The sequence below is a fragment of the Anopheles stephensi genome, chromosome 2 (genome assembly GCF_013141755.1).
Source record: "Anopheles stephensi strain Indian chromosome 2, UCI_ANSTEP_V1.0, whole genome shotgun sequence".
Classification (NCBI taxonomy): Eukaryota; Metazoa; Arthropoda; class Insecta; order Diptera; family Culicidae; genus Anopheles; species Anopheles stephensi.
This window is the reverse complement of record NC_050202.1, coordinates 3,454,385-3,938,605: the sequence shown is the minus strand read 5'-3', so window position 1 is coordinate 3,938,605 and position 484,221 is coordinate 3,454,385. Positions and strand designations below refer to the sequence as shown.

Sequence of the window (484,221 nt, the reverse complement as noted above, 5' to 3'; positions counted from 1 at the left end):
TTAGACTCACTGAAGCGCTTCGGTGTTTCTGGCAAAGCAAAACTTTATCCTTTCCGATGCGTTCTGCAGAAGAGCGGTGGGGGTTCAATTTTCCACACGAGAGTAAGCGAGAGAGAGAGTGGGGAAATGAGACGGAACGAGGGTGAGTTCGTTAGGGAAACGCCCTGGGTAAGGTTTTTGGGGTTTGGCAACAGTGAATTTTTGGTGTTTTACAAATAGAGAGCGAAAGCTTAACTGACGCGGAAGCACAGTATAGAGTTCGTGCAAGTGAAACTAGAAAAGCTTTTCCCTCCCAGCACACACACACACACACATGCTCAATCTCACGCAATCCTTTTCCAAGTAGCTGGCCGGTTGTGTTTGTTTTGCGAATTTTCTTCCACTTTTTTTACCAGTTTTTCTTTTCCTTTTCCTCCTTTTTTTTCGAAGGAGGGAGAGAGAGAGAGCGAGAGTGAATGAGCTAATGTGCTTCAACAAACTGTTTATTATGGGTTGGCCCGGAATGCCCGGAAGCAATAAACACTTTTTGCTGATGCGGTTCCCTTCTTTGCTGAACCGCAACACGAATCGCCACAAACACCGTCGGCGTGGTGTAAAAAATGGGGTCGGAATATTTGGATTTTACAACGCACTGGGCAGCTGTGAGTGTGTGTGTGTGTGTTGTTTAGTAATTGATGATGTTAGCAATTTAAATTAATAAAAGCTGATAAGTAGCTGAGCTTGCTGAGCTCGAAAATCAATGCCCGTTATACGGTTTATTGGTGTACATTGGTTGCAAAGTTGGATGCAAATTTCGGTTCCTATTTGTTAAACGCCAGACTGATTTCTTCGTACAAAACGGTGGACGGCAAATTAGTAAAACCCAAACAGGCAGGCAGGCCCTGGAAAGCAGTGTTGTTGTGTGGCTTTTTTTTTTGCGCAACAGCATATTATTCAAAACTTTCCAGTCCGAAACATAAATATCCTCGCAAGTGGTTGCGCTGTTGCCCGGGTTTGACCGGCAGTATTTGCCGACATAATGGGATAGAAAGTTGTTGGTTGGGACCGACCGGGGGTCTGCAAATTGGGAGGGGGAGTTCTGGTCCGGAACCGTTTTGGACCATCTTTGGCGCACTCTGCTCTGCACCCGGCTGGAAAAACAGCTCGGCGAGAATTACGTGGAATTGTTGGGAAGTTACGGTCTGTACGCTGGTGTTTCTTTTTTCGCCCCCTTTCACAGTGGTTTGGCTTTATTCGTTCTCCAACCCCCCCCCCCCCCCCCCCCACTGCACAGAAAGAAAAGTAAAGTTCGGTGAAAGTGTGTATAATACCCATAGAAAACAATCTGGCCAAAAACCTGTTCAATCCGAGACTTTAGGTTTTCGGTGTGTGTGTTTTTTTTCGTCGGTCAAGACCACGTACCACGCAGGACTCGAGTTGGAATGCTGAAAGTTGGAGTGCTGTTGTTTGGTGGTGGTTGCTTTTGGACGTGGAGCTGGTGGAGTTAGGTGGTGGTGGTAGAAGCACAATAATTTAGTTGCAAGCAAATCGAGCATAGCTAGCGGTGATGGTTTGTGACGGAAGAATAAAAGCTACAGCTGCCGAATTGGCTGATGAGTAGCAGCCGCTATTGAAAGCAGACTAGTTTACGGGCGAGTTTTGTTGAAGTAGTTGCACTCAAATGCGTTTCCAAATATTGCTATAATCAGGCAGGAATATTTTTCAGCACGAAAAGAAAGTATGCAGTTTGATCATGTTATTAAACTGGAGCTTGTTCAGTCTCATTATAAACGAATTTCTGTTACACAACAAAAGAGCTTTAAATATAAAGGGTCTTGTATCCCGATTGTAGGTAGTGATGAAGTAGATAATGTAGACTGAGGTCTCGATTTCACGGCAAAACCTTTGGCATAACATTTTTAATTTTCAAGCGATTTTACGACCTTCAGTGAGTGCCTGATCTGTGCCCCTCGTGTCCTTCTTGTGATCATGATAATAAAGTCAAGAGCGAAAACATCTGATTTTTGGAGATATCTGATATCTGAAACTGATGATATCAGAGATATTTGATGATCCAAATATGTCTTTCCCGTCGTACCCGAATATGTGGTGGTAAGTAATTATAATTTGATGATGATTTTCAGCTGGAGGAAGCTTATCGGGCGATCTGGTGGCCGAGGCGATAAAGTCAAGTTCAAGTCTCATCCAGACCGCCTCCCCGTACGTAGGGCTGACTGCTTTGGTATGGGTAAAATCAAGGCACAGAAAGCCAGAAATGGCTGGTCGAGACCTCTCGAGGTTGTAGTGTCAAGGAAGAAGAAGAAGAAGAAGAAGAAGGAAGCTAATCTTAAAGCTGGAAGGAAATCTGAAACTGATCTTAAAAGAATTTTCGCTCTTTGTTTAATTTTGAGACTAGTAATTTCTTGACAATATACGGACTACACCCGAAGTGTGCCTCACAAAGTTATCTGGTCACAAACAATGCCCGTATTAACATCATCTAACAGTACCTGATCCAATATTCTGAAACTGACCACTGAAGCATTTCACTCAAGCCTGAGCAGCTGATGGACAAAAGAGTATGCTGTTTGAAGCCCGGAATTAGTCTCAAACAGACTACATTAACGAAGGTAGCAAGCTCTTTGGAAGATCTCTTGAAATGTGAGGGTTCCACATATGAGTTTTGAGGTTTCGAACAACTCTTTTGCAGCTCTACGAGCTTACAAGAAGAAATATTGATAGAGTCCTTACCTTACCTTACGGCCCGGTGGTAGATGTGACAGCTTGGCCGGTCTTCACACGGTAGGTCTGAGGATCAAATCTCAACCGGGCCGCTTCTCCCATAGTGAGGACTGACTATCCAATTATGCGGTATCAACAAGTTTAGTAAGCCAGACATGGCAGACATGACCTTAAGAGGTCATAAAGCCAATAAAGAAGAAGAACTCTAAGAGCTCTCTCATCCTTTGCATGTGTCCTCATCCTTTGCATGTGTCCTATCACAATTCTGACATCAGTTGAAGGCATCGTCCTTAAGAAAAAAATCTGTAAATCAATCGCATGTACAAGATTCAAGCCTCCAGCAAATCTTGCTACTCACATTCAATTTCCCAATAAAGATAAATATCTCAATCGTAAAATTCCTTTTCCTCGGGCACACAACCGATTTAAGTGACGTTAAACTAATTACGCATCATAAATTGGCGGCCCGGGGCAATCACTTCTCGCAACTGTCAATGTATTCCATCCTGCACAGAATATGAAGCCGAAACCGTGCACTTGAAGCACACATTTTTTAACACAAGTTAAACGCCCCTATTTATTCCTCCTCCATTCGCGCAACAAACCCGGCAACAAACCGAACTGTCAATTAGTGTGTAAATGGTGCCGGGTGTCACTTTTTCTCTCTCTCTCTCTCTCTGTTTCGCCCTTCACAGTTAGCGATTTTGCTCCGTTTTCGTGTAATTTGTCTTGTTGCTTTATTGCGGTTTACTGTTGCGTGTGTGTGTGTGCGTGTCTGAGCTGTCACTTGGGGAAAAAACTGCCATTGTTCTGCCATTGGTGTTTTCTTGAGCACCGAAATTGGTTCTCAAGCGAGTAAAATAGACATTCAATTTGTTTTCCTCACTAGCGGTGGTAGCGGCGGAAAATGGTGCGAGTCGATGGTGAAATTTATACCGCATCATCTGTATGCAAATCATGTTTTGAAAATGAAACGAAAGTACTTTCTGGCTGGATTTACGATTTCTGGCATTTTTCCTGAGCCTGAGAGTCTGGGTTTTTGTGCGTGCGTAAGCTTGCAGTAGGTGCTCGGGTTTGGGATTGCGTGTCTTGAGCCATATTTTTCCCATTTGCTTCGTTTGCTTGCGTCCCAAGATGCTTGCTGAACTGATCGAATATATTACGAGCCCGTACCGGGATGCTGGACACCGGCATAGGCTGGAAGCGGCAAGGGTGGAGATTTATCTTTTTCGTGTAGAGTTCGCTACCGGTGGAAAAGGAAGATGTTAAAATAGATGCTCCCGTTCATTTTTCCGTTTCGTTGTGAGGAAAATCGGCTCCAATAGTTGCGTGTTTGTGATCGGAATAACCATACACCCGGCCATTATGCCATCCATCCATCCATCTGCGGTAGGCAAATTTCCCACACTCCAAAGCCCAAAAGAAAAACGCCAACACGATCTTTGATGTACAAGTATCGTGTGAGGTATCAATTTTCCCCGACGCTTTTCCCATCTGTCGGGGGTAATTGTGGGGCGCATGTTTTCATCGTTCAAGTGGGAAGCCAGGCGAATGGAGCTGTTTTCGGGGGGTCGCCCTTCCCTGCCTGCTGTTCGGTGGCATTGTTTACATTAAGACGAATGATGGGACGCGCCCTAACAATAAAGGTTGGCTTGCGTTCCTTCTTTTCCTCTGTTAGTGCTAAACGTCTTCCACCGCAGATCGGATTGTGGATCGATTTTATTTGTGGCAATAAATTTTCTTTCTCCGCTAGCAAAAAAAAAGAAGCTAGGCACAATATTTGCAACCCTTGTGTGTGAGGAAAAAAGGTGGAAAACAAACCCAAAGGAAAAAAAGGACAACTCCTTCCATACGTCCGCTTGTCGAACTGACTGGGGGGTGGGAGGACAGTTATGACCCCCGGTTTGTGCCCAAAGTAAATATCGGTTTTCGGATCGGAGGGATCGTGATTTTGCAAACCGGGGTCGTATCGGGCCGCCGTAAGCAAGGCTCACACATAAGTGGATTTACGCAGAAAAATGGGCCAGAAAGTAAGCGAAGCAACAAAAGAAAAACGGATGAAGAAGGAGCGAAACAAACCGTTATCCCGAACCACAGGTGTGAAGACACGAACGTGATTCGAGTGGCTTGCAAACAAGCGCAAACCGCCCCCCAAAATACCGAACACGATGTCTAGGAAAACTCTGATGGGATGGGATGAAGGTGCTCGCACCCAGCATGTACCGATCATTTTTATTCTAATGCCGATTGTGCTATTACGTGTGTCGCCTCTATTCCCCAGGACATCCCCTCGCCAACGGCCAAGATGCTTATCGTGATGAGATGTTTGTTCGAACGTGTGCCGTTCACGTACGCACGCCGCAGCACATCATTTAAATCTCGTTATTTAGATTTTATACGGGGCCTGGTGGTGGGTTGGTTACGTGCCGAAGGATTAGGGCTTTATGTCAGCGAGGGAGCAATTATGATTCTGTGTGTTCGTAATAAAAATTGTAGGATTACAGGCATTGGGCGAGGACATAAAATGAAGGCTTACGAACGGTGGTGTGCTTGTGTGTGGAAGCTTTGTACGGGTGCGGGTGTGATTATGTTTTCGGAGGATGTAGATAGCTATGGGTTGGAGAAGCATATGCTTATGGATCGAGATCGAGACACGGGAAGGGAACGCGTGTAAATTTATAATCGGAGCAGTAAATACCTAAGAGGAAGTACATCAATAACACATATTGGATGTATTTTACATTGAAAATAGGGAATTGACATTTTCTTGGAGGGTTTGACATTAGAGAGCAGCTCATGATCGTTCGTTAAGGACCTCAAGAGCTTGATTATCCTTCAAATTCTTAGAAGCTGCACTCGAGAGGAAAATGCTCAGAAAGATTTTCTCTTGCATGAGTGAAAGTATAATAGAGTAGGCTCATGATTTCTAAGACCTGTACGGTGAATAAAGACTATCATTTAGGGATTAAGACTCACCTGGCTTTGGAAAACTGGCCCTGTCATGAGAATAGCCTAGTCCAAAAAAGTGAATGACCTATTGCTTTAGGTCTTTCAAGGTCGTCCACTTGGTCATAAGAGGAGTTGTTATCCGAAGTGGAGTTGGAGTGCTGACGTTGAGGCTATAGCCAGCAGAGTTGGGAACATTTAATTGGCAGACGACAGCCAACCTCGACTGACAGGTTTATTCCTCATATTTATGTTATAAATGCTCATACTAATGTACTTAAGACTGAGATATTCATGGCTGCATAGTTATAAGAAAATTAACTATATTTGCTGGGCGCCTATAGAGACAACTGAAGTAAGTCGTCTTGTGATCTCTTGCCTATAAATCTATCGAGAAGTCTATGAAGATCGCTTCTCGATGAGTTATCAACATATTTCCGCTCTAGAATCTTTCGTTTTTAGATAAGAACATCAAAAAAGCATCTCTAACATGGCTTCGGACACCATGGAGCAACTGAAACTGACAATGCAATCCTCTGGCCATAAATCTGCAAAATCATCCATCAAACTCTCAACCTCACGGCCACGTAGCTGCGTATGACTTTTCATCAGCCCTCGGTATCAACAATCGGTTCGATTGCTGTCTAAAGTACCGATACAATGTGTCATTCTACGCGTTACTGTGCTCATTCCCCCAGCATTTCTGTCGACGATCGATCGTTGGAGTAGAAAGTGTCAAAATATTTACGATTTCACTGCGGTTCGCTGTTTGGAAAGTCGGGTCGGCCAAGTGGCTCTGTTGATGGTATGCCACGGAACGCACCGTTCTGTTATTGGCATTTCCATACGTAGAACTGTGTGAGTGGGAAGAGCACGGTAGCATGTTTTGGATTCCGTTCTTACGCAAAGCCGTGTTGCTCATTGCCGGCCGGTCCTGGTTGGCGTCACGGTAAGGACGATTCCCGCCGCACCGTGCCAGATGCACCATTCGTCAATAAATTCAACGAAACACAATATTACGTTTTCTGCCATTTGACCAAAAAGATATAAACATCCTCCACTCCAGAAATGTCTCTCCTCCTTCCTCTCCCACCTTCTCCCTTCTTCACTCCGACTATCAAATTCGTGGGCGATTTGAACTGAGTCCGCCTTACTGGGGGTTTTTTTTCGGGACACTACGGGGCAACAAGCTCAAGTGTTTACGGGAGTGTTGCTTGGTGGAGCAAAATGGCGACGCAAAAGCGAAGGCAAGAAAAACGAAACGGGAACTCACTCCAAAGGGACAATTTTCCTTCGCTTTTTCCTTCAAACTCCTACACGAAAGACCCAACCGAAGAAAAGAAAAAAAAAACGAGGGACCAATATAGGTGCTTTGGGAACGGTTTTTTGAAGCAGTTCACATTTGGCATCACAAAAGCCGACATTTTATATACATCTTAAACTTTTTTATTGCCACCCTCAAACCGCTGGATGCTGCAGTGTCGTGCGAAGTGGAAAGATAGCAAACCGGCACCGGCATGCATACTGGTTTCCGTTGGCGAGCAACATTTTCGCTTCCGTAAGAGGTAGTAGTTGCTGATGCCTGTTACTGCTGCTGCTGCTGCTTCCGATGCATATGGCACGCTTGATAGGAAAGTGGTTCTTTTCTTTGGGCCAGGCAGAGCAACTGCTTTCACAGCTGGCACCAGTAAACACAGCAAACCCTGGAACGGGAAGGCGGTGAGGCCGAAAGCGAGAGAGTGAGAGGTGAGCTGACTGTGCATGAATGGATTGAAATCTTCTCAGCAAAATAAAAGGACACCCGAACGGCGGCCGGCTAGGGTTTGCCGTCTGTCTGGCAAACATTTCCGTTTGGATGTAAAATAGCCGCGTGCGGGTAACAAATGGTGTGCACCTTTATTGGAAGAAAAAATGTCCTCCACCTTCCCGTCCAACTCTTCCTATTCAACTCGCACTATTGAAAGTTGTTTTGCTCGTGTGTCTTCTTGTTTTCCGAATGGTGACCTTATTTTTTGGTCAATTTTGTGACGGCAAAGGCCATGTTTTCTTTTTTGGTGCGAGAGGACGTTTGTGAGTCGTTTTTCATTCTTAAGGTTCCCCCTTGATGGTCCTTCAGGGCGAAATATGATATGCCAATCACGTTCGCACACGGACCCCCGATAAACGGTACCTTTGGAGGGTAGTTCTGTTGGTATAAAGCTTGCTCCACGAAGGTAAGCGTTCGCAATCCATCTCACGCTCATTTTCCGATCGGGGAAGTTTGGGTAGCGGATGGTTAATCTTGTGAGTTTAAGCGCAAGTTCAAAGGTAAGAGATGAATGAGAAACGTGAATTCAAGAATTCATTTCCTTTTCTTGGGATCGATAGATCTTAAAATTGATTAATGATACGAAACTAATTTATATTCCTTTCATGGCTATCAAATGAATTGTTTCATGGTGCTGCACAGTCGGGAATTGTTGGGCGAAGTAGTTTTAAATTGAAGCTGTTGCAAATAATAGTAGTGTCGGTTGGTTAAAAAAATAATTTAAAGTTTAATAATGAATTTAGCCCATGATATGGAGACGCCTGGTGCTTTGTAAATATCGCATGGAGACGCCTGGTGCTTTTTAACCGTCTGATAGAGATGCCTGGTATTTTCAGCGACACTCGTGAATGAGTTTAGAAAGTATAGTTTTCTGGTGAGCTGCTTTAAAATCAGATTTTGATAACTTTTTCAATTATTTTTTTAAATATTTCATACTTACTGATCTCCATAAAAAATGATTCGATAATACGGTTCCATGTCTCTCTCACAAGGGAAATTATTCTTTTCGTTAGACTTCCACTCTTTCTAATTGAGATATATTCCTGCATAGTGAACCATCCAAGTGATAGAATTTTAGAACCGATAGCACCGATCGAAGCTGAAAATTATACCGCCGGGAGTTTGCTTTTACCGATTGCAGTAATTTAGCCCGAGGAACGGATTGTTGCGTACACACGACGAAAGATAAAGTTTAGATCTCTAGAGATCGCTGTGCTATCGATGTTGTTCATGCAAAACTAGTCTGCCAGCCGGAAGCTAGAGGTGGTAATTTTTCATCGAACAGGTGCTTTATTATGCTTTTTCACCGTGCGAGAAAATTCAATTTTTCTTCCTTTTCAAACACACACACACACACGAGGGTTCTCCACTCCCATGGGTGTCATTTGTTTGCATTTTGCGCACGCGAGTCTCGAAAAATGGTGCAGCGAGGAGCAGGCAAAATGTAAGCCAAACCAGCCACGCTCTATCATGTGTGAACCATTCAAGCCCGTGGGGCCATTCGTTAGCTTTGGCTTAATTATTTTAATTAGTACACAGCTATAATTCATTATCAACTGGCGCGTGCACTGGTTGCGAGAAGAAGCGGGAACGTGTGTCACCATTTTGCCACCAATGGGTCGGCTCCAGTTTCCGGTGGCAGAATTATTCGGCCGACAGTTTCCTTACAAAACGGGGTGCACCCTGATGGAGGGACCTCGCCGGTTCGTTTGCTGTCGATGTACGGTGTGGAAAATCCTTACAACGGCAATGCACATTACGGTCAAACCGATTCGTGGGGTCCGTGGGTGTGGTACGGAATTGAAATTTTAATTACGAGTGTGCAGTTACATTGTTGTTTGCGCTTGGTGTAAAAATCATGAAACGACGTTCCAGGCGAAATGCGTCCAATTCGTTAGAAGGGGCAATCGCACACGGGCTATGCAGCTCGGTGCGTTACACCGCACCGTGGCGTAATAAAATATTAAGTATCGCTGAAGCGCGAGCGATAATTCGGAGCAGCAGCGTGTGTGTGTGTGGGGGAAGTGCTTTTTTGTGATTTAATTTAAATTTTTCTGCAACAATCGGAAAGAATTGTGCCTTTCTGTTTGCACGGATGCACATTTCGAAGGCTCGTTAGGGGCCTGAATTTTTGTAATGAAAATTGCATTCTTTAATTGTTAATAAAATGGCGCATCCCGTTGATTGCGTTCTTGATTTTTTTTTCTTTACAAATCGGTTCATCAGGCTGAGAAATGTGGTGAAAGATAAAAAAGTTGTAATATGAGTTTCGTTAAATGTATTTTTACTTTCTAAATACGAAGAAGAGAAGAATTGTTTTAAGAAAAAAACTCTTATTTTGGCAGCGCTTTACCCTTACTAATTTCATTTTACGTATTAAGGTTGAAGAATTTGTGTATTATTTCTTTGAGAGTATATTTATGATCCTAATAAATTAAGCACATGGAATATTTTACTTGACCAGTTCGTCACAAAATTTAGATTATTCCGTTCGATCTATTTTATAAATTAATGTATTCCACTGATGCTGATTGGATCAAACATGATCGTCGGAACTTGGTCCACCACAGTACCAAGCCCAGAATTGAATAAATAATTGTGTTGATTTACAATTGGAAAAATATTTACCTGCATCAAACTCCCTTGAAACATTGCAAAGGGCCGATGCATGCGAATACGCAACACACAAAGTGAGCAATCGGTTCGAAGCCGACAATCGAATCAGGAAACCAGGAAGCCAAGGATAAACATTGTGCTTGTGCTTGTGCTTGTGTGTGTGTGTGTGTGCGTGTGTTTGAGCCACACAGGCTTCATCTGTAATGCTGGCCTGATAATGGATGTGTAAATAGATCTGCATGCCGCAAATGAATTTCAAATCAAACACAAACAACATCCTCACCCTTCCATGTACAAACGTATTACTTGGAGAATTCTGTCAGGCAGGTTGAAGGGTTCCATGGGCAACAATATCGAAAGGCACGTTTCGACAGGCAAATGCCATTCGCCTATCAACCCATTGTCATTGTACGCATATGACACACCCAAACTGTAAACACATACATCTTCAAACACGTACAAAGGGCACGAGGACGTGAACACTGAGGGAAGGTCGTGCAACAAACTCACGCACCCACACACACACACACACACACGCACTCGTGCACGTGTCACATTAGCCTGCCATAATGACGAAGTTTGTGTGCCGGAATGTATGGTACGAGATACGCGAAATAGAATTCCGTCGCAGCATATGTTGTAATTAAGCGAAATTAATGTAAACATATCATATTTCCCCGAGTGTGGTTAGAGATGCCAACGGTTGTCAGCGTGTGTTTGTGCGGTACAGTACAGCTAGGTATCGAAGCTCTAGCACAATCGCTGCACGTGGCACACGAAAATAAAATATTTAATATTTCGCTACTTTTAACTGGTTATTTCACTGCCGCATTGCAAACGGCACCTGAAGGCCAGCTCTTTGAACTGTTCGTTCTAACCTGTTAACTCTAGTTCGTCTCGGTGAATTTGTCATCGAACTGAGCAAATTAAGCAGGCGGTACAAAATAGTTGGTTTTGGAATTGGTTTCTATTTCACAATAGATTCGTTGGTCACTGAGAGGTTGTAGGGTGGTGGGAAACAAAAGTATGCTAGGTCATAGATTATTCCACCAGCGTGAGATCACAAATAGCCACAAGTATTTGCAATGGACAGGGCAAATTAAAATGGCTTTGATGTGTGCGCTTTCCGACTGTGATAACATTCTGTCTAATTTTTACCATTCGATCGGTAGAGGGTCACGGTTAGTGTTGGGAAGTGAGATTAAGAGCTACCGGGAGGCCTCGCCTCAATAAAATGAGGGCTCTGATCGGGCTCTTCGATTTCAAAAAGTTAGCTCCGCGCTCCTGGACTCTTTGCACTCTTTGACCTCAAGAGGTGGCTCTTCGGCCTCTTCGCGCTCTTCGACCTCTTAGCCCTAAGTGTTAGTAGTGTGTTTGTGATAATGAGTTTGAGTTCGATCTAACCAATCCGAACAATGGAATAGAATGCTCCAAGGAATATTCACGGCTCAGATGAGAAGAAAAAAGGGTGTACTGCAACAGGAAACGACTATGAAAAGAGTAGCTGTTGCAATATCTCCTAGAAACAAGAAAGCAATTACAGATTAATAAAAAGGCTTTCTCAGGTGATGGCACTTCATCAAAATAACTGCAGGCTGATCCAGGTCAGTCATCAACCAGAGGTCCTATAGTGAAAGGCTCAGCATTTTGATGGATTATGAAGGGAGTTGAGGGAATAAATAGAGACTCCTCTAGCTTTGACGATTTAAAGGTCTGCAGATCATCTCGAAGCTTCTCACGATCTATTCGCATTAATACGATCCTTTGCTCATAAGAAGGACCTTGAAAGTATTGTACGACTGAGTCGCTCGGTGTCTTTTTCTGGATATGCTTAGCCCAATGAATCCTGGAGAGACTTGATTTATGCTCGATGGTGCAATCAATATACTGCTCAGGTGTTCTATGTGATTAAAGGGACTGAACATATCCCTTATAGTCTCACCTTCTTCCGTTCTGACTGGTATCTTTAGTGGAGCAGTTTCCTCAGAATATTGTATGTCTTTTGGCCCTTAGATAGGGGATGTTCTGGACAAACATATTTTCAAAGATGCTATCACCTTACTCTGGCTGATATTAGGGCCGCTGGTGACAATTGCTTTCCTGATTCTTGGAAAATATTTATTACAATTTACTTTTATCGCATAAAGCTACTGAACACAAATGTAACAATCATCAAACCACACTCTCACAACCATTGAAACAGGTCATTCTCCATTTATAAATAAACAGCTCTTCACGTGAAAAACACAAATGGATATTGCGACTAGCGCGATGAAAAAACAAACCCCCAAATACGTCATCTTCGCCCCGAAACTGACCGAAATGATAAACACGTGTTGTAAAACCGTCCTTACATCTTGTTTGTGGCAATGATGTTTCAAATCTACCCCTGCTAATCCTGCCTGCACGAACAAGAAACGGACATCTTACTATTGTCAGCTTTATCTTTCTGCCCGTCTCATCAGCAGTGAGCTCTGCACGGCCCATTTCGGTCCACCTTTTATGCCCATCCCAGCAGAAAGATGACAAACGAAGTCACTGTCGTACGCGGCCACAGTGGGGCATGCACATGGTCCCCGTCTTTTTTCTCTTCTCGGTGCCGGCAACCGGAATGCGTTGTCTAAACATATTATGAAATCTTTTATTACAACTTCTTAATCTTTTCCACCGCCATCACGACTGGTAGCCCCCCTGAACCGAGACTAGGGCCCGACCAAACGAGCACTGTCACATAAAATTTGATCCGTCAGCGTTCATCTGTCAGGTGTGGCTGTGTCCTGGCTCTCGGTTCGGTCCGGTGTTTTGGGCTGAGTTCGAGGCAACCGTCTTCAGCATGATGTGGTGGAAAAGGGCATCCTTGCATGCTTCGTGTTGTTTAAAACCCGTGTTTTGGACGAGTCATCAATTTTCGGCTTCGTTTTTATGTGCTTCCGTAGTTTCTTGATCCCGTGCCCGAGCGTTGGTCAGCCGATCTAATCCGGAAACGGACACCAACTATCCAGTGGTCCATTTCGAAAGCGAGTGCGGCTTTTCACTCTGTTGTTGGATATTTTTGTTCTCTGATATTGTCTGAAGGCACATAGAAAAGCAACGATGAGAGATATGAGTTGTACTGCTAGGACTTGCAGAAGTAGTAAGCACGAAGAACCGGAAGGTAGAGAAGATGCCGAGTGACAATGCAGGACTCCAGCGTAAGAAATGTAAAGAAATGAACATAAGGATCATAATAACATCTTCCATTTTGGGCAGAGGCTTCGGTGTGTTTTTCGTTGCCGTTTTCCTCCACCGTGACCCTCGAGGTTTTTCACTAAGGCTACATTTCATATTCGGTTATCCGAGCTGTCTTTTCATTTTGTCTCGGATCAGACCATCAACGTCGCTGTAGCGGAGCGACCGGCAAGAAAAGCCCGTACGAAAAACACACACACACACACACACATCAGCTTGCCCCATGATCCGTTCATGTCAGAATATTGGAGGACATTCAAGGGGGGGAGCCAGGAAAGTGGGCTTTACCAGCTTGTACGAGTCCATTATTGCCTGGTAACCTTTTTCTTGTTTTCCACCTGATGAAGCTACTGCTCCGAGGATGGTTGCTTGCTTTGCCGGTATCGATAAAAGAATGAAGGAAGCAGACATACGAAGGATGTCCAAGATACCGCCCATCTCACACCCGGATATGTGAGATTTAACGAAGAGAAGCAGCGAAGATAAAACAATGAGTAAAGGGGGAAAAAACGAGAACAATCAAAAAAGGACGCTGGTAGCGCAGGCTGTTTTTTCGCACTCTCGCTCTACCGGCTCGCACCGAACTTAATTTCGTCGGAATGCTACATTCGACAGGAATCAATTTGAGGCTTCGTTAAAGGGATGAAAGGGAGAAAAAACCCCGTAATCGTTTTCTGGTCCACCAAATAGCCGGGACGAGCAGCAGGTGATTGAATGTACCTGTGCCGCAGAGCCATCGAGAAAAGGGTACTGCCGAGGCAGATTGATTCGTTATGGGCCGTTGCAAAGGAGGGTTTCGGTGGGTCTTTTTTTTCGGGTGGAAAAAGGTATAAAAACTCAGATAAAATACGATCCCTCAAGGATAAGGGTTGATGACGCTGGCGATGATGATGATGCTGATCGTACACCACTCCAATCGACACTTGGGGCAACACCCACGGTTGAACGCATTATGATTGGAAGATTCAATTACACGCTGTACGCGATGGAAAGGCCAATGGCACTCATTTGTTGATTTTCTTTTTGGGCTTTGTGGTGGAAACTATTCAAACATAAAGCGGGATTACAAATGCCGAAAGAGGAGATGTTTGTTTTGACTTGAAACTTTTGCGTGAAAAGATTACAATTAAGCATAGTTTGGAGGTTATTTTTGTCGGTAAAACGTAAATATGACGCTGTGGTTGCTCTAGCAGGGAGACACAACGTTTTAGGAAGCTTTTGTTAGTATAAATTAGGTTAAACTCGGAATTCCTTCCTTTGCATTCAATAATAACCTTTATGATTATGTTAAGAATTCGACCATCAGTTATAAACTAATGCTTAGGACTTCAAGAGCTGTCATTCTGTGACTTGCTATAAAATAAGTTATTTTGTGCTATAAATTGTGAAAAAATTTACATGTACTCAATACCATGTTTCAACAATTTAGATATTTTGGATTTACTTAAGCTTGTCAAGAGGTTTTTAATTTAAATTAAAATAATTCATTGCTGTTAGAAAAACCGTTCAAACTCATTGTTGTTCAGGCGGTTACGTGTTGACTTTTGATCTCGAATCATATTCAATTGGCCCTGCTGAAGTCGTGCTGGTTCGTGTTGCTTTGCATACCATTTTCTACTTCTCGAAATGATGAAACGAGAAGATCACAACAAGTGATGCCAACATTTCCATAATAAATCAATTGATGAAGCGTATGCTTCATGTGTGTTGTTTGTTCGCCACTCTCTGGTAGAACGGAATGATATTGCGCAGCAATGTATTCCTACGAAGAACAAAAACGCAACCCACAACAAACACATCTCAAACACTGTCAAATCAACCGCAACCAGAAGGTCGGGGCGAGCATCTTTACCCTATATCAATCTTGAAAGTTCGGAACAGTCACCCACGGAATCCTTGTTGTCCTGTCCCTTAAAAAAATAATCCACAAATATAAAAAAAATCGCTCATCATCTGGGCGTGTAGTGATGGTTATTGCCCAAAGGATTGTATCTTTTCGTCTTGCGTTTTTCTCTCGTTTTGCAGTAGGCAAAAGCCCCTGTGAAGGGAAAACAGAAGTCAGCGCAAGATGGTGGGATATCTTGAATGTATTTGTCTTACCACCCCAACAGCAAAAAAACGAGGAAGGTTAGCTTAAACGAGAACGAACAAGTAGAGGAGGGTCAACGAAAAAAAACAAATCTGCAAAACATCAAAAACCATTCATGCGGAGGAAAACCTCACACCCTGGGAAAATGAACGTTAAGCCGCGTTGGAAAAAATGGGAAAGAAAACCCGGAAGTGAGACAAACACAAAACTTCCAGAGACTTGAGGCAGCCCAAACAAAACTGTATGTAAAAAGAGAACGAAAAAGACGAAAAACGTTTTGTGTCACGAGGGACACCAACAAGCGGCGGTGTTTGCTTTGGGAAAATGAAGTGGAGATTTCTAGCGTTTGTCCCAGCAAATGCGGCCTGTAATTTATGGAATCATTCAATCATTTCTGATTACTGCTCACCGACTGTTCGGCGCACGGAGCGCTGCAGCCGCAACGGGAGAAGAAGTTTGCGTCTTTGGCTCACCGACTTGTCGACCGAGTGGCACGGTGACACGGTGAGTACACGGGCGCACTCTGACGCAAACATAATAATCACCGTCCGCTCGAGGTTCACGTGGCTGCCGGGGCGAGGGAGCTGGTGTCTGGGACGTCGACAATTTATAGCTTATTAATTTCCTTACCTTTTATGCTGCCCACTGAAATATATATAGACCCAATTTATCGCCCGTCAAATGGTGCACGGTTGAATTGGTCACGGGATGAACCGTTGGCTCTAGTCGAACTCACTCGGTGCAGGAAGCGGTGTCCGGTGGGAAAGCGTGTCTGGGGCGACGATATTTGGCGATGGATGATTTGATGCATATTGTGTCCGAAGCTAGTAGGAGTTCCGAGGCAGCAGGAGGCTAGATTTTGCAATCGATTTCCGACACGGTGAATGTAAAGCTAGTGGCAGCCTCCGCGGGCGGAGATTAGTAAATTATCGAAGAGATTTTCTCCCGGGTTTTCCCGCACACGCCCGGACGCAGGATGCATTTCGAGGGCAGTTGGGCAAACGGCTAACTTGGCAGCGGATTGATGGAGCGATTGATTGGATGATTGATTGAGTGGACGAACTGATTTTGGCGCACGCAAGCACCACCAAACTGTGACGTTTCATTAGCATCGCTGAAGACGGTTGGCGTAGGGCGTTCGGGCACTGGGTTTTGTTAATTATCTTACGGGAGAGGTTGGTTCTCGGCGAACGTTTGACCCCGGAAGCCAAAGACCAGGACATTGATCCACCGTTAACCGCATGTGGTTAGCGTCAATCTTAATGATGTTGTCCGAGATGATTATGCCACGGTGGCAGCGATTTGGGACCAGGTTAGCATCCTGAAGGGATGCAAAGCGTGTGGGAAATTGCAGTACGGTGAGCGGGAGAAAATCGGGAAGCAGTCTGGGTGGGGATGGGGAGCTAAATTAATAGGCAATCAGTACATGTTTGTGGTTGGATTGGTTGAATTATTAGAAATTACATCGTACTTAATTTTCAATGCGGTTAGTGTACATGACAGCGCATAATTTGGGAGGAAAAACTCAGAAACAACCGTGATTTATGACCGTCCTGAAAAGTCATTCTGAAATTGTATGAAGCAGTTGGTATCTTGGAGCATTTTGTATTGCTGAAAACCTATTTCATCCTAGATGTGCAGATGGTGACGTCCTCTACCAGCATTGCACTGTACTGTCATGGACTATTCATATGGAGATGACTGGAGAATTTAGATCTAGAGATTTACCTAAACGAGGTCATGACGTCGATGTCTGAGAGCACAAGCCAGCCAATTTGGAGAAGGTCCCTTTCAATGTGAATGTAAGCTGAAGTTCAATCAGTATTGTCTTCATTAAGGTAAAAAACCTGGATAGAACTTTTAGAGTCTAGACAGAGTTCAGTACTACAAAATTGGAGAGTCAAAATTTCTCCTCTTGAGACAGGTGAAATGCTTTAAATGAATATCGTCCCGGATTCCTCTAAAGTTCTTCATTGGAAATGATTTTAAAGTTGAACCTGTAAACGGGGACCTTGTAATCTGACAAAGCCTTCTTAATAATTTACGTTTACTCCATCCACCTTGAGCATAATGGATTGTCGAACTTCTAACAGCATCTTTACACAAGGCACAAGCACAACATTGTCAATTAAGTACGAAAGCCTCCGAATGGCTCTTTCCACCTTGTTTTGCTGTCATCGGCCCCACCAAGACACACACACACTCTTCGCGAGTGATTATCGCGCTCAATCAATGGTGCTGCCGAAAGCCACCGACCCAACCTTTCGGCGCACAAAATTGGCCAACCACTACGCAACTGAGGGCTGTGCGTGTGACTCGCCTTCGACAAGCCCGACACTTAAATATTGTCAAGTTTTCGTCGCGTATCTTCCAAGCGCCTCTTTTGACATTTGAATAAAACACAAGCACTCCAGCCCCGGCTGCTTGGGAGCGGGGAGAAAATGCTTGCCTGAAGGCGAAGGAAAAAAAAAGCAGCAACCGTTTGGCACGAGCTAGTGACTAAGCATTGTAACGAAGTGTAAATAACCGAAGCGAAAGTTGAGCACCACTCCGGTCTGCACAGCCCCGCATCTTCCCGGTACCTCCCCTGCGCTGGCACTCCGGCGGAGGATGAGTAAAAACCACAAAAATAACCTGAGCCAAGCATCCAACGACGGCGGCACGATGGCACACTCCGGTACACTTATCGGGGCAGCGGCGAAGAAGTTTTCCTTCGCCTGCCAGAATTGACTCGACTGCGTTCAGTCAACACGCGCTCCGTCCGCTAAGACACTTCCGTGTGCAAAAGTTAAATTCTACGAAATGAAATAACTAATTGCAGCACTAAGCAGCGGGTGGAAGGCTTGTGGAAGGAAAATTCGGTAGCCGAGAAGACTCCGTGCTCCTTCTGCCTCTCCACTCGCCACGGATGCGTTTATCTCGGGGAAAGAAGGAAAAGGGAAAAATAATTTCTCGACAAATTTCGTGTGCTGGTGCTGTGCGAGCAACTGCAACTTCAACACAACTGGAAAGGTGAGTTCAACTTGTTTTTGGAACGTATCTTTGCGAGCTTTTCGGGTTTTTCTTTTTGGTTTCAGTGGGTCCGTTTGCGACTTTTATCTCATGCACTGCACGCCATTGGATGCACCTGTGTGAAGTTTCGAGCGCTCGGGGATCGTAGGCGCGCAAGAACAGAAAATATTTGTAGGTCCACACCCTAGGCCTCCGAAAAACTCGCCAAGCAGCCAGCAGTTGACGGTGATAATAGTAATAATGCCGACAGAAGTTCACGCGCGAACACAACTTGCAATCAACTTCCGGAGCTGAGCGGACGCCCTCTGATAACTGCACTCATAACTGCATTCGGCGTTGGCTGGCCCCGGTGTTGTGTCGTTGAGCGGTGCACCATTCTGCGAGCTCCTGCACTTGTGCACCATCTTTTCATCTCGTATGTTTTAGCAAAAGAAAGTCAGGTACCACCGGTGCACACGTTGCACACTTTGACGCCGCCTTTCTGGTATGCTGCAACAATACGGAAACGCTCGTTTTTTATCCCATCGCGTCCCCCCCTCCGTAGGCAAGCAAACCGAGCCCTAACACTAATAAGACACGATAAGCACTTTCCGGTTGAGCGAGTTGGCGGAGAAATTTATACGCATTTTGCCGCCGGGAGGGCGTCATTTTGTGCCGACGTGGATTTAATTTGCAGCAGCATCGCGGGCGTTAGGACGAGGATAAGAACTCGGGCTCGCGTGTTTTTGATGATCGCTTTCCTCGGGCTGTATGCCAGGTATCCATGTCAGGTGGGTGAGTATGTACGTGTGATTTATGGCAGCACGTCGAAAAGGCGCGTCGTGCAGCGATGGGGAGGAGAAGAAGACAATAAACTTTTGAAATTAGCAGTCTAAGATGAAACGGGATCTCGGGTGCTGCATATTAGATGCAGATTACGGAAAGCAATATGAGCATCGGGATAGGTATTCGGTAACGTAGAGTGATGTTTGTGGTATGTTGCAGCGCTAAAAAGCTTTATGCTTTCCGGAAGTTTCCGGATGCTTGAGGGTACAGCGGCTGCAGGTAGGTTGGTGTTGAATTATGTTCAACGTCACTTGTTCAAAGTATCATTTTAAGGGGTAGAAAACGGAAGCTGCTTTAGAATTCAGTCTCTTTGTTTATTTTTTTAAACATATTTACACTTTTTCTCATTTCAGCGTAGTACACAGTATTAATCATTTAAATTTAAATTTTCTATCCATTTGTTAAATATATTGCTAAGAAATGTGGCTGTAAGTCAAGCACTCATTCCGAGGTCTTATAAGGAAATACAACCGAGCGCTAGGTGTCTAAAAATTATGTGTCCAGCCAACCCCAGATCGATAGGAGCTAGTGCAGAGCAAACAAGCTTGGACTTATCATCGAACTTGTTGTCCATTCGCGTGCTTTGACGTCCATGGCACGACTTTCATTCGTTTTCTAAGATTTCTTGGCATATTGGATGAAATCATTATTATCGGACGATCATCTGAGGCGAGTTGCGAGGCGTACAAACCATCGGAACTCATTGCTTTGGGTTGAGGATTATTGGGACGATGAAAAAATACCGGCTCTTACCGTGGCAGAGGAGTCTGAGTCTGAGTCCAAATGTTACCTAGGTACGATCATAACTTAGAATAACAACGCTAGCAACGAAATTCGAAGACGTATTGTGCAGGGGCATCGTGCTTACAATGGGCTCCATAAACTTCAGTGATCCAGAAGACTCCAATACATCTGGTAGTCCTCTACAGGCACGAGTGATGAACTATGTTAACAGAGGACGCCAATACGCTCGCCATTTGTGAGTGGTGGCTTGATGAGGATTCCGGAGCATGTGAGCTCGTTCGCTATACATGTGGATTCTTACTTGTCGCAGATCGTATGCAGCCTGGGTTGGAGGTATTTAATGCCTAATAGACTTACTCTACTCTGAGCAACAACTACAAGAAACTAAAGAAGAATCGATTAGTACGCATTGAACCAGGAAGGAGAGAAATGTAGGGAAAACTTTATTGTATGAGGACACCGTATTAAATGTTACAACATGAGAAAAAATGCTCCCTGAAAGTTCCCTGAAGTAAAAACAGCTGATTGAACCTCCTCTTCGTTCATTCTTTCTTAATGTTTTTCGCCGCTCTTCAACTTCAACTAATCCGCCTGTAATCGTTTCTGTTATTAAGAAATTGTGAAATAGTTCCGTAAAACTCCCATCGCAACGACACCTAAAGCCATGCCGAATCGTTATTCGTTCGTCAAACACCATTAAGGGCCATTCAAAATTTTGCTTCATTTCGCTACCCACAAAAGTCTCGCTAAACTAAAGTCTTTCGTGAGCCACGGCATGTGTGTGTGTGTGTCCCGCACCGGTATTAAGCGAGGGTAGCCATTTTGTGTTTCACCCACCAGTCACATAACCATTATCAGGCTAAGGCAACGCTAATTTCATCCCTGCCGGAAATGGGACCGTCTGTGAAAAAAGTGCCGGGTGTCCTCCAACCGTTCTTACCGCCATGTTTCCTCCTTGCTCCCCCCGCTTCCGTCTCGTCTCAGGGAAGCTGCAAGACGATCAGACGTGGTGCTGTCGGATACTGTCGGAGGTTTTGGGTTTCAAGTCATTTAAAAGCCGTCCAAGGGCTGGTATGGGGTGTTTCTCTCTCTCTCTCTCTCTCACTCTCTCTCCTTCTCCCTTCTGACAGCAGACGGTGTTTTCGGGAACGTGGGCGTTAGAGTTAATTTCGGCATCAAGGCGGCTCATATGCTCGGTTGAAAATTAAGGCCCCCGGTGCTGGTGGCCTCCCTTTTATCCCTTATGGTTTGTAATGGTTACGAAAAAGGAACGACCGAAAGAGAAAAAAAAGCGTACGTGTTCATCGCCACGACAGCACTGCAGCGGCGGATGTGCCACGAAACTCACCGCGATCCTTAGCGATGGAGACGCCTGGTGTTTGGTGCTTTTTTGAATTTTGGTCAACTGAACCGTAGTCACAAGCAACGGCAGAAGGCTGAAGGGAGAGTCTGAGCGTGAGAAAAAGAAATTACACCGGACAAGCGCGACCAAACGACATGGATCGTGTGTGTGTGTTGATGGAGGAAATAAAAATATCTCGGGATTTACCATGGTAAAGGATTTATCACACATCGCATAATCTTCACCCGTGAAGCGTTGGCGTTCGTTCCGTCCTAACGACGTTTGCCACGTGGCCGCTATCTGTGGGCCAAATCTCGTCCAGGTGGATGTTCCCGATGCGAGGGGAGTTTGTTTTGGTGGTGCCGCAGATAGGTGCCGTCTGGCGGCTTACCGTGGGCCACGTAATCCATCTCGGAATGAATGCAAATTTTGAACACTTCCCTCCCGGAGTGGTCGCTTAAGATCTAACGAATGCGAGAGTCATCGTTAAGGGAGGTATAACTGCATGTTGTTCGGTGTAATGGGGTTGCTCGGAGTGCATGTGAATTTAGCAGTGTCGCGGTGGGATGTTGGCCACAAAATATTTAATGAACATGGCGATGTGTTGTATGTTGAACATACATACGGTTGAGGATGTTGGGTCAATTAGAATTTCAAAAAAAAAAAAATTCCTGCTCCAATTTCATATTTTGCCAAACATTTCGGTGCTGTTCCATACCTTTCCAACACAGATATAAGATTGGTTTCTGATAAATTTATTTTAGATTTTAATTAATTGTTTTTTAAATTGAAAATATAAATAAAAAGAAACATATGCTAAACAGTAATAAATTTAAAAAAAAATAAAAAAGTCCTATACTTAACCATCAAACAAAATGAAGCATGAAACATAAACATAGCAACAGAAACAATTTTCAAGACATTTTTATTCGTTAGATTTTGGCCGGCTACATCCCAATAAAATGTTGCTTTTGAACCTCACCATGATGCATCATGGATGTTCAATTTTGTTGTCCAACATTCCAACATCTCCCCAACCACCACCTACTCCCGTGTAATCCACACCAAGACCCATAATGCCTTCGGATGCACGTCTTGTACCCGGATCTTGTCGTGTGCACCTTTCGAGATGCAATCCTTACCGTGCAGTGGCGTTGAAAGCCCACCACAACCCAACCTTGTGGTACGTGCCCGGCTGTGGAGGAGCGAAATTTTAAAATCAAGTGTTTGCGATGTAAATTTGAGCTCTGCTCTTGGTACGGTGTAGGTAGAAAGGCTTCACATAGAACGTTACATCTCCATGCGAGAGCTGGGGACGCTTTTTTAATGATATCTTCACCCTGTGCTGATTGCATAAAGATCAAGCGTTGTGTGTGCCGCCCGTTTAGTCGAGATATGGCCGACCATACCGGGCTGCCCAGACCAAGGTGGTGGACACCAGTCAACCAACTTTGTCTTTGGCCGGCGGCGAGAAAGAGTGAGAGAGCAATTAGTTCGGACAGGACCCCCGTTGCTGGGCGTACCGTTTACCCAGGCTTCGACCGAGTTCGAGTGTTTACTCTTCCTGTCTGTCCAATGAGTTTTCGGGTTCGGGGGAAGGCTGACTGAGGTGCCCGAGTGGTACTTATTACGGTACCGACACTTGCCCACACAGATAAGAGCAAATTGTTTACCGTAATCATGAATGCAAAAATTTTAACAACATTTAAAGTTTTCGGCCGTTGCCTGTGTCCAGTCACCGCCACCAGGTTGGAGCTACATTCGGTCCCCGGTTGTGATGACGATGATGATGATGATGATGATGAAAATGGCACTCGGATGAATAAATGTTTGAAATAAAATTTGAAGCACTAGCTGCCGGTGTCTGTGTAAGAGAGTTTCATTGCAAACCGTGCAGTTGGTGCAGTTTGTGGCTCGAGTTGAATGCCAAAATGGGATGAAGTGGCGTCTTGTGTAACGCTCCCATGCATATTACTCGGTTAGCGTAAACAACCGGCGTCCGGGCGAGTGGGCTGCTTTGGCGTATGACAAAGTTTTAGATAAAAGTCATGCACCGTTGATGAAGCTACCAGGGGACGCAGCAGTTGAGTTTGAGTAACCGGTTAAAGTAATGCGGAATGAATTCTTTAGAATATCTAATTTGAAGCCAGCAGAGTCAACTGATGTTGAGGCGAGCTTTCGATTAGTTTCGGAATAAAAGGACGAACGGAACATTAAAGCTCAATGCGCAGTGTCATTTCGCAGCCATTTTTATTAAGAGTACTATTTAAATAAAAATTAAAACTCTTGCTTCGTAGAATGATTTGTGGAAATGTAAATAAGCTTCAGCCGGCTTTTCCAGCACAAAACTCTCTAGCCGCAAATAAAGCTTGCTGTTTGTGTAGCACTTAATTAAAAGTGAACACTCAATAAAAATGCACCACCGGGGGTCACCCATCGGGGCGCTATTTTTCCACGTCAACAATCAATCTGAATTCTGGGCTTCACTTTTTGCTCTAATTTTTTTTCTCTCGACTCGAATCATCGGAAGCAGTTTGAAAAATAGTGGCATCACGCACACAACAGGCAAATATTTGCTCCTTTTCATGCTCCCGGGGGTTCCCATTTTTATTTGCAGAAAATAGGGCACAAATACATATTTTCAATTAAACTTTACCCGGTACAACGACTTTTGTGCACCATTTTGTTAGCTGGCTTCTTCTCTCTCTCTCTCTCGTTCCTCCGTTTGCCTTTTTTCGGTCGGATTTTCACCAACATCATGCCGACATTTGGCCTCAACGTCAATGGTGTGATTGTGAGTCGGAGGATGCTTTGTGCAAAAGCTGCCATTGCCATGGGGTTTTTTTCTTCCCCCGTTCCCAGCTGGGTTTCGCGTCTGTATGTAATTTTTCGACCGATTAATTTCAATTTTATTCGACTTTTGCGGTAAAACTCCTTCAAACTTTGCACAATCGAACGCCACTGATAGCAATTTGCAGTTCGAATTGCGAGGCGGCAAAGTTGTGGCCAGGGAAAACCCCGGGTCAATGCTTAACTGCGCTGGGAAACTAGGAAGAGCTACAGGGAAGAGAGAGAGAGAGAGAAGTATTTTTTGGTGTGGTTGAAAATTTCCACAATACATTTGACTGGCAATGGTCAACCGGGTGGCCTCAGTGCTCCCGAATGTTCAACTTTTTCATTCTTCACCCAACGGCAACGAGGCCAAACCGCAGTAGGGTTGAACTGCTCGATAGTTTCGAGTGGGAGAAAAGTTTTTCTAAATGATAAGAGAGCTCGTTTTTACTACTGTCGGAAAAAAAGAATCGAAAAACCGAACGATGGAACGTTCGCCGAGTTGCCAGAGTGTCCAATTAGCATGAATAATTCGCTTGCACTTTTAAAATGTAAGTAAACTTTGTATGAAAAATGCATATTCGCTTCCTTTTCCACCTAAGCAAACTGTTGGGTGATGTAAAATTAATTTAAAACCAACAGAATTATAAGCGCGTGTTTGCTTTCCATCGGAACCATCATCAAGGCACGTCTTCGCGCAGGAAAATGAGCTGTAACGTTGCCATTAGGAAGGAGGAAAAAAACCCCAGCCGGACCAAAACCATCCATTTAATTACAACGATCGGAAGCGATGGTAATCGAAAACCGGGAATTGCTACGGAAATTAAAGAGCAAATCGACCGCACACCGAACGCGGTATGCGTTTTTGTGAAAGTAGTCAGGCGATAATGATTTTTCTCCAAGATGCGTTCTTTAATCGGTGATCATTAGCTGAGGTTGTGTAGCCGGTGACGGCTAGGGAAATTGGATGAAATGGCATTAAAAGCGTTGGAAGCGAGCAGATTGAAGTTTCATGTACGGCAAAAGGTTTTGCTAATGCATAGCTGGGTTTATTGTGCTATAAAGTTTTATATGATGATTTGCTATAAAAAAAACTTAGCCCTGAGGTTTTTGAGGTCCCAGAGGACATTAAGACAAACTGGAAATAAAATTGTTAAGGATGTACTGACCTGATGTCAAAAGTCTTCCAAATTTTTCTCTTAGTCTCTTTATCGGTCCAATAATGTAATCGGTCCAATAATCGGACAACATTATGCCATAATTTATGTATAGTCGATTCTGTGCGTCAAATGTTGTAGCCATCAGCTTACAGTTTCTAAGGTCTGTGTTTCATAGTTTTTCACTACCATCATGGAATATTGATAATTAATTTCATAGAATTATACTACTTTTGAAGAGTCAAACCTCCTTTGTACACTAAAAGTCTCGAACATTGCATACTTTTAGGCGTGAAAGCTGCTGCAGGTGTTAAGACATTTGTTAAAATGATCTTTTTGGGCCTTATACCCATAGTTTGGAGTCTGGTCTATTTATTTCATTTATCCTATTTGTTAACCGCTATTATCTGGGCGAGATATTCTGAACCTTTTGATGGAGTGGCCGATCTATTCTAGCTCAAATATATCCAGTACTTTGCTTACAGAGCTTGTCTGAAATGCCTCTAACATCCCAAAACTACTCTAAATAATTGTTCAATTTGATTCCTTCGACAGCTCGTAGGAATTCTTGTCCTTACTCCCAATAACTACGTCTCAAAGGCTTAATGTACTGAACAGCGCTAGCTTATTCACCAGAGTTTCTCTAATCAAACAATTTAAAAGTTCGTTTCCAACCCAAAATCGATGGTGATACAAATCGCCCACTTCACCGGCTGCTATAATCGACTCCGTATTAGAAACCACAACATAAAGCACTCTGACATCTCCCTGCGCGCTCTTTCTCTTTGTGGCGTATTTAGATTGCAGGCTCTCCGCAAAACAAACAGCCGCTAACCTTCCTGGGCCACCATTGCCACCGATGCATCGATTTCGGATTGAATGATGGTTTTTCGGGTTCGGGTCTGTTTGTTTGGTGTTTGCCTGCAGGCGCTGCAGTGCTGAACCGGCACCATTCTTGCTGGCACGCTGAGAGTGTTTGCTGTGCACTTTAAAAAGAGAGCTCGATCACCAGGAACACCTCGCCAATCGATTACAGCAAACGGAGGTTACGGAGCCCTGTGTACTAGATGAGTGCAAGAATTACATCCCAACACGCACACACACACACGCACAAACGCACAGTTCGAATAGCCCCGCCGGGCTACTTGCAGTTCAAACAAATTTGGAGCTTTAAATGCTTATGCTTCAGGATGTCCAGGGGGCAAGGAAAGCTAAACTATCAACCTTACGGTTTCGTTCCATCGTCCGGACAGCAGGGGCCACCATCCTCACCGTCGTCTGATGGGGTGCTTATGGGATGTCTTCGGTTGAGAGTGCAAGCCGCATGGATACGAACGTCCGGAAAGCATAAACACTTAGCCATATGAACCTTTTTGCTGGATGCCCACCGCCGGGTGGCGGACGAATCTCGGCAAATCAAGACGAAGGCAATCAAGAACGCAGGAACTCCGAGCTCCCAGTGGGAAACGTCCCCAATACCAATGTCTTTGTGTCGTTAGAGTGAAAGTGTAAACGGTGCTCCGCAGTGCGACCTGCTCGCCGACATTCGGTAGCAGTAATATGTTTCCGGCCAGTACGGAATCGAACTCTGGCACCAAGTCTGGTCGACTGAGCGAATTTTGATATCCTTGGCCTGGTATGGGTTGGCTAGTCTCAGTCTCCCGGTACGGTTTCCACAATTGCCAGCCACCGCCACAGGGAGAAAGGAAAATGTTTATCTCCGCACATGAGCTCGCACACGAGCGTCGGGAAAAGGGTTGGACTGGCGCCATCAGTGACAGAAGCGGTGGATGTTTGGGGTCTGGGTGTGTTGCGGCAGGAAGGATGAAAGTTTGTTGTGCTTGGGAATGGGTTTCCGGTCGGTTCCAGTGCACCGGTGGCAAAAGTAATTGTATCGATGTGCTGCTGTGTCACTGTAAGACAGAACAGCGTACCGTTCTTGTTTAGAATGGTTTGCTTCAGATTGTAATAGAGTGGGAAAAGGGGGCGAAGAGGGGTAGAGGAGACAAGAGAAGGTGTCTGGCGTTGGTTGGCTAGTGGCAGGGCTCGGCAAGCTTTGAGATTACGGATCAGGAGTATATTTCGTAGCATTCGTTGACATGGTGTGCGGATAGCATAACAACAGGGGCCACTTTTTAAATTCAATTATTAACGGCGACACAAGACACTGGTTCATACCATTTCTTCTCAGTTTAACTCTTGTAAATATTTATTTATAAATTTATTGATACTTACGTACTTTGGTAGTTACCGGTACTTACCAAATTAATTCTATTGATAGCAAACAGCCAAGATTTCAGTATTCATCGTGAACTGTCTTGGGACTATGGCTCTTTACCAGATGTCTGTAGACTCTAGACTGCAAATCTAAAGGCACTATTTAATTCGTCCATTACTGCACCCATAACATCAAAACTACACTTTGCACTTTGAGGTGTTTGGTTCGATTGGTAATCCCTGACGTTGACCCTCACCGAGCACACCGAGCGTTCGTTGTCTTCCGCCGAGGAGAAAATCAACCCAGTAAGAGCAAACGAGCAAACGCATCCTACACTGCCCTAGCGCACCAGACCGGCGTAGTCAAACAAATGGAATCGTGCTCTGGCCAAGATAAATATCATTACCGAAACCATTCCATTGCCCATCTTCGTGAAGCTTCTTACCGTACGCACCGCGCCCTCTTGCCGGATTGACTTTGTAGTGTTGAGGCTAGCTTTCCGAAGGAGCATCTCTCCTATCGCAGCTCTCTTTCTCCCCCTCTGTCTCTCTGTGTTCCGATAGACTTCGGATGGACTTTGACAAAGTGATCACCAAACCTAATCAATACGAATTTCGGTTTAGCGCCGGCCGATACCAACCTTCAATGAGGATGTTATTCCGAAAGGGGTTTTTTTTTTCTCGTTGGGATGTTTTCCTTCCGTTGGACACGGTCGTTCTCAGCTCAGCAACAACCCTTTTACTGTTTCGGCTTTGGCAGCTCATCTCACTCAATTTATCCTACGCTTCGCTGTGAGGAAGATGTAGTAGGGCTGGTGAAAATCATATCGAACCAAACGCTTAAAGCGATCTAGTAGGAGGAACGGCCAAGGAAAGCGTGTGTGGTGTAAGGGGAAAAAACACTTGACAGAAACAGCTGCACAGCTTGGCGCTCTGAGCGAGTGGGTTGGCCCGACTTCATAAAGATAATGTAAATATTATGTCATCACATCTTGTACGGCGTTTTCTTATCCTTGGCCGTTGAGCCCCGCTTCCGGTCGGGCCGGTCGGTCGGGCCGGTGCTGGGGCGTGATTATTTTGTCAGCTGTTTTGACGTCTGTTTCAACCGCTTTTCGAATGGCGTCAAAGGGCTAGCAATGGTGGGTGGGTGGTGCTGTAGGCTTTAAGGGGTTCTATAAACTGCCCGGCCGGGACGCCTAGCAGTAGATAGCGCTTGATAGTTTGTGGGGGTAAGACCTGTTCCATGATCCGGACCCACACCCAAACAGCACCAGCGCGAGCACGGTGTGTCTATGTGCATGAATAATGAAGACCGTGATCCGGGTTTTCCCCACATCCTGTTCCCTTTTTTTCTGTTGTTGTTAAGCTGTCTTTCTTCCCAGCGTTTGATGGACCGTATCGGATAGGCTGGCGTATGTGTGTATGGTTCCTTGGTAAAAGACTCGAGAAGGCCCCCCCCTGACAAAATTTGTTAGGCGCTGTAGGATTTACGCCTAAAGGTATGCAATCCGCAGTACACGTTGCGAGAGCTTCACAGTGAGCTTTCAGTGTGCTTTCAGTGTGGTCAAAATTGGTTGAAGAAAGTCGAATAAAATATTGTTATTATTTGATTAAAACCTCCTCTCCGCTAACCCTACCATTCAGTTAGGGTTACAGGGGCTTCGTACTAGTTTTCAGTCGCACTAGGGGTGAACAATCGGGCCTAAAACATGCACGGCGTTCTCGGACGATAACGGAATAGTAATTCAATGAATACTTGTTACCTTGCATTGATATTCAGCAAAGGAGGAAACATAAGAATATCATAATCGCAAACCACTTGTTACACTGTATTGTATCAAGTTCTACTCGCTGTCTATTAACAGTATTAAGGAACAATGCACAATGTTTACATCAAATGGGTTTTGACCATACAGAAATCCCACTGTACAACAAAAATGACAGGCTACAGTTCTGCACACAAAAGATTCTAGGGGGGGCCTTCTCGAGTCTTTTACCGGTTCCTTCTTGCGTGATAAACAATATCGCACGGCAGAAAGGGTCGAGGCTACCGGGGTCAGGCTATACCCATCAAATGATGATTGCGGATCTCGGTTTTATCCAACCACTTGAAGATATTTGCCTACCCGGGGAGAAGCTTATCTGTACACGCAAAGGGTAAGCATTTTGCTGCTCATGCTACAGACCCATCCTGTACCAACCCAGGACCCAGGTTGTCATCCAGCCAGCGTTCTTTTTCCGGCCCGTTACATCAGAAACCGCACGTAGAATGACGTTTTGTGGCGCATACTACACACAATAGAATACATTCGCTTCGGTGCGGTACATGTTTTCACGTGTGAGCGATAGAGGGGGTTCCACCGGGATGGAATTCACGTCGGTTGTGGATAGACAAAAAAAAAAAAAGAATAGTTTATTGAATGTACGCCAGTGCTAGATGATATGATACAGCATGACAGCAATCAAGCAATCATGGCTGAAAGCTGAGCTGGAGGAAGATGCGATGAACCAGGGTTTTTTTTAAGCTAAAAGCTGCTTAATGGTGAGGGTTGGTCCTTGAAAAAGGATCGACAAACTTCATGGGCTACAGAGGTGGCTTAACGAAAGCGGAATAGTAATTACTGTTTGCTGTATAAGATATGACATTGAGATTAAAAATGTGGAGGAGGGTGCCGGTATCCAATGTCCTTTACTTTGTTTGTACCACCAAGAAATAATAATTTTTCGAGCTATTTATTCACGTTCAAACATATTCAGTCTATTCGGGTGCTCGGGCTACGATCAATTGCTTCTTATAGTTAAAAGGAAATTAAAATCCAATAAAAATGCTTAATAAGGGTGTTGCTTGAGTGTTTCTAACGCCTTTCAGTATGCAATCATAGTCATTTATATGCTCGCAAAGTCAGCGAGGACACTTGACCAGGATTGTCCAGGATAAGGCGCCTATATTTAACACTCCTCACTAGAGCAACTATGAGCATCTTTGATTTTTCTTTCGTTTTAATAAACTTGATATATTTTCCCGCCATTGTGGCGCCTTCAAATATGCAAAACTTAGTTTTTTTTAAATCTCAGCACTGCGATCGACTTCATATATTGTTTTCTCGACTAGATTAACTTATTTTATTTATTTTATATCTATGCACCCATTTTTAAGTCACCAAATTCAGATAATAAATGGAAAAAATCATGCCAAATTAAAATTGCTAATGTAGGCAATAATATTTGTTTATATTTTACAGTGAATTCTTTTTGAGGTTAATCGAACGACATAGAAAAGCCATAATATTGATTGAACCAACCCTTCACTCAGTAATATTCAAATTATTCAACCCTAAATTAAAGAAACGAGCGTTCTTTTTATCTTACGGGATCGAAGCGTTTAGGCAAAGTGAAACCCATGATCTCGCACATTACTGGAAATCAATATCGATTCGTTCGTGACCAAAAAACTCTCTCGCTTTCTTCTGCTGGAGAAAGCGTCTGCTTGTAGAGAGCAAAACATCACACCCCAACCAAAAGAAAGTGCTGACGGTAGTCTTAATTTGCGACTATCTTAGATTGACATCACGTGCCGTTGCTCGTACCTTGTCGACGCTAATGAATAGTGTCGACTGCTCTTCCCCGGGACTAGCAAAAAAGAAGCAAACTACTCAACCAACCACCAAAACTTAGTCACCCCGTGTTTGATTCCCCTTTAAGGTCGAGGCCCTCGGGACCTGCGGCTGGGCGATGATGACCCGCTCGCAGGTTCGTGTGCAAGCCGCCCGTTAAGATGTCGCTTTGTCACGTCACTCGTCATTTGTCTGATCGCATTACGTACGACATGTACGTCAGATCCATTTCGCGCTCCGGTTTTGTCACGGCCGGGCTCGGTTGACAGACGAGCCGGCAACGACCGCTCTGAGGGCTGTTAGCGCGCTGGTGAATTGATGCTGGATGGGGATGATGCATTCAAGTTGCTTTTTTAAGCGTGACGCGTGTCGCGTACGAGAAAGGGCCGTTAGCGACATCGCGCAAATCCACTAACGACGCATGATCGATACGTGAACGGGAACTCACTTCAGTGTTTGGGTGGTTCGGTGGTTTTCCGGCCACTTTTCCGGGGGGATGGTGGAGGGAAGCGAAAGCTTTGCGAGCTTGAGTGCTAAGCAAGCGCTTTTATTATTTATCCTGTTATTTTATTTCTCTTCCTGCTCAATTGCTCGCACCAGGAAAGGAGAAGGCCAGTCGAAGGAAGAAGAAAAAAAAAGAGGAACAAGAACCCGGAAACTCCGCCAAGGGCACTGTGCTACGGAGCTACTAGCAGAGCCGCCAGCATAATTTACATTCTCCGCATGAAGTGTATCAAAAATCATAAATTTCAATTTCGTCTCTCATGAATGTCAGGCTTCGGGCGGCAGCAGAATGATACTTCATCGTTAAGCTTTTTCGGTGTTTTTTCGCCACTTCCTGCCCTAGACCCTCCCGGCATTGCGTGCGTCTGCCCCATTCCGGATCCGTGCAGGTTCGTCATCCTGGATTGGCTTTTGCTGTAGCTAAATTGATAAATATTCACTTTTCGCCGACTACGGATGTGGATGTTAGCGATGTTAGAGTGCCAGGGCAAGAGAGAGAAAGAGAGCGCGAGAGAGAGAGAGAGCAAGATGAGATGCGTCAAAAAGACCTAACAAAGCCACCACCAGAAGTGCCAGGACCAACGATAGCAAAGCGAAGGAAACGAACACCACTATCCCTCAGGGACACACGATGCACGTCCACAGGAATGGCAAGGAGTTCTCTCTCTCTCCCCCGAGGGGTTTCTGCCCGTGTGTGGCTTCTTCCTAAGCAGTATCTTCTACGAAAGCAAGGAAATAAAAATAAACTCCAACAAGCAGGGAGGGAAGATTTATTCCGTTCTGCTGCATGATCGATATCGGGGAGGTTTTCGTTCGACTCGTTCCAAAAAGGCGCTCCTTCATCAAATGTAGGACGCCCTGAGCTGCTTCCATCCGATATCTGCAGCGAACGCATCGAACAGATCTACGCGCAAAGTTGAAGATGGTTGATTCATGCACCGCCGGTGAGGGGGGTTGGATCGAAAATTCGGTTTCGGGGTCCCGAATATGAAAACGAGCAGGTTTTTTCCTACCCTTTTGGGTAAGATACGCGTGTTATTGTTAAGGCACTCGTGATTGCATCTTGATGGAGGAAATTTGCATCCAAAATCCGCTGATTTCGACCGGTGGGTGAAGCGAGTGAGTGCAAGTAGCAGACTGCAGTAGCAATATGGTACAATAACTGGGAGAAAACGAGGAGCGAGTATTGATGGGTAGCGATGTTTATGCCACATTGATTACTGCAAAGTGGATGCGGAAATGCGATTGATGAGCCAATCTGTAGTTGAAATGTTGTTTCGGATAGAAATCACGAATGATGTAGCGCTTAGCAGTTAGGAAAAGCAACAACAACTGTCTTTGTTCTGCGGGAAGCATAACTTTAGGCGAACGTTTGAACGATCACTTAAAACTCGTTTAAAGATAGTTCTAGTACTGTGTGGCTTGAGGAATATCTGAATGAAGACGACATGAAATTTGGCGAGTAGAGATGTTTACTACTGAATAATTGGAGCTTGTAAGAATATAGTTTTCAAGATTTTATTCCTATTTTTTAAATAATCAGTGATGATTTCTGAACGATAAATTGAAGACTACATTTATTGTTTTCTATAAAATGTAAGGAAAAATGTCAAAATTGGTGTTTAATCGATTTTTGTAGTTCGGATTTCATTACTTTAGGCGTTTCAGTCAAACGAGCTTCATTACCGATTCTTAAGATAAACTATGATTCTATTTAAAAAGATATTATTTTGACAGCGCATCACACTTTTGGGCTACAAAATGCCCTCGCTCAATGATTAGAAAACTGCAGCCAAGAAAAGACATGCCCCGGTTCAGAGCAGGATGGTGCAAAAGTCCTTTAATTTATTCTTACCAGTTTCGTTTAATTTAATCAACCTCTTCCAGTCGGACGGCATGTGTACTGGGGTCGGCAGGTCGATCGGTCTACCGAGCGCTTCTGCGAGAACAGAAAGACGTCTTTGTCTTTTTGCGTCGCTAGCAGCATAATTTCCTGTGAGGCTGAATTGAATATACATAAATTTAAGCACCAGCAGCGTCTTGCCGTGTACCGTGGCAGAGATTTGAGTGTGAGTGCTCGGTGTGTGTGTGCGGCTAATAACGGTGTGCGGCAGATGATGGCAATGAGCTGCCCGGCATGATAGACACAATGTGAAAGGTATGATGTTTTGTAAGCCGACACATTGCTGACACTGCAGCCCGGTTTCGTTTAATTTTCAGCAACGTTCACCGCGGTGAGGGCGAAAACTGGATAACTGGCCGTGATAGGATGGTTCGCTTCGTGATCGGGTGGTTCGGGATGGCTACGGGAGCTACATAATGCATTGATGCACCGGCGTCATTGTAGTCGCGCGGCCACTCGAACAGAAACCCACCACACATTGCCAAACCACTGGAAACAACATTCCCTGCCAGTTGTGATGTCATTGTACGAGATACGAGGTAAGGTACCTGTTCCCGTTCGAGCTTCCAATGATGGCGATGATGATGACGAGGGGTGAAATAAAAAGAGAAAGGTTCTAACACATCTTTACTCGCGGAACCCATCGCGCCGAACGATGAGGGTAGTTCTTCAGGACCGTAAGCGAGCGACCCCGTCCGAACGACCATTACAGTGGAGGTTCTGTGCATGATCCGATTTGTTCCGTGCGAAAGCTTCGGAAAGTTGGCGAGAGATCTTTCGTTAAGGGGTTTCCGGTGCCCCCCCCCCCCCCTTCCATGGTAGATGCATTGTTCCGAGTGCACCGGCGGACTGAGTTTGTGGAGCTTGTGCTTGCTGTTGGCAAACAATTTTCCACCTGCAGAAAGTGCAGTCACAAGGTTCGGTAGCGACTGTTCTACGGGAAAACGGACACGTTTAGGGAAAACTGTTACACAAGCAGTGTACTATAGAAAATTTCACTACAAACCATATAATGGGAACAACTCTAGGCGTATGTAGAAAACACTTAAAATTGATAATAAAATAGTAATAAAAACCTAAACAACTGTATCTAGAAATCAACATCAGCTCTGTAGGACAAAAAGGCTCTTCCTTGGCACTACAACCTCGAGAGGTCTCGGTCTGCCATTTCTGGCTTTCCGTGACTTAATTTTACCCGTAGCAAAGAAGTAAGCCCTGCGTACGAGTCTAGATGCGATTTGAACTCCGGTCCTGCCGTGTGAAGTCTTTATCGCCTCGACCACCCCAGTTTAAACCTTACTTATTGATTTTCTTAGATGAGAGCAATGTTTTATTAGCCAATTTTACTAATTTTGAATATAATCGTAAAAATATTTGGATTCTGTAAAAAAAGCAACACAAATAACTAAAAATGCTAAATTCTTGCTTTATTTTCCAATGCAGTTATATTGAACCTCTGTTAGTTTTAATACTTGCATTTTGCATGGTGATGCTGTTCTCCCACAGTGCCTCAGCACGCGCATCTTTACACAACCCCCTTTTACGACTTCGCAGGAAGCAACGGAACACCGGTGACCAGTGCCGTTTGCCAGAACGTTGCCACCCCGTTCTGTTAGTTGCATCATCTGTGTACATCAAAATTTCAACCAAATTCAATTTCGATCCTTTCTCTTTCGATAATGAAATCACCGTCTTCAATTGTGATAGATACTTCCCATCTATGGCCGGCAGCCGCAGCCGCGTCCATTGTGCGGCACGTGCATATTGACCGCGTCCGTGTTCGACGTGGCTCGGTGCAGGTTCGCCCTGTTGCCCAAGGCCCATGGGGACAGGGGGACGTTGTTGCACCGGATGGAAAAAGAGATGCAAAACTCGGTTTTGCCGCAGGAACCGTGTGCTGTGAGTGTGTGTGTGGGTTTACACTGTCTGCATTACACCCGTGCAAGCCGGTACCGTTTGGTGCGAAGGATGTCTGGTGTGTTTGTTGTTGGGACGCCGGCAGACGAGGCGGACCACGATACCTCGATGTTGCCGATGTTGTTTGCCCGAGGGCTTGCGTTGCCACCGTCGATGCGTCGAAACATCGCAAGTCAGCAGTCTGTCGAAGAAAGTACCATTTTATGAAGATAATCTAATAAAGTTGCTCTTTCCTTCCATTTAATTCATGCATGAAAACTGCACCCGACACCGGAAAAGTGGGGGGGTGAGGAGTGGACTAAAGATAGAAAAGAAGCAATCGGAAGGACACAAAAAACGGGTCCACCCCATACCGACCTCGCCCTGGAACAACTAAAGTGGGCAACAGTGGATCCACCACTCTCGAGACCACGACTGGGTGTCGTCTCGCAGACGAGGGGGCAAAGAAAGCTAAAGCGAAAGGGAGGCAAAAACTTTTCCCGCTCGACGCAACACGACTCTAACGAGGGAAACACAAGCGCTGGGCATAAATCAATTTACCGATCGTAAGCAGCAAATGGAAAAGCAGACGTCGCTCGGTCGCCTCGGTTTTGCAGCGCTCAACATTTGTCCCGAGCCCGGGAATCCATCGTTGGCCGCAGCGATGGCCGGTGCCGCGATGTGCATGTCATTCTGCACCCCGTTCTATGATGATTGAGGCATTTGCAATTTGCCTTTCCTCGGTTTTGTGCAATGCGCACGGGACGGACCGTGCGCTGGGTTTGCTGTGAGTGTTTTGAATCTCGTCAAAATGCGTTTGGTGGAGGGTCGTTCCGGGGCTGACGTTGTTACTTCATCAATGGATGCAAACGAGAAGGAGCGAGCGAGAGATTTTAATCCCTTTTTCTACCGTGGTGTATCCCTTGATGGCTTAGCAGAGTTGGCCGGTAGCTGTGTTCCTTGTTCAACGGTAATGAAGTAATCAAGCATAGCTTTAGTGCATAATTCATTGCAATTTTATTTATAATTTATTTCTCTATTTCTCTATCCCGTGTTGACCGTCTTGTTGTGCAAAAACCTGCTATACGTGGTCTGAAGTTCTGTAGCTTGTAGTCTTTAGAAAAAAATGTTTTAAGCAGAATTCTCCGTAAAATAATTGTCATGTGTAGAAAAAACCTATTCATTCTTCTCTTCTTCAGCTTTTGTCACTTTTCAGCTTTGTTGGCTGTGTTATCAATTAGGATATGAGCTGTTCAACTTCATATACCTTCTTCTGTTTTGTTCACCTTTAAAAGCGCCTTGAGCAAATCATGTCAATCTGGCTAATCACTCATATGTTTAAAGGATATTCAGTCTTCAAGATTAAAATTATTTATCCACAGTTTTAACTGATCTTGCGACTCTTCTTGATCAGGCTACTCTCTTCTACTTTCTAAGGTCCTCTTTGCTTTAAGTTACATAGTGTAAAAATGGACCTGTTAAGGAGCATGAGTTAGTAGTTCAAGGATAAACGACAATACGAGCCAAATGGTTGTCTAACCTTAAGGACATCTTCTCCACAAAGTTGTTTAGATAATATGATATGACCTGGGCTTTCATCACTCGAAAAAGGGATGTCTTTGAAACATTACAGAGATCGATTTCTTGTTCATTCATGTTTTGACGGAGTGTCCTTAGCCTCACGAATTTGAAGTGCCCATATCTCAGACGATTGTCTTAGACCTTAAAATTAATGCCTCTTATGATTATGCTTGTAATTTGATCTGGAAGTATTTAAGTTATAAAGAAAAAGTCTTCTAATACCAGCTCAAGATCGCTGGTAAGAGCTGATTCTCAGCCTGCTAGAATGAACCAGAGCAGAGTCAGAGTAGCGAGTTCAAGTGAATATCGCACGCTTAATGTCAATTATTACGATTCCCTCGACAACCTCAAGGGATTTGTGAATGTCAGTTTGTTTCCAGAGTTCCTGACGTAATTTTTGGCAGCAAAGTATTTTTTTCTGGTCGATAAGTAGACAGAGCGTTGGCGCTGGGCTCGGGAGTGGTCGGCGGGTACAGCCTCGTAAACAGTGGAATCATTCCAGCTGTTGCGAGATGGAATCCGCCGATCGCTTTTGAGTCCGATGTTGACTTGGTCGATCATAGACTGTGTCATGGCTGGGCTACTTGGAGAACATTGCACGCAGAAAAATTCATGTTTGTACTGTCCAAATAACTGTGCTTGTTTGTTTCAGTCCAGACCCACATCACACACTTCAATAGTCAACCGGAGCGAACCAACCCCCATCGAATCCATAGCCACAGCAATAGAACCGGACCAAAAAACCTACAACACACACACACCCACCCAATAGAAATGGACAACAACCACCCATCTTCCGTCACAACCGAGCATGCCCGGGATATGGCAAATAACTAGGAGGAAATGCCTAGTTAATTTTGTTAATTGTTTTCTGCGTGAATGTAATTCACAGTCACCACATGCGGTGGTGACAATACGGCATCGGACCGTCATATTTAATAAATAAAATAAAATAAAATAAATAAGTAGACAGAGCTGTTGAGTAGATTGAAGTGTGTTTTAAACATTAAAATTGGTATTTTTATATGTTTCAGTGCACTCCTCACAGTCTATTTTAATCCATCTTGACATTCTTGGCATTCCCTCTTTTTCTTTTCGTTCCAAATATAACAAACAAATCGGTAATGTTTTTTTTTAATGTAAAACTTTCCACTTACAATCAACCATCATATTATACAACCGTTTTGTAGTCGATCAAAGGCTAATTCGAATTGATGACTCAACACGCCCGTCGCAAATCGCTTGCTGCAACGAACAGCCAACCCAGGCTGCCGGGCCACCGAGCCACTTCCTTTCACCACCGTTAAGTTTGAACAAATTAACACAAACGATCGGATGTCGTAATTTATTTAAAACACTCCCGCCCGCCGCCCGATCGTTGAAAACACCTCACGCTTCCGCCCAACCATCCACCACAACCGTCGAAAAGTTTAATCGTCGACACGCACAGAACTCGCTGGCGCGCGCGCGTTCTCGCGGTGAAAAAGGCGTTGATTTTCCTCCGAAAACAACCCCACCCCCCTCTCTGGACGAACGTGGCCCACCAGCAGCAAATTTGCTCATCCCGCATAGGCGTTGCAAAAACGTGAATGATTTGATTACAGCTTAATCAGATAATCCCGCGACGCCCTGTCACCCTCGGTGTCCCTGGCGTAAACTTCGGTCCGGTGCCGGTGGTCTCCAAGGGTTGGAAGCGAAATTAATTAAGAATGATTTAACCTGCTTCGCGCGTGGATGACACAACTGGGTGCGGACGGGCGCGAAGAAACTGTTGGATAGGGTCAATCGATGCCTAAATTTGTTAGCACCTCAAAGACACGCATCCACCGAGAAAAAAAAAGCAAACGGGTGTTTTGATGGATGAGATTTACATTTTTCATAAATCATCGAACCGTTTTGAAGGGAGATGGAACACTTAGCGTGGGAAGGATAGAGAAGAAGAGAAGAGATCCACCCGCTCCACAGGTTTTGCAGCAAGACATCGAAGAGCCAACAGTTTGTCTTCCCACGGCTGTTGGACAGCTAATTTAATACGAATTTCTAACACTAAGCCCCATTCCTGCTGGTAGGATCATCAGTTTTTCCCTTACCAGCAAAGAAACAATAATCGATCCAGACGCTCCCAGCAAGGATGAAGTTTTCCCGCTTTTCCCTTCTGCTGGCTGGGCAAAATACCCGGAAGTAATCGTCCCAGCCAGCAGCAGCGGATATTCCTTCTCCTTTTCTTCCACGTCTGCCATTGCACCAGCTCCGTCGAATCGTAATGAAGCAAAACCAATGACGGAAAGGACTTAATTCGATGAGTAGCATGCTTACAGGCCTCACCGATCGCTGCCATCGAGAAAAGAAACGAGAAGGGAAGTCTCGAGCGTAAGAATTCATTAGCGCGCGCGAAGCAACGAACCCCGCAACGTCCTATCACTGCGAGCACTTGATTGTGATTGTGTGACCGTGGACTAGTGATCTCGGGCGCCACGGCAGCACAAAAACGGCAGTTGTGGAGCATAATTAATCTTCTTTTCGGTGTAGATTTGTGTGCTAGCGATAAATAACCGATGCGCTACCGGGGAGCCGGGGCGTGAGTAGCTGACCGTGTTCTATTATTAAAAGGCTTTAATAGCAATCGTGCAACAAATCCTGGCGGTGTGGAGGGCCTGTGTTACTACACCGGATGGCGTTACTTGCTTGGCTTTTTTTTTTTGTCTGTCTCTTGCCTAAGAAACAGATTTGCGTTCGGAGGGAAGTAAGCTATCGTCTACACAGAGCATGGGTTTCATAAATTAATTAAAAGTTGTGTTTTCGCGGCAGGATGCAATTATGGTGTGTGTGTTTTCCCAATTTTATCCAACTGGTAATGGTTCACAAACGCCAACAGCAAAGTGTGTGCTGCAATTAAATTTGAAGCGGGTGTAGTTCCGGGAAATTGTGCTTGTGTTATGAAAAGTGTTAAGAATACTTTCTGCCCGGTTTGGGAGGGAGAGAGAGAGAGAGAGAAATACAAGAAGATGTTTGCTCAGGATCAATTTATAATACAAGAGGCTGGTAAGGTTGAGAGTTGCGGAATACGTGCGTGAATCATTTTTTTTATAAATTAAATACAAATTGATACGTGTCATTCGTCAGCATCTGGGAGGATTGGGAGGCTTGTAAGAATAGGATTGCTCATTCGAATTGATCCCACAAGTTTCTTGGCTACCGTCGAATACGTGTGCAAGGTCACGAACCATCAACGCACTGATTGGCATATTATTGAACAAGCGTTTACATACGTGTAGTCAGAGGAGATCATTGCTCGATGTCAATAACAGCTCTGATACAGTTTCGCTAGAAGAACATCCAAAACAACGACAAAGACTTTCAACTGGAGACCCGCCATCTAACGATGGATACATGTAGCGAGACGAAACGAAGTGCCAATAGCAACAGCAGTGTCCTCAAATTCTGGGAATTATGATGAATCGAGCGATAGAGAGCGATACATCTTCTTAACTTAGCTACTCACGAGGTATCGTTTGAGATGCTCCTGTTCCGAAGGAATAGGAACGCTTGACGACAATACAACTTCGACGATAAAGGAGAAGGGGAACTTGGCCGTCTCAGAGAAGCAATGATATACCAATGAGATGGAATCAGTAACATGACATGGGTCTGGTGCTCTATGCGTCTTAAGTCATTGACTAGAGTTAAAAAGAGATATTAAGCATAGTGAAGCCAAAAGGCATAGGCACCATGCCAAAAGTCAAACTCTGGGAATCTTGTCTAACAAAATTATATCATCACAAAGGTAATTCCCGGCTCGGTACTTTAATGTCTCAAAACGTTGATAAAAACCCTAAATCCGACAACAGCTTCAGTACTGAGACATAAACTAGATTCTAGCAGCCAACGAAATATAGGAAGATTTTCTTGAAGAAAAGGAGGAAGTACTTAGAGTTTGATATTGATTTCCTCCAATATTCGCTATGAGACAATCCATAACTCACTTAAGCCTCTAAGACATAGCTATGTCATGAGAATTTACCAGCTGATATAGTTACAAGTAATTCTGCAGAGTGTCTATCCCACTGGGTTGTTGTAACGTTTTATAAATCTCATACTAAAGTTATGAGCTCTTTCTTTCGCTAAAATCATTTACAGAGATATCTGAGACTGGTTCTGAAGAAATTTTTACCTCAATTTTACCTAAAAATAGTCAAATTTTAGACAAAGCTACCAACTTCTTATACCAAAGACTCACCTTTAATCTCGCATGCCTTTCCCAGCTAGCATTAAAGCATCCCTTTGTTACGATGTTGTTCAACCTAGCGGTACCGACCATTGCACCGAAAACGAGCAAAACCGAAAAAACATGTCCGTCCTCCTCCGTTTTCGAAGCAGGAACAGCATCTTCCGTGCAGAACATGCACAGCATATCGTTTACGTCGCATCGTCGTGCATCTCATTAGCATAGACATTATTTTGCGGTGGTAATCTTCCAAATCGGTGGAAATATATTTAAGAACACTTCCACCTCGCGATCCTTTGCCACTCCGGCCAGCGACTCTGCGTGATCAAAATAAAAACTCCCCAAAATGCTGGTGCATCCCACACCAACAGGTCGTTTGGACAGCTAGGGGGTTTTCCCCACGACAAAAAAGTGGATGAAAGAAAACGAGAAAAAACCCAAGAAAGACCGCACTTACGCTCAGAAATGTCCGCCCTTTTCATACACTACATTTTATCCGTTTGTCGAGCTGGAAGACATCACAATAAGTATAGTTTGAGTGGCATAAAAAGTACCGCCCTCGAGGGTAAATACGTGCTGCACCACGGCCACGACGACGCCGGCAAGGAGGATGATGACGATGATGATGATATGGCGTCATTAGAGGTGGCCGTGCACATGCAAACAAACACACTGACGCAGGGGCGATGCGTATGCGAGATCCCACCTTCTGGCCCCAGCCATCCCGGCGGCCGTGTGCGTGCCAGACAATCTTCGTCTTCCGGGTGCCGGAGCGAGCGAGTGAGACCTCACGAGGAATATCACAAATTCCACTCAGGGAATCTGGAGCGTTCGTTCCGGCTGTTCGAGAGGCGCACATCTTATGGCGGGCGTTCTTGGGAAACTCCCCTTACCACGCTTCCGTTCATCCCTACCGAATGCTTCCGATTGAGATGACAGACAAGTCAAAAGTTTTCCGCCGTTTTACATCCACCCGTACGGGGCCTTGGAGCTGTGTGTGTGTGAATGCGTGTGTGAGGGAGTGTATGTGTTTTTTTTTTGTCTCGATGTTGTTTGCTTCCAGCCCACAAAACGTCAGCCTGTCGGGCCCGTTGAAGATGCATGGAATGTCAGTTTTCGCAATGAAAAGCGCACCAAGCGGCGGAAGTATTTGCAGACAAATTTCCCGGTGGCAGGTGGAAAAAAGGTTTAGCAAAAGGTGAGCGGACAGGGGGCAGGTGTGGGGTGTGTGGATTGGGGTTGGTTCCCGGTAGCACACAATGGTTTTGCATAAAGTAATCGCGGTTTAGTATAATGTTAGCACTGTGAAGGACATTCCAATTATCAATCGCTTACTTTAAGCTTTGCGATGAAACGTATGCTGGTAAAAATAAAATGTATTTTTTTCAACTCAAATCAAATGATAGATTGTTGCATATTTTTATAACGTGCGCTTACGCATTAATTAGCTCAAAAGAGGATAAAAGTTTACAATTACTTAGCACAACTAACTTTTTAACTAATAAAGAGCTATTTTTACCAATTTTTATTCAAATGAATTTCTGGCTCTAAAATGAACACGAATGAACACAATCGCCCGTAAAGCAACGATAGCTCCAGGAACGATCCTTTCCGTACATCACTGTGAGTCAAATCTTTTTGTTCTGATCTTAAAAAGCAATCAGCTACTGCTGTGCAATCTACATAAAAACTAATTTGAAAATAGCTAGCTAAATATTTTATAAAAAAGTAAAATCCCATTAAACACAGAGCTCTTTTTCTGTTTTCAGCAGCTCTATCTCCTCTTTGAAACATTCTACCAAACATCACGTGGAGAGACAAGGACAAAAAACAGAAAAGGTAAGATGGTGTAGAATTTACCCGTCTAACTTTCAACTCACGCGCCAGGTTCACCGGTAACGCTCGAACAACATATCCGATGGCGATAAGTGTATTTAGAAGCGACGGAAAGCCTGACACGGTGTGATGGTATCATGTGGGTGGGAAAGTTTTTCGTACACCTCGCAAACCATCGCGTACCAAGTCTCCCCTCTCGCACGCACACAATCATAAACCTCGGGATGGATATAAGTTGTGTGTTTTTGATGTTTAACTTATACCCCAAGATCGAAAGATCCATCCATCCATTCAGCATTTCCCCGGAAAAGATGCTGATGTGGCGCTCGCTCGCTCTCTCGCTCGCGGAGGGTTGGTTGGTTTGGGTTTTTACCTTGAGTACGTGAGCGTTTGCATACACACTCACACCAACACCAGTCTCACACTTTCACCTGCAACCGCATATTGGCGCACGTGATGTTAGCGGTGCGATGGACCGCCAGGCGACCAGGGATGTTGTTGACTTTATAAATTACAGTCGAAAGGCTTACCTTCAACGACAATAGCCGAACGTGCCTCGAATGCAACAAACCGCGAGTAGGTTCCCCTTTCTTCCGTTCCTCTCCCCCTTATCTTCCCATCCGGAAACGGCAAGGCCATCAATATGAAAAACGGTTCTCCCATCTCCCGAGCTCCCATCTCGCGTCGACGAAAGATCCGTTCCGTGTCGTGTGGTGGTGTAATTTAGCAAACTCGGGGTGTCCTCGGACCGTTCTTTCCGTTCGGTCCCTTTTTTTGGTGGAGTGAAGTGGCAGTATGTATTTCCCGGTGCTACTGACGGGGGTGGGGGGTGGGGGGAAAGGGAGGGAAGGAGGGAAATGTCAACAGGGTCCCGGAGTTCTTTAGCGATGCGAGAGAAACATTATGAAGAACATTACCCCACCGATACCTTCACCCACCCACTTTTCCCAGAGTGGAAGGGTTGCGAAGTTTCCCCAGGCTCCATTTTAACCCCCCCCCCCTCTCCCCCCAAAAAACTCGGTGACAAGCGTGGAAAGAAAGTGCGTGGAAAACGGAGTTCCCCGCCAGTCATCGTGTTTGAAGGGGTGTGGTTTTTCAACCCCTTGTCCTCCTCCACCCATTAGAAGATGGCGTGTGGATGGCAAAACTGTTTCCACTGTTTTTCATCGCTCTTGGTTGGGTCGAACTTTGAGTGGCTGGGAGGGGGGGGGGAGGGAGGATAGACATCCCCTGCGCTGGAAAATTGATGGTCCTGTAATATGCGCATATACGCACTTTTCCCTTTTTTCGCTTTAAACTTTCAACCCGCTCGCGCAACCGTCGCAACAAGAGAAGAGGAAAAAACAAGGATTTGTCGCTCACTCCCACTCCGCCCCCAAAAAACCCACCCACCCACTTGGGGTTGCATGTGTTTCGGGGAAGAATTTATGATGAAAACTCGTCCGCCACGGTGCTCCGGAACGTGGAAAACAACGGAAAAAAAGGCCACGCAAAAACCGCAGACGCAGACTCTCATGCACACACACAGAGCGAAAGACGGCCGAGCGCCGGGGTATCAACGGTTTGTGCAAATATTATGATGTGCTAAGATGTTATCATCTGGATTTAATGTTGTTTCCCGCAAACCGTTCCAGCTTCCCGGGCGCTTGTGATGCTGTTCGTGCTGCCGGTTTTTCATACCACGGGCGTTATGCAATGCAATGGATCCGGATATGCCGGAAAAACGGGACCATCGTGTTCGTGTGCCCGAAACTCGGTGTACCTGCAGTTTGTTTTCTGCACGGGCTGATTAGAGCGGAAAAGTACGGATCGTGGGTGCCGAGCCCGTGCTCGGGCTCGGGAAAGTGAAACCCTGCCACGTTTAACCGAGAGACGATTATAAATTAGCTACGGTGGGTGGCGATAGTGGGATCGGAATGGGTGGCAGGGTGAGTGGAAAGGACGGGGAAGCAAGAACGGGTTCGTGTTTAGTCTGCACTTAATGTTCTCCTGAAGTTGTACTTTTGTTCTGTTGGCCAGTATGGCTAGTGTGTGTGTGTTTGTGTGCGCAAAGGAGATGTGTGTTCAAGTGTTTCTGATGCTGCTGTTAATGGATGTGAGTAAGTTTGGTTCGGCCGTATTATTATTTAATAACAAGACCACTGGACTCTTGGAATAATTTGTTTATGCTAGATACTTCTCAAAATGGAAATTATCATACATTTACAACAGCAAACTAAAGGATCCTTTATTTCACTGGAACAGCAAACCAGTGATTCTTTATTTCAATTTTGATTTCCACTGGTCCCAAAATAGGACTAACGATCAATATGAATTACATATCTTCCCACAGACCGCCTTAAAGACTATCATAATCGATTTGAAAGCAACTTCACCAAGCAAGAATGACCGACAAACACACCGAAACCGTTTAACCCTCGTTAGCTTCAAACAGTCAAAACTGTCAATCGACCGCTTCCTGTTTCTATGAACTTTACTTCCGGACTGCGCCGCACGCTCACCAAACGGTGAATCAAATTAAATAAAATAACGACTACTTTTCCCAACTTCATCCCGATCAGAACCCAAAAAATCCCAAAAAATATCAATTTTGACCCTAGAAGATAAGCGACGGGAAAGGTAGTGGCAAGGTTTTCGATTTGATTGTTTTTCTCTCCCACACTCACACGGGAAGGCAAATAAGGTTGAAGGGAAAACAATGAAAACATTCACGGCTAAAGCTCACTCATTCCGGCTGTTTGGAATTGGTAATAAATCGTCCCGAAACAGGCACCAGGAACAGATCACACTCGAGCATTGGGGCTCGTTTGTTGCGGCCGATCAATTTCCTGCTCGCCTAAATTCAAACTTCTAGGGAAAACAAGGAAAGGGAAAAGCTCGATTCGAGTAGAAAAAAGTAAAACAACGAAGAATAAACTTCACGCTACCCAACGCAACGCATCGAGATGGGAAATTGATTGTCTTGCGTTGCGGCAACGCGATATCATCCGACGACGATTTCCGGTCGTTTTTCTTTCAGCCCACCTGCACAACACACAGCCTCCCAACAATCGCTCCACAACAATACGGAAGACCACCGAGCCGGTCGTGTGTGGTGTCGGAGTGTCTTTCAATTTTCCAAATGAAACACCATCAGCTAATGTAAATATTGCAAGACCAACAGACGGTTTGCGGAATCCCTGGGTCCAGATCGCTGATGTCCCCGCAACAAACATTGTCGTTCCAAGCGACGAGCTCGACCCTCCCGAAGAAAATGAGACAAAATAACCTTTGGCTCACGGGTGGGTGGAGCAGGGAGGGGGGGGGGATGTGTCACCCACCAACCACCCACCAACCACCCACCCAAAGAGGGCAAATAAACGAAAGAGTTTGTTCGCTCTCGCTTCTCGAGTAGGACACGATCTTTGTCGCTTTTTCCTTGACGATGGGTGGATGAGGAGGCGATTGTTTGCTGAAGGGTGGGAAAAATTGGGCTTCTTTCCTTGGTGGAGTTTTATAGGAGTTTGCGGTTCATCAGCGCGATCCCTCACCAAATTCAACGACGCACCGTGGCCGACGAATGAAGATAAAACGTCCTTATCTTTCATTCCAGTCTTGTCACATCATTATCATCCCCCTATTTCTAACCTCCCCCTGGAACTCGCCCCATCGCCGCGGAAATATGTGCCAAGCTTCCTGGTAGCTGTATGTGTGTGTGTGTGAGTGTTGGTGGGCGTTTTTTGGCTTTCACTGCGCCATTATTTTACTTCACTGCCATTAATCCAACGAGCCACAATCGCCCTGTCAACGTTCCTCGGTCGTCGTCGGTCTTCATCCCCTATCGGAGTAGGTTGGGGATGATGCTGTGGGTTGGCTGTAGATAATAAAACACTGCCACCTTATACATCCTCGATAGACGAACATGTACATACGTGTAAATGCAGTGCCGGGTGGCTGTTTGCTGCTCACAACCCGGAAGTCGATCCTCCCACCGGCTTCCTACAGTGACACTGTGCGTGGTTCCGGCGCCATATGGTGGTGTTGGTGGCGTGGATTGGAAAGAAAAACACACGACGTAAGACATGCCGAATCCAGCCTATTATACCCTGGTAGTAGTCGAGTGCTTCCGTTCAGTTTTTTTTCCTTTCGATCGAATGAAAGTCGAATGAATGAAAGTTTTTCTCTCTCATTCTCACTCACCAGCTCTCTCACTCTCTTTTGCAAGCGCTCACATACTCCAGAGGGTGCTTTGATGGTGGTGTTTATGGTTGGAGCTAGTAAGGGATGGGAAAAAACTTTGGAACCAAACGGAAAAGAGCGAGTCGCTTTCATCATCGGACGTGGTAAAGAAACCTCCGAGCGACAGTTTCCGTTTTTCCACTCTGTGTGTTTGTGTGCGGAAGACAAGTTCTAATTTTAGGAATTTTAATTAAACAGATAAATATGAAAATGGAAATTCATTTACGCAGATAGAATACCAAAAAAGCAGCCGACAAGCATCCTCTGCCTGGGACAGCCCAATCTGGTGGATTTATTATCTGCTGCCCTTGTCCGACGCTTTTTGGGGATGGTTTTTCTTTAATTGTGTGCATGTGCTTGTTTGGCTGTTTGTTTCCTAGAGGCCCCCATCTTAGAGCGTGTGTTTTATTTTTCTTCCTTGAGCTGTGTGTCATAAACCTTGATCACGCATTCCTTTAGCTGGACATGCTGTTGAGCAAATTATAGAGACCGACAACCGCAACCGAACCAAGCCAGCCGGAATGTGTCGACCATCACGTTACAGGATCGGCGAGACGGGGAAGAGCGGTGGATACATCAACAACGGTTTTTCGTACGGCGGGGAAAATTCTTGGCATTACTTTCCCTGCGTGAAGCAACTGGGTTCTTCGGGACGGCAACAAATTACCCGGAAGATGGGCCACATTCCTGGGGCCACTTATCGGGCGGAAGATGTTTCGGTTCATTTGGTGTGGTGTTGAGTGAGGCCTGGAGAGTGTTGTTTGAGTTTTTTTAATCAAAATGTTTTTCTAATCAATAAGAGTAATGAAGCCTTCAAAAACGTACCATTGAAATTACAAAAAAAGGTAATAAATGAACATCACAAGCAACTCACCTTCTAAAATTACACAAATTCATTTCCATTTTGATAGTGAATTCTTAAAAAAATATTATAATTTAAGCTTTGCTTAAATGGCATAATTTCAAATATAATTATTTTCATTTCATTACAAAGAAGATTGTTTAAACTGGCGTCTTCCGATTACAAGAAGAGTTGAGTCTCTCGATGGTACGAAAACGCCACTGCTTCATCAGAATTTAAGTGGGATGAAATTCATCAAATCGTTTAAAACCATTTTGGCTCCGATCTTCCAAGAAAAGCTTACACTAGTCGATGGCAGCTTACGTGCCTAACCTGCCCTGCCAAGACATAACAGGACAGGAAAGGAAGGACCGCTTGCAACCTCTCTTCAGAAAAGATCTTTTTCCACCTACCCTTTACGATGTGGACAAGGAGAAAGGGAGACAGAAAAGGGGGCGAGGGTGAGGAGGAAAAAAGCAAACGAAAGTAATTAATCCAATTAATCTTCGGCCCAAACGAAGCACTTGTTCATTCCATCGCCTCCAACGCAAAGGGAAGCTGATCTGGCTTTAGCATCTCCGAGAGCTGTTTTACATTTCCCAGCGGAGCTTTCGAGACAAATTGTGTGTGTGTGTGTGTGTGTTTGTACCGGTGTTCCATGGTCCATTGTGGTGCTGGTATTCAGCAGCAGCAGCAGCAGCAAGCTTTGAAAAGAAAACAAATTCCATTCAGCATCCAGCTTGAAGCAGCATTCGGGTGAAGGTGCCTTTGGTTCCAGGCTTCTTAATTTCAGCTGTCAGTCGGGACGAACTGGAATCAACCGAAAACCATGCATTTAACGAGACCTGGGCTGCTCGCTCCATTTCACCGAAGTTGCATCTATTCTGGTGCTGTTGGAAGGCTTTGCTCAATCCTCTATCCAGAATCACATTGCTCCGTAGCTATTTGCGGGAAAATGCGAGTAAGGCACGCACACTCCCGGCCCACATGTGCGTACGCTTTTCGATTTATTTATTGTGTTGGGCTGCACAGATGTACAATTAAGTGGCTTGCCGAACTTTGGGCAATTTGAAGCTAACCGGTTGGCAAAATAATGGTAAACGTTTGGCAATTTTTCAAGTGTTGAGATTCGTTCGGTTCTTATTGTCGCTTTGAATAGTTTAAATGTTTAATTTAATTGGTGAAAATGCGCTCAAGAACATTATTTCAAAGAAGCGATAAAAAGAGGCAGTTTTACGAATTTTGAACAAAGTGATATAGAAGAATTTAGATTTAATTGGAAAGTGATTTAAAGTTCAGTAGTTTGATACAGAGAAGCATGATAAGTTGTGTAGTGCTTTGTAGTTTGACAGATAGAGGGCTACGGGCACTTCCATAAGCTTTGGGGAAGTTTTTTCACTGGGTTAAGAGAATTTCTAAAATTTACAGGCGATTATGGCCGCTAGGAATTAAAAACACGAAAGCAAGGATAAGACTTGTACTTCAATCATAAGCCTAGTTTAGTATTTACTTTGTTCCATATAAACGAGTTTGCTATACTCATCAACTTGCAGCCAACGTTTTCTTTTTTGACTAGTGATCTCCTCCATTCAAAGGAAGCTATTTAATGATGTTTTGTTTAAGTATCATGAGCACGGTAGCATTGGAAAAAAAGAACTCCTCATTCCGACAGATCGCTACCAATTTACACTCACTAAAGGAAGCGATGCGACAAACCGGCCATTTGCGCGACAGCACCGATGAATGGGAAGGTCCTGCGATACACACAGATCACTCTCCACGCTCATCGAGGCTCGCAGCAAACGAGAACAGATAAAATGACCGGCACATGCAACGAGCCGGGGTTTTGTGTTATTTCATTCGACCAGCTCATTTCCGCATTTTCCACGTGCTTCAGATTTGTCCGGCTTGTTGTGCGAGTGTGTTTCACTTCGTTGTTCGTGTTTGTTTGCTGCCATTTTGTTTTTTTTTGTGTGCTAGTAACCGTACGTAGGGGCATGAGGGACACATCTCGTTTGGCAGTAGCTTCTAATTGAAAATACGAACACTCTGCTGCCTGCATGCTTCTACTTTCGTTCGAACCTACGTTTCGCAGCAAAACGAGCGAACGAACGAGTACGGACGGTTCGTTTCGTGGCAAAATAAGCGTCGCGCTACATTCAGCATCCGTTTGGCAACGGGCCAAACGTGCTGGACGTGAATCTCTGGACCATTATCCAAAGCACCAGCGGCAGGATGGACGGTGGCAAGTGACAAGCATCCCGGTGACCTTGTCCCACGGGGCCTTGCTGCGCATTATTTTTTCATCGCCTCTCTTTGCCCTTTTGTACCATCGGGGGTTTCGGAGCATCGTTAATGCTGCCTTTCCCTTAAACATGGTTATTTCACTCGACATGGTCGCGATGACGACACTGCTGGTGACCACGACCACAGCCAGCCGCAGGTCAAGTCTCACTGTCTATTTTTCTCGCGTTGGTGCCATGACCAGGATTTCCCGTTTGCCTGCAAACTTCATGCCTTCATTGGAATCAAACGGCTCCGGCATTGCATCTCGGAATCGTGGCTCACCGCTTGACCCTCCGCCTGACGCCCAAGGGCCGTTCTTCCGGGTGTCTGGTTCCGGGTGGACAGAAGCTCCCACCACCCCAAAAACACCGCTGTGGGGAATACGGAGCATTCCAGCCAGAGCAAATAATCAATGAGAAATATTGTATTCATAAAAACTTCATTAGCAACTACGTGATAAGAATCCTCGACCCAGCGAGAAGCTGTGGTCGCTCACTCGACTCTACTCGCTGTCGGTATCCATTTTTTTCTTTCGTCCGTGTTGAATCACCAGCTTTTTTGTCGTTCAGCATTCGCCACGGTTTTTCCTTTCCGTTCCGCTGCGTTTCCAACGTTGGCATTATCTCGGCCGGCAGCGGTGCATCGGTTGCATGGTTCGGTGTCGATTCTGTTCGCCGCTGTCTTTACACGAGCAGAGTTTTAAATAAATTTTTATGAGTATTCCACCCGTCCCATCGATCGGCCGGGAACAGAGTGCACTGACACACACAGAAACACACACAGCCATAGACACTAAACGATGGGGAATCGAAATTGCTTCCCGAGGCTGTGATGTGACGTTATGCCCGTCGATACGCCGGGCCGAGCAGGACCTTTGTGCGGTGCGATGTCGCCGCAAGGCATCGTTTCATAATCGACTCGTAGTTAACTGCACGTAACCGGGTAGACCGGGCTGGCTGGCACTCGATCGTTCCGCAGTTTCATCCAGCACGTTTGGTTGGGTTTCTCGGGCTCGAAGATGAACACACGGAGCGGAGATCGTCGAGTCAGTTGCGAGCGTCAGTTTGCGCTCGGAAAGACAAAATGGACGGCGTGTCTCGTGTGACGATGGACTTTGCATAATTTGGACGAAGGTTAGGAATTTTAAACAGGCTCGATCCGTGTGACATGTCAAACCTTCTGTATGCATTTGACGTACTGTAATGGATGCGGTTTTATGATTCTCGAATGTCTCAAAATTGCCGCAGTCATATCGTAAAGCACGCCAGGGTGGCACGACTGTTCAAGCTGAGGAGACAGGGGTCCACAGTTTATTCTATCAATACTTTTTGGGAGGGAACATTTGCTTTAATTTCATGAAAAGCTAGTTCGTGACAGCATCTTCCGCGTGTCAATTAGAGTGTTGGTGAACCACATTTTTGCTACTAATATTCTATTCTGAGGTTTTCCTGCAAACCCTTAATGTTTTTATTTTTAGTAGGGTTAAGCTGTTGCTTTTTAATAGAACGACCATTAGTAGAGGCGACAGCAGCATCGATCTTCACACGGCAGGATCGGGGTTCAAATCCCATCTGGGCTCGTTTCCCCGTAGTGAGGACTGACTATCCAAGTACGAAGTATATCATTCAGTCTAGTAATAACAGAAATGGCAGGTATTACCTAAGAGATCGTTAAGTCAAGAAAGAAAGAAGAAGAAGATGTTAAGGATATTCTTTCCACCATGTTCCATATAGCTCTTATTTTCTTTTAGTTTTTTGTCCATTTCATCTGCTTCTTATGGCAGTTGACAGTTGTCTTAAATGATGTGTGATCGGTGGACTTGTTGCTACAGCTGCATATGTTGGGTAAAATTTGTCGTTCTACAATCATTGGCAAGATTGGATGATCTTGATTGGATTATATTTTTGTTTGCTGTTTTTGCAATTTTCTACGTTTGTGAATGCTGACCATTTAAAGTATGACATTAGCATTATTCTTTCTAAACTATTCTTTTACCACAACGAAATTCATTCTATGCAGCGGCCTAATGAACCAGCCTTAGAACCGGTACCATCCGTTCTCGACCAACCAGCAGTAGGCAGATTTCATCCACTCGAAAAGTCAATCATTTTCAGCCTTGCTCATACTTAAGCGAGTCAAAATGGTTTCTGCCAGCCGCTCGAACGGCAACTCGGACGGAAAAGTGGCAGCCGATGCAGATAGTTGGACAAATAGTTACGGCCGATGAACATAATTAAAATGAAAATTCTTCTCACTTCCTCTATCACCAAGAGCCCCCAGATTCGGGCGTGTAAAAGACTGGCCGGCGGTGCCGGTCACAAAACACACACGATCCTGCACACGTTCTCGATCATCACCGCCAGGACGGTGGATAGAAATAAGGGTCGAGTTTGCTTATCCGAATCCGGATCCTTGTCCGCCGATTGAGCAGCTAGCATCACGTGGAAATAGTTTCGTTTGGAGCGATGGAGAAACAACTTTTCCATCCTTCTTTGTGTCGCTCTTTTCGGTTCGTGAGCCCAGTCCGGTGAACCCAGTCCGCTAGCCACAGCGAAGCCCGGTTCGGTGCCGGGTGCACTTGTTTCAGCAGCATGTTTTCATATTGCACCCTCGAGACGGCCGTGCATGTTCTGTAGACACTTGCAGCAGCAGCAGCAGCAGCATCGTGTCGCTACACCGGACCACAACACGGGTCCAAACCACCACCGTGGCGCTGTATGTTTGTGCAACCGAGCAGCGAACCGAGTACTGTACTCGAGAAACTTTTTCTTTTTGCTCCCTTCAAAACTCCATCGAGGAAGGAAAATGTGTCGATCTGTTTTACCTACCGAAACCGGCACACCGACACACACACACACAGCCCACCATTGGAACCCGAATTGTGGTGGCGAAAAACTGAAGGATTTTTCGAGTGAAGCCACTGCCTCACTGAGTTTGGGTTTTTTAATCAAAATCTATCGCTATTCGAAACAGCGCTTCAGGAATTTGAATCCATTCATCCGTCCGGTCCGAGGCTGACGCGGGGTGATAGATGGTTGGAAAGGAAGGAAAAAAAGGAGGAAAGAAAAAATACTGCTCTGGTCCTCTGGGAGGGAAGCAGACCAGGTTCGGACGATTCGGTTCGTTCGCTTCAATCTCCCAGAACGGATTGAAGCGATTCGAATTTTTCGGTTGAGTCGAAAGCCCCGGTCGGATGTTTTCCCTCTCTCTCTCTCTTCTGGACGGGTTCCCCGCTCCCCAGCAGCAGCAGCAGCAGCGGCAGTAGTTCTCATCATCAAATAATTTCTGCTTTTGGTTTTAAATTAATGCTGCTGTCCCTTTTTTTGTGTTGTTGTGCAGTGCTGCCGGGCACGGTCCGCGCAGATCGGAACCAGGATAAGCTGCTTGTAGTTTCGATTCGGTCGCTTCCTTTCTTCCCGGTCGGAGAGTGTTGCTGGTTTAGCCCATCTGTTTCGTGCCGGATGTATCCTTTATCATCTTGGTTTGTTTTTGCTGCCTTCCAGCTTTGACCCCAACCTCGCTGGCCAACCCGGGGACCCGCATTCAGAGGTCCGCTGTCTTAAAGGGAGCGAAGCGCCGAAGAAGATCAACAGAATAAATTAAAAGTGTCCTTTTTTTTCTGGCGAGCAATGAAGGAAAACCAGAGAGAGAGAGAGTGAGGTCGACCTGTTTGTCCGTCCGAAAAAGATGCGACACGACTGCCAGTATCTTTCGGGATTAGCAAACAGTGCGACAACTTCTGGAATTTTTAATTAAAATTAATAATTTAACCGACCAGCACTGGCAGCTCGGGCTCGGGAGGGCTCCTCGTTCCGGCGTGAGGTTTTGTATTTAAATTTAGTTTCGTCTTCCACTTCCAACTGGCCGTGGTCGGGCTACACTGTTGCTTCAATCATTTATTTGTTTATTTACCTTTAAACGAACTGTAAGTCCTGCAGTTTGGGGGCGCTGATCCCCGCTGGTGGAAAAATTCCCCAAACGCAGCTGAAGGTGCGGTAATCGGCAACAATGTAATGCTTCCGTAAGATCCCAACTGTGCTCCGTGTGGCCGTGGGGTGGGATTTTTGTAATTTGTTTCGAGCAGTGAGTGTGTGTGTGTGGATTTTCGTGGGACTGTTAAAATATTTACAAATCGAAAAAAAGCATAGCACAGTTTAACCCTGGCGAATTTGAGCGCCTAAACTGTTGTGGCAGGTGAAAGGTGTGAACTTAAATGGTTAATTTTGCATGCTCAGTTCCGTTCTGGGGAGTTGTGGGGTGTAAGCGTTGGGCTTAATTTTTTTTTCTTTTAGAAAAGGTTTGTTCTGTGTTCAGTGAAGTCAAAAGGGAACAAAGCTTACCGGAGGAAGGTTGCAGATTTGTTGAGGTGAGGTCATTATTTGTTCTGCATTGGGTGTGAAACTTCTTAGTATGAATATTCATTTAGCACAGGTTTGTGGAGCTTGTTGTTTAATTTTTGATTTATTTTTCCTAGGAATATGCATCACATGCGAGGCAGGTATGTTTGATTATCGTTAAATTTCATTTGGTATTTAAAATTTGTATTTTAATTAACGGGTAACGGTGTTGAAAATAACATTCTTCGAAAGGAAAACAAAACATTTTGAATTGTGCTAGGCAAATTTATTAAAAAGTTGATTATTTTGTTTTAATGTTTGATGTTTCGTGTTAAATTGCATTCACAATAATTTCATAACTTCCACCGAAAGGTGCAGAAAATCTACAATCGCAAGGTTTCAGAGAAATGAAAGCTAATTATGACAATAATATATCCAAGTAATTTTTAAACAAATTTTCAATTGAAATGCTGTGGTAATGTTAACATCAAAATATTAAAACTACTCTTCAGTGCTTAAATTGTTTCGTTCGATGATGTCGATCTTCACACAGCAGGACCGGGGCTCAAAACCCATTCAGACCTCCTACCGGTACGCAGGACTCTAAATCTACATCTGAAGTAGAATTATGAAAGCTCCTTTTGAACCTTTGCCAACATATAACAGAATCTTGCATAAAGATAGAGGAAAATGTGCAATGCGAGAAACATTAACCTTTCATTCACATTTAGCACTCAATATTTTAAAACATTTGCGTTAAAACTCAAGCATATTTGCTTGGATCCTTTTCTGTTTAAAGAAAACCCCTCTATCATCTATCATCTGACCTATGCAACTAGATCAACTCAACTTACCCACTCATAAACCAGCTAACAACAATCTTCTGCCTCCGCAAAAAAAGCTATCTCGCCAGCACAGATTTTCCGTACAGCCCGGGCAGCCAAACAACCAGAACCCCTTGTGGCCCGTTCTGTTTTAACCGCCTAAAGCACCAGGATCCACCGCTATCGGAGCAGCTCGCCAAACAACGGAGCAACTCATATTGACCCATTCGCCATTCACTATCAAAGCCAAGTGTGGACCACTTCAAACGAGCTGCACAGCCCTCACTCATCGTCATCGGTTACAGCCGGAGCCAAACATAATCACCTTTCGGTGGTTTTTCGGCCCCGAGCTCTCTCTCCCATCCAGACTCCGAGCCGGACAAAAAAAGCGTTTTTTTTTTCAGGCGCAACCTCTCCACTGTGCGTATATTGACACGCGTGCTAACATAAAGCGCGGGGAAAAGGCTATGGACACAATATGTGACGAGGCGTTTGTGTTGACCGGTTTGCCCCGTACGCCCGGCTGTACTAAGTCAGGGTGGCTGTTCCCGGTACTTTCCAAAAACACATCAATTGCAATGGTAGGGGGAGAAAGTTGTTTTGTTTTTCCTTTGAGTTTTTTTTTGTATACCCCGTGTGGAAAAGGACTCATTTTGGGTTTCCATTTTGTCAACCGACTAAACATGAAATAGCTGGTCGATCGATCGCGCGGTTCACCGCGTCATCGCTTAATGAAAGTTTGTGTATTCGCTTGTCCAAAAAAAAGGACGTCTCTTTGATGGAAAAGCCAGAAAATGCGCTGAGGTTAAAGTAAAATCGTTTCCCAATTCTATGCCCCTTCTTCTCTGGTTGGCTTTTCCGAAGGTCAGCGCACGGGGATGGAGGAGCGCTGGTCATCAACCAGTTCCATCCAGTTGGGCATCGCACAGGTTTGACCACAAATCGTGCCCGGGAAAAAGGGGAAAAGGCCCACACACACACACACTGCGATGACTGTGCAAAGACCATCATTTCGGTGAGGAGGCACTTTTCAACGGGTTTTTCCCACCACCCCATAAGTAAAGCAAACATGGGCGAAACATGGCCGAGCCTAAAACCGTGTTGAGGCTGGTCGAGCGATAATCGAGCCCGAAAAGGACGAGAAGATTGTTTCGCCGATCATCGTACAAAAGTGTCCAACGATGTGTGTGTGTGTGGACACGGTCACGATGCCAGGGCACAAAAAAAAGGCAAACAATATTTTGCATGACATGATTTTCGAGCCAAACACAAATACAATGTGAGGAGGTTAACGGGTGATGTGGGGAGAGGGCGGGGAGACAAAAAAAACATGACATTAACCAGATAAAATATGGAAATCTGACCGAGGCCTCACGAGGAACAACACCAAAAAATGGAAAACGCTACACGAGTGTTTTTGGAGCACACACACATGCAACACATCCTTTTTCACCGAAAAACTAAACCGCACCGGTGCGAAACCAGGCTTTTCGCTTGTCTAAAATCCATTTTTTGTTTCGCCCTCATCCCCGTTTTTCCTGGCTGCCTGTTTCGCTCGGTGTCGAAGTTTGCGGTTCGGTTGGGATGTTTGATTTGGGAGGGAAAGGATTGACAACCCAAAAGTAAAAAAAGAGCGTGCGGGAACACCAACCGGGGCCGAATATGCTCTCGTGTCCGTCCGAAATCCTCGATCATGCGGCCCAATGACCGCTCGTTAAGCCCTCGAGCGGGATCCCGCCTTTGCTCATTGTGGTTTTTCGGGCCAATGTGTGTGTGTGAGTGTGCCTTGGTGGGGCCAGGAAGCCAACGCCACCAACGCTATCGATGACACACTGATGTTGTTGATCCGCTGCGAAAAGCGGGTCCGCGCTGTCGAAAGCGGCGAGCCTTTTGTTCCGGGTCTTGTTGTCATGTTTATGTTTTGCATCCCTTATTTTTCTGTCTGCATAGTGGGAAGCAGGCCGGGCACATCCTGATTTCTGATAAGTTTCACAATATACAAATAAAGCGTTCTACGTTCTGCCCCTAATGATCGATGGGTGGGAAAGGAGGACGATGGTGGAGACCAGGTGATGATGATTATGTCGAAGCAATAGCAAAGAGGCCGTTTTTACCTCCTGTTGAAGTGTCCACTGTTGTCATCAACGCTGCTGCTGACTGTGTTTCGTTTTTGAACAATAACCACAATGGAAAGATTAGCATGAATGTTCGGCAAAAAGGAGTCTTGAAATGCTTCAACAATTATTGGTATCGCTTATCGTCAAGTGTTAAGAGGCCCTCATTCGCATCTTAGAGACTCAAAGCCTCTATAAATACGAGATTTAAAAAAGCTTACGATTAAAAGCAGCCGCCTGCTATCCAATATCCAATCCTTTCTAGTGGACGCTTCAACATCATCACTCTATCTCAGCTGTTGCCTTCCTGATCTTGTGGATGATCTAAAAGGACTTTTAAGGCGAGTCGTTCGGTACCATTTTCATGACATGACCAGCCCACCGGAGCCAGGTGAGTCTCATTCGCTGTAGAATGCCGATATCACACACAGTATGTAAAGCTGAACAGTGTAGCGGCTTCTTACGAATCTATAGTGTCAAATGGAGCTAAAACTCTTTCTGAGAAGTTCTTTTTAACTTAGAAAGGTTTTACCATTTTTCATCTCTACATAGGTAAGAGAAGATGGCCAAGAAGGGATTTGATACTCCGTACTTTACGGGTAGATATCGACATGGAGTATTACTACCTTTTAAGGGTTTTAATATTGAGAATTCCTCGAACATTGGGATATGTTTTACAAACAAAAGATAGTAAAACATGTCAGAGGCATTAATCAGTAGCTAAAATATTAAATTAAAAGACAGACAATACCAAGAGCTTCGCCAACCGCCAAGGTTATTGGAGAAGGGTTTAACTTCATACTCCATTTGCTGCTAATTAAAAGCTCCTTTTTGGCCATTTATACAGCCAAATGCCCAATGTGCACTAGTTGTGATGACAGTCTAAAGTAGGTGCTTCAAAGCAAAGCCTCCCCACCGGGGGGGCTATAGTGACCGTGGGGGAAGCGAGGCGATCCGGAAAAACTCTCAAATCCGGTTCCGACCGAGCGCCTTTGATCAATGTTTGTGTGTGTGTGTGAGTGATTTTTTTGGCGGGCAACACAAAAACTGCGCCATAGAATATAATGATGAGCGAATGATATTTTACTCTCACTTCCTCACCGTGTCCTTCCCCCTTTCCCTCATTGTTCTCCGATTCCGGGAAAACTCGGGACTCAGGCTTAGAGAAAAACCATCTCCGGTTCACTGATCATTGTTTATGGTGCCAAACGGAAAAACAAACTTTTCCCCCGTGCGTTGTGCTGCTCGCTGTCGAATGTTTCACAGTTTTCTTTTGTGTGGTGTTTCATGCTGGGGGGTTTTTTTGCCGTTGTTTTCCTCGCCAGTTGTTATCCATATGTTGGTACGTTTGCCAGTGTAGCGCTATCGGAAGCATTTGCAGTTTGCTTCAAACAATCAATGCCCGACGCGTCTCCCGAGCGTTCTATTCCTCTGGCCGGCTGCTGTGCCAGTGACTGTAACTATTTGCAGTGCAAAAAGAACATTCCTGGCCCCCCCAAAAAAAAGGGTGGGGTTGAGGAAGTGGGTGACGCATAAATATCGTTGCAACCCGTGCGGACAGCGCATAATCTGCTGGTGATATAACCGGGCGCTTTTTGTTGCATCGCAACCCGCTACATGCTGCTGACATAATTAGTTTTAAGCGCGCGAATGGATGTTATGCATAATTGTATAATCGGTTTTTGTGGTTAATGAAAAAACCGGGAGAATTGATATTTTATGGGCTTTGTAACAGTAACAAAAACGGGACGGGACGAGCAGCTTGATGATGCTGATGTGATTTGTTGCAGCCGCGGTTTTTTTTTTGGTAAATGCTGCGACCCACAAAAATTATCGCTGATAAATTAATCGAGCGAAATAAAGTGCTTTGTCAGAAGCATAATGTGAGTGAGGTTTAAGTTGAGTAGGGGGAAAAAATTGGTGGCGATTAGTTGGAGTCTTAAAATTGATGTTATGGATAGTGCATACCATGATTTTTCTATTACTCGGCTGGCTTAGTCTAGCTTAGTTAAAGATAAAGAAAATAATAAAAATTGCTTATAAAATTGTTTGATTTGCTTTAGATAATTTTTAATAAACTTTTCTCCGCTGAAAATGACAGTCAATATTAAAAAATAATTTCCACTTGAGGTCTTAGCACCTCAAATTCATCATCAAACTTGTAGAATAAATTATCACCGAACGTACGAAAGCTGGTCCTCCTTCTCTCACTTGGATCTCTTGGCACAACAAATCGAAACTTTAATCTATTTTTGTAACCCGTCAGATGGCAAGCTCCGAAGAAAATGACCTAAACCTCCATTTTGAGAAAAACTAGACTAAGTAGCTGTTACTTGGGGCTGATAGCATAAGCAAACTTAACCGATTCTTTGGGATCTAAAATCTCTAGAAACTCTAGGGCTATTTTTCGCAAATTTCGTAGTAAGGTACTGAGAGCCAAGATCACCTGGAGAGCTCCAAACTCCTTAAGGGGGTTCATATGATATCTCCACATATTGGACGTGCGAGGAGCCTTCAACTTTAATTCTGCTAAGGGTCCTTCAGGTGGCTTACTCCGCCAATTGTTATGATCAAGAAAGTTTGTATCGTCCAGGAAGTAAATTCCATTAAGATCACGACTACAGGGCTCGTTTCGAAAAGCACACTCATCCAAAGAAGGGTGTATTTGAATTGGTCTTATACCAAACATGTCCATCATCATCGTAAAATCGATTACTCTGGACTAAGATCTCCCGTGGGTCTCAGTATTGCTCTTGAGTTCCTTCAGAAGGAAAAAGAGAGTTTAAAAGGCAAGATTGTAGTATGCGATCGTAAAGCACCTTGAAAATCATCTCAGACTTTTCGTCCGAAGTTCGAAGAGCTGATAGTTCTTCTGGAGATCACTTTTATTTGAATGAAGGAAACTCAAAGGTTCTAAGAGCCAACTAGGCATCTTAAATCACTACAAATATTTTTTTTCCATGAAAGAGAAGGCAATTGTAATAGACATTTATGGTCATCATAGTTTCCTGCATTTTGTAAGCTACTTAAATCTTTGGAAGAAGATCAAATAGAGGTTGTGTGAGATGATGTACATGAGGGATTGAAAAACGACGGAGCCCACCGTAGAACGATTTAAAAAACTTGAGGATCAGTACTTGCTGTAAAATGTCTTTCTGCTTCAACAAATACCCTACTTCTTCCTTTAATAGTAATATTTTCACATCTTCTTTCCAACAACTTTTCAACAAGTTGATCCTCGGTAAACCTTTCTGAGAGTTTAACAATAATAAATTCCACAACATTATGACTTCCCCACCATCATTATGTTACGTTCTATCGACACAAGTATTTTTATTACACGTCGATCGCGTACATCGTCACACCACAAACTATCCTTTCCTTTACTACATCTCCAAGACAAAAGTTTCCCAGCTCGCCAGCTATAAAGTGTTACACTGGCCATACATTCTATCGAGCTTTTGCACCGTCTCAGAGCACATTGCCGAACAGAAAAAAGGGGAACAGAAAACAACCTCCAGTGATAAATCTTTAAAACAAACTACGCTGATTTAAAACCCCTACACTACGAATGGGTGGCGGACAAAAAGTGGGCAAAAATAAATCCCCCCCCCCCCCCCCCCCGAGTTACGTGGAAATCGACCGGCGTGAAAAAACTTCAATCGACGTAGCAAAAGGCACCGGCGAAAGCGCCAGGAGATGACTGGCGACACCGCGTCAAAGATAAGTCCCGGTCGGTTGGTGGTTGAGTACCGGGAACGCGGCAGAGAGTCCGCAGCCCGAGCCCGAACATGAGCGAGTGTTTCAATAAGCTGCTTTTCTCCCGGCCAGATCCGTTCGCAGGGAAAAGTTGCCCGTGCGAGGCAAACGACAACGTCGCAGTATCGGTGCATCGGTCGCCCTTTAAAGTAAAAACTTTTAATGGATTTAGAAAGTTTGCATCATTTTAGCTCTATCATCATTATCGCCCATCCTTTCGCGTTTCTCGCCGAGCGATTCCTGCCGGCTGTCGTTTTCTAAGCTCATCATCCGGCGCAGCAGTTCTGGTCGTTCGGTCGGGTGATGGTTGGTTGGTAAGATAAAATCAAAATGGTGTGTCGGGCGAGCGAGCAGCGTTCTGTATGCTTTTAACCGACGAGACATACACGTATGCATATCGGTGGATCATTAGTGGATGCTAGGGATGCCTGCCAGAGCTAGGTGCCGACGGGAGCGGCTCAAATGTTCTGTTAAGGACTCGAAGTTGCCATTTGCAAAAGTTGCTTTTGTGGAATTCAAAAATCAACTGCTGCTCGCCAGTTGCTGCAAAACCCGGCTCGATAACCATCAGCGGCTAGAGTTGGCCCACGCCCTTTGTAGCGTTGGTGATAGTCTGATGGCCACTGTGGCACTCCAGTCTCAAGACTCTGGCTGCACCATGATGGTAAACCAGCTTCCGAGTTCTTTAGCTGCTGCCCTCCCAAGTCGTCGTCCGGTCGGAACAAGGATAAGCATACGGAATGAGGAACATCTGCTTAGTGCCTTTTGTTTACTCTTGCTCGAAAGAAGCCAGGAATTTTCAACTATTTATGCAGGAATTACAGCACAAACTTATTCCGCTCGCAATGTTCCTCGCATTCGCCTTGTGGACCGGTGCTGATACCGAGAGAGAGAGAGAGAGAGAGAGAGAGAGAGTGCTGAGTGTTTTGTATGTTTTCTTCCTGGCCCCAGGTCTCTTTTGAAGGTTCAATTTTCCTTCCCCCGAGCTGCTACCCCACCCATCCGCCCGGCTTTTGGCAAAATGCAAAGTTAAGTCCGTCCGAAAACTCCCAAAGTTATTTGGTTTCCTTTACGGTTCCGGCAGGCGAACCGGCTGGCTCCGGGTTGCTTTGCTCTCGAATTGCGCCACGCCTGGACAAAAGATGGACATCATCGTGGTGAGACGCTGATGGCAAGAGGGAACTGGGGAGCTGCAAGCTTCTAGCTTTCCTCCCGGGGAAGAACATTCCGTAAGATGCTGTGCTGTGCCCCCGTGGAAAACTATCGGAAATATTCAGCTGCAGCTTGATTATTCCAACTCCCCAACCCAGGTTCGGAGTGGGAAGTGCGTCTGGACTGAGCCAACAATTTTCGTTCGCAAAACGCTTGCTGCACTTTAAATATTTATTCATTCTTCATGCATCATTCAGCCGGAACAGGAACGGACAAAGTGGAGTGTTGTTGGTACTACTTGTAGCACGCGGGCAGGAAAAACAGGAAAGCCCGAACATGGAAGCAAAAAAGTCACTCACACCTGGGCTGGGTTTTGTTGTAGAATCGCGAAATCAGGGTGGAAACTTTGATTTTTGCTTCCGGTGCAAAGGAACCCAGGAGCTGGCGATTTGGTGTTGTGTTTGTGCAATTGTGCGGACAGGAAAATCGGATGAAAACCGCGCGTTAATGAATGCATGCGCTTGGGAAGATGATTACAAAAGGCATTGTTGTGCAAGTCAGGTTGTGTACGATAACCATTTATGGTCAGGTTTGTTGTAGTTCGTGGTGGTCTAAGGGCTTATACGGATGGTTTTAGAGGGTTACAGATGGTTTTAACCCGACAGCTCCTTGTGGTTTAGTGAGGATTTTCCCATCAACACAGCTCTTTTGGAACAGCATCTTGAGTGAACCAGGAGTTCATAAAAGCTGGTGGGTATTAGTCAGTTACATTATTAGTTCAAGAAGTAATTCAGCTAATCAGACTATTGAGGATATATAAGACAGACAACTAAGATTACTTTTCTAGCAATAATATCTCTTCTTTATTACTGGCAGCTGGAAAGCTGGAAGCTGGAGGGGGTCTTGATAGTTTGGGCTACTTCTAGTATCTCAAAAGTATCTCTAAAGACATCTTTCATTGAACTGAGTGCTTCTGCTTGGAAAATTTGGAGACTACCTCTTATCTTCAGATACACTTAACTTAATCCGCCGAACCACTCACAGGAAGATCAGCTGCATTCTTCAGAGTTCAAGGTTTGGAAGAATTCTTCGAAGAGTACCTGATGGGAGAGTCGAAAGGCAAACGAAACATGGTTCCCATAGTCCTCGAAGCATAAGAATGTTGTGATCGAAAATACAATTCAAAAGAAACGTCTGAGTGTTACAATTTACTCTTCTATGTATAGTTTAACCAGGAAACCCTTAAAACCGCTTCAAAAGTACTCGTATCATATGCGTCCTACGTGTGCTCCAAAGAACTCTAGCTCTTTAACTGAATCGAGAGAGTCACATCCTAGTGTACAGCTAACATCAGGGCAGGCCTCAGCCTCAGCTTCGTTAGGCAGACCATACTCATCAGAAGTCACTGTCTAGGGAACTATGCTGTGAGCTGTTTGAGTCCAGGTTATGAACATACAACACGTCCTCAAGAAGTCATTACGATTCATCAGTTTTTGTGCAGAGTCCTATTCGTAAAATAGTTCCCTTTGAATCGTAAATTTAAAACAAATATTTTATCTCTTAACTCTTGAGTTGAATCTCTTAACTATACACATTTTATAAACCCTACCCATCTGTAAAATCATACTTCGATTTGTAGCGAATGTTCACCGCCATTAATACTTCCGCTCGCACTGACCATCACACCCAATTGTGTTGGAACTCAATTACAGTTTTCCTTATTCCTGCCATCATACATGAACTCTCAGATCCCGGGTCAGCATGACAGAACACAACAGGATTTGCTGTGTCCCGGTGCCAGTTCCGCAGCAGAAAGCGTGCGCCGCTGGCTGCTACTCGAACAAATGTTTAAAAATGCATCAGATTCAATTACTATTCATCGTCCAGTTGCTTTTACGATCGGTACATGCGCCACAGCCTCCGTCTACAGTTTGTGTTTTGCTTGTGTGACACCGTGTCATCATTCCCTCTTACCTTCCTCAGCATCTCAGGAAAAATGCTTGGGTAAGTTGAGAAAGAAAAAAAAAACACAACTCCGCTAGTAAAACTTTTCCAACATTCACCCGTGTCCGACGGCTATCGCAAACCAGGCCACCAGTGAGCCCAACGAGCACGTGAAGTAGTTGCGGGCCTCCCTCTTCGTGTACGTGTCAGCGAAGAAAGGAGCGTCCCCTGTTTTGCCGGTGCAGCATAAGAAACAGGCAACAGCACTGGAAGGAAATTATTCATTCCTCAGCGCTAGTGTCGTGTTTGTGTGCTTTCGCCAATGGGTCGAAACGGTAAAACCAGCGGGTGACAGACCCGCTTGCCCATCCCGAACGTTGTACCGAGTGAGTTTTGCACCCTTTTCCAAGGGACGACCAGAGGGAACCGGAACCGACCGGGAGACAGATTGTTGCCATGTAGCTTTGTGGCATCGGGTTAAGTTTTCCCTCCGGTCTCCGGCAAGTCACGGTCCCGAAGCGCTTGTTTGTAGCGCACTGACAGCCCGAAACACTCTAAAGTAGCTCCATCTGTTGGTGGCCGCCTGACTGCCTGCCTGCCAGCCGGAAACACACCGTTACAAAGCACTTTTCTGCACCATCCTCTTGTCGTGCGACCAAGCAACCGAGCGATATAAAAAACTACTTCGCCGGCAAGACAGCTAAAGTCAACCGCTCCAGATCCGAACGCAACACAACTCCTGGGCGCACTCCAATATCACACTACAACGACAAAGAGCACCAACAGCAAGCCGAGTTATGGTGGATTCTTTCACCGTGAAAGAAATTGATTTGGGGGCTGCTCGTTTTTCCCGCATTTCCACTGCCAGACGCAGCGGATGTGCTTTCTATTGATAAATCTACAACCATCCCGGAGACATAATAAAACGCCTTCACTGCGACGACACCGGAACACAACACACACACACAGACAGAAGCGCGCGCGCGTGACAAACGGAATGGATTTGTGATTTGCAAATGTCGAAACCTAGGCATTGGAAAATCATTTGTCATGCAGTGAAATCCCTTACGCGGCATATCGGAGCCGGTGAGCTAACTAGTTGGTAGCTACGGAGCACGTGGAGTGAATGGAACAAACGTGCGCTTTCGGAGAGTCATCCGGGCTGTAATCGTTGTGCACCGCTGTGAAGTGTCTTCACTGGGGCAGGTGTGCTTGATGAAACTATGTGGCCTCTCGGATTCTCTGGAGGTTGCATTGCAAGATGTTGTGGTGATTGGTTTCCAGTAAGATGATTCTGTTCAAAGGAACACATGTCATGTTTCTTCCTACATTAACCTTTTACTGAGGCTGAGTCATCCTAAATCCTTTGTCATTTTTAAAAGTGTCGTGGGCCGTTTGGATGTAATTGTTGCCAAGTATAATTGGCTACATATCATTTTCTCAATTTTCAGGGACGTAAATCTTTATTAACTTTTTAAAGAGGGCTTAAGTCCAAATAATGTATTCATTTGATGTTCTGTTACTGTACGATTCTTATAAACTAATATCTATTATCAGTTCTGATGACTCACTTCTATTGTGTAATAGCTTGCTAGAAGATCGACTAGGCGTCGGATTTATATAGGAGCAATCATTCCTTTCATGTCGACCGAAATATTTCCTGTCTTCAATTTGATCACCCAAAATATTAGGCGCTACTGGCGAAACTGGGACTGTATAAGACACTTATAGTCCCAACAGTAAGTACGCCTCTGGTACATGTATCCTGTTACAAGTCCACGATAACCTGTAAGGCACGATCCAGATCAAGATGCTTGGAAGAATATTTGTCCCGTGAAGCAGGATAATCGATGAGCCCCTGAAATGACGAGTTTTTTTTTATCTGAACGACGAACCCGCCATGGTGAAGTGAACAACATCCGACAGAAAATACCGGGTTAGTCATGTCATGAGAATAGCACCGGACAACTCAGACCATAAAGTCTTTTAAGCCCTCCACATCGACAGAGAATGCAATGTAGGCCCAAACTGACATGGCATTGATGCGTCCGCTTAAAGGGAAAATAAGAAATTGGATTTTCCAGCTCGAACCTTTCATAGCACAGTTTACGTCTTGAACGCTCCTGAAGGTATGCAATCATATGTCATCAAACGTTACAATCATTTAATACATTGCATACCTTCAGGCGTTTTAACTCATTTTAAATCAACCAAACGACAAGTTCAATGTTTCTGTTCTCAATTTCCCGCTCCAATCGTGTAATACACAGCTCGCCTTAACACTAAGACAAATGACACAAACCATAACACACTGTTTCCGTTCCGTTCTAACGGCCCAACAACTAACGCAGACTAATGATGTCGGCTGTCGCGTAATGCCTGTTTGTCTTCACCGGCTCCATCGAATGTTTATTCAGTGTGCTTGTTGCGATTAAATCAATAATCAAACACCCTTACCTCCAACGAATGACATTGCGCTATCTTCCATTTCCCCAGGAACAAGCGATCCGTTTTTCCCTTTTCCCATCCGTCCGTTTTGCATCGTCATCGGCATCGGTTTTTATCGGCGACAGTACTAACAAAGGTCTCCTACTCGCCTACCCCGCCCCGTCGAACGACCTACACAATTGGACTAACCTTTTTGCTAACCCCGCACTGCTCTCGAGCACACGGCTTGAGTGTATCATTTGATTCGAAGCATTATGAGCGATGAGTTAGCAGTTCATCACCGGGTACGGCACTCTCTACCGGGACAAAAGCAAACTTAAATTGCACCGATGATGGTTTTTCGGTGGTGGAAAATTATGCTGAGTCCATTACTTTATTCAAGCTTAAATGTTTAGCAAAAAAAAAGCGTTACAGAAAAAGAGGAAAACTATTAAAAGCGTGAAGCAACCCGAAGAGCATCGGCAACGGAAAACCTCTTCGCTCAAGTCAAACAGCAAATTGAAAAACGGCTGTCACTGCCGGTTAATCCCCTTTCGCAAGCTCATTTCCTTTACCGAAAGGTTCATTAATAATTTTCACTACAGAGTTGGCCATTTTTTTTTCGCTAACTCAAAGCACCCCAAAAAGCTCCCTTCAAAGACGAAAGCCAGCTTGTCATGGTCAGGGATGGATGAAGCAAGCACTTTTTTCACTTTCTACGCACAGACTGACCGGAACACAACGATTATCAGCCACAGCCACAGTGGGTTTTAAATAATAATCTAGCCTCCCTGTCCTTTGCCAACTTCGTCTGCAACAACCCTTCAACAATCGATAAATTGGCTTCCTTCCTGGAGCGTGTGGAATTAGTTGAAAAGGAAAAACACAAGGGAAAATGGAAGTTTATGAGATGAGTACGAGCTTAACCGCAGCACGGGGGCAAACACAAAGAAAAAACTGTTGGCCTCCAAAGACAAAAGCCATTTCAGCATATTTCTTTTGATGGGCCGCGCAAGGGCACAATGATGGTTCACTATTCATAAGAATTACTTCCTACCCATCGCTCTGCTCATTATCGGTTCATGGGTGAGAGACAACAGAAGGCAGAAGAAAAAACTCCCAGAACCACAGCCAGTTGGAGATGAAGTTGGAAATTAAAGAAATTTATGCACTTTTCCAGTGCATTTGACTTGGTTGTCGGAGCCACAATCGGAGACAAAAAAAAATCCTCCCTAAGGCAAGAAAAAAATTCTTTCTCACACATAAAAACAGGGGCAAAATTTAGTGACTGGGAAAAGTTTTGAGCCACACAGTCTCGCAGACGGGAATCGCTTGTCGTTGCACGCGCCCTGAAGGCTTACTGGTAGAGTTAAAGCACGAGCGGACCAAGAGTGGGGTGTTGCACTTTTTTCTGTTGCGTATACCTTGCTCTCCTCCTCCTTGCTTGTTTCACGAACAATTAAAAGCGTAAGGGAATCACCGATGCATAGCAATGCGTTCCATCCGAAATCATCCACAATGAAGCGCCTATTGTTTCATGTGGCTGCCACGCTCAGTGCTGCACAAAATGGTCAAAGAACCAAATCAACCGAAGATCAGACAGATGGAGAGCCGATGGGGCCGAGCAAGGTTGAGAACGTTTGAATGGAAAGTGTTTTTTTTTCGTTTAAGGTTGCAAAGAGAAACATTTTCCCCCAAGGAAACGACGAGGCTAGCAAGAAAGAATGAAAAGAAGCGCCCGGAAAGGAAAATAGAGTTTTGCTCTTTTCGTGCCTCATTCAATTATGCCGGCGGAAATAGTTAAATTGCAATGCGATGGTAAGGCACGGGCTCACATCTCTGTTTCGAATTGTTCGTGAAAATGTTCGTCCCGCACGAGAAGAACCGCATCGAAGCGCAAAGAAATCGCCCGAACGACGAACACCCAGGAAACTGTTAATTAATATTGAACAGCTCACTTTTTGATGTTTCAATCGCGCAAACGGCAAAACGGTGTGCACATGAGTGTGTGTGTGTGCGTGTGTGTGTAAGTTGATCTGTAGATGCTCACCTGAACTGGAAAATAGAGCCTTGTTCGGGAATCGTGTAGCGCTACATGCTTTAGCTGTGTCTCTGTTTTATAATCTCCATTCCTATTTTCACCCTCGACTGCTCTTGAACGTGGTGTTTCAGTGTGCGGCATGTTGGATTTTCCATCGGTTTGCCGTGGAAGGGGGGGGGGGGGGGAATGGAAGTTTTTTTCTTCACCCGGTACCGAGTGTCGAGTCTTCGATTTCGAATGGCCGATAGTTTGCTGGTTTTAATGCAAATTAAATAATGCATAGAAATTCATCGACGGTAGATTCAATTTTGTGAGGTGAGGCACGTGGCATGGCGAGGAGAGAAATTTAAATTAAATAACATTGGAAACATTTTTCGCCCGTTGCATTTCCACCGTGGGAGAAAGGAATTAATGTGGTGCTAATGAAAATAGGCAAGAACAGAGGAGGGTGGGAACGTTCGATGGATGGATGGAATGGAGCAACGATCGGCAAGGGTGAACATTATTTAAATAAGATTCATCATGTGAATGCGGCGGGAAATTGATTTTCTTTTTTTTTCTTTGGTCGGTATAATTGATTGTGGAATACTTTGAGTGCTTTTTAAATTTCTCTTTAATGTCTTAAATGATAAAATATTTAATTTTCCGCAAAATAAATCTAACTTATTATCACAAAATATGACTTAGTTTAGAAATGACTTGGAAATTTTTCTTAATTAAATACTATAAAAATTGAAAAAAACTTCATTTTCTGGTGGAAAAAGCTTTCTTTCTAGACCACCCCAGACCAGCTTCTAAACCCCTTTAGAATTATCCCACCCCCAGCTTTTCCTCAGTCCCCCAGAATACACGCCAAAGCCTTTAGCGATTCTCATTTGCAGTCAGAATAATATTTGCTCCGGCACTCGCTCGCTCACACTCTCCACCATCGTTTTCCATAATTTTGTTTGTCTACAGTGTTTTGATAGCTGCAAAGCAAAAGGATAAAGTGCAACAACAACAACTAAAAAACACACTCAGATCCAAATGAACTTCACCGGTGTCCATGACATGCCTTATCTGTATCGCGGACGCGGCCGCACGGACTCGGCGTGGGCTGCGATTGTTGACAGATTTTGTACGGCAGACACTCCCGGCCTGGTGTGCAGTGAGCGAGCCAGCCAGCCAGCCAGCCGGAAGGTTCCGGTTGCGATGGCAGCTGTACAGGATGGGTTCGTTAAATAGTGCAATCCATCATGCTCGAGCTGACAGTTGGGCTGCTGCTCGTTTTTGGATGGATTATTTCGCGAAAATCATCATCTTTTCTGATTAAGTCTACTCTCAGCTTTTTTGTTTTTGTTTTACCTCTTGTTGGAGCGGAGGTCGGGCAAGAGTTATAAATATCGTGACGCAAATGGATGTTTGCGGTACCCAGGTAATGTAGAATTCATATTAATTAAATTAAGCATTCATATGTGAAAAATCACGGAAACTCGAAGCGCTAGATGAAGGGGGGTTGCTGTGCTGTGTATTTCCGGTCTTGGTATAATAACTGTATTGTAACGACTCTCGGATTATGTTTTGAAAGTTGCAATTTCTAAACGACAAACTTCAACCGTTCCGTTCGTTACGGCGACTAAGCACGAGCGTCAAACATTAATCGAATCGTGCACTAAGCGAAATCATTTCTCAGCCCTGCTCGTGCCATCGCATTTAAGCTGCCGTTTGATCCATTGCAATCTCAATCCACACCAAAGCATGGGTAGCTTGCACACCGGCTACGGCTACATTTACGCTGCGAAGCGTACCGGTACCGGAGGCAAGTGCACCGATGGCAAATGCACATTTAAGAACAAAGTTATGCCACCATCTTTATGCAATGGCCCGTTGCATTTTGTCGCAACCGGCACGGCACGATGTGGAACGGGATCGTCCATACCGATGGGGACGACAACCGGTGTCCAGCTTGGCTTCTTTTGTGCGGCCACTCACACACACACATGCACTCGAACAGATCGAGAAGTTATCCGTTAGCTGACCCAACCGCTGTCAACAAGGGGTCAGCCACGTGGTGGAGGTGGCTCTGAGTGAGAGAGGGATGGTGAGGGAACCGGGGGCGAAGACAACAGTTCTGAGATTTATGCTTTCGTACTTTCGCCGGACGCCATTGGGCCACTGGAAGTCGACCAGCCGTGGTCAGACAAATGGATTGTTCATGCCAGACACACACACACACACATGCCCGTGCTCGCCTACCAAGTGTTGCGCATTTATTTTAAAAGCTGGCGTTACCATGGCCGCTCTGGCTGGTTGATGTAGTTGGCGGTGGAATGTAGAAGCAGCTGTTACTTAGATCCTGACTGTGGCGAGGCGAGGCAGAGTTTGACAGTTCTTGAGCTGGTGGTGTTGCTTGGTTGCACACTGGAGTGCATTCGTCTTGAGTTGGTGAAGAATCTGGGCAAAGTGATGCAGGTTTAATTCGTTTTTTTGCTGGTAGAGGGCCATATGACGTTACTTGCATATGTGTGGAACGGTTGGTCAGGACTCTCGAGTTCTGAGCTTTAAAAGCAGATAATTTGTTTGAAGATTAAGAAAATAAGTTTTAAAGCAACAGTGATATTTCTCGACGGGAAGTGCCGACGTACAGTGGTTCATAATATACAATCTTCAAGATGTCCCACCAAAATCGGATTAATATGAATTATCTGTATTATAGATTGATGAAAACAAAAGCTTTGTGCGGGTTAATTTAAGATTTTTTACTTTAGAGAATGTCTAGCCTCTTTGACAGCAATTTGCAGAATGTCTGTGTATATTCTTGTCTACTACATTAAGAGCTGCTTTTTATCTGTCTGTCTGGAATTTAATATGCCGCTGTTGGTAAACGCATCTGCTTTATTTCAACGAACCGCAAAACGTCTTTTATTCTTCAAAATGAAGCACCACGGCGAGAAAACCTTACCTTAGAAACTGATATCATTGTGAAACGAACGAAAAACAATCTCAGCCAAACCAACTCCCCAAAAAAGAAGAAGAAATCTACCAAAATCTAAATTGCACCATGATAAAATGAAAACATATTTGTACCTTTTGGCGTCTCACCGACCCGGTTTCCCGAGTCCAGCTTTCATTGGTGGATCGTTTTCACCTCTAGTTTCGGATGCTTTTCTTGCTGCTGTCTCTGTGCTTTGATTGTCGTTTCCGGTCGTATCACCCGGACAAACCGAGAAACCCCGGTTTACTTAACCCTAGCCTTGGCCGGGCGTGTTTATGGCAGTTGAAGTTGCTCCCTGAACTCTGGACTCTGGTTCGTCCGCCGTCTATGAAAGCTACCCTGGCTTCCGGTGCTCGTTAACGGCAGTCAAACGTCCAGCGTGCGCCCAGCTACTGGCTAGAAAACCGGAAGCCAGGCCATATTCGCAAAAAGTACTCGCTTTTAGGACAGCACTTTCCATCGGCCGGTGTGTCTGTGTGTGTGTGTGCGTTTTTTTGGAAAATCGCTTTTTTTACTCGCTTTTTCCTGCAGTCCACACTTTAGTCCAGCGAAAAATCCCCGCCGCAATATCGTCTTTCGCACGAGAGGGCTGTGATTTTCGAGAGGGATTTCTTGTGCAACCGTAGTCGAGTTGGGCAAGATTGGCCAACGTATTTCGCCAAGATTTATGTCCACCGAACGGGAAGTGCCTAGGTGTGCAGCGCGATGGACGGACGTGGTAGACGCGGTCTCTGGGATGGGATGTCTGGATGGGATGAAAATCCAGTTGGCACTAGCCAGCGCCCAGGAAGCTTGGTACAGATAATGCTTCGAAATGGAGTCCACCGAGGAGAAGGATGCCCGGTTCATTTTTTTTTTTTGCGCCAGTGGATTTATCCTTCACTTTCGTCGCAGGGAAGAGTTGCAGCATCCTTTGCCAACTGCTCCGGCGCTCCAGCCACGTTGGCACGTTCGGTGAAAGCATTAGGACATCTTTCAGCGATTGCCTGACCGGTGACCGGTCGGCTTGCGGAGCGAACAACAGTCGACGGGAATGAACTGAACCATTCGAACCACTTCCGTAGGATTCGCGAACGGCAACGACAGTCTCTTCCGGTGGTTCGTTGTTTAGACTATAGAATCGAACGAGACATTGGACCCAACGAGCCAGACATACAGTGAAGAAGTGCAAGTAAAAAAGCGCTCACATACAAAAACCTGGCCCGTACCAGTGGCTCTCGGCTGGCTTTGGCCCATTACTGTAGAACATCGTCTGGGAGTGGGACGTGGGAAGTAAAGTAAGAAAAAGCAAGCAAAACGACCACTAACTCACGTAACGTGTTGACTTATGATCCCGCTCCTATTCTTCCCCGACCGATACCATCCCGCAAAAAAAAGAGGTTTCGCACACAGGAGCCATGTTTTATTTTGCCCAGAAACGTGATAGGAAATCCTTTCAATGAGCCCATTTTTATGCGGTTCTCTCTCCCGCTGCCTGTCTCGGGTGGGGTGGGCTGGTACCGGTCACCGGGACAAAGGTTGATTTATGCATCGTGCGCCCGTGCCCACGAGCATTCGATGAACGTTTCCGATTTCCGATAATTTTCAAAAGATTACATGTGTGGAGCTTGTTGCAGTGTAGCCTTCGTTTCTGCTTTTTTGTTGTCTATTGCAGCAGCAATTTTAAACCCGGAGCGGACCATGATCGTATTACACAGAGCTGCAGGAGTTTTTTGTAGCGTAGCGGGATTATTTAATGGTTGGAAAACGGTTTTTTTGTGTGTGTATGCAGATACCGTTACGGGCTTTGAATCTTTACAAATGGATTATGGTGCTGGTGCCGCTGTAACTAATACGGCATGATCGGCTATTGACTTTGCCATTATGAGTTGTTTTGGTTTGGTGAATTATACTATTTTTATGGAGCATAAGTATAGAGCTAGAAGCATAATTTTGTATCCTGTTACACTTTTTCGTGCTGTTAATGCAAAACAGTTCATTTCCATGATTATTGTAATCAATATTGCTTTGGAAGCTGAGCCTTTTAGAGATGAACAATAGATTGCATACCTGTAGGGGCAATGTACGCAATTTTGAATGTCGGCAGCAGTTTTTACCTGTAGATAATTCCTTTCTGTGGATATTAATGTCGGATTTGTGATATGATATTTTATGAACATTTTTCACAACCCAGTGTGTGCTTAAGCGAGAAGATTCGTACAGGATTCGTAACCAGTTTTGGCGTGTGAAGACAAACACTGTGAGTAGGGCTAGTTTCAACCTTCATAATAATATCAAACAAATTTCTAACACCATCCTATTAATGCTCATTTCTGTCTCACAGCTGCATAAAGTCTACTTAAATACAAATAAAAAATTGGTATTATGTGCTTCTCACTTTTAACTAACAGAAGGAAAAAAAACCCTCTCCAAACTACTATCCTTAAAGGCAAATTGTCTACCACTGTCAACATGTGCGGATGAAAACGCAGAAACAACAACCATAAATGAAATGAGTTGTCAACATCACACCACACCACTCCATTGGGCCGCATCGGTAGCACGGAGTGGAAATTTGAGCAAGGGCACACAAAAAAGCGAACGGAACGGCTCTTGGAAGAAAATTAAAAATTATTAAAATTTGGTTAGAAGCACTTTTTTCCAGCGGGGCGCACAACAGAAAAAAAGGGAAGCTCGATACAACGCAAGCTTAGCACGACTGGACAAACAAATGGCGTCGTGTGCTCTATCGCTTTCATCTCTCCCAGGAAGCTGGATTCGGGATGTTTCGTTGGAACGTTTCACGTGCTGTCCGGCACTGGAGCATCCTCCGGCGTGTGTGCTGGCACTCGGGGCAGATGGTGCTGATGGCAGAAGACAATTTTCTGGAAGCTCTTGCTCCCTTTCTCCCGTTTTCCCTCTCTCCCTCTCACTCTCTATTCCATTCTCGAGCGTATGCTTGGACCGGTGGTGTCGGGTATTGTGTCTGCCAGGAAAGGAAAAACTTTCCATCCGTGCTTGTTTCGTTCCGAGTGGGAATGGGCCAGGGGATCCCCGGAGGTACGGGGGTTTTACGAGTTGTTTTAGATTGTTTCATAACTGTTTCGGGTGTTTTGGAAAGACCTCCGGTTTTTTTGTTTTGTATCTGCAGGTACAGGACGTCCGTGTACAGTGTCCGGGAAGACCCGAACATTGAGGGAGTAGTATCCCGGAAGTAGACACTGGTTCATTCGCCATTCGCTCAACGTTCGCTCGACGGACGACCGGTATCGGGGGGGAGGGGGGGGGGGCAGTTCATCCTGATTGCACAACGACAGTACCACCGGTTTTGATAGTGTTAGTTATCTTCACCGTACCGTATGCTGCTTCGCTCGATTTCAACCGCCAGCACCGGATCTTGCGCTTTTCCAGCATTGTTTTAACACATCCTTTTTACGCTACTCGCCGGGCACATTCGGTTGACGCTAGTTTTGCTCCTGTTCTTATCAACATTTCTTCACCCCACACACACACCCAACCCGGAACAACCCTGTTCCCATTCTGTGCCGTGAGCGTGACAGTTTGCTAGAGTTAGTTTATATAAACTTTTCACAACACATCGCCGCTGTGTGTTCTTTCTTCGGAAAAGAGTCGCTCCGTCGCTGGCTTTCCTCCCTTGTTCCCTTCCCCTCTCGGTTCTAATTTGTCACCATTTGAGTGAAAGTCACGTACCATAAGCTCATTATATTCGCTCATATTTCGAACCCCGGGCTGCTGGAACAGTGTTCGGAAGCGATTGCTGTGCTGTTTATTCGTTCGTTTCTGCAACGGGGGAAAAGGCAAAAAGGGGGAAAGGGGGGGGGGGGGCTCGAGTGGGTGGTGGTAGGGTGTTTCGGTACCGGTGGTCATTACGCTGTATGATTGAGTTATGGAGTTGGGAAGCTGAACACGGCTGGACAGTGAATCGTTCTGTCCGATAGCACGTGAGGATGGGACAAGAACACACCAACACATCGAACGCACGTAGCGAATACAGTGGATAGCAGAAGGAAGGCAGAAACAGAGTTTATTGTTTTTGTGTTGCAAGCTTACCCACAACAGCACAACAACAACTATAGGAAAAGGTGTTCTTACGGCAATCAATATACCAGCAGACTATCCATACAAGCAGGGCCGGGGTTCAATTCCCATCCAGACCGCCTCCCCGTACGTAAGGCTGACTACTTTTCTACGGTTAAAATTAAGTCACAGAAATGGCAGGGCGAGATCTCTCGAGGTTGCAGTGCCAAAGAAGAAGAAGAAGAAGATCCATACAAAAACCTAACTTGAATACTTACATATAAGGCTCTAAAAATAAAACCATCCACACATTTTCGAAGCTCTTGATTGGTGTCAGAATTTAAAATTATTTTCTCGCCATTTTGTTGAGAGGCTAACTCCATTTGAAAAATCCATATTAACCACAGCAAAACAAAAAAGCACGCTTTTCAAATTATTACCACGCCATACGAATGCACCTGACTGACAATTGCACTTTATTGCTGAGCTTTTTCACTCTCCCGTAAGTACCAGGCAGTTGCCAGCAGTTCCAATTCTTCAATCATGTATTTTTTTTTAGGAACAGATCAGTGAATCTCGCCAGCTATGCCTTTGTCGCTTGGTCACGTATATCAGCACTGTCAATCAAGTGCAGCACGTCAATTATTACAATGAACCGAAGCTGAAGTGAAGCCGGCAAGGCTGGATGCCGATGCGCAATCAAAGCATTGGAGAAAAAAGTTGACTGATGTTTTACTGAAAATCAATAAGCCCGACCCGACTAGCATTGTTTTATTACGCTTTTATGAGCCAACTTTTTTGCCTGAATCGGCTGACAAACAAGCTAGAAGCAAAAAAGGACAGGGGGTAGAAATGATGAAAACACAAGTTGATTGAAAAAGAAAACAAAGGAATACAAAAAAAGGAGAGGAGAATGGTATAAAAAACACTTCGAAGGGTTATGATTTTTGTGAAAATTTTATTTAAAAATGCTGTTTTATTATTGATCAGTTTGATCGCTTTAGCGGTTTTACAGTATTGTTGCCCACTCCATCCTTTCTTGCTGTCTGTTTTTCGTTTCGTTTTCCCAATTCCTGCTCGATACATCCACGTTCGGGCATGTGTTTTTCGCGTCGCTCTTCAAACACCAACCTGACAGTGGTGAGTTGATTTTGGGTTTTTCCCAATTTTCCCTCCGTTATCCATTTACACAACATTACTTTCTGCCTCCAAGTGCCATCCAATTATGGTAGTCGATTTACAGCTAGTTGTTACAGATTGCGATGCGTTTTTTTTTTAGGTTTTTTGCGCGTACGATTCACCCGGCACTCTACCCCTTTCTGTTACCTGGGTCGCTTGTAATTTATTTGCCTGTGCCATCCAAACGCACTCGAAACTCAAACAGGCTGGCGTACATTTGGCTTGCGTTTTGGTTTGTTTTTCGTTTCCTCACACATTTTCTTTTGCTTCAAAATAATCTGTTGGCTGGTCATTATTGCGGTTCGTTGCTCTGACGAAGATGCAGTGCGTATCTGTTGACGCTTTTTAAATTCGTATTCGCTTCCGTTTTGGTGCTCTCTTTCGCACCGTTCCATGGGGATTGAAAGGTTTGTTTGAAAGAAAAAAAGAACAAATTCGAGTGCATAAAAACAATAAACCCATTCAACGCAAGAACTGACAAACCTGACAGGTATGAGCTGACCGACGTTTCAGTGCTGGTAAGCAATGACGCAAAGCACCCTCGTTAAACACAATCGAGCGACGGTGGTGCTTGAACGCTATTTACAGTTCGTTTCATTTTCGGTCCTCATTCGAATAAGCACAACAAATTTCAGTTGGAGCGTGAAAATAATTTTTAATTAAATAGAAAAACTAGTGAAGCTTAAAAATCAACCAAAAATAATAGACACAAAAGTCCTTTAGCCGGACAAAAATAATTCTTCCTTACAGTTTGACGCTTTAATATTTTCTTCGATAAATCATCAATTTTTAATGAAGTTTGTGCGAGTGTCAATCAATCCTTTACACATATAGAAACCATTTGAGCTTGTTAGTGTAAACAGATTTAGTAAGACAATTTTCCCTCTCTATCGTTCACCAACTCCAACTTCACTCGCACAGTCTTATCCATTCAGCTTCTTTGTCTGTGATTTTCATTTTTACACTTCTTCCAATCAATTTCCACACGCTCTGTTACGCTTCGAAATAATAAATCTTAATATTGCCTTCCCACTGCTATGCAGCCCCGTACGGTCTAGGATGCACGCGCTGCCGCCTGCGCTCTACTAATCACTAGCATCTCACTCACACTTACCTTCGCTTCTACTCTTCCCGGATGCCCGGAGACGATGTGTGCATATTTACAGATCCTGCATGTAGAGGTGGTGTATGTATAGGGGATAATCGTTCGCTTATCTCGAGCTCTACAATCGCTGACCCACCCGCTAACACTAACCGAATTTTCCGAAAATGTACAGCTGCTGCTACGTTATCGTGAGCGTGTTAAGCACAGGCTTTTGGATTATTATAATTACAAACTGGCGGTTGTCCGATCGCTTTTTGTGGCCTCGCAAAACATCGAACAACCCCCCCCCCCCCGACCCCCCCAGGAGCTAATCATGCTCATTATTGTTTTTTCCTCCTTTCTTCCGCTTTTCGATGCGAGTGCAAGTTCGATTGCTCCCGGTCTGTTTTTGTTTTTTTCTGTGGGTTTTCGTACTCACTTCCTGCGAATATAATGCGATTTATCATAGTAAGTCGAGCGTTGGCGCTACGTTTCGTCTACTGGTTTGCGATTTTGTTCCATTGCTTGTTGAAATCAGTTCATCCCCCAATGTTGCTGGCTGCTGGCTACCAAACTCGCAGGGGGAAATAAAATCATCACTATCGATCATCACGCGTGGCCTGGCAGAGCAGAGCTAATCCTGTCTGCGGCTACGCCACCGTACGTTCCCGTGCTCCAAGCCTCCCACCCCCATCGGTCCGTTACAGCTTGTCGAGAAGGTTTGAAACGAGCAGCGGTGCCAGGGCACCATTGGGATCGAGCGTTGTGCCTGCCGGTGGTTGCCGTTTCGGTTTGTGACGCGTTTTGGACCATTTTTTCGACTTTCCACCACCTTTCCCCGTGGGCGTTGAAGGGTTGGTGGTGGAGGTGGTGGGTTCGGGCTGGGGAGAAGACGTTGCCGTCACTAGCTTGCAGGCTTTGAGCGAGTTGGGAAGATGTTCCGATCGGTTGCAGTGCGGTGTACGCAGAATGCGTATGCTTATTTCGGCTGGCTCCGGCTGGTGTGGGTGTGGATCCGTTTGTTTGCTAGGATGTGAAGTGGACTGCAAGGAGCGAGTAAGGGAGCGGGAAAGAAAAAATAACAAGAAAAACGTATAAAATCACATCATTGTAATTAACAACTCGCTTGCGAATCTCGAGTGGAGACGCCTGGTACTTCACAAATCACAAAGCACCGGGCGTCTCCATCGAGTGAAGCAAAAGTTAGCAATCGAAACGAATGAAAATCGTAAAAGATAAAACAAATCCATCAAACTCTCGCACCGCCACCAATGAAATGGGGTACAGTCAGAGAAAATCACTTACGCAATCTTTTATGCTCTCGGTGTCTCTTCGGGCGGTGGGGACTCTGTCGCCATTCGCAATACTGCTGCTAGTGCTGCTGCCACTGCTGCTACTGCTGGAGCCACTGCTGCTGCTGCTGCTACTACTACTTCCACTGTCGTATATCATCGCCCGGTTGCGAAGCTCGTGCTTTATGCTCCAATCACGGAGATAGATATCGTTCTGTATCGGAATGCCGCCGTTCGATAAGCGAACTATAAATTGCCATCTGAAAAAGATTTATAGACGCACGCGAATCGCATCGGTTAGTGATGTGTGTGTGTGTGTGAGTGTGTGAGTGGGTAGCAAAAGGTTGTACAGGCAAACAGGCATGAGTTGAGTTCCAACATCCCTAACGCTTGCTTTTTCCTTATTTCTATTTGTTTGGCAGAGAGTGTGTGTGTGTGGACTGTGGCGGCAGTACGCGGCACCCTGATATCCGGATGGGTGGTAAAGCATAAAATCAGCTACCCTTAGCAAAGGCACTCCATTCTGTAGTCTTCTTGAAGATTTTCTGTTGTTGTTCCTCATTTTCTTTTCATTTTCCCGTGCGCTTTACCGATCGTTGGGTGTAGTTTTGCTGAAGGCACAAACCGTACAGCGAATACGGCATAGAAATGCGCTGAATGGAACCGGATTTTCTCTCGCTTTTCCGGCCAGCCCTTTTCAAAAAGGGTGCTCGTAAATTCAGCCACCTCTAGATTTCGGCGCCAACGCTGCTCGAGTCACCACACAAACGTAAGACGACGAAGCGCTGGCCTTGGAACGTACAAACCACTTCCAAACCGAAAACACCCCAAAAAAACGCCCCAACGTAAACCGAGAACGGTTCTTTGAATGCCAGTGACGCCGCGTTGCTACGCAGTCACGATGGAAATGCGACGAAGTGCGAATCCGACAAAAACCGAACCAGCCGGCTTTGGACAGTCGTCGTCGTTGTCGTCGTCGCCACTGCCATCACCATCCTCATCATCATCGTCGTTGCAGTCGTCGCCAGAATATCACGGTGTCAGGGATCAAGAATGTCATCTCCGCTAGTGAAGAAAATGAATTATAAATTACTCTCACCAACCCCTTTCGTGCCCGTTTTTTCGTGACCCTTTTCGCTCCTCCAGCTGCAGATACTGAACGTGAGGGCGGTTGGTACTTGTGCCTGTAACTACAGTGAAGTTTGCTTTTGTGGTGCTGTACGCGGTACGCCGTAAAGGTGTAAGCAGACTCAAGCTACTGAGACGACGCTTTTCTCCCTCTTCCTTTCTCTTTCTCTCTCTTTCTCAACGCTTGCATGATTGAATGCAGTTTTAGTTGTTTTTTGTCTGCAACGGATTTCTATTACAACTCCATCTCAGAAAGAGCTCAAGGGCTGGCTGATGATTGTTGCCGAGCAATTCATTTTGATCGTGTCACTGTTTCATCGATTGTGGTCGTGATTCGGTTGACAGGGACAATCTACAAACATATCCAATTTTCAACGACTTTTTTACTGTCGACAAGTTCGAGTCGCGAGATTCAATAACGATGTCAATCGACGGGGTAATCAGTGTTCAACATGGATTCAATAGTTTCTTGAGTAGTTGTTCGTTGTAAGCATAAGCCAAGGTTAAATTTATCATTGAACGCGATAGAATTTGCCTCTCGATTTCTGTCTAAAAAAATCTATAGTTTCGTTTTAAATATAACTTCAAATTCTTGTTGGTAGATTTTTTTGTAAGAGCAACGGATAATGTCTGAGGACTCTCTTCCGTGAACAAATCAGTTAATCATTTGGTTGTTAGTATTCCGTCTATACTTTAAAGTTAATTTTAATTAAATACTGTATATCTAAATTTAGTTTTTCTCAATTCAAACAAATCTCAAGGCTTTTTCAATTCAAGGAAGAACCTCTGTAATAAACCAGCCGCAACCGAACAAACGCCATTACGGTCTTTCCCACTGTCAGCACCTTTGCAAAATTTGTTAAACAATCAAAATTATCGTACCATTGAACCGATTTCCATCAAACGGAACGTGCCCACCCTTTCATCGCCCGCCTTACATCACGTAATGGTCGCCTTAACATTCTGCCCCATCAAGCCCCAACCGGTCGGAAACGATTGATTAATGTACGGCGTACGGACGATATCGAAATGAAATTGTATCTCTTTAGCCTTTTGTTCGCGGCCTTGTACAGACGAGTAGGTGGTGTTGGGTACGGTTGAAACACATCGCACATTCTTACCTCAGCACCATTTGATGTAATCGCGACTGTTGTCCCATTTTGCGTAGACAGCGACAGGCTCCAATCACGGATAATTGATGAGTTTCCATTATTTTGATCCCTTCCTGGTATTGTTTGAACGCTTCCAGCAGCATGTCTGTCGCGAGGAACCAGGAACCGGTACGGGAAGCACCACGGGCGAGAGCGAAAGAGAGAGACACAGGGACAGAAATTAGAAACGGAGAGAATAAATAAAAGGATAACGATAGGGACCGTGTGCTAATGCTATCGATCATGCCCTATCACCACCGCCACCGACACCAAGCAGCAAGCGAGCACAACAAAGGAAAAACCAATAAAAATATCCTTCTCCGGTGGGTGGGTGGTTGTGGGTGGAGTAGGCAGGGAGGGAAGAAAACGGGAAGGACAAGAACAAATAACACCCAGCCCGGGGGCTAGTCGAACAGGGCAGGGATAAATAATTTACACGTACTTTGCTCCAGCAGCCAGTCGCCGTACTGCCGCCGCAGGTCCGCATTGTACGGATTGAGTCGTACAACCCGTGCCAGCAGTCGACCGGCAGCTGCCGGCTGTCCACCGTACAGCTTCGCCAGCTCCAGGTACGCCGCGGTAAACAGTGGTTCCAGCTGAATGCAACGTTCCAGCATCCGGATCGCATCGGACGTTCGGTTCGATTTTCTGTACAAGATGGGAAGCGGAAAGAAAAAGGAAATCGATTAGAAATGGCACGGAAAACTCGAGCAGTCTACTGGAGGTGAGTCGTTGGAAGGTCACGAGGTAAGGTGATAAAAATCGGAAGAGAGCGAACCTTTCATCGACAGAAGGAGCGAACCGTGGAGACGTCGGTCGGTACCATTAATGGCAAAGAGCCAAATTACAAGGAAAACATCCCCTTAGTAGTTTTCCCCTCTTTTCTCTCTCTCTCTCTCTCTCTCTTTGTCTCTTTAAGCGATAAAAAGTGCTGCAAAGAGTCGTAACAACGTTTCTACGCTTCGCGCTCACCAGACCTGTGGCTTGAGATGAATATTTTATAATCCTTTTCATCCGGAGGTACTACCAGTCTTTATGTCTTGTTTTTACCCATTCCCTTGTATCCATTTAACTGCTCCACTCGGCAGTGCGCATGAAAATCGAGGAGTCGCAGAGCTGGGAAAATCACAAGCAAAACCTCGACCACGATTCTACTCTGCCAACACTTTTCCTTCCCATTTTAGAGGTAGAGTTTAGAGAGACGCGACTGTTCACGTTAACCTTCACGCGCTTTTTTTGTCCTGGTGGAAAGAAAATGAAGTGAGTTTGGGAGATTTCTGGACCCCTTTTCCGCAAAGGTTTGGGGGTTTGGGAAATCGGGAAAAGCCAATAATGATGACGATCATTATCGTGAAGAAGATGATGATGTAAGCGCTGTTCGGCATGTTTTCACTACGGTGGAGTTTTCGACCTGTTTTGTCAGCTCTGTCATCTTGTCGTTAATGTTGATGGCACTTCTCTTCATCGTCCCAACAGAAGGGATAGGAGAAATGAAGAAGGCAGGGCTGTTTATAAAAGGCGAAAGTTCACACTACGGAAGAGCGACAGTTCAAGGATCGCTTCCATTCACGCAGAAACGGCACGCAACATCAGCGAGCAGCGTAGGACCAAAAAATGGGAGCAAAATTCGATAGAAGCGCGGTCGAGTTGCATTTGTTGCAAGTTTCAATCTGTGTGTATGTGTGTGTGTGTGGGCCATCAACACCAACTACCGACAGCGCGAGCAAAGTAGAAGCAGGAAAAAATCCCAACTTTTCGCCAACCAATGTCAGTGTGTAATTGGTTCGCGAAAGACAGTTTTCGGTGGAGCTTTTTGTTGAGTTTTAGATGTTACACCGTCATCGACTGCAACTGTTACCCGTTCGTTGGAGGGGGAGGATTTTGTTAGCCCGTTAAACAACTTGGGTTAATTTGGTGTTGACAGCATGCTGTTCTGGCGTCGGGGGGTTTTCCTCTGCAAAGGACATGAATTTTTAATTTTGTAGTTTGTTTGGCGGTTTCGTTCCGGCTTGCGTGCCATGGTTTACAGAATTTGCATTGTAAGAGTTTGTTTACATTTGCATGTGTGCATTACGAAGTTAGTTGGAGCGGTGGAATGAATAAACTTTTATACTGAAGCATTTATATAATATTAAAAATATTTCAAATGTCTGAAGAGTGTAATACGAATGAACAGAATTTCGAGAAGAGTTTTCATTAATCTAGTTAAAGTTGTTATGATTGAAGAGCATTGCTAGACACAACGCGTACTATTGACGGAAGTCGAGGGAAACGAGACCTTATCGTTTCATAGCTATTGATCCGTGTACGAGAGGAAAAGTTTTCAACAATTCTTCTCCAGCTCTAGTTCGTCAAGCACTTGCCATCGATCTATGTCCTTACAATGAAGTCGTCAGAGTTTGTAATAATAGATTCGACATTTACACGTACTTTACTTGCGGTAATCTTCGGCTAGACAACACACTGGTCCCGAAGTTTCTTCTGCCTCTCAATCTCTTTCTCCCTCTCTCTTCGTTTGAAAAAGCCCATCCCGATGTCACATTTGCTGCCCACAAGTGGCTCATCCCGGGTATTACACCAACCCGGACAAGATAACATAGTTGCCCAAGTTGCCGTTTCATTACAGCTTCGACGTGAAAGTTGTAAATAGCACACGCCCACTTCACCGAATGCATAAAAGTGTCAGTTTGCTGGCGGGTTCCACCGCGCTGAAACAAGCGTGTGCCACTTGTGGGCACAGGACCTTCAGGTGAAGGTGTAGTGTCAAAGCAATAACACACACACACACAATGGAACCTTGGCAAAAAGGCGCCACAAAGATAATGTTACTTGGAAGGAAAAGGTGGAAGCGTGTGAACGCTACGAGGAAAAACACTTGGGCCACGAGAATTAAAGCAAACAGACACACACACACACCCAGCAAGGGAGCAATTATAATTTCTAAGCTGGTACTAATCTTTTAAGTAGCGGAACACCTGGTACCCCCGAGAAGCGATGCCATCCCGGGTGCGTCTTCCGATTGTTTCGAATAGGAAGAGGACGTGATCGTGATAAAGCGAAGTGGTACGCCCGCATCCGGCAAGTGGGCTCTGGTAAGGCAACTGTAGGTTGGGGGGAGGGGAAGGAGGGGGGGAGGAGGGGGAGTGGGTGTAAGAGAGCCACTTCTACACTGCCGGCGAAGAACTACGAGTTGATCCCGTCGGGAAGGATTCGTGGGAATAAGGGTGACGCTCTAGCTAAAATAGCTTCAAGAGAATACAAGTGCAAGTGGTTGTGGAGTTGCTTTCTTCGGGTGGGAACATTTTCTTTTACTTAGCACCACTCCAGCACTGTGAGACGATACTAAGCAGAGGGGTTGCTGTCAAGAGTGCTGGGCAAGAGCAGTAAGTGGTTCTGATGAATGCGATAAACAAACCAATTCCTTATTTCTTTATTTTTCTTATTTGTTGGAAAAAATATTATTAGACTTTATTTGATAATAGTTGGTCATAATATAATTAAATCAATTATTAAAAACTTTTTGAACAAAATAAAAAAATTGTCCACAAACTTTCCCATAGTGCACGCCTGCAACAAGAGCAACATTTTGTAGCGTAACTTCCGTAAGATGTGCACGAGCCAACGCAAAACGCTTTCTTTCGCAAAAACCGGTGAATGGATCGAAAAGGGAGATTTAAGCAAACGATAGGATTAAAGTATAATTAAAGAAACGTAACAGTGACGAGAAAAGGCGAAACGCTTTGCCAGCAGCATTTTCCAGCGCGCGCACACACACGGGCATAAGCTCGCACATCGGATAAGCAGGAAAGGCCTCCAGATGGGTTCGTGGCCACGGTGGTCCCGGGGCCGGGCCGTGATCGTGCTTTTAATTTTCTCCATCACAATTACAGCTGCCGGCCCTGCTCGGCTGGAAAAGCGGTTTCTTAGAGGTTGCTTCTTCTTTTTGTTCCCCTTCCCTTTTTCTTTCTCGTTTCTCTGCCCTTCCGGGGTGTCGCGTTTTCTCCCGGTCTGGCAAACACCGGTTTAAGTGCCATCTACGCTTTTAGCTACGGTTACGGTGCCACAGCGCACCAGCAGCGCCACCCAGCAGGGGACTTCCCGGCCGCGGCGTAGAGTTCGAAGAGTAAAATCCTTTTTCCCGAGCGCAATTGGTTGAACAGGGAAAATTAATTGAATCTTATAAATTGAAGGAAGGACAAAAAAAGGAGCCGAGCGAAAAGGGGCAGAAGTGAAAAACACGTGGACTGTGTCATGCCGGGTGGCGGTAAAAGCGATTTGCTTCAAGTGTGGAGATACGAAATTTGAGTGTAGGAACAAGCAAAAAGGAAAAATAGGAAAGGAAGCCCCACTCTAAGCACCGTTCATGAGCTAACGATTGTCTCGTTGGTCGATTGTCAATGGCCAGAAGTTTAAGATAAATAATACGACAGAAAGGAGCGAATTAAAATAATTAACCCTGTCTCGTTCTTCTAGCACTCAATTTTTATTCCAAAAATTCATTAGAAATTCTTGTGCTCAAGTTATCTTCAGCAAGGACGTCTTGATCCTCAAAGGCTTCAAGGTATAAAACTCAAAGAATTTTGAGGAAATTTTTCTTAAAAAACCAGAATTGTATAGATGAACAAAACATTAAGGACTCTGAGTTGATAAAAGCTTCAATACATTTGAGGCTCTTCTGAAGCTCTTTGGAGCTAACTGAAGTTGAATGCTTTCATAGGTAAACTTTTACGGAAAATTGCAGAATTTGAACACCAGCTTTCCATGAGTGTTAAATGAAAAAGAACCCAAAAAGCGATAGAGCGTTTCGTGCACCGAGTACATCCGGCCACTACAAAAACTGGCCGAACAAACGATAAAGAAGCAGTAGAAATAACATTTAATGTACCGTAATCCCAATTCCCTAATTAAATTTCTGTACTCCTGGCGCCCACTAGCGCAGAGCGGCACAGTGCGGACAAGATGCATCACAACAGCGGCACAATGAGACAAATTGGATGTCGTTGTCGGTGTCGACTGTCCATCCACGCGCCGGTGACAAAAAGAACCAGCAAACGAAACGAGATACACACACCCACACACACAAAAAACCCATTTCGACTGGACAAAAACACACACACACACAGCCATACACTTTCACCACCCATCCAACCACAGACCGTAAATGAAACTCGATCGATCAACGGAGAACATGGAGTCCTGTTGGAGTCGTCGAAGAGCGAGAGAGAGAGAGAGAAAGTCATCGGCAGCACCGACGTCGATGACACCGGACGCCATTCCCACTCACCTGTATAATTGGCCTAGATTGTAGTGCGCGTTAATGTGCTCGGATGCATATTTGATAGCCTCCCGGAAGTGATACTCGGCCGTGGCGAACTGCGGCATGAGCGTGCCGATGTTGTTGTGGGCGCTCGCGTACGTCGGCCACAGCCGCAGTGCCTCCCGATAATGAGCGATGGCCGGGTCCGGTTGCGCCGAGTCCCGCAGGAAATTGCCGAAATTGTAGTGCATTTTGGCGTTGTGCGGTAACGTTTTCAGGCCCGAGCTGTGGATGAAGAACGTGGCAGAAGGTCGAAACGGTAAGTTGAAGGCATTCACCGGCCGTGTGTATGCGTTTAATTGATTTTGTGTCTGTGGATGTACGTGTGTGTGTGACCATACCGCAGCAAGGCTTCGCGTGAACTCCAGTCCTGGTTACGGGCGATGGTTTTGAGACAGCCGGCCGCCAACAGTACGACGGTAAGCAGCAGGATCGGTCTTCGCAGACGGTCCGAACGCTCCCAGAGTCGCTGTGCACCGTACACCACCAGAATCAGGCAGCCCATGCTGTGTTGGTTCAGGAAGGAAAGCAGAGGGACAGGAAGAGAGAGAGAGAAAGAGAGAGAACGATGAGATATTGCTGCAAGGTGCCATCTATGGGTGGAAATTGTAGTCCTAATGACCGGTGCTCATGAGGAAGTAACGCTGACTTTCGAGAATGCAGTTAATTATGAAGGGGTTTTACGAGTGGTTGCAGCCAACAATCTTTGCAGTTATTTGATGACTGAATATTTTTTGAGTAGCTCTAATGTTTGGTAACATCAAAAGGAAGTTAAAATTTTATTTTCTAAAATATTTGGGGTGGTCTGGTGGCCAAGGCGACATCGGCGCCAGCCTTCACACAGCAGGCCCGGGATTCAAATCCCATCCAGACCGCCTCCCCGTTCATAGGATTGATTACTTTACTACGAGTTAAATTAAGTCACAATGACATATATTTTCATATTGACAGGAAATTATATTTTAGGCTATTTTTTCAAACTAAATGTTGCAAAATTGGATTTAAAATTAGACTTTCGGTCGGTAGATTTACTGTTTTACTGGTTAATGAAAAAATAAATAAATGTAAACTTAGTTTTAAAGAAACTGTCTTCTTCTTTTTCTTCTAGAGCACTGAAACCTCTAGAGATCTCGCTCAGCCATTTTTGGCTTCCTTGTCTTAGTCTATCTGTGCCTCGGTACTCAGTCCTGCATACGGACAGGCTATTCGGACGGGAATTGATCCCGGAATATATTGTATGAATGCAAAAGTATCTAACGCATTTCCTTGGGGTCTCTTTAGGCTATCAATTTTTACATCTTCACTGCATCAATCGTTTGACTAAATTCGAGAGAATAAATTGATTTTAAGGAATAATTTTTCTCTTGTTTCATTTATTGAGGGGATATAAAGCCTTCGTTCAATCTTATCGACTTGTTTATTTATAAATATAATATTGTTACCGTTAAATGCAAATAATTTGAATTTTTACGTTGAGAGTTCTTTAAAGGGGCTTCCATCAATCAGAAGGACCAATCATGGTCTAGTCGGGTTTTCATGGAACCTAATACACATGTGAAAGTTCAAATGAATTTTTAAAGTCCTTAAATTTACATCAAAGCCATGACCATTTCTAGTGAAACCATTATCTAGCTTATTAAACTCCAAACTTTCTAATTAATAATTCATACGACAATCTGTTCAGCCCATAGTTCCTACGCTGCAGACTTTATAGCAATTCACTCACATTTTTGGCATAAATCATTACACTCAACGTCAACCCACAAACATGCCGACAGCGAACAACTATTTAAAGTAAAGAATAAAATGAGAAAAACTTTCGGCCATTTTTTGTGCTCCTTCAAAATACACTCCATAAAGCCATCGCTTTTTAGGGGAAAAAAGTGTTCCTACTCAAAGGCCGCACCTGTACCACGAACACACTGAGCTCAATTAAAGTTTTGTGGACGGCTTTTTGTCCGGTTTTCCCTTACGCTGCCTTTACCCGAATGGTACCCGGTAATTGGTACGATTTGAAAACTTTGCTTTTTTCCCAACCTTTATCCCACTAATATGGTTAGATAGAGTGCACAATGCGTGTGTATGTGGGCACAATTTGGGGTAGAAAAAAGTAGCTTCATTTCTCTTCTCTCTACTTCTGCTTGGTCCCCTTCTTCTAACCCATACCTTACCGGCGTCTGGAAGAATGGGTAAAGAATTACACAAAGTAACCGCACCGCAGAAATGCGTTAGGAGTATTTTTTCTTCACTTTGGCAGCGCTCGTCTGTTTGCTTCTCCTTTTCGTTTGAAGCTCAAATAGACCACGCTGGCACGTTGTTTGATAAGGTTTTCCTTTCTTTATGGCGCGCTCACCGTTTTACTAGGTGGAATTATTTCGCTTACCACCGAGCCACCGAGCCGAGGAAGAACGCTGAGCAAAAAAGAAAAAAAGGTAAACAGAAACCTCAAATACTTACCTTGGAATGTAGAGAACTCGCTCGGCGACGACGAAGCCCACCGTTACGACTAGGTTTGTGGCGGGCAGAAACGGCAGCACTAATAATAGAAACCCTAATACCACCGGCACGTGACGTTGATGCTGCGAAAGAAAGAGGGAAAGCCAGACGAACAGCATGAATGAAACGGTAGTCCACAGCGGAAGGTAGCAGCAACAACAAAAAATGGCCCATTCGAGCGGCCATTGGGTGTGGTTTGGTTTGAAAATGTTGAAGCCGGAAGCGGAAATCTTACAGTTCTCTGTTGGCTGGCTCTGAAGCTCAGTGAAAATCAGTGCCGTTTTTCCAATCGGAGGGTCGGGCAAAAAACGGAAAGCCACACGCACCCACTGCTTAGGAATCGTCCGTACGTCGAATACGTCGATCGAAGGGCCAGCCCCAGCAGCCTTACGCTACTAAGCTCGAGTCAGCTATTTTTATGTATTTCTCCGACAGTTTCCCCCCAAACCCGATCAAGTGAAACGTGTTTTTCGGGGTGGGATTTTTACCATAAAAGAGCGCTTGCTTCGGATGGCGAACGACGACTGGGTGGAACAGTTTTATTTTTCAAAGTCTGCCCTGGTAGAATTACACCGTAAGAAGTCCATTTCGGGGCGGACCGGAAGGCGTTCCATCGCTCTCTCTCTCTCTCTCTTTCTCTCTATACACATATTATCTAATGAATACGAATGAGATGGGAAACTTTTCGTCCCGTTACGTTCGACGGGCACGTAAAAAAGCAAACACGCACGTACATCAACACCAAAACCACCATTCCAGACGGCACGCTGTGGAACTCATTCGGAGGAAAACCATAATAGAGTAATGATGGCTGGTGAATCGGAAAACAGAAGTCCACCGTGATCGGGGATGTTTTCCACGTAGGCAAGGCCACACTATTACACTCGGCCCACCTCATCTCACCAGCCCCGTACGAAGGGAAAAGTTTAACTAAAAGTTTATTTAATTTATTCATAACGTTAGAGACTGGGCGTCTGTGAGGCTGAGGGAAAGTAGAGACCGGGAACGCACTGCTTTCGCTTCCCCAGTATTGCTGGCCCGAAACTTTCAACATTGTTTGGAACGATCACCGCCCACCGGTCGAAGAGTAACGCACCATGTAAAGGAAAAACGTGCCCAACCAACCTCCAAACAGCCCGAGCGGTTCTCCAGTGGGAGCAATAATTCGGTTGGACGTAAGGTGAGCCGCAACTACCTTGTAATAACACGGTAATAAAAGAACTATACTGCCGATGCTTTGCCTGTGCATATTCCTGAGAGCGGGAAGGAATAATGTCTCAAAGTCCCCTTAACGAAGTGCCCATTGGAGTTGGGGGCAAAACTTTCAATTAAGTGTCGTCCCGTGCTATCGAATTTCCCGATGGAAAGTGAGGGCATGCGGACCGGAATATTTACTCACCAGTTCGCTAGTTTCCTCCTAATTAATTGCGGTCGTGGATGGGAATGTCCTGACCCGGATGGCTCGTTGCGTTGCAGGAAATCGGTTCGTGAACAACCGGTTTATTGAGCCATTTCAACGGGCAAACCAAACCTCTTGCGGTGCTGCACGATCAGACACCGGACCGGGTTGCGCTGAATTATTCAGCGTTCGGTAAGGAGCACGACGCTTTTTCATTACATTGATTGTTGGAAAGCATTTAGTGTGATTACTTTTCACTCGCCATTTTTACGTGGGTACTTGCTTTATCTTGTGCTGGAGTGCCTTAACGGTGGATAACCACTCTTTATTTATATACTGCTCGATAAACAGTAATTAAGAAATGGTTTTGTATTAATGTCTGCATATAGAAATTCAAGAAGCTCTCTTTTTCTTTCTTTGAAGCCAAAACCGCATGGAAATGCTTGAATACGACTGAACCAAGAGCGTTTATCTTATCAGAGAAATGTGTTCATTTGAGTTCATTTTGTTCATTTATTGATCAAAGGTGTTTTACTTTGAAAATAAGTTATCTGTGGGCGTTTATCCATGAGACCTCCAGAGGTCTAGGACAAACATTTCTGATATCCTTGATGGATTGAAGACCCTTAGTATTTATTTAAGTACAGATACTTTTCTAAAGAACCCACCAACTATGATCAAACCTATCATTTGCTGATCTAGGACCACTGGCTCGATTATACTTAAATTAAACGAGCCATAACTCTGAATGTCTACTTCAAAATTCCCCTTAACCAATCTTTTTAATTGCAAGGTTTAATATTTATTTTATTCCAAGCAGCATGCTTATCGGTTTGCCAAAACACCTCCTTAACTTTCCGTTACGAAACCACAATCGTTAGCTAATAAAACACCGATCTGGTGGTCCAACACCGCCTAACCCAGCAGACCCTTTCACTGAGTGTTTCACTGGGTCATCCTTCTCTATCCTGACCCGACTTGCCACCTTGCAAACACTCCATTCATTTGCGAACGATTTGTAAGGATCGGCCTCGAACACGAGCAACCGTACCGTACTGCAGCCAACAAAGCCTATCGGTCGTAGGGGAAAAGGCTCGGAAAAAACTTTACACATCACTCGAACACTCTCCGGGGCCGGGGGTTGAAATTTTACGATTACCGTAGTTCCTGTCGGGAAAAAGGTGCAAAACGCCCAGCAGGAGAGCAGTAGCAGCAGTAGGAGTGCAAGGAGTGTGAAAAATTAATTTCTTTTCCCTCTACCCGAGAAACAGGGACCGGGAGCCGCTCCCGGTGGGAAGGAATACACAGTATCCAAACCAAGGCATCGCTTTTCCCGGGGTGGGGAAAACACTTCTTGTTTTGTGTGCCGTGCGTCCAGAGCAATACGATAAAAAGCGAATTGATTGTGGGGTTTTGGGCGAATCTTTGCCAATGCACGGAAATTACTAAGTAGTCCTCCTCCGATGTTATCCTCGGACTAATTTCATTTCGTCCTATTTATGGTATTGCTGCTCGGTCGTCCCTTGGATGTCTGCCTTTTGTGCCCGCCTGTCGGTGCCATCCTTCAACTTGGCGTTTCGGTTGGGTTGTGGTTTTCCACCGGAGCTATCCACCCCGGCTCATACATGTGTGTGTGTGTGTGTGTCTCGGGCCTTGTCGACTCCGCCCGGTATAACTTCATTGAATAAAATTGCGTACAAGCAGCCCGGGGCTCGGGCTCGAAGTACCAGCCTCGAACATCGGGACTAAATGGCAAGATGAAGATAACGTATTGAGAGGGTATTTATTATCGTGCAGTGTACGTACCACATCTACTTTATTAGTTCGCTGCTACCGATGGTTGCCCACTGGAACGTGGAAGGATGGCGGCCAACCATCGGCGGAGGTTTTTGGGGTACAAAATGGCGAAGAAAAGCAATAACCGAGCAATGATTCGAGTGTTTTTATGAGATTGAAAGATAAGATGTTCACTTTTGCTTTCAACTTTCATTTCCCGCCCGGGGTGTTCTTCCCCGATCGCGTCAGCTAACTTGTTTTCTCTGCCATGCGTGTACACGCGTCCGCTGGATGCCATTTTCCGTGGTTTCAAAGCATGCCTTTGGTTGTCCGTGTCCAGTTGTAGCAGTAATAAAGTCATCCCACTTCAAGAAGTCCATTTTGTGTGGTGTTTCAGTAGATCAAAGAGGGAGCGAGCGTTTTTCCTGATCATTTAGGGGCGCCAACAGTTGGAGAACTGAATACGTGAACTTAAATGGAACAGTCGGACAGACTTCCCCACACCCGCACGCTGGAGCTTCAATATGCTATTCTTTGTGCGTAGTTTTTCTCGCTACAACACCCCCCATTTCTACACACACACAACCGTGTCCTTGGAACCGTGAAATATGCCGCAAGACAATTGGATGCTCTATCGCCGGAACATTCTATTGTGGCCTGTTTGCCCCTAGCACAAAAAAACAAGCCAACCGCCCAAACATGCTGTTTTTGTTAGCAAAGTGTTTATTCAGTTATCGTACTGTCGTACCGCCCTTGAAGATGTCCCGAAAAGATGGGTTCGGGCCTGCTGCTGCTACTGCTGCTTTCTGCTGGCTTCTTTCCCGAACCAAGCCAATTGAATTACGTGATGAAGAGTGCTGACAGATATTTTTACGCATCCTCAGTAACAGTCCAACCGATGGTTTCGGTGTGTGTGTGTGTCTCTGGTCGATTCGTTTGTCCATAAAACTACCGGCGAGTGTGTCCCGAAAGCTGGGGTGGGCACAGGGGTAGTTTTGTAGTAAAACATGGGCCACGAAAAACTTTCCGGGGCCACTTTTCCTAACGAAGTCAACATCAATGAGGATAATGAACTGGAGTGACAATGTTTTGTAACAAGCAGCACAACGGTAAGGGGGTTAGAATGTCTCTATTGCGAACGAAAAGTCGATGTATCAATCGAGAAATGAGTTTCGGTGGATCTATTTCGGAACCCTGTGGAAAGTTGGTCGGTCAAATGAAAATAATGCGAAAAAGGGGTTGTTCTTGATGGAGTGATCGGCTTCGTCAAACACGTTCAGTTGACTGAGGTGCATCTGTGCCATGTGGGTTCATAGTTAATTTGATTTATTCGAGTATATTAATAGAAAACAGCAACGCACTTCGAGTTTTCCAAAAATTAACTTCTTCTGATCAACGTTACAGCTAAACCTTCCCTGTGTTTTTTTCGTGAGTCTTTAAAGTAGAATCGAAAGGTATAGTCTAGAGGATCGAATTTAAGATTCACAAGACTTCTCATGAACATCAGTATATCATCAAGCTTAAAATGAAATTCCTCTGAGCCGCAATAATAGAGCAATCCAATATTGCATAGAAAGACGGAGAGTACACACTATTGGATTTCTTCTCTCCCTGTCTATATGTTCTTAAGATGTCAGCCATCTCTGGTCGTTTCTCAGTATTATGTAGCAGCCTGCCCACCGCAGAGACCTCTGCATCAGCATTCAAATTGCAGCCGGCTTTTGACCTCAGATAGATGAGGTCGCTGTGCAATTATTGCTCATTTATACAGGTTTGACTTTGGGAACTCACATCACTCACTATCTAGCATTGGTATGTGTGCAATACATCTCTGATGCTTTCACTACAAACAGAACGTCACACATTATCAGCACTTTTCTTTTCTTTTTGTTAATTTGATGGGATTTTTTCTTATCAACGACAATTCAATGCCGTGGTCAGCGTGTGGGATGGAATTCCCCGCCCTATTAGCATGCCATTCTTTAATAGCATCTGTAATCAATCGGCTTTAGTTTGGCATCGGCAGCTGTCTGAAGTGAACGTGCCTGGTTGCTGGCGCTATAAATCTCGCTTCAGGATGAGACGGTTAACAGGCCCGGGTCTGTTGGTGATATTGTTGCTGATTAATTCTTGTCTCGGGTGAGAACGAGTGTGTTCTGTAACTGGAGGAAGATTTTTCATAGTTTAATCCTAATCGCTCTTCGTGTAGCATCCTCATCGTTGGTCCAAAGTATATCCGATCCGGTCAAAATTACACGCTTGTTGTGAGCAACTTTGAACCTCACGCGAACGATCAAACCGTTCTCGTCAAACTCGAAGGAACATCAGATAAGGGAGCAAGCCTGCTCACCATCAACAAATCAGCCCGCTTACAACCGGCCTCAAACACCGCAATTAACCTGCCCGTAAGTAAATGCGATTAGCATAACTAATTCTTCCCAATAAACACATCGCAACGTTTGCTTTAGCTGCCCGATAATCTACCGGCCGGTAGTTATAAAATATCCATCGATGGACAGAACGGGCTTAAGCTACACAAGGAAGCGGATTTAATACTTCTGGCCAGCTCCGTATCGGGGCTGATACAGCTCAACAAACCCATCTTTAAGCCCGGTGATTTAGTGCAGTTTCGTGCGATAGTGCTCGATGTGGATCTGAAACCGCCGGCCAGTGTTGAAACCGTCCGCGTAACCGTCCGCGATCCATCGGGAAATGTCATTCGCAGGTGGGACACGGCCAAACTGCAGGCCGGCGTGTTTGAGGCGGAACTGCAAGTCGCGACCGTGCCGCTTGTGGGGCGCTATCAAATCTCCGTCAAGCTTGGAGCTCACGAAATAGCTTCCAAAACGTTCGAGGTGAAAGAGTACGTGCTTTCGTCGTTCGATGTGGAGATACGGCCGAGAGCAGTACCGCTCGAGCGACACCAGCGACTTAATCTAACGCTTTCCGCGAAGTATTACGTTGGGAAGCCGGTGAAGGGCACGGCCACAATCGAACTGTACCTGGAGGATGAAAAACTGGATCAACGGAAGGTGGTGGCCGTGTACGGGTTGGCCCAGGTGGAGCTTCAGTTCAACGATTACCTGACCGTGTACGAAGATTCCCAGGACGTGCGTTTGAACGTCGCATTCACGCAAGACGAAACAAGTAAACCCAATCGTTCCGGAGACTCCGAACACTTTGGAACAGAAACGAACGATGCATTAACGATTCATGCACCACTTCGAATGCACCCCTTTCTTCCAGATAGGACGATTTTTAAGCAACAGCAAATACCGGTCTACAAGTACCGGTATCGGATGGAGCTCGTTAAACAACAGCCAGAATTTCGTGCTGGAAAGCAATTCCACTGTGCGCTTCATCTGCTGTTCCAAGATGGAAAGCCTGCAGCAAGAACGGCGGCCAAAGTGAGGGTGGAAGGAGTGGGGAAAACTCTTGAAACAGTTTACACGACCGATGACAAAGGCGTTATCAAACTATCACTCCAACCCGCACCATCCTCGGAAGCGATAGATATAATCGTGAGTGGGGAAATGTGCTCTGTGCGTGATAAAGTCTAGTGGAAAAGTGTTTTATTTTCATCGTCGACAGGTAACGATCGACGGGGACGAGTTGCTGTACGAGCGCATCAATAAACAAGAGCCTGGAAAAGCTTTCTTGAAGTTGGAGCTCGACTCAAAGTAAGCTTTGATTCCGCGTCCCCTAGAGTCCTGGTGAAAATAATAGCTCGTATGATTTTTAGAGTCGAAGCTGGGAAAGCGATAAAGTTGAAAGTGTCATGCAACGAGGAGATGTCCTTCTTCCTGTTCTACGTGGTCGCCAAAGGAACCATAGTGAGCTCTGGATTCATTCAACCGAAGAAAGTCACTACTTATCCGCTAGAAATCAAGGCGACGGATCAAATGGTTCCCCGGGCCAACATTATTGTAGCGACCTTGTCGAAAAGTGTCGTGCTTGTTGACGTTGTGGAGCTGGACTTCAACGATCTCAGGAACAATGTAAGTAATGAAGGGTGAGATTCATTGGACTTCATAATTTGATTCACATTTGATTTGATTTGTTTTCACAGTTCAACATCAAAATTGATAAAACAAAGGTTAAACCAGGAGAAGCACTTCAACTGCACATGAGTGGCCGGCCAGGCGCTTACGTAGCGCTAGCGGCTTATGATAAGAGCTTGCTCCAGGCGAGCTCCAACCATGATATCTTTTGGCAGGACATTATGGATGTCTTCAATGGATTCCACATGTTCCAACGGAATGAGTTTGATTTCTTTCATGTTAGTAGTTCTTGGTGAGTAATGCAACTTGGCGCTTATAACACCTCTGACTTTTGAAACCATTGCAGAGCATGGGACTGTTTGCCCGAACGATGGACCACTTGCAGTTTGATAAAGGTATGTCTACACGATCAGCTCTCATTCCGGCGACTTTGTAAGCGTCCTTGTGGTTTCAGGAGGTGATCAGTCTTTCAGAGCTGGCTCAGTACCCAGCACTAAAGGAACTAAAAACAAGTTGGTCTCATTTCGAACCAATTTCCTCGAATCTTGGCTCTGGAAAACGACCACAATTGCGTCCTCAGGAAACACCACGCTTAAGGAAACCGTTCCAGACACGACCACTGCATGGCATTTGACCGGCTTCTCGGTGGATCCTGTGTACGGGCTGGGTATCATAAAGCAGCCGATCGAACTCATCACGGAACAGCAGTTCTACATCGTAGAGAACTTGCCCTACTCTGTCAAGCGTGGCGAAGCAGTTGCATTGCAGTTTATCATTTTTAGCAATTTTCCTGAACCACATAAAGCTTCTGTAACACTGTTCAATGTGGACAACCAGACTGAATTCATTGGAAAGCCTGGAGGAGGTATGTTGTGTTTGAAGTTCTGAGCTTCTCATCCTAGAACTCATAAAAAATGGAATTAATTTCTTATAGAGACAAGCTACACGAAGACGGTTCAAGTGACCTCAGCCACCGGAGCTGCAGTGTCCTTCCCAATAAAAGCACGCAAGCTTGGTGAGATGATCATCAGAGTGAAGGCTTCAATTGATCCTGCCACCGATACGATCGAAAGCGTCGTTCGAGTTTTGCCGGAGAGTTTGGTGAAGCGAGAGATGATTTCCCGCTTCTTCTGTCACAATTCCTACCTTAACCAGTCGTTCAGCATAAACTTAGACATCGACAGGAAGGCGGATGCGGAACATAAGAAGATTGATTTTATCCTCACGCGTGAGTCACGACTCCAATAGTCTGAAGATCGCAACATTCAAATCCTCAACCTTTCACCGCAGCAAACATCCTCACCTCAGTGATGGACAATCTGGAGAGCCTTCTGTCCGTCCCGACCGGTTGCGGCGAGCAGAACATGATGCGGCTCGTACCGATTGTCCAAGTTCTCGACTACCTGACGTCGATCGGTTCCGCCAACAAGCCGTTAACCGATAAAGCCATCGGTCTGCTCAAGGCTGGCTACCAGAACCAGATGCGCTTCCGGCAGCCGGATGGATCGTTTGGTCTGTGGGAGAAAAGCGGCGGAGGCGTCTTTTTGACTGCATTCGTGGGAAAAACGCTCGCCACGGCTGCAAAGTACATTTCCGAGATCGAACCAACGATGGTGGCGAAAGCGTACGATTGGCTTGCTTCGAAGCAGCATAGCTCAGGCTGGTTCGACGAAGTAGGACCCATATTCCACCGCGACATGCAGGGAGGCTTGCGCCAGGGCATCGCTTTGACATCTTTCGTGCTAATTTCCTTGCTCGAACACCCGCAAACAGCAACCAAACATGCAGCGGTTATTGGGAAGGGCATCGCATACGTAACGAACACGTTGGATAGCATTCAAGATTCGTACGATCTTGCCATCGCAACGTACGCGTTGATGTTACAGGGCCACCACGCAGGGGAACGATTCCTCGAGAAGCTCATCGGCATGTCCACCGTTCAGCATAATGGGACGGAACGGTTCTGGCAGCGAGGCGCGCACGGCATCGAAACGACAGCCTACGGATTGCTGTCCTTCGTGCTGGCGGAAAAGTACGTCGACGGAACGTCCATCATGCGTTGGTTGGTGAAGCAGCGTTACACGCCGGGCAGCTTCCCACGCACCCAGGACACTTTCGTCGGGCTCAAGGCACTCACCAAGCTGGCGGAGAAAATCTCACCCTCAAGAAACGATTACTCCGTCCAGTTGTGGCACTCGGGGCGCAAGAAGGAGTTCCGCATCAATTCGCAGGACATTGGAACGCTTCACCATGCCGAAGGTATTGACGATGCGTCCCAGTTGCAAATCAACGTGGCGGGTATGGGCTTCGGATTGCTGCAGGTGGCGTACGAGTACGGTGTAGATTTACGGAACTTCACCAACAGTTTTAAGCTGCAGCTTCGGAAAACGCTAACCAATGCCGACCAACAGCTACGGCTCGAGGTGTGCTCCAGCTTCATCCCCAAGATGTCGGACGGCCGGTCAAACATGGCGCTGGTCGAGGTGAACTTTCCAAGTGGCTACAGCGTTGACCCGAAACCCATCACCGAAGCAACCAAGCAGAATCCCATACAGGTGAGTGCACTCGAGAGTTGAATCCCACTCGGGCAACTTCTCACCGGCTGACGGTGTATTGAATGTTGTAGAAAACGGAGGTCCGGTTCGGTGGTACTTCGGTGGTCGTGTACTACAACAACATGGGCACGGAACGGAACTGCTTCACGATTACTGCGTTCCGACGGCTGAAGGTCGCATTGAAACGTCCAGCGTACGTTCTGGTGCATGATTATTACGAGCCAAGTAAGTGACGAACGGCTTCAAAACTTCAAAACTTCATTTACACTCACCCGAGCTGACGTTGCTAACCTTTTGTGTGTTGCTTACTTTTGCCACAGCGCTGAACGCCATCAAGATGTATCAAGTAGACGATCAAGGTGTGTGTGATGTTTGTGAAGGAGCAGAGTGCCCACCATCGTGCAAGGGTTGAGACGAGGTGGGCAGGAAGCGGCTGGACACCGGAGATCCTCAAGTCGTCTAATTTCTGTTCATCAGAATCTTCTTGAACTTGGACTGCATAACAATTCGTCAAGTACACATGCTCCAGATCAGTTTAATAAATTAAGGAAAACGTTACCCAGAGTGCTCTTTCAGGTCAGTCATAGGCCACCATAAAACTCTTGAAGACTATTTATTATTGTAAATACTTTCTTTCTTTCCATACCAAAGACGCACATGAATACTCTCAAAATTAACCAGAAAGTAGTCAATTATATCAAACAGCATCTTTATTGACAAAGCTCTCCCAGAAATTGACTCAAATGCTTCTTTCCCTGTGGCAGGCCCTGGAGCTAATATATTTCGCAACCCCCGGCAAGGCTTATCGTTTGACCGAATGGCGTGAAGCAAGACATATTTTCGTCGAATCGCATCCCCTTGGCTCGCTCCGGTTTCCTGGTCACGGCTCGGGAGTACATCATTTATCTTAAGCTGTCATGATTTCGGGTTCGCCTGTCGTTAGATTGTACTCGATAACATCGACGCAGGGTATCGACGGCCGGCTCCAGCCGGCTTCAGGTCGGCTTTCGCCTTTGACAGCGTTAGTACGTTTATTTCGGTGATCATATGTCGGTGTCGTCACCGAAAACAACAATTTATAGCTGACGTAATCCCGATTGCAACTGTCGAGCGGAAGCGGATCCGGAAAACCAATACCCAGCCACTGGCCTGTCAATCAAGCTAAACTCGAGCGAGGTTCGAACAGCTTGACTCGAACGCTCCCGCACACACACACACACACACACACACACACACACACACACAGACAACCAGGAGACTGGAGGGAGCTGGAGCCTCTGGTCGCAAATTTATGGCACACTTTGCCGAAAAACATAACCTGCCTCTCTCGCTCTTCCTCTCTTGCTCCTCTACTCATTCGACTTGGAACTTTTATTAGGATCAGCCGGCCCACGGTTGCTGGCAGTAAGAGGGTGGCAAAAAAGTAAAAGTTACATAAAACGTCATTTATCTAATTCACTTATCAATTTACTGCTGCTGCTACTGCTGTTACAAACCGGCGGGCCAGCGCGACGAGCCGCTACGAGGAGTAAGATTTCTTTACCCGCGCTGGCAACACTTTCCCGAGCACTTTCGCGCGCACTTCGCAAGGCTAGGCTGCGCGATACTTCCCTGAGTGGGGTGTTGATCGTTGCGTCTCATCAATCAACAGCCGCAAATAACAATACTAACAAGCGAGCGCTTTCAGGGCGGGCGGGTATCATGCCCGCAGCTAGATCCGGCACCGGACGCACCACCGCAGCGACCCGAAGAGAGTTGTCCTGATTGATTGATAACACATAACAGCCAGTAACCGGTTGGTGGTGATGGTGAAGTATTTGTGCTACGGTCGCGCACATCATCGCGTGTGTTGGCAGTTGCGTCTGTGCCGTACGGGAGCGCACACGAAACATGAGAGTGGTTCAAACGGTAGAAATGAAACATATGCGGTGCTGGCTGTCGAGCGTTTTGCCTAACTTCAGGCGCTCAATAGGTAAATATCCAAATAGGACATATTTCTACATATTTTCATGGAAGTTGCGCATGATATTTAAAACCTAAAATAAATGCCTATTGCAAGTTCAATAATTTGTACGCAAAGTTTAAATTAAAAATGCACTAGAGATATACCAAGCCAAGCCAAGTAAAATATATATCAACTTATCAGACTCTTTATGAAAAGAATGAATAAGTATTTGACTTTTTTTGTCGATAAATTTATTTTTCATTTTATTGCCACAAAGCTCTCTGCTTTACGCCCATTGTGCCCGTAGTTAATCGTACTGCCAATACTTGCACAGGGCCAGCACTCTCAAATGAGTTCCTCTGCTCGAAACGAGGTTAAAGATACTGACGAGGCCTGAAACTGATGTTTTCTGGCGTAGGCATTAAAACAGAATAATTTGATGTGGTTCTGGTTGCTGCATCCCCCCACTCGTCCTCCTTGTCCACCCCTCCAACCTTTCTTGCTGAGGTTTCAGTGTGTCTATCCGACTCCTCCTCCCGAGCCAGAAAGGTGCCGACACAGGCGAATAAGTGCGATCGGTTTGAGTTGGTTTGGCCTGTGAAGTGGTCTCACTAGGTAATGGCGAACGCGTCACCACCAGCTGCTCCTTTCTTCATCACCCTCCCCGAACACTATCACGAGCTCGTGTGTTTGGAGCGAGGAAATTAGATGAACCAGAACGCGCCTCGACACGCCACACGGTTGATGGAAACACCGAGCCCTAGCTCGATGGAACGTAGGAAAGAAAAATCTCAACCTAAACGAGAGATAAATCAACGATAGACCCCCGGAAGTCGGGGCCCGGCCTACGCGCTGAGCCGGGGCGCAAGCTATCTTTAGTCCTTTAGCCGCGTCCTCTCGCCGACTCGCTTACATCATCATCAAGGTCTTTATTCCGCTTTCGAGTGTTTGCGTGTGTCCCTTCCGTTCGGCGCGTTGCCAACGGCTACGGTCCTGTCCCGGGCTTGAGAAATCTTGCCTGGCTGGCCGAAATTAAGAATGAACGATTGGGAAATGAAGCCCATTTGTTCTAATGAGCTGAGTGGATGCCCGAGATTGACTGTATCGAGTCACGGCACATTCGCACTTCACGCCCGACCAGTTTCAAGGGAAATACACGCTACGCAGCTTTTTGCTCCCTCCTCTAAATCAGCGTCGAGCCATCTTCTGGAGAAGGAATTGAATTTTGAAGTATCACCGCGTTTGGGGGTTTCGGGGAAGAAGCACTGATCTAGAATGCACGGAACGAATATCGCTTCATTGAGATGAAGCCAACCACATGCACCGTCCTTTTTCCGATTCTCCATTTTGTTCAAATCCTCGCAGCTTGTCTGCGACACCCTTGCGCTATAGACGTTATCGGTTATCGATGCTTTTCATCCAGGCTTTACTTCGATTTAGTGCTCATTCCTGGCGAAACATTTTCGACATTGAATTGTGGAGATTTTTTCTCGCCTCGTCGGTTTCTGGTGAATAATGAGCTTCTCAGAATTGTCTTCGGGACGCAAACTATGGCTGATCATTAAAATCTCACAGTGTAGTTTTGAGTTTGATTCGAAGTTGAAAAGCTGCCAAAAAGTGACGACGAAGTCTCTTTGGTTTAAGATAAATGAAAAGTTTTGTAAATTTCATACTGTTAGGCGTAGTAATAAAAAGTGATTACTTTTTTGAATCATTGTATTTTTTTTCTTACTTTTGTCCCAGACAATCCTTGTAAAATACAACCTGTCAAGTCTCGCTATTTTTCGTATCTTTTCCCGCGAAGAAAGCGCAATGAAAGGTTAATAAAATTCCACATCACCAGCAGCAAAAATACACCGCAAACTTCAATGAACTGCAAACCACACCGATACCGTGGAAAATAAACTACATTTTCCCCGAGCTTAATCCCACTGGCAGCAGCATCCCGGTTGATCCAAACGTGACGAGTTTGCAAATGGACCCTTCAGCTGACCATCGTTGGGCAATTAACGTCAATAAGCAGCTTGCAGTGTGATCAATAAATAATCGATGCATTACATCAATCAATCGTTTTCCGGATGAGGATGTGTGTGTGTGTTTGTCTGGCGGTTTGATTTGAACGGAGGATGGTTTTTTATTCCACGTTTTCCCTATCGCAGCGCAGAAAAGAGGGATTTTTTTACACGAACTTTCCATCAGAAGAGTGGTGCGCTATTCGCTTTACTTTTAGCTTATACTATCACCGGTCCAATCGTGAGTTGAAATCGAAAACGCTCCGCACATGATACAATATTTGCACAGTTGATTGCAATCGGTTGGCGTGCTATCGGGACCTAGGCATTCCCGGCCAAACAAAACAAAACAAAAAAAAACATTCCTCTCACAGTGCCCATGATGGATTGGTAAGTGCAGGAATGCACGTGCACTTGTTTGTTGGCAGAATAATAAGGGAGAGGGGAGAATGCGGGAATCCAGGGTGGAAAAAGAATCCACCAACATGCAAAACGCATAAAACCGTGAGCAAATACGATTCCGTTCCCGTATTGCAATATGAATCATGTCGAAACAGCTCGCGATTGCATCGCCTGTCTCCCCAGTGCATCGTTCGTTAGTTTTGCGCCTAAAACTATGCAATTGGTAGAGCAGCAGCATGACGGAACGCGGACGGCATTTTTTGCTGTTATGACAGACATCGGCGAATTGGAACGAATCCGAAAAATATGTACGAACGAAACGGATGGGATGTGCCGTTCAGTCCTGCGGCCAGATGAAAATCCCCCCCCCCCCCCCCCCCCCGGTTCGCATTCGCTAAACTCAAACACATCACAGCACATTTGTATTTGATGTATGGGGCTTTGCTTCCGCTTCTGTATCGATTGCTACTGGGCGAAGCTGTTCACTTTTTTGGGGATCGAGTGTACCGAGCCGAGTACCATGGCCGTGCAGACAGAACCGATCCAGCAGAACCGAACGAAGAGACCCGAGGATGGAAAAAAGCAATAAATAATTGATATATTTTAATTACCTCGCAATCCATAAGCCCGCGAAACGCGAACAGTAGCGCCGCACCGAACGCAATAAACGTGAGCAGGTTCCGCGGATCGCTGAGCGTGGTGACGAGCGGGATCGAACCCATCTGCCAGTCGTGGCTGAGCGTCGATGGGCACAGCAGCAGCCACCAGTTGAAGGCGGCCAGATAGCAGAAGGTCAGCAGACTGTAGACAATATCGGTACAAACAACGTGAAACACTGCCCAAAAAAAGAGCACCGAGCCAGCACGAAATGGGGCTGTGACTTACCGCACGTAAAGATTGGGATGGAAGGCGGTCGGATTGTCCTGCTGCGAGAATCGTGGTAGCGAACCCTGCAGCAGGGCTAACCGCACCGCTAGCAGTACACCCATCGAGAGCAGCACACGCGACACACGGCGTCCGAACTGATGCGTTTCTTCGGTCCAGCGCATGTCCTGGACGGTGCGCTTGAGGGCGGGCCAGTTGCGGTACGTGTCGTAGGCGACGTTGAGCAGAAACACGGTGATGCCCGTCTCTTTGGCCAGCATGCTCAGACCGCCGAGCACGATGCTGAGCCAAATGGAGTTCATGTCGGGTTCGTAGGAACGGCTGGAAAATAAAATATGGAAGGGTATTTTGTTGAGTTTTAGTATACACTTTACGTTGTTTGTTAGAACTTTTATTACTTTTAATATTAAACCATCAGTTGTGAGGAAGATTTAATCTTGATTAGAAAATTGATAAATTCTCTAAAAAGTCGATTCGGTCCCTGTGGCAAGTAATCTTCCGTTAAAGTAGGTAACTTATCTACTAGCCGAGGGTTTATATCTTATACTTCTTAACTACATCACGCTGTAACTGCGCTTAGGCTTGAGTCTCTCAGTCGTTTATGACTAGCCGTTTGATCTTTTCATGAGATGATAGCTCGATTATTTTTATCATTTGAAAGCATTTCCTATAATTTATAGCTAAGCTGCACTGAAGTATAGAACCCTCATCTATAAACACTTATAGGGAATCCAAACACGTATATACTGTCAAAATCCGTTACTCGCCAATTTAAACGTGTTTGAGTCAATTTATTAAATAAAGCAAACAAAGTTGTTTATTTAGTGTCAACTCAACCACCTGTCTACTATATTAATGACAATCTATCATTATTTCGATCCATCAAGCTTTAATAAAAACCTGAAAGCAGGAAATGACAGTTCTATTCGCCAGAGACCAGTGGATTGAATATCACCAGGCTAGCTTTGACGCTATTGTTTTTTCCCCATGACAAAGGATCAATAATTACTTTATTCTCTTTTTAATTGCATCTCACTAGTTTGCTGTTTTTTGCTGATGGCCGCTTTCAATAGCTCTCCACCAGTAAATTACATTTTAATCGTCAAGTTAATTATTTTGTTCCATTGCACTACCATCGCTCACGGTGCATCATCCGGCCAGCTTTGATGGCTATCATGTCACGATGCTTCACAACAATGGGTCGCACACGCTCACGATGCTCGCAGAAAAGCTTTCCAACTTCACCGAACCGAAGCCCGAACGCGCTTCCTTAAGCTCCCCGAGCCGGAAAATGTTAAATAATGAAAGTAAGCCTTTCCCTTCGCCCTGTGCTCGGCCCCACAAGCCACAACAAGAATTAAACTAACGAGCACAACAACTCGCAGGCTGCTTGTAATCCGTAAAAAAGGCGTCATTCCCATAGCTATCCGATTGAGGTTTTGTCTTGTCTTTTTCCCCATTTGAGATGAATTTTCTTTCACGGTGGTTAGAGCAGCACCGGCCGGCTGCCTTTCATTCCAATTCCGCTGGCTACAGTGGCAACCTCGCTATGCGCGAGGGAAGTTGTGTGTGTGTGTGCATTGTCATTTCTTTGGTAAGTAGCTCTCATCCGTTGTTCCGTTGGTTCGGTGCCTTTGAATGTTACGCGCGGTTGCAGCGCTGCATCGGTATTGCAATTCGACATGCCGGGCCCGGTCCCGCCGGTTCGAGGAAAAACGGGACAAGCTTCCCGTCACATTCCGAGCCCTTCAGTGGCTCGCTTTTAGTTTACCAAAAAGGAACACACAGCTTCTCTTACTGGTGGAGCGGATGGTGTGAAAATGAGGTTAGGAGCAAGGGTGAGGGTTGAAAAGTTCGCCCGTCATCATTTCCACCAGTCATTCGGTGGATGCACCTGAGAGCGACGTTAAGAGATGCAAGTTTTTCCGGGGTGTTGTCTCATTTTCTTAAAACACTAACCATACTGGTTCACCAGTCAAGTTTCTTTTAAAGTTCTTTTGTGTTGTTGTGTTACGTTCTCCCTTTTTTTTCCTCCTCCTCACTCTTACTTAGTTTGCTCATTGAGCTACATTCTTAAACAATGCACAAACAAAAACTCTGTCATGATGTAATAGCGGAAACTTCTCAAGTTGATGCAACTGGAAGCAGAGAGCGACTGAGGAAAAGAGAAAGGAAAAAGCGGGGAAATCGAAAAACCAACTCAACCAGCGAAGACAGTTCCTGAAGGATCGTAAGATGAGGTTGGACGAAGAATGTTTAAACATTAAAGAAGTCCCACTTGCTTGCCAGGCAGCAGCAGCAGCAGCAGCGGCAGATGGTGTTTTTACAATTGTTTTCCTTTTCCTTGGTTAGTGCTCAGTTTGACCAACACCAGCTGTTGTTTTGCTGTGCTTACAGCCCCCTGCTCGTCATCGTTACTGCTCGCCTTAAAGTCATCGCTGTTCGCTTTTTAATTAGAAAAACAGACTCTCACACAGTAAGGCACGCATGCCACTTTGGACCGAGCGCTCAAACAAACGTCCAACCGAAAGGACTTGCTTCGAAAAACAAACACACGCTCATTCATACACCGTTCGCTCCACCACTCAAACAGCGTCAACCTAGCCTAACGCTGGCCTGAAAGTTGGTTACGCGCCTGAAAGTAGGCAACCATGAAAGCAACACTTTCCAGTAGAAGAAATTAAAATGTCGATTTCTCGCCCTCGTGAATTATTCATGCTCATGGAAAGAGAGCGATGGGGTGTATATTCTCTCTCTCTCTTTCTCTCTCATGACACCCACTGAAAGCCTTTTTCCCAAAAACACAAACCCCACCCGAAAGAGTTTTGCGAGTGAGCTCCGGAGTGGGTTTCGGTGTGCGAAATCGGTACGGTCAAACACACTAATTGCTTGAATTATGATGACCTATCAGTTCGAAAGTGTGTTTTTTTTTATCTTCCCACCCTGCTCGTACACCCCACGGTGACGTACGCAATTAAAGTTGATGGAAACATTCCGACACTAAAATCGTGTACGTGCAGAGGGACCTTTCATCGCAAACGATTTAGATCAAAGTGTTGCGTGCCTGCCTAGCGAGTTTTGCTGCCCGTGTTTTTTTGTTGTTGGTTCAATTTTCCCTTTTTTATTATTTACCATCCAACACTCTACCGAACCCACCCGGTCTCTGCTAGTAGGGGCTCTTTCTAGAGCTAGATTCCAACGTGGTAGAAGATTTTTCCTTTTTTTTTTTTGCAAAATGCTGCCAATTGAGCAATTATGCTAAATGCGTATGAATTTAAGTTCCATTTGATGGACCTTTTCGGTCGCAAAAGGCTTTCGCTTTCCCTGGACGGTATGAGTTCTCGTTAAAAAAGAGCTAGCTGCTGAGGAATTGAGAGCGAGGCGAAGAAGGCAAGAGGGGCCATTAAAATTCGAAAACCACTGAGGACCTTTCGCTAGGGCTAGGAGCTGGGCTGAGGTTTTTCAAATTTGCAATAGAATTCCATCCACAGGCTGCCAGGATTCGTCGTATGGGTTTGCATAATAAGACGAGATGGGTGAAATGCTTTTAGGAGGTGCCAAAGGATTAAGGACTAGAAGGGAAACTACAGCTCTATTTGGCAGTTTGTTTGTTGTTGTATTTGAATTCTAGCCTCTAGTTTAGGATGTAGTTCTTATCCGTCCAAATAAGTGCAAATTATGTGATGGTTTTCATAAATATGGCCAGTTCAATACGTATTTTATCAATACGCGATATTATTCAACAAATATTTATCATTTAACCTTATAAACTCTTTAAGGAAAACTCCGGTGAACTTCTATCCGTCCAACCGTCAGCTCCGCAGGATACAAAGAAAATCAAACATTGGTCTACTAACACACATATACAAAGACCACATACACACACCCAGAGGTTACACACATTAATTCCGGATTTGTATCCTAACACCCTTCATCAACTCTTTCAGTCCCGCACACGTCAAATTTCATTTGATCCGGTCGAGACAGTATTTGCGCCACAAAAGCTTGCTCAAGGCAAGAAAAACTATTACATATAGGGAAAACTTTTAACACCTTGCTCGCCCAAAACCGCTTTCCTTTTTGTGGTCCAATAACATCTTTATCTCTTCATGTCCTGTTTCTTCCATTGATCGTTCTATCATTTCCCATTCGACACGCACATACACACACACACACACACACCAGTGAGCTCTGAACATGAAGCCAGACATCCACACGTCGTCGTTCCGTCGAAAATGGAAGAAGTTTTTCCGCCAACGACCGTCCAGGGAACATGGTCAGACACTCCGCCGAATACAGATGCATGCTTGACCTCTTTTTTGACATACGCACCGGCGGGATCCCGGTCGACAGAAAAAAAAAGTTTCCTTTCCTTCGCAGCAAACTCGCAAACTGAAATAATGCCACCCGGCAGTGGGGCGTGAGGCCTATCCGTCGAGAATCGTTTCGTAAATTGAACGTTTATGATTTTCGTACGCTAGCCGTGCGGCGTAAAGCGTAAGCGCTTTGGCAAGCTTTTGCATGAGTGGATTTGTGTACAGCCCCAGTTCTGTCTATCTTCTGCTCATCTTCAATTCTGGTGGCGCTAGAAAAAAAAAATACGCCCAAACGCAAACGCATTTTTATGCCCGCAAGCTCCCGGAGGTCAAAACCAACGTCACGTCATAACTAGAAGAGCCCATACTTACCCGTGGTAGACCAGCAGCGAAATTAGGAAGAATATACACGCCAGCACATCGGCACGTCCCACGATGCCCGTCACCTGCAAGCGTAGAATAGAAAGGGAAAGCGAGTTAGTTAGGCATGTTCCAAAGGCTCGGAAGGCTGAGGAAAATGTTAAGACATAAAATTTGAGATTTGCCCGAAGCATGATGAGAACATGATGCCCTAGCTTTGGCTCAGGCAAGCAGCGTCACTGGTCATAAAATGGAATTGGTTTTCAGCATGCCACCGAGGTCACAAGAGAGGCCAAGTGAAGGTTGGAATGTTTGAAGTCAAAGTTAAAGCAAAGAAACACACGAAAAACTGCGTAAACAGCCAGCCGAAGTGAGTCAATGACGTTAAAAATATCGCCACAGTAATGATTGCGTCATGGGCCGAAGGGCCACGCGTGGAATGGCCGAGAAAGTAGCTCTTTAAAAGAGGCAGAAGAAAGAATTTAATTGTGAAGAGAAAACACAACGAGGAAACACAAACACTAGTAAATGAGAAGGACGAACAGCGGTTGACTGAAAGCGTTACGAGCGTTTTTAAGGGCGAGTTTATCGAACATGGAGCTCTCAGTGGGATGTGTTAAGGGATGTTTTTGAAGTTTGAAGTTTATCGTTTTATTGATGCTTGGAACAGTTTCCAAGCGGACGGTGGACTTTGGACAAAATTGCTGGAAATTTAGAAGAATTGCTCAGAATTATGCTTAAGGTAAGAAATAGATTAATACATGTTTGAAGTACGCTTCACTAGAACTTCAAAACTTTGACTAACTTTTTTAATATTTCAAATAAATTCTTCAAAACACTTGAACCAAGTAGAAGATTTTCTTCTTTGATTGCAGCTAGATTTGTGGTTGAACTTCAGATTGAAGAACTCTGTGCGCTCGCTCTCTTGTTCAAACATTCGGTTGCTCAAATAGCATCGAATCGAATATGTTGATTTTCTCAATCAAAATAATTAAAGCAAAGTCGAACGACTTTACCGTGCCCATCCCGAGAATCCATTTCGCTGATCAATAATTGTAACCTTCGATGCCAGAAAAACGAACGATAAACTTCACAATCAATTCAATTATCGCGAGGAAGTGTATGGGGCCAAAAAAAAACCCCTGAGCAGGGATCTCTCGCCGAAATCACTTCCAGCACGCTTCAAAACCCAGCGAACGCGAACGCGTCAATCACGATCACGAAAACATACGGTTGATTGGCAGCACTTTTTCTTCCCTGCCCCTCAGAAAACGTCTAGGCAACCGAGGTCTACTTCTTTAGATGTTCCGGAACCTCCAGTGTCCATGCGGTTTGATATTTTTGCATGGCAAAATTCAAATATCCACAGCACAGCACGCTCGGTTCGGGAAAGTTTCTTGAGACGTCAGACGAGCCGTGGCCTAATTTCGTAGACTTTGACCACTTTCAAATCATTCGCGTGTGTCCGTGTCTACTGCAGACAGCAACCGGCAATTTTATAGCCAAAGAGAGAGAGAGAGAGAGAGAGAGAGAGAGAGAGAGAGAGGCTTCTGGAGCAGCGCAACAGGAGCGATATGAAAGGAATATCGATCTGCTCGGGTAACCTCCCCGGGGGCCGTCCTCGTCAGTGGACCGAGCCTTCATCACTAATGACAACGATTGACCGATTAATTGCCGATTCAGGCAAGTCGTAAAAAGTCGACTGAAACGATGCTGTAAACGCGCTCACACACAAACACAATCACACACACACAGGCATCCACAACTCGTGATCGTCCACTTCCGTGGGAAGTATCGGACGCAAACCTTCCTCGGGCCCGGCGGGTGGGAGAATAAAATATTGATTCTTGGTCTCCCACCAAACCAGTTGGGAAATTTCCCAAGAATGGAGGTCCAAATTGCTATCGAAGGTTTTCCTGTTTACGCGATATAACGATGCATTCATAAATATCTCCAAGTTCGTTCGATGAAATCGTATGACGTCTTTGCGGACTGGCGACTTGGCTGCGATAAAGTTCCAGCATCGGTCAGGGTGGGACTAGTCGCCTTTAACCACATCGCGGTGTCGCAACGGAAAACCTTCACTTCCGACTTAACGATGATCGTAGCACACCACCGGTAATCGTTGACCGATTGACTTCGGTGCCGTCATCCAGGCCAGCGGTGCGAACTCCACCGGGGACGCTGACGACCTGACGCTCGGGACATGAGGGAAAACAAATTCCCTGCCTGATGGTGAACGTGCCGTCCGTCTACAGATAGCGTGGGGCGAGCTCGAGAAACGTGCCGTGGTATTTAACTTGTCAATTTAAGCTATCGATTTTGGTGCTGGGAGCTGCGCCCGAAGACCCGACACTTCTGGGTCCGGGCTCTCGGTCACGGTCTGTTTGTAGCTATTAACCAGAACCTGTACTCCCCTTAGGACCTTTCTCCGTCGGGCAAGATGTGAATCCCGTCTGACGGTACGACATAACCTTCCGAACTTCACCTGCTCTCTTGCAATTCTTTCCCGCTGCCACCGGGTTGCAGATAACATCGCACCCGTTCTTTGACGGCTGGTGATGGAGAAGATGGGTGCAAAAGAAGCTGGAAACCGGGGCAGGGACAATGTCTGACAGCGTGTGGTAAGTGTCAAAGGATGCTCCTGAATGGCTGATAGTTTTAAGCTATCGATTTTCCCACCAAGCTTCCCGGCCTTTCCCAAACCATTCCTCGATCGGCGAATGGGTGGAAAAGTGTGTGCGCTTGATTTACTTCGACACAGACGCCCATCGTAAGTGCTTCCGGGGTGGGAAGGGAAAACTGTGAGCTAGTTTGTAAGAGAGCACATCGTCTGCCATCAAGCTGCCGTTGCGTGTTACTCCTAAGGCGGAAATCGATCCAAATCTGGTTCCAATCTTTGCCGGCCTGCATCTCCCTGGTCGGTGCATCCCAGCGGGATCGATGTCTCGAGCTCAATCAGCAAAGCGGATCAAAGAGATGGAAAAAGTTTCGATTATTTATTGGCTTTAGTGATGGTGTGACTGTGTGTGCATGGGTGTGAGCTGAAGAGGACGATCGGCTCAAGCGGTGAGGCAAGAATCGGAGGCGAAGTGGCACGAGCTTGTTAGTTTTTTCGTACTTCGCCATGGCAGCATGCAAAGTAGTTTGTCTCGTTGAAAGTTCAATTAGGGGCTTCCATTTGAGGCTACTAGAATATGCATTCCCATCCGAACGATGCTGTTGGAAAGTTTCACTCCACTTGCAGCTCCAAAGCTTAGTCTTCTAAACACTTTTACCCCCGGGAGGGAACGGCTTAAAGGATAGTCCTTGCTGTACGGTCATGATAGTTGTTCAATCATGGAAGCCTTTGCAACATCATCTTCCTTTGATACGCTTCCTTTTGGAGCGTAAAAGGATGAAGTTTGTTTAGGAATTGCAATAAAAATGCATAGAATATCCACGGAGTCAGGCATATTTTTAGAAAGCTCATAAAATATTAAACAAAAATAACTTGTGATTGACTGACGAGTTAATAATTGTGTATTATTCCTTTGATTGTAGTTAAGAACTGGGTTCTGGAATTTTCGGTTTGTCGAAATAAAATACTCTCAAGTCTCACTCACTCCGCGACAAAATCAAAGCCAGAAAGAGATGGCCAAGATCACTTAATGCTTCAGTGTCAAGCTTATGATAACTATAGGCTTGGTAGATCTTATAATTTATCTTAAAAGATGTGTTTTTGGACAAGGTATTTACCATAGACTAAGCTCTTTTTATCTTCACCATATTGCAGGGTTTGTCACCTTGACGTGCTCAGGCTCTACAAACTGCTGGTCCTGGTCTGCCAATGTTCGTTTCCTGGTCCAGCTTTACTCGTAGGCGGGTAGTGTGTCTTGTCTATTGCGGGACTGGGTTCGGTCGGCAGTAGTTATCATGTCTAGCGGTTTTGAAGACCTTCTTCGCCTAAACCTCAATTATCAGACTGCTCTTCAAAGCTTGTCAAGAAATCACCATGATCCGTGAGCTTGCCCCAAATCTTTTCAGCTCAAGCTCTATTTTTTATTTTAAATATCAAACAATACATTAATCAAATGGCTGTGGTTTGAACCAGCTCTATTTTTAAAATGGCTCACAATCACTCATCTTGCACAAAACTTTAAATTAGAATATCCCAAGTTTATCTAACCGCAACACGAAAAACTATTTTTCCACTCATCAAAATTGCTATTCAAAACAAAAACCTCCCAAACCCAAACGCCAGCAAACGGTGCTAACGAAGCAAAGCGAAATTGGTCAGCCTGCCTGCAACTGCTGCCACCGTTTGAGCCTTTTCATGTTGATTAGCACCGTCCAGCAAATTCTCGTTCCAAGCGGCCCACACTGGACCCACTACTGGCCGCCTGTATCGAACCCTGTTCGTTTGCGAATGTCACCATTTTGCTCGCCCCCCCCCCCTCCCCCTTGTGGTCCTTACACTCCACGTTGTCCGCCTGACGGTGTCAAACCATTGCTTCGGTGCGAGTTGGCTTCGCCATTTTATTTCCTTTGGCCTTTCGAGGGGATGAAACGCAAGCAAAAAACGGGGGTAAAACATTCCGAGAACAAGCGCAAACCCCTTGTTCGGACAGCATCGGACAGCTGCGAGCGACAATTTTTCATTTGTCCCACCATATGGAAAATGTGGGAAATGAGAAGGGACAGCAGCATGCAACACGAAACATGGAAACAAAAAACATCAACAACCTCAGTTCCAATCCCTTCCAATTTCCCCGGGGCAAGTTTTCCGACGGGACCGTGCGTCCGGCTTGGTCCAGCGCGAAATATTTCATTCGCGGTACCGCGCAACGCTTGCGCTGGGTGGGAAATGTTTTCGCCTTCCATATTCGTCGTGCCGTAACGGAAAACTTTATTTCCATGAGGCTTCGGTGCCATCGGTCGAAGTGCTCGTCGTGGACGCTTTGGGGAGAAAAAAGCCGACGACTCGCTCTATTATCCTTCGTTTTGTTTTGTTTCTCATATATATATTTTCCTTGTGGCTTATTTCCACCCATCGACGCTTGGGCCACACGACAATCACACACACACACACACATACATAACAACATGAATCAGTTGGAATGTTATTTCAGCCACACTTTCTTGCTTTTCTCCATTTTCTTGCTCATTCCAATTTCATCGCCGTGGACAGTGTCTTTGGCCAAGGGTTTCCAATTTGCATTCACTTCTGTTGATTCAATTTCCCAGTGCGGATCGTTTCGGGCCACGGGTGTCACGGCCCACTATTTGCGCCTACCGGCTGCACCAGCAAAATGAACCTCATCGGGGCACAAATCGCATCCGTTCCGACTTCCGACACGACCAGCACCAAACGCCGTACAACTGTGCCGGGGTAGAGACTCCTCCTGAGATCAGTGCAGTGGTTTTTGACATGGCCAATGGAGGTGTGCGGTTGTGTGTGTGCCTGTGTGGGCAAGCAACGAATATCAGTCGGTCCGGAAGTTTTCGGGTTCGTTTTTGCACTTCCGGGTCGGATTGTACACTTTGCGGTTGGCCATCGCAAAACACGCGCCCGGGAACGAACGGGACGGGGAATTTTATTTCCCTCAACCACGTTCATGGTGTGGAACGAGGAGTGTGAGTGGGGGAAGCAATGAGGTACCGGATCGTACTTACCGCCTCGGTGTGGATGGGATGGACGGCAAACAGGACGCCCGCCAGCATGGCAAAGTTTCGCCGCAGTCCCGCTATCGTGAGGCAGACGCGGGTGAAGAGCATCGTGGCGACGGCATGCAGGGCCACGTTTGTCGCATGAAACCAGACCGAACGCAGGCCGAAGGTCAGATAGTTGAGGCTGTGAGGAAAGAGACGGGACGAGAGAGACAACACAAGACAACATTAGCACGTGCTGTGGGTGAACATTAAACAATGAGAATGCGATAAAGAGGAAATGATGTCTGTTGTCTTAAGGATAGATAGTTGTGTTGGTGTTGGGTGGGTTGAAAGAAAATTTAAAAACAATATTTTGTTTTCTTATTTAAAATAAGCCAAACAGAAAGTGAGCATGATGAGCGTATTTTAATATTTCGTCAGTACTCCTGAAAGTATGCAATTATTGTAGTTTGTAGCAATTTCACAGCACCATGGGTATAAATCTAATGATTTGCGGAAATGTTTTTTTCTAGAAAAAGACTCTTTCAAATTATATAGAACTGCCTATCATAAAACACGATTTCAATTAGTCCAGAAAGCCAATAAATGGCAGGCATGATCTAGCAGGGCGTTAAGCCAAAAATACAGAAAGACAATCCGTGCTGTTGGTAACTTTTTTTTACAGATGTATTATGAATCTAAAAGAGTCGTATCGGTAGTTTCTTACTTCTTTTCATATCGTCCTTGATTATACAATTCGTTCCATAATAAGGCTTGAGTGAAATGACGCCTAAAAGTATGCAATTTCAATTGTTGACTTTATTGTGAGACATCTAACTGCCATCATTCAACAAGTATCCTTGATCCAAAGCAGTGAACTACACATAAATAAGAATTATTTGATTTAAATTATGCTTCGAAATTTATGTTCAACAGCTTTCAAATATTATATCATTAAAGACAAAACAGCGACGCCGTCTCCAGCCAGGTATTAATTCAAACGCTTCTGAGCCGCAAATGCAAAACGGAACGGCCTAAAGGAAATCAATCAAGGGTAATTAATAGCTAGCAACACAACCAGTCCAAGCCTTCCCGGTGGCGGTCCACTTTAATCAATCCGAACCACCGCAACATTGCTACCAAACCGGCCCACCTTCGCAAAGCGTTGGAATTCAATAAATAAGCCAAACAAGCCGTGTCGCTCCGTTTCGAGAATTATGACACAAGTCAAATACCAGTTCTTGCGGGGTGGGAGCGATGCATTCCTTCGATTCCCTCGCAAACAAACGGTTTTGGTCGGTGCGGTTCCGTGCGAGCGAAAATGTTAAATTGGCTGGGTAGCTAACGGCCGAGCGCCCCACCTGGTGAGAGCGCGGCGTCGAAGCAATAATAACAATTGCAACTGCAACCGTCTGCTTTCTTCGAATACGCGGACTCGTACGTACACACACACACACACTCACGCGCACACACCCACACGCAGGACACATAAATCGAAATGCGGAAAGCCGGATGTTGTTCTCACCATGCCGCGCGTCACCCAACCCGAACCCATTCCGTTGCCTATCGGGTGGAAAAGTTACTGGCAAAGGAAATGCAGCCACTAAATGGTTTCTACCTTATCGCCATCACCGTGCTCGATCGGTATCGGGCCTTCTCCCTTCTCGATCCCGCTCACATTGCCTCCCAACTCTCCCCTCAAAACAATCGACCATTGTTGGTTCGGTTGGTAGCCGCCGTAAAGCTGAAACATTAACCGATTTAGTCTACATGACCGCAAATGGCTTACCGATTCCGGGCAAAAGGCACAATTTATGGCACATGAAGGGGTTCGGTTTCCGGGCTTCACGGCTTCGCTGCACATAATCGGTCCCGGTCGGTATTTAGCAGCAGTACCAGCAGCAGCAGCATTTGCTAGAGCTTGTGCGTTCGTTTCCGTTACTTCCGGACCTACCTTTTCCAACCCTCCCCCCTCCTTCTTTACCACCCCCCCCTCGTCCACCCTTTCTTCAGTGCACTATTCTTCTCACGATTTCCCTTGGCGATGGGGCAATGGCCCCATACCGGGGGGAAGCTGAAAAGTCTTTATTTATTCACCCGATACGCACACAGATCGATTCAACTAACTCTAACCGCCACGTTTTGTCACATGTACAAGCACATACACACACAGCTGCATGAACGACGGTTCGCTTCCCGTTATCGTTTTGATTTTATTGCCAACTTAATTGCTATCTAGATTTATGTTTACACGTTATGAATTTCCTTCCGGGTGGGGTTGGAGGACACACACACTCACACACACATACACCCTTCTCCCATCTTTGGGAGGCTGTTCCACATCCCTCAGACCGAGGCCGAGGTGGATGACAATCTAAATCACTGCATTCTCGAGACCGGCTCTGATTGATGGCATTCGTGTGCCAACCGGCCAGCTAGCCGCTAGCCGCCAGCTAGTGGGCCAGTCTCGTACATCAAGATTTGTTGGGCGTGAGTGTAACTATGTGTGTGTGTGTGTTCTGGCGCCGCATAAAGCTGGCATTCCTTCCGGGGTACGATGGATACGACTCGATACACACGCTAGAACACTCCTAATTGTGAAGCGAATAGCAGCGAACGGCTAAGGGGTGTAAAATATGGTCGCCCAAGGATTGAGTGTGGATGGATGGATGGTTACCATGACCGTGATTGAATCCATCGTAATAATGAACCATAAATTGTAGCTTCTGACTATTGGGGTTCACCACAATGAGCATTTAATAAAGCATTTGTTTTTTGGGAGGCGATTTGTTTCGATGTTGTCGAGAAAATTAATTTGTTATTGTGTTGAATTATCACACAATAGAGCATGAAACTAACGCAATGAACGGATGCATTTCTTTTTAAATTTTTATTTTAAGCTGTAAAGCCAAGCCGTTCGTTCGATTAAAAGACATATTTTATTGTTACACTTGATTTCTATACATCATTAGCTTTTTCTTCTTTAATTTTACCAGAAACCACGAATTGTTAAGTTGATCTTTTAACTACCAGAAGAATTTCCAAATGAAACATTACTTCGTCCCTAAAATTTGTTGTGAAATGTTACAAAAATTTTAAATTTGCCTACTTCCGTTTCGCTTCAAACTGTAAGTGCCGCAAAACGCATACACGCACACTCCTTCAAAGCGTACGTTTAAGCACATTCTCCCGTCCGAAATCGCTACCACCGGTTCGGATCGGTTGTTTGGAAAGCCAAAGTTTTCCACCGTACGACGTGGAACCGGTGTATGCATTCTCCATTCCGAAAAGTTGTTTCGACTTTGACTTTGGTACGCCGTCTGTGCCCCCTAGCCCAGCCCGCTCACTCATAAGCTTCAATATTAATTAAATTCCACGCTGTAGCAGACTCACACACACACACACACACACACACACACACACAAATATGGGGAAGAAAGTTGGTGGTCGGGTTTGTGCGAAACTTGCTCTTAATAATTCCATTTGCCAATCCTTCCCATAACAAGCTACGGAGGGTGAAGCATGTACCATGGACCCGGTGAAATCAAAGTCAATCAGAGCCCTCGAGTGTGCTCTTACACAATAGTATGACCGAATTTTCGGAATGCTTTCAGCGCAACGTGGTGTTTGTGGGCTACGTGTAGCGTGTAGCTGGCCTTTCGTCTTGTGCGTTTGGCCGGCGGGCGGTCTGAGTGGATTATTTCGATCCAGAATGCATCCCGACCGGCAGCAGCAGCAGCAGCAACGAGCCCGGCAGCTGCTTGTCGAGGAAACCACAGCCCCATTATGCTTACTCTTCGCTAAATTACGGGTTGATTATATTTCATTCAGAGGGTGGAACGATAAGCTGCGGTGGATGGACCGCGAGCGAGATGAATAGGGAAATGCAACATTGTGAAACGAGTAAAGTGTTTGGAAATTGATGAATTAATTATTATGCATGATGGGGAAGGCTTACGGGCTGGGTTTGATATCAAATTGTGGAATTGGATCGACAAGCGACCAGCGGTTGGGTCGAAATATTTGAATAAATCGTTTAGGGCTGAGTGCTGCTGGACACCAACTTTTTGAAATGCAACTCTGACGTTTCATTAGTTTGATTTCAAAGCTGCTAGCACATGAAATTAATTCGTTTTATAAATTATTACATCTAAAATAATTTAAAAATTCAAACTAAAGTTGTGTATGGAGGCGCCCAGTACTTCGTAGCTGTTAAGAGTTAAATTGAGTTGCATTGCTGTAGGGAGCCTAGCAGTCGATTAAAAATTTAGATTTCACACCACATTCAAAGAAATTGTTTAATCAACACACAATTATTTTTAACGGAATCAATCTTGAGATGAATGCACTCAAAAGGAAGTATTGTCCGTAGTCAGCAATGACACACACCCATAGTGTGGATCATTTTAAGCACAGACTACAAACACACCACTCCTTACAGTGGGAAGTTAATTTTAACGCCATTATTATTTCAAACGAATAGAGGAAATGAGAAAAAAGTAAGATTTCATCTTGTTTTCCACCCCCCCAACAGCGTCTATCAAAGCAATTGATCAAAACAGCTATTCGCCACTGCCAATTATTATGACTTCATTTTACAACCCCTCGCAAACCATCGCCACACTGCATCAACCACCAGTGTCGGTGCTCGTAATCATAACATTTTGATTGAAATGTCTCAATAGAGTGTAAAATTAAATGGATTCCTCGGTAGGAACACGCCCGACCGCCAGTGCGCCATACAATCACACCGATGCTTATCATTTGTATCACATCCGCACGAACATTACGATGAGACCCATCGTACCGTCGGGCCTGGAGGTCTTTTCTGCCTCGCGCAGATGACACGCTTTGATGTTCCCATCCTAATGAGACGTTTGGTCTTTGGTCACCTTGTCCGGGGGTATTCTACATGTTTTCCTTCTGGTTTTGCTAGCGTTCTGTTTTGCTTTCTTCTTTTTCCCGTCCTAATATCACTTATCTACAGCATGGACAGCTTCGGTTAGCCTCGGGGTCACGACTGGCGAGTGAGAGAAAATATTCTCTTCTCTATTCAGCTTTTTTCCCGGGGCTCATTAGATGCTGCTTTTTTCCTATGGTGCTTCACCGTCCATTAGGGGAAGTGCGAGCTTTAACCTCGAAACACCCGCCACTTCCGAGAACTCGGGCCCGGGACCAACGTTTACAGCGTCCGTGCATCTAATTTTCCCTCGAAAACCAGCCCGTGTGACACCGATAAACACGGCTTGCCCGACTCGCATGCCCACGAACTGCCACGGTGGACCAATGTTTGCTTGGCGCTGATTTGAGTAGCAACTATAATTAAGGTCATTGCTTTGCGCTTGCCTCCCAGCCGTGACTTCTCGCCCCCCCCCCCCCCCCATCCAGAGAAAGGCAAGGTAGTACGGTACCTCACTGCTGCGCTTTTCCCACAGCCAACTTGCGCTAATGATAATGATTTTTACTTTTCGGCTGTAATTAACACCGACTCCCGCTCCCGAAACCCGAATTTGTTTTTCGTCCTTACCAACGTAACTGAGCTCGTTTTGCTTGCTTTCTACCACCGACACCACCACCCCGTAATGCGTTCCGGAACCGGTCGGGAGCCTTCCTGCAGGGTGGAAAACCGGGCGGGAAAATAGGAACGGACTGGTAACCATTTCGATCGACGATGTTATCGTTAATGAATCTATTAACGATCAACGACGCATTCGAAGGTTCGAGCGCGCTCGTGCGACGCTTTTCTCCTGCGCAAAAAGCCATTGAGAAAGTTTTCCCCGGTGGGGGCGTGGGTGAAAAATCAAGGGGTGGGAAAAACCGCACACGATAACGTGACAACAACGTCATCGAGCCAAATTGTGCACCGTCATCCAAGCTGCTGGTTGAGAAAACTCGGTAAAACTCGTCGCTCGAGGGAGGGTGACGAGCACGGGGTGGAAAATTAAGAAGCACCCGGGCAACCCGGACTGTTTTGCCCGGGCGCTTGCTGCGACTGACGGGATCCAGGATGCACCATCATGACCGGATCGTTCATTTACTTTCGTGCGCGCCATTCGCAACCAGCGAGCAATGGCTGGCGAGGGCCTTTTCGCCCTCTAAATGCGGCCACTTGCACTGACAGCTTTATGGCGTTTATGGTGACCGCTGATTTATACGCTCCTGGTCTTTCATTAAAACACCTCCCAGCACTCGCCACGCATCTAGCCTTCCCAGGAGCTGGAAAAGGAAAGGTCAGGAATGGGGTTTTCCACCACCAAACACCGAACGCCTAGCCGACGAAAAAAGAAAAAGGGGTGATGGAGTTTTCGTGTGTGTGTGTGTGCGCGCACCATTTTCCGAAATGCTACGATTAAACATCCTTCCTCAGTCCCCATCCTCCCACCTTTTCCACCCATTTTCCAGCCCAATTATGTTGGTCATTTTGGGGGCTTCCCGCTATTCGGTGCGGACGAAAGCGCATGAAAGCGTAGTTTTCCAGCCAAATATTTCCCACAACTCAACGCCACGCGCACGTCACCCATTAAGAGTGCTCGCCAGGGAAGTGTCAGAAGGGGGTGAGCGAGGGGCGGAAGAGACAGAAACACAAGAGTAACACAAAAAACAACTCGCCCAGAATTGTCGACACCACAACAGGGAATGGGGTGTCGTGTGTCCGGGGCCGGGCAGCACACGCCCGAAAAATGGGTTATTGATAAACTGTGCGGAAAATAAACGAAAATTTATGTTTTGAACATTAACATCATTATTATTCGATAATGCTGAAACCGGAATAATAAATAATAAAAACCTGCCAACGCAGGATGACAGGGTCGTGGCCGGTAGAGACGGACGGCGCCACCCGCCCACACGCGGGCACGCGACACACTGACGGCGCTGACACATTGTATGATTTTGCAGTAGGCTTCCCGTGTTTCGTGTTTTTATTTTGTCTATGACGAGCGCGCCTAGGCGTTGGAAAACTCGTTCAAAGCAACGCAAAGAGAAAAAAGAGCCACATGAAGGATTTTTTTTAATGGCGAATATAAACGAGCACATGTGGGTGACGACGATCGGGTTTCGAGCCCCGTATAGCTATCTGCGAGAGGTCCTTGCTGTGTGCCATCTGGTTTCAATGTGTGTCTCCTCTCGGCTTGGTTTGGAGCCCCTTTTTTTGTTTGCTCGTTTTTATATTCCAGCTTCCTTTATGTGCTTCCCACAGCCGGAGCTCGCTTGCTGTTGCTATTTTACTCTGTTTTTAAAGCTTTATTGTACGGTGGATTTTTTTTACAAGTAATCAACCTGCTAGATGCTCGAGATGGTTTTTTGCTTTGCTGAAAATTCGATGAAAGTTGGTGCATTTCGGTGTGTATGTATGTGTGTGCTTGTGGTTTAAATTGCAACTCGTCCACTTGATGAGGGTTGCAGTCAACAGCAGCCCATTCAAGCATTTACGGGTTTTTTGGGCAAAAATATTCTTCCTTGTATGCATACACAATTTTCCGGTTGAATGGCGCCATTTTTTGTTTTGCGTGGCCATGTTCTGTGCTTGGTTTTTTTACGTAGAGCGTTTTTGCTAGGGAGCTGAGAGCAAAAATTGATAAACACTTGAGTTAAGGTGTTTAACTGACCTTGTTTTCAATGGATGGAGTTTTATCAATTTTACATACAAGATTTTTGGGCTTTTGATCATAGAAGTATACATTTTCGGAAAAACAATTAATATTTGTAAAAATAAATCTCTAAGCAGGAAAACTTTATCCCACATACTTCTTTTAAACTTAATTGAAGTTTTTCTTTTGAATACAAAACAGAGCATTCTCTCAAGAAATCGTGCAAAGCAAACCAATCAAACTCAACAGCCCACCGGCGGCCAGAAAAACGGAAAATTGATAAAACAACCCATAACTGCAACAATTAATAATCCCCACGGTTTCGTCCCTCCGATCCGGTTCCCATCCCCTTCTGGCAGTCACGTCCATTGAACGCAGCGAAAAGAAATAACAATGAAAACATGAAATCAATAGAGTGCCCCCTATCCCTGGTCCGGACCGTGGGAAGCCTGGACTGCTGTTTCCTGTCAATAAATTTGTACAGCGTCTAATTTGTTTTATGACAAATTAATTCCCAGCCTTCGCCTCATAAATCAGCGACAGGCAACGAGCCCCGTCTACCGGTACATTGATACTGTTTTGTCACGTTTGTGTTGTTTCGTTGGGGCGAGGGTTTTCTGAGTACTTGGGTTTTCGATTCGGTGGGTTTATTTTCCTCCGTTTTGCCGGATGTGAAATACTTTTCATTTTCATGGTACCGTCATCATAACCGAACCGACTTGGTTGCGTAAGAAAATTGGGTAATATTTTGCATCTGTTTGGACATTTACTTCGAACGATCGTTTCCACGAACCTGGCAGGAGAAACGAATCAAAGACCGTTGGACAAAAGTCGCTTGTCAAATTTCCTGCCTCAAAACCATCATTCATTCGCGATTCAATGGAACGGGTGTCCGTACCAGCTACTGGGCGTCTCCATCTAGGAGCCCAGAAATCGGTGTCCCTCTTTCCGGCTACTGCTAGTGATGATGTGAAGCGCAAAACTGCGCCACGACATGCAACGACTAATTTTACTGCCAACCGTAATGCGATAAATAAATTATTCGCCTCGGTAAAATCTTCCGACCCGCTGCACGGATGACGACGCCCGGTGGCTTTCGACTGGTGGGGTTGGAGAAGAGGTAGTTTTTTTTGTCGTCCGCGTACTTCACAGACAACCGTTATGGCACGACGATCATTGCCCAAATGGAATCAAACTGAACTGGCAAACCGTTTTCACTCACTAGAAAGACAATGGTTCCGTTGCGTACGGGACGGATACGTACTTGCTCGCACGCCACGAGTAGCCACGGTATTTTACAATCCAAACAGCAGCGTGTGCCATCCCGCTAAAACCCGACGGTAGACTGGTGGATCAGTTTTTGTTTATTGCTAGCTGGTGAGAACGGTAAACAAACCGGATGGATGGTGGCCGGCTTCGCTTTTCATCATGCAATCGACAAGTGGCCCCTTTTTTGCGGGTCGGTATAAAGCGGGGGAAGGGTTTGGAGGCGATTTTCGGCTCGCCTTTGTTTTCTGTGTGCTTTCTTGCTTGCTGCGAGCGTGACGTACCGAACTCCTTTTCCATCCCGTCCTGGCGCTCAGTACGCAATGAGACCGCGCAAACCGACAGCGCTAGAGCGCTTCGTCAACAAACAAAACGGCTGCTCGGTGTGTTCGGTGCGCGCCACTGAAATGTCCGTGCTGGCAGGGGAATAAAATGGCAAACAACGGATGACAGAATAAATAATCGCAACGAACTAAATTCAGAGTAAACACGCAGTTGAAACCTCCAAGAAGACGCAAGCTATCGCACAGAACAAACCCCTAGAAGAGGGTGGTTCGTTTGAGGTTTTGTTCGCGTTTTGAACGTCCCGGGGAAGAGGCCATGAAGTGAGGTGGTAAAAGGAAAGATGGGAAGGTACTTGCTGCACTGAACAGAAAGCAACGCACACACACACACACACACACAAAACACAGACCCAGCACGTGGTAGCGGCATGGTCGACGAAAGGATGTTTTCTGTGTGTTCTCTCACTAAATCATGCTCGTTGGCAGTAACAAAAGGTGTACACACCGACAGAAAGCAACGACACACAAAAAAAAAAAACATCGGCATTGGCAGCAACGTTTGACCGCTCAAACATGCGGAAGGGTCAAAGGAGCAAAGCTCAAACAACAAATTGTAGTGATAGCGAATCAAGCTGGCCCCGGCACTGTCGTGATGAAATGTAATGGAAAATAAATTTCCACTCCGTACCGATCGAAAAACTCTGAAACCGGAAAAAACGATAACCTTTCCACGAAGATGGGGGAAATAGAAGCTCCGGGACAGGGAAAAAAACGGAGCTACAGCCAGAATCTATCAAACCGATCTAATGAATTGCTCCGACAGATGCGGGAAATGCCGTCCGTGTTTGTGGAGCGTGTCTGGGGAAACAAGGAGGAAAAGCGGCCAACGCGGGGAAGGCGCGGGATTAAATAAAATAAACTTACTTTAACTTCAAAGTTCAACTGTATCTGCAGAGGAAAATGGTTGCCAACTACTGCCATCTCACCCCAGCAGCCTTTCCTCTCTTGCCATGTTGATTTTTGTTGACAATGTTTGCGTCAAAGTGGTTTTTCACCGAGACGATTGGTGCACGAACCGAAACCCATCTGACGAATGATGATGGAACCTAAAACAATCCTCAACCAACCCCAACCGACTCCATCCAGCCATTTCAGTCTCCCGATTCACTACTCGATTGCTTGGTAGGATAGAGAATTCACACACACACACAGGCACATAAAAAGAGCTTCAAACTATGGCAACGAAAAAAAAACGGAAAAAGAAAATCCAACACAAAACTATCGCCCGGTGTTGCGCTGCAACAAAGCAAAAGGAAGAGCACGAGAAACCGCGTCGAGCAGCAGCGAATCGTTCATTCGTTCGACTAGTTCGACGAGCACGGCTGGAAGGATTCATCAAGCCGGAAGTGCGCTTATTATTGTTTGTTTACTACCTTACACAAAGTTATTGCAAAACTTTTTTTCGCTACTGTTTTACGATCGAAATTTTATGGTGAAGCGAGGACAAATTTTCGGTCGGAGTTTGGAGGAAATATTTCCAACTTTACCACGACCCTCACCATCGCGAGCACCAGCGACTGTGATGGTTTGGATGGTTTGTTGCGGACGAGCAGTTTAGAGTTTTGTTTATTTACCGGGAAGTGAACGCGTACCGGGAATCCAAAGCTGGAAATAAAACGTCTAGTGGGGTTCAATGTTTACTTTTACAAACGTTCGTTGAAATACAAATTATACACAAAATTGATTCAATGCAATTTTAAAGAACGATTTTAGGAAAGTTGAGGAATACTTTTTTTCACCGAGTTTTTTTCTCAAAAGATGAATATAATAATAACCCGCAACCGAAAAAAATGAATGTCTATGGGCTTAAATTTTCCAAAAAAGCGATATTATTTATTTCTTCTAAGCATGAAGTACTGGGCGCCTCCATCAGGACAATTGTCTGTTTGATTAATAGCCCAGACGAATGTTAGTAAGAGTAAATCCTTAAAAAATAATTATAAAGAATTACTCCTGAGCCATTCCTATTCAATAAATATTGTTTCCTATAAATAAAAATTATTTGTAAACAGATACTAATTAAAGTATTTTTTCCTTTTTTATTTATTTTGTCGTCTAAAACCATACATCTAATAAGGTCCAAGGAAATTAAGGCGTTGCCAAAAAAGTCTATAATCTAGCCAAATTTAACTTCCTTGACCTAGTTTATTTTGAAAATCCTTAGCAACACTACACTGCATCATTAGAGATTGATTGTATACTTTCTGCCATTCTTTTTTTTTTTGTTTCAAAAGACACATAAAAACAAAAACTTCTCCGAGTCCCATCACACAATGATAAGGATCTGCTTATTCGGTACTTTTACGCGCAAAAAACAGAAATCTCTTCCAGTAACAACCCGAGTCACCGATCACCGTTGTTGCCGGCAAGAGATCCCCCAGTTCTCGTCTCAACACAATAAATGTCCAAGTAACCCTCACCTCACCGAATTGAAACTATTTCCCGCCAGTATTGTTTTCGTATGCAAACGACTCTTCCACGAGTGGAAACCAACTTAGGTAGGGCAAATGTTTTTATTTTCGTTTTATGCACTCCCGAACGAATCAAGGGCGCTTAGTCCCCTGTTTTCGATTTTGCTGAAGTACAGTTTTGAGGGTGCAGGGTTGGCGAAAAACTATAATAATCTATGCCGGGTGTACGGCAGCTCCCGCACAACCCAAAACCCAAAAGACTTATCTATGCACACAAAGATAGCCAAACTTTCCTTTCGGCACAATCATCGTGCGCTTCGATTCCTCAGTGCTGCTGCTTCTCAACAATCATCAAACTAGAATCGCGGTACTCAACTCCGACCTCGAACTGAATGTGACTGTCGGCTTGTTATCGTGGCGCAGAAGAAGTTTGGAAAATTGGGGAGACACAAAAACCGGAATCATCAAGTAATCGAATCGTATTCATTCTCCATTTCCCTCCGGAATGGGCAACTTCCGGGCAAGTTTTCGTCGGTTGATTTTCGATTCTTCTGTGTGTGTGTGTGTTTGTGTGTGTGTGTGTGTGTGTGTGTGTGTGTGACAAAGATTCGAACGTCGCTCCCGAAACCGAAAAGGGGATTGTTTTCTTGCTCTTGGTTGCGCTTGCCCCGGGAACGTCCCCAAACGAGACCAGGTTCGATATTCGATATCCGATGCACCCAGACCCGGTGTTCTTCCCTAGGTTATTTGGTTTTGGGTGATGTCGCTTTATCCTTGTGCCTCGTTTTGTTTTCCCACAAGCTCCCTATGGCACCCAACGAGTCTGGTCTGGCATCTCATCCCCGTGTCATCAGCTTACCCAGCGTTTGGCTTCGGTCGTGCAGCTGGGAAAAAGTTTTCCTTCTCGAATGTTGAAGGTTTGAAGGTTTCGGACCGAATGGTAACAGCATTAAGCTGCTCGTAATAGTATCATCTTGAGAGCATTATTAAGCTCATGGAAAATTGCATTGCTGCATTGCTGTACGAGCTGCACCAGTTTTCCTTCACATGGCGGAAAATGAAGTTCAAGCACCGGATAGAAGCTCGCCAAATGAACAAACACACACACACACACACACACACACACACACACACACACATATACATGTACGTATGAGGTGGAGATAAAAATGATCTCCAAATGGGAACCGTTACCGGTGACACTAGAACAAAGATATTGGATAAAGCTTCTCCGGGGGAACAGGACGGTGGCCACGGCTCACGGAGCGTCTGCAACTCAGGGAACAAGCCCATTTTGACAAGCAAGCACCAACACCACCATCACCATAGGGAGACATGCTTGATTGCAATATCATCAGGCTTTCGCTCAATCGTCTCTCGTGTCATCATGTGGATGGCTCGGAAAAAGGAACACCAGCAGTCCAATCGGGCTTTGGTTCAGCCAACGAAAAGCACAAGAGTGTCATCGGAGTTGTCGTCGAAGCGAGGAGGGACAGATTTTCAATTTACATTAGAATTTCAAATGCCTTCAATAAATCATCACACATTGAAAGGGTAGGGTGATGTGCATTGAAATCGCACACACACACACACATACACACGGAGAAGCTCAAGGGAATGGCCAAGCAGTCGATCTGGCAAACCGATACATCAACCAGCCTCCGGACAGCCGCCCGGATGTTCGTACCGGATGCCAAAAAGGCACTCCCGTCCCAAGGTACCCAGGGGCCAGGGCCACTCACTCAGCTCAGCCAGCAAACCCATTTCCGGGTTTTCGAGCTCCGGGAACCGAGGAATCGAACCGAGTAGATCGATTTTCGATCGATCATCGGGACCGTCGGGTAACACGGTCGGGTCCTTAAAAATGAAATTGCATCAAGAAGCCATCTCCGCTCGCAAAGTGACCTCCGTGTGGGAGTATGGCAATCTGTTTGTGCACCCGGTGTATGTGTGTGTGTGTGTGTGTGTGTGTAGGTCCTCTACCCGATAGCATCTCCAAGAAACGCTCTTAAACGGAGAGCTATCAAAAAGCGAACGCTGACATAAATATGGACACTTTTCGGCGGCTTTTTCGCCCGTCCGCTGACAGTCCCCTTGACGTGTGTACCCCGTTGCATTTGCCCTCCGGAAGGGCTGAACTCATCTATTCACCAGCCATCGACCCGTAATGGGAATGGAATCGTTTTGGAATGAGACTGCTAACCGAAGAAGAACGGTGCTCAGTAACGCTGATGCTACTGCTGCAGGGGGTTCATAAAAAAAGGATCACAAACGGTCGTAAAAAAGTCACCACCCACCCAACAAAATTCGCAATGAAGACGTCAGGAAGGTGGCCAGTTGATGGGGTAAGAGATCAAAACCGTGGGCCCTGTTTTTATGGACACTTTCCACAGTCACCGGTTTGATGGGTGTAATTAAGCGATGCTATCAGTCTAAGCCTCGTGGTGACTTGTGTGAACGCTGCCTGCTCGGGTGGTCAGTAAAAGCGAACTTTTAGGCGCAGATGGGACTCGTTTCGGTATGATTCAAATGTTTCGAAAGTAAAGGCTAAAAGGTTTTAAAAATGAATGATTTTATTTGCCTTTTATTGAGGAGTTTGGTGAATGGGTAAAATAATGCTTGCACCGAATACTCTGGTGGGAAATTCTACGAAGAGGACCTTTTGAGAGAGACAGCCAGAGAGAGTTTTGATGCTATGGAATTGCTAGAGGAAATAGGACTTCTTGAACTTTGACTTTGGATATCACCAGTCGCATTCAGCAAAACGAATTTGAGAGGAAAATAGTCGAAACAATTTCTTAGCAGCTTCTGATGAACTATACAAGGACCTCCGAAGGCAAACTTCGCCAAGCTGACAGTGTCTTAAAAAAAACCCCGTTTGACTGCTCATCTGGAGCAACTTTTATTCATTCCTCTTTATTTCATTTTTTTATAGTCTTTGGCACTGTTCATGGTCAAGGTTTTCTCATCAGACAGTCCTGTCTTCGTAGAGGATTTATGAACGCCATTCACTATCTCAAATTGGGTACATCAGGTCTCCCATTCTGAAGCCCTCAAAGAACTGTACCTTCAAAATGCTTGTTCTGTTTATTCAAAGTTTCAAATAGCAGAGACCTCTTCTTCAGCCTTTTATAGTTTAGCTTAATCATAGGTCCTCTATAGTGTTTCTACGGATACGATTAAGGACTTGTTTAACATTTTTCCCTCAAAAAAATAAAAATAAAAATAAAATAAAAAATCTTCGAGGTGTAGCAGAAAAATGGCTCTCGAGTTTTAAGTATCATAGAAGAAGAAGAATATGTAGACGAAGCCAGAAGTATTTTAGAGTTTTTTATCCATCTCCAGACATCGTCTTCACCGTTAATCCCAAAGCCAAATTTAATTATAATCTTCACCTACTGTTCGAACAAACTTAAAAAAATTAATTCAAAACTAAATTTAGAATTTCTACTATGACTTCTAATTTATGAAACACACCACACATACGAGCTCTCGTAGCTACTTCCCACCAACTCTTCCAACCGCACAACACTTGCTCGTGTGAAGTATTGCAACATAGTTCGCTCATTTGCATTAATACGAGTACACTTGCGTATTGATTTATGCAGCTGGCTTCCCATCCATCCCGGCGTTACCATTACCGTAGCCATCATTCGGCCAGTCATTCATTATAATAATTTTTGACCACGATATTCACTTTTCGACCGATTCCGGAATAAATGAGTCCTCGTGCCTCGTGCTCAATGTTTGCTACTCTCTGCCAGCTTTCGCATATTAAGCGGTTGTGAGTGTGTCTCAATGTATGTGTGCATCACAAAATTCACACATCCATTCGCACACCCGACCAACTCGGAAACCTTGTCTAACCGAGCGTCTATATCATCGTCCAAACTCCACACCCGGAGAGGTTCCGGCCGTGCTCAATCCTTCGCTGTTCGCGTGCGTTTGCGCTAGCCCGGACCCATCACTAGACGTGCCAGCAAATGAAGGCACCGCCCCGAAAAGTATTCTCCCCTATACCCCACTGCATGAAAGCTTTCATGCATATTTATAAATTATGCGAAAATGTTTGACCCTTGACGGTGCATACGAGCGGAATACGTGCAGTACGCTGTTGCGTACGCGCTTATCGGTGGCCTTCTCGAGTAGAAAAGCCGGCGAAGGTTGCTGTTGTTGTTATTGTTGTTGTTTGTGCTCTCCCTCCCTCAGTCACCCCGTTCCACCTTTCCAACTGACACACCGACCAAAAACCCAAACCTTTGGTCGGGTTATCAAAACCTAATGAAACGGCTAAAATGACACACACACAGGACGCGAGAAGGCAAACCCATCCCATCCCGTGGTTGTCGGTCCATTTTCTGTTCGCGCCGGTTGCGCTTTTTCCCTAACTCACACGCTTTATACCTTCAACGCGCCCTCAAACAACTACCTTTCAGAGCCGTTGTTTTTGGGGCCGAGGACGGACTGGCATCGACGGGATGCCACGAAAAGTTTCATTATTTCGGTGGGCCACATGTTTGGATTTGATAATTAAACCACCAGGGCCACCTGGTTGCGAAGGGTTTGCTGCCGCTGAGTGGTTGCACCATTTGTGCCGCACTTCGTCTAGGCAGTTCCGTTTGTGTGGCTGGCAGATAAAGGGTCCCGAAATAATTATCGTAAAGAAATCGAGTGGAATGTTTAAACCGTAAACAAAACGGTACGCTGATACTCCGGGTACTTCGGGTACAGGTTTTAGGATAAGGCGAAAGCCATCCTGGATGGTTCATGTGAACAAGCTCCGAAATGGCTCCAGTTTGACACGGATGTTTCTATTAATGATCTGTCTTGTTCCTGCTAGGCTTACACCGAGTCCGAGGTCTTATCGTTTTCCACCTGCCAATGGGGTGGGAGAGCATCTTTTCGTCCGGAGAAAAGGGACACTGCGATGGAGCTTTTATTGACCGGAGCAAAACTCATAATCCAATTAGTCTCCTGAAACTAATCCTTTCCCTCGGGTACTTATAAACCGGTGAAGAGGTTAGGGTAAGGCATCTGTAGCAAGCGTGTGAGTGAATGTGCCTGATGATGTTTGTGGCTCGGTTGATGTGACTTCACTCACATATTTGAGGAATTTAAAAAAAATAGCGTTTGTCTCTAGGATTTTAATTGGAGAACTTCTTCACGAATCGATATAGATTAAGATCGATAATAAAAGGTTCGATGGCTGGATGGAGGAATGATGATGTGGTGGAAGAAGCTGTGACTAAACAAATGCCAAGAAATTATTTTTGGTTTAGAAAATTTTGAGTGTGATAGAAAATACCTCTTGACTAGTGTACCTTTGAAAAAGTTAGTAATTAAAGAATTTGCCACGGTGACTAGACCAGCAATGTCTGCCTTTTGTTAGTGATATTTCGAAATTATAAGAAACCAACATTGAAAAATCCTGAGAAGAGTTTTAAAATTCTCATTTCTGTTTTTTTAAGTTTAAGATTAAATTAGAAGGTCCAATTTTGCAGGTAACTGTTCTGAAATAGTAGCTCCAGATACACATTTTTCCAAGCAAGCTTAACGGCCTCTTTGTACGAAGATTACAGTGTTTTATTCATCTGAACCATCAAATCTGAGATAACCTTTAAAGGTAAACCCTCTTATTTGACATTTATCAACGAGTCTTCTTCACATCAACGGTAGCAAATTGGATATTTTTCTTAAATTAAACCTAGATTATTCTTCGCCTTAAGCATCTCAAAATAATCCTGCTCTCTACTTAAAACCGGACCATATTCGATTTCGTGTGTAGCTAAATATGGACTTCTTTCACCCGCTGTGGGTGCGCCTTACCGTCTAAGTACACGTGCTTCCCCATTCGCTCGGATCTGACGCTGGATGCGCCTTACGGACTAAGCACACGTGCTTCCCCAGGATGGCATAAAGTGTGCATACGAGGATGTGAGATTTATGGTAAATATTGCGTTACCATTGCTCGAATTTCTCATTTTCCTTCCCTTTCCGCTTATGCTGATGTACGTGAACTTCCCTTCGGTACAATCGACCAACCAACCAACCAAGACGAGTAGCAAGAAAAATAAAACACGAGCATCGAAAAGAACCGTCCCGCCGTGCATGATGCGGCAAGAAATTCCATACTCGGGTCAGATGGATGGAACGTGTCCCTGCAGGCGTCTACCGTTCGGGTGAAAAACACTGGGCGCGCTAGGTGAAACGATCCCCCCTCTTCCTCCAACCCGAACAGGATGTCAGGAGCTACGTGCAGAATCTTCTCGCAAACAATGCCCATTCCAGCGGCCGAAACAAAACGGAAGGCGATCGCATGGTTGGTTCTGCTTGGTTGGGTGCAAAACTGCATATGACGGCATACATACCAGACCACATCGCATCACCTTTCGCTCGATATGATGCCCAGCACCGGTGCCGACACCAGCGCCAGGAGATTGAAATTGTAGTCAAAATGTGAAAAAATTGCTTACCCTTGCAGTCCGGTCGTGGGTAGTCCACAACTTCCTTCCTGCATCAAGCACACCCCAGCCGGGCACCACACTTACCAAGATCGCAATCAGATCAAATCAAATCGAATCGTGACGTTGTCGACTGCGTTGCCTTATCCGCCGAATGGAAATAGGGAGGGGCAGAGAAAGGGCATCCAGCAAGACTGGTATGAATGTTGGCAGGAAATTGTGCAACCTCATCATATCCATCCATCTCGAGCAGTGGTGGGTGCCTCACATACCGGAAACAAACTCCAACTCTTCCATACACACACACACACACACACACACACACACACACACACACACACACACACACACACACACACCCATAGACCCGGCACGCAGCATGAGTCGGAGAGTCTGGGCGGTCAAATGGCTCATAAAAATGTTTACTTATTTGTCAAGGATATTTGCAACGACCAGAAGCATGTTTTATGATTGGTTCAAGTGCAATCAAAGCCACATACTCGACAACCCCGGTTCGCACGGCGTGTGGCTTCGGGTGAGGCTGTGTGAGATTGTGGATTCGCACGAGCAGAAGCAAGCAACATCTGAGAGAACCGATGCCAAGCTTAAGACGGAAAACTGGAAGAGCTTTTTCCTGTACACATCATCAACCGTCTTGCATTTTGATTTCACACCCCTTTAACAATCCAAAAGAAGATTGATTCGTGTGCTTGGAGAGGGAAAGTATGTTGAAAAGTGCCAGCGATACTTGAATTGATTCTTCAATTTTAAATACCACCAGGTTTAGGAGTTTGTACTGAGAACGAAAGGAGACGGGTTGGTGTTTGTTGAAATTCTTTAACCGTATCGTATTAAATCCTAGGAAAAAGGGTGCCGTAACCAGGATATACCGCCTTTTGGCCCCGTTTCCCGATTTAATGCACTAACACTAATACATCAAGTTCAAAAGGAGTTAGTATTGATGTGTTAGTTCTTGCTTGAATGATCTAACGAAGATTGATATAATGATAGTACAAGCTTTTCTTTACCTCTGGAGGTCTTGATCGAGCATTGCCTGCATTATTTAGGAAGGGATTCGATGTCTCGTTTGGTAGTTCCGTGTGAACACCGACGCCACTGCTGCTTAGTTCATTATTTTTTAAGTTTTTCAGTCATTTCGGTTTGAAGTCTTGGAGTTTGTGGTGCATTGACCAGCTTTCACTCATATTTACTTGGCCCATTTTCCAAGCGCAACAGGAAGTATGAAATTAACTAATTAAAGTGATGTCCGGAGTAATTTCTTCTTAGACTATGAGAGGCTGTCTCAGGCTGTCGTGGAGAACTTAAAATGCTCATTAGTAGGTTTATTTTGAAAGCTAATTCAAAGACTTCTACCAGAACTTTGTCTCATTACAAATATGCCTTTGCTCTAAAAATATATCTGATTAACCTATCTGGATTTAGAATTCAAAATAATGCCTCAGCACTGCAATTCTAATAGAGGTCCTATCAATCATCTCTATTAAAGCATGTCTTCTCTTAACAAAAGAGTCAAAGTTCAACGAGCACAGGACCTATAACAAGGCTTAAAAATTATTTTCTTCCACATGGGAGTGCATTCTTCCCATATAAATTAGTAGCTTGCTTCAAAAAGAACTTATTAAATTTCATCTGCAGGGCACTGTTTTTCTTTAAGCGAATGATTTCTTAACCTTTCAATAAATACATCCCACCTAACTCTTAACTTAAAGTGCCCCAAAAAACAGAGCAGTCGAGTCCCCGAGTGTCGTGCAAACTTTTGATAAATGAAGCCACCGACCAGAGGTCAAACAATTACCCAAAACCCTTCTCCAAAATGTGTCCGGGCCGCAAACGCCACGCAAAACCCTTCCTTGAGGTCGAGGAAATTATTTTAAACCACTCAAGACAGTCTCTGCCAGCGCCAAGGGCAGGGAAAATTATTTGATCTTTCCTTTCGCACGGATCTGTTTTTTTGTCCCCGATCCGTGGCTTTTCGGGAGAGAGGCGAAGAGGATGTTCTACGGGTTAGCATTATCGCCATATAACCTAAGATCGTTTTTGTCGGTCCCTCTTGCTCTCTTTCTCTCTCGATTCCATTTTCACTCATATGACTATGTACATGAAAAATATCAAGGTCTTTTGCGGCTGGTATTTTTTTTCCTTCTTCGTCTTCATTCTACACCGCTGGGATCGGAAAACTTGAAACTTGCTGTTTCCCAAACCCGGCCCACGAACTCAGTTGGGTGCGTTCGGCTGTGGAGCGAGTTGTACAGCCGGCGGTGTACACCGGGTCGTGCGAAAATAATTAATCAAACTTACCGAAACGTCAGCGTGGTCAGCGGACGGTATGATTTATGGCTGCTTAGGTCGGCCATCGGCGTGCCCCAGAAGTCGTTGCGGAACACCTGCGCCACCGGACCGTGCCCGAGCACGTCCTTGTTGAGCGTGATCGCCGGTATGTCGTCGTGCACAAAGTCCCCCTGGATGCCGTTCAGATAGCACAGGGCCGCAATTAGCCCGACGGCCAGGTACATGCACCAGCCCTGCTCCGGCACGCTCCGTCGCTGGGCCTGGCTGCATTCCGGGGCTGCCCCGTTCGCACAACAGCCCCCGTCCGTCGATGGTTTGTGATGCTGATGAGGCGGATGGTGTGCGGGGTGTGAGTGAGACTGTGGCGGGGGGTGATTATTATTAAGAGCATCTTCTAGCTGTGCTGCTTTTTCTGAGGCACTCAACGGCGACGGTGATGACGCCGGCGACGATTTCAAAATGGATGATATCGAGCAGCACCGTTGGCACGGAAAGGACGATGAAGCGGAGGAGGCGAAGCGGAATGATGGCGAGGAGGGTGTGGAGGAGGTCGCCATGCAGGACAGACAAAGGGAGCTGATCATGTTCTGGGAGGACGATGAGGATGCTAATGTTGTCGAGTGGAATGTCCCCGTGGGCGAAGGATGCTGTTGGTGCAAGGGCGTATGATGATGATGATGATGATGATGATGGTGATGAGGGGACTGATGATGGGGTTGGTGACGAGTAGCCGGTTGCACCGGATTGTACACGATCGTCACGCGACGCTTCATGCTTTTTTTTCCCCGGGAGCTACGCGAACTTCCACACGGTTTTCCCCGCTAACTTCACGCGCGCACACTCACAAACCCTTGTGGTTCACTCGAGCGATTTCTTGCACCGCGTTGGACAATTTTTTCTCATCTTCGGGCCGCGCAACACAAATGCTACCACTCAAACCCACTCACAAACACACACACACACGCACTAGGAAAATGAAAGCGCAAAGCGCCTCGAAACAGCTCGATATTGCCTCTTATCGAGAAATTCGGAATTTCACACAATTTCGCCCTCTAATTTCCTTCGCAACTTCGCACAACACTCGCTCCACTGGACACTAATTTCACACAGATGCACTTCAAAGCAGCACCCTGCAAGTAAAGAGACAGAGAGAAAGGAATAGCGTTAAAGAAAGAAAAAAAAACCCAACCCAACCGCTTCAAAGCGTGTACATCGGTGCAGAAGTTTTAGGGCGCGTCCTGGCTGGAGTGCTCTCAAGATGCAATCTTCTCCTTCCGATGGATGGAAGGCCAACGCGAAAAGAAAAAAAAACCCACCAGGCGAAACCGAAAGCAAAGACGGAAATGGACCGGTGGCTACCAAAGTGCAGCACTGGCTCGGGTCTTATCGTACGGTGCTATTTCCGGTCCTGATTTCTTGCGGCCCTCGGTCTCAGCGTTTCCGGTCCGGTGCGTCTTCCGGTGCGATCCTTCCGGAAGGATGGCCGTTTCCGCTTGGTTCGATCGGGCACAGACCGGGTATCACATTCATCATTAATGCCGTACCGGGGAGAGGTGTCCTAGACCATTTTCCGGGGGGGAGGGGTCCTTTGGGAGTTTTCGGTTCCGGACTTTGACGGAAGGATCGTTACGGTTCCGGTGGAGGTGGACAGCGATGCCAGGGATTGGGAATTGGGAAGACAAAATCTTTCCGCTTTGGGTTGCGTTTTTTCCTCTTTTCTTTTGTTTCGTTTGTTTCCATTTTAGACGCTATTACTTCTAATGCACATTGGGTGAGTTTAACGAATATGTGGCCAGGTAAATGGATGGTTTTGATTTACAATTTTTTTTTAACGATTTTCTTTGAACATCTCTCAAGAAATTGAATAAAGTTTGAAGCATTTTTTTAAAAAACCGTCATTAAGGTGAATGTAAATTTTTTGAGAAAATGATGACAATTTGTAAAAAATTAAAATAAAAAAAAATCATTTTTTTGTTAGAAAGTTCTAAAAAAATAAACCTGCTTCTAATTTATATGATTCAAAGCACCAAATTCTCATACATTCAATTCAAGATAAAAATAAAACTTCTCAAGTTGTTTGCCGTAAAAAGCCCATTGTGCTCAAGAAAACGTTCCCGTACGTATCGCTCTCGGTTCGTTGCTTTTCATCTCAAAACACACGCACGTACACATTCGTACGCACTCGCACAAAGCATAAGACACACACACGCACACTGAAGATGGAAAGAAGGCGACGAAAAAGAGATTTTCCCACTGCCCATCGGCCCCGTTCGGATACAGTGAAATCCCCAGCGGAATTCATCGGTGGTTGGTTTTCTCATTTTATGGCTTCGTTAGTTTCATCCCAACCGGTCAGATTGCCGCTCCCGCATCACATCGCAAGCCGTCCCGGCTGTCTAACGCTCTGTAAGATACAAAGAAAGGAAGGAAGGAAAAAACAAACAATTCTATTAGTACATGCGGACACACACACACAAGCACGTTAATACGAATGATAAAACTGAGCAGCGGAAAAGCTCACGAACGAGCAGGTTGAAAAGGAGAAAGCAAATGAATTCCCGAACCCATCGCAACCGAGAAGATGAGCCGGTTTTATGCTTTCAGTTTTGCCGGAAGAGTGTTTTGATTTATTCACGCGCTTGCTACGCGATTCCACGCAGACAAACACACACAGAGACACAGTCACACACCCTCACTGGCTCGCAGATAAGTTTAAACCACTAAGCAGACACATGCTCGACGTTTGGGGCTTCTTCCCGGTTCAAGCGCATAAGGATTTGGGCAATATTTGTTCCACGGAAGCGGAAGCAGATCGCTTTAAACGGTCCTGGTCGGTTGAGAGTATGAATATTCGTTTTGCTCCAGAAAACATCTGTTCTGTTTCTTTTTGTTTGCGTTTTGCCCTCGCCCTTTTCGATGTGTGGAAGTAAATGAAAAAATAAATACTTTATTTCATTAGCACACGACTCGGTCGGTGCAGGGCCATTTTCCGAACTCGCACAGATTGGGTTCAGCTGTTTATGTCACTGGCCAACAGCAACAACAGCGACGAACGCCCCTTAACAGCCTCGGCGAGAGCGTCGTGAAGGCCTGCCAGATTGTTGTAATAAAACATGGTATTAGTTTTCTTGCCTGTCCGTTTCCACGCAGGTGTGCCTGCTCCCCTGGAAAACGGAGCGTGCAAAATCTTACAAGGCCGGAAAGTGGCAGATTTTCTTGTACGCTCTCTCCGTGCTGCTTCCGTTGCTTATTTTAACCGTTGATAAATAAATGATAAAATAACACAGTTGGCTGGGCTTGCTGGGCACGGTTGGGAAGTTCGTGAAAATGGTAATTTGATGCGTAGAATGTTTTCCCCCTCTCCACGGTTGGTGATGGCACGCTGCACGAGAACAATAGTGCGGTGTTTTGATTGTTTTGCTGGTGGTTTTTTGGATGGTGCTGCTGTTGCCACTGCGTCTCGAGACAACAGATATGAGATTACTAGCAGATTGTGGTCGTTCCATCATCTACTTCAAGTGAGGCAATCGGGCAACTCGAAGCAAACAATCAAATTATAACACTATGAGCTGAGCGATTCATTCCAAGAGTTAGGAGATTCGGTTTGATTGTTTATTGTTTAGTTGGGTACATTTGATAGAAGCAAGTTAATGTTCGTGATGATTTGATCAGTTCAACAGTCGATGAATAAGATGTTGAATAAACTGGTTTACTGGTTTTAAACGCAGTGTGTACTTTCTTCTTGATGTTGATGAAGATCTTAAATAAATAATGTCTAATTGAAACCTCCATCCAACACCCAACAATAGCTCAAAGCTCCTTACAGCCTCCTAGGCTAAGTTCATCTTCTTCTCTTCCTTGGCACTATAACCTCAAAAGGTCATTTCTGTTTTTCTGTGACTCGTAGCCTGTCCTGGCTACATGGGAACTGTCCTGGGAGGCGGGCTGGATGGGATTTTATCTCCGGTCCTGCTGTGTGACTGTGAACTTCGGTGCCTAAAAATTTATCGTGAACTGCTTATTCAACGTATATCAGATGAGATTCTTCATACAGCTTATGATCTTGATTGCCTAACTCATAGAACCGAGAATTCCCCTGAATCTAGTGCTCAAAACAATTTTATCAAGCCTTCTGCAAAAGTTAAGTGCGTTGAGTTGTTGAGATTTTCAGTGGCCAAGATACTAGCAGTTCCGTTCCCCAAAGGGTTGGAGCGGATATCGATTGCTTTCTGGACCATCTGCTCGTAATCAGGACTGACTATCCAGCTTGAAGTGTAATAAAGTGACTGTAGAGTCTTACAAAATTTGAGCTGACCTCAATGCTGAAGCTTTAGGACAAACAACTCAGAATTCAGAATCAGAAACTTTAGAATTTCAGGCAGTTTAAGGAGATGGTAAGAGAGACGGTATATCATTGTGGATATCTTAATCGGGTGTGATTGATTCTAGATATCCAATCGTTTGGCTTATTGTTTTGACATATGCTTCACCAAGACAGTATCATAAGCATCTACTGTCTGAGGAAAACCTTGATGTATATATAGCTTTTCGATAATATCGCCAGATTGTCACCCAGTAAACTGTGCCTCCGCTAAGAGATTTATGTATTCGGTAAAAAATTATTGACATTTCTTTTAAACCATCAGCTTGACTAAAATTGCCTTTAAGATAGTTTAGGTGGTCCTGATATAAACCATCTTTTACTTTTATCTACAGGCTCATGATATGAGGAACCATGATTATTTAAAGGATTATCCCAGAATTGTAAAATCCTCTGCCCGCTTCGTATAAATTACCATTTTTTTAAAGAAATGTTTTGCCTTCACCTTTAAAACTCCCAAAAACTCTACAATGTGACAAAATTCAAACGGCATTCGTTCCGTGCTTTCCAGGAAATTTTTGCAAAATAATTGGCAACTTCATAAGTAAACCGTATCAATCATTCGAACGATTGCTTATCCGCCCGAAAATGCAACGATAACATAAATAATGTATCCCAACCACCGAACCACCACCTGTCCAGCTTCCTCCCAAATAAAACACTGTTGCACCACTTGCTGGGTGGATCGCTGTGTACTGTATTACTTCGAACTGCACTTTCCCCCACTCTCTCTCTCTCTCTCTCTCTCTCTCTCTCTCTCTCTCCCCAACACCCCATTCCACCAATATAATAATCAGCCTTTGGTCGATGAATCATAATTTAAATGTCATTCCAGCTTTGGCCGCGAATTTACCCGGATCCACGCATCGTGATATGAATAAATAAATAATGGCCACAGTTTACAGCGAAAGTCAATTATTCATTCTAATGAAGTGAAGTCGTCGCCGACGCAGCGCCGCACCACTGTGCCAACACGCCGAAAATGTTAATACGATCGCACAAACATTTGCCCGGTGTTACGCAGCGGCAGGCACCCAAAATTTGCCCCCAAGCCCCCCAGTGAATGCATCTCGCCCCATCCCGAGGGTGGCGCGCTTATCAAAACGAACCGTGGGCCGTCCCATTTTCCGGTCTGTTCGGGCTGGTGTTTCGGTTTTCGCCACACAATTACTTATCTTGCGGCGTTGCGGCATTATTTGTGTGGTGCATGGGAAAAGTTCGGGGTGAATGCGCCAAATTTCCCTTGCTAGCACACCGTCGTCGTCGTCGTCATCATCATCATCATAATCGCATATCGCGGTACCCCACCTCGGCACGGGTTCTATGTTTGTGTTTGACAGTCAGCACAACCACGGCGAGTACCACAGCGAGGCGAGCGAGAAATAAGTTCTTCAATTTATTTTCAAATAACGTGATTAAGCGTCGTATAATAATAAAAGTGTGCCACTGCGCGACTGCGGAAGTCTTCCGGCCTGGCCTGTGTTTGCCAGCGACCGTACCGTGCCGGGGCCTCAAGCCGGCAAATGCTACCTCGGTCACCATTACCGACCGGCGCCGAGAAGCGGTTAAAACGGATTCGAACTCGGGCACCCCAGAAGCACCGCAGGAGTCTAATTATTTAATTAGAATTACTGCAAACGGTGAGATTCGTACCGGTGCCGAAGCGTGGTGCGCGGGTGCGAGTCCAACCGGCCGTGGATCCGTCGTGTATAATTATAATCTCGTATTAAAACCAACTGAACAGAATAATTCGCCGTCGTCATGCCGAGTCGCCGAGTGCTTGGAACATCGCGAGAGAGGGCGAGAGCGATAGAGAAAGTCCCTATGACACCATTCCAGCCGGTGAAGGACGAAGACGAATGTGCCGTCATAAAACCAGCGGTACGATTATGGAAATCATCATCGTCACAATGTGCACAGAGACACATCCGCGAGCCCTGGCAAAAAGCCCTGGCGAAAGACGTCTCACGTATGGCATCCGCGGGCCCGTTCGCTGCACACGTTCGATCGGGCTAGAGTGTCGCCGGTGTGTGTTGCTGCTGCACGATTTTTCGACCTTCCGGCAGTTTATCTGTGGGCGATTTATTATTTCGCTGCTGCTGCCGTTTCTGGGTGGTGTGACTCGCAAATGAACGCTCGCATAAATAGACCCCCACACACACACACACACACACACACGTTCGCATGACAACAAAGCCACTGAAGTCAACTTTGGGTTTGGCGTCGTCGTCAGCGAGAGTGGAAATCTCATCCACGTTTGTCGTTAGTGCGCAAGTTAGTGGTGCAGCTCGTTAATAAGCGCATATCAATGCTGGAGGACCTTGACAATCAGCAGCGAAATATAAGTCAACGCCGCGGCCCGGCCCATGTAGCGCCTGCTGTACGGTGTAGCTAATCGCCTTTGAGTGATGTGTCATTATTGATGCAATTTTCCCAGAAATTCGGTACTTCGGTGCGTGAAACGACGGTACTAATTTGCGCTGTGCATTCGTCTTTGTGTGTTTCGCTATCGAATGAATTCTACGTGGGTTCGTACAAAAGCATTTGCTTAGAACCAGTGGAGCTAATGGTGCTTGGAAAGGTGTTTGCTATGGATTGGCAATGTGGCCACGGTTGGGCAGAGGTACGAACCGTTGCACCGTGCTGTCAATTTAATGATGCTGAAATGATTCGTTATAAATGGAGAAATTTTCCTACGCACGACGGCAGCAAGCGTGTGATGTGACCTCGCAGAAAGCAAATGAAAATGGCTATAATTTTAGAACAGGTTAGCGCCTGACGGTAGGCAATCTGCTGTGTTTTAGAATGCTTCTGCGAGGGAAATTATTCTAAGCGCAATGCTATTCCATGATAATTAGTAACGATAATATAACATCTTTATGAACGAAATGATGTTATCGAACAGGGAAATTTGTATAATTGTATCACCGAATGGTAAGGATTAAATTCAAAATATTTTATAACCTTTACTTCAACATTTAACTCCCACAGTTCCCTTGTTGGTATGTGTAGCTCATGGAACTCTGGGAATAACCGAGGTGTTTTTCGTAGAAGGAATGGCTTCTTATAATGTTTGTTGAGTGTTAGTTGGGTTCTGATCTCGGAATACAAGCGTAGCAATTTTCCGGTGGTATTTCTCAAAAAAACCCTTTTGGAAGAAGGACAGACCTTGTTAATATGGAGTTTTGAGAAGAAAAATTTATTATGATTTTCTGTAAAAAAAATGTTGAAAAATTGCATTCTCTTCAGTTTTCATACGATAAGAAGTTTATTTTTTATATTTATCTAGTACTGAAAAAAGCCACCCAGAAAGTATTAAAAATTGTTGAACGTGAAAGCTGTCATATTCGAACTCCTGTACGCCTGAAGGTAGTTAATCTGCAGTACAGTCAAATATTTTTCCCATTTTTTCCGGCCAATTTTTGAACTTCAATTTCGCTTTCCATCAGCTTGCATGACACCCTGCGACAAAACCTCACAATGCACCCTGCTGGATGCGTGCTGGATGTGTTTCTATCCGGTGATTCGAAACTGTCACCGGGTGGAAAACCGGATGGCGCAACCGTATGTTAAAACCATTTCCACATTTGATGTCATCTCGCCCAAGATAATCAACGGTTCGAACAATCAACCCGTAATCTTCCATCCCACTGCCAATCATCGCTATTCCCATTTCCGCCGGATACGATCTACGATGCTACGAAGATACTTAAACCATCCAACAACAGAAAAGCGAAAAAAAAAAATATTACGACACCACATCAAATCAATTCATTGCTTCCGGGCTCCGTACCAGAGCACCGTGATGTGAAATTACTTCTTTTGCATATCAAATGAAACTGTTCTGTGTCTGCGTGAGTCTGGCAGGAGAGCGCTGCATTGCTCCCTACCCAGTTCACCACCTCGGATGTGGAGGAATGAAAAATCAGCACATAAATTTGAATAACCTTCGAGCGAAAGAGACCGGGAGAGCAGAACGAGCTCCTCCCGGTCAGAAAACCTCGGCTCGGTGTCACACATGCTACAGACCGGAGGAACAATGCGCAATATCTTGATCATGCACTCGTACACCCATTACGGCTCAAGTGCTTTTTCATCGATAAAAAAGGTATAATTTCCCGCTTCGCTCCGTGTCTCGCATATCGTGTTCCGAGTGGGGCGCATCATCACCATCATCGAGTGTGTGTGTGCATTAATGTTTATTACTTTCATTTTCATGTTTTGGTCCCATTCTTATCAGCACGATCGGGTATATCGAGTGCGGGTTCCATTATGCCGATGCCACCGACGAACCGGACACCTTACCGAGGAAATAGTAGGGGGAATGCGAGAGGGACGCTGGAAAATGTGGGCATACTTTACGGTGAGACAAATGTCGTAAAAACGTCCCACATTCAGTCGCCGGTGTCCGGGACTGTTTGTCGAAAATAAAAGTTAAAAAAGAAAGCTGCAGCGAAACTCATTTAGTGGTGTTTTCAAGTGACCTCTTCTTGCTGACGTTAGGCAGGGACAGACGGAAAAACAAGCAAAAGCATCCCCGACCCGGGATGAAGCGAACCGGAAAATGAAAGCCCTTCCGGATGGGCTTTAAAATATGCTTGCCTATCTTAAGGCGCAGATGATCATTAAATGCCTCCAAAACAAAAACCCGTCCCGAACGATCTCGGCCCGACTGATGGACACCTACCGAGAACTGTTTGCTTTTCCCGCAGTTACTTTCGCCCCACTCAGGAAAATGAATTCAATAATAAACCACCGCAACGTGCTGCCCGGGCCGGTAACGTCCGGTTTAATTTCTTTATCGTGGCCAGTAAATTTTGGCCCACCCGGGTCCTCCTTTTTGCTCGTGCTTTTTCTCGGTGCCGCCAACGCTGCCTTTGTTTTAATTTTTATGCACCACACTCCAAGCGACGAGGACCGTGCACGTCGTTTCAAGGGGTTAACTCCGGGGGAAAGTCGGTGGACGGTGGAGTGATGACAAAAACTGACAATGTGCGAACTGTCTCACGGATGATTCCCATTTTGCATAATGATCTCGTTTATGGTGGAACGTGAAACGATGCCCGAAACACGACACGACTCAGGGTGGTGGCAACGCGGCTAGAGGAGGGTTGGAGGTTTGAGGCACACCATTGAGGTAATGTTTGATGGGCGAAAAAAGGGAGCGAAACTGTACGATGCTTGCTCGGCACAAACCCAACCCCTGGGGAACTGGTGCTGGTCGTCTATGAATGATCGGACACGGTGTAATGGCGTGTAGCATACTTTCACCCCACGCTCGGGCAGCACAACAATAAGACAACAACGAGCAAAACGAGGGTAAGATATACTTCCTGGCGTGACGGAAGGCGAAGAAGATGGTGGAACCCAGTTGTCTATCGTCTCCAGTCTGCCTTGGCGAAAATCATAAATCAAATAAATTAACGACATTCACGTGCGCCATTACTTCGGCCCCATTTTCGACGCCATTGCCATAGGAGTCTTTCTCCCGCTCCATCCCGTCCCCTTTCCAGGGTCCAGGATGGAGTGTGGTTTTACGCGGTACTTTAGAACGAGCGATACTCTGCCGAGTCCACAGTAGAACAGTTTTTGGAACCGACGCCACAACCTTCGCTAACGGAAGCAACGTATCGATAGCCTGGAGCGCGGCTTTTGTACAGACAAAATTTCAACTCCAGTTACGCGCTCCGGTATCTTCCCGGGATCGGGCACGGGAATTTTCGGTTATGACACGCCACTGACCACAGCGTTGAGGGTGGTTATGTTGCGAAATGTGTGTGTGGTTGTGTTTGGTTTGAAAATTTTCCTCAGAAACCCCCGGCGAAACTGAATCGCTCTGGAAAAGGTGGTTGGTTCATGTACGGTGAAGTCCCATTAAAGCATTTTCACATACTTATGGTCACGATGGAATGTGGAAAAATTGGTGGAACACATTTTTGGGCATCCGAATGTCTGTTTTTTCTGATTTATACTAAATATAAAACATTGAATGCTCCTGTTGTAAAAAAATAATTTAATTTCGAGATTTAAAATATTTAATTTAATATTTTAGAAAAAATGTTTGAAAAATGTTTAGCTGATGGAGGCGCCTAGTGCATTGTAAATGATGGAGGGGCCTAGTGCCTCAATCAGTAAAAGTACCTTTAAAGGGGGAAATCTTTGGGTCAAAAACATCTCAGTTCATCTACCGGCGATGCTTAGGTGTGGTCGTCTAAGAGTATTTGAAAGAAGGCACAATTCTTTGTCGAAAAATTGTTCTTAAATTACCTTCACGAACTTTCGAGTAATTTCGTAAAATAATTCAACCGGATGACTATCTTGCCTAGCGTTCAAAAAGAATATTCATGTGTCTGATGCATTTTTAAGCACTCCCGGAAGCATCAATTTCAAAAGCTCCAACGCTCTATTCATAGCAATATCGGATTGATTGTATGATTACTTCGCATGATCGCTTCAACCTTAAATCAATCCTCAATTTGCCATAGCCACCAGCATGAATGCATGCTAGCCGCGATAGGTTGAACGTTGTACGGGAATCAGCCAACCGTCTCGCTAGGTATTTCTTGAAGAAGAAAAAACAACCAACCCACCCTGCCAGAACTGATAAGGACGGAGCCAGCGAGCGTCCGTGTGGGCGTCGTGAAATGAGCTCCACGTCATCTTCCATCTTCAGCACATTTATTATCGCATAAATTTTCATAATATTATACACACCCCGTACCCAGTGTCGTACGTATCGCGTGTCTCCACACCACTCCTCCCAATGTCCTCCCGGGAAGGTTGAAGAGATTCACTTTTAAGGACAAGCGGCTCGTTCAGCGAGCGAGGCCTTTGTTGTGTGTATTGTGGTATAAATAATAATAGCGCACACATTCGCCTCCTCGAAAAGCCCACTCTGCTCCACTTTATCGCAACGTATGTCATCCTTCCCTGGTTGGCTGAGGAATCGTCTTCGTCACTCCAGTGAGAACGACGACCAAAAGACACACAAACACACACACACACACAAGGCCATATGCTTAGCGCGCTTAAAACCCATCTTGAATAGGAATAAAAGAACGAATATCCAACACTTCTTCCCACTGAACTCACTGAAAGCGCCCGAGTTGGAAATGGTGTAGGCAGTAATGAAATTTTCACACCCAACCCAGCTTCCCTCCTGCATGCCTCGTGCCCCAACCCCCTATCACCCCATAATGTGATTACAAACGGATCCTCGGTTGTAGCAGCTTTCCACAACCCCAAACTAGGAAAAAACACCAGGCGCCTCCATCGAACGTACGCAAGCGCTTCCTTGAAGTCGTTTGCTTAACAAAGCAACTGCATAATTTTAACAGCATCACACACACACAATGGAAAATGCCACACAGATGAAACTGTCACTGTAGATTAAAATGATAATGCCAATGCCAATCGAGTGGATGATTTTCGGTTTCCATTTCCCGGGGAAACGTGGGCCCGTGTTCGCACCGAAGATCCCGGGTTTGCGCATAACGATGTGGCTCGCTCTTATCATGACGTTGCCATCAGTTATCTGCCTTTTTTTTAAAGGTGGCATTATTATCATTATTATTGTTATTCACGCAAACGGATAACGTCGAAGGTTTATGGTGACGCGTATGACTTTTCCCTCGTGCCCTCGTATGCGTTTCGCCTTATCTTTTCCACTGCCATGCAAATCTGCTGCCGAGGGTATGAAAAGTTGCCAACAAGCGAGAAAACGACCGGTGGAATTTTCGGTTAATCATCATAATCCTTTTGCGAATCAATTTTTCCTCGCTCGGTTTCGTTTTTTCCTCGTTTCTAAGCCCCGTTTGCGTGGAGCGAAGGACGGAAAAATCAAATCCATTTTTATCTTCCATTTTTCAGACTGCTGATATTTATTCAAATGTTTGTACAACGGCAATAAAGAGATAATTCCTGTGCCGTGCATATTCGTTGCCAAAATAAAATCCCATCCGGGTGGGGTGAGCCGAGTGGCGGGTGGTTTTTCAATGCGCAGCGATCCTTTTTTTTCCTCTTTCCGGGTGGCTAAAATACGTACGGCTGACTGATTTTCCCATCCCGAGGCTTCGTTTATGTGTGAGGCTTGTATTATGGCCTCGTATGTGCAGACATGCCTGACAGGGCGAACCACCAAAAAAAACCCACCCAGAACCCAACCGAACATTTCCTTCTAACTCACGACGGTCACGACGGTGCTCGGTAATGGCGAGATTTATGAGTCTACAGATAACCTCTCACCCGGATTGCATGTGTCTCTGATTATTTTCCGTTCTTCGACTTCAGAACAGTCGGCTCGGGGCTACCATCCCATCCCTTGGGGTGGTTTTGGGAGAGTTTGGGATTTCAAGCTCACTTGTCGCTTCCCGCGCTCTTCGTTGCCTACCTCTCCCACCATCATCATTCCCGGTCGGATTTCCTTGCAATTGAAATGCGCAAATTTTGGGATTTTTTCCGACCCCGTTCTGCCTCTCAGCAGTTTTGCTTGTGCCGTCAGCTTCTTCACATACACACACACATTTCCTCCTAGCGCAATCGAAAGCTTTCGGTCGCAAAACTAGTGATGAAGGGATATGTGGTTGGGCCAAAAGGCTCACGCCATTCTGCGAGAAAAGCCCATCGAAGAGAGGGTGAAGGTTTTCCGTTTCGTTTTTCTTTTTGCTCTCCTGTGGCCTGTGTTCCGGTCGTAATTGGGATGAAGATTTGGGAAAGCGCTCCCGTGCCGTCGAAAACATCGACCCAATGGGAAGTCAAATTTTTGCTGCGAAAGCTATGCGAAAAGTAGACGGCTAAAAGTGAAGGAAAGCTTTGAGCCAACAATCTGGTAAATGATGGCGAACGGTTGCCCGCCGGCGAACGATTGCCGAAGATGGCAAAATAAAGCAGAACAAATATGATTGGAGTATTGGCTAAGCTGGTAACGGGAGGAATGCGCTTTCCGGCGGCTTGCCTGCTTATGGAGCAGTGTGGATCTGGAATGGCAACGATCCGAATCCGTCGACCCAGTGAGGAGGAATGAATCGAGTTTGATGAGAAAATTGTTTACTTGTTAGCGTTAGCCTGATGATTGAACACTTTGCAGTCCATCGGGGCAGGGCATATTGGGCTTCGGAACGATTTAGCAGGCGGATTAATTCATGTGAGTGTTTGTTTGCGAAAAGGCTTGCAAGCGCCGGAGTCGTTTCTTTCCTTTTTAAATCCTCTATTTGGATAGGGGAACTCGGCGTTTAAGTATCAGAAGAAGCAGTACAACGAACATTTATCGATCAACTGTTGTGGTTCTTAAAGAAGTGATTGTTATTGAAGGGGTTTAAAACGCAACAGAAACAATCGAATATCAAGCATGTTTATTAATATTTGAAACAAATTCAATGGTGATTAATGTGTCGACAATTGCACACATTTAAGCTCTATTCAATATACTTGAAAAGGGGTCCACTAAAATAAAAAATGGATCACAACAAGCTGCTAAAGGGGTACAATTTAACAATTTTTGCTGTAACGAAGAATTACGATTTATCAAGACAAAAAGAATCATCGAAACAAACAGGAAAACAATCGACCATTTAGAAATAAAATCATGTTTGATTTCAGTTTGAAATAAAATAAAATATAAAATTTCCAACCGAAAAGTATTAAAAGAAGGCTCAAAAAACAATAATGAAAAATGTACCTCGCACCACTGCAGAACACCTGAAACGAATTAACCCTCAAATGAGCACCGATGCGGCAAGTATAAAACACTCCACACAATCAGCCACCCGAGCCGAACCAACGCTCGTCTCACCCAATGAAATTAAGTGTAAAAAAGGCAACACTTAAAGCGCAAGAAGCCACCCTTTTTGCCCCGAACCGTTTGACCTTCCTGCTCCTCGTTCGCTTCTCGCTGCTCGTTCCTTCCGCTCTGTCATCCGCATCCGCACCGAAGGAATGGAAGTAACGTTGCTTGGCCGAGCGAAGGAAGCCACCTGAAAACTCACCCAACCTGACGCAATTTCTCGAGCCAAACGAGCTCATCCATACCGTACTCCATCATTTCAGCTTGATGAAGAGAACCCGGACGTCCAACGTTTATATTTAGCCCTGGGAGCTCGGGTGGGAGTTGGAATTTCGTCCCTGCCCGCCCAGTACGATCGCAAAACCGGCGGTGTACCAATGGTTTACGTAACATTCTCGGTGCTTTTTCCCCGTTTTTCCTTTCCTTCTTCTTCTTTGGTTGCTTTTCGACTAGGTCCTCAGGGAGCGTGTACCGCGTCTAGCGTGATGCGTGTCAATTTATGCTCCAACGAAGCGACAGCACGAAACAATGCTTGAGCATTTCATTTTGACGAATGACGACGGCTACTTGTCCACGCTCTTCGGGACTTTTGCCGTGCGCCGAAGGAATCCGGATGCTCGGATTTCCCGGCCCGGCCCGGTAATGGTTGGACACGGCACAGCTCGATGAAGAAATTGTCCCCACCGCGTGTGTGCGCGGTGTGTTGGCATTAGGCAGCATCCTCTGCCCAGCACAGCTCACTCTCGAACTCGGTCTTGAAGGGCCTCACGAATTCCGTGACAAAAGCGATTGCGCTTCCCAGCTCTAATGGATGCATTTGTCTCTGTGTGCACATCCTTGAGCGAGATGTCGTGCTTCACATGGCCATTTTCTTACGTCACCACAAACACTCGGACGGGAATGGGAGCGCGTATTAAAAATGTGTCACCGTTTTGATGAATAAGATATTAAGCGGATATCCCTGGATGCTAGAAACCTGCATCCATCTACCACCACAACCACAACAACCAGGTGCTCATCGTCACCATTTTAACGGCCCTCACAAGTGCTTGCGTCTCACAAAGTTTGCGTGTCCCAAGAGCTACGACCGTTGATGTGTGGTAGGGACTCACTTCGGAAATCACTCGACACTGGTTCGACGACGACTCCGTGTGCGGAAGCTTGAGCACTTGAGCCACACAGAGAAAAACCCCTCGCTTGTTCAGGATTCCGGTTACAATGTCTTGGGCACTGGGAAGAAAGTACCGGAGCATCGCTTTGCTCATAACCTCAAAAACCGCCACACCATGGCGAGGTGGGTTCAAGTGATCCTGGGAAACCCACTTCCGGCAGTAACAGCGGCCCCCAAAACGAAACTGCCGCAAACTGAAGAGGATTACTGACGGAGCTCAATTTACGCCACTTCCGGACGAGGGTGATTGTAGTACGCGCATCAGATATTCGAGCCCGAGACCCCTCGCTGCGAACAAAGTTGCCAAAGTTTTGCCCAGCTTTTCGGCGGACCGAAGGTCGTTGGCTGGAACCGGAGTGCAGGAGCGGTAATTGAACCTTATTACCCGAACAATCGATACGCGAAAGTGTCCCGGGCGTTGGAGACGGTGGTACATGGCCGGTTGGTTCTCGAAGTTGGAAGAATCTTTCGAATTTTGGGGCCTCCGCTCGAATGCGATACTTGCATGCTAATGAAGGGGAACAAAGAAAATTTACGACCCCATCGTCCCATCATCGACAGGGCTAATCTATTGCGATCTGTGCTCCATCCATCGTGTCTCACGCGAACGCGTTTATCCATTCTACCGTTGTCCAGGCAAGTTGTCCGAAAACTTCCCCAGCCAGCCCCCCCGGGAAGTCCTAGAGTAGAGTCCCCGTTGCTAATGATGACGATTTAATTTGTCGCTTGGGAACGATGGAAAACTTTCAAACCCACCGGTGGAAGGTCGGAAGGCTCGTGGAAAACTGAGGAACACAGCTTGGAACGTATTTGGAACCTACTAACTGGAAGAATACGAGCAAAAAGTTGCCCTGCGAGTTGACCACGCGCCTGGACATCACGCTGATTCTGGACTGGAAGGAATAACTTCCTTCCGGGTAGGACGTTCGAAATTTGTCTTCAACCGTCTTCCAGCACATTGGTTGGCAGGGGTCGCGCCGTCTGCGGTCTGCGCCGTGCACATGCGGCGTGCCCTCGGGGGACACCGAGCTGGGTGTGTCTGGGGTGTTTTGCACGTTCGCAGGCATTTCCAAAGTTATTCGACTGCAACTGAAAGGCAGGCAACCCGCAACCCGCAACCCTGTGCACTAGTTTTCCTTGGCATCGACGGGTAATTTTTCTCGTCTTTCCAAACCAACCAGCCCATGCCCGTGCCACGACCAGAGCCTGGGATGCAAGAAGCAAAACTAATGTATATTCTCACCGCTTGTCCCATGAATAAAATATTTTTATTATATTCCCTTCTTCGAGCTTCCACAATCCATATTTTGCTCACGCGCTGTTTCGATGCCAACGACGTGCCGACGTGAAGTGGACGCTAGGAACCGAACTATTTATTTTAAAAAGAAATGAAAACTTCTTCAACCCACACACACCAACCGAGTTTTCCTCTTTTGCACCTTCCACCAGACGCCAAGTGTGCAAGTGTCCGCCACGGCCGTTCAGTTGCGAAATCCCGTCCACTCTCTGGGACAATCTGGCCCGGGCAGGGCAATTTCTTGTGCGCCCGCTTGCTGTGCAGCATGATGTTCCTGTTTCGCTGTGAGTTAAGATATTAAAATTCATATTATTTTGTCGTAGAGCTTCTTCAGACGGGGACGGTGGCCGGTGGTTCGTTTTTTTTTGCTGCTGCTTTTTGCTTCGATTCGTGTCCAATCTTCTTTCTATTTTGGAGTTGTTTGAACCTTCGGGGGTTGGGTGCATCATCCTGGTGCCGAATGGGGTTGTGGTAAGGGTTTTCGTGCGAACTGAGTGTTCGACTCGTTTCCGGTACATTTGCCTAGTAAGGATGGAATGGAAGCTTGCGTGCTGATGGCGGATGGGGATGGATAGCGAGGCGAGACTTTCTCATTATTATACGGCGTTCCCGCTCTAACGCGTGCGATGGTAGGTGGCAAGGGTTGGGAAGTATTGTCTTATTTTCTTGGAAAGGCTGGCTTTGATCAAAAACTGAAAGCAAAGCAATAAGGGCCTTTCTGCTTCATTACAACTCAGCCTAGATGCGTTACGGATGTTTCATGTAAACTATAGCACGTTTGACAAATATAAAGAGTTTATTTTAAAAAAAATGTTAAAGATGGAAAACCAATCCAAAGCATAAAAGATCAATGATCAAGAAGACAGTGAAAAGGAACACAAGAAAAGTTATTTTAAATTCAAATGTCCAACTGATCGTTTTATTGGCTAAAGTCTACTTAAGAAAAGGTCCAACAACCTCATTTCTATTTCTCCTTCGAGTAATAAACCACATCAAGTGAAGCAAAATCAACACGTCTCCACGTCACCTGAAACAAGGTCACTTGAACCAGATGAAAGAGTTTTCACCCCTTTTATAAGCACCCCGGCCTGGTACAGCACAATTCCCAGCAATCAGGACACATTAAACACATCGAAGAAGAGTTTGATAAAACGGGGGGGAAATAGAACAGAAAATCAAACAGGCAACCAGCTCCTCACGCATGGCACAACAGGTCGGGTCGGGTGAATTGAATGGCAATATTGACGAAATAATTGTTCACGACCGGGAAACTGCACACGATGGGGAGTAAAAAAAGCGCCAGCACCCACACACGCAAGTGCTCAGAGGACATGAGAATGCCTTATCTGCCGGTCGTTGAGTGGTGGTTATGGGGCGTTATGACAAACAACCACCCCATAAATCAATCATGTGAAGAAGCGTACTATTAAAAACACATTTTCCCCATCACCAGCAACGCATGCGTTTCCCCGGGTTGGCTCTTTCAATGAGGATCTGGGTTTTCCCTTTTTTAAAGATGGAGTTGTTTTTTCTTCCACAAGATTGTTCTCCCTTTCGCGTTGCTCGCTGATCGCATCACTGACGGCCCGAGCCTTTTTGTGGTGTAGCAGTAGCAGTCTTTAGAAGCGTTCGATGTAAACAACGGACCGAGTGCTTGACGCTCATCACAGGCTGCAACGGTTCAGTGTGTGTGTGTGTGTGTGTGTGTGTGTGTGTTGAATAAATTCACTTTGCACTCCCGTCCATCGCTAGGACCGGGTGGATGATGATAAAGATGATTGAGATAGGGGACAGCAGCAATCGAAGCTGTCTCCTCCCGTCCCTTTTGTGTGCCTGGACAGCAGAACGACCAGAAACGATGAGAAATTAGTTGCACGAAAAAATCAAGCTCCAATAGTTCGGCGGATTCCTGAACCAACACCATAACCGTACGTTGTCGCCTTAACGAACCAAATAAATACAGCACTGAACGACCCAAACGGTTCCCTCGATATCTCTCTTTCTCTCCCTATCGCTCACACCAGCAGCCGGCTGCCATCGAAAATATCATTTCTATCGATCGAAACAACTCTCCCGACCGATGCTTTCGAAGTGCCCCAATGCGGTTGAAGTAAAACGACACACATTTATGTCCTTTCTGACTTTTTTTCCTCCCCTTTTCGCCCATTTTTCTTTTTTGCTCATCCACTGTCCCCAATGTGAACCTTTCTCACGTATGAATGTGCTCTAGCGTTTTGCAGGGAATCATCTCTCGAACGTGCACTCCCTCCCGATCGTCGTTGCCATGACGGTTTGGGGAGTTCCGCTCCCCGTGGAGTAGATTAGGGACCGGAGTGAGCTGAACCTCCTCCTCAGCGACCGAATCGTTCGTGCTCGATGGATTACGACAAATCCAAATAAAGGAACAGAGCAGCAGCAACACAAATACAGAATATTCTTACACCATCGTGTCGATTTGTAGTACTGTTGTCATTCATGTGCTTCCGGATAAAGATCGATACTGCAACCCCCGGCACTACCTTCGCTGATTCTCCGTGGACCAATCGAACAGCAACGTAAGGAGAGAAAGAGAGAGCGAGAGCGAAAACCAACCACCGATTTTAGAAACGTGCTGCAAAAGGGCACCCTCGGGTATTGTTGGGGTTGGGCAACCAAAGGAAAAAAGGAAACCTTCAACAGTACACGGAAGCGGAGTTCCGTGTCATCTTGCTGTAATGAAGCGATTTGCATCGCGAGAAGGGTCCCTCATAGCGTGTCCCATTGCGATGGCTTTGTTAAATCGTTGCTATCCAGCTGAGAGGCCTTTTATGATTTTTTAAAAAGAAAAAAAGTTGCAGTAAGGCGCTCGTCGCAACGAGGAAACATAACGCTTGAAATTTTCTTTGTAAAATCGATCACACGATGACTTCAACTAGCTGCAAATTTAATAACATAAATTAACCCATTTATTGCTGGGAAATCCTAAGCAAGAGTTGTTTGCTTCTAGCATAAATCTTTACTCCAAAACATCTTACAGGGAACAAGACACACAACACCAGTATAAAGCTATGAAAAACAAATTCTAAGCATTGCATAACTTCAGGGACTTTCCTGAAGAATGATGAAACCGTCAAATGGCAAATACTTATTCAACATTATTTGTTCAAAGAAAATTGTCCTACACTATGAGATTCCAGTTTCACAGTCTATCGTAGATTAAAACACAAATTTCAATAATTTTGAAGGTTTTCAAACTTGAAAAGGAAAATAATTAATACAGCTTGTACCAACCGGTTAGATACAACGATATATACAAATAATTTCAGACTCATTTATCTATAAGCTGTTGAAGAACATAAACATATAAAATATGTTTGTCTTTTATTCAAACCCTTAAATCTACAACGAAATAGTATTACTGATTTAGTTCTTGACGCACGGACGTGAAAAAAAGCCAGCAGCGCTTAGAGTCGTTACGCATGCAAAAATTGCATAATTTAAGGGACATTTGTTCGTAACGCTTTATCCAACCAAATACAGCCGAAGAGCACTTTGTTTTTATTATTTTGTGAGTTTGTCAAAGACCTCCTTTAAAGAGATATTATTTTTCATTTGTAAAACAACCCAGCGTTCACAAAAACCTTCCTCAAGACTCTTTTCAGCACAATGTAAACCTTAACAAGCTAAGGTTTGCAATTATATCTCCATGGCCTAGGTCTGGTCTGATTCACAAGTCTGCTTTTATTTACATTTACAATAAAGATGAAGAGCCTACTTTGTACTGCACTTGGACGCTGTTTGACATAATTACTGTTGCTCATTAGTAGGTAGAGCATGCTTGTCGGCTACTTCTATCAAGAAGACTGGCGGTTGTGATCGCTTTTCTCTCTCTCTTGTTTGGACACATAATACACCTTAAGCTGTTCTAGTCCCGTAATAGCTTAATGAAGGCTCAATAAGATAATTGAAACTCTCTTCTTGCATTTCTTTGTAACAAGTTTAAAAGACTTTTTACTGCGTTTTATGTTTTCAAGTTTAACATCAACATGTTTCAAGTATTTATTACTAAAGCACCTATTATCGCAGCTAAAACCGAGATAAAAAATACATTTAAACCAAATAAGAAATTTCACTTAGACCAGTGATTTCAATCTATCATGGGAAAACTTGGTTCTGCTTCAAACTTTCCAACCAAATCTACTGATTACAGTTTTGCCAAACCACAAGCGACAATTCTCCACAGTTTTTCCCAATTCCGCAAACCGCACTTGCGGAAATTTCCACCAGTTTGATTAATAATTGTCATCATTTGCCAACGTCAGCAGCGGACAAAACTGGGAGAAAAGTACACACACACAATAAATAAATACACCCACTCGTCCGAGAAAGAGGGAGAGGAGAGGAAGCGAAAAAAAGTCTCGAAGAAAAACCCCATGTTTCCAATTAATGTCCCCCATGATTTTCCTCCTAGCATGTCCGATCCGTTCGGCGATTACTTTCGTTAACAAACTTCCTCCACGCTCCGTTTGCCGGCTACCGGTGCTGTTCGGTGTTTCATAATTTTCCTACCCATGTTTCCAATCCAACTTCGATGCGGGAACTTTTCACTCCTCTCTCTCACTCTCAGTCTCTTCCCCCTGCTTTTCTTCGGTTCTCCATTCACAATTTTCCACAAGGTCTCTCATCTCTCTGCAGCGAAATAAAAATCAATGGACAAATAATAAAAACCATCCTAAGTTTTTCCACCGCCAGGGATTTATCGGGCGCGCATCAAGCCAAGTGAATGCGGGACAGTCCTCCCCCCAGGGGACAGCAGATCCTTCCCTGGCCAGTTCAAAGCTGTTATTGTTGGGATGTCGCGATGTCGAAAATTTTCAATTAGCCAAACAGTTTGCTTTTTCCCATCGCTTTTCGCCCTCATTCAGCCTATCTGTTACGTGCGTGTGTGTGTGAGTGCGTTTCGCCGATTTCCCTAGATTCATGGTCTGACAGCCTGGACAGGGGGGGGGGGGGGGAGGGGGAAAGTGGCTTAATAAAGCTCAATCAATAATGTTACGCGATGGAAAAAAGTTTGATGGAAAAGCGGCGTCCCTCGTATAAGATCGCGGGATGTAGCGGGATGGAAATGGAAAACCGACGTCTTCGTATCGATTCCTGTAGGCAGATGGAAATTAGCTTAAGCGTGATTTCTTCACCTTTTCGACACGTTTCGGGATAATAAAGTTACGTTTCCGATAAGGATTACAAGTATTTAGCGATGGAAGGAGGGCAACAGTCTTGTGCCCCTTTCACCTCGGAATGTACAAATAAAACGATTTATAATTCTTTACGCTCTGCGAAAAGGAAACTAAACTCCTCCCACAAATACCCTCCCTAACGCTGCATTAAAGACTTATTTTATTTCTTTTCTCCCCGTGAAGTGCAAAACTGTACTTGGCACGATAAATTACTGAAATCCTTTTCCCGGGGTTCTTTTCTTGCCCAGCCCAGTCTCCCGCGAGCTCCCGATAATGGTATGGGAAATGCATGCAAAAAATGTCTGCCAAAAGCATTTTCCTACCCCGGGTTTGGAAAAATTTCCACTCGTTCGTTCGTTCGTTCGCCTGTTCGCTCGTTCCGAAGATCAAACGCACCGTTTTCCTCGAGCTGATCGTTCGTGTCGGAAGCATTTGTTTCGCTTTACGGTTACGTCCCCCCCTACACCCTCCTCCATTCCCTTCCATTAGTTTTCCCAAGTCAGCAGGATTGGTCACATCGGACAGAAACATATGTTTCGCTTTATTTCGTTTCATTCTGTGTGTGTTTGTTTTTGTTGTTGTTGAGGGAAATCCTTGAATGCTGTGGAAAATAAAATGAAAGCGGGAAGAAAAAGCAACCAGCTTCACATTTTCGCGAACCATTAAGCAATGGTGAATGCTATTATTGTGCAGGCGGTGTTTCACTGCAGTCCTTTCACTTCTGGTTCGTGGCTTCACGTTCAGGAGTCCTCCGCCACTCGGGGAGGTTAGTCACATTTGCTCAAAATTCAATTGTGCGCGAGAAGCGTCGGGGAATGCGTCAAATACCATTGAAATAATGACCGCACATTACTGTGGCGAGGTTTCTCGGAAGGACCTCAACTGGGAGGCAAGATGTCTATTATTCTTCTGATAAGCCTTCAATTCATGACAATGGTATGTGGTTGTGAATGCTTGCTCTTTAAAGAGGATCGTTTATGCTGTTTCTGTTCTGATATGAAACACATTTTGAAGGCGCTTTGAAGAGCCATTTAGACACTACACATTAACTGTTGCATGGAGAACTTTTTTAAACAAATCGTACGATTTTCTTTGAATCAATTTAAAGTTCCTTCAACAGCGTTTGCTTCAACTCATTTCATCTACAAATGATTGGTTCGAAATTTGACACATAGAGGGCTACCTTTCTTTCCAGAGCATTGTGCATGGTTTTTTCATTGGGTGAAGCGTTAGCGATTTTGCAATAGTGTTAAGCCTGTTTGAGCAAAATAAACTTAGCTATACACAAGGACATTTTGTTATCTCCATCTGATACAATAATACCTTTCCCCCAAATACTTTACACCCTATCAATTTGAACCTTTAATTCATTGTCTCTAACATATTTTATTCTTCAAATGCTTCCTTTTAAAATCCTCCCCCTCACACGATTCACTTGAAATTGTTCCCCTTTTTCCCACCCTTATAACCATCCACCAAACACCAAACACCGGTGGCGGTTGGCCACAGCCACATCCCATTTGTCCCATTTGCCAACCGCACGAAAAAAACATGTGTTATGTCGACCGAATTCAACCGACTGCGGTGTATTTAATCCCTTGTCCACTATCGTTTACGGCAATAAAAATGGTTCACCCCCAAAAATTGTCCCATCCCTCCAAGTTGTGTGCCAGACCAGGCAGGTCTTGCGAAAACGGTTCCAACGTTCGCCACACTTAGCTCGGAGGATGAAACCAGCCCGCCAGTGGGAAACACCTCCTACGCTGCCTCACTTTCCTTCCCATTCGCACCCTGCGTTCCTGCCACCAATGTCATTGGAGCGCAATTTTCGCTGCACGGTGCAACCCTCCTCGTTTATTCCGAACCATTTGAGGCACTCATAAAATACGTATTTATTATTGCTTCTCCATCGATTTGCTTCGCCTGTAACGCTGCATTAATCGTAACGCTGAGCAAAGAAAACGCCCGACACGATGCTTTTGGGGTTTCCAACCGGAAGCAAACACTTCATGGGGGGGGGGGATGTGCGTTTCGATGGAAAATATGTATACCATTCTTCCAGGCCGCTCCGCCCGTTCCTTCCTGTTTTGTGCTCCACCGATGGCTCTGAGTGTCTTTGTCAAGCGTGGAAATCGCCAATTGCATGCGAGAATTTAAATGTTTTACTCCATTTGCGATCCGGTTTTGGGTTTAGATTCACATTCGCCGCCCCCTCCCCAAACACATCCCCATCAACCGAACCGAGCGAAACGAAAGATAAAGAGCCGAAGAAACGCTTTAGGTTTATGGCTGCACATTAACAGTCAAACGCTAAACTTGGGATCATTTCAACGCGACCGGCTCGAGAAACGGAGGACTCCCGTAAAAAAACAGCCCCACACTATAACATGAGACACACTCAGTGCTGGGAGCGGGAAAATTGTGCATCTAAACACTCGTAAACATAAGAACATATTACCAGCGACTCGAAAGCACCCCCACCGGAACCGATTCCGGGAACCGGAGAGGGAATGTTCGGAAAACACGAAATGGTTATCGCTTCAGGCAGTTGTCGTTAAAACTTACTGCCCATCGAGCTCCAAAAAAGACAATCGACCACTTGAGCGACGGAAAGCGGAAGTGGTCGGTGTCATGTTTGGGAATTATTTTTCCTGATGGGTTCCGATGATTCGGGCCTGGATCGGTTGGCTGCAAGTGGCAGCTCTCACATGTTGTCCATCGCCGTGGGGTGGTTAATTTTTGCGAATCTGTCTAAAGTTTCCGGCTTAATTGCGTAGTGGTTAATCGCGATTTGTTGTGGGAAACAGGCGATTCGAAGCGTCACTGAGCAATCAGCAGTTAGCAATTCAAATCAATGGTATTGTGTTCACAGATGGTCACATTTAAATAGTTAGCTTTTACTCAAAGTCTTCATGTTTCTGACAGACCTTTGTAAAAGTGGTCCAGAGCCGTGACTAAATATCTCACTGTAAGTGAAAGTCGAGTCAATGAGATATTCTTAAATCTAGTATTACAAAACATGTAAGCAAGTGTTAAGGATCTTCTCAAGGGGCAAAGTAAGGATAAGGACCAAGTTAACCGAATCTTTACTTCCTACAGCCGATCTCCGTAGAAAAGAAGACAAAATAGGAAATAACAGATCGACTGTTAAAGGTGATCAACGAGCTTGAGTTAGGCTACGGTTCGAGCCCTTCTCACCTCAGTACGATCACAGCTTTGAACTTAGTACCTTGACTGTTTCCAACCAAGCTGCTCCAGATTTTCTAAAATCTCACATAAAATTCAACACTTTTGGGCAGATAATTGCAAGGATCACCACGAAAAAAATCCCCAACTAAGAATAACCTTGTGTACCGAACATCAGATAAACAAACCCGATATCTTTCTTTAAACTCAACTAAACATTGCCTTTTAACACGATGCCCATCATTATCTCTCCCCACAGCACAATCAAACTATCTTCCATAATGCAAACCAACAAAACCACATCGATTAAAGATACGCACACACACAAACAACAAAACAGCACGCACCCACCGTTCGATGCTATCAAACGTTATTGAATCAAATTTCACTTCCAACCAGCACCAAAAACCGTTTAAGCTCCACGGTGTCCTCCGATGGCTCGCGCTCGCTTGCTCACAATCGTGAGATTATATCCGACTCCAGGGCTCATTAATGCTTCCGGTAGCTGCGGACGGCGTGCCGGATCTGCGTGCCTTTTTCACTTTCCGCGCGTACACGGCTTACACTTACACCATCTAATTGAATAGAGATTAGGACCATAAACATGGCATCCTAGTGCGGGCGCTTTGACCCGTTTTTGTGGAGGCCTGTTCCGGTTCGCCCATCCCGTTTTGCCGTTCGCCCCTATTTCGTTCCTGTTGATGTTATTGTTGCCTCGCGTTAGTACAAACCATCGGGCTACGGGCTCTTAGCGAAAATCAAATTAAAATAAAGGCTACACCAGCATGACCCCGGCGGTAGCGCCATCGCAAGTGCTACACCGATGGGAGAGTGGCGCAAACCGTTTTCAGGCGTTCCAGTCACTCAGTCAGCGTTGGTGTGAGGTGACGACGAAGAGCTCTGGCGCATTATTAAAATTCTTCCTCCAAGCGGACGAAACGCGCGTGGCGGAATTAGCATATTTCCTGGCTATGTATGCGGTTAAATATTAGCAATCCCATTAAAGTACGCAGCCGAGTTGGGAAAGGGGAGCTGAAGAGCCGCTCAAGATGCTCAAGTGCTTCACTTCTACAGGCTGATGAACGAGGCTTTAGCTCCCGGGAGGCTTTAGCAACTGGCACTGAACGCTTTGCGACCAATTTATTCGACACTTTAAAGTATCACATTACCTTGGAAAAGCATACACAGTGAGGTGGGATCGATTTCCGCCCTTTAAATCTTCCGTCGCAGCATAAGCACTTTCGCTCCTATCCCACCCCATTAGCGGCGCGATGAAGCATCTTGTGGAACGGAAGCAGTGATTCCTTCTGGTTGGAAAATCAGACACACATAGCTACAGGAGTGGTGCGCCGAACGTCAATACCGAAAAACTAAACCTCAACGAACCGTCTGTTTAATCGCTGGTAACTGGTTAAAGCTGATGTTTCGATGGTGGAGCTTCGTGCTCGAAGCACTCCATTGAAGGAAATCGAATTAATTATCTCCGGCAGCACATCATTTATTTAAACGTGATGGGAAAATGGGCCAGAACTACAACCCATTTTTCACCAACGACTGGATCCGTATGAGTTCGTATAATGAAGAGACGCATATGAAGACTTCCTGAGTTATCATCTGCTTGGTGATGAATACCGTTGGAATAGGCAGATATTTTCAATGACTCTAAGTTTCAAAGAGGTTTCCCAGAAGCTTTTATCGCTGAACACTCCATCAGAAGGAAGCGTTAAACATTTTGATTGACAATTGTACAATGTTACGCTTTCCCAACTATCCTTTTACCCGCCATAGGGACAGCCATCCCGGCAAGCAACCACTAATCAATCGGCCCGTATTTATTCCGGATCCATTTTAAATTGCATATAATGACACATCACGCTTCGACCAGTTGCAAGGCTTTTGCGCTGTCCACTGCACCGGGGCCCCAACCGAGCCCAGCAAATCGTTACCAATTCCATTTTTGTGCCCTGCAGATGGATGTGATCTAAAAGCAAAAAATTGGTTGCTATGTTCACATCCACATTAGCGCTGCCAGGTCCGAACGGTCAGTGCTCGGACAACCAGACAGAGAGAGAGAGAGAGAGAGAGAGAGAGCGAGAGACAGTGAGGAACCACACCGAGATGAGGTTTTAATTGCTTTTCGTTGCATTGATGAAACCGACAAACCATCAATTACCCGACCCGATCCGTTAGTGTGGAAAATGGAAAAAGCCTTGCTCCAGGACCTGGCACTGACAGGCCCGAAAGCCTCCTGCACACGCAAATGTGCAATCCTCAATTTTCCCCGGCTTGACCCGGTACGAGTTTTGTCGACCCGACTCATCGGGACATCAACGGCACAGGCTTCTAATGTGCTTTTCGTTACGATTTCGAGCCCTGATTTTTCGGGCAGGGCAGTTTTCACTGGGGGTAGAAAGGGGAAAACTGACTCGAGTGGATCATCGGTTCATTCAGCTGAGCTGATTACGTTGCCGTATTGATCGATTTCGAACCAGCAGAAAGCCTTCCACCAACATTAATTCCCATGTTTGTCTCTCTGGGAAAAGCCGCCGCCGAAAAGAAACGATGTGTGTTTGTAAAATGTTCCTACCTTTAAAATCATTTTTCCCTCTCTTCCGCGTCAGAATAGAATCTCCTTCATCATCGGCCAAAAGCACACGCAGAGCACACCGTAGAAAAATGGTTGAAGCTCTGGTGGGCAAAACTCCTTCGTCATAAAGGGAAAAACCCCGACCTTACATCCGTGTGTTTAGCCGGGGAAAATTGGATTTATTTTTACGATCACCATGGCTCACGTATTGCTCCCGGTGGAACAACACCTCTGCCCCTTAATTTATGTTACACCGCAACGCTGCTGCCGGTGCTTCTGGCGGTGCTCGTGCCCGGGCTGGGATCATAATGGTAGTGAGAGAGAGAGAGAGGGGGCAAAGTTTAACCTGAGCTGAAAATTAAACAACCGTTGTTGTAGTTTTCAAAACACACCAACAACAACAAAAAAAGGTGCAATAGACCTTGGTTAAGCAATTTGTGACGGGTTGCGGAATCATCTATCTGCTGGAGGGTACTGGGAAATGCGTCCTTTTTCGGTATGCCCGAACTGTACTGTCGAAAAAAGAGCTCGTTTGACGTCATAGATGTTTAAAAATATTTTTGTAAGAATTTCTAACATTTTAAGCTGCTTGAGGCTATTCAACTCAGCCCTTGTGGTCGCTGATCATATGTGCATTTGGTTGTTTACTAACGATTAAAATTGTAATATTGCATTTCTTCCAAGATGCCTACTCGATATTCTGTTGTTAATAGATTCGTTTCATATTTTTTTATAAATATTCACGAGTTTCAACCACCTGCCGCAAATTTGGCGTTCAATCCGGATTATTTTCTAGCATTCTCTCAGTCATTTCGGATTAAAAACACTCTACTGCATAATTTCAGGCGCAACAGAGGATTCTCCCACAAGCGGGTGTTTGATGTAATTTGTTCTTATAAGTTACCTACTTCGGTTCATTGCAAGCACTCAGTTTTTTTAATAGAAGCAAAATTCATCTTAAATTATTTTTGGATTTTTTTCTTCTTGGCCTAACAACCCCGCTAGACCAAACAGTCCATCTAATGGCTTATTAGACTGGATGATTCCACGCAGTTGGAAAATCAGTCCGGACTACGGGGGTGACCATGAGTCATTTAAATTATTAAGAATTTTCAGGATTTTTTCTTAGTTCCTAGAAGGCTCAGAATACTTTTTAGCATTACCTGAGAGGCTTCATAATGGTAATTTAAAAATATTCTGGCAATTTATGACATTCTTGTGTTTTCACATTTCGAAACCGATCGAAACCACGCCAACTGCATCACTTCAGGAGTTTCAGGTAGATATTTTTAAAATACTAACACATCAACTTCTGAAAAAAATTTATCCCAAATTCCTGGAGTTAAAATAACTTTAAAACAAAATTGTGACAAACCCAAAACACAAACAACCCCATTATCGCTATCCTCATCAAAAATCACACACCGTATGAAAGCTCCGAACCAGTTATGACACTCTGCTTCATCAACGCTTCGGTACGGGACGACACACACGGGCTCTAGGAACTGCATCCTTCCACGAGCATCCAGCCAAGTCAGACGGAGCATACACCATCACCTCCGGAAAATGGGCGGATGGGGGTTTGTAGTGCTTCTCGAGACTGTCCTCGAGTGTTTGCTAAACCGTGTGGGAAAACGATGCAATAGCACCAGCTGTCAAATACACACACACATCGGTCCGTATGCCCTTTACACACACGGACGTGCCTAAGTGTTTTGGTAAGCTATATGATGCATTTTACCAATTGAAACGTCCCATCCCTCGGGGCAACCGAAGCGAACGTTGGATGGGTGAATCTCGTACCGAAAGAATGTGTTTAAAGTAACAGCTGGATGGAGGACAAAAATCGATACTCGCCTCACGCTTTAATGTTGAGCCACGGGGAAGTGTTTGCTCCAAAAGTAACATCGCTCTGCTGCATTGTGCGCTAAATCTTTCATAACTAGCTGCTTTATTTGTACCAAATCAAATCATTACATTTCCCTGCTCTGAGTTTGTGTGTCTGTGAAGTGAAGAAAATAAATCTCCTCATGCGGTGTTCCGAAAGCAAAAAAAAAAAATGGTGGAGCTTCCAGAACGTCTTTGAACTTCCACCTTGACTGCGAATCGCAGGTAGCGAACGTTCGCTCGGTACGTACAGGTGAAAGTAAATCGGATTGTTCTGGTTTATTAGGCATTGATTTTGATTCCTTCTTTCTGCCAGCTGTTTGGATGATTTTCCACCGTTCGGAGGGAAACGCGGGGTGTTGGCAACATAAAACGAAAATATGTTTGAAGAGATTTTTCACGGCAGCGCACAGACTGCTCATTCTTCGCCAAGCCATCTCGTTGCCCGATGGTTTCCTGGTACGAACGAGAGTATGGTCGCGTTGCGTGACATTCAGTCGTACTCGGTAAGGTGGCTTAATTGTGCAAATAGCTTCCAATAAGTGCATCAAACCAACGAGGACCAGCAAGCGTGCTGTTGTACAACAAAACACAATCCCTCCCGCACCCGGTGCTCCAAACCATAAGCTCACCAAACTCCTATGAAAAGGTAAACGAGGACCGTTAAGGCACTCGTCCAGCTTCCCAGCCTGTCGAAGCCCTTGGAGCTGTTCGAGAAGAGTCGAGCCGCGTGGAAATGTATGTTCGCAAAAGTTCGCCCCAAAAGCTTTGTGGCTAGGTACCGGGAATCTTCCACCGATTCCACGCCCGATCCATTCCGGTCGGTGGTACGTGATTGGAAATTGTGCATACGCCAAACATCGTAGACCACCGAAAACATGATGCAAAAACATGCTCAACATGCTCTAAAACAATCTCCTCCAGATCTCGGGAGTCTCGTTGTGCTGCTCACGTGTGTGGATGAATGTGTGTGTGTGTGTGTGGGTTCTGGACTTATTCAAATACCAAACTCCATCGCAAACCCCGTTCCGTTCCGGGATACGGTTGCACAACTTTTCCCGATCCCACGGTCTTTGATGTTCGTTGGCTCAGATGTTGGCGCCATATTTTCCGTGCGCTGCCTGGCGCACCAGATTCGGCGTACCGTTCCGTCTGCGGTCGACAGCGAGTATCGACTCGGTTCGGCTTTTGCTGCTTCAGGTGGAATTCCTTCGCAAAATATTGACCGCTGCGAGGAAGCTGATGGCGCTGGGCGTTGGAAACGTGAAGCGATGCTAACGCTGCCTAAGAAGGCGGGCAGAATTATCTCCTTTTCCGAGCCTTCGCTAACCTCCTCAGCACCGGAAGGATTTCGTGAAATTTGCATCAAAGAAGAAACAGGCCACGAAACGGGTGGTGTACTGCACACATGCACAGATGTTAGGGCGGCGAGAATTTCTGCAAAGCATTGATTCCTGTTCGAGCGGTTCGAATGGGGATGCATTAAGCTATACTTACAGCGCTGCTCAGTTAGTTGTGGTGTTTGCGAAAAACCTTATTAAGTTACCTGTACAAAAAGGAAGAGAAAAAAGATTTTTTTGTTAGTGAATTTACCTCTTAGACGAATTTAAAACAAATCGAGCAAGCCATAAAGGCGGCTTATACTCAATAAAATGCATTTAAACGAATATATATTGCTCCTTACTACCTTAATCTCAGCTGAATTGCACTAAGAACTAGCCGGGAGCCTCACATTAAAAACTTCTCAATCATGAGTCTCCAACAACACAACTTTGTTTTCCCACATCGCACTCAATAAGTTGTCCACTCGCAGCCGCTCTACTCGCCAACGAATTAATTATGGATTGACCTGGAAAAAGCCTTGGTTATGAGAAAAGTGCATCACCCAACCCCACCCAGAACATTCTCAATTCTTTCAACGGGTTCTCCGCCAACTCGCCGATAGTGCCGGGACACATCTCCAGCAAATCAGTTTAACGTCTAATTGGCGATAACTTTAGAAATAATGGATTCTTAAAGCTTTTTGCGGTCTGTATGTGTGAGTCGGGGGGGGGGGGGGGGGAAATTGTATTTCAGTCACTTTTCTTTACTCCTCCTCACCTTCATTCTCCCTGAAGCCTCCCTCGGCAGAGATGGATTTTCTAACTCCCAACAGCAGGATCTGAGCTTGTGCTAGGCTTAAAGCCAGCCTCCATCCATTAAATCATAATTATCCTTTGGACTTAATTGTAGAATAACTGCGGCACCAGAGCCACATTCCGGGTTTGGGTTTTTTTCCCGTACCCACCACCCACCCTGGTTACGTTGCCCGTGGGTGGCTCTAATACGGGTGAACACCGAGGGTGAATGGCTCGGAATTCTGCAATGCTGACGAGCCATGTGCCAATAGATGGATCGTCTCTGTGTCGTGCCAGAACACCTCACATCCTGTTCGAATGTCTGCCTGTGTGTGTGTGTGTGGTGTGGTCTATGCGCAGGATTGAGGGTGTGAGCATATTTGCTCATGTACACACACACGCACACATGCATATGAACACATTTCGAAACGAGCGTCGAATCGCTGGCAGGTCGAGTGCCGCATAAGCACTCTTTTGGGACAGATCCATCCGATCGCTACGACAGACAATCCTCACATGCTCTACGGATGCATGCTACAAATCCTTCCCCAGTTTGCCAGCTATTCCAACCTCACCTTCCTGCACCTCCGCACCCCCTTCCTCCACCCACCGATCGAGCAGCTAGCGAAAGTCTCAATGGTCAGTCTCTGTAGAGCCATCGTTAAAATTGGACAGCAAAGGGGCCGTGCACAGGGAAGCCAGCGCAACGGTACACCCCGGATTCGACCGGATGAAGCGAACCGGATGTGGGAAAGTTTAAAATAATATTTAATTCAAATATAATTTATTTCTTTACCCACACGTACGTCCCGGGTTTTGCCGAGCCAAACTTGCTCGGCGCAGCGATAACCGCCTTCATTCAACACACACTCGCAACCGACGACGAAATGTGTGTCTGGTCCGATCCGGTCCGAGCGTTTTCCCGCAAAAAGGACACAACTCGGTTGCGACACAATTTATCGTGTTCGGAAAATTGTAAGCAAAAGGTGAATGATGCCACCACGACGACGACTGGCCAAACCGGCAGGGCGGATGGCTTTTGGTCAGCTCTCGCTCTCGTCGGTTGATTGCTGACCTCTTGGGCATGGGAAGTTTGCACGCGGTGTACGGGTGGGCGAACACTTTCCATTAGGGAAAATTAATATCTTCAGCTATCTTTTCCGAGAGTTTTGAGCACAGACAGACAATGGCGCTTGCGTCGTCGTTAATCTTTCGCTTCAATGGATGGTTTATCGGTGTGGCTGGTGCGGAAGTTTGATAATGGAGAAGCAATTACAGCGCAGCAAATCATATTCAATCTTTGCCAGAGTTTGTACCACTTTCTTGGTAGTACAAAATGTCATCGAGGATTGATGATTGACGGGAAAATTGTGTTAAGTAAATTTAGTGTTCAAAAATATTTTACTGTAAGACTCAAGCGATTAGCTCCCACAAACAAAGCTCTGAATATTTGATACTAAATGCGATAATGTCGGATACGATTCTTTAAAATGAATAAGCCAACCTTCCTCCCAACACATCGATCGATTCCATCGACACTCGGGCACACGTACACGCCGGTGAGTACGAAGAATCTATTAACCCTTTAATTGCACTTACTCACCCCCATTTCCTGGAGTGTTTTCGAGAGCAAACCTCTTCGAAAGGCGCTTGCGAGGATTAAGCTGCTATTTTTCCCTGCCGGGCCCCATCATACTCACACACAAACTCACCAAAGCCAATGGGAGAAAAGCCCTCGAGCGAGATTCAATTATGCTTGAGGTTAACGCACATTAACCAACTCATTAATTTTTCGCGTACGGCCTTACCACGAAGAACCAGCTCGCCCCACTGTTTGCGATTTAATTGCGATCAATTAAAGTTAAAAGCGGGTCAGCACACTCGGCATATGCATCGTGTCGTTCTTCCGTGTTGGAAAATTCCCTTAGGTTTTTTCACCCTCTTTCTTTGTCGGCGGTGGATCATTTTCAGGCCCTTTTTACTGCCTCGACGCTCTTCTTCGAGTGAGTGAAAGCCTCGGCTCGTTTTGCTACCAGTCTAGCATCTGTCCCGATGCCACCTCAGCAGCTGGACGCTAAGTTTACGCCTCGGAGTTACCGAGAGAGATTTTCCTCCCCAGCTTTGCCTCGCTCATTGATGATCCATTTTATCCATTTCCTTCCCGTCACTGGCCTTGAGTCTCCTTTTCCGGGGTGGCCGAGACAAGCTTAAGCGACCAGCAAATAACTTCCCCCAAGCTAGCTCGTCAACGATCGAAATAGACGGACACCCGCACTCGTAACGCGGAGGATTACATTAAAAAATAATTAGACAGTTTCTTGGGTGCGAGTTCGGAGCAAATTTTTTACGCCTCGCCAAATTGTGATTGAGGACATTCGCGCCAGCCACTTGCGTCCTCAGCGTCTGACGATAAAAATCCCTCCAGGGAGCGTTTGCACCAACCAACCGCCGAAAGAAAAACAGAACCAACACCGGGGTCACAGTGGCACTCGCGGGCGTAGAAAATCTCCTTGGTGGCGCTTTTTCTTGGAAAGATTAATTTTGATTTTGTTTTTCCTCTCGGCCCACATCCCGCTCCCATCCATTTGACACCGCCCGATCTGTGCGGTCGGGGGAAAAACGAAAAACAACCAACAACTTTCCCGCGAGCGATAAATAGAACAAGTGAACTTTCGTGTTACACCATCGCCACATTTGTGGCCGATGTTAATTTGTTGGCTCGTTTCCAAACATGGCCGCGGGTACAGTAATGCCGCTGCTGCTACTTCGTTCCTGTCAAAGTCGGACACGTTTTTGCAGCCTGACGAAATGATGGCAGTAAAGAGCAACTAAAGTAAAAACCGTCCCAAGTTAATGGGTCGAGAGTAATGTAAACAGGATTGTTTTGCTGTCGGTTTTAAAATTTGATGCTTTCGTTCGGCTCACGTTTAGTGTGCAGTTTTGAGTGAGAGTTTTGGCTGTTTCGTTACTTTTATGTCTTTTATATCCATTTCTGTGGCCTATTTTTTGCTTCTTTTTGTTAGTTTTATTCCTTCACTTTTTTAACTACTATTTTAATTTTAGAAAGAGGGTTTTCATTTATTCTTATTCTTACTCTTCAAACAAAAGTCAAATACGAATCACAAACAAATCGCAAAAATATGATAAGCTCAGTGAAACGTTAGTGAAGTTCTACATTGCTAAAGGCATGTACACTTTCTCATCTAATGCTCTTAGTACGATGTTATCGAAGCTCATAAAAGCATCCTCTTATCTTGGAGCTGTTTAGCACCGGCCGGTCGATACGTCGTTCTCGTTTGGCCAAAAGTCACTTCTGCTGATGTACAAATCAAACGATTGTCATTTTCTCCGCCTTGAGAAGAAAACAAAACAGCGTCCTCGCATAATACCGTCATTAATCACTGGTAGGATGTTGTTTTTCCCCCTCCTCATAACCCCTGGATTTCCATCCCCCAATTTTCCTCCCGCAGAAGGAAGCAATCACACTCAGCTTCAAATGGCCTACGAGATTGGCCGCACTATCGGTATAGTGTCGTCCCACAAACCAACCTCATCGAGGGCTCTCTGTCTCCCTCAAGCCTGTCCACCACCGTCCATAATTGACTCTGGACAAGCCGAAAGCGAACTGCCACTACTTAAGACGATTAAGAAGGACCCTTCTTTTCGGGTGGCGCTCCGTTCGTTGGGCGATCATATCCTTTGTCTTCATTTTTCAAGATCAACCGAGTAATTTATCTTAATTAATAGCGCATTACAATTCAAGATTTGTCGCCCGGCCCGCCATCGGCAGTGACGGTTGAGACGTTGGGGGAAATCCTCCAGGGGTTCCTCCTTTGCTGGACGACGTGTGGACATTCTCTGGTGATAGCGTCACCCCGACACAGACAATCGCTTCAATTTTTCTTCCCCCGTTCCATTCTATTTTCATCGAGTATTAAAGATACATTAATAGTCCGGTTCGAAGGGCAGTCGTCGTTGGAGTTCGCTCGCTTTTTTGTTTTGTCTAGGAGGAAGAGGACCTTCGGGTCTTTGGAATCATGAGGCCTACGCGGGTATGGAGTTAACGCAGCAGCAGTCCCCCCACATTAAGCACGGCCCACACCGTGCTAATGCTTCGATAAAAGAGCTCCCATTTTTCGGGGCTGGAAACCATGAAGAACCCTTACTCAGGTCCTTAATGATGGCGTTATTGATGGCTACGAAGAAAAAGGGGCTCCAAATGCGTGTAGGTATGTGTGTGTCCAGGGGAATGTCTTCGCTGTGCTCTGGTGCTCATTAGCCGCCGTGTACTGGGCGGACCTTAGTCTTTGTACTTGATTTCTGTCGCGTGCTTAGAATGTATAAATTATCAATTTCGACCCTCCCACTGTGGAACGCGATGGACACGGAACGGGTTTTTTTCTCCCACCATCGTTCACTCACTCAATTAGCTGATTCGGTCAGTGGCAAAAGGATTTCTGCCCCGAAAGCAGGAAACTAGAGCACGAATCTTTCAGGCTCACGCTCATCAATACATCTCATGTCTACGGCTCGTCTGGTTTTATCTAACAGAATTAAAACCCTGTCGAACAGAGCTCCCTATTAGCCGCCCGAGCCTCCGCAGCGCGCTCGAAACCCCGTAATGCAACACTCAATTAGTGTTTGGACGGTGATGAAGCAGTTTCTTGGAATTGCTGGCGATTTTTAGCGTATGTTTTTCCCTTGATCCGAGCCGAGCACTTGCCGGGGCGGAGTAAAAAGCAAAACACCGACACTGACACGCTCAGACAGAACGGCAATTTCCGGCAATTCGATTTTTCGCTACTCACGATATCAGGGTAGAATTCCCTGACCAGCGGAGATCCTGAGGCCGATGGAAACCTTGAAATACAGAACCGTCTCACGCTGCTCCAAGGAACCATGTTTCGAACCACCGTCCCTCGCCTTTGTTTGAATAAACATTACGGCTTTTCCCCATCCGAACCCTGCCAGCCTCGTTCTGGTCCTCGGGGGTTGGGATTTTCTCGCTCCAAACGGAAGGCGTTCGGATTTATTCAAATGCGCCTTGATTGATTTCGCATTAACATTTTTCTCATACGCCCCCCCCCCACACACACTGATGACGGGGCGGATTTGTGCGCTTTTCTGGCCCTCGGTGTAGGGATTATTTCGCATTCAGTAGCAGCACCAGCAGCAGCTCACCGCAGGCCCCATAAATGATGCATCAAAGTCCCCTGGAGCGCGTTCAAGAGCAAGGGAGAGACCACCCAGCAATTGTCAAATCATGGTACGATCGATGTCCTTGCTGGTGGTGGTCACCTTGGTACAATGTTTGCCGACACCTTACCGACCTTACCAAACGATGTTTAGCCGCATCGGCTCGAACCTGTATCTAGCTAAGCCAAAGCTGTTGAGACAACAGTTCACTCGTTTTCACCTTGCGGACGGTGAGCTGTCCGAAAACTGATTGTCACGCACCGTTTCTCTTAGGCCGGTCCGAGCAGCGAGAAAAACAAAATCCCTAACACCAAACGCAGCCAAGAAGTGCTTGTACTGTCTGCTGCGGGAAAGGGAAAGCGTCTCAAGGAAATGGAAAAATCACGACATTCGGTTCCACCGGGACCAACTAAAACGCAACCGAAAACACCACCACCACCGACCAAGATGCTAATGAACCTCACCCACACAACCACACACACACCCTCACATCAGCACACCTTGTGCCGGGGCTCGATGTTTGACCACGTGCGGACGTGCCACGGGGCCATTTGCGTTTGGCGCAATTTATATTTGACATGCGAATAAACAAAAACCGTCGCCCAAACTTTTCCAATAGATGGCACACACACACACTGCTCTCTTCTGTTTTCCCGGCACGCTGATTGTAGACCGTCCATTTTCCCCCGAAAACTTCCACCACGCTGCCTTCTGTTGGGAAAATATTGTGTTTTCCGGGGCCTCCAATTGCTAATAGCTCGCTGGATGGGGGAGGACACAACAAAACTTCACCTTAGTAGTGCGAAAAAACGAATGGTTGCGCTCGTTTGGGTGATAAGTGGCGTTACTGGTGTCACGCGCACACCGTGGAGGGTGGAAAGCGGACCGCTTTACTTGCAGCTAGGAAGGAAATGGATTTTGACGGGTATTACTAGACATGGCCCGGCGAAAAGGAAAATTATGCTTGGAGTAGGATTGGTTCTTGTTTTCTTTCTTCTAATGCGATTCCTTTGCTATATGTGACGCAGGTAATGATATGATTTCTGCAAGGTGTTCTTAAAATATTTTCTTTAATTTTGTGACTTGACACTTCGGCTAGTGAGGAAGAAAATCAGAATGATAAGCCAGTTTTAAAAATAATTAATGATTGACTTCCGTTTTCCGTGATGACTAGCATGTGTCACAGTAGCTCCCTGAGTCTAAAGGTAGGACTCCAACTAAACTCTGAAGATATAATTTATCTACAAGGAGTTTTCTGGGTTAATGATTTTACCTGGTAATCAGCCAGTCGATCGTTCCCAGTCCTAGATCCAGTTAGGCCGTATTGTCAGGTGAGTACATAAGAGCACGTTAGAATCCTTTAGAGTATCCCTTAAAAGAGAGTCTCAATTTCCACTCTAAGATGTTCATTCTGTTGACAGCTTGGTACAAGCGTTCAATAAAAAGTTGCTCAGTAGCATTCTTAGACTGTTATGCATGATTTACCAGAATGATATCGCCCCAATAAACTCTAAGAGTATTGGCAAGTTCAATGTTAGACGAAGATACTTTACTCAACTGTTGAAAAGGAAGAGTATCATGATTTAAAGGACCTTGATGTTCTATGGGCTTGATTGCCCAATGAACTCAGTCCTATCTCTTTTACTACTATCAATAAGCTCACAAAGTCTTAGTCTAACTTTGCCTAAGAGTTCTTCCAACAATTACTTGAGGTTCAGCAGATTAGACAAGGCAATCTCCTTTGGAAAGCACAATATTGAGACACGGAACATATTATGCTCATTTTGACCTTCCAAGCTCTGTCATGTGAAATATGAAGATGTAGTGAAAAATCTGATGTAAGCTTTTAATTTACCAAATATCTGAGGTCTATAAAATAAACCTGCTTCCAATATCCAATTCCAATATTATCTGAGCAAACATGCCTAGATTGCAATCAATATTCTCTGTTCTAGATAAATGCCAAGAAATCCATTTTCCTTTAATCGAGATCGACAGGAGGATTCCCGCCCCTTGGGCTCAGGTCACTCTATTATTGACCTTCGACTTCAATTTTACACATGTTCAAGTGTTTCTCCTCTAAAACCAGAAAAAAGTCAACCTCAAACCCATATCACACTCATCGAACCCGAAGAGCATCGGAAGGGAGTGCTCTCGAAGTAACAGTTTCAACATTTCCATACATGACGGTTGTCGCACGTCACGAGAACACACATTCTCCATCTGCAGGAGACGCGTCCCATCGTCTCAGCAGCAGCCGAAACAACTCCTCTCCACATTTAATCGTTTGTTTTCCTGTATACCGACCCAATTTAACGATAACGATCCGACACGGTCAATTAAGCAAGCACAATAAAATGCTTCGACCGAAAACCTCATCCATCTTTCATGTTTTTTCTTCACTCCAGCGCTATCCCGGAATGCCTGGCGGGCTCAAAAACCCGTCCCGAACCATCCCGACTGAGCAAATAACTCTCGAATCGAACTTGCCCTTCTTCGTCGTCGACGTTTTTTTTGCCTCCCGGTCCAAAGTAACCTCAATCTCAACACGATTTCCGTGCTCCATTGCGTTCGACTTCCTTTGCTGGCGCTGTGTGGTGCTATCAACTTGACTTCATCGGTTGGCCGTCCCCTTGCCCTGCCTTCTGTTCGATTATTTGATTTTTGTCGGGCTTGACTTTGAATCCTTCGAACGCTTCGCATAATGCAAATCTCGATCGGATTACAACCGCTTCTCGACACTTTTTAAAAGTTTATTCCGGGGTAGCTGTTTTCTACTCCTTCTTTACCGCCAGCCGAAAGTCACCGAAAGCCGCAGGTGACCGAAGAAATCACCGCTCCTCCCAACGTCAAAGGTCGAAACGGTTTTTCGACGGGGTCTGGGCAATGGAATAAAAGGACCGCTGCCACGTTGACCTTTACTGTGTCTTTCCATTTGCCGTCGGTCACCTTTCACCAGTGGAACCGCATTCCGGGACAGTGAGCATAAGGGATACTCTTCTCCGAGCAAAGCGACCGTGGACACCACCGGTGGACACAAAGAAGTGTAAAAGCGAACTAAAACCCCGGAAAAGATACTGAATGAAAGCGCTGTGCCACACAAAAAAGGATCCCAACCAGGTGGAGTTGGTTTAGAATTTGTTTTGAATTTTCCCCTTTTTTATTCTTCAGCTCACTTTCCAATTTTCCTATGAAGCACTACTCACCAAGCAACAAAAAAACACTGGGGGGAAACTATCTCTTTTCCCAGTGTCCAGCTACGAGAGATGTGTGTGTGTGTGTATGCAATCTTCGGTTTATGTACACGTAGCTCAGCTCGAAATAAAACAGAAAAGATGGACGTTTGGTTTCGGTTTGGACGATTGGTACTGTTCAAATGTTTAAGCCCGGTCAACAGCACTTCCGGAGTGGTTCGGCGTAGAGTGATAAACAAATATGCTATTTCAAAAGCAGTCGGAGAGCTCCTGGAATTGGAATCTGTGAGGGCAGATCGTTTGGTGGAGGTCCGGACCGGGAAAAAGTTCAAAGTGGTTAATGTGGTGTTAGATGAAGCTAAAAACTTGTATTAACAGAGTTCCGGACAGAAGGTACAGACGTGTAGAAATAATTGACAAGTATTAATTTAATTAAGTGAGATTATTTTTCATTGGAATATTTTGTTAAAACCTTGTGTTTAAGTATTTAAAAATAATTTAAAATATTTCAAATTTCAGTTAGACTAGAAGTTTATGAGTTGAAGTTAACTTCTAATATGTAGATAGGCATCAGAGGCCATACGCTCCTTGCTCTGGAGCTCTGGAGAAATAATAGAATAGATGAACTAAAGCTTGGAGATATAATAGTATAGATGAACTAACTGCTCGAGAAGCATTAGAAAAAATCGGGTTTTTGACAGTCGGCTTCCATTAGCTAAGTAGTTGGGCCAAAGCAATTGTACCTAGTTTAAGGAGAATTTTGAAAAGCGTTCCCTTAGCCAGGGAATATGGTCCGTTCCACCCTAGTGAGGCCTAACCATCCAACAACGTGATATCAATAAGTTCAGTAAGCCATTAGATGTCTTACCCGTATGACCTAGGAGATTATTAAGCCTAGAAGAAGACGGGCTCAAGATCACATCCAGATGACCAGGAAAAAAAAAGCTGTCAAATGTGTCCTCGAATGTTTGTGGTCTAAAACTCTGAACAGTTGAAGCTTTGTTCCATAATTTCTCCAGGAGTAACTCCAAACCAACAATTCTGCGGAAAGCAATGTCCTCCCAGAAAATATCTTTTCAGATCTTTTCACTACAGATGAAAATATTCACCACATCTATCTACTCTTTGTAACTGGACGTTTCAATAAAAACTGACACTTCTTCGCAAAATTAAACAAGAACTCGGCTGACAACGAAGACTTTAAGAACCAAATTCTATTCGGCCGCTCAAAGCCTGCTGAACTATTCGACTTTATTGTTTATTATGTAAAATTACAGTTGAATTTCGTATCACAATCTGATGTTGATATCATTGGCTCCATTCACCCCCCAAATCGGTTTCGTTTGCTGTTAATATTACACAACCTAACACGCTGCATTTTACGAACGCCACACAAAACATGACAAGCACGTGTTGTTAAGACAAAAATGATCTTCCCACTCGAAAGTAAAAGGAACATCGTTGCCATCTTCAGCCCAAGCATCAAAGCTTCAGCCTCGAGCCGCTCGCACAGCTCGAATGCTTCCCCCGAATTCCTGCAAACGTCCCACAGGGTGGTAAAAACGGCAAATGCCTTGTAAAACGAAAGGCTCTCCGTTTTTTCCATAAATAATAATTCTATCGAAAATGTTTGGCGAAAAAGTGTTCAGCTGTGTGGATGGAAGCTTCGACGTAAAAAAGGAGTCAGATAAATTACGTCTGGTGCCCTTTTGTTTAACAACACGCTACACAGCACGAGGAAGCACACGGTAATGGTTGTGCGAGTTTTGCAAAATGCTTCACGGAAAATCGAAATCAACATAAAACTGCAACACAATGAGCTACGGAGATGGTTTGTTGGTGCAAAAACAACCTAGCAGGATGGGGTGTAAATGTAGCAAACGTTGGTGAAATCCCTGCAAATACTTTGGCACAAGCGCTCGCTCGCACACAAGCACACACACACACACGTACTGGGGAACTTTTCGAGAGAAAGTTGAAAAGGAGAATCAATTTGCTGTTATCATAATTTTCAATATTTTCTGCCGTTTCGGTGCCTGCAGGCCCCACCATTTGGATTTAGATCCGACCCGTAAAAAGACCCGACCGAGAGGGAGAGAGAGAGAGAGAAGCCGAAAGACAACCGGACCGATGTTACGCATCCACTTTCTCGATGCTCGAGGCAAGGACCCGGGCCCTTGCCAACTTTTGTGATAATGTTTATTTACCTTTCCACTTCACCAGCCGTTTTGGGGGGGCCTCTGGATTCTGGCCTGAAGAAGCAGAAGAAGAGGCAGCCGTCGTCGGTCGTCGAAATCGGACCGGCGTACGCAAATGTTTTTCTTGTGCCCCTGACCGAACCGACGACGCTCCCCGACGATGCTGAAGCATAAATTATTGGATTTCAAACTTTAAGTGCGCTCGGATTTCCAGTGCACCCAACCCAACACCCTCCAAGTGGGCCGACGTGCCCGGAAGACGTTCCGGTCCGCAACGGCGTGTCATCCGATGGCTGGAAGGCTTTAAAAGGACTTTGCTGCCAACGGCGGGCATGATAATGGGACGGATTGTTTATAACGCAGCAGTGTGTGTGCGGCGTGCCGGTTGTCGGCTCGAGCGCTTTTCTTCTTTCCAACACTTTCCCAGCTGTTTGTTTGCCCGCTTGGTCCCGTTTTCTGAACAACTATACTTATTGGGACAGTGAGTGGTTGCAACATGGGCGCGCGCGATCGAAACCGAGGCTAGCAATGGGGAGAGAGCTTAAGTTTTTAATGTATTTCCCATATTTTCTTGTAACCTCCGCGACAAGCACGGCACTTTATCATGGGACGAGTTCCAAAGCTTCTCAAGGGGAAAATATTAATTTTAATAAATCCTTTCACTATTGGGCCAGTTTTTGGTCCATGCTCCGTAATATTTTGAGTAATATTACTAAGAGATTTCAAATTTTGAAACTTGAAAGGAAAAAAAAAATACTTTCAAAATAATCTTAGTTTTGTTCTCAGAAATGATGAACATTAAAACTAGTCTGTTCTTTATTTAAACCAAATATGTCTCTGCCTTACCCAACTCTGGTTCGTTTTACAGAGAAAAGATAAAGAAATTATCAAAAATCATTTTCCAAAACAAAAAGGTAAAACAAGCAAACGGAAAACAGCTGAGCACTTCTCGACAAACAAAAGCCCCTACAGCGGCCGGTAATGTTGGGTACGGATCCCGAGTGTGTTGATTGGCACTCCGGTTCGTGATGAAGTTAGACTTTAAATTGAATTCACATTTAAATGAAAATGTAGCTCCCGAACCTTCGATTGATCGGTTCCATTTTCTTTTCTTTTTTTTCGTTGTTTTGGGTGGGTGGAAGCGCAGCGAACAACTTTCCATTTCTTCTCTGTCTCTCTTTCCCTCGAATCCTTCCTGGTCCCGGGTGTACATTCAAATTGGACACCAACCGGTGCCCTCCCTCTCTCTCTCCCTCGACTCGGTGATTTGATTTTATTTATTTCAATCATTTTGTTTACTTTTCCAATATAATCACTTCCCATTAATAATTATTTTGGATTCGTGTTCGAGTCTCTCTCACCCACGCTCTTTACTTCATTTGTGATCCCTTGCCGGTTTTGCTGTTCGGTTCGTTTGCAGAAATTTCACGAAATCGATTTTTCGTCTGTTTTTTTGGGAAAACAGGTGCCGGGAAAATTTGAATCAATAAGAAGATGGGGTTGAGGTAGGCTTTTTTGCGGGGTTGGATTCAAAGCGAGATTCGAAACATATTGGAATGAAATAAAATGTGATGGAAAATCAAGATACAGTGGGCACGGTGGGCAGTATTGTGCTCAATGATGGGACAAAATTTGATACTCTTATGGGTTTTTATAACAAAACACATAAAATTGTTCAACTTACTTCTTAATATTCTCACATTTTATTTCCCTTCCACCGGACAATTTCAACGCAAAAAAAGTGTCTTTTGAATTCACAAAATGCCCTGAGTGCAATTATAGGCTGAAAGGAAAATTATTAAGCGCTTGTGTGACTATAGCCGCAACCCTCCTTTCATCCGACGGTATCTTAGAGTTTGCCCTTTTTCTGTCTTTGCTTGCACCTTCCACCGGTGGAAAACTCACCAACGGCAAGGATTCATTATTTTTCCACCTTTCCAAGATTCCAAGGATTTAGTTTTATGCTCATAAGCGGTTGATATGCCCCGTTCTACCTCGACGCACAAAACACCGAGCCGAGTGTGTGGTATGGAAATGAAGACGGTGACACCCAATTTTTACCAGCCTCTTAAAACACGGCTTTTGAAGGGGCCTAATTTTAAGGAGCATTTCTAAAAGGAAAAGCGCTCGAACCAACCGTGTGAGTGAGAATGAATCGCTTCCACCTTATTTATCGCAAACGATCGTGATTACCCGTGGTCCGTGTCAAGTGCTGGGTAATTTGCATGCGTTCTAATTTTCTCCACACATCATCTCTCCCACCCATGCGTGCATCACAGTACGACGGAGAAAATTGTAAAATATTAAAATTCTTTTTCACCTCTCACCAAACTTTTTTTTATCCGGCTCGCACCCGCTTTCGAGTAGTAAAAAGTAAACGGTTGCATATTTCCATAAAAATTGCGCACCAAAATGATAATACTTTCGCGAACGCGTGGCCTGTCTGCACACACGTAAGTACACGGAGAAAGCATTGTGAAGCGCGCACCAGGGAAAAATATGCACGATATGCGAAAGTTTTCCACGACAGGGGTTTCGCTCCCGGTGGAGGCTGAACGGTTTTGCCCGCTTTGATGCCGAACATTGTAAAGCGACCCGAAAGTGAAGGATCAAAATCCGATTAGCATCGAGTTGCAACGGCAAGGAGAAAAGCCGGAGCCGAAGGGCCGTTGGAAAAGCCGTGCAAAAGTCCCAGTTTTATAATTGAACGACCTAAACAAACAGTCAACCGGAGTTGCTGCTGCCGTTGGAACAACTTTCGGTACCGAATCGGCGAACCCATCCCGTGGCCAGCTGTCACGCTTACGGATAAAGCGGGAGGAAAATGTTTTTCCTTTCCCTGTCGGCTGACGGACTGAATTGAAATGTACGTCTCGTACCGGTTGAATTTTCCGACCTTCGTACTTCGCGCCGGTGCGATTGGAAACGGTGAAAAGCTTCCAGCAACCAACCCTCCACCGTGCGGGAAAATTCATCAAATGACCCCAAAAAACTTGTTGATTAAACTTCGACACGAAAACAGCATCAGCAACCGCAAAAATCGCACTTTGTTAGTGTTAGGCTAAATACGAAAATCGGCGCGGGAAAACCTCAACTGCAGCCAACATGCCCTGCCCAAACATTCACACACGCACACAAGGGTGGATAAACACAACATCGACACCCGCCATCGGTCCAGGGAAATATCGGGGAAAACCAAAGGCGGGCAAGAATATTACATCAGATTAGCGCGATTGATGTTGGGTGCTGGCCAGCTTTTCCCCGAGAATTACCTGCTGCGCTTTTCCTGAGGAAGAAAAAAAATAACCTCGAGCGCAGAGAGGTGTGGTGTCAAGGGACACCGGAGGGGTAGAGGGAAAACTTTTCCCAACCTTTTCACCTTAGCTCACCCGATCCGGATCCCGCTTCCCGAGACGAGCATCGGAAAAGTTTTGATGGAAAAGTTGATTTCTGCCGCAACCGACGCACCGCCAGCCAGCGCACGGGAGATTAGGGCTGTTTCGGGGATAGAAAATTTGCCATTGTTTTGTGACAGTTGATTAATTTTCAACAATCGAACGCAATGGCACGGAATGGTATTTGCTGTCAATTCGAGTTCACTTTTGGACGGGCGAGCAGTGCCCGTCGTGGCTATTTTTGGGGAGCCGAAAGTTTTTCGATGCGGTGCGTGGAAAGTGTGTGCTGGGAGCCCTGGCCTCCGCCCCTCCCCTATCGGAACTTTTCCCAGCTTCCCGGTGCATGATACGGGTGAACAGTTTTCACGGTGGGCGGGATGGGATTTTCCACATTTTTAACACTTTACGCACTGATTCTTTCACCCGAGCGTGAAATATATCAGTTTTCCTTGCGACGGGCGAGAAGGATGAATTTCATGGGACAAATTAACAACGGTATCGATCAAACATTTACCCAAAACCGTATCCTCTGGCCGTGGAAAATAGTTCCGGGAATCCATTTACACCCATTTTTTTGGGGGGGCTTTGATTGTTTCCATGAACGGCTGACTTTGAAATTTTACAATAGTCTAAATTAAAATTGGAGACAATACGGCATCCGTCCGTAATCATTTATTAATAAATAAATAATAAATTAAAATTGGAGGTTCGCTTGTTTCTTAACGGCTCATCGGATCTTTACTTTTAGATGACATCATAATGCTTGAAGATAGAACAGATAAACCCCAAAAGTATTCAAGTGACGATTGATATGTCGCCAAGCTGCTGAAATTCAGCTAACATTAACAAAGAGTCCCAACATCATCTTATCCTTGTAAAAACATATTTGAGAGGAGGACCAGTTTGATATTTGCCCTATTAGAACAGGGCTTATAGAGCTCTTAGAACTTGCTATAGAGCTCTAAAACTGAAATTTATCCAGTGATTGTTATAAAAGACGCTGGTACAGAAATTCCAAAACTACTATTTCTTCAGGAATTTGATAGTTTTCAAAGATTTGAGTGTAATCAGGGCATCGTCTGAACCAACGCAATGAGCTCTTGTAGAATTATAGCCAGATTAAAGAATTATATAAATTTCCAGACTCGCTCATCCGGATCATCATTAAAAAATCCATTCAGGAGATGGAACAAACACGACTAGAATCCTATGTTCTCTTCACAAGCTTCACATCTGTATTGAATGCAAATATATCTCGTATTATTCTAGCAAAGTTTATCAGAATTTGAAGAATAGCGATGACAACGGATCTTTATCAGGAAGATGAACTTGGCGGGCTCTTGTTCAACCAGCCAACCGGAGAGAGTGATTGGAACAATGGAAATAAACATTTTGGAGAATCTTCTATTAGTTGTTTAACATCCAGCCATAAAAAGAAGACAACTTGTGTTTGCCTGATAGCAAAAGCTTCTCTAGAGTTAAAACTCATACAGGAACAGTACGTGGTAGGGATTGATTAGATGATAACAGCAATAAAGGTGGCATCAACAACAGTTCTTACTTTGCCTGTAGAATTCCATGCGGATGATTTACTTAATTTGTAGAAGAACTAGATTCTAGTAGGGAATGTCATGAGAATTGTACCGGACGACCCATCCCATATAGTTGTTGAGGTCGTCTACGTGAACTCGATAAACGAGTAAAGGAAAAAAGTAATCAAGGGATTTCTTCGAACTTTTCCATCATCGAAATGATCTCTGAGTCTGAGTATGATCTTGTAAATTCTCCCAACGACCGAAATTTCGCCCAAAATCACTCCAACAACATCATCTTCCCGAGAAACAGCAATCAATTATTCCCCGAAAGCGACCAAATGACGTGCACAGCATGCACAGCCATCAAACGTACACATTGCACAGGCAGCACACAAACAATCGGTAAGTCAGTCTCAATATCCGGCCTTTCACTGCGATGAAAAACATTCATCAGTATCAGCTTTTCATCTATCGATAGCGCTGCACGTCCCTCTACGGCATACTAAACAACCTGCAACGAATGTAACCGTACCGGCACAGCAATTGCCTTCCATCAGGCCAGACATCCTGCCCGCAGAGGCAGACAAGATTTTGCCCAAAAATAATCTTCCTCGTGTTGCTGTCTTCTCGAGGGCCCCGGCATTCGTTTTTTGTGTCACTCGACTCTCGAAAACAAACAAGCTTTCATTTCATGGGTCGCTTACACCGATGCAATCTTTTTATCGTACACCTACCAGCATGTGCCAGCGATCCTGTTGCTGCACTTTCATTTTAGCCGTGTTGTATGCAAATTCTGTGGTGTACTTGTCCGTATGGCGAGGACGCAAGACAGGACACGGGTGATATCACGAGCCGGAGAAGACAGTACATCACACAGGATCAGGTTAGGCTTTTAGCCAGTGCACTCCACCTGTGGAAAGAGGCTGACACACACACACACTAACACACACTCACTCGCACACCCAAAAATCCCCAAAGTGACAGAAAGGTGCTCGCAAAACACAAAAACACCAACTTCATTTCCATCTCCGGCTAAACGTGATGTGTCCCTCTTGCGTTGCTCTTTATGTATGTGTGTGTGTGTGTGTGTGTGAAGTATGTTTGTTGTCGTCTCCACTTTCATCACTTCCGAAATCCGGATGTTTTCTGGCAGCCAAAATGACATCTTGTTTTATCTTGATGACGCTGATGTGCTGCGCGCCTTTAGGTGAACATGAAAAGGAAACGCATACCCTCTGAGCTCCCTCTACTCTCGCTCTCTCTCTCTCTCTCTTTCTCCCTCTCTGTGTAGGATCACACCGTCAAAAAGGTATTTTGGAAGATTAAAAGCACACTCACCTTAAGCAACGGACGCCAAGGTCCCTGGATGTCGTACGTACTGATGGGGGCTCTGCTTATCTGGCAAACGTTTTACAGCATCTCGCTAGCGCTCTTACGCTTTAAAGCTCGGCCCAGGGCCAAACAGCAGTGGGTTGAGTGAAATTAAGTACAATTTTGTTTTCCTCCTCGCCTTTTCCACGAGACTAACTGTTTGACTTGCTTGGCTTAAGCACCATTTTCCACCTTAAATTTGCTTCTTCACACTCTCTTCACCGTTTGCACTGCACCATTGCATGATGTCATTAACAGCACACACACACACACCGACCAAAAGAAGGCCAACCACGAAAAAAAAACCTCCCCCATTCCCCCTTACTCAACAATGCCTTTCTCCTGCAGAAGGCAAAACTAGAAGGAAAAACGCAAAACCTGTTCGGAAGCGGCGCTCGGGACTTCCGAGAGCTTCCCGGAGCTTTTTGCATTAATTATGTTTCCGGGCCCGTGCACAAAAACATTAAAATTATATAGCGCCCGATGAACCCTGGCCCGCAAGATAAGGGTGGAAGCAGTCGTAGTGGAAGGCGGGGGGGTTGAGGGAGAAAAGGAAAAACCGAAAACAGATCACGGCAAAAACGCAAGAAACAAGCGACAAGAAACGCGAAAACGCATCAACTTTGCTCAACCCTGGCGTAGCTTTCCCACATGCATGCTCACGCTTTTCCACCGCTTAGATAGCGGAGAGGAGGGGTTTTTGGTGGTTTTCCTTCACTACGCTGGCCACTTTTTCGCTCGACCTTTCGGATGGGTTGGTTTGTTTGTTTTTGTTTTTTGTCGTGGATAAATGAAACAGCGATGTGATTTTCCCCGTGTTTTTCCAACCCGTCCCACTCTCAGCTCATTTTCCGATGGTCAAAAGCCGGGTTTTTGTTTACGGGTAAGTGTTTACTCTGGGAGTTCGGCCTTTTTTGTTGCTGTTTTATCTTCACGAGCTAGTTTTGTTTTCCCTCGGCATTCTTGGAAGAGTTTTCCGCAGCAAACGGAGAAGGGGATGAAGGATGAAAATATTAATGCCCCACTGAAAAAACAAAAAACGAAATACACCCTTCGAGAGGATTCAGCCTTTCCTGGGCGATGGATGCATTTTTACCTGGGCCGTGTTTTTGTTTTCCACCGATTTTATTCCCCCATTTTCCACGCCTCCACCAAAAACGTTTTTCCTTCCACTCCCTCGGTAATCTGTAGCCACTCGCTCGGAAGCTTAAGATGAAATGGGGTTGCTTTTATCCAGCGAAAAATTTGTTTCCCTTTTTTCCTACACCGGAAAAACCATTCCTACACGTATCGAAGCCACTTTCGTGGGCTTAAAGACGTTTTTCCCCGGTCTCGGGTTGTTAAATTATTAGTCGGTGAGATACATTCCGGTGGAATAGCGTAGGTCAGACGTTCCCATTTTTTTTTCCTGCCTCTATTTTGGGGCTTGCGATATTTGATCCAATGCTCCGGAAAAATCTCTCACCGACAACTCCCCTCGGTTGGCTTGGGGCTCTCGTTTTCGAATTTGCGAATTATGCTATCACTGTGGCCTCGTTCTTCTGTACCGTTCACCGTCCGTTCTCTCATGCTCTTTCGTTCTGTCTGCTTTGCGGAACAACACACCGTCGAGTTTACCATCAACATTTGAAGGGAAATGATAGATACATAGCTCTACTTTACATTAAACATGGACTAAGTTGACACAGCGATTTAGACACCTTTTAAACTTTTCCGTTTACCCTTTCAATTCACTTTAAATCTCACAGGGACACCCACTTTTCCGGCGGTGCGTACTGCACTCGGGAGAAGAACTTCCGGTACCCGCAACCCGGTAGGCAATGGAACCGCACGAAACACAATACCCCGGAACAGGAAAAGTACGTCTGATCTGGTTCTCGGTTGCACGGTGACTGATCCAATGCCAGCTGCCCCATCACGCACGAAAGCAGCCGCGCTCGGATGGCCGGCCTGGCCTGCTGGTTGAGGGTGGTAATGTCTTCAATAACATCAAACACAGCCTACCCGAGAGAAGGGCGAGCGAGAGCGAGAGAGATGCAGGAAGCGTTTTGCGGAAGAGAAATTGCATACCGAGAGCGAGAGAGTGAACGAAATCCTTACCGGGGAGAACTTTTCCCTCGAAAAGCACTCGAGAAACCGGGAAACGGAAAATCCAAATACACACCCTTCAACCCCCTTAGCATGGATTCCGATGGGTGCTCGGCATTGCATCGCACGGTTGCAGCGTTTTCCTGCATCGCATTGAAAACCGGGAAAACAGGCACGGCGTAACGGAAGCTGCCCACTTGCACGCCTCTCTTTCTTTGACTCTCTCGCTCTCACCATTTTCCATAAATTCGCTCAGAGTAACAGAACGGGCGCTTCCTGTTTTCCGAGAGCGCAGACGCGCTGGACCCAGTTGCACAGTTTTTCCCCTGCAATGTTTGGCCTGACACTCCTGTGTGTGGCCTCGAAATCCGGCAAAACACTGGCTTTGTTTCTGTGTGTGTGTGTGTGTGTGTGTTTGTAGAGACTGCATCCTTCCGGGTTACACACACCGACGCGCTGACCTCCTTAGCCGGGAGAACTCATGGTTGCGAACCGGCGCCGCTAATGTCAGGATGCACCAGAAACCTGATGTGGGATGTTTTGATATTTTTTATGCACAGTTTGCTACACTCTCACTGGGAATTGGCACTGAGAGTCTGGGGGAGCTCACGAGTGCCATGTTGGGACTCATCGTACGGGTAAGTAAATGAAAATGTTTATCGGAAAAACTTGAATGTAAAGCATTCTTTCTGTTGCGCGTGCTGTAGGGAAACTGCATGCAGTGTTGCCAGATCGGAAGAATTTATTTTCTGAAATAAATTTTACTGTAGTTGAGGATTTTTGCATTTTTGAGGGTTCTTAAAGGCTATCAGGCATGGAAATGGCGTATAAATATTTATGATCAAATTTGATTTCAATTTCTTTTAATTTTATTCTTCTCTCAGGGCTTATTAAACTATGTATTTTAGTCATCTTTCATTTATTTCTTTTTACTTCTCCTTCTTCTTCCTCGTTTGCTTCGCGTTTTTTTTTCTAGTTTCGTTTTTTCTTTTTATTCTATATTTCATCGTTTGTCTTATTACTCTTGTTCTCCTTTCCTTTTTTCTGTTTTTTTTATTGTTCTTCTAGTTTTTATTTTCCTATTTCTTTTTTCTTGGTAATCTTTCCTTTTTCAATTTCACTCTTGCTCTTGTTCTTGTTTTTCCTATTACTAACTTCCTTTTTTCCTCTTATATTATTTTTATCTTTTTATTATCAATTTTCCTTATGACTGTCTAGATCATGGCGATCATAAAAAGGTTTTCAGTACTTATTTATTGAACGTAAACAGATTGGCTTTGTTCGTGCGTATGGCGAATTTCCCAGATAAGTGTTGAAACATGGCTTTTTAATATCGGCAGTACTTTCGCTTTATGTGTCCTGTTACCTCTTTTCTTTAAAATAATTCCAATTTAACGACAACAAAAATCAAGTTCTGTAACCAAGCTCACCCGGGGTTAAAGTGCCGTTTCACGGTTTGCAGAAGGAAAGGTTTCCAAACCATCGTGAATTGTACTTATATTTGTAATTTAGCTTCGGCCGGCCGTTCTTTTTTAAATTTTTTAAATTTTGTTAGTTGTTTTTAGTTACGAGTTTTTATTATCCCTTTGAGCATTTAAATTCTACTTCTATTTAATGAGACATATAATTTTAGGAAAAAGACATCTCCAAGAAAAATTTAATTTAACTAGTTCGTATTCGTTTAGTTTATTATTCATCAATTGGAATACTGCTGGGTGAATAATTTCTGGCTCTGCTTTTGATAATGTAGTACGTGAATGCTATTACAAACAGTCGTTCAGTCCTTCTACACCCAAAACCCAACACAAATCGAATGATACTCGATACTATATACAAATACTCGAAATCCGCATCCGTGCCCAGTAAAGGGTAGCAGCAAACAGTGTGCACAACGCAAACCAAACTCGCAAAATGCATCTTAATGCAATGTCGCGTGCTGCCGAATGGACACGTGTTTGGCAATCATCAACCCGAGCCTCATCGTCATGATCCGCGCCATTCGCTGCTTGCCGAATCTACGCAATTGGTTATCTGCTGCTGCGTGCCTTCCGTGCATATATTGAGGCGCCATGCGACGCCATGCAACGCCATTATTTATAGCCATCACCATCGGCCTGACAGGAAATTGATTAGCTTGAAGAAATTTTTGGCACATGTATACTATTTTGCCTCCAACACTACCCCAACCCCGATGCCACGTCGTTCTGTGTCTGTGGCTGTTGGGGTTTCGTGTGCGATCCGAGGCCGCGAAACTAGCCAAATCATCTGTTTTCGGCGGTGCAGCGTGCTCCCGGGGACAGTTTAATTAGTTTTCTCGGTGGATTCGGGCTGCCGGTACCGAACCGGGCTGCCGCAGAAGGTTTTATCTGATCTGTGGATCCAACGCCTTTTTTCGAAGCTATCAAGACCGATCGGATCAGTGAGAGGATGATGATTCTTTATACCTATTTTTTATTTTAAAATATTTATTTTTTAACTGATTTTAACCCAAAACTATTCTAGAAAGTGTTGCGTTTTTGATTATTTATTCCGACCATGCTCACCAAAACTTTGCTATTCTTTAAGAAGCAACGAGAGCAATACAATTCTTCGAACCAATTCCATCACCGAGGACTCTGTACCAACCCACCAAACCAGCAATCAATGCTTTGAATTGCAACAACAAGCACCCCAAAACCCGTTTGCACCCTCTCATCATTTTCCGTTCAGTTGTTTCCCGTTTAATTTTACATTTCTTTGCACGTGAAATACGTGAAAAGTGTTAAATTAAGGATAAAGAAAAAGGGCAGGGCAAAGGGTTTTTCTTTCAGCTTTCACCTCGGCGTTTTCCCGCCCATCCCGAGAACACCGAAAAACGTTAGCACGGAGCACGGAGTACTGGCATTTACCTGACCTGCGGGCAGGCAAGCGAAATGTTTTTCCCTAAACACTAAAAGCACCAGCAACAGACGAAAGATGCTTTGGCAAATTTGTTGCGAATGGTTGAAAGAATGCTTTTGTTCCAGCTTCCAGGGCATTGATGTTGCGCGTCTTGGTGCTTTTTTTTTTGCTGCTGTAGCTCTACTTTCCACTGTCCGCCATTTTCCCGATAAAGCAAGCAACTCAATTCTATTACTTGCCTTACTCATCACCTTAGCCTTTCATTGTCACTTGCAGTAATGGGATGGACAGTCGGGGAACAAACGGCACAATGAAACTGGAACCATAATGGGGCAACCTGGGACAAACCAGCTTCGAATGCTTTGTAGGTTTCTGTTTTTCTTTTTGTTCAATAGATTTTCTATAGAAAACTGCTTAAAATGGTTGAGAAGCGGCTGAAATTGAAAATGAATGCGGGACAATGTAATATTTTTAGTTCAAATATAAGCCTGAAGTTACTTTAATTGATAAGGGAGACATTTTGTTAGTGGGGTTGAAGTATATTAATTCTATTTTAATTGGTATTATTAATAACTCTTTTATTATATATTCAATTTTGATTTTTTCTTAAACAATTTATAATATTTTTCAATATTTATTTAAAATTTTATTAGACCGTTACAGTATAGCAACCATCATTATAGTTTTATTGCAATAGTTAGAATTATGTGTTCTAACCTAGTGCAGACATAAATCTTGCTTATGTTTCGTCTTCGTGCGGTTTTTCGTCTTCTTCATCTACTTCATCTTCCCTCTTACTGTTATTTTATATTTTAAGAATTACGCTCTTCCTCACTTTTTCCTCTTCTTTCTGTTTTAAATAAAGCTGACCATCATTTGTAAAAGGATTTTGTCTCACTTGGATTTTGTTTCTATTTGCATTTCATGTCTATCTCTACTTGACTCTCTTTATGATTCTTTTCCCGTTTCGGATAATTGATACATTAACCTTTTAAATGTGCTTTCAATACATTCACCACAAGTACATTAGCTCAACATTTGTTTAGCAATCCGCTTAAACATTCCTAGCACAGTTTGATGGTCAAATAATCCATTAACTCAGTTACCAAACGTTTGCGTCATTTTTATTAAATCACCTGTCCGGAAACACTTTCCCTTAATCATATCCTTCATTCAACAGTCCCCACCGCATTTGGATAAACTGAATGTCAAACCGTTGGCACTTGGACTTCATCCTCCCATTCCCACTGTTCCTGTTGACTTTACGCTCCCCTTCGCTGGTGGTTTGGTGTGCTGTGCAAATCCGGAAAAGATAAACGGCACCGCTTTTAATTATCACCATCTGTATGCCACCACTCACACAGAGACACACAGAAACCGAAGCGAAAAACAGTCGCGGAGCAGTGAGCCTGGACTGTCACGCAAAACTATAAGCCACGCTTTTCTGGTAGAAAAATATAGCAAAACTTAAAACAAAAAAAACGCTGCACACTTCTTCCCTATCTCTCGGCGAGTAGCACACACACACACACACACACACACACACACACACACACACACAAAGCTCTTCTACGCCGTTGCAGCACACGACAGTCAGTAAATAACCGCAGGTAATTTAAAATGAATTAAAAAGAACTCTCGAGGGTTGAACAAATGGGCTGAAGCCGTTAAGCACCCTCGGGCGGTTGTTGGTTGTGGGTGGTGGGAAGAAACATAGCAATCACCACCACCACCACCATTGCCACCGGCTCCCTGCGTGATGGTATTAGTAGTGGTTGCCGTGGTGACAAATGCACAATGCCGCACTTATCACGCGCTCAAATGTGAAAAGCATTTCCGGCAAAGCGTCTGTCGGTGGAAAGCGCGTTTGCGTTGGGAACTATTTTATCTGTTTGTGCGGTTTGATCATCGCAGCGTACGCCATTTTTCGCTCGGAGCCTTGGAGCATTTTTTCCCCCCAGTGCAGCACCACCGGCAAAGGTGTGTCCGGTTGGGCGAGAGTTTTTCCCCGGCAATACCGGGAACGCACCGATGCTGGCTTTCCTTTCCTAATTATTTCCACCACGCTCACCCGGTTCGGGTGACGCTTATGATGGGGCACGATCGCTCTGTAAAGATAGCTTTTCTTTGTGCTGGACAGAAAGGAAAATAGGGAAATGGTGACCCGCCCCACCGCCCCATTTTATTTTCCTGGGTTTCTTCTAAACGTTTCCAAGACAAGTGACGCATTCCTCATTACGCATCTGGCATCCCTTTATGGACGCTTTTTTTTTCTTTCGCCTAGCCTTGGTTCGCAACCTTCGCAGGAAGGAACCGCCTTTTCAGGCGAGAAGAGCGAGAGCGAGCAAAAGGAAGAGATCTGCCAAAGCGCACGGGGAATACTACACATGAAATTAATTACCGTCATATTCAGCTCAACCCGTCAACATTAACCCGTAATCCGTGGATGGGGACGATGGGTCCGTCCAGCCGTCCGACCGATCCAACCGACCGGCGTCACACGTTGACGGGTGACGATGGGGATGAAAAATGGCTTCTCGACAAAGTGTTTAGCGTTTTTCCGCCCCCCCCCCCCCCATCCCCAGAAGCTGCCTCGCACGCAGCAGTGGAAAATCATAACGTTGCGTGGCAGATGAGTTTTCCGCCCGGGCTGCAAATGGCAGAAGGAAAAATTAGAACGCGCCCGCTCCAAATGGCGCACGGTTGTTTTCCAACACACACACACACACACACACACACTTACTTGACCCTTTTTTCCCAACCCCACTGGCACGTTTGGATGTCCTTCCGCTTCGGGTTTTATCTGTTTGTGATCAGGTTTTTGGTGCGGTGAAATGTGACGCACTCTTTTTCCTGACAGATTGCCCACTTTGAAGCGCGTACGTTGAAGTAAATATTCAAATCAAAATATTTCTATTCAAGAATAAAATAAAACTCATATTTAGAATACTATCATGTAGAAAACTCACACGGAGTGCAATACTTTTCCACCGAACCGAGTACATCCATTAACAAAATAGAGGCACAACATCCACTCTTCTTAGCTCGTACCAATTTCCACGTTCATATTTTTCCACTAATGTTTCCACCACGCTTGCTGTCAGCGCGGAAAACGCATCGGACAGGAATCATTTGCAGTGTGACGCAAATTAATTGATGTTTCAATTTACAATTCGTTGCTAGCATGAACGTTTTTGAAAACGCGCCATAAATCATTGCTCCATTTTTTGTGGCAATAGACAATGCCAGAGCTGCCGAGACGTGGCACAAGCGTGGTTTAGATTTGTGGAAATGCTTCATGTTCCATCACTTGCGATTTCGAAATAACCACAATAACGAACAGCCATCTTCGAAAAAGAAGAAATGATATTTTTTTAAATTGATCAACAATTTCTATGCTTTCCATTCTTATTTTACATTATATTTATTAAACGAGAAAATAAAAAAAATAAACAGTGTTACGACGTCTAAGTCGGAGGCATCAACGCCATACATTCATCATGGAATAAGAACCTCTGTCCATATGAACCGACAATGAGAATTTCACGTAATGGGACGTCCAGTGTCCTTCTCATGACATGACCAACTCGCCGGTGCTTTGCGAGTCTGATTCAGCGTATAGCTTTAAGAGCTCTTAACTGTACTTCTTCCACACATGCAGGACGAAACATTTTCTTGATCATATTCCTCTCCACTGGACAGTTTTGAACATAGTCCATGTGCATCCAATGCAGCCATGAAGAAGGCATATAGGTATGAATTGTTTGAGATATTTGGGACTATAAGCCAGCTATGTTGTGGTCGATGCTGGTTTATGACTCCAAATAGGGGAAGCTTTGGATGACTTCAAATATTCTATCAATTTCCTGTACATTACTCTTGCTTACATCGATTTTGATCTCATCAATCTCCAGCCTGAGGTTCAGTGATACCTTTGTAGGAAGCCTTAGAAGAGCCACAAACCAATGATGTCTGCATCATAAGCGTATACCAGGATCTGGATTAACTTACAGAAGATGGTCTCCGAAGCTTCCACCTTTTAGTCACAGATCGCACTCTTGTCGTCTCTTGAGACAAATTGGAGAGAAGAAAGGCTCTAAGAGTTTTTCATCCATCTTCGTCTGGTGAGTAATGCTGGTGATTATCATTCTAATAAATCTGATAAGCTTTGCGGAATTCTGAAGGAGCTAATCTTCTTCTTCCTTGGAACTACAACCTCGACAGGTCTCGGCTTGCCATTTCTGGCTTTCCTGACCTTAATGTTATCCGTAGTAAAGTAGTCAGCCTAACGTACGATATGGAGGAGCTAATTGCATCGTATAATTTTGCATTATTTTAATGTGGTTTTAGATTCGAAGAAGAGACGTTAAAGGACACGCATTTATGATACCTGAAATTGATACCAACAACTGCTACATAGGCTACAGATTGATTCTTTAGCAGAACTGTATCAATTTTGATCGATGCATCTGTCTAAAATATTCAACATAATGAGCCTGTTTCAGCTAAGAATTACTGTTTATGACGAATAGAATAAATATATATTCCCAATTATGTCGACATCCGACACGGAAAATCAATTTGCTTCCTTTCTGTATCGAGTAACATCGCGCATCAAGAATGACAATTATCGGAAGTGATAGCAATATAAAATTAAACAGAAAATGTTCCAAAGTATATCCATTATAAGCCCACTTTCCTCTATAAATAGTATCAAAAAATGATCCGCAGCAAAACAGAGCATTCTCGGTACGTTGTCAAATATTTTTCGCTACACCTAGCGTTCAGTAGACGTACCGACCGTAGTGATGGTAGTAAGCCGGGCCAGCAGAATATTTACAACCCATAATATCCTGTCTTGTTGCTGTCGTGTTTCGCGCAATGGTCAAGTATTTCCAATTTTACTTTTCACCGCTCTTTTTTTTTTGACTCGTTTTTGTTATTATTTTAGTTCATTTACCTGCAACACGTCAGGCACGCGATACCCGGACTCATATTTTTGTTTGTCCAGCCTCATGTTCCTGCTGGTACGGCTCGTGGGGCAAAAATGATGAAGCAAATTTTCTGTCACCAACAAAAGCAAAACACCAGCCCCAACATTCCACGAGAAGATCACCTGCCTGGTGCGGATAAAAGCGAAAATGCGGTATGAATTTTGCATCCGGTGTCATGTGCCACGTCCGTCCGTTTGTTTGTGGAAAGGGGTTTTTGGTTTTCCCTGGGCCCGTTGTCCAAGCGATCCGAAGGGGTGGACACGTGTCTCGGGCGGTGGCGGCTGAAAGCATGGCTCAATCGTGTAGGCTGTTGGGGCAAAGATAAGCTTCATCAATTGAGACTGTCCGGCCGGCCCAGGTCCCATTCCCTTGACAGATCGACACCGGTGGACCGGTCGTCACCACCACAAACATCGCTGGAAAAGAAAGCACCAAGAGCAGCAACAAAAATCATGGAAAGGAAAATGCTTTTCCCTTCACGCTGCAGTGAAAATAAATAATGTTATCATATTGCTGTCCACGTGTACGTCGGCCACCTTTCGTCCGCGCGAATCGCGAATGACCGATGGATCGTTGTGTGGGTGTGTGAGAGGATCACATGCGGACAACATTCTACATGCAAGCATTTCCATCCCCGATTTCCCACCGATCTCGTGTGCCGTGTACGTGTGCTTTCGCGCCCGGTGTAAGCGTCCGGACGGGTTTCGTTTGTGTGTGTGCGTGCCTGTGTGTGTGTGTGTGTGTGTGTGGGCATCGTCCGGCTGCGCGGCATAAATAATCAAATTCGATAAATGTACAATATTGCTCATTATTTATTGAAAACCGCGCTGCATAATTTATGATAGTCTGCGTTTTGTCGCGTGCTTTCATTCCGACTGCGGCCACGTGCGAGGGGGTGAGAAGTTGGAAGGGCTAGGGGAGTGCGAGTTGATCATGGTTATCTTGTCCGTTCGACGTGTTCACCAGCAGACCGACCGACCGACCGACCGACCGCGCCGCCAGCCGGGGATGATGGATTCTTTCGCTGGTTTTTCTCTCGCTGCCAGTCGTGGTGACATATTTATTTCATATCACCGGGCGAGCGGTGGCAGTACTTGGTAGAGAGCAAATGTCAGTGCCAGGCAAATGTACTAACTACTTACACTGAACTATTCACTAGAAATGTTTTAAATTAACTTCCCGTATCGGTATAACGCAGGTCGAAATGAACCGTCGATATTATTGTGTGGGATATTGGTGTTTCTTAGAAATCAAGTTTGCCTTCCTACAATTCGTGTATGCTCGAATGGGGAAAAATCATTCTTTTTTAACTACTCGGGAAAATTATTTCCACGAATAATGCACATCAAAAGCACCAGCTAAATGACGTTAAAAGGAAGGTTCATTATTTGCTATTCGAACGCGATCAAATAACATTCTTCCGGGCTATTTTCGTAAAATTTAGTTTGCAGCGCCTGTTGGTAGGCAATTTATAGGCGCAGGTATTAACTTTCAGAAACAATGGTAATCAAATGGGATCAATAGCTTTGAACAGATTTACGCTAAGAATGCTCGAGAGATTTATTATGTAAATAGCCATTTCGTTATGCTTTACATGTTTATTGCTTGTAATTACACTCATACCCATGAGAAGATAATACAGCTCGTGTGGGGGCTTGATGATTGCCTACCTTTAGGCGTATTTTAGACACTTGATTTTTTTTCTTTGTGTGTCAGAATGGCTGCGGAGAAATATAATTAATCTGAAATCAAGGTTATGGATATAATGGAGCTTATTGAATGCTAAGGCGAATTTTCCAAATGGATCGTGGAATATTACAAGCCTGTTGTAAAGCTTTGCATTCAGGTAATGGAAACCAGTGAGGAGAATTTGCAACGCGGCTGTGGAATTTTGCAATCAACAATGGATTTTCTGCCGAATTACATTGAAAGTTTCTCCTGAAAGTGTACGAGATTACTTTATACGGATACAAAGTTCCCAAGCGAATTTGCATGACATCACAATACTGTCGGACGTCCATCGTCTTCCATGGTCTCTTTTTAATGTCCACACGACGAATGTAGTCGTTACTGTTTATTAAAATATTTTATTTTTCGAGATTCTATTTTTGTTTAATTATGTAAAATACTCTTTAGGCCTTCATACAGTGCCCAAGCTTAAAATAAGACAACAGCTACGCTTCCCGGGAAAATAACCCCCAATCGTCACTCACAACCATCCAGCTTTTCAACTTCTTGCACACGTAAAACAGACAGCCCTGCTTCATCCAGCAACTCATAACTAGCACACGCACAAGCATTAAAAAGGGGTGAGACACACCCTCCGTTTTTCGGGAAAGAATTTCACCAAGCGAGCATCCATTATTATCGTTCGAGCATAAAGAAGCCGGAAGATCTTTTGTATCTTTTCCTGCCATTTGTTAAGTTTATCATTCATTGAAGCCTCCATGTGTGTGAGCGAGGGTCGGAAAAGCGGTGTGTGAAAAGCGCACTTCCCCTTCTTCACTGGAAAGAAGAGGTGTGTTGTTTGAAAGAAAAATTTTCCCTATTCGAGTTATTTCAATTAGGCAAAGTTGCTGGAGGTTGGGAATACTTTTGTTGTGTTTAAATCGTGCCCTGCCTCTTGCGAGAGAGTTGGCTGAATGTTTCAAAATACCACTCGAAAAATTCGTTTACTTTTTGTTCTTTCCTCCTTTCTTGGCTTAACCCGACAATACCGACGAAAAGTTCGTACCGACGTGCGAAGCAAAACAACTGAAGAGTTCAGTAAGCTTTCACCGAAAAGTTTCTCCATCGCATTGCAATGAACCGCCAACAATAATTAATCCATTCTGAACGACTCATCAAACTGCCGCGCTATTCGGCCCCGAATTCGAGCCCAACCGCACTAATTAAATGCAATTCAAGTTGGCGTATCGAGCAATTCGCACGGAGCACGCGGACGGTTCAAGAAGAGCCCTTGTGAATGCATTTTCCGCGAGCAAGCGAATTTCACCCTTACTTCCCAGCGTCGATTGAAATCAAAAACCTTACCTCCACTACGGTGCGCATCAAACGAAGCGCCGGCACACAAACTTCGTTCCAAGGGTCATTTCCGGCTTGACGTTAACCTCCAGCCACCGTGCAAGATCGCGCCATGTTTGGCTTTCATTTGAAAGTGCAATGAGAAAACAATAACACTCCAATCGGCTCCCGGGTCCCCTTCCGCCGTCCAAGGAAAACGGCCGTGCATTGCGATACATTCTCGGTCGCAGTCACTTCGCAGCGCAATGGCCGAATGTGCGCTCAAGCAAAACGACCAAGACATCGGGCGGCAGACCGGTGATGAAGTTGCAGCCAAGCGATTTCATCCTTAACGTACTGCAGCCTCGGTGAGGCGATTCGGGCAGGCGAATCTAACGTCCAACCGAAGGAAGCGAAGAGGCGGGACCATATAAGGTGAGGGAGAGAGAGAGAGAGAATCGTTCTTGTTTGCCTTCCGCTGAACTTCAAAGCACTTCAAGTGGCCAGTTGGACGAGAAAAGGTTGAGATGAGTTTGTAGTTGGACCCCGCTGCCGGGCCGGTTGTCCGGTACTGTCATCCACACGCCTAGCAACATCGCACAGCACACGCGAGATTGTGCACGGCACGTCCACGGTCCACGGCCAAAAAGGTAAACCGACATATTGCAGCCACTCTTCTGTTTTGGCGCTTATTTGCGCCTAGCCTCGGAACTCGTGCACATCGTACCGCCGGATCGTTTTAAGACATCAAAATGCGCTCAGTCCGTCATACAACGCCAAAAACGAGAAATTCGCCTGAAGGTATGCAATGTGCATTACAAAAAATTGCTTTGCATTAGAGTTCTAGCTTGTAGTCCTTGTAGGTATAATAACTATTCTAGTTTCAAGAGCTCCAAAAATTAGCCCGACGAGATATTCACGTACCGGAAAAGTACAACAAAAAACTAATCTATTTTTATCTTTCTTGACACGAAAGATAGCAAAGTACTGGCCGCTGCTCGGATTACCTCACTGTGTAACGAATTTCTTTCCCACCACAAAAAACCAGAGACCTCACCACACGACTGGAATGTATAACGAGCGGGTTACAACCATCATTTTCGCTCAGTACCACCACTTGTCCACATCCGGGTTGACTTCGCCCGGCGATCGCCTGCTTCCGGGTTCCAAGCATCCTCAGCCGACAACTGGAGCGCTGCTCTGCTCGGTCGGATGGGTCTCGGCCCGTACCTAGACCATCCTATAATTTATTTACCCACCGGCATACGGCTTACGAAACATCCGGCACACACACAAACTCTCCAATTTCGCCTACGCCCAACTTGGCCAAAAAGGGTCCTGCACTTTTCCTTCCCCCACCCCACAAAAAAAAAACTGCAAAGCGTTAACGTCAGGCTCGAGTGCAAGCGAAGCGCAAAAGGATACACGCGCTTATTTCAAACGACATCATCACTCCAAATTAGGCGATCCTAGCGACAGCAGCAGGAAACAAACAAACCCGAGAAGAAAAAACGACCGGAAAGGAAACAACCAGCAGCTAAAGAAAACACACGAAAAACGGTTGACAGTTTCGTGGCGGGCCCCACGCGCGTTCTGCGGGCCTGCTGGAGTATGTTCCAGCAGGACACATCATCCACGCGCTCCCATCATCCACTGCACCGGCAAAATAAAGTTTCCCCAACACCGCCAACGTTCACCGCTCGGAAGGGTGAAAGCACTTGGTTAAGCCTAGACGAGTGGCTGGTCGAGGACTCTGAACCCGGCCCAAAATGGGCACCTCTCTAGCTCGACATGAAAATATGACTCGCAAACTTTCTGCCCCCGGAAACGTCGCATTAGGTGGGTTCCCCTTTTTTTCTGCTGTGCTTTATGCGTTGCTCTAGCATTAACATTCTCATTAAGTGTCGGGCAAACAAACAGTTGGGGCCTGCGGGACAACGCTGAATCCCTGAAAGGGGTTCAAATTAACGCAAGCCTTGAGAAGTTGTGCCTGATATGCGTCATAGGCGTCGTGGAAGAAAAAAAAACAACTCCAAGGATTAACGTAGAAATTTGGATACGAATTTGCGGCGCTCTTCCTCGGAGCTTAATTTACCACGCAACAGTTCAAGAAATGTCGTGTAACTAGAAAAAAGTTTCAATAAATATTACAAATATCAATTACAAGCTCTTCTCTTTGCATCCACTGACCCTAATCGAACAACCAATTAAACAGAAAGCATTTTACATGATGCAGTATCACGCGGTGTGGATCTAATCGAACCGGGCACACGATTCCCATTACTTCCATTCGTTCATTAAACATTTATTTACACCCCGTTTTTTACCCCGGTGGTGGTGGTGGTCCAAACGGTCCCATCCAATAATCGAAAGTGGAATGTTTCGGGTTTAATGATAGACATGCCTGTGGATTGACATTCCTGCGACTCAATTAAACGATGTAATGAACGGTTGGCTCGTATGCAACGCCTCCATGGTGTGCTTGGTGAGTGTACCTAGGTGTGAGTGGGCAAGGATGTGTATGTGTTTAGTTAAAGTAATCAATTCGATTTGATTATGGAGTAATATAATGGGAATTGGATTAGTTGCAGTTTAACGGAATGAAAAGTTAAATAGTATGGATACGCAACGAGAGAGAGAGGGAGAGAGAGAACAAGTGAGACACTACCGATCGGGCTGATTCTCTGTGGTTGGTGTCAGTTGATGTAACAAGATCCCCGGAGCAGGCAAAGATCTGGGTATACGTAGTTAATTTGTTATCGAAATTGGCAAGGTTGATTGAACACATAGTCCCTACAAACTATGACTGTAATTAAATTTTGATCAATTGACACTATAAGCGATAGATTGGTTGAAATTAGGGGAGAAGTTAACGATGTCGTAATTACTATCTATGATCGTTTTGACAGGCTTAAATTAACTTCAATCAAGTGAACTGCAATGAAAAAATGTGTAAAAAATGTGCAAGCAATCAGAGCTCTTCTTATTACCAAGCTTAGGACAATTTCTCATGGACCTTGCGGCAACCGCAATCCACCTGTACAGATGTTCGGGACCGTCCTCGGTTACATTCTCGGACCAAGAAGCTTCAATCTTATGTTTGATAAAATATTTTAAAATTATTTAATAAATGACAAGAACACTCTCTTCTTCTTCGCTCTCTTTTATTCATTGGGGTTTGCTTTACTGTGTCCTCTCTCCGTCAACAATTAAAACTGTAAGCCGATTCCCGACCAGAGACGGACTCAGCATCTCTCCCAGTCTCACCATTTTCCCCGAATGAATCAATCATGCGATAAGCCTTTGAATTGCTCTTGAATCGCTATTTTACATCGAAATCCGATCACGTGTGTGTGTCGCTTCCACGCCTCATCATCATCAATCCATACCTTATCACCCGTTTTTTTTTTTCGGGCCCGCAAAAGCATCAATTAAAATAAAACAACTTTTGCCCAGTTTCTCACCTGCATTTAACCTCACCTTCCCTGTTCCAACCCTCCCGAAACCTCATTAAAAACGCTCATTAAGCAATCAGACACAATCAACCATATAATTGATTCCCGGGTTTGAATGCTGACCGGGCGCGCACGCTCAAAATCATTATTCCACTTCAAATGTAATCCTGGCTGCTCGCTGAGACTTGTTGGGGAATGGACGAAAGGACGACGAAAAAAAAATACACTCCGCGGACGAAAGGGCGGACGGGTCAGCTAACAAACGATATTAAATTGTTTGCTAAAATTTCAAAGCAAGCATGCGAACGCTCTAGTTCCCATTTTCCCCCGCCGGCAATACACACATGGTGGCACACAAAAACGCGAACGCCTGCAGGTTATGCTCGTTTTTGCACCTTTCGAAAGCATAACTATAATTCAATCAACCCTTCCCTCCATGACGGTTTGAAGCGTGGAACTGGTTTTGCCGGGATTCTTTTTTTTTCCTCCCGGTCGGTCGGTCGGTCAGTCCGTTTCTATGCATTGGAACGATTCGCTTTTGCTGCGCGTCCGAAAGCGCGTTCTCGGTGCAGTTCGATGCAGTGATTTAGCAATAAATATATGACTTCAATTACATTAATAAGTGCTTGCGAATCGTTCGTACCTTATTGCCGAACGCTTCGCTATTCCTGCCGTAACGGTACGAGGCGCTTTCCGGTGCCGAGGTCGCCGGTCCAGGTGGTTGTGGCCATTATTTCACTTGCACTTGCACTCGCGCGTCCAGCTGCTGTTGGCTTTTGGGGTTTTGCGTCGTGCTTCGTACCGTGCCCGAGGTGAACAGGTTGCCACCTAGGCGAAGCCTCGTACCCGGGGGTTGGTTTCCGTAGGACCAATTCCAGTGGATGCATGCATCACAGTCCCCACCCGGTTTAACCCAGCGGTTGCATAGATGGATGGATAGCGGTTCCGGCTCGCGGGTTCACCGACGGCATCGGAGGGCTTTTTTCGCGTGGCCACACACACACACTCACTCACATAATCTATTGCAAACCGCAACGCAATCTCCGCAACGTTCGTGTCATCGACGGTTTTAAAATGTATTTGCTGTGAAAACCACCACCATCACCGCCGCCACCATCACGCAACCCCGTCTTCTTCTTGCTCACCCGCACCACCGTTCCTGCGTAAAAAGAGGCAAAACTGTAGCGTTGATGCATGCAGGTTAAAACGCGGGGTTCGCGGTTTTTAGCTGATCGCGGACGTCCCGCTGCGTTGGCAAGCCCTGAAAGACGATGCATAACTTCAGGCGACCGTTGAGCGTGGGTCAGTGTGTATGTCCAATCGAATGTGTGTGGAGTGCGACTCATAGGCTTGGTGTTGGGTGTAAAATGTCATCCTCGGTCGCTAGTGGCACTGTTGGTCACACCAACTTTGAGCTATCTACAGAGCACAATAGGCATGCGTTTTGGGATGAATTTCATGCGGATAAACTGAAGAGAACATATTTTGTTTAAGCGAAATCAACAAACCAAACATAGCGAAGATGAGAAATCTGCTAAGAGTATATCAATTTCTGTAGTATTTAATATGTTTATTTAAATAGATAAGCATAACCAAAACAATCTTAGGCCAAACGATCGTAAGTATCAGGAACAGCAAGACGTGCTACATGACAGGATGCTTTAGTTTATGAGGTCTTTTACGGGGTAAAATAATGGAGATATGACGAAAAATGGGGACGTGTTTCCTTTGGAAGGTTAGGCCTTTTCAACTTTGATCTCTCTTGGCGGCTTGGCTCCTTGGACTAGGTCTCTTGGGAAATGCGAATGTGAACCATCCCTCGATCGCGTGAGATTATAAGGTTTATTGTTAGATGAGTTCCTATGAGAGATTCAAGCGGTTCGACTAAGAAAATTCTTGATGAATGTAGTTCGGATGGCAAGGCGTCTTTGGCTACTAAGTTTCCTGGTAGATGAGGCTCGGATGACGGGTTTCCTTAGTATGTGAGGCCCTTTCGACTTTGAGCTCTCTTGGCAGCTCAGGACCCTTGGACTAAACCTCTTGGAATATACGAATGTAAAATATTTCTTGGAGGTTGAGGATTGCGACCAAAGTCTATATAGGACAGAGGTCGACGCATCCCATACAAACTGACAGAAAGCTGTGGGAACGTTCTGGAAATTTAGGTAGGAAATGTTTACTGTTTTTTTAGCTGATGCTGCTGTTGGTACCGGAGCCTTGAGCACCTCCAGCTGCTAGTATGTGAAATTTTGATGATCCTTGAAGTCTTGTTAAGACTTTTTGAGATAAAATTTATCGTTTTACACCGTGTAAACATCCGGGGAACCTTATTGTGCGATGCAGCTGCTTCTGTTGTTTGTAAACAGTTTTCGATGTAAACGTCAAAAATCGGGTGCAAGATGCCGGACATGACATTTGCTATGATTCGACCTCTATCCTATTTAGACTTTGATTGCGACGGTGACCAGCGCTTGATGACAAGGCATAATATTAGATGGGGTCCCTAGAGACCTCTTTGGAATACGATATATTTTGACAGATGAAGCTCGCATGACATAGGATTTTGTATTACAAATATTCTTATTTGTATTACAAAGAAACCCGATGGTCGGATGGGTCCTCTTTGACTGCAAGGTATCGAGATGGGAACCTCTTCGAGAAAGAATTCTGTTGGGGCGCTCCAGTGACCGAGGCGACAACAGCGCCAGTCACACGGCAGGTCCGGGGTTCAAATCCCATCCAGACCGCCTCCACCCGTACGTAGGGCTAACTACTTTTCTACGGGTAAAATCAAGTCACAGAAAACCAAAAATGGCAGGCCGAGACCTCTCGAGGATGAAGTGCCAAGGAAGAAGAAGAAGATATAAGAATCGACTGACCGAGCGTCATTGACTGTGAGGTCTTCGGGTAAATGAGGTTAGGAAGACGACACTAATTGCTTCAATCTCACAGATGCTTCGACTCATTTTTGAAAGAGGACTCCGATCAGACAATCAAATTCGTAGAATAGAAGGGCCCACAGACAAGATGGTCTCTTGAGCAATCTTCAAATTAGATCAATTGAAAAAAATATAAGATTCCGAAAGAATTCTTTTAAAATACACTGAAAGTGTTTATCATAAAATACATTTTAAAATTTTTGTAGCTGTAATTACAACCAATTTTGTCTAGAAATTGAACCATTCCATACAACCACTCTCTTTCCCTTTTCCAGCCTAACCAGCGATACTTCAACAAATATTTCACTCTAGTCATATCGCACGATTTATTGCTCCGTTTGGTAGCGTTGCCACTGTCTACGGTGCGATACAGACCAATATGAATCGATGTATCGAGGATAAATGTTCACGCAACGAGCCGCTCCAGCCAACCGGCACACAACGGAAGGCAACTTCGTCTGTTACTATTTTCGGCCCCGGCAGACACCAGTTTCCACGGCCAACGGCCGAAAGAGCCACAATAAAATACCTTGTATAGCAACCGTCATAAAATGTTATACCTACCATGTGTGTCTACGGTGTAACGCCAGTCTCGCGGGTATCGTGTCTTTCGGCTAGGCATGAATCGGCCACCGAAGGAAGAAAATTCGCTGTTACCGTGTACGGGCCGACAAGGGAAAAAATCCTTTTTTTTAACGCTCGCTGGAATCTAACCCACCAGCCGGAGAAAAATAGTAAACTCATTCAATAAAAAAGGCAAACCCACCCCGAAAACTACATTTATCCATTCACCATTCACAAACACACGCACAGAGACGTACCGAGCAGCATAAAGCGATCCAGTTAGTATGGGACGCAGCACCGCCATCAGGTCGGTCGGCGGAATCGCAAACAAGGATCGCTTTTCCAATATATCTTGGCAATGAATCGAGAAATAAACGTTTGCGTAGCTAAAGTACACTAATTCATTTTTATGTTTGCTCATGTCCTGTTCGCCACTGTTCACCTAACAGGGAGGGGGGGGGGAGGATTCTGCCGGGGAACCGTAGAAAAGGGGTACGAATAAACGAATCAATAAAAAGCGACCGGCATCGATTGTGTGTGTTTGGGTACGGCGGCACGGTGGTTCGGTGCATTAGAATCGTTTTGGAAGCGCATCGGAAATCTATTATGCCACTTTCCAAGTGAACGATTGCACCGTTTGTGGTGTAGGACAAGCATTCCGAGCGGGTAAGGTGGCGCGGTATGCAAATGTAGCAATCCCCTATCACGACTCGCTGGGCAAACAATTAAGAAAAATTCTCTTTCACTGCAATCGGGAAGCGAAATGAATGAAAGCGTTGGGCCGGCTGCAACGAGGGAAAAACGGTTGTGAAAGCTTGTGTATGGCAAACTGAATGGAATCTCTTTGCAACGAGGACACATGTGGAAATGGAAACCAAAAAAAAAAAGTTTGATAGTTTTGATGAATTAGAAAAACGGGTCATTGAACGGTACGGGCTTTTATTTTGGGTAAAAATAACCCGTAAATAAAATTTGATCATTTTTCATGATTATTCTAAAAAAAACGTTCATTAATCATTTGATTTTCCTATATGGTATATTGCCCCGGTCTTAGAAAACTTCTCTGAAGCTCACATCACCTGAAAGATAGTTAAACCAAGTCCTCATTACTACTCCCTTCTAATCGACTCTTAGTTTTTCTTTGGTACGAATCAACACTATTAGAATTGGAGCTTCTGCTTCTGCTGTCTTGGCCTGCTCCTGTGCAGCACGTCTAAAAGACATGGCATGGTGTCTTGAATCTTGAAGATTCTGGCTTTGGCATGAAAAAGATCACTCTCGCTGTGGCAAAATTCTATGAGCGGCAATATAAACCTACCTCATCCTTTGTGTTTATTTGGAGAGCTCTGGAGTCGTAGCCTTAAGTCTTCAGGTTTTGTTTATCTTTAGTTGGAAAATGGCCCTACCACAGAGACATTATTTCTTGGCCTAACTACCTCTTATGCTATGCCTGCCATGTTTGACTTAATAGAAACAGAGACATTGGAGATTGCAAACAGCCGTCAAAGGAGCCTACAGAGATACTTGGAAGCTTGAGGACAACTTGCGGATTTCTAACCTTATTAACAGGAGGTAGAATTTGAAGCTAGAACTCTATCCTCAATTATGTTACCACTTTCAGAGCTGCAATGCGACTTCAGACCCCTCAGGATCACGGTTAAACAGATGATGGGTCGTAGCTTAAAAATGATCACTTGATCGCCAACGAGCCCCAGTACCTGTTGAGCTCACAACTTCGAGAACCTTGATCGATTTAGTGTCTTTGTGGCAACATTGAATATTAATTGTCAGTTAAGAACTTCAATCATTTCTTGAAGCTCTCGAGTTCCAAATCCTGCAATTTAACCCTTAGTAGAGGCCAGACTGTATATTCAAAAGCATTTGTTGAGCAATATGGTATTGTGGTCTTCAGGAACTCGAACACAAACTCACCCGTTCATAGTAGGATCATTTTCAACCGACCAACCTCTACCAACTGACTCCATCAATCTCATCAGCGTATAAAAATCACACTCCAAAAGCTTCCCGAAAACCAGATTACCTACTCCCAATGGACTCATAAGCCTCCCCGCACAGTGTAGCGTTCGAACAGTGAGATGTTAGATCATCGATGCCTAGCCTAGGAAAAACACACGGTCCAGCGATCCATCTATCTGCTGGCGGGCCCAAAACTGTGCAAACTACCAAATTGGGAATTGAAATTGGCCGTCATTCCGATTATTGCAGGCCTCGGCGGTTCTTTGCGAAAGGTGCTCGGTGCTCGATTGCGAGCGAGTGCAGTCGATTAATGGTACTAGAGAATAGTTAGACGAACTCTTTTCCTGACGCTCGCACAAGCAAAAAAAAAACGCGCGCAGCAATGGATTTTGCCAAACCAACAGCAACAACATCCACAAAAATGCACACTTTCTTGCGTTCTCGCCAGTCTTCCGGGTACTGCACCACTTCCGGTGCATCCGGTTGCTTTGCATGAAAGCGGCTTTTATGCAGCTTCGGTCGATTTTGCAACGGGGTAGTCATGCATGCGAGTGCAGATGCATTTTTTCCGTAGTTGGGGGTGATGAAAAGTGGCGATTCGGTTTTAAAACAAAAATACAACCAGTTGGACGAATCTCAATTTTGGAGTTGCTCCAAAGGCCGAACAGAAAAAAAGGCCTCTCGAAAGGGCTTTTCGTTTGATTCACTGATGCAATTCAAGCCGTGTGCCGAACAACGGGGTGAGTTTTAGTGTCTTTTTTCGCTCTCTTCCTTTCTCTCTCTGTCTTGTTGCTGGCACACTGGTCGAAAATAGGATTTCGATTGGATGAAGTTCATCGATGAAGCAAGTATTAGTTGCGGTGAATTGGTTCCGGCCCTGTTGTTTTTTTTATTCTAATACCTTCTAGCACTCGCAGCCGTTGCGTTTTGCAATAGTTTTCAAGTGTATGCAACCGGGAAGCGGATTCCATCATGCGTTCGCTTCTAGGTACGCGTGGTCGGGCGTGAAAATTCCAACATTCAGGCTTGCGTGCTGGACCGGAAAGATGCCGATAGCCGAGAGAACGCCCTGGCATGCCTTGGAGCTCGAGTTCCGGGGTTTGACCACAGCCAAGCTAACCGGCAAGCTCACACGGCAAGGAACGAGGAACTAACCCGGAGCCCCCGATACGATCGTACTGGCAGCTGGGACCAGTGCAGTGCAGGACCAACCAACGCTAAATCACCCATCGACCAAAGACGTATACCGGGCTCGGTCATTGAAAACCACATTTTAAATCAATGCACCGCCCCGGAACCTTCCGACCGGTACCGAGCTGCCAACCGTCAATTGATATTCACAAATTTCAATTAATTACACGCTTGACCCAATTTACACGCATCTTCACACAGATTAATTCGGTGTCGATGTGTCTCGCCTCGGTCACACGGGTGTTTCCGGCAGCAGTGAAGAAGTCACTCGGCTTAAGCTGCCGATGCCGAGTTTCGTACACCGATGATGAGGTGACTGTGGCGTGGTCCTCGACCTCGGTGCACGGTGCCGCTTCTGATTAGACCCGAGCCGGTCCGTCGGTCGGTCGGTCAATCGTCGTCGAAGGTGGCAGCGTTTGTGGAGCTGAATAAGTGACGATTCGATTGGTACCGGTGGAAATTATCCCACACAGGTCGTGTCACACACGCACACAGACAGGCAGTCTTGGATGGAAATCTAATTTAAATCACCTAACCCCACACGGACGGAATGTTGTCCCCACCCATCCACACAGGTCAAACCGAGGGCGTGCCTGGTCACTGGGAGCACTCAGCAGTGGATTGATGGGCACGATGAAGACATCGTTTGAATCTGTCCTGGTGCCTGGGTTGCTTTAAGTTTGCAGATGATGGAATGGAAAGAATGGTGCTTAGAGGCGTAATTTAGGCTCAATCAGTGTCCAACCCGTTTAATGCTGACTCCTTACGAAGAACGAAGCCTGTCTCCAGCTTCACCAATTGATATCTAATTTAGACCATCACAAGACCCTCCGGGCACTTTGAAGATGGAAAATGTTTTGCGAAGACGAAAATCCTCCCAGGAAGTGCTCTGATGAGATTGTGTGCATTGTTTATGAGGTTTAATAAGAGATTTGCAGACTTGCTTCCATGCCTGTATGGGCTTACGAAACTAATCCGAAACTATAGCCAAGAGCTACGCAACGTTGAATGTCTGATTGTCCCTTCTTACCTGCAACGAACCTTGATGCTCTGTACTACGTTTGGAGCATAACATTGTTGGAACAAATACTACTTATGAAGCTCTCAATTCTTCTGAGCCACTGTCTAATGCTCAATAATGGACATCCTCGGCTGGAGATATTCTAATACTTTCAGCAGGGGTGCTCTTCACTGTGACCTCATATCCCAGCATCAAAACATCTCCAAGGTCTTCGCCTGGTTCTCCAGGATACCCGGCGATCACCGGGTCCCCTGCGTGTTCTCATCCTAGTTCAAGTGCACTCAAATATCTTTCAGCCATATTGGATGATTGATCAGTAGCAGCAGTCCTCCTTTAGGTCTTGTCACATCAGCCCAATGAGGTCTCATATGTTGATGTTGAGCCTCCTTTCTCGATGTCATTTTATCTGTTCGGTCCTTTGTACACTTACCTTTGTTGACAGACCAAGATTTAACGTATAATAAATCACCACACGCAACCACGGATGAAAATTCAAAAATCGTCACATTTATTTATGGCATTTACGTACGTCACTTCCTACGGCTTACAAATTACCTATTTACAACGGACGAAAAAACATCAACAAATAAGTTTTTGCTAGGGATTAAGATGTAGTGTTTTCTTTCTTGTTTTAGCACAAAGCATAAGACTTACGTTCACATCCCTTCCCAATACGCGCGCGCGTGAGATTGAGATCAAAAGTTTTTGTTGTGGAATACACTGGCTCTAAACACAGAAGCGGAGCTTGGTAGCGTTGCTTTTCCCCCGCTTTACGTACGGGGATTATAGTTTACCATAAGGTTTAGTTTTGCAAACAGGTGACTCGTAACTGAACACGCCCTAAAACGTGAAATATAGCGCTAAACTTGGGGACGCTTCGCAAACGCGCCCCTTAAGCATACGCCCGAATGCGCTGAACAAAGAAACCGAAACGAAACGTACATAGTATTATTAAGTAGAATAGTGATAATAATTATTGCGTGCCGACAATCGGACGTCTCTCTTCTTCCCTCTCTTCTCTTTCCTTCTTTCGGTGGCACTATAAACAACACGTGGTGAACGTGAAGAGCTAGGGAAGAATGGCTTAAAAGTCGCTTCTACTTCGAACCGTACGGCATAAAGTTTACCTTGTTTGCTGGCTGGCTGCTGGCTGCTGGCTGCTGCACTGCTTGGCGATGTACACATGCACCTGCAACTTTGGGTGGTTTTTTCACCACCTATCGTGTGTTTTTGTACCGTTGCACCGTCGAGTGATGTCTTCATTTGTGATTGGTTTTGTGTATTAATTTACATGTTTTCGGTTTTGTCTGCTCCGCTCTATTGCTTTTGCTAATGCTTCTCGCCCGTGCCAGGCCCGCCGCCGGCCACTGCCTGCCCAGCGCCTGCACCCGGCCCGTGCTGCTGCTGCTGTTTGGCGGACTTCTTCGGCAGCAACATTCGCAGCGGGTCCTTGTGGTAGCGTGCAAACACCTCGCGCTTGAACACCTCGAAGTACTTGCGATTGACGTTGTTCTGACGTTCGCGCCACGCCGGACGGCTCTTCTTGTTCTGCAGGCCCCAGTGCACGGTGAACAGTGGCGTCAGCACCTGGAACTGATAGCCTGCCACAAACATTTCGTACACCTGCGATGGCGAACATCGTCCGATGGGACGTGAGAAAAGCAGAGAGAGGGAGAGAAAGAAAGAATGGGAAAACAAGTATTGCTTTTAGGCTAGATTGAGTTGAGTGCGGTTAAGCTAACGAACGATAGCATAAGCCGATTGACACGACAGCAGACCGATGAAGCCGCCCATCGGTTGTAGTTAGTAATTCTGATTGCATTGATTTCTTTATTTGCGGAAATATTTACATTGCCATTGCACAGCGGAAGCTTTCGAACAGAATAATGGGGTAAAATAGTTTTTTTTTGTCGTAGGGTCATAAATTGATGCAACTTCATAACGATCATTAAAAATCGATAAGGCTTAAATGGCTGGCGGATTAAGTGGACAGAGAGTGCGTTATAAAGTGCGTTAAAAATCATCACTTATGCAAGGGAAAAAAACTTTGAAGAATACAAAGAAAATGCGCCTAAAAGTATGCAATTACCACACAAAGAAGGCTCGCAGTCCTCAAAAGGCGCTTCAAAGGCTAACGTGAAACGTGATAATTGGAAAAACATAAATCGAGCAACGCCATCTCCGGACAGCGATTCAATAAATTCTAGCATGACGATGTGTCAGCAAACCGAAAACGGTCGTTCCAAATCCGATACTTACTCGATAAATTACATCACTCTCGCCGATAGTCATATTTCTTTACAATGTTTGCTGCCACTGCTGCCGGTACGGTTTACGGTCAGCAGTAAAGCACATAAAACAACAGTCAAGCCTGAAAAGCCCACTCCCGCCCGTCCCAGCTTGCAGCTTTTCATTGTCGGCTCTCCGAAAGGGTCACGTTTCCGTCATCATCGAAAAACAACCCACCACTGCGTTCTGCTGCTGCTGTTTGTTCTTTTTCGGGGATGGTTTCGCCCAATCGCCCATTCCATTATGCCATCTTAGAACAAAAAGGTACGCTCGGTTTGTGTCCTCGTCGTCCCGCTCGATCGTAAAACAAGCCCCAAAATCTAAACAAACCCAGCCGACGACGCATAGGCCGCGTCCGATAAACGGCTTCCGATTGGTGTCCGGGTCGAAATCTGTCGAACGGGTCGGGAAATCAATAAGAAACACGATGCATGATGCAGAAAACCGGCACGTCTACGCGTTACACGGTACATCAAACCGTTGCTGTTTGGGCTTTCCCTTACTTTGCTTTTTCCTTCTGGTGAGAGTGAAAAGCTAAAGTATGTCCTAACGCACAATGGAAAATTGCTCCATCAGGCGTAAAGATCGTCTTTTTTTTGTGTGTGGCTGCTTTACTGGAAGGCGGCTATAAAGTGGGCCAAACGGGTATCGACATTTTACGTTTAGCTTGTAATAAGAGATAACCGAAGCTGTTTGAACCAGGTTTTTTGGACTTTGATAAATGGGTTCTAGGGTCTCTCCAAACATTTCCTAATTTCCTCTAATATGTTCTAGTTTTGCAACTAAAATACTATTCAAAAATCATTCAACAAACAAGTAAGGACATCGCCAAAAATTCAGCATCACAAGCAGAAACAATATTATTAATTTTATCACTAGATGACGCCCATTCTTATGCAATTCGCATTACACGATATTGCTGAATCCACATTACTGAGGAGTATTACGATGTTTGGTGCGGTATTTTCATTTAAAATAAATATTTACCAAACTTCAGATAGAAAATATATTTAGCTCTAAGCGAGCACAGCGACATCTCTTCAAATATGTTTATCAAAAAAGACAGAAAATTTATTTGAGTTACTGCACTCCGTACCGTTCCACTATCAAAACAATTTCGTCAAGTAACGATATGTATTCCAACGCGTTACTGCACGCCTGCCCCGTAAAGCAAACAACGTACCACTATCTGTAATGTGACAGAAATTGAATCATATAATATTTATTGGTGCAAAATGCCAAACCTCTTGCCAAACAAACTGTTCCGTGGTTCTGTGGTGGGGTTGGATTTTATTTTTGTCGGGTCGGGATTTTTACGTTCCAAAGGCCTCCTGGCAGAACCCCAGAAATAACAAAACCGTCCCCGAGAAGGATGTGAACGCAAACGAGAGGACACTGGCCGGAGAATTATGAAGCTCGAGCTCGAGGGATCTCTGGACGGCTACGAACACTTACCATCTCATCACTTAACGGCTGGCTAGCTGCTTCTTGTGTATTCAAACGCCAAGCGCACATAAAGTGCTATTTGGTGAAATTTAAGAACGGAACGCACTGAGCGAAGATGATGTCGCTTGCGAATGGGCAAAGTGTCCGTGTGTCAGGTTCGGTTCACACGAGTCGGCCTAAGCAGGTCAAAGCAATGGTTTTAATATAGTTTTTATCAATTCCAAACACGCGCTAGTTAAATGTGCTCCACTGCGAGGGAAATGGGAAATCACAAACTCCATCCCTGCACCATCCAACCCGGGCAAGCACGAGAGAGAGAAGGACCAACACTACACGTATCGGCAGGGAAAAGCCATAGGAGCACTAGTGCTGCTCCCGCAGTTTAATCTAAGCTGCAAAAAACATGGACCAAAAAATTGGAACGAGTGGGCTTCCAATTTCTGGTCCTACTGGTCCGACGGACGGACTGAATTCTCCTTGCTTCATACACTGCGATTACACAGGGAAGTGAGTCGACACGGCCAAAAAGGGTTAAGAATCTTACCTCCACTAAAGAGATCATCAGTATTCACCGAGTCGGGAATGTCCCGGGTCCCGGGAAGTTCTTGTTTTTGGGCAATTGAGGGAAGGACGTTTTTATCGTCAGCTTGCTGGCGATATGCTGTCCTTTCCCGGTTATTGCTTTAGCAGCGCACAAGCTCGAGACGAGATTCTTCGTGTATTGGAAATCTGTTTTTTCTTGTTCCCAACACTGACACTTTATGACACCAAACCCAAACGATGGTGACCTGAGAACAACCCACGCCCACCACCGATGGTGGTGGCATTATCGGAAAATTATCGAATAAAAAAAAGGTCAACGGCGTCAATGGTTGTTGCGTTGTCATGGAATTGCGGAGACCGGGGAGGTATGCGATCCCGAAAAAAAAGATCGGCCCACCCCGGTAAGCGGTGAAATAATAATTGGATTTTTAAATTATTCATGTAAGCTGATTGGAAGGCGGGTAAAATCAAATAAACTTTGCTTGATCGAATCGAAGCGTTTGCGTGCCGGCAAAAGGGGGGAATATGGTGGTAATGGCGAAATCTGCAAAACAACAATTCAATTGCAAAAAACACTGCCCCAGTTGCGTTCGTTGGTCTAAAAATAATCTTTGTGAAGTTCATGCGGCTTAGTATGGGACGTTCTAAGGTCTGTTGTTTCGAAGATTGTTCATAAATAATAAAAAACCCAAATAAAGATTACCCATGGCGAGCTGTTGGATTGGGGGCCTCGAAATTTCTTTACGCCTGTGCTTAGGCAATCTGCGTCACACGTGCTTATAGAATCGGCATAAGTACTAGCTGTCGTTTTACTTAGTTTACTACTCAAACAACTACTACTTCAGATGCGAATTGAGGGATACAGATTATCCGTTATTGTTTGGGAACTGTAGCAGAATTCTCTCTTTTATCGGGCGTTACAACCGCTTCGTAATACCTCGATACCGCTCAAGGTGTAGCGCCTTCGTATGTCAATGCTTTATCCCGGTTGTTCTGGCGGACATATCGATGCCATCACTCCATCTCAGTTTGGGCCTACCACGCCTCCTGTTTTCGTATGGACGGCCTAAACGGACTTTACGAGCTAGGTCGTCCGGTACTATTCTCATTACATGAGCAGCCACCGGAGCCAGGCGAATCTAAATCACTGCACAATGTGAAAATCATCTTACAGCTCATGGAGCGCGTCATTATAGCGTTCACAAGAAGGACCGAAAATTGTTTGGAATGTTCTTTAAGGCAACTAGATTTAAATTATGAATCTAAATCAACATCTCCATATTCAAAGAGCTGTCTTTTGACACGACTTTGGACCTTCTTTTATCTTCTTTAGATTGTTTTTATCATTAGGCCAAAAGAAATTTCAAGCGAGAAGCTCATGAAGTATATGATGCATTGGATATAGATTGACACTTCACACGGATTACCAAATTATTTGAAAACGCGGTGCAAAAAAGTCTGAAGTCACGAATTATCTGTTTGCGCCTACATTTAGGCAATCTGCCACACACAAACCTTAAGTCTCAACATCATCGTTAGGGCGCGAAAAATGGCTGTTTGTTACTCGTAATTTCTCTTTTCTTATAAACAAGCAACTACTTTATATTGTATGCTACATTTCCAACTAAATTACTTCACCATAATGGTTACATATTTAATTTACCTCTCTCACGCACTCTCATCTCTGTGTTGCTATTCCTGGGAAAGCTTATTTCAGGGATGTGATACTGCTCATCATCATCAACGGTGCATTCCGAGTGAAAATGCGCTTGTCACCCGTCATATTATGACAACTACTTTCACCAGCATTTGCATAGTAATGAAAATTATAAACTCATGCTCAGGCAACGGCTCCACGGCCTGGATTAAGACGAAAAGTCGCGAGCTGTTTTTTCCACGAATGCTGTACTAACGTGTAACACATCATGTCCCAAATGGCCTCAAATGCACTGACAAACTACCCAAACGCAGACACTCACAGCAACGTTCGTAATTAACCGAAAATAAAAAGCTGAAAACCCAGAAAGAATCAGGCGTAAATATAGTAAAAAGCAGAATAATTCTGAGAAGCGGAAGCTCAGGGCCTCTTCATACCATAAACTACCCGAACCGGGTGGAATGTTTCGTTGGTGAAAATTCTACAATTGTCTGCGGCTGGCACCGAGTACTTCCGGCTTACAGATTTAGCCTGCCGCTTTTCCCTCGCTTTTCCAGTGCGGGAATGAAATACGAACCGAAATCAAGCCACCCATCAGCGCCACAGTCCCACCACCAACCGGCGAGGATGCAGCCGTTAGAGACAGACAGAAAAAAAACCCCAGCTCGAGCGTATGCAGCTTCATCCAGGCGTGAAACTAATTTCCATAGCCAATTTGCAATCGTCGAAAGTGTGCAACCGAAGCGGCGAGTGAAAAACGCACAAGTACGGCGATTTGTCTTGCTCAAGCAGCTCGCACCCAACCCATCGGTGTACTCCAGGCACCCGAAAAGCCCGGATTCTGCCAACGCTACGGAAAAAAAGATAGCCCACTTCCCCGCTGTGCGGCGTCGATGCGTGCGATCGCAGCGTAGAAACTCGCGGAAAACTCACGCCGCTGGGAAGTATGGCGCTTCAAAGCGGAACTTTTAATTTTCAAACCCGGGTGCGTACACCGGGCCGAGATTATCTTGCCGAAGCGGGACTGGCACCGGGCACGATGCCGAACACTTTGGCTTAAGTTGCCAAGTCGCCGTTCCCAGCCTACTGCCCGCGAGCACAGATGATTTATGCGTTGGATGGAAATTTCTCCAGAATCAATGAACCGGTTGATGTTTGAAATGCGTTCGTGGCTGGAGCTGGAGCGAGCAATAAAAAAAAAAGGTGAGCTTCTTTCGCCGGGAGCTTCTGCCGCGGACAACAATTAATTTCTGTAGCTTCACCACACTGTTCCTGCTGAAGATGCTGTGGTGCTTGGGCGGATGGAGGGAGGGCAGGTATGTGAAGAGAGAGAGAGAGGCGTTATGGCCAGGGCTTAAAGCACCAATCCGATTATTGGATCGGAAAGAGCCGTTTTTGATGTTATTGCAAGTTTGCTGTTTTTCGGCTAAAGTTTCCTTTGGTCGTCGTCGATAGGGTATAACGGGGTTCTACTTTTCCCATGTCCAGAAGGTGAAAAAGCCTTCAATTCTTTTCGCAATTTCCTTGAAGGACTACATTTTTTAAATACATCTCAGAATCCTTTTTTTGTCGTGGAGCCTCACAAACACACGAAATACAGTAGCCGGTAATAAATATGTTCCAGAGCTTCGATTTTCTTCCACGGAACTAGCTTGCGCCCAAAAAAAAAATTATTTAAAAGATTTGTAGCTAAATAAATGAAAGTTGTACAATTTTTCATTACAAAAATGGCTCGATTTGCATCTGGAGCACATGAGAACACCTCAGAAAGGGAAATTGCTTATCTAAAACATATTTAATAGTTCGTCTTACCATACTTACGCAATTTTATTTAACGCTCCATTCCATTTAAGTAGTCTCAGAACATTTAATACACCTCTCCCTCCCTTCTCCCCTTTTCCTCCACCCACCCTAACCACTTACCTGCGTATTGCGCGTGTAACCATAGCCGAGGAAACGTTCGTCGTGCGGCGGTACCGTGTCGGGTGCAACATAAAACGGTTCATAAAGAAACTCAAAGTTCGTCACATTGTGCGACACCTTCGTTTCGTCGCTTTCGGTAACGTCTGCCTGCCACCTGTGAAGCAAACAACAAAAAAACCAGATATGAACATTTCGTTAACTATACAGCGCATAAAGTCGTGTCGAAAACCTGCCGAGCCCGTCATCGCTTCATAAGACCAGTTCATCGATCATTAACCGATTAAAACTTCTCAAAAACTGGTCGTAAAAATGCGTGCAATTACGGTGGATGCCCTTCTGTGCTGTTGATGCTGGGTGGTTGGGCAACTTCCAACATCCAACGATACCTTGCTATCTTCTGGGAGGCTATTTTTCACAGCCAGACCGACCTACCATCAGCGTAAGTGAGGGTAAAATTATGCGATCGATGTTGTAAAAATCCATTGTTCGAACAGCTCGTTTCTTGCGGGAAGGTATTAAAATCTGGGTTAAGAATATTTTCCTTCCGAGACGCCTTCCTCGCCAAAGGTCTCGCACTGGTTTTCTCGCCCCATTACCCGACGACTTATTGCTTTCGTGGTCTTCCCATCGTTAAACACAAAAAAAACCTCCCGAGAAAAAAGCCTCCCTTTAGCGAAAAACGGTTGTGTTTGTGTTGTGGTCCCATGTGTCAGTTTTGCCCCGAGCGAGCACATTACGCCTCACGCCACATGAAAATCAAAGCATCTCATCTTTTACGAGCTCTTAAATTAGAGAACTTATTTGAAGGGGCGAGTTACCCAAAACGCAACGGTGCCGTCTTTGTCCGCTCCCAGGATGCTGCCACCGAGCAGCAAGAATAAACCGCAAACGAACCGATGAGTAACGCATATAGCTACGCATAGCGGCACTTGACAAAACGAGAGAGAGAGAGAGGGAGAGACGTTTGGTGAAGGGAAAAAGGTGCGTTTGGACGAGTTTGGTGCTCGGTAGTGTCCATGCCAACACATCGAGGACACATAAATTATCGTAAAGAAATCTTTACTTTGAACCAGTCAGTCGCGCAACTTTGCCGCCAATTTTGACTACCGGAAATGGTCACGGTGTTACTATGGGACCGGTTAAGATCCAAATTCGGTGAAAATTCGTATCGAGAATTTACTGTAATAAATCACTGACTATTATTCCTTGCTTGGCTCAAGTACTAGGCGCCTCCACCAGTACACACCACGTGAGACAAGTGATCGTATTTTCTACTGGAATTGGAATAAAAAATCTATTTCTTTGAAGGGAAGGAATAATTTATTAAAATTCGTGTGAAATCCTCTTTGAGTTTAGTTTGGTTTTTTATGAAAAATATATTAAAAGAATTAACCGAGCTCACCCGGGATAAGGTGCCCTTTCACGGTTTGGAGAAGGAAATGTCTCCAAACCATCGTAAATTGTACTTATATTTGTAATTTAGCTTTAAGCAATACGGCCAGGCCGTTCATTATGAATAAAAAATATATATGAAAAGCATTGTACCCATACCATCCCATTTATTCAACCGAACCACACCAATCTCTTCAAACCATTTTATTTAAAGCTCAAGTGACTTCAACATTTATAAGGGTTATCCCAGTAAAAAAATGAGCTATAAGCCAAATTCAACTTTAACCAGAGTAGTTTCTGGAAGAATTTATTTTGTGTGCTACATCTCACAGCAAAAAGTCTGGGGCAGTTGATTTTGTCCAGATTTTAACCACCTTCACCCCATAGTGCGCTGGCGTCAAATGAGATATGAAGATATTATCGTGTCTGGTTTGTGCTTCCCTAAGAGTTCTCCGGTCGCCAGCGTTGAAATTCCGGCAGAAGGTTCGTTTAATGGCTTAATTGTTTAATGGTGGCAGAAACGTACATAAACCTGCCAAACGATCAAACTGAAATCAAAAAGTTTTTTTTTCGCGAGGAAACTCGGCAAGGATGCACAACTCTATCATTGAATATTATTGTTTTAGTTTGCGAAGATATTTTACGTGATGCTTCAAACACACAGAGGTTGAGAAGATGGACAAGATAAAGGGGAAAACAACACGTTTCTTGCTCATCGTTTCGATTTGTTAACAATCAACGCCCAACATTCATGGATGCCGTTCCTTCACGCACACACACACACACATTCATCTAATGCTCTACGCAAGACAATCAATTACATTGCCGGTACCGATAATGGTCGCAAAAGGGTACGACCACACATACACACAGCAAACCCTCACCGCCAGACACGTAATAAGCAAAATTAAATCCTTTTTCGTCCTGACTCTTCCATCCCGTGGCAAACCGGCGCCCGTCCGGAGACCCTACCGACAAAGGATCGAGTGATGAATACCACGCAGTCACACGTACGGTTCTCACTTTTAGCACGATTGCAACCATCAGCTTGTTTTATTGCCTTACCGCTCTTACCCAGCGCCGGGTAGCTTCCATTTTATTGCACGCCATTCGCATACGCCCGTCCAGCGCTGGCCACATTTGTGGACAGATCCGTCTCCGTCAGATTCATCTTCTCTAACCGATCGGCGTTCCGTTGCAACGCTACGTACGACTGCGAACGTACGCCGAACACCTTCCCGTGTTGAATGTTATCGAGCTACACCGACTTCCACACGTTCGCCCAGTAAAGTACATACGTCACGCGAACAAGGACCGCCCGATTCCTACCTTTCCCTCTCTCTCTAGAATTAATGATTGCATCAGAAGCGATGATAAATAACGCCGGAGTGCAAATGGCCCTTGCAATAATAAATCTTGCTTGTGCCTCTTCACGCACCGTCGATCGTGAAAATCGAACCGAAGTGATTGTTACATGAAATAAATGAATAAACAGTCATTTGCACCACACACCACACTGGAGGGGTGGCGGGAGGGTAGAGCAGGAGCAAGAGGAGGAGGGTTAGGGTAGTTGCAATCACAATTGCGCGCGGTAACGAAGCTGAGCTGAGCCCCGAGTCGGTGGATAAGCACTCATAAAATCCTGGCCACTTGTCATGAGACAGTAAAATCAATTTACTTCCTCTCGCTGGTTTTATGGGACGGCAGCAGGCACCAGCTCGCCTAAATGACGCTCTATAAATCCTAGGCTAGTTGTGCTGGCGAGGTGGCGTGGCTTTTTGGGTGATTGATATTAAGATTAACACGCTAGCATCTAATTCGGATGGAATTGTTAGTTGTAACGAGAGTAAGTGATGGTATGGAAGCTGGCCTAGCAGCAAGAGATTCAGTTAAAATGTGTTGAAGAACCAATGAGTTGAAGGTCTTATAAGGATCTTCGTTGACTCTTCTCCAACCACCACCAACCTTCCCTAGGGAACCTAGAGATCCTAGACCCTAGCGGACGTTCGCAGTTCTGAAGAGTTTTACTAGATCTTCAATTATATCCAGTGATGTGGTCATAAGGAATAGAAACAAGAACCTTACTTACCGCGAAAAGTTCGTCGCAAACTGGTTGTAGATAAACACCTTGTGATGGAACGGTCTCGCCAGGCCCTTGTTCGCCAGCCGTATCAGGTCAGTCTTATTCCGCGGGAACCGTACCCGCTCGTCCAGCTCGTACGTCGGCACGACGAACGCGGTCAGGTGGTGCGGTTTCTGCTTTCGCAAAAACTTGTCCAGCTGCTCGGCAAAGTTCACGCTCGGCACAATGTCCACGTCGGTCAGAAACACGTGGCTGCTCTGGCAGCCCTTCCGGGCCACATTGCGCAGATGGTTCTGCGGGTACGGATTCTTGATCCGCCACTTGCTCGTGTCCGGTTTGCGCAGCTTGAGCAGATCGTTCAGGGTCGCTTCCGGTTTGGCACAATCGAACTTGGTGAAATCGCTTACGTGTACACTCTTCAGATGCGTTGGAGCACGCTCCTTTGGCAGCACCAGATGAAAGCTGACCCGTTCCCGGATCGGTCGAAAGCAGGCCCGCAGGTAGGACAGATAGATCTGCAGCAGGTACAGCTCATCGTTGCCGGCCGCGAAGATCGCGGTCGAGATGGGACCGGACCAGTGGTGGGACACCTGGACGAGCGAGTAGATCTTCTCCAGCGAGCTTTGCGTCGCCAGACACACGCTGTAGCTGTCCGACAGCTCCGGGAAGCGTTCACCGACGACGGCAAAGTCGAACACCTTGTACAGTCGCCGTGTGTCCCAGCGCCCGAGCCGCAGATCCAGCCCGGAGAAGACAGCCTTATCCGTACTGTTGGCAAGGCTCTCGGCCAGCACGTACTCCAGGCAGGTGGCGGGCGTTAGCATTGGGGCTCGCGGGACCATCGAAACTCCCTCGTCCACACTGCTGCTGTACTGGTTGCAATCGCCGCTGTGCAGCAGCCGCACCGTAAGGAACACATTGGACAGCGTTAGCGCTAGCACGCTTGCAATACTGAGATTCCAGAGGCGGCATGTCTGTGGATGGTTGGGAAATGAAACAAAAAGGGAAGATGAGCCATAATTTCGAGGCCTTCAAGGTGTTCTGTCAACACCCGAAAAACGCTACTCTTCACGCACGTCATCGTTAGGCAAAGTAAATATTGTCACAGTTAACTAATCGAACAAAATTCCTACCACGGTTCCCACTTTCTTTGCCTTATTTCATTACAGCACCATTTCGGCCCGTAATCTTATTTTCGATTATTTCCACCTTCAAATAATCATCCATCGAATGATTGCTTTTCCGTGCCTGGACGAACAAATGGAGCAGCCTTGAGGACACCGAAAGAAAAAAAAGGAAACCCGACAGGACAACTGTTGCATAATTTATGTGAACCCATCCTAAGATTTTTATCCCTTCCGACCTTCCGACACCGCGAAACACCGTGGATCCACGGGACGACTAATCAAAATGCAAAGCAGACCAACCTCGGGCAGACTCTTCCTTACATTCCCGAAATGCGGAAACTCACACCACCGCAACCCGCTGCTGCACCGGGCCGGGCAAAACAACGAAACACCCCCGAGGACCGGGAAAAAACATGCCCGACCTGCCGGCTCAAAGTTTCCACCAGGTGAACAAGTCATGCCACGACTGATCATCGCGGGATTATTCAAACACCCGGCTGTCGCATTCGTTGAATAATTCAGCGCCGACTTTGCAAGCTTTCGGCTCTCACTTTCTCTCTCGGGCTCTTCTCTTTTTCTAGCAAAACCGCCTCCCTCCAAAAACGCTTTATTGTCAGTGGGCCCTCCAACCGGGGGATGGGAGGGGAAAATATTTTATCCCACGGCACGGTGAAAGAATTATGAAACGCGATTAGTCATTCTTGCATTATTTAATTTCGCGCGACAGAATGAAAACATAGATGGGTGCCAGGTGTGGCGCACTGGGGGGTGTTGTTTGAGGCGTCACATTTATCAATCAGGATTATCGAGCAGGTAATTTTCACTCACAATGCGCCCTGATACGGGGGGTTGGATCACTCAAACAGTCAACAGGGACCGAGCCTACGCACTGAGCGTGTGGGACCCATCAATCGGGTACGCGGTGACTCATAAATCAGCTGCCCAAGAATCTCTTGCTCACCGGAGAAACATCTTGGCTGCAGGAGATTCATCTTGGTTTATTAAAATAGAATCATCACGTTGGTAGCCACCGAGGCCTTCAATTTGATTGTACGCGCGATTTGAAGTGTCATTAGGAACTCCATGCCCCGGGAACATGTGACGTTAGGAACTCCAGATAACGTTGACGTTTTTAGGAGATAAGTAATGAACCTGCCAGGCGGAACTTATTGCCTTTTTACTTCAGCTATTGTAACAGAGATGTAATATGCCTGTTAAGTTGCTGGTTTGAGTGGAGGTCATCAAGACCTTCAGTGTCAACACTCTACCAATACTCTAATGTTTTTAAGTTCTGCTGAAGGTCTGCTGAAGGTCCTTGAACTCTAAAATTTGAACAATCTGTCTTGAAGGTCATTGTACACGACAATAGCCTAAATGTTGGAATACTTTGCTAAGAAGGAAGTATTATAGAGCCCATCCGGACTTAAACTCTACACATCGCTTATGTTCCCTTCTCTGCTCTCTGAGGGAACGTCACTCCACCTCAACTATTTACAAACAAATCCACCAGCGCCTTACCTGAAACATTGATTACGATTGCTGTTCTACTACTAGCGGCACAACGGCGAAAAACAAAACGATCATCACTTGATCTCGCCGCCGGAAGGAATTTTCACCCTGCTTCCACGCTTCCGGATGACGCAAACGTCCTTAATCTGCACGTGGTGTTTTCGCTCTCGTAGCCACCGTCCTGCTTCGTACATTAGCACGCACCGATTGGTTCACGGTTCTCCAGAATCAACTCACACCGTGCACCGAACCGTACGGCAGCACCAGTTGTAACAAACCATTCTGCTGGAGCACGCGAACCTTAGCGTCTGAATTATTATCTACGGTCGCATTAATATTGCAGCCCGATATTGCTTTCCGCTGATGGAATCATTTATTTTTGAAGCGCCTGCCGATGCCGCTGCATGTAATCACGGCCAACCGCAATACGTCAACGATAAGGGAAAATCAATTTATCGATCGATGTACGATGCACTCGCTTTCCTGCGGGGGCTAGAGCTCTGCTTTTCTTGAGACCGTTTGTGGAGGGAGGAGCGTCCTCCAGAACGTGCCCGTCTGGTGTTCGGTATCCGGGGTTTTAGGTCACTTTTATTAGATTTCAAGGTGTCCCGTCCAAGGACTTTTGTGGCTGTGGCTGATGGCGTTATCGGGAGCAGGTTGCACTGTTGTGTTTACTTTTTTTTGCACCGTGTTGTATTCGCTCAATTCACCTCACCAGAGACCACAACGAGCAATACTTATTGTCACAGCCACACGCCAAACACTATCACAAATAGCTGTTCACTCGAGGAAAACCTAATCGGTTGGCAAAAGTGCTTAATTTTCCCAAAACCATAAACCCGAACGTGCACGCCTTTATTTTCGTTTCCACCTTTTGACAATTCGCACTGACAACACACAGATTGCAGGGTACGGGATGCTTGGAAAACAAGAAAACAACAACCATCGGGGGATATTTTCCAGCTGTCAAAAGTGCAATCCTTTTCGCGACGCTCGGAAAATATCCCTTCGCAAGATGGCGCGTGCGCACACACAGGAAGACCATCTTTCCAACAGATGATTCCGATGGTTGATGTAAACAAAGCACGAATTCACCACGGCGTGGTGAGTATGGAGCCATTTGTTTGCAGAAAGCCACGTGGTGGCGACGAAAAAAGGAAAATGCCTTTGTATTGATTTAAAACAAACCTGTTTATTCACTTCCAAACACTATTGCCAAACTTATGAAGTATCATTACATGAGCTGCCCATAAATGCGAACCTTCGTACGAGATTTTAGAACCACCACAAATTATGCTTTTGCGCACTCCTTGGGACAATCACCCTCCTCACAGATTTCGCAAACATTCTGCTTATCGACCTCGTACACTTCGATGGCGTTGAATTCTGAAAAACAAAACCCGACAAGAGCGGTGGTCAGTTAGCGGCAACGCGTCGCTACAACCGCAAATGGTTCACTCACTTGGATTGTAGTAATCGTACACGACCACATGTGCCGGACGCTTCAGTGCCACCTTGAACCGTCTGAAGGCCGTCACGGTGAAGCAGTTCCGCTCGATACCCATGTTGTTGTAATACACAACCACCGATGTGCCACCGTACCGAATCTCGATGTTCTGTAAAGGACGGACGTGTGTCAATGTGTTCGTCGTCAAGCTATTTTCTCCCCCCACCGTCTGCCTACCTGAATGGGATTGATGGTTGTCTGCTCACTGATCGGACTCCGATCGACAACATACCCGCTCGGGAAGTTCACCTCGACCAGTGCCATGTTCGATCGGCTGTCGGTCATCTTCGGTATGAAGTTGGCGCACACCCGCATCCGCAGCTCGTACTCGGAGCCCGTGCTCTGCCGCTCCAGATCGAGCTTGAACCGATGCGCAAAGTTGACGAGATTCAAGCTGTACTGATAGATGACCTGCAGCAATCCGAACCCGATACCGCCGACGTTCACCTCCAGCGCCCGGGTATCCTCCGGGATGTCCTCGTAGCTGGTGATGTTGATGTCCTGCGAGTTGATGTAGAAATTGCGCACGGACCGCTTGTACTTCAGCGTGATGGTGTAGTCGTTGCGCGAGGGCGAGATTTTTTCCGCCAGCTTTGTCAACGCCTTCAGCCCGACGAACGTGTCCTGGGTGCGTGGGAAACTGCCGGTAACGTACCGTTGGTTCACCAGCCAGCGCATCACCGGAATGCCGTCCAGGTACTTCTGCGCTATCACGAACGACAGCAAGGCGTACGCGGTCGTTTCGATGCTATTGTCCGTGCTCCAGTACCGTTCCGTGTCGGACACGATCGACATGTCGACGAGCCTATTTAACGCCAACGTCTTCTTGTCGTGTCCGTTCAGCATCAGCGCATAAGTCGCAATCGAAAGATCGTAAGCTCTGTTGATGGACTCTATCCTGCTGCTCAGATAGGCCATTGCATTTTGAATCACAACCGCATGCTTCACCTTGGCGTTCTCGTTCTCCAGCAGTGCTGTCAGCACGTAGGATGTCAGCGCCACACCATTGCCCAGCCCGCCCTGCATATCCTTGTGGATCACGGAACCGACCTCATCGAATCGGCCGGAAGAGTGCTGCTTGGCAGCAAGCCAATCGTACGCCCGCTCCACCATCGCCGCATCAACTTCGCTGATGTACTTCGAAGCGGTTTGCATCGATTTGGCAACGAACGCGGTCAGGAACACGCTGCCACCATTGTGCCATACACCGAACGAACCATCCGACTGGCGATAGCGCATCTGATTTTGATAGCCCGTCCGTAGCAAATCCGTCGCCTTATTGATTAGCGTCTGGTCCTTCGAACCGATCGCATTCAGGTAGTCCAGCACAACGATGTTCGGTACGAACTTAACCATATTCTGTTCGCCACAGCCCGATGGGACGGCGAGCAGATTGTCCAGGTTTTTAATCACCGTGGTCAGCAGATTGGCTACAAATAACAACAAACATCACGATAGCACCAACGACATTCGTCAAACACTCCAACCTATTATACTCACGATTCAGCTGGAACGCAATCTTTCTCGATCCATTATCCGCCTTCTTGTCGATGTCTAGGTTCATCAGGAAGGTAGAATTTTTGTAGTTATCGTAACAGAAGAACCGCGATTCCATCTTGTTATGTTCCAAGCTTTCCGGCATGACCCGGATCACCTTCTCCAGTGCGTCCGTTTCCAGGCCCAGCATTATGGAAGCCTTCACCCGTACGGCCATCTCGCCGAGCTTGCGGGCCTTCACCAGAAACGACACCGGTACACCAACCTTCGGAGGAACGCTGACGGACTTTGTGTAGCTCAGATCTAAACAAGCACAATGCGTTAGATCAGAATAACTTAGCGCGGAGTTATGCACTAGCACTTACCTTCCAACGGCCGCCCGACAAACTCCGTCTGATTGGCCACATTGTACAGCGTCACATCGGCGATGTACTCTCCGCCAAGATTGTTGAACAGCGTGAACTGCAGCACTGCCGCTTCGCCTCGCTTGATGGAGTACGGCAGATTCTCCACGATGTAAAACGGTTGGACCGTTGTGAACTGGATCGGCTTCTTGATGATGCCCAACCCGTACACCGGATCGATCGAGAATCCCGTCAAGTACCAGGATGTGGTCGTATCCGGAACGATTTCGATCATCTTCTTCGTGCCCGATCGGCCAATGGTAACATTCTGCCACAGCCACGATTCGAGGAAGTTGGTCCGGTAAGCGACCAGCTTGGTGGTGGGATGGTTTATCTGTAGCCCGTCCCGTGCCGACTTATCGTTTGCTCCATCGAACATAATGTCATCCAGCGTTCTGGCAAACAGTCCCATGCTCTGTAAGAACAATCTGACTAACATTCATTCTGTACTCTGCATTCTCGCTGATCCGCCACTTACGTGAATCTTGTCAAACTCGTTCTCATCGATCGCATGAAATCCGTCAAACACCTGCATGATATCCTCCCAGAACAGATCGTGGTTTTTGTTGTAGTACAGCAAACCTTTGTCGTACGCAGCCAGCCCAACGTACGCTCCCGGACGGCCCGACATACGAAGCTCGATTTGACGTCCTGGCTTTACTTCCTGCTCGTCGATGCTCAGATCAAACTACACCGGACGATATTTCGGTTACAAAAATCATCGACAACACTCCAATAAGACACACTTGACAATAGTTTTACTCACGTTGTTACGAAGCTCTTCGAAATCAATGTCCACAAAGTCATACACCACGGTACGGCTCGCAACGGTTGCCACAATGATTTTGGCCTTCGGAATCATCTTCTCCGTCGCGTTCAACTGCAGCGGATATTTGTTCTGCCTGTTCGGTCGCATGAAGCCAGAATCGATTATGTTGCCTTTCGACACTACGTAGTACACGAAGAATGTCATCCTTTCGTTGCACGTCACCATCAGTCGCAGCAAACGGTTCAATTTAATGCTGCAAAGAGTGACAGTTGTATTGCTAGGGGTTCCTTGACCTGGTTTCACCTGGTAGTTGGCCTACTACTTACGGAGATTTAAGTTCCAGCTTGATGTAAGTATTCGTCACTATGTCCACCTTATCCACTCGTTCGTAAAAGTAGAATCCAGTCTCATCGTTTGAAAACTGAAGAATAAATTAGGAGCATTCAAAACTGTTTACTTGCCACGCTCACTCATCACTGCCAACTGCTACTTACGTTTATATCCATCCCTTCGATATCTTCGCCTGGATTGAGTTCGAACTTGATCAAACCATCCTTGTCGCTCGTTGCAGTCTCTTCATATTCGACGTCGATTACCTCCACCTTACCGGTAACACCTCTGGCAGGTGTTCCGTCATGATTACGGAACTGCAGAGCGCACTTGAAGGGAAGTCCCGGACGGAACTGTGGGCTGTCTTTTATCAGCTCAACGCGGTACGTATATTTGTACACTGTAATCTGACTTTGCTTAACTACCGTGCGATCTGAAAAAAAGACAGAGAGAGAGAGAGAGTGAGAGTTATTAACCCATCCAACACCACAGATGCTGAGCAGATGTGCGTGTTGCTTACTTGTGTACTGTTCGATGAACGTCGTCTTTACAAGCACATCCTGCTGATCTTCGTGCACTCCGAAATATCCAGCGAACCGCAGCGCCACCTGACCCATACCGTACACCTCGAACTCTTTCCGCTGGTCCAGCTTATCGTCCTCCAGGTACAGCTCCATCTTGACCAATCCCTTCACCGGCTTGCCAAAGTGATAGTTGGCCGCTACCGTCAGGTTGAGACCCTGGTGCTCCTCCAACGGAATGGTGGACGGCAGCACCTCCACGTCAAACGACGACAGCACGTACTCCTTCACCTCGAACGTCTTCGAAACGAGTTCCTCCCCATCCACCAGAACCGAGATGTTCCAGATGCCAAGCATCGGCGTTGGCGCTATCTGAAGATCACCCTCGAACACACCGGCGTACAGCTTCGCCGAGGACCACTTCCGTACGACATTCTTTAGCGGATCACGGATCGTCACATGAATCGCTTTCAGCCGTGCCGGCGGCTTCAGCTCCGTGTCCAGCACTATCACGCGGAACTGAACCGTATCGCCCGGCTTGAACACCGGTTTATCGATCTGTATCAACCCGGACACGATCTTGCTGAGGTACACCAGCTCAGCCTCCTTGTGGAAGCTAAAGCCTCGCTGTCCGTCGATGGTAATTCTGTAGTTCCCCGCTGATAAGTCCGCCGGCATCTGCAAGAGAGCAAATGGGTGAACTTCAACACACACGCACACACTCACACCGCTGTCTGTGAGCAAAAAGCCGCGGGGCGTCCTACATTGAAGTTGATCATCCTGTTCATGTTGCGGCGCACATCCACCATCTGCGTTATGTTCAGCACGTTCGCTCCATCGTCCGTTTGGCCCGATATCTGTAGCATCAGATCCACCTTGGCCTGGTGAGCGTTAAAGTTACTGATCACCAGCGTGAAGTCTTGATTGGCACGGATAAACTTAGGACCCACGATCAGTATTCTGGCAGGAAAAATGGCAAGCAAACGAAAATTTACACAGTGCAATCGTATTCACCAACCAACAGCAACCGCCAAACGCAGCGAAGCCACAAGGGCCAGGATTTTGCGTACCCATGAGCAGCACCTATGAAGATTATCACCGTCAATATTCGTGACCTTATGAACTGCCACATGTTGCTCTAGCGCTGGCTGCGATTTCGCGTCTACTCGGGATGCCGTCTCAGATTGAACTGAATCACAAGCCGCTCGCTTCCCCAATCGTGGAAGCTGGGTCGTTTGACGGGGAATTCCCAGCTCGCAGATGTTACGGTAAACATGCGACCTGCAACAATACGGCGTGATAAGAATAAATCCCCGTCGTGCCTAGCCGGTCCGCGGTGAAACTCCAGCTTCACCGGCTTCTATCAAACTGCACTGATAGCGTCTTGTACGTTTTGCAGCAACAGAAAACTGCGCACCTTTAACGTCGGTGTTCCCTTCCAATAGTTTCTAACGTACTGTAACCGCCGGTACTCGGTGAGGTTTGAGCAGCCGTAAGGGAATTGTACACATTATATGCAGTTTAGCCGTTACCACCCATACTGGCAAAGTACAATGAAGCACCAATACACTGCTGGCGGCTGTGGTCGATGGCAGGGTTTTAGAACAGTCAGCAATGAGTAACGAGCAATATTGAATAGCTATTTCCTTCCTGTAGTTACGAACATGTTAAATACTAAGCATCTCTTCCAACCGACGTACCTTTCGTTGCTCCTTCGCTAAAAGTGCGATTAAAACAACACAACACAGATTGTGGGGTTTTCCCAGATGCGTCAGTCACTGTGTGGGAAATTTTCACTCCTTCCGAAGGCTCAATGCAGCGTTATTTCACAAATCCATGCGCCTAAATGTATGCATTACCCAGACATTCTCACATCATTAGAGATTCTTGAAGCTGTACGATCCCTTACGATCCTGGAGAGAGAGAGAGAGAGACATTTATAAGATCTGAACAGCAAATTGAAGAAATCATCCCGATTTTCTTTCATTGTAAGGTAAAAAAACTCCCAGCCATTCAAGAAGTTCAATGCTTTCTTTATAGTTTCGACAACAACAAAATTCACTGTAAGTAGAAACAGATATTTGCCATCCTTCAGTTAATTGCAGTCCGTACAGCTTTCCTCCGGTCCCTCGTAAACTACAAGCGTCCTCAATTCTGTGCGAGATAAATGTACAGGAATAGTAATGTGGGGAATAAGTATTGGGGCAAACATTACTCACTTGGGATGTAAAAATCGTGCACAAGCACATAAGCCGGCCGCAGAAATGCTACACGGAACCATTTTTCCGCAGTCACGGTGAAGCAGTTGTTCTCCGGTCCCAAACTTTCGTAGTACAGCACCAGCGACGTCTGCCCATAGCGAAACTCCACATTCTGCCGGAAGAAAGGAGCAATGTTTAGTTGGATCCGCCATTACGGCTATGGCTCCCATTCAATTACCTGAAACGGGCTCCGATTGGTGATGTCCACTAAGGAATCTTTATCGATGACGTACCCGCTCGGGAAGTTTACCTCGACCAGGGCCAAATTAGAGCGCGTGTACGCCAACTGGGGCATGAAGCTGGTACACACCCGCAGCTGTAGCGTAAAACCCTGATTGCTAAAACGCTTCCTGACCGACAGCCTGAACTGCCTGTCAATATTCCTCACATCTATCCCGTACTGGTAGGCGATCGTGAACAATCCAAACCCGCGTCCGTCCACGCTAACCGTCACCATTCGCCCGGTCCCGGTCAGCACATCCCGGGACTGCTGATCCACGTCCGTCGAAGTGACCTTGTACACCTTTCTCGTGCGGCCGTACCGCACCATGACCGAGTAGTCGTTGTTCAGTGGTGATATCGCTTGCGCTAGCATTGCGAGTGCCTTCAGCCCAACGAAGGTGTCCTGAGTGCGGGGAAAGCTGCCGCTTACTTCACGTCGCTTGACAAGCCATTGCATCACACTGATGCCATCCACGTATCGTTTTTCGTGTACCAGACACAGCAGTCCGTACGCAGTCGTTTCAATCTCGGCCGTATCTCGTGCCCAATACAGCTCTTTCCCGTCCGCGCCCTGGAAAGAGTGGGCCCTCTTTATGAGGGCGTTTAGTGCCGTCAGCTTTTGAGTATGGCCGTCCAGCAGCAGGGCGTACGTTGCCAGTGACAGATCGTAAACGTCTTCTATGTGCGGCAAATAGTTGGCGATGTACTGTATGCCCTTTCGAACTACTTGCTGGTGCTTTTTGGAAGCTTCCGAGTTTTCTAGGAACGCGATCAACACGTACGACGTTAGCGCTATATGGTTGCGAGATCCTCCCTGCAAAGCTTGGTACGTGATCGGTGCTATCTCCTCGAACCGGCCCGAGCTGTGCTGTTTCGAGGCAAGCCACTCGTACAGTCGGCTGACCATGCTCAAATCTACCTCCGATATGTAGCTGGAAGCACTCTGCATCGATTTGCCTACCAGAGCGGTTACGAAGATGCTGCCCTGAGACTTGGGCCAATTTCCAAACGAACCGTCCGGCTGACGGTACTGCATCTCAAGCTGGTAGCCGTTTCTCAGCAATCCTTTCGCTTTATTTATCAAATGCTTCTCGTTGGACCCGATCGCCATCAGATAGTCGAGCACCACCAGGTTGGGGATGAAGTTGATCATGCTCGGGGCACCCGAAGCGGTTGGAACGGTGAGCAGATTTTCCAGATTGTACGTGACTGGCGTGAGTAGGTTTGCTGAGAAGAAGATGCGAGAATGATTTACGAGTCAGGACGAGACGGTTAGGCATACACTTACACGACAGGATAAACTCCAGCTTGACAGTGCTCATGTTGGCATCCTTGAGAACATCCAATGAGATGTTAAACTCTTGTGTTTGGTATCGGTACAGATTGAAGAAGCGCCAATCAGTATTGTGAATAATTATATTTTCCGGCATGACCCGAATCACCTTCTCCAGTGCGTCCGTTTCCAGGCCCAACATTATGGAAGCCTTCACCCGTACGGCCATCTCGCCGAGCTTGCGGGCCTTCACCAGAAACGACACCGGTACACCAACCTTCGGAGGAACGCTGACGGACTTTGTGTAGCTCAGATCTAAACAAGCACAATGCGTTAGATCAGAATAACTTAGCGCGGAGTTATGCACTAGCACTTACCTTCCAACGGCCGCCCGACGAACTCCGTCTGATTGGCCACATTGTACAGCGTCACATCGGCGATGTACTCTCCGCCAAGATTGTTGAACAGCGTGAACTGCAGCACTGCCGCTTCGCCTCGCTTGATGGAGTACGGCAGATTCTCCACGATGTAAAACGGTTGGACCGTTGTGAACTGGATCGGCTTCTTGATGATGCCCAACCCGTACACCGGATCGATCGAGAAACCCGTCAAGTACCAGGATGTGGTCGTATCCGGCACGATTTCGATCATCTTCTTCTTGCCCGATGGATCGATGGTCACATTCTGCCACAGCCACGATTCGAGGAAGTTGGTCCGGTAAGCGACCAGCTTCGAATATGGTCGAATGTTCCCTCTTCCGAAGCGTCTCGATGGAGTGTTCGCTGGTTCCAGCATTGTTTCTCTTGAAGTTTTTATAAATAGGCCTTTACCCTGTAAGAAGTAGGAACGTAGAACTACTCGTTGGAACGGCTTCACCAACAATTCCATACCACTGATGCTTACGTGAAAAGCATTAAACTCGCTCTCCCCGACGGCGTGGAAGTCATCAAACACCTGCATGACGTCTTCCCAGAACAGATCGTGCCGGCCGGAGAACTCAAGCAAACCTTTATCGTAAGCAGCTAGCCCAACGTATGCGCTCGGTCGTCCTCGTAGCTGAATCTCCAACTCTTGGCCCGGTTTTATCACCGATTCATCGATGTTGATTTCCAGCTGAAAAATGCGAAAAACACAACCAAAAGGGTCAGACCTATGCTGTGCCTGTTGAAGCTACTTACATGATTGCTCAGCTGCTTCAAATCGATCTCCAACGCGTCCCATATCACAACGTTGCTGAACACGGTGGCCACAAAAATGTGCGCCTTCGGTACCATCTTCTCTGACGCATTGATCTGAAACTGGTATTTCGTTTGTCTGTTGGGCCGCATGAATCCTGCGTCTAGAATGTTACCCTTGGCCACGACGTAGTACACGAAGAACGTCATCCGTTCGCTGCACGTCACCATCAGCCGCATGAGTCGGTTCAGTTTAACTCTGCAAGAGAGAGGGAGTGAGAGAGAGAGAGAGCACATGTTCTGGAGGACCTGGTACCTTCTACGGGTTACGGGCTACTTACGTTGACTTCAATTCTAGCTTCATGAACGCATTCATCATTTGTTCGACTCTATCTATTCTCTCGGTGAACGAGAATCCGCTGCTCTCTTCGGTCAACTGTCGAGGGGTTTGTTAGGAAGCCATTGTTAAATCTGCACACCCGACACCTACAGCCACGCCTTACCGTTACGTCGATTGCTTCGGTGGAGTTTTGTGGATGCATGACAAGCTTGATAGTGCCTACCCTATCAGTGGTGTACTCTTGCTCGTGCTCTACGCTATCTCCCTCCACTTGCACCAACACGGGAATGTATCGTGCCGGCGTGCCATCATGGTAGCGTAAGGTCAGCACACAGTGGAAAGGAAACCCTGGACGGAACTGGCTGCTCTCCTGTGCTAGCGACGCTCGGTACAGATATTTGTAGACCGTAATTGCCTGCTCCTTCGTCACTACTCGATCTGAAAGAGCATAGCTTGCATTGAGCTCACACGTCTAGACGTGGCCGACAGCCATTGCTTACTTGTGTACTGCTCGGTGAAGATCACCTTCACCTGCACATCCTGCTGATCCTGGAACAGCTTCAACTCGTTTCTGAAACGGAGCTCAACCTGTCCCATGCCGTTCACCTCGAACTCTTTCCGCTGGTCCAGAATTTCGTCCTCCAGGTACAGCTCCATCTTGACCAATCCCTTCACCGGCCTGCCAAAGTGATAGTTGGCCGCTACCGTCAGGGTGAGACCCTGGTGCTCCTCCAACGGAATGGTGGACGGCAGCACCTCTACGTCAAACGACGACAGCACGTACTCCTTCACCTCGAACGTCTTCCAAGCGAGTTCCTGCCCATCAACCTGTGCCGTGATGTTCCAGGCGCCACTCGACTGCATTGACGCTATCTGAAGATCGCCCTCGAACACGCCGGCGTACAGCTTCGCCGAGGACCACTTCCGCACGACGATGTTCTGATGATCGCGAACCGTCACCTGAATTGCTTGCAGGCTTGCCGGCGGCTTCAGCTCCGTGTCCAACACGATCACCCGGAACCGGACCTTATCGCCCGGCTTGAACACCGGTTTATCGATCTGTATTAAGCCCGACAAGGATTTGCTGAGAAACACTAGATCTTCCTCCTCGGAAAAGCTCAACCCTCGCAGTCCGTTCATCTTCAGCTTCACACTGGCTGGGGAGGAGATAACTGGAATCTGCGTCCCTCCGCAGAAGGGATCACACATTTGCATGACACTCTCTGTAAATGCACCTTACAACGAAAAATCATCTCACTTCAAACCTCACGATGCGATTCATGAAGCGACGCACGTCGACCTGCTTCGGGATGGAAAACAGGGGCGTTCCCTGCTCGCCGTACGCCTCCAGCCGCAGCATCAGGTTCACCTTGGACGACGCCTTGTTGAAGTTGCTGATTACTACCGTGTACTCTTGGTTGGAGCGTACAAACTTCGGTCCCACCACCAACACTCTGCAACATGGGAAGCACAAAACCGGTGCAAACGGTTGGTGACGACAGCCTCCAAGACACACCTTACTTACTTACTTACTTATCAGGCGCTACAACCACTTTGCGGTCTTGGCCTGCTGCAACAATCCTCGATACCGCTCACGGTTCAGCGCCGTCGTCTGCCAATCCGTTATCCCGGCCGTTCTGGCGGACGCATCAACGCCATCACTCCATCTCAATTTGGGCCTACCACGCCTCCTCTGTCCTTGTGGACGGCCTAAAAGGACTTTACGGGCTGGGTCGTCCGGTGTCATTCTCATGACGTGACCAGCCCACCGGAGCCTGGCGAGTCTAATGCGCTGTACGATAGTGAGATCATCATACAGCTCGTAGAGCTCGTCGTTGTAGCGGCTCCTCCATTGTCCTTCCACACATACGGGGCCAAAAATCCTTCTGAGCATCTTCCTCTCGAACGCGGCTAAGAGGGCTTCGTCAGTTTTGGACAGAGTCCATGTCTCAGAGGCGTATGTGAGTACTGGGACTATAAATGTTCTGTACAGTCCCAGCTTCGTCCGTCGCGACAGGTATTTAGAGTGGAGAAGTTTCTTCAGGCAGTAGTATGACCGGTTGGCAGCCAGCACCCGTGCGCGTAACTCAACATCAATGTTGTTGTCGGTGCTGACTTTTGACCCCAGATAGGTGAAGTTTTGGACGACTTCGAAGGTGCGGTCACCTATCTGTACATCACCCCTGCGTAAATCAGTGTTTGTTAGCAGGGCCGCTGGTGGTGCCACCATCATTTTGGTTTTCGCCTCGTTAATCTCCAACCCGAGGTTCTGTGCCGCACGCTCGATCCTTTGATAAGCTTCTGCTACATAGGAGAGCCTCAAACCAATGATGTCTATGTCATCAGCGTATGCCAGGATCTGGATTGACTTATAGAAGATGGTCCCCGAAGTTTCCACCTCTGAGTCACGGATGGCTCTCTCTAGCGCCAGGTTGAAGAGGAGACAGGCGAGCCCATCTCCCTGGCGCAGGCCCTTGGTGGTAGCAAAGGGCCCTGAGAGTTTTCCATCCACCTTCACCTGGCATGTGATGTTGGCCATTGTCATTCGTACAAGCCTGGTAAGCTTGGCCGGGATTCCAAAAGAGCTCATTGCGTCGTAAAGTTTTACCCTGGCTATGCTGTCATAGGCGGCTTTGAAATCAATAAAGAGATGGTAGGAGTGGAGCTGTTGCTCCGCCATCTTCTCCAAGATTTGCCGCATCGTGAAGATCTGGTCAGTGGTTGATTTTCCGTTTCGGAATCCTCTCTGATAGTTTCCGACTATCTCTTCAACGAATGGGACAAGTCGATCTTGTAAGATTAGGGAGAAGATCTTGTAGGCGGTATTCAACACCGTAATACCCCTGTAGTTGCTGCACTCTAGCCTATCTCCCTTCTTGTATATAGGATAGATGATGCCAAGATTCCAATCACAAGGCATCGATTCGCTATCCCATACCTCAGTAATAATTTGATGAATTTCCTGTTCGAGTGCTGCACCACCGTTTTTGATCAGTTCGGCTACTATTCCGTCGGTGCCTGGTGCCTTGTTGTTCTTGAGCCGACGGATGGCCATTCGTGTTTCATCTATGCTAGGTGGCAGTAGCATGATATCATCTGCTAGTGGAGCCTCTAGCTGTTCGTTGAACTGATCATTTAGCAATTCATCAAAGTACTGAGCCCATCGCGAGAGGACCTCTGGCTGGTAACTGACCAGATCCCCATCCTTATTCCGACAGCAGGTCACCTTAGGTCTAAAGTTATTTCGGCGACCTGCTATCTCCTGGTAAAACTTTCTTCCTGGTCCGTAACGCACTCTGATTTCTTGAAGTTCCCGCACCCGCTGCTCTTCCCAAAGTTGTTTTTTGGTGCGGTGAACTCTTTTCTCTTCTCTCCTGAGCCGTGAGTATTCCTCTGCGCATGCCCGCGTTCTATGCCGCTGCTGCATTACTCGGTATGCGCAGTTTTTACGTTCTGTCACATGTCTACAATCTTCGTCGAACCAGCCAGATCTGGTGTTGCCCCGACGTGGTGGGAGTGTGGAATTGGCACAGCTTATTATTTTTGTTTTTAGAGCGTTCCACCGTTCGCTCGTAGTTTCATATTCATTTTCTGGTAGTAGAGCCTCACCTAAAGCGGATTTGAATGCCTGTTGGACGTGACTGTCCTTTAGGGAGTCCGTGTTGAGCCGAGCCTGCGTGTTAACTTCACCCCCATTGACGCGGGGACGGGCGATTCTGCAACGAATCACTAAGCCAACCAAATAGTGATCGGAATCGATGTTGGCCCCTCGATACGTTCTGACGTTCAACAAGCTCGACTGTCTTCGGCGGCTAATCAACACGTGGTCTATCTGATTGGAAGTGGCTCCATCCGGAGACATCCACGTAGCTTTGTGAATGTCTCGGCGCGCAAACTTGGTACTTCCCACAACCAGATTGTTTGCAGCTGCAAACTGGACCAATCTACTACCATTGTCGTTACTGTGCTCATGTAGACTGTGACTTCCAATGTATTGGCGGTACATTGGCTCCCTACCGACTTTTGCATTGAAGTCCCCCAGGATGATTTTAACATCGTGCCTGGGACACTGGTCAATGATTTTTGTGAGGCGGCCATAGAACAGGTCCTTCTCCTCTTCATCCTTGTCTTCGGTAGGGGCGTGAACGTTGATGAGGCTGATGTTGAAGAATCTGCCTCGCATGCGCAGGGTGCATAGCCTATCATTGATAGCCTTGAAGCCGATGATTTCGGATTTCAGCCGCGGACCGACGGCGAAACCCGTTCCGAGCATATGGTGGCGGTCGTGGCAGCTGAAGTATATATCGTAGCGGCTACTGCCACGCCTGTTATGCACACCATTCCCTAACCAACGGATCTCTTGTAGCGCTACGAGGTCCATGTTCAGTATGGCTAGGGCGTCATCAAGTTGCTTCAAGGCTCCGGCTCTGTAGAGAGTGCGTACGTTCCATGAGCCCATAGGAATATTGTTTTTTGGACGGTGCGGGGGTCTGATATCGTATAATCCGGGTATCGCATAATTATTTAATCTTTCCGTAGTCGCAGTGTTACTTGGGGCAGGGGGACTGGCCCTGCGCCCAAGCCCCCAGGTACCTCTGGAGGGCCTCGTGGCAGTTTGGTTTAACGTCTGGTTACCCCCCCGACGTACAGACAGACCAGTTGCCTGGTCTGCCCACCCCCCTCCTGTTTAGCCTTTCTCCACCATCCGCCCAAGGGGTTGGGACAGGCCCGACACACCTACCCGCAGCAAACGCTCAGCAGGCTTATCGCCACCATCACCGCTCGCATGTACAACGCCATGCCGACGGAGCGCACGTCCTCTGTGCAGCTGGCGGAAAATGTAACTGAAACCGCTCGCCTATTTCCGATCGACGCGAACCTACTGAAGCCGGCACGCTTATCATGGGGAATTCTGTGCGAGCATTGTGATTAATCGAGCGTGCGCACGTGCTTCGAGCCCGATTGCAATTCCGTTGCGCGAGTCGTACACGCAGATTAGCGATGAGCATAAATTGAGCAATGAGATTGTCGAGAGGCACGGCCTCAAACGGTCAAAGAGAGCGGTTAAGGAACTCTTGAAGTTGCTCTGCCTTAAATAAAGCAAAGCTTCATCTTTGAAGCCGATATCGACAGCCTGTGGAAAAGAAATCTCTAGCAAGCAACAGACTCTTTTGAATCATCGTCCAGCAGTTTGAAGCTTATTCGAGCTATTCTTCACAGTGATACGCTTCAGCTTGAGAGCCCAAAAATAATTACAACTCTGCTCTAACCTCACTCTCTGCTCACTTGCTGGTGCGCTCCAACTGGTGCCATCCTGCAAGGATTATAGTGCAATCATCGCAACATAACCTCTACCGGGGCGCACCTGGTCGCACAATTAGCCTCAACCGTTTCGGCTGTCCTCCATTAAAATGGAGCCCGGGAAAAACCCGTACACTACACACGATGATGAACGGCCTAGAAGTTGGGGTATTTAATTAAAATCATTTGCAACATCTCTCAACGCAACCGCCGTTGTCTGCTGGCCGATGAAGCATCGCCCCACAACCAAAGGGCTGAACCCGTTTCGGATGGACAGGTTTATTATTGTGCAGCTCGTATCCATCAACCTTTGTACCGGAAGATAATTAAGCTGAAAATCGTATTATTCTGGAGTGTGTTTGTGTGCGTGTGTGTGTGTGTGTGTGGGCTTTATGAAAAATCTTTCCCACTGGTACGTGCCTTGCCTTGGGAAACGAGCTGCAATGAAGCGACGGTGACAATTAGTCGGTTTTGTCATTCAAATTAAACTGTGCAGCGCTCGTTTTGCTTTCTTTAAATATTCCATTTAACTTTTCCCATTTCTTACAAAACGCCAGCTCCTGTCCGCCACAACAATCACTCGATGTTCGTTTTCCATCGCATCTGTCCTCGCTACAGTCCGGGCGCTACTAGTTCGACATGTTCGTTATGTTAAAATTAAAAGCAAACATGAAATCGAACGGGGCGAAAAATTATAATCAAACAAATCACACTTTTTGCTCGGAGCTACCGTCATGCCACGAGCGCGCTGGGACGGCATCTGTCTGGATTTGTGCTTGTATGCCCGTGCTTGTATGCCCGTGCGTTTTCCCGCCTTTGTCCATCACCCAGCACGCGTAGGATGGGAAGGATATATGCTAAGCTGACATTTTCATCAGAGCAATTGTCGCTCGTCCGCTATCATAGCGCAGCCCTTTTATCGAACGGACGGGCGACAATCACACATGTGGTCCGAGGGTGGTCCGAGCAGCGGTCAAAATGGATACCGATTTGCATATGATACTCACCTATTGGAGAAACACTGAAACTGGATTCCTGAAACTTGTTCGGAGGAGTTTTTTTATATACAGAGGATTCGCACATTTTGACCACCACCCAGGAACCGTGAGTCCCAGAGTCCTTTTCTCAACGCGACCAAGCGCGATAACAACTGTCAAGGCGTACGATACAGGCTGGTTGATAGGGTGGCCGGGACATCGGTTTACCCTTTTTGCCCCGAAGGAATTCCGGACCAGTTAGTGAGTGCACTGTCATCGATACCTCAGAGTTGTCGAACGTTTCAAGGCGGCTAGAGATCAAGCTGTTCTATCCTTCTGCAGTAAAATATGACTTTTTTGGCGCATATATTAGGTCTCTCGAAGGACACAAAATCATCTCTTAATTTTGATGAATGAAGAACTTAAGCGTCATATATTGATTTACGACTCGAGTGGCTATAAGCTATAGAAGGACCAAGTCATGCTCCAGTGGGTTAGACATGCCTTAAATATGGCACCGGTCCACCCTTACTTCTTGAAGTCTTTTAAAGACACATGCATATTCACGGAGGGCACTTTAGGTCCAACTTAATTGAAAGGATAAGGTACATACTTACAAAAAAGAGGCTCGGATATTGTTGAATTGGGCGACTGTTCTCAACTGTCAGCTGTTGAGCGAGCTTCTGTGGCAGGCTAAGAAATTTTAGCGGTTGATGGTTGTGCCTGTTGCGAACGCGACAAAATAAAATTTAGCTAAAATGACTGGCATGCAAGAGTTAGAGGAACAATTTTAAATTACTAAATATCTTCCGTTTAGTATAAATTCTCACCAGAAAATATTATTTTAGGAAAAACCTTAAGTCACAGATGGCGACCTCTTACCATGAGAAAACGAAAGTATAATGCGTTATTGGAAATATCAGAAAAAGGACAATATCCAGACATATGGAAATCATAAATCAACTCAAGCCATATAATAAAAACGAAAGTGAATAACATGGGCTGAAAGAGGTTAACACTAGAACACAACGCATACATTGTCATTGCGCGATTAGTTTCACGAAAAAACGACCAATGCGAAGATCAAGGCGCACGGTCATAGGGCAGTGAAGGAAAGACCAACTTGACGAATAGAATAAACGACTCGCAGGCAATAGGCGATAGGAAAATAGGCATACGCACTTGAACCACAGATGCGCGATGCGTTACCCATGGTCATAAAACGATAGGGTTAACCACAATTGCCAGACATTGTAACATTACATCTACAACAAAACTAACAGACCTCCTACACTAGCCGACGCCAGGCAGGGGTCAAACGCATCGGCATACCGAGTTAGGATAAAGGAGATCGATGCAATGCTATTTCATGTTCTTTTTCCCACAGAATTTTAGTATATAAGACAGGATTTTTTGAGAATAAAATCGACTTGTAATCCAAACCTCAACGAAGAAGCTTGTGTTTTATTGTAAGGGTTTCCGTACATAATCGGGAATGTTTCACCTTTGCCTTCCCTCCGGATGTTGGTCCCGCACTTTGGTGTCTCCCCACTCCGTCGGAAGAATTAGGCGAAAATAAGCTAAGCAAGAACCACGGTTAAATACTTCACCTGGTTATCCAGGAAAAAAGGTTAGCCGCCTGATTCAAGCAACTCTGACAGAGCCAGGAATCTGCTCGGATATCTCCGAATCAACCATTCCTTCGCGTGGTCGGTTCAACAACGGTTCGTTATCGAACTAACAGTTGTGCCTTAGAGAGTCCTCGTAAGTTCTTGAATTAAATCTTCATAAAAAAATCATTCTTCAAGGAATATCTCGTGTATGGCATCAAGAATTTTATCGTTGCTTTTGGCACGATCGCAGCAATATGAGTCTGTCACAGCTCAAGTTCTGGAAGCATTTGCCAGCCAATCAAGAGTATTCTAGTCAGAAAAGCACCTAACTCCATCTCCATGTATGATCTCCTCTAGCATTTAATATAGCACTCATCTTCTTTATAAGTCTCTGAATGTTGTCGATGAAGACATGGAAGGATCTCCATTACATCTTCTTCTTCTTTCTTGGCCTAACGACCTCTTAGATCATGCCTGCCATTTCTGGCTTACTAGACTTATTGATACCGTATAGTTGGATAGTCAATCCTCGCTATGGCGGAACGACCCAGTCAGACATCAATCCGTGAGTGGACGTGAGGTAATGGAGCAACCTCTCTCTTCTCAGACTCAGAAAAACTTATAGAGAGAACCTCAGATGAAAAAAATCTTTTAGCGATTAACATTAGGAGGACCGAACACCATCGATTCTTCCCATGTATATCCACCACCGTTTGACATCCCTGATCGGCGAGAATGTTGAATATCTGTTTTGTGGTTCTTTGGGGAAACAGATCCTACTGTGGAGCAATGTGTAACTGCCTGTACAGCGAGGTTTTTCCAAACTACGGTATAAAGGAATTCCTACTAACTTTATATTTTGAACACGCCACTCTTTGAAACCTTTGTCGTTTAAATAAAACAATCTTTTGCGATGTTCGACAAAGACTATCAAATTATTGCGGCTGCCCGGTAGCTGGACGGCCTCCATCGCGCGACTCACCGGCCATCTCGAATGTTTGGATAGTGGTCCTCCATTAGAACCGTGCTGCAGTTCCTGGCGCGGCAATTTGAATCTTTATTGCGACATCTGACAAGCGACAGCCCAGCACCGATAGCCGCGAACGGATGCTGGATAAATTTCGTTGTTTATTTACACGCCAATTGCCAGATCGTGTGGCAATGCGCGACGATTCGTTTGTACCGACCAGTACGCGAACCAGGACGCTGGGCATGTTGGGGGGGGGGGGGGGGGGGTTAAATTTTAGATGGTACCGGGTAGATGCTTGCCGGAGCATCTAAAATGCAGTGTTCAACTGTTCAAACTGCCACAATGACATCATTTATGCATTTCTATGCACCGGAGCAGCACACGGCTACATCCGTTACATGCACAAGCGCGCCGTGTGTTGTCGGTTGTGTTTGCAAAAAAAAATGCCAAATTTTATCCGATGGCCAATGCACATTTCCTTGCACGGAAAGCGACGGTAGCGGGGTGGCTCGAGCGGAGTGTGCTAGTCCTGTTGAATAATGCAGCCCCGCCGGGTACGATGCCTTCATGAATTTGTGATTTGTCCTGTTGTGTTTATGTTCGCTGTTCGCGGATGTGCTTACGCGGCGATGGATGGTTCGACGCGCGTAAACAGTTAGCAAAGGACACGCTCAACAGATGGTTCTGGCTGATTGATTCGCCAACATTCGAGCCGATAATGTTCGAGCCGTTCGAGTCGTTAAATTTGAATTGCTGGGACACAGATATTTGGAAAGAGTTTTTTTTTAATTTGTATGATAAGGCCTTTAAAGCGCGGATAGCCAGGTATAGTCAAATCTCTTATTTACTCTTTATATACCAATACATATAAAGCAACTTACTCTGCTTGAGTCTCTGAGGCGTTTATCCCCAACATAAATTTTCCCCGTACTTCATCTACTTCAGACCAAGCTCACCGGAATGTACAAACTGACGAAAGCATTGTAGAGTAGCCTTCCCATTAATCCTTATTTTCCCCAATCCCGTTCTTTAAGCATCCTTATCCTTGCTTTACTGAGAAACGTTATTCAACAGGGTGGAGCTATTTTCCGAAGCAAGTAATTGTAATAATTTCTCTGTAGTCTGTCTGCTAGCCGAAATACCTTTGAGCCGCTCTACACCACCTCTACCAAACAAGTCAGGTTTTGCATTACGAAGCTATTTCGGGCATCGGTATTGAACAATTTTGGGGCTAAGCAGTTCGGTCGGATGTGATTCCGAGTACAGCAATACATATTGGTTCAACCATCTGGTTCGATACAATCTTGTGCTCCGATGGTCGGATGAATATCCGCGTCTTCCAATCGTACAAAACATTTGCAGATGTTACCTGTGTTACGGGACAGGTCGAAATACGCTTTGGCTTGCCCTTTTACGATGTTCCTACTGTGGAACATGGAACCATGGGATGGGAAGGTTGTTGCTATATGGTTTTATTTCTCAATTGCACGCACACCAATTCCAATTCAATATGAAATTGAGCCCGCACGGCAACAGCTGAACTTTAACTTCGAGTAGTTCATTTTAATAGTTGGATTGGAGATAATAAGATTTTCCTTTCAAAGTCCTATAAAAAAATCCCACAAGGCTTAGACAATCCTTCTCAACTCATTGGCAGTAATTTTCTTATGCCGATTGTGCTTCTTTCGCCTCCAGTTGCTTATTTCTGCTCCAAATTGCACCATCGCAAGTGTGATTGAAAAACTTTCAGCTCGGCTCCATACTTCTTCCCGCAAACTTCATTTATTGAACAATTTCATCTGCATTTCGAATGGTACTTAAAAAAACTTGCACTTCGCTGTTGCTGTCCGTTTTCCATATGCGATGCAGTGTATCGCACTGGGAGTCGAACAGAATAAAGCCAGATAGATTGGGGACTGCTACGCTATGTATGCTCCCAATTGCTTCGTAAACAGGCGTACATTCTGGGGGTAGCTATTTGAAAATTTCATAAAATATGATGCAATAAATGGCGCTCTGTTTGCGTTAGGTCTGTGGTCGTCGTCTTATAACCCCGAAAACTACTCAGAATGGGATTAGGCTTGCTTATTGTCATGGGTTGAATAGTACCCATGTGATAGCTTTTTGAAGTTGTTTATCTGGCTTGAACTAGGTTTCAGTATCGTAAATTGCCTCTCTCGTACTATTGCCTACGGATTCTACCGTTTATATATTTAAATTCTACTTCAAGGACTTAAACCTCTCCGATTGTGTGCTAAAAGGCTTCAAAGATTGCTGGACTCATTTTGACACTTTCCGTGTCCAACCCTTGCTGTGAGGAATAGATTTTAAACTAAAATAATAATCATAACCTCTAGAATACAACAAAAATTGCTCAGGAGGAATAAAAAGCAACTACCTCCAGGATTACAGACATGTGAAAATGATCTAAAAGGTTCAGCCAAGTCACTCACCTATAATTTCATGCGTTGAAATATTTCATTAGGATTTGAATTTTATTAGAACATGTTCTAAATAGTTCACATGAATTCTTGGTGAGTTTGAATTCATTTAACGAAGAAGTCCTCAAGAAAACTCAAATTGAATGGAAGGGAAATCCTAAGCAAATCATTTGTTCAATTTTTTCCCCCAATTTTGCCGTAAAATATAGCCTTCTCCTCGTTTAACTGATCAGCGAAATATTTCTTTATCTTGCGTGAAATATTTCAATGAAATTCAAAAATTGTAACATTTCAGCGTTTGACAATGCGGCGAGTCGTTTGCTTTTTCAAACCTTATCTTAATTTTAAAGCGTTATTTAGAACTAAAAATGGTTAAGTTCTTTTCTGTGCTACCAAATAATTTTCAATGGATTGTGTGTTAGGTGCGTTACGCTTGAAAGCATGCAATCTCATTTTAAGGACCTTAAAATTTTCATCCGAAACACTTTTAAACTATACTTGTGCATTTTTAATAATAAAATGCATTTAACTTGGTTACCTTAAGGCGTTCGATTTTTTTTCTTTCTTTCAGTTGTTATAAAACTCTCTCCAACCACATTTTCATTCCAGCGGACGTACGCCGTTAGGAAAATCCGTTACTCTTTATTTGATCACTAGACCGATTCCGCCGACACTTGCATGAAGTTTGCCATGCCTCATCGAGCATTTATTACTTACACATCTATCTCGTCTTCTCTTCTGCCGCCGCCTGCAACTGTTCTGCTTACTGTCCACCTGCCCCTTTTACATAAGTGCTAATTATTTACATCACGCCCTATCTTACTCCATTTCGCCTTATCAGCTCATTCTGCTCACCGCTTACAATGCTACAGAACTAGCACGGAATTGTCTTGTGTGCCCGCGTGCAGCTTACCGTCTAACGCACAGCGAGTTTTGCACAGAAAGGATCAGGTCGGTCGTTAAAAGCGAGCGGGGAACTTTACCATTGTGGGGAGAATGAAGGAGTGTAGGGAGCTGGGACTAGAGGGGAACAATCGGTAACATCATTTTCCAGTACGGGGAAAAACCGGTTTCATTAGCCTAGTTCGAACAACACGACATGTCTGCTTATCACCTTATCATCGTTAAGTTTTTTCTTCTTCTTTCTCCTTCTTCTTCTTCAGATTTAGTTTTCCATTAGTCAATCTTGCTTGCAGTAGAGTTATGCTGTTTTTCCTTCTAATTACTTCCTAAAGTCGACATTATTTTACAATCTCCTCCTTCCTATCTCTTCTCAAAGTGTGATTATTAACAATTATCGCGCCAGCTTGCAACGCGCACACGCTTTTTTTTTCAAACTTCTTCTTTAAGTCAGTTTTCGTCCTATCAATAATGGTTTTAGGTTTGCCGTCTGGAAGAGGACCCGCTTCACGGCAGCTGGATCTGTCGCCATCGCGGAACGGTGCGTCAGGTTCACAACCTCTCGAGGGGTTTGATGCAATTTTCCTGTATTTTTTTTCTTTGCGCTGCACTGTTCTTTTATTTTCTCGTTTAGAATTAGTTGCTATTTCCTAAATCGCTTCCTGAACGCTCTGTACACTGCGGCTATCGGTCAAAATGGAAGTGGAATGGTTTATTCTTCCTTGGAGAATGGAGTTGATTTCGATTTTCGGGTGGAGGATTAGCAATTATTGATTGTTTGTGAAATTTGTTCTCTTCATTTGCATTTCATCTGCAAACTCAACCGGGGTTAAGCTTTCCCTTTACGTACGGCCATTAGTAGCCCCGTCGATACCCAGTTCAGCTGTTTTTTTTCTGCTTTTTTCTTTCTTCTATTCGGTTTCCACTTGCTTCTGTTTGCTTATCTACTGAGAATCACATTATCATTTGACGATTTGAGAAAAAGGTTTTGCAGTTTTGGATTTCTGTGTGTGTGTCTTTGTATTAGTTTGTTTGTTTAGTTTTACGACTCATATTTCTGAGCGCAATTAATTATTACAATTTTTGTCTGTCCCCGATGCGTCGTCGGAACGCAGTTTTTGTTTGCTGTAAGCTTGCTTATCTCAGACGTGAGTCGTATTTCGTTAAGTGAGAGAAATAGAAAACCAAATTCAAAATTACCTTTGTACACGGTGTGTTGATTTAACGTATAAAACGGCTCAAAAGCAGTATCAGCTAAAACCGATTCGTTTGCTTCATGCAAGCGCACCTCATTTGACTGGATTGTACTGGAGGAGGGAGAATGGTTCTTGCAATTTAACTCAACTGCTGACCAGCTTTTGCGCGCACCGGGCCGGACTATTTACAGATGGGAATTGATGCTGAAGCTAATACTATCCGGGATGCGCTCGCTTTAATTATTCAAGCTACACTAAAATGTGACAATCTGCTCTCCGTTTCGTCTCTTCTTATTTTAAATTTTAAAATTGAAGTAAAATATAATTTTGCTTGAAAAGAAAATCAAAAAACATTATCCTTAAATTAAACTGTCCTTTCTTGTTTTTCGATTAAAATCTTTACGATAGGCCTTGCAGCAGTTTACTGTGATTTTTTCAGGCTCAGGTCCACATGTTTAAAGCAACGCACCTGAGTTGTGTATTGCCTTGAACATATGGACGATGGTTTTACTCCCAACAGCATCGAAATCAAAGGTCCAAAACAACGTCCTTCAAATCCCCTTTTAACGAACAACGTAGTCGCTCATCATCAATTTCTTACAGTGGCCATCACAACCGTTTTTAGTTACTAATAATTTGCAAATTTACAACATTCAAATCCTCCTTGCCTCCTTGCTACAGTTCTCGTACCATTGCGCGACCATCGGTTTGCTCTCGATTCCCCTCAGGGTAGAATTGTCTCTGCCTCAACTGATTGTCACAATTAAAAACCAACCTTGTCACTCTCTCTCTCTGTCTCTCCTTGTGAAGTTTGAAAGTGTCTCGTCCCAAATTTTCCCTTTCGGAAAATCGGAAGAAGGGATACCGGCTACGGGATATACGCTAAGTTTTGTTTTCTCTCTTTTTTTTCCTAAAACAATTCCGTGTTTCCTATGTAACGGTTAAATACTCGAATCGGCACCAGTTGCACGACGCACCGCTAATGCTACGTGTCAAATATATCACCATGCTTGTAAAGAGGGGATGCTTCTTCGTGTGTGGGTTAGTACGCCACCGGGCTTGTGTTGTGCCACCTCGCTCGCTCTCGCACCATCGACCACTCAGCAGCTCGTGCTCGGGTTGTTGGTGGCGGAGGAGTTGAACGCGAAGTAGTAAAAGTCCTGCGACGACTTCGGCATTGGCTACACCGAAGTCTCCAGCTCCTGTCAACAGAAGCTATCCTTGGACGGGTCCAGGTAGAGTGGCGTCAGCGCGTGGCTCGACGTTAGGTGATGGTTGGCATTCGGATAACCGGCGCCATGATGGGGATGAGGTTGTCCGTAGCCTCCCCGTCCGGCCGCATCCAGATGGACACTCTGCAGGTGCTTCTTTTCGCCTCGCTTACGCCGTGCACAAGCAGTCAAACCGGCCGCCAGCGAGAGGACAAGCGTGAGAGTGGCTGCGGCGAGTCCAACGTGCAGCGGAGACAGTGGCAAACGGAGATCGCACTCCGTAGGACTTTCATCCTGACCCGAGGGACAGTGTACCTTGCCGTCACACCACAACTCCGATGGGATGCAGGCTTGCAGCTCCTGACAGCGATGTGGACAGTCGTGGCCGGGGAAGATCTCCATCCAGGAGAACTTGTACTCGACCAGCTCCACCGGTGGACGGCGAGGGCTCTTGAACTCGATGATCAAACTCTTGGAGATCTCCATCGCGCTAAACTCGTACGCACGATCCCAACCATCCGAGAACGCTACCACATCCGGCCCGGACGGGCAGAGATCGCGCGAGTTCTTCGGGTTGTTTGTAGAGTACACGGTAATTCTAGCATCCGTTGGGCACGGTGGTGCTGATTGAAGTAGCGGAGGCATCCAGAACCCTTTCAACTTCAGCACCAAATAGCTGCTGTCCGTCTCTGGCTCAAGTAGCCAGGGTTGGATAAGCGCAGGGCATGGAGTAGGCTTCAGATACGCATCTCCACTACGTCCACGAAGTCTCCGCTCGGACCAATCAGTTTCGCACCCGTCGCGTGCAAACTCGTACCGACCCTCGAAGTAAAAGTCACGAAAATCTTGATCCACCTCCATCTGTAGCGTGGTAAACTTCACCTCCACAATGCTTGCTGCTAACGGGGCCAGCGTAATCGAGCCGGAGACATCCGAGCAAAGGCAATCGCGGGGCAGCGGAGATACGTCCGTCCATGGGACTTCACTGATGCGCAAATCGGACACCGGTCCACCATGATGGTTGCAGTGCCAGCGTCCGGAACGATTTTGAAGGTTCTGACATGATCTGCCTCCGAAGCGTGCTCTGGTGATCGTTAACCTGCAAGAAGATATAAATGTTAGTTCCAAACTAAAGTGTGAAGTTCAAGAGAAAATTAGGTCTTTACCTGACACTCTCACCACCGCTTGCTTCGAACCGGATAATGCAAGAAATGTTTGGAGAACCTCCACGTCCATACATGAATACATTGGAGGGCGAACGGAAGATCCCTCGGGAAGCGGATGAAGAGCGAAACACACGATCGCAGGACTTCGGATGGAACTGAACTAAGGCGGCTGGTTCTGGCATGGCTGAGGGAGCAACCAACGGTTCCAATGGAGCTCCTCCAAGCGAGTTGTCCACAAACTCGTATCTCAGCTTAAACGCAGATGCTGGACCGTACAGACGAGCCGTTCCGATCGGACTAGGGCGATACTCGATCGTCAAGTCTGATCCCGTCGACAAATAGCTCTCTGAAAGGACATCCTGTTATAAGAACGATTGGACTAAAAGTCCCACACAGAGCTCTTACCTTGCGTCGAACACGGTCGACTACCCTTGGCCACCAACGATCGCGAACAAAGTCTCGGTACCTCCTCGCGACAGATCTGCTCGATCAAGCTCGCATTCCGCTGATAGTCCGGTGGTGCGCCTAAAAAAACTAAAATAAATATCGCCCACCTCAATACCGCGGCCAGCCAGCACGACCACTACTTACCGTACGGGCGTGACGTCACCGACCATCGACCGTCCCAGATGCGTAGCTGCGTCACACACTCGGCCGGTGACTCGAACCCGGTCGGATCGATCGCCGAATGGTACTTGATGAACGATACCCAGACCGTCTCGTGCCGACGGCCCTGGAAGTGATACAGACAGGAGCTTTCCGGTGGCAACGTGTGCTGAGGGCTCTCCAGCTCACCCGTCTGGCTCTCGAACGCACTGATAATGAACTCGCAGCGTCCCGGCTGCCGGATGTACGACTGGGAGTTGGAATTCACGTACAACACCTGTACACAGCGAATCGGGAAGCCAAGCTGCGATTAGATCACCAGTTCCAAGAAACGACCACGACACTACTTACGTGAACTTCAAGCTCGAAGCCCGGCAGAAAGGTGACCGGATTCGGATGGAACGGTACGTCGAACGCGGACGTGTGGAACTCGACACGCATCTCCGGGCCACTGGACACGATATCCGGCAGGACGTCTCCACCACAGATTCGCCCAATCGTTGGTGCTTCCGTGGCCGCACCATCGTAAATGCTGAGATAGTCCTGGGCCTCATCGCACTGCTCCCAACTCCTGCGGTAGTCAAATAGACATAAATTTCATCATTTTTTCTTCATTTCAAGATTCAACACTCCATTCTACCGATAGCGATTATCACAACGGTTTTGTTTCCCAACAGCAAAACAAAATTCCATTCCACTCGCGCCTAAAGTGTTTCATTTGACACGGCCGTGCCCGGTCAAACGGTGCCAAAGGGAAGCCATAAAAGTTTACGATCAGGAAGTATTAGCATTACCTTTGCGGTCATCAACACGCACTCGTCTAATTTGTTTATTGACCGGGCAGCTAAATCAAACGGGCACGATTCGTCACGCAAGCCTTCCGGGAAGGGTTTCTTTTTTCTGTTTAATGGTCAATGCGCCAGTTTTTATAATGACTTGCGGCCCCCTCCAACCCGGGGCGCGATTTGTTGACCCGCGTTCAAGCCGTTTATTAGGTTAACTGGACACACAGCCTGCCTCGCTAAGCCAATCAAACGCACGCACACGATCGTTAGGTAATAGGTGACCTCTTCAACACCTCGAGGGTAGCTTTCAATCTTTTAATTCGTATGCCCATGCTCACCGGCTTTGTGGGCAATGGGAATTGAGGGAAGGCTATTTATTTTAATAAAAGAGCCATTATAAATGCGTTAGAAGCTTGATGAAACCTCACTTCTAGACATTCTGAAGGAAGTTCAATAGTTATTTCTGGTATTATTTTTCAAGAATCGGATACAGATGCTTGTCAGTTAAGAAGTCTACATTCATTAATTTTCCAGGTACAGACTGCATCAAAATTCCCAAAAGAAGCCTCCAACTATTCTGAAGAGTTATTCTAGAACGTTTGGTCCTGGAGTTATTCCGAAACAAAGACTTCTGCTATTAGCCCTTCTAGACCACTCTGGTCGTCCGCTATCTTCAAGAGCTTCAACTGTCGATAGTCCTAAGTCCTTACAAGTCCCTCCGAACACTCAGTTGAGCCTTATAACTCCATATTGAAAAACGCAATACTAAACACAAAAGTATCGAAACTCACGGCTTCTAGCAATACCCCACTCAACGTAGCTAAGCAAACACACACAACACAACACAATGTTCCAGAACTTCCACTCGTCCCTTTGGACACACGCATAATTGAAAAATGAAACAACTTCAAACAAACGTCTAAATTCCCCCAAAGAAACGATCAACCACTCAAGACATTCCACTTGGTATCATTATAATGTCAGCAAATCAACCAAATAAAAAACCCCCCTGTCAGTGATTTCAATTCCAAGTAATCCTATTTTTGAAACAATGTAGCTACGGAACTCGGTCCTCGGTGAAGTACTGAATAACCTCAATCCATCATGTCTGAGTGTGTGTGTGAGCACATCAAACAGCTTCGTTTTTCCTCTTCTACAGAACCAACCTTCCATCAATGTAGCATTTCATTTTCATACATGTATTTTAACACCTTCCAGCTGTATCTTTTCAACTCCCGAAGCGTTCCCAGACGCACCCAGCCCGGGGTTTTTCGTGCTCCGTTTTACCGGAAAGAAACTGTGCAAACTGGTCTCCGCTTACTTGCTCGCCGTTAAACTCCAAGGCCGCCCCCCACCCACCAATATCGCCCAATTGATTTTCCAATCAAATTATCGTACCTCACCGTTAGCACCGGCCCACACGTTTGCTCCTTTCGCAAAAGCAATCAAACGCAAAAACGACTCGTTTCTAAGCTGGATGGATGCAGGCCAGACCGGGGCTCGACTAACTGGTTGGGGGAAAAGTTTTTAGTCCCTGCCTTTTCCGCGGTTCTCGATCTCCCTCTGCATCCTGCCGAACACAAATGGGATAGTTGTGTGCGTCCTGGCGAGAAGGAACAACTTTCTTTCCCTCGCTCTTGCACGGAATCTGTTTCGAAATTTACCTCAAATCCTTAACCCAACAGGTTTTCCATAAATCCTTAACTTTTTCCTATCGCTGCCCTCGCTGCCTCACCTTTTTATTCTCGCCCAAACCGGTTTTCCCATCGCGCTAAAACCACAACCATCATTGGAACCGAACCGACCGAAGCGCTCAGTGGCTGAGATCCTGAGGACCTGGCAAGCTGAAAATCGCTCGATCGGCTCCTCACAAACTAAAGGCAAGTTTTCCCGGCTTTCCGTGGCCAATTCGGAACTCGGGCAAAAGTACGACGGTGCGTCCTGTAGGTAGTAAGCTAGCTGGCGAGAGCTGGATAGAGCGAAGCCATTCCTATACAATCTTGCCTAAGAAGATACAAATATATACACACAGCCACACACACACACACACATCCAAAGCAATGTACAACAATTTCGATACAATAGAAGAAGTCCGGGGGAAAGGGAAGAAGGGAGAGTGAGGAGAAGAATCACCTCCCCAAAGTGGTTAAAATGCATCATTGCACCTATTTGCCTTTAAAATATTTCCTACCCAAAGCCAGTGCGCTTCGCTTCACCGACGAACAGGCCATCTTTAAGTTACTCTTCCAGGGGGAAAACCTAATGCCCAGGAAGTGCTTGGCGTGTGTATGTGTGTGTGGTTGGCTATAATAATTTGAAATAATAATTTACAAGTTTTGCATTGGAAATTGCTTTCGGGCAGGAAAGTCCTCCCGACGCCGCCCTCGAACGCCTCAACCCCACCACCTCCTCCAAGCAAGCGGCGAGTCTATTTTGGCTGCAGTCGGATAAATTTTAACGTTCCGAGCCGCATACTCGCCCTCACCATTGTTTTGTACTGGTGCTGGACGCCTGCGGAAGGTTCGAACCGACCCAACCCAACCCAGAGACTCGAGCCGGAATCGGAACTTTTGCCCAGGTGCGCGCTTTCGGTTCCCGGCGTCCGAACCGAAATGGAAAGCCGTAAATTCTCTATTCGACCGAGTGGATGAGATAGTTAGCCGTTAGTTTTGCAAAACCATATGGCGAAAGTGGCCGGGAGTGGCTGGTGTAAAGTAGCATTTTAAGGAAATCTCGTTCCGGGAAAGCTTGAGCAGTGGAAATATCTTTCGTTTTTGGAAGGTGGTTTCGCTGCAGAGGAAGCTGTATCTGTTGGCAATTTATAGCGATATTAAAGTAAAATATTAACGTACGAGAAGGAGAGCTTTGCTGCAGCATCAAGCACTTTGTGTTGTGTTTTTTTTACAATAAATTTGTTTCATTTCCTGTTGCTCGTTTTGTTGGCTGTTTCATCCGACTTCGCTGAGCTTAAACCTTTTCTTTGCGATGAACATTATTAAAAGTAGCAAACACAATTAATAGAATAGTAGTCTTGAAGTGAAATCACTCATAAAGAATCGAAAATGAAAGCAAAATTAGCAAACAATGAAAATGTTGACACTAAATTGCATGCCTATAGGCGTTATGTAGTAAACAGAAGCCTTTTTCCCTACCACTCGCCTATATTCGAGCAATTCGTACAAAACTGAGCAGGATTTAATAACTCTTTCTTGCTAAACAGAGTAATAAGCCTCACGATTCATGCAGAGACAATATCAAATCAAAGCTTGGCCTGATTTAAGGCCAAAGCCAACGCCAAGCAAATAATACATAATAGGAAACCTTAAAATTGCATATCTTTAGGCGCTAAATTCATACAAATTTCGCTTCACATATTTTTAATTGAAATTTTATGCATTCTAAACACTCATTAACTATCCGTTCAACTGTTTCTGATTATAAATTATTAAACTGACTGTTACCTGGGCGATCGTCAAAATCAAACCCGTACACCGACAGCGCGTGCCACCCGCCTGTCACACACTACCTGACGCATAAAGCAAGTGCACAGCGAGCCTCGTGCAGTGCAAAGTTGCAATATTGTGCACGGTACTCGTTGCTGTAAATGTTTCTGCAACCGGACACCGAACACCCGCGGTGCTCATCAAAGGGTTTGGGCGCGCGGTTTTTCCACAGAGATGGTCATATTTAATTACATTGCTGGTTTTGCGGTTGGAAACATGTGCGACGAACGAACGCCCTCACACACACGCACACGCACACAACCCACAGGGTCGTCGAGGTTGAGGTAGCCACACTAACGGCTTTACAAACGCTCGCAAAACTGGAAAATTATATCTGACACGAGCAAAACAACAAAACTACAAGACTGACAGGGAAAAGTGGCAAAGCAAAACAAAAAAAAAGGAAAACCACGCACAACACACAACGTTGCAATAATATACAGTTGAAAGGTAGGAGAATTAAACATTTCCATCTCGAGCCCGAACTCCCTTCGCAGAAGAAGGATCCGGTCGGTGTGTGTATTTGGTGACCGCATCCTTGTGCGTGCGATTTACGTACCGAGTAAAGCTCGGGCAGTCAGATCGCCAACCGTTGGCAAACAATCAATTTTCATTAACAATCCCCTCGGCTGGCCCGGTTGTGTGACGCACCGTGACGCCAGATTGCCATAGTGACTGCCAGCTGTGATCGGATTTAGTTGTGCTCATATTTCAGGTAAGGGATTACGAAGTTACCACTTACGGACTATTTTTCCGGTGCCATTTCGATAGGTTTGGATGTTTGCGGTGTGTGTGTGTGTTTAAGAAATGTGGAGCAAACAGCTTCAATATGAACTGAAACATGTCAAAAACTATTCAACAAATGGGGAGTTTTAATCCCTTCACCGCAAGGGCATCAACCACTGCCCGTCTGCCGACAAATTATCGTATCCTGAGTGACAGCTCTTTTCGTGTTCATCCATCAATTTCATTCCAAAAAGATTTTTGCCATTTTTTTGTTACACAAAAACCGATCCATCTGGCTGTTTTTGTTTGGGGAAGCCAAACGTCGAGATAAAGCGCCGAGTTCTGTCAACCAATCTGACCATGTCAACGGGAACGGTGTGCTGCGTGACGAACCAAGTAACTGGCCTGGGTGACGATGATCCGTGGTGACGGATGAACCATGTACTGCTGGTCAGCGTTGTGATGTATTTATGCTTTTCACCCCATCCCACACATCCACACCCCCTTCCCACCCTTCCAAAAAAAAAAAGGGATGGCGATGGAATGAGTCAAACAATAAAAAAGGGAGCAAACGCGCAACGTTACATCGTTTAATTGTGGTTTATTACAAACACGGAATTAAATAGGTTGAAACATCATTAAGCAAGGTTTACGTAGGGTGAGGGAAAAACAAGCGAAAAGTACAGGCAAAATGGGTGTGTACATGTGGGTGAGCCTTTTTAGTTTTTTGTTCTGTTTATCAGTTACTTTGATGTTGCATGTAAATGATGTAGCCTCATTTGATGTCATTGGCAGCAGCAGGAAAAAAATACGAGGCCGGATAATTACAAGTTTTTATAGCAACTATGGACAAGATGTAATTGCAATTTTTACTAATCGTTACTAACTTAGTTTTCCGACCAACACCCAAACCATATAATACCTTAACGTTGAATACTTCATTTTATGTTGCTAAACTTATCTCTAGCAGAAAATCCTCTTTTCCATCCGATACGCAACATGTTCACCTCTAAAAGCTGTCATCCATCACCAAAAACAACGTCGATGAGCGCACCAGCGTCATCATCATGGGACGAAATCGCCTTTCGATATCCCTCCGACAAAACAAAAAATGGCCGCTTCCAAGAGCGATGCTCCGACAAATTCCCTAACACACACGATATTTCATCAACACGACAAGCCCAACCCAGTCGGAACGCACCCAATGAACGCATCAATATTCCTAAGCTGCTTCGTGCGACAGCTCCCTCAAGGCTCGCCTAACGCACGATCCACGACTGACGGATACACCACGTCGTACACAACAACTCAAAAGTGCACCTGTTTAGAAAACGCTCAAAACCCCGATTTTGTTCGAACGCACCAGAAAAAAAAGAGTGGCCGGCCCGGCCCGAACCTGGTCGCGAACCATCAATAATGAATTACCTTAAAATCCGGTTGTTCGCCTCGTGGTGTGTCGCCTGCTCCTTCATGTTTAATTTATGGCCGTCCGGCTGCCGGAGGACGATCATCGCGTGCAGACCGCTCGGAGGCGCCCGATGATTAATATAATATTTACATGTTAAATTGCGTGGATAAATGCCGGGATAGTTGGGTGATCGTATTCGGCAGGTCCTGTAAATAAAAGCATCCGTGGCGTCAGCAACGGTGAGCCGAACAGCGTCCTGCGAGATGGGTACGAGATTGGCTAATTTATAATCCACCGGCACTCCGGATGCTCCGGAAAGGTCGGTTCGTGCTCCAATCTCTGAAACCCTCTAAAAAGCGGGATTAGACGATGTGTGGAGCTTGCACAGCAACACGGGATGTTAGCGTGCATCCCGTGGGAAAGAACCTAACCCCTTTGTACCGGTCCACGTACCACAACTCGTCGGTCCTGAGAACTTGCCGCGGACTTACCTTTTGTCGCAGTCATAAAAGTTGCGATTGCAGTAGCTGCCGGGCACGAGGTCTCCGTTCCATATCCGGTTGTCGTTCCTGGAACGGGTCGTGAGACAGATAGAGAGAGAATTTCTGGTGAGCAACAAAATAAAACAAAAACGAGGAAGGACCTAAGGGAACACCCACACACACGATGAGGCGCGCAGGTAGCATCGATGATAAGAAAAATGTAGGATTAACTCAACATATTATTCTCTGCCAATAAATACGAGGCTTCCCTTTTCGTATTTACTCCCACGAGCTCCCGTCCAACAAAATCAAATCGATTGCAATGGATACGGGCCCATTCGTAGCGGAATTGTATTCGACTAGCAAAACGATTTTCCGATTTTCCCCCAACCACACCACACGTTATGGAATGTGGAAGAATGAAAAAGCGTGTGGAAAATGCAATAACCTAGATTTAATGCCAACAACATTGGGTGTAGTAACGCTCCAACTCCCCAACTCCTGCTAACTTTCTCTCTCTCTCTCTCTCTCTCACCCTCTCTCTCTCTCTCTTTCTGGTTCTGTGTGTGAATGCGTTAACATCTTTTTATTTCCGTGCCCTGCTCTACGGACGACTTGGGCCGTCGGGAGGGGTTAGCTTTATTTATATTTTTGAGCTTTTATCGTCCTAGCCGAACCTCACAGCTAGGAAAGCGAGTCGCGCGCACACACAAACACTCACACACAAGATCGTAAAACCAACTTTTATAGTTTATTACTTAATGGAATTTTCAATTTCCTCTTCCGATGGTAGCATGAGATCGGGAGTTGCTGTTTGTTGTCTGTATTTTTTTTTTATCGGACAAATCTCAGCTGAAGGAAATATAAAATGGCATTCAAGCGATCGGAAAAACTATTCTGCCGTAGAATGTTTTAGTAAGTTGTCATGGGTTGTAGCAATTCAAAAATTTGAACAAAACAATTAGAGCTTAATCCTTCGAGTAACTGGACCGCAGGGGTGCGGGTCTTCACACGGGAGAAGCGATTTTACACAGGATTGGCTATCCACTGACGGGTAAACCAAGTTAAGTAGCTAGAATTGACAGGACGAGACCTCTCAGCGTGATAGCAGATAAATAATGAAGATAAGCCTTTGTAGAATGAATTCTACAAAATGAACCCTAAAATGAACAATTTGTAGGTACATGACAGAAGAATATCTACGTCAGCTCCTCAGAAATATTTACATCATCATTTCCTTTCTCTTCCACAGTTAGCGAATATTCCTCTAGAAATATCATAAAGCCACCCCTTACCTTAGCTTCGCATCGCTGTGCCTCAGAAACTTGTAGATTAGCCGAAACTCGAACCCATTCGACACGCTGCTGCTCGCCTGCGGTAGTTTGTCCAGCCGCAGCGTCACATTGACCGATCGCGTCTCGCTGTAGTATATCGTGTAGCCGGAAGCCGTCCCGCACCATCTACCGTCCAGATTCGGCAGACCCTGCTCGCTGATCGTCATGAATCCTTCCATACACTCACCGTGCTGCTTGGGGTCGTGAAAATTCTCCACAAACTTCCCAACACTAAATTTGGCCAGATTTAACTGTAATGGGTGGGCGAGAAAGAAAGAGAGAGTGAATAAAAATTGGGTTAAATAAATTTACTAATGTCAGCTTAATACATTCACTCTAGCGGTTATTTACTCCTAAAGAATGTGCAGGATACTCTTCCAAGAATGCGATGATTCTCTCCTTTTTTTTTGGTTAGAGGGAAAGTGATATAGTAACTCGAGACGCACAATCGCACGTCGGCAAAGAAAAAAAAGGAAACCAGATCCTTTAGGACAGATTCTTGCTATCTCACGGCCGAGAGGTAATAAATCTGTATCAATAAGATTAGGAGACCCTTTTTTCGCCCTCAGGAGGCCAGCGGAGCTTTAGATGGAAAAGTTCGGCTAATACTCTTTGACGCTCAAATAATGTGTGTGTGTGTGCGCGCGTCTTATGCTACCTTTTTTCCGATGTAAAGTGTTGCTATTTATTGAACACTCTTTCTTTTTTCGAAGAAAAGGGGCATTTTCTAAGTTTTGCGATTCTCTATCAGACCATCGGTGCAAGTGCGAGAAACTTTAACGTTTAAGCTTGTTTCGGGTACTCGTTTTACACGTTCCAACTATGGCTCGCTCGCTTGTAAAACGCTTCCAACAATCTTTCCCACAATAGGTGGGCGTTGGAAGGGGGTTGGAGCTGCTTAATGCTTCCGACTAATCCCGTCGATGGGAGACATTCGGGCACCGAAGCGAAGGCCGGTGCCAGACAGTCGTGATTAAAAAACTTTCATTTTACTGCACTTAAGCTTTTCCATTTTATCGAAGCCTTCGCTCGAAATTTTAGGCCGCTGATGGGTGGTTTTTTTCTTGCTTCTATGGTGCCCTGAGAATGTGCTCTTTTGCTGTAAAAAAACGCTTTCTTTCAGGAATGAAGATTTAATAAGAAAAAATCCTTCCAAAGCTGTTGGAAGATTAAGAAAAATAAAGCTGCTGTTCGTTTTAATGCTAAAAAACTATTCCTTTGTTAAAATTCCACCTTGCACTTATCGAATCACTTCTTGGAAAAGGGCGCTAAAGCGGAACTATTGAAGAAGCATTTGTAATTTAGTTTGCAAAGTAAGAATTATTCCTCGAATTAATTACAAGTTTCGTGCTAAGCCAATTAGTGTATTATTTATTCACCTGATCGCTTATTGCTCCTTGATTATGTCCTGCAGATTGCATACATTTAGGAATAAAGTACTTAAAATTTCTTCACATAATTCCACAAGGTTGCCAGCATTCCTAATCGATTGAATTACACTTATTGCTGACATTCTGCCCCAAAAAGCATCCAACGTGAGAAGCAAACTCATACTGTACTTCGTTTAAACATGCTTTCCATTTAGTGAATCAAAACCTATCTAACCGTGCACAGACCTCACCAATATCCACACGGCTTTTGATAAACTTATCTATGATTTTTCAATTAGATGATTGGCTTTTTTGATCGAAAGAGAAAGTTGCTTGTGTAGAGATAAACAAGCCACTCCAAAACCCAAGCCACCGTTCAGCCCCAAAAAGTTCACACGAAAAATCTCCAAATGGAACAATATCCCGTCCGATTACACCAGCAGACAAGGGAGCATGAGTCGCAGTCGCTCAGCGGCAAGCAAATCGAACACGATTACAGGGAACACGAACTTCCAAAACTGGACTTTGATACAACACAAACAAATCGCCAGATACGGCACACGCTGCTCGCTTTCCATTAGATCTCTGCCGGCAAAGTACACCGGCGTACTCACCGATCCATTAACGGGACTCGATTTGTTCTCCGATTCCCCGGACCGATTCGGCTTCATCAAAGTGTGAAACAAACTTTTCTGTTTGACTAGCGGAATAAATTAAACAATTTTAGCGCTTTGAAGCTTTCGGTGTCTCGGCCAAGGATAAGAGATCCCGGGGTACCTCCGTTCGGCCGCGGTGGCAAAGCCGTTGTTGGCAGGTGGAAAATTCGAACGCCGGAACATTCTGCCATCGTGGCGTGGCGTGGCCAAAAACTTATTCCCCCTATTAGCATAAGTCAGCACAAATGAAAAAGTCAACAAAATTGGAAATAAATTGAATTAAATGTAAATAAACTGTCCGGTCGTGCTCGCTGTCTGTTGTGCGAAAAATGGATTTGTTGATCTAATTTAGTGGCATTAGGTACTGTTGGTCGACTTTTAGGAGGAAATCATTAATTTCTACTTATTTTCAAAATAGTGCAACATTTTTGTTTCTGGTTTCTGTTTTCCCCTTCCAAAACATGGTTCCTCTATGGAATATTTCTACGCACTGAGTAGCAGCGACTCACGGCCACAGTAACAATGATTGACATTTACAAGGAAAACACATCTACACAAGACGTTTTGCGATGGAGGATGGAATCCAGTCCTGCTTTTTTCCACCCAATCTCTCCCTCTCTCCCTCTCGTTCGGTAATTAAATTGATGGTAACCACAACATCATCATCTCGGCTCGTTTCCAATAAAAGTTTCCCCCGAAAATAATCTATCGAATAGTGAGAGTGCGAAGAGCGAATGTCTCACTCATCCCTGGACCAAAAAAGGGGGCAGTTTTAGTTGAGCTTTTCCGGCAGGTCCTATGCTGACAAGGAACACGGAACGGCCTTCGGAAGCGATATTTCTTCCACCCACTGCCCGGCCACACGCACTCGCGAAGACGTGGCCCGATGTGCATAGATTTCGTTTCCCTGTTTATCAATTAGAGATGAACATGGAAATTCACTCTCTCTTGCCGTCAACCCTCGGGCTACAACACGCCGCAAAGAGGAAACAAAAAAAAAAGGCCACGGGAAGAGAACACATTTTTCACTTTCAATTTGGTTATTGATTTCGGCGCTTCGTCCTTACAGCGTCGTGCGAATGAGCCCGACTGTTGGGGTTGGTGGGTTTCCTTTTTCCATTTCCTACATTCACAAGACGAACAATGTTTGCAAGAATGGCGTATCTCCTGAGAACCACCATGGTTCCGTGAAGAGAACTGACAAGAAGAAAAAAATCCCCCCTTCAAAGCAAAATGCCCGTCGAACATGCGATTTGACGTTTGCCATAGTTTTCTCCAGCTTTGGCCAATAAAACGGAGCAAAGTGGGAGGTAAAAATGAGAAAGTACCATCCTGAACCGGCATTGCCCTTATGGAGGCTAGTTTACCGGGAGGCGAGTGAGCGGGAAATACAACAAAAAAACACACACAAGAATTTATGACCATCCATTAGTGCGGTAAAAGCAACAAGAAACGGGCCACTTTTTGATTATCATTATGGTTGTTGAAAATTTAATTTATGAAGACGATGCCGGTGGCAATCTTCAACGACGACGACGACGACAATTCTTCGACCAGTCTGTCGGTTCGGAGTTGATAGATGTGGGGTAGAAGGGACGAAAAGCTGAGGGCAGCAAAGCCACAGGATGTCTTTCGGCAGTTTTCGGTGCGAAGGGACTGGTACGGTGCTTACCTGCACAATGTCACCGTAGAGGCCTCCCGTCGCGGTAAAGTTTAGGTGACACACGAACGGATACACGCCGTGGGGGTTCTGTATCTGTAGCTCGTACGTTCTTCCGGCCTCACCGTGCAGCGTACGGTTGCATGCTGAAACGAAAATGGTGGAAAATAATGATGAGACGATAAGCATTGGCGTAAATCGATATTAAGCTCTAGATAAGGAATCGTTATGATTGCAGAAAATAATAAAAAAGGAAAGTAAAAATATGTCATTTTCAGCGTTAAGTTTGCAAACTGACTCTCACAACAGCTTCATTGTACAGCTGATTGCATACATATAGGCGAGTTTTGCACTAACATTTTATTTGAAATTGGTCTTTTCATTGATGAGGGATTAGTTGGACAATTTGCTCATTTAAGGAACGATTTTAATTTAATTTTTTGAAGGTATTAATAAACTCCTAAATTTATGTTAAATATCAAAACGTGCTAATGTTATTCGTATCAGCAATACAGTCAGGCTTTTCTTTATAAATTTAATAAAAAATATTTACATTTTCTTAAATCTACTCCAAAATCTCTCTGCAATTTTTAAATTAACCGATCAAGAAAATTTTGCTTTCAAATTGTAGAATATTAATGCATGTTACTTTAAACTTACTCCATTTCCTTTAATGCAGCAGTAACACTCACGGAAGACTCAGACAACTCTCACACACACACACAAACACACATTCACATTAGCATGTTCCGTTTTATGGTCAGCAAACGTCCACGTACCGTTGCGGTTTGTGGGCAGGAAAGATCGGTCGGCCACACCGAATGCTGATTTGCATTCCGCACGGCAACACCCGGACCGAAACCGGTAACTGCGTCCAATTTACCCGTATGTCACACTTCACTGTATCAAATCCTTCCACCGCAATGCTCACAAGAAGCCATTCCACAAACTATCACCCACAAAACCTGGGACTGTTCGGGCTACACGTGCGCTCCGAAAAACTTCAAAGTGTCTTCCCCCCTGGCCACGCAACACACCTGCCTTTAACTTTGGTTAATTTTTATCCAATCCCTGTCGACAGGAAGAGCGAACGACGGAATGAGCGAGTTTCGGAGCATTCCTGTCCCTCAAACGCTCGGGACCAAAAAACTTTTTCCTCCGGGTGCAAATTTTCAATCGCTTAAAAGCCGAAGCACAATCATCCGTAACCGACCGGAAAGTGGCTGTGACGACGTGAGCAAAATCCGAGAGAAGGATCACGCGCTTCCGGAGTTTTGCAACTTCCCCCCCCCCCCCCCCCCCCCCCCCCCCTGTAGCACTGTAGCACCTGTCCGGGAAATTGGGAAACGGACAAACGGTTGGCTTTCGAAACAAAAGGATGCGAATGCGAATGATCCGGAAAAATCGGAAGACGTCCCAAACTCCAACCAGCCCCAACCCGGTAGAAAGTAAGTTCGCCCGACCGGTTGGAAGTGAGAAAGCACACGCAGCAAGTAACGCTGCCGTTAATTTAATAAATTCAATATTCTACGCCAAAGAAAAGTTTATGCTAAATTCTCTGCACGCTGCACCGATACTGTTCCGTACGGTGAATCAAAGCGTCACGTAGCGACCGGCGGGGTGACCAGGTTGGGATGGCAAAAATCGAGGATCAAACAACTGGAGCATATTTTTAACGCTTCCAGGAATGGGACGCGAAAGTGCACGGGCAAGCGGCACGTTGGCTGGTTCCTTGCATACTTTTGTAGCTTAACGGAGCCGGGAAGCGTTCGTGATTTCGTGATTCGGTTCGCACTGGGCGGAAGTCAACTTGTACACCAAGTTTTATGAAAATCCACCCTACTCCAACCCCGGGGAAAGTTCATTTCTTTGCAGTTATTATTTTTCGCGCTTAGGATTTTCCGCTTCTTGTTTTTTTCCTTTTTTGCTTGACGTGTTTGTTTCTACGCCGAGGAAATCCTACTTCCATCGCACCTTTGCCTTACACTGCTAACCGTTTCGTGCATTTCCCTTGCATAGTATGCATTGTTCTCTGGGCAGGGTGAAAAAAAAACCCAAGCCTTAGGAGGATATTGCTAGAGCAAAAAAAAACGCAAGACTCGTCAAACGAAGAAGGAACAAACTTTAATTTGTTGGCTGGCCGTGTGCGTGTTACGTTTCTATACCGTCGTACCGGTATATGAAGTTTTACTTTGTGGTGATGAAAGATATCATGCGTTGCAGTGCCTCCGAGGGATAACTTATTTTATGTTGAAGAAAAAAGATTATATTAATCCATCATTGCTTTTCCCACCGAAATCCTAGCAAAGTTAAACATAACGTGTGAAAGAGACAATTGAGGGCTAAGTTATATAGTCTTGATTCTCAAACAGCGGTAGAATATCCTTATTCAGAATTATTCCCAAGTTGGTGGATGCGGTTCCCTATTGGTTAAGTGCACTAAGAATAGTTTAGAATAAAGGTTAAGAGCCTTTTAGAGGGTTAAGAATCAGAATAAATCCGGCATTAGATTAAATTTGTGAGCTTACTTCAAAAATGTTATAAGAAGATGGAGACGCCCAGTACTTCAGCGAATTTTCTATTTTGGCGTGAAGGTAATTCCCGTTTAGAAAACTGAATAAGTAACATTGCATACCTTTAGGCGCACACAGCGAGAAATTTGTTTTATCGAATAATTTAAAAAGCCAGTAATTCGTCGTGAAAATTTAGTTTAAAGCTTCCTTCATTTAACAAAATTTGCAGGTGGCACATATTAAATTAATAATTATTTCCTAACTACTTCCTAATTACTTCCTTTTACAACCCAAGAGAGATGTAAAAATAAAACAAAAGATACCCTAATTAACCGTGGCATATTTCTTGATCATAAGAATGTCTTCTCCATCGCTATTACAAGCTTCCAGCATCTTTCCCACACACGTGTGAGTGTGTGCCGAAGAATCTTTTCTTTTTGCAGCGAAATAATTGAACAAGCGCCCAAGGAATGTCCAGTGGTTAGCTTCCATCTATCAGCAGCAGTAGCAGCAGCAGCAGCAGCACGATACCGGTTACCGTTTGTCCGCAGAATTAAATGATCATTAATTAGCACGACATACGCTCAAGATCTGCCCACGTAGGATTAAGGCGTAGCAACCGTAGCAACCGGCTAGCAGTGGTAGTGCAGCAAGGCCAAAGGTCAGCGCAATAGCCACGTCTCCGTTGCCATCGTCGCGGATGGCATTATTACCATTAGCAGCAGTTAGCTGTTCCACTGCTCATTTATAACTAAAGATTATGTCACGTATAAGTGACTAACGACGGGCTTCGCTCGAAATCTGCTCCTTGCGGACAGCGGCGACCGAGCGGGGAAAGAATGGGAGACGCAAAATGGCGATTCTTTTACCTTTGCCCTCGTCTTCTTGTCTGCAGCGCACCACCAGGACACCAGCTGCAATTTAATTTGTTCCTTCCTAATCCCCCGTTTTCGTTCGGTGTAATTTTAAAGGATTAAAGTTTATGCTGCCTGCATGGTTTGATAGTAAGTAAATTACTGCGGCACTTTCGCGTAACTTACTGGTCGCGTTTCCCTGGTTACCGGGGTGTACGCGCTGCCGGCACGCGATATCGCACAACTACCAACACCACTAATACTGTCACCCCGGATACGTATCCGATACACAACTTCACATCCGGATGTTCTCGCTATCGCTTTCATAATGTTGATCCTTGCCTGAATTATGTGCTTCATTATGGGATGGATAAACAAAAACCAGGAACAAAGAAAGACTGCTGTCGGTGGGCTGTTGCGGAACATTTACTCTAATCTCTGACACATAACCATAACGCCGCAGAATAAAAGGGGTTGGCAAATCCCTCGCTTTACATTCTAACCGCTCACTCTCACAGTAAATGGCGGACCAGAATGTAACGATTGCCCGGGTTACCTCTCCCAGGTGTCCCGGGAGATTCATCCCAACACCGCCTCGACCGTAACTGACCCGTTCATCATATTAGAGGATAAATTAATAAACCTTTCAGCTGTGGTGATGCCTGTGATGCCGCAATCAAAATCAATCCGAGTGGTTTATTGACACTGTCCTCGGGGCAAGTCGGCAGGGACCCCATTGCAGGGATCGGAGTCAGGCCCGCGAGACGCTCGACACATCCCACGGATCGATTCACGCTACTTTACGTCTATCATCGTTATCGCCAACGACAAGACGAACCTTTCCCGAGGGAGAAATTTGGTTATGAAAGCGAACGACCGCTCGTCGGCAGCCTTGTTGTGGCAACAGTCGGAATCAAGCGCGTGTTAATCGTGTAAAGGATGAAATGGATTGAGCCAGTAGAACCGAATTGAAGATAATTTGGGTGCTCTTGCACTCAATTAATTATTATTGCCAAAATAAATAAGCTCAGAGCTATTGGGCAATTATTTGATGAGAATTTCTGATCGTAGAACAAGAAAGTGAAAAAACGAATGGAAATTGCATACTTTTAGGCGTTTAAAATTGATTCAGGTAAGACTTCAGGTAAGACTGTTGTGGAAATTTCTGTTAACTGATAAAATGTTCTTTCAACATAATGTTCAAAGTGATTTTCGGTCATCTAAATTCGGGAGCATGTTTTGCTATTTGCATAATAACAGGAGTTTTGCTAGATATAGAGCATTTTTAGCTTTACTTTTTGATAATCCTGAATAATCGTTCTAGTTCAATTTATTCATTAATGCTTGCAAAGGAATATCTTTTCAATACCAACCGATACCATAAAGCAGTTGAAAGACTGTTATTTATACATGACTTTAACACGGCACCACATATCTATAAATCATGCTCACACTCCCTAACACCGATATCTTGCATCTCTTCCATTGTCTCGGCATTGTTCATCAGTTTTGATCAATTAGTGTTTCTTTTATGCTCGGGTAAAACCGGTGATTGGATCGCATCTACACACTCACACACCCAAATAAAACTGAGCAGTCATCTTCGTACCGGCACGTAACAATTTTCTCCCAACAAAGAAACCACTCCCCTCGCTAAAAAGCCTCCATTGACCTTGGAAAAGAGCAGTCCATTTTGTTGGGCGAAGAAAAATGGGAAGAACATGGCTGTAACGTGTGTTGGGAAGAGCTCAGAGCACTGCACGCCCCGTTCGTCGACCACTTGGGCGCCTTTTCCTTCCCAGTGTAGGCAAATAGCCTTCGACGTGGAAAATCCTCACGTGCCACCGGTGGAAGATGTCGCCTATTACAGCCACCTTCACCAACACGGTTTTGGGTGTGTGCCTGTGTGTGAGGTAAAGCACCGACTGCGAAGAAATAGTAACTCAGCTCCCTCCAACAGCACGAACATTCCACGGGCAGTAGTTAATGTGTCCCAGAATGGCACGCTTTGGTGTCCTCCGGTGCTTAAGATGCTCACTTAGCCCTGCCAAACATTGATCCGATTTGGGTTGGGATAAAGTGGAGCCGTTTTTGGGTGAGGTTTGAAGCAGAGCGCTAGCGCTCGGGAAACGTTGAAGAAAGACCATGGTAAATGATCCTACCCCATCAAACCGTGATTCTTCCGTCCCCACCCGGACCGCGCCAACCGAGCCAATGACAAATCGAGCCATAATCTGATGGTCTAGGAAATAAAGAAAAGCTCATAAGGAAAATTTGTCCCACCCAGGGGGACTCTCGCCGGCTTCCGCTGCCCTGCGTTTTGCCCTCATCACGCGGTGCCTGCTGAGGCGCATTATTGCATTATCTACACCGCAAGCTGAGCTGTCTTCTACCCGGGGCAATCAACATCCCACTTTCGGCAGCGGCAGATAATAACATTAAGCTGCTCACTCAAGCGACGATATGCAACTCGCCGAGCCGTTAGCGTACCGAGTGCTGGCGGACTCTCGTACGGGACCTGCAAAATGGCTTGCTGCTTCTACTACTACCACTACTACTACTGCTACCAGCAGAGCGAGGGATTAGCAACACTCCACTGAGCCAAGTGTCACCGCAGCGTTGCGACGTTTCCGGGAGCTGGGCCTGGGCTGTCTTATCACATGAAGCGCGTTGTGATCGTGACTGGTTTTTTCTTCCCTCTACCACAGCATACACACACATCTCTCGCTCGGAACATCGTTCAATAGTTTAGCCGACGCGGCGTTACGCCGATGAAGGTGGCCTCGAGGGCGATATCTTCACGATGCTCGCATACAGTCACGATTCATGACTGAGCAGAGCAGTACGTGCACAGCCGCTGGTCGGCTGGCGCATCCTGCCCAAATCACGAACCACCACACCAATTGACGTTGATTCGATTGATGAATTGATGGGTGACGATTTCTGACAGATTTATTTTATGGCAGAAATATTTTATTACGCCCTTCACCGGTCGTCGGGCGGTTGCGCGTGAGCTGGCTGAGATGTTTTGTTTTGAGATGACACGTGAAAGCAACAAACCCAGCCGTGCGCGAAGATCAGCTCTGACTGCAGTTCTACTGCAGAAAGAAGCATATGTTCCGCAGTTATGTTTTGCTCTTGACAGTAAGCGCCTGAAGGTATGCAATCAAGCAAAACACAAACAATTGTGCGGAGCTTATTTTAAAAAAATATCGAAGCTTGCAGTTTTATCGGCATAGCACGCTTTGAGTCGTGGTTAAAAGGTCAGGCATCAGACATTTTTAAGTGTGACGCAACTTTCCCTGCATTTGGTACTGACTCTAGGCAAGCTTCTCTTGAGTTTTTCCCCTGCCTGTATGCAATATTAAAACACAACTCGTTTAATCTCAACTGGGTTCGAGTTCGAGTCAACTTTGATACCGTATTGCATACTTTCAGGCGTTACAAACATCACACGCAATTGCAAAACTAAGCCGTCTAGCAAGGCAATACACTCAAGAGCCCTCAAAATGCTTTATTTTTCAATCAGATCTAAAAGCAAAGTATGACGCATGAGAAAAGGCTTGCGAAAACGGCCCCATCCCAACCAACTACCAATCTACTTCTTCATCATTCTGCCAAACAACAAAGATTTTAAGCTGCGTGCCTATTCGCCGTCGCCGAACGCGTCTTTCTACGTGGTTAGAAGCATCACCATCACCGTCATCATCTTCCATTTGACAAATGCTCATCGCACACATGCTGCCTCACCACGCAGTCAAGTTCGACGCAAATCATTCCCATATGCTGCCCAAACCCATCGGTGACGGACAGTGAGAATTTTCTACCCGCAAAACCATTTCCCCATAATTCATATGCGCCGTACGTAGTACGCCTGCCACGTCCGGAGCCAACGTGTCACAGCTTTCCGCTCCGTGTGCAAAAGAAAACGCGAAAGAAACACATCCACACGTTCTGCACCACAGACCAGAACAGACCTTATGCAAACGATGGCCAAGAAATAATTCCTGTCATCTTCCGCGAAATTTCATCTCGATCTCGTCAGTGGGCAAAATGCTGAAAGCAGCACCGGCAGCAGTTGCGAACATCAGTGTGCGGTTTTCCCTTTGCTTCCGTCAGAAGCATTTTTCACCCTCACCCTCCCAGCCTTTCCACCCGCCCCCTTTTCTTCGGCTTTAAGAGCAATAATCCAATCGATCCCATCCGCGTCTTTCCGCTCGCGTACAGTCGAAGTTGAAGTCGTGGAAAAATATTGTTCCTTCTCTACCTCTTCCTCTTCAAAGGTTTTTGACAGCACCGACAGCAACGGTTCGAAACGTCACGTATTGTTGGAAGCAGTTTCGGCAGCAGTACGCTCGTACCGGTAAGGCAACCGGTGACGAATCTCTCGCCACTCGGGACGCTCGGACGGATTTCTGCCAAACAAAATCTCTTCACAAATATTGTCTCGCAGGCCGGGAAACGTCGGGGTACCGCGGCCGTTCGCCAAATTCGGTCTCGACCACGTCCAGCAATCGATGGAAGCAAGCAGCATTTCGCATAAAACCTTCCAGCAGCCCCTATTCGCCGGCTGGCTAACGAAAGGACACGTGGCCCGCTGAGTTTGGTGCGAGAAGCTTTAGGATTTTGTGTGATTTGCCGCAGTCCGTTTGCTTGGAGCGGTGTGTGTTTTTTTTTCTTCACTCGTCCTCGCCTCCTAAAGCCAGCTCCACAAAGCCTTGATCGAAGTGTTTGTGTTTCTTGAGAGCATGGTGTGGAAGGTTTGCTTTTTGATGGATTGAAACGTACCACTTCACCATTCGAAGGTTTTGGTGTGGGCCACCCTTTGGTTGGAAATTGTTTCCAATTTGTTGTTGTGTTTCTTGGCCCCGGTCTCAACTACTCACTTGATTTGTTCTTCGTTTTTTGCTGCTCTCACTCTCTTCGTATGTGTATGTGCTTTAAGGCTTCTTTTTTTGTTGCTCCCTGTCCAACTACAAATCTTTTCCTTCGTCAGCAAACGTGACAGTTTATCTCTTTGTTATTGTGTTTTTGCTCCTTTCGACTGCTTTTTTGTCTTTTCGCACCGCATGAATCTAACCCGGGTGGTGAGAAGGTTAAAAAGATCAATTCATTTCCCACCTATATGGTGCTACGCCGGCACAAAGAACAACAAACAACAGACCTCGAATGGTCGCTTACGCTTCTCGTGAATCCATTTGCAGAGATTGGGTTGCTCGGTGTTGTTGTTGCTGTCGGGAGAAGCAAATCGCCTCTTTTTCTGACCGTGGAAAACAAATTGCATTTTCAAGAACGCATCAACATTGATGAAGCCGTTGCGGAAAGCCCACAACTGATGGCGATTGATGTACAGCTCAGTGCTGCACACTTTGTTATCATTCGCTGGCGCGTTCGAATTACACTTACATGTGGTTTTTTTTATGGATTATGATTTATTATTTATACAGGAACAGAAAATGTTTTAATATCAATATATTGCATCGGGAAATAGAAAGCTGGAAAGGCGGAAAATGATTTAAAATCCATAACACTCTATTACGCCTGTTGGTATGCAAACATTTGGCAAAGTAAAAGTTTTTTCTTGAATTCTCTTTAATGCTTCAGTTTCAATTGATTTCCGATCTAGAAACGAAATTATTATATCAAAATTATAAAAATCATATGAACTCTTTTGTTAAAGTTATTTTTTATAATAGCTGTATTTGTTATCAGTTTTTGCAAAAAATATTTTGAAGGACGTTGAGAGATTGAAACGTAATCGTCTTTTTGCGATGCAACATGACATAACCTCGAAATCACTCCCAATATTTAATACTACTGCTCCAATCAATATCCGTTTGAATGGAAATAAGAGCGCCTGTTTGTATGCAATAAATAAATTTGTTTTTTTTTTTTATTATTCGTTGTTTATACCGTGGCAATAAAAAGCACAATTTTATAGAACGAAACAAACTGCCTTTAAACAGAGAATGCATAAAAAACTGCTTCAATTTTTTGAAACGCCTGTTCTTATGCAATCATTCTACAAACCCATAATAGTTCCAACGCCTGAAGCTATGCAAATATTGATTTTGGCTAATTTAAACAATTTTATCACTTGAATTCTTTTTAATACTTCAATTCATATAAATCAATCATTCCATTAAAACGAGAGTCAAAAACCAGTTGAAAGGACAAACAAAACTTACAAATGTTTGCAAAAGATAACAATCATTATTACCCCTTTTTTTGTGAACTTCCGACAGAAAAAAGCACACACACTCTATTGCTACAATTCAAACAATATGTAATGTTTTCCCATCACGCACAGCACAAGCGGTACCAAGAAATTTACACAATCACCTATCATTCTTCCTGTGCCCCGTTTCGGTAGCGGGCCGTGCTGATAAAACCGATTTGCATACCCTTTTTTCCGCGTCGTTTTTGCTCCAAAATCCCAACAGCTCCCAGGTGAATGGTTAATATTAAGTTTTTCCAGTTTTTTTCGTTCACTCTCCCCCTCTCTCTCTCCATATACAATCAGCGGCAGCATGATGCGGTGGAGCACAGATTTATGATCCAATAACGATTAAGCCACTACACGCCCATTCGAGGGGAAGCTTTTTTTTGTGCTCAACTCCCTCCCGAACGAACCATTTCCCGGTGTTTGGGTACAAATCCACATCAAAAACCGCAAACCCTTGCCCATGCCCGGTGAAAACGCCCGTTAATGGTTATCTTCTACTGCATTGGAGACGGAGTGTTTTATGTTCTTTCGCCATTTTTTTTCCACCGTCCATCTGCCGAAGGGATTGTTCGCCACGGTAATGTTCTAAAAAGCCAGTCCAAATCCAATTTGCCCTCGCGCACATAAATAAATATTCGAACGTTAACAATTTACATAAAACCAAAGCCATCCAAAATCGTTCCGAAAACGTTATCTGGCAGGGGGTTTTCCCTCGGCGGCACACAATACAATTTCCCACCCGGTTTGGAAAATTCGAAATTCGACATAATGCTTCATGCTGTGCGATGATCGGCTTCTAGTTCGCCATTTTGTTCATCGCCTCTTCTTCTACTAAAGCACCTTTTGAGGTAGTTTTTCTTACCGAAAAGCGTCGCTTCTTTACCGCTTGTCCTCGCTCCACTACTGGTACATGATTTCAAATCATATCTCAACTGCCGGAGCGCTAGTCAACCACTATGTGCCGTTGGTGAAGCGAAGACCAACGGAAAATAATTGTTCCAAAGCACGAAAATAAAACATCGCGAGCAGCGAACTCACCAGGGTTTCGAAAAGTAAACGAAACGATACACATTCCAAGGACAAGGGAAACCGAACCGACCCGGTTCCGAAACGGAAACGATTGAATTTGTATTCCACCGAAGAGTATGCCATCAATATTTCAACCTTTTTTTTTGGTGGGGATTGCTGCAAAAACTTGCTTCCGTTCGCCATCGTCCGGAGGAAGATGATGATGATTGCTCTCCGCCTCACAACGACGCTGCTTCGGTTCGAGCTTCGGATGATGCGGCCGATAAAATGTTTAAAATTCAAACCATACACATCGGGGGAAATAAAATATCCATTACATCTTTTTCGCCCTGCAGCCGCCGGACCGGCCGTGGAGCTTTAGTGGCGTCCACTCGACCGCCTCGGTCGATCTGCGCCGTTTTCTTCCTGTTAGTGGGTGAGCTTGTGCACCTTTTTTCCAGCTTGATTTTAAGCTTACTCCTGTTGGTATCTCAATCCAACCGCCGTGTTCTGGCCGTAGCACAACAGTCTTGAGGTGTGTTTCGCCCACTCCCAATCGAAATGGATTTGTTTTCGAGCTCACGTCCCTTTCTCCCTTACGCTCCCAGCACTTAGCCAGAGCAGCCAGTCATGAAAATAGTTTTAGTTTACGAAATATTAAAAAATTCCACCATAAATCGGCCAGCTGCCAGACCATTAGCCGACGATGGAGAGGAAGCAGGGCGTGGCGCTGCAACGACGCTCTTTCCTGGTATGGCGACGGAATTCATCGATAACATGGTTGCGCTTTTACCTTCGGCCGGTTCACACCAAACGCCCTGGCGATGCATACGCTTCTCAACTGCAAGATGGAATTGCTCCATAAAACATCCCTCCAGACGGGGGGGCGGAACGGGCTACATATGTATGTGAGGAGTGGAGTGGAGTTGGTTTTTTTTCGCACTCCGGACGCCCACTCACTCGAGACCGTAAGGCGTAAGTTGTGCTCACTGCAGCATGAAAGCTGCTGGGCGGTAATTCTCGGGGCTGCCGGAATTGTTAAAGTGGCAACGATTTCCGTTTCGTTCCGTTCGATTGAATGCAATGCTCGGGTAGGGGAAGGAAGCATGGTTGCACGGGAGAAACTTTTGCTCTTTTTTTTCTCAGCGGAGGTATAAATAGACCAAAATGTGATGCTAGTTGGAAGATGCATGGACCGCTGCATGCTAAATAGACCTAAAGATAGTTTGGTTCAATAGATTTTCCTGCTGCTGCAAACATGTTTTTCGTTCGTCTGAATATTCAACTGTATGTAAAGAGATAGTTTATGGTATATTGCTGTATGATGCTGCTAATTTTGACATAAAATATGACTCTGGATTGAAATGAAGCAAAAACGTATGGAAAACGCCTGAAAGTATGCAATCGTAAGACTTGTTGGTAAGTTTAATCATCTCCAGCTTTCTGATGTCTTTTGTAGTGCCTAAAGGAACCTTAAGCATGCGTGATCTTCGTTCGGGCGATCTTAAATCTCAACTCTGGACAAGACTTCGAGTCTTCGACTAAGTGCATCTCATAAGATTCGAACTCTTATAATAGCATTTTGATTCCACGTTATTAGAAGTAAAAGTCCGCCCTCACTACAGCGAAACGGTCTGGATGGGATATTCTTGGCTCATTTTCATAATAGTTAACGGAGCAGAATTTTGATTTCGGATAACTTCACAAAAATCATGCTCCAATGTTTTCAATTAGATAAGGTATTCTCTTTTTTTGGCCTTATAACTTGGATAAGTCTTGCCCTTCCATTTCTGGCTTCCTTGATGTTTTTTTTTTTTATTCCAAGCTTAGTCCTAGAGTTAGACAGTTAGTCCTAGAAAGATCCCTGATCGAGCGATAAGAGGTTTTTCGACTGTATCAAAACATGATAGAGTGCAGCTATCTCTTCTACTAATGGAAGAATCTGCTTATATTGTTAAAGAGCATATATTCTAGGTATTTCTCGCTTCTTGTTCAACTCATAAAAGCAAAGGATTGACTACAATGAATACAGAAGACTTGAAAAGATATTTTTCAAACTACAGAAACCTTGAGGCGCCCACATGCTTCCAAGAGCCTTCAGAGGAGCAGAAGCTTTAAGCAAACAATAACGAATCAAATTGCTACAACATCCTTCCAAGTACAATGCAGTGTTTAATTTCTCTTTAAGAATCAACAGATAAATTATTCAGTCGTACAAAAATCTTCTCTGAGCTTGAGTAAAAAATCCTAACATTCTAAGTCCTTCCCACCATAAGCAAGGAAGCCACCAAGCAATACATCCATTCTCCGGCTCCAAATAAAATCTGTTCCTTGGAAAAAGGGTAACACAGAACCGCTTTTCATTGCACCCAAACCCACCATTCAGTGTACGTGTACGTACGGTAACAGTTATTAGAAGCCCACCCGGCTCGCTTTTTTTTGCATCCTAAACCTTCGAGCCCAAGGAGAGCGGAAAACCCACAGTCGCTAACCACCACTTCAAGGTGAAACCCTTCCTAGGAACCGAAATCGTACCGTAAGCGATTTTCCCTCATCCATTATGTTTATACACTCCAGTATTGTATATTTACGTGTTAAGTCGATTGGAAAAGTGTTATTCTTTCAACGCAAGACGTACTGCCTGCCCGTGTGCGTGTGAGCGTATGTGCGTGTAAACTAAAGGTCCTTTCACACAGCGCCGGAAAGTCTTTCGAGTATGTTGGCACCATGTTTAAAGAGCGGTTGTTGTTGGTTGGTTTTGTTGTGCCAATGCGTATAATTCATTCATGCATGTTCACCGTAACAAACCGTCGATTCGCTCGATCCGTTACATGGGATTTTGCTTGTGTGGCGGTTATTTGCATACGGTGCGGAACTGGGAAAAACCAAAAACATCACACGCACGGCTGGAAACCTATCCGTCGGTAATGATTGAATTTCGTGAAGGAACACCAAGGAACGAATGGAACCTGTTGGTTATTAGCTTGTAGACACCTTTTCATAGTTTAACTTTAATTCTATTTACTGAGTTCACCTCAAAATGATCAGCCTCTATGAAGTATTTGTTGCGCCTGGTAGTATGCAAAATGCACAGCAATGTGCCTGTTGGTAGAAAAATGTTCATTGAGTGATTTTTACAGCAAGGATATTAAGACAGAAACCTCTGAAATACTTCTGAAAGCAACCACAATACGAAATTAGAGTTTTTGTTCTGGATAAAAATCATTCGCTTCTGTGACAAATGCAACTAAACTAATTAAATTAGCCCGAAACGGCTCTAAAGTCTTTTTAATACGTCTGCTGACTCTGAATATTTTTTTATTAGATGAAGATGGCTATAATTAATTAACTTAACTTTAACCTCACTCCCAAATCTCACACATTCTTCACAGGATCTGTGCGACAAGCAGTATAAACGACGGGCACCAAGTCCTGTTTTCCCGGATGTTTACAAAACTTTTCCACCTTCCTTCACAAATGAGCATTTCCCAAACTCATCCCGGAAAAAAAGCCCCGACACACTTTAATTTGATTTGCCAAATGCTATATTTGTTTTATTCCTTCGTCAAACTTTGCTTTACCCGAGCCCTCCACGACCCCGTGTGAGCTCGACCACCCAGGTGAAATTTCTCTTCTCACCACTGCACTTGCGTTGTTTGCTGCACACACATGTATGTATGCACAAATATTGCATGCATTCGTTTTCTGATTTCGTTTACTCAACATTATTGCCAGTGTGGCTCGAGTTGGGGAGCTGTTTTTCCACCCATGCACACACACACACACACACGGCACACAAATAAACGCACTGCATTTTTCATCCCAAAAAAACTCAACCCCCAAGCAAGAGCGAAAGGACACAGGGGACGTAACAGGGGACGAAACGAAAGCTCTTCTTCCGCTCTTCTGCTGCTTTCCGCTGTGCAAATGTTCTATCTTCATTATAGTAATTAGAAAACTCCTACGAATAGTTCTGACAACGCAAACAGTCTACCTTTTGCGTGCCAAAACCAGACCAGACCACCAGCTCGCTCGTTCGCTCGAGCTTCAATTCTTGAGCATTTCCGGGGGAAAAGGTTTTTCCAACCCCCTTTTCGTCCTCCAGGTGGGTGGATATTTGTTTTATTTCTAACAAAACTCCAAACGCCCGCTGACGGTATATTTTCCCGCCCGGTGCACTTTTCCACCACGCGCTCTTATTTATTTCGATTGTCAAACAAACACAAACTACGCAAGCACAAGAAAGTATCCGGTTGACTTTTCTTGCCCGGTGCACTCACTCCGGACTTTTCTTGCTATTTCGCTACAAACACACATCGGTGTAGCTTTTCCTGTCATCCCGCAAAATAAAACCCACTTTCCCGATACATGTGTTTGCCACCCGGTCGGTGTGCATGTACGGCAAAGAAACAATCGTCAACCGAGGCGGATATTAGGACGGAAGCTGTCCCGTCCGGTTACGGGTTCGAGGTTTATTGCGTTGACACAGCAACTTGATCGTGGAACGTTGTCGATGGCAGGAACGTCAATGCACGCGCGACGTTCACTGCAACTGACCTGCAGCCGGGTAAAGATGACATTTCCGCCTTACAAGATGACAGCCACAAGTCTTACTCGCCTGTCTGTCGGTTGCTTCTCAAAAGTAAACGCACTCGTTTCGCTCGGAAAAGCTCGCCGGGAGAGATAGAAAATAATTGAATTGATATTGCTCGTTAGCTTAACTGACTGACGCTGGGCGAAGGGGCGAACGATTCTAATCAGTGCCTTTCCATCCATCGCCTTCACAGGAACAGGAATCTTTCGACATCAATCTTTGCCGCTCTCTGTCTCTCTTCATTGTTGAGCGGCTTACATCCATTCGAGAATGTGGTGATCGTCCCTTTTTTATTCGACAGACAATTATATTGCTGGTCCCTTCAAATTACTAAAACAAGTTTACTGTGCGTAGAGCTAAAGGAGAAAATCCCGCAACCGCTCAATGAAGTTCTTTTGAGAAGGAGGAACAATTTCATCCTACTTGAATCTTCCCTAAAGTATTTTTGAATTTATCGCAAACAAATCCTACGCACTATGGGCAATTTTGGTGGAAAGAACTTTGAAATTTTAAACTATATTACGATAACTCAGTGAATTAGATTGGGTAGGCTTCGGAGGACGAGTTATGTCCTCAGTCACGAGAATGGCACCGGACAATCCAGCTCTTGAAGCCTTTATTAGCCGTCCTCAATGACATGGGCTTAATAAGTCGACTAGAATAGCCGACGTATTCGATTTGCAGACTAGCGACGTTGTTCTCAAGCAGTCTCAAGAGTTTGACAAAAAGGTAAAGAATTATTTAGAGAATTCCAAGTCTCCAGGATAAATAAAATGGCTTCAAGCCGATCTTTATTTTCAGCAGTAATTCGATAACAAACTTACAAACATTTTGGCCCACCAGTTTTCGAAGCTACCCACTGTGTAATAGGCAGCAGGACAAGAAGTTTTATTTTTCATCCCTATCGAGACTTTTTTTACGGATTTTCCGATAAATGCGATTATCGGGGCATAATTTTTTCAAACTCCAGCCCCTTCGCTTCCCCCCCAGCGAGCTGTTGTTTCCTGTTGCAAAATACTTCGCTGCCAACACAGGCATACATCACCGGTCGATGGTCGTATTGATCCATATTTATGAAGCCTATACAATTTAATTATTCTCCAAAAATGTTCACCGATCGGCCGTACCATCCATCTAGTCGAGGTGGTCGGGGGCCCGAAGATTCCCTAATCCGGACTTTTGAGATTTTTTACCCCCGACATGCGACCAAAGCCCACCCTCCCTAGTCAAGCCTTCAGCTTCATAATTTGGAATTATCTTCCCCAAATAATAACCTCAGCATTATTAAATCTAAGCTTGCCCGCTCAGTGACTCGGTGCCCGCTAGGGATGAGAGGTAGGCAAGAGTGGAGGAGAGAAGAGGAATTCAAGGCCTACGCTGAGTTTATGAGCCTTCGCCAAGCCCTCCGTAGGGCTTACGTAGGGCTGCATTGGCCCGGCAGTTGTCTTTCTGTGTGTGTGTGTGTGTGTGTTTTTACTCCACGAGTCAATTTAAATTCATAAAAAATGCAAAACGAATTCTTCAGCCGATGTTCCCGTACCAACTGCGGAAAGCCTTATCACTCCATCCATGTACCCAAACATGAACAGACACACACACACACACACACACACACACACACACATGTTGGTTCAATGCTTTCGAAAAAGCGAAATCTCGTACTGAGCCCATCAAGGACGCTCTGGCTGTGAGTGGCATCGACTTATGATAAGAGAGGTCACGAGAAGTGGGCTTCTACTCGGTAAGCTTCTTGCCGGATTGGGGTTTCTCCACGGGAGTATCTACCACGAGCTGGAGCAGGACGTCAGGAAAGTGGCAAAGCAGAAGAAAAAAAAAGTATCGACAAACAAAGTCCCCCTAACCCCCAACGGGGGGAAATTTGGGCAAACTGCGACTGTGTTGTGTTCGCGAGGTTTGGCGCAAGTTCGCTGAGCTCAGTAAACACCCCCTCGAAACGCGACGAAATTCAAAGAGAATCCCCCGATAAAAATGTGAACCAGACCCGGAGGGGACTTGATCGAGATTAGAGGCCGGAATTTTCCGCCACACACATACACACTCACAGGTCCAGCAGTCGCGAGAAAAGAATTACGGCGGCTGAATATTAATTTTTCCCAAATATGTCACCAGTTTTAAGCGTAAGTCACTGAATCGCTTACTGAAAATAGGGCCACTCTCACGTGATGGGAACCGAACCGCGGAAGTTGTGAATTGTGCACAAAGTGTTGGGATATTAAGATGTTCATGCTTAGGAAAGAATTCTCGGTAGGCATCCCTATTCTTTTCCGTGCAATATTTTCTGAGCTTTCCGTCAAAACTCATTCACATTGTTTTGATGATGCTGGTGGAAAATAGTTACAAGACGTCACGGAATGGTGAAGTGTTTGGGACCAGATGCTGACGAAATTCTTTTTTCCCTCGACATTTAAATTCATTTACGAACGGAAGTTCTGTGGTCGAATGTCGGAATTCTGTGGAGCGAAAGTGCTGCCTGCCGACAGAAACTGATTGTCATCTTCGGATTGCGACTGTTAAGTTGGGAGAGTTAAGTTGTTCCAGCTGTTCCATCCCAACGGTTCCCTTATAATCTTTGCCTGTCGAGGGCACCATGGGTCGTTGAATGAATTGTTCTACGATCCGTGATTGAAAATGTACATGTGAAGGCAAGGATTTAATATCCTCTCTCCCTCTCTCCATCAACACTCATTTGTCAGCAGTTTTGGCATTAAACTTGGGAAAAGGTGCTGATGAAGACAGAGGCGTTTATTACTTTTGCAACATATGGGATTCTTTTTCTAATATCTTAAGCCCTTAAAAAGAATCGAAAGTGTCAACAGGAACAGCAGAAGGAGAGCTACACTGACTTAACATGTGCATTAGACAGTATACTTTTACCAGAAGGTGATGGTGAACATGTTGTTCGCATATTCCTTACTTAATGAAGCTCGATCGTGAATTTGATGCTCGCTCATCTTCTTCTTGTTCATTCGCTGAATGATTTGTTGCTGGATAGTCAGTTCTGGGTGAGAGTGAGACATTCCAAATGGGATTTGATGCAAGTCTTTTCGAGCTAGCAGCTACTGGCACAAGGATATCACCGGGCACAATGATTTCAAGGAAGATTGGGTTCTTGAAATAAATTTACTATGTGATGTAAATCTCCTTCAGTAAACCTTTAGCAAAATGTATCAAGATCAAGTAAACAATAAAAACTAGATCCTTCTTCTAGAGTTCTTGATGAGGAACTTCGGACTCAATATCCCGATTTAATTAACAGTCTCCAAACACGTGCAGGAGATCTTCGGGCACTTGGTACAGAAAACATATTTGAAGTGATGAATGTTGAATCGGTAGCTTAAAATATCAGGACACCTGCCAGACAACTCCATTAAATGTGAAGTAGAACTCAGTATCCATAATTTTCATCAAGGACCTATGGGACCCAATCAAATGTTGAACCTTGTAAGCTACTGTGTTTTGGTTGGATATCGATAAGCTCCATGAAGCCTTTAATAAAAACGGTTCATCATTTCCAGGATCTAATGCTCAAGCGGTCTGGTATCGTCAACGTCTACTCCGGAGACAGAGGTGATAGCTAGAATCGCAATTTCTTGATCAATCCTTCCTTGTACTTGCTCCCAAATAGATGAAAATTAGGTAAGTCCATACACGTCTAGCGAGATATTCAAGACCGGAGTATAAACAATCGTTAAATTCATACTATTGCTTTGAAGCCTACACTAATCCAATCAACAACGATCTTCACTTTCAAAAAAGTCATCTAAGATTCATTATCCTTTTTTGTTTGGTGAGACCAACCTCGAAATCATATATAAATCACCCTTTTTTCCTATCTCCATTTCTCGAACCCATCAACCACAATCCCGGTGCTATCATGACACTGCACTTCAGCTTCAAAAACCCGTCCCGAACGGTACCGAAACGAATGGTCATTCCTACCGAGAGTAGGTTATAAAACCCACCGCCACCGTTCCCATCAAAGTGTTAAAAAGTTATGAAGGAAAACCAAAGGAAAAATCTCTGTATCAGTTTCAACCCAGCTCCACACGTATGAAGCGTATGATGAATGGGCATTGGTAGCGCACCGCCATCACAAAGGAAGCGCAAATGTGCGTGTTGGGAGCCTTTTGCTCGCCCGCTTGATCACTTCCCTGGGAGGTAGAACCGAGACGGCTGAGACCACGACGACGACGGTGACGGCGAATTACGATTAATGGACCGGGAAAGCGGGCAAAAACTTTCCCACCTTTCTTCCCGGGCGTAATGATTTGCGGTCAAAAAGATAATCATACCAGCGTAGATATGGGGTTGGCTTTCCTTGCTGCACAACACACACACACACACAAATGCAAGTTTATTATATTTTGCCATAAAATTTTGATCACCGTGTCGTGAAGCGAACGGCGAGAGTGGTGTTCCATTTGTGGCGCTCACCTCACAATGCTGCTTCCCACAGTGGTCATAAAAATAATGCACTTCTCGGATAGTGCCTCACCTCGGTGTGCGCTTTTCCTATTTCCCTTCGAACTTCGAACGATACAATGGCAGAAAGTTGCGCTTTCACTGCCCGCCGGCCGTGCTGCACTAGCGAAGCAAACTTTTCCACTTCCGGGAACGTAAAATGGAAGTTTTGGGGCGGAAAAAAACGAGGCTGACGAGTGCAGCGATGGTCGGAAAGCGAATATTCACCAAGAATAGCTCCAGTGTAAGCGTTTTCCAGCCGGCAGCTCATTTTCCGACGACCGGCCGCGGAAACCAGGCTGCATCTTTATCTGGTCGGCTCAATAAGCGGGATGCCTTGCCACTTGAGCGGTGAAATGTCCGCATTGGTCGTGTTTTGGGATGGTCTTGGGAAGTTTTTTTTTTGTTTTCTTTTCCCTTCTTCAAACCTCAAACCACCCCACCAGATTGATGGAGTGAGGTTTGAACTTTGAACACAATTTCAGACGCCCTTGTAGACTGTAGACGGGCAATCGTCTTGTGGATCACACTTTTTTCGAGAGTTTTCAAGGACGAGAGCGAAAAAAAAAGATAAACTCCAGACGAGACTTGAGGGAATACAAATGGAGCAGCCTAGACATAAGGATGCTGGTGTAACAAACTGACAAAAGAAAATGGACCATGCAACCCTTAAGAGAATCCATCTTGCTTTTTTCATGTATTTCAATCGGCAAAACAAACACCAATAGATTCAGCAACCTTCAACACCTTAATGAAAAGGGGACAGCAAAACAATAGGGAATAATACACAGAAAGTCCCAAAAAATTTTATAAATTAAGTCAATCGAGACCTAAAATAAATAGAAAGAATGAATAAATATAAATGAACAAAGAAGTTAACAATTGGTTTAGAGTTTCTACGTAACTTGAAACGAAATACAACTAAACCCACTTTAAAAGCAGAAAGAAAAATTCAACAACCAAACCCCCGGACAAAACGGACTAATCTCTTTAAGGGTTAGCTGTTCCTTCTCAAACAACAACATTTTCTACACCATGGTTTAACTTCTTTCTCCGTCAACTTTCCACTCATAATACACTTAACGCAAAAGTTACTTTGTCTTCATATTCAATCATAAGTTTTTTTTCCTCCCCTTCCGTCGCTTTCTCTGGCGTGTTGTCTTGGTCTTCACAATTTTCCACACCACGTGTTCGGCTCCTTTCGGTTTTCTGCCCGCTCCTTGGTGACAATCGTGAGTGACTGAGTCACCGGGAGACACGACAGCCTTGCCCGGAAGGGAAAGTTTATCAGGCCTTTTGCAACCCTGCAGTTACCAGACCAACGGCTCGGTTGGAACGTGATCTTCCTTTCCGGATATCCGCCCTTCCACTGTGGCCCATCAGCACACCAAGAACGTCGTCAGCACACTCGAAGGACAACAAATTTTTGGGTGGTCATTTCCCAACCGGACGTCCGAAAGCGAAACACTGTTTTCAGTTCTCGAATGTGTTTTCTGTGTGAGTGTGCGCGATTGGGACTTGAGTTGCATTGCTTCCACTTCTTAGTGTGTCGTTCCTGTCCACTTAATTCGCCACCACTTTCTGGGAGGCTTTTTCTGGAGCCGGAGCCCTTTGGACGCTTTTCGCATGGTCGTTAAAACTTTAGCGCACTCGCTCTCGTCTTCCCAAAAACTTTAACACTGTTGATGGTTTTTCTTGAAAGGAAAACGAGAATAAAAATCACTCCCCCCCCTCTCCCGTTCTCTTTCGAAAAGCACGGTCGGGAACGGGTAAAAGCTTTGTGCGTTTGAGCACACAGAAGAAAAGTTAAGTTTCCCCACAAAAATCAGCGCCCTTAAGGCCCACCGCGTGCAAGCCCATTACGGTGCTCGCCAAACGAATGCTGGAGGAAAAGACATACACACAGACACAAAAAAACACACGTCAGGATCAATGATAACGACTTTCATCCAATGATGGCATTGGGCCCGGTCTCGGCTCAACTCAACATCAGCCCGAAACAGCTGGCTACGAAAAAGTGTGATATCAAACAGCAGTTCACTGTTTAATGCACCGACCCGGGTGCAGCCTTTTCACCGGGACTCACTCACCGAAGTTGCGGATATCACCGAGCAGCGAGAATGATTATTGCAGGCGATAATGATGGGGTGGGATGTGGGGGGGGGAGTTAAAAATACAAACTCCTGCCATCAATGCTGATTACCGCAACGAGAAGGAGGAGTTTCCTTTTTTTTTTCGTTCTCTCACTCCCTCTCTCGTTTTTCCCGGCAGATCCTATGGGAACCCACAGCTGAATGGGATTTGATTGGAAAAATTGAGCTTTTTTTGTTGTGTTCGATTCCGAGCGAGGATTTAACGGACTTTGTGAGAACGAACAACTTTGTTTGCTCGACTTTAAACTCGTCAAACCATTGTGGAGCTTTATGTAAAGTTTTTGTTGAAAAAAGAACTGGAGCAAACTATTCGAGCACATGCATTGAGCTCAGTATAAAATTCTTTCCACTGGGAGGAGTCACTATTCGCAACAGCTTGTAGATGATAATATAACGCTCAGTTTGGTAAATGTTTAAACTTTAAAGCTAAGCTGGATATAGTGAGGATCATTTTTAGCGATTCTTTTGAATTGCAATCAGTTGTCGAAGATTTGATTTAAAATATTTTGAAGGAGTTTTTATATTTTTGTAAATATAAATTCAAATTTTCATTATGATCCTTCCAATTCATTTTATTTTCCATCGCTTCGACACATCAAAACGTATTACTAAAAAGAGGGCTTTACGGTTACAATACCAGCCCGTCCATGCATTTTTTATAGCACGGCATGAAATTCATATTACAGTCTTGGGCTCCGACAACGACGAGAACAAAAACCAAGCCTAGCACACCACCACCGGCAACAACCAACGACCAATTCAGTCCCAAAATTTAATTCAAAAAGCTCAATTGCACCATTCTCATCAAGGCTTGCGTGTTGCATACAGCGCGTTGCCGTGCTTCCCCGTGGGTTTTAGCAAACAATTCGCCGTCCCCCGAAAAGGGGGAAAAAACAAAACCAAGGAAAGAAAAAGAAAACAGCCGGACCCGGTGAAAAACAACAATCAAACGTCCATTTGGCTTCCGGCGCAACAGGGTGATTCATTTTACACCGGGCGCCACTAGCCACGCCACGCGTTACAACACGAACAAAGGCATGTTCAATGGAAGCGGAAAAATAAAGCAAGGGAGCAACGTTGCTGAACAGGATCAGCTTCCTTCTGGGTCTTTTTTTTTTGTTTTTTTGTTAGGAGCCCCGTACCGTAACCTTCCCGGGTTCACAGAACGAAGAAAAGCTTCACCAGAAAATGGAAGATTCGTTCGACTGCCGCCAGTTCGTTACTTTTGGCCGTGCTAAATGGAAACGAAACGACACGTGAAGCAATTCAACAATTTACGACGCTCTGAGCTCAGTTTGCTTTTCATGTTTTAGCTACGTATCCCAGTGGAAACCTCCGCAACAGACGCCAGCCCGGGTGGGACGGTGGAAATTCCTTAACGGAACGGCTCAATTGCAAACACATTGCCCCGGGAACAAAGGAGTATTAACCTCCACCAAACGAAAAAACGGCCTTTCCCTTCTCTGCATTCGCAGCTTTGCTTTGATACTCCTCGCTGTGTGTGTCCTCTGCTCCAAGCACGACGAGGAACCATAAAAATAAAAACCCCAAAAAATGCTCCCAAAACTCATAACTCGCATCTTCCGGTCCCTGCGCGATGGTGTGTAAGGGAGAGCGAAGAAAAAAAAACCAAGCCAAGGGACAATTGGAAGACGAAGTAATCAAAGCACACTTACCTGTACAAGATTTCGGCTCGTCGCTCTTATCAAGGCAATCGAAATTGCCGTCGCAGAATTTTGACGACGGTATGCAGGTCCCGTTGGCGCAGCGCAACTGGGCGATATTACATTTCCCACCACTGTTGCCACCCGCCGGGCTACCACTTCCACTTCCGTTTCCGCTGTTGTTGTTGCTGTTGCTGTTGCCATTGCTGGCTGCGTTCCGGGAGGCTAGTGCGGCCGCTATCGAGGCAGACGACAGGGACGCTATGGCCGTACCGCTGCCAGAGGAACGATCGCGACCACCACCGGACTTTGGTCGTGTTTCGGTTGCGTTCGAACCGACCGGGGGCGGCTGGCTGGCTACCAGCAGGGCCACCACCAACACTGCCCCTACACACTGCTTCCACCCATCCATCCGGGAGTCTCTGCAAAGAGAATGAAGGGAAAAATGTCGTTAGATTGGAAAATTAAAATCACTCCCCTTTTGCACATGGTGGAATGCACATTAGTGACACGTTCAACATTGTGTTTCCTTCCTCCTCTTTCTGCTTCTTTTTGGGCACGCAACACAATTTTCCCGAGTGCTTCGGGACTGGACTAATGATAGGCTTTATTGCTTTTGATGTAAGGAAATTACCACCGTGGGTATGATGACGCAGGGAGGAGGCCCCCGTTTAAACTTCAATCAGTGGTGCGACAAAGGTCCTTGAGATGGTGTTTGGTCGTTCGCACATTCGTTCGAGGTGTTTGTTTCTTGCAAACTAGGTAGTTACAGTTAACGTAACGGAGATTTTTTTTTCCATGAACGGCTGAGCGTCTCCATTAACTATATTTTTTCGATTTCATCCTGGCTCGCTCTTAGAAGTGCGTAGATAACAAGTTTTTTCTTTTCAAAACTATGCCAACTGAGAAACTAAATTCATGCCTGGAACGCTAATAGTTTACTGGTAATTTACTGGATGAAAATCGTTTCAGGAAGCTGGGCGCCTCCATTGAGTGGAAAATTTAGTAAATGGCTCTGCTAATGCGAACAGTTTATCATCAAAATAACATTAGTTCTTGTTCTAATTATTATTTTGCATTAAAAAGAACTCGGTAATTGTGATCAACAAACGGAGATGATTTTACACAAACGACTGGGCGCCTCCATATACTAACATTTTTAATTGCGTTACACTAAAAGCTCCTCATTTACCATTCAGTGTAAAATCTTCATAATTTGTTATTAAACTTCCTAGTTGTAAGAGGCCATATTCTAGCAATAAGTACCAGTTTCGGTGAAACATTACTCAATTTTCACGTGAATTAATTAGTAACAGCCAACTAAGCGAGCAGACTGGCTGTTACCAGGCGCCTCCATCGATTAAAAACTTCACTAAAACTGCTCTATATTTTCATCATTTATCTTCCACTGAGAATTTATCCCTCCCTACATGTGAACAGACTTTCCAGTATCTTGCTCAACGAAACACCACTAATTACTACTGGCGAAACAGCAACCGCCAACGTGTAAGAGGACCTTTCACGCTCGAAAGATCGTGTACGAGTGATAATTCCACTCAGCAAATCAGGGTCCGAAACGTGTTCACAATAGCACCGTCCTAGCACCGCAAAGCCAGACACGTCCTGTTGCGTCCCCGTTCACCAGCGATCTCACACTGCCCAAAGAAAAGGACACTTCGACACCAAGAAAAGCTATTTTACAACAATTCCCCCAAGGAGACTCTTGCGTCGGTGTTGTGTGGCACGGAATGAAGTTGCCACCCGACCGAGCTGAACCGAACCGAACGCTCGAGTGCCTTTTTGAAGGATCAATATTTCCGCCGACAGTTCGCTTCGCCGATATCGCATCGACTTTTAGCACACGCACGTGCCACGGTTGACGTGTATTGATTACGAACAAAAACCGTCACCCTTGCTAATGCGAGTACCCTTATGAAGGGTACTCGAGCCCCCGAATCCTCTACCCAGCGAAAGATATTTCGGTCTCGGTCAAGAGGGTATCGGTATGGATTAGCAGCAAAAATTGATTCCCACGACAACACGTACGATTTCCCTTCCTTTGGTGTTCTGCGTTTTTTTTCCTTCGTCGATTTTCACCGGCTCCTTCTTGACAGATTTAATTTGGGTCAAACTACCACTTAAAGTGACGTCAAAAGCATCCTCAAATTTTAAGCACGTTGTTGTGTTGTTGTGTTGTGCGGCGCTTGTTCAATAGCAAATTAAAAGTGCCACCCTCTCTCTCTCTTTCGCATCACCAATCCCTTTCCCCCTAGACATCGACAGCTGCATCGCCTGATGAGCTTTGTTACCGTAGCAACTGTCCCCGGTGGCGATGGGTGTCAATTTTTCTTTCCATCACTTGCAGATCACTCGGCCCGGCTACTGAGCGTTGCATCGTAATAGAAAATTTGTTCTCCACGCTGCAACTGACACCGGACTGACACATTGTAATAGCAGCATTTAGAGGGAAATCGGGTGGAACGGGTGACTGGGCTGCACAATGGCTTCCCACGACCGGCCAACCGCAAAGTTTTGATCGAAGCAAAAGATGGTTTTGTGGGCGGTTTTTTGTTCTATTTTACGTTACAAATCAATTGCACTTTTGATGAAGCACATTGATCAGGAATGGCGCAAACGAAGCAACAAAAATAAGCATTCAAATGAAGCATCATTGTAGAAGCAGAGCATTAACTTTAAAAAATCACAATCCAATTTCGATCTAATAAATGAGATTTGCCTTTTTATCCCTTTTTCTACCACGTAAGCAAAATAAAAGTAATTATTAAAATCATAATTGTGCCAAACGAAGCCTTCAACGAACCAAATCAAAGCTTCCGAACTCAACAGCACAACTGTGCTAAAAGTCCCAAGAATTTCTTCCCCATCGCTCCATAAACTTAACCGCGTGGAGCGTTGGACCACTTCACTCTAAATGCCTTCATAATCCCACAAAATCCGTCCCAAAGTCTTCCATTTCCATTTACCTCGCCAAATCCTTCCTATCATCCCCCCCTTCCTTCCCCTTCGCCATTGTGATCAATCACGTCGGTCGCTGGTTATGAGATATTTATCATTCAATTAGCGATCGATCCCTAATCGTGGGAACCGATTGGAAAACGTTTACCCGGAAAAATCAATCAAACTAATTAAATTTTGTACCCGAAACAAAGCTTCCCTTTTCCGGTGGTCGGTGGTCGCCCTGTGTGACGCGTTGTGTGCTGCTCTTACCCGAAACTAGCCACAAAATCCCAGCTCGCGTCCCGTCGCCGCCCTATTGAATTCCGCGGCACGGTTAACGATTTTCACCCAGCCGAGCCCACCACTGCTAGCGGTGGTGTAACCGTGCCTGGTTGTGGATGAGAAATTGTCTAGCTGTGTGTGCGTGTGCGTGTGCCTAAGCATGGCGAAATGAAAGTCCGCACGTTGCGAAAACTTTATCACCACTCATCTGCGGCGTATCGAACGCAAACCGCATCAAACGCTGTTTATCATCGCTTCGCTCACTTACAAAACACCCGCACCACCGCAGACCGTCTCACATTACCCCACTCGCACCTCCCCCTTAGCAGTACTCACCCCAAAGAGAAGCATAAATCATTAAGCACTCCCACTCTCTCCCGCTGCATTCCTCCACCGTAGAAGAAACAAAAGCCTTCTCCAACCGGCGAAAGACGATATTGTGTCTATTAGCTTATTTTCGAGTGATAATATTATACATTGGAGCTTCGATTTCTTCCCCAAGTGTGTGTGTGTGTGTAGGTGTGTGTTTGTGTGAGCGTTCACGAGGTCGCGCTAGAGATGTCATCCCTTCTTCATCCCAAATGGTGACCCCGCGCGAGAATCGATTTAGAGCGAACGGGGATGATGCTCGGCAGCACGAGGATGGTTCATAATTAATTTCGTCCTACTTAATGTTCGCTCGCGAGCAGAAAGGATTACGCCAATCAGGTTTGCCAGCGTTCGGGCAAATTCCCGTTTTTGCCTTTGCGCCGGTATTTGCTGGACGGGGAATTAAAGTGGCCCGGTGATAAATGGGACGCGGTACCGGAATCAGGGATGCTCTAATAAAGAAAGTGCCCTCAAGAAGGTGGTATGTTTTATCGCTCAGTATTAAGTGTGTTCGAGCGGGCTAGCTTAGTTAGTTTGGTCCTGAATGGTGTTCATTTTGTTTATTCTTTATCTGCTCTATTTAATTATATGGAGAGTGTTTCTATGAAATAGTGGAGCAAATGACATAATTGGAAATTTTTCAAAAAAATATGATTTTTGAGAATTTGTTGCGCCTACATGTATGCAATGTATTTGCAGAGGTATGCATTATTATTATAGCAGGAAAGTTCGTAGTAGACGGAGTATTATAGCGAGATGTTAAGTAGACAAGTAGTTAAGCAAAAACTAAGATAAGTGAACATAAAACAAAAAAATGAACACAAATCAATAAATAGCAGATATTCAAAGATTGTTGGAAGATGAAGTACAAAAAATGATAAAGTTCTACACAAAAGTAGGTCAATTTTTACACCTGCTCGAAATATTTAAAGGGTCTTAATCCCTACCGATGATCCGTACCTTTATGACTGCTTGCTGTACATCGAAGATGCACTCCGACAGCCAAACGTTTGCAGCCAGAGTCCAAGATTGATGAAAAAGATTTGTCAACCGTTCAACCCTAAACGTCACAAAAACAGATCTTCACACACGAATTGTACACGAATTTTGGGCGTTTTTTTCCGCCTGTCTTTCCACCGCCTGGCTTTCCACCGCCTCTTCTCCCTCACTTTTACGCCCTCCCCCTTTTCCCACACAGAACTCACTTCCTATTCGCTGGAGGATTTATGACCCTTTCGAAATACCACTCATCACCTCGTCCTCGTCAGCGCTCATCAACTACACGGCATCATAACAATTGCACCACCATCACCACACGGCCACACACACACACCGACAGCCTGAGCTGGCCGAAAAGTGCATCCCAGGCGCATCAGTGCGCCCAGCATGTGTCGGATGCAGCATAAATTATGCCATTCGGCAGCTGGACGATAAATCACCCGTGCCGGAATTCCATCTGTTCGAAGCGGAGGCACACACTCCCGATGCTCGATGTTGTTCGCGCCAACTGCAGTGCCAGTAGGACCGAAACCCCAGGAAGGGCATTTGTATGTGTGTGTGTGTGTTTGTGTGTTTTCTTTTTATTTTATTTAAAATTTTACGTTAAGCTTTTCCTCCGAAATTCTCGACCCAGAAGCTACTGTCGAATGGATTCCATCACGTCACAATGTGTTGCCGGAAAAACTCTGTTGAAACCACCCGCTTTTTCCTCATTGCGGCTAACTCTTTCAAGATCGACAGTTTTTCCATTCGCTTTACACCGTTCACTAGCAAAACAAAACCTACACAAAACATCCTTGACACGTGCCTAATGTGAGTCGAAAAAACACACGCTATCCCAGAGTACAGTGATACACCAGCACCGGAAAATCATCAACGTGGTGCAAAAATAACACTCCGCAAATCACGATTCACATGACGGCCGGGATGGACTTTTTGTTGGGGTTCTGCCTTTATTTGTGGCCCTATCACTCTCTCTCTCTTTCTCTCTGCCACAGCAAAAAGGCAGCTTTTTGTTTACGTGCCGTACGGGACAGTACGGCGTCGCCGAGTGTGTGTGTGTGTGTGTAATCGATTCCGCGGGATAACGGGTCGGGATAACGCAACAAAACTGAACGAGCTTCGAACCTTCCAAACCCTCCGAACTCGAGCAGCGTCAAGCGAGGACTAAAAGCGCCAATGTCGACTTTTCCCTGTCAGGGGTGGCAATTTTCCCGTGAGCCGCCCGAAAGAATTCGAGAGAGAGCGAGAGCGTGAGCGTAACGGAGCGCATCCTGGGGAGAGAGAGAGCAAACGTTCAAGCTGGTAAATGGTTCGGGAAAAGGGCCCGAAGATATCGTTCGTAAATTTTTGCACTTTGTTTCGTTTTTCCGCCCGGAAATTAAGGAATGCGTACGAAAACAACGCAGCATCATCAGCAAGCAGGCTGGCAAGTAGAATTGTTTTATTATCTTTTTTTTTCCTCCTTTTTGTCGTGCTTTTTCGTGAGCACAACAACATTGGCAGCATCCGTGACAAACAAGGCGAAAGGATTAGTATGAAGCGACCTAATTTTCCTATCAAGAATGCTTTAAGAGATAATTGTTGAACGGGGACACAATCTCGTTCGACATTTGTAATGACTGTTTGAGACTTGATTCGCAATCAACGCATACAGTTGCTCTCAGCTTAACTGGGACTCGTTGAAATTTATTCCAAGCGTATGTAGTCAGGGAAGGCAAGCGCTATTCTTTCATTATTCTAGACGATGTTTCAACTTTATAGCCATTTCTGGACTCTGTTCAAAGTTAAGTGGACAATTTTCAAACAGAATCTTCCGAAGAAATTATCCCACAAAAGTCCTTACACTTGGTACAGTTTTTGTTTTTCTGATATTTTTCGCTGTCCCTTATTGGATAAGCACAGCTGTAAAGTGTCGATGGAAGCGCTCAACGATGAAGGCAATTCTTAATATGTTTGATTTTCCTGCTCTCTGTTTGTATGCATGTTCACAATTGTTTTCCCCAAAAAAAACCAATGCGCAAAGGAAGCATGCGAAACTACAAAGAGGAAACTATAACAAACATTCGCACTTGTACCAGACCAAAAGAAAAGGGAGCCACAAAACTGCTCGAAGGTCACAAAAATCTCACTTCTACATATTACTTCCGGTGCGGGAAAGCAAACGCATCAAAATGAACGCCCAACCAACCAACACCGAACACAGAAATCGACAGACGAACCCTTCGGAAATTTGCTGACTTGGCGTACCACCGGTGGCGCTATTGGATCATCTTTTATAGCACGTTTTTGCTTCTTGCGAACCGAAGCCGAAGGGATGAGCAAACCCGATTGGCCAACAAAAGAACTAGAAGAACGTAAAAATCGCTCACCCTGAAATATTGAAACACCAAATTCGTGGTGCACCATTACTAAAGAGTGTTCGAACGAGCTGGGAAAAAACAGCTTCAACACAAACTCCAAAAACGCCACCACACTCAACAGCAACAAGTACCGGTGAAAGGTAATGCCATCGGGCTATTACCATTACCAGGACGAGTGGGACGGGGAAGGTGTGAATGGTGCGAGTCCATGGAAAATCGGGCCCAGGTCGCCTTTTCTGTTATTCGCTTCCCGTTTCGCCGAGGGTACTGCTCTGGGTGAGCTTCCACTGTAAGTTATTGGTCCTTTTCACGCGCGATAAAATCTCAAGATTGCACCGCGGTCGGCCGTTTTCATTTTTTGTTGTTGGCACGACCGAGATGGTCCGTCCTTGATAAAGGCCGCCGGGAGGAGAGGCCGTTTAATTTTATTGTGAAATTTGCTATAATTTTTTAACAAATTTATCATCTCGCTGGTCCGAGCGGCGGGTGAAGCCTTCGCTGTGGCTAATATGACTTCATTTTGTGCCAGTTGTCAAATAGAACTGGATGCTTCGTTTGAATGTCGGATATTAATTCCCGATAAAGAGGATGAAATCGTTGCTATAAATTTGATAGCCGTTCATGAGCTACTTTAGACCAACCTGTTTTATTACGGACTTGAATAATTTCAAGTATTTTAGATTTTTGAACGTATTCCGTACTTACCGAGTCAATTGGAATTGTTAGAATCGAATGTTTTCAATTTACATTAAATAAAGGAAAGAGAGAACTTACAACTAAAACGATCTATATCGAAATTGTATCAACAAATGTGCTTTCCAACAATAACAAGAATAGTTCAATAAACAATTGCAATGAGTCAACCAGAAAGAGCTAGCCATTCAAATAATTTGCCTACAAAGATCGGATCAATTTCCATGAAATATTTACTGCCATGAAGCCAAAAACTTATGAACTTTTCCGAAAAATTCTACAAAGCAGCTCTAGGTAACAGGTATTGAGCTATTCAATTCAAAATAAAACGTAATTCAATCGGTTGAAAATATCGAACTCAACTTCAATTCTTTTAAAAATTGTTATGTGCTTTTTTAAATTCAACAAATTAAAAACCAAATGCTAAATTTTAAAATATTTGGAATTTATGATTGTCTTCCAGAACAATCCCATTTTAACTGACATTAAAACCACTAATCTTTCACCGCTTCGAACAAAGGAATTTTCTTTACCAAGGATTAAGTTTACTTTATTCCAAGAACGGAACACAAAATCGGTCAAACGAAACTTCTACAAAGCAGTGAAAGATTTTCTTACCCCACGCGTGTACTTGCCAATTCTGCAACTAAACTATTCATTTCCTCCCAGAATAGAAAAGAAAACCGACATCCTTTTGCTGAGTAAATGTGTGTGTGTGTGCATCAAGTAGAAGAAACGTTGACGTCTCGTCACGTGATGGAATTGAGGAAATCTTTTCCCCCGACAAACAAAGTAACCGATACTTACGCTGAAGCACAGTTTCTTCACAGGTATTGCCAGGGTTTCTACCCTTCCATTTTTCCTTTCTTGGACTACTCCTCTCCCCTCGCTCCTTCTTCCTTCTTTCACCCAACAAGCATTGTTCAGATTTATCCTCTACCTTGCTTCCTATTGCTTCCTCGCTCTCGTAATGTCACCGTACGGAAGCGAACCATTTCCGGTGAAAATTTCCTTCCACTCGCTCGCTCTCTTTGCTCCCCATATCCCTTTCTGGCCATCATCACACGTTTCGGTAATCCAAGCCGCTTTTCCTTGCCAATGACTCCACTCCCGGGTGTTAATGGGATCCGGGCAGAGCAGAGCGAAGTCCTTCACCTTTGCCGTGGGCAAGCGAAAAAAGAATGTATGAGTTTGCCTGTCACGCAGCTCCCTTCCAAACCGGTGTGGAAAACTGTGAGTGTGTGTGCCTTTCCACGCACCCACGCCGTTCCTTTATAATGCCTTCGCCCTCTTTAAGCGTACAAGATAAAAATCGTGCGACGGTGCGAAACACAAGGACACACTGCTGCACGCCGTCGGTGGGTACATCCTTTCGCTCGGCTACCCACAACTACCCACATCCGGTTATCGTACACCACCGCTCGATAGCTTCCCGCCCATATAGGGTTACGGTTTCCCGCTTTTGTGTGTCACACGGTGCGTGCCTGGCCGAAAAGCATCCCCATCGCTTCAAATCGTCTGTTACCATTTTGTATCTCAACAAACGAGAGAGAGAGAGAAGAAAAAGAAAATCTGTTCTTGGGGCAAGTTTCAGAAGTCTCTTCAGGTCTGCGGGTAAGTGTCACCTCACATGTGGCTGAGCGCGACATCCTCGGGCGAGGCTGGATCAACACACGGGTAACAACTACCCCTACGCGGACCTGATGGTTGCGACGTTTGACAGGGCACGATTTTCATTAGCCGGAGGCGGATTTTCCGGACTTTTCTGTTTGTTGCGTGTGAACGGTGCGAACGAACACAATGATGTGCTGCCTTGTCACCATCGTTCAAACGTTCAAAGAAAGTGAGCTAAGATGGTTCACGAATGCGGTGAGTGCTTTACTGTTTCTTATTTATTATTTCACCAAAAAAATCCCTTCAAAATAAGCTTTTTTTTGTTCAAACCCGATGTAAACCGTTGTAAATCAAAGAAGAATGTGTATACTGCACGCGTGTAGAAAAATAAACACCAAATAGCATACTTTCGGGCGTAAACGGCAAATTCCTCCGGGATCTAATTTTATAATCATTCTAACAGTTTGCAGATTACGCTTTTACAATTAAAAGCTACAAATATCCTGTAAAAATAGTTAAATCAGGTAAGGTTTTCCAAAAAGCCACGAAATCAAATTAATCTTGTATTTAAACAGGAGTAACTTTTGTATCCTAATTATACAAAACAAAACAAACCTCACTTTCCGCACTGCTTGCCACTCGATGGTGGCACTATATTATAACTTTGTGGAAATTGCATTCACTCTACGAAATAATGACCATTTGTTTGCGTGCAGCAAGAAAAAAACCTCGCGTTGGAAACTTTTCCCAAACTAGTTATTTTATTAAATTGAAACTATGCTGTGTCGCGAAAAAAAAAACCCCCCCGAACGTCACGTGTGTCTCGCTTTACAAACCGAGAAAATTAAAACAAAAACTTTGGTTCTCCTTCTTCAGACACCGTTCCACAGTTCCTTTCACCCGCCGTGAGGTACATCTCTATTTCCTGATCTTTCCTGGAAAGCTAACAACCCCGCACAGGAAGCCTCACCCCTTTTTTCTTTGGGTAGGAGTAGTTTTTCCTAATTTTCTTTAATTTTCTCTCACTCCCCACACAGGGTTCCGGAGGGTTTTCCAGCTTTTCTTTGACAACAAACTTTTTGACGTTTTTTAAAAAAACACAGTCACAAAGTCTTTAATTACCTTCGCTTAGTACTTCGCTCGGTCTGGTGGCGCACCGATGCGGTCACATTTCCGGGTTGACATGCAAATCGAACAAGTCACGAGACTTTTCCCACTTTCTTTTTGGTGTTCTATTTTCTCCCTCCGCATACAGAAACGGTTAAAAAGAACGCAGACCGTAACCAGGTCATCTCCGGGACTTCCAGCCGTGAATCGCGTGTGTTTAAAGTCCTGCAAAGCGTGCGTGAGCCACCGCCATCGCACGAAGCATCCCCGTGCGGTTCCAGAGCGTTTCGTGACAGTTGACGGTTCTGGCACGCGTGTATGTGTGTGTGTGTTTGTGTGCTCAGTGGCCAGATACGTACCCACACCTGCTGCGTTTTGCGCTACTTGCCTTCGCGTGGTTCATTACAGTTTGACTTATTTAATTAGTCGCAAATTACAAGCGGACTGCGGACTACTGGACTGCTCTAGTTGCAGGAAGCCAGTTTTGGGTAGGCTTTTTCGGGCGACATTTTCGCCCGGCTTGCTTTTGTCCTTCAGCTGACACCATTAGGCATGGCATGAGCTTCCCCATACGAGTCTTGCTTCGACAAGCGAGCGTAATCACTGTTACACGTAACATTCAATCAACCTGGCCAAGCAGGATTAGCTCGGTCCTGCTATTTGCTGGGTTTAAGTTGAAACCATGTTTTCCCAATGCCTGTAAGCACGAGTGCCTGTGGGTGCGTGTGTTTTCAAGGTTCCCAACTTTGCATCCGGATTATGCAAATGCGTATCGGCTTGGTGCTCCTGGGAGAAAATATTGGTGAAAAGCGGCTACGGCAATCGCTTTACAGGACCTCACCATCACCAAACACCAAAGACGAATAGCAGCGATCAAGTGAGTGTTTCAAAAATGTTTCGAAAAGAAAAAAACACATCCCCACCCTCTTTCCTACCCTCTGTTGTTTCACCCTCTAGTATAAAACACATGGCCTTAGCTCTGAGCCAGTGAATTGAGTTTGTGGGAGTTTAAGCGATTTTCTAATGCTTGTTTTGGCCAAACATCTGCCTCACGCTGGTTGAAGCTGGCTGAGCGGAAAACTTTTTCCGAGAAAATTACCCCATCATACTAAGCAACATACACACACACCTACACTCACGATGGAATTCATTCCTATCGAACAGTTTGCTCCGGTAAAGTCCTTGTAGCCGAGTTCGAGTGTGCCGCCCGTTAAACTCTGACGCCTCCCAGTCACAGACCGACCGACGGACTACACCAAAGTTGTGTTTTATAATCTCTGCCACACTCATTTTCCCTTCCACCATGCGCCTCACCGTGGACGCAATGTTGGCCCGGGTCCAGGCAGGTGAGATAAACTGCTGAAAATTTTACGAGCTGCCCAAGTTTTGCCTTCAACCTCCTTAATGGGAATGTTTATTTGTGCTGCCAGGACTGCTACTGCTGCTACCACTGCAGCAGAGGATTAAACGTAACTCTTTTGCCCCATGTTGGGGGACCATGTCAGCGTTGGCCGGGAGCTGCGGGAGGTTAGAATATGCCGATTAGCTTGTTTCCCGGCCATGATAAGAACGAGATGCAGAATGAGAAATCGGAAACGGAAAGCTCCCAGCGAAAAAACTCATCCTCAACCAACAGTTCTGCAGTCAATGGACGAACAACAGCATCAAACATTTCTGGACGAAAATAACCCAAACTGAATGGGAGGGGGAGAGGGTTTCCTTCGGTCTGCTCTTTTCTCCTTCATTACTTGTTACATCCTTGTCTGGAGCTTCTTTTAACCTTTTCGCATCCTTAACTCCACCACAGTCCACCAGTTCATCCAGTTAAAAGCAATTCAGACGAGCGTAGAATGATGGTTCTGCTTGACCATTGCACTTAACATTTTCTTCCCTGCCCTTAAAAACAAGAAAGGAAAACTTTGCTCGATGCGAAAGGTCAAGCTGGCTTGGCTGTTTGATATTTGATATTAGGACTTGGAGGATTTTAAATTTCACCTCTTCAATGAAAGATTTGTTTCACTTGTTTTAATGTTCTTCCAAGATCGATTACTCCTCATTTCTTCTCATTTATTGTCTATTTTTCTCTTCTAGTATATTGTTACCTCAGTTTGAATGAGAGATAGCTTAACAAGAAACGATCAATTTTTTTGTCTATTCTGAAATAAGTTTAGCATCATAAGCCTTTCTGGAGATGTTCTTGAGGATAGCTTTCCCCCCTCATTAAATCGACTCCAATTTTAATCTATCCTGTCGTACAATCGAGCAAACGATTCATGCTGATACAACTGTCAATTAAGAGCTAAATTCCAATTGCAATCCATTTCTATCCTTCCCCGCATCGAACTACGACATCCGAAAGTACGATCCTACCTACCAGCCGCCAGCTCGAAACCGTCCGTCGCTTCCGATTGTTTCCGACGGTTGTTGCTGATGAATCACTATTCATTAAAATGAGCTGACTCTTCGGAGCAAGTTGTCATAAAACCGTACCCAAGGCCGGAGGATGCTTCGGAAGCAAATCACGAAACAAAGCTAGACAATCCTGGCCCGATGATGATCAATCCCAAACTCAATATCGATACGGCTACAGACCGAGGTGGGCGCCTACCACGGTAGTCAGGGGACGGACCGGGGACAAAAGGTTTAGAATCAAACAATTAATTACTTTAATTAAGTTACTCGTCCATATAGCTAACCACAAAACGCACCGGCCCTGTTCAGGCGGCCGCTTGGATGTGAGGGAAAATGGGAAGGATTTTCTTTACCTGCAATTAAGGGAACAAATGTGATAAGACAACGAAAAAAGAACCGAAAGCAGAACATAATCGTTAGCACAGGGGTCTCCGTCTTCCGAGTCGCTTCAAGTGCTTGAGACGCATGTATATTCATTCCTCGAATTGATTAGATGAATGGTATAGGGTGGCATAAAACCTTCGCCATATTATGCTCCTTCTTCTTTGTCTTCCCGATTGAAGCTTAACCAGTGTCCTAAATTATTCATTTATTCTTCGTACATCTTGTTCCACGGCCGGCAGACTTTAAGTGAGCCGAACCGGAACTGGTCAAAAATGTTCCATAATAGTGCAAAGCACAAAAAAAGGATAAGATTATATGGAGACAATGTAGCGGCTAGGCTGGACAAAAAATTCAAGAAGGCCTACACTCTCTCGAAGATGGAACGCGTGCAATCACAATAACGCTTATTCTCGAACCACCGTGGAGAACAGATCTTGATAGAGCATGGAAATGAAGATGCGCATAAATGAAATTTGACTCTTAATTAAAAATGGACCAGCCAATGGATTTCAACGCCAGGGTACAAGGGTTTTGTCCCTGCCTTGTCCTTGCGATTGCGGATGGCGATAGTAGATCAGCAGCAGGAACACCAGCACGACCTCACTGAGCAAGATGAAGAAAGTCAATTTATTCATTCATTCTACAAGAACGGTTGCCCGAATGGCTGACGGCATTTCCTTTTTTCGTAAAACAAGGACACACAAAAAACTATCAAATGATCTATTTCCAGGGAAAAATTGCGACGATTCAAATCAGGGTCCAGTCATTTCGCTTGATGATAGAAGCATGTCCTTTTGTTTAATGTGTTGGCTCCCGAAAGAAGGGTCCTCGAGGGAGCGCTTCACTAGTTTATTGGGGAGTTTTATTTGTTTTAAATTGTCAGATTTAGATACTTACTACCAGTAAGCATATGGTGTAGCTTTTAACCCTTATTTTGAGTCCGAGTTAAGATTGATCTGAGCAAAAAAACTAATTTATTGTTGGTTCTTGTGCTTCAAAATTATGAAGCAATAACTACCATCAATTCCATGACCAAAGACTCCATAAAACAATGACTCAAGTAGGACAGAATGGAATCCACACCGGCTGGAATTTAATCCTTCATGCTGTACAAACGATAAAAACCCAACATCATCTCGATCGTATCGCGAAACCTTCGGGAAAAGAAGCTTGCTCATCTTGCCACTCCACTGCCAGACATACTAAACTTCCCATTCGGAACGGACCACCGTGACAAGCGTTCATCAGATAGCATGAAACCAACCACGAAAACCATGCACTACACTACTGATCATCATCGATTGTCACTACACGACCGCTAATAAACATCTCCACTATCGACAACCCCGTCACCCGTCCGCTAGTACATGTGTTACCCGAGACTTCGAACGCTACTTCGGAAACACGGCGGAAGTTGGCTTTAATTACGCCACCCGGACCTATCCATGGGTAGAGAATTGATTGTTCGGCACGGACAAAGCTCGTGCCACGATTGTAAAACAAGGTTCGTTTTTGGTTTTTTGACGTCGGCCCTCGAAGGTTGCAACCAGGGAGACAGGGAGTGCCGGCGAACTAGACTGCCGCGAATTGCAACGGTGCACTATTCTTTCGCCGCTGCTGCTGATGAGGATGCTGATCCGATGATCTCATCATTTTGGAACTGTTCGGTTCCAGCAAGTCCCTCCACCCCGAGCACTTGCCAAGGCACTTGCAATCAGCGCTCGTTTGTTGGTGCATTGTCGGCAAAGGAACTTCATCACGTCGTGCGATAAATGTGATGGAGCTGGGCAAATTAAAATGTGGCGCGCGTGTGGGTTAAGGATGGGTTGGGCTAGAGAACAATGCAAGAATGGGAATGGTAATTTATAGTAAAAAAAAACAGGGCGTAATTAAATATTACCCGAGAGAAGAGAGATAAGAGGGATGCTAGCGAAGAGTTTATTGTACCAAAACTTTTACAATGGTCTAATTACTTCGTGAAGTACTCATTAAAAAACGCAATTTAAATAATAATCTGTCAACAAAAGTGAACGTATCAGTCGAGGCCTTGGCATTTAGTTGAAAATATGAAGTCGTCAGTACTTTTAAGATTAAAATCGATCTAAGCTACCAGGATCCGAAAATACTGGGGATTATGGCGTTCTCAGCTACTGATGACTGTGTTCATTTGCGTTCATTTGTTCATTTCTGAGTCAAATTTGGAAGATCCGAAGTTTCCCACCTTTTTATCGAAATACTAGATGTCTCGTGCAAATATCAGAGCACCACCAAGAGGTTCATATTCCAGGTAGTCCTACTATGATGACTCCTCCTCATAAAGTTTAAGTTGAGATAAGGGACAATCGCTCTCACATGGCGATTACAGCCGTGCTACAGTGCTGCCAAACCAACCAAAACAAAATCTAGAACGTTAATCTCGCTTCTTGGCCTTACGACCTCTTTGAACTTGGCTGCCATTAATGGCTTACTAGACTTAATGATACCACGTAGTTAAATAATCAGTCCTCACTACAAGGGAAAGGTGCGGATAGGATTTGAACACCGGTCCTTCCGTATGAAGAGCGACACCGTTGTCGCCCCGATCAGCAAAATTCAGAACTTCCAAAGTTTGGTCGGAGAACCTATATGATCTCAAGTGTTGTTAAAAAAATAGATAAATTACTCGCAAATCGCTTCTTTTCTCTTAACGTCATTTGTTCCTCACATGTCCCACCGCACACGAACAAAACAATCAAGAAAACTACTCGAAAAACACCTTCCAATCCAAACCAATCTGTTGTTGACATCAACAGCCCTGTTTGTGCGACTGCTTGCAACGCCACGATACGGTTCACCACCGAGCCCGTATAACCGGGCAAATCGATTTAGGCCATAAAAAAAAAAAACGAACGATCCGTTCCGTTCCGCGCCGCAAACCAACAGTCAAGAATTCCGAGCCAGAAACCGGTCATCCACATTTGCCTTCCTGCCGGTAAAGGTAATTGGCCGTAAAAATGGTCCCAATCGGCGCTTCCCGCCCGTTTCTGCAAGTTCGCTCGTCGCAGGTGTCACAGTTTTTCGCGTTACCAACGGATTCGTTGACAACCGCCGCGTCAACCGGGATGAAAACAAGCGGATATTAAGGTCATGCAACGGGTATCTGTGGATGTCTGTGGATCAGATCACTTTCTCCCGGTATTGTCATTGAATCATGTAAAATCGATCGAAACACATTAACTGGGTCTGCTGCTACGGATCAGAGATGAAGTTGTTTTTCTTGACCATCATCCTAAGCCCTCCAAAGTTCCTAGCCTTCTAAAGAATAAATTAATCTAATTTGCATACTGGATTTCGTGTATCTTAAACGGCCTGATAACGTACCATCTTCAGCTGCTTCACACCTGGATTCTTTCGCTCGCGCTTATGTTGCATGCTGCACGCCTTCTCTGAAGACGGTTTTCTCTCTTCACGCTCAGCTTCGTCTGCCTCGGCAAAGCTTCCATACATTATGCTTCACACATCTCGTTCTCTTTTGCAAACGCACACACCGAAACATCACCACGACCATCAGCCAGCTCAAGAAGTACCATCATCATTTCGCGCTTTCGTACGATCACCTCAGTAGCATTTCGGTTGGCGTCCGGACGCCACGGCGGTTTGCGCGATCGTGCCTTTAACGTCTTCCGTTGCTTCCAAAACAATACATCCACAGCTGAGCGAGAGAGAGAGTGCGAGTGACAGGCACACGGGATCGAGACTTTTAAAGCCTATTTCCCACACAAACTGGCAACACTGCCACCGGGTTTTTTTTCGCGTGCCCGAAGTGTGAACGAGTTTCGTACGCGTAGTGCGTTTACGCGCGTGACTCAACCCGGCCATCAGCTGGATGTCGTTGTGCTGATAATGACCACGGAAAACACACCGAACAGTTCCATCGACGCACTTACATTGTAAACCGGTGTTTGAGGTTTAATTGCGCCACGGAGCACTCGAGAATGTGATTGCGTTTGAAAGAATCTGTTGAATTATTGATCGGTGCTTGGACGGGCCGCGGAATCGCAGCAGCAGCAGCTGTACAGCTGTGTTAACCTTCAAGTGAGATCAGCCCGTGAACTTGATAGTTTCGAGCGATGATGGCTCCGGTTGTTCGTTCGATGCTTACAGTGTTGAGGAAACCTTCGCCGAAGCATCCGCTGATGCATCTATGAGGTTCTTAAGTTGTGAATATGGCTGAAGATAGATTAAGGTGCTGGAGCTGGATGCGTGATCGTGATGTTCAACTAATCAATCAAGCTAACGAGCTATAGTCGAATCTGGTGTGGTGTGGAATAGTGTGTGTTGACTAACCGTTTAAATTTAGCAATAGAATAGCCTCAAGTATATTAATCAATCCTCTGCTTTACTACGATTGATCCGAGAGCATTCATAAGAGCTAACATTGAATATCAGGTGTAAATTAATATTCAACTTAGTCATTTTTAGTCAACTATTTACGACTAAGTATGTTTAACATCATCTGAAAGCTATGTTGACGAGTTATATCATAAAAAGAGACCTCGGAAGACTTCAGCAACAGCTATTGCACGATTGATTCAAACGATATACGCTAACAGGTGTCATTGGCCTTGTTTGTCTTTTCATTTTCGCTAATCTTCTACACAAACACTTATCAATGCCTCAACGATGCTTGTGCGTAAAATGTGTTGTTTGCATGATCGAAAACATACCAATGTTTGATACTTTCCCTGGCTCGAAAATCCCCAGAAAAAGTCTTCCCATTTAGAGATATCCCGTTGCGAAGCCCACTTAAACATCATCAACTTTCGATTGGCATCCATCTTCGGCTTGTGTGTCCACAAATTCTTAACCACATGTCTAAGCATTATGTCATCTGTTTACATGTACACTTATCACGAGAGCGGATGCATCAGCCGTGCGAGCATTTGTCGGTAATTAATGAGCTTCCTTATCATGCGACACAGCTCATATACTGTGCCTGCCTGCTAATTTGCATCAATTAACACTCGTCCGACCCTTTTTAACCGTTCCCGACCCTTGCGACAGACATCTTGAGGCATGTTGTGCCATCGGGTATTTAAATAAAAAAGCTCCATAACACTTAGCAGCTCGTCCTACTAATTGAACTCCAATCGAAATCTCACTCGATGCACCTGACCTTGAAGTCCTCGACTCACTGGGGGCTTCTGGGGTTGACACGCATTTGCAACATCTGTGCCGGTGCCCTTTTCCGAAAAGCACCGTAATGAAGCCCCATTACTCACCGAAACTAAATCAAATCCAACGAGCTAACCACCCGCCTGTGACACGAGAAAAGGAGGACGCTTTCCCAGCTGCGGGAAATGTCTGACATTGACATATCGTTAAGCTGTTAGGTACATTGCTCGCACAAATCAAGGTCAACCTCGTCTCTCCGCCAACGCCAAGATCTTTTCCTTACGCTGGTATTCCGTATTTGTCATCAGCTTCGAGGGAAATGGAAAATCTTTCGGGCGCGCTGGCAAGAAGCATCGGCATTACCCCCGGCAAGATCGATAAAAGTAACACAAAAATGTCGTCCCGTATGTCGAGCACCGGGTGGGCCAAGCTGCCAGATGCTTTTGCCTACTTCTTGCAACCGCCTTAGTTCCCTCATGTACCCCAGGCTTTACGAGGCTTCCGGACACATGACACACACCTTCATGCCTATTTTCGGCACCGAATACTACTCATTTGCATCTTGAAGGGATGGTGGCCTCGTTTTTCGGTCGAAGTAGAACATAAGTTCAGCGCATAATGGTGGCCTTTTGAGTGCTGGTGCTAGCAGCCGCTGTTTGACGGGTGGTAATTGTCTACGGAACCAGCAATTAGACTCGCCTCAGAATTAAGAGGAGAAGGAGTTTGCCTGGTTTTTGGGTAAACATTTTGCACATTCGGTAGAGTGTCTTGTAATGAACTATCTGCCAGTCAACGGCTAGGGGAGCAGTGTCTCTTATGCATGTAAAGTACCACATTAATGGGCGAGGTTGTGGGAAATATAATTTCCTATTCATAAACTCTATTTAATGTTTTGAGGATGGTTTTTGCAAACTTTTTTATTCTCTAACGTCACTCTTTGTATATTTCAAATTTGAATTAGAAAAAAGCGTTGTAAGCTTCTTTAAAAATTTGCTCATGAACAATAAATTAACAACCCAGCTCTAATTTCTCCATTTCTCGTTCAATGTCATTTCGTCTTCCCACTCGAATTATCTACCTTGTGCTCTAATTTGAACACCGGCGCAAAAAAACAACATGGAAACCTGTGTCTCGTACGAAGCTCACTGTTCTCACGCGTACTGACGCACGGCACGAAGACCGCGCAAGGTACGAGCACGAAAGAAGCAGCTTAACTGGAATGAAAGCATACTCCATCTCTTACGCCTGGACTTTCAGGCAGCATTAAAAGCCCTTGCACAAACGAAACACGCTGTACAACAAGCGTACCACCGCGTTGAGTGGCTGACGCTAACTTGATGAGTTTACGATTTCGAAAGCCCAAAGGTGCCGAAACCTTTGCATTGTCCGTGGTGAAACGATGCACATCTTGGTCCAACTATTATGTGAAATGAGCTAATCGACCATGGTGGCTAATGCAGATGTGGATGGATGTGGATTTTTTTTTGCGGTGTGGGTCAATAATGGCGACAGGCACTGCAGAGCGTTTGACATTTGGCGTCTTTTTTGTTGTTGTCGTGGCGGAAAATCAATAAAGTCTTGCATCGGATCGTGATGATCGTATTGCAGCTGATGGATGGCTGTACACGAAGGTTATTGTTCATAAATCAGACATATCGGGCTGGAGTTTGCGGAAGACTGTGGAACGCTTCCCTGGTTAAAGTTCTCCGATTAAAGTTCTGGCTGTAGAATTTGAATAATTGATATTGATTCAAGGTTATGTAGTTCGATATTATGAGTATCTCATAAGCAGACAATCCAGTTTAAAAGCCAATGTCTCGAGGAGCTTTTTTAGTTCAGGAGGCACGACAGCCTAAACTGCTTCCTTCACTATGGGATCGTCGCAAGGACATCTCGTTCAAAAGCTATGAATGGCATCAATTACAAATAATATTGCCCTCTAATAGATATTTCTGAGCTTTGACACATGTCTGAAGAAGAATAGCATTTTTATTCAAATCATGACTCATCTATCGTATCAAAGTGCTCATTCCACATATCAACCAGCTTAAAATGCCATTACAATCTTATAGGAAATTTTCTCCTTACGCAAGGCACAAATTACTCATTATATATTCATCATAAATATTAAACATCAATTAAACGTAATACAAAGGAGGCGACAGAAAAAAAACCCAACCGAACTAATTTGAATACCCACACGGCCCGCAATCCATCCAACTCGACCATCAGTGCCTCAGACACCATCCCAGAGAGTCCATATAAACAAATCGCTTCCTCCCACCCCGAAAAACGGAAACGACGCTTGCCAAACATTGGACTGACCCCTATCATCAAGTCAGCGCCTACGATTCGTGCGTAAACTTTTTGGCTTTTTACAACACGGCACCCCAGTTTGTGCGGGTGACCAAAAGTGCGTAACTGTGTAACTGGGGAGGGAGCCGTGAGTACAATACAATGGTGCGACCGGTCCAGTTGAGCGAGAGGGTTGGGGAGTAAAGCGTGAGCAACAGCACCAAAGCGCCAGGAGAGTAGGTTTAAATATAAAAATGTCTACGTCATCTCAAGTGAAACTGCCCTGCTGTGGGGCGCGGAAACCGAAACCGAAACTCGACTTTGAAACCGTTTCGGCATGCGGGATCAATTGTATTTTTGCTCTCCAAACACACTGGTGTAGATTTGTGTTTGAAGTCAGAAAAATTATGAATTCTTTTAAATTGAATTCCGTTTATCTTTTGGAGGAAAAATATAAAATTGAATAACATTTTTGTTTTAACCCAGACTAGTGTTTATGTATGTTTCATTCTTTTCTAATAAAATTTGTATTGGCGATTAGTAAAAATTTAAAATATTTTAAACAACAGACAGATAAAATAATTACAAGAAATGGTTAATGCTTCACCCAGCTATTAACAAATGGAAAAACCAACGAAAAATACTAAAATACTAGAATAAAATTACTTAAGTAGATAAATTAAATTTAATCATTACAACAAGTATAATAATTGAATGTATCAAGAAATCTCTCGTAACTTCAATCAACACACAACAGTAAAACAATCCTTTCTCTGTCTGTCAATTTAAATAAAAACTAACAAATTCTCTTTTTCCATAACCTTTTTACCAAAACTGTCTATACAGCGGGCACATAGTGCACACGCGGGTGCCATGGTTCTGTTTGCTTTTGCAGCCAACGCACCAAAGTCCAGCGCTTTCGTAGTGGTAGCTCCGTAGTGTAAGTGTGTAGTAGCGAATTAGTCACTCGCCAGACCGGTCACTGCAGCGGCATCCCGAACGCACCAGCACCAAACACGTCCAGCGTCTTATCAGTGCGTCAAGGGTGTCGGTACGTTGGGTACGGTTCGCAACAACGACCACAACCATAGCGGCGAAGAGAATAGCTGAAGGTGTAGTTCGTCTCGTCTTCCGAGGTGTTGTGTTTACTTTCTACGTACACTGGCAGCTCGTGCAATGGTTACGCGCGTGCCGCCGTGAATAAGGAAACCCCTACACCAGACGTGACGCCTGTGTGAGCGATGAGACCGCTACAGACCGGGCGAGCGTGAACGAAAGAGTGAGTGACGCTATACAGCGCGCGTGCAGCAGAGTCGTGAGTCGCGCGGAGCGAGCTCACCGTGAGACGGACGCTCGCTGCTCACGCTCACCGTCTAGTTTCAGCGCGGTTTTAACGTGAGTCGGATCGATTTCGCCGTTCAGTTCACTCGACAACATCGGCTTTGGTGGTGGCAAGCGTAACAACTGGCCGCAAAACTGATAAACCAGGCAAACCAACCTCGTATCGTGCTTTTGTATGTGGGTGCAAACTCGTGTGTGCGTGTGTGTGCTCTCTCGCTCTCTCTCTCGGTGGGTGTATGTGTGTACCGGTCTTTTGCGTAAAAGCGTGAAAATTTAAAAAGCAAATACAAAACAAAACTCGCCACCCGCAACGACGAAACAATATCGTTTACTGTTTGCCCTTTTCGCGGCGCTGTTTTGGGGCGGCTGAGAGCGTGTGTATGTGTGCACAACTGTGTCCAGCAGCATCCAGCAACCGAACGTTCCTTCCCGTCCAATCCACCGCCCTACCAAATCACCAAGGATGCAGAACAATCATCACAGACATCTGGCCCTTCTGGTGGCATTTTGTTCGTGTTACAGTAAGTGCCACAAAACACATCACCAGACAATTTCGTCACTTAATATGGTTGGTCTGGGTGCGTCAAAGGAAAACCAACCGGCAACCGGTGACGATACACCTAAACCAGTTCGACCGGCCCTCTTTGTTTGTTGCTTATGCTGTGTGTGCAACTTGAGATGCTTGTGCAAAAAAAAAAAAAACAGACAAAAGCAACAAACCCCTCTAACCTTGAGAACCTGCCCCGAACCAAAAATCGGCAACGGCATCCTTCGCTTCCTTACCGGAGAGAGCGGTACATGTATGCCGACAACCAACCTATCGGGGATATGATTTTCATTTTCGTTTTCAGCGAAGTGATGCTTTCAGATATATTTAAAAAAAACCTTAAGCGGCGCATGCAGCATGGTCGTAACCCATCGAACAGGATTTACTTTCTTTCGGAATGTGTGTTTCTAATTTTAAACACACGCGAAGCATCGGGGGCATCACGCCGCCGTTGACACTTCGAAGAACGAAAACTGATTAACGTGCATTCCGGAGCCGTCCTCTTGTCGTTCGTTCCCATCAGTCTATCTTTTTTCTCGTGAAAAGACGGTTACGCACGGAGGAAGGTGATAAGAATAAACACGTCTTGGCTTGAAAGGTTTCTTATCTTTTACACCGGCACAAGGTGCGTTTGTTTGGTTGTGTATAAAACATATCGGAGGAAAGATATTCATTTCCGGTTGCATTGCTCACCGGGATGGAATTGCTTGTATTTTTATTTTAAAGCACCAGCGCTACCTGTACACAAAATTCGCACCGTACTGTATGCTTGTCACATTAATTGATTCGCTATGAATTTGTAATTTGTAATTTTTTCTTCCTATTGTCAGTGGCAGCCAATTAATAATTCGTTTTCAATTTATAATTCCATATTGAGATAAAGAATGAATCAATCTACTGACAAGTGAATAAAGGCAATAAATTAACTGTGAAGATTTTACTCTTTCAAAGAAAATTAGCTTCACTTTCGTTCTGCTAGATTTGATACAATATCTGGAAGATAAACTTGTTGCAGCACAGAATATTTTAACCGTTCTAATTTTTTTTTCTACTTGCTTTTACTTTTTCGTTAAACATTGACAGTTTTTTTTTATCTTATCGGATGATTTCTCAATTTTCTGTATCTTTTAATATAGTTCTTCAAGAAAAGAGCAGCAAGTTAGTAATTCAAGACCTATTTGAAAATCTTTTTTTTATCTATAATATTTTTTTTTTATTCATAGAAAAAATGGAAACCCAATCATATTTAAAGGCTATTTCGCATAAAACTAGACAACATATCATGTTTATATCTATATTTTGTTCTCAACTTATTTTTGTTCTTTTCACGTGTTACTCTTTTCGTATGACGTTTTTCTTATTTGTTTCAATTTTTATATTTTTGAGTTTTTGTCATAAAATTGGAACTATCTTTTATTATTTATTATTTATATTTCTGATTCATTCTTATCATGTTTTTTTGTATATACATTCTTTTTTTGGCTTTATTTTCTTTTCTTTTTTCATCCTTGCTTTTTATTTCAATTTCTTCAGTTTTCTTTTTTCAGTTTTCTTTCCTTTTTTTATTTGTTCTTTCTTATAAAAAGCTATATAATACAAAAAAAGGGCACCTTATCCCGGGTGAGCTCGGTCCAAAAGGACAAATTATCACCCCAACTCAAAATAAAAAATAATTTCTTCGCAAACACCTTCCAAAACAAGGCGAAAATCACATTAATTAAGGCTGCTGTAATCGAAGCAGCACGCGTGACAATGATTGTTTCAGTTCATCAACCATCTTCATTAACACGGATGGCATTCTGCCACCATATGTAATTAACATATTAAGTCAATCGAGATGCATTTTTGCTGATAAAAACCCCTCTATTGAATTGAAGGTTATAAACTAATCTTGCAACACGGCGCAAACTGTCAGTGGGTCTGCATACACCCACCCACCCACATAACAATGCACGATTTGTTGAAATGGGTGACACCACCAGCCAGGCACGTTTCATTCTTTTCCTGGATGTGTGTAAAGTACGAGCCAAGATGAAACAGTTCCAATCGTTTCTTCTAACCTGGCAAAAACAGTTGTGTCAAGCGAAGCCTCTTTCGCCATCGCTCTTCGAATACACAAGAAGCAAACACACACGGACAGTGGGTGCGTTAAAGGCGTAGTTAAATTTTATGATTCATCACCATTCGCTCGAACAGTCGCTATCTTCTGTCTCTTATCAGTGGCCCAAGCACGATCGGAATACATAAACACACGTCTAAGGCTAGCAGACATACCAAAGATTCGGTTTTGATTCCTTTTTTTTCGGGGTTGCGGAATTGGACAAAGAACAGTTGGTCAAAACGGAGCATAGCAAGTCCTTCTCACCCCCTCCTTCCGAAACGCTGGCCCCGAAGTCACGATGCATGCGTCAATTTTCGAGCATTCAAATCGATTTGCCAAATTTAGCTTCCTAAGCGTGGTTTTGTGTGTGACGAAATAGCACGAACAACCACCGGCTCCTGCTGGGACTCAACTGTTTTTTTCTTCTTTGGAGCAACACATTCACTTTCAATCTCTTCGCAACACATTGGCGTACTTTAAGAGTGACCGGGGTGGTGGCCATATAATAAATCATTTAATTTTGCACTGCGCCGTTCATTAGAAACATGTGCGCGTAGACACAAACGGCTAAATGGAAGCATCTGGTACGGTCGGCCGTCTCTAGCCCCAGATTGATGGAGATAAATTCAAATGGTTTAGCATAAAGTTACAAATGAACCGCCGCTGCCTCTCGGCTCTCTGCAGTTTTATGCCACCAAAACACACAAAATGATTGATACATTGTTCCTCACACATTTTTTTTTAAACACACTTTCGACTCTTAACCACCGATTCTTACCACCCAATTTGAGCGGAATATGGGTTTTTGAAACGAGCCCCTAATGCGCGCTGCTTTTTATGTCTGCAAGCACACTGTAACAACCATGCCCATGTTTACTGCTCGAGCTAAAAAAGAAAATTGCCAAAATGGTTTTCCCTGAAGAATGGATTGATACTAGCAGAAGCAGCAGCAGCAGCAGCAGCAAAACAGAGACTCGAAACCTCCATGGAATGTGTTTATTTCCTTGAAGGTGGGAGTTTCCATGCCGTCTGGATCTCGCAACACTACGCAGGAATAAATAAACAAAATGGTTCGCAAGTTCAATTTGTTCCTCAATTTCTCACTCTGATGAGTCTACCAGGTTCGAGGGTTTTCGTCTGGCAAGGCGGATCTTAGCTAAATGGACGGATGTGGAGTGTTTTTCTTGGCTGGAACGTCTGAACACTAATTTGGTGTTGGGTGTAATTGGTGTTGGGAAAATTGAGCTATTTTTAGCCGAAGGTAACAGAGATAAGTTTGGTGTGTTGGACGATCTGGAGGAAATTATTTTCGATTCTTTATGATTATTTTAATAAAGCAAAACCATATCTCAATAGATCGAATGAAACGTTATCTAACTTCAAGGCGTTCCTCGACATGGCCGATAGTAATGGAAGATGTAATATTCCCGTCACGCGCGACATGTACGCTTACTCATAATCCATAATTCCCTATTTGCATTTCCCACTGCAGCTCCAGCTGCTCTGCCCGCGATGAACTTCCCTACCCGCTAACCTTTGCTACTCGGTCGGGTGGCTTTAGCTCGGTTAAATTCGAGATTTGGTGCAGACCTGGGTGCGGAGACACACGATCTAGATAAGACACGAGTGTAACCTACTCCAAGAGTCATACCAAAGTCAAAGTGCCGAGTTGAGATCATCCCGTCGCGACGTGACGCGATGCTCTTCAAGCCACTTGAACCAAACGGGAACATCAGCCAAGAATCGAGCATCTGGCGTCTGGTGACCTTCAGTGTGGCCCCGATTTAATTATTATGACAATAGGCACCCGCGGGTGTACGCATTAACAACGCACGGGCCCTTAACGGACGGTTCGCCCAGGGTCGTGAAAAATCAATATTGACTCCATTACGCCAACACCTTCCCTTTTCATTCGCTTGTGACATTCTTTCTCACTGATTTCTCGTTTCTCGTTCCCTTCATTCGTAGGTCTCCTAACACCAGTACAGTCGCAACAAATAGAAACCGTGCCCTTGTCACCATCGTACCACACACTGTACGAACGCAACGTGGATCTACTCTGCCGAGCCGGCAAACCCATCGACCAGTGCCGCGTTCGGCTTCCCGGGCCTTCCGCCGAGACGTTCGACGTTGGCAGCTTACCGGCAGGCGTCAAGCGCATCGGTGACGATTCGCGCGGAGAATGTGGCGTACGGTTGAGCACGTTTACTTCCGAACGGGTCGGCAAGTTCGTCTGCATTGTCACGATCAGCGGAGAGGAGCATGAGGGTTCGATCGAGCTACGGCAGCGTGTACCGCCTCGACCCACGGAGCTGAAGATCTCCAAGAATACTGCCCTGATCGATGGTGGTATTCGGGCGAACCAGATGCTGAAGGCGAGATGTGTTTCGCGATTCGGTTTGCCCGTGTCCAATCTTACCTGGTACCTGAACAACAGACCGCTCAACGACAGTCTGCTCAAACCGGCCCAGATTACTACGGAAATGCAGGATGGGAAAAATCTTCAAACCATCCAGCAGGAGGTGAACCTGTACGTTACACCGGAGGAGAACGGCCAAACGCTGGAATGTGTGGTCAATCATCCCGCGTTTAAATCCGAGCAACGGACATCGTTTCCACTAAACGTGAAGTGTAAGTATTCGGCGGTATGGGCATGAAGCGTGAGTCATGAATTTTGATGATCGAATAAGGGATTCGGACCTGCTCCACTGCATGTCATGGGAAACACCGGCATCTTTGGACGTAGAATTGGTCATCAATACTTTGGTTGGACAATTTATTAATCATTAGAGATGTGTTTTGCCAGATTTGGGGACAGTTCGTCTCATATTGATTTTAGAAATTGGTAGACATCGGATATCGGATCAAGGAAAAATCTAGTTTCTAAATCTCAAAAGTCTCTCCTTCACGGAAGCCAAGTATGTGCGTTCCCCATTCCCCTTTATATCTCGATGCTTCTTGAAGAGTCCAGCCAATGTCCTGGAAGCTCGCTGGTAAACTCAAATGAAATTTTGAGGTCAATAAAAGGAGAGACTGGGAAGAAAACATGTTTTTACGACCACCTCAAACAACCTCGACCGCTATAAACATCATGCAGAGAATTCCAATGAAGCGGTACAAGCTATGCCCGCTCCCTGTTGGAACCAACAAGAGTTTCTCGTGAAACAAGAAATTGTATGCTTTCGTCCAAGATGGAAGATATGTAAATTTTCGACCAAATTATTAACTGTTGCCTTTAGCCTTGTTTAGTAAGACAGTCTGCTATCATGCGAATCATATCTGCCTGTTCCAATAAACCTGATCACACTCACGTGGGACACGCGCTAGGATCATTGTGCATTGAATTGCGACATTTTAAATTACAACAATTATTGCGGATAGAAAACCCATTCTCCAGCCCATGACTAATTATTGGTAGGAATTATTTGCACAGCTGCTGAAGCTGAAAGCAAAACCCCGCGCGCTTGAGATGCAGCAGTTTCACGATGCTGCATGAAATATTCATCCCATACTCTTCCCGTAGTTTCACGCAACACTAATGAGAACCTTTATCGAACCTTGTCAAAGTTTACATGGGCCTCTTAATGAACGGCACAAAGAGCCGTTTGTTGCGGCCTGATTATTCCTACACATGTCGTTTGATGTTGCCGCAAGCAAGCAAGCGATGTAGATGTACGACCACCGAGCGACAAGGCACCTTGGTTCCGCTGAAACGGAAAACCCAAAGCCCCGGCTTGACTTGCACCGCTAGACTACTCCGACTGTACTCGGGCTAGAATTTACTGGCAAAATATCTCTGTTGACTCCAATTCCATCGAACGTAGTAAAGTGTGCTCTGGCGAGTGTTTTCCTTGAATTATGTTTCATTTTGCTTTCCCTCCCTTCGTCTGGTTCCCCGTCACACAAACAGTCGCACCGGAAGAGATACCACACATCCATATCGATGAGCTGCCGGCAACCGGAAGTGCAACGGTCAACATTACAATCCATGCCAACCCGCAACCCATCACCCGGTGGACCGTCAATGGGCGGCTGATAAAGGAGGGCGAATCGGTGGACATCTACCAGGCGTACATTCCACGTCCAACATCGGTAAGACACACACACACACAGACCCTTTCTCGAGCGGCCTCCCCCACACACACACACGCTGATCAATGTATCGTTTTCCGGCCGCATCCTTTTGCAGGGTAATGGCGAGTACAGGGTGTTGCTTAAAAACAACGACTGTTCGAAGGAGCGAGCGACGCTTTTCACGCTCGAGGCCTCCAACGTACTGGGCACGCAGACCTACATCATCAAGGCGGTTCGGGTGGACGACGAAGGGACGGAGGTGAACCGGAACGATGACTACAACTACAACGATGACAGCAACGGATCTACCTTCTGGCTGATAAGCGTCTGGACCTTCTTCTGCTCTGTGATAGCTACACGTCTGTTGTGAATCCAATTGTTTTCCAGTAGTCGAGCAGGACGATCGAGTCGGATTGCGCTGGCATGGGGGGGAGGGACCTTGTGCGTGCCCGTGTTAGGAGAATATTTCCACTCCCAGGATTCTCGAGGCTAACGGGTGACGGGTATTGTACAGTAAGGCTTGCTAGGTGAATGGAGATGGGGTGTGAGAGAGAGAGAGAGGTGAAATGAGATCCTGTTCGGAAATATTCTCCTACGGGCCACAAGCGGTCACCATCCTCCGCCCAAAACGCTGACCACAGATCTGTACACGTGTGTAGGGGACCAGTACGAACCGTACTTGTCGATTGTAAAATATGCAAACCGATCCGATAGTTCCTCCAGAAAAGTATTCGCACTGCAACAACAGCAACAAACCACCAGCAAACTACCTGATTCGATCCGCTCCGAGTGGTTTTACCAAAATTCTTCAACACCCGTTTCTGTTTCATAAACTAGAGTAAGGCACAGGGCAAAGGAGAGTGACAAACCAAAATGAAAACTGTTCCGATATATGTGTGAATGTGTGTGTGTGAAAGTGACCTCAAGTAAAGGGATGGGATGCTCATCCCCGTAAAATGTACGTGATTATTCGATGGAGATGCATTTTCCCGCCCAGCATTTCAGTGCCGCTAGAGGAAGCTAGATGTGTCAAAATGGAAACATTATTTATTTCATTACTCTCTCGCGCTACGAGACAATGCTTTAATGAATCTAATCTGTAGAAGTGCGATGCAGAACGATGTCGAGGCTGAAGTCGAAGCAGAAGCAACAGCACTAGCAGCAGCAGCAGCAGCAGCGACAAACCCAACGACAGAAAGTGTTATGTGGTATTCGTTTTAAAAACAACAGTATTTTTAGCGATCGTTTTGGTTCGCGTGAGCTCTTGGTGACCAAAACGAATGAATAAAAGAAACAATAAGCTTGTAAGAAACGTTTGATTTAATTACTTTTAATACTTTCGACTTTAAACGGGTTTGAAATGAGTAGACTGATGAGGGTATTGAAAGGAATTATCCGTAACGGTTATTCATGTACTGCTGATTGCATACCTTGCAGGCGTGTATGGAAAATGTGCTCAACAGACAGCCCACTCAGATGCAGGGTTGTCGAAATGAAAGTTTTCAGGGAAGGGGTTTCTTCTAGTCGCCTTTAAACGGATGTCCGCATTGCATTTTACTGATTTAACCATCGGTATTTAAATTTTACGCATTTCTTCTAGCTTCATAAAATAACGATGAATAGTCTTTAAAGGGCTCTCCTCAAATCGATAACAACCTCCAGTGATAAATTTTTAAGCAAACTGCTTCCCCTCTTTTGGCACTTGGTAAAGTAAATGATGTCATAATCATTGCCAATCGATTCTAACTACCCGATCCCAATTCCCCAAAACGAAAGGCAGTCTTGTTGGTCGATCCATTAAGAAGGGGTCAGAAATAGAAATGATCCACCCTCAACTGCTGCTCGACGGTAAACATTATACTACCGCAAACGATGGCATCATTGGGTAGATTGAATTTAATCGGCCTTGCAGCAGAGCTAGTAGCAAAAACAAAGAAGAATAACAACTACACACCTCTAAGCGGTCACTTGCGGTGTGTGGTTTAAAAACGGTCGCCAGGCGTACCATTTGCTTAACACAACGGTTTGGGTTGAAATTTCGCCCATCCAACGATCAGCATCGATCGGCGATGCAATCGCGAACCCGGACACCGGTACCATAAAACGATATAAAATGCTTCCTTCCGTCCAGCGCACCCCGCGAGACAAATAAAAGCCCCCAGGATGCGCTGGAAAGCAGTGTTAGCACCTCGCTGCTGGAATCTTCGCGAATCCTTCCAGCACAGAAATCGCCATAATACCGAAAACGAACAAAAAAAAGGTAAAAAGTCCAATCACAACCGCCACCATCACCACCAACAAGTCCCAGCAAAACCGTTTCACGGCCCTTCCGGCACGGGACTCGAGGGGCCTGCTAGCGGCACCATAAAAACCCAGCCTTTATGGGACTCGTTAGAACTTTAGATTGCCGAAATTTGAATTCCGTCCGGCTATTCGGCTGACCAGAGGAGGAAGAGTGGAAACGGCTACACCGCGCGCAACCGGTTCCAACCAAGCGCACCAAAACAAATAATTAACGAGAAAACGGCCCGATCGCCGCGCGGGCATTACACGACAATCTGGTCCGAGGAAGTCAGGAAGGTCCCGGTGTGGTGCTTTACTAAAAATTTTATTTCTTTTCGATTCAGCGATGCTGATCAGCAGACGCTCTTTGTTTACACACGGGTTTTTGGTCGTGTGGCGTTGATTGTCAACACGTTTGACATTAGGTCGGTCCGAAGGCACGTTTAGCGATTCCGGGGTTGAGGTTGAAGAAAAATTGATCAAATTAATATGCACCAGTGTGCCGGATTTTGCCAACATTCATCAATGCTACCCCGTTACCGAGGGGAGGATCTGCCAAACTGGCGCAATTAACACCATCTGATCTGTTCTGTCTGGCACGCTGGCTAGCTGGCGGAGAGGGGTGCGGAAAACGTTAGAGAACCGGTCATCGCCATCGCCCAAGAGCGAAGATGGTAACGATCTGATCCGGAACTGCGATCTTAATGACGTGTGGCGTTTTTTGGACACGCAGAATTTAAAAGCTCGCGACGCGACCATTCGGAAGCTCAGTTCAGTTCAACGGCTTGACGTTGAAGGAGGTTCTCGTGGAGGTTTTTTGTTTGGTATTTGTCGGGCAAAGAGAGTTCGAGTTTGGCTGCTTTGGGTAGCAAAGCGAATTCTGGTGCTAATTAGTAACGAGGAAACTTAAGCGAACGGCAATCAAGATGCGTATTCCAGTGTTTGTTGTGGTGTTTAGTGCAGTTTGGGGATGCAGCCATGCAATACAGGTTATAACGGAACCGTCTGGAAAAGTGACCGTTGCGGAGGGACAGAAGGATGTGAACCTATTGTGTCTTGTAGAGGAGCCGATGGATTTTTGCATGTACGTCTGAGGACATCAGCAATTCAGGATGCGATACTCATATTGCTACAATAAATTCTTTCCAGTGTCAAGGTCCCGGGAGCTCCGGCCCCTTTTGCCGCCAGTGACAAACTGCCCGCACCGGTGGAAGGTATCAAATTCTACGGACTTGGCTGGAGCAAGGGATCCTGCGGTATTACGATCGATACCATCAAACCGTCGCACGACGGACAGTTCGAGTGTACCGTGTCCGTTAAGGGTCAAACGTACAAGGGCCAGATTGACATAGCGGTCTCAGGTGAAGGTTGCTACCGATTGCACCAAATGTGACGGTCGTGACATTTCGACAGACGATACTATAACTTCTCGATCTCTTCCTTTCTCCCGCTCCCCTCCCCTACCCAAGCAGTTGCCCCCGAACCTCCGAAGATCGAGCTAGCGAGCAACGTGGACAGTCGTAACGGAGAATTTGAATTCGGCAAGAAGGTCACCATGAAGTGTGTGTCCCGCAACGGGTGGCCAGGTGCTAAGCTGTCGTGGTATCTTGATGGCGTAAAGCTGACGGAAGATGTCGGTGCTGAATACTCCGAAACGGCCAATCGACGCACGAATGTGGAGCAGATCTATCGACGAGCGATCGCCGTGGAAGACAACAAGAAGCAGGTGACATGCCGTGCGGAACATCCCGCCTATCCCGGTGGATTCATGGAGACAAGCTTGCCGATCAAATTGAAGAAAGGTACTAAGCTCTTCAAAAAGCTTCACATGGCAGATCTTAAACGATCTTTTGCGCTTTTTTATTGTTTAGTGTACACCAATGAAAAGCAAGAAGTGAAAAAGGAAGAGCTCACGGAGTTGATCAAGCCAAAAGCGCCGAAGCTGACAGTATCGAGTGAAGTTGCCCAGCGCAATGGAGCCTTCAAGGCAGGAAGCAACCTGGTGGTGCAGTGCATCTCGAAGGATGGCAATCCTCCGGCAGGATTCTTGTGGTTCCTCAGTAAGTAACACACGTTGCTCTACCAAATCAAACACAAGGACATCACATAATTCTGTTGCCTATCTCCACACCCTCAGATGATCAACTAATTTACGAAGGTCTTTCGGCACCGTTCGTCAGCAAGAACTTCCGGGGCAACACCGTCCAGCAGACGCTCACCTATCGTCTCAAGCCGGCCGATGACGGTAAGGTGCTCATCTGCAAAGCACGCCACCCGGAGGGAAGTGAAGAGACGCGGCTAAAAATCAGTACCTACAACTAAAAGAACACCTGCACCATCCGCTCTCTACTACGCAGCGTAAATCAGGGGGAGGAAAAAAAAATCTGAAAATCTTGTTTTATCTTTAAAGCTCTTGTTTACAAATGTCTCAATAAAATGTTATTGATTAAAATTTTATGATAATGAATTTATTGTTTGATTGTTGCCTATTCACACAAGCTAAGGTGTTGATTTTAAAATATTTACACACTATAGTTCGTTCAATAGCATTGCTTGTTCACTAGACAGTTCAAATGCAATTTTAAGCAATGATGAATTTTTACTTGTATTTAGACATTAAAATCCTAAAATGAAGGAAGAACTTCACTACCTGAATTTTAATAGTGTTTACTGAAATCAACTATATTTCTTGAGTATGAGCTCATGAAAATTCATAATGATTTAATACGATATGCGATACATATTACCACGTAGCACTGAAATCTCTAAAACATGCCTGACGAATCCATCTTTTTTTTTGTGATCAATTTGTAAGGCACTCATTTTCACAAAAAGGATACGCCATCCAGAAAAAAAATAAAAACTCTATAATTATGAGTTTTTTAACAATTAACTGATCTAACGCTTTAAACCCATAGTGAGAATAAGCCGGCGCAACCAGTTTAAATAAAGCCTTTTCCTCGTGTAACGCTTCATAACGGTTCGATACAGGGGCTCGCAACTAATGAGATGCAGTGAATAATTCTATTATATAAAATCAGGAAAACTTTTGAAAATTTTATGAAGATGCGTCGTTTATACAAAATAATTCATTAACTATGAAACCCAAAATTAGCCTAAAAAACAAATTTTATATTTTAAATCGTCCAAATCCAGCTCAAGAGCCTCAGGAAACGATCCCTGCATTAATGCTTTTCTCCATTCTCCGGTGAGTCAAGCAATTCAAACCGTTTGTAGGTTAACCACGCAAATCAAATACAGAACATAACACTCCCGTTCTCAACCTTCTCCGCCACAGAACAAGCAAAAAAAAATCCGAATCCATACGACATTGTATGAATGCCACTCTCCCGGGGAACCATTAGTTTTTCGTTAGTTGCCATCCTCCAAGGATTCATCATGCCGGGTCCGCAACCTCGTAGCATTGGTATTTAATTGTTTTAAGCTAAACGCGACGAAGGAAACAGTGAAAACAAACCTCAATCCTTGTGTACGTGCAGCAAAATCCAGGCACCATACCAGTTTTCCGATTCCGACAAGAAATGGTGGTCACTCACGAAAGATTTAGCTTTGCGGAACCCCGGCTTCCCTGCCGGCATGCTTACTGCTGCCTGCCTTGTTGGAGTAAACAAGAAGCGCAAGGAATAAGAGCACAAAATACGGTGACTTCATTTCGTATTGCTTTTCATGCTGCTTTCCTTGCTGCTCCACTGGAAACCGCGGAGAATGGGGAGTTTCTTTTTTGTTGTGCCCCTCAGAGCCTGGGCTTATTTTGACAGCAAAGTCAAAGAACAAAGCGCTCGTTGCTGGTCCACGTCTGCTTCTTACGCTCCGGCGCAAAAGAAACTCTTCCTGCCCTCCCCCCTTCTCTCCACCATCTTTTGGATCATGTTTTTCTTGTGTTTCCTTGGCCCACAGAACCTCGGACAGCCGCGGACTCCACTGTCCCGGGGTCTGTGCCACTGTCGGCTGTTCTCTTCTCCGGGTTTTCTCGCACGGTTTTCGTTCTTTGCCTCCCTACTGGACGGGCAGGCAGCTCAAGCATAAAGAAAACATAAAGTTTTATGCGGTCCCTGAAGCGACCCAAAACCGGCTTCTGAAGTCTTCGGCTTCCCCAAACTTGGTAACGGTCGAAAATGAATTGTTTGGTCACTCTCTTCGCTTTTTGTCATGTAACGAATGCACATGGAACCGTACAGCCCTTTTGGGAGTTAAACTCCCGTAAGAGAATGGGGGATAAGAGAGAGGAAAAAAAAGCGCAGACACGCACATCAACGAGAGACCTTATGGAGGAGACCTTTCTTGAGACGTATTGGGCTGTGTTTCTTAACATACGCGGAGAAGCGTCTTGGTAAAACCTGTTTTTGGGCTCCAGGCTCCCCCAGTTACTTCCCGAGGGGGAAAAGGCTCCACGGGGAAAAGGTTAGCAGCTTCGGCGTCAACCTCGTACCCAAAACCCGGGGGGGTAAAGGTACACCAATGAAGGATTGGTCCCCAACCGACCCCGTGCGGGTGAGCTGGAGTCAACAGGGGGTTGAGAAGCGATCTCTGATCATAAATCGAGCCTGCTGATCGAAGATCGTGTATGGGCCCAGTTGCAGAGCGATCGTGGCTAGAAGGTCGATGGCGTTGTACTGGGTCTCTTTCTCTCTCTCCTCTTAAGATGCTTCTTTTACTGCTGACTGCTGACTTTTGCCGGAGCGAAACATGAACCTCGTTTGTGTAGCGCGAAATGTTGCATCCCTGGCCCATCTCGTCTTGCATATTATTCGTGCGCGGCTAGCCTGTATGTGTGTGTGTGCGTATGTTGTATGCTCGCGATCAGTTGCCTTTCTCTTTGTGGCCGTCTTTCGCATATGCCATTTGTGCTGCACCCTTGGTAGCGTAGCTGATGCTGGGCCCCGCAGGCAATACGGCTAGCTTGTGGTAGTGATGCTGCGCGTGATTTCGTGTTTGCCAGAGTATTCAAATCAGGTCGAATTGATGGATGGTGAAAATTTCAAATAAAAAAAAATTAAAATAATAAAATGGCTCAACATAATAAATAAGAGAGGTAATAGAAGTGTAAAAGAAACATAAGAGCTGAATTTCGAAAATATGAAACAAAGACTTGGAGATTAGTAATTAGAATTTTGAAAAACACAAATCAAATATCTTGAACGGAAAAAAAAAATAAAAGATGATAATGAAACATTAAACACAGCGAAAGAGTTGGTCAAACAGATCCCACTGCCCAAGAGCACTGTTCGCCTCTTCCCGAAACATAACACTTGGGGTCCGTCTCAACCCGTCACGCCATTAAAACTGCGCCTCTTGTGTTATATACGAACCACCACCACTGTGTGTTTGATGGTGTGCGGCTACCTGTTGGTCAGCTCAGCTCCAGCAAAGGGTCCGCGGCAGTACCACGACGATGGTCGCGTCCAGAAAACGTGGCGGTGCATGCGATGGAGAAGAACAAAGCCCGATGATAATGACGAAAGCAGGTGCGTTTGCCCGTGTATTGGTGAGGTCTGTATCGCGTCGAAAGCGCTGTTTTTTTTTTCGTGTCCATAAACCCTTCGTACATACATACTCACCCCCAAAGAGGGAGTGTACTTTTTCTTCTCGTTCGCTTCCATGTGTTGAGCTATGTTTCGCTTTTGGCGCGACGACGTCATCGTCGCCGTCTAAACGGCCGAGCGCGATACTTAAAAACATGATCTAATACATTCCCTTATGCATTAATAATGGTCGTTTTTTTTCCTGTGACCCATTAGCAATGGAAGGTTATTAGCTGGACATTAGTGGTAAGAATCTGAAGGTTTTGCATTTTCTTTCCCCTCTAGCTTTAACCGTCCCGGGAAGGGAGTACGAATGTGAATGGTATTGATTTTTTGGACGCGATTAAATCGCCACCACCAACTAGTCGGTTCGTCTGCGGTGACCTCAGCGTTGTTGTTAGGTGAGTCGGCATGCTTTTTCGGGGGTCGTTGGAAACCCTACATAACCGTTGAATTCAAACTGCTCGGTGGGCATGAGAAAACCACCACCACCGCGCTCCGGGTTCGCGGGCATGAGTCAGCAAGGGGTAAAGGAAGCCACGAAGAAACCGGCGGTCTGAAGCACAAACAATTGGAGCCAGTTCTACGGATACCTCTTTCACCTTAGACTTGATGCGATGGTGTGAGAGAGACCCAAGGATCGGGGGTGTCAAACTCCGATTGGGGAAGGTTTTGTTGGCTGAAATTTCTATATGAAATTGCTTAACTTGGAATAATATTCCACTCTTATATATATTTTTTTAATATGTTTAGTCTTCAAAACATTCAAATAATTGAAAAACAAAGTGAGTCTAATAATTAGTCCAATTGCACTATGAACCACACGACACCATTAGAATAATTACTTGGAATATGCGATTATTAAATTGATATACAAAGTTGAAGGACATACCAATCGAAACTCGATTTTTTTTATTCATTTGGGATGGCCTGGCCGTATTGATAAAAATCGATTTTAATTATTATAAAATTTGATCATTGTTGACATACAAAATACGAAAAAGTTGTTATGTGTGAGTATTGAAAATTCCTTGGCATAACAATCTCAAAAGGTCTCAGTCTGCCTTTTCTGGCTTCCTGAACTTAATTTAAAGGTAGGATCGGTAGATCGTCAGTCATGCATACATAGTCATGCATGCATGCATACATGCATAGTCTGGATTGGATAAGATCCCTGGTCCTCCCATTTGAAGACCAACGCCGCTATCGCTATAGGCGGAAACGGTCCGAATGAGATTTGCTTATTGATCCTGCCGTGTGAAGAGTATCGCCGCTGTCGGATCGACTCCCATTATATACTCTTTTTTTCTGTTTTTCCTGAACACGTTTCAAAACGAGTATAATTCTTGTGATTGTTTTATGTGAAACAACCCAAGCAAATATTTTTTAAGGGTCTTAAGAGAACTAATGTGATTAAAATGCATATGGTTTAGACTGAGTACTTCCGAGATATGTTCAAAAATATATGAAACTTGATCATGTTAGTACCATAAGAGAAAAAGTATTGGGATCAAACATTTCTCTTCAAATATTTGTAAAAACTTTTTTTCTAAATTTAAGCATAAATCTTCCAGTCTTAGAAAAGAGTTGGTACTAAATGGAATTTCATGAAATATTCAACTAATATTTTAAAATCCAACCATCGACCTGTTGGTGGTTCGCCATACCGTACGCCTTCCCTCTTAGCGTGTGCAACACAGCCGCACGCACGCACACATCGAACGGAGCTGTGTAGCGCTCGCGGCGATCGCCGTATTGCCGGTTCGGCTTCGCGTCGAGGTTCCCGCGTGCATTCATTCCATTGCGCGACGTACTCACGGTCGGTTCGGTGTTTGGCGTGTTTCTTTTCTTTCTCCCCGTGGTCGAGCGAGCCCAGCGTTCTTCGCGCCCCTTTCCTGCTGACACGGACGTCCCTACCCTCTCATCTGTCGTCCACCACCACACACACCCCGTACGTTACCTCGGTGGGTGTCAGTGCGTGCGATTCCCCAACGTGTGTGTTGTGTTGCGTGTGCCGGAGGAGCAGCAGCAGCAGCAGTAGTGTGCCCGTGAGTGTGTGTGTATGTTCTGTGCAAAGGTGTGTTTCTTCCCCCGGGTTCGTGGTTGTGGGAGGCTCTCGGTCAAGGAAAAGCCTTACGGAAGGGAAGGAAGGGAAAGGGTTGCGTGAGAAGAAAGTGGCCATTATTTCGGGGGGTTTTGTTTTTCTGTTGTTTCGGTACTATATTCTCGCTAGGTGAGTGAGAGAGTGAGTGAGATAATTTCGGTCGGATGGGTTCGGGTTGAGGCGATCTCCTTACTCATCCGTCATCATCCGTCATCAACGGCCCCTTAGCGCGTTTCGGGGAATTGCTCGGCTGGATCGTTCAACAAGTGGAATTTCGTCCGGGAAGAAAAAAAATATCAGGACCGTGTCTGTGTACCACAGGACACAACACACACACAAAAAACATTCGCCTTAACCTTGCAGCCTTTCTTTCAACTGGTTGTTTTACTGTGAAAGAAGAGACTTCAAAGAAAACAAAAATTGGCGAACCGATTACTGAGCTCCAAGTACAATCTTTCAAAGTTAAAAAAAAAAACCGTCACTTGACGCTTCCCAAAGCCCACAGTAAAAGAAAAACAAAACCCCATCATCATAATCCGCACTCCTCCCTAAACGACATCGAGAATAATCGCTCCGGGTTAATATTTCGCGTCCCGATTTTGTTGATGTTCCTCTGGGTGTGCTCTTTTTCATGCTCTGGCCAAATATTTGTTTAGGACGACAACCATTTTGGTGGTCGCACACGCGCGGCTAAAAAAGGGTCTCAGAACGCGGGTGCAGAGGTGTCGATGGATGCAAAATAGTAGTAATCTGAATAATTTAAATGAATCCCCCGGCTGGGTAAACGCTTCCAGCAGTGTATAGCAGCAGGAGGAGTTCGTTTGATGTTGAGTGCCTTTATTTGCCTTTTTTGTTGGAATCTTCAGGACGAAGATTTGCCTCTAAGACAGAGATGCAAATTGACCAAGAGTGTCTCCAGAGTAATAGGCAAGAATGAAGAAAAATCACAACAAATAAACAACAACTAAGTTGTGAGAAGTCGGATTCGAAGTGTGAGTCTGTTATAGTGCTCCGTGTCTTCAACAGACCCTTCAGACATAATAACCAACTCCGCGTTCAAAGAAAACACCTCATCAGTGAATCATAATTCCAAAGTGATATACTCGTCCAGTTCTCGAGTAGATGAGCTCCAAAACTAAACGATTCCTAGATTATTATTCCCCGCAGTGTTCGTCTAACGTTCTATTATACCAGATAAAAGAGCTCCAAAATTAACGTGTCCATTTCCGTTTCTGTTGGTCTTCCAGCGTCAGTGTTCTAAGGAGCTTTCATCTCAGTGTGTCCCACAAGTGTTTCTCACAGTGTTCCCTAGTGTGTGTGTGTGAGTGTGCGTGCTAGATAATTAATGCAGTCGAAAATGCAATCCACCACCGGCCATTTCCTGCCCTGCCTGCTGTTGGCGATCTGTGCTGCTGCGCTCACAGGTAATTATTGGACATTTGTTTTTGTTTTCCCCTCCGCCCCCCCTAGACGAGTTAAAGTTTTCCATTTCATTTGGTTTCAAAGACGATCGGTCGGTCGGTCGGTCGGACTATTAATGAAACACTTCCGGGCACCGAGTGTCTAGCGGCCGCTCTAGAGAGATAAATTAGTCGTCTTTCTGTGGTCGCTGCTTCTCGTGTAACGACAAGAAGTCCCTTTGCCGAGAAGGAAAGACAAGAGAGACTCTAATCGGATGGGGTCTCCATTTGCTTTGTGGCGTTATCTTGGCGTGCATAGATGAAAAATTGTAATGGGGATATCGAAAGTTTCTTGCGGGGAAAAGATGTAAATGATCGGTAGATAAGGAACCTCTCACAATCGTATCCCATCGCCTATTCAAAGACTTCAAGTGGTAAATTAAACAAATCGCCATCGAACGACAAGGTTTCTCTCGAGTAGTGAGGTGTGAATCATTCGCTTCTTCTCTTCTTACTCATCGATCGAGCTTGATCCGAGATCTGGTAATGTTCTATTCCTAGAAACGAAGTTAAGTTCTATCTCCGCGCGACGGCGCGACTTGTCGCATCAGTCATCCACGTCACGTGGTCCGATGTGTCGTCCGATACCTGGTGGGATTGGGAGATGTGTGCTAATGATGCTGACGATGTGTCTGATGGAAGCTGCTAATGTGATGTGTGATTTCGTCGCACACGTACCGGCAACAGTCTTGTTCAAAAAATGGACGAGAAAACTTTCAACCGGGGGGGGGGTCCGTTAATGCTTTATTGTCCGTCACTTACTTGCCGTTGCCTTCGAACGTTTTAGAGTGGTTTATGGTTTCGGTGGCCAGCATTACCTGTGAAAAGGAAAAGAAAACGAATGTGAGAGTTTTGAAGCGCCATGTGTCGCAAAGTCAATTCAGGGCATCCTAAAAATTGAAGAAGTAGACGTAAAAGTTTCGCCTCAAGTTGCTCTCCTGGTTTTTCTTTTTCTTGAGCACGGTAATAAGCACTGGTAATGTTAATCGTAATGAGAACTATTCAGGTAGAGCGTTACCATAAGGACAAGTTATTATTATCTTCAAGGTTCCATGCTCTTCAAGGTTCACATGCTCCCACACCCATGCCCACGCGAGTAATTGCCGGTAGTTTAACGGTGTTGTCATTTCGAGTAGTCGATCACGTACCGGCGATAAAACTTAATCCTGTTTGGCCGGAGCTCGGCCGTACCTTATTTGATGGGCTCGTAAAACCTTGTCTAATGCAGGGCGTGTCAAAGTTGATGCTGTATCACCACCGGGAGTACATTTGGAAGGTACTTAACAGAAGGTATCTCCTCGGATCGATGATTATGTCTGTGTGGGCGCCAATAGTCGCCAAGGTGTGTTGTTTCCTACTCGACTGCAGGAAAATGTTTTACTGATGTAAAGAAAAACAAGGCATGGAAAACTTCACACGATTTGAGTAGGTGCTGTTTGGAGCTAATTTCACGGTCACCACACACTCACAGTTCATCGGCAGTAGTAGCCGCGCTTGTTGTTTTATTTTTCCGCCTTTAGAGAAGAAACCTTGCCAAAGCCAGCACCTACAGACGGTCGAAAAATTTTGGAATCTCATCACAACACACAGTCAGTCGTTGGCGCTATTTTCTTCGTTGTTTTGTTTCGCTGTGCGCCTCATCAAATATTTAATGTTTGCATACACGAAGCTTCTGCTTCACGAAGAAGAAAAAAAAACGCGCAGAGTCCAAGTGTAGTGTGTTGTGCGCTCAAGGTGCCACAAAAAAGCCACCCGAAGAAGGCACTCGAATGTGCGCGAATGTATCAATAGCAATTAATGTTGCTTTTTTTTCTTTGGTTGTTGGTAAGCAAGACGTGTGGACCAAAAACGACGGTTAGAAGTACGATGAATCACACACCGCGTTAGTGTTCCGTAATTTTGTTCGTCTGGATCTGGCTGCTTCCCTGATAAAGAAAACATCAGAAGTTTAGCGTGCAAAATAAGCACGTTTGGGCGTCGTCGTATTAAAAATTTGCGTGCCTTTCGCTTTACAATAATAAAACAGTACAATTTGTCTACCTCGATACCTAACGGAACCTCATCTATTTATTATTTTTAAGTGCCCAAAAAACGGGAGGCCCAAACAATAATATTGGTGCCTCTTCTGACCCTCGAAATAGCAAAACATTTTTTTTTCGGCAGGTCCTCAAACAGCACTCTCGCATGTTCGTGCCAAAATTTCAATATTATGCTTTGTTGGCACCACGCTTTTTAAGACCTTCTCTCTTGGTGTGTCAAACTTCTTAGCACCCAGCAGAGGAGAGTTATGTAGAAGAGTCAGGGTCATCGAAAATCACACGCCAACATCATGTTCAGCCCTGAGCTCAACAAAGCCCTCGACAAGAAATGTGTTTTGTTTTGTTTTTTGTGCGGGAAAATCTTTTCCACATGCGCTCCACGCGCTACAAATGGTGACCATATGGGAAAACGCTAATGGAGCAGGAAAAACTCCATCAGTTGGTAATAAAGAAAAGAATTGCGCCATCAAATTTTGGTTGATTGGATGAGGAGAGGGCCTGTGTTGAACGGTGCGAGGGTTGAATTTTCCGGACTCGCTCCGGTTTTCCATGAACGAGACACGCGCACGACCCCGACCGGGATGAGTCAACCGTATGCGGCACCGTATGCATTTTTGTGTCAGGGTCTTTTCCTCCCTGGTGCATGTGCATGTAAGAATGCGTTTGAAAACGGCAGTTTGGGTCGATTGAGTCGCGCGCGATATTTATACATTCATCAGAAGACTCCTCCCTGGGCTCATACAGCGAGCGGTTAAACGGTTAAACACGCACGCACACTGTTATACACCTTCACTACCCAAAACATCGTCCAGCAAGGAAGCCATTGAGTAAGCAGAAAGGAAAGAAGAAGCGTGTGTATAGGCGCGGTTTTAAAAATATCGAACCTGAAGCTATTAATGCCGGAGCCTGAAGAACGCGGGGTATTAACGCTGCGAGCGAGAGGTGGCGGGAACTCGCGGGGAGGGTACGCGTACGCGCGTAAAACCGGCTTTTTTTCTCCTGGACCGAAGCGAAGAGAAAGTTTGCAAGCGGGCGATGAGGAGACAGAAAGGGAACGGGAAAAACCGGGTTTCGGGCTGTCCGGCTCGTTGAAGTCGTTTGATCCGATCGCGCGCTGTCGCTGTTGACCACCACCACAACGCGCAGGATCGCGTTGTTGTCTTCGTCTTTTCTTAGTCTTGCTCTTTGTACCCAGCGATCAACAAGAAACGGCCAACCAAGACAACAAAGCGAACAAGCGAAGAACGAGCTCCGAGATTCGATCAAGAGATGAACGACACACAAGAGCGTGCGCCCGTGATGAGCGTGTGATGAAGAAAAATATAAATCGAGCTTTGCGGCTTCCCTCGTTTTTTTCCTGAGGTCTCTGCAGGTTCCTTCAAAAACAGGGAAGACCAGAGGAAAGGGAACCCCGAAAAGGAAGATTTATAAAAGATAATTAAAATTGGCGCGCGAGTCTTCCGATCGTTGCCTACTTCCCCTCTCGCCACCCAACTCAGAGGCAACGCTCAGCAACAACGTATTGGGCCGAAGGTTTGTTGTGAAGGTGAGAAAAGGGAAAGAAGATGAAAATTTAAATCTCCACCATCACCGCTCTCCGGCTTGTGGTGGTGGTGGGCAAAGATTTGATGAAGACATGGCTAGGGGCCTAAACTGTGCGTAGGCTGGCCTGTTTCGTGTGTTCTTCTGAGAGGGTTAAGCATCTTGCTGCTCGGTTTGAGGTTATGTGTCAAACTGTCAGATAGAACAAAAACCGGAACTCTCCGGAGAATGGGACGAAAAGGGCAAAGCAGACGAGAAAGAAGAAAAGACAACAATCTAGTTTCTGTCTGTTCTGTCCGTTTCCCTCTATTTCTTCTTCTGCTGCCTCCACAGACTCAACAAAACACCCACCTTAATTTGAAGGGAGATAAGTCCGTCAAAAAGGAAAGCGGTGTGTGTGGTGAGAACGGAAGATGGAGGGGGAACTCTTCTCAACTGGTCTGGCAAACACCAGAATCCTTCGGGTCATTAAAAATAAATTCAACCCGCTGCTCTCTAGCACGCGGTATAGTTTCTGATCGACTTATCTCGACACGGAATTATCCAGGGAACTGTTCCACCGTCGTTGGAACCTGCCTTCAAGTTCTCGGAGGAGATAGAATGAGTTTTAGATAAGGGGGTGAAATGATTCGAGATGAATTCTTGCTAAATGTGGACCAAAATCCGAAGCTTTGGACGTACTTTTAATACCCATGCTCTCCCGTCTGCAGCAATTGGATTACTACCCGTCAATAAGATGTAGAATCGATGGACAAAATTGTAACTCCAATTAACTTCACATCGACTTACGCCGCCGTGCGTCTGGCGACCAGCCTTTGCCGGGATTCGTCCAACTCTCGACGGAGAGTGAAAGTCGGATAAAAGTAGGTCGCAAACCGCTGGTTCGTTCCTGCGAGAGTTCAATTTGTGTACCACCGAGGCGAAACAGTGCTACCTTGGAAGGATAAACTTTCTCTCGCTCTCTCCCGATCGCAAAGGATGCCTTCTATTTTCAGCAACTAATTAGCCTTGCAGCGGTCCTGGGTGTCTCTATGTCTGCACGCGCGTGGGTAAAAAATAATATTAATAATGGGACGCAGGGACTTAACACGACGCCCCCTTGTTGAATGCGTCTCGGATAATGGGTAGAATTTTGAAGCTGACAGTACCGAAAACAAAACCGAAAAAAGGGGCGAGAAATACTCCACCGGTCATTAACCTGCGGCTGGTAATGGGACGCGACGGATTTGGTAATTAGCTTCATTTTAACGGACCGCTGTTCAAGCCGGCCACTCGTCCGAATGTCCTGTTTTGTGTGGCGAAGCCATAATATAATCCACGGCAAAGGGTCTCTGCACTCGATTGCCGTTCGAAGAGTCAGTCGGGTCGAGTGGTTGAAATTTATTATGACTGAGGATGAGATTACGCTGCTACCAACACCAACACACGCTGGCGTAAAGGTAGAGAGTCCAAGGACCTTCTTCTGGGTTCATCCTATTTCATCCAACGCTTTTGACCGTTTGCACGCTTTGCCGGGCAGCTAATTATCGACATTATGTAAATGCAGAGAGAGAGTCCTCAGTCGCAGAAGCCAATTTGTTGTGGATTGTGGAATAAAATGGCTGTGGGAGAAGCATGTCAGAGCACCATTTGCACAGAAGTTTTCGAAAGTGAAAATGAGGAAAAATTGAAAGTGAAAAGCGCTTTTCGGAAGCCGAATACGATTCTTGACGAGCGTCAGCTAGAGTTCTGTTGCGCTTGGACCTATCCCTCTGCATGATGCGTCATTATCGTCACTATCTTATCAGGGTTCTTATCGATAAAGTTAAGTGCAACTATAGGCGCGAATCGTACCGTGACCTTCTCTTCCAACCGAGAGAGAGAGAGAGAAAGGGAGCGTAAGCGTGTGTTTTATTAATCAGAGACCGTGCGTTGCGTGACTGAAGCTGAATCAGAATTATATTGGATTAATTATACTTCAGTCATTGTTTGGGTGACACAACCATAAAGGTCGCTTGCCTCTAATGGTTGGTGGGATTTTTATGGATTTTTTTGTACTCGTTGCGAGTTGTTGTTCTTTAAGGTTTGCTTCAAACAATATTGGAGGCCTAAAACCAGAAGCCAGAATCTCCCAAATCGCCCTAGAAGGTCTTCAACTTCAGCAGGAGTCCTATCAATCCATCAAGAAACATTATGCCGCCCTCGATTCTTCACACGAAACGAGAATTCAACTCCCCGGGTGTGATCGATACGGATAGTACCCTCTGGTAGTCCCAGGTATAGAAGTGTAAAGTTTTCTTTCGTTCGTAAATAATTCGCACTCTTCGGACAATCCTCAGGACCCTCCACCTCACGCCACCATCCCGGGAGTTTGACTGACTGACAGGTGGGTTGGGCGGTAGTTCCCTTGTATGTGTGCTTGGCTTTATTATAATCGAGTGGCCCACTCCCAATACCATGCAAGAAAATAACCACCAGCGAAAATAGCCCACCAACTTCAGAACGGCAGTTTTGGAACGCTTTTTTCCTATGGTTGAGGGTGTTTGCGAATTTTCGCACACAAAATTGGAGGGTTTTGTTTGGTCGGTGAACTATTCGCCAATTTTATTTGATTCTTTCCCCCATTCTCTAGTTATTTTCCTCCACATGCGTGTGTGTGTGTGCGTGGGCAATCGATATGGGCCACTGAGTTTTCCTGCCCCAACCGAACGAGAGCGAAGGAGAGGAAGGGAGCTTCCTATTGTTTCATTGCAATTGGCTGCCAGTTTTTAGTCTGTTTTTCGTTCCCCCTTTTTAGTTGGATTGAAACTTCCATATAGTATGGAATTCAATTGTGTTATTTACTTTCATTCTTTCTATTTTTCACCCCTCCCAACCAACCATCTCTCGTTTTGTTTTTCCTCCTTCCCAGCTTTACTTTGACTGCTCCAACAGTATTCAATAATACCCAGACAGAAGCTTCCGTATTTTATTATTATTATTTTTAGACCCAATTTTTAGAGCACATGACGCTGCTCGCTCCAATCGTTCGAGCCGACACATGAGTGTGCGTGTTTAAATTCGCAAAAAAAATGTGGAACACGAAGGGGTGGAGAAAAACAACCAGACACAAAATTCGTTTCCGCTGGAGCGCGCGTATCATGGTCCCGCGCGGTTCTATGTGTCAAAGTGAGTCAAAGCGCTGGAATCAAAACCCGGCACGGGGTCCGGGTTTGTGTTTGCTTCACACAGCCGAGTGTGTGACATCATCATCCTCCCCATGCTCATCTTTCATCCTTCCCCCCACCAGATCGATTGTGCGTGTGTGTGCGTGTGGGGAGGTTTATTTTTTGCGATGAAATAGAATGTCGCGGTCGGCTTTCCGTATTTAGGTAGCGCGTTCACGTTCGTGTTAAGTACAGTTCGTAACGGACTGGGAGGGGGAGCTACTATCGCGTGACTATTGTGACTGTGGCATAGTCGGGGGCTTGGGTTGGGATGATTCTAAGCACTCTGAATGCACATGTCATCGCCTGTATTCAGCACCAAACACCCAGACACCCCCGGTCTTCTAATTAATATTCTTCCGTGGTGGTGCATCGTGTCATGGTGGCGCATGGAACAATGGAGACCCACCGAGAGAGAGTCCCGTTGTGATGTGCGCTTCTGTGTGTTGCGTAAAGAGTTATGCAAAACGAAAAGAAAGCCACGGCAGCTTTCAGATATAGAATATTAGGTCACAAAAATAATAGTTGATTGAATTTCACCTATTACGCGAATCCAAATACGAAGCGTTGTGCTGAATGCGGAAAACGCAATACTGCAATGACTTCACTGTGTGACCATATTGCGCCCTTAATGACTTCAATATTGAGTTCTGCTCGACTCGCTCTAATCAAACACGGTAGTAGACATCGTTCGAGGGCACGTTTTTATCGGCACTTTATCCACCCTTTTAAACTCTCCACAATTTGCGTAGTATCTGTTTCACCTGAAGGCCGCTGTATTAGTGGACGAGAAAATTATGCTCCATATCCACCTGTCGTTAGCTTTGCTGAGGGAAGACGTTCTTGGAAGTATTACTCACCCCGTTCCACACATGTGGTATTTATTATCAAGCTATGAATGTGTGTGTGTGCGTGTATGCGCGCTGAATACCAACCACAACAACAAACACACCACCCCGAGCTCTCTGGCTATGATAATCGTGTTGTGGTGGTGCGCTCCACATACCATCAAACCATGCGCATTTTTTATTATTAGCACGCGTTTTTTTCGCGTCTCGCCCAGCAGGTGAGTTTGTTGCTGTATGGCTCTCCTGGATGGCTCTGCCCACGAGATAAGATAGAAATGCTTATCAATTGTAGGAACCAAAAAAAAAAAATTGATATAAAATTGGTTTCCGGTTGAGGGAGAATTATTAGCTGAAATTTTGTTCTAATTTTGATTGTTTTGAAAATATTTACGCAACATTTTCTTATGAGTTTTTTTTTGCTCTGTTATCTTCTGCAGTTTCTGCTGTCTTGGGGAGCCTTGTTTTTATTTACTATTTTCAGTATATTTTTATTTGTTTCATATTTTCTAAGATTTTTTTGAGGGATTTTTGTTGTCACTGGCTTCTTTTTTTTTCTACTACACTTACAAAATGTTGCTTAAATTGTTCATGGTGGCCATTTCAAGTGCTAATATATCTTCTTCTATGCCATGTTAAGGAAGGAGTGAGTTGTTTGCATTGATGATCGTAAATTCTGTTTCAATGTTTTCTTATGTTATTTTTTCACAATTTGTTATACTTCATCTTATGAACTTTCTTATTATCTTTCACTTTGTTCATTTATACTGTTTAATTGCTATACTCTACGAAACTTTAATTGAAATTAAATTATTTTTTAATTAGTTTTTTATATCTTTTTTAATACAATTGTAATTAATTGATGATAATTTGATGAAATTTTACTCTTAGCTCATTTCCATTGTCTTATTTTTCATCACTGTTATAAGCACCAACATGACATTTCTTGGTAGGTGAGTGTCACTGGAGCATTTGTTGTTTCCCCTACTTAAAGTCCACTCTTGCATTTTTAATTGTTATTGTTATGAGGCAGCAAATGTGCAACCAGAGTGTGACAGATAGACGGTGGTGGTGGTCCAGTTGCAACAATAGAAGAGCACCAAGACCTTCTCACTCCACCGCAAACTACCCCGCCGTCAGGCATGTTCTAACTTTGCAATCGAATACCGGATGCAGCAATGTTCGTAATTAAGGCGATAGAACGACGCAGAATGAAACGGAACGAATAGAAGAAGGCAGAAGAAAAAAAAAACCCACCCAACCGCGGTTCAAAACGCGCGTGCAATAAACAAAGCAAACGAAGCTTCTTATACCCGTCCTGTGTGTGCCGTCGTGTCTGTGGTGTTGTGTTGCATTTTGAGGTGGCTGTTTTTTTTGTTGTTGCTGCATGCTGATGCGGCCCACAACACCAACCGGTCGATCAATTGCAAGTGACCTTTTTTGCTTGGTGTGCCGAGAGAAGGCGCGCGCGTTATTCAGCGAAAGGAATTCCAAAATTGCGTTCACAACAACACACAGAGCGGACAGCAAGAAACAGCACAACGCGGCGCGCTGACATTGGAGATGTTGAGAAGTTGGGGGGGGGGGGGGGGGGGGGTTTGTGTTTTTACTCCGCATAATCGCGACTGTAAAGAGATGAACAGCGCAGAGCCAGCAAGAACACGTCATCTTCGCGCGTTGTTCATTGAATGGCGTGAAACACGAAAAGGAGGTCAACATAATTAGAGTCTGCACACTTTTTTCTTTGCTTAGCGAGAGGACGGGTCTTTATGAGTAAGCGATAGTCATAATAATGCGGTTTGTGAAGCGAAAAATTAAATAATCATTGTTTTATGTTTAGGAACCGTTGTGCGTTAATCGGTAACAGTCTCAAAGTTCATTTAACATTTTCTTGAAAATGTGTTTTTCTTCTTAAATATTTACTCTAAATAGGTTTTATGGTCTATCAAGAACACTCAAAGAGCCGAGGCACGTTATCTCCTAAATTTAATTAAACGGCTTTCCAATACCTCTGGACATTTCGAATTCCAGCGTCGTCGTGTTGCTGCTCTCTGAAGCGTGTTAAGGGTGGCTTCTCATCCCTTAAAATCGACCAACCCCCCCATACAAAAGAGCACGTTTGATTGACCCAATAGGAATCGAAAGAAACCGGGCCCCGAACCTACAAAAGGGAAACACAAACAGAAACCTTCCTCCTAAACGCTGGTACGCTCAGTGTAATTGCACTTTAATCGTGCTTTTCCTTCGCTGCCAGAACGGAAGTATTCCTGTACATCCGGTCACAACATATACCCCCCTCCTCTACACAGGTGTTCAACGACGAACGACGAGACACAAGGGTAGAGAAAAGATAGGAGCGTCACGCGAAAGCGCGTCTAATAATGTTGTAAGGACTCGTGGTCTCCCTCCAAGTCCCTTGTGTGGAATTGCGTGAATGGTGGTAATGATGAAATCGACCATATTTTCTGGAGCCCATATTTCACCGGAACACCTTTTCCAAGCGCCGTCGTTAACACCCCAGCAGAGGAGGGGTTGGACTGGTGAGCATATGTGTAGTAGACGTCGTCGTGCTCAGTAAAAACACCTTCGATGGATTTTAAGCATTATTTTTATTTCGATGGAATTCTACCTTTCTGCTTCTGTTACGAGATTCTAGCGGATGAGGGAGAGAGAAGGGCAAGGGTGCATCCCTTCAACCATGACACCCTTCGCTGAGATGTAGTGGCCCTGCATCATCATGTGTAATGTGCCATTCGCCATCCGTTGTTGCGGTTCAGTTGGTTCCGATGGCCAAAACGACGCTTTTCCGACAACGACGGCTACTTTCCATTCGCTCTCTCGCTCACTCACTCCACACTCATGGACTCCCTCGGTGGTTTGTTTGGTGTGTGTGTGTGCATATGTGTCTGAGGTAGTGGTTAGTTCTTCCCACGTGGGGTTGGTTCTGCGGTGATGGTTCTCCGGGCCCGTGTACCTTGGGGTTTTGGAGTTGTGGTAGTTCGGTGCGGCTTATGCACGCCGAGCAGGGGAGGGAGAAGTTTCAATGATGGATTTGAATATATTTTCTGACCGAGGGGGCTCACAGACACATACACAGAAAACACAGTGAGAACGCTCTCAAACCCTTAGGGCGTTAGAAGACCGCAACTTGTGTTTTTGTTCTGGTCTGGATATGCAAAAAGAGAATTTTCCAAGGAACAGAAGAAAATTATATTCAGGGAAAAAAAAGGTTTGTCTTGACCATGCACGTCATGAGAATAATTTTCACTGTCACGGTCAACAATACGCATCAGGTAAAAATAAAATGGAGAAGCAGTTACGTTTACCCCAAAAAGAAAAAAAAATATTTTGGGATCCTGGTCACGGCACCAGCCCTTGATTTTAGTCATCGCATTCAATAGATTGTCAGCTTTAAAGAGGAGGGCAGCTATTAAAGAAGGACACCGTAGGGTCAAACACCTCGCTAGCATCTTTCCTCCCTGGGTTCAATAAACCATCAACGAAAGGAAACATTATGACGTTTCTAGCATTAATCTCTATACACGTGTGCTGCGCCGAAAGGAATCATCGCCTGTGTTAGGGAAGGGGTTTTTTTTTCTTCCTTCCATCCATTCGATCGTTTCCACACTTTAAAAGGATTTGTGTACGCTGTCGTCCCTCGACAAAGAAAAGAACGCCGTCGGTTGAGCTTTTTTTACGATAAATAAATTCTACCAGTTCTCCTCTACATTGCCATCATTGGGTCGCGTGAAGAGAGATAAATGAGTTTCCGAAGTCGAGATAAGCTGACAGCGAAAGCAGCCCCCCCAACGTCGTCAGTCTACGCGGACGGAGGACAGCATTTTTTTTTGTGTTACTTTTTCTTCTAAAGAAAAGCTCACCATTAAAAGAGAAGAAAGAAGGAAGCAAGCTAAAACGATCTACCCGCTTCACGGAACCAACCTCAAACACAACATGCTGTGTGGAAGATTTTCCAAAAATGATAATAAATGCAACGCTGCTGAGGCCCGTTTTTTGGAGTTCGACCCGCCGCTGTCTAGTGTGGTCACGCTTCGGTGCACTTTGCGTTGCGTCTTCGGGGTTTTTTTTTTTATTCGGAGCTAGCGATACCCTGGGCGAATAGAACGTTGACAAATAGATTAATTAAAAAGCGACAGTTGAGTTAATGGTTCGGAAGGAGATTAAAGTTTTCCTTTTATGGGGAGTTCTCGCGGTCCGCGGTTGGATATAGTCGTAACGAGGGTCGTACAAACGGACGAAACGAAATGAAGAAGGTGAAAATGAAAGTGCGTTCTGTGTTGCATTCTAATGCAGCATACGTAAAAAAGGCTCAAAAATATTAAAATGCACTTCTGTAATGCAGTTAGGGGAATAAAATTTAAATTATTCCAATGTTGCTTAAAATATTCAAAGAGAGAATGATCTCTTCCCGAACACGTCTCATTTCTTCCGACATTAATGGTTACATTAGCCATAATCTTTTAATTAACCCAAATTGGATCGCATTTTAAATAAATTCATTATTAGATAAGCACATTTTACAGACAGAAAATAATATTATGGCTGGTATGGTTTCACATTACGCCAAGCAAAAACTGGAAAAGAATCGCGCCCTTTGTAAGCTCTCTAGAACTCACTTCTCACGATGAGAAGATGTCTACGTCTACTTGCGGATCCGAAGCTGCATCCGTTCCACATTTCCAGTGCGACGTTTTTTGTTTGTTTGCTGTTGCCTTACTGCCCTCAAATGCATTTCCTACGTGCGTGCGTGTGTGCGTGTAGCGTCTATCGTCACAGTTGCAGTTTGCCGTCGTTCGCGATCTCCACAACAGAACGAAAAAAGACATCGCGCTTCTTCGTTCGGCGCACAGCATTACGCCATATACCCTCTTGGCTTGTTATGCAAAAAGAAAAACACACACACACACACAAAGGGAGTCCCACAGAGCCCAGACAAAGCCACGAGGTCAACTGTGTGCTGTACGCAAAAATGCAGCAAAGGGTCACACGCTGGAGGAATGGCTGACTTTTCGCCTTCCTCTCAATCGTTTGGTCGTTGGTCGTAAAAAGAGGCTACAGCAGAGCAAACACACCCGTTGGACGACGCCGTCTTCGCGTGTTTCCGGTGTGTTGTGAAAATTCTCACATCTTCTTATGCAGGAATGCGGTGAAGTTCGAGCAAGCGAGTGAGTTGGTGGTGCATCAAGCAAACACTAGCAGAGCACGGGGGTGCCTTCGGGGTGAGCGCTTTTTTACACCCAAGTCAGTCAGCCTGGTTACGTTGGGGCTGCAGGGTTTTTCCGAAGATCCATACTTTTCCGGCTTCAGAGAGATTCCACCCTAAACAAAAAAAATGGCCCACCACGACCAACTAACCAACCAACCTTGTTACCACTGCACAAGTGTTTGTGTCTGTCTGTCTTTTGCCTGAGCAATTCTCCGCCGTATGAAGATATCACACACGCCATATTATGCCTTGATGCACTTTTATTTCCTTCTACGCGCCCTGCTCGCTCGCGGCTTGGATTTAAAGCTGAGCCGCCTCTCTTTTGGATCTAGGCCACTCCATCCACGGACGCTAAGGGACGGACTCGGAGACTCGGGGGGCGGTGGAAAACTTTCATATTTTTCCCTACCCCTTTTGCCCGATCCAGGAAAATAGACAGAAGGAAGAGATAGAGCGAGTGCGCGAGAATGCACGTGCCTGCGCGCGCTACACCGATGATATGAGCGCACACCAAGCACCATAATCGCGTGTCGTGAGTGCGTTTTCCCTCCACCCGGTGAACAGCGGCGTGTGTTGTTGTCAGCATTTCTCTCCGGCTGTGCCTTATCGCTTTTGCCTGCACGTTTGTCTTCTTCTTGTGTTTAATCGCGTTTGATGCTTGCTTTAATTGAAGTGTACTATTTTCTTCGCCCTGCACCGGAGTTTCCATCGAATGGAATCCCGAAGCGCATCAGAGGGTAGTGGCAGAGCAGAGTATAGCAGCACGTGCTGTCTTTTGGTGTGGTTGTTTTCGTTTTGTAGAGATATCTTTCTTTTGCCCCTGGAATAATTATCCGAGTCTCCCCGAGGGGGCGGCCTGGCGCAAGCATAAGGTGTGGCGTTTTCCGGGTTGTTTTTTCATGCGACGGAAAAGCTCTTTTTGTGTTTGGATTTCTGCATCGTGAGAATTGCGGCGGGTTTTTCCTTCTCGCAGTAGGAAGCGAAAAACTCTTACTTTCGCGCGAAACAAGGGCGAGTACATTTGCGTGCTACTTTTCTTTTTGTACTGGAGACACGCGTTGACCGGTGAAGACTTCATCACATGGAGATGTGAAGGAGAGCTTTGATGTGAGCTGGCTTATGTAGTAGCATTTTTCCGGAAAGGCTCTTCTACAAGGAATCCTAGTTTTGTCTCTCGCTGCATCTCTTGCCGCAGTCTACGTTGAATTTTGATGCTCAAAATTGGAAATGGCTTCCCAATTTCCTGTACCCTATTTCCAGTGATCGTGAACTCATTTCCCCCCCCCCCTCCCCCTTTAAATCTGGGTGCGCTTCTGACCTAAATTTCTTGCCTTTCCTACTCACCAAATGCTCCGTAAAAAAGAATTGAATAGCACATAAAAATTCCTCTTCCAAAAATCCAAATTCTACGCGACCACAATTGCTTGCTGACAGTTTTCGTGAGGTTCTCCCGCTATTTAAGGGTCACAGCACAAAGAGCTTTCGGGGTGTGACTGATGATGCGCACCCAAAAAAAAACCACCCCGATAGGCAAGATGAGCAAAGAGAGAATGGTAGGGAGGGCTCATCTTATGACAGCTACTGTCACGTTTGTTTACATTCGTCGTTCGATGTCGCGCGCTTCGACCAGTGGTGGATCCATTTTCGGGCGACCCTCACCAACAAATCTCAAAATTACGCGCGCGGAGGTTGTTCTGGATGATTGAACACAACGCGAGAGTTTTTTTTTTTGTTGTTGCTGGGAAGAATTCGGCTTGTTGCCATTAACCTGAAGGTGCGCGTTTGGGTTGTCGTCGAGTCCGCGCGTGTTAGGGTGATGCTTTGTTGAGAGTGGCTAGGTCCCGGGAGATGGAATGTCATTACCGTCTATTAAATGATTGTTGATGGGTGTTTTGGTCGGTTGTTGTGTGCGGTAATTTCGTTTTTGGCTGTCAAGCGAGCGACGAGGGTGTTCTTTTCATCTGGAACAATGAACCCGCGCGTACAAGGAGAAGGTGTGTAGGAATGCTGGTTCGGTGTATGTCGATGAGTTTTTAGAATACATGTTCTAATGTGACACGATTTATTCAAGCGTGCGAGGTATGGTGGTGAGAATTCAGTGTTCTGGTCTGTCCGAGCGGATGTAAAATTCTGAAGCCGATGGCGAATGTTTGTTGGAGTCTGTGGAGAGGACTGTTCATGTTTACATGGAAGTCTGATGAGGAGGACTTTAAATTTGGAGAGATACTGAATCTAGCAAGAAAACTGAAGTTCAAGTTGTCAGGTTACAATGTTGGATATTCCAAATTTCATAGCAGTCCTCAAGGCATGTAATATTTGGAATGTAGGGTTCCTCTATGACCTCAGAATATCTCTGGATCTTCTGTGAGCTATCCAGGGCTCTGAGACGATAGACTACATGAGAATCTCCTGAGGACATATCTTCTGAGGATCTAGTTTATTTTATATGAGCTCTTTACAGTACGAGGCTTTGGATAAAAATAAATGAATCAGTGGAATAGCTCAGTTAACGGCTAGCTTAATTTAAAAGCACCAACAACAACAACCTGCAGAAGAAAATGGCGCCAGCAAACAACAACCACACCAAGATTATTTATTCCGCTTGCCAACCGAACAACCGCAAACCGTTCCATTTTACGTTCTTTTCTTCGCGTTTTCATTATCCATTTCCCGCCCCCCACTGCCAAATAACTCCAATACGAAAAAGAGCATTGGACATGGAAATTCACGAAAGCACAATCGTCCGAGTTTCCAGCCAAAAATTCCATCCAAAACTGCGTGTCGAATCGGTTGAATGGATGCAAGGGGGGGAAAGCGATCGAGCAAAAGGGGGGGAGAAAAAAACATTGGAGAACGAACGGCGCCATCGCCCCATATTGATTTCGTCGAACGAATCGCGGGATAGGGGTGGACCGGCCATTTTAACCCAATTTCTGCAAAACCCACCCGCAAGCCAAAAAACGGAACTCCAAATGCAGTGGAGGAACACCGAGCAAGTGGTGTTCAATTCGGAACTGTGCGGCGGATTTTTGGAACGTAAAGGAACCACAAAACACTACCCACACACTCTATAGCTTGTGGGAGTGGGACTTTTCCTTTTTTCCCGAATTTCACGCCATCCGACGGGTGAGACTACGCGACGGTAATTGGCACACATTTACGCGTCGTATATGCTAAAATGAATATCCCACCTTCCGGGTAGAGAGGGGCCCTTGGTCCGCGGGAGTGTCCATGTCCGCATCGTTAATTATGTCACCTTAGCTCTCTCGAATTTTTTTGTTTCGCTGTTCGTCCATTGCGTTGATGGCGGTACGCGATAAAGTGTGGTGTCTGGGCGTGTGAGTGTGTGTTTTTGCATTCGCCCTTCGGGGGTGGTTTCAACGCATCCGAGGAAACCCGGGGAAAACGCGGTCAGACGCGAGCGCTCTAGAACTAGCCACTTCGCGGTCGTGTCGTTTGAGGCAAATGGCTAGTGGATGTGTGTCTCTGTGTGTGCCCAAAGCGCAAAAGTGAGTCCACAGAGAAAGTTATGGATGTTGGAGATGGATCAAGGCGGGGGAAGAGAGAAGGGCAGTAGTACTGTTTACTGGCGGAAGAGGAAGGAGTGAGACTCCGGACAACAACAGTGGCTTTGACGGGAAAGCAAAATAAAGCAGGTCGCCGCGGTCACATACAAATATGCAAAGTGAGTCAAAGGGAGCGAAGGCACACAATGTGCTTGACATTACTGCCTGTGTGTCGCTGTGTGTGTGTGTGTGGGTCTTGGCTACCCGCGTCCAGCATTGGCGTGGCTTATATTTGTTTTTCTCCTCCGTTAGCAAAGCAAAAGAAGTGTGTCCGTTATGAAAAGTTAGCTTTCTAGCGAGAGGGCCCTGAGTGTTGGTGGTCGACACCGCCAGCATTGACTCACTTATGATGGAGAACTGTGAGAATGTTATGACTAAGTTTGATGTTTTTCATCAAGCATTTGGTCACTGTATTAGCGACAATAATTAGCTATTAAAATCCTTTTTTTTATCTTTTCTTATGAATTCTTTTAAATTTTCTCTTCGTGTAACTTCTTTTCATATGTTTTCATTTGTTGTGTATCTTTTCTTGTGGTGTATTTTCTGATATTTGTACAAATAATTTGTTGAGTTCCCAGTTGTATCCGTTTAGTTTTCACTTTTTAATGTCATTTGCATGATTCTTTTTCTCTATTTTTGTATTATTCTTAACCTCTGTTTTTGTATTATTTTCTTTTATGTTTTTCCTATTCCTATATTAAATATGTCGCATGTTTTGTTCTGTTGTTCTTTTTACATTTTAGTCTCATGTTTTGCTCTCTTGTTCTTTTTTTACATTTTGATCAGTTTTGTGACATTTTCAATTAGTTTTGATTTTTTATATGTCTCTTTCAAAAGTTATGTTTATAGTTAAATGCACTTTTTATGTTGTAAATAGTGTAACCAATTCCAGTTAAATCTCACTCCAGCGCTTGAAAATCATTTATGAAAACAACACTTGGAGAAAAAAAAAATACCCCTCACAGACTATTATACACTTTCCGCGAGCTTGCCAGTAGTCGAGTTGACACGGTTCACAGAGTTTATGACAAGTGTGTTGTTATAATAGCTGCCTGGAAACTTCACACACACACACACACACCAAACTTGTGTCGACCGTATTTTTGCAACAACAAAAAAAAAATACATCAGAAGTATTTAATAGCATTTCAAACTCACTGGAGTAGAATACAGCAGCGAGAAAAAAAGTGAGCAGTTAAAAAGCATAAAACTCATTCCACCGTGGTGGTGTGCACACACATAAATAGAACCATCATGTGCATACGTCACGTCGTCGGAGTTGATGGCGGAAAAATATGAAACAAATGTACAGTGCACGAGAGAGAGAGAGAGAGAGAGAGAGAGAGAGAGAGAGAGAGAGAGCGAAAAAAACACTCCTATTAAAATGTGTTTTTAATACTTTACTTTCATTTTTCAATTGTCAAAAGTCAACTGTTAAAAGCAAAGTGTTTTGTGTATGTGCCTTTGGCAGCAGCAAGCAGAATTGGGTCGTTTTCAACGAGTTTTTCCTTTTGGTGTGGGGGTTGCGCCTCTAATTCGCGGCGCATTTTGAAAGTTTTGCATATATTTCATCTTTTATGGTGCGTACTTTTATTGTGTGTGAGTACGTCAACCTCCGTTTTTCCTTCAGCTCAAAGTTCCTCCTCGCTTATTTGGCTTGGCTCCGGTTCAACAATAAACGCAACGTTTTGTAACAATTCCGAACTACACAAACAAAAAATGTGGAGCAAATAAATTTATCGTATAAATTGTGGCAAAAATATTTTTGTCATAAAGTTTCTCAAAAATAATTGAAAATGTGAAACATCGATATGCCTTACCATTGTTGTGTGTGAAAAATAAATTAAACTCAGCATTGACTTCCCGTCGTTGAGGCTTTGCTACTGTCACATGTCTGCAACGGCTGGCCTTCAAACCGTGCAGCCGTTACTGGCTGGAAGAATAAGCCATAATTAAGCGGTTTCTGGTTTGAATGAATTATTAACTGCATTTTTGTGTGCCTCGATTGCACGCCGCAAACTGCTGCTGCTGCTGCAGCGAATTGCATCAAGTGTCGCTCCGAAGAAAAACCACAGGCTTGAATATACTTTAACTCGTAGTTGAAGTGTAACCGATTGAGCTCACTTTTCGCACAGAGTGACGTCAAACAGAAAGTTGTCCTGGAAAATTGTACAATTCTAATTTCGGTGGCAGGTTGGCAAGTCAAACTCCCATCTCCATCGATTGGATTATAATCGGCCATCGCCTTCGACCGGCCTTCCTTTCTCTTGCAGTCCCTTGCCGAGTCAGAAACGAAATGTCATCCGGAAGAAATTCAAGATGGCAGAAAATTTATTTCCTAACAGCTTACTCGCCACCACTCACCACCTGATCCTGCTCACACTTGCCCCCATCTCTCTCCAGGTGATTGGCCACCGGTTGGTAGCACGATATCGTGTTTCGGGCGTCCTCCGCCCGTCGAGCTCAAGCTCAATTAACCTTACAAAACCTCTGGCAAAACTCGGGGCGTTTTATTTTTCCTAATGCGCTCGATCGACATTTTTCCTGGCTCGTCCAGCTAGCTCTAGCTTGTAATTCAACGCTTGCTTCTCTAGCGGCGCGGCTCAAGTATGGCTCGCACGACAAGAGCACCGCGATGGAGATCGTGGGTGATATTTCGCTTGGCTGGAAAGCTGCAAACACAAATTGCCATTATGTTTGCAAAACGCGGCAGCAGCAGCCAGGCGGGGGTTTCTCACTCACACGCTCTAGAGGCGTCAAGTGTTCAATTACAAAACATTTATAGTTTCATTTTACATCGATGTGTATCGACCACCCAAGCAAGCAAAACGGGGCTTGAGGGAGAGACGGCGGATTAGGTTGGTTGCGGATTGTTTTCATTGATCTCTAAGATTGTGCCAGTCGCTTATAAAATGGATCCGGATCGTGGAGGAATCCAATTTCAACTTGACAGGAGGAAAATGGCGGTGAAGTTGCTTTAATTTTCATTTCTGTCACACAATGCTCAAATCCTTCTGGTAAGGGTAGGGCTAATATTCTAAGGATTTGTTGGGAGCTCTTAGAGAATCTTGGTCTAATTTGAGATAAACGATTGTCTGAGCTCCATATGATTTTTTTAATACGATTAGCCAATTTAAACGACCCAATTCTGAGGATCCTTATTTCCAAATTCTTTACCACGAAAACTAGTCATCAGCAACTAACTTTAATTACTCCGGATAAAATAAACCAACCAAACACACACCAGCTCATTTAACTTTATCGTCCCAAAGCGCAAACTGGTTGTTCGACATCGATAACTACAATTTATTTTAGTACACACAACACCCATTCAATGTAAGTCAATCTATAATAGGCATCTTCACCATTTTATCGACACCGCCCCGAACACACACCGAGCCCCGAAAAACATGTTCATATGACACGGAAAAAGGCAATTTCGATTGATTATAGGTTCTCTCTCTCTCTCTCTCTCTCTCGGGGTAGCAAGCTGTTGTTATCTGCACAGAAAAAAAAAACAGGGGGAACGATCGAGGATAAATCGTCCGAAGTTTCTGTGGGGGAAAATCGAGAGCACAGGGAAGGATAGTTGTGTTGCCACCCTTCGAGGACGGGCAGCGAGGCTCAACCAAGTGGTCGGAAGCCGAGAACCGGAACCACTGGTGAACTCCTCACTTCTCGGGATGATAACAATTTGTGAAAGTGAGTCTTGTTACTCCCAGCTCACCCAGCGTCCCCGTCGTGTATCGCTGGAGTTAATTGCTTTAATAACGTGTAATCACTTTGTTAATCTTAACAGGCAATGGCGCGGCCATACAAACAGGCCAGAAGAACCTGCCGGTAACATAATCTCATCCTGGAGCGGCTCGAAAAACTCGTCCCACCATTCCGGAAAGGAAAGTCTGGTTTCGTGCGATGTTACACTTAATGGATTTATGCGCGCATGGTCGCAAGTCGTCGACGGGGAAACACCCCCCCGCCAGCGAGAAAGGTCGACTGATTTTTGGCGGGAAAAATCTTTTCCACATCAGTGTTTCGTGGTTGGTGATATTCTGCTGCAACATCACCACGCAGTTGGAATTCATAAAATGTCCATCCGCCCGCTGCTCTGGATGACTGCCTGGGTATGTGTGCGTCCGTGAGCACAATTCCAATTAACTCTGGCAAGCAAGCAGAAACAAAGACTTCGATCTCAGTTGGCACTGAGGGACTTCAAGTCCTCCCTCAATCCGTTTGATTTTTGGTCTAGTTCCTTCCGGATTAGGGGATGGAGCATGGACCCTGGAACGGGTTGATTTTTATCAGCTCTTACTATGCTGGTCAAATATTTGTGTAGCGTCTGCCGGCGGTCCAGTCTCACACACGCACACAGCTAATCACATTCCGATTTTCCCATTGATTGATCATCATGAACCGAGCAATGGAAATGGGAAATGCGTGCCAGGCAGATCATAATTGCATCCGATGTGTGGTGGTGATGCTATGTGCCTGTCAATCGCAAGATGACGCGGCCACAACATCTTGACACTTGTACCATTTCCTCCTTGCTTGGGGGAAGCAAACAAAAAAACTGAAAGGAAAAAGCCCCAATGTAACGGATGTGTGACAGGTTGTGCGGTGATGCGTCCTCTTCATTGAGCGTTCTTTTTTGTGTGGTGCGCTCGTCAGCTATCACGGTCGGGTCTCGCTAATGAGACGATTCTTTCTTTCCTGTATTGATTTCTTCTTGTGTCCGAGCGAGACTTGACTAATGAGTCGAAGAATGTATGATGATGGATTGGGAAGTCGTGGTGAACATGCGGAGAGAAAGCCCGAGAGTGTGTCTCGTTTCTACGGCGCGTTCCTTTGAAGCAAAGAAATATGCTCCCTTTATGCTTCTGCGTCGTTGGCGTCAAACGGCGTTCCAATGCGCGTTCAGCGAATGTAAGCGCAATTCGAATAAATCTTATTGTAAATTAGAAAGTTTCGCTCGGCCAGGGCGCCCCGCGCGCTCTCTCGCTTGCAATTTGCCAAGCCTCGAAGTTCACGGCCCGGGACTACTATGCTGTAAGTCGCGCGCTTTTTGTCGATTTATTTTTCTGCCTTGCTTTGTTTATTAAAAGCCACGTGCGAAAGGGCTTCGGCTTGGCGGAAAACGAAGCAATGGACGAAAAGCGAAAGCAACAGCCGGGCAGCTAATGTCCAGGAAGTTGAGTGTTTGTGTCTTAACCGTTTTGTGCAAGATCGATCTGTGTATTTGAGTCGGAAAAAGGTGATAAATTTTAAACGCAGGGAAATTGGAAAGTTCGGTTTGTTTCGAACAGTAAGAAATAAATCGGTGTTCAGCAGCTCCAAGGCAGGCAAAAAGGCCCAAACGTTAACTGCTTTAGAAACAGTTATTATTTGCCTTCTCTTGCCTCCTTTGACTCTGGGTCATTTGGTAGGGCGTGGTGTGTTTCGCGGTTTGACGTTGCACAAAGGGTCTGTTTGCGCCCTTGCGGGACACAAGCGACTGACGACTTGCCCAGCGATTGATTAACTGCTAGATATTATTGCCTTTAGGCCTTTTCTTGCGATGCTTTACTTTCTAATAGAAGCGATAACAACTTCTTGTGGAAATAAAAAATAAGTACTTTTGTTCGTGCAATGGAGAAAATGGTACCTAGAGAGGGGTGGTTTTCCTTCTTTTAGCCACCCAATTATTACACAGTCGATAACAGTTCTTCTGTCGGGTCGTTTTTGAGCGCACCCATAATTCACCTCAACGATCCGCCATTAGGACACCAAAAAAAAGTTTCTTATTCCCCGAGAAATGCATCCCAGTAGCCCTTGGGGGGTGGAGTTTTTCCACCCTGAAAAGAAGGAGGGGTCGTGTGGTAATGTTCTTTCGGGGTGGTTTAGAAAAATGGGAAGCTTTTTTCTTCCTTCTTTAAGCTCACTCCCACCAGAGAACAAGTGCGAAAGTAAGAAGAAGCAGTAGGCGCGCTTAACCCCTTTTCCCTGTTTGGTGTGGTTTGTTCGTTTTTCGGTGATTAGTTTGGGTCATTTCCCGTCGTCGTCGTCGTGTGTGGGAACTGCGCGCAAAAGACGCGAAAGGTTTGAATGTAAGTAATAGCCTGATTATCAGGTCATTCAAACACACACACACGCGGGCCCAGGCTTCCTCGTGAAAACCGATTCGTTACGTGTGAAGCAGAAGGACCATAAATAAATTCAAGAAGCAGTTAGCCAGTAGGTGGTGGTGGTGGCGGTAGCAGTAGCCGAAAAGAAAATGATCCTCGTTTCCCGTTCCTCACTTTCACTCTGCGGCACTTGTCGACTGTGGTCGAAGGTTGGCGATTACTTGGGAAACATTGGAAGCTGGTTGGTAGTGTGTGTGAAGCTGTGAAGAAAATTTACTGTCCCGGTCCTGGTCGAACTTTTTTCTTCCAATCGGATGATTTCCTCCGACTGGCTAGCCCGCGTGACTTTCTTCCCCGACAAAACGACGTTCAAATGAGGTTTGGTTAATGTTGGTTGCGGTGAATTTGGTTGTTTGTACTGTTTGTGTTGGTCGCTGGGAAGCGAAAGTTGGCGGAAGAAAAGATGCCAAAACAATCACTCGAGGTGACCTTGTGTGTACTTGGTTCAAAAGTAAAAGTTTAATGAACACATATGAAAGTATCGAACAGGTATGAAGATAGTTAAACAAATCAAGCAAAATTGCAAATAAGACTCAAAACAAGCTTAAAGTCGTAAGAAAAAAGCGAAATGATTTACAAAACAGTCGTTATTAGCAAATGAAAAATAAATAAAATCAAATAATATTATAAATAAATAAACAAAATACAACAGAATATAAAAAGCTTCTGAAAATAAAACTTAAAACTTAAAAACATTTATAAAAAAGATAAAAAATGAAATAATAAAAAGAAAAAAATTAATAAAGTAATGTGAAAGTATATTATTAAGCAATGTGAACGAGAAAAAAAGCAATTGAAGACAAAATACATAAAAGTTAAAGCAAGATTATAAACAGAGGAAAATGCAAAAAAAAAAACATGAAATTAAAATTTTGCTCAATAAATCATTTAAAAAATGCATAATAAAAGAAACAAATAGTTTCTTTTCCCTGCTTTCTGCTATTCGTTCCCAGCTTCCTTTAATGGTTTCTTCAAAACAGAAAAGGGCAGTAAAAGGTCATATTGCTATTTGTATCTATTTTGTGTTGCGTTTTTTTTTTTTTTGTTCGCTTCCCGTTATTTATGAGGGCATTAAAATAGTTCTCATTTCTGCTTTTTCTGCCCACTCTCACTTGTGTCTACCACCACCATCCCGGTGTTGTGTAGGAATATGTTTCCCGGTTTTTTCGTAATGAGTCCTGTCCTAACATCCGGACGATCACCGAGAAGAGAGAGAGAGTGAGAGTGCGAGAGACAGTACAACAGGATTTTGCGGATAGTTGAAACAATTACTTAAGTGACCGGCCACGTTCCGGAAGAAACAATCCGGGGAACCATCGGAGGAAAAGCGACAGCAAGAAAAAAAAGGCAGAATATTGCGATAGCAATAAGGCTAATAACAATAATGCTATAAAATATGGTCATATTTTTTCTTCTGCTGCTGCTCTCCGCTCACTGCTGCTGTTGTGTTTTTTATCTTCTTCGCCAATTTCTGCTGCTTTTCGTGACTAATGCAACAGCGAATAGGAAAAACCCTCTCCAAGAATGGAACGGGCTGGCATGCAGTTGGACGTGGAAGTTGGAAATGGCGGACATGTAGAGACATGTCTTAGCATAGGAGAAAGAATTCCAAAAACTAGCAGTCCAATATGACCGCAGTGGAAAATAAATAATAACACGCACACACACACATCAAGAACGGCGGGGAAAACCCCCAAAACCAGTGTAGACTGCCCTGACAAGCACACAAGTCATTTCTTTTGTTTTGAGAGAAGATTCCTAGGCAAAAAAGGCCGGTTTTTCCACCACCGCCACCATCTCACCTAGAGAAGATGGAAAAGCTTTGAAGCGGCGGCGAACGAAGGAGCAAGGTTAGGTGTTGTGGTGGATGATGTTTTGAATTTTTGGAATATTCATTTTCCTTCTTTTTTTAATCTTTTTTGTTCCGTACATTCCGTTTTCCTCTTCAAGTCGTCAAAAAACTGAGTCGAGGAAAAAAAGCGTTAGTTAAGGTTTTTCCTTGTTTTTTCCCTTCTAGTCCTGGTAGCTGCTGAACACAAGTGGAATGATTTTTTTTCCTTGTGTCAGTGGAAAACATTTCTTATGACACACTCACCATGACTCAGTGCTCAGTGTTGCAGTTTTTTGTTAGTATGTGTGTATATCGGAAAAGCGAGAAAAAAATGGCAGAAAGAAACAAATCAAAAAAGGGAGGGAGGGGGAGTGGAAAATGCGCGAACAACGCGCTACGCCAAGCCGTGGAAATAATTTATGACCACAAAACAATTTTCTCATTCATTCTGGTTTTGTTGTTGTGTATGATTTGATGTTTTTTTTGCTTTCCTTCCAACAACGACCACAACGAACCGAACACATGACGATGCTTTTTTTCGCCACTACAGAGCCAAGCTTTCCAAATGCAGTTTTTTGTGTGCTCGTTTTCCCGTCGAAAAGAACTTTACCGGTTTTTCTTTTTTTCCTTCTTTGCTTTGCTGTTACCCATTTTCCATGCTTAGAAGAATGTGTTTTTGATGTGTGTTAGACACAAGTTCAACGTTTGACCTTTTGTTTGTGGGGTGCTGGGGTGGGCCGGAAAGCCGGCACCACCAACTCTTACTACAATCACGGAGAGGGGGCATACAAGTTCTGGGGAGGAAAACATGCTAGTGTGACACATTAAAGAAAATTCTGATTAAAGTGATTTTCTTCCTCTCAAGCGCAAAAACCCGAAACCAAAATCAATCTTCATTAAAATATTCTGCTGCGGTTTATAGAGAGGTTACACAACATCGTACAACCACTCTTCTTACTGAAAATTTTCCTCCAATTTTCCTCTCCAAAAAAAAAAAGCAACCACCCGAGCAAAAATGCATGACCAGGAAACTAATCAAACTTTACCTCTGTTTTTCCTTGTCTCTTTTTGTTCTTCTCCTACCCAGGTAAGGTTCCTGTGTTCCTTCGATAATTGGCAGCTTTGGCATTAATCCTACCACCATATGGACGTCTGCCTGCGTGTGTGTGTGTACGACGCGTTTCCATGGGAAGGAAACTTTTCACCGATATTATCATCATCGTCGATGGAGGTTTCGAGAGGAGCTAACCGCACACCGGTGGTTCGTTGTCGATGTGGAGAATAAAAAGAGGATCAAACCACACACACACACACACACACACACACACACACACACACACACGCACGTCCCCGGGTATTGAAGTTTGACAGGTATTAGGAGTGCGATAGAGGGGAAGGGGCCTTTTCCTTCCGAGCAATCGATGTAAGTGGAAATTCTTTCGAAAGAGTTGCGTTTCCACATTGTGCAACAACGACGACGATGCACCGACCCGAGTGTGGAGCCAGGATGGAAAAAAAGGAAAGCAAAAACCACCCTCAACAGGAGAGTTTTTAGCATATCAACTCTGCTACACACCGGCTTCTAAATGGCTCATAAGAGCCTTCCGGTCTGTGTTGTCGTGTGTGTGTGTTTTTTTTCCTGCTCCTCCTTTTGTTGCCTCCACACTCCCACTCGTTTATGAATATCGATCACCCCACCACAAGCAGCAGCAGCCTGACACGCCTGATAAAAGGAACACTTTTCTCGGTGAACCATAATCAAGCCACTCGTCTGTTTCTCTGTATGCGTATCAGCGCAACAAGCACTTTAGTTTGAAAGCGACCGGGCAATAAGTACACATTTTTACCCCTCGATTGGGCCAACCCCATCTAACTTCCTCAACCCTCCCCAACTCATTCTCACCGCATCATCAAAGGTTTGGAAAACTCTCCGTCGGGGGGTCGGTCTGATCGGGTTTTTCCGAGCAAGAAGGTGGCCACCTGAGGCTTGTCAGTAGCACTAGGACGGCGACTCCAACTTCGTCAGCCAACGCCGGGTTACGATTAGAAGGAGGATGGGGAGTGGGATCCACATGTCGGTTGGCCGTGTGCGTATATGTTGTGGGTGTTTGCCTTTTTTCCTTATTCATCAATCACGTGGTTAAGAGCCTGGCCACAGAAAAATATACAGCAACGAAAAAGGGATGAAGCTAGAAACCACACGTGGGGAAAAAAGGGCGAACAAGGAAAACAACCCACCAGACGCCTCCAGAGTGTGTGTGAGAGAGAGAGAGAGCGCGCGCAAGAAAAACTGGTCCTTTGTTTAGCTTTCCACCATGGGCTACTGTTGCTAACCAGAACAAACCACGAACGATGATGATGATGATAGAAATGAGGAGTAGAAATTATGATTTATTGCGTTTCAATCGCCAGAGCAGTACTTGCAAACGCAAACCAGACCGAGGATGAGCTTTTTACCCGCGTGCGCGTAAGGGTTTTGCTTTTACCAACCGTCCTTGGGGTCCATTTTAAATGGGGATGGGTTTCCCCTGCCGCTCGCCCGATGGAAAATGGCCAGTTGGACTGGATTGTGCTTGTAAAGTGTGAACAATTTAAAGCTCCTTTTTTGCGTTCTCTCTCTCCCCCCCCCGTTCTAAAGCTGGTCTCTTTATTTATTGCAGTGCGAATTCAACATAAAAATGATGAATTGATCAGTTAAGCAGATTTTAGTATTGGTAATGGTGCGTCATTTGAATGCCTCGGTGGACGGGGCCTAACATATGGAATTAGAGCATTTTTCTTCTTCGAGAGAAAGAATATTTGTAGGTCTTTATTTTCTTTCTTTACATTTAAATTACCCAGTATATTCTCTTTTGATATCTTTCCCAATGTTTTATGTTTATTTATATATCTTATGAATATTTGTTTAGGTTTATATATGCTGCAGCTGGGTTTGTTTACTGATGCTTGTTTAAGTCTGATTTATATTATAATTTTACCTTTTGTGGCAACGTCAAGTGTGTTATTTCCAAGGTTTTTAGTTTGAATTCCTGTTCTTTTAACGGCTTAGGAATATAAAAACATAAACAACTTATTTGCCCATTGAGCTATGAAGCATTCCAGAAAGCACACACTCTCTCTCTCCATTGTAACCTTACCATCGCAAAGACATTCTTCAATTTCTAGCCGTACACATTTCAAGCCAGCATGACCTTCCTTTTCCCATACTTTCTTGCGTGGAATTGTGTCAGTTCAAAAATGGAAAAAGGATCCTTTCCATATCCCTGTACGTCGTCCCTGGCACGCTTTTCCCCACACTGGCTGGCTGGCGTTGGACGAAGAAGGTGTCAACTTTCATATCATAAAGCATTCATAATCTTCCCGCTTCTTCGCCCACCCGCTCGCGCCAGTGAACTCCTCCCGCGTCGTAGCACTCGCCAAATGCCAGCGCAGCCATTTATATGTCACCGATGGTGTGCGTCGTCGGGCGGCTACGTACGATCTCCGGCCATGATATGGATATCCTTCTTAAGGTTGAGCTTTTTGTTGCCTCTTCGTCTTCGGAATCGATCTTACTTGGTACTCTGATGCACACAGCCATCACACCCTCAAGAAGTGGTGGATATTGCGGAGCGCTGGAGGATCACTTACGAAAATGGATGGATTGGCATTGCGCCTGGCCAAATACAGATGTGTCAATGCATTACGGATGAAGATAAAACGATGAATCGATTGTGAAACATTGGCAAAATGGTGTCGGTGTTGGAATGGTGTGTTGCGTAAAAGAGCCGAACGCATCCTCTTTCCTACCCAACCAGATATGCAGATATGAATATGTTTTGCATGTTTGCTCGGCTAAAACAATGCGCGATAGGTTTTCATTTTGTACCCATATTCTGCTTCCGAAAAACCGCACCGATGTTAATTTCGATTTGTGTTATTTGCAAATTAGTCTCGCTTTTTTTTTCATTGCGCTGTGTGTGAGTAGCGAATCAGGTAAAAATATAATAAATTCAGATTGCACTAAACGGACACAGGGGCAGGTAGACACTGATTTGAATACAGCGGAACTGCTGCGGCGGTTGATGTTGTAATAGCGGAAAATCGACAAGAGCGCGAAATTTTTGCGGTGCATAAATTGCACTTTTGCTAGCTTTCAATTCGTGCCAGCTGCTGCTACCGCATGCAAAATGCGTTTAAAAACAATTACACTAACCGAAACGAAAATGAACTCAACATAATCAACCAGCTGGAAGCTATCTTTTTCTCCCTCTTTGTTTTGTCTCTATTAACCACAAACATCAAATCACGAGATTTCAAAACTCAAAAACCTGGTACCACGCTAATGCCACCTTCCCATACGCTCTCATAGAACATTGCATCGGGGTGGGTTATGAGGGTGGTGATGCATAATGATTATTCTTTTATTATGCTGCGGTTGGTGTCGCCTAGATTTTTTGTGTCTCTGTGTGTGCGGTAAAGTGATTTAAAATTTACCTACCTTCAGGAGTTCGAGGGGATGGGGGGTTAGGGAAACTTAGGAGGAAGTGAAGAGGGAGAGGTTTCAAAATTGAGCAACAAAAAAAAAACACCAAAATGCCATGTTTAGTCTCTCCGTTTGTATTGTACCTGCAGCCGAGCAACGATTGTGAATTTCACTACACGCGGATCTGGCGAGCTGTGGGAATGCTGTGTGACAGACAGAGGTGGAATATTTGGCGGCTGAGAGTAACCTAGCTAGCTGCTAGAATGCTCCGAGGACTTTTCCATTGTTCAGAGCAAGAGAGAACGAACGATTTCGACGGTGGAAAATAGCGGCAAACATAAATTTGAACTTCCTGTTCATCCCTTCACTCGGAGGGAACGCTTATGCTCGCTGTTACTGCTGGTAGGAGCTAGCATAATAATCTTGTGCGCATCGATGCACACAAAAACACACACACACACACACACACACACACACACACACACACACACACACACACACACACACACACACACGCTATGCAGTTAGATAGCTTGGAAAGGGTGGGCAAAACAACAGCCCCGGGAGGTGATCGTTCAGAGCTAATAGGTAGATGCATCTCGCTAACGCTAAGAGTTCATTGTTTAGATGCTAGAGAGGATGTAGGTATGGTATTGGGCGGTGGTACGCCGGTGGATTGACCATTGTTTTCGGTCAGTAACGTGACGCAAAACAGCTGCTTTACTATCATGTTTTTTAAGGGTGGTGGATAAGGTTTGGAATGTTTTTTTTCCCTCCCTTAGTTTTACCTTGCATTAGGAAGTCTAATAGGGTCATCGTAATTGCCGTTAGGTTATCGTTCAGTGATCTCAAATTTATTTTTTAAACGATTTAAAAATATTTAACTCAAATATTTAAAACGATTTAAAGTTTACAGTTCGTACCGTAATGATACGAGCGTCAGTTAGGATTTTTTTCAATAACAAAATCATTTCTAGAAGTATATTTCTACATATTTCTAGAAGCATTTAAAATTGAATTTAAATTCTATTTTTGGGTGAATTTAATTTTTTAAACCAAATTTATTTTCTTCATAAATTTATATCAGTAAAAACCCCATAGGGAAAACTAAATGAGTCTGTGGAATTGAACATCGCTCAAAAATCGATTGAGTGAGTATTTCAAACTAATTCTCAAAATACGTTGAATGACTCTTTTTTTTTTCTTAATTACCTTATACAGTATCGTTTTTATGCAACTCTTTACGAGTTTGACGATTGTCCAAATAAATTGATGCTCACATTATAATTACGTTACACATCGTATAATTTGCTCCTGGCTCATTTGCTTTGTTCCCACTCCCTTGCGCAATTGATTTTCAATTTATTTAAATTGGAGCAAACCCTCCTTACTGTTGCTGCTAATTAGAATGTGCAACAAACTTATTAAGCGTAAGGGAACAATAATGAGAGCGAAAGAACGTTCTTTTGATTAATTTTCATCCACTGCTCAATTTTTCAAAATGTCACAGACGGGGCAGAACTTGGTTCGCCGATAGAAAATTTATTGCACCGAAGCGAACCGAGAACAACGTATTCATTGGCTCCTGTAATTTGCGCCCCATCATTAGCGTAGATCATTCTCTGCGTGCGCTAGGGGGAGAGTGGATAATTCGTTATCCCCGGCTATGTAAAGTAGCGGCCACGACCGGGAGTAGAAGGCGAAGAAGTTGCAGAAAGAACGCACACGGGAAAGAGTTCGAAAAGTTAAAAGTTCATTTTAGGAACGGGCTCGCCATCGTCGCCACGGCCCGTCACTAATAACTTTCTCGCTAGCCCCATCCATCCACAGTTCCCAAAACCCCTTCGGCCGGGCGTATAATTACTGCCACCGACGATGAACGGAAGCCGGGAGCGGCGAGCGTGTTCAATTTTATGTTCAAACGGCTTCTTAGGGCTGGGAGAAAGACTTTCCCAAAATGTGCTTCATTTGTGTGTGTTGTGCGTGTGTCCATCTGTTGTCTCGTGAGTCTTGGATGGAGTGAGAGATGGGCAGAAAGCAAGGGAGGTCTATCTGTCGGCACTTCATCCAACTAAGGTGTGTTCCGCTTTGCGTTAAGTAGTTTCCGAACAGGCGAGTAACCTATTTTTCTTGTCCATTCCATCGGTGGAAGCAAAGAGAAGGTGTACTCGGAGGTACGGAAGCTACGCGCGCGGGGTCTTGGAGAAAGATTGAGACAAGTCGTCGATACATCGGGGACAGACGAAGAAGCATAATGCTGTCGTTTGTGTGAGCGTTAGTAATCCATTTGATTTGAAGAATCGAATACGGCGTCCAGAAAGTTGGCAACCGTTTTTCACCCACCACCACCGGGCCGACATGCGGTTCCGGTGTGTTCCAGCATTCAGCGCTGCTTGCGGGACATTGGTCGTGGTCCCGATCCGGGCGAAACGTTATTAAATATTTGAGCAGCGAAGATAAAGTGCGAGAGCACGAAGAAAGAGGAAAATGTAGACCACGGTGAGCGTGGTTTCCACCAGGGAATTTTGGAGGAACCTCTCGAAACAACGGGACCTCCAGACCAGCGTGGTTCATCATCAACGGCTATTGGAACCTGCAATCATGCGGCTTGTGTCAGGCGGCAAATGTGCTAACGATCCCTTACGTTTAAAGATTTCTATTAGCCTCAGCACTAGGGAGACACCCCAAATTTGGAGTTCTCCGGTTGGACCTGCGAACCCAAAAACAGCAGGGAACGCACTCCGTGTCAAGCGTGGTGCGCGTGTGTGTGTGTGCCTTAGACTTCTTGAAGTGAAAGAAAGATATCAATTCAAGTGCACCTTAGCCGTGATTGGAGATCTCTCGGCGGAGGTTAGACGAACCGCCTCCTCGAGAGAGACCCAAAAAGCGGTCGTCGTCCAGCTCACGTAGAACACATGCCGCGTGCGGCGGGTCCAGATGATGCAGCCGTTTTTCGGGATTGAAGTACGGCGCAGAGTTCATTAACCGTATCTCTGTATTCTTCGATCGTGGCTCCCCCTGCTTCGTAGGCGTTCAATGACCGACCCCAAAGCACCGTGCTCTGGAGTACATGCCAAGGTATCTGTATGTGGATGAATGCAAATGGAGAATGATGGCATCTGGTGGAGCCCTGGTTCGGTACGGAGATTTATCCATGTGGAAATCTTTTCCCCTTTTTAGGCGAGGGTTAAGCCAGTTGAAAAAGGTTCTCCGTGAGTGGAGGGATCCGAAAAAAGGGTGAAAATATGACACGACGGTACCAGGTTTCGCGCGCGCCGTGTGTTCCACTTGGCTGAGCACGTCGGAGAGAGAGACGACCCGAAAGAATGCTCAACAAGCCATATCTACCTGTGGTCACCACCTGTCTGTGTGTAGTACGTACCTCTTCGTGGTGCTTCTTTTCCACCGATTCTGCCTTGGATCGTTTCTTTGCGCGCTGTATTCTATAAAGCTTTATGCATGGCTAAACCCTAAAATCCAAATTCTTGTTTCTATTGCCCCGAAGAAAAAGGTGAGATGTTCAAACCCTGTCCCGGAGGCTGGTGACCTCTCCTCGGGAACATCCGAAAGCATGTTCTTTAAGGTTTTGGCCGTCCAAATCGCTGTGTCAAACATTCATCCATTACAGCGAACCAGCGAAGCGCAATTGAAGGATTCTTCCTCCTCTTCAGAAGGAAACGGATGGGACAAAAACGGTCCCGAGAATAACAACTAGGGCATCAGCCGACGTAGCAGCATCATCAGCCGCTGCTCCACGTTTGTAGTTTGTTTGTGCGAACGAGAATCGCAAAGAATGCTGCCGCTCTGGTTCTGTTTTTTCGGGGTCGAAATTTCACTGCAAGCGCGAAAAAGCAGCAAATCTACAGAATATTTTTTCTTTCGTTTTATTCGTTTTCTACCGGGGGAAAGTTTTCTACCCAGCGAACCAAGAATCTTTTGTGACTTTTCTTTGCCAACCGTACAACATATTTTCTTTCTTTGTTGGAAATTCTCGTTCGCTCGTTGAGCTCTCGGCTGGTGTGTAGTGTGGATGTTTTATTCAAAATATATTGAACATTTTGCCAGCAAGTTTGGCTGCTCCTTTGACAGCACACCCTCAGACATTGCGATGAAGCGTAAGATTAAAATATGGTGTAGAACTAGCTGTGGCAGTGTTGGAAGTTTGCTTTGAACGTTAGCAAAAGGCGTGAGAGCAAGTAGTAACGACGATGCACAGTTTGATATCAGCTTGGTGAGTCCATTATCGCTGACAGTTATCGATTTATTTGAACTGCTTCCGTTCAAGAGCGAGCTAGCGCGCTTAGCAACAACTGGATTTTTATAGTTTTGCGATCAAATGTGATTGGATGAGTTTGCTGAGCTTTGAAGTGCGTTTAGTTTGGTTTTTTAGTGGAATAAGTGAGCTCTGTGTCGCGTTAGTAAGTACACAGCTCGCGAGTATAAACGAATTAAAAGCTATTGACGGCTATTACGAAGCGAACTACTACCTGTCAATATGAGATCAGAAATGCTTTTTACGCTACACTGTGAATCATCACCAGGTCATGTTTGTTATTTATACTAACGAAAAGTGCACCATTTGACAGCTCAACAACCCGATGCCACTCTCCACACCCCGTTCCGGGGATGCTGGGCCTTCGACACATTAGCAGTTGGAAGGGAAAACGTTGATTACACAATCGGTGAGCCAGCCACTGTGTGCAGCTTTCACCGATAGACGTATGCTCGGAGGCCCATACCAACACGCTACTACCCCTCATCAATCCTGATGACGTTCCGCTGATTCGTGATGGATTTGTTTGTGTGCTTATAGCTTTTTAAACTTGACAGAAAACACTCGTTAGCCATCAGCAGCGCTGGGCCCTCACATATAAAAATACCCATCCCTTTTCGGACGGAAAATAGAAGCGTGCTCCAATCCGCCGATTAGCATTCAGATGCGAATGGTTGTGCAAATGCATTCACTCGCTTCATTTTCTGTCACTCTCTTTGTCCCTTACACGGCAAGGAAGTGAAAGCGCCTCGAATGAGGAATTCTCTTCGACATATAGGATCGATTTTGGGTTTGCCTTTTTTTTTTTCAAGGGATGACGAATAGATGGCGAGTTGTCCATTAGAGAGCGAAAGGGGTGTGTGGGACACAGACTCACAGCACTATCCTCGGCCTTCCCTGGGACCTGTTGCATCGGTCCCTTTCCGCCTGCTTGTTGTCATCAGTCAGGGCGTCCGATTATCGGTGGTGCGCTAATTACGCCCGACATGGATTTGCTCGTCACGCGAACCGAAACTGATTGGGAAAGCATGGGCGTGTGTGTATGTGTGTGTCAGTATTCAAGCAACCTCTCGGGAGCCTGAGTAGCCGGCTTACTGGTCGACTTGCTGATTATTCAGACACAACATATATGTGTAATCCTGTCCTCTCCGCGCGAATTGAAGTAAATTGGAGACCCTGTTTGGAAAACCCTCTGGACTTAAGATTTCACGGTTCTGGTCGCAACTTTGGCTGCTGGTTGATTTTGGGTATTTAAGGTGCTTATTCCCCGCAAATTAAGAAGGGTTTTAAAGGCTTTAGTAAAGAGTCCTGCAAGATTTAAGGAGTGAAACAAAGACATCTACACTTCCTGTTTGGTGACCAGCTTCCAATGGTGCAATCGTTGCGACAGGCACTGTAAACACATCACGCGACTCTCTAATTAGTTGACCACCGTATGTCTTGCCGGCAATGTGTGTCCTCCTGCGGGACAACAAGCCATCTTGTGTGTTTGGTGTACAAGGCTTCTCCAATGCTTCGGCTTTGGACAATCACCTGCAGCATAGTGGCTTCCATTCTAGCGACGGTTGGTTCCGGCCGGGGGGAGACCCGTGAGAAAGAGCGGATATCATGTTGATGCGAAACTGACGCACAATAATGCAACCCATTGTGGTTCGTTATGGTTCTTCGCCTAGTGGCTGGTCTCTGGACCAGACCCTAGCGGGGTAAACATTGCCATAGCCTTAGCAGAAGCTGATTAGCGTACCCTGGGTCGCTCGCTCGCTCGCTATTTCTGGCATGTCCCATCGCGACATGGGAAACACGGATATTGCTGCTAAGTAGTTCCCATCGCACAATGGTCCGCCGGTGGGACATTCAGTTAGACCAGACACGATCTGAAAAGTCTCAAAATTTTAGAATAATTTGTGTTTGGAGATCTCGTACTTGCGGATGTTTGCTATAGCTTAACACTCTTGAGTTTATGTTAGATATGAAATGCTGTATTTCATACAACTTTTCTGAAGACTTCAGCTGCTTTAAAACACTTTCTCACAAGTCAGATACTTTGGATACAAGCTGTCACATCATAAACCATATGGTTCATGCGTATAAGACTCTCTGTCCTAGATATTCGATTCTTTCTGTAATCAACTTCGTGCCCATTTGAATAATCTAAAATAAAGCCTAGGTCCGCTACAATAAGCTCTGAGGACTCACTGTGCATCGTTCGGTTCAGTTCCGTTCCGAAGATTGGCAACTATATTGACCACGCGGGGATGTAGCGCTTAGATAGCGAAGCATCTTCTCAACGCGTGCATGCTGTGAGTGACGGGGCTTGTCAGCATATCAGCTTCCCAGAAATTAGAGTACCTCCCAAATATTAGATTGCGGCGTTGAGTATTTTGTGGCAAGATTTAGCACATGTAGTGCAGTGCAAACGAACCTTCACCGAAGCTCGTGAAGCAGCACTCATTTGCTGCCCCGTTTTCGTAGCAGCAGTAGATAGTATGCTGGCACTGCCCGTTTCTCTACCCATCAAGGTTTCGTGTTGTAAATTTGCTTCCTCTCCGGTTCGTTTGAAGTTGGACCAGGGTTCGGTGCTTTGAAAACGCTCCACAACAAACGATCGTTTTGTTAAATTGCAAATTAACGCCGCTAGAGATTGGAAGCTGAACGGAGAGGCGGGGTGTGTATGCGTCAAGACGACGGTGCAAGTCCACACACATGCCTCGAATCATGTTCATGCAATGAGCGGGACTCTCGACCATGCCACCGGGGGGGAGTTCGGTTCAAGAGGCTAACTGGACCCAACTGGAAGGAAGGTACCGCCTTCAGCAACAACAATAGCGTAGCTCTTCGTGAGTTCGCTGTCCGACCGCTGTCATTTTGGGGCTAAGCGTAGGAAAACGGACAGTCGGGGTGGGGTGACTACCCCCGGGTAACTGATTTGCATTTGCAAGATTGCATTAACGAGATGCAAACAGTGGTGAGGCGAACCCGCGCACACACTCACACACAGACAAGGTGCAGCGAGAAGAGATAATGGAAAGAAAAGGTGCATTATGTTTTCCCCCTTTTACTCAAGGACACGGCAGTTTAGACACGGTTGTAGTTCCGTTTAATAAAAGTAACCGCAGTAACCCACCAGCAGCAGCAGCACCAACCCTCAGAGGCGTTTTGCTCAACGTGCACAGAACAGCCATGGCTGACGGGGAGGAAAACCTTGACGACACACGAAACTCATTTCGTCGTGCTTGCCACACGATTCGGAATTGAATTCTTAGCGTGGGACATGTTTTTATGATCCGACAGCCATTGTTTCCACTGAAGGGTAGTATCCTGAGACACGAGATCATAAGTAAATTAGTAGTTGCAGCATGACAAAATTATGCTGTAAGAGGGCCCTCGACCCCTCCGAGGGCCGCCAAACCTTCTGAGAGGTACGAAACGGAATGGGATATTTAGCGAGAATTGTTTGTTTAAAATCTGACACCCGTTTCAGAAGGGGTTTAGTTAGATGCTTGGGATACGGTTAAGGTGCCTTTGGCCAGGGGATTCATTCTATATACTGCCTCTCTTTGCCTGGTAATGACCGTCCCAATTTAGGAGATGTTGAAGTTAAAGGATTTGTTGAACATGTTTGACCGTTTTTAAGTAAGGGTGACTTTATAGAATCAAGACGCAGTGTAGACGGGATGGATAATAGTGAATGGACAAGGATTTAATTGCCGGCATGATTGTTTCATCATTTCGATAGAAGCTCTATATTTAGAAAGGGAACAAAAGGGTCACTCGCTTCCCGTGCTCAATCTTTACACCGAAAAATCGTTCATTACATCGGAAAGCTGTAATATCTATCGCTTTGAAATAGTTGTACCATAATAATAGTTCTAGCCGAGCAATTTTCATCCAAAACCCTTTATTATCCTCTGTCTGGGTGATACGGTGGTGCTTCAAACACAACACGTGCCATCGTCCCCTTGTTGAGCCAACCGTCCGATGTACAAAATGATTTCCCCGCTAGGCAGGGATGGGATGAATGGAAACTATATCTATCATCCCCATCGGTGTGCAAAAAGTTACCCTTTTAACCTCTCCTCCCGGGGGTCAAACGAGCGGGTGTTCCTGTTCGGGTTAACATGGTTTCGTTCTCGATCCGTTTTATACTGTTGGAGCAGGCCAGGAACAAAGAAGCATTTGCGCTCCCGGGGACCTGATACCGGGTACGTGCTAGTGTAAAATAGGAAGCAACAGCAACAGCAGCAGTAGGCTCTAGCGCAAGCTAATGCAATATCGTGCCCTGGCTACTGGCGGCACACACCGTACTCGACCACCGACTGTGGGTGCATTGTTGCAGATCGAGAGCGGGGCATCATCAAGCCCATCAGCATCAACCTGGGGATGGTGAAGTATTGATAAGAAATCAATTTTCTCGATGGGGAATAGTGGATTGGAAAATGTCGGATCGTACAAAGGATTTAACCTTTAGTGCTTCGACGCGCGGCGTCTAGGCGTGTACCGATAAACACATTTCAAGACGCAAACTAACGCGCAGTAGTTTCGCTTTATAATTCCGCTCAGCTAGCTCTAACACCGGTGCGCGTTTCTGCTGGTGTGTTTTTGTTTAGCTTTGTAAGCAAAAATAAGGAGCAAAAAAAAACTGCTGTGAGTGTATTATGCCCTTTCAATGTATCAACATTCAGATCACGCCGGATCTGCCGGATGACGAAGGCTTTCATGCATTCACGATAGATCGACGCGTGGAATGCATCAATGGAATAGCGAAAAAAAGTGTGCCCAACACCGTTACCCCAACCCAATGCTGTTTATATTGACCGTTCTGAGAACTATGAGTAAGGCAGAGGCCGCCTTATTGCCATCATCAAACTGTGCTTGCCCTTTCGTTGTCACCTTCCCGGCTACGCTGAGCTCATCAGATTCGAATGTTTTAATAACAGCCGTAATCTAATGCTTTTGTTTTGCGCTTCTCTTCTCGTTCTAGGTATGCTTGAACCTCCAGCACCGTCCGTATCTCGTGGGATACATCTACATCTCGCGACCACAGAACTTCGTGATGTCTTATTCTCATCTACTCGCAACGCGGAACGCGGCGGGAAGGAACCTTGAAATTGTCTGCATTGCTAAACTCCGCGATACCGGTAGAACAAGTTGAACAAAAGGTGGACACTCCTTACGAGTAGTTTGATGCAGCAGGGGAAAAAATGCTACTAAAACACGAACTGTGCAAACTGTTCAAGGCGAACAGGCCGGGCCGGGGTGCGTATGCAAGTTACTGGTCAAGCTGTAACTGTTGCACTTTACGTGCCTGCCTGCCACATACACTTGACGTCCTTCTCGAAGCGGTACTGTAATAATTATAGTGCCTAGGCAAGAAAAAAAGAAACAGGTTCTCCACTCTGTGAGTCAGCTGTTGCGTTGAGAATCTAGCGAATGAGAGCGTGTATGAGGTAATCGTCCGCATTAAAGACAGGAACACCTCCAGTCCCATCTCTAACGGACTGCTCGGGCCGGTCTTTAAGCAGCAGCGTGTAGGAAGTAAGATGTAATAAGACGCAAGCGTACGAGAAACCGAACGCTATGATGGATTGCACGTACTGACGCGTCTGTCCAACACCAACTGTTGAGCTTATTTAAGAGGTGTAGATTAGGCGTAATCACTTTAAACCGTAACACCCCAGTGCAAAAGGGTAAAGTGTTGGGAGCCGGTTGGCTACGCTTACTGTGGGATAAAAATGGTCCGCCTTTTTTTTCGGGGGGCGTTAGCTAAACCATCAAATGCGATTAACACACGACCGGCCAAAGCTACGGCAAATGCAAATCTCTAATCGAATATAATAATCCTCCAAATCTAACACCCGGTGGACCGGCTGGTGTTGTTAGAATCCATGCCCGCATTTATACCGGTCCAGTTACACGCCGCCGAGCGTCAGTCAGGCAAATCGATCGAGGCGCTGAACGGATTTGTTAAAAATCAAAATATGATTTGTGTTTGCCCGCTTACCCAGTTGTGGTGCATAAGCTTACCGTTGGTGCATGAAAAACGGATTGATTACGGAGGTAGAGAGCAAAAAGGCACATTTTAATATTTAATGCACACAAAAAAAAAACAGGCGTGTAAAACTCAGGCCAACCAAGACCAAGTCTCCGGGAAATACGTGTTTGTGTCCGTTTGTCACGGAGCCCCACACAATCGATTTGTGTAAGCTGATTATAATTAATTTAATTTCAGCTATAAATTATTTCAATACGTCCGGTCCCCCCCGGGTCGGGTCTTTTTCCGATCCACCGATAAAGTTGCAATATTTTCTACGCCTGGGGAGCGTGGAACTTCCCATTCGCGCGCGGGTAATGTTTTCCTTCCTGCGGGTTTTGTTCAAAACTGCCAACCTGCTGCCGAGGGAAGAAAAGTGCAATAATGAGCTTTGCTCGCTGTGCGCACGCTGTGTGCAATTGATCGTTACCGAACGGAACGATGGCCGCGCGCCGCCAGCATTATTCGCGACGTCCTTTTAACTGCCGCGACTCGCACGTCCTTTTTCGGTGTGCAGATTGGAAATGTGCAATTCTTCCGTCTAATTAGGTGCGCGCAGGAACCGTTTTCGTGGGAAAGCTAATTTAATTACCGCTTTAATGTTTCCGTGCCCCGATCCTGAAAGAGTGGAGACTGAGCAACGATTTTTGGTGGCGCCGAAGTTGCAGTTTGTGTGTGTGTGTGCAGTGTGGAAAAAATCTCTCAAAATGCTTTTGGAGAGTTGCTTGTGCCAGAAAGGATAATGTTCTTTGTTGTCGGAAATGTCAAGGAAAGGATAAGTACAAAGTCAGTAATTACTTTCGATTAATTTCTTGCCAGAGAGAGAGAAAGAGAGAGAGAGAATCTCCATCTTATTTATTATTATTTGTAAATTGCTAATCTCAGTCTATCTTACTACTTTTGGATATCTTCAATCTTTAGCATTCTGGCGATGGTTTTACCAAGCTGAAGTTGCGTTCAAGTTCCGAATTTTTGCAACAATTCTGACGATATTCCATTTCTTAGAACACTAGACATTGAACTACAGATATCTAGGGACCTCAGGACATTCAGAACACACGCCTAGAAAAATGTCTCTTTATCTATAACCTCTCCTATTACGCTGTAATTAGCAGCGCCCTCTCCCGGAAATTATCTGTACTGCAATGGCAACTGGAAGCACTTAAATATTTTTGATGACTCAGCTTTAATGTCGAATCGGGAAGGGCAAAGGCGGCCTATTGGGCCCTACAAATATTATTATAAACACGAGATTTTTTTCCAGTTATTTTACACTTGATTTTTCGCATCCCTAATTCTATGAATCCTCATTAGATTAGAGTGAACGCTCCAACCGAATCCGGCAAGAGTTTCTGCAAAAGTTTCCATCTAATTTCTAACTCCCCAATTCCTTTTATGGAAGGCAAATATGAGCCCGCAGGGACATAAATTTGCTTACTTTCTCTTTATTGAAGTTTATCGAAATAAAAAAAGCAAAGGCGCAAAGGAGCAAAGAACAGGCGCTCGCCTTTGTTGTCACCATGGAAAGCCTTATACATGCACCACACTCTGTAAAGTCGTCCGCTGCGATCTGCTGCCTCACAATCTCCCCTCTAGCCATCCGGATACCGGATGGATCATCCCTATTGCTACGGCTAGTTTTTTTTTCTCCCTCTCATTGCAACTGGCGCTGCTCCTTATTAAGCTTTCCGGTGCTCGTTCATGCAGAACAGTGCGCCACTGCAACCGAAATAAAGCCGTAAACAGGGCAGGATGGGACCTCCGACGAGAGCGGACAAAGTTTTAATTCAAAGTTTGTCTCGCTCTGCTTCGCCCCAAACGGGGGAGGAAGGATGATGAGATCGGAGGGGAAATGCGCCCGGACGGAAGCAGGAAACAGGAAAAACCGCGGGAAGAAACGGTGGCGAAAAGTTTTTCTTTAAAGTTTCGAAGCGAAGTTTTGAAGTGGTGTACTGGCTGCTGGTTTGTGTCACTGTGTGAGTGTGTACTTTCCATAACGAAGAGAAAAAGCTGCTGACCAACAGGAAGTGGTCGAAAGAAAACGTCCCGCTCGGTAGGGTTTCTTCCCTGCAGGGTTTCGCCTTTTCCCCGTTTCAGAAGGGACAATTGTGTGACGCCTCTTCACTTGGCCAAACCAACAACAGCCAAACACCAAACAGCGGTGGCGAGACGCGCACAGACCGACAGTCTCTGGAAAAACTCTTTTCACTTGGGAAAAAGTCTTTTGCGAGGAAACCCAGGAAGAGCAGGGCGAAGGATGGAATGGGAATAGAAAACTGGTTCTAACGACCGGACGGACGCATTCTTTTGGGTCCTTTCGGACACGACATTCAGTGCCACGCGAAGAAGCTTGATGATCTTCACCGTTCCGAAAAGTGGGGAAGAAGGCGAACGAGAAACGTGCTTAGTGGTGGGTCCTGGTCTTGGGCAAGTGATTTACTGCCTCCCGTTTTTTTTTTTTTTTTGTTGGAGCAAACTCCACTTTCCTAACCAAAGACCTCGGGGTTCTCTTGGCCGTGCGATGGTGGAAAAATTGATTGAAGTAATTACGCAAAACTGATTCCGAATGGGGTGATTTGTTAGCAGGCGAAGGAAGTACCGGGACAGGCAGAAGAAGATCTGGAATCTGGTGAGGTTAAAAGCAACACAAAGAAAGGAAGAGCAGAACGTAACCAAACATGAACGTGGACAAGGAGCACACAAGGAGATAAGAAAAAGCGAGTGGCAAAGTTCGCCTGTAGCAGTAGTAGCAGCACCAGTCCTCACTATGCAAAAGCGACTTCCTTCAGGAGAATGGAAGTGGACGAAGCACGCGCATCGTTTGCTTGTTTGCGTTTGCTCCGTAGGACCCGGGCGGCAGGTCTGAGCTGAGAATTGTAATTGAGTTTAATTTAATTAAAGCACAGTCTCAGCACGATGATGACGCTGCTGCCTGCTGCTGGTGGAGGTCGGCGCGTTCCTTCGTACTCTCTTGGTCCTCATGGCGAGTAGGAGGAAGTTGTTCGTCTCACGAATGCGTCAGAATTAGTCACCACGATGATGATGGGGACGACGCTCGGCCCGGGAGATGTGCGCTTGATCTTGTTTATCTTGCGAGCTGATGCAATAATCCTTCTGATTCATGTTGTGTCAGCCGGGGTGGGCCCTCTCACATCCATAATTGGTGGTGCTGCTCGTTAAAGAAAGCGCACACGGTCACGACCAGTGGACGGCGGCATGCTGCTTTTCTTATTAAAAAGCTGAGATTAAAGCAAAGGGTCCTCATGGTTGGGGCAGGAGATTCATCTCGAATTAGTAATATTTGTTTTGCGTCCATCTTTGGCCAGTTTCTTGAGGATCTCTGGAGGGTATATGATTTATTAGAAATGCGCCAGTAAATCTCAAGATCACGAATTTCGGTCTCGCTCCCCAAAAAACAGAAACCTGACAGCTAACGTCACGGAACATGACGTTGAAGCGATTCTAATGCGACCCAAGAAGCTTTGTCATAATTTTGATCGATAATTCCAAAGTCATGTTAAGCCTCTCTCTCTCTCTCTCTCTGCTCAATAACATGATGGAACAGCGCCACAACAATGACATATAATGCGGTAGATGACCGAAACAAGAAGAAGGAAGAAGATACAAATTATGTTCCCAGGCGGCTTTATGATAACTGTGAAAGCCGACCACTACTGCATGAGCTATCGAATGAGAAGTCACGCAAAAAATTAAGAACACTTCTACCTCCCTCTACGGTAGTAACGGTTTCCGTCCCTCCAACACAGAACAGGAACTCCAGGGTGGACATATCAGGCTCAGAATTTCTTTTTTCGTTCGCTCGCCTCCCAAGTCCCTCGAGTTTTTCGTGATGGTGGTGGACGACGGCGGATGGCGCTACGGTTCGTTGATATAATCTTTTCTGTCCCCGGAACGTCAGCTCCAGCAAGCAATTTGTGCTTCACATTGGACATTAGCGTCGCCGTCATCGCATTTCCTTCGCCGGTACCATGGGAAGGACATACACACATCCTTCAACCGGGGCGAGCAGCAGCAGCAAGGAGACGCTCGTTGACCAAGAACACAAGACTGTTTTTCGGCAACAGCGTCGTGTGATGGCAAATTTTCGCTGACACTTTTTGGCCGACCGTATTCTGACGACGTTCGCGGGGCCGAGAGCGCATAAATCTCGGGGTCTGTGTTCCCGAGGCTCGACACGATCCCGGGTGGCGGCGGATGTTGTGGAGATAGGGCGCAGATTGAAGCAAAAGATTTTCCGCCGTGTCATCGTCAGCATCCGGTGACGGCAAAACAGAAGCCAAAAAAGGCAGGCGTGTGTGATGTGGGGTCGAAGCAGGCGAGTGAAGCCATTTTCCGCCGGGAAAGCTCAGACACACACACACACACATGAACTGATGATAGAGTGGGAGAAAGGGAGCTTGAAGGCGCACAGCAGTAGGTCGCTGGCTGCCTCCGCCAACAATGGGACAGCGGAGTAGAAGAAAATTCGCTTTTCGTGGAAATTCGGTGGAAACGTTCTTCTGCATTCTTCAGACGTGTGTCTTGTACCGACGGTGCGGCTCGGTTGATCGTCATCGCCCCGCTGGTGATGATGCTTAAATGGACTAAAACGTGAAACCATTGCGACAAAGCTCTTCGTGGAGGCGCTTTTTCGAGCGGTTAATGTTCCAGATGGAGCCTTCGTACGCTTCCGTCATTTACGGTTTAAAATCCTGGTCTCGCTTAGTAGTAGGATGCAGCGACAGACAGACAGCCGACACACACATGGACAGATGGCGCACTGTGCGCTGTCTTTGCAGTTCAAGGGAGCTTCTCAAACCGCAAAACGCGACATGACGACTGATAGGAAACCGCTCGAAAAACGTCAGCCTTTTCGAGTGAGTGGTACCGTGTGCATGTGTGTGTGGATTTGTGCCTCTACAAAGGCTGCTATCGCGAAGAAAAGGAAGCACATCCCCGAAGAAACATATCTTTGTGGGTTGTCGAGGTTCCGGGAGTTCCGGGATGATGTGATTTTCGTAAGCCTTGGGCTCACGAGCCGGGAAGAGCAAGAACGGCGAGCGCATGCAGTTAAAATGCCGAAACATGACTTAAATCCTATTTTGAATTAAACTTGTCAGCTAAGAGGTGCTGCTATATATGGGGTTGCAGTTTATGTACAGTTGTGGTCAAAATAATGGCAAGGATGCTTGGTTATTTGGAAGAAGTTCTTGGATTGTTGGAGACCAGGACTGACTATACGCTGAGTCGTCACTGTCGGGATGTGAGACTGCCATCTTGATCCGAATTTTCCACTGGCATGAAAATCAACTATACCTCTGCTATTATTTCGAACATCACTGTAAAGCAGCATCTTCCCATCCATTTTTTTGCTTCACAACTCGTCGTGCGTTGATCCTTTCACGGTTTAAAGGAATCAGAGACGCGTTAACCGAAATTGCTTTTGCTGCTGCTGTCGCTGCTGCCGCTCGTGGGAAGGAATTGAATTTGTGCCCCCGTTTTTCACATGGGAAAACATAAAATAACATTTCTTATGTGCTTTGCTGCAAGCTTAAGCAACGGAAGATGAGATGATTCAAGCTATTCCCTCGGCCCCACAAAAAAAACCCAGCTAGTCAAAAAAGGCGGAAAAATCAGCAGGAAAAACCTCTTTAATATTTATTTATTTAATATTTAAGTATCGCACCACCCCTCCCAGTCCCGGGGGCCCGTTGTCCCCCTCCCCCCATCGGAATTTGCCTAGGTGTCAAAGATAAAACGCCCACACACTTTCAATGACATTCGAGCGAGCTGTCATATTTGGGGAATTAGCAGGAACCATCGGGCGTTTATTTTACCGGAAGCGGATTTGGTAAAGTGTCGCGAATTTGTATGGAGGAACGCTTTGTAGAATTTCGTGGAACGTTTCACGCCCAAGCACACCAGCAGCACACATACGCACACGGCTACAAAAATCGTGTAGCCGGGTGTAGAGGAATCCTTCATTTATCAAGCGCTTCTTAGCGGCGAGACACCACCAGAGCACGCACCATCGCCACCCGCCATTGATGTGTAATTACGAGAATGCCGAATATTGTACCGTGTGGGTGGTTGCTGCTGCTGTTGTTGTCGGTGAGGATAGGGCGAAAAATTCCCATTCGTTATCCTTTTTCATCATTACAAGATGGCGGCTTGTGGTGGTGGGTGGGTCGGTAACGAGCACCGTGTAAAGAGGGAAAATGATGATAAATCTTTCGGTGTGTGCTTCCGCAGTGCTGAAATTTTGGGGTAATTTTCATAATACATTGGCATCCCATCCTGTGCCGGTATCATCCTCCATTGGGGATACTGTTGGGCTGATGAATGGTTGTTGCCTTGAAAATGCTCTCGGGCAGTTCAGGGGATTCAGGGGTTCAGAAGGGTCAGCTTTACCTTTCTCCCATGCTAACACACGTGTGGAATTCTCTGTGGACGCTGGAAGAAGGGGTCAGCATTCAACGTATGATTCATATCAGCTAATTAATATGAAAGAGGGGCTGTGGTGCAATGAGTCGTACTGTAGGAGTCCTTTTTTTTATCTCCAGACGAGCAAGTAAAGGAGGTCCTTGTTGAGGGGGTTAAACATCAAAAAAAGAGGAAAAGATGCTGTAGTTTCATGTAAAAAGTTAGGCACACATAAACAGACGTCACAACAACCAAACACACACGACTATAGAGAGTCGCCGTCCACGTTTTCTGCCGCTTCAAACTCAAGCGACGTTCGGTGTCGTTTTGTGGCGCGTCCGTTAAACATTAACCACCGTATGGAGGAAAACAAGCCAAAATAAGGTCAAGGTTTAGCTTGTTCCTGGAAGTCTTGCAAAGTCTGCACAAATCCCAACACCGACTGAATTGTGTTGTTTGTTCCGCGAACGCCAAAGATTATCAGGTCAGATACATTTACATTTATAAATCTTTTTTTCTTCTCGGGAGCACTCGAGCCACCCATATTGTGTTGTGACATACATTATGGTAAATAAGGGTGAAGGGAGGAGTGCAAGGGGATGCCTTTATGGAATTGAATTATTTGTGTGTGTGTTCTTGTGCGTGATTTATCATTCTGCGTCGAAAGGAAAAACAAACTCCACCGTGGGAGGAGGGCTTTAAATAAACTTTCACTCCTACCAAGCCTGAGCTGCCTGATAAAATGGACTCGACAGCAATGCATTAATGTATTTACCATTTTCTTGTACAAGTGTTCTTTTTTTATCCCCCGGCATGGCTGACCTTTTTCCATGATTCACAGATCCATAACCACAACAAAGCGCGACCGATCAAAGCTTAACCACACTAAGCATTACGGAATTATTTTAATTACTTTCTGAAAGCTGTGTGTGTGTGTGTTATTGGGAAATGGTTGATGGAGGCAACCAACATCGATCAACCTGTTTACAGCTCGTCAACGTATTGAATTATTGTCTCTTCCTGGGTTTAATGTAGTTACTGAGGGAAAAAATAGTAAGGAAAAATGTGTAATTAAATTGGAATTTTATTAACAACATTTAATGCACACATCACACATCATACAGAGAAAGAGAGAGAGTGAGAGGGCTATCGGGGATTTGTTCTGATTATTTATTACGAATGGAAAACTGTGTTCAAAATATTGTGGACAACATCTCTTTATGATGGTGAAATTCCCATTTAATAATGTAAATGCAACTTAATCCGATATTTTATGTTCTACCTCGAACAAAAAGATTGAATCTTTGTCCTTTTTCTTTCTCGAAATTTTATGTTTAAATAAATTATGTCTCTTTTCGGGGTTTGAAAATTCACCAAAAGCTGTCAGGAGTTTGGAAGGATCCTCCATTACCTTCAAGCTCCGTGGGTTTATTATAAAAAAAGCTTCCACCTACTCAATTTGCTCTGTTGCTCGTCTATTAGGCAACAAGACGACGGCACACAAACATACATTATGGCTCATAAAGCAACCGAGTCACATACACACATATGCTAAAGGGGGAAGAAGATTCGAGCCCATCACAGCGCTGCCATCGTAAAAGGGCCGTAAAAAGGGCAATAATTGTGATAATCAATGATAAACATAACGTTTACGATACACAGTTCAATCCATCCAGCAGCGCTCACACGGCTTCCTGCTGCGCTCGGCCCCCCTTTATGATGGAGCACTGAGGAGCTGGGAAAGGAAGTGACGACTCAGAGTCTTGGTAAAATAAAAAGAAAGTAGACTTCGTCATCTCACAGAGAGCCGCCACCATTAGCGGTGTATAAGTCTCTTCCAAGCCAGAGGAAGTAAATAACAAAACTTTGGAAGGTGCATTTTTTGGGCGCCTATTTTTGCCGAAAGTATTACGATCCAGGGGAACGAGGAACTTTGGAGGCTTTTAGTAGCATGGTGCCCCCGAAAGCAAAAGTAGATTTTATTTTGTTTTGCAAAGTTTTTTTTCCGTGCTCCCGTTGACTCGCGGTTTTATTGCTTGTTTCGACTCATTTCGAGCTCTGGTACAAATCGGCTGGAAATCGAAAGGAGCAACAAAACAAACCAAAAATCCTGTGAGCTTTTCGAACCCTCCTGAATCATTTACTTAACGTCTGCCATAGGGGAAACAGCACCCGAGAGTTCCGAGCTGTATCGGCACCAAAGCAGGCGCGCGCGTTTCTGTCTTCGCTGCTGTGCACAGTCAGCGACAGCGCAACATGTTTTTGTCATGCTGCTGTTGGGTGTGGTTTTATGTGCAATATGCTGTGCGGGTTTTATTTGCTTCTTTTAGTATCACTTAAGGAGGCGAAAAGGGGTGGCAGCTTTAGGGGTGGGGTCCGGAAGCTGTCGAAGATGTAGTGCACAAACACACTTCGCGTCCGTTGTACGAGGGATGATGGGAAGCTGCTGCAAGGCGAGTTATGCTGCGTGCGTGGCCCGGCGTCGGTCTGGTCGTTGGTTGGAGGTGGCGCAACCCATCGAGTGTTTGCTCAGTTTTGTCCTATTTGTATAAACCATTTACACTTCATTGTTTTGTCGACTGGTGGCACTGTTCTACTGCAGCTACTAGTTGACAGCGGTTTGGAGAAGTTGCTGTTGTATCAGCCGGCGTCGTGTTGCTAGTGTCACAGTCGCCGGTCTCTAGCCTAACTGTGGAGCTGTGGCTTTCTACAGCAATTAAAAAAAGGTGTGAAGTAAACTGTGGACAATTCGTTAACAGTTTTAAAAATACAAACTTTTTAATTAAAAATCAAATAAGAATTTAATATCATAACAATGAATATTCAAAATCCCTACATTAAACGAAAGAAGAATGACCTTCAAGACTTATCAAGATCGAGTCAAAAATGTAGTGAAACCATTAGAATTTAAATAAAAGGTTGAAGCTTCCCAATTCAAAGTGAACATAGAATATATTTTATATAAAATGAGTTTTTAGCAAGTTAAAAAAAATAGGGCAAGACTTCTTGATGAATCCTTGAAGCGTATCAATATGTTCCAAAAACAAGTCAATTCAAGCTTTGTTGATTGATCAATTTGATTTTCACCACATCATTGTCAGCTTTTCTTTTCCAAACCAAACGCCCCAAAAAAAGGGGGGAAATGCATCCCCTCAAACCAGTCGATAAATTTTTACCACAATATCTCTTCTTCCATGCTTCCTTCCTTCCTTTCCGTCCGATCTGGACCACCTTCCCCGAAAACAGTAGTTAAAGTGGATTTATTTTCAATCCGGCACAAATAAATTGCACCTGACCAACCAACATGACAACAACACGGGGCCCCGTCACCACTGTTGCCACCGTATTGCGAATATTATCCTTTTCTGCAGTTGTATCCCTGGCGAGTCAGCAGAGCCAGCCCAACATCCCCAACCAAATAAAAGCGCAGCAAAACCAAAGAACCATAACTGACTCCTGTGCTGCTGCGCTGGTGTTGTTGTGACTCCCACTGGGGATGTGAATGAATGGGGCGCACACAGCAGCAAGCAAGCACAGCGGTGTTGGGTTCCGGTGAGGATACCAGCTTTCCAACGCCCACCAGAGACAGACAAACGCTTTTTGCCGCACCATTAAAGTGCAATCGAGATGGAAATCGTTCGATTTGCGGAAAAAACCACAAAGTGCACTGAGCTCGATTTTACCCCCGCCCGGAACGGGGAGTAGGGAATCACATTTGCCTATCGCAGCTGCGCTCGCGATATCCCACCACAAACGGAACGGACTTAAATCCATCTTCTTTGCCACAAAAATTTCGTGTGTGGTTAGCAGCAGCAAGTCCGGCGACTGTTTCGGACAGCTGCGAGCGATAGAGATCCTGAACGAGCTCCTCCGGTGTTTTTCGTGTGAATTGTCCAACAGGAAAAATCAATCAATGTCTACCCCCCCAACGCCCAACGGTCCCAATCGGTGAGGATAGAGTTGGTTGGTTCCCGTCGGAGCCGGTGTAGTAGTAATAGGTTTGGTGACTGTTTTTCCCGCAAGCCCTAAATTGTTAAATTTGTACACACCAAGCTCGCAACCCCAGTACAGCAGCCAACGTGTTGGTTTGGTTGGTTGGTTGGTTGGGGGGTTTGGTTTTGCTGGACGCGTCCAGCAGCACACGTTTGCTGTGTTGCTCTAAATCGTTTTCGGGTCTGCGTAATTGCGTATCGAACGAAAGTCGCCTCGCCCTGCACACCCGGCAGTGCGGTGGTTACTGTTTTATGACCGTAGCCAATCCGGCGAACCTCAGAGTTTGTGGAGGCTGTGTCGGTCTGTTGCCGCCCAGCCACACTTTAGGGGTTGCATTTTGGCAAGGAAATAAAACACACGAATTAGGTGCATACATCTCCGGGGACTGTACGCTGGTGACTCGGGGCAGTATAGTGCTGACGTTGGAAACACCGGACTTGACTAAGATCGATCGATGGGGTAGAATTGAATAATGATCAGCATTTAGGTCACGAACGAGGCGCGTGTGGAGTTGATGTTGCGCTTTTTTTTGTGTTACTGTTGCTAGCTGACAAATGGGACCCGATGCTGGTGATATGTGGCGCAGTAGATGCTGTGTCTGTAAGATTTCTTATTGGTTCTACCACTTATTGACTCCGACGTAGGGTGTCGAACCCTTTAGGAGATAGTTTTGATTATTTTTAAAATATTTTGTTGAACTTAATATATAAGTCATATGTCAAAATTCGGAATGTAAAATGTAATAACTTAATTTAGCACCCCCCGTTCACCTGACTTGTTTATTAATAGAGGCTTTGGGTCTCTGAAACCTCATTCGCGCATTCATATGACTTTATGATTCTATAAATATACTAAACAATGTTGAACTGGAAAAGCAACAGTAACATTTCGATTTTTTATTAACTATGACGGCTTGAAGACGTATTAAATATTAAATAATTTTGCTAAATTCGAATCAGTATCTAATCACAAATAAAGCAGTAAAGTGCAATATTAGTTCGACACCTCTGCAACTGCTTGTATTGGGCGAAGAATACGTTCCAAAAAGCACACCAAATGCAACATAAAGCTGGCGCAAACTTGCCAGCTGCAGCATAAAAAAGTATAAAAGCATAGTTTATGTGCTTCATACTAGTGGCCAAAGCAAAAAAACAGTATATCTTGTTTCCTTCCAACAAAATCGAAATGGCTACACACACAGCGGAAGGTGATTAGTGTGCAGTCAATAAATGTCTATCCCTTCCCGCTGGCGTAATACAACGGCCACGGACTCGGCTATCAGCAACCGCCGTGCACCCGAATAAGACTTGGCGCGTTTCTCGTCCGGAGGTTGCTGTGGGTTACGGAAACATAATTAAGGCAGCGTTGCCCAGCAATAGCTCTCGCCTGCTGCTGCTGTGTGCATGTGACTGGGCCTTTAGCGTTGCACCAAACAAATGCACCACGAGTGTGTGAGTGTTTCCAGAGATCGTGGTTGTTGCATAAGATGTGGGGTAAGAGTGAGTTTTTCATTCCCGATTGCAACTCCACTCCACCCCTCACATAAGCGCCCCATTGTGTCGGGGGATCACGGCGGGATCCTCGCATTGATTCGGCAGAAATGAGAAAACCCTTCGGTTAGAAATAATCCCCACCGCCTGAATGGCGAATGGTGGTCCACCGCGCCTCTCTTGCGTTTGCCGCTGGTGTATTATGAGATGAGTGCGGTTTTACATCTCTCGGGCAGCATAATTGCAAACGCAGCAGCAGCAGCATCATCATCATCAGTTTCAAGCCGACTGTCTCTCGGGTCTTCCGGAGCGTGGGAGCAGGAAATGAGCTTTCTTCCCGCGAATTGGGGAGGATGCACCTCTGCGAAGGCAGAATGCACTTATTGTGTGTTTGAGGGTGGTGCGATGGTGGTGGTCAAGGGTACGATACATGAGCAGAACCTGTGGTTTTAATTTACACGGATGAGCTGTGGTTTTCTGGCGAAATGATATTTATAAAATTTATTGCAAACGCGAAAAGTATCTCGTAAGTCTCGATTTTTACCTCGTATTTAACAGAAAGTAAAAGATTTAATACGATTATAGCAGGTAACGTTTTATAGCAAGTGAAAATGAACTCAACAGTGAACTCAAATGAACAAGGACGATACGGACCTCCCAACGGTAATGTTCAATTACAATTTTTATACCGATTCGACTAAAAGTAATAAAAGACAAAAGTGTCCATTTTGTTTCTCCTGCCGATCGGTCCTCCATCACAAACGCCAATGACACTTCTCCCGGTGCTACAATGGCGCAGGTTGCAGTCACACAAATTAGGCCGGATGTTTACTAATTAGCGCACCACCGGCAGAGTAAAGTGTTTGCGAAGAGGTACTCCAGAAGCAGAGCAGCTACTTCAAAAACTGGATGGTGCAGCATACATTTCCATCGACGACATGTCTACCGTAATCCACAAACACACCGAACCGCTCCGCCTCTCTTCCCGGCTATGGCTGCAACTGTCAAACAGCACACCGATGGAAGCCGGGTGAGTTTTGTGAATTTCGACAGCTCCGACAACTACTCCACACACCCAAAGGCGTGAGCAAATAGACAGTGGAAACATCATCGAACACAATCGCGCGGTGGCGCGTTTCGCTTTGTGTTGTGTTGCTGGTGCCCAACTTTTACTACAACCGTGTGGCGGGAGGATTTTCCATTCTGACGCCATCCGCCACTCTCCACATTTGGAGCGTTAAAAAGGGCCTCGTTGTTTGTGGACGAGTGTTTGACAACTTATCGATCGTGTTATTGTACCATTTTGGGTATTATTTAAACACAAACCCCGGCACAGAAAAGAGGTGCTCGTCCGAATGTGTGCTGCTTGCACGATGGGATCTTTTTATGCTGGAAGGGAACCCATCTCCAACTGCTGGCCAGAGTGTGTGCAGCAGTAGTGCATCGTCAAGCGTGAAGCAGCAGCAGCACATATTCAAACAAAGAGCACAGTGCAAACGGGAAAAGAGAGTGAGAGGATGTCTATCTCTATGTGGTCAGGTGTAGTTTACTGAACCGACCTGGCCGGTTTCGGTAGCTGCCCCAGAAGGTAAAGCGAGGCTTATAAACATACACCCGCGCGCCCCGATGCATTTCAGGTTTCAAACACATCGTTTTATGCATTGGATGATGGTTTGTGGATGCCGTTGCGTTGTTGCGCAGTTGCAATTGTCACTGTTGGACCTGTCCGGAGGTCGGTTCCACTGTCCGGCAGGCAACATAGACAGAGAGATCGGTACCTTCAGTTAAAGTCACACCAGCCGTGACCGTTTATGTTTGTGCTCGGTCACGGTGCCAGGAAGATTGACATGATCGTAACGATATTGCGAGGGTGACCGGGTCCTCCCTTTCAAAAAGCTTGCACTTGCTTGCAATGCGCATCCAATGCAATAATTGCAAACTTCCCGGAGGGCTGCAGGTTTGAAGATAAATGTCCGCATTACGCCTCCGTGCCGGCCGTTCCTCCAGGGCAAAACATCATAAACTAATCGAAAGACCTGCAGTGAGCGAAAACTGCGATACACTCTGGGTTCTCTGCAGCCTTAGGGCAAACGCTCGGTGGCTTGTGCATTGTGTCGGGCAAAGTTCGTTGCTGCCTACAACAGTAGCAGCGGAATGATATATGACTGTGTGTGTGTGGCAAAAGTTTCCAAATGTGCAGCAGGGGTCACCCAAAGTTTACAAGCACATTCGTATTTGTAGCTTCCATCAACTTGTTGCCAATATAGTTTGCATAATACCATTGCCGCCGCCGCCTCCAAAACCGTCGCCTCCAAGTCTCGCATGTGCAAGATGTAGTTTTGTCGAGACATTATCAGTTGGCAAAACCTTTTTACACCGGGAAAACGCAATGGCATAAATTCTAGACTCCTTAGACGGGGTGGAAGTAGACTAGCGCTCAAAATAATGGAGTAGAATTCTGGGCACAAAAAAAAAAACCCCAAACTTCAAGAGCCGAGAGAGGTGGTTTTGTGCCGCTTAATGCCTTACCAATTCTATCGGGAGCAATAGATCGGGTTGCGGCGAGTAAGTTTATTCAAAACTTGTAAGATTTATTACCCTCTAGAATCTTTGCCAGGGGCGGAAAACATAACACCAGACACACACACACATACACATACTGGATAGAGCCGACTTTTCGTGACTTTGGGTGGGTTGAATGTGCCTCACAATCAGCTTAACGCGAGATAAGCAAGATACCCGGCTGCGGGTGGCTTTTTTGGTGGTGGATTTTATGCAGATCCCTTCGATTCGGTGATGATTTATGGTGTATCGTGTTGCGGGAAGGCACTTCTTACCGATTGTTGGAATACGTTTTGTTGCCCGTTGCCCAAGAATCGTACCTGCAAATATGGAAGCGAGAAGAAACATATTTTGATTAGATAACATGGCGGTGGAAAATTTTAAGTAACTTATCAAACTATCTTGAGCTTTAAGCATCTCATAACCGAATTAAACGCATTGTCCACGGCGGTGCATACAGTGTACATAATTAACCCGGTGCAAATATCGCGACATCCTAATCCACCTCATCCGCCTCAGTGTGTGCTGCTGCTGGGTCGCATAATTAGCGCTAGCGTGATGGAATAAGAGATTTTGCGCTTCATTATCTTGCCCGGCCACCGTTTTTGAGGCCATATTACCACAAAACGTGCTAGATTTCCCGAGCACAAACACACACACACACACACACACCGAACAAAGCAGCTTTTCTCCTTACACAATGCGTCCCCCAAGAGTTGGCTCGGGTGCAAGAGCTGCAAGGCAAGCGTTGGTAAATGGGATTTAGTTTTGTTTTCACTAAAACATCCTTCAGCACAAATAAACAATGGCACCGCGGGGGGAGGGGGACGGTGAAAGCCAAGGATAAAGTGTGTAATTTTACCCTCAACACGAGTAAGAGGAGGATGTGGTGCTGTTTGCGACCGTTGGTGCCGCCGTGTCTTTTCGGAACGTTGCAATAAGCAAACAACGCATAAACGCATGATGTGCGCTCGCTTTCAGCTCTTAGAATCCATTTTCCGTCAAGTGTTTTTTGAGTGGAATCTGTCACAAGAAGTCGAAGAGCGCGTGAGCGAGCGGTGGTCATTGGACGGGATTACGCGGTGTATAATCGAAGCAAAACCGTAACCTTTTTCTCGTTGCGGTTCTGCCCAAGTTAGGACGAAGGATTTATTCCTCCCCGGGACAACTGACACAGGCACACACACACACACATGTATCCTTCTAGCAGCGCGTATACCGAGCGTGTGGTGCATCGCCAACCGGAAAAACTCAATTAACTCGACCGACTGAACCCACCGGGAGCTCAGGCTAAAAGGATGCTTTTGTGCGATGACGGTAGAATCCCAGCATCGTTGGAGCACTTCCCTTGCGCGCGTGTGTGTTCTTTCGAACGCGGAAGTGACAGAATCCTCTGGCCGAGTGGGCACGGGATGTTCTAACGTGCCCCGTGCCCTAAAGTGGCCAGCAACTCCCGACCCAAGCGTGATGATGAAAAGCTCGCAGGAGAAGCTAGCACCGAAAAGGCGACGACCGAAGATCATTCGCCCGGGCGAGAATGAAGGCAGTAGTGTATGGGAGAGTAGAAAACCGGATTATAATTTGATTACAGTGTAATTAGACGTGATTTTCGTATTAGACGGTATAATGGAAACAGTGTTTCCAGTACAGTCGACGGTGGACGACGACGATGATGCAACGCTGCAACCCGGGCCACAGGGCTAAAACGTTTCAGCAAAACGGACCCGGCATGAGTCACTTACAGACGACGTCAGTCAAAAAGTCATCCAACACAACAGCATGGACAAAAAGCCCATCCATCCAGCCTATCTATAGGATTGGGTGATTTGTGTATTAGATATCCCAGCCAGCAGAGCAGATTGGTCGGTCGGCTGTTATGAGATGCATTGCGTTTTGGAGCCAAGAAAAGGCCCCACTTGGTGGAAATAATTAATTTTGTGCTTGTGGGTATAGATAAATAAGTGTGCCCGGCAACAGTCGAACGGACGGATGGATGAAGAATGGGGTTTTTGAAAGCAAAGCGAAATGAAAATAATGCGAGCTAATGATATCGATTACATAAAACGTGTTGACTGCTGCTAATGAAGCGTTGACGGTATGAGCGGTGCATGAGAAAAATGAACGGAGCTGGGAAAAAAGTTGCAATAATCATCAAACAGCAATACGTAACGTTGAAACAATCGATAATAAATCGATGCAAATTTCAATTAAGGCATGGAGGATTCTTTTTGACTAAAAATCTTAATCGGTGGAAGCAGCACAGCAACTAACATCAGCTAATCCTGCGAGGTAAATGGCTTAGACATTAGCGGCACGATCTTACACCCAGTCCATATTAAGGTCGATTCCCACCGAGAGCGAGCTCCTGCATTTATGATGGAGATATGATATAGTCAGTGAAAAACTTTTATACCAGAACTCAACTTTCAAAAGGCTTGAGAAAAGTATGGGGAGCGTAAGAAGGATTTACAAAATGGACACCAATTCAAAACCTATTTAACTCATAGGAAATAGAACAATACCCTATTGCCCTTATTAAGCACATCCAAGCAATGGGTCTTTCTCTCTCTCTCTCCCGTTTAAGCTTTTTACACGGCATTATTTGCTTTGCTGCAAATAATTTTTACCAGAAAACAGTTGTTCTGCATGATTCGTCTTATTTCTGCTAGCTGCTTACCGTTGCGTAGACGAACGAAAGCAAAAATGTATCGTTTGCGGATTTGCAGAGCTCTGTCGCTCTCCCTCTTTTTCGCTACAATCTATCCCAGCTTATGAAATCCGTTTACATTCAACAACAAGCGAGAGAGATAGAATTAAAAATAAAACGGAAAAAATGGGGATTGAAGTTAAAAGTAAAGCGACCACACGGATTTACGTAAAAACGTAACAATGCTCTTAGCGCCGCCACTGCTCTGCAGCCAGCCAGCCAGCCAGCCAACCCAAGTCGTGTCGTCCCGGTGGTTGTGATGTGCCGGGTTTTCGCGTCGACTTAGGCTTTTCGCCGTCTACGCCGGTCTTTCTTTCTTCAGCATAAAAGCAAGAGCTTACAGAGGGAACGTGCGAGGAAAAAGGAAAGCAAAGCGAGCGAGAAACAGGGGAGACAACACAATAAAAATAGACGAAAAACCCTGCCTGCGCCGCTGCCTTCCCGTTTTGTGTAAGCAGCTTAATTTGTATGCTTTGAGCTACTTCTCTACCTCACTCGTAACCGACCGGACGGGAGGAGGAACGGGTGGAAAAGCCGGGGAAAAACTGCCCTACCCGAAAAAGTGCGCCATGCTCAGGGCTTTTCCCCCACCGTCCCCATTTTCCACCCATCTCACCTAGCAGCTCACAAAGACTGATTGATTGATTTAACCGAGGAAAGCTTTTTTCCTTGCTTTCGTGTTGCAGTTTTCGTTGTTGATTTTCTTCGCGCAAGGATTTTTCTTTTGGCCCGTAGTGTTTATGTGTCTCCGTTCGGTGTGGCGTTTGCCGTTGCTGCGCCCTTCGTGCACTAGAGAAATGCGTTGTTCAATGGGTAAGACGATCGAGATTTACGGTATTGGTAAATACACACACACACACACACGCGCGCTTTTCTTTTGTGTGATGCTTGGCGGCGGCGGTGTGAGGGAAAATCTCTCACACTGGGTCTGCTGCGCTGATGTAATATGTTGGCGTGCGTGTTTTACCGGCGCTTTTTTTTGCGCTCGCTCGCTCATTTCTTTCCATTTTATTTTTGCTGTGTACGTTGAGTTGTTTGTGATGTTCAATGAGCATTGTTTAGGAATTCGAACGTACACACGAAGCTCCATTTAGCTTTGCTGAGCTTCGATCTGTTGCTTTGCTGTGGATGCTGCTGCTGTTTCATTCGTAAGGTGTGATTAGTATGGGGCGAAGGCATTTCAGTCGTCCCTTTTTCCGTTTGCTTCCATTACTTTTAAACGAGATAAATAATCCAACTCTCTCTCACTCTCTCTCTTTCCTTCACCCATTAACACATTAGTGACATTTCCGTTGCTACATGCTGCTCGGAATCTGTAGTTAAATCTTTGCATAGCATAAAAATGCACCCGTCGACAATACATACACACATACACACGGACGGACGGGAGGGTTTGTAACAAATCTCAACCACCCCTCCCCCCCCCCCCCCCGCAGGATTTTTCGCAAAGCAATAAACTTTCCTTTTGTGTATCATTTTTTCACCACCCGCCACCCGACTGCTTGCTGACCACAACTAATGAGGATTAATGAGGGGAAAAAATGGTGCAATAATTATGTGTGTGCGTATGTTGTTTCTGTTGGGGTATGCTTGTTGTTGGGTAGCTTGCGGGGGTTTTGTGTGATTTTATTCCCGCTTCCATCTAAAACGGTTTACATATCCATTTGGCTTTTCGGCGGCGGGCTGGCTGTGTTTTATGATGCAAATAAATTCGTTTGTTTCTCCCCCCAAAAGCCCGCAGTTGAATGTATCATGTGAAACCAGAAGCGGAGGGTGTTTCGGGATTTACTACTGCTTCTGCCTGATGGTGGTGGTTGCCTGCCTGCTGTAGGGAGTTTTATGAAAGATTTAATTGTGTGTAACCTAACAGCATATCGTAATCGTGCGTTATGAGAAATCTTGTTTCATTAAAGAGGAGGGCTATCATAACTATTGGGCATGATTTGCAGGTGTTTGTTCTCCAATATGTGGGAAACCGTGGTAGTAAATCATGTTACAATGAGGTTAGTTGCAGTGTGTCAGTCTTTAGTCGAAAAACTTGTAGTGCGCGAGATACTCGTTCGAATAATTCTGATTAAATGTGGTTTAATATGATTATTAGTTAAGTTATTAGATTATTAGATTATTATTAGATTATTAGAGTTATTAGATTATTAGTTAATTTAAGTATTTGCAGTTAAAAAAAGGAATTGAATCTCAAAAGAGTGAGTTAGTTAGTAGAAGACCTACAAACCATCTTAGAGATTTGAATCCCTAGTAGAGATTCAAGCCCCAGAAGAGTGAGTGAGTGATTTAAAAAAATCATATTCACTACAGAGCTGGGGATCTCATACAAGGATTCGACTGTAAACAGAACAAATCAATATGGAAACGAGCAGGCTACAGAACTTTGTATCTCCTTAACAGTGATCTTAAATATTTAAAAAGATAATGAGACTGTAACAAAGCTTCTGGTCGTTACAGAGCTGCTTGAATCGCAGACAAAGATTCGAATCTCTAAAGAGTGAAAAAGTATGTAAAGGTCGCAGCCTTCTCGCTACAGAGTCGAGGGTTTCTAGTCGCTACCGAGCATTGAACTTCGAAAGTGTGAAGGAGTATAGTAAAGAGCCACTTGTCACTTTAATGATTTGAATCCATAATTGGTATTCAACGATAAGAGAGCTCCTGTACGATTCAAATCTACATTCATGTTCGTAGATTGAGCTCCGTGTGAATATAACTTTTTTAACTAATTCATCGTTAAATAATGTAAATTACTGCGTTTCAACTGTTAATTTATTTGATCGTAAATTGCTGGTTAAATATGAATAAAAAAATACATAAAACGTAAACCTTCTTCTTATTCCTCTTCGAATAGTGCAATCATTCAATTTCCCAATGGGTTCCAAAGCGCGTCCCGGCACACAAAGCGCATGTAAGGAAACGTGCATGAAATTAAACATGAAACAAAGCTCCGCGAATAAATCAACGAGCGACATAATGAGTGACATTTTTCATTTCTCGCCACTACACTGTGTCCCTTTGGCCTGCTTGCTCCGCCATCACCATCGAAAGGAGTGAAATGTTGGCTTTTCATGCAAAAATGAATAGCGCGCGACTTTTTGTCTTTTGCTCCGGCGCGAAGAACAGAAGCTGGGCTGGCCAGAAGCAGCTAATTTCAGAATCTGTTCATCATTTACTTCCCTTTGGGTGTCTCTGTGTGTGTGTGTGTGTGTGTGTGAGTGAAAGTGCCAGTGAAAAACCCCGGCAGGGAGTATATTAAAATTCTTTGCACATTCACATCGTTCCCGTTTGCTTTTCTCTGTTCAGATGGGGTGAATTGTGGAGCCCTTTTTTGCTTCCTATCCGTGTAATAAAAGCATCGGTTGGTGTGCTTGTTACACGGAAGCTAAAGGACTCTATGGTAAAGTTACACCGGATTTAATAAAAAAAGAGCCAGAAAGTTCCAGACGGACAGAACAACAGCTCGATTATTAAACTCGTGTTCATACACTCTTTGTCTATTACTTTATAAAATTATCCCTCCCGCCGCGGTTCCTGTCCCTCTCACATCACTGTCATTACTGTCATTTCTCTGCCGTTGACAGAGACTCTTGAAGAAGTCAGACAAGAACGCCGAAAAAAAAAACGATAAAGGATCACACACGGTTGAGCTTTTCCACGGACGAAGAGCACACGGTTTGAGGAACGTCAAAGTTGTGTCTTTTCGCCCGTTTCTTCCTTCAACTTCAGCGAGATCACCACACGAGACACACGAGTTGGTGAGCTAAATATTCTACGCTCATAAACTTGAGCCGGTACTACTGGGGGGGGGGCGCACACTGTCAAAAGCAGCTTGCTGGGGCACTGAATTAACAACATGCCAGAACACTTCATTTTCAAGCTCATATACACGCAGAATCGCGCAACACACGAGGGTTTTTTTGTTTTTCTTCTCCCGCAGGCCGCACTTCTACAGAGCTTCGATCGATTACACACAAGTCGTAACAATTTACCCACAGCCTGGGAGGGGGTTTATTCTACCACAAAGCCGTACGCACGCACTGGAATTGGCAGAAAAATTTATAACTCAAACAAGAGCAATGGGCGAGCAATGTTTGGCCACACAGAATGATAAAATTAACCAACCGTTTTTGGGGTCCGTCTAGCAGTCCAGCAGCGAGCGAGACTAAAAAAGGGAAATAGAAGAAAAAACCTTCCACCCCGAGTGTGTAGATTTACTGCTGTTTGAAGAGTATAGTGTGGTCGTATCTCGCTGGGGAAAAAGTTTGACCCCACACGCGGAAAGATCGAGCGGGCGAGTTTTCCGGACATCATCCCCACCCGAGGAGGTCCGATCGTCCGTCCCAAAACTCCCAGCAGCTTTTTGCATATCGTTCTCTTACTCTGTAGCGCTGAGGAAACAAATCTTCAAGTGCCATAAATCAGAACATAATGAAAACGACACTGTAACAGCTGGGGGAGAAGTTTCCCCCCCATATTCCGTTTGCGCGATTGTAACAGCAGCAGCAGCAGTAGCCTTTTCGGTGGTCATTTTAAGCCCATCCTGTCATTTTAAGCCCAAAAATTTTCCACTCTCGCTCGCTTTTTCGGGTTGCTTTCCACTCGGGGCTGGTATCAGTTTGCCGTAATAATGTTCACCAGCCGATGTCCGGTCGATACGATACCCGTTGGCCGGTGGCCAACAGCAGGACAACTTCAGTGGCAGACTTTGACCCTTGCCTATGCCTCCAATGTTTCCTTCACCCGTCCAAAAGGTAGCCTCGGGCAAGGCTGAAGACTCGCCGGGGGGAGGACACGCACAAATTCGGCGCGATTCAGTAGGACTACCACCAAGCTTTGGCCACAAGCAGTACTCTGTCGAACGGAAAATCGAGGCTACTTTTCAAGTAGTTAGTGGTCGAATGTGGCATTTTTATTCACGTTTTCTTTTCTGGTGAAGAAAAGTATTACTCTCATTCCATATTATTATGCTTTGTCATCAAAATGAACTACATTTTACAATCGAAATATTCTCCATTTTAAATCGAAAGTACACTTTGCTTCTCACTCGGCTGAAAACGGAAGGAAACAGAACAGAACAGTATGCGTGCCTTCGGTTCCAGGAAAATCGAATTCGTAAAATCATTTATTTGCGTTTGGCTGTCCGCTCCGGGATAATTAACAGAGCCGTCGGTCCGACATCGTTATTATTATAAACCGCTTCAGCTTTACGGGCTCAATCGATCGTGTAAGGATCGAGCCCCGCCCGCCTAGGGTGGGAAATTAATTAATTCATTTTAATTGCCCTAGCAACCAACCGAAAATCGGACAACCGAGCGATGTGTCTTTCCCGTATGTAATTGGCGCTGGTGTGTGTGTGTGTGCCTGTTTGCTTGTAAGGGCAATAATTCCATTGAAGTAGGTGCGTGCGGAATTATCAAAGTTTGGGCGGAAAGTTAAAACCCAATAAGTACACAAATTACACTGGGGGAAAATCAATCAACCGGCAAAGAAAACACCTATTAATAAGACTAATTGAAGTTGCTAGTCCTGGAGAACGTTCTCGGAACAGCTAAAGGAACAAAGAGATTTTAAATTAAAACCGCTTTTGGGAATGTTCGTTTCAATCCTCATCATCAGCAGCCAACCAGCCAATGGCCAATTATAGCCGCCAGTTGTTTTTTGGGGTAATAAATTGATTTGTTTTAGCATCATCGGTATGAAAATTCTTCAAAGACCAGCGTATTTATCTTTGGATAAATGGAGCTGTAAACCTGTTCCTTTTTACTTACTTTTTACTACATTGATTCTGGGAAAAGCTCAACTTTCCCTTTTCCTGGGGAAGAATTCAGAACCTGAAAGGAACATTTCCCAGCAAGAAAATTGATCGGTGGCGTGGTACCTGTATGTGTGTCCATTTTCAATTTTCCCACCAGAAGAGGGGCTACACAAAGAACGGACTTTCCGTTTGGCACACGTTTTTCACGACCATATCAGCCAGAACGACCTTGCCAGGTTTCTCACTCTAATTCTCTCTCTCTCACGCTCTGTATGTCCCAGGGCCCACTAGCCAACCTGAATTGAATGGGGGGAAAAACTTTTATTCATTTCCCATTTTCAACACGTTTCTATGGATTTTCTTTTTCGTTCGTCCGATCGTGTGACACCTACCAAACACCTTTTGTTCCATCTTTTTTTGTTGCCTTCAAGGTAGAAATCTTTATTAATAACATTATTTAAGTTCTACCAAAAGTGTCGCGACGCTCTCCGTTGTAGTGTAAGCCGGGGGTATGGAATAAGGAAAACCCGATTCGAGAAAAATTGAAACGGAAGTCGATGACATGGTCGGTCCTTCTGTAAGGATGCGCTTTTCCCTGTATGAGTGTGAGAGCTTTCTTTTCGTTCATAAAGGTCGGTTTCCGCTTTTTCTTTTCGCTTCCGTTTTTCCTGGCTGATGTTAAAGTTTCAAACGCATAACTTACACGCTTTTCGCCAGCTGAATCGTGTTCAATTGGAAACTGATTTTTGATGTGTTGGATGCAGGGAAAGCTTCTTCAGTAAGAGGGCCTCCCTTTAAGCCGGGAGTATTGCGTCATGCTGTGTGGCTCTTGTGGGAAGAAAAATGTACGTCCAGCAGTCCATATCCGGCATGTTAGTTTGCGTTTGGTGGGCCGATTTTTCCGTGTGCACACTCTTCTGGACAAAGCATTTTCGGTTAAATGCTACCCTGTCGACTTACCAGCGAGAGAAAGGACCTCCGTTAGCACTTTTCTGACAGTTTGGACCAGAATTTTCCCACCGCCCGTCCGGCCAGAGAGGCTCATTTTTTGTGGTTTTTCCAACTAAGTGCCCCATTTTTCTGTGGTCTCTTTCGGGCTTTTTTCCCTTTTCGTCTTTCAACTTGCAAATGTGCCGGACCCCCTCCGTGATGTGGTCGCGTGATTTTGAATAATGGGAGTTTTGGGAAAAACGAACTTGTTTTCATTCGGGTTTTCCATTCGGCGATTTTTTTTTCTCTGAGCTAGTCCAAAAAACTCCGAAAGCCCTCCCCCCCATCTTGTGTTTGGGCATTTTCACGAGATGATGTACTCTGACACTCACACGGCGGGTGGCCTCGGGATTGAACCATCAGGAAGAAGGTCCCCCAAACAGAGGCTTGTACATCCTGCGGCTTTTGCGAGTGCTGTTGTTGATGTGGAGTGCCGTTTGCTGTCCATTTTTGCCGCGAGGTACAAGTAGTTCATAAAGTGGGTCCACGATCCACTCTGTCCCACTGACATTGAGAAGGCGCGCGGAGGCATCATTGGCACGCCAAAGTGAATTTAATTGCGTGCATCGAGAGTGAAAGAAACCGCTCATCGTGTCACAGGACAATAGAGGAAAAGGTGAAGAAAGAAAAAAAAAACACATTTGCGAAATGTTTGCCCTTCAAACTCTTGATGTGCTTTTATGGGCCAAAGTTCTAGAGTGAGTTTCTTCACTGAAAAATCGCTCAAAGCCGCCTGCAGGACATTGCCGACTGACCGGAATACCGGAGCCAGATGGTAAGGAGTATCAGTGGCTGTAGAATTGTGCAAGAAAAGGAAATTTATTGCCAAGAGACGAATTGGAGTGGTGAAGTCTCCAGCAAAACAATGCTGCTTCTGGACACACACCAATACAGCGATGATGGCGATGATGATGGCAGTGATGCCATCATTACCCACCGACCCATTTCCTTTCGGCGACTCGATTATTCATGATATCATTCTCGCTCACTTCACTTGGCAATTCATTTTAGAAATTCTGTAATTATGGTTGAAGTGTTTGCTGATGATGAGCATAAATCAATCCAAGTGGGGGGATACTACTGTTCGGTACCGGGGGGAGGTATGTCCGAGCACGGCGCGACTTTTCCACCTCATTGCGTCGTTTCGACCGTTTATTGTGCACTGTTGGAGGGAAAATGTGACCTCTTGGTGCCGAGAAAGACATCTCAGTCAATTTAAATTTAGATTGATCTTCATTATTCTTAAAAGAATGGAATTAAAGAAATATATATTGCTTCAGCATTTTTGCCACTCAATTTTCTAAAACATGAAGAAATTTAAAGTATTTTTCAGAACTTGAAACAAAAATCTAGATCAAGCTCTAGAACAGATAATAAGTTATGAAATGAACTCTTGAAATAAACTGCTATTGTCCAGTGGTTGCAACACCGTTTATTCGGGTTCCTGTTTTATCCGGGTGTCTGTTCATACCTGTATGTAGAAAAGTAGATCGTCCACAATTGAAAGAGAATAATAGTCTGTGAGCTCAAAATAGGCTCAACGAGCCTTATTATAAAGAGGCTTTAATTCGATTATTATTCATCTACTATCCAGTTCTGTTCAACTGTTTAACGACTAACAAGCTATTCCCCTGAGACGATTTCTACGATTTCTAAGGCATAATTTCCAAACACATTGTTCTATTTTTACGAACATCACCTTCATCATGCCTATCGAAACGTCATAATCATCAAAAGGTCGGGAAAACTTTACCATTCCATCGTGTACCGGACGATTGGCCTCGAGCAGCATTCGTGACACCTAATCGGTTAGGGTTTTGGAACTTTGGTTGCCTGATTTTGTTGTTTCCATTTCTTCCACTTCTTTGCGGCTGTATTGGTAGCAGTTTTAATACCTGTTAGCTTAGTGGAAAACTCTCTCTCTCTCTCTCTCTCTCTCTTGTTTTCGCTCATTAAGTTTTAAAGTTTTTGCACCTCGTTAGGGTACGAGGTTTCATTTTACTGTTTGGAATTAAACTGCTTAGATCGGCTTCTCCCGGTCCTCAATAGCTCTCTCTCGCTATCCCCCACTGAGTGTATTCGTGGAATTCAGCACCAGTGTACCCGTGGAAATGACAAACTAAAATCAACATTTCCCACGGGTCGACACCTAATTTTTTTGTGTGACACTGTCATTTTGGACGGTTTTCCTCTTCTCCACGGCTTCTCCGGCCCGGCTTCTACTAGTGCGCTCGGCTGGCGGCAAGTAAGTCACGGAAACGCGCTTACGGGACACGACAGAGTAAGCACCACCACCACCGCGCTTGGCTAGTGAAAGCGCACTAGGTCGGTTGTGATGGCATTGCGTCATATCTCGTGTCCGACGAGGGAAAATCGTGGAACTTGCCTCATGATTTAATCATCTCGTTTCGGAGAGCACGGTGTTTTTCGGTGGAGTTGTTTGCCGGACACCGCCGCCGTGTGTCCGATATTTTCTGATGCTGAATGTCTAAATGTCGAAGCCCCGGTGGTTCTGGTAGCTGGTGGAAGCACAGTTCTATCCGGGGACACTACTCTGTGGTGATGTTATGCTCGACGCAAATATTCGCAGCACTTCTCTCGGACGCACAAATCAACCGGCATAGTGCACTACCCACCAGAAGCTCAATGCAGAGTGTGTGATGTTGCAGTGCTGCAGTCCCACAATTCGAACACACACACACATCCGGGAGGCCATATCCACCGGAACACCGCAAACACACTACACACAACATCAGCACAGAACAGGAACGTCCCAGTAAACACTCATTTTCTCCTCTTCCCATGTGACCTGTCATGTGTGCGAGATTGTGTTTGAGTGTTCGTGGGTCCGTTCTGCGACTAAAAGGGCATCCGCAAGGAAGGGGAGATATCAGGAGGGAAAGGACCAAAGCAGGAAAGGGAAAAGGATGCCGGGATAATGTTTATGTTTTTAATTTCTGTCATTGCTGCGGCTTATGTTTTTTCGTGTCAAGGAAGAAGAGAGGGTTTTTTGGGGGAGAGGTGGTGGAACGGGAAGAGGGGTTTTGCGGTGGAACAGGATTGCTCGATAAACTTTTCACGCACATCCCTCACCCCTTCTCCTTGCCGGCCACCTTTCTCTGCGTACTGCCAGAGCCGGCAAACGAAAACACCCGGCGTTGTGTGTGTCTCCGGAGAGTCTGACGTTTGCAAATGACACATAGGAGAGTAGCTGCTGCTGCTCGCTTGTGGAAAAGAAGAAGTAGTCAGTCGGAAAAGCAAACTAGTTCCGAACATATTCACCAGTAAGCAGGCAAAAGGGACCGAGGTGTGAGCGAGGTTGAACGATTCGGAATTCGTGAACCTTCAACCCGCCCCCCAAAAAAAAAAGTGAAACTAAACAGTCTAAATTAGAGCAAAAGGTCCGGACTTTGGAAAACTCGAAACGGCAAACCGTTTTCCGAGCGAACTTTTCAATGAAAAATATACTTAAGCCCTCATCCCCCGAAGTTCTAGTGTTTGGTGCGCCCTTAGGCTTCACCGAAAATCCACTTGTTTTAAGGTGGTGGCACCATCTTTTTCGGGGCTGAACTCGCCATCGCCCACAGGAAAATCTACAAAGCAGTCAAAGTAAAAGGTAGCTAGTAGCAGTAGTTCGATCGTGTTTCTGGAGAGTTTTGCAAGCACACAAGCATTCCGCAGCGCGCATCCTTTTTGGCGTTTGTCTCTTTCGGTTCGGAGCTAGCGAAGGTTCCTTCGGAGTTCAGTAACAGCAGGGAAGCGACGGTGAAACCTGGAGTGTAAGGTGTGTTGTTCTGCTGTTGTTGCTTTACTGGCAGAGCTTTAGTCCAGATGCTGCGCTTGCTGTACATCGGTTGCTGTTTATGCTAGAAATCGTTATTTATGGCACCGACAAAGTTTTGGCAGGTCTCTCCGCTGCGTCTCGTCCAATCCCATCTTTCTCAGCGTCTTCACCGTGGCGGTGCTAGAACCACCGGAAAAAGGACAGGTTTTTCGGGAGTGTTTGTGAGCCGAATTTGCAACAAATTCAAGCGTGTGTTTGTGTGTGAAGGGGAGGAGTTCTGTCGTAGTTTAGGATGCTTTGGCAATGGTAACGCGAAAAGTTTAATTTCGGTCAAATGAAAAACGCTTCTTGTTGTTCTTTTTACTTAGGCGACACACGGGGGTCGTCTGGATCATTTTGCAAACTTTCCCCAAGAAGTGCTGGTGGAATGATATTCGTTTTTTTTTCCTCAAATGGCTCTCTTTGGTTACTTCTTAATTAAAGTATTAGTAAATTAAGGCATTGCAAAGTTCTGCAGGATCAAAAGCCATTGCATACATTAAAAATCATATATCACTACATTGAATTGCATATCTTTGGGCGTAATTAATGAGCAATTAAGAAATTGAAGACTTGAGAACTGTAAGAACTCCGGAGCTTAATTTCTAATTTGCATACACCAAGAAACAAATTAAGTATCTCAAGCTAACACAGCTGACTATATAATTATCCACTCTGCTTAAGCAAATCACCCAGCAACAGCAACGGAACAAATTCAAATCTGCTGCTAGCAGCCGAGCAAACAATTGCTATTGATTTTCCTGCTTCCGTGTTATCACACCCAGTTTATTATTCTTTCTTTCTACCTCGAATGCAAATACTGCCCTGTTGTTAATTTATCACACCTCTCCCAGCCACGCTCATTTGTTTCCACTTCCGTTGGGCTTGTTTGTTGCAGCAGCAGCAGCTTCCTACGACGTTAAAATAATTAATACGCCCGTTCGAGTGGTGAACTGTGTCTGTGCGCACACACACACACTCTCACTGCAAGCGCACGCCCGTACGATTAAATCGTGCTGGCGGATATTTTAGTCACACTTTCGCGTTCGCCGTGTGGAAGGCGGATGGCTGCTGCTGGTCATAAATTTTTGTCTGCAGATAATTTTTCTGGAAAGAAAACGGCGCGCAAGTCAACTCATTAAAAAGTCAAACTTTCTCTCCAGTCGTCGTTTTTCTTACGACATTTCTTCGGGCCGGCCACAGCAAATTGAAACATCCCTTTTTTTTCGACGCGCTGCTGCAGCAGCGCCCGGCGACGAAACGTCATCGTGTGGCCATCAACGATATCAAGAGGCCCACACCACGACTGCGATGGTGACGGACGCGCGCTCGCTCGCTCGTCAAACGATCGTCGTTATGAAAGACACGACAGCGGAGAGCCGTCTGGATGCCGCCGGCCCCGACGAACGTGCGAACGTGTGTAAACTGAATTAAAAGTGTTTTGCTTTTCACACCGACCAACGGGGTAAGGAGGAAATGTGAAGACGAAAGAAAACTTTATTGTGCTCACCGTCTCGTGCCCAGCTTTTTAAAGCAGCCAAGTGGTAATGCTATCAGCTAGCAAATAAATAACCGTTTGAAATTTTTACTTCCGATGTGCGGTGTGTGTGTTTTGCATTTTGCTGAGAAAATAGCGTTAAAACTTTGAGTGTTGCTTCTTCACCTCTAGAGCGAAATCGGCCGGAAGTCCCGGTGCGATCGGATCAAAAGGGGTGTCGCTCATCATCATCCCCAACAGCGTTTAGCTACGGGTTTAAACTCTCAATTGCAAAGTGAATGTTGTCTTTGCAGCATATCAACAGAGATATCCGTTTGGTGGCATGGGATGACAGGTTTAATTACACACAGCAACAGGACAGGTTTCTAATCACTAGCGCCCTTGCAAAACACGTCGCCTTAGGTTGTCGAACTTCTCTCTTTACTCGAGGAATGCGAACATGATCAGCAGCATTCGGAGAGGTGTGTTGAAATGTTGTATCATTGGATAAATATTTCAAATAATAGCACGCTAGGCTCGTGTGGCTGTTCGAAGTTAAAGGGATCGGCGTGTGTAGTAACGCGTGGTGAAAGGTGACACTTGACACAAGGCTCATAGACGGGAGTTTAATTGAATCGTACCTTCCTCGTTGCTTCTTCATCATTCCTCACTATCATTTAACTGCCATTTATCCCAACAAAGATTTTAATGGACATATTTTTATTTTCTCTTTGCAGGTAATCATCGCAACTCCACACCAAATAATGGGACTACAAAGCGCCAATTTTGAGCCCCCAAACCCTGAAAGACGCTTAAGTATAGACTATTATTGTACTAGCTTTGTTGTACGAAAATTGGACAGTATTAAAAGAGGGAGTTAGTTACTTTTATAGCAAACTGAGCAAGACCTCCATTGCATTGAATCTAGTCGCCATTGTTTACCTGCCAATCAGTAATGAAGACCTGGAAATCTTTATCATCTGCGCCACTTTCTCCACCGGCTGGATGATTGCAGTAAAGATTTGCGCAAAGATCTTGATTATTTTAATGTTTTTCTCCCCTTCTCGGCACTGGTTTGATTATCTACACAAGTCACACCATTTAGAGCACTTTCTTCTCGTGTGCTCCTCTTGGTGTAGGTCATTAAGACAAAGCGAAACAAATCCGCGACAGATAGCAATCGGTGTAACACCTTCGTGTGAACGAGTGACATCTTTATAGTGCCAGATCTTCCCAGAGATCTGTGACGGGCTGAGTACCAGTTCCGTCCGGATGGCAAACAACTATGGCGTTGAACTCTGGCCCTAGGAGGAGCAGACTAGATTCATCTCACTTATCTATCGGAATACACAGCCTCCTCCATCATTCAATCATAATCGATCGAAGGTGTCTTGAAGGGGGGGGAAGAGGACTGTGTTGTTCCATTTCGCACTCCAACATTCCCATCCGGCAAGAATGGTAGACCCGGCGATATAAAAAGCAAACAAACTGTCCTCGACGTGTCAATGATGACTCGGCGCACTGCCTTGAAACCAGCCAGCAAAGCCAGCCGTGTTTAAGCAAGTCCGAGTGCCGGATAAAGTACTTGACTGTATGGATGAGAGCCGTCGGCAAAAAAAAAACAACCAAGTTTCAACCACTCCCGGGAGAGGAAGATGTGTTGTTTGTGTGGCTTTTCCGTTTGCCGTTTTTCATCTCCATTTCATTTTTGCGGGCCGCCCCGTCACAACACACTCTCGTGGACTACGGTCGAATGAAGTGAAAATGATTTTCCTTTCACTTCATTTCATCCACCGAAAATGCTCACCTTTTTTTGTTGTTTTCCTTACTCTATGTCTGTGTGTGTGTGTGTTTACCTTCTCGGAAACAAGTGGAATATTGATGGACGGATGGGCAAAAAACCGTTCATAATCTTCCTGCGGGACGGCATACAGCGAGCTTCCAACTTTTCAGCCCTCCATCGGCCGTGGACTATAAACAAATTCCTCCAACAGTGTGAGCGTGTTGTCAGCCGGTTCTCGTTTTCTTTGCGAGCAGGGCTTACACACGGCGCGAAGAAGGACCTCTCCTAGCCCGCTCCAGCTGATAGCTCTCATCGACGACACAACATGCCGTCAACTGTCGTCCGCGTTGTCCTGCCGACCGACAGTTCAATTTCGCCTAGACAAAGTTATTTCGCCCCGCAGTCTATGGGGTGGAGGAGTGATGGGGGGGAGGGGGAGGACGGTCCGCTACTACTAACGCCGGTGTGTTTCATCAATCTGCGACCAATTGAGTCGGTCGATCAAGCGTCAAGAATTGTCAACCGTCAGCGAACGAACGTCACATCTGGTTGGGGTCTCCTCCCGGTGATGTTGATGATGGGCATCACCGGAGTTCGATCGAAGGTTGCGCTGACTTTTTTTTGGTTTTGTTTTGGCCGTTCCATTCTTGGCGCTATATTCTTGATTGTTATCGAAGCGCACAGAAATGGAAATGGAAGGACAAATGATGCGAGACAGAAACATGCGGATTAGTACGTGCAAATTGACCAGAATGTTCATTAGATTGATTGCCACCGTGTTCGGTGCGCTGTGCTTGAAGAAGCTATTTAGGATTACGGTAAATTAAATAGAAGGTAAAAAGATGAACAACACAGGAAAACAATCAGGAGCTGTCTTAATGCAAAACGTTACTAATTGAGGGTAATGAAATCGATTGGAAGCATATTTCAGTGCCAGAAGCATACATCGGAATAGCTCTACTTTAGGTGGGATGATTTTTTTCGAAATGTCCGGAATTGTTGGCTATAAATTCTAGGACCACCTAGACCAACGCGGAATCAATGCTTCTTCTTGCATTCAGATGCACTTATTAACTAAGCAAACAAATGGAAAGACAATTTAAACGCAGCATATCCGCGCGATTCTGGTTCACGGTTTATCGCACTCTGTGGCAAGATAATTGCAGACAGTAGCCACAAATCGACCTAATCGCACACCGGCAGCTGCCTCAACCTCAGAGTCCAACCCCCGAACCAATGACGACGCAGCGCAGAACGAACGGGGTATTAGCAGTTTAATGATGGAATTGAATGTACGTTCGAGCACGGCTCCCCATTACTGTGGAACACACGCTACTGACATTATTATAGTCCGGTGCATTAGTATGTTAATGGGTGGGTGGTGCAAATTGATTTGGCTTCAGGTTTTCGGATACGGCTGATGGCGTTTCATGCGTCACGGGGACTGGAACTGGAGAACCCCCCCGGTCCAGGGAAAGAGCCGAATGTCACCGGTGTCTTCCGGGACTCTCTGTTTCACTTGAGCGATCATCGATGTCACGGGTGATCCGCGTCCGGTGCGGTATAGAAGAACGACCCCCAAAACGGGACCGTTCTTTGTCTCTCATAGCAGCTGCCCATTCAAGCGTAACGTCATCGGTGGTGGTTTGCCGATGCCTTCTCCTATTATTCCAACCGGGGTTTTTTTTCCAGTATTGCTTCTCCAAGTGGTGGTGCGTAAATCTTAGGTGGTACCGTAATCGCTAATCGGTCCATTTGCTATATCTACCGGCAGCTGACGTTTGAGGTCAATCAACAGCGGTGATACTTCTGCGGGGGGACACGGCACGAGTCTCCTGGATCTGCATCCAGGCAAGCGCAAAGCCACAAACATTAAATTAAATGGATTGAGAGGCGTACAGCACCGATACGTTATCAGTGACGCGTGTCATACCGAGGAGTTAGGGGAGTTTTTGGGAGTTGTAAATACTTCCCGTTAGGGTAATGTTCTGGAGCATTCCGATAGAATATTCTACACACACCATACGATCAATTCTTGCAAACGCAAACACATCACATCCGTGTGTACTCGCTTTGATATCAAAGAAAACTCGAGCTAGCTTTGTAGCCAGCCGTCGTTCAACTGCACGAAGTAACAACGAACACGTAACAAACAAAATGAACTATCATGTTTGAGAGGGCAAAAACATTCCAGGTGGATAACAAGAAGAGACAATGCGATAGAAAATGGAGTAGTCGTTCGTTTTTGTTTTTTGTTTTTTTTTCATGCGGGCACATACTATCAGTTCCAGTAATAGTTCCTCTTCAGAGCGGAAAACAAAATGGAGTTTTAGCATGCGATATAAAGGGGTTCTCCATCTCCATCTCATCCCACAAGTCCTCATCAATTTCCACCTATCGTTACCCAGTTACCGAACCATCAAAGAGAAGCGCCCACTCGGTCCCGGAGATAATACTCTCCTAACGGTAGCGTCGCTTGTAAGGATTTAGCCAGTACACCCGGCTACCTACACACTCCGGTGCGGGGAAAATTCGAAGCAGATCGGTTTTTATTGCCTGGCGGCTACAAGGTGCCACATCATATGATGCCGTTTTTCCTGTTCGTCGTTTTCCCTTGCTAGATGCTGGGAAAGGCCACTGAGGAGCAGAACACGAGACATGAGAGAGATAGTTTTCTTCCTGGTCTGCTGTGATGCTCCGTTCGAAGTGTACGGAAGTCAAAAAGCGGAAACTGAGTGGTGCTAATTTTTTTCTTGCTGTAAACCCAGCACAAACATGGAGATGGAAGGGAAATTTTCCCACCAGTCATTTCTCGCAGGACACGACGGTGTAAGTGTGTGTGTGTGTGACTCTGATCAAGTTGGATGATGGGGACCAGGCACAAGCAGAAGAAACTTCTGCGAAAAAAGAGCTGGAAAACAGCTTGGGATAGAATTTCGGTAGCGGTAGTAGCAGTTAGCCTCGGGACAATTTCTATCCATTGATAGTGCTCTGGTGGCTACCCTGGCCAACCCTTGCTGTACACACACTCTCTCTCTCTCCCGGTGGAGTAATAATAACGAGATGGTCGAGCATCATTCAACGCCGTGGTGTTCTCATGGTGCTGGCGGAAAAACCCCCGGTCGGTTTTCCGAGCTCCGGCTTTTTTTTTTGTTTGACCGGCTACACATCCTAACGTGACCGAATATAGAAACTGACATTTTACCCATTGTGTGGTGGTAGTGGTTGGTGGCCGGTTCGTTGTTGCTCGCGGCGATGCAGGACTCTGCTCCCTTCCTTAACTGACCAACGATTCGGAACTTCTTCAAACTGGAGGGGGAGACTAGCGGCACCCAGCGATTTTCCCCGAGAACTTTTTGCTGTTGGTTCCGATTCCCCGAAAGAGAGACACGTGGGACAAACGATATCCATAATGCTTTTCGGGTAGTGCTGTAAAGCCGGGCCAGCAACCATGCCACGATACCCCCTGGAGCGGTGAATCCTTTTTGACACTATTCCACCCCCAGCCAGAAAAAGCTTGCACGCGAACTACAATAAATTTTATTTAACTGACAGCAAATGACAGCGGCAAAAATATGATACGTAGCTTCTGGAACTGGCTGCTCTGTGTGTAAGTTGGTGGGTGATGCTGTGTGTCCTACTTACAGCGGCAGTTGTGTGTATGTCCGCCACAGATTTCGGTGTGTCCACTGGTCTCCCTCTCTCTCTCTCTCTCGCCGCTGCTGGTCGTCCATTTGGTCCTATTTTGGAATCGCCCTTTTCGCAGAAGGCAAAAACTTTCCCTGGTCGTCGTCCGTCGTTCTACATTCTCTACTGCCGGTGGTCAATGTATAGATATATCTCATCTTTCTACCCATATCGCATCCATTGGGGTGGAGGGGACACCCATCGCCTGCAGCATTTCGAAAGGATATTTCATTTTCTGTCCACCACCAACTACTACTACTACAGCTAGAGTTCTGGTGTGTATCTGTTGCTATAAAGTGACCAGCCGACAAAGCCGTGTGCAACTGTTTCCTTCCAGCGTGCGCCCGGTATTACAGCTCCAGCTCCTACCCCGTTCGGACCCGGAGCGCGCTGGACGTATTACATTGTGCTCAAGTTACTACACATTTGTTCGCGGTGCTGCGGGTGGGTACTGAGGATGAACGGACCGCTTTTTTTTGCACTCCAATATCGTTCGTCCTCCCTGACGATAACACCACCATTCTTAACGCCTGCGGGGGGACCATGCATGGGATTGTTTTTGTGTCGTCGTGTTGACTAGTACCGGTGATGCACTCCATGCTTCCATTGTGTGTGTTGCACACGGATCAGTTGACAATTGGATGAAGTGTTGTGTAGTGCGGGGCGCTGTGCTAAACTTTCGCCGCCAGTCCACGCGGTTGTACGGAAACTGTTTCTAATGATATTTTTGAAACTGTTTGGCAGCGCAGCAAAAAGGGAATGCCCAGCTGATTACTATTTGCAATCAATTTGTAGTACATTAATTACATTACGGGGGAGACATTCAATCAGCAATCTGGCTTTCTACACGTCAAGTTATAATGGGGAAGTTTGATTTCATGTGATGGTTGAAAATGTTTTGATGGGCTTTAAATTTGCTAGAATGCTCTCTAAAACGTTAGATAAATTATTTGAAGCTCAGTTTTTATCTAATACTAGACTAAACTTAACCTACATAATATTTAAGTGAGCGTTTAAATTGTAGAAAAACAAGGAACGACTAAGAATTATAGCAAAATTATAGCAGAAATAGTAAAAAGTGTTTGAAACCGAAAACGAGATTAATCAGAATTTAAAATTAATTGTTGTTCAAGTGTTTTCATAAGATATTTAAAGTAATTGAATACTTCTTAGCATTGATATTAATCATGCTCATGTGTTAATAATTAACCATAATTAAATTTAACATAAAATTCGTATAAGGAGATATTATAGCGAATCATTAGTAACTTATGAGTAATTGATCAACATATTTTTTATCAGAAATATAAGGAAAATGTAAACCTTACAGAACAAATAGAATCCTTTCTCCGTTGCAAAAAAAAGATATCCATTTGTGTCCAACGCCAATTACCGACGAAACTGGTAAATATTTTCTACCGAAACGCAACCCAAAACCAAATATCAATCAAAAGTAGCTGATTTCTGGTTATTTTTTGACATATTAATAAAACACTTCGTGCCTCACTTTATGCTCCAATCACATCGAATGCAATTCCGTGTACACAATCTCCAGCAGAGGAGGGGAGGATGCTGATGTGTTCCTGCTGCTGTTGAGTCAATATTGCTGCAAAGGTCTTCCGCGTACGATCGGTACGAGCTCGTTTGATGTTTTTTTATTCTGCTTCCCGATGTCCGTCCACATTTATGAGTGGTGGATATGCATACAGCTAGTTTCAGGCTGCTGGTATCCATGCTACAATGCATGGGCAAATTTGGTACGGGAAAGCAAAAACCTCAATCCTTGGACACACTACCGAGAAGCAATTCGGAAGCAATAAGGCTTTCCGCTCCCGTTGCACTTCCTGCTGTGTGGGTGGGAGCATGGAACCGACTGGCAAAGAAGGTGACTTCCCCTTTTGCAGCCCTCCGGAAGTGAATCGTAGATGAACAACAGCCGGGAGACGGGGAGAGAGAGATGGTATGGAAATCGATTGATATTGCAATCGTTCGACTCGGCGGCCAGTTCGCGGCCTAATAGTCTCCCATACCTCAACAACAACAGCACAAACCGGACCGGAGAAAAACGGATGAAGTTCATCGAAAAACAGCTTGACGCGAGCGCGAATGCGCGTCAAAGGACGAGATGCATCTCTCGTAGCGCGGAACACAATAAAGTCATTCCAATCTTTTGGCTCGCGCTTCTTGTACACACTGAGATGCCATTCGTTACAGGGCCTCGTTTTCCAATTTCATCAAACTGCCGGCAGTGGTTCGGCGCCGTGCCTGTCTTCTACTCTGTTGCCTCGGTGTCCTTGCGTCCAGGTTGATCAAACAATTGACAAGGGAACGTTCACAGCTGCGAGCTGCGAGCTGCTACTGCTACTGCTGCGGACGCTTCACGAATATATATCCTGTGTGGATCGCCAATAACCATTGCTTGCAGTGTTGTTTCCCACGGATGGTTGCAATGGACGGGAACATACCAACAAAAACAAAACCCACTCCGAAAACAGGAAGCCCTTCTGTACAGAAGTGAACTTACCGAGCAAAGTCTGCAAAGAAAAACTCCGCATGGAAAACGAACACATTCGGTCCAGGGGTGCGCTAGAAGAATCAACAAAAAACACACACAAGCGGCAGGAAAGGTTACGCGACTAGCATACCGATTGTGGTCTTAGGCTGCACGTTCCGCCATTGCGCTCTGTGTGTTTTGCTGTGCCCATTGTGGTTCGCGTGTGCCGTGAGGATAAAAATCGTTTTGGGGTTTGTGTGAACCATTCACAACCATTCGTTTGCCCGTTTGGGTGAAGTTACAGAACGAGAGAAAGGAGAGAAAGAAAAAAACCCCGGGATGCCAAAGCCGGCAGGAGCAGGCCCACGGGTACACACGCTTGGGCGAAAGTCCATCCCGAGTGGTGGCGACGGTCATCACCGTCAAAAAGAAAGCTTCTTCCTTGATGATGGCGCCCGGTACACACACAAACTGCATGCCACCCTACTGTGTGGATCTACAGAGCTGTTAGATTGTCGAACATTGGTGCACAGTCATTTGGACATGCCGAATCGGGACAGGGGGCAACACACAAAAAAATTAGTCGCTACCGACGAGAACATGCCGGGGGAGATAACAGTAGTAGTAAAGGGCATCACCATTATGATGGTACAAGAGACACACACACACGTCGTTCGCAACACACACAGAAAAAAACAGGATGAATATCTAGTCATGTTAGACCAGCAAACAATCGTTGCAGGATCAGATGATATTCAGGTCAGCAGCAGCAGCAGCAACACAAAACTGGAAGGGGACTTGCGCTGCACCAGAGGAAGGTTATGAGAAAAAGCTCGTTTTTTGCGTAAGTGAGGAAATGCAAATAGAGGACGAATGTATGCTAGAGACTTAATGGAAGCTGCTACGCACGATGTGGTCCAGAAGTGGGCCCTTTTTTGACATTTGAAAGTATCAGAAAAAAATTGAAGAACTTCTCAGAATATTTGAAAATGGATTTAATTGCTGTAACTTCAAACGTGTTCAAATTATCTGAATAGGAATTTTGCATAAAAATTGCTATTAATGAACAGATAGATGGTCGCCCCAACTTCTGAAGGATCATATTGCCGCTTCAACCTCAAAAGGTCTCAGGTGCCATGCCTAGCTGACTTGGATTTGATTTCATCCGAAGCTTGATTATCAGTCTTGAGTCTTGGAGGACCACTGGCTCAAGCAACCACTGGCTCTGTGGATTGCAGAGCCACAGGCAACTGATTCTAGAACTCCTTATCAGTAATTCACACATCAGAAAAACACTATAATGAAGCTAAAGTTTACAGCAGAAATTTAAATTTTGAACTGGCCTATGGGATCTGAGCTTTGCCACTGCATCGCGGTTTAAAGTGGAATTGCACCAAGAGTTGACATTTCGTTTATCATATCAAAATGATTTCCGCTGTGTTTTAACGAGAACTATAACCATTGTTTGAGTACCAGAGAATCAATATTTACAATTGAAAACTTATTGACTTTATTCAGTGTCAAAGTTGATTCACAATGCAATAGCTCTAATATTCTTGTGTTCCAACTTAATTGCCTAGTTCGTCTGCGCAGGTAAATGTTTGCATTTAATTGGATGTACAAATACGTACAAAAAATGTTATTGTGCTTATCACAATACACACCGTACTGTAACGAACCGGCTAAAATTGTGTTGAATGCAGATTTTCTCATTAGCGCCTCATTGATAGATTTATTCCATTTCACACCATATAATCAGCACTTGTAGAGTGAAATAGAGGGCGAACAACCAAAAAAAAAAATCCCTTGTCCCGTGATCATAAAGCATCGTCCGACTTTCCCCCGTCACAATTGTGCAATTGTTTTCTCGTGCATCACCAATTTCATGTAACCAAGCTCCATGCGCCCATGTCCCATGGTGGTGGGTCATCCAACATCCCAACTTCACGCCCCCCCGAAAAAGCGCACAAGAACAAAAGCTTTAATTAACTAATCAGTCTCGACGATGGTTCGAAATGATAACAATTTTCCATTCGGTGAATAAAAGTGTGTGTGTGTGTGTGTGTGTGTGTGTGTGTGTTTGTGTGCTGTGTAGTAGCAACATCACCACTACCAACAGCTGAGCGCACAGTGTTATGTTGATGTTATCCTTGGCTGCCAAAAATCTCCCTCCGGAAATTCTCCCCCCCCCCCCCCCCCCCACCGGCCCCCTCTACCACGAGTGTTGGGGTGTGTGCAGGGGCTGCACACAAAAGCTTTTCCATTACGCGGGAAACCGTGATTTAATTTTTGCGGATGAGCCGCCAGCTTTAGGGCTGGTGAGTTTTTAGGGATAGCGCCTGATTTCGGTGGGAAATCAGGAGGGAACCATCATTATCATCATCCTACGATTATCTACAAATGAATCCATCACTTCAGTGAGTCGTAGGCAATTTTAATTAGGATTTAGATTGCAAGCGGGATAGAAGGGCGCGCTCCGGGAACGAAGGAAAATCTGTGAAATTGGATTATTTAGTACGGATTTGGAGTGTTTGGTGTGTGTGCATGCGCTTTTTTATTCTTTTGCCCCTAACGCACCCCTCTGCACTGGCTGCTGTGTACAATAGCGGGTGCGGAAAATCCGATCGAAATATTGTGATTAGATTAATTAGCAGCAGAAGTTCGTAGCGATCGTCCGTTTTTTTTGCGTCAATTTTGAAATCCAAAACGAATGTTTCATATGAATTTTGCGATCTGACAAAGCTTTTCAATCCAGACAAATTTTGTGCGCCCCCCCAATAACTAACTAATTAAATGTGATCCTTTGATTGCTCCCTTTTCAGCTAACGCACAAGTTGTAGACACAGACCCACGCACGATTGTGGTCGTAGAGAATCAGGAAAATGTAAAGCTCAGCTGCCGGATAGGCCGTCCGGCACAGCTTTGTCTGTAAGTATTTATTTTGAAAAACCGGAATAGTCAGTCCTTCATCCGAACCTAACTCCTACTTTATTTTTCCAGCATTCGGTTGCCTGGAGTAAATGATCAATTTTCATTGGACCCTAACGTTGCGTCTCCGGTGCCTGGCATGTCCTACCACGGTGATGGGCTGGACAAGGGTTCGTGCGGTGTGCGTATCGCGCGAGTGACGGCGGAAAATGCAGGCCTCATGAACTGTACACTGTTCGTTGATGGACGTGGTTTGACTGGTTCCATCGAGATTGTTGTTGCTTGTAAGTATAGGCCATGTGAGGCGTCAAAAAGAGAAAAAGCGATTCCACATTGATCGTCTGTTTTCTACTGCAGTCCCACCGGAGCAACCCGCCATTGAAGTCGTCTCAGGAAATCTGGCCAACTTGGAGGTTAACAGTGAGCTCACCTTTCGATGCATCTCCGCACGAGGCAATCCGGCGGCCAAGCTTTTGTGGTTCTTGGGTAGGTTTTGTTGCACGCTCACGCGTTACCTTTTTGAAACACATATAAATGATTCACTCATTTGAATATTAACAGATCAAGAACAAGTCTATGAGGGAGTCAAGATGGAGGAACTGGAAGAATACTTCGACGAGCGCTCCAACAAACGCTACTTCACCGCGTCATCCACACTGACCCGCTCGATTCGTGCGGAGGACAATGGCAAACGCCTCACCTGCCAGGCAGAACATGACGCGTATCCGGAGAAATATTCCCGCACTGATCTCATCATGAACGTTAACTGTGAGTATGCGTTGTGCAATGCTGACCCTATAGAAATAAGGATCAATTTATTAAGAAGTGCGCGTGTTCCTTAATCTTTTACAGTCCAACCACAAGCACTGCCCGATCAGGTCGTCTATGGACTGCAGCTGGGACGCACTGCGACCGCCAGTATGGTAATCAAGGCGAACCCTTCGCCACGAGTTCTGTGGAGCATTGATGGCATTGACTATCATCAGGGTACCGAGCAGGGACGATATGCTGTACCGATTCCGGAAGCGCTGGTAAGAAGCCCCCCACCCCCACAGGACACAATCTTGATGGAAGACGAGATTGATTCTTGATCCATTTTTAGGGAAACAACCACTACAACGTTTCGCTGACCATTGCCGGCCTTACCCTGGAAGATCTGTCCAAAATGTACGTGATGCGTGCGTCGAACAACTTCGGCACGGAAGATTACCGGCTGAGCCTTCGCTCCCAGGACGAAGTGTTCAGCGAATCGAGCAGCTTCGGTACCGGTGAAATTGTTGGCCTGGTCCTAGCCGTGCTGATCGTCCTGTTGGCCGTTGCCCTGATCTTCATCGCTCGTGCTACCGGTAGATGGTGCTTCCGAGGTAAGTTTAGAACGATTTAGTAATAAAGCTAATAAGTAAATGGTTTCTCGCGTACAATAATGATTGCCACTCGGGAGATAAAGTGCAACACGCGGTGCCTACTGCCTTTACTAACCAAGAACCGAACGGGGAGTGCGTTTGCTAGGGTTACCACGTAACAAATTAAAAACCCACACCAAAATCATTCCCTTTCGATTGTTTTGTTGCATTCCACCATTAAACCCCAAGCACCACGACGCACCGCGGCAGGAGAACCGCAAGAAGCATAGGAACAAGTGTACACGATCAGTAGTACCATTCGGCAAGGTTAGTCACGAAGAAGAAAATACGCTGGCTTTGTGGCCAAGTGTGTGCGCCTGTGTCCTGTCTTCACGCCGTTAAGCTTTTTTGCAAGAGCTCCAGAGAGAAACTTCTTTGGAGAAGTTACTACTACACTACAAAAGCTTACAGAGTCGCACCTCGCACGCATACAAATTTGAATTGAGAAAAGAAAAATCACCAAAAATTTCCTCAATATTGGCGTTCGCAAATGAACTTTGAAAAGATTTTCGTTTTCTTTCCCGCAATTTCCTTTTTTCATCTACACAAACACACACACACACACACACATTCCGTTGCATATGCTCCCTCACACCACTGGCCTCCTTCACTCCATTCGGTCCTATGCATCCTAGAACATGTCGCCACATCTTGGTTTTCACACCGTTTCGGAGCTTTCCACGTTCAAGTTTTGTCGTCTTGTTTTAGGCTTGTTTGTACAATTTTCTTGCCGATTTTACATGTTTCTATTGACTATTTACTACTGTGTTTTTGTCTAACGGAACGGATCCTTTAACCAACCATTCTTTTCTCTTCTTTTCCTTTCTCCCCACCCATCTTTTCCCCCAACCCGTTCTCTTCTTCTTTTTTTCCTTTCTCCGTTTTTACAGTCAGCTTGTATCAGTAGTCGAACGCACACTGTTCGATGAACTTTATCGCTTTTAGTGCCCGTGTGCCGTGTGTTTGTTAAGTATTCTTCGAACACGAAAAAAAGAGCCAACCAAAAACCTCCTGAACCGTCCAATTAAAATCATAAAAAAACAATCAGTGTTCTCTTAAGAATGTATTTTACAAACCCTCTCCTAACTATAAGTGTCACGACAAGCCTTTTGGGTGTTTCTGTATACAGCTCGCTCTCTAAATCAAATTTAACGTAAGTGTGTTCATTACTCCAAAAGACATATTATGCGTGTGTGTTTGTGTGTGTAGCTGGACGGTGTAAAACATGTGCTTCGTATGTGCGTATTTTTGTTTGGTGAAAACCCCTTGAGATTAAGAGCTATAGCTCGCTGTACCGGTTAGGAAGCAAAAAAAAACTACATAAAAAAAGAAGACAAATCGTTATAAAACTTTCTCAAACACGCGTGTACGTTAAGGGAACGGAGTTGTGTATGCTAATGCCTGCCACCATTAACATGAGAAACGGTACGACGGAATTTTTTGTGCAAGCCGAGTGTTTTGTGTAGAGAAACATGACGGAACCCCGAATCCACTGAATCGCAGTTAGAAAAGAGGTCACAAACGACACGCACACCCAAGCAATTAATTATAGGGCAAGCGGGCGAGCGGTTCGCAAGCATAATGCACAGGAGCCGTTGTAGCGTTTAATGAGAAACACAATGACGAAGAAAAGCATTATTTTAAGCTTAAGCTAATTTATGCCGACTATTTCGGTTGCACTTGCGGAAGGCGTAGTAGTGGTAGTAGGTAGTGGTTAGTGTAAACGGGAAAAACTTTCGCACAAGGCAAAAGCTGCTTTAAAATTCATTCGTATGATAATTAGATTTGTTCTTCTGACATTACGTCTTCAGAGGTAGGGCGAATTGAATCGTTTTAAAAGCAATTGCGCACTCGCTCTCAAAGGATTACTCCGGAAATGCTATTAAAAAGATGGCCGGTTTTCTTTTTAACCTATACCGTTCACAGTCATGTTTTTTACGTGTGTATGCGTGCGTCCGATGCAGAAGAAGTATCGTTGATATTCAAATTTGCTTCAAGTGGATAATATCGCACAGAGAGAGGGATAAGGATAAGTAAGTGCATCATCATAGAGTGCCATTAGAGCAGTTTGTTTTTTCGATCTATGAAACGATTCCAACGCCAGCAGAAACAAACATCACAAGCATTTTTTATTTCCTGGTAAGAGTGTTCATCTTTGAGTTAATCACTTGCTGCAGGATGGAGACGCCTGGTCTTTCATGCTAGCCAGAAGGAATATTCAATAACCCAAAAATGCGGAATGCGTTCAACGGCAATCGAAAAGCAACTTCCCCCATCGAAATGATCGCGCTCGTCCAATTCCAATCCGAAACGTAAATTGAAAAACGGAAAACGTGCGTACAAACGTTTGTGTGTGTGTGTGTGTGTGTTTCAATTGGGGATGGGAAAAAAAATCTGGCAGAAATACACCACCATCACTGTATCTTTTAAGCTGTTGTGAAGTTGGCCTGCATCTTACGATCAAGAAACAGAAGGTAGGGACCTCCCTTCATATGAAATGCAAATGTTCTCTTCCATTCCATTTTGTTGTTTTGTTTTTCCCCTTTCATGTTTCGTACGTTCGCAATCGTCAAGTCATTTGCGTTTTTTAGAGCATCTCTTTTGCGAAAACGAAAAAAAAAAACAAGGAACTACATTCAAATTGGACCAAGCAATTTGCTGTACGTTTTGCTACTGACACTTTAACTGTTTGCTTTTATTAATTCTGGCCCCAAAAAGAGACGCCCTTGCGATCGTTCTCTTTCTGCCGCCTTAGACCGTTTTTACTAATATGCTTCATATTTTCATACATTTTAATCAGATGCTAAATTAATTCTGAACAGCATTCAACACTGTTAGTTTGTGTGTATGTGTGTGTGTGCACCTCACCTTTGCTCGGGAGGACATTATAAGTAGCTTAACTTGTCCTCTGAGAGAAAGAGAGCATCAAGAAGAAAGGATAAAACATGCAAACGCTGGTGTAGCATAATATGCTCTTCAGCACGCGTAACCTTCTCGACAAGGTGATCGCCTCGCGTTCATAAGGAAAACCACCCGATTTTTTGTATCTTTCTCGTCAGCCCTCTTTTTCTTTATCATTGACACCCGGCAGCGAATCTGTAGCTAGAGAGTCAATCCGTCTTGTAGAAAACATCCACCCTTCCCGAGGAAAACAAAACAAAAACCAATTAGAGCATAGACCAAAGCGAAGATTTCTATGAAAAAAAGCCCCCTGAAAATCTCACATACCCACACACACACAGACACAGCTAGTAAGAACCGATGTCCTGATTCTGTTTCTTGGTTGTTTTTGCAGGCGCTTCCCTCAATACCGATATCAATCCGGACTCCGAAGCACAGATTACACCGCACCCGCACGATGACGAGATCGACGAGCGGCAGCAAACGCAGGACCCGGCCGCCCACTACGTGCACGAAGGTGACGAGAAGCATGCGGCCACTAATGGGAAGCACGAGAACGGCAAGCAGCAGCAGCCGAAGGCGCAACCGGCTGCCATCCCACAACCGCCAACCGTCGGTGGCGGCAAGCAGGAAAATGGCAAGCCGGCCGATAACAACAAAACGAACACATCCGTGTAGAGATTTCTTCGGCAGCCAAACATTTTGGTCCAGCAGTTTTGCCACTTAATACACTAGTTGTAAAAGGGATTGTGATTGGACGGGCGCCTCGGAAGGAAGAAATATTAGCGCCGTTGTTCTAACATTGATGAAAATCGCCCACCGCCGAGTGGGTTTGTGTGTGTGGATGGAAAGGAAAAAAGCGGACAATGCGAAAGTATAGAATAACAAACACAACAAAGCCGCGCAACAAAAACGAAAAGAAAACGGGAAACTAATTAACGGACGGCGAGCAGGGCAACATACAACAAAAACAAGCTAGAAATGCATGAAAGATCTGTTATTTTTGGAACTGAGAAAGGAAAATTGGCGATGTGAAAATAGCAAAAAGCACGACAAAACCAGACCACGGAACGGGGAGAGCATGGAAATTCGGTTCTTTAACGGTTTGGGGCGGAAGAAAAATAGGCAGCAGTTCCTTACGCGTTTGTTTATTTTTTGTGCGGTTGAGAGCTTTCAATCCTCCTGCTCCAGCGAGAAAGTCCGACAGTCCCGCTGATTACGCCGGGAGTGATTAATGTGTGCGTGTATGTGCATCCCCAGCAACAGAAAGCGTTCGATAAGATACTTTCCTTCCAAGGGGTTGATCTTTCGCTTGTTTAGATTAATTTTGGGTTTCCTTTAGTTAATATTTGAATTTGGCTGCTGATGCGCACTCTGTTTGGTTTGATTTACCGTTTGGTCGTGGCGCACAAAGCATAATAAATGAAATAATCGAATCTCATCGAGAGAAGGTAGCAATTAGACCGCACGAAATTCGGACGTGGAAGCCTTCCTAGTGAAGGGAGAGGTAAGAGAAAGAGAGAGAAAAAAGGTTTCCCAATTTAGAAGCTGCCTCACAAGCAGAACGGAGCGCATTAGAAGATTCTAGGAAGCGGAATATTTTGATTATAAAATAATGATTCTCATTGAATGAATGGAACTCTGTGTAGGTTTTTACGGCATAACTTAAAAGAAAAACATATTGAGTATACACGCGTGAGAGAGATAAAAAGCGTGGGAAATGAATTCCAGACCTTTTATTAGGAACAGCATCAATTCAATGGAAACAAATGGCATTGCTTTGCTTTCCGATTTTGCTCCGCCTTAAATCGTACTTAATTAAATGTTTGTTCACTAGAAAAAAGTAATGAAACGAAACGAGAGTAATACAACAAATTCCATCCACGCTCAGGTTCCTTTTGAAGCGGAACGATGATACACTTAAGCTAAGGAGGAGACACATACGATGCTCGAGCGCTTTGACGCTTGTTGGAAGTGGATAGTGGTTATAGCTCTATTACGATCGGCCATTTTGACCGGAACCGGCTAAGCTATTTAAGTTGTATGGAAAACGAAATGGCGGATACATATTATTTCATAAGCGCTCAAATGTGTTTGTTCCCCCCTTCCTCTCGTCTAGACATAAGCTACTATTTGCACAAAGTGTCCATATTCAGGAAGCATTAGGAGTACGTTAATTTTTATTGCTATTTTTATCCCCCATTTTGTTAAAAAAAATACCACCAACCCGATTCACTACCGCTACCTACCATTACTACTGCATACCATTTCCAACAGGAAGAATCTCTTACATACAACTAGATCTGTTTTTTATAGAATTGTAGCGCGAAACGACAATGAAGCCAAGAAGCTACCACATGTTTCAACCACAATCTATCAATGTTATCTCTAAACTTTTACAAACAATTTCTTTAGGAAACAGTTTATGGCAGCTCTCGAATGCACTTTACACCACTACTTATATAGGGACAAAGATAGCACCATAGATATAATGAGAACGATATGGAGCAGGAAAGAGAGAAACAGAGAGCAGCAAGGGAGAGAGGTCGAGAGCACCCCATTACCAATGCTTTTATTACTTGTGGGGGAGTTTCGAAGCGTTTTTATTTAAACGATCGCGTAGCAAACACACAAACTACCGCTCTGGAAACACAGCATCTCTCAAGCGAAAAGAAGAAGCGTTTTTTAATCTTATTCCTTACTTTTTTTTACATATTAAAAATTGTATATACTTGGAACGAATAAAAATCTAAAAAAAACCCTAACTTTTACTGCCCACTTTTGTATCATGTGGTTGGGAGATGAGGAGAAAACAGAACCGAGAGCACACGTGTTTAAATGTTTGTAAATAACAAGCTTAGGATTTTTTTTTATTTTAATTAGTAATGTTAAGAGGAAAATTCACCCCGTTTTTCTTTCCTTCTTCTATCGTTAACAGGCAAAAGCAGCTCAACTTCTACCAGTGCAGCAAAAATTGGTGAAACGTAAGTATCAGGGATCGCTACCGACGGTAGCCCGATCATCGCAGATTAAGATATGTGTTTCGTGTGATTAATGTAAAAATTCAAATGTAGTGTAACGTTCGGTGTGCCTGTAGTATTTGCTTACTTGCTTGCGTGTCGGTATCATCTTACAAGCTCACAATCGCCTCTACCATACCTCATTTTAGTGACGGCTTTTCTGCTTCCTAGTATGGTAATTGGGAGAATAAAATTTTTGGTTAATTTTATTTTTTTATTTTAAAATTTTATAAAAAAAATCCTCTTTTTTCTCTCTAAATGCTATCCTTCTTTCCAACCCCTTTTTTGTATACGCCGGTCGAAACTAACCTACCACAGGGACACTATAGACAATGGTGTTGGTGAGACAATGCTACCACCACCGACCATGATCGTTCCGTCGGTCGCATCTAGTCCTGCCGTCCCGAACGGGGACTCCCACCCACCAACACCCGACCCGAACAGCTCCATCCTGAGGCCAACCAACATGCGCCATCCGCTGGACGCATCCGGACCATATCCGTTGGGTGCGGTCCGGCGCGAACCACAGCTATCCGTCAACAGTGGGAACTTTGACAATGCGAGTGTCCTGTCGTCGGATTCCTGCTCCACCGTCGGATACGGTGATCCGAACCAGGTCGGTCTGCCACCGGTGGCCGGCGCACAGAAACGATGGATACCGCATCAGCAGCGTGAATTGCTCGAAAAGCAGGCTCAGTTACTGCTGTCCGGTGCCGCCATTAAGCGCAAGCGTGAGACGGAAATATTCTAAACGCATCGATGGTGCCAGCCGGCGGTGAAGAACTCAAGTGTAGTTTTGTAGGCTTACAAATAGGAATACTAAAATCCCAAAAGGAAAGCTAACGTGCTCGCTCCTCGCTAATGATGGTTTAATTATGTTTGTTTTTTTTTCTTCTAATTATTAGCAGCTTAACTTATCTGGGTGAAGAAACCGGTTAGTCGATGCTATTGTTTGGTGTTGATGGAGATTTAAAACAAAAAACGACTCGCCTAATGTAAAGAGTAGAATTAATACTTCAACCCTGTATACCCTGTATAGCTAATATGCCCTCTAATATTCTCTCCACGATGTTGTACGTATTAGTATGGTTTGACGATGTACAGATGATGCTAATTTATTACTATATACCGGATGAATGTAGCGTTTTTGTGTGCGAAAGTAATAATAAAGCTCGTTGTTAAATTATGCTTTAAATGTATTGGTACAGTACGAATTGAAAATACTGTGCGTTTAAATTATAGCAATTGAATCGTACTTTTATAGCATTTATTTTTGATTTTTAATTTGTATATTTTTATGTTGTTTTCATTATTTTAATTAACAGAGCCGTTTATAGTTAGGTTTTGAATATATTAAATAATTTTTGATAAAATCCCCAACAAAAAAATGCTTAAGACCACCTATAAAACCACAACTAGCGCTGTCTCTGTCTTATTCGCACCAAACATTTCTTGATTCACTACGTGCACTATTCGGTACGAAGCTTCATAAACAGCACCACACATGCATCCGCTTCACCCATCACCGTTTAATCTTCCCTTCGTTTCTCCATCATCAAACAAACAGCAGCGACACGGAAAGTGCAGAAATGAAGCAACCGATGACGAAAACGCAGCGCCTGAAGAACATTTTCGCCAAACGCATGCAACGCGGCCCAACGAGCGAGCTGCCCGAAGAAAACATCACACCGGATGTGGTTGCGGTCGACGAGCAGGACACAAAACCATCGGCAAAGGTAATATTCTGGCCAGTTCTTCTATGCATACGGTGCACAAGGAAGTCTCTTATGACGTGTTTTCTTTCCATCGGCAGGACGATCAAACGCTCGTGTACGCGGAGCTGGAGCTTAAGCCGGCCGGCGCCGGTGAGATATCGTTCGTCAACAAGCCTCCCCCCAACGTCAGCAACGAATCGACGGAGTATGCCGAAATTTTGTACGTACAGCAGCAGGCCGGCGGTGCCGCAGCCGGAAGCGAAACGGCAACCGTCCCACAGCAACAGCAGCAACCGGCGCAGCGTCACCATTCGAGCGAAGATAACCGACCCGTCATCGACGTTAGCATCCAGAAACCGAGCGCCAAAAGTGATGCCGGTAGCAAGGGAACTACCGGCCCGTCCGGTGGCAAATAAGTCCCACGGGAAGGAAAGCCCGAAAATTCATAAGCCTTGAGGCGTAACGAAGAAATCTCGCTTACGGTGTTTGTTGGTTGCTCCCGTGCATGGGAAAGCGGGAAGCAATGTTTCTTTTATTTTTTCTTCACACGTAAAGTTCATTCCGTCCATTAACATTAGCCGGTATCAGCAAGTCAGTTTTCATTTCATCTATTAGGGCGAGTAAAGGTAGTGGTGCGATATCTTCGCCATGTTCATCCCACATCATCATCATCATCATTACCACAACAGACAGCGGTTTAAAACTTCATGCAGGTAGCACAATGCGTTGCTTAAGTCGTAGTAGTAAGCGTGAGTTTGTGTGCGGCGCGAGTGGAAGTGTGGGGAAAGGCGAAAAGATTTCCTTGCTGCATTCTGATTTATTATTTTCACGCTAAGAGCACGGTTAGTGATGGGGGGAGAAATTTTTAATGTACTTTGTATCAGCAGATACTTCGAAATATAGGATTGTAATAATAAGTGGTTTCTGTTTTAAGTTGCTTAAACTGGGTGAACACTATATCACACAAATGTTAGGCAAAAACGGCACCGGTCTTAACACGACAGGACCGGGGTTTAAATCCCATCTGGACCGTTCCGCCGTAGTGAAGACGAACTATTAAACTTAAGTCTAGTAAGCCAGTAATGACAGGCATGAGCTAAGAGTTCGTTAAGCCAAGAAGAGAGACGAGCGATTAAAAAAAAACTCCAGTCCAGTTGGTAAAATTGTCAGATATTATATGATATTGCACAGTCTTTTCTACTGACTACTAAACTACTGATTGCCCTATTGAAAACATTATGAATCTTGTGTGATATGTTAAAGCTTACCGAAGTTGAGAAGTTGCGCATCATCCAATTGGTACAACCCTTTCAACCCTTTCCACTATTCCTTTCCGATTCACTGCCAACCTCAAATCGCCAATCAGCTCGTCCAATTCGCCAACGGGCGGTGGGTAAAGAGTAGGGCGGCTACCCAATTGCATGCTATTGACATAACTCAAACGACAAGTATCCACTGCAGCAAAGAACGCAAACTTGCCACCGCCGTGCCTCTATTCCGGCGTATGATTATGCGGCCCCGGATAGCGGTTTGTGTGCGCTCAGGTCAAATGGAAAGAAGCAAACTAGGCGACACACGACCCTTCCGACCACCCCAGGAACACACAGAGAGCAAACGGTCGCAAATTAGCAACAAACAGTCCCAAACGAGCGAATCGTTCCGGATCGGTGTGCAAAAACCGGCAGCCCCATCGTCGCCCCAACGTACCCGTGTGCGCTCGGACACCGAAACGTCGTGCAAACTCGTTGTGTCGTGCCGGCAGGTGATAACCCGGCTGAATTGCAAGGAAAGGTCAAAAAGCGCCATTTCGATTCGAGCGCCACTCTACACTCTAAGGACGACGCACCGACACACTGCAGTAGCAGTAGTCAGCAGAAGGAGCCGGTTGGTGCGCAAAACACGCAAGAGATGAAATTATTGCTCCAAAGAATTCCCGTGCAGCGTAAGAAGCTTCGCAAAAGATGATTGTGCTGAAGTCGGAAGCTTCAAGGTGTTCGCCAACCGGCAGAACGCTGACAGAGGCGAAACCGGGGGGGGGGAAATATACCTGTTTCCGGTTTTAACGATTGTAGAGTCAGTAATTAAATTGAGTTTAACGAGAGGATTTATAGAATTTCTAAACTAAATTAATTAAGGATATGGTGTCGTAAAATAAAACACCATTCCGTGTGCGCCATTGCACGCAAACCAACCGGACCAAATGGCCAGCCCACTGTGTATGTGCAGCGGAACCGGCATGCGTTGCTACGGGGACTGGAGCTCTGGGCGAACTGAAACTCATGACCTAATGGCCATACGGCCCGGTTTGGTTGGCTGCTAGCGTGTTTGTAGCGTCACCGCGCTGTCTCTAGGGAGCTCTCTGACTTGTGTGCTGCAATATGGCAACAGTGCTCGAACGATCGTCGTCTTACCGTTAGTGGTCGTGTTCTTCTAGGCACTTTTGCGTTCGCTCTCTTCTTGTGCGTCGCAGTGCGTGCGATGATGATGATGGTTCTTGAACGACGAACGGAAGTGGTAAACACCCGGACTGAAATGCCAATTTCCTCATTTGCAAGCGTACGCTGAAGGCAACAACCCACGAACGAACCCCCCACGGTACGGACATTTGACAGGTGCAATCGAGCGTTAGCAACCTCAAGGACTCATCTCCGTTGGCTGGTCGCGTAGCGCCGATGCCCACACTATGGCCGGCTTTCCCCGGGACTCATAAACAAGAAAACAATCATTATTGGAAGACGTTAACGCTTTAATGAGGCTGAAATCTTAGATTTAATGAGTGACAGGGCGCACCGGTGTCTGATGGGAGCTAGCGACGCATAGACTTCCTCGGAGGTTGAACGAGCCACGAGCGTTATCTCATGGACGTAATTGGAAACTGTATGTCAACAACTCAACAAACGGGCCCTCGTGTGCTTTATTAAAATGGGCCCTTGTTTTGCAAATAATCATGTGTCGGTAGCATTCATTTCGCTTTTCCGTAACGATTTTCTGGAGGATCTTTCTGTTTGCAGGTAAGTCTAACAGCGGGGCAGCAAGATTTGAAGGCCAACATAAAAAGCGTTATATATCAATATGAGAACAATTTATCATATCCAACATCGAGTCTAATGAATTGTACTAATTGGATATTTATTGGTGAAGTCGCGTGTACCTAACTCCAACATAGAGATGTTACTAATATACTTAGAAATCATGTTCAGTAGTGGCGCCCTCTAGATGTCAAAATGTGTCAAATTTATTTAAATGCGTGACTGTAAACCTTTTAAAAATGGTTATCAAACAAATCTTCGGTACTTTTCGACGCGATTTGTTCTAGGACGCCCCATGGTAAGCTCTTTTGCCAGTAATACTCCTACAAACCTGTTCATTGCTCCAAAACACACCAATTAGCAAGAAGAAATGTTTTGTCTACGTCTCGTCTCGGCGTAACGCCAACCTTCTATTATCAACATGCAAACGGCACATCGGTAATGTAATTGGCAAAGTATTTTTTTGTTTTCGTACTCCCTTACAAGCCAATTTTCCAAATGTAACGATTGCGTTTACTGCAGCCCAAGAAAAGGACCTGCTTTACCTGCTTTGTGCACCGTGAAGCATTACTTCCGGCCGCTGTTTCTGTCTGTAGCGAGTTTAAGTGGTCAATTATAAAGCTATAATTCATGCTGACATTACATTGTGTGTGTGTGCCTGTGTTGCAAGACGCTTGGTACGGCTTGGAGAAAGGTTGTTCATATTAACATTATTCCGATCGATTAGAGCTCAAGAGGAACAGTCTAATGTAGCTTTAGTTAGTAAGTTCATTTTCAAGTCCTTAGGGGGATATTCATTGGATTACATTATTATTGTTCTACCACGCAGCATGAGGTTCACAAATCACGCCTTTTCCTCATTAGCAGCAACAGCCGGCAACAGTTCTTACCTGAAAAGAAGCAAACAAGCAAAGGAGAGTGTAAGAAAAACAATGAACTCAATGAAGAAAAGTGTCAATGGAGGGATGAACGCCCCATAGAAGACATCGAGTGCTGAAAGTGGTTCGAACCAAACAACGAACCAGAGACAATAGATGAACAATCACTCTTACCATCGACGGCAAACACTGAAACACCCAATTACGAAGCCAACAGCGTCTTGTGCGGGCTAAAAAGGTTCGCCACTGCTTCTTGCATCCGGTTGCCAAAGAGCGGGTGAACTTAAATCGCCAGTAATGAGGCAGGATTTGCACCAGACTTTCTTCAGCCATTGAAATCGATCCTTTAGGTGGTGAGGGCATGTGGCGTGTGTCATGACACGTTTTCTCGAGTGGCTTCTTGCGGCCGTCGAACGATTGAGGTTTTCCTCTAGACTTCCCGAGCGGCTAAGTACGGGTTGTTGTTATACTTGGCCAATTATCCGGACGGGTTTTTTTTATCTCTCTCTCTCTCTCTCTCTCTCTCTCTCTCTCTGTCTTCTCGCCCTTTTTTTGTAGAACCAAGAACTACCAAACGCATAGACGGTAGTGGAACGATAGTCTGGTTGCTCTTTCGTCGTACCGTCGTTCGGAACGCTCGCCTTTAGACGAGAAAATGAAGAGGTGAAGAAACCACAGACAACCACCTCAGGAACAACCCGTGCCCCGTACCCCAACGTACCACAACGAAGGGCTGTGTGAGGATAAGATGAAGAATTGAAGTTTACCTGAACGAGTTGTGGCGGTTCAGATTGACGGTAGCCGCTAGACCCGTGCCGAGCACGGATGGAAATTGATTTTGCTCCTCCCTACCCACTCGGTTGGTGCCGGTCCGGAAAACGCTTGTCTCGTTACCGGATGAACACCTTGTATCCATAAGCTGTCAATCGCCACGGGGGAGATTGTTCGTTTCCGGCAAATGGGATGACCTCGTTTTTGCATTGCTCATTACCGGGACGGTTTGCCACTCGCATTCAATAGGAAATCATTACACACAGATCTCGTGCGATGAGTTTAGGTGACGTTTAGCAGCAGTAGCTCTGACGAGGAGCAATTTATGTTATCCCTAGACTTCTCCAAAATGTTGTTAAAAATGCTTAGATTTATGAATTTTAGCTATGAATCCAAGGTTGCCTCAAGTTTGGTAACTGTAATGTCCTTCCGGTAGATGATTCCTTGAAAAGTAAGTCAACGTAAGAGCTCAAGAAGCAAAAACCTCGTTCCTAGGTTTAATCCTTTGTGTTGAGACTTAAAGCTTTTGGTTTGTTCGGATCGGATTCTTCCAACACTTCTTGACTTAAAAAACCCGGAATAAGACGGATTAAAGCAGCTTATTGCATACATTCGGGCTGTGTGAGGTTATGGAGCATGTTACACGACAGAAATCTAAACCCACTCTCTGTTTTAAAGCTGCCAACTGCATTCTACGGTAATCTTCACGCTTCCGTTATTTATGAGAGCCAGCCCGGGGTTGCCATTAAAAGTTGCCAACAACGATAAACAACAACAGCTGGTGCATCCATCATGCGAGGTTTTAGCAACTTGTCGCAGCGATAAAAGTGTGCTGCGTGGTTTTGTGGTTTTGCGTTAATTGTTTAATTTTTCACCTACAAACCGGCTTTATCTGACCGCAACCAACCACAGCTGGGTTTGATTTTTCATTGCAACGCCATAATACTACGTACGATGAGGATGAGGTACGTTGTGTACTGGTTGCCCGAGCTGAAGACTCTCGAAGAACGCATCGTGGCATGATGCATCGCACTGCTAGTCCGCTTGCATCCATGCAAAGAGGATGATTGAAACATATGACAATGTCTGACCCAATTAGGCATGTAACCGGTGCGATACGGGAGAAGCGGATGGGGGCGGATGGAACGGGTGTGGAATGTAAAAATATCCTACAAACTTACTAAACGATTGCATTTCCCGCAATACCCGATCGGAAAAACGGGGGAACCGGGTGGTTGGGCCACCACTTGTCATAAATTATTCACCCACAGAGCGTACACGCCCGGCAGCTGGTGCTTCGAGCGAATGCGGATGCATTTAATAAGTGTGCAGGAGGACACAGAGCTGAGTAGGCTCCGTGTTCCGTTCGACTGTAAGATTATGTGCCGTGAGAGGATGGTGCAGCACTGGCATTGCCGACCCGGGTTAAAAGATGGGACCACAAGAAGTAGGCGCCCTATCTCCTACTCAAACACGGTGGGAAAACTCTTGTTGGTAGGATAATTTTTCCCCCAAACAACCACCAGTCCAACAACAATGTCCCTGATCCCGATGCCTGAGAGGCCTCACTGGAAAAACCTGCAAGGACTGCTGGTTACGGTGCTCACCCACAACCCATCTCATCTCATACACTCTGTCGCCCAGAACATCTCGGTCGGTTTGTTGTCGGCCGGGCCTTCTTCCCCCGTTGGAGAATTGGCAAAAATGGCAGAACATCATCGGCACTTGTACATTCAAATTAGTTACAACACCACTGCATATGTGTGTGTGTATGTGTGTGTGTTTGTGAATACATGTCCCGGTTCTCACTCGCTCCGTTTGAGCTCTGCGCAGGAAAAAAGGGAAGAAAAAGATTATTATGCATAAATATTTACAGACTACTCTGGCGTAAAATTGCTTTTGAATATAAAACCTCCGGGATGGACGCCGAGTGCGACGACCAGGGAACGGAAGATGTGCACAACACGTGTGTATGTGTGCGTTTATTGCCCGGCCTCAGTGCAGTGACTACGGCGACGAGCAACCGGCACATCACTTCGATGGATGGTAGCAGCACACCAGTAGCTGCATTTCTTTGTGATTGGCCAGGAGATCATACTGGCTTCTGTCGTGCGCTGTCGGAAAGACGATTTGTTTGCGTTAGCCTTATCGGAGGGAGCGTACGGATCGGAGCTTCTGCATGCTACTGCAGCACCCCATCACCGAAAGCTTAAGTGCAGTGTGTTTGTGAAGAATGTCCCAACGTTGTTGCAGAGCTTAACGAACGGTGCCGGCGAACGGTTGTGTATGCTTTCGGTGTGTTTTACATTTGAACCGATTTCTGTCAAGGATTGAAAGCAGTAAGCAGGTTAAATCTGTTTGAAAGTATCGATTTAATCGATTGTTTGTTTGGTAAATACACCTTTCCACTAAGGAAAAAAAGAGGGGGTGGCAAACATGGTCCCCTGCACGTGACATAAAATATTCTTGTTTTACCATACCGAGAAGGGGGTTTGTAAGCTATCGTTGATGTTTAAGGTTGTTTTTCCCATGGAGGCTCATAGTTTTGAACGAGCCTGTTTTTACTTATTTTTATTTTAATGTTATGAAGACATTTTTTATAATAAGCAAGGTATTGAATGATGTTATGAAAAGGATTTTTTTTATCTGATACAAGCCGCTGCTTATTATACAAGAATAATTGTTATTAAATATAAGTAAGAGTTCGAGGTAAATGTTTGAAACCTTGCAAACATAGCCTACATTTAGGCGCTTCCAAATGTCATGAAGCGAATCGCACTGATATTGAATTTTGTGCAATTTTAAATTTCATTATTATAATAAATATATTTATGTACTTACTTTAATTATTATTCATAACTATCAATAAAGATATTAAGTCAAGGTCTATTTTTTATTCCCAGTAATGTACCAGACATGCTTTGGACTTACGGCCTATACGGGTATATTGCTCAAGAAATAATATTTAAATTCATTTAAAGTAAAAGACGTTAATTATAAAAAAGATTAAAAGGTTTAACGAAACTACCTAGTGGCATACAGTGGAAGAACAATAGCGTGGCAAAAAATGACCCTCAACACAGAATAGCATACTTCCAGGCGCATATATTAAACAAAAGGCAAACCTGTAATTTATCAAATTAAAATCAATAATTAGCATCCTACCCGACAATTTAAGCAAACATGTTTTAAGGCATTTATTTAAAAAAAAATTTGTCACGATTTATAATGAGGTATAGCTGTACAAAAAGTCTTATAAAGGTAGAGAGTTGATGAGCGCTGCCATTGACATAAATTCTTGACGATTAATTAAACTTTTCATACACATGCTCAACTTATCAAGCGTTCACCAACGACGACAACAAATTAAAGTTTGTTTTTAAAGAATATTTTCCAGCTAATTGAAGACTAATAAAACTAGTCTCTTGCCAATACGAGCACTTCAAAGATTCCAGCATTCTACAATTCTAAAGGTTTTGAAGCTGGAAGGATGCAATTGCAGATAAAAGCTATTCCCGATAAGGAAGGAACATCGAACACGAAGTGCTGTTTGCAAACCAGAAACTTCTCTCCTATTACACAAACTGTACGCATCCACAGTGACTTCATGGGCGAAAGTCTAGCAAGAGATAAGAATTCACAAACTACGAAGCTGATTCGATTCGAGCTTCCGAAATGGGATCATGTTCTCAATTTAACTGCACTGCTTGTCCGGTTGTTGAACTACCATCTCGTTCACCAAATAATACGGTATGCTGGGATAAAGAAAAGCTGAGTAAAAACTCATGCAAAGTGCACCAACACCCACACACACCCACGCAGCTATTTAATATCGATGCATTGAAATGAGGAACTTCAAACCCGAAAAGCGAAAAAAGATCGATTTTCTTTCCCCTGTTTTTGGCCTTCTTTCCGGCAGTTTGCTTTGCGCTATCGTTAAAAGCTTCCGCTGCTTATGAGGTTGAGTTTGAAAATTGCCAAAATTGATACGGGAAAGTTTCCATACGTTTGACCACTCCACGTGGTGATGTCCGGTGGCAAGAATAGCGATCGAGCTCACAACCGGCCAGCAGTCGGGACGAGACGGGTTGTATCGCTTATCCGGCGGGCATATATGGGAACAAATAGGAAAAGTTTAATACCACATCGCAGCAGCAGCAGCTACACCCTTGCAGTCTCGCTGCACCGTAATGCAACCGCACACTGGAATGGATTTTTAACCGAGTGCACCCACCAAACTGCACGATGGGGCGAGGTTTTTTTCTGCCCAGAACACATCCCAAAGTCTTGAGCCTTTTATGGTTGAAAAGACTGCAAGCCCTCGAGCACTTCCGGGGCAGAATCGTACGCTTTTTCTTCTTTTTTGTCCCATCATCGATGTGGAGCAAAAGCGGAAGCAAGATACATCGAGATTAAGAGATAAAGTTCGTCCATAGTTTCCTGCCCACCGCTGGGAAGTGCTTGGCTGCTGCACTACTCCCTTTTGGATGTGCCAACATCAAAATCATTATATGGTCCACGGGCACACACACACATGCACGGTGTACGAACAAGCTGTTTTACGATATGGTCATTGCAATAAAAACCGGAAATAGTTAAAGTCGGAAGAAATGATTGCATTTGATAAGGTTCGGGTTTCCTTTTTTTTTGTGCTTCACTCGTGGGCGCCGTTCGCGTAGTATCCTTTACATCCAACACTATTTCCTGGCCATGGTCAAAAGTCCGACGGTGCGCCCGGAAGTGCATCGTAAAATTTTATCGCAAAGGTGTTTTTCCGTTTCTTCGTATGTAATCCATCCAGACCCAACCTAGCTTCGTGTACAACCGTTGGACCGCCGGGGGTTGTTAAAAAGGGCCGGAATGGGATTTTTTTTATCTTCTGCTAGCTCACCTTTGCGCTTGGACCATTGCTTCATGAAAATTAGAAGAAATAAACGGAAACTGAGTGGATGCTGTAAAGTTTAACGGCCACCATTTGCACCCACTGCCGATGCTTTTGCGTTACTTCCTTGAAGGGTGGGCAATGCTTTTCTTTTAAGTTTTCCGTCCTCAGCTAAAGACAACATTAAGGCTCGCGTTGGATGTCATAATTTGATGGATTACGAATAAAAAGCTTTTACTGGCATTATCGCCGAAGTAAATTCCAATTGAAGTCAGTTAATGCAACACTGGTAATTGAAAACGGCAACTTCCAACAATGTTCCGACGGTAGATTCCATCGGGGCAGTTCTGTCTTTCGAGGAAATTAATTACCGGCGCATGGCGCGAAATTCCGACAAGCTTGTTCGTATTAATGTCCTTATTGTATTCGAAACGCTAAAGAAAGCATCATGCGTTGCTTTGAATACAGACAACCCAACCCACTCACCGGCTCACACACGCGCGAAGGCTTAAGGACAAACGTAGGACATATAAACCTACTTATCAGCCCTCCGGTCGGTCGGTCGAAGGGGGCGCGGAAAAATGGGGGAAACCTTGGCTTGAGAGCATTTCATTGGTTTATTGCTTTAACCCTTTCATCACCACAATTCTAGCGCCGTCGAAAGGCGCCGTGTTATAATTACCGTAATTAATTATGCCCGAAGAGCTTTTGCCTTTGCGGCAACGTAGCACACCGCCCACCGCCCGTTAGCGATCCGTTGACTAGACATAGCTCCTTAGACATACACACCGCCAACCCACACACACACACACACAGGAGGCTCATGCATGAATATGACGTGCGGTTCCTAGCCCAGCGATAATAAAGGCTCGGGCTGCAAACACCAAATTACTTCAAACGGTCCAATCACGGTGACGGTAGCCGAACCAGACGTGTCATCATAAATTTTCCCTCTTGCTGGTGGAAATAGGAGAGAGAGAGAGAGACCTCCGCAAGCGGTGACATCGGAAAGAAGTCTGGGTCGGTGAGGCTTTCCAAAGTCAAAATGATTATGATGGGTTAAATTATGATATTTAAATAAAAACCCATGCGGATAAGGCCAAGCAAGCTGGGAAGAGATGGGATGTAACGAATAAATCCCTACGTAAATGACACACTGGGCCACTGAGAAGTGGGTGGCATATCTTCCCAAAAACCCCGGCCAGCTCCGGATACCAAACACACCGGATACACATAGGACGAAGCAATCGGCCGTAAAATATGTACTCTCCCGGTGCGATAATCTAGATTCTCATTAATCACTCATATCCTAAGCTGCCCTAGGGCCCGATGGTCCGAGCCCCGGAGGCCGGACAAGTTGCAACAATTTTCGGCCGAGAATTCGAGAAAGCGAACAAATAACACATCCCATTCCCTTTCTGCTGGTGAGAAGTGGGACGGAAGCGACCACCGGGTCCTTCCTGCGTCCCGGACTGACCGAACGAAGGATTGTCAGTCGACCCCAATTTTGTCTCCCATCATCGTGTGTCCAATGATCTGAAGTTCCAGCATTTTTCCCACCATAGGCCTCCACCCGTTGCCGGAAAAGCGAACCAGAAGTTGTCTTGTTATCTGTTCTGTCAGACCTAAACGCAACTCCGCACGCGCCCGCCCTTCGGAAGATGTCGCATTGCTGAAGAGTGGCTCGGGATGAAAGAAATTAGTTTCCAAGAACATTATTTATATCGCTTTCCGAAGTTGATAGAGCTCTGGAATTAGCTGGCTGGTGGGTGGGTATGGGTTGTGGGTCGGGATATCACTGGGCGGGCCGGGCTGTATTTCTTCATGTCCGGCGGGCGTGTAACAGGCGGGGCAACACAGTGACAAGCGAGTGGACATAGACATTGGGCAAATTTATGACTTTGCTGGTGAAATTATTAAAATAGATAGAGCGAAAGTAATTTGCTTGTTTGATATTTCTGGAGGGGTGCTAGGGTTTGGGGTTTTGGGGTGGCAGAAATGATGCAGATGAACCTCTCGAGGTGAGAGATTTCCACTATTGGACAGATAGCATTCCTGTTTTGTTTTTGGACACAATTTTGATAATTTTGTTGGAGAGCTATCAGAAAAAACATCTTCAAACTTTGAACTATGTGGACAATATCTGCAAGAACACATCGCAACTCAATCTGATGATTACTGACAAAAGTAACGAAAATTTCGTTGAAAAATATTTACAGAAAGTCTTCACCTCAAAACCGTTTTGGATTTTTTGGCCGAGACCTCCCGAACTATCTTCCACAGTGATTTGTCCTAAATAATTGACAAACAAATGTGAATCAATGTACTGATGGTAGGTATCTTCTCGGACAGAATTTAAACCCGCAAGCCTGCTCCCCCTACAGAAGGATAACATCTTCCTCCTCAAACAATGTCCTACGACGAGCTAAACGAAGAGGTCCCATAAAAGTCCCAGGAACGAACCACCAATGGTTTGGCCATATCGTACGTAATCGGAGACACATTCAGTACATTCCAACGCTTCGCAAAACAAAACAAGAACGAACAATTTGGCACAACCGCCACAGGAACTGACACCCACCCGAAGTCCGGCCAGTTGTCTATGAAATATAGTCACCCGACGGCACACGACAGGCAGGAAAAGAACTTCTGGAGGCTGGTGAGATCTACTGCTACATCGGTGGTGTACCATCCCACCACACAGCGCTGGAGACAAATGATGGACAGGAGGACGTCTGCCCAACTCTGACTGTCGTCCATTCACTGACAGGCGAGGGCTTAGGGAATTTTTGGTACAAGCTTTCTTTTTTTATTCTTCCCTCCATTGTGACTGTGACGTTCACACGAAATACGGGGAGGATGGTAAGTTGAAGTTAAGTCCGTGTTCTACAGACCGGGTCCGAGCATTGTTCCGGTGGCCGGGAACGATCGGTACATGTTATCCACTTCCGGGTGGGCGTTCGTCGAGATAGTCATCGTCAGAGCCAGATGATTCAATGATTTACTGTGTGTGTGCGTACGTATGATAGGTTCCGGGAAAATGGGTGGACTCCAGGAAATCGTAGCTTCCTTTAGACGACATTATCAAAACTACCGATTATTCCATCAGAAATGGGAGATTACTTTGTGCTAGAAAGCTTCCATTCCCAAACTGGACATAATATTTTGCTTCCAATGTAATGTATGCAACACGACGAGCAGTGAGAGCTTTTAATGATTTAAAAAAGCCACAAATGCCTACAGCGACGCTAATGAATAAACCGGTGCAATCGTTCGATACTCCAACAAGGTAACAAGGGCATCATGGCGCATTGTGTGTAATTTTCATTTTTGTTGATCCCACCAACACATTCCTGCCATTGCGAATTCAATACTCTCGCACCCCCCTCCGTTACCACCACCCCCTTCCCCTTCTCTCCCCGTCCGTGGATAAAAACATTCGAAGCGCTTAAATTACAAGCCACAGCAAATAAAATTTATGAGAATATCATTTCATTCCTTGTGAGTTAAACCAACAAACATACACCACCACCACCACCACCCCTCCAAGGGGTTGCATTATTTTCGAATGCACACGAAATGCCAGTGGGCGCAAATAGTTGGCGAAACATTATGGCTGGAAATAATGGGCGACGACCAACCCGGACGACCGTCGGCACACACAAAAAAAAAATAGGGTAAATATGTGCGTATGTCATAAAGCGTGTAGCATGCATAATGAATGCATGCATGTTGGTTGCAGAGAAAGAGAAAGAGAGAGAGAGAGAGAGAGAGAGAGAGAGAGAGTAAAAACTGCACACAGATTGGCATAAACAAAACACACGAAAAACGATGGTTCGAGGATTCCAAACCCGGTATCGGTTGATCGATGGGATTTTATTTATAAACCGATAGGCACACCCTTGTGGCGATCGTATGTATCATTTATGCACTCTTGTGCTATTTGGCTGTGTGTTTTTGTGCCTGAAGAGGTTGCAAATAGTTGGTCACCTCTTTGAAGCCTTGTAACGATTCCGTTTTCCGGGCTTAAAGCATCCCGAGCGGTCATTAAAGGTGTTTTAAATTCACCTATAAGAGACACACAACTAACGATTTTTGGGGAGAGAGAATTTGAATTGTGCGCCTAAAATTAGGCAATTTGAATGCACTTCACTGTTTGAGGCAGCAATCGGTGGCTCAATCGAAAAAACCTACTCAAAATTAATTGCATTTGAGAGATAAAATAAATCACAACGGCACTACATTTCCCATGAGCTGTTTCATTTGAACTCATTACGAGTGATTGATTAGTGCTGTTCATACACATTCCTAGAATGGCAATAATCGATTCGAAAAATTGTGCTTATCCATCAGTTCAGTAACTATTCACCAGAATTTATCCCGACCGGATGAACGTACTGCAAACGCTTTTAATTTTGGAATGCTTTTGGAAACATTATTTTTAAACCCGAGTTCAAATTTCGCGAAACAAGAGATTGCAGCGATTTTCCGGAAAAATTCCGGACATTACAACAGCCACCGGTCGGTCTACAGCATAAACTCTTCCTCGAAATCGATTCCATCAGCATAATTATGATGTGATTTCAAATTTTCAGCCAACAACTAAATTTCCTTTTCAGTAAAATTTATTTTAGATTTTTGAAATTTGACTCGTGAGCAGATTGAAACATCGATCATAAAATAAACGAGCACAAATTCTTTTGTTGCTTACTATTCCTCGAAAGATCCACAATTTATGCACCTCTATTATGCGTCCATATCATCAGTGCAATCCCAACTGAATACTTGGAAAACTAAAACTCCATCCAATGTGCAAGGTTTTTCGCCGAATTGATTGAGTAATCTCACCCGGACCATCGCTGCGGACCAGCCCTTCATTACGATCCAATAGGCCCTCGTCAACGTCAACGTTTGCTGCTGCTGCAGGGAGGACGGCATACGATCACCACCGTCATAATTGTTGGCCCAAGTATCTGCTGCCCGAAGTGCAATCAAAGCGTGAGGTTTTAGCCCTTCAAAATGGCTTCCAGTTCATGTGTAATATCATCGATACGGGACGAAACAAGACATATTCCTGTGCTGCCCAAAACGTCCCTAAAACTCGCTTGATTGGGATGCATTTTTTCGCTTCTTCCTCATAAAACTAGTCGATTCACAACCCTGGGAATGTTTACCAACAGCAGGTAATAAGATCTTGTTTGAAAAGTTTTGCTGGAAATTACATTTTCCCCCGTCAGTTTACGCATCCGGATTACGTGTGTCCCGGTACGGAGCATTCTGCAGCGGACGTTGCGAGCCGTTATAATATCGAAATTCAATTGCGCGACGGTATCCCGGTTCGGGAGCTTATGCATCGCACGTTCTGGAAACATCCAAATGGATGATGTGCGGCCGGGTGGGTACGATCGCCCAACAATTTTGTTTTCCCACAGCTGAAACCCACAGCTTGTATTGGATCAATTGGGCGCCCCCTCTTTTGTCCCGGTGTGTTCGCTGGAATACTTTGAAAGGTGGGAATGGATTGTTTATTAGAATATTGGATCCCTCCCGCGCTGCGCCGGCATCGTTCGTCGTCCGCGAAGGATGTTCTTAGCGTGAGTGGCTTTTGTAGTTTCGCTATTCTCACCAACTCATAAACACTTGCCCTCACAGACACCCTGACCTGGGTGATGGACACGGGTAAATGGAAACATCAGCGCTGGCATATCGCGGTGAAATGTGGCGCTAAACATGGTGCCGCTGCTGGTACTTTTCCACGCTTAATGGTGGGCCATTGTGCTGTACCACACACACATGGAATGCACACGAATGTGCCGATGGAAATCGAGTGGAAATTTTCATTATTTCGAACTCACCACCGACCGGTATCGGAATATACATATCTCGAACATAGTTTTAGCGAAGAGCACACCCAAGTCCACCGCCCTGAGTTTCCCACTGTTTCCTCGACGGCGGGCTGACGTCATTCCAGCGAGTATCCGGTTTTTCGGGCGGCCCAACCGTATGCAACCGTGCAAATGAAGCGAAAAATTCTAAGCCGTTTTACAATCTCGCAGTGGTTTGAATGCGTACACACACACACCCGACCCGACGATAAGCCGATTTGTAAATTGTACACTCCCTGCTGGAGTACGACCTACCACCGCAGGACGGACGGATTGATCAGTTTTGCTGATGGCTCGCTGGAGCTCGCTATAAATCGGTACGCTGGGTGCCCCGATTCTGGGCCGAGTCCCTGGACAGGACAGGATTTCCCCGAAAAGGGCTGAGAATTTATTGGAAATGGATTTGTGGCCGGCGTTTGCGACCATGAGTAGTTGGGGAGTTAGCTGGTGGAATTTTAATCTGGAGATGTTAGTGAATCGAACATCATTGAAGGGTGAGCGCACGCGTTTTCTGGAAGCCCGGATTGCGAGTGTGCACAGTACGGCTTATGACGAGTTTGTTTTTCGGTGCGAATAGTTGTGGACGCAATATTTGATTGTGGTAACAAAAACCGGGGAGGGTAGTTTTCTTTTTCCACTGGGAAAATGTGGATGCTATTATCGGATGAAATATAGTTTGTAGTAATAAGCTTCACTGTTTATTCAGCGAAAATTCTTTTTTGGAACTAGTTATCCCTAGAACCTTCCATAGTAAAGCTATTCGTTGGACAAAAGCAAATTTATCGCGAGAAGCCTAAAAATAGCCGCGAGCGATATACTTAAATAACACGTCAATCAAACAAGTTAACGATCTGACAGCAATACTGGCAGCATTGTTAACCGCCCATTGTGCATTTTTAGGGGGAAACTTGGAGCTCTTGAACCGAATTTGAAATACGTCATTTTAGCAAAGAATTGATTCTGATACATTAAATGCAAGGTCCCTTTTTGTTACAACACTAAGCATTACATCAAAAAGCCAACTCAGCTTTAGGTTCGTAAGCCTGATTGTCATGGTAATACTCTGCTACTCCGGCAGAGGGCATCGTAGCAGGAGAGGTATTACTAACAGCTGAGACTATCACCAAGGCGTTTTGATGAAGATTTACCAGCACGCCGGCAATTAAATCCTTTCCCGCCATCTAAATTGCTCATAAACTCCGTGCATGTATAGCGGGTAGCCTAAATTCAGGCGCGATCGCTAAATTTTAAATGTAATCCCCAAAGACCGTTTCGGTGGTGCCATTCCGAAGGAAGAATTTTCACACGTAATGCTATCAACCAATATTAGATGAAGCCGTCTGTTTAACCGCTTTTTCCAGCTCATTGGACTGCTTTCGAGTTTCCACTGCGAAACGCTAAGAAAGCGCACTGCTTCCCTTTTTTAAAAGAGATCTGACTTTCAACTCAATTCACTAATCGGATAATGCTTCCAGCACACACCACACCAGGTGGAAAATAGAATCTAGAGCCACACCGTGCCGCTGCTATTCGAATGTTCTGGCGTGGATTCGATTCGCAAACTAAATTATGTTTCGCATTTTCGTGAGCATTATCTGGCAAACCCAATCACAAACCAAGGGATGTACCTGTGTGTGAAGGGAAAGCTAATCATGTTGTCCTTCAGCACCCAACAAGCTTACACATGTGTGTTTGTGTGTGTAGGAAGGAAGACACAAAAATCGCTCACAGATCAAAGAGAATCGGAATCGACGAACCGTGTTCCCGCCGGTTGAGATGGTTGAGAAGGCACAACATCATTAAGGCACCCGAATTTCACATTTGCTTAGTACGTCCGCCGGCGAACGTTTGGAATTAAATGGTTGGCTCGCACCAGCGTCTTTAATGTTGGTGGAAAACAAACCCACCCCTCGGGGATGGGTACGGTTTGTAAATCGAAAACGGAAAAACCGGCCTCACCGGAATGTGCGTTTATGCGCTCCGGTGTGTGTGTTTGTGTGAGCAATTTTGATACACGGTTCACCGAACAATCTCCGTTAATCATTGGAAAATGTTTACATTTAATCAATGCTCGGATTGAAAAACCAATTACAGAGCAACGCGAGCGTCCGGCTAGAAACCATTGAAGGGTTTTCCGCAAATGAGTCCCGAATCGATCGGACGAGCGACGGTGTTTGCGTTTTGCCGTATTGATTGTGTGTGTGCGTGTGTGGCTGTATGTGTTTATTAAATCCGGGACGCGTAAGTGAGGTGGAAATTAGTGCCTGCCTGCTTTCAATGCTTTTTCACACGGGCGCATGCTGATAGTTCCCGGCCGGCACGGGGAAAAACGCGACCTCACCCGATCGACGATTCATCCGATCGAGGGAAAAGCGGATGAAAATTCACTTGAAATTAAAACACAACTCACAACAGAGCAGCGAAGCATTTGCCGGTCAATCTACAATTGATAAACCTCTGCTTTCCAGTTCACTGAACACACACACACACACACAAACGTACATAAACATGATGGAAAACAATAGCAAAGCTCGGGGCGGTAGAATCACCGGCAGCTCGGTTCGGTAAATGAGCTTGCAATTTTTATTTTCATATTTACACCGATCGAGAGTGAAGGCTGGTTGAGTACATTTGGGGTGAATGTTTATAATGCTTTACGTTGCAATCGTTGGCAATGGATGTGCATTGCAGCGGCTTCCCTCGCTTGAGCACATCAATTAGCTTACAGATTTTCCACTGGCGGTGAGATGGTATGCCATGATGAAAATGGTGATGGAAGCTTCCCTGTACTTTAGTTACGGGAACAGGTTGATAAGGTATGTACATAAACCATTTTTACACAAAATCTTGAATAAATAAATAAATAAAATTTAAATTAGATAAATAAAACATAAAAGAATTATAAGTAAATTACTTTAAAAAATTACTGGTGGCGATAATGTGTCAAGTAAAATGTATTATGGACGAGTAAATAAATGAGAAAACAAGAATAAATAAATTAATAAAAGCATAACGAATAAAAATATTCTCTTTAAAACAGACATCCACACGCAACGTTTTAAATTTTAATTTCTTACCATGTAACAGATTTAGAAAGCATTACAATGCAACGACCTCACCAATTAGAGCATAAATTCACACGCGCATCAATTCAATGCCCGAGGCGTTGCGCAAGTTGTTTGCATACAGCACAAACACAGCAGGGTAAGGGGAAAAATCCTTGTTTTCCCGATGCACCCCGAAGCGGTTCTGTTTGCGTCCGCACAAAACCGCGCAACAGCATGTGAGCGCGCGCGCGCTCAAGTTCAAGGATATCCGTCCGTCCGTGCTGAGAAAATGTTTCACGACCTTTACAATTTCCACACGGCACAAGCCTGGAATGCTTGGCAAGAAAACCAGAAAGACAAGCAAAGCGTATGAATTTTGCTCTCGTTTGCACACACACACACACAGTCTGCGCAAGGCTACACATGGCGGGACACATTCACGCGCCAGCCCAAGTCTTTACATCGGCACAAAACAATCGGTGTCAAAGTTATTCCACCGAAAGGAAAGCGTTATCAGCGGCGCATCGGGCGACGCCTCGGATGTGGCGGTGGTTTTCGCATGCAAATCCAGCTGCTGCTCCTGCTGTTGCGATTGCTGGCGGGTATTTTCTCATTTCCCATTTTCCAATGCGACGAACACCGACCAAGCTAGTGGGGACGAGTGGGGACTTTACTCCGGCCGCACTCCGACAGCGAATCCGGGAACGAGCTGGGTGCTCGGGAGTTTATATTGTGTCGGGAATGTTTATTAAAATATGAACCTCCTGCGGTGCTTTTCACAGTCTCGACAATGGTCACGGTACGAAGGACACGCTGGGAAAACCTCCCAACAACCCAACCGGAACACCATCGCTTGGGCCGCGGGCAGACACGGAACGGGTTATCGGCTACGTCCGGGGAAAATGTTTGAAAAGGGATGTATGCAAAACGAAAATCATCGTTAAGAAATAAAACAAGCATGAATGCAAATATTATGACATCGATTGTAATAACCATTAGCGGCACACTCACACACACACACGCGCGCAAAGCCGGGTAGGATAACACCGAGACCGAGGAACGGACCCAGCTGGAACGGCTGGACTGTTTTGTATCGAGTGGTTCTTTTTTCCCCCTGGAAAACGGATAGCAGGAAACTCTACACATTAATGCCCATCCAGATTCACCCTAGCACTAGGGTGCGAGTGTTTTTGTTGGCAGACGATAGTGAGAGCATGTAATTTGACTTCGTTGGAAAGGGTTACAAGGGCGATCCAGTGTTTGGCGCACATTCTTAACGCAGTGGTTGTGCGATACGAAATGCTGGGCACTCATGTTAAATAGGGAAACAGTTTAAAAGTCATGGAAAGTTAGAGTATAACAGTGTGAAGGGGTGTGTGTGTGAGAGAGAGAGAGAGAGAGAGAGAGAGAGAGAGTGTTTTATTAAAGCATGGAAGGGTTTGTTTGGTTAAAATTAAGGGGGTAAAAACAACAACATGTTGTAATCATTAATAATGCATATTGTACAATGGTGCAAATTAGAATTGGAAATGCGGTCATTGAGATCGGTTTTACAGCTGTATTTCATATGGACGGAGGACGTCCGTAAGATATAACAATTTGAGCAAAGTTTTGAGCATACTCAGATGTATCACGTTAAGAACCGCCTATTCTTAGGCAACCCGCAGTACATTATGATTCAAGATGATGTTTCAGACAAGTGTCACAGCTAGCCTAAATAAGCAGAACCTCGAGACAAACAAGCGAGTTTAGTGACTTTTTTTTTATTCATCACTAAGTCGCCTCTGAACTATGTCGATCACCAGGACTTCAGTCACATCTTGTGCGATCTGGTGGAGACGTTTGAAAGCGTCATAGATACCTAAATACAGATTAATTGCTTGGACGTATCAACCAGGGACTCACCTACAAAAGAGTCCAGCAGAGCAATAGAAGAAAGAACGAGTGCAGAAATTCTTCAAACTTTGGATTGCCAAACATACACGAAATGGCAGTGAATGTCCGGAAGTGAAAGGGTCTTCTGTTTCGCAGAGGTCTCAACTGAACACCACGCTTGCTTACCTGAGTACGCCTTAAACTCACGATCACCACCGGTGTGCTGTTACAACGTTTCAATAGCTCGAATTCCATCAAAGCTATCAGTACTCTTGATCACTACCGAGTGCCACACACCACTTCCAGTACAAAGGCAACAGACCCATTTGCTAATAAAAGACGCATCGTTCCGTTCAAAGGCTCAATTAAACAAATGAACTCATGAACAGAGTAATTTCATTAAGCAAATGAGTGATGTATGATACAAAGGTAATTGAAATACTCTTTAATTTTATCCAAACTATCCCTTACACGACCGTACGTACCGACCGGCCTGCCATTACGTGCATTACATCTGCTTTACAAAGTTGCTGCTTGCGTCGGGTACGAAGACGGTTCGAATAGGGCTTCTCGGTGTAGTCTAGTCGTGCGGGATTAAGAAAACCATCGAAATGCAATCAGATACCGACACAATGCCATGCCGGAGCTACCGAATGCAACAGTCTGCCCGTTTACAGCAAGCCAGTGTGTGTGTGTGTGTGTGTGGGAAGTAGAAAATCAAAAGCATGGTAAGCGCAACGGAAGGAGCTATATTCTAAAACCAAACTCACCACTTGTTGATGCAGATTCACGCTAGATAATAGAAGCCCTCTCTATTCGAAACCATCGGCCCGTGGAAACAAACGTCCCGTAATGGCGTATGTAGTTACAGTTGCAGTTGCGCTTGGCGCACACTACGGGCATAGAACGGGGAGGTTTGATGCTATCCTCACGCAAAATGCATGCGTAGTGTTAAATAAAAGGACTTTCGCAGCACAGGCAAGCACACTGGACATCCATCATCCTACGGTGGCCGGTCGATTGACAGCAGGGTTGGCTCGTTGTTCGTAGCGAAATGATGCAACCCGAAAGTGAGACACAGTTTCGCCGGTCAAATAGACAAGCTTTCCAGCAGTCGTGAAAGAAATTTCCCACCATTACACAGTGGGTGATTTTGAGTAAATTTCGGGAAAAATTATATATGGTCTGCTTCACAGCTTCATTAGTTTTGTTCAAGGTTGAGCTGAATATTTGATCGAATAGTGATCAACTACAAACAGAAAATTTATATTAAGTGACTTCACGAATTAGTTCTTGTTCAAGTTCTTTAAAGTGTAAATTTCATTAAATTTCCATTTCACACTTGATGACAAATATCTCAGTGATCGTTACCGTCCGTTACCGTTCGGTACGTAGTGCTTATATGGTTTCACGGTAGAGGGCGCTCTTGTCGCCGCAGAGAAGAAAGAGCAAGCGCATTGCTTCGTAGGAAATAACATGGCTCAGAAAGACAGCATTGAGAGCATATCCTACAAAAAGGACAAGAATTAGTTTATTGTAACTTAAAGCAAGTCAAGCAATTTGTAATATAAATAAAACTTCAGTTAACAAACTGGTTATATCTTTGACGAACTTTAGTTATCTTCTTCAGAAATGAAGAAGATGAATACTCGCTGTATGAATCTCTTATTTCGGGTATAATACTCGTTGTGATAGAATCATGAAATGTCCAATGCTCATTTCGTCCATAGTCCAGCGCATCATCATCTGATTTGCTCCTAGCGCAAGCTGATGATGAGGAAATTAATGAATTAACTACGAAAATAGCGAACCGCGCGCTAGACTGCAGCGACGTGGATGACTTTTTGGCATGGTTGATGAGAGTTGAAATTGTTGTTCGACAAAGCAATGACGATCATGTCAAATGGGAGTAGCAATAGACGATCACCAACACAGAAAAAAAATCCTCACTCACCTTTATATTCACTGCTTCATGCCACTGTCGGCGAACGAAGAAAGATGACCAGCACCCGGGACTATCGGTGCGCCTATTTTTTCCTGCGGTCGCACTGAAGTTAATACGCTTTGGTTGTCACTGCTCGATATTGTATCTTGTCAATATCTTACCCCAGGGCACAGTTTCCACTTAACCACCCAAACTCACACACAAACACACACGAATCTGAAAGTGGAATACGAAGAAGAAAAATGGAAACGATTATCACAACCAGTTGATAGTGTACGGCGGATCGTCGTATCGAAAGCAGACAGAAGCATATGTTTGAACAGAATCGTTCTGTGCTGTGTCCGGCTACAAACTCCTCCGAATCGAGTATCAATCAGTCCAACAATGCCGGTATCGGTATCAATTCGAAAGCTAAACAATAATCCAAATCCTTCCAATGGCAACCGAGACGAATGTCGAGCACAGAGCACACACAGAAGACAAGTTAAAAATACAAGAACAACAAAACTGCGCCTGCAACCAGCTTTGATCGTCCATGAGCCAAGAGTAAACACTTTCACCACTTTTTGACGGCTAGTCCCGGCAACCCCGGTCTCAAGAGGACCACCGTGTGTCTTATGAGCTCAGCTCAACGTGATGCGTTGTGTCAGAGCCATCCAGAGTTTTTATGATCCTCTTTCCAACCACGGCTACCGCACTTTGGACGATATCGATTTCATCTGCGCCAGTAGTGCTGGAACTGGTTTTTATGTTGTTATTTTATTGCGAAACAAAACAACCCATCTCACACCGAAGCACTTCGGTGTGGGATGCGGAAAAGCTATAGATAAATCTCGTTGTTGTTTTTTTTTCCTGTTGTTGCAGCGTCTTTTTCTTCTGCCCATGCCACTGACCACAACGGGATCAACCATCAAGCGCAGACGGACAAATGGCGGCCACAACCCAACGGAGAAGACTAATGGCTGCGATATAAATCAGCGAAAGCGGGCGTCATCAGGCCAAGACGAATGTTTAAGAGAAGAAATGTCGATGAAGCGGATTTATCGTTCGGTTCTGCAGGAATGGAGTGTGCGGCACGGAACGAAATGGTTTGTTTAATTGTGGAGCTTGCATGCTGTTCGGATAGTGTTCTTTGCTGAGAATCAAAATGTCCTTTAATTATTTCACCAAGAAGCTTTGAGAATTTCCTTCGCGAATACCCACACATGAAGAAACTCTGGAAAAGAAAACATTCGAGTCTGCTTTGTCCGCTGAGGAATTCAAATGCGGTCTCCATTAATCATCATCAGGTCCGAGCAAATATTTCCCATGCGCAGGCAAAAGAAAAACATGTTTTCACTCAAATTCCTGCAATGCTCCAACGGATGGATCCAACGATTTGGCCAGCCACCTGGAAAAACCGCTGGCGGTTCTCCACGGAAACGGAATACCAACTCTCCACGCACTGATGCTTTCTTGTTCGAAATCATATTCAGAACTGGCCCAAGGTACTGGCAGGGAGTGATGCCAAAAAGAAAGGAAAACCACACAAGCACCTCGGGGGACTTTTCACTCGAAAGCGAGCCCATTGCAAAGCGATTACACGTCGAATCGTTGTAGTCGTCATCGTCGTGGTGATGGTGGTTGTTGCCTGTTTCGCCTTAGTTTCCTTCGAAAGGTTTCCACGGGAATATATGTGTGTGTGGATTTGGTGGATTTCTGAGAGACAGGATGAGTTTGCTCAACATGCTAAGCGTGATAGGAATTCGCGAGATTAAACTAATGGCTGGTTCTATTGTGTAAAAGAAAGGTAAAATAAGAGTGAAAATGGGTTTCCATTCCGGAACAATTAGTCTGTGAAAAACCACACGAGGCAAGCATGCAATGTTGAGCAGTTAAGTGGTGTGTGCAGCCTCAATAAAAACATTTATAAAATAAATTAAAATAAGTAAACAACATAGAAAAATACGAAGGTAAGATAGCGTAGGATCCAAGGTAACGAGAAAACGTAGTAGGAACACAGTAAGATCATGGTTTAAAGCCACAGTTATCTTATGCCGCCTTTTGAATCTACCTAAATTGTTGAAAAATAGCTAAATTTCGAGATAGAGCGAAACACCTCATTAAATCAGAAGAAGAAAATTGCTTCAAAAGCAAAACCTTACTTCTCTTTAATCAACGTAGCGAACACTAACCCCTTAACGTAGAAAATAAGGGGCCCAAACCTCTTCACAAATAAGCAGGCAAGTAAGATCTGCTTAAAAATGTCAGCAAAACGTCGTAATCGACAAAAATTGGCCCGAAACGCAACCCGCTGAAAGCACCGCTTTTCTTTCACCGAGCCAAACTTTTCGCCCAGAAACCGGGTCACGCGAAAAGTATTGAGTCAGCAGCATCAGGCCCGGTTCCGAAATTAATGAAAGCTCTAATGGGGTAGGCCCTTCAAAGAGCGATAGAGAGTGGGGGTCAAGCGAGTGAGTGAGAAAAACAAAACCCGAAGAAAGCGAAAAATCCCGGAAGGACTGCTGCTGCTGCTGGCTGCTTTCCGGTGTCGACGGAATCGAAAACCTGGTCGAGTGGTTTTTCGCACAAGGAAATCAATTAATCTTTCGGGCTTCGGGATTCGATTGTTTTAGGTGGGGGGATGGAAATTGATTGTTTCGATTTTCCTTTCCGTTTGTTTCCCGAGCCGGTCGAGTGATTTGACGGACGCTCGATGATTCTGTTAGCATTTCAAGTAGCTGGAATGATTGAATCCCTCTTTCCAACTAACAACCTTATCTAACAAAGGAGCGCGATAGTTTTATTATAATTAGTGGACAAAGTCTCGTGCGCTGGTGCTTTGAAGATGGAGTCCACTATCGAGACTTGAAGACTTTGGCGAGGAAGTTATTGCTGCTGAGCTCAGGATCGCTTTCAATTATCGAAAAACTTCTCCCGATGTTAATCGGCTTGGAGATATTCAATAATATTTCAAATCTTCACAACTATTGAGACCTTAGCCCAACTATAGCTTTGAATATTATTTTATAGTAGACTTTCAGCAGGCACACCAAACCAGAGCACACCAAACTCGATGTCATGAAGTTCGCTAATCTATTCACCTCAGTCAACCATCAAAACAAGTTCGCGTTCCACATCGACTGCAACTACTGCTCCCGTTCCAGGAATCTGTCAACTCCAATCAGTGTCGGCCTCGTCGCTGATCGTCAATCGTGTTGTTCGTAATGGCCACCGTATGGCAAACCATCGTGTTCCATCATCCATCGAGACTCTAGCTAGGATCCTCCCGAGAGTGAGAGAGATCCCCTCATCGTGTCGTCCTGCAAACTGCACAATCATTTGCCCATCGTCATACTGCAACGCAAGTCAGGCAGAGCGCGCGCCCACAGATACAAATTGCTGTCGAATCACGGACGGCGCAGAGCGTTGGCGAAAGTGCTCGTTAAACTAATTAATATTCATGATGTAAAATGGCTTCCAAACGACCCGGCTCGAATCGGCGGAAAGGCGCGCAACCAGAAATCTCGCCGAACCTGACAAGTTCAGCTAGCGTCCGTTACGAATGCGTTTGATTGCATCCAGCTTCGTTTGACTGGCGCAGAGGTGAAGCAACAAAAAAAAAAAAACCCCTCCGTATGTTCCAGCTCCGAACTTTTGATTTCGGTTCTGACTGACCATCACTTATCATCAGCATCATCATCGACAACTGTCACGGTCCGGTATGGTCCGTTCGCTCGCTGTGGACACGCTCCTTCTTTATTTGCGCCGGCAATTCAGCCGAACGGGGGGGGATCATTTTTGCTTTCCTTCGTCATGTTCGTGTTCACCCTTTTACCTCAGCCATCATTTAGGCTTCTGGTGCGTTTGGGACTTCGGGTGGAGAAGAGAAAATCAACGGGCCCACCACTCCCCCTTGCGAAAACCCGAAGTGGTCCCGGATTGAATTTTATTGAAGTGGAAATAACTTGATTAACTTAATTGAATTGAAATCGATAGACGTTATTTTATCAGCGACGTGAGCGAATGTGGTGGGTTTCGCTGCTTCTTTTTTTTCGGCTGATGTACATGCATGAGCATGATTTCCCTTGATTTTCCATTTCCAGCAGTAAAAAAAAAAACGAGGAGACGCGTGTGGCCGATGCCGATTTGTGCGCAATGGTCCTTGGTGGCCGTTATTACCTGGCATCGTATTGTGCATTCAACGTGTGCCGTATATTGTTGCCCTGTGTGTCCTGGGACCACCTTCCGCCCAGTGTTTGTCTTTTTCGTTGCCTGATTGTTCTCGCTCTATGTGTGTGGGTGTGTGCTCTTTTTATTATAGACACGTATCCTGTGTGCCCTTCAAAGTGCGAGTGGCACCGTGTTTTTTGTTTGCTTCGTTTGTCAGACGGTTTATTTTTGCGATGATTGGCATGCTCGTCTCGTACGATGCGATGATAGTTTACTTGATGGAACGTCGCACATCCGGTTCGAATATTCAAGCGCGCCCGATAGTGAGCGGGATTGGTGGCTAAAAATATGAAGCCAATTAAATTTGCTTGCAGATTGCACGGAAAGTGCGCATTCGGTGAAAATGTCAGTTGGGGGGAAAAATGTCGGAGGTTTGTTTCATAATTAAGTGATGCGTTGAGCTGGCAGTTTAGAGTTCTAAATTTAGACCGATGGCAAAAATGGGATTTTAGGACATAATTTAGATTCAAGTTTCAAGTAAGTAAGTAAAGACTACGAACTAACTTCAAGAAAAAAATCAAAAAATTGAATAATGTAAACAAAGAAACCCAACAAAAAATATTTAACACAAGAAATAGCATGAAAAAAGATAAAAAGAGAAAGGTCAGAAAAAGCTAGTCTAAAGAAAAAAGTAAAGAATACAATGGTGAAGTGTAAAGAAAAAAATAAAGTAAAAAGTAAGCTATAGAGATTATACTGAAAACGAAGCAAAATGAAGCAATTTCCATAACAAAAAATAAAACCAAAGATCATAACAAAATAAAACAGTTGATAAGCTCATTCTAAAAGCCCAACCGAAACAAAAAAAAAGAAAATGTTAGTTTTCTGAGCTTTAAGAAAAACAAAATAAAACTAGGATGGAAGAAAACAGATATAAATCAAACACTTTCTAACATAAAAAGGTAAAATAATAAAGCAATGAAATAAGTAGATTAAAGACAAGCCAGCACTAAACCGAAAAAAAATAGCAAAAAGAATGATAAAAAAGAAAATTCCTTTCCCACTTGACGGACTCGAGTGTAATAAAAAGAAAACCCCCTTCTTTCAATTCATTAAATGAAGATGTTGCCAAGTGGCACTCACCCGTTCCAAGTCAAACAATGTTCCAATTTTTGCTACCATCATCCAATAATAAAAAAAGAGTAAACGTAAGCACTATTGATTCGCAGCAGCACAATCGTACGTTCAACAATTATTTCAGCAGAGGCAGCAACAGCAGCATCGGTACGCGCAACGGTGGCATTAGATTTTTCCTCGCTTTTCCATTCGATTCCGATCCAAGCAAACACGAGCGCTACAAAATCTTAAACAAATAGTGCTTTGCGAATGACCTGCTTCCAGTGAAGTGCGCCTTGCGGATGAAGAAGGGGCTTCGTTTTACCTCTTGGTTTTCCGATTTCTCTGCCCCATCCAGCAGCACGAGATATGACGAAGGTCAGCGAAAAGAAACAGACCGCAACACAAAAAATCCCTCTCAAATCTGCAATTTGACCAGTACGCCGAACGATTCGAAACGCCGGAGACTAGACGCCGCAGAGGAATGGAAGTTGCAGTTTAATAAAATAAAACGATGATCCTTGGCCGGTGAAATGATGATCTCGTGGAATGGAAGATAAATCAGCGTAATGAACGAGCGGCAGAAGCGTTTGATGCACGGTACGGTTTCTGTTCTCGCTCGCACTTCACAATGCGCCCTCCTTGCGCTGCTTCCTTGCGCTGAGAGAGCATTCTTTAATCTTTTCGCTGTACTGGGATGGCAAAAAGGGAAGAAAAAGAAATAATTCCTGGATTCGGCAGCAGGATACCCGCGATTGGTGAGGCAGAAAATGTGTTTCGAAAGAAAAACTTAAGATTCAGATTCGTACAGCGGAAAACTAATACCGCTGCAGCAATCGAATCAGTTTGAAGGCAAATGGAATAAAACAGAACGCTTTTAAGCGATAGTGTAGCTTTGATCAAACGCGAGAAAAATGAAACTTAAGTAAAAATCTTATAAAAGGTTAAATAGAAGATGAGAAGGTAAAATTTATAATAAATATTTAAAAAATGTATTAACAAAACATCAAATATTTCATCAAACAAACCTTCAAATGTTAAGTTTAGCTAATTGTAGAGCTTAACTAAAGCCAAACAAACGCATCGATCCGTTTTTTTCTTCATCGATTTCAAATGCCCGGCCTATCAGTCCCGACGGCTTTCCCATCTTGGACCTCACTGGCCACACAAATCAACTCTTTTGTGGAGTGTATTGTAGTGTCGTCCTCGGCAACGTCGACCAAATTCGCATCGTATCGCAAACTTACCAATTGCCACCTGTGTCTCCTTGTTCCATGCCACAACCCCGCACAAAACCTTCCTGCAAACTATCGAGCCGAATTCGATCTTCCGTTGTCCGTTCGGTATAATGGAAAAGCGCTGAACCGATAGTTTTATAATTTTATAGCCATTCATTTATCAAAGCCAGTGCGTCGCGTGCTATTCTGATAGTGCCAGCAAACCCCCACTTTAGTCCAGTACGTCGAACACAACCCGAAATGGCGAATAGTTCTTCCGGTGCAAAGGGGTATACACCGGCTTCCGGCCGGGATTAACGTTTGCCAAGCAGCAAGGAGCGTAAGGTGTCAAGCTTGCCTTTCCCAGTTGCCCAACCCTAGTTTCCGAATAAACACCATCCTCGGGCACGGGTTTTTGCGAAACACGGTTTGGGACGCGATAAAAAAAGAGCCGAATAAAAATCCATTATTTCGTCACGCAAATTTGGCCGAGCAAAATTTAATTAAAACACATTTTGTCTCTCGCCGACGTGATGACGTGCGGCAAATCGATCCACACACTCGGCGCAGCGAAACATACCATACGGGCGGGCGGATGGCAGCCGACCGTGGGGGCACACACACACGGAGTGTATAATTTGCAACGATAATAGTGCAACAATGCACCCGCGCGATTCGGAAATGGTTCGTTTTCAATTTCAATTCCGCGGCAAGATCAGAATAGATATCAATTAAATTATATTTGATGCTGAATGAAGCTGTCAGTAGGCTATTTTAGTGTCCGGGCTTCGGTATACAAAAGGTGAATTCTGCGTACGGGGAGGTTGATACGGGAGACGTTGGGATAGTTCTGGTGGTGTGAAAATGAGGGGAAGAATTTGAATGTCCGTTGAGTTTAGACACAATGGATGTATGGCCCGTTTGAATTGATATAAATAATGAAATTTTAATTAATAAAATAATAACATTTAATTAGTTTTCGCTGTACATTTGCTAGCTTAAAGAGAGGAGTAGGCTGATATTCAGATAAGACATCGTAAAACGTTAGATCATCATGGAACCTCACAAGCAAACTTAAAATGAGCACTGGCATAATAAAAATAGATGTAAATAATCAAAAAAAAAATGATATAAAAGCAACTGATAAAGAATGAAAGAATAAAAAAAAAATATATTAAAAAACAAAAATGAAGTTCCTCGTTAATCCAGTTAGCCTAAAACCGTGGCTAACTAAATAACAGAACAACACAATCAATAAAAAGATAAGAAAAAAACACATAACGAATCAAATAATACGAGAAAAATCTAAACAGTTATACAGACGAAGTGAAATGGAAGTGAGAGAAAAGGAATAAGGAGATTAAAAGGTAGTAGCAGGAGAAAAAGAAGAAGAAAACAAGAAGAAGAAGAAGAAGAAGAAGAAGAAGAAGAAGTAGAAGAAGAAGAAAAAGAGGTTAAAACCAACTAGAAAAAAATATAAACAAAAGATAAAGTTAGTATTTAAAAAGGTTCAAAGATCAAAATAAAAATAGAAAAACTAGCATCAGACACTGTGCAATACGATGCTATTCATGTGATGTGATCTTTCTACCAAATTTCGTGCTTATCGGTATTATGGTAAGATTTTCTACTTCCCAGGTCTCTTGATTAATTCCCAGCTTAGTAATACGCTTTGCACAGAGCAAAAACGCTTTCCCCCTTCGGTCTGCTTTGTCGAATCAAGCTGATGTTGTGAGGAGAAACATTTATATACAACAAAAACAGGACACTTCCTTACAACATTGCCAAAACTGGACCGAGCGCACGGAAGACGGAAGTTTTTTTCTTCTATTTTTGTTACAAATGTTGGGCTATATCTGCCTTACATTGGCTAACCAGTTTATCAACACCGATGATGCATACATTTATTCCCCTCGTCGATGACTTAATCGTAGAATGCTACGTAACGATAAGCAGTCCAACATTGTCACCTGCGAACAAAACCCCACCGGCGTTGATTAAACGTACCATTAATCTGGTCATTGCTTATCGTGAGATTCAGCAAAGAGCGTGGTTCAATACGTTTTTTTGGGAAAGCAAGCTTAAATAAGAAAGTCACACAATATCGCGCCTCAGTTTGGGACGACGGTTGATAGCTGCTAGGAAAGCTAGCTCGCTCGTAGCACAGGGCACCATGAGGCTTAATCACGTGTTAATGGTGTTTGCTTCGGTAGCGTTCGGTTGCGCTGCTGGAGAATTGATCTGCTCTGAAGCGTTATTCGATGGATTGGGAGGTGTGCTGCCCAGTCCAGCGTCTTCGTCGGAGTATTCGAGATGTGTTCAAGGTGTAGTGAATACCGTTTCCTGCCCGAGTGGTCATTACTACGATGCAGACGCGAAACAGTGTTTGTATGGGCAAGCTGTACAGGAAACCCGCATGCAAGTAGCATTCCAGTTTGAGGAATTGTGCACCAATCCGAACGCAGTGGAAATCTTCCCCAATCCAACCAACTGCTCACAGTACATCATCTGCTATGGATTGGTGCCGATCGAGCAATACTGCTCGAATGGACTTCTCTTCAACTCGCAGCTCAACACATGTGACATCCCGACGAATGTGATTTGTGCCTTCAGCTGTCCGGCAGTGGACGATCCCAACAACCCCGTCTGGCTACCGGATTCGAGATTGGAGGACTGTGCCAGGTAATCGCGGCTGCTCTGAACGATAACTGTTCTACGTGCGTAACGTGACGATTGAATCTTCTGCTCGCCTTATCTTTACCAGGCACAATCTGTGTTTCCAAGGTTCACCGCTACCGTTCTACTGCTACAGCAATCTCTACTTCGACATGGTATCGCGAACCTGCACGTACCCACAGTATTCGAGCTGCCGCGTGCCCGGGGTGTACTGCAATAGCACCATGACTCAAAACATTGGAAATCCCAGAAGCTGCACATCGTACTACGTATGCGTGGATGGCTTCCCTCACTTCCGAAACTGTGAATTCGAGGAGTATTTCTCTGAGCAGCTAGGTGTATGCATTCCTGGCTCTTGTGAGCCGGATTCGACGACAACTGCTGCGTCCACCACATTCGAGCCTTCCTCAACTACCGGAATGACACCATCGCTCACGTCTACCACGGAATGGAGTACAGGAACTACAGACTTTACGTCCACTACCATTCCCTTCACAACGGACCCCTCGTTTACCACGCAGGAACCTACGTCAACTCAAGTTTCCACTACACCCGGCGAGAGCACAACCATGTCCGGTACTGAAACGACCCCATTCGCTCCGACTACTACTTTTGAACCGTCGACTCCTATCGATTCTACCACCTCTTCGACAGTACCAGAATCGACCACTTTTGAGCCAAGCGGTACACCTGAGTTTACGTCAAGCAGCGTTATGACAACGTCCGACACTCCCAGCACTTCGACAATCGTTCCTACGACGCTCGAAACAACTTCCGAATCAATAACCGATTCCACCACTGGCGGGCTCAGTACAACAACTTCAACGCAGGAGTTTTCAACGACAACTACGGATGCAACTACCAGTACTATTGATGAGTTCTCCACTACTACCGAGATCAGTACACAAACTTTTTCGCAAGAAGTTTCGACGACTACTACACAGCTAACAACCATTGAAGGGTTGTCGACCTTGACTGTGACTCATACAACTACAGTCGAGTTGACAACAATGTCTACCGATCCTACAACTACAGAGCAGGCTACAACAACTACTGAGACAACTCCTACAACTACAGTCGAGGTGACAACAACATCTACCGACTCTACAACAACCGAGACAACTCCTACAACTACAGTCGAGGTGACAACAACGTCTACCGACTCTACAACTACAGAGCAGGCTACAACTACTACCGAGACCACTCCTACAACTACAGTCGAGGTGACAACAACGTCTACCGACTCTACAACTACAGAGCAGGCTACAACTACTACCGAGACCACTCCTACAACTACAGTCGAGGTGACAACAACATCTACCGACTCTACAACTACAGAGCAGGCTACAACAACAACCGAGACCACTCCTACAACTACAGTCGAGGTGACAACAACGTCTACCGACTCTACAACTACAGAGCAGGCTGCAACAACTACCGAGACTACTACGACGACGGAAACGACCACTACCACCACGACTGAGATGGTAACGATCGATCCGAATGATGCGTGTGCCGGTCTTGGAATTGTGATTCTTCCCTACCCAACCAACTGCTACATGTACATCCTCTGTATTAACGGCATCGGCGCAGTGTCCACATGCGCAGCAGGCCAAATTTTCAACCCAGTCTCCAGTACCTGCGCGGCGGGCAATCAGACCACATGCACACTGGCTTAACACTCCGCCAACAGAAACCCCGTTCGCTACGAGTGCTTCCAATAAAGTGTTCATATTCAATCAGAGACAAGCAAATTCCCAATCGCCAAGCGTGTGCTGTGTGCTGTGTGTGTATTATTATTAGACAACAAAGCTCCAAAGCTCTGCCTTTGCTGTTTCCACTGTACGTCGTCATGTTGGAAACAAAATTTATGGCTGCACGTAAGCGTCGAACATGTCGTCCATTGGTGCATGTGCTCGCCAAAATGCACCCGCCATTACCGCCACTTGCACTGGTTCTCGTTTGCATAAAACAGCCAAAAAATATGGCGAATCCTATCGAAGAACATTTGAATATCGCTGTGATTATAAATTTATATTCGGCGAAAGAATGCCACAAAAGGGGTGGAAGCCGCGAATAAATTTCAACTCGACAACTGGCAAATGCAACTCCCCCAAACCTTCTGCCTGCCCCCTTCACTTTCCCGTCCAGTCCACTTCTCATGCGCAAGGTGTTTGCATGTTTTGGGGAGCATATATCCACCCCAGCTTTCGGCGTTCTCAACACCGTTTACCACAAAACCGGGCCTCGGGATCGGGCTAAGTGCAAGGGCGTGTGTGTGTGTGTCAAAAACCACCCTGTCCTTACTGGGCTACTGAAGAAGGGTGGGAAAATAATGTTGAAATATTTATATAAATTTCAGATTTTGTTTTTGTGTATTTTATTGATAACGCAAACATTGAAACCCATTCATTCTCGCCACTCCCCGCCAGAGTTTCGTGCCCGGGGAGTTTCGTTCCCCGGACCGGAATTTTCATACCATTGCTTGCGTGAGGGTAGAGCCGGTCGGTAGCCCAAAGCACACCAAGCAAGCGCGACATCAGACATCCATTCCCAGTACAGTACAGCACCAACACCGCACACAGCTCGCCGGCAGCAAATACTCCACCGTATGCATGTGGCTTTGCTCGTTTGACGTCCAGACGTGTGTGGCAGCGGGACTCGAATAAAGAAGGCACACAAGAAGCTTTCCATGTGCATTCGGGATGTGTGATGTTGACTTTGGGATGCACTCTGTTTGTGTGTGTGTGTGTGTGTGTGGGTTTGTGTACTTTTGCGGGGATAGTGTTGATTGGAATTTATGCCGTCTGATACGGTGGAGCGAGAGTATCGTTCGTTTTTCCACAAGGGAATGCGCTGTCACGGGCCGTCCGTCACCAAGCGTCCGTGTGGTGGATCTGGAGCGATCCGATTTTCATCATCAGGTGGCGATAAATAAAAGTGATTGCATCATTTTTCGACCGGGTTGAAACATTCATCTGGCAACAGTTATTTCGTACCTGCAGTTCAGCGATCTTTTCACTACATGGGATTATATGACACGCGAGTTGGACGCATCAAAGCTTGAACACGCAAACAAGCATTAATTACGATGCTATGCATTTTTGCGACTTGTGAATTCAGATGTTTGGAACGTTATTTTTCATTTGCAGGCCAGACAAATTTAGAGCAGTTTGGGAATTTCTGAGCCTTCTGATCAAAGTAAAAATTAGTATATCTTGATGTTGATAGTTAGTTCCGAAAAGAAACGCTTAAAAGGAAAACGGATTTTTAACCATAAAGAAAGAATAAATTTCAGACGAGCTCACCCGGGACGAGGTGCCTCTAAACCGATGTGAATTGAATTATTGTTCTTGCAATCTAGTTTGAAACAATATGACCAGCCATACTTGACGAAGAAAAAAAATCAGTAAATTTTAGTGAAATACATCACAAACGTGATAAACCATTAAAATATATTTTTTCCGTAATTTCAAGCACATAACACTGTAAATTTAAGCTATAAAATAATGTTTCAACTTTTTCCCAAAAATCGGTTTCAAGCTTAAAACAAAAGACATATATTATGCACCTAAAGGTTGTCTCGGAAGTGCATCTGCCGGTGGAAATGTAAGTTAAACCATCATAAGCATTCGTTTCAAATGGAATCAATACGAATAAATTTCACGAAGAGCAGCAAAACAAACGCACACGGAAAAAAAACCCAAAACCAAGCCCACTTTACAATCACAAAGTAATGGCCTCCGAGGCTCGACAAGAAAGCATAGCAAGCTATAATACACACGGGCACACACAGCACAACACAAAAAAACCTTGCTCAAAAGAAGATTTATGGACGCACGCGTTCCGACAGAACAGAGCCCATCAGAGGAAGCTCCTGTAACTCGATAATTCATGAATAAAAACCATAAATTGTATGAATAATTTCAAGTCCCCCCCCGTTATATCTCCTACCGGTCCCCTCCGCTCCACTTCAAAGCCGACAGCCAGAACAAACAACAGACTCAGTTCGCAGCACTGCACCGTGCCGTGGGATGGCCTTTGCGCGATGGAAAATAATGAAATATTTACCAATGCACTGTGACTGCATGCGTGTACGCGAGACAGGACGCAAACATGTCGCAGGTTTGAGGGCACAAAAAACCCATACCCCATTACGCCAAACAAGAGCTGCACGTCATTGAAACCGGTTGCAGTTCACGAAGTAAAACAGTGTGTGATTTATTTGAATATTTGACGTTATTCAAATTTCCGCTCGTAACCAACCGAGTGGGAGTAGGGGGTGGATGGATGCTGGATAGAAGCTACGTAAGCCTAGGCAAAATGGTGAATAAAATTCATGCCGGGGTAAAAACTAAAATATTTTAACCATAACAAAACGTGCGCACGGGTTGATGACAAGCTTCGGCAACGAAAATGGAAAGCAGTGAATGCATTACAATTTTGATACTGTCGCTTATTTCTGGGTTTGAAAAACGTTTTGTTTTTTCACAACAATTTTCAACTTATGAATCATACAAAAATTAGAGTTGAACAACAACGTTGAAATGTTAAAACTTTTCGTTAATGGTTCATTTATTGGTCGAGTTCTCATCAAGAACGTTTTTTTCCATACCCGAAACTGAATTAGGTCAATACTTTCGCATCGTTCCCAAGCCCTCAAAACCCACATTCAATAATACCACAACGCACCACAATGGCAAACCTTAAGCCGCCAAGTTTTGATTTGTAACACCGGAAATTAAATTTCAGGAACTGCCGAGAAAAGGTTACCCGAGAGGTTACAACTCAAGCATCAAACCTAACCGTCTCGGTCCGTCTTGGATTGAAAATCGAACCGTGACACACCGGATGGATGACTTCGGAAGGGAATCGGCGAACATCCGTCGCCTCAAAACTAGCACCCCCTCTCTCCCCCCCCCCCCCCCGCATCACGCCAAAAAGGTCATTCAGCTGAACCGACCACCAGTGTAGTTGCAGAATGGAGACGCCCAGTGGTTCACGCTACCGAAAGAAGGTGGTACCGAAATTTATGGTAATGATCAATTACCATCCGTAACAAGCATGTCGAGAGCTGTTTGCACCCTTGTTCTCATTGCCTGCTGCTGCACGGCTAACTTCAAACCACTCGGTAGGCTCGTCCGACGCCATCTCCGAGGTCACCGACAAATGTCTTATCCATGAAATTGACTGCCCCAGATCGTCGCTCGTCGGAAACGATGCTGTCCAGCACACACTGTTGGTGCCTCGGTGTGTTTCGGTCCAATTCACCTAAAACCCCGAGCACAACACCCACAAAGCGTTCGAGGCTCGAAAAACATCATCAAACAACAATAAAGTGATAATTTTATCTTTCGGGTAAAGATTCGGGCCTTTTTCCGAGTGGAATTGTTCCGACACTCTCGCCAAAGATGTTGGACGGACGGTCTTTTCGGCAACACGGATGCGGTTTGCGCCCTGAAAGAAGCTTCGCTTCTCTCACTCCAGCCTTGGTGAGTGGAGTGGTTTTTGAGGTTGTTTTGTTTCTTGCCGAACACCGCTCCCACTACTGTTGAGCCGAGAAAAGGGGCTAGACGAGCATTAAGGTCACCCTGTCGACAAGAACCTTACGCAAGGACCCGCCTCTACCGACATTCCTGTGAACCTAGAACATGATGGAAAAAGTACAAGATAACATCCTTCGACCAGAGGCCAACTGCACACGACACCACTGCTGAGATGGGACAACATCCTCGTAAACGGGTGACCACCATGTTCGCTCAACCACACTCCCCCGGTTGCCGAGGCCCAGGGAGTCGTAAAGTCAAAATTGGAATCAAGCGGCATTACTGAGCCCGGCTTACATATGTCAGCTGCTGGATGTGGCGCATCGAGACCCTTTTCCCGACAATTCCAGTTGAAATGAAAGGATTTAGAAAATCTGACTGTAATTACCACGTCAGTTGGACTAGATAGGCAGGCCAAATCATCGCAAATATTGATAGTGGCCGATCGGGATGCCGGAGCCGGGCCTTGGGACGAAATGGTGGCGGTAAGGAATGGTGATTGGATTACGAAATTCTCTCGTTGTCTGGTCGAGCCTAACGATCGACAGAATTGATTGGTTTATGACAATCGAAATTCACACGGCTGGGGTAATTGGTTTCCATTAGGCCACATTCTATTTTGGGGTACGAAAATCATCCTTGGACAAATAGAAAAGGATACTTATTACCATTAATATTAAGATTGTTGTTGACAGTACCGCATGACATCAACATAAAAATATTTCTGCCATAAAAAAAATTATCTCAAAAGAACTATTGACAAAAGCTTGCAGTTCGCAAAATCTATAATATCACAACGCACACCAATACTTGGAACAGCTGTCAAAAAATATCCTTTTCATAGCATTTTTATTTCGACCTTCATTAAGTACAGGTTGGACCGATTCAACCGACTCAAACCATCCATGAACGCCACATTCGAACGTAAAAGCGTGTACATTATTCAACAGCACCGAATATAATGGCCATAGATAAAAATTAAATATTAACCTCACTTTCGACCTTCTTAGCATTCGCTAAGCATCCTTCCATCCCTTGTTAAGCTTCAAATAATTCATCCACCCCACACGACCCCACCAGCCCGTGGCAAACCATCTGACATTCGGTTGACTTCTGCCCGGAGTTCGCGGAGGTGACAAAAGCTGCTCAAATTGATTATCGTTATCCTTTCGGCTCGCATCGGAGGTGCGAGTGATTCATTGGTGAATGTTTTTTATGAGCTGGTGCCATTCCGAAGCTGAACGCCGGAACGCCCGAACACCAGCGCTGCTGTAAAGGGAGCGAATGTGTTCAGCATCGTTTTTCTCGGCACGGCAACCCGTTCGCTTTCCCGTTTCGACAGTGGCTTCCCCTTTTACTGCCCCACCGAACTCCATCTAATTCAGAAGCCATAAAAATCTCCAGAATCCATCAGCCATCAGCACAGCCGGTAAGCGGATGTTTCCCCGATCGAGCAACGGGGACGAATAAATTTTTCGTTCCAAAGATTGATTCACACCTGCCCGGGTTGTACACCTGCACCTGGAGCGGTGTTCGTTCGTTCGATTCGCCCCGATGCAGGAGCTGTCCAACCGGAACCGGAGTGTGGTCGGATGGTGGTGATGCGAAAGGATACGGACGCGACACTGCAGATACTCTGCGGTGTCCCGATCCGATGTCGTATTTCAATCGAGACATCTTGAAGTGGCATAAAAAGGAACACATTACAGCTCGAATTCCTGCTCGAAACGACCGGGAAGGTACCGGTGCCCGTGCACCGGCGGCTCCGATCATCGGATCGAACCCGCTACACTCATGATTTCTTTATCACAGAACAGCACAAGGGAGAGAGAGAGAGAGAGAGAGAGAAGAAGAGAGAAAAATTTATCTGATTTTATGTATTCCAGGCGAAGCTGAAGAAGCAGAAGTTAAGTAGAATAGAAGCTTTTTTCGGGACTGTAAGAAACTTTCCTCACAGCTTTAGCGTTTTATATTTTGTTGGGTGTGGTATTTTATTGCAGAACAGTGGCGTCAGTAGTTCTTGGCGCTTTGATGATTATTCTCTATAGATTCAACAACCTGTGTAAATTCTAATAATAAAACCAAAATTAAAGCAAGGTTAAAGTTATGCTGTAATGCTACAGATTTATAGCAAGATACCATTATTCATAGCACTCAGTACAGTTCTTCATATGGCGCTGATGAGAGTAGCCAAACCAAATACTAAATTGCCATCTCAATCCCAAACAAACCTGCAATGCTCGTTCACGAACAGGTCCGTCAGACTTCAAAACTCGAAATGCTACATCTGTTCGATCGCTCGCAGTTCCCAACTCGGAAGGGGCTCTACACCATCCACTAAATGTATGTATGTGTTTTGATCCATATGTGTGCGAGAGGTTCTATTTGTCTGGGATCCCTGTTTGCCGTGCTAATGAATGATGCTCGTCCGGAGGATCTGTTTGCACAGGCACGGAGCCGAAAACTAAAAGGCGCACATTTTAATCAGCAAACTCCATTTCACACACACACACACACACACACACACACACCACTTTAATAAGGTTAGTGCAAATACTCACGCGCTTATGCCTAGGGCGCAAATGCATCTCTCGAGTTTCGGGTTGGATTCGAGTGATGGTTTCATTCTTCCTTCCATTATCTCAGCCCAATATTGAGGTAAAATGATTTTTACCGTTTTCACTTCTTTTCTCAAATTTCCTCGTTTTATCGAGCATTTATCGAGCGCGTTGTGGTGTAGTAGCTAATCCAGTAGCGTAATTATTAGATTAAACGACTGATTTAATCGTAGAATTTATGTTTCAAAAGTACGGAAAACGCTTCTCACCAAGGCTTTGTGTATGAGATCAAAAGTACAATAACCTATAACATACAATAACAGACTCCAATCCTATCAGTACCTCCTGAAATGAAGTATTCGTTTGAAAAAAAAAATCATTTGGTTTTGAAAAAAAATAAGGAAAATTTAAATCAGATTGAATTTTGACTAAACAGCAGTATGATAATCGATTGGGATTGAGTCTTCCGTTTTCGGAAAGGTTCATTAGTTTCGGTTATTTGTTCGTTAAATTTTTAAGGTGTGTGAAGTCTTCATAAACGACAGCTACAGAATTCAGAGGGAACGGACTTATTGGGAATGATCCAACGAGTGGCAAGTGGCTTGATCCTATCTTTTCCTAGCACTACAAGCATTTAGTTTCCCTCGCCGTTTAACTGTTGAGATGACTGTTGGTAGAGACGACAGCGGCGCCGGTCTTTACACGGCTGGACAGGGGTCAAATCCCATCCTTGGTCTAAGACTAGTGCTTAGAAGAGGTCTTTAGGCCATGATTCTTACCTCAGTTCAGTATTAACATTCTAGTAATTCTTCTATGGTACTAACTTACATTCTGATGCAACATGATAATTCATGATTGGTAAGACGAAACCGTTAGTATGGCACATTCGTTCATCTTCAGCTTGCAAGTGATTTAATCAGAGCCGGAATAATCATAACAATGCATCGTGCATCATTGCAGCAGCACGCACACTAATTTGCTGTCGTAAAATGAGTTGATGCTAAGATTTCCGATTTATCAAGCAATGTAGCTATCAAGCATCAAGCAATGAAAAATTCCTCCTCCCCAGTGGAATGTTCACATCCACAGCAGCAGCGCGTCAGCTCATTTTAATAAAGTCCGTCCGTCCGAATTCCAATCATCTAAAGAATCTCATCAAAGAAAGATAATAAATCCAATCGTTTCGTGCCGTCTTTATCCGGCTACTAGCGCTAAAGCAGCCCTTAAGAACAAAAGTTTGCTGCTAGAAGAAAGCCCTCCGGAGGAAGTGAAGAGCTGGGCGGGTAGAAGGGTGGAAGCAAAAATTCAAAAGTGAATTGCTGCTCATCGATTTGTTTAATGAAAATCGCTTTCCCATGGCCCGGTCGTGTTCATCCTCTAGCTTTTCCTGTCTTCGGACAGTGCTCCGGATGCTTCCACTGCTGGTGCTTTCCATTTCATTAGCCTCTGCTCCGCGCAAGATGGAGAGAGAGAGAGAGAGCGAGAGAGAGAGAGAGAGAGAGAGAGAGAGAGCGAGAGCTACGAACTTCTCAATCTTTTAAGTTTATCAAAATTAATCCCACCAGAAAACCCTTTTGCCAGTTCAGGGCACGGTACACCGGGGTATCCCAAATCCACGCCGACTACCAGCCGTATCGAGATCAGCCGAGCAGGCGATGTGCTCCTTCTCGAATGTCGATTCTCTTTTTCCCTTCACTTTAAGTTTATTTTATTCTACGATACGGTGCGAGCGATTACATGTGCAGAACTTGCCAGCTGCTCCAGATATGGTTCATAGCCATATTTCAATATGACAGATAAAACAATCACGTTTTACCCTAGCTATTGAGAAACTATCAATACAAACTAACAACATCTCAGTAGTAACATCTAAAAATATAAATAAATAAAATAACGCTTCATTCAAATGAACTTTCACATTAAAAAAAAAAACATTTGACGTATGAGAAATGTTGCATGAAACGTTTCATTCTCACCGCTGTCATCAACGTCAACGTGCGCCGATATCTTATCTCATTTTCTTATCGCGTCTTTTTGTTACCAGAATTCGTCGGACCGTTCGTTAGCAGCTTCGTCGGAGCTTGTCGCACTGCAGTATCAAAGTTGATCACAGAAACGAAAGGCTGAAAAAAGTGAATTGTGAATTGTGATTAAAGTAGCACAATGGGTAGTTTCCTATCCAAAGACAAGCAAGCGAATAGCGAGCGCAAGAAATCTAACTCACTCGAACAGACAGTAACGTCAAACGGCCGTACCACGAGAATTTCCTCCGTGACAATGACGCGAGAAGTCCAAATATCGCAATCGATGACCAGTACAAGAACTTCCGTAAATTCTGTAACGTCGCAATCTTTTCGATCTGCTGGAACGATAGCACCAGGCGCAGCAGTGATTAGGTCTTCGAGAGGACCCAGATCGATTAACAACCAACCATCGGCCGACGCTTCCAAGGTGTCAATCCCCACGAAAACACGGTACGAAACATCATGCTCGATCCCAATAAGATAACGTCTTTCCAGGAAATACATATCATCTCTTTTTACTTTGTTTATCAGCATACTATACAGCGAGCCTCGAAAACTGCAAATTTCGAGCACACCGTACGTACGGGGGTTATTGGTGGTGGTCTGCAACGGTGCAGGATGCAAGGATGCACAACATTCAACAACTTGCACAGAAAACAATCATGATTTTAGAAATTATCACCATTGCTAGCGTACACGTCTGATTAAAAAAGTTCTTAAGCACGACCGAACATGCAAGCGAAAAACATAGCGTCAGAGCCGAACCATTTGCTTTGTGGACTGTGCGTCAGCTGTTGCAGTGACGTGACGCGATGTAGAATGTTGTGCATCTTGCACGACCTTGGTGAATGGAGTAAGAGCTCGTCAACCTTTAAAACAAGTCTTTGTTTTTGTTTTTCAGTGTCGCTTTTAGCCCCCAGATAGAGGACATCGAGTACGACTTGAGTCAAAAAGCGTACGTGCTCGTATTTCATCATTATAAATTCGCCGACATAAAGTTAAACCGCGAGGGCAGTGCTAAAGATATGCAGAAAATTCGAGAAATACTCAGTAACTATCGGTGCAGTACGCTCGACATCAATGAAAACTTAACCGTACTCAACGTACGAAAAAAAATGAGAGAAAGTAAGTGATGCAAGTGAAAGATACAAGAGCATTGCAGTTAATCGTTTGGCTTTTTTTGTTTTGTTTGGGTTCAAGTTCAAGCAAAACAATTTTCCAAAAACAGTTGCCTGATTGTATTCATCATGAGTCACGGACAAATCAACGACTACATTGTGGGGTATGATGGCGGTACGTACCATTTACACGACGATATTGTGGAACAGTGCACAGCCAACCAAACGCTGCAGGGCAAACCTAAAATATTTGCCGTGCAAGCCTGCCGAGGTACAGCTGTAATGGAAACGGATGCAAGGAAACCCACCGTCAGCGATAAGAGCGACATCGTTGTCTTTCAAAGCTCGTATCATGGTGAGTGATCATCGGTATGCTCATTACCACAAAAACCGAAAAATTGATCTCATTGTAAACCCAACGTTGCAGGCACTGTATCGTACCGAAGCCCAACTACCGGAAGCTCCTTCATGCAAGCCTTTCTGCGCCTGCTGCATGAAAACAATCACCAGTGCATCAGCAAAGTTGGCAAACTACTCAACAGCGAGTTTAAGGATAGAAGGTAAATCGCTATTGCAAAAAGGGATTTGTGTAAAGATGTGTGTTAGTGATGTTTTTTTTTTTCATTTAACATGCTCTTAACAGCGTTGGGCAGGCACCACCATTGACCATTACGTTACGGAAGGAGTTGATATTTGGAAGACTTCTCAAAAGCTCATAAACTCGATCAGTGCAATCAGTGCACAACATGCTTACACGAAATTAGGTGAGTATCGTTTGTGTGAGAGAGAGAGAGAGATAGATAGATAGAGATAGTTCCTTTCAGTTCATTGACCAAGCGTCTGCATATTGATAACAACCAACTACCAAGCGTATCCATCTTATTATAGGGGAATGAATGATAACGATAACGAAGATTTGAGTGCGATTAGACAACGAAAAGCAGTATAGTAATCGGGGTACCATATTACAAAAACTCAGGGACTACAAACTACTTATTTTACAATGGAACGAATGTAGCGTAACACAAAATATCGCCGTGTGAGTGAAGAGTGGGCATCATGCACACAAAAAAAAACCTGAGAAGACAAAAAAGGGTTCATGTTTCATACTTTATAGCAGAGGATATATACTAAAAACAAAGATATTAATTTTATTCCTCTTCTACTTCCTTGGCACTACAATCTCGAGAGGTGTTGGCCTGCCATGTTTGGCTTACTGTGACTTGATTTTACCCGAAGCAAAGTAGTCAGCTAGCAATACGGCCAGGCCGTTCTTTATGAATAATAAAAAAGTAGTAAGCCCTGCGTATGGGGAGGCGGTCTGGATAGGATTTGAACCCCAGTCCTGCCATGCGAGGGCTGGTGCCGTTATCGCCTCGGCGTTATTTTATTAGAGTTTTCAATTTGATAATTTGTGTTACTTTAATGCCAAACATACATAACATGTACTGTTTTTCTTTATTCTGATGGTGATAAGCCACTTTGAATTATTTACTAGAGTTTTCATGAGATTTTCTACCAAGATTTTACAAAACAACAAACTAGGCCGCTTTGTTGAATATCAGCACTATAACTTCACTTTGAAACCTTTACAAAATTATCAGCATTTCAGAAAAAAAAAAAACTACGGTAAAATACAGAACTAGACGTAAGATTAATGTGACTACGAGATCGTTTTTTTGTCTGTTTTTTTTTTTTTAAGTTAGATAGTCTGATATTTATCATTATTTACAATTCTTTACATTAAGACTGATAATAAAAGAACGAAAAAAATAAGTGAAGAAAGTTTTTGATGTAAAATATGTTCAAAACTCGCATCATTTTCTGACTATAAGTGACGCTTACTGAACCAAATGAGCCTATGTTCGATGTTCATACCGTGGACTGGGTACAACAATCTTTCGTGAGCACGTTTACAGTTGATTAGAAAAGTTTTTACTCGAGCAGAACGTTGTGATAATGTAATTGAGTGGTATAGCAAATAAGTAACAAACAACGCAATAGCAAGAAACACCGTTCGTACAATCAAAGCTTGAGTTGTGAAAAGGTAGCTTCCTTGATGTCTTGTCAACTTCGACATTTTGACCTTGGTATCATATTTTTTGATAATAGTTCGGAATTAAATATGTAACGGTAACATTTGTTCTGTTGAATTTGGAAACTTTTCGGTTGTCTTTGTGCTTGAGACTTGCGTCATCTTGCGTCCAGAGGCCTCATTGCCCACAATTTCCGACTTCCTTGACTGAGAGAGTTCTTTTCGTTCAGAGATATCTGGTAAAATTTTGACAGTTGAAACATTTTCTCGCTCACACTTGAAATGAGGAATAGTTTGAATTGAGTATTTTACGAGCTACTTTTTTTACTTTACACACGTCGATCGAGATACAATAATCAAGATCTAGAATGTCGTGAGAGAGATCGATTCCTGCTGTCTAGTCGGTAACAGTGTGGACTCACATGGAATGATCTGAACGGATCAACTTGAGCGCATGTAATCCCTGCCTAAGACTAGGTCCGCCATTTGCCAATTCCCTGACGCTAACGCATCCCAGTGCTTTGACATGGATCTAGGTATTAGTCAAGCGATCTTGATGTTATGTAGTACGTGGTGAATCTAATTACTTTACAGCTTGCAGAGCTCCTCCACTGTCCAAATACTTTGCTGCTTTGTGACTTCGATTACTCCTACGCATTGGTTATAATTTTGTGCAGATATTTGATCGAAAATACCCTGCCACCCAATATCTAAATTATTCAACGCCACTTACTGACAAGATACTGCTGCTATGAAACTCGTAACAAAGAAGAAAATAAGATAAATCATCGTCTTAAAAGCCGTTCCTATACATATTCCTAGACGACGTTCGGGAATGACAATCGTGCCATGTAGTTATCCATTGACACGGTAGCGAGCGGCCAGGGTATGCTGCATGCAATCCAGAAACTAAACGGTAATACCCCAATCACCTGACAATGCACTGCACAAAGATTGGCACAACATTTACGTAGCCACATTCCAGGCCGTAAGTCGCAGTCCGAGACGGACGTATCCATCCAATCGGGGAAGCAAATAGCTATCGCCGGCATCGAGGATGCTTTGATGCTTGTCCACCTTTCCAGCAGTTGAAAGAGATTTTCTTAGCTAAACCGTAAATAAACGAGTTCCGGGCAGCTGCCCGTCCTGTGATATGTATGCTTTCCGTCTACTGCTTCAGTCAATCAATCGATCCGTACCGGTCCGGTTGGTGCATTTCACAGCCGTACGGACAGACACGGCGACACACACACCTATCGAAGCGTTGCATTTTGTAGCAATCGTACACAGGGACAGGGTTAGTAGCAAACTATTTCAAATATATATATAAATTAACAAACATACCTACAGCGCACTTTGCACTCTGTGGTAGTATGATGCTGTGTGTACGATTTGCTATTTCCACAAAAATAAATTGTAGCCACAGGAGTTTTTAATAAAAATGCCTCGTACTATGACAACTCGTTCAATTTTACTCCATGCTTACGTTATTGCTTCCGGGCCGTTTTCCGATGTGTGTGCGGAGGGCATGTTTTAGGCAGAAATGAATTACGGTGCATCGGTACCGGCTTTCCTGGAGGATGGGCGCAAAGCGTTTGATACACAGTTTTGTTGAATTTTCTCCTCTCACTCTTTGGCTGGCATACCCTGGACCTTGTGGTATGTGATACACCGGTCGCCGGAGGATATCATAAGGATCGGATACCTCGGTCGGAATGCGATGGTACGATGTTTATTCTTCTCTGTTTGATTGTGGCTTTGTTTATTTGTAAGGCAGGTGCACCTGCACAAGCTTTCCCAACTTTGGAGGGAAACAAAAAAGAACATAACGATTCTTTCGGATTTGTCCAGGATGTCTAGATTCCTGGATGCTAACTGCAACTGTACTTTCACCGCTCAGCTGCTCTCTCTCTCTCTCTCTCTCTCTCTCTCCCTCGCTCTGCGACCAGTTATATTGATATTGGATATTCCTCGACAACGAGAATTGAGGAGGCTCACTATTGCGTCTGTTGCTTTTACCCGGAGAGCAAATCCTCACACCCCCTCCCCCTCCCCCCCCCCCCCACAAGTTTGTCTCGTTCAGAAAATTGAAATAGTTTGTCTATCAGTTCTCAATTTATCACGACTGTTTCTTTTTTCCAACCAAAAACCCCACTTCATTGCATCGTGACCGAAAACACGGGGGGTTTAAAGAAGCAAGCAGTTTAGGTCGTTCAGCTACGGGAAGAAATTGTCGAGGCAGAACAACAACTACACAGCAAAAAAAAACTACAATCTGACACACACACACACACACAACACGTCCGGAAATGAAAAATTCCAAAGCGGATTGCTCATTTCGACTCGGTGTGGAGTATTTTTACTGCTTCCAGTTCTTGCACCCAGTTCAAGGGGGTTTTCCACAAAAATCCAACCTCCCAAAACGACACAAACGATAGTGGCATCAGAGGGGGCCAGGGGTTTTCGAGATTTTTCATTTGTATTCAATTAAACTCTACTGCTGGCTGCTGCTTCTGCAACTGGCTGATGTTGTACGAGTTTTGGTCCCTTTTGGAACGCTTTTTCGTACCTAACAGGGGACTGAGAGCACCACAAAGAAGCGCCAAAGCTTCGCTAGCTCTGGTGCAGACTGACGACATCTCACGCGAAGGCAACCGAAACCGTTGCAACTTGTCATTAGTTCGCTCGTAGTACACCGACGAACATTATGCTAATGCGCTTGAATATCAAAGACAAGCGGTATTATAATGCCGGCGCTCGCCAGTGTGGTAGCAGAGCAGATGAAACATCATGTACCCCAGTGAGTTCATTATGCAAATGTAAGATGCATGTTTCGGGGTTTGAACGTTGTACCTGTGTTGTAGGAGCATTTTTTCCACCATCCTCTACGGTGAGAGTTTTCTGGAGCTAGGAACACCTTTAGCTGCTTCTTAATAAATTCCAAGAGTGCATTGATACTCCAGAGTAGAATTGAATGTTCTGGTGTGCATTTAAGCCTTTTAATTTATCTAGGTTCAATAAAATGCCACACTTTTAAGGGCCTTTTTTTCGAAGCAAACATTAATCTTCCGCTTCCTCTGGGTAAACTCTTCTAAATGTCACGACGCACTTTATCATTCACACAACGCTACATTCCTTGTGAGGAAAATTATAGTCTGCCAACCTGCTGAAACTATGCTCCACAGAGGTTACACTTTAACAGTAGCAGTAAATGCTTCCGCAAGTCTTAATCGAGCGCAACGATACGTTTCGGTGAATGTCATTATCGCGAACGCACCCAACCAGCAGAGCACATTTGCAAAAAACCAACGACAAAGGGATTTTATTCCTATGATTTATAAATGTCGCAACCGACGCAAACGATTATCCGGTGGTAAGTGGAAAAGTTTTCATTTTTTTTTTGATTTTCCATGATGACATGAAAGTAACTTTGGGTAAGAATTCTTACCGAATTCAAAAGTATGCTGAAGTACTATTCGAGACCCCCGAAAAACAGGTGAAAACTAATTATGGTAATTGCAAATATTGCATTTCCACTTTGTCGTTTTGACTCTACGACCTCGAGAAATTTTTTACGGCGGAAATGTTAAAAGGGTTGATTCAAAGAGGGGAGGCCAAAGCTAAATTATTAGATCAAACGAATAATTTCATCGTAGATTTCATGTTCCAACCTCAGGGAACTCTTTCGCTGTGTGTGGTGCCTGTGATCAAAAGCTAATTTAACGCCAGGTTCAAATCCTATCGTTCAGATAAATTCTCGATATGAAACATTAGTTTTGATGCTAAATTCAACTTCTATTTGGCTTTGAAAACCAGCATATTGCAAACAAATTAGATTTTGCCTAAGGGACGCCTAAGGGAGATCAATCATATTCGGTTTCGAAAGAGTAAAACGGCTTTGTGACCTGAACGACAGCAACAATCCTCGATACCGCTCAAGAGGTAGCGCCTTCGTCTGGCAATTCATTATGACGGACCTTTCTGGCGGTCGTATTAACCACATCACTCCATCTTAATGTTGGGCCTACCACGCCACCTCTGCCCTAGAAGACGGCCCAAAAAGACTTTACGGCTTGGATAGTCCGGTGTCATTCTCAGTACATAACCAACCCAACCGAAAACTGTTTCCCTGCTCGATGGTCAGATCATCGTACGACTCGTAGAGCTCATCATTGTAAATGTTCCTCAATTGTCCTTCCACAAAAACAGAATCAAAAACCTTTGCGAGCATTTTACTCTCAACAGATCTCTCAAGGATTCGAGAGGGTCTCGTCAGTTTTTTGACATTTCAAAATAATAGTTAAACTAATGCTTGAGAAATCCTGCTTGTAATAAAATGCAATTTCGGAGAAAGGAATCTTATTACACCAAACGTATCCGTTTGAAATCTGATTTTGCTAGCCAAACATTTATATTTTAACGTCACTAACAAACGTTTCCCTCATAAAATCTCATTACACTCTCGCGCTGTGCCAGCATCGACACCGGGGCTGTAGATTTAATTTCATCGATATGTCAACTAACTAGCCAGCCCTGCCAGACGGCTTCGAGAACACTATTCGAACCGTCGTAACTAAACGAACGTCATTCACTGAACTTCAAACAGACACGCGACCCGAGCTAATTCGTTTACACTCAAATGAGCTGAACAAATAAAGGCGCGACAGTAGACACCAGCAACAGCAGCAGCACCAGGATGATCCCGCTACTACAACCGTTAAGCCCTCTTGTACGCTCCTGTCGGTCAACATAATTCCGGACAAAACGGACGACCATCAACGCTCAGTGCCGATGTGTCTGTTCGATCAGTGCACGCTGAGCAAACGTTCCCTTGGATGGAAAGACAGCCAAACCGTACAGCCGCTGATCCAAATGTTCTCTTCACAATCTGAATGAGTGTAGAAGCAGAGGAAGAGTTAAAAAAAAACCCCTCTGAGTTCTGGCTGTTGTACTCTGAGATGATGGCTGTTGTACTGAGTAAAACAGACAAAACGAACATGGACTCGCATCATTACTACCAACTTCAACTTACTGGAACCAGCGGAACAAACCCCCGAGCGAACGAACTTTCCTTCAGATTAACGAAAAACAAACACTATTAGCGCAAGCCGTTAATGTTCCAAAATGGGTCCCGGCTCGCTCCCCGGTGTTTGGTAAGGTGACACCTGCAGGACGGTGCTAAATTTCACCGTGAGAATCCACGCTCGAAAGCTTACTTACCAACCAAGCACAATGATCTGTTGTGCCAGGCGAATACCAGTGGATGGGTCACAAGTTTCAGAAAAAGTCATATCTTTGGCCGAACCATACACCGGTGGCACAGAAAACATGGCAGCATATGAAATGTACCATAACCTGGAGTAGTAAAAAAGGAGAGAGAGAGAGAGAGAGAGAGAGAGAGAGAGAGAGATAACTTAAACAGAAAATAAAATGATCGCCCAGCTCCATCTCTCTCTCTCTTACTCTACTCCAGCCAACGAGGCGTTCACGATGGTTTGGGTCACACATACGGCATACGGGAAAGCCGGTAAAGGCCTTCCCGTTTTTTTTTTTGAGAATGGGACCAAAAGATAGGGCCTACATAATTTAAAAAATCCTTAAACGATTCCACGACATTGCGCTGCGCCATATCCGCCGTTTTGGACATGGTTATGGACCCGAACAACGGAACCGTTTAGCCCCACCGTATGTGTATGGGTGGCTTGGTGCGTGATGGCAAACAGGAGAGCATCCCCAATCGAGGGATGGACAAGGGATCTCCGAGGGAGACCGAGGGGGATTGAAAAAGCCAACAAAAAAAAAACAAAAACAACAACAGCAGTCGTGAAAGTTGGAAAGAACGACTGAACGACTGAACGACTTTTCCCTTACCATATGTGCGTTGTTTGTGTTCGGGATCGTGTAGTAATGCGACAGTAGCACGGCTAACGTTGGAAAATGAAGACCCGACTAGGACGACCGACGTACGTACGTGCCAGCGGTGTGTGTGTGTGTGTGTGTGTGTTTTGTGAGGGTGAAAAGCATTAAATAGCTGATGATGGTAATTTAAAGCCAGCGCATCGACGATTCCATTTATATCGGGCAACGGTTTCTGACATAGGAAGACAGGAAGAAAGCGCATCCCGCCATACACACACACTCGCACGCGCACACAAACGGTGATCGGAACTTCGGAACGAGATGCTCCCAGGGTGAGACTTACCATTGGGTAGCTGGGAATTCGCAGGAGAAAAGGTGGCTCTAAATTGTTCATTTATATTTATGAGATCGCACAGGACGCGCGCGATACGGATACACACACACACACACACAAGATGGAAAGCGGGAGCTGGGACGACGAATCGAGAGCCACCGAAACCGATTTTACCAAACACTAGTTTCCAATCCGGCCATTGCTGTTTCGACCTGTTCGATGGTACTATTATTTTAGTGTTCTTCTGATGAGATGAGCTTCGAGAGCTCTGTTCAAAGTTGCTTTTTACTTGTTTCTGGTTTCGAGGCAGCGCTTAGGTTGCTAAATTTAAAGGAAATCGCATTTTTATCAATTATATACAGCATTCCATACCGTGATCATAATGTTGCTGTTTCCCTCAGCGGAATCGGTCACGTGCGCGTATGGGTGCGTGCGTGAAACACCGCCACCATGTTTCATGCCTCGTCTTGTTTGCCAAATAGGGCAGCAAAAGGACATTCGAAAGGTTGCTTTGAACAAACATGTTTGTTTCGGCGGAAGCAATATCGATTTCTGTATCATTTGAATCCAATTTAAACGGGCAAATTATAAACATGTATTGATTGTACGAGTTTTCAAGCACGCTTTTTTTACATTTTGAAATATCTCTGACTTGAACGACACACAGCATATTGCTTACAGTATATTAAATTTACGAACCAAATATTCCTCAACCTAAGAGGCGTGGAATAAAATAAAGCCATATAATTTCGACCACCCGGTCCCCGATGGAGGCGCCCAGTGTTTCATGAATATTTTATCTTAATTACACGCGCTCAACAACACCGTCACTGTGCTAACGGTCGAGAACGCTAGCCGTCGGTCTTGTCGACATCGATCGATTCTGTCTGACTTGCTTTAAATTGTACACGGTTTTTTGGTTTGGTTTTTCCTCAAAATTTCCTCATCAGCATCCTCCTCGAGGATCATCTTTTCGAGTACGGCCATTCAACTCATCGGACCAGGGCCATCTTCAATTAGGTAAGTAAGCTAGCAAAAGATTCGCCTGGATTAGGTAAGTTAAATTAAGCAAAAGGTAAAAAAATCCTGAGCTATGGAAGGAAAAGCTCTGTTCAGATGAAAAATAGAACACGAGATAAGATTTTTTTTCTCTTTCTCCTAGATGCCATCACGACCCCAAAGTTAGTTGCTAAGTGTGTTTGTCGGTATTGACGCCTGTTGAAGTCACCTTTCCAATGCTGACCTTTGACCACCATTCCAAAAGGGAAAACAAAACCTTGGAATGGAAAGCAAAAACAAAAAAAAAATAAACATCCTGCACTAGAAAGATAATGCACACAACGCACACAAAGCACCAAATTAAACAATCATAAAGCTGGCAGCTAGATGATGAAAAGGCGAACTCCCCAAGGTGGAGTGCTGCGTGTAAATTAAAAATCCGGGGTGACTTAATTAAAATTTTCACACAATTTTTCCACCCACCCCTTCTTTCCAATTAAACGCGTTATGCGCTTGTTCAAAAACACACGCACAGCAACACGGAAAGCAAATAGAAAGCGAGAAAAGCGAAAGCCGGAAAAGGAGAGGGAAAAAAACTAAACCGTGCCGTGTCTTTTGTGACAGACTCCAGCTTTATCCTTGACATCTTTCTTCATTCAATGCTTTCACCCTGTCGAGTGCGGGGAAAATACTGTGCTTCCGAATTCGGGAAAACGGACACTTTTGCTCCCGATCTCACAACTACAAAACCCAATATATTTCCCAAACAAAGTGCCCAACAAACCACCGCTACCGACCAACTTAACTGGTTCACTTCACTTCGTGCTGCACTTCCGCTTTCAACCTTGAAATTCAATTCCATTTTCGAATGCTGGCCAAAGCTGCACAGGCACAGGAAAACGAATCTACCTGCAGCAAACAAACACAAAAAAAAAGAGCTGGTTGCACACGATGAAGCAGAAGTTAGTGTTTCTCCGAGTGTGTGGCATGAAAAATGGTCAATACAACTTCGTTTCCGGACGCTCCCCATTCGCTGCACCCGGTTGCAACTCGTTCAATTCAATTCAATGGCTTTTCGTCGCCACTACCCTCTGACGCTGTTTGTATGTGTGAGCGTTTTCCTTTTTCCTTCACTTGCTGAACTTGCTTCCTCGCTCGCTTCATTTCCTGTTTCTACCTTTCTATTACCTGAATTGCTGAAAAATGCAATTGCAGTGGCAACGAGCCGAGAACCGCAAGACGACTACCACGACACAGCGCTCGGGACGAATAATTTAGTAACCGAGTTGTTCGGGTGTGTTTGCAGTACTGTACAGTACTGTCACTGTGATGGGGTGGCGGTGGCCATGGGCGCAGAGAAGTTTTTATGCTTTCCCGTTCTTTCTTTACCCTTTCCACGGGTGAATCATGGTTTTTCTTGCTGCGAGAAATTTGCATCCCGCTGACACACTTTCCGGAACGTCCGGAAGTCCATTAGAAACCGCTTGCATACAAACAGGCGCATCAACCCTCAGCCGAACTGTTTCGAGAGAGAGCTAGATAGAGGCATCATTGCTACATTGTTTCTAGCAAACCATGGGAAAGATATTAAAAAAGCACTAATTTTTTTTTTCTTCGCATCAAGGTGGCCGAAATGTTCTCAAAATTTTTGTTCCCAATTTTCCGACTGCAAATGACATGAATCTTGAGAAATATACTTAACTCTCTTTTTCTTCTCTCTACATGTGTATGGTATGCGACAACCTCTTGGGTGAAAAATTCCAATCATAAAGCCATAAACCCCACTCTTCCCATCCCAATCAGTTTGATTGTGCGTCCAACAAGACATCTCCTTCTTCCTTTTTCAAGGTTGCCTTGGTCCATTCCGTGCCACAAAATATGTATGGAATGAATTTTTATTTTCCTGTCCCACAGGCTTCGCAAATCTCATCATTCCCAAGGCGTTACATACCGCCGCACGCAGATCGGCCGGATGCTGCCGGACAAAATGCAAAGCATTCCAACACCGCCGACTATGTGCGGGCGGTATTTTTGCAAAACCAGTTCACAGCTGCGAACGTCGGTATGCGGTAGTGACAGAACGATCGATTTACCGTGGAAAGACGTCACACGGCGAGTCACCTGCCAGCTGGCACGCAGCAGCAAAGATGCAAAAGTGCAAAAATTCTCCGAAACCATTCCAACCCATCCAACCCCAAGCCAATAAGCGATAATGCCAGCGCTCCCCAGCGAATCGATTGCAAACTTTTGGCGCTCCCGATCTCAGGTCAAGTGTTCCGGGCGAGGGTCAGGTGATGCACACGAGGCTGACATCTCGCACAAATCAAGGCTACCGGCTAATGGAAGGACAGTTCGACCGGGCAAGTTTTGCTACCACACTGTCACGTTCACCCCGAACAACGGTCGGTGTCTTCAAAGCTTTGGCAGGTAATCAAGTGAATGTGTGAAGTTGGCTGGACTCTTCCCGGGTTGTAATGAACCGAGCGGCGCGTTCTGGTGTTGAATTTTTGCCCGACAAACAAACATCACGGTGAGCAGCAAAATCAAACTTTCCAGGCAACACCTCGAACACTATTCAATTGATGAGAAAAGTTCCGCCCGTGGGGAACATAATGTTTCCTGTGACGGGGTGATGTTCGCTCGGTCGTGACTTTATCAAACTGGGACAGAAATTAGGTTCGAAAGATTTCTTAATTAGAGTTCCACATTGAGGCAGGTTTTTTTCTTCAAACGAGCAAGCTGCCTTGTTAGAGAGCAGCAAGGACAATGATAATAAAATATATTCATCTACAATTTCTTTAACTATTTTACATTGTCAACAAACATGTTTTCAACAACTTCTGAGGACAACTTCTTAGGGAGAGAGATGCTTCGCTATGTGCTTCACAATCTATTTTATTGAAAGTTTGCCAATAGTTCTAGAAGAACAACTCTGGCATGCTTCGTAAATATCAAATGACACATCGCTCAAGGACACTCTGGACAACCTGTGCCAAAGAAACTCGTCTTTTTGTTCTACTTATCTAAACGATTTTGAAAGAGAAAGAAAAAGTATTGATTGATTATCCGTAGGCGCTATAAAAGGTCCGATGGCAAGGTCAGTAGCGACACCAGTCTCCAAAAGGCAGAATCGGGTATCGATCCACTTCCAATCCTTCTATCCATACGTAGGACTGACTATCTAACTACATTTTATTATACAGGAATGCCAGTAATGGCAGCATAAGGCCTCTTGAGGCTTTAGAGCAAAAAACAGGCGAAGAAAAAGACGAAGGAGTAAAAAATAAAGTATCTCATTACTTAAAATTAATTTTTATCCAGAAAAAAAAGGATTCTTTACAGACGTGCACATATGTTCAAAAGACCAAGAATTAATTGTGGAAACAATTTACCCTTGTCATCTTCAATAACTTATCCAAAGCAATAAACCATTGCACATACTTTTTTATATTTTTTTGTAAATAATCAGAACCGAAATTTTTTAAATCATAAAATTTATTTAAAATATTCATCAAGGACAAACAATTCGCATAAAAAAATACTATCTCACGACTTTTTTATTTTACAAAGAAAACACCATCAGCTGTGTTGAATATTTCATACCTCTCACAGACAACATCCTCCTGCAAAAACGGACCCGAACCAAACATTCACAATTGGCTCCGTGAAGAACGAACGAACATTATTTCAAACTCCCGAGACTCCCGGGAGACCGGTCCGTTTTGCGCCACCAAAGTTTGATGGGGCTGGTGCGACTTAGTCCCAAGCTGGCAAGCAAAATGATTAATCGATACATCCACGAAAAACAGTGCGGACAAAAAAGAGTTCACTCTGTCGATACGCGAAAATAAAATTGAAAGGCTGCTGAAACCGAAAACCAAAATATAGAAACATCGATCTTCCTTCAAGCGCGGTAATATAAACTGCTACCGCGACGCGATAAAACAAGGAAAAACTCTCTCGCTGTACGGTGGAAAAGGTAAATGGTTCGACAAGAGCACGTTTCCTATCATTCGTGTTGAGTTTTTTTATTTTTTCGCTGGTCCCCACTCCATGTTCTTTCTGTTTTATTGCGTTGTTTATTTTGTTGGTACTATTTCTGAAGCATTCTACGCCCTTCCGGGAGAGCACGTTCGTAGCGCACAGCCACAGGAAGGAAATGGCAAGATGCTGACAACATCGCACTCCAACCGTCTATACCCGGCTGTAAAACCAGGCTGCCGTAGCTTCTTCAAACCCCTTTTACCTGGTGGAAAACGGTCTCCACAGCATTCGTCTTTTTATGCCCACTGTCACCTGGTGACGCGCTTGCTTCATCCGCAACACGGCGGATAAATGTCAAGGTTGACTTTGGCCGTTGTGCAAACAGACGCCCGTGAGAGAGTTGCTTCTCGATTGGTAAAGCTCCTAGCACCAGAGTATCACACACCACATCGCTTGGAGGCAAAAAAAAGAAGAAAACCCGAACAAGAACATGGAGACAAATCCGCATGTAATGCATGTCGGACCGAAAGCTCGTCCAGGCACGTCAGCAGATCCCGCGAATCCATTTCGCTGCCGTTGCGCACCGTACCGTACAGAGATAAGTAAATAACAAATGAAAACTTCACTTACCTGAATCTTAAACACCTCAAACAACCGAACGACGACGGTGGCTCACGTGCCGTTGTTGATGTTGTTGCGAGGAGGTGAATGCTGCTTGGGCTGTGCTGCAAGCGTGCGTGTATGTTTTTGTTATTACTTCACATTTCCACTTCAGCACTTTAGCTTTTCCCAGCCCGCCAGTGTGCGGGGTTTTTATTTTTCCTGCCCACCCAACACCAACAGTGTGTCGCTGTGGAGGAGTGTGGCTCCTTAGGCCTTTGCTGACGAACCACCGACCGGTTGGCCACGGAAGCAGAGAGGAAAAAGATTTAAACTTTCACCATCACATTCCAGCACCAGCACTCGGAGTAGCCCGGTACAATGCGGGAATGGTAACTAGAATGAAAACTTCACTTTCACGTACACTGCCAACTGCTTACAGCGTCGCTGTAACGCACGACTCGGTCTGTGTTTTACCGATGTTTTTCCTTCTTCTTTTTTATCTATGTCCTTAACGCTAAAAGCTTGTCTACCTGGGCGTTGGAGTGAGTGAGCCACCGCTAAGGCTCTCCAAGCGGCCACAAACTTGCACGAGAGTTTTACACCATTTCCCGACCCTACTTTATCTAGGCCAGGAGCGGCCCGGAAGGAATGGATGGGAGTTTCGGCGGCTGTGTTTTCGGCCCAACACCAACTCACGTTCACTGGGTGATAATTTTACTTTCACTGCACGCGTGTGAGCGAAGAAAATAATATTTGCTTTTTCATCGCTAGCAAAATTGAATCAACCGCATAGCGCTACTGACAATCACGTTACCACAGGATCTGCGGCTGTAAGCACACACACACACACACACACACAAGCGCATAGAAACACACACTGAGAGATACACACTAATACACTGGGAAATATCAGCCTAAATCATGCACACTTATCCACAAAAAACACACACACACTTATTCACAGAGAAAAGCAACCACTCACAGCAAATGCCGATTTTCAAAATCCGATGCTCTTACTTTTGCTTCATGGTAGATATAAAAGACCTCAGCGAAGGCCAGCCTTCTTCATCCGAACCAGAAGAGTGCTTTCAGCAAGATCTGCGTCGTGGAAAACGCGTAAATACATCCACCGGCACAACAATGCTGCTGCTGCTGCTGAAAGGAAGCAAGGCGCTACATGAAGTTGCCTACTTTCAGGCGCGTTTTCAAGCCACAATTCTCTTGCGCCAGGCAGCGTGTGGCGAATACGCTCCCACACAGAGAAGATCAGATTCAAGGCATTCCGCTGGTTGAAGGTTAACGGAGTGGCAGCAGTAGCACCAACGCGGTGTGTAATCTAATTTCGCCACATTCACAACGGCATCAAAGCAAAGCCGGCGTAAACATAAAACGATTTAACCGTTTGGAGTTCTGTTTCTCTCGCTCTTCTTCACTCGCTCGCTTTCTTCCTTCGTTTAACAAGTCACCTGGAGGCTGCTGCGATGGTTTCACAAGCGAACTGGAGTTCAGGCGATGGCAGATTAAGTTCGAGATTAAGATTTGTTTCACGCAACAACAACAGCAACAAAAAACCGCTGGGTGGGAACAGATCGGGAACACTTCAACGATTGACTGAGATTCAATCCGCCTAGTACCCGTAAACACCGGAGGCAAAACTTTCCCCGTACGCACAATTACCGGACGCTATAGAAACGCGCTAAACCGACGGACTGTGTTGCATTGGATCAAATCAGACAGCCGGTCGAAACGAGGTTTGGAAGGGAAGAAAAAAACACACACACACACACTCGGGGAAAACTTTCCCCAAAGCTGTAAGCTACAACAGCTACAATCAGGCACGCACACATACACCCTCGGTAAGGTCCTCCGGAGCAGCTCAGGTTTGTTATGCTGCTATATTGTCTGTCACGATCATCACCACACTCGCCGCAGGGGGAATTAACTAACCGGTGGCTTGGGCGACCGACACGCAGATCAGCAGAACCGGGTCTCTTTTTTTTTTTTGTCCTCCTCCGTTAGTGTGTGAGTGTTTTGAGCTCGCCGAACAAGAAAAATCAATTTCAGCACACCGGTTGGGGACAACTGTTCTGTCCCCAACCCGTCCTTCCCCCTTCCCACCTTCTTCTTTACCACCCAGAAAGTTCACCGCGAACTTGTTACCGGGCAAGTGCCTGCAAGTCTCCGGAGAGATTTGTTTCGAGTTTGGTTACAAACGACAGGGTTTCAGGTTGGGTATTTCTTGTTCTTTTTTTTTTTTGGGGGGGGGGGGGCTGGCAACGAAACCGCCAGGTTTTTCGACTCGTGGGAGTGAGTTTCTACATTGCCCTTTCACATTTCTTTGAGAACGCCCCAGGGGTACAGTGATTTCGTACGTTCAAATTTAACTCTTTCTTCTGTCGCTGGTTTGACCTAAACCGTTTTATAGCGAAAGCCTCTCTCCGGGTTTTCTGAACTGTAACTTCACTTACATTCGCACGCACACACACGGAAGAAGAATTTTCGATTCTAAACTTAATTACGTCAGGAACTGACCACGGTACACGTTAGGCGAACACGCGCGCGCTCGTCCGAAGCTGATGCAAACGTACGTCCAATTCGCACCGAATCTGCAATCAGACTACTAAGCTTTGCCTGAGTACGAGGATGCTGACTGCACTGAAGTTGCCAGCTGTGTGTCTGTGCTTCGATCCTGTTTCCATCAAGCGTTACTATGCGTTACCAAGGGTACCCAACAGCACCGTAAACCATTCTCGCTCTCTCTCTCTATGTTATCTTCGCTCCAAGGGCTCTCTCGCTAGCGAACCGTCCGGAAATAGTGATCTGGAAGCATTGTTTTGAATATTATCATTCACCGTACCGCATCCGAATGCGGTACACTACGGTGAGTTCGGTGCAGTGGTGAGTTTGCCTTTCGCTCCTTTACTCACCACCCGGTGCAGCGGATAGTCGAAAACCCGAACCGAATGTTTTTCCCCGGGATTTCGTGCATTGTTGTTATTATTGACAGCCTCCGGCCCGTAGCTACGTGTGGCCGAAGATGATGCTTTCGATGCAACTCACCACTCTCTCTATTAGCTCACAATCAAGAGAGTACGTAGGAAAGAGAGAACGCCTTAAGCCGGCTACCACACGCCAAATTATGTAACGGACACTAGTGTTGGTGTTGCTGTAGGACCGACGTTCTGAAGGAATTTTGCAAATCTGCCAATGTTTATCATCTGCTGCAGGGACGTTCTTACTTCCCCAGCTATTTCGCAGTCGACATAGAGCGCCAGAGCGCTAGAGAGACAGCGAGCGAGAGAGAACGCTCCGGGCTAGTCGACATTCGATGGATCCGAACGGGGTTACGCTCTCGGGCGAGATCCCGAATCCAGCATCTTCAGTGCGCATGTACCGGAAATGTCAGTGGTCGTCCGTACAGTTACCGTTCTTAGCCCTCACCTCCCATCTTCACATCTACACATCAAACAATTTCGGTCGATGCTGAGCTCGAGCTGGTGTGTTTATTGGCCAGGACCTTTTGCGGAACGGAACGACCGAACGCTCAAAACAAAAACCGGGGATAAACTAACGCAGCTAAACGCGACGGGCGACGAACGGCTGGGGCCGAAGGTTCGCTGCTACTCCGTAGGGATTTTCCGTCTGGCGCTTGCCGTTTTCTGGCCGGGTGCCAAACGGTGTGCCAAATGACGAAAACTGTGTGCAGGACAACACTGTGCAGCTCAGCAGTTGACTCTGCATGCGACTCTTTGCACCGGGTCAAAGGCAATACTCGCAAGTACGGCTTCTTGTCCTGCTCGTGTGGCCGGGACCAATAGAAAAAAAACCAGACGTTGGAAAGGTTAAGGCATAGGGGTTGCGGTGAATCGCACGGCACCATCGACAGACTCTTGACAGCCGTAATTGAACTTGAAAACACACAGAAGCATGATTTTTCGAGTGAGAGAGCGCGTTTTACTTTTTTCTGCTCGGTACCGGGTGACCGGGAAATGACGGTTATGCCCGCTACAACAATGCAATGGAACAGCATTCAAGAGGAATGTTTTGTTTTATTTCTCCTTTACTGCCATTACCTCCTAATGGTTCGCCATTTACTGGAAAGCGGGGCGAAGTGTGATGAAAGCTTGCTATAATGAAACTAAATCATACAACAAACAATTAAAACTAAAACAAAATATTGAAAAATATGCAAAAATATAACATAAAATCAACTAACTGCAACGGAACAAAAAAAAATAAAATAAAATTTTCACAACAACTCCTCCGAATAATACTCCTTCCTTTAAAGGAAAACCGAAATATTCTCTTCAATATCCAGCTTTCGTTCTGTTCCAAGAACTAAACCAAACCCACCCCAAAACATTACTTCGCCGTTCCAATTTACGAGCCGCACTATCTTTCCACAAGGGAAATTAGACGCGCCACATTTAAATCGTCCACTTCCCTTTTTCCACCCGACATTTCACTCTAATTACTTCTTTGAATGTAAGCCGAAAAAAATATCCTTCCAAGTGCTGCGTAGTCAAACAGCATATGCTGCGTAATAAGAGCAAGTGCTTGGTGCCGTCCAACGTAAAATTGAAACAAAACTCAACTGACAGACCAAGAACTACGTCGCCTTGTCTAGCACAACTCCACCCGCCGCCAGCGTCATCATCCTCCTTGCAGGTTGTTTCGATTTCTAGGCGATTTTTCAATATGTTTACCCAAATTAACAATTACATAAAATCAGCATAAATTTCCCATTTCATACCGCTCGTCCCGCGATCAATCGCACTCAACCCTGCCCCACCACCCGGGGTGGGTGGTAAGCTGGGAAATCATCGTTTTCGCTTCCCGCTTTTCAAATCCATACACAGTGCGTGTCGGCAAGTCGACAAGCCACTGCCCAATCTTACACACCCCCCCCCCCCCACCCCCCCAAACGATTAGGGAGCGGTACGGTACTTCTGCGCCTGTTTTTTTTTTCTTTTTGCAAAAAGGACAGCCGTGAGAAGTGAGCCCGGTGTCGTCGAGTGTTTGTGTGCCGCCACACAGCGGGCGCGTAAAACAGACACGCTCGGGTGGGAAAAGTGAATGAAGATTTCCATCGCTTCCTTCTCTCTGAAAACCGAACGAGTCCCCTGGGGGAGGGAGGGATAATGGGAGCGGCGGAGGACGGAGGTAAGACTATTCCGGTGCAGAAACCGTGGAGGAAATATGAATGCCAAAAAACGCTAAATCGGAAAAGGGAGCGAGAATTGCACGCACGCAGTCAGTGAAGGAAACGACCGCCATAGCGAATAGCGAATAGCAAAGGCAAACCTACAAAGAAGGGAAGTAAAGCGAAGCAACAACAAAAAACCACCGACCCTTCTGCACCCATTCCCCTCGTCCCATTCCGCGTTGGGTGTGCGTCGAATTGGTGCGACATTTGGCGACAAAACGACATCCACAGAAATATAATATTATTCAAATTGAAATCACAAAGAATAACAATAGAGAGCATTTTGGAAATAAGCAACATTTTGCAAGCACACCACGCCACGTCTTACCAGCCACCAGGCGTCTCCATCGCGTTACGGGTCACAAGGGAGATGGAGGCGCCTGGTGGTTGGATAGATTCAAGATGAACTTCCACTTCCTAGTGCACACACCCAACGAAACCATCAACAAAAGGGCCAGCCTGATCATCTTATGTGTGTGTGGGTGTGTGTGTGAGTGTGTTTCTCCACCAAGCCGTATCGCATTCCCGCGCTCGGCAATTCCACATCCTAATCGGACCTGACACAATCGGAATTCACGCACTTCATTTAATTCTCGAGTGTATCGAATTTTAAGAAGATTGCCACACCGCAAATGGAGACGTGGCCCGGATAAAGCGCGCTGTCGGGCTGTCTGGTGCCGTGACATGCTTGTTCGCCGCGTGCCACGAGTGCACAGTATGCCAGTGCCGGAAAAGTGGAAAGAAACCCCTGGCAAGTCAACACAGATCCGTAGGTACTTTAACAGAAAAGGATGAGAAATATTAAAAGGCTCTTGTTCAAGCAAATTTTTTTGCCTATTGAGCAAAAAGTAGATTTACTTGCACAGAAGAATGTGTCTATTTACTAACTAACCAAATGTCTATTAATTTCACACATTCTAGGAAACTGCCTGAACCTACTTACATCGTACTACACACTTCAAACAAAGAACAAAAAAAAAACAACTTTTGTCCTTCCAAACTCACCAGAGCTCCATTGTGTCCAGTACCCGGTCGGTTAGCAAACCAAAAAAAAAAAACAAGAACGAAAAAGCCAACCAACGCTAATTCCAAACCCCCGTGCCGAGGAAACAAAGCGAGAAAATGGTTTTGCTCCCGGCCGGCCTTTTCACCGGAACGGCGCTCGCAACGATTCACTCGCCTTCGCCTTCCTCTTGAGCACAAACTTACAAAATGTATGCAAATTGTTTATTCAAAGTTTTTCCCTCTTTGACATTCGGGGCACCGAAAAATGTGATCTCTTACCATTGTTCTTCCAGCAAACCCGTTCTGGTGGAAGGAACCGTTTGACTCGACTTTTCCCGTACACACTCGAGTGTGGCAAGGGGTTTTGCTTTCCGGCGAGAGTGAATACGACGACCTGACGGACTAAATTGCATGATGAAGGTGAGCACGGCTTTAACCCGGAGGGCATGAAATGATTTCGTTTGACTGGTTTGGATGATGTGTATCTACGAGTGTGTATGTGTGTGTGCGTGTTTGTGTGGGGTTTTAGTGGCGTTGTCCTGGGAAAAGCGTGTTTTGGGGCGAGCTATTTTGAAAGGATTTTTCTATCTGGGGTGGAATGTGGAATCTCTGACACCGGTAAATGATTCGCACTTGATTGTCGGGATGAGTTTCGTGAGGAGTTGGGCATTCAATTTTCCCTGCAATCGATTATGAGTGATTGGGGAATATTTTAAAGATCGTGGGTGATGTTCAAGACATCAATTTTGTAGAGTCTTTTAAGCAAATATAATAATTTTAACTGTCGAAAAAGGATTGTTACTCAAGTAAAAAAAAATCTCATGAAGCTGAAACAGGATACCCATGACTCCATTTTTCCATCAAAGCAAAAAAGAAGAATAATTGAAAGAAGATCCTCCAACGACGACACCCCCAACCCCACAACCACCTTCAGCTCCGTTTGCGGTAGGATTAAGTATCATAATTGCGACCGGTCTCCGAGTAAGACGTGCAAGACTGGCTTTTGCCAACCTGACACGGCCGTCTCTTGTCACCGTGTCTCAGTGTTCATCGGACATGAAAACTGAACCTGACCCTTTTCACCGTTCGTCCGAATGCAATAGATTTGCGCCCCCCCAAAACCGGCGCATATCTCTCATCCGTAACGCCCAACCAAGACGTGTCCCTAGCGTATCTGCTGGATGGATTGCTGCCCACGTGTCTACGAAGGAAAAAGGCTTGCCTCTGTCTGTCTGTCTGTCGGTCCCGACCGTTGGTATGGCCTGGCCAAAGGTGAAAATATAATTCTTTTGAATTAAAATTAATTTCTACCAACCATCCTTTTTTTGTACGAGCCCATCGTCATCGTCGTAAAGGCAGCCAGCGAGCCAACCGACTAAGCCGGACGATCCAGCGACGATTCGGTTTATTCGTTTCATTTACACTGGTGAGTGACTCCCGGGACAGTTTTCACCCCTTTTTTTCTTGACCTCGATTTTTCGGGTTGTCTTGTAAATCCTGTCGGGGAAGTTATGCTCCCTGGACGTGACATATTACTGTACGCGCGATGGCGAACAAGGTGAGTTAGCTTCTCTTGATGGCAGACAAGCGAACAACCAACAGCAACAAAAAAACAGGATCCCCAGCTCGTCTCAGTTGACAGTTGTGCAGCTGGGGATGAAAATTAGATTGGGTGTTGTTGTTCTGCTTTATCATCGCCAAAGACGGTCGGGCGAGCAACAGTTAGGGAGGAGTACTGTATTCTTGTTTAACATGCATGTTTTTGGTTGGTTTGCACGAACAGTCGTAAAGATAGCCGAAGTGAGGTTAAGCTACACCCGGCCAATATATTATTTTAAATTATTTCTTGTATGCTCAAAAGCTTAAATCACGATCAAACAAGTTATAAATTGCTCCCTAATACTAATAAGGACTATGTTACTTTCCCATAGTTGAGCTACCTTCCAGCAACATGTTCTAAAGTCGTAATGTCCATACTATGCTGTTTTTTGTAGCTAAACATTCCAATAATAACTCATTGATTATAATGTCCAACTTAAAGCTCGAAGTCGTTGAAATATGTTCAAAAGAATTTTCTGACACACAAGTATCACGTAATTCCACGAGAGGGCGCTTCAGGAGAAAATAGTAAACACTTAAGAGCGATATTATCGGCATTGAAGTAGCAAATGGCAAAACATTTAAAATTGTTTCTTGCGTATGTTTCTCCTATCAATAATTTTCATCCAACGTTTTAAAACAAACCGTGGAAGATCGCCTCCCGATGCCAACACAAAAGTACAGCCAACTAAACATGTCCTACTTGCTCGCAAGCATCTCATTAAACCAACCATTTCTGCATCTCTTGTTTTGCTGATATCACCATAAAACTGCATACACAAGCCATGTCTCGTAACGATGCATGTGTTTACCACCATCATACGACTGAGTATCGACATGCACCTCCTCATACTCATTTTACAACCCTCGTACATGGTCTCATCCACACACAAAACAAAAAGAATCAAGCACCATAAACTCCACAAATAAAGAAGAACATCTCATTCGCCTTCGACAAACCGGTGGCGTGGTAAACTAAGTGAAAGGCAACAAAAAAAAACCCCACTGCGACGTACCAATCTTTGAGGACGGCGAGAGATAAGGCACAGCCACACAAACACATACATCCCAAGCAAAGCTCTTCGGCAAAGAGTTGTTTGTCTGCAGCACAACTTTTCCCAAACACCAAACCCCTTTTTCTGTCTTGAGGAAAAAAAGTAAGCGAAACAGCATCCCAAAATTTTTCCAAACCCCCACTTGTTTCACCGATTTTGTCACTAGCTTTTTCCCATTGAATTGTCATCGTTTGTGTGTGTGTGCTGCCGCGGAAACTTGGTCCGTTAAGGAATGGCTTGCTTGCCGGTGGAGGATCGGCACAGGCTTCTTGAGCTCTTGTTGACAAAAATATGGAACCGATAATACCGAGCGGCACGATGAGTAGCAACACAACACAAGAAAATGGGAAATGAGTGAAAGAATGGTGAGAAAATTTCTCAAACACTGCACGATTACATTTCCCGTAACCGAAACAGCATTTCCTTCCGCAAGGCTTGCGGGCACCCGGCCGCTTTCTTTGCCCTGTTCTGTCCGCTTACGGTGGGAAAGCTCTTTGAGTGAGGAAAACACAACACAAAATACATTGCTGGAAAATTCGACAATCACCAGCTAGCGCAACGATGGAGGAAATACAACCGGTACCAGTACCGGAAATTTGCAACCACCTGCCTCCACCGACCTCCGGCTCGCGCTGCGTTGACAATAGTGCACAAAAATTATAATGAGGTCCTTGAGACAAAACTCACGAGCGAAAATTCGCCTTACCCACCCGGTAACAGGAGCGGGAAGAAAACTGGGGAAGGGGGAGGAGAAAACCAACGCCGCGTTGTTCACAAATTCGAATGCATTTGCGTGTTGCTGCAGTTTTATTTTTCTTCTAGTTTTCCTTCTTCTTAGACCCCCAAAAAAGTTCCCACTCGGATAGCTGACAAAGCCAAATTCGTTAGCGGATGGCACAGGATGCCGTGCTTCCGGTGCTTCGATTGTTGTCCCTTTCGGGGTTTGTTTTTTTTTTTTTCTTTACTGAAACGCCTGCTTTGGGTATAATTCGTTCGTTCAGCTCTTTTTTTCATTTGTCTACTATTTTCCAGATAAAAGTTTGACTGTCGGAATGCGCAATTGCACCTGTGTGTGTGTGTGTGTGTGTGTGTGCCAGCTGGAACGATTCTGGCGCTTGTCAATGGCCGCTGGAAACTTTTCCCTTCTCACCGGTAGATGGCGCAACGCAGCCAGCTAGAAGCCCTCAAAGATCGAACCCGTAATTGAAGCGACCGTTGTTGTACTGACTGGCGACAAGTAGTTTCCTTGCTCTCCTTCGTGGCGTGAGTTCTCCGTCCACCATTGGTCCACCATCGGCACAGCAAACGCAATAGATTCCGTGGCTTAATGGCAAACTCGCCTTCGTTTGCCTGCTTCCCCACAGGACCGGCCACAGCAAATTGTTTTCTCTCCACGAGCTTTCCGGGCCGTTGCCGATACACTGTACCGTACCGTACCATTTTCTTCATTATTCAAATTTGTTCCTCTGCTTCCGCTTCGTTTCGCAATTAGTTGCAATTTTCGGAAAAAGCATTTGTGTGTGTGTGTGTGTGACAACAAAGTCAACAAAACACCAAGAGCCACGAGGGAACCCGAGTGGTGGTGAAGGAGCTGAAAGGAGTGGAGGAAAACAGAACCCGAAGGAAGTAATTACGGATCCAACTTTGGAGGCCAAACATTTTGCCAATGGCCGTCAACCGGCCGTCAGCTTACCATGTCGCCGCCATCAGTTCGGTAGCAATTAGTATTTGTCTAACTTGTTATTATCCTTCAATTCTTGGTCAGCGCGCGGTGACTTTGTATGGACGCGTTCTTTTGTCGCTTGTTGTGGGGGGGGGGGGGGGGGGGAGGGGGGTGAGAGTGCGGTACTGTTTTCCAAGAAATCGAGCTAGTTCTTGGTGTTTTGTTTTCTTTCTTTCGTTTCGTTGTCTGCGTTTTACAAACCCTAATGGACGTTCCCATCACCTGACACCGGAGGACTGTTGTAGCTTCCGGGAAACAATCATAATTTTACACTTCTCGATGCGGTTGGAAAATTATCGACTCTTTTGTCTTTATGCTGATTAAAATGAACCGAGTTGTATTGTTTGTGTTTTGTTTTTGTTTAACAAAAATTAATCAATTTCAAACTGGGCCAGGACTAATGAAATGGATTTTAATAGGATTTTGAATAGGATTTATGACAAGATGCAACGTAGCTATAAAAAATTCTAGTAAATTATTGCATAAATATTTGGCTTAGTACATCATCAGCGCTAAAACATGTTTGGCATGATGCCAATAAATATAAAATAGCTTCCAAAAGTAAACGATGTTTGGTGTTTCCAAGTTTGACACATAGAGGGCGATCTTCATCAAGAGTGTTTAGCATTATTTTTTCAGAATCGTTTAATCGTTTTAATTTAGCAGTGAGATACCATTATACACGACAGGACTATGTATCGAATCCTGTCCCGACCGTCTCCCAGTACGAAAGAAGAAAATAACAGACCAGGACCTCTGGAGAAAACAGTGCCGAAGGAAAAAGTGCATGTTAAACAACTGATTATCTGCAAAGACTACTGGTCGTTGTCTACTGATTCCTCATATCACACCCAAGTGCAACACAAAGCTACAGTAAAAATAGAAAAAAATTTTATTATGCTTCTTCCCAAGCACCGTTGAAGCACTTTCATTAGCTTTAAAGCTGTCAAACAGACAGACATTTCCCAACTGAGCAAACACTTCATAAAGAGCAAAACATGAGCTTCACACCCTGTTCAAAAACACATAAACAACATCCAATCATGACATTAAATTCAAATGCTACTGTTACTGCCGCAAACAATCCGATCTTATCGCACTCCCCATTTATGGCTAGGTTATCACCAAAGTATCATTTATTATCAGCCGAACGGGAGATTCGCCGGTGACAGATCAAACGAAAACCCGATACGTTGGGCACTTTAATGTATACTGCCCGCCCAATCCCGCTTAATCGAATCTGTTCCATTAAAGCGCCCGTCAAAAAGTGGTCGCTTTAAGGCAATTGAATGACAACAGCAGGGTTGACGGAATCGCTGCCACAGCCAGGGCAACAAATCACACCCGATGGCACCTAATGCACGAATTGATGATATCATCGAATTCTTAACTATCTGACCATGGGACTATCTGTCCATCAATGGCTCCAATATCATTTTGTCGGGATTTCAAACAAAACACCAAAATTCTTCCCATCGCTTCGTGTGGACATCCCGATGGTCCCGGATGGTGCGTTTCGGGGGATTTTTTTTCCTTACTCCCACTCTCCTTCTGTCTCTCAGAATCGTTTCGTTGTCATGCATCGGTGGATGACAAATTACTTCTCTGTTGATTTTTGCCGACGATTTATGACGACGAGTCGGAACTGTCAGGGACCGGGCGAGGGACACATCAGGGACTGAATGTAAAATAATAAACCAATCCATCAGGAATGCGTGCCAAATAGCGGAACGGATAAATGCGAAACTTAGCTCCACCAACTTCGGGATGTGTATTGCTCTTCACCTTGCTCTCCCTCTCTCTCTCCCTCTCTCTCTTCTTTCCTCGTGATCACTTTAATATTAAGAAACGCAACCATGCGTTTTTCCTTTCATATTGATATGTGCCGGCTTACCCACTTTTTTCCTGTAGAATTACTGAGGCACTCTGCGGCGAATACCAAACAAGCTGGACAACGAAAAGTAGAAATCCCACAAGCCACCATGAGGTAACATGTCCGCAGTAACAACAACAGCAACATCATCATCGTGAGGCTCCCGGTGTGGCTGATTCCCACATTTGATGTCTTCTTTATACGCACACAAAACAAGCTCTGTGAAGGAAAAACACACACACACATCAGAATTGGTCACTGATTTCCGGTTCCCCGAACATGAAATGGATTCCGGGCGAGGAGGATGGGATAGGATGAAAATCAAACCATTCGGTGCCATCAGTAGCGACACCGTTCCGGTTGTTTCCTTTCCACCGGCATTCTGCGAAAAGTCCCCCCACATCGAACGTATGACAGGGCAAGACGAATTGACTACTTCCCGAGGAGATGTGGATGAATTTTTTGATGGCTTCAATATATCACAACCGCCTGCAGGGTTTATACGCTGACCATTAATATTCCAGCGATGGCGATGGCGCACCGACGCGTAACACCGCCGACTGCTGGCGCGGCATCCGCTTTCCTAATTTCCTGGGCACCACACACCGGACAGGCAACGCTCAGTGCGGTACGGTGCGATCATTTGTATTGTGGAGGTGGAAAACTCGGTCCGCTACATGTCTAACCGTCTACCAGCAGGGATGTGGAGGTAGAAGGTGCACCTAGGTTCTTTCTCCCATCCCGGCTTTTCCCACCAAGCACCAACACCTTGGGACACCGTAAAACCTAACGTTATGACAATATAAACTTCACTCGCTCGTGTGAGCAACCATTAAACGTGATGGCCCCGGTACCGGTCCGGACCGGAGGCTGACCGGATTGAGCGAACTCGTCGACATCCGGTTTGATCTATTGCCGGCGGATTGACCGCCGATTGACCAAGCGCGTGGGAACCGAGCGGGGGGATTAGAGTTAAATAGTTGACGCGAAGATTGGTGCTCGCTCCCCGACGATTGATAACATCCATTACGCGCGTGTTTGAAAGTTTGATGAGGGGCGTCGTTGTGTATTGAGAATTATGTGATCGTTGCACTTTTTTTGTCTGTGCGGGTGATATGCCAGTGTTTTGGTAAGTTTGACAAACGGTCCAATTTTATAAAGGTTGGCAATAAAGCGTACTGCATCAGGGGCAATCTATAAGTGGATTAGATGTTATACGCTGGAGAAGATGAGATTTCACGCAAATGAAGTGACATAAGCTGTGAAGTTACTTTGTGATTTGTGGGCTTGTGCACTAATGCTTCAACGATCGGTCGTAAACAACACAAATTGTACATCCAATTGTAATAGATGTAATTTTTCCTGTAAAGTAACAACATTGGTTCAGTTGATACGTTTTAGATACTCACCATTGCTGTCAAGATCCGGCCACTGCATAACTGTTGTGCAGGTTTGATTGGACTCTTGCACCAGCGTTTGATGCCGTTTTGGAGACGATCGTCAGGAGCCAGACAACTTTATAAATCAGACAAACACATGTTCAAACACGCAAAACTTTCGCTAAAGCTTGCAGTGACGCTCCATTTGAGGTTTGTTTACTTGCCGACCGGCTGATTTACTTCAGCTTATTTGAGCACACTTTGCGAATTCATCACTTATTAGCTTCTTTGCCTTCACACCAACACAATATCAACCGAATTTCACTATAATTATCGGATAAACACAAACTTTTTAAAAGAAATAACAACCGCGATAACGGAACCCATACGAAGCTTGTATTTGTTTTGTTGCAGCTAGGATGTGTCAGACCTGTCAGCGACAAACAGCACTATGGGCTTGAACAAAATTACTTGGTCATATGTTTTCCTGATGCAGTTTTTGGCTAAAATAAGCATACTTTTCGTTATACAAAACATTTTACAACCATTTATTATTATTTAAACATAAATCAAACCAACTTCTCACCAATAACAGTCAATCAGGGATAGTTTCGTGTCAGGTTTTCTAACTGACTTTTTTCCTATAGTGAGAGGAAGCTATCGTTTTTTGTGATGATCGCCACAGCATCACTTTAGGATCAATTGTGCTGGGAATGAATTTCGACGAACAACTTTATAAGACCCTTTCGGAAATAGACCTTTAAGCGACCAAATTATTTCGAGAGAGATTGCTTCGTGGATAAAGCTTCTTGAACGATGAAATTTCTTGGAAAACAAGACTCTTCGGATGATAAGTTAGATGAGAGAGTCTTGCAGAAGAAAAGGCATCTTAGACAACGACAGTGAGATCCACTATTAAATATATAGCTGTCCTTCAAGAATTTCTTTTATTAAACAAAATACAACAAAAAAGAACAAAAAACAGACAAAAATATAACAAAAGACAATCAGCATTGAAATGGAAGAATTATTTCCCCATTTCTATTTATTATTTAATTTCGAACAAATAAAAAGTGCAATAAAAAAGCTATAAATAAAAACTATCATAAAAAAAAACTTTAAGCAAACTTTTACTTGCCAATAAATCAACTACGAATGATCATCATCGAATGAAGCCGAGAGAAAGGGGATAAACATGAATAATTCGCAACAAGAAAAACAGTTTACCCGAGCACACCGTTGTCAAACGGTTCTACTTGACCGATATCCCAAAAGTTGCTCAACATTATCGCTTCTTTCGTTGCACCCTTTTAATGCCGAAAACGGTCCATCCCGTGCTGTGCTGATGGATGGTGGCGCATAAAATATCACTATTACGTTTTTCATCTTCATTGATCCCTTTGATTATTGATT

At 45.1% G+C, this 484,221-nt stretch overlaps 9 protein-coding genes across 27 annotated transcripts; 5 read left to right on the top strand and 4 right to left on the bottom strand.

Moving 5' to 3' along the window:
* Window positions 1-76,967: 76,967 nt before the first annotated feature.
* On the bottom strand, window positions 76,968-185,753 carry LOC118504792 (protein O-mannosyl-transferase TMTC1-like). Of its 5 annotated transcripts, none has more exons than XM_036039770.1 (13): window positions 185,552-185,753; window positions 135,349-136,469; window positions 114,983-115,160; window positions 109,340-109,413; window positions 104,652-104,972; window positions 104,378-104,567; window positions 89,638-89,759; window positions 87,522-87,686; window positions 87,148-87,405; window positions 82,306-82,511; window positions 81,834-81,969; window positions 79,598-79,844; window positions 76,968-79,335 (listed from the first exon to the last, which is right to left on the bottom strand). In XM_036039770.1, exons 2-13 carry the CDS (start codon window positions 136,110-136,112, stop codon window positions 78,994-78,996), a joined length of 3,003 nt encoding a protein of 1,000 aa, XP_035895663.1. In that variant the 5' UTR covers window positions 136,113-136,469; window positions 185,552-185,753; the 3' UTR covers window positions 76,968-78,993. The 5 variants fall into 5 exon arrangements, with proteins under 5 accessions (XP_035895663.1, XP_035895660.1, XP_035895659.1 ...); XM_036039767.1 differs by having other exon boundaries at window positions 78,661-79,335; window positions 185,514-185,753; XM_036039766.1 differs by having other exon boundaries at window positions 78,661-79,335; window positions 185,573-185,753.
* Window positions 185,754-208,448: 22,695 nt separating this feature from the next.
* On the bottom strand, window positions 208,449-222,840 carry LOC118506165 (beta-1,4-glucuronyltransferase 1). Its single transcript, XM_036042936.1, has 4 exons — window positions 221,942-222,840; window positions 219,303-220,270; window positions 215,822-215,975; window positions 208,449-209,586 (listed from the first exon to the last, which is right to left on the bottom strand). The coding sequence occupies exons 1-4, from the start codon at window positions 221,948-221,950 to the stop codon at window positions 209,293-209,295; spliced, it is 1,425 nt and encodes a 474-aa protein (XP_035898829.1). The 5' UTR covers window positions 221,951-222,840; the 3' UTR covers window positions 208,449-209,292.
* A 262-nt stretch (window positions 222,841-223,102) lies between these two features.
* LOC118506194 (CD109 antigen-like) lies at window positions 223,103-237,093 on the bottom strand. The gene is made up of 24 exons (XM_036042990.1): window positions 236,973-237,093; window positions 233,490-233,685; window positions 232,732-233,410; window positions 232,395-232,669; window positions 232,233-232,327; window positions 231,895-232,150; window positions 231,620-231,829; window positions 231,094-231,547; window positions 230,732-231,031; window positions 229,400-230,670; window positions 229,180-229,333; window positions 228,661-228,677; window positions 228,031-228,098; window positions 227,725-227,920; window positions 226,960-227,638; window positions 226,604-226,872; window positions 226,436-226,530; window positions 226,107-226,362; window positions 225,819-226,028; window positions 225,302-225,755; window positions 224,940-225,239; window positions 223,617-224,869; window positions 223,395-223,548; window positions 223,103-223,318 (listed from the first exon to the last, which is right to left on the bottom strand). Exons 1-24 carry the CDS (start codon window positions 237,029-237,031, stop codon window positions 223,224-223,226), a joined length of 7,995 nt encoding a protein of 2,664 aa, XP_035898883.1. The 5' UTR covers window positions 237,032-237,093; the 3' UTR covers window positions 223,103-223,223.
* A 7,037-nt stretch (window positions 237,094-244,130) lies between these two features.
* Window positions 244,131-483,234, bottom strand: LOC118503664. Of its 5 annotated transcripts, XM_036037193.1 has the most exons (14): window positions 471,437-471,573; window positions 469,986-470,123; window positions 468,996-469,361; window positions 434,757-434,963; window positions 284,043-284,452; window positions 260,549-260,682; window positions 256,812-257,101; window positions 255,526-255,603; window positions 255,052-255,240; window positions 248,964-249,183; window positions 248,598-248,889; window positions 248,412-248,531; window positions 248,007-248,352; window positions 244,131-247,939 (listed from the first exon to the last, which is right to left on the bottom strand). In XM_036037193.1, exons 5-14 carry the CDS (start codon window positions 284,440-284,442, stop codon window positions 246,835-246,837), a joined length of 3,174 nt encoding a protein of 1,057 aa, XP_035893086.1. In that variant the 5' UTR covers window positions 284,443-284,452; window positions 434,757-434,963; window positions 468,996-469,361; window positions 469,986-470,123; window positions 471,437-471,573; the 3' UTR covers window positions 244,131-246,834. The 5 variants fall into 5 exon arrangements, with proteins under 5 accessions (XP_035893086.1, XP_035893083.1, XP_035893085.1 ...); XM_036037190.1 differs by lacking the exons at window positions 468,996-469,361; window positions 469,986-470,123; window positions 471,437-471,573 and adding exons at window positions 481,451-481,648; window positions 482,839-483,234; XM_036037192.1 differs by lacking the exons at window positions 468,996-469,361; window positions 469,986-470,123; window positions 471,437-471,573 and adding exons at window positions 473,042-473,095; window positions 482,839-483,234.
* LOC118503668 (fasciclin-3-like) lies at window positions 305,505-314,035 on the top strand. The gene is made up of 4 exons (XM_036037204.1): window positions 305,505-306,522; window positions 310,618-311,280; window positions 312,560-312,741; window positions 312,839-314,035. The coding sequence occupies exons 1-4, from the start codon at window positions 306,465-306,467 to the stop codon at window positions 313,091-313,093; spliced, it is 1,158 nt and encodes a 385-aa protein (XP_035893097.1). The 5' UTR covers window positions 305,505-306,464; the 3' UTR covers window positions 313,094-314,035.
* LOC118503669 (fasciclin-3-like) lies at window positions 315,783-317,463 on the top strand. Of its 4 annotated transcripts, none has more exons than XM_036037208.1 (5): window positions 315,783-316,090; window positions 316,156-316,367; window positions 316,479-316,808; window positions 316,878-317,066; window positions 317,144-317,463. In XM_036037208.1, the coding sequence occupies exons 1-5, from the start codon at window positions 315,933-315,935 to the stop codon at window positions 317,326-317,328; spliced, it is 1,074 nt and encodes a 357-aa protein (XP_035893101.1). In that variant the 5' UTR covers window positions 315,783-315,932; the 3' UTR covers window positions 317,329-317,463. The 4 variants fall into 4 exon arrangements, with proteins under 4 accessions (XP_035893101.1, XP_035893100.1, XP_035893099.1 ...); XM_036037207.1 differs by having other exon boundaries at window positions 316,476-316,808; XM_036037206.1 differs by having other exon boundaries at window positions 316,156-316,373.
* On the top strand, window positions 322,334-413,356 carry LOC118503666 (fasciclin-3). Of its 6 annotated transcripts, none has more exons than XM_036037197.1 (11): window positions 322,334-322,597; window positions 323,901-324,077; window positions 403,291-403,396; window positions 403,469-403,680; window positions 403,754-403,882; window positions 403,958-404,164; window positions 404,249-404,427; window positions 404,499-404,760; window positions 410,639-410,684; window positions 412,288-412,456; window positions 412,534-413,356. In XM_036037197.1, exons 2-11 carry the CDS (start codon window positions 323,999-324,001, stop codon window positions 412,849-412,851), a joined length of 1,707 nt encoding a protein of 568 aa, XP_035893090.1. In that variant the 5' UTR covers window positions 322,334-322,597; window positions 323,901-323,998; the 3' UTR covers window positions 412,852-413,356. The 6 variants fall into 6 exon arrangements, with proteins under 6 accessions (XP_035893090.1, XP_035893089.1, XP_035893093.1 ...); XM_036037196.1 differs by having other exon boundaries at window positions 322,334-322,626; XM_036037199.1 differs by lacking the exon at window positions 322,334-322,597 and adding an exon at window positions 322,658-322,782.
* On the top strand, window positions 443,340-445,676 carry LOC118503665 (cell wall protein DAN4-like). The gene is made up of 2 exons (XM_036037195.1): window positions 443,340-443,914; window positions 443,997-445,676. Exons 1-2 carry the CDS (start codon window positions 443,406-443,408, stop codon window positions 445,585-445,587), a joined length of 2,100 nt encoding a protein of 699 aa, XP_035893088.1. The 5' UTR covers window positions 443,340-443,405; the 3' UTR covers window positions 445,588-445,676.
* LOC118503670 (caspase-3-like) lies at window positions 454,054-456,935 on the top strand. Of its 3 annotated transcripts, XM_036037210.1 has the most exons (7): window positions 454,056-454,486; window positions 454,568-454,612; window positions 454,938-455,161; window positions 455,237-455,509; window positions 455,582-455,714; window positions 455,798-455,918; window positions 456,043-456,935. In XM_036037210.1, the coding sequence occupies exons 1-6, from the start codon at window positions 454,176-454,178 to the stop codon at window positions 455,871-455,873; spliced, it is 1,062 nt and encodes a 353-aa protein (XP_035893103.1). In that variant the 5' UTR covers window positions 454,056-454,175; the 3' UTR covers window positions 455,874-455,918; window positions 456,043-456,935. The 3 variants fall into 3 exon arrangements, with proteins under 3 accessions (XP_035893104.1, XP_035893103.1, XP_035893102.1); XM_036037209.1 differs by having other exon boundaries at window positions 455,798-456,935; XM_036037211.1 differs by lacking the exon at window positions 454,568-454,612 and having other exon boundaries at window positions 454,054-454,486; window positions 455,798-456,935.
* Window positions 483,235-484,221: the final 987 nt, after the last annotated feature.

What these genes read in the sequence shown, in the direction of transcription:
- LOC118504792 (XM_036039770.1), bottom strand. Translation starts at nt 136,112, where the DNA reads ATGAAGCGTCGCGTGACGATCGTGTACAATCCGGTGCAACCGGCTACT. An exon ending in TCACGCGAAGCCTTGCTGCG is followed by an intron (nt 87,406 to 87,521) that starts GTATGGTCACAC and finishes CTTCATCCACAG; the next exon opens with CTCGGGCCTGAAAACGTTAC. An exon ending in CCGAGAGCATAAAAGATTGC is followed by an intron (nt 79,336 to 79,597) that starts GTAAGTGATTTT and finishes CGCTCCTTGCAG; the next exon opens with TCCACTTCACATCCTAGCAA.
- LOC118506165 (XM_036042936.1), bottom strand. An exon ending in TTTGCGACGAACTTTTCGCG is followed by an intron (nt 215,976 to 219,302) that starts GTAAGTAAGGTT and finishes TTTGCTTCACAG; the next exon opens with GTGGCAGGCAGACGTTACCG. An exon ending in GTTACACGCGCAATACGCAG is followed by an intron (nt 209,587 to 215,821) that starts GTAAGTGGTTAG and finishes TCGCCATCGCAG; the next exon opens with GTGTACGAAATGTTTGTGGC.
- LOC118506194 (XM_036042990.1), bottom strand. Translation starts at nt 237,031, where the DNA reads ATGGCGTTGTACATGCGAGCGGTGATGGTGGCGATAAGCCTGCTGAGC. An exon ending in TGAAGCAGCTGAGCAATCAT is followed by an intron (nt 231,830 to 231,894) that starts GTAAGTAGCTTC and finishes CGCATTTTTCAG; the next exon opens with CTGGAAATCAACATCGATGA. An exon ending in GTACGATTACTACAATCCAA is followed by an intron (nt 223,319 to 223,394) that starts GTGAGTGAACCA and finishes TTTGTTTTTCAG; the next exon opens with AATTCAACGCCATCGAAGTG.
- LOC118503664 (XM_036037190.1), bottom strand. Translation starts at nt 284,442, where the DNA reads ATGGATGGGTGGAAGCAGTGTGTAGGGGCAGTGTTGGTGGTGGCCCTG. An exon ending in CACAGCGATGCGAAGCTAAG is followed by an intron (nt 255,604 to 256,811) that starts GTAAGGGGTGGC and finishes GACCCGTTCCAG; the next exon opens with GAACGACAACCGGATATGGA. An exon ending in AGCGGTGGTGAGAGTGTCAG is followed by an intron (nt 247,940 to 248,006) that starts GTAAAGACCTAA and finishes ATCTTCTTGCAG; the next exon opens with GTTAACGATCACCAGAGCAC.
- LOC118503668 (XM_036037204.1), top strand. Translation starts at nt 306,465, where the DNA reads ATGCAGAACAATCATCACAGACATCTGGCCCTTCTGGTGGCATTTTGT. An exon ending in GGCATTTTGTTCGTGTTACA is followed by an intron (nt 306,523 to 310,617) that starts GTAAGTGCCACA and finishes CTTCATTCGTAG; the next exon opens with GTCTCCTAACACCAGTACAG. An exon ending in GTTTCCACTAAACGTGAAGT is followed by an intron (nt 311,281 to 312,559) that starts GTAAGTATTCGG and finishes TCACACAAACAG; the next exon opens with TCGCACCGGAAGAGATACCA.
- LOC118503669 (XM_036037205.1), top strand. Translation starts at nt 315,933, where the DNA reads ATGCGTATTCCAGTGTTTGTTGTGGTGTTTAGTGCAGTTTGGGGATGC. An exon ending in CATAGCGGTCTCAGGTGAAG is followed by an intron (nt 316,374 to 316,475) that starts GTTGCTACCGAT and finishes CCCCTACCCAAG; the next exon opens with CAGTTGCCCCCGAACCTCCG. An exon ending in GCCGATCAAATTGAAGAAAG is followed by an intron (nt 316,809 to 316,877) that starts GTACTAAGCTCT and finishes TTTATTGTTTAG; the next exon opens with TGTACACCAATGAAAAGCAA.
- LOC118503666 (XM_036037197.1), top strand. Translation starts at nt 323,999, where the DNA reads ATGCAGTCGAAAATGCAATCCACCACCGGCCATTTCCTGCCCTGCCTG. An exon ending in TACCGATTCCGGAAGCGCTG is followed by an intron (nt 404,428 to 404,498) that starts GTAAGAAGCCCC and finishes ATCCATTTTTAG; the next exon opens with GGAAACAACCACTACAACGT. An exon ending in ACACAAAACCATCGGCAAAG is followed by an intron (nt 412,457 to 412,533) that starts GTAATATTCTGG and finishes TTCCATCGGCAG; the next exon opens with GACGATCAAACGCTCGTGTA.
- LOC118503665 (XM_036037195.1), top strand. Translation starts at nt 443,406, where the DNA reads ATGAGGCTTAATCACGTGTTAATGGTGTTTGCTTCGGTAGCGTTCGGT. An exon ending in AGATTGGAGGACTGTGCCAG is followed by an intron (nt 443,915 to 443,996) that starts GTAATCGCGGCT and finishes TATCTTTACCAG; the next exon opens with GCACAATCTGTGTTTCCAAG.
- LOC118503670 (XM_036037210.1), top strand. Translation starts at nt 454,176, where the DNA reads ATGGGTAGTTTCCTATCCAAAGACAAGCAAGCGAATAGCGAGCGCAAG. An exon ending in TCAATCCCCACGAAAACACG is followed by an intron (nt 454,487 to 454,567) that starts GTACGAAACATC and finishes TTTGTTTATCAG; the next exon opens with CATACTATACAGCGAGCCTC. An exon ending in AGCGAGTTTAAGGATAGAAG is followed by an intron (nt 455,715 to 455,797) that starts GTAAATCGCTAT and finishes TGCTCTTAACAG; the next exon opens with CGTTGGGCAGGCACCACCAT.